Source organism: Stenella coeruleoalba (genome assembly GCF_951394435.1).
Source record: "Stenella coeruleoalba genome assembly, chromosome: 21".
Lineage (NCBI taxonomy): Eukaryota > Metazoa > Chordata > Mammalia > Artiodactyla > Delphinidae > Stenella > Stenella coeruleoalba.
The window spans coordinates 8,107,500-8,549,612 of NC_137167.1; the positions used below are offsets into that span (position 1 = coordinate 8,107,500).

Below are 442,113 nucleotides of genomic sequence, written 5' to 3' on the forward strand. Positions count from 1 at the left end.
TATATCCCCATAATTCTTCTTTATTATTTCAAGTTACATGAAATGTTTACTTGGAAACAGAGGACCCCCTCTGGCTAATGCTGAGTGATGTTGATGTTTTTATGAAAAAAGGAGATGATATTGTTAGATGGGGAGTAGACTGGGGAATTGGGATTTGAGGATCCTCGATAGTGCTAAATATTTTTAATGCATTTAAACCTGATCCAAAGTCCCTTGTGGCCAATTGTATTATTTGTTCGTAAGTATTTGTTCATTCCTTAGGCTTGCTTTCTCTTGATTGGAATACCCTTCTGTGTGGCCTTTTCTAACACTAAATATGTCATTTTAAGTCTCCAATTCTTCAACACTGAGTGGGTGTCCAACAATTCAGTTCTGACACTGATTACCCATAGTTAGTGCAGACCCCATGGGCTAAGGGCTCTGTCCCACAAGACTGCCCCACTTCAGATGTCAGCTGCAAATGGCAGCCCCCGGTGACCCACAAGTCTGCCTGCTGACTACCAGTTCAGGGGTTCCAACAGCCTCCTCGCTCAGGTTCCATAATTTGCTAGAATGATTCACAGAACTCAGGAAAGCACTTCACTTAAGCAACCGGTTTATTATAAAGGATACAATTCAAGAACAGCCAAATGGAAGAGATGGGTAGGGCAAGGTGGGAGGGCGGAGGTGCAGAACTTCCGTGCCCTCTCCAGGCACACCACCATCCCAGCATGTCAATGGTTCCACCAACCAGGAAGCTCCTTGAACCCACCAAGGCATTCTTATGGTGCTTTCGTCACATGGGCACACTTGATTAAATCCTTAGACATCTGTGATTGAACTCAACGGCCATCCCCTTGTCCCTCCCTGGAGGGGGGTCGGGCTGAAAGTTCTCATTCTGAATTCACATGGCTGATTTTTCTGGTAACCAGTCCCCATCCTAAAGCTACCTAGGACCTCCTTTCCTGTGATTCATTTCATTAGCATACAAAACCCCCAGTAAAATCCAAGAGTTTGGGGAGCTCTGTGCCAACAACCAGGGACAAGGACAAAATATCAAGATGTATATATATATATATATACATTTACTGTACCACACCTTCCAGGCTCCATTGACTCTAGGCTTGGTTATCTGACTTGCGTGGAACAATGAAATGTGGGCAGCTTGGCAGCTCCAGGTGAAGGATTTAAGAGGAATTCCATGTCTTTTGTTCATCCTCTTGAACTTCTGCACTCTATCGCCAGGACAGCACACTCCAAATAGTGGCTGCGCCTTGAGCCTGCTTCCCAGAATAAGGACTAACAGAGCAGACCTGAACCCAAACGTGGCACCGAGCGCACCCAAGCCCTGTTGGACGCAGCAGAGCTATACCCAACCCACAGACCCACGAGTAAGAAGGACAGGTTTGTGTTATAAACTGCTGAGATCTTGAGTTTGCTTGCTGCCACAGCAAACACTGACAAATGTATACATCAACATGCATTACTTCATGTTTATCCTTTGCTTACTGCTGGATTTTAATCACAATTGTACATGTTCGAAATAAATCATATTTCACTAAATTCAGAATTGCCATGCATTGAATATTTATTTATTTTTAACATCTTTATTGGAGTAAAATTGCTTTACATTGTTGTGTTAGTTGCTGCTGTATAAAAAAGTTAATCAGCTATACTTATACATTTACCCCCGTATCCCCTCCCTCTTGCGTCCCCTCCCACCCACCCTATCCCACCCTTCTAGGTGGTCACAAAGCACCGAGCTGATATCACTGTGCTGTGTGGGTGCTTCCCGCTAGCTATCTATTTTACATTTGGTAGTGTATGTATGTCCATGCCACTCTCTCACTTCATTCCAGCTTTCCCTTCCCCATCCCCGTGTCCTCAAATCCATTCTCTACATCTGTGTCTTTATTCCTGTCCTGCGCCTAGGTTCTACAGAACCATTTTTTCTTTTTAGATTCCATATATATGTTAGCATATGGTATTTTTGTTTTTCTCTTTCTGAGTTATTTCACTTGGTATGACAGACTCAAAGTCCATCCACCTCACTACACATAACTCAATTTCATTTCCTTTTATGGCTCAGTAATATTCCATTGTATATATGTGCCACATCTTCTTTATCCAGTCATCTGTTGATGGACACTTAGGTTGCTTCCATGTCCTGGCTTTATTGTAAATAGTGCTGCAATGAACATTGTGGTACATGACTCTTTTTTTTTTTTTTTTTTGCAGTACGCGGGCCTCTAACTGTTGTGGCCTCTCCCATTGCGGAGCACAGGCTCCGGACGCGCAGGCTCAGCGGCCATGGCTCATGGGCCCAGCCGCTCCGTGGCATGTGGGATCTTCCCGGACCGGGGCACGAACCCGTGTCCCTTGCATCGGCAAGCGGACTCTCAACCACTGCGCCACCAGGGAAGCCCGGCTCTTTTTGATTTATGGTTTTCTCAGGGTATATGCCAAGTAGTGGGATTGCTGGGTCATATGGTAGTTCTATTTGTAGTTTTTTAAGGAACCTCCATACTGTTCTCCATAGTGGCTGTATCAATTTACGTTCCCAACAACAGTGCAAGAGGGTTCCTTTTCTCCACACCCTCCCCAGCATTTATTGTTTGTAGATTGTTTGATGATGGCCATTCTGACCAGTGTGAGGTGATACCGCATTGTAGTTTTGATTTACATTTCTCTAATGATTAATGATGTTGAGCATTCTTTCATGTGTTTGTTGGCAATCTGTATATCTTCTTTGGAGAAATGTCTGTTTAGGTCTTCTGCCCATTTTTGGATTGGGGTGTTTGTTTTTTAATATCGAGCTGTATGAGCTGCTTGTATATTTTGGAGATCAATCCTTTGTTGGTTGCTTTGTTTGCAAATATTTTTTCCCATTCTGAGGTCTGTCTTTTCGTCTTGTTTACGGTTTCCTTTGCTGTGCAAAAGCTTTTAAGTTTCATTCGATCCCATTTGTTTATTTTTGTTTTTATTTCCATTTCCCTAGGAGGTGGGTCAAAAAGGATTTTGCTGTGATTAACGTCTTAGAGTGTTCTGCCTATGTTTTCCTCTAAGAGTTTGATGGTATCTGTCCTTACATTTAGGTCATTAATCCATTTCAAGTTTATTTTTGTGTATGGTGTTAGGGAGTGTTCTAATTTCATTCTTTTACATGTAGCTGTCCAGTTTTCCCAGCACCACTTATTGAAGAGACTGTCTTTTCTCCATTGTATATTCTTGCCTCCGTTATCAAAAAGTTTTGACCATATGTGCATGGGTTTATCTCTGGGCTTTCTATCCTGTTCCACTGATCTATATTTCTGTTTTTGTGCCAGTACCATACTGTCTTGATTACTGTAGCTTTGTAGTATAGTCTGAAGTCAGGAAGCCTGATTCCTACAGCTCCATTTTTCTTTCTCAAGATTGCTTTGGCTATTCGGGATCTTTTGTGTTTCCATACAAATTGTGAAATTTTTTGTTCTAGTTCTGTGAAAAATGCCATTGGTAGCTTGATAGGGATTGCATTGAATCTGTAGATTGCTTTCGATAATATAGTCATTTTCACAATGTTGATTCTTCCAATCCAAGAACATGATCTATCTCTCCATCTGTTTGTATCATCTTTAATTTCTTTCATCAGTGTCTTAGAGTTTTCTGCATACAGGTCTTTTGTCTCCTTAGGTAGGTTCATTCCTATATATTTTATTCTTTTAGTTGCAATGGTGAATGGGAGTGTTTCCTTAATTTCTCTTTCAGATTTTTCATCATTAGTGTATAGGAATGCAAGAGATTTCTGTGCATTAATTTTATATCCCGGTAGTCTACTAAATTCATTGATTAGCTCTAGTAGTTTTCTGGTAGCATCTTTAGGATTCTCTATGTATAGTATCATGTCATCTGCAAACAGTGACAGTTTTACTTCTTTTCTGATTTGGATTCCTTTTATTTCTGTTTCTTCTCTAACTGCTGTGGCTAAACCTTCCAAAACTATGTTGAATAATAGTGGTGAGAGTGGGCAACCTTGTCTTGTTCCTGATCTTAGTGGAAATGGTTTCAGTTTTTCACCATTGAAAATGATGTTGGCTGTGGGTTTGTCATATATGGGCTTTATTATGTTGAGGTAAGTTCCCTCTATGCCTACTTTCTGGAGAGTTTTTATCATAAATGGGTGTTGAATTTTGCTAAAAGCTTTTTCTGCATCTATTGAGATGATCATATGTTTTTTATCCTTCAATTTGTTAATATGGTGTGTCACATTGATTGATTTTGCATATATTGAAGAATCCTTGCATTCCTGGGATAAACCCCACATGATCATGGTGTATGATCCTTTTAATGTGCTGTTGGATACCGTTTGCTGGTATTTTGCTGAGGATTTTTGCATTTATATTCATCAGTGATATTGGCCTGTAGTTTTCTTTTCTTGTGACATCTTTTGTCTGGTTTTGGTATCAGGGTGATGGTGGCCTCATAGAATGAGTTTGGGAGTGTTCCTCCCTCTGCTATATTTTGGAAGAGTTTGAGAAGGATAGGTATTAGCTCTTCCCTAAATGTTTGATAGAATTTGCCTGTGAAGCCATCTGGTCCTGGGATTTTGTTTGTTGGAAGATTTTTAATCACAGTTTCAATTTCAGTGCTTGTGGTTGGTGTGTTTATATTTTCTATTTCTTCCTGGTTCAGTCTCAGAAGGTTGTGCTTTTCTAAGAGTTTGTCTGTTTCTTCCAGGTTGTCCATTTTATTGGCATATAGTTCCTTGTAGTAATCTCTCATGATCCTCTGTATTTCTGCAGTGTCAGTTGTTACTTCTCCTCTTTCATTTCTAATTCTGTTGATTTGAGTGTTCTCCCTTTTTTTCTTGATGAGTCTGGCTAATGGCTTGTCAATTTTGTTTATCTTCTCAAAGAACCAGCTTTTAGGTTTATTGATCTTTGCTATCATTTCCTTCATTTCTTTTTCATTTATTTCTGATCTGATCTTTATGATTTCTTTCCTTCTGCTAACTTTGGGGTTTTGTTCTTCTTTTTCTAATTGGTTTAGGTGTAAGGTTAGGTTGTTTATTTGAGATATTTCTTGTTTCTTGAGGTAGGATTTTATTGATATAAAGTTCCCTCTTAGAACTGCTTTTGCTGCATCCCATAGGTTTTGGGTTGGCATGTTTTCATTGTCATTTTTTTCTAGGCATTTTTTGATTTCCTCTTTGATTTCTTCAGTGATTTCTTGGTTATTCAGTAGTGTATCTTTTAGCCTCCAAGTGTTTGTATTTTTTACAGTTTTTTTTTCCTGTAATTGATATCGAGTCTCATAGCATTGTGGTTGGAAAAGATACTTGATACGATTTCAATCTTCTTAAATTTACCAACTCTTGATTTGTGCCCCAAGATATGATCTATCCTGGAGAATGTTCCATGAGCCCTGGAGAAGAAAGTGTATTCTGTTGTTTTTGGATGGAATGTCCTATAAATATCAATTAAGTGCATCTTGTTTAATGTATCATTTAAAGCTTGTTTTTTCTTATTTGTTTTCATTTTAGTTGATCTGTCCATTGGTGAAAGTAGGGTGTTAAAGTCCCCTGCTATTATTGTTTTACTGTCGATTTCCCCTTTTATGGATGTTAGCATTTGCCTTATGTATTGAGGTGCTCCTATGTTGGGTGCATAAATATTTACAATTGTTATATCTTCTTCTTGGATTGGTACCTTGATCATTTTGTAGTGTCCTTCTTTGTCTCTTGCAGTAGTCTTTATTTTAAAGTCTATTTTGTCTGATATGAGAATTGCTACTCCAGCTTTCTTTTGATTTCCATTTGCAAGGAATATCTTGTTCCATCCCCTCACTTTCAGTCTGCATGTGTCCCTAGGTCTGAAGTGGGTCTCTTATAGACAGCATATATATGGGTCTTGTTTCTGTATCCATTCAGCAAGCCTGTATCTTTTGGTTGGAGCATTTAATCCATTTACATTTAAGGTAATTATCAATATGTATGTTCCTATTACCATTTTCTTAATTGTTTTGGGTTTGTTATTGTAGGTCTTTTCCTTTCTTTTGTTTCCTGCCTAGAGAATTTCCTTTAGCATTTGTTGTAAAGCTGGTTTGGTGGTGCTGAATTCTCTTTGCTTTTGCTTGTCTGTAAAGGTTTTAATTTCTCCGTTGAATCTGAATGAGATCCTTGCTGGGTACAGTAATCTTGGTTGTAGGTTTTTATGTTTCATCACTTAAATATATCCTGCCACTCCCTTCTGCAGAATTGCCATCATTTAGATTTTTCTTTGCATCTTGGGTTTTAAGCTGAACTTTAAAAGGCTTCATTGTCACTTGCTCCTATGGTTTCAGGCCCTCTTGTATCCACAAAGGCCTGGAAATTAAAGGAAAAAATAAGTAGGTTACCTGTGAGGCGAAATCCAATGCAGACTTTGCAAAATCCATTATGTCTGAAAAATATGTTTCTTGAGCCTCTCAGTCCAAATGCCACTGGCTTCCTCCATCCCCGCTTGATAGTACATTATGTTCAGGACTTATCAAAAATGCAGCCAGCCCGCAATTCAGACCAGCTTGCATGGAGGCGAGGTTCCCAGTGGGAGATGCCTCACAGAACTTTGTTATCTCTTGACTAAGAATGGCTAGTTAGGAATGACAGCTCTAAGAAGGAAAATGCATGCTGAAGAAATATAGATGAGAAAGGGGCAAGAAGAAAAAGGGGGAAAAAAAGAAAAAATCTCCTGAAAAAAAAAAACAACTGAAGTTTGCCCTGTAGAAATTCAACTGTGTGTGTGTGTGTGCGTGCGTGTGTGTGTGCGCGTGTGTGTGTGTGCGCGTGCAGTAGGACACTCCAAAGCCCAGAAAATCAAAGCAGAGAAGGTGTTAGCCTACAGTGAGAGATGAGCACCCAGCTCCACTGCCTTGGTGCTGGGCAGGTGCTGGCTTGGACTAAAGAAGGGGTGAGAATTAACTAGAGCTGCTTCTGAACGCCTTCCTTGGAATCGCCTGTTTGTGCTTTTGTGGTTTTGTTATCCCTTCATTCTCGGTGCTCTTCCAGCTAGCAGGCTCCTGCAAACTCAGGTCTTGAAAGCAAACCTGACTCCGTAAGTCTGCAGGAAAATAAGCACAGCAGTGTTTGTTCCTTTGATTCGTGCTCTTTTCCCATGGATCTATATTTTTCCCACAACCCAAAGACTCATAACAGTTAATGAACAGCCCATAGTATAGAGAACATAAACTAGATTTCCCTCCTGAATCATCCTTGATTACGGTTTCTACAAACTCATGTGCGGATTACTGGGTCCAGACCTTCCATTTGTGGGAGGGGCTGCTTATTTTCAAAGGCAAGTGCGAAGCTATTGATAAACTCAGAAGACTTCAGTTGATAAACAGCCCAATTTCAATATACTCAGCCTGAGAGTCTTCTCTTTGAAACTCATTATGTCCTTTAATATAATGCAACATTTAACCTGTCTTATATTTAGTTGTCTCTGTGAGTATTTGGCAAATTTAAATTTTCAACCAGTTTCAGCCTGAGCCATCAACATTACATTTTTTTTTTCCAATTTTGGTTGGGTCACTGAAATAATTGCTGGAGCTTAGCAGATTAAGTTGGATTGATTTCCATGATCTATTACATATCTACTACAATATCCAAGGTTGTGATTGGGGTGGAGAGACATCCTCTTTTACTGTCATTTGTTTTTCTGAGCAAGTTTAAAAAAAAATGCTTGAGGAAAGCCAAGAGTACTTATGAAAGGCACTGCATCTATGCATTAGAGAAACATCTTTAATTATTGGTGATGAATTAAGGAAGTTTCCTTCTTAAAGGTGGAGATGCTCTGTGTAGACAGTTCATCACTGTAACACTGGGATCCTGCTTGTCCTTTAGTTTCAAGTTCTTTTCTTTAGAAACGGGATTCAGTGGAAGCAAAGTCCAGGAGAGTGTGGGTCCTGTTGAAAATACTCTCCTCTTAAAACATTCCGTGTCCGTGGACAACCTAGGAGAACCTGCATCCTGTAAAAGAAACCCTTCATTTACAGGCATACTCTTCTTAGAGGTTAATTCCCCTGACCTTCCTAAATCAAACTCATGCATAGGAGTAAACAGTGGTTAAGTGCTGGCCTGTCTACAGAGGAGCAGAATATGTAACAGACTTTCATACCATCTGACATTTTTCAAACTTGGGAGAAGGATGATGGTGGAAAAGCCTCACTTGTGATGCTACCATGAAGCCAAGAGAAGAGAAATGAAAAGAAACTGAAAGCTGTCCCTGCACCGCCAGCCTCAGATTCCAGCTTCTTCTTCCCATGGCAAGCACACATCATTAACACTGGTAATGTCTTCACTGAATCTGCTTGGATGAAGTGACAAGTCTAATTTGTTACCGACAGACCGACGGCTGGGAGTACGTTTAAGATGCATTGCTCTTGCTCCTGGACCCTCTGAGTTGCTGTGCGGAGTCTGCCAGGTAGGCTTGGCATTTGGTTAAAGACTATCTGTGATTTCATCCATCTCCCCAAAGGCCTCCCCGGGGAAGCACCTGCTGCTTCTGCTCCCTCCTTCTTTCTTCATTTCCAGGAATAGCCTCTGCCAGCAAACCTGGAGGTGCTGTGATTTAAAATCCAGAACCTGGGGAGGGACTCCTTATGCAAGCAATTACCATTAATAATCAATAGCGCTCAGCCTGACAAACAATTGCAACAGATCTGGATCAGTGGAAACGTATTCTTTGAATCCTATGGATGTGGCAATGATACTGCTTTTCATGAACTAGGAAACATATTTGGGGTCCCATTTTAATAAGCTTTAGAGTGATTTTAAGTTAAGCTACATAGAATTTAAAAACATGATGCAAATGGGGTCTCTGAGGAATGGAGATGAGAGAGCCTCATGAAGGAAAAGCTTAAATCATTACCTGTGACCTAATATTACAATAAAGTGAATTTTATGTGGAAGATGATAGTCTGATCCCAATGCCAACTAAATCCAGAGCAATGATTACGGATTTTAAATATGATATGAAATATTTAGACTCTGCATTGAGCAGGCTTCCTCTATAAGGCAGATATTTAGCTTACGTAAGAAGCTATAGCGGAAAACGGATCAAGAGTAAACCAGCTATCTACCCACACACTACGTGCCTCACTTCTAGTTAAAATTAATGGTGCTGAGTCTTTGAAAGGCATTCATGGAATGTGAGAACTGGAAGTGAGTTCCCCAAAATGTCAAAGAAACAAATATTTGCTGTGATAGATATGGGTCACAATTTAAAGCAAAATTCATGCTCTTCTTTGACTTTACACGTATTGTCCTTCTAGTTTAATGTCATTGGTTTCCTGATTTAGTTTTAGAAGTTCAGTCTTTTAAAAGCACGTGCACCACGGGAATGGAATATAAACCAATAATAATCTAGCCCTTGCTAATATACCAGGCACTTTGCTAAGTATTATACATACGTGATCTCATTTAATCCTCTGAACCTATGATATATTTACATCTTTATTTCAATTTTAGATAAGGAAACTGAAGTTCTAAAGATTTGGAATTTCAAGAATATGCCAATAAAACAAGTGTAAGATAGCGTAGGGAGATTATAGCCACGTAAAAGCAAAGTCCAGTGAAAGACTGAGACAGCCCTGATTTGGAGATAGATACAGGGTACTCTTTATTCATTCTAAATATCAAGGACACAAAGAAAACTAAGAAATGGTCCCCATCACTGAGACCTGAGTATAATGAAACAGCTTGGGGAGGGCATCGGGTTAGTGCTCTCTCTGCTCACAAGACATTGTCCCGCAGAACTCAAGATGCAGATGCGACCATACGTTGTAGTCCTAATCTCCAATTTCCATATAAATAGCACAATTCGATGGATCACACTGTTTCAGAGTATAGCTAGCTTCTGCCACTGCAAGTTCTAGAAAAGAGGCGAAATGATCCTCACCTCTTAGTAATATTGCAGGGAAGACTTCTGTGATGGGATAGATGGCCTCTCAGATCATTCCAGACCCAGAAATTCTGCCCCTGCCTTATGACTGTTAACAGATGAGTGGCCTGTTACCATTGATTGAAGGCCTGCGAGTATGTGAAGCTGGGTGCAAACAGCTCTTGGAGCAGATGGAAAGAACAGGTTTCTTAATGGTAATTGGTCCCTTGGATATCACTGCTCACTTTCTACCTCATTTTTTGGAGGTCAGTGTGTCAGTATAAAAAAAAAAAGACTTTTCAGGTGTGAATTACTTTGTAGCCTCATGTATTGAATTTCAGGTGAATATCTTCATCTCCTACCTTGTCTCCAAACACCAAACATGTAAAGGCAGAGGCTTCTGGACTCCAGATACGGCCCTGGATTTGCCATTCACTAATGGTGCGATCCTAAGTCAGTTACACTGCTTTTCTGGATCTCAAATTGCACATCTGTAAAATAAAAATAATTGAGGAAAATGCCCCAAGTTTCCTGTTCCTATTTCCGACCACATTGAGAGGATCGGCACCAACCCCCTCCCCACTTGTCACCCGAGGCCACTCATAAATCCTCCTTCTTCCTCCTCGCCCGCTAGGAAAGCTAGCATGCTGGTGCTCTGACCATTTAACCCGTTTCCCAGCAAGTGACATATCCAGCAGCAAAAAGGAAGTTCTACCTTAAAAAGTTCTTTCAATTGTTCTTGCTTTGCTCTGATGTAAAACGAAAACTAAAAATCAGTCATAGACCTCTGGAGGTTTTAGTAGAGACTCATTTAAATCATTTGCTCCTACAGTTGTTATACGTCAGTGTTCACACATTGCAAGCTTTTCTCACAGCAAGATGCGCCCCATCCAGTGGACTTTACTGCAGAGGACTCTCATCACTCGTGTTGCTACATACGCGTCATTTTCAGCACATTTTGCATGCTCAGTATTCTGCTACCGATTGTACACATCACTCCGGCTGTGTCAGTTGACGCTTATTTTAGAGAATAAGTATAAATGTAGGTACACTATGTGGAGAGTGTATTTATATTCATGGGACACATTTCTGTCACTGTGCATATTAATTACAACATTATTCAAGTGGTTCTTGTAGAGACGGGAATATACACTGTATACAAGTCATTTAAAGTTCATCTGGGTGGAAAATATTTAGATAAACTAAAAGCAGAATCCTAGTAAATGCAACATTGACTCTTAAATTATTCTAGTATTTACTTTACTTTCTGATCTTTGTATTGTTCAACACAAAAATAGTATTATAAATTGCTATGCAAGGGAAGTTAAACCAAAGTCACCTTCAGTTTGCATGGACAAGAATCGGCATTAGACTTTCAACCTTGTGCTTTTGTAAGTGATGTAATAAGGGCAAGAGTGGGGCAGAAGGTGGCAAGCAGGCGCCAGTACTAGCTTCCTCTTCTCCGCAGGGAAGCCTGGAGTCTGTATTGGATTCTGAGGGCATTATGCTCCAACATCCAGACGAGATGCTCTGACTCTTCCTTCTAATTTTTGCTTTGAATAATCACTGGGTGTCTAAATCCCATTAGAAATGTTCTACTTTAATTGGGTGTCAAATTATTTGTGGAAAACAGGAAGCACACTACCTATAGGGTATAGGGGTCTGTTTGGGAGAAAAAGTAGGGCTGAGATTAGAACAATATATGCCAAATCAGAAGGTTTCGCTGCAAGATGTGGGATTTGGGGCAAATCACTGAGCTTTAATTTCCTCACTAGTAGAACTAGTAGAAGATGCTTAGAAAAAACGGAGCTAATATATGCTGTAAGTCCTCCCAAGTGTTGTATTTAAATTGAATGAGCTTCTGTTGGTGAAGAGACACTGTAATTCAAGAGTTGAAAGCAAGTTTTTTTTAGTAAGAGTGGGAGAAAGGCTACAATCCCAGAGGGTCTGGGAAGCTGAAAGTTTACCAGTACTGGAACTCAGTTACTGAACCTTGAGACCAAGAAGGGCAAAGAGGCTAATTTGATGGTTCCTTTACTCTAAGCCTAGAGTTCTTTAAATTCTCCCTGATGGGAGGAGGATATGTCCTAGTGTCTACACGGAGCCGAAGCCTCCAGATGGGGTCAGGCCGAGGACTGAGCTGTTACTCTATAGCTTTCATCCTTGGGGAAGCATCCTAAGAATTTACTTTGGATTGTTTCCCATGAACTAAATGCCTCAAGACATCAATAGGTATGAATTTAAGGGAGTTTGAAAAAATATTTGTACAATTCACAATGAAATAAAAATGCTACAGTGACTATAGTCACTATGGTCTGGTGACTGCAGTCACCAGAAACAGTGCCTATTCTGAATCATTCCTTTTATCAATGACTCAAACTCAATGCCTCTGAAAACTAACTCCAGTCAAGAGCACTTAAAACACTTTGTATTCAAGCTCCTTAAAATGAAGAATTAATCATTTCTGCCTGCACTTTAAATAGAAAACAAGCTGGGCTAAGACAATTAGAAAGAATGGCACTGAGCAGCTTGTGTTGCACCCATTCTTCCCAGATATGTAATTAAAAATTACAAAATAATAATACCAAGATGTAAAATAAAAGTAAGAAAGTCCAATAAAGATCTAATTTCCCCCCAAAGGTTTCTCATTTTATGTTTTTCTTAGGAAATATCATTATTAAACCTAAGACTCTTTCAAACATCATTTTGGTGCCCATAAGCATATGTTTTCTCTGCCTGTTGGGAAACTCAGAACTGAATGAACACAGCAGGATATGTCCCAAGAGTAGTAGCATCTCTCTTGTACTCTCGACTGGGAGATAAAATGAAGGCTCAGATTCAACAAACACTTGGGGCAAGAGAATGGAGGTGGACACTGAAAGAGGAAGCGGTTAATCAGGGACTGAATGTTGGTCTCCCCATTCCTCTGAGTAAGAAAAGCAAGGAGAGCTTTTCCGGAGTTCTGCAGCTACACAATCACTGAGCAGTACTTCATGAGGGAAGATCATAGCATTTCCTTCTGCAAAGACAGTGGCAATGAAAGAGCAGATGTATTTCTGCTCAGTTATTCAGTGTGAAGAGTCAGCAGCAAGTCTGAAGTGAACAAAATTGATAATATCCTTCTAGTCCTTCATGGAAACAAACACAAAGATAAAATCCGGCAGCCTGGCCTTTTGCCTCCCTTTTCATTCTTGGCTGTGGCAGTAGGCTGGCTGGAAAAGACCTCCCAGCGTCTGGTTCAGGGTGGACTAGGCATACATCACTTTCATGTCTTACCTTCTAAGTCCTTTCTTTAGTCTCAAAACCAAAAGTTACAAAGGTGTGTTATTGCTGGGATTCTAGGCAGTGAGTGGCCTTGGAGATGAATGGGAATAGGATTGTCCATGAGGCATGAAAAGGGGATAGGTCTAAAGAATAGAGACCAGAGTAAAAATAAAAATTATAAAAAATAAAATAGGAAAGCACAGAAAAATAGTAGCTGAATAACCAAAGGGAAAGAAAAAGGAGGGAACCGCTTATAGGCTGAATTGTTTTCCCCCAAATTTATATGTTGAATCTCAATCCCTAGTACCTTAGAATGTCACTGTATTTGGAGAAAGGGTACTTAAAGTGATGATTAAGGTAAAATGAGGCCATGTGGATGGGCCCTAATCCAATATAGCTGGTATCCTTAGAAGAATAAAAGATTAAGACACAGACTCACAAAATGGGAAGACCTTCTGAAGATACAGAGAGAAGGCGCCCATCTACAGCCAAGTGAAGAAGCCTCAGAAGAAACCAACCCTGTTGACACCTTGGTCTTGAATTTCTAGCCTCCAGGATTGAGAGGAAAGAAGTTTCTGTTGTTCAAGCCACCCAGACTGTCAGAACCAGAAAATAAAAAATAAAATCCTCCAAGAATAAATAGAAAGAATAGAGGAAAGTTGCAGATAGCTAGAAATCCGTAAGAAAATAAGATGGAAATAAATGAATATTAGGATGCAAGTAACAAAGGAGGGAGGAAAATGTGGGGGAGGAATCAAAGGACATGGTGGCATTTCTTGCTGAATTTCTGGGGAAAAGAGGAAATGAGACCTGGAAGACTAATAGGCATAGAATAAACAAATACAACAAGAGAAAGCACACATCAGGTTTTATGTGTGCATGACTGAGATAAAATTTGAATGTTTAGTTGAACTCCCTCACTTTTTGAAACACCAACCACAGGGAAAGCCTGCAGTTCTTTCCAGAAACTTAGGTTATTTGGGGAAATAAATAGATGCATGGATAATCTTGATTATATATAAGAAGAATTTCAAATAAGGAATAACAGTGGGGGAAATGCCATAAGATTCTTATTTCTAAAAGAACAGATTGATCCATAGGTTGAGCAGGTAATTAAAAATTCCGTTAACGATGTCATTAATCAGATTCATTTTCTGGTCCTATTGGAGCCCTACAGAAGTGTTTCTGGTGGTTTGCTCAACAATATGTCACAGAAACTGTGCAAGAACGCCTGCTATGGAGAGGCTCAGAAGTCAAGTGCTGAGAAGTGGAAAAAATGTGCTACAGATTTTTGGCAGATGTTCTCAGATCAAATTGTAGTGTTGAAAAATTGTATAGTATGTTCAGTAGAGCATCTGAGATGAAAAGACAGTTCAGTGGCTTTGTAATCTAGATAAAAAAAGAATCGTGGAGCCGTGCTTATGTAGGGTGTAATTCACAAGTTCAGAAGTGTCAATGTTGGAGGTGATGGCAAGGAAGCACGACTTTTTGAATAACTTTCACATAAATTTACATATAAAAACCTGGGTAATATCAATAGATCTGCCTGATTCCTTATTTTCTGTATCTATTGAGTAAGCGCTTAGGTTTTGTATTTTGTCTATCTATTTATCAACCAGTACATGTTCTATACACAGGAAATGCTAAAAAAAATAGAGTAGATGGAAGAAAATATCCTAAGAATCATAGAATTTCAGAGTGTGGAACAAAATTAGGCATCATTTAGCTTATGTCCTTTAATTTACATTCCCATAAAACTGAGGTTCTGAGATCTAAGTGATTTTTTTAATGTATTTATTCACATGTAATATCGTGTATGAATGGCAGCCTCTAGCCTAGATTTTACTTTCTTGAGCAGCTGACATCTAGGTGATTTGAACAAAGTCAGCTGGAGACAATGGTGGATCAAGAGTGGGACACAAATTGTGCAACTCCCAGGTTTCTGGACTTTTGAGATCTTTGAAAAAAGATGCTAAATGTTCCAATGAACATATTTGTTATTGTTTTGAAAAGAAAATAATCCCTTCATAGACTATCCCTGATAAGAAGATATATTTAGATATAAATCTGGGACATTACAGGATATACCAAAAATGTTGCAAGCCTTTATTTGGGGGGATATCATTCCCTCACTTGTTCAATAAATCCTTACTGAGCACCTACTATGGGCCAGGCACTGTGCTAGGAACATGGCAGTGAGCAAAACAGTCAAAACTCTCTGCCCTTATGGAATTCGTATATTCATGTGGGGAGCACTAAAAACAAGAAAAATGTATGGAACATCAGATGTAATAGCGCTGTTGAGAAGAATGAATTGGGAAGAGATAGAAAGGGTAGGTTAAAATGATCTGATCAGATCAAGCCTCACAGAGAAAGTGATGTTTATGCAAAGGTTTGAAAGAGAAAAGTGAGTGTGAGCATTGCAGCTAAAACGAGCAGTTCTGTGGAGCTGCGGAGGTATTAGGGTTAGGGTTAGGGTTAGGATTAGGGTTTTATCATTTCGGAGGCTAAACAGTCAAGATCAGTGGCCAATATTTATTACATTAAGGAGGTAATAGGGGTAAATGCCACTTGACTTTTCACTGTGTAAGGTGAAAATATTCTCAGGGGCCAAATGACCTTTCAGACTATCCTGACATATACAATCTGGCCCGGCAAAGTGGGTACATTTCATGAGCTGGTTGGTTGAAGATGGTGAAAGGAAACCTTTGATGAATTCAGTCAATACTGGTTTTCTTTCATGTCAGTTTTTATCTGTGGACACAGTATGACTGCTTGCGTTAAGAAATCTAAATTGGGATACTACTTTCTGACAGATGTATGATGGATTTATTCACTGTGTCACAGCCAGAAGCATAACCCTTCTGCGGAAATGAACAATTTAGCATTTCCAGGTCACAGAAGACCGTGAAGATGATACGTCAGGCCATGTTTAGTATAAATGCAAATCTCACTGAAGAGTGACATGTCAGCAGGGCTTGAAACGACTCTTTTCCTTAAAAAGCAAACCTAAGAAATGGTCTTTCCCAAACATTAAATTTTTCTGCTATGGCAACATTTACAACAACTTGATATGTGAAAAAAATTGAGAACCCAGTGCAGATACATATGAAAAGAAAACAAGAGTCTCGTCTTTATATATATACACTTACTTCTTGGTTCCTGTACTTTAAAATGCATTAAAGTATGATTCATCTTACACATGTAAAATTATGTATCACTTACTAAATACGCAACTGTTGAAAATACTGAAGCTATCTTCACTATTGAGATGGTCCACACAAACCTAGTAGAGGGGCTTCTCTGGCGGTGCAGTGGCTGGGACTCCGCACTTCCACTGCAGGGGGCGTGGGTTCGATCCCTGGTCAGCTGGCTGGTCAGGGAACTAGGATCCTGCAAGCCACGTGGCACGGCCAAAAACAAACAAACAAACAAAAAAACCTATTAGAGTTTTCTGGCACCCTTCACAGGCTACATACGGAAAGGGAACAGGTTAGACATAAATACTGAAGTCAAAATAGGGGGCAAAGCAGGAGATGCGCAGCCGTAACAGATGGAAATGTTTTTGAGCACCTGAGGCATGAGAGCAGTGATTTGACAAAATACTCTACTTTTGGATACACCTGAAAGTTAGATCCACAATAAGACTGACACCAAGAGGTGGTTTTCTTTCAAATAACAATGAAGTAACCTAGCTTTGTAAGCATTTTCCCTACTTGCTTAAGAAAGAACTTCCGTTTAAAACCCAGAGCTGTCTTGTGTAAAGCTCTAACATTAGACACAAATCTTAACTCTCATATTTACATCTGTGACTTTGACCTCTCTGTCCATTTGTCCTCCTGTTTCCCTTTAGGATTGTTGTAAATTTAAATGACATAACACACAAAAGTGCTCTGAACAGTGTTTAGTACAGTGGAAAGACTCATGTATATTAGGTATCATTATTATGTTCCAGTGGTTCCTGGAATAGAAAAGTGGAAATTGGAAATATAGGACCAGACTCTAATTTGTTGCTTGATTCATCCTGGTGTGATGTAAATCACAGGCTTTACAGTTAGACCTGGCTTCTAACCCCAGCTCCACCTCTTAGTAGACGGTGTGACACAGTAAATTCTTTATTTGCTTTCAGCTTCAGTTTCCTCATCTGTGAAGTCAACACACCGCTGCAGTCCTTACAGGGCTGTGAAAAAGTGACAAGGGTTAAATGTCAATGCCCAGTAAGGAATGGCATTACTCATATTTACCTTATGGATGTTTAATGTCATATCAGATTTTTATTGTATATAGTTAGGATATCAAGAATCAAATCATATCCTGTTTCATATTAAGATCTGTAAAATATTTTTAAAGCATAGAAAAAAAAAACATGGGATTTCTCTTAGCAGCAAAGACCCTGGGAATAATCTAGTTCAATCTTTTTATTTTACAAGCAAATGAACTAAGACTAAGAATAGGCACGTGTGTTGTTTCTGAAGTCACATTAACCATGTGACTAAGAGATCTAAGAGCACATGCCTGTGAGTAGCAGACCAGAGCTGTTACAGGTTTCTCCCATTGGTACATTCCTAACAAGGCTTCTAACACAGCGAAGCTTTATTGCAATTGCTTATCATTTAATCTAAATAGTGAAGATCTTTGTACTTTCAAATGCAAATATTTTCACACTTTGTTTCTTCACCTCCTGTGGCTGTAGATTTAAGAATATTAGATTTGCTTTAGGACAAATATTTTGGTTTTCAGGCAAATACTTGTATCACCTGCTAGGTCAGGGTAAGGATGTAGTAAGGGAGATACGAGAAAGGGTGTGATAGATTGTGAGCAGTGTCCATTTTCCCTTTGACAGGAGAATTGAGGATCAGTGTCTCATTTATTATACGGCAAATACCATGAGATTTTAAAAATATCTTGGAGTTAAGTACAATATAATCATCACTCTATTTCTGGAGCCAAGATGAGAGAATGGATTATAAATTGCAGCCGGAGGTATTTGCATTGAATACATGGATTTTGGCACGGAAACAGTCATGAGATGCAATAATATATTCAGTTCATCAACTGGCTATACAGTTTCTATAGCATCTCCTTGTTTATTTAAATAATAAGTCTGTGTCTGAGACCAATAACTTCTCAGTTCAATCAACTCAGTGAAAGAGAAAAAAAAAAGAGACTAGTTTGCTTGATAATTCCCACCACCTCTCCTCACCCCGTAGACATTGGTATATTTCAGTCAAAATGAATGAGAATCAAAACTCCTGGTGTGGAGTGAACTAGAGGCGGAGCCGGGGGTGGGGGCTGCTCTCTAGCTCCCCCTGGCTCTCCACCCACCTGCTCAAGGGGGAGGAGTTACCTCCGCTCTTCGGTCTCAGAACTTACCATGATGGCTGTGACCTAAAATCCTCAGGAAGCCCTGGGGTCACGGCCCGGAAGCACCCCGGAGAAGGAGGGTTGTGTGGAGCCCACCACAGTGGGGGTGCCTCCCTCAGGACTTTAGGACCCTCTGTGGACCCTGAAATACTTGCATTCTCAGGACTCAGGGACTCGGCTGGGCCTGCTCACAATGGTACCCGCTGCCTCACAGCGCACTCTAGTCCTAAGTACACACAGCGCCCAAATCCAGCCCACTGGTCAGATCCAAGCCACGGCCCTCCAAGGGGTCCACTCCATCCCTAGGGATGGAGAGGACCCTGCTCAGAGTGAGGCATCTTCAGAAGAGTCAAGAGTGGGCCAGGAACTCTCAAGAGAGAATGAGGCTGGGTACCAGGAGGATGGGAACCCTTCTTTTCTTTCCATTCCATCTGCTTGTAACTTCCAGGGAATCCCTCTGAGGGAGGAGACAGCTCTTCTAGCAACTTTTGCCACCATTATACCTCTCCAGCTTTGGGGGAAGATGAAGAGTTGCAAGAGGAATGTGATGAGGAGGAACCTCTTAAGTTTCCCAGTGGTTTTTCATGTGTGCCCAGTGGAAGGAAACCTGCGCTCCGGAGACAACGGCACCGCGTTCCAGCCAGGGAGGGTACTTGGGAGGGTGGACGCAGAGATCCCAGATCCCCTGGTCGACATCGGCTGGGCCGGAACCGGAGTCAGGCAGATAAGCGCAGAGGACTGGGAGTGTGGGTGCATCAGCTTGGACAGGCAGGCTTCTGGTGGCTGATCGAACTGCTGGTATTAGTGGGGAGTACGTGGAAACTTGTGGCCGTCTCATCTATGCACGCAGGCAGCTGAAAGGCAGTGATCTGGACCTTTTTTGGGTCTGGGTGGGAGTCTGGGCAGGGCGGCTGGGGGTCGGGGCCCAGGTGATGTCCCAATTTCCGAGCCAAGGGTTTTGCTATGGGGCAGCGCTGTTCACCCGTTTTCTTAGGCTACTGGGTGCTTTGCTGCTCCCGGCTCTGGCCCTTTTTTGGGGCTGTCTACAGTTGGGCTGGCGGTTTCTGGTGGGACTGAATGATCGGTTAGGCCTGACAGGTAAAGCCACCTGGCTCTTCTCTTGGCTGGCTTCTCCCACCTGGCAGCGGTGCCTGATTCTGCTGAGAGACAGCAGGCCGTGGCAGCAGCTGGTAAGAATAGTTCAGTGGGGTTGGCTGGAGTTGCCTTGGGTCAAGCAGAGGACCAACAGGCAGGGGAATGCGCCTGTAGCTAGTGGTCGCTACTGCCAGCCTGAAGAGGAAGTGGCTCGACTGTGGACCATGGCTGGGCTTCCTGAGGATGAGCTAAAGCCTTTCCATGTGCTGGGGGTTGAAGCCACAGCCTCGGATGTTGAACTGAAGAAGGCCTATAGGCAGCCGGCAGTGATGGTTCATCCTGACAAAGATAATCATCCCCGGGCTGAGGAGGCCCTCAAGGTTCTGCGGGCAGCCTGGGACATTGTCAGCGACCCTGAAAGGCGGAAGGAACATGAGATGAAGCGAATGGCAGAGAATGAGCTGAGCCGGTCAGTGAATGAGTTTCTGTCCAAGCTGCAGGATGACCTCAAAGAAGCAATGAATACTGTGGTGTGCAGCCGATGCCAGGGAAAGCACAGGAGGTTTGCAACGGACCAGGAACCTGAGAGTTCCAGGTACTGCGCTGAGTGTAACGGGCTGCATCCTGCTGAGGAAGGAGACTTTGGGGCAGAGTCGAGCATGATGGGCCTCAAGATCACCTACTTTGCGCTGATGGATAGAAAGGTGTATGACATCACAGAGTGGGCTGGATGCCAGCATGTGGGAATCTCCCCAGATACCCACTGGGTCCCCATCACATCTCATTTGGTTCACGGATGCCAGGCACCAGTGGGTGGCAGAGAGCTACCCCAGGTGCCCCTCCTGCTGACCTTCAGGATTTCTTGAGCCAGATCTTTCAAGTACCCCCAGGCCAGATGTCCAAAGGGAACTTCTTTGCAGCTCCTCAGCTGGGCCCTGGGACCACTGCAGCCTCCAAGCCCAACAGCACAGTACCCAAGGGAGAAGCCAAACCGAAGCGGCAGAAGAAAGTGAGGACGCCCTTCCAGCGTTGACACCTCCTCTCTTTCCTCAAATCAATGTCAGGGAGTCAAAAGGGCTGTGTACAGCACAGGATGGAGTTTGATTTATTTTTAAATATTTAAAAAAGGGAAAATTTTAAGCTCAAATTGTTCACTCAGTACTTATAGGAAGCCCTGGAACCACTGTCCCTCCTCCACCAGCACCCAGGAACTGAGTCTTGTCTTCTGACAATACCAAAGAAATAGGGGGTGAATAGAACGAAGGACCTAAGGGCCTGGACCTGGGCTGGACCATATCTCCCATAGTACTGTGGGAACTGGGTACTTCCCTGGCGTCTGTATGCCTTTGTCTTGTCTTTTGCTTCTACAGCAGATGACACTTTCCCCCCACTTTGTAAACGTGTCTGTATTATTTCTTGACCCATTTCAGGAGGGAGCCCCCTCCTTTGCCCCAATATACTAGTAAAAATACAGAACAAGAAAGCATGTAACCCTAATTATAGGAGATACATAGAGTTCAGAGAGTGGGAACTCTCACCTTGTGGGTAATCACCCAGCTTCGTGCTTGTTGCTGCAGGGATGGCCAAAACTGATAATTTTTAAAAAACAGATTCACGCCCTCTGCCCTTGGGTGAGGGGGAAGGATAGAGGGGCTCCCGGCAGCCCCTTTATGATCCAAGGGTTTGTATTTTTTAAGTTTGTTCACATTAGTATGTACATATCTACTTAAAGCCAGGGGATTATCTTTCTATAAATACATAAATGGCAAAAAAAAAATTCCTGGTTTGAGTGTTAGTTAACTTACACTCTATGTCTTGGGAATCTATATATCTTAGAGGTTCACTAAAGAACTGTGTATTTGAACCAGTGGATTTTATAAAGCACGGTGAATACTCAAAGTACTAGTATATTTCCCTCATATTCTCAGTCTAACAATACAAAGATAAGTCAAACATACCTCAATCATATGTTATTGAAGAAACTGTCTTATATATCCACTTAACAAAAAGTTATTGAATGCGGATCATGTGTCAAATACTGTGTAATGTACTGTATTAAGTGACAGGTATATTACAAATGTACTTTTATCAAAAGAGGGAGAAAAGAAAGAGCATGGAAGCATTATTCAGCTATTCAATTATTATAAAATATGTAAACAAATATTTGTCATGAATTGGTTTTCCTCTGTCCTGCTTCAAGATAGGAAAAGAAATTGAGAGAAACTCTAAAAGAAGTTACTCCCAGGGTTCATGTTCTAGGTTCATAGGTAGGTTTACTTCACTCCTGATTATTAACTGGCATAAGGTGAATTAAGCTTCTCTTAGATACCAGGAATAAACTTCTCATCAGAAAAATTTATCAAGCCATAGAATCGTTGTTTGTGGAGAACATTCGAAGTCCCATTTCTGGAGTCCTTTAAAGAGAAAAATGAACAAGGTGCTGGTGCCTTATTGTAAATAACTAAGGCTCTGACTTTGTCCAGCTTTTTGTTCTGTAAAGAGCCTAGTGCATTTTGGGGGCTTAATAAATTTTGAATTATAAGTAACATTCTTACACAGCCTCTGGGGATGGACTCTTAGTCCTAATAAGATTTTCCAACTCTAATTTTCATGATTTGCTGCTGTGTAGGTAACAGTCATGAATTCAACAAGATCTATAAATGCAAAGTATTTTGTAGTCAAAGTATTTTGTAGTCTCCATATGTCAAGGAGAAGATTTCATTGAAAGTAGCATTAGAATGAACACTATTGAGTACCTCTAAAATGTGGAGCGAAGGACGACCTATAGAATTTCATATAAGGTGAGTATTGTGTGAAGTGCTAACCCAGGTTAATTTTAAGCTGAGATTGATTGGGAAATAAGATGAAATAGAAATGAGAAGAAAGATCATTATCCAAAATGAAAGGTGCTGGAGGCTTTATGGTGGCACAAAAGCAGAAAGGACCAGGACTAGTGAATTAGGTAAAAGTTCAGTATATATCAAACAGGCTGTTGTGGTACTAATACATTCCAGAAAATAACCCTGCTTTAGACAATATATGAAAGAGCATAATGTGTATATATGGTGGTGAGATGTGAGGTACGTGTGTGGGAGGGATGAGGGTTCAGAGAAATTGAAGCAGAGGTAAGGTTAATGCATCTTTTGGACTAATGCAGTCATAATGTAACTGATGCAAAGAGAGAGTAGGTCATATATTGCTTCAAGGGAATCAGAGGGCAATAGGGGTCCTGGAAAGCCTCTCTGAGTAATAGTTTCAGAGCATCTGCTGTACAATATGGTTAGAACCTTTTGAAGCCCCATGGCATAACTCACTTGTCACTTGGCTTGAGGAAGAGATGACGGATCTGCCAGGAATATTAAGGAAGACTTTTTTTTTTCCCAGGGAACACAGCAAGCCAGCTGTTCTTATTGTATCGATATTTTAGCAAATGCATTGATCTTAGCATTCTGAACATACCTGGGATTTTAATACTTCACATATAATATGCTGAGGGAATATACTGCCCTAGCACCTAGGAAGGTACTCTGGAGAGACAAGATGAAAGCTGGCAGATGGATTTGCTTAGCAAGAAATCATTTTAAAGATTAAGAAATACCTTGTTTTATTTCCTGTGATATGCTTCATTATGTTTTCTCTAAGTTGTCCTTCACCTCATGTAATTAATTCAGAAATCTGACCTTCTCAAACTGTGTGAAAGAGTAAGATTGCTAAGGCACCACTGGTAAGAAAATCCAGGGTTTGGAGAAGTAGAGGTTGTACCTCAGACACTCCCCTTCAACGTACCCACCTGCCACATACACAGCCACTTCCTCCCCTGCCACACACGGGGCCTTCATCTCTAAGAGTAAGCCATTTACATTTAAAGGTGCCCAAAGACCCCTGGAGCTGCCTTAGCCCTCATCTAAGCGCTGCTTCTTTTAGTATCTCTATTTTCCAATCCATTGGAGAGATTTTCTTAAAATTACACCTGATTATGTCACTGATTTCCTTAAAAAACACTTGGTGTCTACTCAGTGCTTTTAGTCACTTAATATGGGTGTAGAAGTTTTACTGGCCTTTCCTCCTCAGCACCCTGCACTACCCTCCACGAACTTCATGACTGGTTTCGTGAGTCTGCTTGCCATTCCTGAATATGCCAGGCTTTTCCTAACAATTCTTGCCCCAGGATTGCTGCTTTTTCTGCGCAGAATTTCCTAAAGTCCCCCTTCCTCTCTTCTCTGTCAGATTAAATCCTACTCATCTGTTCTTCGTGGCTTAATTCAATTGTCATCTCTTCTGGAAAGTCTCTCTGAAAAGTAGAGTTAGTGGTTCCTTTCTGTATGCAATTACAATATTTTCTTCACTCTTGCTTTTGTGCTTACCAGTTCAGTGCAGTGAGTCCTTATTGTTTTTTGTAGTGGTTTTTCTCTCAATGTTGTGAATTCATTAAATCAAGAAATACGGCTTACTCGTTTCTGAATCCTTATGGAAGATATGTGTTGAGTAGTTACTGATTGAGCACTGTTCCCCACCAAATGGGCTTATATTCGGGAGTCTCTGTTACTTTTCAGGTTTACCCTTTTTAACATGTATTCTCCCATATCGGTCCCAGACATCCAGTTTAAAAATCTAGCCTGATTTTGCATCTATGTGGTCAATTCCAGAACTCCTGAAATTATGCATAACTTGTCTTATATGGCTTACAGGACTCACACTCCAAATGATGTCAAATGATCCCTTTCATGCTGGAACCAAATTCCCCACTGTTGGCCTGTTGTTAGTTCCTTCTTTTCATACACCTCAAATGCTAACTATCTTGAGAACCTAATCTAAGACACCTTCCCCTTTATTCTCTGGAGGACGTTCATTTGTTCATTAATGGGGGATTCTTCACTAAATGCCAAGCACACTGCTAAATGCTAGGGATATAACAGGTTTCTGTCTTCTTTAAGCTTAGAGTCTAGGTGGGGGATAGAAAAGCTAAACAGACAATGGCAATACAATGGGATACACGCTCATATACAAAAAGGAAGGATGGCTATGGGAGAACATGGGCAGGAAATTCACCAAGCCTTGGGGAAATAGTAAATACTTCTTGCAGGAAGTAATGTGTACACTGAGATTTGAACACTAAGTCAGGGTTAGTTAAGTAAAGAACTGGAAGAAGACCATCACAGCTAAAGGCAAGAGCAACACATGGAAAGGCCATAGAACAGGAACATGTGTAATTCCCATTTTGACAGAATACCAAGAGATGAGCCTTTAAAGGTAAGCTGGAGTAATCTTATACACTGTCTTATACTTCATGTTAAAGAAGTTTGAGTAGGGGCTTCCCTGGTGGCACAGTTGTTGAGAGTCCGCCTGCCGATGCGGGGGACACGGGTTCGTGCCCTGGTCCGGGAGGATCCCACATGCCGCGGAGCGGCTGGGCCCGTGAGCCATGGCCACTGAGCCTGCGCGTCCGGAGCCTGTGCTCCGCAACAGGAGGGGCCACAACAGAGGCCCGAGTACCGCAAAAAAAAAAAAAAAAAAGTAAGACTAGGTTATAGGGAAGATGATAAAATAGACTTTGGACATTTTGAAACTGAGGTGCCTGTGCGCAGTACCAATGAAGATTTATGAGTCTACCACTCAGGGTGGGAAGAAACATGTATATGTACAGGTGATTCACTTTGTTATAAAGCAGAAATGAACACACCATTGTAAAGCAATTATACTCCAATAAAGATGTTAAAAAAAAAGTCATTAGCACTTGGATATAATTGAATCATAGGAGTGAATGAGTTTACTGAAGAAGACAGAACACTGAGACAAGCAAACCTAGAACAACACTGATGGGATGGAAGAAAAACAAGGAATCCTCAAGGGAGATGTGTGAGGAGCAGAACAACCAGAAGCATTTGAGACCCTGGAGTCTAATGGATCAACATGGATTCAAGAAGAAGGAGGTGGGATCAAATGCTGCTGAGATGTCGAGAGAGATGAGGACTGAAAAACGTTCACTTCATTTAATTACAAGGAGGGCTTTGGTTTTAGTGGAGTGATGAGGATGGAAGTAAGTAAGACTGGATTAAATTGTGAATGGGAGGGGAGGAAGTGAAGATAGTGAGAAACAAACAAAAACAATTTTTTGAGTGTTGTTGTGAAGAAAAAGACAGAAAGCAGTTGTTGGTTTTCACAAGTTTTCTGGTTCGGGACCCTTCCAAGTTATGACAACTTTAATTCTTCTCCCTGAACATTCTTCACATTTTTGTAGCTATTTAAATCATTGGTTTTCAAAAAAACCAGGAGTGCATCCAGTCTAGGGAGGGATTGGAGGTTTCCACGTAAAGCCCCAAAGGCACCATTTCAAATGTGTTCAAGTGTCTTTTTAGTAATACAACTGTTTTCTAAAAAATCTCATGAATAATTCTAACATATTAAAAATAGATGAACTCTAAGCTGCTCTGATTTAAGTGGGTATGGAGAGCCTGGAGCCCTATACTCAGTTCCCTTACCCGGTTTTCCAAGGTGGCCCCTTGCAGGCATTTCTAAAGAATCTTACCAATCCAGAGAACCAGGCCAGGGCAGGAAATGGGAGAATGATGAAGGTGAGGGAACGGCTGAGCCTTGTGTGGACGGCTTGGTACATTGCCTCCCAGCCTCTCCAACGATGCCAAAGCGTGTCAGCACATGAAATCTGAATGGTGTCCCTGTTTTAACAAAATATAAGCTATGTGAGGTCTTATCGGAATGACAGCAGCATAAATAATAGAAAGTAATAGATATCTGTGCAGCACAGAGTATATGAAAGAGCTTACCAAAGTGGACGGAGTATTCAGGACCTCTTTCTATTTCTAACTGCTGGCTGGCAGCAGAGAAAAATCAAACTCCTGGGTGAATGAATGCAGCCCTGAATACACAGAAAGGGACAAAAATCACCTTGTACTGGAATAATAGCATATATGATGTCCTTAAATAGCTTATACCCTTCCTGCCAAACACAGAAAAGCCCAGAAGGAAAAAGGAGGAAATAAATCACGTTACCCTTTAGCAACTCTTCAGTGTAGATACTGTTATCTTCATCTTACAGAGGGAAGAACTGAGGTTCAAAGAAATTGAATGGCACGCCCCAAGTCACAGAGCAGGTAAGGGGAGAAGCTAGGATTTTTCCCACATAATTTCCAAAATGTTCTCATTACAACAGTAGTTTTCAAAATCAACATCCTTCAAAAATGTGACCAAGTACTTATCATAAGGAGAGCTGCCTTTCCTTATGCTTACTCTTCCCAGTAAGCCATACAGCTAGTACTTTTCAGGGTCCCCTCGTATTTGTGGATGAAAACTTGGGTCAGCTTAAGATTGCCATTTTTTATCGTGGAATGTCTTCTAGTGAGCAGGAAGACCAGGGTGCTGGCCACAAGATAAAATGGGAGGAGCTAATCAGAAGAGCGCCTTCACCACATCCAACTCAAGGCCAGGAATTCCAGTCACTGCCTCTGTTTCTACCATTAGAACGTTTAAAAATTCTTGACTTTTCAGCTTTTGTCCCTTTTAGAAATGCAAAGGTCCCTCAGTGAATTCATCTTTTGTTTAGAAGTTAATTATCTGTACTCTTTTATTGAGAACTGTAGCAGAATTATCCAAACCAAGAACTATGCCTCCATTCCTGTAGTGATGGCAGATGGGAGGTTTGCAAGGGAGCTGCCCTGTTACTAATTTAAAACAAACAAACAAACAAACCTGAAATTCACACGTGAGCAATGCATGAAAACACCTGGCCCTGTTACCATGGCAAATTTCGGGTGGCCTCCCTACTTTTCCACGTATTTCCTCTCAAAGTGCTCCTTTATGGCTATTCGCCTGAAAAAGCCCTCCCAATGGCCATTTTAACTGGATTTTGTTAGGGTGAAAATCTTGGAAGTTGGCTTCACATGTACTAAATGTCCTAGGAATGCTTCTGGTCCTCAGTTATCTCTTTTTTTTTTTTTTTAACATCTTTATTGCAGTACAATTGCTTTACAATGGTGTGTTAGCTTTCTGCTTTATAACAAAGTGATTCAGCTATACATATACATACATCCCCATATCTCCTCCCTCTTGCATCTCTCTCCCACCCTCCCTATCCCACCCCTCTCGGTGGTCACCTCAGTTACCTCTGATTTTTTAAATTTTATTTGTTAATTTATTTTTAACATCTTTATTGGAGTATAATTGCTTTACAATGGTGTGTTAGTTTCTGCTTTATAACAAAGTGAAGCACTTATACATACACATATGTCCTCATATCTCTTCCCTCTTCCATCTCCCTCTCTCCCACCCTCCCTATCCCACCCCTCTAGGTGGTCACAAAGCACCGAGCTGATCTCCCTGTGCTATGCGGCTGCTTCCCACTAGCTATCTATTTTACATTTGGTAGTGTATATATGTCCATGCCACTCTCTCACTTTGTCCCAGCTTCCCCTTCCCCTCCCCATATCCTCAAGTCCATTCTCTGGTAGGTCTGCATCTTTATTTCCGTCTTGCCCCTAGGTTCTTCTGACCAGTTGTTTTTTCGTCTTTTGGGGTTTTTTTTAGATTCCATATATGTGTTAGCATACGGTATTTGTTTTTCTCTTTCTGACTTACTTCACTCTGTATGACAGTCTCTAGGTCCATCCACCTTACTACAAATAACTCAGTTTTGTTCCTTTTTATGGCTGAGTAATATTCCATTGTATATATGTGCCACATCTTCTTTATCCATTCATCTGTTGGTGGACACTTAGGTTGCTTCCATGTCCTGGCTATTGTAAATAGAGCTGCAATTAATATTTTGGTACATGACTCTTTTTGAATTATGGTTTTCTCAGGGTATATGCCCAGTAGTGGGATTGCTGGGTCGTAAGGTAGTTCTATTTTTGGTTTCTTAAGGAACCTCCATACTGTTCTCCATAGTGGCTGTATCAATTTACATTCCCACCAACAGTGCAAGAGGGTTCCCTTTTCTCTACACCCTCTCCAGCATTTATTGTTTGTAGATTTTTTGATGATGGCCATTCTGACTGGTGTGAGATGATATCTCATTGTAGTTTTGATTTGCATTTCTCTAATGATTAATGATGTTGAGCATTCTTTCATGTATCTGTTGGCAATCTGTATATCTTTTTTGGAGACATGTCTATTTAGGTCTTCTGCCCCTTTTTGGATTGGGTTGTTTTTTCAATATTGAGCTGCATGAGTTGCTTGTATGTTTTGGAGATTAATCCTTTGTCAGTTGCTTCATTTGCAAATATTTTCTCCCATTCTGAGCGTTGTCTTTTCATCTAGTTTATGGTTTCATTTGCTGTGCAAAAGCTTTTCAGTTTCATTAGGTCCCACTTGTTTACTTTTGTTTTTATTTCCATTTCTCTAGGAGGTGGGTCAAAAAGGATCTTGCTGTGATGTATGTCATAGAGTATTCTGCCTATGTTTTCCTCTAAGAGTTTTATGGTGTCCGGCCTTACATTTAGGTCTTTAATCCATTTTGAGTTTATTTTTGTGAATGGCGTTAGGGAGTGTTCTAATTTCATTCTTTTACATGTAGCTGTCCAGTTTTCCCAGCAACACTTATTGAAGAGGCTGTCTTTTCTCCACTGTATATTCTTTCCTCCTTTATCAAAGATAGGTGACCATATGTGCGTGGGTTTATCTCTGGGCTTTCTATCCTGTTCCATTGATCTATATTTCTGTTTTTGTGCCAGTACCATACTGTCTTGATTACTGTAGCTTTGTAGTATAGTCTGAAGTCAGGGAGCCTGATTCCTCCAGATCCGTTTTTCTTTCTCAAGATTGCTTTGGCTATTCGGGATCTTTTGTGTTTCCATACAAATTGTGAAAATTTTTGTTCTAGTTCTGTGAAAAATGCCATTGGTAGTTTGATAGGGATTGCATTGAATCTGTAGATTGCTTTGGGTAATATAGTCATTTTCACAATGTTGATTCTTCCAATCCAAGAACATGATCTATCTCTCCATCTGTTTGTATCATCTTTAATTTCTTTTATCAGTGTCTTATAATTTTCTGCATACAGGTCTTTTGTCTCCTTAGGTAGGTTTATTCCTAGATATTTTATTCTTTTTGTTGCAATGGTAAATGGGAGTGTTTTCTTAATTTCCCTTTCAGATTTTTCATCATTAGTGTATAGGAATGCAAGAGATTTCTGTGCATTAATTTTGTATCCTGTTACTTTACAAAATTCATTAATTAGCTCTAGTAGTTTTCTGGTAGCATCTTTAGGATTCTCTATGTATAGTATCATGTCACCTACAAACAGTGACAACTTTACTTATTCTTTTCCAATTTGGATTCCTTTTATTACTTTTTCTTCTCTGACTTCTGTGGCTAAAACTTCCAAACTTATGTTGAATAATAGTCATGAGAGTGGGCAACCTTGTCTTGTTCCTGATCTTAGTGGAAATGGTTTCAGTTTTTCACCACTGAGGATGATTTTGGCTGTGGCTTTGTCATATATGGGCTTTATTATGTTGAGGTAAGTTCCCTCTATGCCTACTTTCTGGAGGGTTTTTATCATAAATGGGTATTGAATTTTGTCAAAAGCTTTCTCTGCATCTATTGAGATGATCATGTGGTTTTTCTCTTTCAATTTGTTAATATGGTGTATCACGTTGGTTGATTTGTGTATATTCAAGAATCCTTGCATTTCTGGGATAAACCCCACTTTATCATAGTGTATGATCCTTTTAATGTGTTGTTAGATTCTGTTTGCTAGTATTTTGTTGAGGATTTTTGCATCTATGTTCATCAGTGATATTGGTCTGTAGTTTTTCTTTGTGACATCTTTGTCTGGTTTTGGTATCAGAGTGATAGTGGCCTCGGCGAATTAGTTTGGGAGTGTTCCTCCCTCTGCTATATTTTGGAAGAGTTTGAGAAGGATAGGTGTTAGCTCTTCTCTAAATGTTTGATAGAATTCGCCTGTGAAGCCATCTGGTCCTGGGCTTTTGTTTGTTGGAAGATTTTTAATCACAGTTTCAATTTCAGTGCTTGTGACTGGTCTGTTCATATTTTCTATTTCTTCCTGGTTCAGGCTCGGAAGGTTGTGCATTTCTAAGAATTTGTCCATTTCTTCCAAGTTGTCCATTTTATTGGCATATTGTTGCTTGTAGTAATCTCTCATGGTCCTTTGTATTTCTGCAGTGTCAGTTGTTACTTCTCCTTTTTCATTTCTAATTCTATTGATTTTAGTCTTCTCCCATTTTTTCTTGATGAGTCTGGCAAATGGTTTATCAATTTTGTTTATCTTCTCAAAGAACCAGCTTTTAGTTTTATTGATCTTTGCTATCGTTTCCTTCATTTCTTTATATTTCTGATGTGATCTTTATGATTTCTTTCCTTCTGCTAACTTTGGGGTTTTTTGGTTCTTTTTTCTCTAATTGCTTTAGGTGTAAGGTTAGGTTGTTTATTTGAGATGTTTCTTGTTTCTTAAGATAGGATTGTATTGCTATAAACTTCCCTCTTAGAACGCTTTTGCTGCATCCCATAGGTTTTGGGTAATTGTGTTTTCATTGTCATTTGTTACTAGGTATTTTTTGATTTCCTCTTTGATTTCTTCAGTGATATCTTGGTTATTAAGTAGTGTGTTGTTTAGTCTCCATGTGTTTGTATTTCTTACAGATTTTTTTTCTGTAATTGATATCTAGTCTCATAGCGTTGTGGTCGGAAAAGCTACTTGATACAATTTCAATTTTCTTAAATTTACGAAGGTTTGGTTTGTGACACAAGATATGATCTATCCTGGAGAATGTTCCATGAGCACTTGTGAAGAATGTGTATTCTGTTGTTTTTGGATGGAATGTCCTATAAATATCAATTAAGTCCATCTAGTTTAACGTATCATTTAAAGCTTGTGTTTCCTTATTTATTTTCATTTTGGATGATCTGTCCATTGGTGAAAGTGGGGTGTCAAAGTCCCATACTATGATTGTGTTACTGTCGATTTCCTCTTTTATAGCTGTTAGTATTTGCCTTATGTATTGAGGTGGTCCTATGTTGGATGACTAAATATTTACAATTGTTATATCTTCGTCTTGGATTGATCCCTTGATCATTATGTAGTGTCCTTCTTTGTCTCTTGTAAAAGTCTTTGTTTTAAAGTCTATTTTGTCTGATATGAGAATTGTTACTCCAGCTCTCTTCTGATTTCCATTTGCATGGAATATCTTTTTCCATCCCCTCACTTTCAGTCTGTATGTGTCCCTAGGTCTGAAGTGGGTCTCTTGTAGACAGCATATATACGGATCTTGTTTTTGTATCCATTCATCCAGTCTATGTCTTTTGGTTGGAGCATTTAATCCATTTACATTTAAGGTAATTATTGATATGTACGTCCCTATTACCATTTTCTTAATTGTTTTGGGATTATTATTGTAGGTCTTTTCCTTCTCTTGTGTTTCCTGCCTAGAGAATTTCCTTTAGCATTTGTTGTAAAGCTGGTTTGGTGGCGCTGAATTCTCTTAGCTTTTGCTTGTCTGTAAAGCTTTTAATTTCTCCATCAAATCTGAATGAGATCGTTGCTGGGTAGGGTAATCTCGGTTGTAGGTTTTTGTCCTTCATCACTTTAAATATGTCCTGCCAGTCCCTTCTGGCTTGCAGAGTTTCTGCTGAAAGATCAGCTGTTAACCTTATGGGGATTCCCTTATGTGTTATTTGTTTTTTTTTCCCTTGCTGCTTTTAATATTTGTTCTTTGTATTTAATTTTTGATAGTTTGATTAATATGTGTCTTGGCATGTTTCTCCTTGGATTTATCCTGTAAGGGACTCTCTGTGCTTCCTGGACTTGATTAACTATTTCCTTTCCCATATTAGGGAAGTTTTCAACTATAATCTCTTCAAATATTTTCTCAGTCCCTTTCTTTTTCTCTTCTTCTTCTGGGACCCCTATAATTCGAATGTTGGTGTGTTTAATGTTGTCCCGGAGGTCTCTGAGACTGTCCTCAATTCTTTTCATTCTTTTTTCTTTATTCTGCTCTTCAGTAGTTATTTCCAGTATTTTATCTTCCAGGTCACTTATCCGTTCTTCTGCCTCAGTTATTCTGCTATCGACCCATTCTAGAGAATTTTTAATTTCATTTATTGTGTTGTTCATCACTGTTTTGTTTGCTTTTTAGTTCTTCTAGGTCCTTGTTAAATGTTTCTTGTATTTTCTCCATTCTATTTCCATGATTTTGGATCATCTTTACTATCATTACTCTGAATTCTTTTTCAGGTAGACTGCTTATTTCCTCTTCATTTTAGGTCTGGTGGGTTTTTGCCTTGCTCCTTCATCTGCTGTGTGTTTCTCTGTCTTCTCATTTTGCTTAACTTACTGTGTTTGGGGTTTCCTTTTCACAGGCTGCAGGTTCATAGTTTCTTCTGTTTTTGGTGTCTGTCCCCAGTGGCTAAGGTTGGTTCAGTGGGTTGTGTAGGCTTCCTGGTGGAGGGGACTAGTGCCTGTGTTCTGGTGGATGAGGCTGGATCTTGTCTTTCTGGTGGGTAGGTCCATATCTGGTGATGTGTTTTGGGGTGCCTGTGGCCTTATTGTGATTTTAGGCAGCCTCTGTGCTAATGGATGGGGTTGTGTTCCTGTCTTGCTAGTTGCTTGGCGTAGGGTGTCCTGCACTTTAGCTTGGTGGTCATTGAGTGGAGCTGGGTCTTGGTGTTGAAATGGAGACCTCTGGGAGATTTTCGCCATTTGATATTACGTGGAGCTGGGAGGTCTCTTGTGGACCAGTATCCTGAACTTGGCTCTCCCACCTCAGTGGCATAGCCCTGACGCCTGGCCGGAGCACCAAGAGCCTGTCCATCACACGGCTCAGAATAAAAGGGAGAAAAAAAAGAAAGAAAGAAGATAAAATAAAAGTAAAATAACAAAAAATAAAGTTATTAAAATAAAAAATAATTAAGAAAAAAAGTTTTTTAAAGTAATTATTAAAAAAAAGACAGACAGAACCCTAGGACAAATGGTAAAAGCAAAGCTATACAGACAAAATCACACACAGAAGCATACACACTCACAAAAAGAGAAAAAGGGGAAAGTATATATATATCGTCTCTCCCAAAGTCCACCTCCTCAATTTGGGAGGATTCGTTGTCTCTTCAGGTATTCCACAGACGCAGGTACATCAAGTTGATTGTGGAGATTTAATCTGCTGCTCCAGAGGCTGCTGGGAGAGATTACCCTTTCTCTTCTTTGTTCTCACAGCTCCCAGGGGCTCAGCTTTGGATTTGTACTCGCCTCTGCGTGTAGGTCACCTGAGGGAATCTGTTCTTCGCTCAGACAGGACGGGGTTAAAGGAGCAGCTGATTCGGGGGCTCTGGCTCACTCAGACTCGGGGGAGGGAGGGATACGGAGTGCGGGGTGAGCCTAAGGCGGCAGAGGCCGGCGTGACGTTGCACCAGCCTGAGGCGCGCCGTGCCTTTTCCGGGGGAAGTTGTCCCTGGATCCCAGGACCCTGGCAGTGGCGGGCTACACAGGCTCCCCGGAAGCGGGGTGTGGATAGTGACCTGTGCTCGCACACAGGCTTCTTGGTGGCGGCAGCAGCGGCCTTAGCGTCTCATGCCCGTCTCTGGGGTCCGTGCTGATAGCCGTGGCTCGCGCCCGTCTCTGGAGCTCCTTTAAGCAGCGCTCTTAACCCCCTCTCCTCGTGCACCAGGAAACAAAGAGGGAAGAAAAAGTTTCTTGCCTCTTCGGCAGGTCCAGAGTTTTCCCGGACTCCCTCCCGGCTAGCCGTGGTGCACTAACCCCTTCAGGCTGTGTTCACGCCGCCAACACCAGTCCTCTCCCTGTGATCCGACCGAAGCCTGAGCCTCAGCTCCCAGCCCCGCCCACCCCGGCGGGTGAGCAGACAAGCCTCTCGGGCTGGTGAGTGCCGGTCGACACGGATCCTCTGTGCGGGAATCTCTCCGCTTTGCCCTCCGCACCCCTGTGGCTGCACTCTCCTCCGTGGCTCCAAAGCTTCCCCCCCTCCGCCACCCGCAGTCTCCGCCCGCGAACGGGCTTCTAGTGTGTGGAAACCTTTCCTCCTTCACAGCTCCCTCCCACTGGTGCAGGTCCCGTCCCTATCCTTTTGTCTCTGTTTTTTCTTTTTTCTTTTGCCCTACCCAGGTACGTGGGGAGTTTCTTGCCTTTTGGGAGGTCTGAGGTCTTCTGCCAGCGTTCAGTAGGTGTTCTGTAGGAGCTGTTCCACGTGTAGATGTATTTCTGATGTATCTGTGGGGAGGAAGGTGATCTTCGTGTCTTTTCCACCATCTTGAAGCTCCTCTTCCAGTTATCTCTTAAGGGAAGATTTATGTTAGTGCCTCAGCGGCCCTAACCGCTGCCCAAGGTTCTGATACACATTTCTTAGAAAGCCATGAATGTTAAAGAAAACACCTCAGGAAATTGTGCCCTAATGGCCGCTCAGCTGAGATTAAATGTTTTCATCTAAGTTCCTTCTCTTGCAGTATCTATTTAGTATTTTACTTGAGTTGTTATTGAGACATGCTATCCTAACGAGGAGGATTTCTTTTACTTTGAATCAAGTGATTCTCAGCAGGGGTGATTTGGCAACGTCTGGAAACATTTTTGGTCGTCAAAAATGGAGGTGGGAGGGACCTGCAGGAGTACTACTGGTGTTCTAGTAGATGAGGGTAGAAAACTGCAAAATGTTCTGAAATGCACAAGGCAGACCCCAGAACAAAGCATCATGCAGCCCAAAATGCTAATTTTGCTAAGGTTGAGAAACTTTGCTTTAAATGAATCTTCAGAGACTGGGACATTACTGCTCTTCTTCTACCATGGTAAGGAGGGCTGGGTTCTGATGTCAGACAAAAAAGCTTCTAAAGAAAGGAGAATTGTGGTTAAAAGTTGAAGCTTTGAGCCAGACAGACATGGATTTTACTCCTAGATGTGCTACTTAGCTGTGTGATCTTAAATAAGTTATGTAACCTCTCTACAATGCAGCCTTCTCAGGTGTAAAATTAGCAGTGGATTTTATTGGATTACTACGAAGAATCGGTAAATGCATACAAAATGCTTGGCACAGATGCTACTAAACACAAGCATGTGTTGCCAATGATGATTGTTTTTCTCCAGTGAGGGTTGTATCAACTCTCAGTTCAATACACTCAGACCAGACAGAACTAAATCTTGATATAAATCAGACCCAGAAGCATAAACCAAAGGACACCCTTCAGTCCATTTTCTAGTATTAACTATTTCTTAGCCCACTATGGCTGCCATAAGCCCTTTCTTTTGTAAAAGGAGAATATGAGGATGAGAGTAGGATGACCAGCACAACTAGCTGCTAACATTTATTCATTCATTCGTCACGTCTGCCTGGGCTTGTGGTAGGAGGAAAGTCTGGATGAGCAGATTGGAGATGAAGGTGAAACAAAGATGACCAAGACTTGATTTCTAATAAAAGACTGAAGGGACTGATTTAGAATGGAAGAGCTAAGGCACGGACACAGAGGAGCTTGACACAAAGTAGAAAACTGATAGAGCGCCAGGGAGACGAAGCCAAACTGATTTATGGCAGTTCTGAGGAGAAGAGACCACTTCTGTGTGGAGAAAATTTTGCTTGTCAATTTCCTGAACAGCAAACACCCTTTATTCTCCATCAATCCTTTCTTACCAAGCTTAAGGGAATTTAAAAAATTCTAAACCGAGTGATTAATTAAACTGATTCCTGGAGCCCTCCCCTCTTCCCTCCAGCTTTGGTGGTAATTAATCATGGCCACTCCTGGCTTTTCATAGCATTACATTTGTGCTTTACTATATTATTTTGGTTGTCTCTTAGAAACTCAATTGTGTCAGCATACAACAACGCAGACAATAGGTTGAGAAATGTAAATTAACCTTGATTCACTCCACCTCTGAATGGGAGCTCCTGAGTCTTTCAGGAGAATGCTTCCCATCACTGAATGTGACGTTATCCATTTCCTAGTGGTGTCTGTCTGGAGATTTTCACAGTGTTTTCAATAGGAGGCCAGATTATTTGGGCCAAGAGAAACATGTACTTGAGTAATAGTGGACCATTTCCCTATTTAAATAGGCTTTAAGAGCTTCAGGCCAAAGGACAAAAACATCAAACAGAGAATATCACAAGAGTCTTGAATTCACTAATATAATTTATGTTGAGAAATAGCTCACATTTTAAGCCCTCTTTCAAAATGAAGTGTTAAGTTTCTTGTTTAACATGGTGATCTTGCCATTCTCAATTCCCTTGAAATTCTTATGAAAATTTGGAGCGAGAAAAAAACACACAAACACAGGTGCAGGCACATACACCAAATCAACTACTGTAACGGTATGCAATTTCCCAACACTGGGAAGGTCTATGCTGACAAAGAGAGACTTACGGTTGGTGACAGGGGCTGATACACACATGAGGTAGAGCAAACGTTCTTTCCGAAGAACTTTAAGGCAGCATCTTGTTCCTCCTCCGCTTTTTGAATAAGAGACTCAAGGTCTGCAACAACAGAAAACTTTCAGGCTACCCCCTGTAGTATATTTATTACAAGATAGAAAGACAGGAAGTAGAAGGGGCTTGTAGAGCACAGAGTTTGAGGAGTTATAATTCCAACAAGTAAACCGCGGGGTGGGGTGGAGACAGGAGGAGCCCTGGTGCAGGCTGGGGACTATACCTACTCGTGTATTTCATCTCTTCCACACATTAAAGAAGCGTGAAGCTGGGTGATGGCGGCTCAAATCAACCCTGTTGTGCCCGTGGAGAGAATATCTTGGAGTCATAAGATATGAACTAGTAGCCGGGCATTGTAATTTGTCCTCCAGCTGTGTACCTGAAAAGGGAATTCCACTCAAGTCCAAGGGTACACATGCCATCTGTTCTGTTTAGTATGTCCATCCATTATCCGCATGGCATAAAATGAATTGTAGGTTTTTGGATCGGTTGAGAAAAGCTGACTTTTCCCCTCGGTAAACAAAAGAAGGGCCTTTCTCCCCATGCATAAGTGGACTCCCCATAACTAGGGAAATGGGCCAGCAAACCACATTAAAGATTAAAAATCAATAACAGTGACAATATAAAGCAACCTTTCTTTTGATAGAAGGCAAGTCTCCTTCGTCAATGCTATAACTCCCCTCCCCTTCTGTATCTCCCTGTCTCTTGTTCACTGGGATATTTTCCAGCCCGACCGAGAGAATACTAGCTTTTCTTTCTTTCTTTCCTTCCCTAATTATGTTATTTTTCTCCCTAGTTGAGAAGCTGGCCACCAGTAATGAGCTTAATATACCCTCCATTGTAAGATAGGTACAGTAGTAGGATTGTGTTTACAATAATAGGACCGGTTACAGGATAGTTTCGAGTATTGAAAGTGATGAGGCAGGCAAAGCACTTACTGCAGTGCCCCACTGCAGTAAGTAATTTTAGAAACACCCCATAACAGAAAAACCTAGAAAATTCTATGACCCAAACATTCTAATTTGGGACCAGTCACACACGTGGCCCTGCCAAAAGACTCCTGGCCTGCGTTCAGTGAGAAACAGAAAAATCCAGGCCCAAAGGCAACTCCACAGCGGGGGCAAAAGATGCATCCAACAGGCGGGGCGTCACCTCGACCACCGCTTACAGGTGTTACGTTCCACTTGACTGTGCCCTTTTTGTTCAGCTGTCAACCATCCTGTTCCCTCATTACAGGAAACTGGGCTTGCTGCTTTCCTTCAGAAACCGCAGTAGAAACTAGCCTACATGGTCCACAAGAACGTTAGTCACCTGATCACTGGGAGCTAGGAAGTGATTCTCTAGCCATCTGTGCTGGCGAACAAGCTGAACAGGCTCTTCCTTGACCCTTAAATGACCATCTAATTGGGAGAATTTCTCTATCTGCTACTGTGGCAGATTGCTGCTTTGATACGTGAATGTATAGTCTCTTATCTTCTACTACAGAGCTGTATCAGGGCAGTGCTACCTGCTCTAAACCTTAGTGGTTTAACACATAGAAGGTCATTTCTCACTTGCTTCAGGTCCAAAGCATGTGTTCCCAATCAGTGGGCAACTCTCTTCATAGCAGCTGTTTAGAAACCCAGCTTCCTTCCATCTTCAGCAAGTGGCTTCCATGCATGTGTACATCAATCCAGAGGAGCAGGACAGAGCAGGGAGTCTTTGATGGACCAGGCGTCTGATAGCAGACATTACTTCCGTTCACATTTCCCTTGCTAGAACTTGGCCACGTGACCGCACCCAACAGGGTAGTCTGGGGAATGTAATCTAGTTGTGTGACCATAAGTGAGGGGATGATCAGTCTTCAGGGCCGGGTCGAGCCGCTCCACGAGGCCTGCTGACAAACACAGTCTAGAGAGAGCTCTCCTCAATCCTGAATAAGCATCTTGGACACACACTTTTGCAATAAAGCTTATGGGAAAATACTTTGAATCCAGAAGATTTACAACCATTCTTAAGACTCTGTGGGGCATCCCACCTATGAAAATTATTTAATCCAGGAGATAGAAAAATATGATTCATAAGACCATCCTCCAGGAGCTGGAAGGTATGATCTCTTTGGAGCAGCTGTGGAAGCCATGGACAGGAGGCTGAGAATGAGGCAGTGCTGTAAACAGACAGTCCTGTAAGAAATGATGCCTCATAGAAAACACTGCATCTTGATATTTCACATGAATATGTATGATAAATATTTTCCTAAGGTTTTCAATACATTTTCACAGCTTTTGATGGCTTATATTATACATCAAAATATTCAAGACTGAGACTTGTATCATTTTTACCCTCTGTCAACTTTTAGAGTTAGACTTTCCTATTTATTCTTTGTAATAAACTTCAGAATTTAACATATACATGTATATTGGGGAAACCGGTATCTTATGATATTGAATCTTCCCATCCAGAGGTGTATTACTCAATTTACTCAGACTTTATTTTAGGCTACTCAGTGAAGTTTTATTTTTATATTTCTGCACATTACTTACTAGTAAGGTAAACTTAAGCACATCACCTAACCTTCTAAAGTGTAAGTTTTCTTTTTTTTTAAATTTTATTGAAGTACAGTTGATTTACAATGTTGTGATTAATTTCTGCCGTACAGCAAAATGATTCAGTTATATATATATACATTCTTTTTCATATTGTTTTCTATTATGGTTTATCAGAGGATATTGAATATCGTTTCCTGTGCTATACAGTAGGACCTTGTTATTTATCCATCCTATATATAATAGTTTGCGTCTGGTAAAGTATAAGTTTTCTTAACGGGATTACTAATAGTAGCTATTTTACAGTGGAGTATTGAGTATTAAATGAGGTAATATATGTAAAAGCACTTAACATGGTGCCTGACATAGGAATAACTTCAATAAATGAGAGCAATTATTATAATATTGCTAGATTTATTAAATATTTACTTGCTCATTTATGTAAGTTGTATGAATAGGGTCAATTTTCCATACTTTCTAATTGGCTTTGTAGATAGCTAAGGAAGACTTTTTTTCATGTATTTCTTAGATTTTAATTTACTAAATACTGATTCTAATAGCTTTTCAGTTGATTATCTTAGTTTTTCATTTAGGCATTAGAAAATATTACAGTAATGAAAATTTTGAATCATCCAGTTTCTCACCGTCTTCCTTGTGAGACCTTCCTAGTTGATTTTCTTTTATTCAGTATCACCTCCTCAAATCTATGGTTAGTATCAAGGCCAGATTTAGCTTCCTAAAGCAAGTTTGCATACAATTCCTATTAGAATTCAGCCCATTTCCACTTGTCAACACCTCTTTTCATTCTATTCTTCAAGTCCCAAGATTCACCACCGCGATTAAGTCTTCTGTGTGTGCGCCAGTGAGCCTTTATGTTCTATATCACACTTATTGTCTGTTTCATTACATTTCACATGGCCTGTGCTACTTTATATGGTTATCTTTCTATATGTGTGTCATATTCACCTGGATTGATGAAGTTGATAGTGGTGGTGGTCAGGTTTATACCTGAGAGTCATCATGCAGATCTGGCTGATTGCAGACTTTACCAAAGGCCATTGGAATGAGGGATGTGGTGACCTCAGAGACCAGAGACACTGTCTCTAATACGACAGTTCCCTCAGCTTCCTCTTCTCTTCACCAACCAACTACCTCCACGTGGCAATCAGTTCTAAGTGAACTGAAAGGGAAAATATTTTACTCAGGAGAAATTAATATAATATAGTATAACATAACACACATAACATAAAACATAACAACATAAAACATAACATAACATAACGCAACATAACATAATGCAGGAAAAATGCCCTTAAGCAGAGAGATGATTCAATAGCCCATGCGGGGATCTGAAGAGCATTCGGTCACTGCTTTGTACGGTGCTGGCATTGGGCAGAGCAATGAATGGCTAAACTAGCTGTGACTTTTCTGCTGCTGGATTACTTATATATTCCGATTATTGGCTTTCCTCAGTAGGAAATCTGAGGCTTCCTGCATAAACTCAGACCATGACTTTTCACGGCTGGCAGTGGAGAAAGGATTTTTACATGGTGGACACCCTGAACCTCAAAAGATTTGACTTGTTTCCTTCTATTAACCTTATTCCTTCTTGGTTTCTTACAAACAAGAACTGATACCATAGTGAGCTCAAACAAGTTCAGAATTCTTCCTTGATTTCTTCAAAGAGCAGCAAAAGACACGTTGTAACAATAAAAACAAGTTTATCCAAACACAGATAACAAAATGGAAACGAATGCCCCAAATAACACCAATTAAACTTGCTTAACATCATAAGCCTCGTGGAACGCCTCATGGGATGCCTGAGGTCCCTTTTCTCTAGCATGAAGGAGTGAGGGGGGAGTTTTAGGGGGAGGGTGGTTACAGTATCCTGAGTGCCAACTAGAAAGTGACTCGGCATGCCTGGTTGCTCAGAATATGTTTAAAATAATTTTTTTCCCATGCCCATTTCCTTTTTTTCTCCACCAATTCTGATTCAGTAGAGCAGGCATGGGACCTGAGAATCTTTACTTTTTAAAGTGTTCTGGGTGATTCTGTTGTAACTGGAATTCGGGAACCATTGAACTAGACTCTTTGAAATCCAGACCCAAGGTAGCAGTCCAGAGAAATACAGACACTTCCTCACCTGCCACAAGCCAGCCTCCAAGGTTCACTTCATATCCAAGGACATCTCTCTTCCTTAGATGACTGACAACGTAAATGTTAACTCCCATTGGGGATAACACCACCTATGCATGATGGGTGGCGTCTCACTTCAGAGCATCAATGGGCTAAATAAACAAGTAAAAGAACACTAGAAAAAGTCCAAATTATTCACTGGAGAGTAAAACATGGAATGCCAGAGACAGCTGTGCTAATGTCTACCTTGCTCTCATTGGCTCAGAAAGTGAGAGAGAAAACAATAAAATCAAAGAATTCTAAAGTGTGGGAGAAATCCAAACACCCTCATTGATTTTTCAGGCTAAAAATTTCAGAAAGCCTCACAGGACTTGAACTTCTGTTTCCTCTCACACTTCATCGCCTACTTCTTCCTGTGCCACTCACTCCATTCTGGCCACTCTGGCTGTCTTGCTCTTTTTCCAACAATGTAAAATTTTTTTCTGCCTGAAAGACTGACTTTCACTTTATTTTAGTCTTCGTTTAAAATCCACCTCCTCACAGCATTTGTCCCTAGTCATCATTATATATTATGTCAACCTTCATCACATTCCATTCTCTAACCTGCTTTATTTATCATGACCTGACAGTATAATTATTAATTTGTTTATTTAAATTTTATCTATCTCCTCCACCAAAATGTCAGCTCCGTGAGGGCAGGCACTTTGCCTGTTGTCTTCAGGAAATTAGTATAATCATATTCCCAGCAGCATCCTTATTACTACTACCGGTTTATTCTTTCCAATTCATATGTGCATACACCATGGTTAAATTAATATTCTTAAAGGCAAGTTGCAATCACATGACTACTTTGCTCAAAACACTAAGCTGTGGTTTACTGCATACAGAATGGAGTCAAAATTCCCCACAACGGCAATTTGATGCAATCCTACTCTTGCTTTTTTTTTTTTTTTTTTTTTTGGTGGTACGTGGGCCTCTCACTGTTGTGGCCTCTTCCGTTGCGGAGCACAGGCTCCGGACGCTCAGGCTCAGTGGCCATGGCTCACGGGCCTAGCCGCTCTGCGGCATGTGGGATCTTTCCAGACCGGGGCATGAACCCATGTCCCCTGCATCGGCAGGCGGACTCTCAAACACTGCGCCACCAGGGAAGCCCCCTAGTCTTGCTTTTATATCATGATCTCTCATCATTCCTCTACTATTTATTTCAACCAAATTGGATTTTGCAATGTGCTCAAAAAATTTGCTATGTCCCCATTTCCATATTTTCAAAATTTTGTCCATCTTATAAGTTTTATCTGAAATCATTCTTTCTTCATGAAGAAATGTCCAATTCTCTTTGATTGAATATGACTTTACTCCACTCTGAATGCTTGAAGAACTTACCCTGTGACTCTTTTATTGTACTTACCTTGTCTTTTTTCTCCTCCATTCCATGGCAAGACCAAGACCATTTTTGACTCATCTCCATGTGGCCCCAAGCAGAGCAGAGTGCCCGATGTCTGGCTGATTCATTTATTGAGCACCTGTTGATTACAGACAGACTAGGTGAGTGCTGGATCACAAATAAACTAACTGCCTAGAGTAGAAATTCTTATTAACTCTACTCTGCCGGAGAGGCTAGGTAACACGTCCAAGGTCATAGCGATGGAGCTAGAATTCAAACCCATGCTATCTCCAGGCTATCTGTATGGCAGTGGCGTACACAGGCACATGATTTGGAAAATTGCAGGGAACTTCACTCGTAATGAAGCCACAGAATCTGGAGGATACAACATCTGGTTATTTTGGCTGTGAATTTTTGGATTTCTGTTATTCTCTTCTCATGGCTGGTTGCAAGGGTTTATTTCTGAGTCTGACACATCTCTGGGCTGTTTTATCTTTCTGATGGAAATGAGGTACTACCCAGATTTCCAAGACTCTTCTGAAAAATATGCATTCTATATTGCTGTTCAATTGCATCACCTGGTATTTTAAGCCAGTCAACACTGTGTATTCGAGACAATCAAGGGACTGGGGGACAATTAGTTAGGAGGCCTTGACAGCCAGAGAGTAAATTACATTTACGAGCGTACGCTGGAGCCATCACAAAAGGCTCCTTAATGAGAACACGGGCTATTTGTTCTCGTCCATTAAACAATGTCTGTATGGATGTTGGTTGTTGGTTTGTACAACCCCCAGCTTTTGTTTTTACAGGTCAGAGTGGAGATTTTGCACATACATTGCTGTCTGGACCACTTGCAAAAGTGATTGAAATGTATCAACATTTCATGGACTTGGAATCCACATTTATCTTTTGAAAGCACGTTAGCACCTTTTTATTAGATATTTGGCCACATGGTATAATGGAAAGTATATTAAACTTGAATTTAGGAGTCTAGAGCTTCCTCTCTCTAGTTTATTATCTGGGTAAGTCATTTTACCTCCCTAGTGTAAAAAACAGGGGATGGTACATTAGGTAAAGTTTCTTCCCACTTAAGAATTCTAATTGTATGCTGGCCACACATTGATGTAAAGATGCAAAACTTTATGGTTTATAAAAAATACAGTATAATTTAGAGATAGCCCTTTTATATAGCTTCCCGAGTTTCAAGAAGAGATGCTAAATTAAAATATGTGAAACAAACTCTTGGTCTTATATTTAGGAGAGGAAGTGGATTTGATGTTATTGGTTAAAACCTAGCTCCAGAGTCCATTTAATGGGGTGAATTAAGGTTAATCCATGTGCTTCTGTTCCTTAGATTAAGCTGTTATACTAGGAACCAGTATGTATGGTACCTCTAGGTATGGAGACATAGAAAGTAATGTGGTCCCTCCATTATTCTAAAGTATTTAGTATACAGAGTATATCGTTAGAATACGTTCAATGAGAAATAAAAGAAAATCCAACTTAAACTATTGTAAAAATAGAAGAATTCATTTAAAATGTTGTGTACCTTCTTCCTGAACTATTTTTAAAAACTATGTACTGATACATACATAGATACATGCATGTATATGTACGTATACTTATATCTGTGTAATATACATACTAATACATGATTTATATATGTTGTATGAATTAACATGTATGTAGTATAATATATAAATGGATTTTAACCTTCTTATCACTTAAAATATGTTGGAGTAGAACTTATTAGGATATATGAAACCATCTCAATCATTTCAACCATTATACAGTAGTCCATTTTTAACAGGAACCTATACATATAAGCATTTAAATTCTTTCCAGGAATTTGCTTAAAGACAAGCTGTCCAGTAAATTATTTGCCCACCAGGCACAGAGGCTTCCCAGTCCAGGCCACTCGTTGGGCAGGATCCCTCTTATTGGTTCCACCTGGCCAGGTTTTTGTGTGAACATGTCTTCATTTCTCTGCAGGAAATACCCAGAAGTGCAATTGCTGGGTCTTAGGATAGTTGCATGTTTAGTACTTTAAGATACTGCTAAACTGTTTTCCAAAGTGACTATAGTATTTTACACTTCCATTAGCAATGTGCGAGTGATTCAGTTTCTATGCATTCTTACCGGCATTTGGTATTATCAGTTTTTTTAAAAAATTTTAGCTATCTTTTAAGTGTGTAGGGATATCTTGTGGTTTTCATTTTTATTAATTTGCATTTACATTTAATATTATTTTAATTTACATTTATTTACATGGATAATGGTGTTGAACATCTTTTCATGTGCTTATTTGTCATCTGTATATCCTTTTAGGTGAAATGTCTCTTTGTATCTTTTGTCCATTTTCTGATTGGATAGGTTGTTTTAGATACTTGTTCTTTGTCAGCTATGTGGTTTGCAAATATTTTCTCCTAGTCTATATTTTTTTTCTATAGAAATTTTAGAATAAGCTTGTCAATGTCTACAAAAAAGCATTACTGGGATTTTGATAGGAATCATATTAAACCTGTAGATCGATTTGGGTGAATTTCCTTTATTGAATCTTCCAAACCATGAAAATGATATGTCTCTTTACATTTAAAAAATCCTTCTTTGATTTCATTCATCAGAATTTTATAACTTCCAGTATACAGATCCTGTACCTGTTTTGCTCAGTATATACCTAAGTGATTTGACTTTCTTTGGCATGATTATAAATGGTGTTATGATTTTAACTTTGGTTTCCACATGTAAATTGTCAGTACATAGATATGATTATTGTATGTTGATATTGTATGCTGTGACATGGCTGACTCTATTATTTCTAGGAGTTTTGGGTTTTCTACATAGACGATAATGTCATCTGGCAATAGGGACAGTTTTCTCTCTCTCTTTCCAATCTGCATGCCTTTTATTTATTTTTCTTGCCTTATAGTAGCAAGTAAAACTTCTAGTACTATGTTGAATAATAGTGGTAAGGGCAGACATCTTGCCTTGTTCCTGACCTCAGGGAGAAAGTCTTCAGGGTTTCCCATTTAGTATAACACTAGCTGTAGGGTTTTTATAGATGCTCTTTATCAATTTGAGGTAGTTCTCCTCTTCCTGACTTGCTGACTGAGATTTTCTCATGACTGAGTTTTTTTTTTTCAAATGCTTTTACTATGTCAATTGATATGATCATACGATTTTTCTTCTTTAGTGGATTTCTTTAGATGAAATCAATCTTTACATTGATTGATTTTCTAATGTTGAACCAGCCTTGCATATCTGGAATAAATCCCACTTAGTCACAATGTTTAGTTGTTTTTGACATTGTTGAATTAGGCTTGCTAATAGTTTGTTGAATATTTGTGTGTTACGTTCAGGAGAAATCTTTTCTGTGATTTTCTTTTAGTGTCTTGTGTTTGATTTTTGATATCATGGTAATACTGGACTCATAAAATTGAGTTGGGAAGAGTTCCTTCCTCTTCTACTTTTCTTCTAATCCTTTTTTTTCTTTCTCTTCTGATCTTCCCCTGGAAGACTGTATAATGTAAAGGATGTTCTGCTATACAGCATTTTCATCATCATTATTTTTAGGTATTCTGAAATTTCACTTGTGATCGCCAATTTGACTCAAACGTTACTTCAGAGGAATTATTACAACTTCTAGTTGGAAGGTTCTTTTATGTTCACATTTACTATTAATGTTTAGTTTTATAATATTCTTATCAAAGAATATTGCCTTTAGTTTTTCTAATTGGGAGAAATTATTGTGGTTTTCTTTGAGGTTTCATATGTAACCATATTATGCAATTAGAGAGAAGGTCCATCTCTGTTACCAAATTATAAAGTTTGATAAATTTCAATTCGATACCTTGTTGTGTCATTTTTTTTCTCTAATCCTGTTCAGTTCTTCTCATTTCCATTTGCTCATATTGCTCAATTCTGTCCACCACTAGTTTGTTGCATTTTAGTTAAGCGTCTCTTCTCCAGCTTCCAAAGAGAACTTCATCTCCATCACAGTTTTTTCTTTCCCACTTCTTTCCTTAGTTCCACCAGCTCACTTTTCTTCTCCCGATGTTCTTTGCCTAATATATCCTAAACACTGACATTTCTGCTTTCAGCAGGTCTTTGTTTTTAAAAGGTGATTGTTTCATCACTTTTTTGGGTTAATTATTAATCATTTAATGGTTATTAGTTTTAATGGTTTTAATCTACTCTGTGGAAACTCTTTTAAGAGAATGCTGACACTTATCTTTTTCTTACTTTTGACACCTTTACAAACTTTTCAGTTTCTACTTTGTCATATTTTATTTTATAATTTTTTAATTTCTTTTTTGTTTTTAAACTTCACTATATAGTATAGGTTTGCCTTGATTAATTGTGTATTGGAATCATTTTCTTAATTATTTTATGTTTGAAGGAGGTGCGTTTTCTTCCCAGCTTAACTATGTCAGGCGTGGAGGAGTTTGGTCCCTATTCTGGGACAGCAGCGATTTTCCTTGATTTCAAGAGAAGTCCTTAGTGACAGGGTTTTATCTGTGAAATGTTTACCTTTCTTCTCCCACCCAACAGAGATCAGCAGCTGCAGTATTGCTCCAAATTCATATTTTATCGTCCCTACTCCGGCTTACCTGCAAACAGTCTGCTGTAAACCTGGCTTGTTTGTGTAGTCCACCTTCCTGACTTTCCCCAGTGGGGAAATGAAATAAAAATGAAAGACGGAAGCTTCTCCTTTTAAGCCTATTTTTTACCACAGTGGGATTGCTGAGTTTGCTCAACCTCCCTACTTCGGGCGCCTGCTTTAACATACGGCATGTGGCACCTGCTTCGGAAAACTGAGCTCCGCAGCCACCAGTGTCGAAACATCTTCCCACGTGTCCATGGGATACTTCCTGCCCTTCTTAATATACAGAAATCAACTAATTTATAGCAAGTATTGAATTTCTGTTCTTACGCTTTCGGCTTGGGGACTAGTTCTGAGAAGAGAGGGCAAAAATACACTGTTCTGTCATCTTTGTACCAGAAATCCATGGTAACTATCACACCTTAAGAATAATGTTTGGCACTGAAGAGTTTTACTGGGCAAAGACCCTGGGGCCAGGGAGATTTGATACTCTATCTTGAGTATCTGATGAAGAAATTAACATCAAAACTCTGCTGGGATTCAGGTATGTGATAACGGGAAGCATGGCTGTATGCTGGTTTTCCTAAGGAGACCAGTCAGTGTCCACACGAGCCAAACAAAATCTTCTCAGTTGGGATTTTGGTGTTCCAGGTTGGGAGGAGCTGCCCATCAGCTCTGCGTGATCAATCCTACAGAAAATTACTAACTTATGCCGAACTTTGTGTATTAGTTTCCTGAGGCTGCTGTAACAAATCATCACAAACTTGGTGGTTTACAACAACAGACGTTTACTGTCTCACAGTTCTGGAGGCCAGAAGTCTGAAATCAGCATCACTGGACCAGAATCGGGATGTTGGCAGGGCTCTGCTCCCCACAGCCTCTAGAGGAGAACCTATTCTATACTTCCTCCCATTTCTGGTGGCTGCCAGCACTTCTTGGTTGTGGCTGCATCACTCCAATCTCTGTTTCCATCTTCACAGCGTCTTCTCTTCTGTGTGTCTAGTTTTCCTCTGCCTCTCTCTTATAAGGACACTTGTGATTGCATTTAGGGTCCACACAGTTAAGCCAAGGTGATCTCCCACTTTCGAGATCCTTAACTTCACTGCAGCTGCAAAGACTCTTCTCTCCAATAAGGTAACATTTACAGGTTCCAAGGATGAGGACCCGATATCCTTGGGGGCCATTTTCAGCCAACCACACTATGAAAAACCCATTTACAAAACCGCAGCAGTTGACACATCAACCAAATCATTCCACACACTCTTCAGACTGGCACTCATCTGTCTATATCTATAAATGGATCCCACAAAGATTTTCAACTAAAAGCACTACTGGTTTTAATAGAGATGTTACGGGAGCTAAAATGGAAAAAGAAACTTTAGAAACAATCTTTCTCCTGTGACCTTTATCCATTAAGATGTAGCTCTTATCGGAGCTGGTCTATAGGACAGTAGAAACAAACACCAATGAGCTGATCCATTAAGAAGCATATGTGTGGGATACTTGTTGAGAACCATTTAGAGTCAATGCCCTGAGTCTAGGAGACAAACCGCTATAACCAGCAAGAGCAAGTAGGTAGTTAAAGGATTATTACTTATAATAAGACACTTCCTTCCATCTTCTAAATGTTATCAAAGTTGAAATTAAGAACAGCAGAAAGTATAGAAAAAATGCAGCTGGTCCAATGACTCAAATGAATGAGACTTGAAAATATTCTATATTGAAAATTATCATCAAATCCAAAAAATTACCTCATTGAACATGAGCAAAATGTAACTGAAAGGATGCTTTCCTCCTCCAAGGAGCCAAGCAGGAGCATAGAGCGAGGGAAGGAGGGCTGGAAAGAGAGGTCATGGACATGAATTCCCATTCACTAAATGGGTGTGTGACTTCATGTCTTTGAGAAGTCCTTTCCTTATGTAATGTGGCATGGATTTGGGGGAGATAGAGCTACGATGAGGCACTTGAAAACACAATCTCTTGCAACCCTTAAAGCTGTAATAGTGATGGTGCTCTTATATTATGTCTTCAATGTTGCTTGCTGAAGAATGTGAACATTTGGGTTTCAGAAGGTCAATAAGAACAGAATATTGCAATTGGGAATAACTCGAGAGAGGACAATTGGATTAATTACAGCTTTTATTTCTGCAGTTGGTTAAAGTCTGGTGCTAATTGAGGTCAACGATGTGGGTTCAATTCCTCTAAGGGCCAGATGGCTTTGCTTAGTTTTGGGGCAAGAGGCTGCTACACAGGGCTCCCACCAGCCACCTCACTAATGTGTATCATTGGTCCCAGAAGAGAAGAAAATAAAATCAGAGTCCACGCCATATGTGAACAAACAGGTCAACATCATTATAGAGTTCAGCATTTACAGAATCTCAGGGTTGAATGGAATTGTGTGACCTTCACAAAGTAGAAATGAGTATCACTATTATTATGATATTTAAAAACATAGTACGTTCCATTATCAACCCTTGGGTTTCCTTTCTCTGAATGGGAAATTTCTTAGGTTGGAATGACACATCAATTAGGAATTGATGAGAAAAACAGAATCACTGGGACTGATCTGAAGTAGGCAGTTGATTCTAAGAGTTTGCCCTGATGCAGCTGAGGGAGCTGGTTAAAGAGTCCATGTAAGGCAGTATTTCTACATTTGCAGCTGGGCCTGAAGTTAGCAGGGCTGACAGCTGGGAAGGAGAGATAATGCAAAGTGGGGAGAGCGGGATGAACAGGACCTACTCACAAGGCAAGCTGCATCCTCTGAGGACAAAGTGGAACCTGCATCGGCCTCTCACCACCTCCGGGTCACTGATGCAAGTGAACTTCTGCAGAAGGAGCTGATGTCCTTCTCCACAGAGCTGCACAGAAACCTGGCCAGGATTCGGAACAACTGAAGCCGAGGAGGTCTGGCAGGTGCTAGAGAAGCTGGGGGCTCAGCCACCATCACAAACCAACAAGGTGAGCCAGCAGATCAGCAGCCACATACATGGACCGCACCCTGCACCTGGCGCCCCGCACCAACCTTGAGAGTGTAAAGAAGTAGTTGTTTCTCCAAGCCTGCCTTCTTCTAAATCTTGTGCAAAGTGTCACTTGAGACAAACAGTCTCTTGCTTCAAAAAGAATAATTTTGTTATTTTCTCCCAAGCATCTGGATGTTGAATCTGGGGCAGATGGGTAACTGGTGTCTACCTTTGATTAGTATAAAACAGAGATCAGCAGACTGTAGACTGTGGGGTCAATATGGACCACTGCTTATTTTTGTAAAAGATATTTTCTTGGAATACAGCCACTTCCACGTATTATGTATTGCTGATAGCGCCTCCCACTACAATGGCAGAGTTGAGTACTTACAACAGAGACGATGCAGCCTGCAAAGCCTAAAATATTTACTATCCCTTTGTTTACAGCCAGAGTTTGCTGCCCCCTGGTATAAAGCTACCTTAGACTGTCCTCTTGACTGATACAGTTCGAGACCATCTTCAGACAGCTCCCAACACCCCAATCTGGTGGTCAAAGATGGGCAACAAAACAACACTCCTTTACTCCAAATATTTCCCACATCAAACTGATCGTTTTGCCGCAATTCTGAAAATCCCATGTGGAGATTAAGGAAAGCCTCCAGAAAGCATGTAATAGAAGTGCCAATATACCACCAGGGTTTACACATTCACATTAAAAGAAATTAATGTGATTCCATTAAACCAATTCATTAAGTTCACTTAGTGAACACAGGCTTGGAGAAACAATGCAGAAGAGGAAGTTGGTGTTGGATGTTCAGGACGTGAACCAGTCAGTTCAAATCTTATCAGTTCAGTCTGTGTTGGACACACTTCCCTGGGCCCTTAAAAAAAGATCAATGGATGCCTGAGCCTGGTGGCCAACTTATGAGAGAAGTGGATAGGAATACAATCTCAACTTCCCCATGTCATCATTTTGCTAAGGACCAACCTTGTTAAGAAGACAGATTGCTTTCTCTCCCAGGGCATGCCAGCTACAACAATCAGTCCCAGAAGACTCAGAATTTTAACAGAACACTTCCAGCTTAAATCAGAGCAGTTAAGTCAGGATGTCTGCACCCAGTTGATAGCTGTATGCCCATGTATTTGACAGGTGACTCTTGACTCCATCAAGTTTGTGTTGTAATTGAGGCTCCAACTCTCCGGGGGATCTGGCTAGTTCAGCCAGGAAGTCAACGGCCACTCATTTTTTGCTTTTCTAATAAATCTCTGCCACCAGCATCGTCCTGGCTTTCTTCTTTTTTATCTTTTATTACGGATGCAGTGTGGTTCCTTATTTAGATGCTTGATTTTATTTCTGTAAATGGAAAACTTTATTTATAAGACACAGGTGAAATCTCGGGAGTGTTTCCTCTCGGGAGGTGACTTTCAACTCAGTATGAAGCTAAAAACATGGTAAATAAAGGTTATTTCCCAAGGTCTCATGGGCTGGAAAGTGGGCAAAAATGAGAGCTAAGGAAAAGGTCTTGAGTTAACTATTGCAGAGGCTGTTTAGTGTGGTTGTACAGCTTATTAAGTACTCAAAGTCACTTTACAAGCAAGAATGAGTGTTCACGCAAGAGGGAGGAGATATGGGGATATATGTATATGTGTAGCTGATTCACTTTGTTATACAGCAGAAACTAACACACCATTGTATACTCCAATAAAGACATTAAAAAAAAAAAAAGAATGAGTGTTCATGCTCTTTGCTCTGTGAGGCTCTCTGTATTTTGAGGTTGCAATAATGATGCTACTTGCCCAAGTTTTCCCAATCAGCCAGAACTCTCTGACCTTAATCCTTGCTCTTTATTCTTGTCGATGTCCTTTTTCAAGTGCTGTGATTCTGTCTTAGAAACACAGTCGAAAAATGTGCAAAGCATATGAGAGGATCTGCATAGCTTGTAACAGTGGAAGCTCACGGTTTCCAAGGGAATGAAATGCCAGAAAGTCACTCAGCTTTCGAGAATGCAACACTTAATCCAAGTAATCCAAAAGCAGTCTACCTGGCCGTCTAGTTATATTTCCTTAGGAGAAAACTGCAATAGCGTTTGTTTGCATTTAATTGCCTGCCCTTAATATGTTTGTGTTGTACTCATTTCTGACTCTGTTTGCAGTCTAAAGGTCCCTTGTAATATCTGACTTAGCTTTCCACACAAAACCAGAGGATTACAGTTGGATTCACACATAACAGGACAAGCAAGCTCTTATTCTGTGTATGTCAGAGCTGATGTCAGTTTCTAGAAACAATCACTTTTCTTAGACAGGTAGAGAGGAAAACTACATATTTAAATTGACTCTGTTTTGTTCTACTTATGTATTGAAGCATGGATAACACAGAGAAAATTCTATGCCCTGCTCTCTCTCTCATTATGTGCATTTTAATGGTGAGGATGGAGAATCCCAAGAAAATGACTCATCTTTAGCCATATGCAACAGAGCAATACCTGTTCAATGGTTACATTCTGATGGGAGTCCCATTCCTTGAGAACCATGACAGTTCTCTTTATACTTAATTGGAAATGCCACATTTGCATATCGTTCCTGAGTGTTTTCAGAGATCTCAGAGGAGCTGGGTGAAGGTTGAGGCCAAGAGTTACTTCTGACTCTCAGGAAAATCATGCCACACTCTTGAATTCAAATTATCTTGCTGGTTTGTAGAAATATAGACACTGCTCTCAATCCCAGCAATTGTTTCTCTTCTGTCTTGTGCTCTAGCATCGCAATGGCATTTCAGTCCTCACTGCAACTATTTCATCTCTTCACCTGCTCTTCTTTAGCTTGGAATGTCCCCCAGGACTGCCCTCTTTCTCTCCTCTCCTCCAGCACAGAGATGCTGCTACCCCCAGAAAGACAGAGGCAAACCTCCCTCATTGATAAAATCCTACTTGATAAAATCTTGCTCAAATATCGCCCCCCCTGGGAATTTGATCCCAATATCACTCCTGACCCTGGAACCATGACATTTTTGACATCAACTCGTTTTGATATGTATGAATGCTGCAGTCCGGTAGCCCTCGTTACACTATGAGACCTTCCTGAGCAGGATCATATTCCTCCTTGGATCTCCAGCTTCTAAGCACAAAGCAGAGCACATTGCAAACGCTCCATAATATTTGTTGAATGAATGAATGGCTGTCAATATTCTGCTGTGCAGTGAAGAACTGGATTCTGCCACATTCAGAAAGGAGAACATTGCTCAAAGTTGGTTCATCTCCTTTTTAGATTCCACGGCTCTGGAAAGTAAAAAAGATACATAGCACAAGAGTTTCCTTAGCATTGCTGTCTCTCTGCTTGCATTGCTCACCTGTTCTTCTATGCCGGCTACTTTGTCCATTAGAGCCCTCAGCATAGTAATCATAGTTGTTTTAAATTCCTGGCCTGATGATTCCAGCGTCTCTTCCGTGTCTGGCTCTAACGTTTGTTCTGTCTCTTCAAGTTGTGGTTTTTGCCTTTTGGGATGCCTTGTAATTTTCTTTTTGAGTGCTGGATATGATGTGCCAGGTAAATGAACTGCTGTAAATAGTGTGGTAGTGAGGTACGGGGAGAGGGAGCATTCTGTAATCCTGTGATTAGGTCTCAGTCTTTAAGTGACTGTGAACTTCACAAGTGTTGCTCAGGTTTTTGTTCTCCCCCCTTGTGTGGGACAGGTTGCTTAGAGTGAGCTGGAGTTGGGTATTTCCTTTCTCCCGTGTGGGAGGCTAGAACAGGGTGGCACTGGTGGAACGTGCAACCACTCAGCAGGGAGGTCGTAGGTGTCTGAAGCCTAGAACAAGTAGGTCGATGCTACAGGTCACTTGCTCCCATGACTGAGATTCTGTGCTGCTGGGACCCCTGGAAGGCTGGCAGCCTTCACTCCTATGGTGCTGCTCAGAGGTTCAACAGGAATTCATAAGAAAGGCGTTGGGAACACAGAGGGGCTTCTGATTTTTCCACCCTGACTGCTGGATTTGCCAACTTAGAGCCTTCTCTTTGAAGGTTGCACAATAAATTCCAGATGACTGTTTTCTGTGTTAAAGATCAGTCTGTTTGTGATGGAAATCTACCTCATTTGCCGGGGTCTCTTTTGTCTATTATAGTCTTAGGAGATCTTGAACACAAGCTATCAGAGTCCTGGGAAGCTCTAGAGAGCTTGTCTGGAGTTGCTGGATAGAGGTAGTGTTAAGAGAAGTACACGAAGCCAGTAGAACTGGGAAAATGTTCAACCCTCTGGCATTATCTTCATGCCTTTTCAAAGAGCTGGTGAACTCTCCTAGCATTTGTTCAGTCAATCTGTGTTGTCCAAAAATCACCATCTTCTCCACTTAGAGACAAAAGGCGTCTCCCTTTATAGCTTCCTCTGACAATTTTCTGTCAGACATTTGCAAAGCTAGTCAGACACGCAGACAGGAGCCTTTGATAGAACAAGGGTGACATTTCAAAGAAAGAAGGATGATAGGATGCCTAACAGCACACTCCAGAAATAAGCACCTTTGAAAAGGTGCGGTGGAAATTTCTGAGCACCAGCCTGGTACTTTACCATGTAGTGCTATCTGCTGAGCCCTTTCATGGAGCTCAGCATGAGTTAAATTATGTAGAAGTTGCAAATGCCAAGTCGCAGAAAGGGGAATTTCAAATTCTTATTTTACAGCTCCAAATTAGTGTGGACACTTCCCATCAAGGAGGACATTTGTTTCACTTGAGTTCTTGGCACAAATATTGCTCTTCTATGAACAAACTGCAGTTGGAAAAATGATGCTTCCCACAGGCAGAAGGAAGGGATGGCTTTTACCTTCTCAATAACTAAATAAATATGTATTTTTGATGGCCGCTTTAGAAATGTCTTGCTTACAGGGTGTTAGGAACTATAGTTACCACTATTTGAAACTAGGCTTTAAGTACCCAGAAATAGCTGGCCGTTTCCATAATACAGAATTGCGTAGGAGAGTAAGATGCTGTTAGTGGCTAGATTGCCAGTTTGAGAGGTACGCAGTGGTGTGATTGAACTAGATGAGGGCAGAGCCAACCCTTTGGCTGTTTTCTTCTCACTGGAGTGTCATTCTCATAGATGGGCTCCCACACGGAGTCGGCATATGTGTTCTGAAGGGTCTTGGTTGCCAAAGCAGTGTTATACCTACTTCCTGCCTGACTTGAATTCACGCACACAGTGAGCAGATCTTACTTTGTTCATCTCTTCTCAATGAGAGGCTGGAAGTTTTTTGATTTCCGTCCTGGGTTGAATCAAACACATAATCTTTGGAAATTTCTCAACTTCCCCAAGATTCAGTTCTTTGACCAGCAAAATGGGGGAAAGTGAATTAATCCACATGTCCCACCACGTAACTCCTCTGCTCCCATATCTGCCCCTTTCAGAGTTAAAGCTGTAGGTCTGATAACTGTCCAAAAGGCCTTGCAGGCTTAAATTGCCCAATTTAAAACTGTGATGAATTGGGAGATTGGGATTGACATATATATATTAATATGTATAAAATGGATAACTAATAAGAACCAGCTCTATAAAAAAATAAATAAAATAAAATTCAAAAACAAAAATACTGCAGCTCCTCTTCCTTCCATGCTCTTTCTCTCCACATTCCTTGAATTATTTTTCTCCATACTTACACATTTGACATACTATGTACTGTACATCTTGCTTATTTACCTACATACACACCTACATACAGATATGAAACAAAAACAAGAGCACAAGGATTCTGACTTTATCGTTAACTGTTGTATCTCTGGGCTGAGAATAGTGCTTGGCACACAGCAGATGCTCCACAAATATTTTTGAATGAACATACAGTCAACATTTTTAGGGGGTTTAGAGGTTTCTTATTTAATTCTTACTCTACAAGGGAAAGATCCTTTTAATCCCTATTTTACAGATGATAAAAAATTGAATCCCTGTTTTATAGATGAAGAAAATGAGATGTAAAAGCATTTATACGTGTAGGGCTTAAGGCCCCACACCTGATATGCAGTCAGCTAGGATATACCCTTGATCTCTTTTGAATCCAGTTCCATTTTCTTTCTGTTACACTATTCTGCATCTTTCTACCTCAAAAGACTGCTGTGAGAATTTAATTTAAAATTATCTGAAGTCTTTAAAAACTGCAATGTCCCATTTTAGTGAAAGGCATACTAAGCATGATTTTTGTATCTTTGTTCTTTGATGAGAACACAAGCCAGGGCTGCTCATTAGAACCCATTTATTTTTCCTCCACACAGATTTTTGACAAGCATTGGCTCAAATATACCCTACATGTCCACTGACTCATTGGGAGGAGCAAACCCAAGATGCTATGGAATGAGAGAACGGAGAAGATTCTGGTGGATGGGAAGAGAAGATGAGGAGCCATATGACAATGAAGGTGGTATCTTCCTTTTTTTGTTTCTTCAAGCAGTACCAATTGTTATCTTCAATGGCGTCCATCATCTTAGTTGCATCGGCCCCTGGGTTCATTATGTATCACTCCCCGAGTATCAGTGAGAGCAAGGACGCACCATGGTACCCAAAAATGCCTATGGAGGGAACCAGAGCTACCTAGTGACCGCCTAGCAACCACCATTCTACTTCCTTTCTTTCTTTTAAAATATCCCCTTTTCTTCTATACCCTAGCCACTGATAACCACCATTCTACTCTCTATTACTATGAATTTGGCTTTTTAAAATTTGACATATAAGTGAAATCATACAATATTTGTGTTTCTGTGTCTGGCTTATTTCACTCAGCATAATGTCCTCCAGGTTCATCCATGTTGTCACAAATGGAAGGATTTTCTTCGTTTTTTGAAAGCGGAATAATATCCCATTGCATATATATACATGCATATATATATACATATATATGCACATATATATGTATGTATATATATATATGTATGGAGTTGGACAAAAAGTTCGTTTGTGTTTTTCCGTAAATATATATATATATATATATATATATATATATATATATATATACACACACACACACACATATACACACACACACACACACACACTCACTAATCTACCAATGGATACTTAGATTGTTTCCATATATTGGCTACTGTGAATAATGTTGAAGAGAACATGGGGGTGCAAATATCTCTTCAAGATAGTGATTTTATTTTCTTTGGATACATACCTAGAAGCAGGATTGCCAAATCATAGGGTAGTTCTATATTTAATTTTTTGAGAAACTACATACTCTTTTCCACAGTGGTTGCACCAATTTACAGATAAATGATTGAATGAGTAAATAAATGAATGAATAAGTGATTAAAATATGAAAGTCATGTTTTAAGCAAATAGTTTTCTAAATTCCTTAAACTTTATGACTCATTGGAAAGACTTCTCTATGTAAAATCTGAGTCCCTGCAAACCTGTAAGTAAAGCATTTTCAAATGACTGAAGGGATTCTATATTCAATTATTGAAAATTGGAAAACTAAGAATACTTTTGTAAAAAAAAAATCAATAAATAATTAACAGAGTTGGGGCACCTTAATCAGCTTTTATATATTTGGATTTTCATGTTTACTCAAAGTTAAATTAATACGCATGTGATTCAAGATCCCATATCTTTTTTTTGTTAGTTTGGAAGTTCAGGTTTACAAAGAAGGACCATATTTCTCTGTAAACATCCAGGAAGTGAAAGCTGCCAATCTAACTAAAATATTCAGGGAGGAAAACAGCCAAAATGTCACATGGGTGAGGAATAACTTTCAATGTCCTATCAAAGGACGTCTTCAAGTTATGTATTGGTCCCAACACAAGGAAAATATGCCTAGAAACTTAATTTGACATTTACAATCAATAGCACTCAGATGTCACCTGAGCAGAGGGTGGGAAAGAAGATGACTTTAAAATTGCAGTCATGAATTTACAATTACAATAATGAATAGAAGTAATTTATTGAATTAATGTTTCCAGAGCCTAAAGAAAAACAGCCTACTGTGGCACATTGCTGAAGGAACGGGGAGACGGGGTCTTGGTTTTTCTAGACTAGTCTTCATTAACTCATCTATGCCTTCCCCCTTATCCCATTATTTGGGCTTTGTGCTTCCCTTTCTGAAGTGCGGTCATTTTTTTCCCCAACAAACTAACTACTGCACACTAAGCTAGTACGAAGATTGAGCCATTAAAAGACTCAACTGTGATAAGAGTGAACCTTTGCCTATGCTCATTAGCCCATCTTTGTCCAACAGTCTGAAAGGATATGCACATTCTGTGTTGGTGGAGGAACGCTTTGGTGGAGGAATAAAACGCATTGTACACAGTAGGTGCGTAAGAATCTGCACTGAGTGAATGAATCATCCAGGAGTAACTGGCATCAGAAGCGTCTACGGGGAATGACAAATATATTCTAAAAACAGAAGGACTCTGCACAGGTTCTACTGTGATCATAAGTACTCTGGGAGTTTCTTAACTTGATGAGTTCTTCCTTTTCTCCTGGACACACTTCCCTTTTTTTTCCTACACCATTCCTTTGACGACTTATCTGGTCTCAGAGCTTTAAATGCCATCCTCTTGCTGATGTGCAAAGTTACATCTCTGACCATGAACTCTACTTCCAATTTTTTTTTTTTTTTTTTTTTTTTTGCGGTACGCGGGCCTCTCGCTGCCGCGGCCTCTCCCGTTGCGGAGCACAGGCTCCGGACGCGCAGGCTCAGCGGCCATGGCTCACGGGCCCAGCCGCTCCGCGGCATGTGGGATCTTCCCAGACCGGGGCACGAACACGTGTCCCCTGCATTGGCAGGCGGACTCTCAACCACTGAGCCACCAGGGAAGCCCTCTACTTCCAATTTTTAATGCTTCTTTCCTCTTGGCTACCTATAACACATATAGTTTGATGCTGCGTAAGCACCTCACACTTGACATGCCTCCAGTCAAAGTCTGTGATTTCCCTTTCTCCAAAGATGCTCCTCTCCCAGTCTTCTTTATCTCAGCTGGTGGCAACTTCATCCTTAAGGCAGAATCTTCCTTGACTCCTCTTTTATCATAACTTACATGCAATACAGAGCAAATCCTTGCCATCAAATATCTACAGAATCTGGCTAACGCTCACCATTTCCTCTTTGTTCTCTACCTGAAACCATCATCTTCCACTGCGTTACTGCAATGGCTTCCTTATGAGTCCCCCTGCTTCTGCCCCTCCCAATACCCAACTCTCACCCGCACTCTATTCTCAATGCAACAGGCACAGTTGTCTTTTCAGAACCCAGGCGGGACCATGTCCTTTCCTCACTCTAAACTCTGTGATGTACCCCCATCTCACTCAGCATAAAAGCCAAACTTGACAATGGCTGTAGGGGCCCAGGTGAGCTGGCTCGCCTGCAACCTTACTCATCTCACCACCTTCACCTGTCCTCCCTGGTCATTCTGTTCTGGCCACACTAGTCTCCCTGATGCTTCTTGAACACACCAAACACATTCTCCCCTTGAGATGTTTGACAGTGCTGTGTCCTCCGCCAGGCATTCTCTCCTTACAGATAACAGGACTGGCCTTTGAACAACATGGGTCTGAATTGCACAGGTGCACTTACGCGGAACCGTGGATATGGAGGGCCAACTGCAACGTTATATGAGGATTTTTGACTGCACGGGCATTGGCACCCCTGTGTTCAAGGATCAACTGTAATTTGGCTTCATTGCTTGGCTTTCAGCTCATGTGCCATTAAATCAGTAATGCCTGGACTGACAACCTGACATGAAATGACAGTTCCCACTCCCCCTGCCGCCTCGGTATCCTTATCCTTACTCTTGGCTTTCTGTTTCTCCACAGCTTTGATCACCATCTGACTTATTCTTTTTTTTTTGGCGCCGCCTCGCGGTGTGAGGGATTTTTGTTCCTAACCAAGGATTGAACCCACACCTTCGGCAGTGCAAGTGTGGAGTCCTAACCACTGGACTGCCAGGGAATTCCCCTGACCTACTCTTTAGTGGCCTGTTTTATTTACTGCCAACATCTTTGCATTGGAATGTAAGTCGCATGCGGGCAGAGACATTTCTGTTGTGTTTTTTGTTTTTGTTGTTTTGCAGCCATATTCTCAGTGTGTAAGACAATGCTTCAATAAATATTGGGTGCAAGCTGAATGAATTACATTTATCATCCATTCCAAAGCATTAAAAAGCAAGACTGCATCTTTCATTTGGAGGAGTCCAAATCTCCGGATTACTCAGCTCTCTCTGCTCATCATTTCAGTACCGCAGGGCAGTTATGCTCTGGGTTCCACCTTTGGGTTTTCATCAACTAATATATTATCAGCGAATTCAACTTATTTTTGTAGCTGTTTTAAGACATGCTATTGAAAGATTATTGTATGAGATACCATGTGTTTGTACATGGATAATTTTACTCTTTAAATTCTCAGAGGTCTCTTTTAGCCATATTGGCTTCAGTTTGGTAAAACAACACTGCAGATCTTAGATATTCTAGAAAATATATCCCCATTTAAAAAAATGTTTGTCAGGCAGGGCTTCTGACATTGCCGGTAAAGTACAAGTAATAACTGGTAGCTATAGTTGGTATGTGCTTCCAGGAAAGCAATAAGAGTAGAAATCTGTGATGTCCTCTTAAGCTGAGCTGTATCCAGAATCATGCCAACAATTTTACTGACAGGTAGGTTCAGATGAGAGGATATCTGTCCCTTCTGGTCAAAAGCCACTTTGATTCTGCTCCATCCAGGATGCTAAAGGGACTGTGGACAGTATCGTACATCAGGTCTTCTCTAATGATGAATGAAAACACATGAAGACATACATATGAGGGAGACACCTACTCACGTGTTTGAAATTGATTTCAGGGAAGATTTCAAGTCCTCAATCCCACTAAGAAGTCATTTCAACGTAGAAATAGTTTCAGTTCCAAAATAAATATTTGTTAGTTCCAGACCAAAGAAATATCCTCTGGGAAGAATGAGGATAGAATGTGAGTCAGATTCTCTTGAAGGGACAAGTCACAATCTGAGAGTCTTGCCCCTTACTTGGGTGCCTTTACAATTGGATTTTTCTTTCTATGCTTATCTGTCAAAAAACCCGCAATAGTCTCTGCTCGAGCTAGAATGGCTCAGGAAGATCTAAACATGTTCTGTATCTTCCTTTCTGACATCACTGAAATTTTTTCATAACTTTTCATACAGGTCAAATACTGCCTTGTCCATAAAGCTTTCTCTATTACCTTTAAGTGAAAATCTTTTGTTCCTTTGGATTCCCATAACACACATTATATAAATGCATATATATATATATAATATTTAATGTGTTAAATATTTAATATATATAAATTTATATCCGAATTTGCAAGACTGTGGTCATTAGGGACTGATCATCCTTTCAACTTCCGGCTCTGTGGATAAGTCCATTCCCTCGCGTCCCTGAACAATGACTATCGGTTTCTGCTTTAATTGCGTCCATCACGGTGGTGTTGCTACCTCCCAAGACAGGCTGCTTTTTTAGTGTGGATTTTGCTCTCTGCTGACAACACCTTGGACCAGGCAGAATCTACCTTCTCCAGTACCTAAGCTGCAGCAGGCCTTTTGTTTTGGCTGATTTGTTTGAAAAAAAAGTCCTGGTCTAACAATAGGGCAGTGATGACCTACAACAGGATTTTTTTCACTGACAACTGAGGGAGAAAATGTGCTATAATTACCAGGAGCTCCAGGGAGAATTAGATGGTTGAGATGATGTTTTAAGTGACTAAGGGATTTTTTAAAAATCATCTTTCCTTTTTCAGGATTTGGAACTGCTAAACTGCAATAAACAGGTTTTCTGGAAGAGTTTCTTGGGAAATAGCTACTGGGGCTTGAATCCCAAATGCTGTTTTCAGGTGGATGCCTCTGCTCTCTGTTCCCACTGACCTGGGACACACTTTCTCCCAACATTTACCATACTTTGTTGTAATTAGTTGTTCAACGTGTACCTTCAATGCCAGACTGTGAACCAAAAGAGGTCTAGTAACCAAGATTTTCTTGTCAGTCAATCATTCCCAGGGCCAGCAATTACTGCAGAATGGATAGATGGCTGTACGTGGTAACAGTATGAAGTGGGTTAGCTGCTCAACAAGACGCACAGTCCCAGAGTAAAATTTTATCAAAATTTGTTTCCCTTCTTCTCTACAAGATGAACATTTAAAATGGTACAATTTAAAACCTTGTTTTATGACTTCCATGGATGTATTTAGTGGACAAAATAGTTTATCTGAAATGATGTCCAGAACTAAAATCATAGAGCGTGGAGGCTGGGAAATAGGATGCAGTGAGCAGTGCAGATATGGATAATTATAGAGACACTTAGATATTAATCACCTACATTTTATTAACACTCTCCTAAAAATTATGAAGGGATAAAATATATATATATGTATATATATAATGCTGATGTTAAGTCGTGTGCTTGGAAAGCTCAATAATGCAACATGATAATATAGTAAATTACTGATCGATAGATTGTATTGCTGGGAATAAGAGCGAACAGGTAGATGTTGATGAAGTAAATACCTGGAATTATTGCTTGCTATGGTGTGAATTGATTAAACAAATATTGATTGAGTACTTATTAGGGTAATCATAATAATAAATGATTTATGTCTATTAATTGATTTGATCTTCTCAGACATCCAATTAAGTATTTTATTTTCATTTTATAGATGAAATTAAAGGTCAATTACGCTGAGTAATTTGCGAGCAATTATATAACTTGTAATTGGCAGAGCTGGGATTTGAATTCTGTCATGATTTATCCAACATCTATGTATTTTTTTATTGTGTCACATGGGTAGGGAAGAGAGAAGAGCCAGAGCATGTATAAAGACCAAGAGGTAGGGCACATTTGAGGAACAGAAAGGTATTTGGTGCAGTGACGGGAGAGGGCAGTAATAGTTACTGAGGTAGGCATAAGTAGTTTGGGGCCATGTCTGAAAGTACCTATAGGAGATGCACTGGTTTATAAGTAAGGAGGGGATGTTCTTTGACTTGCTCTGTAGACAGGTGATTTTGCCTGCAGTGTGCATACCAGGAGACTGGTGAAGAAATAAGAGATACTGAAAGCTTGGGCAGGGCTGGATAAGCCCATTGAAATCACCTTATCCAGATGACAAGAGACAGGCTACACTACCAACGTTAAGAGCTCCTCTGGGGAATTCCCTGGCGGTCCAGTGGTTAAGACTCTGAGCTTCCAATGCAGGGGGCATGGGTCAGGGGGCACAGGTTCTGTCCCTGGTTGGGGAACTAAGATCCTGCATGCCACGTGGCACGGCCAAAAGTAAATAAAAAGTTTTAAAAAAAGAATTCCTCTGAAAGAATCATGGGTTTGGATAAACTATGAGCAATTTAATTTCCCTCAGTTTGAAGACTGTGACTTTGAGGAAGAGAGTAGAATAAGGGGAACTGAATAACTTTGGATATAAATCAGTTTGAAATATAGATAATTGTTTTTCAAACCATAATCGATATGTTAATGGTTATGTTCTTAGCAAGGAAAAGAATATTTTAAAAATCACCTAATTAATATAAGGACACAGTTTTTGTTGTACAAAGTACACAGGGCAAATGAAAAAATCTCCATTCTAGGATCGCAGTGTGGCTGCAGTCTGCAGTCCTTCTTAACGGCCCCTCCTAATTATCTGCTGATCAAGATGGTTCCTGCTCAATTGTTCATCCCACTCCCCCATGCCTGGTTCTTTGTAGGCTTGTTTACTGTTCCCTATAAGAGAAAATCCCTTCCTGCCTAACCCTTAAGATGCTAGCAGACCTCATGATCTGAGAATTCTCTCTATTGCAATTGTCGTTCTCCCCTTATTGTAATAGTCTTTTCAAGTAAAGACTCTTCTGACTTTAGCCTGGATTCATTTTTTCACTTGACCCAGGAGAAAATAATGAAAAAAAAAGGAGTTAATGGAAAATAGGAAATTATATGATGGAACAAAATTCTAGTATAAAAATAATTAGAATAATTATAAATGGACTAGACATATCAATTAAAAAGCTAAGATTTAATTAAAAACAAAGCAAAAACAGTGCTAACAGGAGACATGCTTAAAATAAGAGGAAAATGGTTAAAAACAAAGGGATATAAAGTGATATCTCAAACAAAAATGAACCAAAGAAAATCGAGGGTTGTTTTCACAGGATCTGATTAAATAGTCTTTAAGACAAAAGTAATATAATGTTAAAAGAAGGACACTACATTCTTATACAAGGTATCATACAACAGCTATATATATAATATATACCCAACAATATAGCCTTCACATATATCAAGCATCAACTGGATGGAATGTTAAGAGAAAGAGATAAGTTACTAAGAATTTCTACACCTCATTTCGAAATTAGGAGATTAAACAGGAAGGAAAAGCAGAGATTTTGAAGACTAAAAGAATATTAATAAATATAGTCCACACTCAATGAAGAGAGATAATATTTTTTAAGCACACACAAACATTGACCACCCCCCCCAAAAAAATGGTCCCATATTGACACAGAGGAAGTCTCAATAAATTTCAAAGAATGACTATAACACAAAAAGTATTATTTTTGCAAAATCCAATATGTTTGGAAACTAAATAATTACTGAGTTATCGCTCAGGTTATAAAAGGAAATATAGGAAGTATTCAGAATAAATGATAATTAATGGGTTAAAAGACAAATTTGTGCAACAGAGCTAAAGCAGTCCTTAATGGGAAATGTAGAGTTTTACACCCATTTATCAAGAAAGAAGAAAGGTGGAAGGTGGCAGTCAATTCAGGAAGTTAGGGAGAAAAAAAATCAAACCCAAAGGGACAAGAAGTAAGAAGCAAGAAAATAATAAAAGTAAGAGAAGACTCGATGAAATTTAGACAATATATGAACACTAAAGAAGATTAACAAATGGAAAGCTGATTCTTCCAAAAGATGGTTAAAACAAACTTCTGCCAGGGCTAACCAAAATAAACAAGTAAACAAACAAACAAAACCACAGAAAGAAAGAGAATATGCAAATAAACAAAATGGAGAATGAAAAGGTGGAAGCAGATACAGAATAGAAATTTAAAAAGAGGACATAAATATACAGATTTTTTAAATATATTATGAATATTCATAAGTAATGAATTTGAAATCCAGATGCAATTGATAGATTCTTTAAAAATTACATAAAATTAAAAAGAAAATTAGGAACAGAAAAATTAGGTGGGGTCCATCCCTAGGACAGTGTGAGAGAATGAATGAACCTTTGTATTTTCCTAGCATCTGGGTTTCAACAGATTCTAATTAGTTTGTTGAATAAGATAATAAATGAATGGGTGAATAAATGACACTCAGATGCCTCCTGTGATACTGAGGGAGAGCACAGTGGCCATTGAAGAGTTCTGTTTTGACACTGAAAATGTGCAGGATGGGAGCTGAGATGGCTGAGTTTGGGACGGGCAAGAAAAAGGGATTGGGGCCTTTTACTCAGGAGGAGGAATGATACAGGGAGCCAGGAAAACAAACAGCTCGAAAATTTAAGATCTTTTTAAAAAAAGACCTTGAGAACAGGAAATTGTTCACAGAAATCAAAAAATTTAAAAAAATTCCTTTTTATGAACTGCTTTAATTTGGGGATAACCAAAGTAAGCTTTTCCTTTTTGCATTTTCATGCATTGCATCCTAAAGCCAATTTCCATGATATTTGAAGAACTGAATTACTAAGAGCAAGGCAGCTTCTTCTGGGTAACATTGAAAAGCCTGAGGGAACTCTAAATAAATAAGAAATGAGAGATAAGAAAGGCTATTTTTTCCCTCCCATTGCTGAATGACAATTGACTCTGTATGTGCAAGTGAAAAAGAAAGACACTGTTGTGGCAGTATATCTCAGGAAATTGTTTAATAGGTTTAATATAATAAATTTCATTTCAAATTAAGGGAAAACAGTTTAGTAGCACGGTCACGGTGTTAATAAGGACATTCTCAGCCGGTGCCATTTCAAGGCACTCAAGTTGAGAAACGTGGCACACCCATTAGGCACAAGTCCCTGCGCCTGTGCCAGTGCCCGGTGTGCACAGCTGGCTAAGGTCACTGAGAAGCTGCCTAAGTGAGAAAAAGCATGATTTCATAAGAAAAATATAGATTCTTCTCATCCCAGGTATTTGGGTTTTGAAGACTTTCCTTTGGCTGTTAACATTTTATTCAACCCACCAGGGAAGGCGCGTTCTACGCTGGTCTGTGGTTGGGTCGGCTCCTTGTACCTGCTGCCTCATTGCTATTTTTGTCTCTTGAGCTGTCTCCCTTTTCTCTCCCACAACCAAAATGCTCTTTGGGCATATTTTCTTACTTCCCCAGCTTCAATTCTGGGGAATTGGAATTCAATTCTGTTTTCTTTAGCATCTGCCCTCCCCCCACCCCCCGACTGCTCTCTGGGTATTAGATAAAAAACTTTTTAAATTTCCTTAATATTATGGCCTCAGAGGAGAGATGTGTGAGGTCAAAGGCTATAGGTTGGAAAAGAAAGTGTCTAAGATATCAAAGATGCTCTAATCCTTAACTTAGAAAAGACAAATTACTACTGCTTTACTCTCTGTGCCTGGTTTCTCAGCCATGACAGACCTTGTTTTTGTAGGAAAATTAGTACTCAGTCTGGGAAGTTTGCTTTACTGAAGGTTACTTTCTCTTGATCCTGTAAAATCCTAAATCCTTTATGTCCTACCTGAACTCTATTCAGGCAAATCCTTAGTTATCCTGCCTGGACCAATTTCTAGCACATTCTACCCTCCAGAGGAAGACACTTTTCTACTGTACCTTAGATTTACCTTTGCCCTCAGAGCCTCTAATATTGCTGATATTAGGTCAAGCATTCTTCTAAAATATGTAGATATGATAAATATTTGAAGCAAATATAGTAGATAAATGATTATACACTTAATACAGAAAGACTTCACAAAAATTGAGACTATCACTCAGAAAAAGAAGAGAAAATATAACATACAAATGTACAAAATACAAGAGATAATGGAAATATCTGAAATATTTATGACTCTCTAGTAATCACAGAAATGCAAATAAAAATATTGAGATTAACCTTTTTTTGCCTGTAAGTGAGCAAACAGTAAAATAAATGTTATTAATGTCAGAGGGTGCTATGAAATGGTTACTTTTATAGACTATGTGAATATAAATTACCCAAATATCTTAGGAAGTTATTTAGTAATATGTCTTGGTAACATTTAATATATTTATCTTTTTAAGTACTTTTTCCCCTTCTAGGAGTTCTTACTAAGGAAAGAATCAGAAATGTTGAAAAAGACTGATGCATAAGCATGTTTATTTATAAAAGAAAAAAATTAAAGTAAATGTCAATGAACAATAGAATAGTTAAATTAATTATGGTCCTTCTATAGAAAATTGAATATTATTCAACAGTTGAATATTATGTTTACAAAGAATTTTAATGATACTTATGACATTAAGTGAAAAAGCAGGATAGGATAGAATGATATATAGAATAAAATCTCAAATATACTGTTCTGTGTCTGTGTAGCTTCCATTTACCTTGTGTTTCCTCTGTGGAACTTGTTTATTCTATCTGCTTAAATACAGAGAGTTGATTTGTTCCTCTACCAAAGGAACACATTTAGTTTTATCCCTCTTCCTAATTTCTCAAGTATGGGCACAATGTCTCAGTAGTATAGGTTTTTAATAGTAAGGCTTCAATATCAATCAGTCATCATTCAGTCAATCAACAAACATCTGTTGATCACAAGTGATAAGTGTCAAATATTCATTAGTTGCTAGCAATGCAGCAGGGAGGGAGATACAGGGACAGAGAGGGCGAGGGAGAGAGATCCTGCTTTAAGGAACTTAGGCAGGCATCTGCACTATGTCTGTGATGGGGGTGGAGGGAGATAATATAAATAAGAGGATGTTGAGAATCAAGAAGTTATATGCAGAAGACAGAATGCAAGAACAATAATGAGGTAGAGAATGGGAGTGGGTGAGTGGTTTTTAGCTAGGTTTGCTAGGAGAGGCCTCTTTGAGCAGGTGATATTAGATTTGAGACCGGAATAATGAGCAAAGGAAAGAACAAATGCAAAGTCCTTGGAATGCCATATGAGCGAAACAGAAAGAAGGTTAGTGCAGCTGATGAGTTAAAGGAGTAGTGGAGACAGACAGGACTGGAGAACTGAACAAGAATAAGTTCATGGACCATAATGCAAAGGTTTTTCTCTCATTGTTGTGTTTGTATAAGTGGAAGCTATTCAAGGGTTAGTAGCACTGGAGAGATACGATCTGAGTTATTCTTAAGATGAACCTGAGGATGTCATAGCAAACAGACTGCAGGAGGCAGGGACAAAGGCAGGAGGACCTGAAAGGGGACTGTGGCAGTCGTTCATGCCAGAGATAACAGGCATGAATTAGGACCATGACATTGGAGGTGGGGAAATGAAGTCAGATTCAGAACGTATTTTGAAGTTCACCTTAGGGCACGCGGGACTCACTGATGAATTACATGTTGCAGATGATGAAAAGAAAGGAATCCAGACTTCCGGACTGAGCAACTAGGTTGCTAATGCACGGTGGAGAAATGCAGTCAGGGTAGGTTTGGGACTTTGTTAGAATCCAATAAAGGGGGAGAAATTGATGCAGAAGAGAAGAGGGTGATTTTAGGAATGAAGCCCTTGATAAGACATCCTGGGGATAAAAACCAGAGCTTAGGTGAAATCAATTGTCTAAAATATTAGTAAGTGCACTCTTTTCATTGAAAGCACCTCCAGTGGAAATGGTGAAAAGGTGCGATAACTCTCATCTACTTTGATATAATTTCCCTATCAAGTCCATGGTGAGATTATCAGTTGAGAGTATGAGGTATGTGGAGAGGGAGAGGGAGACTTGGGGAGAAGAATGCACAAAATAATTATCTGAGAGTGTGGAGAATGAATTTAATCAGGAAAGTGAGGCAACGTTATTGATGGTGAGTCCCTGTTTCAGAACTGTGGTCAGAAATTTGAAGTAAGTCCAGCCACCGTGGTTCTGTCATTTTTTTTCCCCCTTCGGCAAAATTCAGTGGACCACGTGCAAGTATGGAATAGGGACATGCTTGGATATAAATGCGGATGGAGTTTTGCAGGGCAAGTATAATTGAGAGAAATATGCAGGGTGCAGGGGAGGATTAGAGAGTTAAGGTGTTTACTATAAATTCTAGACTGGGTATGGAAGGAAGGGAAGAAGATAAAGAGTGATGGAGAGTAAAATCATGATCCTCTCAGCGAGGATTAGAAGACCTCGTTGAGAGCATAAAATCACTGGGTGGGAGGACCTGAGTGAATGTGCTGGGAGGATGGGACATGATTGACTTTTAAATCAAGATTTTAGTGGAATGTAGCCATTAACTATTGCTCAAGGAGTGGGTATCTTAGATGAGGGTCGGATAAAATTTAACACAGTACAGAGAAGAATGAGGATGCATAAATGTGGAATCTTAGGATGCGGTCTGGAATTCCGCCATTGCCTAAGGAATGGGAGGTTGATGTCATCGGTCCTAGATGCCAGAGTGTTCAGCCATTGGATCCGCCTGTTCCATCTGAGGACACAGTACTTTCGATACATACAACTTTAAATAGCTTTCATCAAGAGGTTGTTTTCCTTTAATACTATTCGCTCCTCCACTGTTATGTGTGAGAGAACGAATGGGGCCTGGCCAGGGCATCAGAAATGCCAAAGCGAGTCATGGAGGAAGAAGCAAGTGACAGTCAGAGCAGATTATTGCACTGGGAATGAAGCACCAGAACTGACAAGGTCGAAAAAGCAAACAAGAAGCGGGAATGGGAAAAACAGAGTGAGGTCCCTAATAATAGTGAGAGCTTGTATTTATTGAGAAGTTACTATGACAAGCATTTCACCTGTATTAATTCATTTACTCTTCATACAAGCTTCTGAGGTAGATACTTAACCACAGTTTACAGATATGAAAACAAGTACAGAATGGTGAAAATTGGTACAAGGCACCCAGCTAGGAAGTACCAAAGTCAGGAAGGAAGCACAGAGCCTGGATCCAGAGCCCAGTGCCTATACCACACCTCTGGGCTACAACTCCAGGTATGCCCAAGGATTTGCTGCCCAAGCCAGGACATGGGGAATCATCCCCAGTTTCAAGTTATTTCCTCATTGAATTGGTGCAATTAGTTCTGACCTCTAAATATCTCTCATTCTGTTCACTGTTTTCCATCCCACTGCTACTACTCTGCTACAAGCCCCCTTTCATCAGGATTAAAGCAATTACTTCCCAAAACATCTCCCTGTATCTTGCCTTGGCCTCTCCAAGCTAAGCTCCTTAGCGGAGCTGGAGAGATCTTTCAAAAGCACAACCTTACTATATCACTTTCCTACTGAAAACCTTACGATCGCTTTCTCTTGCCCTTGGGATAAAATCAACTGCATAAGGAAGTTTGAGAGGCTCTCCATGGTTTCACCCCTGCTTACTTCTAGAACTTTCTTTCTTCTCTATCCTGTACAATGTATACTTCACCTGTACTAGACTTGTTTCAGTTATTCAAAAGATACTTGTTCTCTGGCATCTGGGCTGTTTCATGAGACATTTCCTCTACCTGTAACGCACAGCCCACCCTTCTCTCCCTCCCCTGTTTTCAGTTTTCAGCAACTGAAAATCCGGCTAACAATGGTTACAACAATGAGATATGTATAATATCCTAGCAAGAGTTCCTAATCTAGATATTTCCAGGGTTCAAAGAATCAGCCTCTTTCTAACTTTCCATTCTGCCATTTTGGAGTGTTGCCTGTTACCTTTAAGCTTATCATCTAAGGGTCCAAGATGGTGGTTGTAGATTGTGATAATTACTCTGAAAAACCACCCAAATCCCCTTCAATGAAAGCACCTGCTGACCCAGGTTTGAGAGAGCTGTTAGCAGACAGCCTTTAGCTGTCAGCTTCTTTAGGGATTGGCTCAGTGCAGAGAACCAAATTGCACAAGTTAAAGATCTTCTCTGGGTAGGTGTATTGTGTTTACTATATAAAGGCCAGGCCATCTTGTCCCAGTGGGGAATGATACTGAAGAGCTTTTTTCCCAGAGTTCTCGGTTGGCTCCAGGCATTATATTTCAACTTCTTACTCTATCCAATCTGGCTTCTGCTCCCTTTCTTTTACAGGTATGATCCCAAGCACATTCCCAAACATCCTGCATGCTAAACTCTATCTGAGAATATACTTCTTAATGGCAATAGTTGGTATCCTGGTGATCAGGAGCAGCAACCAATAAGATGGCATTTTTGAGCTGGGTCACTTGCTGCCAGGGTAGCAAGGAAGATCCCGTTAACAATGGTCAGTGGATCCCTAATAGTCCCTACAAAAACTAGGGATGCAAATGCTTGGCCTTTCACCAGTGGTGAATTGGGTTGATATATCAATGGAAAAGAAGGCAGTAGCTGGTGTAATTTATCAGGGCTTTGAGAAATATGAAATAGTAACTATAAGAACAATAGAACTAGGTGGTTAAATTGAGCTCAGGAAAAAGGTAATAAAAATCTGAGGGCAATTAATAGCCAATTAAAAAACTAGGACTGAAAATCAGAGGGCCTTGTTGGAAACATAAAAGAATATCTCCTCTCCTCCAAAGGCAGGACAGAGAAAGCTGTGACCAGCCCTAGACTTCATCTTCAGAGTAACGGCTCCAAAAAGCTTTAAACTTCCACCTAAAGCAGGTCTCTCTGAGACTCCTCAAAGCGACAGGACGCAAACTCTAAACACTGTATCTCCTGCATTAGGGGCAGCTTAAATCTCTTACTTAGTTTTGCAGCTGAAAATCTTTTGCTTTCTTCTGGACGTCTGTCATCTTCCCAGGACACATGCAGCTCGGGGGCCCCCGAGTTTTTCAGGTAATATTACAAGCAGAATCGGAGCAGCCTCTCTGTAGCTCACAGGATTACATGAGGGACTTCCCCTCTCTGATTTCCAGCCACCTCTGAGACTGAGGGTTTCTGCTTGATTTCTAACTGCCCAGCACTATGTGCTCTCAGGGGACAATCTGAAAAATCATGGACCTTGCCCACTGAGATTTCCTTCTTTGAAGAGTGAATCTTCTCAAGTTTCTTCCTACTTTTGGTTTCTCTTCAGTGACTTTACATAGCTGTTTTATATATATTTGTCCAGAGCTTGCAACTGCTTTCTGTGGGAGGGTTTGTTTCATACAAGCTACTTCCGAATTACTAAAATGAGAACTCTCAATATTAGCTTTCTTGAGTAAGGAAGAAGTAGAAGATGACTGCCACGCCGTCCACCCACAATCAAATAATACAACGTCGCCTTGCTAACTCCTTCTAAATGTTTGGATTCTAGCTTAAACATCTCCAGATGATCTGTCTTCCTTAACCTGCTGGAGCAGATTACCCCTCCACATCTCTGATACATGTTTCTGCTGTGCCCTGTACTTTCAGCTATCCCAACACCCATCACAGTTTATGGAACTGACATGTTTAGTGTCTTTTTCTCTAAATAGGCTATACATTCTCTGAGGATGGCAAACATGTGTGTCATGTTAATTGCTTGCTGTATTCCAGGTTCTATCACGTGGTAGACAAATGAGAAAGATAAATGAATAAAGAGTGAATACATTCAGATAGATAGGAAAAGTCGTATAGTTTAGGATTACAACATAGAACAGAAAAAGAGAAAAGGTTCTGAAAGTCTTGAACTCTGATTGATGTGGCCTCCACCAGCTGAATACAACTCATTGGCCAATACTTGAATGCCTGTCTCATCTTCTTACCCATGAGTTCCTCACAGGATCCCATGACAAAGCCCATCTCGGTTGAGACCACGGTTAAGAGAGCACAGAGGCAGATGCCACTGAGAATGGTTCCTGTATTTTCTCTGAGCAATTTGGACCTTCTGTTTTGCAACGGAGAAGCCAGACATCACTTAGGAAGAGAGAGTACAAACGCCTTAAATGCCAGGTTGCATTATCTGATCAATTATCCTCCTGTCCTGGCTGACAAGTCAACCCAATCAGCCTGCCATAACCTAAAGATTCTAAACAGGTATTAGGCTTTTCATGCTTTGACTACTTCTGACACATGCATTTTGTGCCTCAGTTTTTGTTCATAGAGTTGGGGGTTGGTAAGTATATATTTTTTGCATTACATGTTGAAACACTGAAAGATGAATATTGAGAAATAAAAAACACTTCAGTCAGCACCTATCACCTACTAAAGCAATTAATCAAACACATACTTTGTCAACTTTCTCTTGTTCTGTTATGTTTTATGACTCTATTATTATTTCAACACAATAAAAGGAATTAATCTTCATTGCATGGAAAATGTTTGGGAGGCAGAGAAAAGGGACTTAGCTGTCAGTCTCAATCTCGTGTTTCAAATCAATCATCAGGACAGACTGAATTATTTTTAACTGTGATGCATACATTAAGCCTTATTGGAAACACTTTTATGCATTATAGGATTTCCTACACTATCAGAATACAAATCGTCCCTTGGCATGAACTTGTTCTACAACTCAGTTGCCCTTGTATTATCTGCCTTCTCTAATAGGATATGAAAAATTTCAGAAATTGATGATAGAATAGCAGGTACAGTTTAACCCACAAGCTTGTAAGTGCCTGGAGATGGAAAGGCACAAATGGAAACGCAGAAGAATTTTTTAAATCTAGAAGTAATTAATTAATACTAGAGGGGATGCAAGGCTTCTCAGCAGGATCCTTATAAATACATGATGGAGTTCACTGGTTTCTAGAACTGAAGGTTCCGTGGACAAGGGGGTTGTTTTTCTACATCCAGTGTAATTCAGGATGAGAGGCAGAGTAGCCATAAACATTCATGCAAATAAGCAGTCATCAATGGATTAACTTATCGAGCGTCCATTATGGCATGAACAATAAAACAGGAACTGTTTTATTAAAACATGTAGTCCCTATTGGCAAGGCACTTTAATCTAGTTGGTGAGTTTCATAGGGGAATAAACTATAAATTGTTTAAATCAGTATAAGAAAAAGTCCAGCAGAGTGGTATGGACATATGTGTCATTAATCAAGTGCAGGAGAGGACAAAGTGGGATACAGTGTGGGCTTGGGGGGTCCTGTAGATCCAGGAGGCAGGTTAATTGTGTCACACATGCCTAGGAGTAAAGAGGAAAACCACTGCAGTCTTAAGGAGAATCCTGCAGAAATGTGTGTAAGTGGCTTCACACATTTTCTTCTCTCTGGTATGAGTTAAGTGTCAAACTTGAAAACTCTACCAAGATAAATCTACATGAAAAATCTTAGTTGCAAAAACATGATACTTCCTTTAAATTGCCTCTCCAAAATGACTCTATTTTGTCCTGCAAAAAAGCCTGGAACCATCCATCGGGTCCCTGTGTGACCTTGGACCAATTATTTTACCTCTTTGAGCCTCAGTTTTCTCATCTGAATAAGAAAGCACAGAACTAGATCATCTTTATGATCCCTTGTTATTCATGTGCGGTGTAAAGAACAGTTCTTTCATTTTCTTTGGGTGGAAAACGGGGATCAGAAAACCCAGCTGACTTCCTTGCTCTGAGTTGTTGATCCGTCTCTGCCTTTCCAGTCGGTGCCCTTTTGCCCCATTTTGCTTGGCTCAGGCGATTCCCCCTTGCTGCCGAGAGAGTGAAAAGGTGAAGGGAAGTGGCTTGTTCTGTTCTGGTTAGTTATTCAATTCTAAATAATTAATATCATTCCTGTGCTCCATCACCTTGAAGTTATTGGATGCCAGGGAGTATTAATAAAGGATAAGTTTCATGAGGTCAAAAGAAAAGACTCCAAAACATTTCTTATGGTCAGCCAAGCAGAAGGCTGGGGGAAACAGGGTTAGGAGAAATGAAGGAGGGACAGGAAATACATGTGTCATCTAATCTCGAAATTCTCCAGTACGTAAAGAAGAAGAAATATTATAATTGAGAACTCTCCACACAGAATTAAGCCAGTGATAAATTAATATCTTTGAGGAAAAATCAGTAACAACCAGGTTTGCATTGAGCTGAAAAGTCTCATTAGAAAATAGAAACATTTGAGTTGCGTTTGTTTTATTTCCCTTAAAATTAACCCTCTGCAGAAAAAAGCCATTTGAAAGTGGCAAAAAGCACAAATCATCTCCCATAAAGAGCTTCTTCTATAAATTACCTCCAGAAAGACCAGGGCCTGGCTCTGTGATCCAAAATATGAAAATGCACTGATGACCCAATGAAGAGAGATTTTTTTTTTTTTCTTTTTTGCGGCACTTGGGCCTCTCACTGTTGCGGCCTCTCCAGTTGCGGAGCACAGGCTCAGCGGCCATGGCTCACGGGCCCAGCCGCTCCGCGGCATGTGGGATCTTCCCGGACCGGGGCACGAACCCGTGTCCTCTGCATCGGCAGGCGGACTCTCAACCACTGCGCCACCAGGGAAGCCCAAGAGAGATTTTTTAAATTAAAGGCATGCTGTGTCTCCCCCAAGGATGCAGTCTGTAAAGGGCTGGCTACCACAATTGTGTTTAGCTATTTGATAGGTGTTCTAGACCAGGAGAGAATGTCATAAAACACATGTGGTCTGGGCAACACTGGGTCTATAAGATGCCAAACAAACACATTTTTTAAAAAATATTTATTTATTTATTTGGCTGCACAGGGTTTTAGCTGCGGCACACAGGACTTTTGTTGCCATGTGATCTTCACTGCGGCATGCGGGATCTAGTTCCCTGACCAGGGATCAAACCCGGGCCCTCTGCATTGGGAGCGTGGAGCCCCAGGAGAGTCCCAGCAAACACATTTTTAAAAGTCATCTTTAGAAAGCATATTATTTATTTATATATTTAAAATGAAACATTACCAGCTAAGCTGAACTTCACCAAAGCGTATGCTTCTTTGAGCGAGATGTGTACACAGAACAGCCTCAGCACACATTTTTAAAACTCTGGAAACGGAATACTACCTCCCTCCAAAAGCTGTCATTGATATCTGTAGGTCAATAAAGGTAAAAATCTAATATTCATCAAACACTAATCACATATCAGACATTGTGTTATGTGCTTTACACACATTATTATAATAAATCCTTACAATCCAATGATATAGCTACAATTATTACCTCCATTTCAGAATGAGGGACCTACGACTCAGAAAGTTTGCTACCTTTCTCAAGGTCACATACTCAATAAGAGTGGAAGCCATCTCTGCCTAGCTAAGGACCTGGCCTCTTAAACACCATCATACACTGATACGCTGTGAATATGAATAACCATCATAGTTAACAGTGAAGTTTAACATGTACTATTCAGTTAATCCTCACAACATCCTTCAGTATGTTGTTATCCTCTCTAACTCACAAATGTTAGGGCTGAGCTTTTGAACATTGAGGAGACAAAGTCACATGCCAGTGGAAGTGAGGCAGGACAGGCCCACAGACTCACGTCCTTCCCAGCAAGCCGCCATATATCATGGCAGCAAGCAAGGAAGTGAGACACAGAGTGTTGGCAAATGGATATTTGACAGTGTGCAGGGATGAGCAGACAAACAGACCAGTGGAGTAGACTTTCCAAAAACAGACCTTAGTCCATGTGGAAATCTGACATGCGTGACAAATGTAGACGCTCCAATCACTGGGGGAAACAATAGACTTTTTAATAAATAGTGCTGGGACTACTGGGTAGCTATCTGGAAAAAAGGTAGAAACTAGATCCATTCCTCATACCATACATGAGAATAAACTTTAAATGGGTCAGAGATCTAAATGTAAAAACTAAGACCAGTAAGTACTAACAGAAAACATAAATAACTTCTCCTTTAACCTCAATGTAGGGAAAGGCTTTCTTTTTTAAGCCATTTATATGGCTTAAAATTCAATATTAATAAAAGAAAATAGAGACTTCCCTGGTGGTGCAGTGGTTAAGGATCTGCCTGCCAATGCAGGGGACACGGGTTTAATCCCTGGTCCGGGAAGATCCCACATGCCGCAGAGAAACTAAGCCTGTGTGCCACAACTACTGAGCCTGCGCTCTAGAGCCTGCGAGCCACAACTACTGAAGCCTGCACGCCTACAGGCTGTGCTCCACAACAAGAGAAGCCACCGCAATGAGAAGCCCGCGCACCGCAACAAAGAGTAGCCCCCGCTCGCTGCAACTAGAGGAAGCCTGCGCACAGCAACAAAGACCCAGTGCAGCCAAAAATTTTTGTAAAAATTAAAAATTTCAAAAAATGAAAGGAAAAAAATATTACAAATTTGATGACATAATAATTAAAAAGCATGGTTTAAAAAAACACCATAAATAAAGTGAAAAGACTGCTGGGAAACTGGGAAGTATTTTATACATCACAGTTAAGGTGCAGTGATACACTAATAATATATAAAATCCAATCAGAGTTTATTTAAGAGATGCAAGGCCGGTTCAATATTTGAAAATCAATCAATGTAATGTACCATATTAATAGGTTAAAAAAGAAAAATCACATGATCATGTAGATCAATGCAGCAAAATTATTTAACAAAATCTAACACCTTTTCATAATTAAAAACCTCTCAGAAAATAAGAATAGAAGGTAATTTCTTGAACTTGATAAACAATATTTTCAAAGAAACTACTACTAACATTATAGCTAGTGAAAGTCTGAATGCTTTCCCCCTAAGATTAGCAACAAGGCAAGGATTTACACTGTTACTCAACATACTGCTGGAAGTTCTGGCCAGTGCAACAAGGTAAGAAGAGGTAATAAAATGTATATGGATAGGAAAAGAAGAAATAAAACTGTCCCTATTTGCAAGTGACATAATTGTGTACATATAAGTCCCAAAGAATCTACAAAACAAACAAACAAACCTCCTAGAATTAATAAATGAGTCTCGCAAGGTCACAGGGTAAACAATAAACATACAAAAGTCAAATCAATTGTGTGTCCATATGCTAGTAATGGAAGTGTGAGCACCAAAATTAAAAACACAGTAGTACCGTCTGAAAGCTCAAAAAGCAAAGAAAATAGATATGAACTTCACAAAATAAGCACAGAACTTGTGTGCTGAAAACTAGGAAAGGCTGTTGAAAGAAATAAAAGATGTAGATATGTAGAGACCTCCTGTGTTCATGGATGGGCAGACCTAACATAGCAAAGGTGTCAGTTCTCCCCAGATTAACATACAAGTTTACCATAACTCCTACCAAAGTGGCAGCAAGAGGTTCAGTAGACATAAACAAGATTATTCTAGGATTCACACGGATAGTCAAAGGAACTAGAATAGATAAAAGTATCTGAAAAAGAATAAAGAGGGAAGATTCAGTCTGAATCTTACTGAATAATTACCCACTGTATTCAGTAAATACAGTAATTAGGACTACGGATTTCGGTGAAGGGGGGAGACACACAGCATAATGGAATGAAAGGCAGCACTCAGAAATAGCCCTAGCCAAAGACGCCTAGCTCAGTTTTGACAAAGGTGCAAAAGTAATTCCATGGAGGAAATACAGCCTTTTCAACAAACGGTGCCGGAGAAAGTGGGCATTCCCGGACAAAAAACAACAGAAAAGAAATTTCATCTAAGTCTCACACTGTAGACAAAGATGAACGCAGAATAGATTATGGACTTGAATGAAAAACATAAAATGCTAAAATCTGGGGAAAAAATATGATAGAATCTTCAGGATCTAAGGCTAAGCAAAGAATTCTTAGATTTGACCTGAAAAGCATAATCCGAAAAATGAAAAATTGGTAATTGGGCTTCATCAAAATTTAAAACTTTTTTTCTCTGTAAATAGCCTTAAGAGGATGAAAATACAAGCTACAGTCTGGGATAACACATTTGCACACCACATATCCAGCAATGGGCTGGTATCTAGAATATGTAAAGAACTCCCAAAACACAACAGAAGAACAAGCAAACAATCTTATTACAACATGGGCAAAACACATGAGCAGACATTTCACCAAAGAGGATATATTCATGGCAAACAAGCATAAGAAAAGACACTAAACATTATTAGCCATGAGCCAAATCCACCTTAAAACCACATAAGATGTCACTACATACTTATTAGAATGGCTAAAAGAAAAATAGTGACAACACTAAATGCTGTTGAGTATGAAAGAAAGCTGGACCACTCATACTTTGCAGGTCAGAATGTAGATGGTGCAGTCGCTTTAGGAAACAGTTGGGCAATTTCTTAAAAACCTAAACATGCAACTGTAATAATGACCCAGCAGTTGCACTACTGAGCATTCATCCCAGAGAAATGAAAACTTCTGTTCCCGTGAAAAGCTGTACAGAAATGTTTACGACAGCTTTATTTTTAATATCCCCCATATGAAGTAACCCAACTGTCCTTCAACAAGTGAACAGTAAAACTGTGATACATCCATACTAAGAAATTCTACTCAGCAATGAAATGGGATGAACTATTAACATACACAGCTACCTGGATGAACCTCCAGAGAATTACGCTGAATGGAAAGAAGCCAGTCCCAAAAGTTTACATTCCACTTATAAAACGTTCTTGAAATGACAAAGTTATGAAAATGGAGAACGTGATAGTGGCTGCCGAGGGTTAAGAAGAAGGTGAGGGAGGAGGGAAGGGTGTGCGGCTCCAAAAGGGCACCATGAAGGACCCCTGTGCTGATGGAAATGTTCTGTATCTTGAGTGTGTGAGTGTCAATACCCTGGTGGTGATACTGCACTATGATTTTGGAAGCTGTTCACATTGGAAGAAACTAGGCAAAGGGTCTATAGAGATTATTGGTATTATTTTTTCAATTGCATGTGAATCTACAGTTATCTCAAAATAAAAAGTTTAGTTAAAAAAGGAAAGACTTCCCCAGTAATATCACGTGCACTAAGAAGGCCACAACTTCATTTCTGTGATATTTCTGCCCCCCAAATGCATAACCTGAGCTTAATCCTGAGGAAATCTCAGGAAAACCAAATTGGGAGACATTTCACAAATAATCAGATTCTACTTTTCAAAAACCTCAGAGAATTAAAGGTAAAAAACCAAAACAAAACTGAGGATTCTTTCAGATTAAGGTAGACTAAGGACAACTGCATACAATGTGGGATTCTGGATTAGATCCTGGACTGGAAACCAAGGACATTAATGAAAAATTGGTCAAATTTGCAGGTTTGTTGGTTAGATCATACTATTGTTTCACTGTTAATTTCCTGATTTGGGTAATTGCACTGTGATTTGGAGGAATCTGAGTGAAGGTGATACAGATATTTTTATGCAATTTCTTCAAAATTTTTGTAAGTCTGAAGTTATTAAAAAAAATAAAAGCATAAAGAATGTTCAAATCATAAATTAATGTTGGGTAAATAGATGAGAAAAATAAAGACTGGTCCTTTTTATATTGCTTAGTGAAATCGAATGCCTAAAATCTGAAATATTCTGCTCCAATATGGTGGCCAAATATCTCTCACCAGCCCAGACAAGGAGTCACCCTGGAGAGTCCAACTGCTGTGTTGCACAATAGGGAGTGGCAGGCTGTTTTTGTGCATGACAAAGAATCATATTCTTCAGGACAAGATAGATTTTTAAGGCTGAGAATAATTCTAATTTGTATCCTCTCAAACCCATTTGGGTTCTTTTCTTTCAAAGGAAAACTTCCAGCTCTGAGTGGGTCGCTGTTGTGACGTGAGCAGGCAGTGGCTGTTTAATACGTCTTGGCCTGACAGTAGGAGAATCGGATCCCCTCAACCTGTCATCTCCATCCTCTGGTTTCATTAATTTTTCCACCCTGCCTCTCTGTTCTGGGGTAACAGCAGCTAAGGCAATGCAGTCTCTAACAGCAGTCAAAGTGGCATAAATATTAGTGATGATTGTACAGTACAGTAATTGCAAATAGCGGTGATTAATTCTGACAATAATTGTCCTAAGAACAATTGATTTCCTTTCCAGTCATGCCCAAGTTTCCCATGAGAACGCTTTCAAATGGTTATTATTATTAGTGTAAGCTTTGGGGAGAGAAGGGAAGTTGGAAAGAATGGTGATTACTTTGGATTTGTCGGCATGGATTCTTTGTTAGTTTGCAGAAGAAGGGCGTCCATGGTACTGCAGGAAGCACTGTCCTACCTTACAAGAAAATCACCCTGACTCTGAAAGTGGGGATGGGGGCAACGCAACTCACTGAATGTGGATCACACAGTCACAGCCAAGAATTTCCTTAAAACCATGATGACACAGCACAGGAAATGCAAAGACAAATTCTTACTTGGGTAATAACTCTCTCTTGTGTAAGTCTTATCCAACCTGTGTGATTTATTTTTGAAATCTTCCTGATGTAGCTCTCTAAGCATTATCATCTCCATTTAATGTACACTAATAGATAGAAATATGAGGCAGTAAACTGCTTCTTTCAGACCACTTAAGAAGTCAGTGATGGACTTAGAATTTAAGATGAAATAGCCACGGCTCCCATTTTTATTACCAAATTAAGAAGCTATACCAAAATCTCAGGGCTAGTTTCCTTCAGAGAACACCCCCCCACCCTCTTACTATGGGTTAAGCCCACATGTAAATGGACACCAGACAAAATTTATCACCATGTGTTTACTGCTCAACTAAAACCTATCATTCTGTAGTATATTAATATTCAAGTTTCTCTTAGTGATTAACATCAGTTTTATTTCAGTTGCTCTCCAAACTGGGGGAATACTATTTCTAAATTTACTAACTAGGGTCTGACTTTCCTGCTGTGCCAGTAAGTTATCTGATTTTAGGGAGGGTGGTGTGTACTTGTATGCATAAACTAAGTGGTAGCAACCAAGCTTTGAATGCTCACCTTACACTTGACTTTATGCCCTTACATCCACTTTCACATACTTGTCCTTCAAAATAGGCATGGACTCAGAAACTGATTAGTAATTTTCCTAACTGTCTTTCCCAGATTCTACTGGACTCTATAAACTTCATGAAAGCAAGGGCTTATCTCTATATCCTCAGCTCATTCTGATGTCCTGGGCATGTCCTCAGTCCTAGTACTGATGTCCTAGTACAGAGTCTAATATAATACCGATTATAGGAGCTCAATAAATGTTTGTTGAATGAATAAATAGATGCATTACACTCATTATCTCCATTTATGTCATAGCTCCTGGTACTGACTTCTTTGACTGCTGTATTAATCTTATCTGACTACATTCCCCCAGCAGGCAGGAATTTTAAATGTGTCGGTTAGGTACTGCTGCATAAAAAAAATTACCCCAAAATCTTACACATTAAAACAACAGATATTTGTTACCTCACACAATTCCTGAGGGTTAGGAATCTGGGTTGTCAAGGCTCAGGGTTTCTCACTGAATTCTAGTTAAGCTGTTGGCCGAGACTATAGGCTCAGCTGTAGCTGGATAATCCACTTCCAAGCTCACTCACCTGCTTGTGGTTGACCAGAGACTTTGGCTCCTCGCCAGGTGAGCCTCTTCCTAGGGTTGTTTACAACTTGTCTTCCCCCAGAGTAAGCAATCTGAAAAGAGAGGGAGAGCAGGTATGCAACAGGACACACAAAACGGAAACCACAATCATTTAGTACCTAATCTTAGAATGGCAACCATAATTTACTGGTGGCAAGACCCAATCCTGGTACATTAAGGGTGTAGATATCAGGAAGCAGGGATGGCGAGAGCCAGCTTGGAGTTTGGCTAGCAGAATGGCTTTACAAGGTGTTATATGTAGCCTTCTCTATCAAGCATATGTAATATGTGGCAAAAATAAATCAGTTTAGATGAGGAGGATAATCCTTTAAATGAAAAAGGACAGAACCATTTTGGACTTGAGAACCTCTGTAGTGGGAATTATGTTAAGTTTATCTCACAAGATTCTGATGCTCATCCTTAACTGTAAAAGCATTGGAGGTAAAGTCAGAGGTGGGAGTCCAGGGAAGAAAAAGAAAACGACCAAATGAAGGAGGGGACGAATGTCTATTTGCCTGCTTCTTGCACAGGCAATAATGGGTGCTCTTCAATTTCCCAAATTTTAACCTCTTATGAGCAGGGAAATCCTGTATTTCTACCAAAAGTTTAAAAAGGCTAGCTTAATAGTATGAAACAGGGTGAGGGAATGGTTGATAAATTAGTAGGATAACTGTATAATTTGTTGTCTGACGAAGACACTATTTAGAGCAAAAAGAAGGGTGATTAATAATGATGCCACAGCAATAGACATAAATTGAGACACTCCAGGATAATCTTGGACACATGTTCACCCTGTAAATTAGAGCCATTTATTTTGGGCCACTTTTACTGTGAGGAGCCTGGAAGAGTGAGTTTTGTGCACAGTTCCTTGAAACGTAGCTTTCATGCTTTCCATGAGAATATCTAACCCAGAAAAAAGGAATCAAGAAGGAAGCAGGCAGCACAGTGTACTATTTCTTGACAAAGGACAGCGTCTTGGAGAAGGATTGATTTGTAAGTATGTTGTCTAAGAATTCATGTCCCTCTCTAGGAAATTACCAGTCATGAGGGATTTGAACAAATATTTTACTGCAGTTTTCCTCATATCAGTTGCAAAGAGAGATTGTGTTTAATTTTGCAAAATTTCTTTTCATATGCATCTAATTAAAGTATCTGTGGAGTCCATCATGCTGTATTCAAGTTAATTGAATAGAAACAAAATTTAATGGTTCCCTATTAGGTTTTCCTGGTTAATGTCACAGACATCTATTGATTTTTTTAATTAGAGATTTTTGTTAATGGATTTGAACAAATTAAAATCTGTCTAATAACCAGTGTTCCTCTGGCAGTCTCAGGACACTTGCCGGGATTTAGGGGAGTCTGCGTTTTCAATGACAGATTCTATAGAATTCTAAAATGAGGTTAGAATTCCTGCTGATAAACTTCATTATGCCATGGATTTTTTCCCTCCTCTTAAAAATAAAATTTTGAGAGGGGATTTTTAGGGATACAAGTGTATAAATAGTAATACTAATTTGCACCCAAACACAGATTATCATGCCTAATGCTCTACACAGCCCAGTGCAATTGTTGGAATTCTAGGTAGAGGGTGGTGCCCTTGAGTTTTAGGTTCTGCTGTACTGGTAAGAGAATCACTCAAGGTCTTGCACAAATTTTTAGCATGGCTATAAATAGAAGAAACAGTTGTATCCAAGGTGATCATATTATAATCCACTCCCCATTGCCTCTGTTTTTCTTTCTTTTTTTTTTTGCATCTCCAAAACACCAATATAGGAAGCCACAACAGTTGTCCAGGGGCCTTGGATTAATCTTACAAAGGATATTTACTCATTTTTTTTTTTATTTTCAAGAAGTAACATTTAGTCCTAGTCTTGATGCAACAAGGACCCGTTCCTGATGGTTTGAGAGGGTTTAAGGTCAAAAAGAGGTTACACAGTATTCTTACTGTAACTTGTTTCTTCCTAGAAAATCACTTAAAATCCATTCTGGACTTGAGTCTGCTGTAGGACAAAGAGAAGACTGAGGGAAGCTTAAGGGCAAAATAGAAAGTCTTCGGGGTCAGCATCTGGTCCTGGAGAAAGGTAAAGATGAGGCAACAAAGCAAGGGAAAAAGAAAATTCACCTTCACAGACGGGTGGACTCTGGAGCTGTTCAGAGCACACCAGACCCCTCCTACTATTCCTTTCAAAAATGGAAGAAAAGTCCTGTAAAAACCCTCAACTTCACAGAAGCAGATTTACAGGAGAACGATCACAGGTAACCCTCAACGCTCCACCCAGGTAGCCTCTCAGCTGTCACATACGCAAGTCTTTAGGGACTCGACTCAGTCTCCCTGCCATGCAAGGAGAAGCGGTTAATCCAGTCCCTTTTATCCCTTTGAATCATTTCTAAGGACTAAAATCAGGAATTCACCAAAGACAATAACAAAGCCCACTTGGTTTCACATGTTGCCTATAAAGATAAAAATCCTTGCATTTATATCTTTAAGGCTCTGCACGCCCTATCTATTCACCCAAACCCCATCCCTCCTTTCATTCCCCAGAGCTCCATAAAAACTCCGCTGAAGACTGCCACTAAAATCCATCTCATCTCTCCTTTATCTGAATACTGGCAGTGCATGCAATATGCAAAACAAAATTTAGTGCTTAATTATACATTGCCTTGTATTATCCTTTAACTGTTTCATGCAAGTATAAGGGAGGTAATATTTTAAAAATATATTTTTGCAATTATCTCCCACATTTAATAATATTAACCATCCCACCAATTTCCTGTCCTCCCAACACACTCATTGTCTTTCTCTCTTTCCAGAAAAATATCCATTAGAATTGTTCCAAGAGAAATTCACATGATAGTCAACATTTTTATATGGATTACTATGTGCCAGTCACTTTTCCAAGCACTTAACATATGCAAACTCATATAATCTGCACAACAACCCTGTGATATAGGTAGTATTGTTCTATTTTGTTTTACTGATGAAGAAACTGAGGCACAGAGACATTACGTAACTTACCCAAGGGCACAAGTCTAGTAAGTGACAGAGTGAAGATCCAAATTCAGGGGTGTTGCTTCAGACCGTGTGCTCTTAACCTCTTCACCATACAGACAGAAAGATTTTATATTCAACTTCTGATATCTAGATTGGGTTTTGCAGCAAGCTGAAGGTCTGATGTTCAGTTTATGTGACTAGATGACCTCCCATTGAATAAACCATGAACCAAACCTAAAGGATCCAACCGCAGGGTGCTTTTCACCGTACAGAGGGGACAAGCCCTTTGGCCATCAATGGTATGGGTGTGAGGCTTATTTCCCTAAGTAGAAGAAGGATCTGACTTAAAGAAAGTTGGAATTCTGAGTCTTTCCCTTTCAACCAGAGGAGTGATGGGGAGAAACAAAAGGAGGACAACAATGACCTTGTTCTTGTCTAAACTCAACCAGTAGCAAGAGAAACTTTAGCAACATCTATAAAATATAGGGAAAACAAGAGTGACTCATCCTTGCCTGTATCTTGGGATTTTCCATAGCCATAGGAAAATAAAAGCCTTTAGCTCAGAGCCATGACCTATATAATGCAGGGACAGTGGTATGGGGGATAGCAGACATTTGAGTACTAGCTGGTTGTGCAACCAGGTTCGGGGCTCCCTATGGACTCGGCATGGCAAACAAGCCATGTAGAAAGCCCTGTGTCTTCTGACAGGGGTTGCAGAGAGGTTGAGAGTGATGGTGGATTGATAAAGACTTGGTTCAGGAAAAGGGACAGTGCTGGGCTAAGATGTTAAGACAGAGGCCAGTGGTGAAGTCTCCAGCTCACTCTGAAGGCCTGATGAAACCACTTAGCCTTCTTTGGGACTAGCCAGAGGCAGAACCGCCTGGCCACACCTCCTGTGGATCAGGGTTGACCTAGAGGAAGCCAAGTAGATCTGAGGACTCCTCTTCTTACCCAAAGTTCCATACAGATGCACTAAGCCCCTCTCTTATATCTGAATACCATTTGGCAGTAGTGGAGGGGGAGTGAAATATAAAAGCAATTGCCCGAAGAGACTGAGTTATCCACACCACTATTACTTAACACCAGCAACACTGAAGAGGGGAACTTTGTAGAGAACAAAAGTGTAAGCTGGAGGGGGACTCTTTAGATCAGAATAGCTTGCAGTATTATTATCCGGTAATACTGGATAATATTGTCTCCACTACCCATTGGGGTTTGTCACAAAACTCAGAAGAATTAGAGAAATATTAGAGAAAATATCAAGATCATTTTCTTTGTACATCCAAGGTGTTCTCTGAGCAGATCTGAAACCTCACCATATGGTTACATGATTTGATATTTTCTCCTCTCCAAGCTAAGCCTCTTCAGATTAGGGAGCAGCGTATCCTTCTTTTATATTTCCTGCTGGCTCAGCTCACCAGGGGGCACAGCAAGTGCCCAGAAATATTTGTTGACACACTGCCCCAGTGTAAAAGGAATGAATCTCTCTTGTACCTTTTCCCAGCCAATTAAAAGAAAGAAAATAATACACGTATGTGATTCTTTTTGGAACAATTTTCTTTCCTCACATCTAAATGTCTTCTTGGTTAAGTGTTGGTTTGGGAATCTAATCTGGCTTCCTCTGCCTCTGTAATAACCCAGGGAACAGCTCCAAAAACCAGACAAGCCAATTAGTAGTGCATCTAATTTTTGTAATTTCCAAAACCCTCCATCACAATGAGGCTATTACAGGAAAATTAACCTCTAGCAGTTGAAATTACTCAGTGTGGAGTTTAGCCAGGGGCAGGAAACAAAGCTGACTTTCATAGAAAGAAATCACCGGGCTTTTCCTCTCAAATGACTTATCTGAAAAGTCAGCCAAAATGTGGAAACCTTGTTATTCCACTGACTTTTACATTCCTTTGGCAACCAGACAGTTGAGGGCAGGCTTAAGTGAGGGAGGCAACAGAGTAGAATCAGTTTGGAAGGACTGATTTCCACCCAATGGCCTTGGGTGAATGAGCACGGAGGGCAGAAAATAGAATAGAATCCAAGAAAGGAAGCAAACAGACAGCTTCTAAAACAATGTCTGACACAGAGGGCATAATGACTGAAGGCTTTAATAAGTGAATGAAGATTTGAAGTAGGTATGTGTCAGGAAACATAATAGGTATATTCGTAAGAGTTGAGGTTAAATAGATTTTTTAAATATAAATCAAACCTTGTGTTCACTGCTGTGAGTGAAATACACCAGGTGTTGTTATTGTTACGTTTTAATAAGAAAAAAATAGCTTTTGATAAATCTGTTTTGCAAATCTGTGACTTCTTCTCTTTATTTATTTTTTTAACACAGCTCATGAAGTGACCTGATTTTTTCTCAGGAAGTAGAACCCAAGGAGAAGCTAGGCCAATTCAGTAAAACCCCGCCGCCAACTTCTCCCTTGAGACAGGTATCCAGGGAGCATCCACTTCCCTTGCTAATAGCCTGCGACATCTGGGTTAGAGTTGGGGAAGCTGCCTTATCTAAGTACATAATCTGAAGGTCTGGGTTGTATTCTGTCAATGAAAAAATGCCACCGGCCATATCAGTAAGCAAAAGATGTTGTAGCCATTAAGCCACCACATCACAGCCTCCCGGGTTACAGCAAACCCTGAGGGAGCTCAGGATGGAAACAGGATGCCAGACATCAAGCCATCAGCCACCCCCAACGATGCACCCTGAGGAGACTCAGGATGAGAAAGCACAGGATATGGCCCCAGAGAGCTGAGGTGCACATCAAAGGAATGGTTTCAATCTTCCCACACATAGAAAAGCACTAAATTCACTAACTTGAGATGTCTGGTTTTCTTTAATTAACAGTAATCTTTTGGATTCCAAATATACACTACGAAATGTAAAACCGATACCTAGTGGGAAGCAGCCGCATAGCAAAGGGAGATCAGCTCGGTGCTTTGTGACCACCTAGAGGGGTGGGATAGGGAGGGTGGGAGGGAGGGAGACGCAAGAGGGGGGAGATGTGGAGATATATGTATAAGTATAGCTGATTCACTTTGTTATAAAGCAGAAACTAACACACAACTGTAAAGCAATTATACTCCAATAAAGATGTTAAAAAAAACACAACACAACAGTAATCTTTTGAAGATCTGACCACCTGCTCTTCGTTGCAAAAACTCCCATATATCCTGGCTCCTCCCTTTCTTCTTTAGAGCAGTCCCTTAGAACTATCTGAGAGGCTGCATCCCGGGCTTAAGTCCTCAGTTTTGTCTGCCAAATAAAACTTAATTCTCAACTTTTAGGTTGTGCTTTTTTTTTTTTTAGTCAACAATTCCTTCAGCAAGTAAACCTGGTTAGAGTAAGAGAATTTAGCAGGACCCCCCATTTATTCACTGAGTTGATGAAACAAAACTTCCATTTACTTGGTATTAAGGCCCTGATGGGATGTTAATGCTCTTATCGGTTCTGTCGGATCCTTTCTCTAGAATGTAAACTTATTACCACTTATGCAAGTCTGGTCATTGAGACCTGGGAGCTAATCACTGTTTCTCTAGCAATAACCATAATGATTAAGTAGAATCCTTATAAAAGCAAGAATGGAAAGACGTCTGGGAGGATGAACACCTACCTACCCAGCCCACAGTCATGTGTGGACAGAGCAGCTGGGCAAACTCAAAGAATTCAGAGCTTTTCTCTGGAACTGGTCAGGCAGAACATTAAACAGCGCTTCTCACACTTCAACGTGAACCACCTGAGGATCGTATTAAAAATGCAGATTCTGCTTCAGGATGACTGGGGTAGGGGCCAGGATTTTGCATTTCTAACAAGCTTTAAGGTAATCCTGGTGCTGCCGGCCCAAGGTCCACAGCCTGAAAAGCGTGGCACTAGATAACATGACACTTGTTTGGAATCCAAGCTGAAACTTGTAGAGGTCACACTCTGCTTTCCTCCCTTCTCTTTCCTATTGCTCTCTGTGCAAGCAGCAGACATGTCAGCGGAAGAGCAGTCAAGCGGCAAACAGCTGTGCTTCCGGGGGGACTACGGGAGTAAAAAGGGAATTTTCTTTGGCATCAAGTAAACATTACCCTTTACATGGGACCAAATGATGAAGAATTCTGTGCTTCTACTTTCGCGCTGCATTGACTGAAGGTTTTGATGTTCAGGGAAGTAACTTAACATTTGCAAGCCCAGTGGGAAAATGCCGCTGAGATGGGCATTCATCAGAAGGCTGCGGGAGGATAACCCTACATGACTTTCCTTAAAAAACAGTAACAAATAACCGGCAATTTTCCTTTCGCCTCTATGTAAAGGCTCCCAGACCACTTTGCCTATTTTATGCCATGAACTCTTACATGACTAAATAATAATGACAAAACTTATCAAGCTGTAGGCGTAGCCTACATCTATGTTGTGAAATGTGAAGATAAATGTGCAAAATGACCAGCTCACCTGGTAAGGTCAAGAGCCAAGCTATGAATGAACAACAGAGGTCTGCATCTCACAGGGTTGGGCTTAGAAAGCCTTTTCTGAAGCCAATACAATATAAAAATTCTCATGAGAACAGCAGTCCTTGGTGATGGGTAAATTGGGGAGTAGATTCAGATCGGTCTTGGACTTACTGAATTGTCCTTTTCACACAAAATACAGAACTAGGAAAAGCCCCAGAAGGGTATACGCTGTGAGTTGTAGTTTGTTATTTGCTCTTTCTGCCAATTAAAATAAAAGGCAAAACAATCTGAAGTAAAAGCAGATTGAACTCAGAATTATCCAGAAATAAACTCCACTCCATGTGGTACAATATTATGTACTGAGATTAGACGATCCTGCCTTATGCCTGCAGACTTACCTTAAATAAGAGACAACAGAACACCAGAAGCATGGTTAAGAATGCATGTGTCTTTGAAATCTACAGTTCTAGATTTGAGAAGAGAATTCTAACAGCAAACAGAGATACAATGAGTAAACCACTCCAGGGCTAGACATATGTTTTCTCGCTCCATGATTTGGAAATTGAGGGGAAAAAATCAAAATGAAATCAGTAAAAAAATCTACAGCACACAAAAATGGAAAACAAAGCACTCAAAGTATATCACATATCAAAGTATAGATAAAGAATATGTATATATACATATATACTTTAAGACAGTACAGAAGACAAATTTTAAAGTATATCCCTTTGTACTCTTAAAAATTTCAAAGAAATTAGGGTTTATATAATACAAGATTAGAGATAAAATAGTAAAACAGATTAATGTTTGATATGAAAAGGACGCTTGGTGATAAGCACATGATTTTTAACAAGTAAAATAAAAAGAATTTTTTAAAATCTAAAACTATAATCACAGATTTAATGTCAGAATTAAAGAGCATATTTGAATCTAACAGAAATTAAATTAGTGTTATGGAGAGCAAACTTGAAAATATTTCAGAATTTATTGGAAAAGAAAAGATAAAAATGAAATCCTGATGACATACATGGAAGAGAAAGAATTATGATCTAACGTAGAGATAATTGATGTTTCCAAGAAAGAGGACAAGTCAAACAGAAGAAATAATTTAAAATATGATAGACAAAATCTTTCCTAGAATGAATAAAGTCATAATCCTGCAGATTAAAAACATCCCTAAGTGCATGTGGTAACGTAAGTAGAAGACTAGATTCCATTTTTAACTTGGTAATATTTTTACCTTTGAAGCAAACAGATAGATGGCTACAAGCTCTCTTTGGGTCATTTTTGCTGGAGAAAAAAAACCACTTCAAAACTTAAAACAATAACTATTTTGTATGATCTCAGATTCTGGGGGTCAAGCATTTGGAAGGGGCTTAGTGCAGATGGCGTGACAGTCAAAATGCACCTGACAATTAAAGATATGATTTTATTCTGGCTTTTGCAACAGAGAGAATGTTCATTAATGAGAAGAATCACAGAGAAAGGAATGGGGGATCTGGGGCTTTACAGAGGCAGGTAAACAGGGGAGTCATTCATGAATCATATGGGAGTCATGAGGAAGGATGGAGAGGGTCTTATCTTGGAAAATGTGAGGGCTGGGTGGTCCTTTCCAGTTAGTTGTTTCCCAGCATAACAAGGGTGGGAGCATTTCTCAACCATCACTGCTTTCTGGGAACTCAGGGCTCAGTAAAGTTCAACATTGTCAATGACTTATCTCTGCCCCACGGCATCTGGGAATTTAGCAGGGAATAGCTGATGGCTGGAGATGACTCTGTGGCTGGAATCACCTGAAGGCTTCTTTATTCACACATGTGGTGCCTTGTCCGGGATATCCTAAGGGCTAGGATGACAAATTGAAGTCTGTCCTATCAACAGAACTTGGCTTCCCCTCAGCATGGTGACCTCAGGATGGTTGGACTTGTTTCCTTGCAGCTCAGGGTTCCAACTGTGCATTTTCTAAGCAAACTAGACAGAAACTGCATTTCCTTTTGTGGCCCAGTCTTGGCAGTCAGATTGCATCACTCCTGCAATATTCTAGTGGTCCAAGCAGTCACAGCCTGACAAGACTCCCGGTGAGAAGAAAGAGATGCTCAATTCTCAAGTGAAAGAGTGTCAAAGTATTTGCGGCCTTCTAAAAAAATAGCCAAAACCAATACTTTGACTATAAGTTATTTATATTCTGCCACATAAAAAATATACTCATTCCCTCTCCCAAGATTCCCAGAGTCTCATCCAACTGCAGCAGCAGCTCAAAGTCTAGGATCTGACCATCCAAACTGGGTCCAGGTGCAGATGAATGTCCTCAGGTGTGGGTCTTCAAATATGGTTTGTCTCCTTCTGGAGATTGGTGAGCACAAGAGACGAGTTACCTTTGACATGCCCAACAAACGAACCATAGTGGGACAGGCATAAGATAATAGACATAATCGATAGTCCTGTTCAAAAACAGATAAATGGAAGGCACACAGAAGTCACTGTTCCATAGCAAATCTGAAATTGAGCTGTGTATGTGCTGCTGGTTCCCTGATTAGGGCTCTGTCCTATTTTTGGGAGTTATCTTAGGGTTCTTCAGAGAAACAGAACCAAAAGCATGGGGATAGATAGATAGATGATAGATAGATAGATAGATAGATAGATAGATGATAGATGGTGTGTGTGTGTATATGCATCTATCTATCTATCTATCTATAGAGAAAGATTTAAGGAATTGATTCACGCAACTGTAGGAGCTATGAAATCTGCAACCTGAAGGACAGGTCAGCACGCTGGAGGCCCAGGGAAGAGTTGATATTGCAGCTCAAGCCCAAAGGGAGTGTGCAGGTAGATTCCACCTTTTTTTTCCTTTTTTTGGAAGAACTCGCTCTTTTCTCCTAAGATCGTCAACTGATTGGATGAGACCCAACCACATTATGGAGGGTAATATACATCACTCAGTCGACTGACTTGCATGTTACTCACATCTAGAAAAATACGTCCACAACAACATCTAGACTGGTGGTGTTTGACCCTAAGTTAGACACCATGGCCCAGTAAAACTGACACATAAAATTATCACATTGCTCTTCCTGGCTCTTGGCTTCACCCTCTGAGTCATTCTTCCTTTTCCAGGAAAAACTGAGTTTGCAAATGAATAGTGTCCTCAGGCTGGGAGTCTAACGGTCTCTGTATGCTTTATGTTTTATACTGTTTGTACTGTCTCTGTCTTTTTTGGGTAAAGTTTTGCTTCCACTTCCACCTCCTCCTCATTATACAAAAGCTAAGTCTTAAAGATGTGTTCTGTGCAATTCTAGATATGCTACATGAATGAACTCATTTAATCTTCACAACAGTCCTGTGAGATAGGTATCATTTTTTTCTTCTATTCAGGGTAGAAAATAAAGTAAATGGATAGTAAACTTGCACGAAATCACACAGCCTTACTCACAGAGCTGGGATTCTAGCCAAGTACTCTATCCACACACTTGCAGCTACTACACAGCACTTGTCACATGTAAGTAGATGCTTCCTGGACTTCCTGGACTAGACCAACTCACCCTCCCTCAATCAACACTGACAGTGCACTAATATTTTGAACTTACTAAAATTAATGAACATGTCAGAGGCAATTGACTCGGTTATGGAAAACAGACAGCTGTCCACTTTAGTTCGATCTTTTGGAGAAGTCGGGAAACAGCAAGCCTCGTGAACTAATAGATTATGGTTATAGGGTGAAGCCAGGGGGAGGGATGGAGCAGGGAATTTGGCCCCAATAACCTAGTGACTGATTGTGTAGAGTCTGGTCAAGGAGCAAAGCAGGACCTTCCTATTTTACTATTTCTCTCTGTTCTTAGAAGAGGGAAGAAAAGATGTGTCAGCTGTAACAGCGATCATATGTTGTGTAATTACTGTGCTTCTCACATCCAAATAACTGGCCGTTCTCCTGAATTTTCCATAAGTGGCAAAATAAGTTATATTACAGAGCAGGAAGGAGAAAGTAGTGGGACACAGTTTAAACAGGGTTTCTATTTGGGGATCTTGTTTTTTTTTTTTTTCTCCCCCTGCTTCCTTTGATTCCTCTGCCATTTGTTTTTTCCTATTCTTTTTACTGCTCTTGAAAAGAAAAAAACTCTGTAAAAAGAAAAAATTATATATGTTTTCTTCCCTTTTTTTCCCCCCAAGAAGTCGACCCTTGTAAGTCAGTAAGTTAAGAAGGAGGAGAAAAGACATGCCTAAGAAGTTTGAGGGAGGTGACCACTCGACAGTGTAAAAGATTGAAGGGCTCCAAAAATAGTCCCAGATTCTAAAGGGCATTCTCTCCAGCCATCCCCTGCCCTGCCTGAAATCAGAGCAGATGCCTCTTCCGGCCAACCATCTGTCTGCACATGTGCAAGGGCATCCTATGGTTTTTGTGTGAGATCTAACTGCTTGCTTCAACAGTGTAGCAGGTTGGGTGCATGAAAATCTAGTGTTCAATAGGGATCTGCCATCACTCATTGCTCTCCTGCATCTTCCCTTTCCTTTTCCCAGAGTTTGTCTTTAAATAGAGTGTGCACAATGTATGTAATTGCCTCACAACTAAAATTCAGTCTCTGGAATTGGGGGCAGGAGAAGTCAAAGAAAAAGAAAGATACCTTAGATCAAAGATACAGGGAAAAGGGCGCAATATTTAACAAGGTGCAAGTCCAGACCAGGGACCAACAAAGTAATCATGCCTCTCAGGAGGTACCCTGGGAATATCCCTAAAATATTCCCTTTTCCTCAGAATTGCCCCCTTCTGCTCCCTTTACTTGAACTCAACATTGAGGCAGAACGTATCCGGTGATGTTCACTGTGGACCTCTTCTGAGGCCCCTCATTTCAAAACATTTGGAATGAGCTACCCAGGAACACTTGGTAAAGAGCAATTAAATGCCACCCTGCACGTTCATGCTTAATTATCTTGCTAGAGACACACTGTAGCTTACTGCATCTAAATGCAAATTTGTGTAGTTGAGATTTTTATTGGATTTGATAAGTCAAATGATTGCTACTTTACATGGAAAGGGGTTGGGGCTGATGAACTGTAGGAGCCCACGTGAGCAACGAGACAAAAACTTCCTTGATTCATTTAAAACAGACCTCCCTCCCCCTGTGGTGTCTCTTTTCCTGAAATTTGATTTCTGTTTTTGTGCTGCTGGGCTCATTTTGCTGATAAGGGAGACGAAGGTAAATAGCATTTTGAAGAGCAGACTTAAATAAGGCCAGAACACAGCTGGACAAGGCAACCTGCCCCAAGAGTTGGGTCTGTGTGCTGACCACTGTGTCAGTGATTTTCAAAGTCTGGACCATGTCTTACAGCATTACACACACACATGCACACTCACACACGCATGTATCATATACATAGATTTTTATGAACCTATACTTTGCCTTATTAGTGTACTTTATTTTCTGTTCTAGTCTACTCTATTCTATTCCATTAAAAAATGTTTAAATGCTGGTTACAATCCAGTTAAAAGATTTTACAACTCAGTAAGGAACCTTAGAAAATTGCATTAGATGTTTCTCTTGCTCACGGTGTTTCTAAGCTTTATTAAATCCCCAAAATGAATGATGGAAACAGTGTTCCTAAACAATACTGCCAGCCCCAAGTGCTAATTATAAAGGGTCAGCCTAAAATCAGATAAAGCAGTGGCGCTGAGAACGGGCAGCACATGCGTGCAGTGGAATTTGCTAATGATGGTGTGCTTGGCAATGGAAAGAATCCCCTGGCGGCTTGGCAGTACGTTTCACAAGATGCCAGCTTCCAAGGGCATTTTACATTCACAAATGTAAGGGTCAGCTGTGCTTGAATGGTTCTTGGGCACTACCCCCCTCTCCATCACCCCTGCTCAGGCTGTTAGACCACAGGGGTCTTGTGAGGGGAGATGACCCCACGTTCAAGGCCTGCCATGGCTATCATTTTCCTCACTGCCTTCCCAACTGAGTTTGGGGGCAGTTATCTTTCATGGCATCCTTTTATGGTAGACGGGTCTATTTTACAGATGCTGGCTTGCCAATCAATATGCATCCTCTGTCAACAGTTGCCTTCAGTTCATCTCGAGCCCCAAACATTAATGCCAAACATTCCATCTTAGCTAAAATAAAATACGGGGAAATTATAAACTTCCAGAGAGAAAGGAAGGGATGGGATATGGAGGAGGAAGGATGGAAAAACTACTGATTGAATGCCTTCTCTTTTAGACACAATATTAGACGTACTATTGTATTTAATACTAATAAGCCCTATTAAAAAGATGGTCATTGATCCTACTTATCTGAAAATGATCTTCAGGAAGGTTGAGCTGGAATTTCCAATGCCATGTAGCTGGTGGGTGGTATGGATTAAAATATAGGTTTGCCTATTATTCACAGTAGCTAAGGTATGGAAACAACCTAAGTGTCCATCAATGGATGAATGGATAAAGAAGATGTGAGATACAGAAATACAGAAATAGAAATATATACATAATTCTAATATTATTCAGCCATGAGAATGAAGGAAATCCAGCCATTTGCAACAACTTGGATGGACCTTGAGGGCATTATGCTTAGTGAAATAAGTCCAATGGAAAAAGACAAATACTGTATGGTATCAGTTATGCACGGAATCTAAAAAGAAGAAACTCAGAGAAACAGAGAGTAGAGTGGTGGTTACCAGGGGTTGGGGTGGGGAAAATGGGGACATACTGCCACAGGGTACAGATTCCCAATTTTAAGATTAACAAGTTTGGGGATCTAATGTACAGCATGGTGATTATAGCTAATAATACTGTATCATATACTTGACTGTTGCTAAGAGAGAAGATCATAAATGTTCTTACCACCAAAAAGAAATGGTAACTAGGATATGGGATGGAGGTGGTAGCCAGTACTAAGGGGTAATGATTTTGTAACTTATAACTGTATCAAAGTGACATGTTGTACACTTTAAAATTACACAAAATGTTATGTGTTGATTATACTCAATAAAGATGGGAAAAAATAAGAAAATAAAAATGTCTCCCCCACCCCCAAAAATACAATTCTGCCTGGGTCCCCAGAGCATGCTCTTCCTAATATGCACAAGGCCCTTATATTTTCACTTTGAACCACATGGAACATCAACTGGAACTTCAACAAGAAAACCCACTCAGTATGGTGCTTCCACACTCAACATCCAGGAACTCTAAGGAGACATGTGAGATGGAATGAAGCCTGAGCTGGAAATCATGAGACTGAGTTCCTGGATCACTCGGTGGACTGGGCAAGATATTTCCTTTGGAACTTGAGTGGAGAAAATAAAGAGAAGGGAAGGCAAGTAGGGGGCAGAGTTGAAAGAGAAATTTAATTAGATATTCTACTCCTATGTGAGACAGGTACTTTCAGACAATGGGAGTTATCATGGGAAAGGTTTGATTCAAAACCAACATAAGCAACTCCTTTGCCCCTTTTCTGTTTGTTCATCACTGCTTTCCTTAGACCCTACTCATAAAGATGAGATCATTAGGCAACATTTAACTTAGCTCCTGATTTTGGCTTTTCTAAATATACACCTTACCTAAACTGTTGATTCTTTTCCTGGATTAGAAGGAATAAGAATGAAGAATTAAGTAGTTAAGGACTGACTGACTCTCTACCCTCAGTTTCCCCTTAGTAAATCTGCAGGCGGACCTTGAGGATTCAGGCTGACCGTGCGGGCGAGACAGCATCCCAAGGAAGATCGGGAGAAGTCATCAGGCCTGCACGCAATGGAAAAATGATGAAGAATCTGACCTCTTGCCTTAATAATTAACTGAGATTGTTTCCCCTTTTTCCCTTTAAAAATCGTCATGGCTGAGCAGAATCTTCGGAGTTGGTCTCTGGACATAAGCCCACCTTTTCCCCAGACTGCCGGCTTTTCTGAAGAAAGCACCTTTCCTCTCCGCCGAAGCTTGTCCCTTGATTTACCGGCTGCTGAGAGCAAGCACCTGAACCTGCATTCGGTTACACCAACTGTTAGCTTCACTCTTCTTCTCTGTGATCACGATTCACTGTGCGCATCTGGACTTTGTTCCTGATGGCTTCAGACACGACTGCTTTGCAGAGGCCTAATCTTCCAAAGCTTTCCATCAAATCAAGTTGATGTTTTTATGACTGTGACAATGTTTTTGTGTAAGGAATTTACCTATTTATAATGGAAAACAAGGAGAAACAGTTTTACTGTGGTTGGGGAAATGCTCCCTAGAAGAGAGGCCCTCTGCCAGGTGCTAATTACATTCCTATTGTCTTCTGGCTTCACGCTTCCCACACCAGGGAGAGGAAGAGTTGGGAGGGGGCGAAGGAGGGAGCAGTGGAAGATAATTGAACAAGGTGAAAATGAATGCTCATTAAATTCCAGAATACAGGAGGCCTCATTTCATATGATAGGGCTGTAAATATGACTTTTAATGAAGTTATGACATGGTTGCCAATAAAAGTCATTTACTCTGCAGTATTACAGTTAATTATACACAGCTGGAGCCATTTATGGCCTGTCCCTTGTTAACTTTGCTTTCCCTGCATGTTAACCCTTTCAGCACAGTTGATCAACCAGGAACCAGGCGGTTTTAAACCTAAAGAAACCATGAAATGTTAATAAATGTCCCATATGACTCAGGATAATTCTCACTAGCTATAGGAGAACACTCATCTGCCCCTCCCCTCAGCATCCCCTCCCTTCCAGGAGCACATCGTAAGAGGAATGCAGATAGAAAAAGAAGAAGAAAAAGAGAATTATGGATGTAATTCTTTTTTCGTAATTCTTTTTTTTGAAAAAAAAATACACTATCTTTTTGGGGTTTTTTTTTTGCGGTACGCAGGCCTCTCACTGTTGTGGCCTCTCCCAATGTGGAGCACAGGCTCCGGACGCGCAGGCTCAGCGGCCATGGCTCACGGGCCCAGCCGCTCCGTGGCATGTGGGATCTTCCCGGACCGGGGCACGAACCCGTGTCCCCTGCATCGGCAGGCGGACTCTCAACCACTGCGCCACCAGGGAAGCCCAAAAAATACACTATCTTTGATTTGTGGGAAAATTTATAGACATAACAATTTTTTATTACCAATTTTAAGAGCATTTTAAGTGCATTTTACTGATAGCAGTGTAACAAAAATACTCGAATGAAACACTCATGAAATAAAGTGAAACTGACATATTGTCTTCAGCAGCCTAAGCCCTTTGACAAAGAGCCTGCCCCTTAGCATGGCTGGAAGAGATTTCCATTTCTGAAAATCCTACACTCTGGGATGGATTGACAGGGGAAGGAACCTGTAGCATAGTAACGGCAGTTACTAAGTTACAAAGCAGTTACTAAGGCCTCTCAGTTGGTTATATCGAAGCCAGAATAGCAGTGTATCTAAAAGGCCTGTTTTTTGGATATGCCATGTACAACAGGAAGACCCTAGTTTTTAATTTATTAAAAAGATTTCAACAATAGAAGTAGCTCTCTATCTTCATTCTGGGAGCCTAGATGTTCTGACAGCACAAGTACTGCCTTGTATTATTCTTTATTATGGGGTGGGAGTGGGGGACCTTACTCAGTAACCGAGATTGTCTTAGGGTTTTGGTTTTGACTGGTGTTAACAATTTTCTTTCCATGAGGATTCAGCTACTGGAGTCAGGAAAATGCGGTACTCAGTAAATGGACTTCACAAGCATCTTTGTCAGGGGCCCACATTTATTGGCTCTGAGGATGAGCTGCCATGTACAGTCATGGCAGAATCTTGCTGAGTCTGTTTCTGGATTATTTCTGGTTCACAAATGTGTGGCTGTCTGGTTTATTTCTGGTTCGTGACCGATCTAAATTATCTGTCGTGAATTAATGGCCATCTGGTCTCTTTCCACCCGTGTTAAGGGCTAAGAGATTGATTCTGGTTGTGTGTCTGCAGGATTTCATGAAATTTCCATTGACTCAAGGCTTCCTCTGTTTCTCACAACAGGGTCACGGGAGCAGCTCTTTTATGACACCACAGGCCAGTCCCAACCTGGTGGCTGAAAAAACTGCCCGGTGCCAAATGATGCCTTATTGATCTTTTTCTTGGGGAGCGGGGAGGGGGGGAGCATCATAGAAAGAGTCCTCAGTTTGCTTGTCTGTGTTTATTTTCCCTGAAGGGGCAGCTTGCATACAATCCCCATTAAATTGGCTTTTGCATAATGGCTGGATTTTATGATGCTGTCAGTTTTCTGTTTGTGTGTCTGTAAGTAAGAAAGCCTCCCGACAGAGGGAAGAAAATGACAATGAATGATCTGTTTATAATCACAGCCCCTTTCCACCTGCAGTCAGATGATTTTAGAGGGCATGCTTGGACCTTCCTCCATCATGGGAATCTGTCCAATTTCCACACTATGTGAATATCCAAGACAAACACACATAACTACCATTAAAAGGGAGAAAACATACGCAAATATTTAAAGAAACTGAAACAGTTTGGATACCTTGGAGAGCAGAGGGCTGGCATGGCTTTTATTTCAGTTGTGTAGATGTACCTGAAGAAGTGATGGGATGGGGACACAGATGGACTTGACACAGCCTATCTGGGGCCTACAGACCTCTTCCTGAGAAGTCGAAGGGCTTCCATAAAATCTGGCCTTTTCTTGCTTTTCCTTCCAAAAGTAACAGGAGTAATACCTTCCGAAGATAAACTCCAAAATCCCAACCTCAGTAACTGGGTTCCCAGACAAGCATCCCTACTGGGGCTCAAACCCGGGGAAAAGGGCTTGTTTCCTATAGAAAGGACACACCAAAATTTTCTCAACTTTTGTCTAAGATTCTTTGGATGTGTAATTTGAAATATCTTCTAAGCATAGCTCTGGTATTCCTTTGTCTAACTCTGGAGAAGATTAACCAAATAGAGTATCTTGAATTTCAAAGAGAGAAGGAAGAAATCAAACTTTTAACGCTTTAAATATGCTGGCTTTTTAAGAAAAACTTTTCTACCAGCTCAGGAAAAGTCAAGCTGTGCTGCCAATGGCAGACTGCTAGATAAGAAACACAGAAATGCAAATGACATTAGCTAGCAACAAAGAGTCATAAAAACGTGCTAATAGAAGATTCTGATACACACCTGATACACGGTAAATAAAAGCAGATTTATTATTAGTTTATGTAATGTGCATATTAATCAAGGTAAATCCCTTGATAAAAAAATGGGCTTGATGATTTGAGTTTAAGATTTAGCAACGCGTCTTCTCAGATTTTATCATGATGAGTATAAAATATAAATTTAATACTTGCATAAACTGGATTACAAATATTAAATTTACATGTATTTTGTGTAGCTTAAATTTCCAAGGGGGTTAGATAGAGTATCACTGTCTCCACACACTAGTTAAGGTTATGAGAATGTACTCATATATATTTAACTAAGTGAATTTATAATAATTAATGTCTTTTTAAAGATTGTTTTCTGTGAACTTTAGACAGTGCTGCAAATCATCTGGGATCGTTTCCTCTACTTGCATGGAGTAAAAATTTAAATGTCACCTCTCTGATGAAATATCCTATCTATATACAACAAATTTGACCTTTGTAAAGCTCCAATTAAGATGGTGAGTTCAACGTGGTAGAGCCATTCTCTGATGAGGTTAATACATATTGAAGCTAAAGTTAAAGGCTTTCAGTTTGTCACCTAAATATGTATTTGTGTAAAGGCCTATTGACGTTATTAAACAAAGAAAAGTTATACATGATAAACCAGCTGAAAATTAATCTTGGTGTCATCAGCCTGATATTAACACTAGGTAGTAAAATTTCTCATTTACATTTCGTGTGATCTGCTCAGAGGAACCACCTCCTAGCATATCCTATATTGTGCATGTATCTTTCTAATTTTTTTTATTTTAGTTTTTTAAAAAAAAATTTGGGTTTTGTTTATGCCTGTGTCCTTTTTTTTTCAATAGCTCTTTATTGGAGTATAATTATTTCACAATACTGTGTTAGTTTCTGTTGCACAACAAAGTGAATCAGCCATATGCATACACATGTCCCCACATCCCCTCCCTCTTGCGTCTCCCTCCCACCCTCCCTATCCCACCCCTCTAGGTCATCGCAAAGCACTGAGCTGATCTCCCTGTGCTATGCTGCTGCTTCCCACCAGCTAACTATTTTACATTCGGTAGTGTATATATGTCGATGCTACTCTCACTTCGCCCCAGCTTCACCATCCCACCCCATGTCCTCAAGTCCACTTTCCACGGTCTGTCTCTTTATTCCTGCCCTGCAACTAGGTTCATCAGTACCATGTTTTGTTTTGTTTTGTTTTTTAGATTCCATATATATGTGTTAGCATACGGTATTTGTTTTTCTCTTTCTGACTAACTTCACTCTGTATGACAGAGTCTAGGTCCATCCACCTCACTACAAATAACTCAATTTCATTTCTTTTTATGGCTGAGTAATATTCCACTGTATATATGTGCCACATCTTCTTTATCCATTCATCTGTTGATGGACACTTAGGTTCCTTAAAAAACTAAAAATAGAACTACCATACGACCCAGCAATCCCACTACTGGGCATATACCCTGAGAAAACCATAATTCAAAAAGAGTCATGTAGAAAAGTGTTCACTGCAGCTCTATTTACAATAGCCAGGACATGGAACCAACCTAAATGTGCATGTGTCTTTTTGATGAATTTTATTAGGCTCAGGATTTTATAAATCAGTTTTATTGAAGTATAATCGTATTTTAAAAACGGACCCATTTGAAGTGCATAGTTTGATGAGTTTTGATCAATGTATACACTCGTGAAATCACACCACAATCAAAAGTGGCATATTTTCATCTTCCCAAAAGGTTCCTCGTGCCCTTCGTGGTAATTCTTCCTACCATGTTGGTTCTTGGTAACTGCTAATTGGCTCTATATCTATAGGTTTGATGGGTCTTCTTTAGAAATTCACATCCTTGGATTTATATAATATATAGTCTTTTGTGTCTGGTTTCTGTTACACAGCAGCAGGGTTTCCAGATTCATTTACCTTCTGGAGTGTACCAGTGTATTTTATGTCACTGAGCAGTATTCCACTTAATGGAAACACAACGATGTATCCATTCACCTGCTGATGGGCACTTAGATTGTTTACATTGTGGGGCTATTTTAAATAAAGCTGCAAATCTTCTGGTGGACGTATATTCTTATTTCTCTAGGAATGGGATTCTGCATCTTAAGGTAATGGAATGTTTAAACTGATAAGAAACTGCTAAACTCAATACCAAAACGACTTGTGGATAATTTTTAAAATAAAATTTTCTCATTTCCAAAAAAGCTAAAGTTCCTTGTAATTGATAGGGTAATTTAGTCTAGATTTATAAAATATTATCTCATTAATAAATTAAACAACACAATGATCACTTCTTATCTTTAGATAAGAATTTCTTATCTGCAGGTATCTACAACATATGACCATTTCTGGAAGTAATAATGATTTTCTGACAACTCTTTTTTATATTGCTTTTCCCAAATTTAGGTCCAAAATGAATAACACCACCATTAAAGTACCTTTTGCATGTAAGCCGTCACTTCCTCAAAGAACTCTGGTTGCCCCCATGTTTTGCTCCCTCACCTCATCAGAGAATGGATGCTAGAAGTAATTAGGCTTGTTTGTAGTCACTATGCTTTTAATTAGTTCAACAGTGTGTTGAGAATTGCCCTATTTTCATCAAGATCAAAACAGGGGAAGAACTATTCAATCAAAAAGAGAAGCTAGGGCTTCCCTGGTGGCGCAGCGGTTGAGAGTCTGCCTGCCGATGCAGGGAACACGGGTTCGTGCCCCGGTCCGGGAAAATCCCACATGCAGCGGAGCGGCTGGGCCTGTGAGCCATGGCCGCTGAGCCTGCACGTCCAGAGCCTGTGTGCCGCAACGCGAGAGGCCACAACAGTGAGAGGCCGGTGTACCACAAAAAAAAAAAAAAAAAAAGAGAGAGAGCGAGAAGCTAGTGGGAAGCAGCTGCATCACACGGGGAGATCAGCTCGGTGCTCTGTGACCACCTAGAGGGGTGGGATAGGGAGAGTGGGAGGGAGACGCAAAAGGAAGGAGATATGGGGATATATGTATATGTATAGCTGATTCACTTTGTTATACAGCAGAAACTAACATGCCGTTGTAAAGCAATTATACTCCAATAAAGATGTTACCAAAAAAAGAGAAGCTCAATCTCACCTAGGTGAATTATATACAGGTAAAATGTTATTAATATAAATGTTTCTCAACCCCTGTTTACCTTACATAATGAAGGTTCATGTGCAAAGACGGGCACAAGAATTTTAATAAGTTTTATTTCTAAGTTCGAAAAGCCCTTATCATTGGTGACCATCAAGACAAACACTCTACTGATGAATCAGAAGGGCTAGAGCTCTGTCAACGCCGCTGCTACCTGTGCTCTGTTCTTCCCGTCAGGATAACCATTGTGTAAGGCATCATGAAACAGTCATGTGTTATCCTCCAACAGGGGATTCTACTCTCTCCCTCATTTTCATATTGTTGGTTATTGAAATAAATTAACCAAAACTGTTCAGTCTTAGTATCAATAGATGCTTCCTGGCTCTTCTGTCAGAGTTGCCTGAAGGGCTCTGCTACAAATTTCAGCTCAGAAATGGAATCCTATGGAAGAAATGAATCATAGCTGTTGCAAATCTGTATACTGTACTTGGTATTTTTGTTACTGACCCCAGAGTGTATGGGATGTGCCTGACGCTGCAGGACACAGATCCATTGGTACAGAATCCCAGGGTGGCGATGGTGACCACCATCTTCCCCTGTGTTCAGTGCCTGCTAAGGCACCCAGCTTTCAATTCTCAGGTGCAGGTGACAAAGGATGCGAGGCTGCTTTAAGGCATAAGAAAGACATTTCCTGAATCCTTCCAGCAAAGATTCCCTAGCTTAATTTTAGTATTCCTTTTATCTACTCTTGTATCCACCCTTCTAACCTGATTAGAGAAACTGCTTTGAGACAGCATCACCAGTCTTTGGTAAACAGAAGATCTGAGGCAGGAGCGGAACAGTGTGGAAGGAGAAAAAAAAAAAAAAAAAAAAAGACAAACCTACCGGGAATAAATGTAAACCTGGTCTCAGCAATGCATTTAATTACAACCAGATGTATCAACGTTTTTGTCCTGTTAGAGTCTGTCCCTTGCTAATGGACGGGGCGGCATGGAAATCAAGACATTTGGGCTTACAGACTTGGGTGCAGGAACTCCCTCTCAACAGCTGCCACTCTGTAGCTACAGAAAGCAGCGGTGACATATAGTAACCCACGGCCACTTTCCTGGGTGGAAGTCTTCAGGTCCTTCTATCATAAGGTCCTGGCCTCTTCCACCAAGATTTTCAGAAGAAATGAAAATGTACCTAATTCTTTAACTTAGGAGAGGGATCATCTTTCATAGAGCTACACTGTGTGGAAGGCACAGACCTTAATACTTTACTCAGTGAGCAAATGGGAAGGAAGCTTTACTGCCTCAGCCTTTGCCTTTTTTGTGCACACAGGTTCTCTGTGTGCTTTCACTCCCCAAAGATAATAGCATCTGCATCTTTTTTTTGACTGTCAAAATCCACTCGCACATCCAGGGAGGCAAAGTGCCTAAGAATGTGTGTTCCCCAGAGGGCAGCCTTTCATCAATAACCCTTCTGGGTTCCCCAGGGCCTGATCAGGACAATCTTGAGGTATGGCCTCCTCTGTCCCCAGTGTCCCTGCAGGCTTGAGCCGTGCTTCATGTGGGACTTTGGTTGGCATTTCTCCCTTGCGTTGCCTCCTTCTCTTCCTGGTCCCTTTCTCCATCCCCCCCACCCCCTATCCATTTTTCCTAGGAATACTTCTTAATAAGTCACTTTCATGATACCCATTGCTTCAGGTCTATTGGTGAATAAACCATCCTAAGACAACTTTGCTTTCCCCCAGTTTTACCTTGTCTCCTCGGTGTTCATAGCACCTCCTCTCAAAGCTTCATCTGCCAAGCTCTGCCATCCAGTGTCTGCTTCTCCCTACCCTGGAAAGACGTTCAGCTTCTCTGTCCTCTCCTGTAACTTCAAAGTCAGGCACCACTAGCTCCGGCTGGATGCTCCTGAAGGTCTCCTCTGCCCAGCTTTTACCAGTTTCAGATGATGAAGTTCAAAGTCAGGTACCACTGGTTCCAGCTGGATGCTCCTGGAAGGTCTCCTCTGCCCAGATTTTACTAGTTTCAGATGATGAAGAACGGGCTCTGGAACTCGCTGTGGGGAAGCAGGCTCTCCACCAGCTAGAGGTGTAGTAGGTACCCAAATCACCCCAGTGGGTCCTGAAAGGTAAGCACACGTCAGCAAAGTCTCCTTTACCTTCTTCTCCTCCTCCTCCTCTTTCTTCTTTTTTGTTTTGTTAACCAACAAAGCGCAGTCTAGTTTTATATGAGAAAAATATTCCTTTTTAAAACATATGTTTAATCTTGCTCCTGGGGAGAAAAAGCCAAAAACATGGCATTATAGACCTAAGAATCCCATGACGTTTACCAAAGGTTGGCTCAGATTACATGAATCACCACTTTTATTGTGAACAGCTCTATCTTACCAGTGGTCCCATTGCCTGTTACATTCTTTCTGATGCCCAGATTTTCCTCTAATAGGAGATCAGAGGAAGCATGGAATCGACTCCATGTACCCACTACACCCACAATTTTGGGGACGGGGCCATTCATGAGCCCGATTTTTTTAAAAATTAATTTCTCAGCCTCCATGGAAACTAGACATGGCCAAGGGACACAGTTCTGGCTCAAGGGATGTAAGCAGAAACACTGGATGTGACTTCCAAGAAAGCGTGAAGGGGCGGTCCCAGCTGAAAGTGTCCTCTCGATCCTCACCCTTCCTTTCTTCATCCCTGGAACCCGACACAAGTTTGGAGCAGACACTATGCAACCATAAAGTGACCGTGAGGAAAAGGTCAGTAGAATTTCAGGGGCCCCAGACCTAACTGCTATGATTTGTTGATCTGGTACTTGCTAGCAAACACCTACCTGACTTTTGTGGGAAAAATAAAACCCCTAGTTTGTTTAAGCTGCTTTTTGTTATTGTTCTGTGTTTGATTCTTGTTATTCACAATTGAACATATATCTCCTGTTGATAACAGCCACTAGATATTTGTCCAAGCTTGGAGCTGGGGACCCAGAGTCTTAAAATTCTATAATCCTACTCTGTATCTGTCCAGTTTTTACATACACCATTCATTTCTCTGTGCCTTATTTTATCTTATAAAAGCGAGGACACTGACATCATCTCCGCTAAATTGAAAAAACAGGATGCTACCTATGCTGTAGAGTGACAACAGAGCCTTTAAATGCCTTTGACGACCACCTCTCCACACCCATCAGCAAACTGATTTCTGTTTTGTCAAATTCTTCTTTAACAATGGTATCGTGTAAGGAGGAAGTAATAGAATTTTATTTATTAACATGATTCCTTTGTGTAAAAAAAAATCACCTTTGTTTTAATCGGGCGATTATGGGAGGGAAAGAAATAGCATAATTAGGAACGTAAAGATGGAGCAGTAGAGAGACAAGAACGTGTTAAAATGAGTTTTATCCTACTACATATTGTCCTTCCGTCCAACATTTTCCTTTATTTCTAATTTTCCCCCAAATGCTGAGGCCAAGACATCCATTTATCAAGCCCGTCCACTTTACCTCTCCTGTCCATTTTTACACATATGTTTCTGGACTCTGCTTCTTACCATGATATCCCATGTCTGGCAGTTGGGTGATGTTTGCACCCTCAAGGATCAGACAAGGACATATCTTTCCAACAGTTGTTGATAATGAGGCCAGTGGAAAGGCTAATGGTTTAAAGCTGTTTGAGTGTTCTTTCCGAGGCAGAGATGGAGTAAATTATTCCATGGCTGCAGCTCTCCTCAATGTAGGGAGCTCGATACGCCGTCTGCTCTGAGGAGCCTGGATTAGTCCATCTGTTTCTGGTTTTCAGAAACCTAAGGTGAATAAAATAAATAACAGAAAAAACAAAAATGAAAAATGCCTCTTGTTCCTGAATCGCAGGAAGTCTGCCTATGCTCCTAACTCGGGCGTTCCCTCCAGATGCACCAAACCCCGCTGGATTTCTTGGGTGGAAAGAGAAAAGAAACATCCAGATTTTGCTTTTGAGGATTTTTCAACCTTTAGAAATACACCGATTATTACATAAAAAGTGACATTTCCCATTATTTTGGCAAAGAAATAAATGTAATGCTCAGTGTATGAGAGCATATTCTCCCCATCATTTGCTTTTTAAAAGCTATTCACAAGTTTTTGACTGAAGCCTATTTGAACCTCCACTTTCACAAGCAGGAAGATACAGCCAAGGAATCAGAGATGTTTGCCTAGAAAGGATATAATCACAGCCTCCAAGTGTTCAGAATTAACTATGGAAGCGGCCTTAGCTGGCCTTAGCTTAGTGGCCTTAGCTCCAGAAGGCAAAATTCAGACCAAGAGGAAGAAATTATAGAAAAGGACGATTTCAGAGCTTAGAGAACATTTGAATCAATGACCTGTTAAGCTTTAAGTGAATTACCTTGGATGACAGTAGAGATCCATACATGTTGGAGATCAAATCAGAAAGAGGACCACAGACAGGGGTTGCAGCATAGAGGATGCCTGAGAGTGAAGGCTACACTTGGTGGTTTCCACTTTGTCCACTCACTCTACAGCCCACTGCAACTTTAAAAAAAAATTTTATTGGAGTATAGTTGATTTACAATGTTGTGTTACTTTCTGCTGTACAGCAAAGTGAATCAGTTATACATATATCCACTCTTTTTTAGATTCTTTTCCCATACAGGTCATTACAGAGTATTGAGCAGAGTTCCCTGTGCTATAATAAGTTCCCTTATTAGTTATCTATTTTATACATAGTAGTGTGTATATGTCAATCCCAGTCTCCCAATTTATCCCTCACCCTCTTTTCCTCCTGGTAACCGTAATTTTGTTTTTTACATCTGTGACTATTTGTTTTGTATATAAGTTCATTTGTACCATTTTTTTAGATTCCACATATAAGCGATATCATACGGTATTTGTCTTTCTCTGTCTGACTTACTTCACTCAGTAGATAGTCTCTAGGACCATCCATGTTGCTGCAACTTTTTATTCTCATATTCCTCTGAAACTAATCTGGCTTATGGTTATGAATTATCAAGGGGATGCTACCTGTTTTTATAGTTATTTTCCACCAAGAGCCAAGGCTAAGGCAGATTTCTTTTTTCTTTTTTTGCTTCTCCCTTTACTGGTGGGAAGATTTTTTTCTACGCCCACCCTTTCACTAAAGTCCTTAACTTTAATCTCATCTGTAAAGTCCCTTTTTCCACATAAGGTAACATATTCACACATGCCTCAGATTAGGATGTAAACATTTGAGGAGTGGGTGGGACCAGTATTCTGCCAACCCCAGATTCCTGCTAATACTGCCCTGGTTGGATTTGTTCTTCTAGAAGGATATGGGGTTTCAATACGTTTTACAGCTCTATCAGCCACAAAATAGCTATAATTTTCAGAACATTATTACAGAAAGGGATTCTGGAATACAGTGAGTTAACTTGGACTGTCTAATTCTCAGATTTCTGTTTCTGGATCAATTTTCCCTTTGTTAAAGCTACTACCTGGGTCAGTCTAAGTCTCCATAATGAACAGCCTACTTAAAACTGCTGTGTGGCTGGACCACACCAACTCCGTTTTGCCAGTTCCATCGTAGCCATCCCCCCCCCCCCCCCCCCGCCCCGAGATGTCCTACCCGCTCTCCTCTCTGCACGACTGAGCTTTAGCCTACTCACAAGGAACGTGCCCAAGCTAGATGAGTTCCTGATCAACTTTTTTTTTTTTTTAAACATCTTTATTGGGGTATAATTGCTTTACAATGGTGTGTTAGTTTCTGCTTTATAACAAAGTGAATCAGTTATACATATACATATGTTCCCATATCTCTTCCCTCTTGCGTCTCCCTCCCTCCCACCCTCCCTATCCCACCCCTCCAGGCTGTCACAAAGCACCGAGCCAATATCCCTGCTGATCAACTTTTAAACTTGCCTTCATCTGATATGAAAACGGAAAGAATGCCTTTTGCTGACACATATGATTAACGGACCCCTAAGGGAAGAAAACTCTCTGTTTCCTTCAGTGCAGATATGCTTCTTACCTGGTAGTCAGATTCTGTTTTTAGCTTTGGCCCCTTTAAGTACCTCTGCACCCTTTTAGGCAGTGCAGAGCGCAGCTGCAAATGCCTGCGGATTGCCGTCCGCCCCATCCTGCCTGTATGTAAGTTCCCCGCAATAAACTTCATAATTGCACGTTATGGAGTTGCCTGCCTCCTTTTTCACTCTTAAAGTTCCTTCTCAGTTTGGAGGAGATTATTCAATATCTCCGCCATGCAACCATTGCCTTGTCTAGGCAAATTCATGTGTCTGAATTTATTTCCTTTCTTATTTGATTTACATGTCCTCTAGTTTTAACTTTAAATGAAACTCTTTATTTTTTACTGGTATATTAAAATTCTAACCTGCTCCAGGAGAAATGTTTGGGCCAAAATTTATCTTCTTGTGATTTCTAAACTTGAGAAGAAATATAATGTTGTGAAAAGGCCAACACCGGACTGGACATTAAAGAAACAAGGATTCGGTTTCTCTCCTGCCACTAACTAGACCTTGAATTGGCCACTTCATCTTATTGGATTTCAGTTTCCTGATGGGTTAAAGCACTGAACTAGATCACCTCCAAGGCACGTCTACTCTGGAAAGGAGGCTCAGAGAATTCCAGATTCAAACTTTTTGCTTTGGAAACAATCCTTTATTTTGGAGAACTTAAATATAAGGGCATCTATCCTCAGACAGGGCTGAAATCCTTTCTCTTTCTACTCCAGTACACATTTCTGTGTGGCCAATGTGCCATTTCCATCTTTTCAAGAGACAGTTGAAAAAATTTAACGTCTTAAGTCTTTTACGATTAACTTCTACTTGCTTCCCAAGTTCATCTCCCTGTTCTCTCCCAGACGTACCTATTTTCTAGCCTCACTGAATACTCAGAGGATTACAGGTGCAGGGGCTGTGGCATTCTGGAGGACCACGGCAATACCATCTGTGAGAAGCCAAACTCAGATGGCTTCCTGAGCAACCAAAGTCAACCAGGAAGGGCAGAGCCCAAAAATGGGGTTCTCAGAAATTCTAGATGAGGGATTTTTGTAGGAATTTTGATATTATATGGGTGGTGAGAACTAGATCAATTGAAATTTGAGTTTTTATCATAATAGTATTCCTTAGAAATCCTGGGGAGACCTCAGGTTACTTAATAATAGAACTGTCTATAAATCCAGGACATAGCTCATTAGACCTTAAGCTATCTTGAATTTGTCTTTGCCTGATTTCACCCCCAGCCCCTACCCCAGAATCCACCTCCGTAAACAGCTCCGATTCTTAGGCAGGACAAGTATTTAGAAACGCACATTGAGCAAACCTTACTCAGAGGATGAAATCACAAAGTAAGTTTAATTAGTCCTTCAATATCCATTTGAATTCCGCCAGGAGGGCAGCCTCCCACAAAAGACGTGTGTAATGCCATACATTTTTGGTGTTGCTCAGAAAATACAACGTCTGACATTCACATTGTCAAATTACAGGGTCACCCAGTGCAAAAGCTGATTTTGGTTGTTTTGGAAATTAGGCTTTTCATTCCCACGGAAAAATGACAATTCAACCCATCCAAAGATAGGACTTCTACCCTCCTCCCCCACCTAGGATCTCTTTCAGGCAGAAAGTCTGTAGCCAGGACAGGGAGGTAAGGGTAGAATCTTCTCTCTTTCTCACTCACCTCCTCTCACACTCACCAGTAGCTCTTTTCCACTAGAGCTGGAATGGAGGGTTGGGACAAGAGCCAGGACTAACCTTTTAGATCTTCCTGGCAGTAGCCAGGCTTCACTGACTGCGAAGACTCATACCAAGCTCTCTGAGAGGTTTGGGTCAAAGACCTTCTCCACTGATTGAAGTGTAGGGGAGGGACCTTCCTAGCCCTCGAGATGGAGGTTAAGTGGGTAACAATAAACCACCGTCTCCAAATACCCTACTCCCCAAGCCTCTCTTCTGCTGACCCTTGCTATACTTGCATGTTGGTAAAGAACTGCAATCATGGAGCTGTCCTCTGCCATCCACAATTTTCCAGTTCTACCGTGTGGCCTGTCTCACAATTCACTTTGATACCTGATATTTTCACCAAAGAATCTCAAATGAAACACCCATGCTAATAGCCTGTTGCACAAAATCAGAGAAAGTTTGTAGAGAAGGAAGCAATGGTACTTGTAGATTTCAGTCGCAGGAAACACCAGGTCACTCAAGTGTAGAAGTTTCTGAATCCTTTGAAGACTCTTTCTTGACCCAAAAGATTGTTTACCTTTGCGTTCTTCCATCCCTTCTCCCTTTGTTCACTGTTATCTGCTTGCTCATTTAAATTGAATTTTGTGTTTTTACTGCTCCAGCCAACTGTATCTATTTTATCCAAGCAAAAGTTTTCTTTGAGAGCAAATGGACAAAAGTCCCAAGGCACCTGATACTGGGAAGGGCAGAGGAGCCCTGAGTGCCAACAGAGCTTGCCTGTTCTAAGCAACCTCGAGAATTTGTTCTGTTTCCCCAGAGCTTGCTGACATGGAGACTTTTATAGTTGCAACAAAGAGTCTGAAAGTACCTCAAAGTCCCCAGGCACTTCTCCTAATTCACTTCTAACCTGCTGGCCATGGGGATTTTTTCCTCCTCTAATTGCTAATGAATTCTAGAATCTCAAAGTCTCATTTCTCTAGTCTAGAATCTCCAGTCTGCCGAATGACGAGAGCCTTGTTGTCATTATGTGCCCTGTGTTTCCTTCCTCGCTTGGATTTATAAGGTGCACCATAGGGGGAACTTACTATTTTTTCCTATTTAGAGTCAACTCAATTTCCTTCAGAGTTCTTCTTGTCTTTGCAGAATCACTAGGAATGTAGGATAAACAACAGAATGTGGAAATGGGTAAATAGACTTTGGAATGTAGGGCAACCTGAGGGATGAGTTTGAGGATATCATAATATCTCATTTCTCAGAAAATGCTAGCCTTTCTCTTCCTTACTGAGTGAAAAACATTTGGTCTGAGCCCAGAGACAAGAAAGTCTAATGAAGTGAAAGAATCAGAATAACAATGCATTCAAATTAAACAAATGCTGGAGAGGGTTTGGAGAAAAGGGAATCCTCCTACACTCTTGGTGGGAATGTAAATTGGTGCAGTCACTATGGAGAATAGTATGGAGGTTCCTTAAAAAATTAAAAATAGAATTACCATATGATCCTGCAATCCCACTCCTGGTCACATATCCAGAGAAAACCATAATTTGAAAAGATACATGCACCCCAATGTTCATAGGAGCACTATGTAGAATAGCCAAGACATGGAAGCAACTTAAATGTCCACTAACAGTTTAACGGATGAAGAAGATGTGGTACATATATACAATGGAATATTACTCAGCCATAAAAAAGAATGAAACAATGCCATTTGCAGCAACATAGATGGACCTAGAGATTATCATATTAAGTGAAATAAGTCTGAGAAAAACAAATACCGTATGATATCACTTATATATGGAATCTAAAAAAATGACACAAATGAACTTATATACAAACAGACCCACAGACATAGAAAACAAACTTATGGTTACCAAAGGGGAAGGGGGGGACGGGAGAGGGATAAATTAGGAGTTTGGGATTAACAGTTACAAACTACTGTATATAAAATAAATAAACAAGGACCTACTGTATGGTATATAGGACAAGGGACTATATTCAATACCTTGTAATAACCTATAATGGAAAAGAATGTGACAAATTAGCAGAGAATATATAGTAGTTCATTCAAATTCATCATTATTTATTCACTTGTTCATCTATTTGACCCGCATTAGTTAGCCACCTTTTAAATGCCAGGAACTTTTCTAGACACTAGGGATGAATGTGCAAGCTCTCCTGGAAGATATCATCTCAGTGAAAATCTCACACTGTCTTCCTGAATGATCACTCAGTGCTTCAGAGGTCACTTGCAGAGTGCCCAGTCCAGTTGCCCAGCCAGAAAACTCATTATTTTTGGAAAAGGTGAAGGAAAACCCCGCACCACTGTATGTGTCACAAAGGCATTTCTCTGGTTTAAAAACATGTTACTGCCATATTTCTCTGCTGAGGGAGAGGGTCCATGATAAGGGGCACATTGATAAACAATAGGATAAACTTATTTCCCAAGTTTACAAATTATATCTTAATTTAAAAAATAAACTAATTCAACAAATATAAATTCGAATGGCCATTTAATAGCTTAGCAGTTAATTCAGAGATTTTTAAATCCTAGTTGTGTGTAAGAATTGCCCAAGAAAGTTAAACAATAGAGAAGTTTAGGCAGTCCCTACCTGTGAAGAGTCTGTGAATAGTATGCAGTGAGGCTTAAGTAATGAGGGTTTTTATTTTTAAGTCCCGTAAATAATCCTAATGGGCCATCAGAGGCAAGAGCTACCAAAACAACTTCATTGATGACCCTCCAAAGTGTTCTTCTATGAGATAATGTCTCACTATCGTTAGGAACCAGGAAAATGGTTGTTTAGAGTTTTGGTCACAGCTGAAATGAGCTCCACACAGAAAAAAATATTCGTCAGTTAAAATGTTTAGTTTTCTTTTCTGTGTCGTTTTGTTGAAGAGGAAAGTGCTTTCTAACATTGCCAGATTTTGACAGCCAGAGAAGTCACATGCCAGCCATACTTAGGTATCCTTCCTCTCAAATGACTACTGCATTTACCTTAACATTCTGAGACATTCAAACAGAGTGGTCCTCAGACAAGTCTCTAAGAATAGCCTGTCATCTTCCTGCTCTCTTTGACATTTTTCTGATCAGCACATTCTACCTCTAATGTCCTTTAGGTATCCAGAAGAACACACACACACACACACACACACACACACACACACACACACACACACAAACCAGCCTTTCCAGTTAGAATGATGGACCAACTTACTTTTTTTTTCCAATTGACTTTTGATTGCTATGGCTATTTTATATTTTTAGAATTTGGTTTTGTTCTGGGATTCAGAGAATTTTATATTCACAGACTGCTTATCCCACCAAGATCAATTCCTCCATCTCTTCCTTTAATAAGCCCGGATGTTACTTCAGTTTTGTTGGTGTCTTTGGGTGAGAGAAGCAAGTGGGCCCAGGACGCGACATTTCTCCTTTTGAATGAGGCAGAAAAATGATTCATGAAAGTGTGCATTCTTTTTAAAGGGAGAAGAAAAGAGAAGTCTATCTAACAAGATCGTCACAGGTATTTTTAGAATTTACAGGTATTTGAATACTTGTAAATTCAGGAATTTACCTGGCTTGTCCTCACCTTCCTATGATTGGGATTCAGGACATCAGTGGCTTTTAAAATTCAAAGCATAATTTCCAAAACTTTAAAAGTATGACTCTAATATAAATATAATATAGACTGCTTCAAGGACTTTATTCAACTTATTCATTAACAAGGAAACTGGTAATGAGGTAAAGGCTGGTTCAAAGAGCATTTTGAGGATTTGGATTTTTACAGGCATTTTGAAGCAATGATAGAACAAGAATGATAAATTAAATGCAAACCTGACTGATGTCCCATACATAGGAGTTATCTTTTCTAACTGACAGAAATTATTTGCATTTCTACTGGACCAAAACCTGTAAGTTAGCATACATTTTATTAAAGTTTTATTCAATAATAAACAATGAGTCAAACCAAGTATATTCTAGAATGAGTGACCCTTGGGTGTGCCTTTTAAACAGTGCCTCCATGTAGCACTGAAAGAACATGCTGCATACCTGGATGTAAAGCATGGATCTCCATGCTTTACATCATTTTTCTTATTATAATTAAGTGGTAGTAACAATTTCAAAGCAGCAAAGCCCTGAGGTAGCTCTGAGGCCAACTTCCAGGTGACAATAATGAGTCCACGTTGCTTCCTCCCCAAGGTCATTGCTATGTACATGCACACAAGGTCATGGCTATGTACATGCCCACAAGGATACACGTGTATGCGTGACACATGGCAAGTCTGGCATTGCATATATAATGAAAAAACTTTTAAATCCCTTTTGAAAAGAATGAATTTGCTTCTCAGAAGGCTGAACTACCCTGATCCTTAGAACTAGCCTTATTAATTTTTCTTTTCTACTGTCCTCTTCAGCTCAGGCCTCTGTGTATATTTCTTGAAGAAGCAGCAACATTCTATCAGCTCAGAATTGCTCTTTGGAACCATCCATGGTTCCAAAGAGCATTCCACTGTCCTTCACAAGGGACTTCTACACAGGTGCTTAGAAATCTAGAAAATAAGGAATGGCCTTTCCCAGATGAATATCAAGGCTAGGGGCTTTCTTCAAGACCGTTGTTGGGTTTTTTTTAATATAAATTTAGATTTAAGTTCCTTTTATTGATGCCTGTTAAGTTCCTTGAGAGGGTTTCTGGAACATAAAAGAGTAAACCAGCTTTCATGTCCTCCATCATCTTGAGGAAGGAATATCACAATTACGTCTTCCATTCCCATTTTGTTTCCTTGCTTTCATCTTGAAAGCTTCCTGATCATCAGAGGGGTCCTTAAAGAGTCTCCTCTTATGCTGAGAGGATCACAATGATATCAGGATCACCTGGACTAAATGCACATGTTAATAAGCTTTGGAAACATTTTGAAGAGAGCTCACAGAATTAGAATCTATTTTCTACTACAGAATATTCAGAATGGAAAGCCAAACCTTTGGGAACTGGGTCAGACCTGATCCTTAGTACCGCCAGTCTGTGGGCACATTATAATATCTTATGGTGGCATTGTAATTTTCCCCAATTTGCTAACTAAGACTAATTATCCAAATAATTCAGCCTGACTCTGCTCCTGACCACTGCAAATCTCCCTGCTGTTCCTTAAAGCTCTGTTTGTTCCCCATTTCTCCTCTTGTTTTAAACCCCTCACTGTTCTGAGTGCCTTTTATTTAAAGAGAAATTGGATACCTACTGTGTAAATTTCTGCAGGGAGTCCTTTAATGTAGGCTGTAGCAATTTTCTCCAGGAATATGCTAATAATTAGAGCAGCTAGGGATTTGGACTTTGTTATCTGTGGAGGAGGAATTGTGTGAGAAAAGGAGAAAAAAAATCTCAACTCTCTACAGCCTGAAAAGAAAAGAAAAAAGAACAAAATAATAAAGGAGAAAGGAAAACAAAGTTATTTGTTCAAATGTGGGGTGGAAATAAACAGATGCTTAGAAGTAGCGACTGTGGCCACTGGTCTTTGTGCAGGCTGTTAGGAAAAGGCACACACAAGGGAGAATGGTGAACTTTGGTCCCTGGGGCAGTGGGCTGAGTTCTGGCCTCCGTAGTCATGGCAACAGAACACCCCCTGGTGCTCCCCGGTTGTCAGAATGGGACCTCCTGGAGTTCTCTCTGTCTCCTCTGCTGGAGGTTATGGGTGTCTGAACAGCAATTTCACAACCCTGAATTGCTGGTTAAGATTAGTTTAAGAGAGTTTGGGCTTTTTCTTTCTTGTTTTTGTTTAAAAGACAACTTTTTGAAATAAATTGCATAGTTGTGCTTCAGAGAAAAGTTTCTGGGAACTAAATATGGTGATCTTAGAAACCAATTTGCAGTGAGGTGATGGTGCATTCACACAGAGTTTGAGCAACAGCCCGGTCATATCCTAAGGTTATTCGTGAAGTGGATTATTTAAGGTGACCAAGGGTCTTCTACTTTTGTTACCAAGCAGCTTTTGGTGGTCACAGACTGACGCGGTCTGACCTTTTATCACAAAGTTCTGAACATGCAGTCACTCTGTAAGCTTGTTTCAACCAAGACAAAGGGAAAAAAGAGACTCCTTAGAATTCCTATAGGAGAAATGAGGCAAAAGAATTATTTCCACATACTGATGTGCAAATTAAAGCACTGGAAAGAAGGAATTTGCCCATGATGGAACCAAAATCAAGGCCCAGTAGGACCCAAGGTCCTTAAATTCTTTGCTTGTGTTTATAGGTCAAACTTCTGAAACTCTGGTTTTGGTGATTGCTTTAAGGGTTTCTTCTTGGACAAAGGTGTTAAGAAGGTGTGCAAACTAAAAAGGATCATGAATTCACTTCAATTAAAATAAAAATAAAGTCAATACCCAGCAGTACTTTTTGCAGTTTCACAGAAGGGGAATTTCCTAAAAGCAACCAAAAAATGTTAATAATGGCAATATTATTAATAATAATATAAGTAACATGTATTGAACGATGTATATAGGTGCTAAGCATTTCATATGAATTATCTCATTTATTTATTTCTACTTGATTGATGAAGAAACACAGAGAATTTAAGGATCTTCCCCAAAGTCACACAGCTAGTAACTGGTAGAGTCAAAATTTAAACTTGGGCCATCTGACACCAGTGTCCGTGCTTCTAATCACCCCACTACACTCTACTGTGCTTCTACACTATAATTTAAAACACATATACAAGATTTATACACTATAGGATAATGAAATGTTTACAAGTTATTTAAAAATCTACTAACTATATCACTGTATGGGGAGAAGAACCACTAACACCCACCCTTGCTGAGCTCCTGTGTGTCAAGTACACCACTGGTCACTGTGCATACATTGCCTCCACTTGTTACCACAAACCTGCAATGAAAGAAATATTATCCCCCTATTTTATATGAAGAAATGAAGCATGGAGCTATTTTAATCACTTGCCCAGGGTTATATTTAAGCAACAGGCTGAGCTGGGGGGTGAGCCCAAGTGTGGGTGATGGCAAAGCATCTGTTTCTTCCGTGTTGCCGTGATGGTTTTTTCCAAGGTGTATTTAGGTGTAGCTTTAGTTTTACCAAAAAGGACTAGGCACCAGATCTCTCTTCCTAATGCCTGACCCTACTTTCCTACTAAAGTTGTTAATGACATAGGAGTATTAGAAGTACTGTCTCCAGAACCTGAATAGACTACACTATTTACCTGAGGGGAAGACGGTGGTTTATCTTTCTAAATTAAGTGACCATCATTAGTTGATTAACTTGATTTTCATTCTTTAATACTTAAATGAATTAAAAATGGATGAATGAATGAATGAATGAATGGGTAAGCAAAGAAGACAACTGCCAAGTAAAAATTGTCACTCACCATCTGGTTCTACAAGAATGAAGTCACTGGCCACTGAAGTCGCTGACCTTCAACACACCCTGAAAGGAGTCCAGGGCGGCGATCAAGAATGAGGCACTCTGTGCTCTGGGAAAACCCAGCAGAACAGGACCTTCAGATAGATAGATACTTTCAGGAGAAGATTTTATGAGCCCAATTTCTTGCATCTTCTCATATCTAGAAAAGCACATTAATGGAATCATTAACAGAGACATCTGCTCCTTGTGACTAGCAGCAACCTTCTGCCAAAATGTGTGCTTGATTACATGGACCCCCTTCGCCTAAATCATGCATATACTGACCTCCCCCCGCCCACCTCTTGAGCAGTTCCTCAGAGCTATCTGATGGGCTGTCTCCCGGGCTATAGTCCTCATTTTGCCCCAAATAAAACTTAACTCACAACTCTCATGCTGTGCACTTGTTCTTTTCAGTTAACACAACCTACCATCTATTGAATGTCTAGTAGGCAGCAGGCACTATGCAAGGTGATTTCATATTCTGATTTTATGTCCTTTCCACAAAAGTTGTGCAGTAAAGTGATGATTTTTATTATTGCTATATTTAAGGATGAAGATACGAGGCTTAGATTGGTTAAGCGAACTGCTCAAGAGTTTCAGCTAGCGAATGAGACATTTGGAAATAGACCCCAAGGACCTATGGCTCTGAAGTTCGAGCCGTACCATCTATGTTTAAATTTCTTTAAAAAATTTGTAGACGTGTTTAAATACAAAGGAATATTTTAGATATATCTGTAAGAAATACAGAACAACCATGTAAGTTAGCACCCGAATATTCATGACCCAAATTTATAAATAATACATTACCTTAAACTTTAAACTTCCCTGAGTGCCATCTCATCCCATCCTTTCCTTTCTATCTCAGCGGGTTTTTTTATGGTTTCATATTTGTTAATAGTCATAATTCATTATTTATTTACACATTTTTGACCTTTAAGTCAATTCAATCAAACTGTACGTGTTTTTATCTTACCTGCTCTCTTTGCTTGACACTGTTCTGAGATTCATCTATAACACTGAATCAGTCTGTGTTTAATTTCTTTTCACTGTTGTATAAAATTCCATATTAAAACTCTGCCATGTTTTGTTTATCCATTCTACTTTTTAAAATTTAACTATAGTTGATAGTTAACTATAGTTAACGCCATTTTAAGCAACATGGATGGACCTAGAGATTATCATACTAAGTGAAGTCAGACAGAAAGACAAATATTATATGATATCACTTATGTGTGTTATCTTAAAAAATGATACAAATCAACTTATTTACAAAACAGAAACAGACTCACAGACATAGAAAACAAACTTATGGTTACCAAAGGGGAAAGGGGAAGGGGAGGGATAAATATCCTTTCTACTCTTAGTGAATATTTGCGTGTGTTTTCCCCTCCCTTCTTCCCTTCCTTCCTCCCTCCCTCCCTCCCTCCCTCCCTTCCTTCCTTCCTTTCTCTATTACAAAGAGTGCTGGCAAGAACATGTGATACACATCTCCCAGGGTATATCTGAGAGGGTCACAAAATCATAAGCTTTACACATTCTTGGTCGGTGAGATAATACCATATTGTTTTCCCGAAATGATGGAGCAGTTTCTATTACAACTTATTCTGAATAACACTGCAAAATTATTCCCCTTCCCCTACATCCTTACCAACATATGATATTGTTACACTTAGTTTTACTAATATGATTGGTTTGAAAGGGTACCTTATTGTGGTTTTCATTTGAATTTCTTTCATTATTGATAAGGTTGAGTATATTTTTATGTATTTTATGTGCTTTTTTTTCTGTGAAGTACCTATCCATTTTTTATTTTTGCCCTCTTTTTCTATTGGGTAATTTGCCTTTTTCTTATCAGTTTGTGGCTCTCTTTATACATTTTGGACATTAAATATTACAAATGTAATCTATTGCAAATAACTTCTTTCAGCTTATAAAGTGATCTCACTTATTTATGTGAATTTTTGATGAATGGAACTTCTTAATTTTAATATATTCATATTCATCAATCTTTCCTTTTATTCTTTGTACACAGAGGCAATCTTCCTTAATTCAAAGCAATGAAAAGATTTTGCTCAAAGTTTTATAGTTTTGTCAATATTGCCAATTGCACTTAATATTAACTTAAATAATATTTAATATTTAAGCACTGGTTAGGTATTTATCAGCTAGAGCTGCTATTTGCTTAAGGCATTATAAACCTAGTTTCCATACATGTGTGGATGTGTCTCTGGGTTCTCTCTTCTGCTTTTCCAATTTGTACATTTTTGTGACAGTACTATATTGCCTTAATTTTTTCAGTTTATGGTAATACTTGATATCAGGTAAGGGAAATCCAATCACTTTGCACTTTTCAAGCGATGTCTCACTATTCTTGTACCTTTGATCTTCCCATAAATTTTAAAGTAAGCTTGGTAAATTCCCCAAAGTCTGTTGGTATTTTGACTAGAGTTGAATCACATCACTAGAGCAATTTGGTGAGAATTTACATCCTTAGGATATTGTCTTTTCCTTATTAATTTTCAGACTGTGTCTGTGATGTATAGTTTCTATTTATTTAAGTCTTTGAAAACATTTTCTTCAATATAATTTTCTCCATACAAATTTTGTACATGTATTGCTTGATTAATTCCTTGGTACTTTACTTGCTTTTTATTTGAAGCCAATATGAAAGCTATCTTTTAATAATTACCTTTTATAAATGTTCTTGAGCATGTATCAAATTGCAACTGATTTTTTTAATCCTTTTTAAAATAAGCTTAATTTTTTAGAAGAGTTTTAGATTTACAGAAAAATTTGGAAGATAGTACAAAAAGTTCCCATAAATATTGCACCCAGTTTCCCCTATTATTAAATCCTTATATTAGTATAATGCATTTGTTGTATACATTGAACCTATATTGACACACTACTGTTAACTGAAGTACATGCTTTATTCAAATTTCTTTAGGTTTTTTTTTTTTTTTTTTTTTTTAACCTAATGTCCTTTGTTCCAGGAGCTCAACAGGACATCACATTACATTTAAGTATTACCTCTCCTTAGGCTCCAATTGGCTCTGAGAGTTTTTAAGAGTTTGCTTGATTTGATGACCTGGACAATTTTGAAGAGCACTGGTTAGGTATTTTGTAGAGCCCTTTACTGGGATTTGTGTTATTTTTCTCATGATTATGGGTCTTTGGGAGGAAGACCACAGAAGTGACATGTCATTTTTGTTCCATTTTATCAAGGGTCCATAGTGTGCATATGTAATCTATAAAAATATTGAATCACTATGCTATACACCTGAAACTAAAACTAATATAATACTGTAAGTTACCTGTATTTCAATTTAAGAATACATAGTACGGAAGCTGACCCTGGTGGCCTGACTGAGGTAGCACTTGTCAGATTTCACCACCGTGAAACTCTGTGTTAGAGTTTTTCTCTAGCACCCCCTTACCACAGTGTAACATTTATTACTCCCAGCAGCTGCCTAAGGAGTGGGGAGTGAGTCATGGTCCACCTTCGTGATGGCCAGATCTCTACGCAAATTAACTGGAATTCTTCTGCACATGAGACTGTCTCTTCTCCCACAGTTATTTATTCAAATCACTTATTTATCTCAGCATGGACTCATGAATATTTAATTTAAACTTTGTGCTATAATCTGGTACTACTTTATATTGTTGCTAAAATTGTTTCATCTTTGGCCATTGGGAGCTCTTTCAGTTGGCTCCTGTGTTCTTTTTTGGATACACTATCACTGTGGACTTTTTTTTTTCTGAGCACTGCCGTTACAATCGATTTTTTTATATACTGACCTTTCAACAATTCAAATAATTTCCTTTTTTCCACAACCATGTTATCTGCAAATAATGACAGGTTTTCTTCCTTTCAATTTATTACAATTCTTATACCTTTGACTTTCTTTTGCCTTGCTGCACTTAACTAGGACCTTTCATAAGATGCTGAGCTGAAGGTATAATACAAGGTTCCATTTAACTTCTTTGGATGGTACAGGGGATAAGTTCAACATTTCACCATTGAGTTGGATGTGTGCTTTGTTTTTTGTTTTCTTTTTCAGGGTGTTTTTTGTTCTTTTTTGTCTTGTTTTGTTTATCAAGTTAAAATATCCTTCCAGCTCTAGCCTGCTGTCTTAGTTTGTTTGCCCCAGAAAGAGACTCTGAAAAAAATGATTTAAATGCAATCATTTATTTGGGAGGTGATCTCAGGAAACACCATAAACAGAGTGCTTAATGAATTAAGGAAGAGAAGGAAACCAATAAAAGATGCTTTATAAAGCCAGTTACTTCTGGGAGTCAGAGTAAAGGACACTCCTTTGAGCTCTTCAAAGGGAGAGATGAGAGAGCTGGGAGCCCTTGGTTGATGGCTGCCGGGGAGGGAGTACGGGGCTGATTCTCTGGCACTTCTGGCCTGCCTTATGGGCTACAAGGCAAGAAAAAGCTCTTAGGCAGATGCTGGCAGGTGGAAGTCTGGCTGAGTATGCTGAAGGGAGTGCAAGGGAACATGGGCACCAACAGAATCTGCTACTCTGGCAAGGATGCTGTATTTCATTGTCTTGTTACTAACAGATGTTGGATTTATCCAATACATTGTACCTATTGAAGGTCATATGATTTTTCTGCTCTAACCTGATATTAGTAATAATAATATTTAATTATTATTTTATATCATATTATTATTAATTGTCTTTTGAATGGTAAATGACCTTGAATTCTTGGGATAAATATAACCTGCCAATGTTTTCCTTAGGATTTTTGCATCTCTGTTCATGGAATGAAATTGGCTTGTAAATTTCCTTTTGAATATTGCCTTTCTCAGATTTTTGGTTTCAAGACTATAGCAACTCTCATATTTTGAGGTTTGATTTATTCTAAGCTCATGCTCTTTCCTCCACATTGGTGTTTTTCTTATGCCCTGGAGACTGTGGTATATATAATTACAATGAGTTAGCATGGTGTGGGGATATTGGCGATGGGAAACTCTGGGTAGAATTGGGATCAACATAGGTGTGTCAGCCCAACAGCACTGATAATTAGGAATAAGAGAACAGATATAGGTGTTACAAATATTTTAGATACTAGCTTTATCTTCTTTAACAATTTGGTTTTGCTCTAGAGTCCCCTCCTTCCAAATAAATTATGTTAAACATCACCTTTCATATCTTTGGGAGAGAGCTTTATTTCATCCAATCTCAAACGAGTAACATCAGCCTCTCTAATTATTACAGTGTTTGTAAAGCTGTCCGGTGTAGGAAGAACTGTGGAAAAGCCACTTGGAGCTACACCAGAAAGTTTCAGAAGGCAGTATGTGTCATCCTGGGGTTTTGCATCACATCACCTGCTCAGTATCTCTACGTTCAGCAACGCCACTTAGAATGCTAAACATATATATATTCCCTCTCTATATATATTTCTCTCTATATATAGTCTATAAAAATCATTGACATTTTACAAGGACAGCACTGTAAGTCAGGATATCGGGCACACATATTCTGTTGTGCAACTTTGTAATTATAATTATTTTGCTCAATTTAATAGTTTTTAAATTAAAAACTCTGAATGGGCTTTGGTTTAGATCCCATGCTTACCTTAACCAAACTAAAATATGACCTTTACAAAAGTGAGTGCTTTTTTAAATCAAATGTAGAGCATTTTGGGTCACCTATTTCTCTCCTTAAGCATGTTGTGGACCTGAATCTCTAAGATAGATCCCCCAGCTCCTAACCTCACGTTGAGCTGAACTGTTGACCTTTCTCTCCTTATTGAGGAGTCCTGCAGGGCCGGGTGTCCGTGTGACTGTTGACTTACGTAGTCCTTCTCGTAACGTTCTCTCTTGGACCCTTTCTTCTCACCTAATTTTACCAAGTCATCTGGATCTATGCCCCGTATCCAGGCTAGCCCTGGACACATCTGTGAAAATACCAAAGCCAGAATTTACTCTCCTTTTCTTGTCCTATTCTTCCAGCCTCTTCTTATCTCTTCCCTTTCCTGATATTCTTTTCCAGTACCCCCCCACCCCCATCAAATGTTGCAGTTTTAAGACATTTTTCATAAATGACTAGTCACTTCATTTCCACACCACTCTTTCCCTGAATATGAAATTTCAAAAAATCAAAGCCTTAAACTGAAGCTATACAGATATGCATGTGTTCTGCCTTGTGACTTAAGGTTCTTTGAAGTACACATCTTATGGCTCTTTGAGGCTGCAGCTTAAATTGTTACCCATTTGGCTCCTCAGCCCAACCCTGTGTGTGCAAGGATACTTACAACCTAAAACACCCAAGACAGACTCAACCCAAAGCCCCAAACTTCACTAAACATAGGCTGCTGTTGAATAGAAAACTGTCCTATAGTCAGATAAATGTTTTGTTATTTTGGACAATTGAAAGTAAGTTTCTTTTGCTAATATTTCTAATTTAAAAACCAAGATCCAGACCAAAGACAGAGAGAAAAAAAGTATCACATGGTCCAAGGGCTCAGTATCCTAAGGAAGTAAGGGGACTATTTTTACCTGGCAGCCTTGTTGAGACTCTCAGATACACAGAGAAGTTTTTCAAATTTTAGGGCATATTAAGAATCAACTCAAAAGCTTGTTTAAAATGCTAATTTCTGCTCATTTCTCTGTGCCCTCAGTACTATTCAGCATTTCATATTTGGGTCTCCAGAATCTGTATTTACAACAAAATGAGCAGGAGGGAGGCTCGCCAAGAACTGTCTGATGATTTGTGGACAGTGTGATTTATAGCAAGCAGGACTTCATCCTGATTTCATTCAACTTCTAGCTATTCTGGGCTGTGCATCACTGAACGAATGGGCATGACCCCGGGCATCGTTCCTCTAAGAATGCTGTGGCAACAGCCCTGTCCTTGGCTGCAGAGATGAGAGGGGGCTTGAGGAAGAAGTTCGCCTGATCTATCTGTATCACTGTTCCCTTTCAACCCCAAGTGAAGTGTCACAGCCCACTTCTGACACCAATCACTTAAGAGATTGGTGACACTCAATCACCAGAGCTCAAGTTGAGAGCTCTGTCCTCCATAAGACTGTCCTCACTTCAGATGCTCACAACAAGTGGAGCTCCCAGGCCACTAGCACTTCTGATATAAACTCAAGGGTTCTTACAACCACCTCAGGTTTGATATTTTCCTAGAATGACTCCCAGCACTTATTAAAAGCACTATACTTACTATTACAATTTTATTATAAAGGATACACATAGGGTAAGGTCTGGGAGCATCCAGGACACAGACCTTTTGTGATGTTGTGATTTATAATGAGAAATATATATTTGGTCTTCATCCTGCTTCTGACACAGAGCACCTAAAACCATTGGAATTTCTGTGATGAGAGCAATAAAGGTGGCTTTTGTTATAATAATGAGGTGACTTTTGGAAAGGACCTAAGGATGGGGGCTGGTTGCCCAGAGACCCAGCCATGTGATAAGGTGGTAGGAACTTTCAGTCCCGGGCCAACCTCTGGGGAGGGGAGAGGGGCTGGAGGTTGAATCAATCACCAAAGGTCAATAATTTCATCAAGCTTGACAATGTAATGAAATCACCATAAAACAAAAAGGATAAGGTTTGGAGATCTTCTGGATTGGTGAACACGTGGAGATTTGGGGAGAGTGGTGTTCTTAGAGAGGGCATAGACGCTCTGTGTCCCTTCCCACATACGTTGCCCTATGTAACTCTTCCATCTGGCTGCTCCTAAGTTATATTATTTTTTAAGAAACTGGTGATCTAGTAAATTAAATGTTTTCCTGAGTTCTGTGAGCTGCTCTAGCAAATTAATCAAACTGGAGGAGGGAGTCATGGAATCCTGTGCTTTATAGTCAGTTGGTCAGAAGTACCTGTAACAATCTGGATTTGCTTTCAATTGGCATAAGTCTTGTGGGACTGAATGCTTAACCTGTGGAATCTGATGTTATCTTTGGATAGATGAGACAAAGCTGAGTTGAGCTGAAGGACACACAGCTGGGGTAGCAGAATTGCTTGGTGTGGAAAAAACCCCATACACTGGAATTGGAATCTGCATTGTTACTTTCTATGTCCTCTCCCCATGGAATCAGGGCATGTCACCCTCCCAACACATCAGAGTGTTCACCAATCAGGAAACTCCACTGAGATTCAGTGTCCAGAGATTCTACTGGGGTTTCATTATGTAGTCACAGTTAATTAAATCATTGACTTTGTGGTTGAACTCAATTTTTAGCTCTCCCTCCTCATGGAGGTAGGGTTGTCCCAGAGTTCCAGTCCTTTAATCAGGTGGTTGGTCTTTCTGATGACCAACTCCCATCCTGAAATCATCTAAAGGTCACCATGAGTCACCATGAGCATAAAGAAGATACTCCCATCATTCTGGAAATTCTAAGGGTTTTTGAAGCTCTGTTCTGGGAACTATGGACAGAGACCAGATATATTCTTTATTATTTCACAGTTGTGAAAGGCAACAATGTGTGCAGGAGGGTGTGCATCAGTGTGCACTACACATCCTGCTGGTGTCTGAAAACAGACAAACAAGACTGATGGGAAGAAAGATGGAGAGTCCTCCTGGGTACAGTGCACCTAAGGTGAAGGGTGTGAGCGCTCCCTGACAAGCATCCTAAGAAAGAGACCCTTTCACACTGAGAAAGGCTTGCAGAATTCCTGCAAGCATTCTCCTCCTGCTTCCCATTTTTCTCTTCTTTCCCTTTTTTTCTTTTTGGCTTTTTCTTCAGTACCATAATTGGTTGGAAGGGACTGAAAAACTGTATGAGGGGGACCTGCAAGATGGTGGAGAAGTAAGACCTTCCTCCCCACAAATACATTAAAAACACATCCACATGTGGAACAACTCCTACGAAATACCCACTGAAAGCCGGCAGAAGACCTCAGATTTCCCAAAAGGCAAGAAACTCCCTACATACCTGCATAAGGCAAAAGAAAAAACAGAGACAAAAGAATAGGGACAGGAGCTGTGAAGGAGGAAAAGTTTCCACACACTAGGAAGCCCTTCACTGGCGGAGATGGGGGGCGGGCAGGCGGGGGAAGCTTCGGAGCCACGGAGGAGAGCGCAACAACACAGGTGCAGAGGGCAAAGCGGAGAGATTCCCGCACAGAGGATCAGTGCCGACCAGCACTCACCAGCCCAAGAGGCTTGTCTGCTCACCCACTGTGGTGGGTGGGGCTGGGAGCTGAGGCTGGGGCTTCAGTGGATCCCAGGGAGAGGACGGGGGTTGGCTGCGTGAACACAGCCTGAAGGGGGCTAGTGCACAACAGCTAGCCGGGAGGGAGTCTGGGAAAAAGTCTGCCAAAGAGACTATTATTTCGGGACGCATGAGGAGAGGGGATTCCTTCCGCGTCTGCCCACAGAAGGCAGAGCACCGCCTAAACGAGCTCCAGAGACAGGCGCGAGCCACGGTTAGCAGCTCGGACCCCAGAGACGTGCATGGAATGCTAATGCTGCGGCTGCAGCCAGCAAGAATCACGTGTGCGAGCACAGATCGCTGTCCACACTATCCACACTCCCCCACGGGGCACTGTCAGGGTCCCACGATCCAGGGACAACTTCCCCGGGAGAACACACAGTGAGCCTCAGGCTGTTACAACGTCACGCCAGCCTTGGCCACCGCAGGCTCGCCCTGCGTTCCAGTTAACCACTGTACCCCTCCACCCTCCCAGCCTGAATAAGCAAGAGCCCCCTAATCAGCCACTGCTTTAACCCCATCCTGTCTGGGCAGGAACAGATGCCTGAGAGAGACCTACACACACAGGTGGGGTCAAAACCAAAGCTGAACCCCAGAAGCTGTGCGAAAAAGAAGAGAAAGGGAAATTTCTCCCAGCAGCCTCGGGAGCAGCGGATTAAATCCCCACGATCAACTTCATGTACCCTGCATCTGTGGAGAATACCTGAATAGACAACAGATCATCCCAAAATTGAGGCAGTGGAATTTGGGAGCAACTGTAGACTCGGGGTTTGCTGTCTGCAACTGATTTGTTCCTGATTTTTATGTTTATATGAGTTTAGTGCTTACAACTTGTTATCATTGGTGGATTTGTTTATTGGTTTGGTTGCTCTCTTCTTTTATTATTATTATTTTATTTATTTTAATAATTTTCTTTCTTTCTTTCTTTTTTTCTCCCTTTTCTTCTAAGCCATGTGGCTGACAGGGTCTTGCGCTCCGGTCTGGTGTCAGGCCTGAGCTGCTGAGATGGGAGAGCTGAGTTCAAGACACTGCACCACCAGAGACCTCCTGACCACACGAAATATAAATTGGCGAGAGCTCTCCCAGAGAACTCCATCTCAATGCTAAGACCCAGCTCCACCCAACGGCCAGCAAACTCCAGTGCTGTATGCCCCATGCCAAACAACTAGCAAGACAGGAACACAACCCCATCCATTAGCAGAGAGGCTGCCTAAAATCATACTAAGTTCACAGACACCCCAAAACACACCACCGGATGCAGCCCTGCCCACCAGAAAGACAAGATCCAGCCCCATTTACCAGAACATAGGCACCAGTCCTCTCCACCAAGAAGCAAACACAAACCACTGAACCAACCTCACCCACTGGGGGAAGACACCAAAAACAACAGACACTACGGACCTGGAGCCTGGGAAAGGAGACCCCAAACACAGTAAGTTAAACAAAACAAGAAGACAGAGAAATATGAAGCAGATGAAGGAGCAAGGTAAAAACCCACCAGACCAAACAAATGAAGAGGAAATAGGTAGTCTACCTGAAAAAAGAATTCAGAGTAAAGATAGTAAAGATGATCCAAAATCTTGGAAATATAACGGAGAATATACAAGAAACTTAACAAGGACCTAGAAGAACTAAAGAGCAAACAAACAATGATGAACAACACAATAAATGTAATTAAAAATTCTCTAGAAGGAATCAATAGCAGAACAACTGAGGCAGAAGAACAGATAAGTGACCTGGAAGATAAAATAGTGGAAATAACTACTGTAGACCAGAATAAAGAAAAAAGAATGAAAAGAATTGAGGACAGTCTCAGAGACCTCAAGGACAACACTAAATGCACCAACATTCGAATTATAGGGGTCCCAGAAGGAGAAGAGAAAAAGAAAGGGACTGAGAAAATATTTGAAGAGATTATAGTTGAAAACTTCCCTAACATGGGAAAGGAAATAGTCAATCAAGTCTGGGAAGCAGAGAGAGACCTATACAGGATAAATCCAAGGAGAAAGATACCAAGAAACATATTAATCAAACTATCAAAAACTAAATACAAAGAAAAAAGTTAAAAGAAGCAAGGGAAAAGAAACAAATAACATACAAGGGAATCCCCATAAGGTTAACAGCTGATCTGTCAGCAGAAACTCTGCAAGCCAGAAGGGGGTGGCAGGACATATTTAAAGTGATGAAAGGGAAAAACCTACAACCAAGATTACTCTACCCAGCAAGGATCCCATTCAGATTCAACAGAGAAATTAAAACTTATACAGACAAGCAAAAGAATTCAGCATCACCAAACCAGCTTTACAACAAATGCTAATGGAACTTCTCTAGGCAGAAAACACATGAGAAGGAAAAGACCTACAAAAACAAAACCAAAACAATTAAGAAAATGGTAATAGGAACATACATATCGATAATTACCTTAAATGTAAATGGATTAAATTCTCCAACCAAAAGACACAGACTGCCTGAATGGATGCAAAAGCAAGACGTGCATATATGCTGTCTATAAGAAACCCACATCAGACCTAGGGATGCATAAAGACTGAAAGTGAGGGGATGGAAAAAGACATTACATGCAAATGAAAATCAAAAGAAAGCTGGAGTAGCAATGCTCATATCAGACACAATAGACTTTAAAATAAAGACTATTACAAGAGACAATGGACGACACTATATAATGATCAAGGGATCAATCCAAGAAGAAGATATAACAATTGTAAATATGTATGCACCCAACATAGGAGCAGCTCAATACATAAGGCAAATGTTAACAGCCATAAAAGGAAAATCAACAGTAACACAATAATAGTAGGGGACTTTCACAATCCACTTTCATCAATGGACAGATCATCCAAAATGAAAATAAATAAGGAAACACAAGCTTTAAATGACACATTAAACAAGATGGAATTGATATTTATAAGACATTCCATCCAAAAACAACTGAATACACTTTCTTCTCAAGTGCTCATGGAACATTCTCCAGGATACATCATATCATGGGTCACAAATCAAGGCTTGGCAAATTTAAGAAAACTGAAATTATATCAAGTAACTTTTCCAACCAGAATGCTATGAGACTAGATATCAATTACAGGATGAAAAGTGTGAAAAATACAAACACATGGAGGCTAAACAATACAATACTAAATAACCAAGAGATCACTGAAGAAATCAGAGGAAATCAGAAAATACCTAGAAACAAAAGACAATGAAAACACGACAATCCAAAACCTATGGGATGCAGCTAAAGCAGTTCTAAGAAGGCAGTTTATAGCGATACAATCCTACCACAAGAAACCAGAAAAATCTCAAATAAAAAATCTAACCTTATATCTAAACCAATTAGAGAAAGAAGAACAAAAACCCCCAAAGTTAGAAGGAAAGAAATCATAAAGACAAGATCAGAAATAAATGAAAAAGAAATGAAGGAAACGATTGCAGAGATCAATAAAACTTAAAACTGCTTCTTTGAGGAGATAAACAAATTTGATAAACCATTACCCAGACTCATCAAGAAGAAAGGGAGAAGACTCAAATCAACAGAATTAGAAATGAAAAAGAAGTAACAACTGACACTGCAGAAATACAAAGGATCATGAGAGATTACTAAAAGCAACTACAGGCTAATGAAATGGACAACCTGGAAGAAATGGACATATTCTTCGAAAAGCACAACCTTCCAAGACCGAACCAGGAAGAAATAGAAAATATAAACAGACCAATCACAGCACTGAAATTGAAACTGTGCTTAAAAATCTTCCAACAAACAAAAGTCCAGGACCAGATGGCTTCACAGGCAAATTCTCTCAAACATTTAGGGAAGAGCTAACACCTACCCTTCTCAAACTCTTCCAAAATATAGCAGAGGGAGGAACTCTCCCAAACTCATTCTATGAGGCCACCATCACCCTGATAGCAAAACCAGAAAAAGATATCACAAAAAAAAGAAAACTACAGGACAATATCACTGATGAACATAAATGCAGAAATCCTCAACAAAATACTAGCAAACAGAATCCAACAGCACATTAAAAGGGTCATACAACATGATCATGTGAGGTTTATGCTAGGAAAGCAAGGATTCTTCAATATACGCAAATCAATGTGACACACCGTATTAACAAATCAAAGGATAAAAACCATATGATCATCTCAATAGATGCAGAAAAAGCTTTTGACAAAATTCAACACTGATTGATGATAAAAACTCTCCAGAAAGTAGGCATAGAGGGAACCTACCTCAACATAATAAAGGCCATATATGACAAATCCACAGCCAAGATCATTCTCAACAGTGAAAAACCAAAACCATTTCCTCTAAGATCAAGAACTAGACAAGGTTGCCCACTCTCACCACTATTACTTAACATAGTTTTGGAAGTTTTAGCCACAGCAATTAGAGAAGAAAAAGAAATAAAAGGAATCCAAATCAGAAAAGAAGTAAAATTGTCACTGTTTGCAGATGACATGATACTATACATAGAGAATCCTAAAGATGCCACCAGAAAACTACCAGAGCTAATCTATGAATTTGGTAGAGTTGCAGGATACAAAATTCATGCAGAGAAATCTCTTACATTCCTTTACACTAATTAAGGAAACACTCCCATTTACCACTGCAACAAAAAGAATAAAATACCTAGGAATAAACCTACCTAAGGAGACAAAAGACATGTATGCAGAAAATTATAAGACACTGATAAAAGAAATTAAAGATGATACAAACAGATGGAGAGATAGATCATGTTCTTGGATTGGAAGAATCAACATTGTGAAAATGACTATATTACCCAAAGCAATCTACAGACTCAACGCAATCCCTATCAAACTACCAATGGCATTTTTCACAGAACTAGAACAAAAATTTTCACAATTTGTATGGAAACACAAAAGACCATGAATAGCCAAAGCAATCTTGAGAAAGAAAAACGGATCTGGAGGAATCAGGCTCCCTGACTTCAGACTATACTGCAAAGCTACAGTAATCAAGACAGTATGGTACTGGCACAAAAACAGAAATATAGATCAATAGAACAGGATAGAAAGCCCAGATATAAATCCACGCACATATGGTCACTTTATCTTTGATAAAGGAGGCAAGAATGTACAATGGAGAAAAGACAGCCTCTTCAATAAGTGGTGCTGGCAAAACTGGACAGCTACATGTAAAAGAATGAAATTAGAACACTCCTTAACACCATACACAAAAATAAACTCAATATGGATTAAAGAGTTAAATGTAAGGCCAGACACTATAAAACTCTTAGAGGAAAACATAGGCAGAACACTCTATGACATATATCACAGCAAGATCCTTTTTGACCCACTTTCTAGAGAAATGAAAATAAAAACAAAAATAAATAAATGGGACCTAATGAAACTGAAAAGCTTTTGCACAGCAAAGGAAACCATAAATAAGACAAAAAGACAACCCTCAGAATGGGGGAAAATATTTGCAAACGAAGCAACTGACAAAGGATTAATATCCAAAATTTACAAGCATCCCATGCAGCTCAATACCAAAAAAGCAAACAACCCAATCCAAAAATGGGCAGAAGACCTAAACAGACATTTCTGCAAAGAAGATATACAGATTGCCAACAAACACATGAAAGGATGCTCAACATCACTAATCATTGGAGAAATGCAAATCAAAACTACAATGAGGTATCATCTCACACCGGTCAGAATGGCCATCATCAAAAAATCTTCAAACAATAAATGCTGGAGAGGGTGTGGAGAAAAGGGAACCCTCTTGTACTGTTGATGGGAATGTAAATTGATACAGCCACTATGGGAACAGTATGGAGGTTCCTTAAAAAACTAAAGATAGAACTACCATATGACCCAGCAATCCCATTACTGGGCCTATAACCTGAGAAAACCATAATTCAAAAAGAAGCATGTCCCACAATGTTCATTGCAGCACTATTTACAATAGCCAGGACATGGAAGCAACCTAAGTGTCCATCAACAGATGAATGGACAAAGAAGATGTGGCACATATATACAATGGAATATTACTCAGCTATAAAAAGAAACGAAATTGAGTTATTTGTAGTAAGGTGGATGGACCTAGAGTCTGTCATACTGAGTGAAATAAGTCAGAAAGAGAAAAACAAATACTGTATGCTAACATATATATATGGAATAAAAAAAAAAGTGGTTCTCAAGAACCTAGGGGCAGGACAGGAATAAAGACACAGATGTAGAGAATGGACATGAGAACACAGGGAGGGGGAAGGGTAAAAAGTGAGAGAGTGGCATAGACATATATACACTACCAAATGTAAAATAGATAGCTGGTGGGAAGCAGCTGCATCTCACGGGGAGATCAGTTCGGTGCTTTGTGACCATGTAGAGGGGTGGGATAGGGAGGGTTGGAGTGAGACACAAGAGGTAGGGGATATGGGGGTATATGTATACATATAGCTGATTCACTTTGTTTCACAGCAGAAACTAACACAACTCTGTAAAGCAATTATACTCCAATAAAGATGTTAAAAAAAAAACAAAAACAAAACTGTATGAGCCCATTATGATCTTAATCACCTGTTATAGATGAGGGCATCCAGTGAGGGACAACAACATTTAATCCTTTGTGGAGAACTAACTGAAATTTCTCTTTTGAATCCATGCCCAAGTAGTTTCCATGAGGCTGTCAAACAATGTTTGAACCTGGACTTAGACAGCAGCAGTGTTAATGGGCTTAGGGATATGGTAGGAGACAAAAAAGCTGCCCCGTGATGGAATGAGAAGTTCAAGTCCAGTTCAGTGCTTTTCTTTTTTCCTAAGCTGAGGTCTGTGTACTATGAATTTTTAGAACAAAACGAACTACATAAATGCAGAGAAACATTATCATAATTACTTTTGGCATAGAAATATTTTTAGCTAATGTTATTTTAATAAGAGCTGCTGTCAGGGGGGAAAAGGCAAATCATTTAAAGGAAACGTTTGTTCTGATGTTCTCTGACTTAATGTTCCCCGCCTATTCAGCTGGATATTTCAAAGTCTCTTAAGCAGCTTGTTAGGGGAGCAAGCCTATTATTCATTTCCAGGAATAATATTGAGTAACTCTCTCTCTCAGGCATTGTGCTTAACGGTGCAAGGAATGGGGGAAGATAGGACAGTTTCTGTCCTCAAGGAGCTTCCAGTTTAGGGTTTTGGAGATCCAGACATTTGGTCTAGGATCAAAAATATTTTGCTGAATGAGATTTGGATGCAAGTAAATTACATGATGTACTCATAAAAACAGAGCTTAGATGATTCCAAAGAGAGATGCAGAAACACTATTTCCTGGTAAGGTGAACTTGAGGAAGTCCTAAGAAAGATGCGTAAAATCATGATCGGGTTACATAAGAAAGGGCATTCCAGGCCAAGGAAAGAGCCTCAATAAAGGTAGGGAGTCCTTAAAATGCATAAAATAAAACATGTAAATATCACAAAGTTTTGCCCCATAAATTAATCTGCTAAAGTTAAATACTTACGAAGAACTCTGCAGAAAAATTTTCTGGGTTTAAATACTTTCTTTTCACACACCCCCCTTTTAAAAAATAACAGTGGCTCTCAAAATGTGGTCCCTAGAACATAAGCATCAGTATCAACTGGGAACATTTAGAAATTCTAGCACTAATATGCGAAAATCTCTGGGGGATGGATCCAGCAAACTGTTTCGAGATACTCTCTACATGATTCTCATGCTCACTAAAGTTTGAGAACCACAGGACAAAACTCAGTAACTGTTTTCCTTCTTCCTGATCAATTCCTCTTTCCCTGATTACATGACTATTAAAATTCTTTCTCCTCTTCTTAAGTTTCCTATCTATTTCCACCATTCTTTGTTTCAGCAGATAACTTACTGTGCAGGAGAGGCAAGGGTGGAAATGGTATCAGGAAGAACCCTTTCAGCTTTTCTCAAAATCCACAGTTAGATCATCTAGGGCCCTTTTCACATGTTTTCCCTTGTGTTTCACAGAAGGAGTGTTCCTGCTTCTCTACAAGTCTGATGGTTCCTTTCATTGTGTCTTGGAGTTCATTCCTTCCAAAAAACCTCCCAGACTTGGCTCTATCTGTTGTCCCCTCTCGCCTGAATGTTCCATCTCTCCTTCCTTACTGGCCCAATTCTCTATGCTTATGAACGTGGTCAATCTCCAGAGAAACAAGTAATACCAAAAAAAAAAAAAAAAATCAACAACTTCAATAATCTTCCCCTGGCTCTATTTCCTAAAACACTGTCACTCTCTCTCTCTCTCTCTCTCTCTCTCTCTCTCTCTCTCTTCAGCTAGTGATTATCAAAGTTCATGAACTCAGGAAAATAAGCTTAATGCCTAAATTCAATAATAAATATTTGGTTCTAATTCTACTTTAGATTTTTATAGTTTCTGATTGTTTTGAATGCTTCCTGCATTTAAATTTTATCCTCCATTGATTTTCTGGACTCTTACTCACTCATGAGCTCCAACACTTTGACTCTTTCTCTGTTTACTATCCTACTCCTCTAACTCCTCCTTCTCTGTCCTTTGATCTCTGTTTCACCTGTTTTAAATGGTCCCCTTGATGATACTGGTAACTTGGATGGGCTCAGCTTCTGACTATATCTTGTTTGCTATCAAATCTATGATTAAATTTCTAACCTCTATCCTGAAATGAAATCCTAATTACAGTTGTCAGTTGGACATTTGTTTATCAAAACTGGATTCTTTATTCCCCTAAACTCATTTTTAAAATCTTAATCCATGGCAACTAAATATATCAAACCAAAAACGTGGAAGTCTTTTCAATACTTTTATTTCTTCCAGACACCACCCCACATTAATTTTGTTCCCAAAGCCCATAATTCAACCTCATAAATGGTTATAGTTTGTGTCTTATTCAGTTGTATATCTGGTAGCGTGATACCATGTTGAACAACCTTCTTGCTATAAAATTCCTCCTGCTATAGAAAGACAAGAACATGTACACACACACACCCCAACACTCAGAGCACCATGATCAAATGTCAGAAAAAACCCAGGAACTTCATATATTGAATTTACTGAATACAGGATATAAAATAAGTATATTTAACATATTTAAAGAAATAAAAGTGTGGATCCAAAAATATGAATAAAAAGCAAAACACTGTAAAATTACCAAATGGATTTCAAAAAGAATCACATAAAACTTTTATAAATTAAATATATAATTGAAATTAAAACCTCAGTAGAAGAGTCAAACAGGAAATTAGGCACTGCTAAAGAGAGAATTAGAAAATTGGAAAATAGTTCTGAAGAAATTCTCGAGACTGAAACACAGAGAAAAAGAAATAAAAACATATAAAAATAGGGACTTCCTTGGCAGTCCAGTGGTTAAGACTCTGTGCTTCCACTGCAGGGGGGACGGGTTTGATCCCTGGCAGGGGAACTAACATCTCACATGCCTTGCAGTACAGCAAAAAAAAAAAAAATAAATTAAATAAATAAATAAATAAAATTAAAGATAGATAGATATAGATTAAGAGATATGAAAGATGTAGAGAGGTCTATTATGTGTCTAATTGAATTGCAGAAGGATAAGAGAGATATAATGGGGACTATACAGTATTCCAAGAGAGGGAAGGCTGGAATATTTAAAGTTGATTAAAACTAATTCTAATCCTTAGATTCAGAGAATTTAAAAATCATAAAAAGTAGAAGTAAGAAACTAAGGCATTCTAATCCTTAGATTCAGAGAATTTAAAAATCATAAGAAGTAGAAGTAAGAAAATATTTTGATACATTACAGAATAATCTTAAGAGAAGTCAGAAGGGAAAGATAAATTATCTCCAGAGGAAGAAGAGTGACATATGATTCTCAAGTTCAAGGTCTAGAATCAAGTGTAACTTTACCTCTCTTCCACTCCTCCAACTTCATTCCTTCCTTCATCATTTCTCACCTAATTTATTGTACATAACTCCAGCTTCTTATTCTCCCTTTCTATATTGAGTTTTACTTTGCTGCCCACAACATTGCTGTTGGTTCCCTACCACAAACATAATCAGTTGCAAATATCTTACTTTAGCATTCAAGGGGTTTTCCAAACTACTTCAGTAGCCTTTTCTCCTGTCACAGTTTTCTCCAGTTACCCTGGGCTCTCAGGAGCTTCACTGAACTTCTCATTAGACCTTGCATTTACAGGCTCTTTCATGCCTTTGAAAATGCTGCACTTACTCGGAAGTCTCTCCTCCACATCCTTTTTGGCTATTCTTTTTTCTTTGCCTATTAGCCTCTTTATTAGTTTGCTAAAGCTGTCATAAAAAAGAAAAAAAAGAAAGAAAAGAAAAAAACCCCACTGCCACAGACTAGGTGGCTTAAACAACAGAAATTTATTTTCTCTCATTCTGGAAGCTGGAAGTCCAACGTCAAGGTGCCAGAAGCACTGGTTTCTAAGGGGTATTTTCTTGGTTTGCAGATGGCTGCCTTCTTGCTGTACCTTTACACGTTTGGTGTTTTTTTTTTCTTCTGTGCATGTGCACTCATGGTGTCTCATCCTCTTCTTATAAGGATACCAGTCCTATTGGATTAGAGTCCCACTCTTATGACCTCATTTAATTACCTTCCTCAAGGCCCTATATGTCTGGGGCTCAGGGTGGAGGAACACAGTTTAGTCCCTAAAAGCCTCCCCTTACCTTTCAGGATCCAACTGCTCTGAAATAGTCCCTGAACCCTTTCCTGAAGCCCCTCAGCACTGTTCTCTCCTGCCTTGTGCACTCACAGAACATTTTCCATAACAGGGTGACTGCACCCATAACAGTGAGTGATAGTGTACATGTCAGGACCTCAGGAGCTGTGGTCTTTTGGAAACAGGGACCATATTTCCTTCCAATTTGAATCCACAGAATCTAGAATGCCTGTCATAAAATTACTCCGTAAAAGTGAAAGTAATAGATTTAAAAAATACATTCAAGATCCTAAAGTATTCACTTGATCTCTTGTGGGGTTGTTTATAGTTTAAAGTAGAATTTACCTTAAGGCAGGTCAACTCTATCAGTATATGCTACCTTCTGTGAAAGTGATTAAAACTTACTATTCATGTGTGCACACCTACCAAATCTCTGGTTCTCGTGGTAACTAGACAACCTTCACAATAGGTATGTAGACACTGTTCTAAAGGCAGTGTAGGGGAGTAGAAGTAACTCCTGTGGACAGCGTATTCTTTGATCCTCATGCATAATGCACGGAGATTATGAAGGATTTTCCCTCTTAGGATGAGGTAACTCTAGGTGCAGTTACAATGGTTGGCTTTTAGGATGTGTTTGACTCTAACAGATCTTAAGTAGCCTTCCAAAGTAGATTTTCTTCTTGCATATGTCCTTCCTCCATGCTGTGATCTTTTATTTTTTTCCTGTTGGTAGGATTGCAGATCAAGATAAAGGAAATTTGAGGGTCATTGTTAGTTTATTTCTTCAAGGAGATTTTACAAAGATGCAGTTTAGCTCTTGAAGTGGTCAGAGTTTGGGGAAATGAGTTCCATTAGAAGAGATTCTTTTATGTGTTGTGAGGTGGGGAAGGCTACCTGTAACTAACAAAGGTCCTTCTCATTGTCACTTAAGACAAATATGAAATTAAAGGAAACCCACAATCGTCTGTTTTAAAATACATGTTTTCACAATGTTCATTGCAGCTCTATTTACAACAGCCAGGACATGGAAGCAACCTAAGTGTCCAGTGACAGATGAATGGATAAAGAAGATGTGGCACATATATACAATGGAATATTACTCAGCCATAAAAGGAAACGAAATTGAGTTATTTGTAGTGAGGTAGATGGACCTAGAGACTGTCATACAGAGTGAAGTAAGTCAGAAAGAGGAAAGCAAATACCGTATGCGAACACATGTATATGGAATCTAAAAAAGAGAAAAAATGGTTCTGAAGAACCTAGGGGCAGGACAGGAATAAAGATGCAGACGTAGAGAATGGACTTGAGGACAGAGGGAGGGGGAAGGGTAAGCTGGGATGAAGTGAGAGTGGCACTGACATATATACACTACTGAATGTAAAATAGATAGCTAGTGGGAAGCAGCCGTGTAGCACACGGAGATCAGCTCGGTGCTTTATGACTACCTAGAGGGGTGGGATAGGGAGATTGGGAGGGAGACGCAAGAAGGAGGAGATATGGGGATATATGTATATGTATAGCTGATTCACTTTGTTATAAAGCAGAAACTAACACACCATTGTAAAGCAATTATACTCCAATAAAGATGTTTAAAAGAAATAAAAAATAAATAAAAACACTAAAAAAAATAAAATAAAATACAGGTTTTATTATTATTCAGGTATGGGAAGGCCAACTGATCAGCTGATGGTTGCCACTGAAAAGGTAACTTGTTATTCACAGTTCCCAAGAGGAGGGGGTATGCCATGCCAAAGAGAAGCCACCCACGGAAGAACCACGTTCCTTCAGGAGGCAGAGGGGCGAGGGGAAAATGTGGGCAAGAGCCTTCATTAGCATTTCTGTGGGAAGAAAGGGGAGTGGTGGGGTATCCAGGCTGAGGTCTGGCTGGTCTGAATACTTCTGGCAGGCTCTGGGGCATAGGGACCATCCCTGGTTGTCTGGTACCCGGCCCTTGAGTGATTAAGGCAGGTGGATGGTGGCCCTGAGTGTGACAGCCTGATAGAGAAGGTTGTTAGGGGTGTAGGCTCTGGGTTGGTTGGTTTGCATTTGAGAGTTGGGCTCACAGGCGAGCCATTTACTATCTCTAGGAACTGGCTAGCCCTGGGAGGCACAGTCCCTCCAGGGTCAGCAAGGCCCCAGATGTCAAGGCATCAGAATGAAAAGGCATGCTTAATACACAGCCTATGAAACTCAAACACAAATTCACTTAGGAAGTTTTCAATCTTTGTCAGAGAGAAAAGGAGAGACTAAGGAAACTGGCAGAATGAGGTAAAGTAGGGTAGACAATAAACTACACATCCCTTCTTAAAAAGTTCTGTTTCATCACAAAGGGTTAGTAAAACAGGTCTGGGGGGGGGCGGAAAACTCAGTGGATATATCTGTTATAGACAGCCACAGCACCCCTGCCCAGTAACCCGATGTTGTCAGATAAGGCATCATCTTCCACGAGGGACCTCCTTTTATTTTATTAAAAAAGCAGTTGCTATAATACCTTGCAGCTTTTGCTTTCTCTGATCATGAAGATTAGGAAAGCCCTGAATTATTTTTTTTTAAAGAATAAACTGAAACACCAAAGGTTAATGCCCTTTTGGGAGTTTAGTATACTAATGAATGAGTAGATAAGGCTCACTTTGAACCATCACTCGACTCAATGAGGATGATTTTTGTGTTTCCATGCCATGCAGTCTTTTCTGGGCTGGTGCATTTCTTCTGTGCTGTACGTCCCTTTGGCACCCTGTAAAGCAGCTGCTTATCTGATTATTTCTGCTGAGAAAATACATTGCACATCCTGCTTTGCATGTGCTGCCTTGAATTATATTTCTGTTTTACCACTTGCTGAAAAAAACTGCATCTCAGCAGTGCCCCAACTCCCCTGGGAAAGACATCCATCAACACGGACCTGTTTTTCCCCTTAGGTGCCTGTCCACTTTGGTGCCTCTTATTAAGCCTCATAGGTTCCGATTCATCAAAATCATGCCCAGCAAGCCTTGAATTCTTCCTGAGGTGCATATTCAGCAGAATGCCAAGGAAGAGCAGAGACACACAGAGAGAAAGCACTGAAAGAGTGTGCAAATTAGGCTACCTGTTTTTATTCAGAAGACCCAAAAATGTAAAGGCATGGATCAGAGTTTTAAATAAAACCCATTCCTGACTTATTAAAACTGCCTTGCCTACCCTCCTCTATTCATTAATTGTCCAAGGAAGCAGGGAAGTTAGTGACCAAGATATAAGATTAGGAATATCCTAAGGGTTGTGATTCAGCAAGGAAGGATGCATGGACTTTGGTTTACGTATCTACCTACCTCTCTCCAGAGAACTAACATATTTGAAATAAACGTGAATGGAAAAATGTCACCTGTCATATTAAAGAATGTTAGGGGAAAAGGACACTGAGATGGGAAACTTGACATAAATCCAACTTAGAAATCACTTTGAATTTGAGCATATGTCCAATGTAATAGATTACCTAGGAATTGAACTGTAATTAGGTTGAGGAGATGTTAATGATTATACTATTTTTAGAAGAAATAATTACATGGTGATGAGGACATGTAACTGCAACTCCCTTGTGGCTGCAGGGGTTGTGGTCATTGATGGGACACGATGCTTCTCATGAGGGGGAAAGTAATAAATATACTTGGCCTGTTAAAAAACAAGGGCACAGAAGCATGGAGTCACCTTCTAGGAGCTGTGGGTGTGCGTGTGTGTGCTTAATCTCTTTGCAGAATGTGCTGGTCCTGATCTGAAGGCTCAGTTGAGTAAAGGAAGCAGAGCTGTGTACCAGGACAGGTAAGCCTAGTTCAGATGGCTATCGTGTGCAACGTCGAAAAGTCACTGGGCTTGGTGGTTGGCATAGAGAATTGTGTGTGTGTGTGTGTGTGTGTGTAAAGTGGACGAGTGGTGCTAGACTCCAGGTCAGAAGGACTGTGGTTCTCCAAGTTACAAAGGAACCAAGAGAGGAAGAGAGTTCCAAGTGGAAAAAAAGGTGGGTATAATCTCGGCTCTCCCTTTGGGCAAAGGTTGAAGACGGCTTTCATACCTAATATCCTCTTTGTTCATAGAACGGCACACCTTGATAAATGAGGTGACAAGCGTTGGCAATGGTGCCTAGGCTTTCCTGTGAGTAACCAAATAAGAGAAGCCTGGAGAATGTACCTGGGGACCATGTTGCTGGTCCCTAGTTCTCCAGGGAGATCAGCTGGCACAAAAGACAAGCAAATCCATCAGATTTCGCCCCCACCCTTTTTCGCTATCTCAATGTAGCTAGTGTTCCTAGAATTTGTTTTCTGGCTGTGTGGTTTTGAGATGATACTCCCCTCATTATGTTCTCATAAATAGCATTGGGTACTGGCAGTGCATGAAGCTAGTTCCAGCCACAGGAGAATCATTGTAGGTGGCCTCTACCTGGACCCACCTGATTTTTCTCAGTTCAGTCATGGGCTATGCTCTCTGGAAATATGTATGATGTAATTATTGAGGTTACTCAGAAGTGAATACAGTATTTGCCAAGAAAGGGCTGTGAGATGAATTTGAGATTGTAAAATGGAGTCAAACCGGAAAGGACTGGAAGAGCTCGGTCGGCTGATCACATTCATGGGTTTAAAGGATGACTGTGGGAATGCGTATCTGTACCCTCCCTACCCAGAACATAGTCTGTGCTCCAACATTGTTCTGCTCAGTTGTGAAGGTATTTGTGGATTTAAACTTCCTAAACTTTCAGCATACTGCACTAGATAAGATGGGTGAGAAAAAAAGGAAAACCATTGACAGAAAGGCCTTGAAAGCCAGGAAAATGGTTTCTGGGAATAAATTTCCTTTCTGTTTCCTTCAGTCTATGCTAGTGGGCAGTTACCTAAGAAGAGCTGCACCCGAGGGAGGCTTGGGCTGGATGTGTGTCAGCAGATCTCCGATTCAATTCAGGTTATGCATTCAAATTTCCCCCTCACTGGTCTTCTCACTAGCATCACAGAATAGTCAACAAACATCTTGTAATTAGTACTTTTCAAATTAAGGCAAACATGGGCGTAAGCTTGGCTCTCTCTTTGGGCAGAGGTGGAAGATTACTTTTTTGTGTGTGACAGATGTTTATAGGGAATTAAAATTTAGGCATATACATGACACAAACATTATATATAGTACTTTCCATGATAGAAGCTACGATACTGCTCACAGAAAGGCCTCAATGCGAGTTGCACACTGCACACGCTAGAATGCGCACCTGGGGAGGAGAGGGGGGACTGATGGCCTTTTTGTTTTGGTTTAAATAACCTCTGGATGCATTCAAGTAATACTGATCATTTAATGTTCAAAAAACTTTTAATAAACAAATTCCGAGTAAAATTAATTGAAATATTATTACACATCATTTCCAACGTACAATCAAGTCAATGCACAACACTTAAAAGGAAGGGGGGAAAAGTCTAGTGCACCCACAAGGAAGAAGGCTTTTTATTCATTTCTGTGTTTACTAAAGTGTGTAATTGTTTAATATAAATACTGAATTGCAGATTATTTTTTATACCTAATCTCCTCTTTATTTATAAATGTTATCTCGACAAACAAGGCAGCATTCCTCTGTACTCCAGGTAAAAAACAAAGTTTGCTGTCTGAGAACTGGAGGTGTTTCTGCTTTCTGGCATTTACCCTATTCCCATCTGTATGGTCAAGCCATTCAAGATGGCTGTTCTCTTGCTCTCTGTATATCCCCTGCTCAACCAGTACTTGCTTCCTCTTAATTATAGGGCATAATTAGTAACTACCTACATGCTTTCTCCCTGCCCTAGCCGCTGGTTTCCCTGGTAACTGATGAGCCACCTTGACCTCAATCTCCCTATAAATGGTAGCCTCCTTCTCCCTCAACTAGTGGAGATTGCTGCCACGTCCTGTCTGCCATCTCCTGTACACAGCGGGGTCGCTCCAGGACCTTCTGCTTCAGCTATGCAAGATTCTCCTGTCTCTGTCACTGTTCCCCAGCTCTTTTTCCATCTCACAGCTGGGCAACTACAAAGCTTGCAGTTCTGAGGGATACAGCCCCACACCATCAGATGTTTCATTCTGAACATCTTGTTACATTATCAGCCACCTGAGTGGACCAGGAAGTCAGGAAGCCGTAACTAACCGGCAGCACGAACCTGCCTTCTCAGAGCTTCGGCTTTCTGATCTCTTCAACATGGAGGTTCATCCCTTACGTTCTGAATTATTCCAGAGCATCCTACCAGCTTGAAAATTATAATCCCATGTTTCCGTGAAATCCAACTGTAGAAGTTTTTCATGTCGGATGTTCTCTCAGAGAACAGAAATTAAAGTGCCAGAAATTAAAGAGGAATAATAGAACACTTACTTTATAGATGGAGTCATTTTCATAGAGGAGATTATAAGAGATTTTCCATTTCAGTCCACAGATTTTTCATAAGAGTAACTGAGCAAGGATTTCTTGCTCACAGTCTTTCCCACTATGTCTTTTTTAGAGGGAAATGAGGTCTTTTGCAAGAAAGTTGTTGTTCAAAGTATGTCCACAGAACCTGACTTTAAGACAACCCTTTTGAGACTATAAGTCACTGGAAGAAGATGTGAAGTTTTCTTATTCTATGTGGATCTGTTGTTCTGGTTAATGTGTGTGTATGTGTGTGTGTGTGTTTAATCCATTTGCAGATGGAGTCATTTAACACACTGCTGCCTATCTAAGTGATAACCTTTCTCTGGGGGATTTGCAAGGCTTGGAGACCAAGGAATGGCTTTTCAAATAAATATTTTATCAAAAGGTTGAAACAGGCACAGACACACAAAGGTCTGATGCAAACCCTGTCAGTTGCCTTTCAGTGTGCAGTCGTCCCGTGAACATTCACATGCCGACTCCAGAGGGAACCATGCTCCCAGAGGTTAGAATTAATTCTGAGAAGGCTGATTATTTAAAAATTAATTAATTAATTAATTTTAGTTTTGGCTGCGTTGGGTCTTTGTTGCTGCGCGTGGGCTTTCTCTGGTTGCGGCGAGAGGGGGCTACTCTTCTTCATTCCGGTGCACGGGCTTCTCATTGCGGTGGCTTCTCTTGTTGCGGAGCACGGGCTCTAGGCACGCGGGCTTCAGTAGTTGTGGCTGGCGGGCTTAGTTGCTCGAGAATGCTGATGTTTAATTTGTCACTCAGTATGCAGCCCAGCGATGGAGTGAATATCTATCTGGGCAAGAGGGACGCACCACCTTCCCAGCCCCTGCTGGTTGGCAACGCACCAGAAGCAATGAGAAAAAAGAATCCAAAAGAAAGAGAAGGAACAGTAGGGGTTCTGGATCTCCAAATATGATCAGTTTCCAAGATCCTGTGTTTTGATACAAAGCCTTGGGAGGCTAATAGATGCTGTATTTTCAGTCTGATTTGTGAGATTTTTCTGTTTGCTTGCTTCTGCTTTTTGTTTGTGTTTTGGTTTTTCATTGTAGACATTTTTTTTTGCTCTTCTCTGAAAAAACTAGGGCATAAAACTTCCAGAAACTTAATGCTGAGGCCTGAGATCAAGTGAAAGGGCAGAAATCAGCTGCTAACCCACAGATCTGAAAATGTGGTTTTAACTTAGAAAAAATACAAGGTAGGGAAACATTTTGAAAGAAAATACTCTGTTTTCTCCTGAACTACCTGACACCAACTTCCAAATTATACTCCTCTCATTTGAAAATGGATTTTTATTTAAATGGTGTTTATTTTATGTCAAATTATACATGCATGTACTTCAAGGATCCAAATCTGTTTTTTTCTACAAGGCTTGTTACAAAAAACAGCATTCTGACCTCCCCCTTTTTTTTCCCTCAAAAGCAACAACTTTCAACTCTTCAGCTGATGTTCTCTGAATTTACCTACATATCTCTAAAGAACATGCACATATTTCTGCTTGGTTTTTCAGTTATAGATGTTATCAATTAACTCACTGCTATGAAAGATTAGCTCTCTTTCACCACCTCCTCGCCCCAAGTACATACATACATAATAGCCTTCCTGTTCACACATTTTCCCAATACACTCGTATTATAATTCTGGTTACAGTATTCAGTGTTTGTATTATGACTGGTAAACACTCTCTAAAACTGAATCATGATTACTTTTATTTCCCTTCACACCATGTTTTCCTTCCCTGAAGTTAATAATTATCTTCCTTTTTTTCCCTTTCTACTTAGCTTCCTTTTTTTTTTAATTAAAAATGATCCTGAGCCTTTCATCCAGTGGTACACTATACAACGTGTTCAACACTTTAGGTGTTCTGTCAATTTCATATTTTTGAAGAAATCTCTCCTAGAGTTTTCTGATTTGCTCTTAGGTAATTGGTATACAGATGTCATCTTGACATTTCTCTTTATTATTTCTCTTTATTGTTATGCTGGTTATTTCCTCTGCTTCTTTTTGTATCACATTTCACATTTCCCTGGGTCCCTTGTGTTTTTCCTTTTTTGATTATTTGCTTCATTTGCTTAATGAAATATATTTTCCAGTGGCTTCTTAAGAAAGAGCACATTGGAGGTAAATTTTCAAGGCAATTTTTATGCATGCCTAAAAATGGCTTTACTCAACCTTCACATTTAGTTGCTAGCTTAGTTCAGTATACAATTTTAGATTGAGAATAATTTGATAGTGTGGGAATTCTTTTTTTTTAAAAAAGCAGAACAATACTTGGATGTAATAGTCAGCTTGTGCTAAGGTATTTTGCAGTAACGAACAATCCTTCTAAAATCTCGTTCATTTACAACAGTGATAGTTTATCTCTCACTTGGTTTTTATGCTGTCAGCTATGAGTCATCTTTAATGAGGCTCCATAGGCCTTCTCACTTCAAGATCTAGGAGGAGGTAGAAGTTCCAGCCTGAGCCATTCCTTTCCTGGCAAGGGAAAGAGTAAAAGAGTTGGTGGTATTATATGACTCTCAAAGCTTTTGCTCAAATGTCCCTGGCTGAAGAATGTCCATAGAGTGGGTGGGGAATTATATTTCTAATGCAGAGAGATATTAACGATACAAGTTATGTGACAATTGGAGGGGATCTATTATTCTGTTATACAAAGGGGAATAGACATTTAGAAAATATATTACAACCAAACAGATAATGTTAATGTTAGGGTAGCAACTATATTTGTCGTCACAGAGGACTTTTTATAGCCTGGCTTTTTTTTAGCTTTTTTAAAGAGTAATGACATGGGTGAGTAATACCTCCTATTCAGTATCTTCCATTTATTCACCTGTATTTCACTCTTTCACTGCTATGAGTGTGGTTAGAACCATGTTGATGTTTGCTCTCACTTGGTTCTAGAAATATATTTTCAAAGTTAAAATGGACTATAGAAGCCATTTGGTATAAACTATTGATTAGGTACAAATTTCTAGAGTGTAAACCTTGGCCCTCTCACTTAAAATTCCTAAATTACATGTTGGAGTTTAGATTACTCATATGTAAAACAGGGATACTGATAGTTGATTCACCAGGATGTTTTGAGAATTAAAGGCCATAATATATTCAAAAAAACATAGCCAAGTGTGTGACCTATATCAAGTACTCTCTTCATACTGGTTAAATGTGAATTTCTCCAGATTATGAATCAACAGAAGCTCGACATTGTAGACAGAGTAAGAACTAAGTATACATTAGCCCCCAAGCTCACTTATTAGAGACAGTATTTATTACCATTATCAGTAGGCTGAGATAATGCATTTTTACTTACAGTCAACATTTTCATTGTTAACCCACATAAACACAAGATTCCCAGAAAAGCTGAATAAAAAGGTTGACTTAAAAGAAAGCCAGCAACCTAAATGTCCATCAACAGATGAATGGATAAAGAAGATGTGGTATAGATACACAGTGGAATATTACTCAGCCATAAAACAGAATGAAATAATGCCATTTTCAGCAACATGGATGGACCTAGAGATGATCTTATTACCAAGTGAAGTAAGCCAGACAGAAAAAGACAAATATCATATGATATCACTTACATGTGGAATCTAAAAAAGTGATACAAATGAACTTATTTATAAATCAGAAATAGACTCACAGGTATAGAAAACAAACTTATGATTACCAAAGGGGAAAAGTAGGGAGGAATAAATTAAAAGTTCAGGATTAAAATATAAACACTACTATATATAAAATAGATAATCAACAAGGACCTACTGTATAGCACAGGAAACTCTCCTTAATATCTTATAATAACTTATAATGAAAGAGAATGTTAAAAAAAGATATATATTTATATATAACTTTTTTTTGCTGTACATCTGAAACTAATACAACATTGTAAATCAACTATATTTCAATGCAAATTAAAAACAAGAAAGCCAGGCTGTATTATTTTCAACCTGCTCCTGATTCTTTTTACAAACATGGCTTCACACTTATTGTTTATAGACAGGAGCCCATGCATATGTGTGTGGCTGTCTTATCATTGAGAATAGACTGTGCAAGTTCTCACCTTCACCTAACAGCTCATTCTAGCTTCCAGCGATTGAATGTTTGGTTCTATTGCGCAGGTTGAGGGAGCTTCCAGGGCAACGGAGGCAAAGTTTACTAAAATCAATCTGAGATGCAAGATTGTAATTTTCAAACTAGTCCCATCATGGAATGTAAAGTTTGATCTTATTCTTGAAATCTGTAGAATTTAGAGGAGCTTTACTTCCTGAGTGGAACTTTTTCCTCCAACAACTTTGATGTTAGAAAACTCTGGTTTTGACCTCTGAACATACTTTGGGCTTACTGGAAAAGAAGCCCCTAGCCTAGTGCATATTGCCATCTTGGTAATAGCAAAGGTAAATCATAGCTGGTAGTACACTAATGGTTATTGCTGCCCCTCAGTACTTTCCCCAAGAGAACTGTATTTCTGGAGTGGGAATGATGAAGTTATCATTTACAGTTCATAATCTCCATAAGGCACCGACAACAGATCTAAACTCTATTCCTTGATACATGAGTACCATTTTCTTTCTCTCTCATTCTCTCTCTCTCGCTGTCAGTATTTTTCTTCTTAAGGAATTCATATGGGTCTCTATCTTCTCTTCTGACATTTGTCTCTGTGTTTGAAATGACAGTAAATAATACAGAACTTAACAGCTGCCTAAACACCATATTCAAGTCAGGATCAAAAATCCCTTACCCTCAACATTTTTCTCTCTAATAGAAACTTAGCCTTATAGTTCTCAGGGGAAAAATTATGTTGGTGAAACCTAAAAATATCTTAGCTCTTGATAAATGACTCTCCAAAGTCCAGGATGTTATTATTACTTAATAATCTAGAACGCTGAAGATGAATATCTGTTCCTCAGGGTGTGAATGAAAGGGTATTAAATTGGCCCTTAAGGACCTTTTTAGTTTTTGTTTTAGTTTCCATGGCTGCCATCACAAATGACACAAACTGGGCAGCTTAAAACAAAAGAAATTTATTCTTTCACAGTTCTGGAGGCCAGAAGTCTGAAACCAAGGTGTTGACAGAGCTGTGCTCCCTCCAGACGCTTTAGGGAAGAATCCTTTCTTACCTCTTCCAGCTTCCGGTGGCTATTGGGGTTCCTTGGCTTGTGACCACAGCTCTTCATCTTTGCACTCCCTTCCCCTCTGTCTCCCTCAAAATCCCCTCTGCCTCTCTCTTATAAAGATATATGCTATTGCATTTGGGACCCAGCCAGATAATCCAGATAGCTCACCCTCTCCAGATCTGTAAATTAATCACATCATGTGCCCTGTGAGATACCATTACAGGTTCCTGGGATTTGAGGTGGATATCTTCTTAAAGGCCACTGTTCAACCCTCCACAGTTCTTCTTTTAACTGCCCATAGCTATAAAATCAAGTGATATTTTTTTCCTTTTTGAGACTGACGCTCCGGAGGACTTTTCCCAATGGGTTTATGACATCCTCTGTTAGGAGATTCCCTTCATCCAAGTTCAGTCTGAGATCATTGGTCTTCCCTCTCCCCCGGCCTCCCTGACTACTCTCACGTGTTTTCTAATGTGGACACGCATGGCTCTTCCTGATGCACTGTCTCCTTTTTCACATCCAATGGTACATCAAACGCACACAGAGAATTGGGGCCATCCCAGATTTCAGGTTGGAGCTAGCACACGATTTGACGTGTAACGGTGGGTTACAGTCCGTCCTGGGAGCTCCTGGTGGAGTCTTCCTTCTGTATGTGGTTGTTGAGGGCTTCACTGCCTTCCTTTGGGGCTTAGGGGCTTTTAAGCAAATGATCGTGGTTCTCAGGGAGCTCACTGGGATCTGATTCCAGTTTTTGCTGTCTGGTCTCCATTTTTCAGGGGTGAGCAAGGGGAATGCCCATTAGTAGGTAGGAGAGGAAATAGAGAAGAGAAGGGTAATACTCGTCCCTCTTTTCCATCACAACAGTTGGAACAAACTATGAGAACAATGGGGGGGGGTGTCCACACACCCTAATAATCTCTGTAACTACAGTAACTTCACCAAAAATCAGGACCAGAACTAGACCGAGTTTTCTGAGTACCTCCCTGCATGGAACTTGATTTGCAGCTGTCAGTTATTCTCCTGGAAATAACCACATCTGTAGTTTCCTCCTCAATTCATAACAGGTTCCCACTGATTTGTCCTCTGCTGCCTCTTGCCAGACTCAGTCTCTCCTCCAAAGCACTGAATGAACCATTTGTGCCCTGACGCACTGCTAGGAATAAGCCTGACAGGGATTTCACATGAAATGACTCAAACAAAGGTGTGACCTCTGGTCGATTCACTCTGAAATGTTTTTTGTTTGTTTTTTTGGCCGCCGTGTGGGGCATGCAGAATCTAGTTCCCCGACCAGGGATCAAACTATGCTACCTGCAGTGAAAGCGTGGAGTCTTAACCATTGGACCTCCAGGGAAGCCCCAGGTTCACTCTGAAATGGATCAGGGTGAAAAATAAAGCACTGAGCATAGTTCAATGCTCAGGAGGGTAGCCACACGTACCAACTTCTATGCTTACCTCCGGTTCCCTCTATTTTCCATGCCTTGGTCACAAGGGAACTTATAGAGTGCATATGGATGGATTATCATGTATCCTGGGAAAATGATTCAGATTTCATGCCCTATATGCAGCCGCTCATCAGCATCTTTTACGAGCATCTACATCAGCAGGCAAAGAAAACCTTGGGTGGCTCGCTGCTGATACAGTCAATGTCCACCTATAAAAGCCTAATGCTTTTATAAAATTTAAAGAAAAGTTAGAAGAAAGACAAAGGATCCCGAATGAGGTATCCTAGGGCTGTCATAATAAATTACCACAAACTGGGTGGCTTAAGACAACAGAAAGTTATTCTCACATTTCTGGAGGCTAAAAGTCTGAAAGCAAGATGTTGGCCTAGCTGTTCTCCCTCTGGATGTTCTAGCAGAGAATGCTTCCTTGCCTTTCCCAGCCTGTGGAGGCTGCTGGTGTTTCTTGGCTGTGGCCGCGTATTTCCAACCTGCGTTCATCTGCACTCACCTTTCTTCTTTGTGTTTTCTTTCCTTTTTTTTTCTCCTATGAGGTCACTGGATTTAGGACCTACTCTAACCCAAGATGACCTCATCTCCAGATTCTTAATTACTTAATTGCATCTGCAAAGATCCTTTTTCTAAGTAAGATCTCGTTCACAGGTTCCAGACAGACCTATCTTTTTTGAGCGGGGGCAAGGGGGTCACCAGTTAACCCACTACAACGAGTGCATGACTGGCTGCCTTCCCACGGGCCACACCTGTTTTTTTTTAGAAAAAGTCATCACCTAATAAGGAAGTGCATTTCTATCTCATGATGTGTGGTTGCAAGTTAGATACAAACACGGTAGATGACTATGAGAGACAATGTGAAGACAGATGGTAATATGAAAACTGGATTCCCTTTATTGCCTTTGGATTTTAATGCTGAAGTTTCAGCATTTTATATTTCTCTAGCCATAAAACCCATGCACATCTTAGGTGTATTTTCCTCTGACGTCAAAGAGAAGGATAATATTTCCTTGTTAAAGGTGATAGTTCTTCTGTGGACTTCTGTGATTTTGTTAATGTGAACATAGTTTGGTGAGAACAGTATTTCCACAAAGAACACATTACTAAACTTACAGGTGATGATGCTTCAACACACACCTTCTCATAACCTCCAAACTGTACAAAAATATTGTTTCAAGTACTACAAAAAAATCTTTTGGCTAGTTTCACGTTAGATAATATTTAAATTCCCTTAAGCACCTACTAGCCAACTCAATGACTGACCATAGTTTTACTTTGTTGAATCTGTTTATATATTTTGTGACTTTAAAAAAAAATCACACTTCGATATGATCTCTGCGAAAGAGTGTAGGTGTGGGATTTAAAATCTTCTTGGTTGTGTACATAAATTCCCCTTTGGAAACTGCCAGCTGCTCTTCTAAGAAGTGAATAACTTATTTGAGCATCAGCTTTGGGATTAATTAAAAAATATGCCAGTGTCTTATCCCAAAGACAAAATTATCATTCCTCTCTTAAACCTTGTCAGACCTAATGGATCCTTTCCCATGTTGCATTTCAGGAGTTCAGTCTGTCTTCACACAGGACATTTGGACAGTGCTTCTCAAATTTTAATGTGCATACAAATCAATGGGGGATCTTGTTAAAATGCAGATTCTGATTAAGTCAGCCTGACAGAAGGTCTGAGATTTTGCATTTCTAACAAACTCCCAGGTGATGCCCGTGCTGCTGGTCTATAGATGACACTTGGACGAGCATAATTTTAGGATGTGCCACATAGTAAAAGCAATAAAAAAGGTGGTATTTAGAAAAACTGGTGCTTGGTTTGGGAAATAACTGATTACATTCAGGTCTAGAATCTTGGAAGGTGAGCACAGAGTTTATGGTCTACTGGTAGAACCTGAACACTGTAATAGTGGAGATGACTTTTGCCATACAGTCTCTTGTTTTCGCCTACTCTGCATCCATATTTCCTTTAATGAACTTCTCCTGCTTCATTTCATGAATTCCTGGAAAAAATGACAATTATGGGGTTGACTTCCTACCAAAAATCACCATTACCAGTAGTAGTACACGCCCCAGAATGAATATACATGCCTTTTTGGATGAATATATAGATTTTCAAAAGGGAAATCCCTTTTCTGCTGAGAATATTAAGCTGGAGGGATGTGACTCTGGACTATTTGTAAAAAGGAAGCCAACAGATAAAAGCAAGCAGAACTAACAATATTTTCATACCTGGATTACACATGAGTGAAGCCTGCTCTTCTTATTGTGGAAGATTATAAATTTCCTAAGATATTTTCGGTAGTCATTTTTCCCACTTGTAACTGAAAGCATTTTGATTAATACATCTGCAGAGATTTAGATCAACTGGTCCACTGAATAACTGTGTCTTCACTTGGGTTCCCCAGAAAATAAGGCCTGAAGCAAAAGTTTTTGTGCTCCTTCTTTATTAGGAGACTCAGTCCAGGGAAGGAGGAGTGAGGACTTAGGACAATAAGGTAGGGAAGGAGAATAAAGTGAAGGTGTATGACTGAGCTGACCTCTGCTTGGTATCAGGATCATCTGATTATTGAATTCCAGTAGGATCTTTTGCTGAGAGGCTGTATGAACAGTGTCTCAGGAAAGTCTGCTTGGTGGGGAAAAAGGCAGAAGAATATATGTGCTCTTCTTTGTCTCTTCGAGTAGAAGTTGGCCCCTTGGTGTTTTAATTCACCTATACTTCCAGGTGGTGTATGGTGGACACTTAGTCCCTTGGCATTTGAAGCCTCAGCAACAACAGAGCCTCAGGGCAGGAAGTAAAGGATCTCAGGAGAGACCCTTTGGGATTGTCCTTACATGAAGCTGGCTGGTCACCACATGTCAACTGTCCTAGAACAACTGTCACAGTTCCTGGAGACAGGTGCGTATGGGAAGATCTGAGCTGGTACATTCTGTTGCTTCCTTCTAAATCTGTATGCTCTATTCTGCATCTTGGTGACTAAAAGCCGCCTGCCCAGCAAGCTCCCCTAGACGATATTTTATGCAGTGTAGTTTTCCTTTGAAGGCCTTCGTTTGAGGGTCCTCTGGTGATACCAGGTGTATTAGTTTCCTAGAGCTGCTGTAACAAAGTACCACAAACTAGGTGGCATCAAACAGTAGACATTTATTTTCATATTTCTGGAGGCTTGAAGTCTGAAATCAAGGTATCATCAGGGCTGAGCTCCTTCCAAAGGCTTTAGGGCAGAATCCTTCCTCACCTCTTCCAGCTTCTGGTGGTTCCCGACTTTCCTCAGCTTGCAGCAGCCAAGTTTCTGCCTCTATCTTCATGTGGCCTGCTATGTCTCTGTGTCCTCTCCTTTTCTTATAAGGACGCAAGTCATTGGATCTGGGATCCACTCTACGTCTACTATGATATCATCTTGAGATTCTTAACTAACTCTAACTGCAAAGACTCTATTTCCAGAGAAGGTCACATTCTGATTGCAGGTGGCTATGAATTTTGGAGAGACACTATTTAGCTCACTACACCATGCTAAAGTTGTAAGGATAGAGAGAAGCTTAGTTTATTGCATTGTATGTGATCTCATTGACCTCATGATGCATGGAAGCATGACAGATTTGTGCAATGTGGCTTTAGCTCAGAATAATACATTTTTGTGTATAGTTCGTCCTCAGGATTTTGCAGCTCAAGTTCCTCATCTCATTTCACTATAATTCTGATCTCTTCCAAGCTCCTTGTATAACTGCTAAAATAGCAACTCATATACCAGAATAAGCAGTGGGTGGCATTAATATAAAATGCAAATATATTTTAATGTGTCCTAAGGGTGCTCATTCAGTAATTTTATCTACTTTGGGGGCCCTTGTTCTGCTATGAGAAATAAAGTACCAACCAATGCTCAAGTTCAATGGGCATCTGAAAATCCCAGTTGGAATCATCAGGCCTCACTAGCCACAGAATCCAGGAGCTGGAAGTACCACTGAGGATCACACCTATTTTCACTAAAACCTGCATCCCCAGTTCCCTAAAAATAAGGTAAACATCACAATTACATTGATTATATAAAGCAAATATGGACAACATGAAAATCAGCTCTAATGATGTCCTGATTAAAAAAGGAACTGTCATGAAATATAAAAATACAAAAGTAAGAAAGGATAATTCTTGAGATACAAATCAAACTGATAAGACAAGGTTTGAGACATTCACTGTAGACCTTTTCCTGAGATCAGTATTGCAATAATATGATTTGCTCTATATTAGAGTCTAGGTATCATTTTTTAAATTCCTAATGAGTTAATGAATAAATGAACGTGTATCTTATTTAGGACGTTTTATTACATACTTCCACTCTGCTTAGTTATGTCTGAAATTCCCTAGACTGCAGTCTTAGCCATCCTTTCTTCATTTAGGGATCAGGCTGAAAATTCATGGGAAAGTTGCCCCAATAGCTTAAATTCACACACTAAGATGCAAATGACACATCAAAGCCTTTTCTGAAAGTATGTGTTAACTTCGGGGAGAAGTAGAAACTCATAAGGGATCTTGAGAGAGTACAGAAAGTAGAGGTTACCTTAAGCATACAAATTTACATGGTAGAATTTCCATCTAAGGCCCAGCTTCAAACACTCTCATCCTTCGAGAATGGAGCTGTAGCTTAACTCTCTACCACCATGTAACCTTATAATCTAACAGTCCTGGAGTAAGTGGAAGAAGTAGAATTCTTGGGACTAACTGTGAATCAAAGCTCAGTGATGGAATAAGAAAAAAATGTGAGATGATAGTGGTCATATATCTTTCAATCTCCACAACGTACAAATCACAATATTACATCAGAGTTTAAACTCTTTTTGAGTGAATTCTGTTGCTGCCACTGCCCCCATTCAATGTTGTCTTGATAGTTTCTCCTTAAGCAAAGGGACAGAAGGAGTCCGCACAGATGCAGAACTCAGGCCAGGATCATCAGATATAGTTTTGTTAGCTTCATGACTTTCATCCAAGAGCCTAAATATATTCAAATATTATTGGTCAGAAGAGGCATTTATTTTGTCAAGGTCACTGATGAAAGGGAGAGGCGGAACAACTAGGAAAATAAGAATCAGTGAAATCCCACTTATCTGGAAAGGCTTTGACCTTAAATCATCTTTAATTGGTATTATAATTGGCTATCATTTTTAGAGAATATAACCTCAATGTGAAATGAGTGCCACTAATTTATGTCTCCTAGAGAAGGTAATTTGAAGAGTTTTTCTCAAAATCGAAGATGCGGTACATATATACAATGGAATAGTACTCAGCCATAAAAAAGAATGAAATAATGCCATTTGCAGCTACATGGATGGACCTAGAGATGATCATACTGAGTGAAGTAAGTCAGACAGAGAAAGACAAATACCGTATGATATCACTTATATGTGGAATCTAAAATATGACACAAATGAACTTATCTATGAAACAGAAACAGACTCACAGACATAGAGAACAGACTTGTGGTTGCTGAGGAGGAGGCAGAATACGGGAGTGATGGATTGGGAGTTTGGGATTAGCAGATGCAAACCATTGATATTATATACAGAATGGATAAACAACAAGGTCCTACTGTATAGCACAGGGAACTATATTCAATATCCTGAGGTAAACCATAATAGAGAAGAATCTGAAAAAGAATATATATCTCTGAATCACTTTGTTGTACACCAGAAACTAACACAACGTGGTAAATCAACTATACTTCAATAAAATCGTTTTTTAAAAAGTTTTTCTTTAAATCAAATGTATCAATATGCCCCCCCACCTGTCTAATGGCAGAACCCAGCTCTTCCTCTCTTGCGGAAATCTCTGAAAGTTCCCCCAAAAGGAGTTGTTATTCCACTAATGCCTGTCCCACTCTGTATTGCCCTGGTCACCTCCACTGACCCACTCAACCTGACCTTCACTGACACCTGATACACCGGTTCTCCAAACTGCTGCTGCCTAGAGTACTCCAAGATTTCACCTGCATTCAAATCACCAGGGCTGGTCTTTTGGGTGGGATCTCCCTTTCTCTCTCTTTCTCTCTCTCTCTCTCTCTCTCTCTCCCTCTCTCTTTTTGGGAAAAAATAGAAATGTGTGATTATACATGTAAACTTTCAGAATTTTCATCTCAAACTTTGGTGTCTACGTTTATCACGAGAAGTTTGTTTTAAAGGTAGAATCCTTGCCCTGCCTTCAAACATTCCAATTCATTTGGTCCAGTGCCACAACTTTCAGAAATCATCCGGATATACAAACGTGCTGCTTTGTTCCATACTTTGAGGTATTAATTTGTTTTGTTTCTTCCTTGTTACCCCCTCCCCTTTTCTTCTCCATCTTCAGTCAATAGCCCCTCCTCTTCCCATCTCAAGGAGGAATGTGGCAGCGAAAGCAGAAAAAATATGTTTTCTCACTGATGTTGGTTTCCAAAAGTCTTATTTTCTAGACTAGAGGGATTTGAGATTATCATCCTCTTTTTGGTCACACTACTGCGTATCATGTGAGGCCCAAGGGAGAAATCACCACAGGAAGCATCCAGGTGGATGGACACATAGAAAGTTTTGCCAAGAATTCCCAAGTCTGTTGGTGTGGAGAGAAACCAATAGACTCACCAGAACTGGAGGGCCCAAGGGTGCTGAGGTGACAGATGTGTCCACACAACCTAGGTAGACCAGTTGCCCCTCTATTCCAGTGCCTGGGTGCTTCACAAGTCCCTAGTGTACTATGGTACCACCTGAGGGTCTTTCATTGTCTTCCCCAAAGAGAGCTAATAACTAAGAACAACATCACACTTTTATATTCCAGGCATGGTTCTCAATGTTTTAAATAAAGTAATTCATTTATTCCCTGCAACAACCCTATGAGGAATGTACTATGAGCTCCATTTTACAGCTGAGGGAACCAACTCACAGAGAAGTTAAGTAACTTGTCCGAAGTCACACAGCAAGCCACCAAGCTGAGATTCAAACACAGGAGCTATGGGACCTGTCTTAGTCTGCTCAGGCTGCTAAAACAAAATACCATACACTGAGTAGATGGATTAAACAACAGACATTTACTTCTCCCAGTTTTGCGGGCAGGGAAATCCAAGATCAAGGTGTGTGCTGATTCAGCTCCTGGTGAGAGCTCTTTTCCCAGAGTGATGGTGGTGTGATCATCTTGCTGTGTCCTCACATGGCAGAGCAAGCAAGCTCTGGCATCTCTGCTTCTTATCAGAACACCAATCCCATCATGGGGCTCCACCCTCATGACCTCATCTGAACCTCATTATCTCCTAAAGGCCCCGACTCCTAATACCATTACCTTGGGAGTTACGGTTTCAAAATACGAATTTTGCAGAGAAAGAGGGCACAAACTTTAAGTCCCAAAAGAACAGGAGCCCATGACCTGAGTCAAAAGACTGCCGTTGAAAACAAATCCATAGAATTCGGGGACACCTGAGCTTGTGAACTGAAACTCATACTACTCCCACTAGGAAGCACACACACAGACACGGCGCCATAGAGCAGCACCACACAATCTGCCAGGAATAAAGTGCATGCACTGTAGGGGCTGAGGAGCAACTGTTCCAGGGAAGTTTCTGTTAGAGAATTCTGGACCTGGACTCCCTCCATCCAGGCTAGTCCCAGGTTAATCACCACTGAGTAGAAAGCACAAGGCGTGACAGGTTGTCTACAAGCTACGTGCACTGTGTTAAGAAATCAGAGGGCGGGGGCTGGGGGCGGGGGCAAGGACTTGAGACGAAGCTGGAAAAGGAAGAGCAATGTGCCGGCGCCCCACAACTGTGAAGAGAGAGCCTGCGCGGGGGGAAGGCACACTGACACCGACTCATGCTCGGCAGCCAGGCAGTTTGAGGCCAAATAAAGCAAGATGCGCCTCTTTCATCTCAGGTGTTGCTCATTAAGAAACATTCTTCCTACCTTTGCATCGCAGCAAGGGCTTCTCCCCACATCTGTTCTCCCACCAGAGCCCAGAGCTTTCTGACCGGGGAAGCAGAGATCAAAGTGGGGCTCAGAGGACTGGAAATGAAGCCCTGGGGCAGGAAAGCATGCTGGGGACACGGAATCCACAGCGGGCTGCGTCCTGCAGACCCAGGGCCTGGAAGCTGCTTTGTGGCACTACGGGGGCCACAGTGGATTTAACTAACGCGGAGTAGCAAGCAATTCCTTGCTATTTATCAAGTGCTGCACTTTGCGAATTATTTACTCTAAACATATAAATGAATCGGAGTAGATTCAAGGTAACCCCCGTAATAAAGCATCTCTTACTTGTGTTCTTCCAAAACAGGGTCAAAAATAGTCATTTTTATTCAATGCCTCTCACCCTTATCCCCAACCTACACCTGAACCCCTTCCCTAGACCCTACCCCAACCCAAGAGAAGCCTCTTGTTGAGGGCTTGGCCTCCCCTTAGGCTCCATAAGGAGGATTCTTCCTTACTCCGTTGATTGTTTCTCTGCTTCAAAATGAAAGTAAAGTATAGTGCTTCCCTGGTGGCGCAGTGGTTGAGAGTCCGCCTGCCGATGCAGGAGACGCGGGTTCATGCCCCGGTCTGGGAAGATCCCACATGCCGCGGAGCGGCTGGGCCCGTGAGCCATGGCTACTGAGCCTGCGCGTCCGGAGCCTGTGCTCCGCAACAGGAGAGGCCACAACAGTGGAAAAAAAAAAAAAGAAAGTAAAGTATATAATTTGGAGAAAGCACGGTTAACAGAAAAGTGGAGTAGTTACTTGGATTTCATTTGGAAACGATAAAAAACTATAGCTTGGAAAAATTTTTGGTAGGTAAAGGAGAGGAAAGAGATGTGAATGGAGGAACGAAGAATTATAATAGGATCTGTTTGGTCTAGGATTTGGGGACAGATTTTAGTATTTCGGGAGTAAAGGAGATGTTTGCAGCTTAGGTGAGATACTAACATAAGCTGTGGCAAGTGGGGAATGAATATTTTAAGTATATGTGGCTTACGAATGAGACCCTCCTTCAGAGCTTTCAAAAAGATTTCATTATAGATTTAATTTGCTTTTCAATGAATTCTTTCAACTCCAAGCTGTCGGGATCCGACCCTGTGCAGAAGCTGCTTTAAAACAAGAGGGAGTGAGCCCAAGTTGATGTGGGTGACACCTGAATGAGAGAGAAAGGTGAAGTAAACCCTAGCGAGGCTCTGAAATTGTGCACAAGCTGTGAACGGTTTTATCCATGCCGCAGCCCAAGACAGAGCCAGTGCCCCCTTGCAGCAGCCCAGGACAGAGCCAGTGCCCCCTGGGCACGCATTATACCCACAAGCTTCTTCAGCTGGTGCGTGGTGGCCACTGGAAGGTCCAGAGCCTCTCTCCAAGGGCACCGAGGGGAGAGGGGTGCAGGGGAAATCCAGCTGCTCCTCATGGCCAGTTCTTCTCCCCATCGCTGCCTTGCTCCCATCTTTCCATGGATGTAGTAAGGCAGGGTCCCTCCAGTGGAGCCTGTACCCCCTCCACTCCTGAGAATTATGAAGCCACTTGGTGCTGGGGCTGTGCGCAGAGGCCTGTTGTTTGCGATAACATCCCGGAGAGCCTGGTTTTGTTTTAACGGCATCTTTTTCAGCCTCAGTCGAGAAGTCTGTCATAACAAGCTCCCATAAATTACTGACCGTGCTCCCATTTTACGACCTCCAGCCTTTCAGCTGTGAGTTAGGGCCCATCAATCTTGTCGTGACCGTCTCGCCACACTGGTGCTCGGCTGCCACCAGCCTCTTCTGGCTTGTGCATCATCTCCTCTGCTTCTTCTGACTCTGAGTGGCTCAGCCATAATGCAAGGGGGCTGCAGTGGGGTTTGATCAGATCCTGGGCGGGGGGGCTGAAGATGAATGGGATTTGAGACCGAGGGTCAAGGGAGGCCAGCAGCAATTAGGTCTCCGAGGAGCTAAATATTTCAGAATGTGGAACTGGCTAGAGAGAGTTGCAGGGATGTCTGAGAGAGAGAGAGAGAGAGAGAGAGAGAGAGAGAGAGAGAGAGAGTGTGTGTGTGTGTGTGTGTGTGTACTTCGTGCTGATACACAGACCTCAGCAGTTTCCAGTAACTCAAAGGATAAGACTTGGTCATTATTAATTTTCCTCCATGTTTGATTAGAACTAGAAATGGAGGAAGGCGGGAGAGAGGAACTCTAAGCCCTGGGCATACTTGGATGTTTGCAATAAATCAGGATCTTAATAGTTTTTTTAAAAGGAGGTTTATATCTAATGTGTTTCCTCCTATATCAACTCAGGGTTCATCCTTTATCTTTTTCTCACTACAAGAAATGAGTACCAGACCTGGGAAAACAGGAAATCCCACCCAATCCAAAATGCAATAAATAAATACATTAATAAGTAATCTATAACAAAAATAAATATAGCTGCTTTCGGTAGAGGACATTTATGGTTCAGAGAGCTCCTCTGATGTCCCTCTGGCCTGGCTGCTCTTCCCTGGGTCAGCTGAGCTCAAAGACCTGACACATTTCCTTCTACCTTGCCCTGGTTTTCCAGCCAAAACATGATCTTTCCTCCACCTTGACTTTGCAATAAAGAAAGCAGAGGGACAGAGTATAGGAAGCCATGAAATCAACTTCCCCTGAGCTGTGTGGGGCCTTTGCACGTTTAAACTGACCATCAGTCAAAGGTGACGTGGGATGAAAAGAGACAGGATAAATGAGGGAAGGTGGGGTTAGGAAAGTTTTGAAAATGTGTTCCTTTCCTCTGCCACACATCTTGTGTGACTGCTGTACACTCACTGCCTCGTCTCCCCGGACGTGGTTCGCTGCAGTTGAACCTCTCAGGCCCTCTTTCTAATCGAACTGAATCCTAAAACCTTCCCCAAACTGGAGGCTGTAGTCACTTCCCTCAAGCTCCTCGTTTCACCCCGTTTCACTCTTGTTTCCACTCCCCATCCTCTTACCATTCCTAATTTAATTCCCAGCCTCTTCATCCTCTTTTTATGAGCTCACTAGGTTTATACAAAAGCCCGGTCTGCAATGCCCTGTGACTTCCTTAATTCCCCTCTAAATTCTATATGCCTCACCTCAGAGCTTCCCCCCTCCTCTGTGAATCTATCATTGCAAACATTCAGATGACATAAACCTCGCTTTCTCTGCCCTATTAATCACCTTAGTTCTGGGGCTGCCTTTCTACTCTTCCCTGGGTATTGTCACTTAGATATCCTGTGGTGGAGAAAACACAGCACACGTCCGTTAACAACACGATGTTGTTTAGCTCAAAGTCTCAGATCTAACTCTGATTCTTCTTTCATTTATATCATTGCTCTCCCACCCCCCCGCCCCCCCCGCCCCGGGGCCCCCGGTCATCATGCTCTGTGAATGCTCTGCAGAAGGTCTATTACCCCTTCCTTCCTTTCCAGTCCCATTGCCATTGCCCTCAACACGCTTTTTATTTTTTTGGCTGCACCAGGCGGTTTGTGGGATCTTAGCTCCCCAACTAGGGATTGAACCTGCATCCTCAGCAGTGAAAGCCGAGGTCCAGTGGAGTCCTAACCACTGGACTGCCAGGGAATTCCCTGCCCTCGACACTCAACTCCTCTGCCTCTTGCTTGGAGATAAAGGCAGAGATACAGATAGAGATAGAGATAGAGGTATGGATATAATATAGATAGAGATAGAGGTAGAGGTATGGATATAATATAGATAGAGATAGAGATGTAGGTATAGATATAATGTAGTTATAGATATAGATAGTTATTTCCTGGCTGTTTATCTAAAGTCTGGTCCCTTCCTACTTCAGTCCACCTGATAAGATGTTATACACATTTGACTTTCCTTTGCTACCCTACCCCCACTCCCCAAATAAGAAAACCCTCTTGTTTATAGGAAATCCCAAAGTTATACTGTAATAGGGAAGAACAAATCTGATTCCATATTAGATCTGTTTCTTTAACATTTGTATTCTATTGCTTTTGCTTGAGTTAAGAATGTTGCCTACAGCCTGAAATATAAGGGATAGCCCATTCTCAAGGCTCTGACCTTTAAAGGTGTAACCCTCTCCCATTCACATAGAGATAAAAAGTTGCAGAACAGAGAATAACATTTGTCTTGTTGGAGGTTAACAGCAACATCGTGACCTTGACCTACATGGACAGCTGCAGAACAAAGGATTCCTACACCAAGAAGTCTGCAACAACCAACCACACTCCTCCTCCATCTTGCCTTTAAAAATACTTTGCTGAAACCTTTGGGGAGTTGAGGGTTTTCTGGGGCATGAGCCACCCATTCTCCTTGCATGGCCCTGCAATAAACCCTTCTCTGCTACAAACTCCAAAGTTTCACTAGAGTTGCTTAAAAAGCCAAGCATCTGTATCTCTTTTTGGCTCCTTAGAAGCTAGAGCATAGGCATGTGACCTGAGTCTGGCCAAACGTATGGCCCTCCCAAGGAATCTGATTCTTGAGGGAGCAGCAGAAAGGCCCAGGAGGAGCTAAAGGTAATTTGCAGCAGGAGAAGCAGAGTTCAGTTCAGCAGTGCGGCAAAAGTGATCAGTGGTGGCAGGGCCAGTGTGGAGTGAAGATGACCCTGGGGAGGGTCTAGCACTGCTTCCTGATCAGGATGACCTGGAATGAGACCTTGGCTATATTTTCAGTTGCTTAGCCTCTTTGGAATCCTGCCCATTTTCTGGTCTAACCTTACGTGCTTCCCATCAGTTCTATGTGATACCCAATATCCTTTCAGAAAGTTACTTTTTAAAGTTATCCAGATGTAATAACCATGTTTTCTAGTTTCTTTATTTGATGCTGGACACCTTGAGGCCTTGATGACCCCAGAGGGAGTGTGCTTCCCAGGACCAGCCAATTCCAAGAGGTAGTCAATGTGTCCGGATTGGCTGTGGAATGCAACGTTGCTGAACCTGCAGATGACAGGAATCAATGGCTCCAGCTCAGATGGGCTGGTGAAGGTAAAGTATTATATTATTTACTTACTTTCTACCATTCCACAGTATGAGCTTTCCAATGCACACAGACTAGTCTCCTTCTTATCAATATCAGCCAATATGTTCATTCCAACTTAAGAAACTATGCTTCTGCCAATGCACTCCCCTCTAATGCCCGCTCCTTCATTGTTACCATACAACAAAGCAAACACTGAGAGTCTACTGTGTACAGGCTATTATTCAAGGTGCTAGGGAGAACTGAAGCTGGAGGTATAAGGTAGGAGTTAAGAAATGTCCCAAAGTGACCACATTTTTCATAATATGGAGTCTTTCTAATGCAGATCACCCTTCTTGAAGGCTTTCAGAAATGCAAATTACCCACTAGTTATTTACATTATGGTTTTTCTTTTGTAAGAAAGTAATAGAAACCCAAATCAAACTAACTTAAGCAAAACAAAATAAAAGAAATATAAATATGAATGTTGATAATAAAAAAAAGAAAAGAAATGACTAATTCAACTGAATTTTCCATGGATAAAACTCAGAAATGAGCTGTTTACAGGCATGTTCTCAAGGGCTCAGTGGGTATTGTACTTTGTTCTCTTTCTTTCTCTCTTTCCCTCTCTGTCTCCAACTCTTGGCTCTACTTCTTTTTATGTCGACTTTCCTCTTCAGCGGGCTCCTCTTACCATGGCAAAGATGACTACAGACAGCTCCAAGCTTATATCTTACTGGCTTTGCAGTCCCCCTGGGAGGTTTCCCAGTAACCACAACAAAGTGCTCAGAACAACTTGCACTAGCCCAGTTAGGGTCATGTTCCCAACTCTGAATCAATTCCAAGAGAACTAATAGTTTTGTCCAGAAAGAAACTCTTCACGAAGGTCAGCAGAGCCTGCAACTTTGGTTTAGGGGATGGACGTTAGGCATCGGTGAGATCATCTCTTTGAAGGAGACAACAGGCATCTGATAGATTTGATTTATATTCTTACCAAGGGACTCAGAACTAGACACCAGAGATCATGACTTGAAGGGCTTTATGCATTCCCAAGACTCCATAATATCCCATATTCAATAATATGTTCCTCCATGGTACTCAGTGGCATTAAGGCCCTTAAAGCAAAATGAGCTGTGTTCTAGTCTTTTGAGGAAGCATGGAAGGAGGCTCAGGTGTGGGGCAGAGAGTAACAAGCAGCAACGTGGACACTTGGAGAGAGGATGTGAGTGCGGATAGGACAGAGTGGTCTTAATAATCATGGGGTCTTTGATCTCAAGTCATGTGGGTCCAACCATTAGCAGGAAATGCCACTGTAGGGTGACCCCACAGTGCTCATTACAAAGTGACAAGACAGCCTTGAGTGTCCATCAGAGGTGTCCATCCAGAGTTGTGCTCTCTGGGACTAAGTGAATAATTGGGCATTGGACGAAGGCCTTGTCTACCATACAACGTCATACCTTGGAGACTATCACTGTGTGGGTATCTGCACAACCCCTTGTATCATCTCTCCCCTTTCCACTGTCTATGCCATTGCTAATGTTATCATGCCACTTTATAGCAAACACCACCTGGAGCAAATGGGATGTATAGGGTCTTTGCTCTCTCAAGTATGAGCAGCCATGAAATAGTTGTAAACATAAATAGGGTCCTATCTGGGAAGCTGAGAGTGGGAGAAGTCAGGGACAATACACCAGAATTTAGGCTGAAAGTGAGCTGAGTGGGGAGCTAACATACGGCAAAGAGACAGACCTGCAGGGTTACAGACTTGACCTTCTCCCCAGTAGTCCCATTATCACATCTTCCGCACCAAGCAAAGGGAACTCTTTGCCTTCACATGCTAGACTGTTTCATCTTTGCTCTTGCTAATTCTTCCAACCATTCTGCCACTAGTTCACATATCTAAATCCTACCCATCTTTCAACAAATATCATATGATATCACTTACATGTGGAATCTAAACAAATGACACAAATGAACTTACTTACAAAATAGAAATAGACTCACAGACATAGAAAACAAATTTATGCTTACCACAGGGGAAAAAGGGGGAGTATGAATTAGGAGTATGGGATTAACAGATACATACTACTATATACAAAATAGGTAACCAACAAGGACCTACTGTATAGCACAGGGAACTCTATTCAATATTTTGTAATAACTGATAATGGAAAAGAATCTGAAAAAGAATAGATATATATTTTATATATATCTATATATAATATAGATATATAGATATGTATAACCAAATCACTCTGCTGTACACCAGAAACACTATAAATCAACTGTACTTCAATTTAAAAAATAGAATTACTGTACTAGTATTTCAGCAAGGAGGAACTTCTTGCCAAAATTGACGTTAGAAAGATCATGTTCTTATAAAAAAAAAAACAAGAGATTAATGAAAATAATAAAAACATAAGTCACATGTTAAAAAAAAAAATCCTACCCATCTCTCAGGTGGTGGAGAGATCCCTTCCAGGTTGTGGAAGTATAGCATTTGAATTGGGTCTTAAAGGCCTATAACATTTTACCTATACCGCTATTATGGAAACCCTACATGGATTGTTTAATTTGGTAGTTTTCTATGCTCAGGCATGATATCTTCCCACAGATTAACAGCTCCTGGAGGGAAAAAAAGCCATGGTTAATTCATGTTTCTTCCTTCTTAGAACACTCCCTTATTCAAACAGGGAAGATTCACCTGTTGAATCAACAAATAAATAAAAATTGATTTTACGTTCCTTCTGATCATTATTTTCTTCTCAGAAACTCCTTCACCAAATCCATAGTCCTATACCCTCATTCCTTTCCTGAGGTCACTGCCTTACATCCAGCCTCCTGCTCTGAGTCTTCTTGGCTCCATGTAACACACTTTGTTATTCTTCTTCTTCCAGATTTTCATCAAGAGGTCTAGCTCAGCACTAAGGCGTGCAGAGAGAGAGAGAGCAGCAACAATATGTTGGCCAAAGGGGGAGCATGCTGGTGGTGATACAGTCCTGTTTGTGAAGTTTGACAGGTGATCTGACTGTATGTGCTGGTCCTTCATGCCACACATCAAGGTACAGAATCTACAGACTGTTGCAAGCTTAGGTGAGGTTCAGCTTTCTGCCATCCAATCTTATAGATAAGACATGGAGTTGAAAGAGTTGAAACTGAGTTCTGCCCATTGGAAAAAGAGGAATAACCTCATAAATTACTCTGTGACTTGTAGTGGTGGTAGTGTGGAAGAAGGGGATGAATTCCTCAGTAGTGATTGTAGGACATGTCAATTAAAAATGCTCCTTATTCTTTAATTGCTTAACATAGGTGTGCCTTGCATCCAACACCAATTATAAAGTGTCAGAGGACAGACCCATGTGTTCAGACTCCCGTGCCCCTACACACAGCGCTGCCCTTTCCTAAACCCAGGGCACAGCACTGAACTAGGTATTGAGCAAGTGACTGAATGAATAATTGAAATGTCTTTCTCTGGTCAGATCCCCTTCAGGTATCCCGCACGGTGCTGGTAACAGACCCACCTGAGAGTATGTTCTGGTTCTATCTTCCTTCTAATTATGTGACCCTAAGCAAATTGCTTAATAATCAGTATTGCTGTTTTCTCACCTGTAAAAGGGGGATAATAAGTGCCATTTGAGGTTTTAGTGAGGATTAAATAATGAAATGATACAGGTCAGTTAGCACTAGCATGCACCATTCTTTAGCACAGTTCCTGGCTCAGAGAAAAGGTTCAGTAAATGGTTAGCCATTATGATTCAGTCTGCATTTTGACATTATCTGGAACTGTTAAACTTTGGTAATGATCAGTGCCTTTGCAATGTATGAGTTATGAATCAAAAGATGAATTTAGCATTGATGGCGCAAACAGTGGATCTATACTGATAAGAATGGAGATCCCTAAACACAGACTGTACTTGTATTTTACAGATTTCTAACTTTTGTAATTTAGACAGCTCTGGGAAACAGGGAGGCCGTTTCAACTGAGGTGTTTGCTCTTCCCTATCAAAAGTAATCCTGGAGTGTTCATCCTTTTTCTTCTTCTGTTTTGAGATGGGTGTGCTGTTTGCTACGTGCCTCTCTAAGAACTGTTTTCTCTCAGCTTCAAGTGGACTTACAGTTACTTCTTTTCTGATCAAATAACATGACTGGTGGGAGTAGCAAAGCCTTTTACTTGTGGGCCTTCATGAATATGTTCCCATCACACATGTTTCAAAGGCCATTTGCATCAATTAAGGCGCTACGAACGTAAAGAGAGTGTACGGCTTACAGTCCTCACCACCCTGTATGGTGCTGCACGTCGATTTGTATGAAGCCCTCCTCGCTCTTCCCGCCTGTGACGTCACCCTAGCACAACTATCCATCTGAAATATTGCTCTTTATTGAGCTATTCATAGTCTATTCAGTATGCACAGTATTATGAATCAAGGTTATTTCTCACAGACTTTTGCTTTTTAGTGGTAGTCACAGCTACCACTGCGACTTAAAAAATACGGCTGATTTATTCTTAGTTTTTGTTCTACGTTTCCTTTGGAGTAAATTCAATAAGAAAGGGGTTGGTGGGGGGAGTGCAGAATCCACAAATCCCTGCACGGTGAAATTCATCAGAGCATGAGTCTGTTTCTAGGGAGCATCAATTTCTCTAAAGGGAAAGTTCTGCCTGATGTCATGTATCCCCCAACTGGGCAGGCTGTAGACTCAAGCACCAACCAGGCAGCACCCATCTGATGGGCTTAGTATGACTGGAGCTTAGAGACCTCAAAGAATGAAACACGTCCCAACTTGGCCAAACATTCCAAGTCTGGACCATTTCTTTCTGTTAAAGCATTTGAATGCTTCTGCGGAAATATAGAAAGTCACTGTCACATCAAACCTCCTACTCCAGGAAGGCTTCCCTAACTCTCCCCAGAATCATTAGTTGTGCTTCTCGTGTGCCCTCATTACTCTTATAAGTACACATGCTTTCCCCTAGAAGAACACGATTACTGCACTCTAGAGTCACTGGTCCCCTTTCGAGAGCAACTTTTGATTGTTAGATAATTTTATTAATCTTTTTCCACAGGTCTAGCACTTAGCAGTTACCCCAGAAAAGTTGAATTACCAGATGTCCAGGTAACATTTTCTTGAATATATAAATTGAAACAACTCACAGACTCCGTTTACTAGCCATTTCCTATGACCTTCCGTTCCAGATAGTACTAAGAAAATTAAGGATTATTTTAAAAGCTTCTTGGTGGCTTACCTGCTGCTTTCCCAAGAGAATTCCACATGAAAAAGCAGCCAATAACACCTTAGTCTGAATCAGTTTCCTGTTATGGTGGTTCATTGATAGGTATCCCATTCCTTTGAAACCAATGGTGCACAATATACTCGATGGACTTGTAACATTTCCGCCAGCAATGGCTCATGGTGTGGTGATTCTTGGGAGGTGTAGAGGCAGGAGGAGGGAGACATAATGTCTGGAGGTCCCATCAGAGTCTCCAGAAGTGTGTATATTTTGAAATACCCTCCTTGGTGATTCTGATATGGCTTCATTCTACTTCGGTTTATGTATCTGAGAATCCAACCACAGCCCTCCTTCCTCTATCTCCCAGCTTTTGGATGCATCCAGTACATAACAGACGTGCCATACGTTAGTTAACTAGTTACACTGTCACTAGCAAAGACCAGAAGGGAAGTGGCCAAGAAAAGCATAGGGATGTATTTGTTGAAGAGAGAAAAGACAACTAAAGGAGATGTGTTTAACACAGGATGCATCCCAGCAAAGGGAGAGGTGACTCAGGGTTTTAGCAGGAGGGAACCTGGGGCCTGAGAAGACTCACTGAAAGCAGGAGTGTCTGAGTAGAATACAGAACACTGAAGACTACGCTTCCCTATCTGGCATTTGCTCAGTTCCAAGGATGTGTGTGTTTCTGCTTTTTTTCCCCCTTTCCCCAAGACCCATCAGGTGCTTGGACCTGGTGCTTCTTCCCAAGATAACCCACACATGACTTAGAACAGTGCTCATGCTGCTGTTCCACTTAAAGGCACAGTACACGTAGGAACAGCATTGGGAATGTCTCTCTACTTCCTCAGCTATACTTATAAAACATGTTCAGTGTTCTTGCACATCAGCAATCTTCCTTCCTCATGCCTGTTTCCTTCTCACTACAATTCTATTTACACCTCACATGTTCCCAGCTGAAGTCCATGAAAGAATGATCTGAACTTACTGTATTTACCAACTTATTATTGTCTCAGTCCATTACAATCCGGATTCTGCCACCACTGGGAAATGAACAGTGGTTTGCTGATGTGGTGTGCTGACGATCTCAAGTGGAACATTTAGTCTAGTGAGAGCTTTCCGATCTCTTCCTGCTCGCTGGGAATACAACTTCTCCTTAGACTTATTCCTGCCTCTCTAGGCACTTTGCTCAGTCTCATTCGGTGATCTTCTTATTCTCCCTGAGCGTTAAATATCGATCTTGTCTACAAGTCTATCCTTGAAACTCTGTCTTCCCAATACAGATTCTACCTGGGTGATTTTGCCAAACCTCCAACTTCAGTGATTCCCAAAAGTGCACTCTATTCCTAACTCCACTCCAGACCCCAATGTAACCCTACTCTTTTACTTTATGGCATCAGGATGGCATACAGGGATAATCTGTTACCAAAGGATTCTCTCCTCCTCACAACTGATCACAAAAATTCTGAGAGTCAAAAGAAAGGTACCAAAGCGTTCTGTTTTCTTCCATTGATTAGCAGGTATTTGGTCCTGTCTAAAACGTCCATAAGACATTGGGTCCACGCCAAAAGTTCCTTGAAATCTGGTCCTATTCAAAATTTCCACGAGCATTTTGGTCCATGCCAGATGGTTTTGCACAGGACTAAATGTCAAGGATTTTTCTCTTGGACCAAATGTCTTCATGGATGTTTTGGACAGGACAAAAACATGACCAAATAGCCTCCCTGCTTTTCTTTATTTTCTCTCTCTTTGCCCTCTCCAAGCTCCCAGGTCTATTCAGCCAGCACCCTTTGTAAACAGCCAGGGAGAGCGTTAATGGTTCCATTCTGGAAGCAGAGAGCAGATCCTAATTCTTCAGAATGGAGCATCAACAGATAAATATACTTTGCATTGGATAATGATAATGTTTATCACTTTTCACAGTATGATTTCAATGCATTTATATGTTAAAACATCCCTTGTCCAACATGGGGAGGGTTTAAAAAAATGAAATAATGTACAGTTCTTGGCACTGTAATGTATAATTTCTAGCATAGTTCCTGATGCAGAGAAAATGTTAAAAAATGATTCACTATTTTAATTAACTCTGCATTTTGACATTTTGGGAGCTATTTAAGTTTGGCAGTGATCAGTGTCTTTTCATTGTATGAGGTCTGGATTTGAAAGACCAATTCAGCATTTATTGGGAAAAGGAGAGGACACCAAACCCTATCATACACAGTTCCAGTGACTAATAGAAGTTCTTACACCCGGATGTACTGCAAAATCTCCATCTTAGCACATGCAACACACAATGATTTTACTCCTTCCCAAACCTGGTCCTCCTCGCCTGAATTGGCCACTGTCATTACCCAAAGTAGAAGTCATCTTAACCCACACCCAGTCTCCATCATTCACAAATCTAGTCAGCCACCAGCTCCTTCCTATGTCCAAAAGACAGTTCAAACCTTATCTCTGCCACGATCATTGCCTTAATTCTGCCCTCTAAAAGTAGCTGATACTGATTGCTCAGCACAGATGCAACAGTCCACAAATGCTGGTTTGGTGCTAAGTGTTCCATGTTCACGATTTAATCTTCACATACAAGCTATGAAGTGTGCATCATCACCCCATTTTACAAATGAGTAGACTGAGGCTAAGGGAGCTAGTGAGGCCCGGGATCACCCAGTTAGGAGGTGGCAAACCACAGCTTACGCCTAGACCTGCCCTGCCAGGTTTCCTTGCTTGCCTTCTTCATGTCTACATTCCGCATCCTCTACTGCATTGTGCCTCCTGTTTTTCTCTCTCTCTTCCCACCTCATTCTCCTGATGAATGTCTATGTGTTCTTTTTTTACATTTAAATTTTTTTTTAAGTTTTAAAAAATTTTTATACAATTTTTAAAGGTTACTTTCCACGTACAGTTATTATAAAATACTAGCTATACTCCCCGTATTGTTCCAGACATCCTTGAACCTGACACCCAGTAGTTTGTGCCTCCCACCCCCCAACCCCTATATTGCCCCTCCCCCCTTCCCTCTCCCGACTGGTAACCACTGGTTTGTTCTCTATATCTGTGGGTCTGCTTTTTTGTTATATTCACTAGTTTCTTGTATTTTTGAGATGCCACATATAAGTGATGTCATACAGTATTTGTCTTTCTCTGTCTGATTTATTTCACTTAGCATAATGCTTATGTGTCCTTTAAGCGTGAAATAAAATAGTCACTACAAATGAGACTCTTTCCTTGCCATCTTCTTTTGCCCCCTGCCATGGGAGCTTTCTCTGTTTTCTCTCAGAACCTCCTACCTACATATGGTAAAATACTTATTATACATTATTCTAATGTTGGTTGGATGATATTTCAGAATACTATCCACGTTGCTTTTATCCTTTTCCATATGTTTCTTGTTCTTTCTACTTTCAGTCAGCGAGGGCAGCCTTCATTTAGTGTCTTGGGGATGGGATGACAAACAGAACACATAGAAAGAAAGGAATCAATGTCTGGCTTTTGATTTTCAGAAACTCATCCCTCTAGAGGAAAAGGCAGAGGACTTGGAAAAGAGAGTTGGGAAACCATTCGAGGAGCAATAGCTGAGTTCTCCTTCCCTCAACTAGGTAAACACTCTCTGGATAGAGGTAAGAAAGGACTTTGGAGAGGATGATAGATTGACTCATGAATTCTGGATGAGAGAGGACAGAGGCAGCTCTCTTCCCCACACCGGGTAGACCCCTGAGAGTGGACTGTATAATCCCCGCTATGTTTAGGAACTCAGAGAGCGAGTGAACTTTATTCAGCCTATTCCATCTATCGAGTGCCTATCTTGTGCCAGGCACTATTCTAGGTACTGTGTATATGGCAATAACAAAGGAGGAAAAACTCTGCTCTTAGTTTAAGGAGCCTTAAAAACTTCACTGGGTGTTCCTGTGTTCTGGCTTTGTACAGGAACAGCAGAATGACCCTAGTGAGGGTCACAGAAGTAGCTGAAAACGCGCTGGACCTTAACAAACCTTGCACCTGGAACAGCAAGGAGCTCTACAGACAAACAGTTGAGGACCAGACCAAGAAAGGACATCTCAGGAGATGGCAGGTGCCTAGAAAAAGACCCTCAGAGGGGATGGACAACGCAGCACAGCACAGCCTACATGAACCACTCCATCCCCGTTTTCTGCTCCCTCACCCCAAACAACCAGGATTGTGAGAAACCCTAGGTCAACGGAAATCAAGCTTCTCCTATGTTGGTGGAATGGGAGCCCGAATGAGTTTAACTGAGTCATAGAAAAGTGAAGAAAAATTGTGTTTCCTGACCTCCTGAACTAGCAGCCTGAGATTTTTAACTGCTGAACATGTTTTTCTTTTTTCTTTACCACAAGACTGTGGGGTCTCTGAGAGCACTTGATTAACTGATCAGGGGAAGCTATGATTAGTAGATGTTTGAATGACTGTACACACATTCATTCATTCACATTTATTGAGTCTAATTTTTGAGCCCTGGGACAGGAGCTGGGTATACAGCAGAGAAAGACAAGATTCTACCACTCAAGGAAACAACACCTCAGCCATGGGCTATGATTTTTTTCCCCGTTGAATCTTTTTTTTCTTAAATTATAGTTGATTTACAATGTTGTGATAGTTGATAGTTTCCAGGTATACATCAAAGTGATTCAGTTATATATATATATACTTTTTCAGATTCTTTTCCATAATAGATTATTATAAGATATTAAATACAGTTCCCTGTGCTATAAGTAGGACTTTGTTATTTAATCTATTGATATTTTATATACAGCAGTTTGTATTTACTAATCCCAAACTCCTAATTTATCCCTCCCACCCTTTCCCCTTTGGTAACCATAAGCTTGTTTTCTATGTCTGTGAGTCTGTTTCTGTTTTGTAAATAAGTTCATTTGTATCATTTTTTTAGATTCCACATATAAGTAATATCATATGATATTTGTCTTCCTGTTTTACTTCACTTTGTGTGATCATCTCTAGGTCCATCCATTTTGCTGCAAATGGCACTATTTCATTCTTTTTTATGGCTGAGTAATATTTCATTGTATATATATACCACACCTTCTTTACCCATTCATCTGTCAATGGACATTTAGGTTGCTTCAATGTCCTGGCTATTGTAAATAGTGCTGCTATGAACATGGGGGTGCAGGTATCTTTTCAAATTAGAGTTTTCTCCAGATATATGCCCAGTATCAAGATTGCTGGATCATACGGTAGCTCTATTTTTAGTTTTTTAAGGAACCTCCATACTGTTCTCCGTAGTGGCTGCACCACTATACATTCTCACCAATAGTGTAGGCTATGTTTTACACAGGAAGCCTTGTCAGGCAGGATGCACAGAAGAAGGAAGATGATTGTCACCCTCCCTTTTTCAAAGGGTAATCATTTTCTTGATTGATTTTTGGTTTCTGTGTTTGTTCATATATTTCTAAGCTACAAAATCTCTGAAAGCTCTAAAATTTTCTATCGACACTTTCTACCTACTCTTCACCCCCACACCACCACACCTTCTCCTAGGTGTCACATTTTCTGGGCTTTATTGTTTTTTTTTTTAAAGTAATGCTGGTGTATTTATGCCAACAGGTCCTCAATTAGAAAGTCTTAAACCGCAAAGACTTGAAAAAGAGGCGAGTCCTTAGCAGCTGCACCTAGACATTAAGTGGGTATAAATAACTTAAAGAACACCCCACTGCTTCTAAAAGGCTGCTAATCTTTAAAGTTGATTGTGAAAGAGAAACATTGCTGTCCTAGGAATCAGGTCCTATCAGCTCAGACATGCAGCTGTTTCTTAAAAAGGCACTTCATAATACATTGTCAAAATTTAAAAAAAATTAAAAATATATTTTTAAGAATCAAAATACTTGTTTTAAAGAGTTTGATTTTTTTTTTTTTTTTTTTTGCGGTACGGGGGCCTCTCACTGTTTTGGCCTCTCCCGTTGCGGAGCACAGGCTCCGGACGCGCAGGCTCAGTGGCCATGGCTCACGGGCCCAGCTGCTCCACGGCATGTGGGATCTTCCCGGACCGGGGCACGAACCCGTGTTCCCTGCATCGGCAGGCGGACTCTCAACCACTGCGCCACCAGGGAAGCCCCAAAGAGTTTGATTTTTAATATTGCTTTCTCTGTGAGGAGCTCAAGGGAAAGTAAACATGAGCACACAGAGCCAACTAGTGAGGAAGACAGATCCTTAAGAGTATTTAATGAAAGCAAACCATAAAAAAACCATCCCCTAAGACCTTTCCTTCTCACTCCTGCCATGCTAGGGAAGATACTTGTCACCTCGCACCAGATGCTGGAACACCTCAAATGCTTTAGGTGTCTTTAATCCAAGACCCCTTCGAATCTGCTTTATCCTTTCCATGTTCCCAGACGGATCTTCCTAAATTACTTGGTAAATGTTACATCTCTGCTTTCCTTCTGCTGCTGCCCTTTGGAAACATCATTGGTGTTCTCTCACTGGCAGTGCCTGTCTTTATAGGTCCATCTGTCTCAAGCAGGGTGACCATACAAATTGGTTGGCCCTGCACTGTTCTGGTTTATGCCTGTTTTCCTCGTTTCCTCTCCAAGCTGTCTTAGTGCGGAGAATAACCGCTACTCCACTGATTACTCCTCCATATTCCAGTGTGGCCCGTGCCGTCGAGATCTCACCCATGCCAGCCCTTCTCTCATTCTTCCCTTCCCCTATGTTGCTCCGGTTGTGTCCTTTTTATGGAAAGAGCATCCTTGTTCCTTTAGCCATTCTTCAAGGTTCAGCTCGCATTTCTCCTCCTCCAAAAGGACTTCATCAGCACTTGGGGCCACACTGTGCCCTTCTGTCTATGAATCCTTATCACCTCTCAGTACCATTCATTTGGACACTTCATCATTTACTACTTTACATTCTTAATTAGCAGGAGTGAAGAAGGAAGAAAATTTTTCATGGTATACGTTTTCTAGGATAATTCAAATATTATTTTCTTCCAACATTTTATTTTGAAAAATTTCATGCCCCAATGAAAAGTTCAATGAACTGTATAATAAAAATATGTATATGCTTCACCTGGAATCGCTGATTGTTAGTATTTTGCCACATTTTCTTTCTTTCTCTCTCATTCTCTCACTGTCTCTATCGCTATCTCTGTGTGCGTCTGTGTGTATTTTTTTGGCAGACCCACTTTAAGAAAGGCTGCAAACCTCATGATCCTTTACACTTAAGGTCTCCAGCATGTACATCCCAGAATAAAGCCATTTTCCAACATAACCACAATACTAACACAGCTAATGAAATTAACAATCATTCCATAATACCAAGCAAATGTAGACATTCAGTTTTACCCAATTGTGCCTAGAATGACCTATATAGGGATATTTGTTTCCTGTTACTTCTGTAACAAATGACCACAAGCTTAAGTGTCCTAAAAACACAAGTTCATTGTCCTATTGTCTGGAGGTCAGAAATCCAAAACGATCTCACTCTGTTAAAATCAAGATGTCAGCATTGTGCTCCCTTCTGGAGACTCCAGGGGAGCCTCCACTTTCTAAACCTTTTTCAGCTTCTAGAGGTGCCCACATTCCTCGGTCTTCGAAGAAAGCAACGGCCTTTCTTACATCACATCACTTGGACCCTAACTCCTCTGCTTTTTTCTTCACATTTAAAGGACCTAGGGATGAGGCAGACACCTTAATTCCCGCTTCCTTGTAGTATAACATATTCACAGGTTCTGGGGATTAGGGCATGGACATCTTTGAGGGCTCCTTATTCTAGCCAGCACAATGAATTTCATCCCCCCATCTGATTTCCAATAAAGTTTTACATATTAACTTGATTAATTTGATTTGACTAATTTTACTTTTTAAAAATCTAGAACAGTCCCTCACCACCCCCCCACCTTCAACAAACACACTTCTTAGACGGTGAGTTTTATGAAGAGACCAGACCAGCTGTCTTGTAAGGTATCTCGTTATTCTGCCCATGTGTGATCGTTTTTTAATCATTAGATTCAGGTTAAAATTTTTTGATAAGAAAACATCATCTGTTATGGTTTGTACGCTTTATTTCATCACATCGCCACTATTAGTAATGCTAAGCTTGATTACTTGGTTCCAGTGGACGGCCATCACTCTACCATGAAGGTATGGTTTTCCTTGAATTAGTAAATGATTTGGAGAGTGACACCTTGAGATTGTATAAATATGTGTTTTCTCCACAGTACTGGGCATAATGGTTATAACTTCTATTAATGATTCTTCCGTGAATGAATTTATTGTGCTGGGAGTTTAAAAATGGTGGTTTCCTAATTCTATCAATCCTTCTGCCACGATTATGTGGCATTCTTCTACAAAGGAGAACATGTGCTTGTCTTTTTTCTTTTCAAATTATTATGTTCTTAAGTATTTGATGATGATGATGATGATGATGATGATGAATGTGTTATAATCCATTACTGGTAGTGTGGGTTTTTTTAATCTCAAGTTATTCCCTATATAATCAGTGTGAGCCGCTTCAGGCTAGCTCCTGTGTTCCCTTGACACAATTCAACATGCTCTGGATACCTCCTTGCTTTCCCGAACAACAGAAAGATATCCAGAGCTTCTCTTGAAATTTTGCGTGGAATCAGTTATTTCTCCAAGAAGTCCTGGACTGTTTTAGTTGAAATGGGCATTTGGAAACTGAGAGCTGATCACCAGAGATACTCATTGCTGCTCTGCCCTGGCAGTCACTCAGATACTCTTAATTCTCCTGCTGCTGCTGCTCAGTTCTAGTCTGGAGCCTAACGATGAATGAATGAATGAACAGCTGACACTAAGCTAGGGCACAGCAACGTGCTTTGAAGATGTCAACTACTGTTCAAACAGTAGGTGTTTTCACAAAGATTTTAAAATTTAAGGTCTTGTGCACAAATTTAATGAAGTGAGGGAGAGGAAGAAGAAAGAAAAAAACCAGTCAAAATTATTGAAGGGAGAGAGAAGAGGAGAGCGCAAATATTTTGATAGCTTTATAAGGCCAGAGATATTGTTTTGGCTACGGATTCCAAGTCTGGCTGTGAAAGAATTGGAATTATTCCTGTAGATGCATTCTGCCTTAACTTTTTCACAAAACACCTGAGCCCTTTGCCAGTTGAACTGTCTGAGAGGGTGATGATAAGGAAAGACAGAGGGAAGCAGTACAGCATCCTGATACTGTGATGGGGTGAGCCCTCAGGCTTAGGCAATAAGGCCACCAGAAAGAGCCTGACGGAACACGCACATTAGAGATCTACATCGTTGTGATGTTTTCCTCCATTTCACATTTTGAGCTGATATTTTCTATCTTGCCCATTTCCAAGCAATTACTCCTTGGTAGCAATGCCACCCTGAAACAAAGTGAGACATGTTAAACTTCCCATGAAAATCACTACTGCTTTGTTTCTTAATACATGAAGGTGCTACTTACTGGAAACTATTGTCATTAGGGGAAGTTCCAAGCTGAGAGTCAATTTATAGAAAATGGAAGAAAGTGTCCAGTGAACTGAGATTTATTAGGTGTACTGCCCTGTACTACAGACCATCAGTTTTCTCTCTTTTCTTAAATGTAATTGCAAGGGAGTGTTTTTATAATTTATTTTTAAAGAGAACTTGTTCCTACCAATGTTGACAAAAATGAAATAGAGCTACCAAACCAAAACCCAAAGCATTTAGATGGTTCTGGTTTAAATAAATGGATTTACGCTCATTATAGCACCCTAAACACCAGAAGGAGCATTTCAATTAAGTAAAATTAAACTTTATAAAAGAAATTTGGACTGCAGCTGAGGCAAAATAGAGAATATATTGGTATAACATATTTATCAGAAAAACATCAAGTTTGGGGAAAGAGCACCACAGAAGGTCCACTTAACACCCTGCTGACTTTCCAGAGCCAGGGGAATTCATAGATCTGTTAAGTAAAGAGCTTTCAAATGACAGGACCTATGTTTTATTTATATTTGTATTTCATTTTCCTTCACAAGGGTTGGTACCCAGAAGACACTCAGTATTTTTGAATGAATAAATGAATGAATAAATGTATTAAAATAAGTTATTGATAATATAAAAATAATGTTCCAAATTCAGCTAATTACGTTAGAATCCATATTGCATATTAGCTATAATAGAAAACCATTTTTAATTGTTCAGGCTTTTATCTTCCTTTTAAAGCAGAACAAAGCATGTCTTCATTTCAATAATTAATTTCACGAACATAATAACTCAGCTGCTTCAGTGAGTCTGATGACACAGGAACAACCCAGCTTTGACTTTGTGGAGTGGAAAAGTACACAACTGTTCGCTGAAAAGAAACTTCAAATACATTGACTGTGGCCCTGAGAGGAAAGGAAACCTTTCTAATAGAAAATGCAGAAAACACTGTGTTTAAATATTGAATAACTGGGTACTTTGTTTTGATGGTTAAATCTATACCTGAGCTGTGTGAACATATGGCAGCCTCTTAACTCAAAGTTCCTCAGGACAGCTAAACAAATAGGATGAACCTGAATTAAACAGCGGTCTCTAGAAACTAAGCCTTAATTAATGAAAGGATTCGGTAAGCGAAGCATTTCACGGATGCTTCAGTGCCATCTTCAGGTGCTATCTCCACGTACATAGGAACCTGAGGCATGGGTGGTCATCTTCAATTAAGAACAACCTCTTATTCTGAGGCTGAACTTACCTGTTGCAGAAACAGCTATCGGGTGCAATGAACTTGAGCTCTGAACAGGTCAGTCGGGGCCACACCTGGTACAACAAGGACCTGGGCACATGTTACACGTGTACATTATTAATGACTGGGTTCTGCTTAGTCTGAAAGGTCAGAGTTAGCTGGAGCTGCCTCATATGTGTGCATGTGTGCCTGTGTGTGGCTATGAATAAGAGGAATTAAGTACACAGAGCGAGAGGCATTGAGAAAATGACAGGAGGATTTGGCTCCTCCAACCTGGCAGGGAGATGTCGGTGATTATAGAGAGCTGTGGATGAGGTTTTCCCTTCTTCCCTCCAAAAGGTAGAGCGTGTTGTTGATTGGCTGCAACGCCAAAGGTTTTCACATTCTATTGGTCATTGTATTTGCATTGTACAGTTAATCACACACGATTTATTCATCAAGATAATGAGCACTCCTATCTAGGGGCAAAGCAAGCTATACTCAACTGATCGGTACCAGTCCTTCAGATCTGTCACGAGAGCTGGGTTCAGAACATCTTCTAAATAAAAAACCTGAAGATGGCAACCTGGGCCACATTAGTCTTTCTAAACATGACCGGCCTTTTCAATTTCCATTTCTTACAAATGGCAAAGAATATGCCAAAGACAAGCTGACTGGTGTGTCTCCGAGCGCTCCAGATACTGTTTGCTTCTTTTGAGAGAGCAGTCGGCATATCTGGCAAGCACGGGTGTCAGGTTTCACTCAACGAAGGGAGAGTGTTTTTGTTTATTAGGAGGCCTGAAGCAGAGCCAGCAAGAGTTGTGATTAAATTTAAAACATTTTTAAGCAAAAAGAAGCAGCATGTCTTGTGGAGGAATGCATTATCGATTCATCCCTGACTGGGACGCAGAGGGCATGTAGGGAATCATAAACTTTAATCTGTTCATATCTTCATTTCTAAACATGTTAGAATCATGACAAGGCTTTGCAATTCTGTTCTCTGGATTTTTCCCTCTGTGAGGGAACCCCACCTGGGATGTTAGAGATACAAAGACAATTACAAAAATCTGGGAAATCTCCAGTCCAACTGCCTCGTACTTGTGGCTCAATTGGTTTCAAAAGCTCACTCTTCCTTTCTGGCCTTGTGCCCTAGGTGGATTCAGCCGGGCTGGATAGCCGGATGCCTTCACATATGCTGGAATGTACCCAGGATCCATATTCACTCCATCTTTAGAAGAACCATGCCTACGCTCCTAATTCCATGTTGATTTCACATGGTTCTCCTGAACGTAATGTCACGTACATACAAAGGTGGGGGTCTGGTTATTCATGTGGTATGAATCTCAGCCTTCAGGTCTCAGCTTAAGTCATCCCTGCCTCTTCTGTAGCCATTTATTGCAGTTTATTTGTTTACTGTTCTGTGGTCTATATCCACAACTATAAGGTCAGTGCCATAAGGTGAAGTGGTGAGAAGCCCACAGGACGGCTCTCAATAACCCCTGCCTCCTGGTATTCACAGGAATACCTGTGTAGCTCCTTCCACATGGCACCAGGGCTGGTCTCTGAGGCCAACAGAACAAAGAAGTGATGGCATGCCATGTCACTTCTAATACTAGGTCATGAAAGACTGGCTTCTGACTTGGCCTTACCCTCCTCTTCCCCCTAACCCCTCTCCCTCTCCTTTTCTCACCACCTGCACTTGGGAAGCCAGCTGCCCTGTACTGGGCAGCCCGATTGAGAGGTCCCCGTGGCAAAGAACTGAAGCCATCCTGCCACCGGCCACGTGAGTGAGCTGGAGGCCGATTCTTCAGTCCCTCCAGGTGACTGCAACCCCGGCCAACAGCTTGACTGTAGCCTCACGAGGGGCCCTGAATCAAAATGACTCAGATAAGCTGCTCCTGGGTTTCTTACTCTTAGAATTGTATGAGATAATAAATATTTGTTTTATGCTAAGTGTTGGAGTAATATGATCCACAATAGACAATTAATACAGGTAAGATCAGTGTTTCCTGCCTGCTCCAGCTCCTAGCACAGCGTGGCACATATATCTCAATTAATTGCCTTCAAATAGCTGTTAAATAAACAGATGGAGCCAGAGAGCTCTCAACTTTGTCCAGGCATGTTTTAGAAGAAGGCTTTGCTCACGTATAAACAGCAACCTCCTGAATGAAGTTTTTGGTAGGGAAATCTACTTCTAAATAAACTGGAAAGAGCCCTTTACTTCAAGACCTTAGAAGTAATATGAAGTTCAGTTAATAAAGCCAGAGGCCGTACTACAGTACGAAGGTCATGCGCTGTATTAAGCAGTTGACATAGACACAGACTTTCTAAAATGAAGGATAAAAAGTGATACGGTCTGATTTTGTGTTGCCTTCCAGTTTCTTCTCCTGAGGGTGTGGCGGGGAGGTGGGGGGCTGCTAGTTGGCAGGTATGATGAAGAGAAGGGTCTTTCCTGACTTGGTTGGTCTTAGAGGTTTGGAGTCTCTGGGGTGGCTTCTCTTCTCCCTCTCTGCCTCCCCCGTCTCTCTCTCCCTTCTACTCTAACTTGGCCTGTGCTCCTCTAGAGTGGTGGGAGTCCTTTGGTGACCCTTGCCTTTTGCCAGCACGGCAGTTAACATCCAGCCTGGGTAAAATCTAGAAATTTTCCTTGGTGTCAGAAAACGTGTTTACCGATTATGTACTTATATCAGATCCACTGTATAAAGCCAGTGAATGTAGAACTTTTGTGTGAAGATTTTGCAACAGCTCCTACTTCACACTGCAGTTAAAGTGGCCCTAAGAAGGGAAGGTGGACAGATTCATGTACTCAAATTAACAAAGATGACCCAGTCTTTCAGTCCATCATAAAGTAAAGAAGACGAAGGCAAAGAAGTTGAGTGATAGCTAAGGAAGAAACCAGTGAAACTGCAAATATGGCACTAGTTCACAGTCTTTCAATTTTTTAGTTTGTTAAACACTGGACATTTCTCTGTTTCTTGTACAGCACTGGAATTTTTAATATTCCTGTACTCGGATTAAAAATCACCATGGTCATATCTAGCTTTGATTATCTAACCATATTTCTAACCATGCTCTTAAATATCTTATACTTGAAGTAATTCTCCTTCTGTCTTAACACCCAATGAAGTATTTTGTACTTAGGTACTTAGTAAATATTTTAAAACTTTAGTGGTACCCAGCTGTGGCTATTCAGTTTATAAGTATTTTCCTCCCTGGACCCTACTCCTACCACTACAGGCATGTAAACCATACTTATTTTGACCAAGTTACTATTTCCTCAACCAATGAATGTTCCCAGCATCTACAGTCAACCTAGCGCTTCATTGGAAATGCACTTGAAGACTTTACTAAACTTTCATTAACTGCAATGATTGTCTCCCCCAGTGTTTATTGTTTGTAAGAACACTCAACTATACCTGTTCACACCAGCCCTTCATTATTTGGTTCCTAAGTACAGGTTTTCTCTCTGCATCTAATTTGTAAGTTTCTTTTGAGAAGCCATCATACTTTGTGCCTCTTCGACGTTCCTTATAGCATCTGACCCAGTGCAAGGCACAGCATTCCAATGTACACCATCATCAATCAATTATACTTAATCTAATCTTCAACCAGGAAAAGGGAGCCAGAGAAAAGGAGAATTCCCATTTTCACAGAAACCATAAACAGAGGCAGCTGTACTATGTGTGGCTAACATGGGTAGGGAAGCAATCAGGGTTTATTGCCTCTTAATCACCAAATGTCATGCCTCAACTTCTCAGACTTGGCTTCCCATATTTTTCATGAGATATGGGGACTGATTTGTCTTCTCTTCTTTTAAAAAGGAGCCCTGCCTGAAAAGACAGTCTCTTCAGGAAATGGTGTTGGGAAAACTGGACAGCCACATGCAAAAGAATAAAACTGGACTTTCTCACACCATATACAAAAATAAACTCAAAATGGTTACAGATTTAAATGTAAAACCTGAAACCTTAAACCTCCTAGAAGAAAACACAGGCAGTAAGCTCTCTGACAGTGGTCTTAGCAATATTTTTTTGGATAGGTCTCTTCAGGCAAGGGAAACAAAAGCAAAAATAAACAAATGGGACTACTCAAATTAAAAAGCTTTTGCACAGTGAAGGAGACTATCAACAAAATGAAAGCCCACCTACTGAGTGGGAGAAAATATTTGCAAGCAATACATCACATAGGGGGCTAATATCAAAAATGTACAAAGAACTCACACAATTTAACATTAAAAACCAAACAACCCAACTGAAAATGGGCAGAAGATCTGAAAAGACTTTTTTTTTTTAAGAAGACATATGGATGGGCGACAGGCACATGAAAAGATGCTCGACATCACTAATCATCAGGGAACCGCAAATCAAGACCAGAATGAGAAATCATCTCACATCTGTCAGATGGTTATTATCAAAAAGAGAGCAAATGACAAGTGTTGGTGAGGGTGTGGAGAAAAGGGAATGCTCATACACTGCTGGTGGGAATGTAAACTGATTCAACCACTGTGGACAACGGTATGGAGGTTCCTCAAAAAATTTAAAATAGTAGCACCATCCCATCTAGCACTTCCATTTATCCAAAGAAAAAGATTTATTTATATTTATCCAAAGAAAAATAAGACACTAATTTGAAAAGATATATGCACCCCTATGTTCATAGCAGCATTATTTACAATAGCCAAGATATGGAAGCAACCTAAGTGTCCATCAATAGATGAATGGTTAAAGAAGATACGGGGTATATATATACATATATACACAATGGAACATTACTCAGCCATAAAAATAACAAAATCTTGCTATTTGCTACAACATGGATCGGCACAGAAGATATTATGCTGAGTGAAACAAGTCAGACAAAGACAAATACTATATGATTTCACTTATATATGGAATATAAAAAGCAAAACAAACAAACAAAAAATAGATACACAGAACAAACAAGTGGTTGCCAGAGGGGAGAGTTGTGTGCAGAGGGGGAGAGAAATGGATAAGGGAGATTAAGGGGTACAAACTTTCAGTTACAAAATAAACGAGTCATGTGTATGAAATGTACAGTGTGGGGAATTTAGTCAATAACTGTCTTTGTATGGTGACAGACAGTAACTAGATTTATCTTGGTGATCATTTTGAAATGTATACAAATATTGAATCCCTATGTTGTGTACCAGGAACTAACAAAGTGTTGTAGGTCAATTATGTTTCAAAAACAAACAAACTCTTAGAAAAAGAAATGAGATTTGTGGTTACCAGAGGTGAGGGGTGAGGGAGGGGGAACTGGATGAAAGCAATCAAAAGATTACAAACTTCCAATTACAGGATAAATAAGTACTAGGGATGTCCTATGCAGCATGATGGCTACAGTTAGCCCTGCTCTGTGTTATGTATCACGTTGATATGAGAGTGAATCCTAAGAGTTCTCATCACCGGGAAAAATTTTGTCTCTTTCTATGTCTTTAATTTTGTATCAAAGGAAATGATGGATGTTAACTTGAGGTAATCAGAAAACAAAAAAGAAACAAACAAAAAACAAAACGAAAAAGAAGCCCTGCCTACCTGTTTCTCCAGATTCCTCCCCTAACAGCTAACTTTGAGAAAAGTTTCTTCTTTGCTGTCTCCTTAAAATACACACATGGACCTTTTTTACTGAACATTTTATCTCTGATCTTTCAGCCTAAATGGAGGAAAGAAGACAGTAACAAACAAACTGTCTATCCCTAGGACCTGAGATGTGTTTTATCTCACAAACGGCAGGAGTCGTTGGTTCATAATCTACTGTTTCTGATTTTCCAGCTTACATTCATCTGGAAGCCAGGTGAATTTCTGTACTTCTAGGGCCAGGAGCTCATGAAATCTTTCCCTCCCTAGCCTCTGTCTCACACATATTCAGAAGCCTTTAGTCCTCTAGGTTTTCAAACAGCTTCCTACACAAAGACCCCTTTTTCTAGTGGATAAAAGTGTAAATATTGCGTCCTTTCAAAATTCTGCTCGTCTGCAGTAGGTTGTTAGTGCGTTTGAGAATGTCCTGGCTTCAGTTAAGGTCCTCGCCTATAGAGAAATGATTGCGTTGTTGTGCACGGCTCCTATGTACACGTAACCCTCAGCCCTTGACCTACACCTCCCAACCAAGGATTCATTTCCTCTCTGGATCGTGTGGTACATTACTTTAATCACACTTTTTTGTCTGCATGATCAAATTCATGTTTTTGTACACTTTTATTGCATTTGCCCTGCCAACCCTGCTTTTGTACCAACCTATCCATCTACTTTCTCAGCTCCTACATATATGAGCGATGATATAGGAAGAAAGAAATAACACCATTGCACAGACTACAGTCCCTATATTTTATGGTGTAACCTTCTGGCTCCACCCTCAGCGAGGCTCTCAGTCATATGTGAAAACCCTATTATGTATCCTTGAAGAGACCTCTCTCCCATTTCCTACAGTGGTTACTCAAAACCTTTTTTAAATTTCACTTAGTTTATCTCCTTTCCCTTCAATCCTACCTTTCTTACAGTTTCAATGTTCTTGTAAGGAATCAAGAAATTGTATATAAAGAGCTTAGCATGGTCCCTAACATAGAACAAAATTTTAATAAAGGTTAACTATTGCTATTATTAAATAATTAGAACACGCAGCAAGCAGGAAATAAAATTACACAAAAGCCTACCATGTACAGATATTTACTATTCAGCAGTTTTTATTTTAACAGACAATACTTTAGATTAATGTTATTTCCTCAAAAACATAAATATTAATTTATCAATTATTTATCTAAAGTTAAACAGAGGGGGCACTTCAAGATGGCAGAGGAGTAAGATATGGAGATCACCTTCCTTCCCACAAATACATCAAAAATACATGTACGTGTGGAACAACTCCTACAGAACACCTACTGAACGCTAGCAGAAGACCTCAGACTTCCCAAAAGGCAAGAAACTCCCCACGTACCTGGGTAGGGCAAAAGAAAAAAGGAAAAACAGAGACAAAAGAATAGGGACAGAACCTGCACCTCTGGGAGGGAGCTGTGAAGGAGGAAAAGTTTCCACACACTGGGAAGCCTCTTCACTGGTGGGGATAGGGGGTGGCAGTGGGGAAGTTTTGGAGCCATGGAGGAGAGCACAGCAACAGGGGTGTGGAGGGCAAAGAGGAGAGATTCCCACACAGAGGATCGGTGCCGACCAGCACTCACCAGCCCAAGAGGCTTGTCTGTTCACCGGCCGGGGCGGGTGGGGGCTGGGAGCTGAGGCTCGGGCTTCTGAGGTCAGATCCCAGGGAGAGGACTGGGGTTGGCGGCGTGAACACAGCCTGAAGGGAGCTAGTGCACCGCAGCTAGCCGGGAGGGAGTCCGGGAAAAAGTCTGGACCTACCTAAGAGGCAAGAGACCATTGTTTCAGGGTGCATGAGGAGAGGGGATTCAGAGCACCACCTAAACTAGCTCCAGAGACGGGCACAAGCCACGGCTATCAGCTCGGACACCAGAGACGGGCATGAGATGCTAAGGCTGTTGCTGCCGCCACCAAGAAGCCTGTGTGCGAGCACAGGTCACTATCCACACCTCCCCTCCTGGGAGACTGTGCAGCCCGCCACTGCCAGGGTCCCATGATCCAGGGACAACTTCCCCGGGAGAACACATGGCACACCTCAGGGTGTTGCAATGTCTGCTGGCCTCTGCGCCACAGACTTGCCCCGCATCCCGTGCCCCTCCCTCCCTCTGGTTTGAGTGAGCCAGAGTCCCCAGATCAGCTGCTACTTTAACCCCGTCCTGACTGACAGAAGAACAGACGGCCTCAGGTGACCTACACGCAGGGGCGGGTCCAAATCCAAAGCTGAAACCCAGGAGCTGTGCAAACAAAGAAGGGAACGGGAAACCTCTCCCAGCAGCCTCAGGAGCAGCGGATTAAAGCTCCACAGTCAACCTGATGTACCTGCATCTCTGGAATACCTGAACAGACAATGAATCGTCCCAAAATTGAGGCAGTGGACTTTGGGAGCAACTGTAGACTTGGGGTTTGCTTTCTGTCTCTAATTTGTTTCTAGTTTTGTATTTAACTTAGTTTAGTATTTAGAGCTTATTATCATTGGTAGATTTGTTTATTGATTTGGTTGGTCTCTTCCTTTTTTCATATATATATATATATTTTTTTTTTTTTTTCCTTTTTCTCTGTTTCTGAGTGTGTATGTGTATGCTTCTTTGTGTGATTTTGTCTGTATAGCTTTGCTTTTACCATTTGTCCTAGGGTGCTGTCTGTCCGGATTTTTTTTGTTTTTTTGGTTTTTTTTAAGTATAGTTTTTATTTTTTTATTTTTATTTATTTTATTTTTTTATTTTTGGCTGTATTGGGTCTTCATTTCTGTGCAAGGGCTTTCTCTAGTTGTGGCGAGCAGGGGCCACTCTTCATCATGGTGCGTGGGCCGCTCACTATCGTGGCCTCTCTTGTTGCAGAGCACAGGCTTCAGACACGCAGGCTCAATAGTTCTGGCTCATGGACCCAGTTGCTCCGTGGCATGTGGGATCCTCCCAGACCAGGGCTTGAACCCGTGTCTCTTGCCTTGGCAGGCAGACTCCCAACCACCACGCCATGAGGGAAGCCCCTAAGTATAGTTTCTAGCGCTTGTGGATTGGTGGATTTGTTTTTTGGTTTGGTTGCTCTCTTCTTTCTTTCTTTTTTTAAATTACTTTTTATTTTTAATAATATTTTTAATTTTTTTATTTTAATAACTTATTTTTCTTAATTAATTTATTTTTCTTTCTTTCTTTCTTTTTCTCCCTTTTCTTCTGAGCCTTGTGGCAGACAGGGTCTTGGGGCTCCGGCTGGGTGTCAGGCCTGAGGCTATGATGTGGGAGAGCTGAGTTCAGGACATTGGTCCACCAGAGACCTCCTGACTCAAGGTAATATCAAAGAGTGAAAGCTCTCCCAGAGATCTCCATCTCAATGCTAAGACCCAGCTCCACTCAACGACCAGCAAGCTATAGCACTGGACACCCTATGCCAAACAACTAGTAAGACAGGAACACAACCCCACACATTAGAAGAGAGGCTGCCTAAAATCATAATAAGGTCACAGACATCCCAAAACACACTACCAGATGTGGTCCTGCCCACCAGAAAGACAAGATCCAGCCTCACCCACCAGAACACAGGCACCAGTCCCCTCCACCAGGAAGCCTACACAACTCACTGTACCAACCTTACCCACTGGGGCAGACACGAAAAAAACAGGAGCTACAAACCTGCAGCCTGAGAAAAGGAGACCACAAACACAGTAAGTTAAGCAAAATGAGAAGACTAAACAAATGAAGAGGAAATAGGCAGTCTACTTGAAAAAGAATTCAGAGAAATGATAGTAAAGATGATCCAAAATCTTGGAAATAGAATGAAGAAAATACAAGAAACATTTAACAACGACCTAGAAAAACTAAAAAGCAAACAATGATGAATACCAAAATAAATTAATTTAAAAATTCTCTAGAAGGAATCAATAGCAGAATAACTAAGGCAGAAGAACGGATAAGTAACCTGGAAGAAAAAATAGTGGAAGTAACTACTGCAGAGCAGAATAAAGAAAAAAGAAAGAAAAGAATTGAGGACAGTCTCTGAGATCTTGGAGAAAACATTAAACACACCAACATCTAATTATGGGGGTCCCAGAAGAAGAAGAGAAAGAAAAAGGGACTGAGAAAACACTTGAAAAGATTATAGTTGAAAAATTCTCTAATATGGGAAAGGAAATAGTCAATCAACTCCAGGAAATGCAGAGTCCCATACAGAATAAAACCAAGGAGAAACACGCCGAGACACATATTAATCAATCTATCAAAAACTAAATACAAAGAAAAAATATTAAAAGCAACAAGGGAAAAGCAACAAAAAACATACAAGGGAATCCCCATAAAGTTAACAGCTGATCTTTCAGCAGAAACTCTACAAGCCAGAAGGCTGTGGCAGGACATACTTAAAGTGAGGAAAGGGAAAAACCTACAACCAAGATTACTCTACCTAGCAAGGATCTCATTCAGATTCAACAGAGAAATTAAAACTTTTACAGACAAGCAAAAGCTAAGAAAATTCAGCACCACCAAACCAGCTTTACAACAAATACTAATGGAACTTCTCTAGGCAGGAAACACAGAGAAGGAAAAGACCTACAATAACAAACTCAAAACAGTTAAGAAAATGGTAATAAGAACATACATATCGATAACTACCTTAAATGTAAATGGATTAAATGCTCCAACCAAAAGACACAGACGGGCTGAATGGATGCAAAAACAAGACCTGTATATATGCTGTCTACAAGAGACCCACTTTTGACCTAGGGACAAATAAAGACTGAAAGTGAGGGGATAGAAAAAGATATTTCATGCAAATGGAAATCAAAAGAAAGCTAGAGTAGTAATTCTCATATCAGACAAAACAGACTTTAAAATAAAGACTATTACAAGAGACAAATGACACTACATAATGATCAAGGGATCATTCCAAGAAGAAGATATAACAATTGTAAATATTTATGCACCCAACATAGGACCACCTCAATACATAAGGCAAATGCTAACAGCCATAAAAGGGGAAATCGACAGTAACACAATAAGAGTAGGGGACTTTAACACCCCACTTTCACCAACGGACAGATCACCCAAAATGAAAATAAATAAGGAAACACAAGCTTTAAATGATACATTAAACAAGATGGACTTAATTGATATTTATAGGACATTCCATCCAAAAGCAACAGAATACACTTCCTTCTCAAGTGTTCATGGAACATTCTCTGGATAGATCATACTGTGGGTCACAAATCAAGCCTTGGTAAATGTAAAAAAACTGAAATCATATCAAATATCTTTTGTGATGACAATGCTATGAGACTAGATATCAATTACAGGAAAAAATCTGTAAAAAATACAAACACATGGAGGCGAAACAATACACTCCTGAATAACCAAGAGATCACTGAAGACATTAAAGAGGAAATGAAAAAATACCTAGAAACAAATTACAATGAAAAGACGACGACCCAAAACCTATGGGATGCCACAAAAGCAGTTCTAAGACGGAAGTTTATAGCAATACAATCCTATCTCAAGAAACATCTCAAATAAACAACCTAATCTTATACCTAAAGCAATTAGAGAAAGAAGAACAAAAACCCCCCAAGTTAGCAGAAGGAAGGAAACATAAACATCAGATCAGAAATAAATGAAAAAGAAATGAAGAAAACGATAGCAAATATCAATAAAACTAAAAGCTATTTTTTTAAGAAGATAAACAAAACTGATAAGCTATTAGCCAGACTCATCAAGAAAAAAAGGGAGAAGACTCAAATCAATAGAATTAGAAATGAAAAAGGAGAAGTAACAACTGACACTGCAGAAATACAAAGGATCATGAGAGACTACTACAAGCAACTATATGCCAGTAAAATGGACACCTGTAAGAAACGGGCAAATTCTTAGAAAAGCATAACCTTCTGAGACTGAACCAGTTAGAAATAGAAAATATAAACAGACCAATCACAAGCACTAAAATTCAAACTGTGATTAAAAGTCTTCCAACAAACAAAAGCCCAGGACCAGATGGCTTCACAGGCAAATTCTATCAAACATTTAGAGAATAGCTAACACCTATCCTTCTCAAACTCTTCCAAAATATAGCAGAGAGTGGAATACTCCCAAACTCATTCTATGAAGCCACCATCACCCTGATACCAAAACCAGACAAGGATGTCACAAAGAAAGAAAACTACAGGCCAATATCACTGATGAACATAGATGCAAAAATCCTCAACAAAATACTAGCAAACAGAATCCAATAGCACATGAAAAGGATCATACACCATGATCAAGGGGGGTTTATCCCAGGAATGCAACGATGCTTCAGTATACGCAAATCAATGTGCTAAACCGTATTAACAAATTTAAGGAGAAAACCATATGATCATCTCAATTGATGCAGAAAAAGCTTTTGACAAAATTCAACACCCATTTATGATAAAAACTCTCCACAGTGTGGGCATAGAGGGAACTTACCTCAACATAATAAAGGCCATATATGACAAACCCACAGCCAACATCATTCTCAACAGTGAAAAATTGAAACGATTTCTACTAGGATCAGGAACAAGACCAGGTTGCCCACTCTCACCACTACTAATCAACATAGTTTTGAAAGGTTTAGCCACAGCAATCAGAGAAAAAAAAGAAATAAAAGGAATCCAAATCAGAATAGAAGAAGTAAAACTGTCACTGTTTGCAAATGACATGATACTATACATAGAGAATCCTAAAGATGCTACCAGAAAACTACTAGAGCTAATCAATTAATTTGTAAAGTTTCAAGACAGAAAATTAATGCACAAAAATCTCTTGCATTCCTATACACTAACAACATAAGATCAGAAAGAGAAATGAAGGAAACACTCCCATTCACCACTGCCACAAAAAGAATAAAATACCTAGGAACAGACCTACCTAAAGAGACGACCTGTATGCGGAAAACTATAAGATACTGACGAAAGAAATTAAAGATGATAGAAACAGATGGAGAGTTATACCACGTTCTTGGAGTGGAAGAATCAACATTGTGAAAATGACTATACTACCCAATGCAATCTACAGATTCAATGCAATCCCTATCAAACTACCAATGGCATTTTTCACAGAACCAGCATAAAAAATTTCACAATTTGTATGGAAACAAAAAAGACCCTGAATAGCCAAAGTAATCCTTTTTTAAATTTAATTTTATTTATTTATTATTATATTTATTTGGCTGCATTGGGTCTTTGTTGTTCCGCATGGGCTTTCTCTAGTTGCAGTGAGCGGGGGCAACTCTTTGTTGCAGTGTGCAGGCTTCTCATTGTGGTGGCTTCTCTTGTTGCAGAGCACGGGCTCTAGGTGTGTGGGCTTCAGTAATTGTAGCACGTGGGCTCAGTAGTTGTGGCTCATGGGCTCTAGAGTGCAGGGTCAATAGTTGTGGCCCATGGGCTTGGCTGCTCCATGGCATGTGGGATCTTCCTGGACCAGGGCTCAAGCCCATGTCCCCTGCATTGGCAGGCGAATTCTTAACCAGTGCGCCACCAGAGAAGCCCCCAAAGCAATCTTGAGAAAGAAAAACAGAGCTGGAGGAATCAGGCTCCCAGTCTTCAGACTATACTACAAAGCTACAGTAATCAAGACAGTATGGTACAGGCACAAAAAGAGATATATAGATCAATGGAACAGGATAGAAAGCCCAGAGGTAAACCCATGCACATATGGTCACCTTATTTTTGATAAACGAGGCAAGAATATATGATGGGGAAAAGACAGCCTCTTCAATAAATGGTGCTGGGAAAACTGGACAGCTATATTTAAAAGAATGAAATTAGAACATTCCCTAACACCATACACAAAAATAAACTCAAAATGGATTAATGACCTAAATGTAAGGCCAGACACTATAAAACTCTTAGAGGAAAACATAGGCAGAACATTCTATGACATAAATCAAAGCAAGATCCTTTTTGACCCATCTCCTAGAGAAATGGAAATAGAAACAAAAATAAACAAATGGGACCTAATGAAACGTAAAAGCTTTTGCACAGCAAAGGAAACCATAAACAGGATGAAAAGACAACCCTCAGAATGGGAGAAAATATTTGCAAATGAAGCAACTGACAAAGGATTAATCTCCAAGATTTACAAGTAGCACATGCAGCTCAGTACCAAAAAAACAAACAACCCAATCCAAAAATGGGCAGAAGACCTAAACAGACATTTCTCCAAAGAAGATATACAGACTGCCAACAAACACATGAAAGGATGCTCAACATCACTAATCATTAGAGAAATGCAAATCAAAACTACAATGAGGTATCACCTCACACCAGTCAGAATGGCCATCATCAAAAAATCTACAAACAATAAATGCTGGAGAGGGTGTGCAGAAAAGGGAACCCTCTTGCACTGCTGGTGGGAATGTAAATTGGTATAGCCACTATGGAGAACAGTATGGAGGTTCCTTAAAAGTCTAAAAATAGAACTACCATATGAGCCAGCAATCTTGATACTGGGCATATATCCTGAGAAAACCATAATTCAACAACAGTCATGTACCACAATGTTCACTGTAGCTCTGTTTACAATAGCCAGGACATGGACGCAACCTAAGTGTCCATTGACAGATGAATGGATAAAGAAAATGTGGCACATATATACAATGGAATATTAGCCATAAAAAGAAACGAAATTGAGTTATCTGTAGTGAGGGGGATGGACCTAGAGACTGTCATACAGAGTAAAGTAAGTCAGAAAGAGAAAAATACCGCATGCTAACACATATATATGGAATCTAAAAAAAAAAAAAGGTTCTGAAGAACCTAGGGGCAGGGCAAGAAAGACGCAGACATAGAGAATGGACTTGAGGACACAGGGAGGGGGAAGGGTAAGCTGGGACGAAGTGAGAGAGTGGCATGGACATATATACACTACCAAATATAAAATAGATAGTGGGAAGCAGCCACACAGCACAGGGAGGTCAGCTCAGTGCTGTGTGTTCACCTAGAGGGGTGGGATAGAGAGGGTGGTAGGGAGACACAAGAGGGAAGGGATATGGGGATATATGTATACGTATAGCTGTTTCACTTTGTTATAAAGCAGAAACTAACACACCACTGTAAAGCAATTATACTCCAATTCAGATGTTAAAAAAAAATAACCTCAATTAAAAAAATAGTAATAAAATAAACAGAAAGTTTACCAGAAACATTAAGCAGCAGCATTTAGTGCATTTTAATTTCATATTTCTTAATGAGGTTAAGTTCTATATGTGTTGGTAAAACTGAAAAAAGCATCATAAAAATCAAAGCCTGAAAAAGATGCTATTTTTCCAATTTTTTTTATTATAAAAGAATGTAATCATGGACAAAAGTTGAAGGAATGGTCCTATAAACACACATATACCCACAACATAGATTCAACACATATTAATATTTTATCGTTGCTTAGTTCTCTCTTTGTGTTTGTGCATTTGCTGAAGGTTTGAAGTGATTTGCAGGTATGACACTTCTGAATATTTCAGCACGAAACTCCTAAAAATAAGTATATTTTCTCACATAATCATTATTTCATTATCACACCAAAGAAAACTAACAATTCCATGATGTCAACTAATATATAGTCCTTATTCAATTTTCCCCAAACGTGTCTTCTACAGCTGTTTCTGTTTCTTCGTTTGAACAAGATCCAGTCAAGGTCTCTGTATTGCATTTTGTTCCTGTAGCTCTTCAGTTGGTTTTATTCTATAATAGTCCTCCCCTTGTTTCCCCTCTCCTGACATTGACTTTTTGAAGAGAACAGGTCAGTTGACTTATAAACTACATCCCTTTCTTTTTGGGTTTGTTTACTTTTGATGGTACTTAACCTGTTTATCCAGCCCTTGAATCTATTATATGTTGAAAGTTAGATCTGAAAGCTTAGATTCAGGTCATTTTTTTTACTTTTTTTTTTGGCAAGAATCATTCACAGGTGATGCTGTGAACCTCATAAAGCGTTACATTAAAAGGCACACAGTACCATGTTGCCTCACTATTTATAATGCTCAGCTTTGGTGATCAAAGCCAGATCTCTTCATTGTGGGGTCAATTTTTATTCATTTTCGTTTAGGAAATAATCTGTGGGGTAATTGCATCCAGGGTGCTATCCAACAATCTTTGAATAAAAAGTTTTGGCATTCTTGCTTGAATCAATTATTTCAATGGAGGTTGCAAAATAGTGATCTTTTAAAAGATATTTAAATCCTTCTACATTTGTGGTCTAACCATCTTCTACAGAAAAGAGCTTGCCCCTATCAACTGGATATTTCCTAAATAGGCAGGCTAGATGCTTAATTCTTTTTCTTTTAGTCCTAAATTTAAAAGTAAGTTGACAATGTGATAATTATATCTGCTGGAAGCATATAAGTTTTATTTTTCTTCTCTCACTCTCCCTTCTAATTCATTTGTTTCTTTTATAATTATAAAATTATGATCATTAGTTTATTAGTTATAGACTTGTTAAAACTGTCCCAGAACTGGCCAATGGTAGTTTGTCCAAGCCAGATCCTATGTTTTTTGAACATGCTCCTCTTAGTCTTTGAGAACTTGCTTGCTTTCTTGGCCATAAGATGTTATTTGTAGTTTCTCTGCCCCAGACCTAAAATCAACCATCAGCTGATAAAATAGGAGAAAATATTTGAAAACTATATATCTGATAGTGGACTGGTATCCACAACATATATGAAGAACACTTAAAACTCAATAATAAAAGAAAAAAATCACTCATTTAAAACTTGAAAAAGGATTTAAATAGGTATATTTACAAAGAAGATATACCAATTGAGGGAAAACATGCAATCCTTAAATAAGAAGTTCATTGTGTTTTGTTTTTTGTTTTATGCTTTTCGTTTTTGTTTTTAGTATATGACCTTTATCAGTAGAGGAACTTCACTTCTACACTTATTTGGTTGAGTATTTTTTTCATGAATGAGTGGTAGATTTTTGTCAAGTGCTTTTTATATTTCTATTGAGTTGACTATGTGGTTTTTGTCCTTTATTTTATTAATTTGCTGTATTATCTTGTTTGATTTTCAGAACTTAAAACAAGCTCGTATTCCTGGGATAAATCCTATTTACTGTTGGTGAACCTTTTTCATGTGTTGCTAGGTTTGATTCGCCTTCTATAGCCAGTCTTAGCAGACCTCCATCGCATTGAAATCCACCAGTGTTTCAAGTTCATGGGTAGCCTTCTTTCCTAGTTTTCATAACTGATGCAGAAATTTGCCTATATTAGTCATTTCAATGAGAGATTTCAAGGGAAAGCCTTAGTACAATTTATTTGGAGGCCCAGCACATTTTTTTGTATAGGTCTCTCTCGTATAGAAAATATTAGTATTCTCTCCTGTATAGAAAATATTCTCTCCCATATAGAAAATATTCTCTCCTATATAGAAAATATTAATCCCTTGAGCAATGACACTATGCTATATTCACCTGTTTCCCATATTTTATAGTGTGAGTAGCTTGTACTAGATGCTAACAAAAAACAAACAAACAAACAAAAATAAAAAGAGCACAGAGTGAGAAGGAATAAAGGACAGAAAAAAAGAAGGAAGAAAAGAAGGAGTGAAAGAAGGAAAGATGGAAAGATATTTTAAAAGGGGAACTGAAGTTGTAGCTCTTAAATTGAGGTTACCTATATTAAAGAAATTGGGTTTGAAATGAAACTCAAAGTTTTGGCAACCTATACCTATATCTATACCTAGAATTAATTAGACAGGAGAAACTTCTAAGAAGTGGGAGGTAAAAGGGAAATATAGTATTACATACCACAGCTAAAAGAATGAAAAACAGCAGTACTTGAAGAAAGTTGGTAGTTTGTGGTTATTACATCATGCCTAAAGACAGGTCAAAGCCAGAGAATGAGTCAGAACTAGAAATATATGTTGAGGGTTTCAAATGGATGGTCTTAATTAGACTCCAAAGCAAAAATTTTGATTGTTCTTATACAGCTACACCATGTCTATTTCCAAGTAAATATTATTTCCTCACAGAAAAAAATCAACTCATAATCTGAGAGGAAAGAGAGGATTAAGTATCATAACCTGATGAAGTAAAATAGAATGGATACAGTTTAAAGGAAAAATATCATTGCTTTGCTGTGCACCTGAAACTATCACAACAATGTTAATCAGCTATACTCCAATATAAAATTCAAAGCTCAAAAAAAAGGAAAGAAAATATCCAGGGTGTGGCTTGAATTGTTTCCCTCTATCTAGTATAAGTTTTACACGCTTTGGGGGCATGTAATAGTTATAGAGCCAAATATAGGGGTTTCGTATTCTAGCACAAGCCACTTCCTTTTCTTCCCTTCCACTTCAGAAGGTTGAGTACCACAGTGAAATGCAGGGACATTGGAAAAAGAGTCATCAAAAAAGATCAAGAGTATGGCCAGAAGCCATCCTGCTGACCCTGTAGCTGTATCTGTCCAATATAGACAGCAAAACCAAAGTGGATTAAATACTATATTAACCCATGCCATGGGACAAAAGAAACACTTCAATAACTTTAATATGGGAGTTACAAATCTAAAATAGGCACAATCTAAAAAACAAATACCAGGTAGGGTATGGGCTATTCATTAAAGCTTGGCTTAGGTAAACTAATAATAAAGGCAAGGAGAAGCCATCCTTCTATATCCAATCAATGAGAGGAAAACAGCCTGGAGGGAGTGAGGAAAAAAACTAATCAAGTCCAGGAGAGCTGTGGTGTGATGCAATGGGTTGTTGGTATTGGTCCTAAAAAAATATGATATCATGACCTGCATCTGCAGACACTGCCCAGAGTCCAGGAAGTCAAATGTCTGCAAAAGAAGACTGAGTGTAGACTTCTTGTGAACTCTGTCTTTTATCAGCTGAGCAACTGTAAACAAATTACTCAACCTCTCTATGCTGTAGGGCTAATGAAAGAGCCTATTTCATGGAAGTGTTAAAAAGCTAAACTGAAATAATATATTCAGAGAATCTAGCACAATACTTAGCTTATTAAAAGTGTTTAATGTGTAAAAATATTAGCACTATTACTGTTACAGTATTAATATAGTGCTATGTTCAGATTATTCAACAAAAATGCTACTCTGTTATACTGTAGTAAATAAAACATACAAAAACATATGAACTTCCTGCCCTCAAGGGACTTACATTCTCGTGAGAGAAGGAAAAGAACAGTAAAGAATGAAAATAAGTGTTACTGAGGAAACAAGGGCTAGAAAGATGACAAGGAAGATCTAAGTGGGGTCAGTAAGTGGGGGGATCCCTTCTTTCCCATATTTTAGCATCAAGAGATGAGAGATGATGTCAAAAGGGATAAAGGACATAATGATAATCATCCTGATGGTCTCAAGATAAGCAGTGGCGGTGAGAGTCGGGGTATTGGGAGACCAGGGACTTGTTAGCAGTACCCAGGATGCAGGGGTTCCCTCTTCACTGTTGTCAGTGGTACTGTGGAGGGCCAGCGAGGCTCTTGTTACAAGCCTTGATGCTGTTCACTCTTCGAAGCATTTTTTGTTTTTGTCATTAATTTCTTTTCAGGCATTCATCCTGGCAAAATGGAGTATCAAATACAAGAAAGCAATTTTATTCCAGATCCAGGAAAAACATGGGGGTACAGATTACACTGAAAAAGTCTACCTGTTGTTTTCTACATAAAGCCATATAGGCCTATGAAAATTTATAATGTGTTTCTAATTGTGGCAAATTTGGGTCCATCAAGTAACTGATGCTGCTGAGGCCACAGAACTGTGACTGGGGAGACATCATCTTATCAGAAGCAAAGAGAAGGAAGGAAGAAGGTGGTGTCTCTGAGAACTAGTGCCGAAAGACCTGAAGTTCTGGGCTTAGCAGGGGCCTACACCACCACGTAGCCATCCCAACCCACATGCCCATGTCCTATTTTAGCTCTTTCAGAATGTCACTCAGACTTCTATCTGATGACTTATTTTCAGTGTCAACTTTCCACTGATATTCAATATAATCTTGATTTTCCTAGATACCAATATGGGCCACAAATCTGGTTTGGGTAAGAAATTTTTAAGGAGCTCCTCTCCTTATTGGAGTCTAGAGTCTCCTTAGATGGAAGACATGGTCTTAAGAAAAGTTAAGTCAGAGGTGAGTGGGAGAGATGAGGGTCTGACATTTGAATATGCTCACCGGTGTAGGGTAAGCATAAATGGATCAAGGTTTAACATACTGGGAGGAAACATGTGTAGACACACAACTGCTCTCTTCAGAAGATCTGGTGATAGTTATGAGGTTCAGACGCTGGGCAGATACTGGCAATCCAGCATATGAAGCTGTTCCTTAATCATGGAGGATCCCTTAAGAAGTCTTAGGCAGAGAATATGCAGGTTCACTGAAAGGATCACCCCCAGCAGGGATCGGGGCCAGTCATGGAATCAAGTGTGAGGTTGACTTTAGAATCGTGAAAACTGATTAAAGCAAGACTTTTTAAAGAGTCCTGGGTTTGTGGGACCTTGGTGACTGTGCCAAGTGTACTTCAAGACTGAGATCTGGTCCCAAGGCAGCGCGCCAGTTACAAAAAGGAGTGTACTACAGAAAAGTATTCCCAGACGGCAAGAGTTGGTGCTGATTCACTTGACTCACTAGTGTTCCCCGAAGTCCTGCTAACTGTGGGCATTCTGAGTCTGGGGTGGAGTCGAACCCAAATTTGGGGGTTGAGTCTAAGCAGAAGAGGGAGGGGATGCGTGGAACCAGAAAGGAAGCAAATTATTCACACGGGACTCACCAAGGCCTACCAACCATAACTAGTAGTCAAGAGTCTTTGTACTCCAGCATTATTCAAAATACCCAAGATATGGAAATAACCAAAGTATCTGTCTATGGATAAATGGATAAAGAAATTGCGGTGTATATGTATAATGGAATATCATTCGGCTTGGAAAAAAGAGATCCTGCCGCTTTCAACAACATGAATGAACCTGCAGGACATTATGCTATGTGAAATAAGTCCATTGTTTGTTTTTATAATTATTATTATTTTCCATTCTCCAACTTTATTCACAAACATGGTGTCTGTGAGAAGCTGAGAGATAGGCCTAAGGGTCATCATGTCACCAAGATGCATCAGCCCCCGGGGAATCTCACTTTCCCCACAAAACTACAGAAATAAAACTGTATGATCTCACTTATGTATGTAATCTAAAAATATCAAATATGTAGAAACAGAGAGTAGACCACTAGTTACCAGGGGTGGGGAGATGGAGGACATTGGAAGGTGTTGGTCAAAGGGTACAAAATGTCAGTCATGTAAGGTGAATAAGTTCTAGAGATCTAATGTACAGCACGGTGAGTGTACTTAACAACATTGTACTGTACACTGAAAATTTGCTAAAAGAGTAGATCTCAGGTGCTCTCACCACAAAGATAAAGTGGTAACTGCGTGAGAAGATGGATATGGTAATTAGCTTGACTGTAGTAATCATTTCACTATGTATATTTGTATTAAAACACAATGTTGTACATCTTAAATATATGCACTTTTTATTTTTATTAAGTCCTAAAAGAGTCTTTGTATTCCAAAATAAAAGGGCTCAGTGTCATTACAATAACAATAACAGTAATAGTAATAATATGGGTAACAAAAACAACAGCTATAATACATGATGTTCTCACCATGTGCCAACCTCATTTAACACTTGGTAATGTTACTCTCTTATTCTTTTTTTTTTTTTTTTTGCTGTACGCGGGCCTCTCACTGTTGTGGCCTCTCCCGCTGCGGAGCACAGGCTCCAGACGTGCAGGCTCAGCGGCCATGGCTCACGGGCCCAGCCGCTCCGCGGCATGTGGGATCTTCCCGGACTGGGGCACGAACCCGCGTCCCCTGCATTGGCAGGAGGACTCTCAACCACTGCGCCACCAGGGAAGCCCTACTCTCTTATTCTTGATGAGGAACCTCAATACCAAAGAAATTTTTTAACTTACCCAATGTCTCTGAGCTACTAAGAACCATATCAAGATGATAGCTTCAAATCCACTTCAACTTCATTCTAAACTCTGTTTTCTTTCCATAAAATCTCAGCGATCCATACATGTGTATGTTTGCCCTATTTACCATCTCTTAGGTGTGTGGTCATCATATTTGCAGGAGTTCAAAGCCTCTGACTTGCACAGAGTACATCTCAATAAAATCTGTATCATTGAATCTGCATATCTGAGCATGAAGAAGATTGATGCAAAGATTACAAGGCTTTGGCTAACTTATTGGCAATGTTGCTAATTCAGAATGTGTCCTTGGACAAGTCATTTTTACATTCTGCACCTCTGTTTCACTTCTTATTAGATGAATAATGACTATTCTTATCTCCCTGGAATACTATAAGAGTAGACGAAGTGCTGTGGCTTTGGAACGGCCACTGGCATCTGTGGCCAGAGACTATGGGGAAAATGCCAATTTAAATCATTTTATTTTTCCTTTTTCTCCATAGGGAGGTGTTGTGTGGATAAGTGTGTGGGCTTATATTTTAAGCATATTTAAAAATGACTACAGTAACATAAGTAAAGCAACTTAAGCATCTGGAAAGAAAAGTGCTATATCCACCTGGGGGTGATAATGATGCTGGTAGTGATGAGGAAGAATTTTAATAACAGTAAATCTCAGTGAATCTCACTAACTCGCTCATGGAAAATAGCAGCTCAAGGACGTAAAGTTCTCCCAAAGGTTAGTTTCAGTACCTACTTTTGCAAGTAGATTGTTCATGGCTTTCTTGATCCTGTATTCTAGACAAAACATAGATGTACCAATACCGTGTCTTGCTTCCTGACCCGGAAAAATATTCATGCCAATTGTGAAGATTAGGATGACTTTAACTAGTTCTCATGAAACATGTTCAGTTTCAGAAGAACCCTATCTTCCCATGCATATATGTGCACTTTCTTTTTCTGAGAAGAATGTAAATAGTGTAGCTTGAATACATAAAAAGAAAGTCACACAGTGTTGTTGTTTTTTTATAGTCATGCTTGATGGCATTCTACCTAAGTAAGTGCAATCCAGGCAGATGCTATAAAACTGAAATCCTGCAGTGTAGTAGATTTTTATTCATGAACATACAAGTAGCTGTCAGAACTAGTCTTTTCAGTATTTCGTAATAAGAGACATGTAGCAAAACTAAGGATGGTCCAGAGCAGGGTTATGGAAGCCTGACATACGGAAACCTCAGGAAACGGCAATCAGTGCACTGACCCAAAGCTGTGGGCAGCAGAACAAAAAGAATGTGGCCTCACCTTCTGTAGTCTTGTCTTGGAGAATCAGAGGAATTATTTGCTAATGAGACTTATCTGCTGATACGAAGTTTGCTAGCCTTTCCAAGGGTGCTGGCCCTGCTCAATGTCTATTAGTAGAAATCCACATCAACGCAAAGTTAACCACGAGTTGTGGAATGCACAGTGCACCAAAAAGCAAAGCGACCTCCTTCTTGAGAAGGAGTTTCCTTATCTCTGAAGGAAGGAAGCCTTGAGTGGCATTCTCTCTCCTTGAATGGAGATTTGGTCTGATCTACTAATGAGGGGGTGTGACACACGTGGAGTTTTCTGCTTGTTTTTTGCTGGGGCTAGGGTGGGAATGTGATGGAGGTAACGGATGTGAAAACATTTTTAGACCTTACCTAGGATATTTGTAATCCTAGGTATGTTTGTAATATAGCCCTTATTGACCCAGATGAAATGTGCTAATATTTGAAAAATTCAGATGCTCAAGTATGATCCCAAAACAACTCTGGGAAGAGCTTCACCTCTCCCTGAGCTCTTTTCTCCTCTTGCTTATCCAAATATGCATGGCCCACAGCACATGGCGCCAGTCTGTGTGCATGCGGAAGCCATGTGGTTTGCCCCAGTGATGACCAGCAAGGCCTTTCCTTGGCTCAAAACACAATGTTTTTCTTCCTCTGGTCAGAGGGAAGCAAAAATCTCACCAGTGGTCTCTACACTGTTTTGATGATGTGCTCTACCAATAAACGTTTGAACATATAGCTCTAACAGTTGTATGATTTTTGTATGATGTATATTATATACATGTACTACTATACTATTATGATGCACACTGTAAAATCTACTGAAAATAAAACATTTAAAAGGATAAAGTAAAATGAAATTAAAAAATTTTAAAATTTGTCTAATAATTAATAGGACAAAATCCATAGTGTTCTCATGAATATATTATTGATGACTTTTTAAACTAGCAAAAATCTGATTGAATGTGGCAGACATGATTAAATCATTTTTGTCTTTAATTTTTAATATGGATGATAAAAAGCTCATTCTAAGTTTAAAAGTGCTAAATCCTCTATTTTCTTGACATTTTTTTGTGTTGCATCTTTGTTTCATATTTTCTCCTTGTACAATTTGCAGAAATTTTACTAAACCACCTGTGATGACTGGCTTAGTTAAATCTGGGTAAAGTAATCAATAAATTAAGGTATCCACACATATATACACTGTGATAACACAACAACTAAAAACAAATGCACTAGAAAGATCGCCACTTTCAATCGCACCACATTTCTCTCACTTGTCCCTCCAGACATCCGGTCTCCCTATTGGAAACATGATGGGGGGCACAGATATCAACTCATAAATTAAACAGACTGAAGATTAACTCTGTTCTTATATTTAGGTGAAAATAAATATGTTTTCATATTTTATTTCAGCATCCCAAATGATCATCTTATGCACCTAGTTTTCCCATTCCCAACTTTGGAGATCTGTATACAGACTTATGTAAAAGAGGACATCAGGTCAATCTGATTTCTCAATTTTTTGACTCTGCTGATAAACACAGGTAAGATCGGGCTTCCCTGGTGGCACAGTGGTTGAGAGTCCGCCTGTCGATGCAGGGGACGCGGGGTCGTGCCCGGTCTGGGAAGATCCCACATGCCGTGGAGTGGCTGGGCCCGTGAGCCATGGCCGCTGAGCCTGCGCGTCTGGAGCCTGTGCTCCGCAACAGGAGAGGCCGCAGCAGTGAGAGGCCCACGTACCGCAAAAAAAAAAAAACAAAAAAAACAAAAAAAAACAGGTAAGATCAAGGAGTTTGGGTGAGAGAGGCTGAGGCAAAGTGAAGAAAACGAGGAAGCCTCAGCAACCTCCTAGGGGGCTAACAGACAGGGTACCATCTTGTGACCACCCTTGGCATAGTGACCTCTTCCCTCTCAGCCCCTGTGCTTAAAAGGAAACAACTAAGCCATTTAATGTCTTTTATGTTTCCTCCTTTAAAAAAAAAAAAAAAGAAACAAACTTTGAATGACCCAGTCAGTAAAGACAGGTCAAGTAAAATGGTTATGGTACATTTTGCTCTGGGGAGTCTTTTTTTCCCCTCCACACTGAGCAGGATAAAGGACCCAGTTGAGACTGCCACACAGTGGTTTCTTAATTGAGTCTTCCATCTTCACAGAACCAGATGAGAGACTCACTTAAAAGAGAATAAATTCAAAACCATGTGCAGTTTCAGAACAAATTGTCCAAGCCACCTGAAAGCGAAGTTCTTTGAAATCCTGCTGCTGCTTCTGCCACACCAGGTCCTTTCTAATTCTAGCCAAAGAACTGTGTTTAAAGTGGAGATCCTGTAATGAAGTGACATTTGACTGTTCACAGTGAATTACAGAGCCTGTCACACGAGAGTAGTATTCGCAACTGCATTTTCTCCACACTGTTCAAGTGAGAAAATACCACATGAAGGGTCAGGAAGCCTTACTTCTATTTCTGGGAGTCACACAGTGAGACACAGCGGAGGCCGGTCCATTATAGGAGGTCAGTGGAGGCCTGATCATGGAGGACAATTAGGGGCAAAGGTTAAAGTCGTGCCAGGTAACAAAGGAAGTGTGTTGAGGATTAGACCTGTTGTTAAGTTGGAAGGTGAATGAACAAGGGGCTTTACTGAGATAACCAAAGATCAGGGAGGCCTGGAGTTGCCAAGGTACCCACAGTAAAGAGAGATGGTAATGCAATATTTGTGGAGAGGAGCTGAAAATTCAGAATAGAATGACCTACTACACTGTAAGGCTCTTTCTTTTAAAATAAAGTCGTATTAAACTTATACCTGAAAACAGAACACAATCAAGCTGAGGAACAATGAAACCTAAACACAATAACTTTACTAAGTTCTTCGTGTAACATACTCTAAGTGGTTATCATGTGATTCAAATAACCACAGCAGAAACTTAACCTAAGTAGTGAAATGGAAAGTTAAGATCTATATAGCCAATTACCATGTGAGGCAGAATGACTATTTGACAAGCATAAAAGATCACAGATACAGCAGTTATAAAACTTGGACTTCTGGCTTTATCTGGAAATAACTGAGTAACCCCAGGCGAGTTTGGCCCTTGATTTACTCATCAGTAAAATGAGAGCATCTGTAAAGTTGATCTTTCTTTACTATTATAAAAGTAATACAGAAGTATGGAAAAATAAGCAAACAGTATAGAAAGATTTTAAAAGGCATTCCTACTCTTACTTTCCTCTGTCACCATGAACCCTCAGTCCAATTTCTCAGAGAAACTGCTATTAACACTTTCTTTGAAGTCTTACACATTTATGCAAATACATATATGCAAATACTTTAAAAGCAAGTGAAATCTTATTACTTGTAATAAATGACTTATTACATATACTATTCATACCTTGCTTTATTTTCTTTATGATATACGGGATGGGCTGAATTGCGTTTGCGCAAAATTCGTATGATGGAGTCCTAACCCCCAGTACCTCAGAATGTGACTAGATCTGGAGATGGATCTTTAAAGAGGTAATTAAGGTAAAAAGGGGCCATATTGATGGGAGGCCGTGGAATAGGATAGACATCTACAAGCCAAGGAGAAAAGCCCTCAGAAGAAACCAATATTACTGATACTTTGATCTTGAATTTATAGCCTCCAGAATGTGAGAAAATAAATTTTTGTAGTTTAAGCCACCCAGTCTGTGGTTCTTTGTTATGGCAGCCCTAACAAACTAATACATTACAGATATCTTTACATATCAGCACATACAGATCTATATTTTATTATAAAAGTTCTATACTATTCTATTTTATACATATGATACAATTGATTTTGTGATAAGTGAAAATATAGTTTATAATTTGCCTCTACTTTAGTGACTGAGACATCAAGTAAATCCTCTCTACAGGAAGAAAACACCACAGAGCCTCAATTTTCTTAAGCACAATAACCAGTACTGAATAAAATGTTAGCAGGCATGGCAGGAGAGAGGACCAAATGCATGAAAACCAAGATGAAAAAATGTAGACAAAAGATTTCTATTTCTGCTCATGAAGGGGTAACTGCTATAGCACAGTTCTTCCTGTCTTAAACCACTTGAAAACTGGAGAAAAATGAGAAACAACTTTTCAGACACTGAATAACAGCAGCAAAGGCCTATGATTTGAAAAATAATGGAAACAAATGAAACATGCCTTACAATTGCCCTGTCTTTTTTCCTGAAATCAGTCTTTGGTCTGTGATGAATGGAGGGGAACTCAGAGTTCAGAGATGTCACTGAATAGAAGAGATAGATAATGAATTCAGGGAGGCTGAAGAAGCTAGAATTTGCTGTTGGGAGTTTCACAGAGGAGGGAGCTAAGCGGAGAAAGAGCTCCAGAAGTCTATAAAGAGACACCTGGAGTGTTTTGTCGAATGCAATCTCTATTTTTCTAGGGGAAAACTCCATGAATCCAGGCAAACAACAACATTAGGGAAAGCAAATTACTTGGAACTATAAGCCAAACAATTTCCAGTGTCTACCGAGACCTGAGAATCTTCTGAGTTACCACCAGCCAGAGTGGAGAACCCCCTTTGGGAACATGAGACTTTCAGTAAAGACTTCAAAAAAGTAAAACATAGCTAACAGTACTAAAGTAACTCTCAAGGAAACATTACTCTAAAAGGTCTCTTTTAGAAAAAAATAAAATTAAAAATATGCTGGTAAGTCAGAAAGAGAAAGACAAATACCTATGCTAACACATATATATGGAATCTAAGAGAAAACAAATGTCATGAAGAACCTAGGGGCAGGACAGGAATAAAGACACAGACCTACTAGAGCATGGACTTGAGGATATGGGGAGGGGGAAGGGTAAGCTGGGATGAAGTGAGAGTGGCATGGACATACATACACTACCAAACGTAAAACAGACAGCAAGTGGGAAGCAGCCGCATAGCACAGGGAGATCAGCTCGGTGCTTTGTGACCACCTAGAGGGGTGGGATAGGGAGGGTGGGAGGGAGGGAGATGCAAGAGGGAAGAGATATGGAAACATATGTATATGTATAACTGATTCACTTTGTTATAAAGCAGAAACTAACACACCATTGTAAAGCAATTATACTCCAATAAAGATGTAAAAAAAAATGCCGGATTCTTTCACATAAAACTAAAATTATCTATCAATCTATCTATCTATCTATATGATTGAAATAAACTTTACGACTTAGATAAATGGAGGGGCACACCATGATCATGGATAAGATCTGAACTCTTTCCATTTTGACCTAAAGATTCAGTATGATTGCATCAACATCCTAATGTGGTTTTTAGTAAAAATTAACAAGCTAATTCTAAAATGTATATGAAAAAACAAAGGTCCAAAAATATCCAAGACAATTTTAAAGAAGACAGAAAGTTTGAAGACTTTCTTAATCTGATAAAAATATAAATTAAAAATTTATTTAATTATGAAATATTGAAACCTTTCTTTAGAGGTTAGGAATGAAACAAGAAGTCTCACCATCACCATTTCTCTTCAATATTATACTGGAATTCCTAGCCACAGCAATAAAACAAGAAAATCATAATGTGGTGTTGCTACAATTCTAATCAAACAAACTAAGGGAACAGAGTGAAAGCCTAGAACAGACCTGCATATACATTGTCACTTAATTTGTGACAATGTGACATGGCAGTGTGATGAACAAAGAATAAACTTACCAATAAGAGAGATCAACTGGATAATCTAATGTAAAAGGTAAAATGATAAAGATTCTACAAAATAATAAAGAATGTTACCCTCATAGCCTTAGAGTAGGCAAAAGCTTTTGAGAAGGATATAAAAGAACTGGATATAAAGCACAAATTTGAGAATTTAACTTGTTAAAATTAGGAACTCTTGTACATAAAAAAAAAAAAACGACCACAAAGAAAGTAAAAAGACAAGCCTTACATTATGGGATTATAACACACACACACACACACACACACACACACACACACACACACACACACCAGAAATTTTATGCAATTAAGAAGACCTTACTCCCTTGAACATCATCAAACACATGACCTATGTTTATGGAACTATCTTTTGTATAAAGAAGGAATTACATATGTAGCTTTATTTTCCCTTATAACTAAATTCTTGTTCCAACACTATTTTTTCAACAATCTCATCTTTTTTTCTTTTTTTTTTACTATTTTGAAATATCATTGTTATCATATACTCTCTACCCATATGTATTAGAAGGCCTTTGTGGACTTAAAAAAAAATAATTACATGTCTTTTTATTTACTACTCCATACCTTTATAAACCCAAGTGATACTGAAGTAATCCAGTTACATTTCAGGACTTATTTTTACATTCTAAAGTAGGATATGCCTCTATATTTGCTTTTAAGTAGATTCTGTGATTCATGTAGAAAAACTTTTATAAGTAAGAAAATATTTAGGGGTTTTGTTCAAAACTTAGCTACCCTAAAAATGATGTTTAAAACTTTTCCAAACATATACCCTAATCTCTCCATTAATAATCTGATTTCAAGTACCCCTGGAAAGGTCATTTTTAGTTAGGTACATATATATAGATTGTAAATAACGTTTTAGTCATAAAAATATGCAGCATCCATTCAATAAAAGCTTAGCTCTTAACAGTGGAAATGAAAAGTGAGGTCGGGAGTACAGGATGCTTTTCATTGCACTCAGTAGAAAAATACATAACAAAATATTTCAGTAAAGCTCACCTGAACTTCCTATTGAATCACAGAATGAACAAACATAAATCAAGGCTGACAAGGTTGAGTATCTCTCCTCAGAGCTTTGAAAATAATAATATATCATTCCATAACAATATAACAACCATCCTCCCCCACAGTTTCTCATTTTGTTGGCAAAAAGTCTCTCTCTTCAAAAACAAACCTTCATTATACCAGATGAATGTAAGTTTTATGCCAGAAAAAGAGTATCAGATTCCTATTAAAGGGAAGATTGTTTTATACAAGGACTTGCCAGAAAAAGAGTTAGAGATGAATTATGTTGAAGCTCCCTGTGCTCCTTTAATAAAAATTCTAGTATGTAGGCAGATGTTTTATTGGGGAAGGGAATCAAGAGAAACATAGATTGTCCTGCCACTCAACTGAATGCTGAAGCTGAAATTAGAATGATTCACAAATGCACATAATTGCCTGGAATATTTATCTTTTTCCAAAAAAAAGAAAAAAAAGAGACATTTTCCTCCTCTCTCTGTAAAATAAAAATCAGACCTGTGTTGTGAGAATTTAGGAGATCTTGTCCCTGTGGCAGCAGCAACTAATGCTACTAGTTCTCCCAATATAGATTCTCCTCCTTTTCCTTGCTAACAGAATTTTAATCTTATTTAGGATGGCAACGTGGCAGCTTAAAGGCAAAGAGCTAGTCTCCCTTAAAACAGGAAATGCTCATGTGACACAACCATGGTTCATGAAGTGTAGGTACAAGTCACTGGGAGGTACTTTTAGAAAAGCTCTTTACGGGGACAAACAGATGGCATGAACCTCTTCCTTCCTTCCTCCCTGCCCCTCTCTCTCCCTCCTCCCTCTGTCATCCCTCTCTTCTTTTCTACCTATCTACCTATCTATCTATCTACCTACCTACCTATCTATCTATCTATATCTCCTTCTACTTTCTTTCTTCTTCCCAGGAAGAGTGGACATGACATGATGCTGGAAGTATCTGTGATTCTACTCTCCTGATTTTTAGGCATCTTTCTTGAAAGTGAGTTATCCTGATAAGAGTCCTGGGAAATCCTTCTCTATTTCTGGCATGAACTTCTATTGCGTTTGTATTCTTTAGGCTGTTTTGACAAGTGGTTGTTCTCAGAGAAGGCTGACATACACTGAGTCTCCTGCTGCTATCAAAGTGATAAGTTTGTTCTGAAGCTTCTGATTTCTAGGGTTTGCAGATTATGAAGCTCCTAGTTTGAGCATGTGACAAGTGGAAAGGGAGGCATTCATATGAAAGCATCTCTAAATATATTCAAGTTGCTGCAATTTCTATAGTTCAGAATTGTACATGAAAAGTCTACAAGGAAAGGGTAATGGGTATGGTGGCCATGCTCTTTTAACTTGCTATTTGGAGGTGGACAAGCCACTCAGCCTCCATTTCTCCTTCTGTCAAATGGAAACCTGTAGTAGCGGGTACACCTCATCATTTTCCAAGTAGTGGAAGTATATACTAGACAAAACTTAGCTACATGATGAGCACTGTGAGATATATAATGACTCTCTGGGCTGTGTTTACTTCTAGCCTAGCCCTTGGGCTTTCGAAAGTTCCACCAATGTAAATTCTTCCAAGAAGAGTTTACATGAATCATTCAAAACTCATCACTGACATTTGTGTTCTCTTTCCTTTCCTGAAGTAAGCATGGGATAAATTATATTCATTTGAAATGTTTATAATGCTTTTAGTCATGGATAATATCCTAAACGTAAGTTTCAGAATGGGAACAACGATATCTATGCCACTATACTCAGTTCCCTCTGTCTCCAGCTGTGTCTTGCACATGTCTCCCTGGTAGACTAAATTAGCCAAATGTGAAGAAGATGCTGGAGGTTTAGACATGCATATATGCAATGCATGTTGCTCATACATGCACACACGCACACACATACACACACACACTTGCCCTTTTTTATCAAGTAGTATTAAAGTAATCAAACTATCCGTAGATGCTCCTTTGAGAATGCCACACGTGGTTGGGTAGAGTTACTGATCCGACACCATGTATCAGGTTATCACTCTAAGCTCTGGAGACACAGTAGTAACCAAATCATAGTCCCTGCTGTTATACAGCTTACGTTCTAGGTGATAGAGATAGACGATAAGTAAATAAATCCTAATGTAAGGCGGTGATAACATCCATAAAGACACTAAAACAGAGTAAGAAGGTCAAGAATGAGATGCTATTTTAGGTAGCATGGTCATGGAAACCTTTCCCATGAAGTGACATTTGAGCAGAGAGCTCAGTGAAGTAAGGAAGTGAGTCATGTGAATTTGGATAGCTAAGGACACAATGTCCCAGGAAAAGGAGACAGAAAGTGAAAAAGCAGGCATATTCAAAGATTTATAATAAGGCTTACAGGACCGGATCAGAGTGAATGATGAAGAGTGGCAGGAAACAAAGTCAAAGAATAACAAGAGGCATATCTTAGAGGGCCATGTTGACCACGGTAGAAGCTTCATATGCTATGCTGAGTGAAATTGGAGCCATCAGAGAACATAAGACATCCACTTCTGTGCAATAAAATAATAGATATTCTGAATTAGAAGTAAACAACATGTATTATATTCAATCATTTTTCTGGTATTTAATCTATAGCACCTCTGCTAAGAGTCATAAAATGTCAAGGAAATCACCCTCTCCAAGGTATTCCATTCAATTCTTGTACGTTATTTTTTGTCAAAATACTATTTCTTATTTGTAAACAAAATCTGTTTCCCTGAACTCTTCACCATTATGTTTTCATTGTATTCACAGCACAAGTTTTTTTTCCCCCTAATAAAAACCATTCATGTATTTTCCCCCTGGTAAATCTCGAAAATATCCACCAGGTCTTGACCTGACATAGGACTGAATCTTCTGATTATTCTCCTCAGGTCCATTTTTATCCGTGTATAAGTTTGGTGACCAGAACTAAATGCAATATTCATTTCCATCCACCTTAATTTATTGCTATTATTCACATTAGTTCAACGCAGTTTATTTTCCAACTTCTGAAATAAAGTCATGCTTTCTCCTTGAGTAAACCTATTTTCCTTATGTCAACTGGCTTCAACTTGATGGCTCAGGAGAAGCTTGGCATGTTAGCATTTGGTTCCTCTGCTCCAAGTCAGCAGCGTGCAACCTTTGAGCTGGAGTCAAACAGCACCTGCAGCAATTTGAGAGAAGGTCCTACTATTTTCCAACATATGACACTCTTTATCATTTTTCCTTTCTCCCTCATTGTTTTCCTTTTCTTTTCTTCTTATTATATCCTTCACTTTCATTTTATTCCTCTCTTTACTTTCTTCCATTTTCTTCTTATATTAGAACTCTGAGTAATACTCAATAACACCCACAAATATTTCTTGGCCTTATTATAGACAAGAACTACATTCCAAGTATGCAGAAAAGATGACAGTCAATTGGATTACACACTTGCCATGGTTCTAAGAAGGAATCTTAATATGTGAAATTCCATTTGTAGAGATTCTTTCTTTGGTTTAAATATCCATGATAACACAACTGTCACATTGTTGAACTGAAAAGAATCAGAGGTCTTACCTAGTATCAAACTTTACTAATAATTCCAAGGATATATATAATCAAGGGATACAGCTAAAGCAAAGATAGGTCTGTGATCCCCAACACAGTTCCCCAGTCCTTCCACATGTGGACACACCCAATTTTTGTCAAGATCTAAGAGGTCTCTGGCCCAAATATAACTCCTAAGGTCTTTAAGAAATGTGTGTGTGTGTGTGTGTGTGTGTGTGTGTGTGTGTGTGTGTGTGGTTCATCATTACAGAAAGGTAGCTGTTTAACATGCAACCTTTCCATTTTTGTCTCATGTAACTGCAAAGTTGATAATGTTTTCCAGAGGGCATGCCTCCAAAATCCATAGATTTTTTAAATCATATTTTTGTTGTTTTTTTCCCACATTTATTTAGAAATAATTGACAATTCTTTTTTACTCATCTGATTGTTGGGTTTGGAAAAAGAAAATATACAAACCTGCACATTTAATTTTATGAGAAAATGGAAGTACCACACATAGCGTAAAATAAACTTTTAAAAAGTTAATTTAAAACAAAAGAACCCTGTCTATTGATTTAATGGTGTGTTTTTCATCAATTTGGATCACAGCAATAGCAAATTCAAGTTACTGCTTAATGCATTTTTTTAACATCTTTATTGGAGTATAATTGCTTTACAATGGTGTATTAGTTTCTGCTTTATAACAAAGTGAATCAGTTATACATATACATATGTTTCCATATCTCTTCCCTCTTGCGTCTCCCTCCCTCCCACCCTCCCTATCCCACCCCTCTAGGTGGTCACAAAGCACCGAGCTGATCTCCCTGTGCTATGCCACTGCTTCCCACTAGCTATTTTACTGCTCAATGCATTTGTTAAGAAAGACTTTTTTTATTGAAGTTTCATTGACCTACAACACTATGTTAGTTACAGGTACACAACATAGTTATCTGATATTCCTATACAGAGCAAAATGATCACATCAATAAGTCTAGTTACAATCTGTCAACATACAAAATTATTACATTATTGTTGACTATATTCCCCGTGCTATACATTTCATCCCTTTGACTCATTTATTTTGTAACTTGAAGTTAATTCCCCTCACCTATTTCACTCACCACCACCCCCCAACCTACCCATCTTCCCCTCTGGCAATCACCTGTTTGTTCTCTGTATCTATGACTCTATTTCTGTTCTTATGTTTGTACATTTGTTTTGTTTTTTAGATTCTATTATACATATAAGTGAAATCATACAGTATTTGTCTCTGTCTGATTTATTTCACTTAGCATAATACCCTCTAGGTCTATCCATGTTGTCACAAATGGCGAGATTTCATTAATTTTATGACTGAGTAATATCCCATTGTATATTTATAACACATCTTCTTTATCCTTTCATTTACTGATGGGCACTTAGGTTGCTTCTGTATCTTGGCTACTGTAAATATGCTGTTACAAACATAGGAGTGCATGTATCTTTTCAAATTAGTGTTTTTGTTTTCTTCTGAAAAATACCCAGAAGTGGAATTGCTAGATCATATGGTGTTCCTATTTTTAATTGTTTGAGGAACCTTCATAGTGACTGCACCAATTTACAGTCCCAACTCCAGTGCATGAAGGTTCCCTCTTCTGTACATCCTCACCAACACTTGTTCTTTGTTGTCTTTTTGATAATAGCCATTCTGAAAAGTGTGAGGTGACATCTCATTGTGGTTTTGATTTGCATTTCCCTGATGATTAGTGATGTTGAGCATCTTTTCACGTGTCTGTTGGCCATCTGTATGTTTTCCTTGGGAAAATGTCTATTCAGGTTCTCTGCCCATTTTTTAACTGGGTTGTTTATTAATGTTGAGTTGTTTGAATTATTCGGATATTTTGGATATTAACCCTATATCACATATAGCATTTGCAAATATCTGCTTCCATTCAGTAGGCAACGTTTTTATTTTTTTTTTGTACTTTTCTTCACTGTGCAAAAGCTTTTTAGTTTGACACAGTCCCACTTGTTTATATTTGCTTTTGTTTCCCTTGCCTGAGGAGACACACCCAAAACAATATTGCTAAGACCTACATCAAAGACTGTACTGCCTATATTTTCTTCTTGAAGTTTTAAGGTTTCAGGTCCTACATTTAAGTTTTTAATCCATTTTGAGTTTATTTTTGTATCTGGTATGAGAAAGTAGTCCAGTTTGATTCTTTTGCATGTAGCTGTCCAGTTTTCCCAACACCATTTACTGAAAAGGCCATCTTTCCACCATTGTATATTCTTGCCTCCTTTGCCATAGATTAATTGACCATAAAGGCATGGGTTTATTTCTGGGCCCTCTATTCTGTTCCATTGAGCTATGTGTCTGTTTTTGTGCCAGTACCATACTGTTTTGATTACTGCAGCTTTGTAGTATAGTTTGAAATGAGGGAGCATGATACCTCCAGCTTTGTTCTTCTTTCTCAAGAACGTTTTGGCTATTCAGGGTCTATTGTGTTTTTATACCTATTTTAGAATTATTTGTTCTAGTTCTGTGAAAAACGTCATTGATACTTGAATAGGGATTGCATTGAATCTGTGGATTGCCTTGGGTAGTATGGTCATTTTAATATTAATTCTTCCAATTCATGATCATGGTATAACTTTCCATTTTTTATGTCATCTTCAATTTCTTTCATCAATGTCTTATAGTATTCTCAATACAAATATTTTACCTCCTTAGTTAGGTTTATTCCTAGATATCTTATTCTTATTGATGTGGTTATAAATGGGTTTGTTTTCTTAATTTCTCTTTCTGCTACTTTATTATTAATGTACAGAGATGTGGCAGATTTCTATATATTAATTTTATATCCTACAACTTTACTGAATTCATTTATTAATTCTAATGTTTTTTCATGACATCTTTAGGATGTTCTATAAATAGCATCATGCCATCTGCAGTGACAATCTTACTTCTTCCTTTCTAATTTGGATGTCTTTTATTTCTTTTTTTGTATCTAAATTCTCTTGTTAAAACAGCGAATACTATGTTGAATAAAAGTGGAAGAAGTGGGCAACCTTGTCTTTTTCCTGAACTTAGAGGAAATGCTTTCAGCTTTTCACCATTGAGAATAATGTTAGTTGTAGGTTTGTCTTATATGTCCTTTATTATTTTGCAGTATGTTCCCTCTAAACCCACTTTACTGAGAGTTTTTATCATACATGAATGTTGAATTTTGCCAAAAGCTTTTTCTGCATCTATTGAGATGTTCCTCTGATTTTTATTCTACAATTTGTTAATGTAGTGTATCACATTGATTGATTTGCAGATATTGAACCATCCTTGCATCCCTAGGATAAATCCCACTTGATCATGGTTATGATCCTTTTAATGTATTGTTGAATTAAGTCTGCTAATATGTTGATTTTTGCATCTGTGCTCCTCAGGGATACTGGCCTGTAATTTTCTCTTTTGGTGTCCTTTTCTATTTTTGGTATTTGGGTGATGCTGGCCTCATAGAATGCATTTGGAAGCGTTTGTTCCTCTTCAGGTTTTTGGAATAGTTTGAGAAGGACAGCTGTTAACTCTTCTTTAAATTTTTGGTAGAATTCACCTGTGAAACCATCTGGCCCAGGACTTTTGTTCATTGGAAGTTTTTGATTACCAATTCCATTTCATTACTAGTAATTGATCTGTTCATATTTCCTATATCTTCCTGACTCAGTCATGGGACATTGTATATTTCTAGGAATTTACCCATTACCCCTAGGTTGCCCATTTTACTGACGTATAACTGTCTGTAGTAAACTCTTATGATCTATTATTTCTTCAAATAAGTTCTCTGCTCCTTTCTCTCTCTCTCTCTTTCTCTCTCTCTCTCTCTCTCTCTCTCTCTCTCTCTCTCTCTCTCTCTTTCTCCTTCTAGGACCCTATCATGTGAATGTTAGTATGCTTGACATTGTCCTAGAGGTCTCTTAAAGTGTCCTCATTTTTCTAAATTCTTTATTTTTCTCTTTTCTGTTCAGTTTGAGTGATTTTCACTAGTCTGTCTTTCAGTTTGCTGACTCACTCTTCTTACCATCTAATGCATTATTGATCCCTTCTAGTGTACTTTTTATTTGTTGTTGTATTCTTCAATACAATTGTATTTTCTAACACTTTGTTAAACTTCTCGCTGTGTTCATCCATTCTTCTCCCAAGTTCATGAGCTTCTTTAGGATCATTACTTTGAAATGTTTATCAGGTAGATTGCTTACTTGATAAACATGATTGCTTAATTGTGTCTCTTCATTTGGAACATTTTCTTTTGTCACCTCATTTTGCCTAAATTTCTGTTTTTATTTCTACGTATTAGGCAGGTTGTTTACATTTCACAGTCTTGGAGAAGTGACCTCATATAGGAGTTTTCCTATGGGGCCCAGCAGCACATTCCCCTCTGTTCACCAGAGCTATATGCTCTAGGGCTTCCCTCATGTGGGCTGCATGGATCTGTCTGTTGTGGCAGCACTGACTACTATGGGCACACTGGTATGTGGCGCTGGTCCTCAGCCTGGTTGGCTGCCAGGCCCTGCCTTGTGCAGAAGCTGCTTGCCACTGGTGAGTGGGGCTGGGTCCTGGCATAGTTGACTCTTTGGCCTGGGAAATCCCAGGACTGGTACTTTCCATGGGTGGGCTAGGTGGTATTGGGGTGGCTGGCAGCAGGGCTTATGGTATCCCAGGGTTGGTGCCAGTCCATTAGTGGGCAGAGCCTGGTTCTGGCATCACAGGTTGCATAGCCTGGGGTGTCCCAGGGCAGCTGGCTTTGGGGTCCAGGGGGTCCTGCAGCTGGTGTAGGCCCAGTTGTGGGCAGGGCCTAGTCCTAGGTCAGCTGGTTACAGGGACCAGAGGGTCTTGTAACCCAGGGGTGTTGGCCTTCTGGTGAGCAGAGCCAGGTCCTGGGCCCAATGGGAAGCAGTGCTGGGTCCCAGTGAAGCTGGCTGACAGGTTTAGGAGAGGCTGCAGCTAAAGCTAGCCCACTGGTGGGCATGGCTGGATCCCCATGTGGCTGGATGCTTGGCCTGTGGGTTCCCAGGACTGGTGTCCATTGACTAGATGATGAGTAAGCCCCCAGCACTAACAGGCTAGAGGGAGGACTCCACAATGATGCTTCTCAGCCATCATGCTGTGGTCCAATCAGCTCCCAACATCTCAATTCAAACACCATCAGTATTAGCAAAACAACATAAAAGGTATCATTTTATTGAAAAAGAGACATAACCTCCATTTCAAAGATGACTGCCACATAGGAAACCTTCCAGTTCTTAGAGAAATGAACTGTACACTCACTCTGCAATTAATACCTCTAGCTTTCTATCACTCTCATCTGTTTCATTCAGTGTAAACTGACTTTATCATTTCTCTGCTCCAAACAGATTTATCAGATTTAAGTTCTCAGAATTTGGTAATTTCTCAGCCAAGTGTCTTTATACATATTTCTCATGTAAAGTGTAGCTAATTTTGTTAGGTGTAAATTGGAATTTATTGCTTCAAGTAATATTTGGGAAAAACATTGAATCCTTCAGTCTACTGGAAGCGTCCTCTTCCACTTCCTCTTCCTTCTGGATTGACTTTAGTTGAAACAGTATTAGTGGGGTTATAATTGCAAAACACTTGACTTTGAATAAAGACAGTAATAAACAATGGTCACAAGGTGAAAAAAACTGACTTCAGAAAGAATTTGCGTACATAAGGTAAGGTGATAAACATATGTTGTTCTGTCACCTCAGTCTTTTCCATGAAACATGTTTTCTATTTTCTAAGATCTACTGACTAACTAACTGGGACAAATGAACTAGAAGCCAAATCCTAAGCAGCAAATATGGATTGACTATTCCACAGCATGGATACTATTTGATAGAGATATCGCGAGCACAGTAATCCCAGATGGTGCGAGACCTTTAATACTAGTTAATTTTATTCAACTGCATAGCTTGTCAGACACTTGGAAGTTATTTTGTAATCATTTTACTTTCAATCTTTTGAAGTTTTGGAAACCTTGATTTAGAGGGTTTTTCCCTCCCCAGTGGCAGCTACTGCGTCCTCTTCCTCCTCAACACTCATAAGGACAGAATGTAGAGTCATTCAAATATCTGACTTTCAAAGAGTCTATAATTCAGAATCGTGGGTTTAAAATTTTTCTTGAAAGTAGGACCAATTAAGAGGATGCCAATAATGTTTTTTCATAAACAATTGTTTTCAGCAAATGGCTAAGAACTGTAAACTAAAATCTCACAGTACTTAATTACCTGTGAATATAAAATTGGGTAGAAAAACGTTATCCAAATTGGTGTGTGTAGTGTGTCTTCTAGGAAAAAAAAGTGGGGAACAAAAGAGCTGTATTTTTTAAGAATATAACTTGCCACAAAAGGAATATTAGTAATGTAACTGGGAAAAGCTCGAAGTTCATATTCTGCCCAACACCATTCGATCTAAATAAGTCAATGTGTACAGTGTGGCAAATTAAGCAAATGGCGAAGAGTAATTTTCTCTGCAAAAGGGGACTATTAACAAACAGAATATGCCGTCAGCATTAAGGTTCCAGAAACACTACTGAAAGTAATTTACAAGTTGGCCAATGATTACATTTTTCATCCTCATTTGTACTCAAGAGAATTATTTTTAATTAAAATAATTCACAGAGCCCAATGCAGTTTGACATATAGTGGATGAAAATAAAAGTTGGCTAGGTTGTTTATATTTGTTTAGCTTGTTTGGGTTGTTTGCCCCTTCTTTCTCACTTTTTTATGAAATCTCAGCTACAGAAGATTTATTGCGTTAACAGTGTGAAGTGTAAAGGAGAAAAATGGAAAGGTGTTGTTTCTGTTTACCTGGGTTTTCATACCTCTGAGGAATTTTATTATATTCACATAAATTGACATAAGAGTTCCAGACCTACTGCCTGTTCCTAACACCAGCTTGGCTATTTTATTTTTCTGGAAAACAAAGCCAAATGCTCCCTAGTCTCACATTCTGTGAAGTTCTGTTCCTATAAGATGGTGTTTTACTCATCAAATGTTGAATCCTGCCAAATATCAGCCAATCTTCTAGGCATTGGGATAAATTAATGGAAAAATAGACAAAGATACCTGCTCTTGTGTAGCTTATTTTCCAGTTGGGGAAAATAAACAATAAACAAATTGAATTAGTGAAACTGTACATGTTAGAAAGTGGTGAGCGTGTGGAAAAAACTAAAAAGGAAGGGAAAAAAGAACTAAAATGCAATTTTACATAACAGGTTAATAGTAGGTTGATAACTTCTCAGAAGATAAAATCACATCTTCTGGCTCCTCTTGTTGCTGTTTAAAAGGTTCTTTCAGTCTAACTGTTGTCATAATTGATCCAAATTTGTCTACAGCTGCTGTAGACGTTATGAGTTATACTCCACAACAACATGCAGGGCTGTTAAAAGCTACAATAATTTTCCAAAACAAAATTTCCACATGGCCAGGAATTTACTATTCAGTTTCTGTGGTTGGGATTTTCTTGACTCCCAAGGACTGTACACAAATTCATAATCTTATTTTGGGTTCCCCTGGCCTCTTTTTCTCATTGGTCACCACAAATACACTCAATCTCTAACCCAAATGTTGCTTGAAGATGTTCAGCATAAGCACTATTGTCAGCTCTTACCCCTACACCATCTATACAGCATTTCACTCTGAAGGGCTTTTTAGTGCTATGAAGATGAGCAGTACCAATCTTTTTATTCTTTGGACCTGGCTCAAACCCTGTCCATTTCCCCATGGACAGCTTTTCTTAGCCTCTAGTTTTCTGCCACTTCTCCAAAATCCCTCACTTCTCAGTGATTCCTACCCAACATACACTCATGGAAGCCCAAGACTGCCTCTTACGTCCTAGAAGAAATGGCATGGAAGGAGTCGTTGACACCAGCCAGCTATATTCCTTCTCCCATCCCCCAGCTTTCTCTTTTACACTTTTATGTAAAAGGGCATGGGTGTTTCCTGTTGAATTAGCCCTGTGTGGATTAACTCAAATTAAGAATGCTAGATAGCCCTGGGGTGGGGCAATGTGATTATCATATGCCTCTTCTGATTATCACAGAAACTGAGAGATGGACTGGACAGGGAAGTATCAGCTCATGTTATGGATGTGGAAATGAGGCAGGTAGACAGAGGGTAAAGTGAGAGATGGAGCCAGGACGGAAAACCAGATCTTCTAGATCCGCAGTCTAAGCTGTTAATCACTGCAGAAAGACATAAGGAAATACTTGACCATGCAAAACAGGTTCATCAGTCTGAATTTCTTTGACAATTCTTTTCTTCATTTGCATGTTTGCCTTTCTTCCCCTCTGGACTTACGCTATTTCTTAACTTTTCAATGTGATCCCCTAGGTCCTCATAGCAGCACCTATAAACAGCTCTACATTTTTAGACAGTACACCACAGTTCTGCCTTGCTCCACAGAACTTCTGCACATACCTTAGCACCTCTTCTCCCATGACCTTTATTTTCCCACACGATATGCCCCTTCATGTGAAGAAACTATATATTGTTTCCTCAGAGAAGAGACGGATTAATGATTGTATTCCCTTTCACCAGTATTTCCCAAACTATGTTCTATGGATACCAGTGCTCTTCAGCAAAAAAATAGGTTCTTTGATAAAATGTGGTTGAAAATATTTGTTTAAACAAATTTCATCGGGATAGGATCCTCAGAATGTTCCTGGTGTTAACATGCCTAAGTCTCTCCAAGAGGGGGAAAAATGCATAAAGAATGTCCCCAATGTTTTGTCAATACAACACTTTTTCTGGCAGAATACCCATCAGCGTTGTCTAAGACACTAGAGTTCAAAGAATACAGTTTGGGAGGTGCCCTCCTGAACCTCTCTTTCCCTGTTGCCTACCCAAGGATGCTTGTCATGGCTTAATGCTGGGCAGCCACCTTTTATACACATCATGTAATTCGGTCCTTTAAGGACCAAATGAGGAAACTTAAGTTTAGAGATATTAAATTGGGCTTCTGAATCTAGCAGTATGACTGATTAGGTATTCCAAAGAAACCGTCTACTTAAAATAGCTAAGCTTATGGATAAATAAAGTTTAAAAAATATTAGAGTTGGCACAAAATAAGAAATCCACAGAACCCTGGGAGGTAAGCCAATGTCAACACGGGTTTTGATATGAATGTTTCTAGCTACACTCTAGAGACCTTAAAGCTTCTTTTGATGGCTTCATTCGTTTCAATGAAGGTAGGAAATTCAATAGAAAATTCATGAATAAAGCTGGGAAAGCAAAGAGCTCTTTGCTCAACTTAAGCATAAAAAATAAATAAACCCTTCATGCAGAAACAGACAGAAAAGTAAGTTGCCTATTTGGACTCTCTGGTGCTGGAGAGAGAGATTAAAAATCTGCCCTGAGAAGTCATATTTATATGCTAGGCCTCACGCAGGACTGCAGTCTGAATTTATGGTTACCATTATAGTTTGAAAAACTTCAACTACAAAAGTTAGGTTAAAGTGGCCTCAGGTTGGTAGTCATCATAGATATTTGGCAGAAACAAATGCAAATTCTCTTTGGAGGAACTCAAAGTTAATTCAGGCTTCAAAGAATTCCACAGATAGAGTTCCAAGTAAAAGGACATTTTACAGTCAAAAATAATAAAATAGGTCAGGATAAAAGACATTATGAATAGAATCCAGCAGAAATAAAGTGCAGTATGTACAGAACGACAAATGCTTCAGATGGTAGATCTGGACACAAAATTCAAAATCACTGTATTTAATATCTTTAAACATAATAAAGGAGGATGAAATTATGATTAGAGAACAAGGATGCATGAAATAATAGAACTGCTGTAATGAAAAATATAACTGAATTTTAAACCTTAGTGTATAGTTTAAACAGCAGAGTTCATGTAACTGAAGACAAATGTCCTGGAAAAGAGATCTGAAGAAATCCAGAGCACAGCCAATAGACTGAAAATATAAAGGGAGGGTAAGAGACAAGAAGAAAAGCAACGAAGATCTGAACTACTTTTAATCATAGTTTACAGGAAGATAAAATGGAGAAGGAATATCTAAAGATAAAATGGCTGAAATTTTCCAGACTGTTTGAAAAACACCAGAATTCAGATCTAAATGCTGTTGTCTTTTAAAAAGTCTGGCATATTCCAAGCCAGATGAATAAAAAGAAATTTAAACTTGACACATTAAAGTGAAACTGAAAAGTACCAAAGAAAACCAGAACATCCCAAAAAACTTCTTAAAAAACAAAAGACCAATTATCTAACACCTTGAAGATATGCTTCAACTGTCTTCCAGCTTCATTTTAGCTTTCAGACAATTTGAAAGAAAGTCAATCTATAATCTTATACCAAGTAAAACATCTTTCAAGGGGAAATATGAAATAACAATTAGGAAAAAAAATACCAAAGAAAAGCTAAAGGATGTGCTTTAAAAAGATGAACCCAAATGGCAGGTCTGTATTTTGTAAATAAATGGTGAGCAAAGGTAATGATAAATATTTAGATACAAATATGAACTGTACCATAATAATAATGCCTACTTTGTGTGTAGGGAGGAAGAGGCTCTAAACAAAAGACCGTAAAATAATGTCTTATATATTAAATATGAACATTAAAATTGGGTAAACACTAAAGAATTGACATAGAGTGCCTAAAAGTAGAGGAAAATTGAATGAGATGAAGAAAAGAAATCCAAAAGGTAAGAAAAAAGGGAAATAAACATTAAAAAAACAAATAGAAACTGCTTTTAATAAGATCAATAGAAAGAAATCCAAATATGTCAGTGGATTGTAGTGTTGATGCCCATCTGTTAAAGACCATCAGAGATATACCTATAGTCAGAGATGGTTGGGTTTATTGCCTCATTGTCACAAGGAAGAGAGCCTACCATGGGGGACCACAGGACATCTCAAGAGGTTTTAGAAAGAATTTATAATAAGATTTGGTCACGTTGAGTGATTGGGAGGAGGATTTAAGGATTTGATTTGTTCAGGACTGAATATTGTCAGGAAGCAGGAAAAAGTCTATGACTAGGTATCTCAATGAATTTTATCTAAGAGGTAGGAGAAATGAAGAGGGGCTAAATAGGTAATTAGTACAGAAGCAGCAGTTACTAGTGTTAATCAGACAAGGGAATTATTTGGTTATTTTTTTGGTTTGGATAATGCTTTTGTTTGTGCTGCAACATGATTAATGGAGAGTTCTTGTTTGTGCCTTTCTCTATCACGGTCACAGTGAGACCTTATCTGATGTTCATGTTCTCTGGAATTGTTTGTGTTTCACAGGAGAACACCATAACTTGGCCGTGAGTGCCAGCCCAGCTCCTAGAAACACCAAGACCTAACTCTTATCTCCAGTTCTGCTTGTGGATATAAGGGAATGTTCTTCTCTACTTTTCAACAATAACTGTAAATTGACTAAATTTACCAGAGAAAAGACAAAGATTATTAAACTCACCTCAAATTTCATGTTGTTTATAGGAGAACTAAAGCATATGAACACAGATAATTAAAAGTCAAATGATGGAAAATAAATACCAAGTAAATACTAGCCAGAAAGAAAAAATGTGAAATTATATTAATATTTGACAAAATAGACTTCAAGTCCAAAACCATTATTAGAGAAAAGCAATTCATAATATAATAATAAAAAGTTCAATTTATCATAAGGGCATCACAGTTCTAAATATTTATTTATTTAATTCCATAGCATCAAATATGTAAAACAAAAATTGACAGATAAAGGAAAAAATATAAAAATCCACAATCATGGTGGGAAATTTTTAAATAGTACTGTTGGAAATGTTCAAATATTTACCAAACTGAACGGAATAGTATTATAAACTACTATGTGCCCATCAGCCAGCTTTCTGTTGAAGTATACTGCCTATTTGTATCTCTTTTGGGGGAATTGTCTGTTTATATGCTTTGTAAATTATCCAATGTGTTTTTATGGTCTCCATTAATACTCATTTCACTCTTCACACACTGCATAACAATAAAGCAGTTTAGATAGAATAAACTGTCCAAGGGGATTGGCAGAAGCCAGTTAAAGCAATTCCATCCCTCTTGTGACAATAATTGATTCAGGTGACACAGATTTAAACCAATCAGTACTTGGCAGTCTCCTGTGCAGAGCTGATTGAGTCATAGATATTTTAGTCAGTACAAAGCTCAGGACTTTTGTGTAATGACAGGTGAGTAAGGAGTCAGGTAGCCCCAGATACTCCTGGCAATCATTTGAACCCATGAGGAAAGCCAACCCAAGGGTTGGGATCATGAAAAATCAGAAGGAAAGTAGCCAGAGCCTAGTAAAATTGTATTAGAGGAGAATTTATGTTGAACTTCTCATTGTTTAAGCCAGTTTGGGTCAGTTCTTTTGCTTGCAATGTCAAAAATGATAAAAGAGTTATTGTTTTTCTTCCTGTTATGAATTTTTTTTTTTTTTTTTTTTTTGCAGTATGCGGGCCTCTCACCGCTGTGGCCTCTCCCGTTGCGGAGCACAGGCTCCGGACGCGCAGGCTCAGCAGCCATGGCCCACGGGCCCAGCCGCTCCGTGGCATGTGGGATCCTCCCGGACCGGGGCACGAAGCCATGTCCCCTGCATCGGCAGGCAGACTCTCAACCACTGCACCACCAGGGAAGCCCTGAAAATTTTTTTTTAATTTGTTTTGTCTTTGTAAATTAGTCTGGATACCTTGATGCTAATCCTGTTATATATGTGATAATGTGTTTTTAAAGTTTGTCATTTATCTTTTAACTTAGTTTATGGAATTTTTCTTTTCACACATGAGAGTTAGATCCAGGATTTTGGGGGCAAAAAGTTATACAATTTCCCAAGTCCTCATTAAAAAGAAGTACAATTATAAAAACAATTTAAATTACGAAAGTAAATATTTTAGATGAGAAAAAAATTACAACAAACTACAAATATAAAAGAGATGGTAAATACTATAAGTATCACAAACTTTTGATGATTTCTTCATGTATCAAAGATTGTATAACATTTCTATAGAGAGGATAAAAGTTAATTTAGTTTTTTCTACAGTTTGATTAACATTTATGTTTTATTATTAAAATTGAGACACATAAAACCTGAGACTTTACCCACAAATATACTCAACTATTTGGAGTACTGTTAAAACTTTGGGCTCTACAAGCACAGGAATTCTGATAACTTTTACTTCACTGAATTCCCAAGGGAAAATTGTTTTAAATGTGTGTTGTATTTATAATTGTAATGCTGCATTAATCAGTACATTCCCCACAGGAAAGAACTTCCATTTTTTACTAATCATTGGAAAAGAGTAAATCCTCTGTAAATTTTATGTATCTTCTATGTGGAAGAACTTTCCACAGGCCAGCTGCTTACTCCTTAATTTCAATCATGTTTTGTTTCCATGCACAAAAGTTATTGTAAATAACCTAAATATATGCAACTAAATCTAAATTGGATATATTCCTCACTCAACACTTCTTCCAAAAAATATCCCTGGACAATCCACTGCCTCCTGACATGGAAGCAAATGTAACAGAGGGAAAGTTTGAGCAGAGGGAGATGGTGATATAAATGAAGGTTAGCAAACTTTTTCTGTAAAGGGTCAGATAGTAAATGTTTTAGGGTTTGAGGACCATAAGGTCTCTGTCACAGCTATTCAACTCTGTCACTGTAGCACCCAAACATCCATAAATAATAGGAAAAGGAATAAATACGGTGGTTTTCTATTAAACTTTATTTATAAAGACAGATGGTGGGCTGGCTTTGCCCACCTCTGATCTAAACCCGTTGAAGTGAAAATATCATTCCAGTGTACATTTCACATAAATATATGACCATTTGAGCATATTTAAGACCCCCTGTGACCCTTGAAGGAGTGCAAGTCAGCATAGTATTAAAGTTTAATAATCATTAGTGTCAAAAGAAATCTGCCTCTAATGACAAATATTCACATTTCATATCCTAAGTAATTTTTGCTTCCTATGACTTGTTTTAGGCATTCCCTATACAGAGGCATAAAGATAGTTTTCTATCTTCCAAAACTTTAGAATTGTTTCCTTTTTGTGTTTATGTCCTTAATCTCTATGAAATTTACTGTTTTGAATGGTGTAATTTAGGGATCTATTTTTTATAACACTTTAAATTTTCCCAGGAACATTTATTGAAAAATTTATCTCCCCACTTATCTGAAGTGTCATTTCTATCATAATACTGAACATTGAACTATGATTCTTTTTCTTCTTTTTATTAAGATCTCTTAATTCCTTCAGTAAATTTAATATTTTCTCCATAAGGAATAAAGACATAATACATTTCTGTTAAGTTAATTTCAACACTCTGTGCCATTTTTGTAGCTTCAGTGAGTATAATTTTTTTTCTTGCTACAGTTTTTTTTTTTTTTTTTTTTTTTTTTGCAGTACGCAGGCCTCTCACTGCTGTGGCCTCTCTCGTTGCGGAGCACAGGCTCCGGACGTGCAGGCTCAGCGGCCATGGCTCACGGGCCCAGACGCTCCGTGGCATGTGGGATCTTCCCAGACCGGGGCACAAACCCGCGTCCCCTGCATCGGCAGGTGGACTCTCAACCACTGCGCCACCAGGGAAGCCCCTTGCTACAGTTTTGAATGAGTTTTTGCAGGGATATACAAAGCTATTGGCTTTTGTGTGTTCATTATGTATCAGGCCACTTCTTATCTAACATTTGTCAGTTCTTTTGAAGTTTCAAGGTAGATGATTATGTTGTCTGTAATAAAATTTAACCCACTGTGGCCTACGTTTTAATTTTCTTTTTTTTGTTTTAGTATCAGAGTTATGCTAGCTTATAAAATGAGTTGGGTAGTAATCCATCGTTTTGTATTTTCTGGAACAATTGTAAAACTTGGAATTATCTGTTCCTGTGTTCTTTGAAGTTATTATAGAGAATTCGTCTGTAAATTATGAATGTTTGGTGCCTTTTGAAGGGTAGGTCGTTCATTACCACTTAAATTTATTTTCAAGACATGATCCAAGAAGAATAAAAAGATTATACCAATTAGTAATAATAGTCTCATATTCTTATGTATTTGCCACCTCTGCATGTGGCTGTGTTTCTATTCTTGCTGTTGTTTTCTTTTGTTCTTCTTTTTGTTTTTCTTGTGAATACTTGTCCAGAATTTATTATCTCTTTTTAAAAAATAGCTGTTTCACTGATATACTCTCATCTCTATTTGCTTAACATTTGCTTTTACACTTACAATTTTCTCCTTTCTTTGAGTTTATTTCAGTATGCTTTTTCAAACTAAAGGTTATTACATATTTATTCTCCCCTTTCATTAAAAAATTATTTACTGGTATGCATTTTCTTTAGAGCACTGCTTGCTTATTCTACAATTTTATATTCCTTGTCCATTTCAAAGTGCTTATTAATTTCCATTTTCTATTCACTGTTCAACACTTGAATTATGCAAAATAGGGTTTTAAATATTTTAAATAATGAAATTTTGAAGATATCTTTTGTGGGTGATTTTTAATCGTAATTCATTAGACATCTCTGATGTGTGGTCTATGTGATATCAATATTTTCAAATTTGTTGAGACTCTCTTTCTACCTAATATGAGCGCAAGCTTTTCAGGTATTCCATATGTGTTTGAAAATATGTGTTCTGCACTTGTTGAGTCTGGCAGACAACATATCAGTATTGGTACTATACCCACCAACATTTCTAAGTCTCCAGTCCTCCTCAGGAAATAAAACCTGCTCCTCAGGCAGCGTTTATTTCCCTGCCCCCTTAGACTCAGCTATGGCCATGTTACTTGTTTGAGAGAATAATATGAGTAGAAGTGACATGTGTTACTCTTTTTTTTTTTTTTTCTTTTTTTTGCGGTACGTGGGCCTCCCACTGCCGCGGCCTCCCCCGCTGCGGACCACAGGCCCCGGACGCGCAGGCCCAGCAGACATGGCCCACGGGCCCAGCCGCTCCGCGGCATGCGGGATCCTCCCGGACCGGGGCACGAACCCCCGTCCCCCGCATCGGCAGGCGGACTCTCCACCACTGCGCCACCAGGGAAGCCCCAACATGTGTTACTCTTAATGGAAGCAAGAAAGAACTAGTGGCACAACCTCCTGTGCAATCCTCCCTTGTCGTTACAATTTCTGGAGCTTCATTTTGAGATGGTAGCATGAAAAGATGGTGGAGCCTCTCCCAGCCTGATCCCTGAATATTGACTCTGTAGAACAGGGCTCCCCTGCTGAGTCACTAGTGCATGTAGCATGAGCGAAAAATAGCCTTTCTTCTTTAAGCCCTGAGATTTGAGGATTATTTGTTAGTATAATGTTCCATCAGTCAACTTAAGCCAATTTATGCTGTCGAAACAACCCCAGAACTGTGATGGCTTACAGCAACAATGACTTTTTGCTCATGTGATATATAGCCCAAGGGGGGGGCTCTGGATTTTGCTCTAGGACCTTGGATGAAGGAGCAGTGCCTCTCACATACTCTTGATGCTATGGCAGGGGAACAACAGAGATGGTGGTACACATGATGCCTCTTAAAGCCTGTGCCTAGAAGTGGATCATGTCACTTGCACTCACATTGCTCTAGCCAAAGGTGCATCGTATAGACAAGCTTGGTATCAATGGTGTAGAAAGAATTATGCTTTCATTAAGGTGGTCCTAATAGGGAAGAGCTAGAAGGGAAGGCAGTGCATATCTTGACAATAATAAACTCTAACATATAAAGCATAACCTAGTCCAATATACATCACTTTCTGTTTCTGTTTGATATGTCCGTTTTTGAGAGAAGTGTATTAAAGTCTTTCAGTTTTATTGTGGGACTATATCTTATTGTCACTGCATTAGTTTCCCTTTGTACGTTTCAAAGAAATGCTGCAAAATGCATACTGTTTCATAACCATTACATCCTCTTGGTGAGTTATTATGTTATAATTGGGAAATTCTTAATTTATCCTTTTTTTAAGGTTTTCACCTTAAATTTGTTTTCTCTGATAACATTACCGCACATGATTAATTTTTATTATTTTCACCAGTAAAGAAATTGTAAAGAAATTGAAGGCAAGATTCTGAAGCCAGAATTTGTCTTTGTCTTGGTTCAAAACCTGGCTCTGCTACTTACTACCTATGTGAGCTTGAATAAGGTGACTAACTGAAACTGAGCAAGACCCTAGTCTTTGCCCCCCCATGTCCTCAGCCTGCCTTTTGTCTGTAGAAAAACTTTAGCCAAAGAATAAGTTTAATCAGCGAAGTGAGAAAATGAAGAAGCAAAGAAAAGCAGTCAAACAGGACAAAATAATAATAGTTTATACAGTAAGCAAAGTCAAGGATCTTCAGTTCCTTCTCAAGGGCTACAGATAATATTCTGAACCATATTCTGTGAGCTGTCTTACAGATATTGAAACCCCACCAGGTGGAAGAAGTTAACTACATGATGACCAGACTGTAGCCATGACATAAGCTGCCACAATTCTGAGAATTGGCCTCAAAGAAATGGGGACAAACTGACCCTGGAACTGAAGACTAACTGTACTTAAAACAATCAAGATGACACTGATCATACCACCAAGGACCAATTTCAAGATGACTATCAGAGCTGACTGTGCTGTTTCTACATGGCCCCTCCCTCCGGCTATAAGAGCTCTTGCCCACTGGTTGTCAGTTGGTGGGGGGAGTCGGCCTTTGGACCACCCCGCCATTGCCAGCATCCAAAATAAAGTAAACTTTCCTTTCCACCAACCTTGCCTCTCTATTGGCTTTTGAGTGGCAAGCAGCCGGACCCCACTTTCAGTTACATAACCTCTCTGTGCCTGAATTTCCTTGTCTGTAAAATAAAACTGATAATAGGTCTACCTCCTAGCATTGTTGTGAGGATTGGAATTATGTCTGGCATGAGTCTAAATGAGTATTTACATGTTTTTAAAAAATTATTTATTGGGCTTCCCTGGTGGCACAGTGGTTGAGGGTCCGCCTGCCGATGCAGGGGACACAGGTTTGTGTCCCGGTCCGGGAAGATCCCACATGCCGCGGAGCGGCTGGGCCCGTGAGCCATGGCCGCTGAGCCTGCGCGTCCGGAGCCTGTGCTCCGCAACGGGAGGGGCCACAACAGTGAGAGGCCCACGTACCACAAAAAAAAAAAAAAAAAAAATTATTTATCTAGTGTCTTTCGTAAAGTAAATAATGGCAGGATTTGGATTGCTTCGTTTTTATTACATACTGAGAACTTTAGTAGATTAGCTTAAACTAGTCACAGTTATTGTGATTACTAATATTTTTGGACTAATTATTTTTTCTTTTCTTAAGACTTTACTTATCATGCTTTCTCTTTTTTTTTCCTCTTCTGTCTTTTGTTGGGTATGTTAGATTTCTTTTATTCCATTATTTTTCTAAACTGGTTTAAAACTTATTTTATTTCTATTCTTCTAAAAATTTTTAATATAGCACAACTACTTACATTGACAGTTTCCTAGTAAAATGTGTTTTAATTAGTCTTTATACTTCCATCTCTAGTCTCTACCTCACTTCCAGTGTTGATCTAGTTTATAATCTTTGCCCTAGATTGTAAAAGTAATCATTTCTTTAAACAAGGAATACAATTAAGACTGTAAAGTTTATGTATCTATTTTCTTGCCATCACTTTTGCATGCCATCCTATTCACTTGGATTTATTTTTCTTGTTATTAGAGCATACTACTCTCAACTTTATGAATGAAACTCTCCTAAAGACACCCCCGTGCTGCAGAGGGATAAACTGGAAGGTTGGGATTGACGTACACACACTACTATATATAAAATAGGTAACTAATAAGGACCTACTGTATAGCACAGGGAACTCTATTCAATTCTTTGTAATGGCCCATATGGGAAAGAATCTAAAAAAGAGTGGATATATGTATATGTATAACTGATTCACTTTGTTGTACACCTGAAACTAACACAGCATTGTAAACCAACTATACTCCAATAAAATTTTTTTTAAAAAGACACCCCCATGCTTATAAGCTGCCAGTGCTTCAATCCAATTCTATCTCTACTCAATCTCAGGGCTTCCTCACAATTTCTTTTGCTCTGAAATTTCCCCTTCTATTTCTGACCGTGAATATGTATTCACTTAAAACTTTTTACCATCATTTTAAGAGTCTGATAAGAGGAGAAAACTCCCTTGTGTTTTCCCAGCTCCATTTTGAAATCACAATTATATCGAAGACTATTTTAAGAATATATGGTGACAGATGATGGATGGATTTAAAGGCTACTGATCACTGACTGAGAAACCTTAATTATAAATATATTTACTTTAATTCATGAGCTACCAAATCTATTTCAAAATCTTCACAATTGTGCTTTCTGAATGTTAATAGTACTATCAGATTAGGTCCATGAAACACATAGATTTTATGAATCTTTACCAATTAACCAGTCATAGAAATGTCCACAGTTAAGTTTAATTTCTTCTTAACAAATACCTTAATATTCATTTATTTTCCTTATCACAAGCAATCTTAGAAGATGTGGAGCCATTCAGAAACAAAAGAAACATTAGCTATGATAAATTCAAGTGCCAGTGGAATGGTATATGAACAAAACACTTCTCATCTAATTTCCTTGTCTTTTCCTAATCTAAAAGAAATTTACCCTGGCCAGAATCATCTTTCTCAGGTGCAGATCCTGTTGCATTCTGAAGTTACATCACATGACCTACCACAAAAATCTATATAATGGTCCCAACTTATCTTTACAGTTGATGTTCAAACAAATTAGTATGTACACTCCCCTGACTTGGTCCACACATCCCTGTGTTCACATCTTAGCTAATGCTATTAAGAATTCCAGGTATGGGATCTTCTAACATTTCTGATAGCTTAAATCCTACAAATTGTTTAAAACCCCATTACTATCCAAAGGAAGCCATTTGGATTTCCTCAACAGTTTATACATTCTCTGTTTTTTCAATTCCAACAGGACCTTGTTTCTTTGATTATCTTTGTTCATCTTCATTTAATGATATAATTTTGTGCGATTATATTTTCTATGCTTTACACACACACATACCACCTGCACATATGTACACTTCTGCGGAGCCTAAAGAATGTTTAACTCAACTTCATTAGCCCCTGTAGGGGTTAGTACAGCATCTTGCTTTTTTTTTAATAAAACTCTCAGTACATTTACAAACAGAATTGAATTGGATCCCATTTCTTACTGGTACACCATTGAATAAGTGTACAGATTTGACTACTGAATCCGACATGACTGGCAGGCCGTTGTTTCTTTTGATTTTAAATGAAAAACTGGATTTTATCAGTTTTAGCCTGTGCTAGTCTACCATTAGCCCAATTTCCTACAGATGTTTCTGCTGTGATTGGAGTCACCGTCTTATAAATAACGACCTCAACATCAACCTCCTGAAACCAACATCAACCTCCTGAAACCTCAACATCAACCTCCTGAAAATTAAATTAATTAATTTATCATACATAACAAAGTATAATAAATGTAAAGCATCAGAGGAGTCTCATATCAAGAATTTATCTTTGGCAAAAGGAAAAAAGATGCCAGGAGGAAGGTCCCACAGAAATGTTTTAATTTGTTGATGAGTGCTACTTACAGTTTGCAATCTCTGAACATTTGGTAAAATCCATTTATTTTGCTGATCAGCCATTCCAATGAGTGTTTAGGGAAAAGAAAGTCTCTGATCAATTCTAAAGTGCTATTCAAATACAAGCTTGATTTGTCAAGATGACCCTAAGCTGAACTGTCAAGTCTTGGTCTCTTCCTGTTTATGATGTCTTAGTCCCCCTGGGAGTGGCCCCAGTGAGAGGATAACTCATTTATACCTGGGCAGAACTGCATAGATAAAGAATGTTATATCCAGAAGAAATTTAGAGACAGACAAATCCAATCCTCTGAGCTTTGTTTTTGTCATTTCTAAAATGGGGAATTTAATCATGAAAAGCATGTATTAAGAAACTTCTAAAGTCAAAGCAAAATTTCCAAATGACCTATCTTACATTTGGTTAATTGCAAAACAAGTAAATCACCAAAAAAACTGTACAACCTGGATTTCCCTAGGTCTTACAAGACAAGCCACATGTTTCAATGGCTGTAGCTTCCGCTTGCCAATGCAGGACATCCAGCTCTCTTCTAATTTCATTCAGTTATTTCTGGAAGGCCTCCAGAATATGCCACAGGAGTTCTTAAACTGTCCTTCCTGTAGTGCTGCTCCTGCCCTGCCCTGGGATCCCTTGTTGATGTCTCGTCCGTTGAACTTCTTAAGGGCATCTCACACTCCCACTGCACGCATTGTCCACCAGAACTGAGCTACATCGGCCCTAAGTGTGCTGCCTCCCAAGATCATAAATCCAAAAACTTTCTAAGTGTCACCTGGAATCCTCAAAGCACTGCAGTGACACTCTATTCCAAAAGAAGTATGAAGCATCCCTCTTCTCTACTCTCTGTCAACACGTTTCATTAAGAACAAGGCAGTACTGTTTATCAGCTGAAATAGCAGAATAATCAAAAAATAATAAATTGATAAATTCCTTAGGGAAGTCTTGCTCATTCCATCTTATAGCTCTTCTTCAGTCAGTAGGCAGTGTCTCCTGCCTACTGGTCACAACATGGCTGCAGGAGGACCAAGCTTCACACTATCACATGATGTCAATCAGGAATAATCATGCATAACTCTAAAGTAAGCGAAAAGAGTACTGCATGCCCTGCCTGGTGCACCCATCTTAATTATACCTTAATGTATCTCAAGAAGAAAGAAAGGCATACAGGGCTAGTCATTCCTCAGATACACTTCTCTTTTTATAAAAGAAATTTTGGCTAGAATTGGCTCAAAGTGCTATCCCTAACTTTAAGAGTGCAAACGTATCTGGCATCTTTAAGTTCTATATTAGGAAGCTAGTAAGAAGGACGGCAGATGAGCATGGCTTGCGCTTGCCCAGCACACTGAGGTCTTTAGGAGACTCCTTGAACTTCTGCCTGGGACCCTTCTTTCCAGAAGTAGCAGACAATATCTTTGGAGCCCAGTGCTGAACGGAAAATGTCTTAGACAGAACTTGCTCTATTCTCTAAAAACTGTTCCCTCTTAGATATGTGTGTATTCCCCACTCTTGTTCCTGAATCCACCCCCCCTGTAAACAAACTCCTGGTAAGTTGGCCACCTTAGTTTACCATAAGTGTCTGATCTCGCCTGAGAAGCGGTAATGAATACAGCTTGAGCTCAAGGCTGGGGTCCTGATACCCCAGTAAGAAGGAGAGCAACGTCTACCTAGAGGCAGCTCAATCAGGTGCCAAGAACAGTAGCTAAGAGGAAGTGAATAACTTGGAATTTGCTCCCAACCCTAATACTGTAGATTAGCAAGGACCAGCATGAAAAGAAAAATCCTGGAAAATGATTGAAAACATCTGGCTTCTAGTGCCAAATTTGCCCAACTAGAATTTAGCCTTTGAGTCTCATTTTCCTCATCTGAAAAATAAGTGTCAAGTTACATAAAAATTGTGACATTACAGTTCAACATGGCATGATTCTATAAAACTTAATTCATCCCTGGACCATACATCCTTCAAATGAGTGGAAATAAGTCGACCGTTAAGCCAAACAAGAAGTGTAGAGAAACTGCCAAATGTAAGGCTGTTATATTTTTCTTGGCAAATGTTCCACAATCTGCCCAAACTAAAACTGCGATACATCAAGGCATAATACAGAGAATACTGGGCAAGGCCTTTGCCAATAACTAGCTGTATGACTTGACATCAGTAAGTTACTTACTTTGTCTGAGCCTCAAGTCCAGAGAGGTTAGACTTAATGCCTAAGTTCTCTTCTGGCTCTAAAATATTATGATATAGGAGGTAGTTCTTTATTACTCTCATGTCTCCACTCAACTCTCAACAAGGACTTAATGCTAAAAATAACTCTTCTCTCCACTGTAATTTAAAGAGGTAAACAGAGTTTGTGACAATAAAACCAAAGTAAAGAAGACCAAAAACCACAAAGTTCAGTGTATTACATTTGCCTTTATCGGGCAAGGGCATCTTTGAAGAGCTAGATAATTGATCACTGATCTCTAAATTAACAGCTCACTGTTTCTTATGGATCAGCTCAAGCAATTCCAAAATTATTTTTTAAAAAATAAATGAGTTTAAAACAATAATATTGGAACTAAAGTATGTATAATATCTTTATACACAAAAAATACATACAGAAGAAAGCAATGGGCATCTTGTAACTATAATGCTGATGGAATAAAGCCAGACTCCAAAGAAGACACATGTATGATTTCATTTATATAATGTCCCAAAACAAACAAAAGTAATTTCTGCTATTAGAAGTCAGAATAGTGGGAGAGGGTAGTGACTGGAGGAGGATAGGAGCTGAGGTATCTGTACGCTGGGGGTCTTCTGCTTCTTGATCAGGATATACGATTACGCACATTTCACGGAAATACATAAAGCTGTACACCTATGATTAGTGCTCTTTTCTGGGTGTTTATTATACTTCAATAAAAATATTTTATATGGGTAAGACTTATACTGATCTCTTTAAGATGCATAGAATGAACTAGTGTTCATTTTTATCATTTTAATCATCATTTAATCATAAATGAATTAATCATAAATGATGTTATCATCATTTATCATTAATCCAGAGGGCATAGATAATTAATATTTCCCAATAATTTTTTATCTTAAAAAATACTGGGGTTTATTACATAAAAGTTTTTAAATTGGTTGTATGAGTGATGGGATTATGTATAGTGTTCCTTTTCTTGTTTATAATTTCCAAAATTTTCTAACTCAAATACGTATTAATTCTATATTCATAAAAAATAATTTTATGCAAAAGAAAATAAGTTAAAGAATAATTGTGAGAGGAGAGATTTTCTTTTATTAGAAAGTCTCCACATATGGTAGACAGATGGTAGGGAGCTATTGAGACCAATTTATTTTTCAAGGTGAAAATTACATATTGTTGACACCATTTTTTCTTTTTGTAGCTATAAAATATTAACAAAAACTGTGAAGATGTAAGTAAGACCATGGCATTTTTCGATACTCACTATTTTTGTCCAACCTCAGAGGATCACACGAGGAACTTTTGCAGATTCATGGCAACTAATTACCACTCTGATGCACTGGTGAGGAATTCACACTCTTGGTCTAGTTGGTACAACTCATTCACTGTGATGGCACCTAATATGTGCAGCACTCCTTAACAGAGAAGTAGTGATAGCTTATTCTCCTATCAGTTTAGAGGAGTACAAGATGTTAACAACACTCAAAATTACATTGGGCCACCCATGGTTGATGCTAAACATTTTACAACGCGACTATTCAGACATCTAAATGTAGATGGAGAAGGTAAGTTATTTCTGAAAAACTCCTAGGAATTATCAGTATTAGCCTTTTGGTATTCCTTCTCACTTCCCTCCAACTTTTCTCCTCTTTCTTCTATTCTTCTTCCTTTCCTTCCTCCATCCCTCCTTTCCTCCTTCCCTCTTCCTTTCTTTTTTTCTTTCCTTCGAGCTCTCCATGTAGCTTGTAGATCACAAGTCTGTGATAAATCACCCCTTGGTCAAGATGAACAAAAGTCAAGGGTAGTAACTAATGTTATCCCATGGAAAGTTTGCGATAGAAACAAATCACAAATAAAAGTACTAATTAGAATAATTATGGCCATTATGATTATTATGACACAGCACGGTCTTGCATTGTGCTAAGTATCCAGAACTGTCACATTTGCAAACAGCATAACTGCACATATTAATATTTAGAATTCTTTTACTCACTACGGAAAATAGGCCATTTCTTCACATTATGCAAATAAGCACATCCATACATATCCAGAATATTATGGTGTCTAAGAAGCCTAATACACAAAGTGAAAGAATGTGGGCAAGGAAAGAGAGTGAAATTTTTTTTATTTTTTAAAATGTTTTAATTGAGATACAATTGACATATAACACTATGTTAGTTACAGGTGTGCAACATAATGATTCAATATTTGTATATAGTGTAAAAAGCCACAGGTCTTTGCTAGAGTGGACTCCCAATAGATTTTAGCATCTCCTTGAAACTCTTTGGGCAATCCTACTCGTATTACAAAGTGTGTCTGAGATTTTAGAGTGAGGCAGAGGTGAAGTCCAGGTTCAAAGTCAAGTCAGAAGACAGGTGAAGGGGAGAGAGTGATCCATTTCTATATACTGAAAATTACAAAGGGAACAAGGCACCAGGTGGTGCTGATGAAGTTTGTATTTTGTTGGAATGTGTGTGTGTGCGTGTGTGTGTGTGTATGCAGGTATTTCAGAGCTTTCTAGAAACCATACTATACGTTAATCTATGTGAGGTGTGCAACCCTAAATTCTGTCTTGATAGCAGCTTTAATTCTCTGGCCTTTTGACTTCCTCTGTATAATCATATCAAATAGAAACCAAACAATTATACAGATGTGTTACACCTGGAAGCTGATAATTCTGATTCGACATTTAGAGGATCTTCTCATAAAAACTTAGACACTAAACTTATGACTGTGGCAGGAGAGATGGATGGATTTAGGAAAAGGAGCTCTTCCTCTTAGAAGAGTTTCTGACACACAGAGTATATTCAATTAATGCCTGCTGATGTTATCGTAACACTGCCCCCTCACACATCTTCCCTTAATCCTGACCCTGCGGGTGCACATTGAATTCTGCCTGAACTTTGAGAAACTGCATTTTTAATGACATTAATGGCCATTTATTGGTCTTAGAGAATCCCTAACTACTGGTTTGAATCCTGACTGTCGGGAGTGTTGTCAGCTCTGAGCGGGGACGCAAACAGGACCTTGGAGGCTGGACCCTGACTTCAGCTACTCAGTGAGTCTTCAGTGAGTGTGTAACAACTGCTCCCTCTTGCCTCAAATTCTCATTAAAGTGGATGCATCAGAATACTAGTGGAAAGTGTAGCTGAATCCCCCTGTCTAATTGGCTTGGGTGATCTGTGACTCGATAATACCACTGCATTCAAGAAAAGTAAGGAAGCTTCAGTAGTCCCTTTTGTGGAGAAATAGTACCTTGTTCAGGAAAAGTACCCAGTGTGAAATTCATTAGTGAGCATGTGTGTCTGGGGAGCAGAATGAGGAAATGTGTTCAGGAGGAAGGGCTCACTAGTTCCCATGGAAACAAACAGAACAACCTGCCCAGCTTATTTGGTTCTATAATTTTAAGGAATTTCTTTCTTAACTGGGCTCCACAATTTCCTGGGAGGGAGGTCTAGAGCGGATTTATGTACGTTTTGGGCTTTTCTATTTCTCTAAAGAACAAAGCTAGCTGAGCAGAGCGGAAGTGAAGATTAAGTGGTTGGTGAAGCATTGTGGGTAAAGTATAAATCTATTATTCCATTGGGAGCAATAATTTCTTAGGCTCAAGAGGGAGGGGATATGCATGCATAGGCTGATTCATTTTGTTGTACAACAGAAACTAACACAGTATTGTGAAGCAATTATACTCCAATAAACATCTATTAAAAAAAGAAGCCAGAGTGAAGAGTGGAATGAGATACTGAACTTTAAAAATCCTATATCTGCCTACTTCTTCACTTGCCCTCTGGTCACCCTCACTCCACTTCCCTTCCAATCTTACAGAGTTAACTAGCATCATAGCCCTTGATAGCTGAAAACTGACACTGGTCATTCTCCCATCATTTTCCTCCAATTGAGAAAATCTTTTGCCATTCTTCTTCTACTATTTCAAAATTTTACCTTATTATCATCATATTTTTAATACATGAACCTTGTAAAAATATCCAAATACCACAGAAGTATAATAAGTATATGTATCAATTCCCCCTATTTTTCTCAGAATCCCTCTCCTTAGAGCTGGCATTTGCAGCAGCGTACTGGGTATCCTTCCAACACCTTTTACCTATTTAACCACATGCACATATGCATACAGACATTTACACGTGTGTGCTCACGCACACACACTCGCACACACATATGTACACTGGCAGACTTTTAAAAACACAATTGGGACCCTCCGCAGTTTACTTCTTTCAGTCAACAATGAATTGGGAATATATTCCCAGGCCCACACACACAGATCTACCGCATTCTTTTCCAGTATTGGCAGCATCCCACATTGTACTTTAAATTTAGTTTTCTTTTAAATTTTACAAAGATTGCATGCACACTGTAAAATAACTGAAAAAAGTTATTAAAGGCATAAAATGAAAAGTAAATGTATCCATTCATACCTCCTACACTTAATTCCAATTCCACTCTCCAAAAGTTACTAACATTAATCATTATATATTAGAAATACACACTATATACATATACATACTATATATACACTCTCTCTATATATATACACTATATGTATGTGTTTATAGTGTATAATATATAGAGTACACTCTCTCTATACACTATATATACTATAGTGTATATATATAGTGTGTACACTATATATTCACTGTATGTATGTATACTATACATACTCTTGCTATCTGCTCTACCAATTTCTGCTAGTTTTATGGTTTGTTCATTTTTAAGTTTTTTAAAATTTACAATCTGTTTTGTGAGTATAATTACAAGTATAAAATATATACCATTAACCAGGTAGTGTGACTGGACTAACAGAAAATTATGGGTAATTTTTGGTCATTAAACTTTACCATTCAAAAATAACCTTTCAGATGTTGAAGACCAAATGGATCCTCTTTAAATTTCACCTGAAGTCCATTCATTTACACTGGAAGAGGCAGGACAGAAGAGTGGTTAAGAGAATAGCTCTGGAACTGGACAGCCCCTGGCTCTGGCACTTACCAGCTCAGAGAACTTGATGGAGTTTCTTAAGCTCTCTGGGCCTTAAATGGCAATAATATCAGTGCCTATCTTGTTGATTTACTTTGAGATTAAATAAATTTATATATTCAAAGCACTGAGCATCTATCGGGGTTTGCTATCATGACTAATCACTGCTTCTGTATTACAGTTACTTGCCACTACTTCCTATAGCGTACGTTATATTCTTTTCTGAATTCCTTGGACTTTAGTTTGTTTTGAATATTTTTGCTGTTACATATAAAGCATTTTTGAGAAGGTTTTGGGAACAAACAATTCTGCTTTCAGAGTAGATTAATATTTTGGCTGAGTAGAAAATTCTAGAATCAAATATTTTTTCCTAAAAACTTTAAGCGTTAATTCCATTTTTTTCTGATACTAGGTGCTTTGACGAAAAGTGTAATGCAGTCTAATTCTCTTTCCTTTATAAGTGATTTCTTTTTAAATAAATGTTTCCCCTGGAGAATCAATATTTTCAAATAGTTTTAATTCAGATGTTTATGTTTTTAATCAGTTTTGTGATGTAAATTCGCAAGTAAATCAGGGGAGTCTTTCTTTTCCATTTTGGAAAATTTTATATTGGATGGTGAAAATTGAGAGAATATTTTATATGAGTTCAATATTCAGAAAATTTCATAGTTTTGCATTAATAAAACGGTTATAATTTTTCTGAAACAATTTCATGATTATAGAAATTGTCACAAATATAGTATTATAAAAATGCTTCCCTTTAAGTTTCTTAATCAATTTCATTTATTCCTATATAATTCATTGCTGTTTGACCAGATCTTAGATCAAGGTTCTCCTTCTGTGAAGTCATCTGCTTCATAAAACCCTGGAATCCCAGCTCAGTTTCCTGGTACAGTCTGAGAAGTGTTTGCTCATAGTGATGACACCAGTTTATACTGGGGAGCCTGAACCCATAAGTCTTTTTCATGCAATGTCATTGGTCAGAAGAACCTGGTACAGACCATGGCAGAAACTAAGATTCTTCTGATGTTGCTTCCAAGATTCCATTTCTAACCTGTAGCTTGTAGCATGGGGCTATGGGTAAGTGTGAGAGAAAAAAAAAAAACTTATCATCTGCTGATGATAAAGTTGAACAACTCTGGTTAATTTACTACAGCAAGCAGCAATATGGAAATGAAAGAGAATGGAATCCCCTCCTGGAGTGTGACATAATTATTTCAAGATTATTTACTATGATGCTGAACCTGATAGTAACAACATATCATGGACAATAATGGGACGGATGCATCTTCAGGTCCCTCTAATCAACCCTGATGTCTCATCATACTACAGACAGAATTCCTATAAAGACATTCTCCCACATAACCACAATTCAACCATCGCAACTATGAAAGTAACATTAAGTCATTACTACCATCTAAACCTCGGAATACATTCAAGTTTATCGATAAAAGGAAAAAGTTCAAAATCATATATTTGTCCTTCTACTGACAAGGTTAAGTTTGATTATTTGATAAAGCTATTTTCTGCCAGAATTCTCTACCATGTTTTGCAAATACTAAATCTTTTGGGGGGTAGGTACTTTGAGAACACCTAAATAATATATAAATATTCTGCTCTTTATAAAACTTCCAATTTTTTCCTTTTAAAAAAATTATGAATTCATTGTTTTCTATTTTAATCAGTGTGTTACCCTATGACAATCATCATTTATTTTGGTGCTTAAACTGTCCTCATTTGACCACTGAGAGCCTCTTCAGGCTGATTCCTATGTCCTATTGACATGCCCCAATTATTTTTTGAGTACTGCTGTACTTTCTGGCACAAGAGGGTGTTCCAAGCTCATTTTGCACATCGCCTGTTCAAGTCCTGGAATCAGCCAACTATCCAAGGAGCAGTAATTCTATTTTTATTGGAAGAATGCTATTTAAATAATACCAAATTTAGGTGCTAGGTGTGTTCATTGCTATGTACAGATGTACGCATGTGCATATATATACACGTGCATGTATTTTCTATATACACACATTTTCATCAATATATATTTCTACACCTGTATATGCACTGAATACCACAATTTCATACCAATACCACTAATTCCTACCTAATATCATAGGTCCTTTCTAACTTTCTTCCTTTCTAGATTTGTAACTCCCTTCTTCCAATCTAAGAAAATTAGCTCTCACTATCCTTAACACATTTGATATACCTCCCTATATGGAAACAATTTCCAGGGACTACAGCAACCTTCCCTACCTCCCAATACACCCTATTCACATCTTCTGAGCTCTGACACTTCCTTCAGGGCCACTGTCATGGCCCCCTCATCCATGGATCCTTCTCATCCTGTTTGAGCTCCGACACCCTCCTAGTTTGGTACCTCCCTCTCCCCGTGTGAACTTCCCCCTCCTTCTCTCAGGCTGATATGCTGCCCCTCCAGGTCACCCCCACCCAATTCCCCTTCACTCCATTCAGGCTGCCGTCCCTCTTGCTGGCCCACCTTCCCCCTTGGCAGTCACCCTCCTCACCTCTTCATGATTCTTGGGCTCCAGACATCCCATACTCTGCCCTTTCCGTGGCAGTATTCTTACCCTGCTCAGGTTCCTACACCTTGTGCTGGGCTATCTTTTAAAACAGATGCTCTCCTCACCCCATGCAGGCTCTGATACCCCCTGTGGTCCATCATGGCTGCCCTCATGGTGATAACCTCCCTGACTGAGAGTAAATGGCTTTGACACTGAATTGTTCCCTTCATGGTAGGAGGAATAATGGCCCCACAAAGATATCCACATCCTAATCCCGAAATCTGTGAGCATATTTCCATATAAGGCAAAAGAGACTTTGCAGATGTGATTAAGATTACAGATCTTGATGTGGGGAGAGTAGCCTGGATAATTCTGTGGGTCCAACCTAATCATATGAGTCCTCAAAAGCAGAAAACCTTTCTCAGCTGAGATCAGAGCCAGCAGGAGATGTAACTACAGAATGGGCAGAGAGATGGAACATTCCTAGTTTAGAAGACAGAGGAAGAGATCGCAAGCCAAGGAATGTGGGTGGCCTCTAGGAGCTGGAAAAGGTAAGGAAAGGGATTCTTTAGAGCCTTCAGAAAGGAAGGGTGACAAGACTTTGGTTTTAGCCCTGTGACACCCATGTTGGTACAATTCATGGCATTAAGTATATTCACACTGTTGTGCAACCATCACTACCCTCCATCTCCAGAATTTTCTCATCATCCCAAGCTGAAACTCTGTACCCATTAAACAACAACTCCTATTCTCCCCACTTTGAGATGAAGTTTCAGCATTATCTTACCATCTCTGTCAGTTACCACTTCTCTCTGCTTCTAATACTTTGGCCTCTTCTCCCTGTGTTTTTAACTCTTTACTATCATTTTAGAGGGATTTAAGAAGAAAGTGGAAATAAGAACAAACCTTCAATTAACCACTTTTAACTTGAAGACAGAAACCACAGTACCTTGAAATTTTATTCGACTATCCATCTTACGGTTATAACATTTCACCTATATGTGTCTACTCATAAGTTTCATTACACTTTGGGGGAGGTGGCCAGGAAGGGACTTTTAATCTGAATTTCTTTCCTTTCTTCAGTTTAAGAGGAAAGTTCTTGCGTTTTCATAATTTTTTGTCCTTTCCGTTATGTCTATCATCTCCTGTAGCTCGCCTTAGATGAATGTTTAACATCTTGGTTATATTTTGCATATCTGTTTACATTTCTGTCATATTTTCTGTCTTTTCCCCTCAACATTGAAAGATTTCTTCAAATTTATCTTTCATATCAATAATTATGATTGATTCATCTTTAATTATGTCCATTTTATAATGGGTAGATATTTGTACTTCCCATTAAACTTTGGACTTATTAAATTTTCTGATAATAAAAAAATATATTCTCATTGTGAAGAAACTGGAGAACATACTAAAAAGACTAAACAAAATGTGATCTTTAACTCACATTTTAGAGTTAACTTTTCGATAAGAATTTTTATTAATGTAAGCACTCATGCATTTTATTGATTTTATTTATTTTTTTACAAAATAGAGTTCTGCAAGCTAGTTTTTTTAACCTTATTTTTCACTTAGCTATGTAACATTGTCATTCTTTTTCATAAATAAATTGTTATTTACATTGTAATATTTAATAGCTACATACCAAATTTTTGCTTAGATGCGATAACTTTTTATTTCCTATTAACCGACATTGTTTTCATTTTTCCTTATCATACACACATGATGATTAATTTACTCATAAACAATTTTTCAGGGCTTATTAAATGTTCTCCTTAAAATATTTTGATATATATTTCCAGATAGCCTTCCAGAAAGGTTAGACCAATCTACATTCTTATCTGCTGTGTCTTTTTTTCCATGCCCCTTTTTGATTTCTCCAATCAGCTGGGGGTGAGGGGATGCAATTCATTCTTATTTCAATGTGAATTTTTACAACTATGAGGATTAACATTCTTTTCCAATATTCATGTCATCTACATTGCTTCTACTGTGAATTACTCCTTCAAGTTACTTGCTCATTTTTCAAATTGTTGTCTTCATTAAATCCTTTAATTACTAAACCTAGGCATTTTCTTTGCAACTAGTGAAACAATGTATATGCAAATATATATAAATTATGAAATTTTTTCTTTCTCCTCTCATCTACACTCTTCTCTCCCAACCCAGGGTGTTAATGATGGGACATGTGCCCTTCCACAGCCTCCTATGCACTACACACACATAAGGTTTGTGTAAAGGACGTTTATTCACCAACATGGGCTTCTGTTATACATGTGGCTCTTCAACTTGTTTCACTTTTAATTAGGAAGCTTTCAAGCACAGAGAGCAATATGAATTAGTAAAATAAATACTATCTAAACACTTCCTCCCATAATTTAAAAATATTAACTTTTGGCAGATTTATTTTCATGTTTCAAATAAACCATATGAAAGATATAGTTGGTATCTGAGCTAGTCCTATTAGACACATGTACTATGAACTTCTTTAAATGCTTCAACATTTAACAAATACTCTACTTGCTTTACTATTTTTTTTAAAAAAAAGTCCGATTCTCAAAGGCATAAAAATACTTTGCACAGTTTTTATTAATACTGTGCCATGCTTTGTGCCTTAGAGATTGTTAGTCCATTTAGTTACCCATGTAAAATTGATTTATGATGATGTAGTGAAAACAATGCTGATGCCAAAGATGATAGTATATTTTCGACCATTTTACCAGTGCTGAGTTATAACAGATATTTACTGAACGCTGCAACATACTACGTATACCTAGACATTGACCAATTAAAACTTGCTAAGGTGAGACATGGGAGAAACCTACAAATTTCCCGATGGGAGGCAAAAAAGGTCATGTGGTATAATTTTCAGGAAACCGAAAAGGCATAAGATCCTAAAAATGAGGTCTTAGAAGATTTACCAAGTTTAGCCCTCAGAAATATCATCCAAAATATAGATTTGCAAATGAAGAAAGAATTGGGTGTTTATCATACTGACTTCCAAGGAATCTATCTTATGGTACTAACACCATCTTTTCTATAAGGATGATCACCTACCAGAGTTTGTCTGGAAGACTGCAAATGTTTTACATTAAAAGCATTAAACCTTTGGCGGTGCTGAGTGTTAGGAGACAGACATGGTTTCTGATGGCAAAGCCGTCTTACAGGTAGGAAGAGTAGAAGTCTGTGAGAGGGATGAGTTTTAACACCATGAGCTTACTCAGTGCCTAAAATTCCCACCCCTGACGTTGTCCACTTGGGGTTACATTAAGCCTTAGCAGATAAATAATGTCTCTTATTAAAATACAAATGTGTGATTTTGGAATTTCAACACATAGACATTTTAAGCCCCCAAAGAAGAATGGAACCCACAGCAGAAAACACTCTGATGGGAGCAGGGAAGAGGGAAAATCAAGAGGCTAAAGAACCAGCAGGAAAGGTTGGACCAAGACAGTACTTTGACGTTCACGTCTCCAGAAACAAATGGACATCGTGAAGGTGCTTAGTGATTCAACACCCCATGTGGAACGTGGGCATCGGAGAGCAAAGGTGAACAGTGCTCAATATCGTTTAGACATGAGGGCTATAGATCTTAGAAGCAGTTAGTGTGGGCTTCCAACCTACCTATTTTACCTACCCAATTAATTATACCTCCATAAGCCTCAATACTTTGATCCTAACATGAGTGTATTTTCCTCAAGATATTTGTAAAACTTAAGTAAGATAATATACAAAATGCATCTCACAGTGTCATATTGCAAGCACGTACTATGCCATAATGAATAATTGACAGTTTTGTCTGAGAATGGTCCTCATCTACCCCTCCATGAACTTCCACTGGTTTTTGCTGCCAATGGTAATGGCTTTTTCACCCACAGAGGCAGACTCACCTCCATGTTCTAGGTTTCAGGTGAGCTCTCCAGGCTGGGCTGGAAGAAGGAAATATGTCATATGTAAGTGATATAATGTCTGTCTGGACAGACCTGGGGATTAGGAATGGAAAATTGCAAAAGACAACTTAAACATGAATTTCTTTCATCATAGAGGGAGTGGGGAAGACAAGGAGATTACTTTTACGACATCTCACTACGGGTTCGGCATTACAGTAAGCACTTTACAGATATGACTTCATTTGCTATGCATCACTACCTTGTAACATAGGTTCTGTCACCTTGATCTTACAGGTCAGAAATTAAGGTTCAGAAGTTATAAATTTTATAAGTGGAGGTTCCTGAAAAACAACTACAAAACTGTACACCAATGAAACAAATGTAGATATAAAGCCGAGTTTTTAAAATAAAGCATTCAGAGATGTCCAGCAAATGTTCCTGAGACTTTCTTAGTATAAGCAATTCTTAGTCCTTCGGGGTTTTCAGAAGTAACATGGGGTTGTTGTCAGATTCCAGGGTTGCTAGAGCTTGAACATGGCAAGGTGATAAGTTCTCTACTGGAATAAATGGAGATCTGCGCTTGCCCAGAAAATTGCAAATGTCACCCTTCCCCCTGGTGATTCTGATATGAGCAACTTCTTGAGGGGCGTGCTTACCATGGATACCCTACTGAGCATCAGGGCTGGAGCTAGCAACTGCCAAGGACAACAGCAAGTTATACTTCTCATGACAGATAGGGGGAAAAACGCTGAGCATCCGTAACCTAGGAGTAGGATAAATTACCCTGGGGTAACAGCCTTGTCCTGGGTCAAAGACAAGAGACAACATCAGGAAGGAACTCATTCTATATATTGAGGGTTGTTCCTTTAATCCTATCTCCAGAGTTATTGATTAAATTTCCCGAGAAAACTACACAGCACTCAAAGGTCTTATGAGCTCTGCTGTGAAAAAAAGTCCTGTGGAGATGACATGGAGAGAATAAAACTGAACTTCCCAGCTGCTGAGGGGCCTGAGGATTTTGTCCTAGATTTAAGGAGGCTGATACCTGAAAAATGAGGTGACCCAAGAGAACAGCCTATTGGAGCTCGGCAATGTTGGATGTCATGGCTTTGGGGAGAACTGTCACTACTGCTGACAGGAAAGGCTGATGCTTCTGCTGCCACTGGGATTTCTGTCCATCAGAAAACTCTCTGAGCAACCCACTCAAGAACACATGAAACATAATTCAAATTCATTTATTTATTCAATTAAAATGCACCCAACATTTGTTACATCACAGGCACTGTGCTACCTAAGAGCTGAAACTACCATGAAGAGAAGAGTGATATTGCTCCTAACCTTCAAAGAACTTATAGTTAAAAGAAGGTGAGATGACAAAGGTAAACTGTTATAAATCTTATAATAAGGTAAGCAGGTGCTAGGAGAATAAATAGTAACAGATTGTTAAGACACATTTTTTTAATACTTGGAAATAAAACAAAAAGGTGAGTGGCACATCTTTTCAATGTCGCACTGGGATGTTGTTTAACAAGGATTATATGATTAGCTCAGGGAATGTACCTAGGTTTGACTTTGCTATTTACTACTGAGGGCTCAGACTTCATGAAGTTACATGTTAACTTGTAGATTTCTGTCTGGAAGAGATGTTATCCATCAGATTTTATTGTTCCACAGGACTTTAACCCATCTGCCTTAACCAATTTTATCTCTAGCTCACCAAATTTATTTAAAAATGCCTTACCTAGTAGACTACAAGTACCCTGTTTCTCAAAATGTTCTTTGAACTAGCTTTACCAGCTTATCACTTTCTTCATTAATAAAGGAATTGGATAAAATCTTTGATGCATGTTCAGCCTACACTGGTATAAGAATTATGTTTCTAACTTTTTGAAAACTAATTATCTGACAACAATGGGAACCATTTCTGGGAGAAGGGGTGTATTACTCAGCTTCAGCTACTTTAAGAAAATACCACAGACTGGGGCATAAACAACAGACATTGGTTTATCACAGTTCCTGGAGGCTAGGAAGTCCAAGATCAAGGTGCTGGCATATTTGGTCCCTAGTGACAGCTCTCTCCCCGGCTTGCAAATCACCATCTTCTCACTGTATCCTTATGTGGTGAGAGAGTGAGAGCTCTGATCTCTCTTCCTCTTCTTATAAGGACACTAATCCCATCACAGGGGCCCCACCTTTATGACCTCAAGAAAACTTAACTACCTCCCAAAAGCTGTACCTCCAAATATCATCACATTCAGGGTTGGGGCTTCAACATATGAATTTGGGGGTCCATAACATTCAGTCCCTAACAGTGGAGTTTAGGATTCATCAGACAAGGTTTGCAGGATACACCTGTGGAGGATGCAGCAGCTGATGGAAAATGACCTGGTACGGAGATGGAGTAATGCAGTTGAAAGAGTTTTGGAGTCAGGCAGATTTAAATTCAAATCCTGCATTCAGGATTTACTAGCTGTTAATAGAACTGCTCAGACCCTCAATTTCCACATCAGTTAAAGGGAGTTGATATAGTGACAATATCAGCGGGATGGTGTGATGATTACAACACCTAACACAGTACATGGTACACAATGCTTAATGTGTAGTTGCCTTCCTAGCTTTCTAGTGCCGTTACTTTGGGAATTTCCAAAGAAATCAAACTGGAAGCTTGGTTCCACACTCTCAGATTCTGGCTCTCTCATTGTTGGCCTTCTAGATGGTAAAAATTAATAATCTCTTCCATAAAAATTATATAAAATTTTCTACCAAAACATGTAGATATGGCAGCCCAGAAACTTGAAGCTTAAGGCAGCTATAGAGACCCTGAATTTCATCTCAGGTTTCAAATGTTCAGGACATGGTAGAAGCTAAGAAAAAGGACAAATAGATTTCATCCCATTAACTCAAGCTTGATTCAGTATTTGTGACAGTTCTGCTAAAGATCAGCATTGCGTTTGCCTTTGCTCAGCAACACCTACTTCAAAGATTAACAATGTAGTGGAAATCTGGGGCAGGATTTTTAATATGCTTAAGAAATTAAACACTATTTATGCACCTACCTTGACTGCAGTTAAAACATACGCCAAATTATGTTAAAAATAAAATGTTCTTATCTAGTTGTTAAAGCTGGTCCCCAAGGGCTATTTACTAAGCTATACTTGATCACTTTCAAATATGTGAAGTCAGTTAAATAAACTTAATGTAAATGAATGTTGCTAAAAGTAGTCTATAGTTTAGATTTTTTGCTTATTTAAATCAACCCCCCCATTAGTCTAAATTGGCTTTCAGAGTAAACAGTTTTATGTCACCTTACAACGCACAGAAACACCCACTCCATGGCACATTACGACGATAAATAAGTAATGACATTTTAAGACTCTTTAAAGGAATGTGATTGGGATGCAAGATTATCACAGGTGGTTTTTTAAAAATTTGCTTTTAGGGCTTCCCTGGTGGCGCAGTGGTTGAGAGTCCGCCTGTCGATGCAGGGGACACGGGTTCGTGCCCCGGTCCGGGAGGATCCCACATGCCGCGGAGCGGCTGGGCCCGTGAGCCATGGCCGCTGAGCCTGTGCGTCCGGAGCCTGTGCTCCGCAACGGGAGAGGCCACAACAGTGAGAGGCCCGCTTACCACAAAAAAAAAAAAAAAAAAAAAAAATTTGCTTTTAAAAATTTGGATCTCTTATGTTCCTTTTACTGTCTCTCTCCTCTTCACACGTTTATATCTCCTTATTGTCACCCTTATTGCCTAGCCTTATTCCCTCCTAAAATATGCTTCTAGATGCCAACGTTTGTGTTTCTGGGTAGAAGGAAAAAATGTCTTCTTCCTAGCTTTGGGCATAACTAATAGAAATAACTAAGATTGGGCTTCCCTGGTGGCGCAGTGGTTAAGAATCTGCCTACCAATGCAAAGGACACACGTTTGAGCCCTGGTCCGGGAAGATCCCACATGCCGCAGAGCAACTAAGCCCGTGCACAACTACTGAGCCCACACACCACAAGTACTGAAGCCCACGTGCCTAGAGCCCGTGCTCTGCAACAAGAGAAGCCACTGCAATGAGAAGCCCATGCACCACAACGAAGAGTAGCCCCCTCTCACCGCAACTAGAGAAAGCCCACGCACAGCAATGAAGACCCAACACAGCCAAAAATAAATAAATAAAATAAATAAATTTATAAAAGAAAGAACTAAGATTTGTCAAGCATTTAGAACGTGGCAGGCACTATTTCAAGACTTTGATAAAAATTAAACTAATTTAATTCATACAACCCCATGAAGCCATCCTTATTATTATATCAGCTTCACAGATAAAGCAACAGAGCATTTAGATAAGTCATTCAAGGTCACACGGATAGTAAAGATGGAGCCAGGCTTTAACCCAGGAAGTCTAGCTTAAGAATCTGCACAGTTACCTACTACCTTCACTTTTCTTCCACACATTAAACATCTGTGCTACCCAAGCTATGACACTTTTCTTTATAAAAAGGACTGTAATGGTTAATTTTATGTGTCAACTTGACTGACCATGAGATACCCAGATATTTGGTTAAACATTATTCTGGGTGTGTCTGTGAGGGTGATTCTGGATGAGATTGAAAATTGGATCAATAAGCTGAGTAAAGCAGATTGTCTTCCGCAGTGTGGGTGGGCCTCATCCTATCCACTGAAGGCCTGAATAGTACAAAAGGCTGAGCAAGAGAGAATTTGCTCTATTCGCCTGATAGTCTTTGAACTGGGACATCAGTGTTTCTCTGCCTTCAGACTCAAACGTGAACTTACACCTTAGCTCTACTGATTCTCAAGCATTTGAACTGTGGATATTGGGACAGTTCAGTCTCTGTAATCACAGGAGCCAGCTCCTTATCTATCTATCTATCTATCTATCTATCTATCATCTATCTCCTACCTTTATGTCTATACCTTTACATATCTATACAGATCCTATGGGTTCTGCTTCTTGGAGAACCCTGTGCAATATAGGGACACAGGACACATGAGATTGCCCCTAATCAGTTTTACATTTCCCCCAATATTCTGTATTAAGATATGGAGTATCTTACCAAGATATTAGGCGTATTCATACATATAAACAACTTGTGAGTTACACTTATTCATTTTCAAATAAATGAATACGGGATATGGTAAATCTCTTTATATAAGTGTCTATATACTGTACCAATTTTATACATTTAATCATTTTATTAAAGATATATTAGCAAAGAGAAAAAAACTGAGATTTCAGGAGAAACTTGTTTCTGTGAGAGACCTATCAGCTAGGAAAACAGACCAACTTAGTTCGGGTATATAAATACAGAATAAATATCCAGTACTTGTGACCCTACTACTAATGGCCACATTTCAGTTCCCCCAACTGCTGTGAGATAATTCTTCAAGTTTTGATATAAATTTATATTTATATAAAATCAACTTTTATATTTTGGTCTCCTGTCCCCAACTTCATGCATGCATATACATGTATGTATATCAATGTATGAGTGTATTGAATGTTTCTTATTCAATGCTTAATATCTTTTAAAAATATTTTTAGGCTTCATAATGTATTGTTATGTACTGTATATCATCAAGATGAATAATAAATAATATAGTAAAGTAGAAAAAACATAAACATTAGAGCCAGCCAGACATGGATTTGAATCTCAGCTCTGCTACTTGTCAGCTAAAGGATCTTAGGATGGCTACTTAAACTTTGTTAGTAATCAGATAAATAAAAAATAAAATGTCACAACAAAAAATTTTTTTATATACAAGACTGACAAGAATTTTTAAATTTGACAACATCAATTCTTGGCAAAGTTGTAAAACAATAAAAAATAAAAACTCTTGTACAGTGTTTGTAGGAAAACAATGTGAATACGCACATATTCCATGAGCCAAAAATTTAACTGCTAGCTGTACATCTGGGATAATATCTTGCAATTGTGCACCAGAAAACAGAGGCAAAAAGGTAGAAATAAACCAGATGTCCAAAAACAAGAAGATGAACAAATAAATTGTTAAATATCCACATAATAAGATATTATTTAGCACACACATAGGAGACAGACACACACATAAGCATGTATGAATCTCAACAGTTACATCCTAAGAATATAAAGATGAATGAAAAAAGCAAGTCCCAGAAGAATACATGCATTAAATATTATTTATATAAAGTTTTAAAACTTGCAAAACTTTTATATTAACCATAATATAACTATTATATAAACTATATTATTTAAGGATGTGTTCATATACAGCTTATATATTTATATATGTGATATAGTTGATATATTTCTATATATTTATGGTAATTGTATATATTTTATGTATAATATCTATTTTCTTTATATAAATATATATGATATATGATAAAAAAAATTTAGGATAGTAGCTACAGAGTGGGAAGTGAAGGTCTTCAATGTTGTTGGCAAGTTTCATTTTTTATCTGGGTGTTAGATATGTTATATTATTCATTTCTTTTTTTATATTGAAGTACAGTTGCTATACAATATTATACAAGTCACCAGTGTACAATATAGTGATTCACAATTTTTAAAGATCATCCTCCATTTATAGTTATTATAAAATATTTGCTATATTCCCTGTGTTATACAATAGATGCTTGTAGCTTATTTTATACGTAATAGTTTGTACCTCTTACTCCACTCCCTCATTATTCATTTCTTAAGACGTTTAAGTTATTTTATGTACATGACAATTGTTATTTTTAGGGAAAAAAAAGGGGGGGATTAACAAAATACAAATTCTACTTTTAAGTCAATCAATTTATTTTTATAAGGTAGATATATCAGAGAATTCCATGAGCTCATGTTACAGAAAAAATCCTGGATCAAAGAAGTCAAGAGTTGAGTTCAGGCTCCAACAATGGTGCTAACTAGTACTGTGATATTTGACAAACGAAATCCTGGTCTCTCTGGATGTAATCTCAAACATAAGATTGGAGGAGGCCTGCGCCTCATTGAAGGGCGCTGCAGACTAGATGAGCTTTAAACTTACTTCCACCTCTAGGACCGCACAGTGCCATGAATTCAGTCTTGAAGACCTTTTGGAGAATCTCCCACTTTGTTCTCAGTTCTCCACAATATACTTTTTGGTGAAAGAGTTTCAAATGTTCCAGTAGTTTATGAAAACAAATATCATCCAATACAGTAGGACATACCAGCAACAAATGTCGTTTCTTTCTGTTCTGTAATCTATGAAACGATAGGCTCAGTGATGATGAAAGATATTTTCTTAGCAAGGATATAATTCTAGATGAATTCTCGTACATCACAGAGGTAGGAAACTATTTTATGTAGGGTCACTGACAAAAAATAGAAAGCAGTATGAGCTAACCACTGAATTCCTACCATTTTAATTGACATACATATTATGATATACTAGCAGATGTTTTAAAAATGGCAAAGTAGGGGCTTCCCTGGTGGCACAGTGGTTGAGAGTCCACCTGCCGATGCAGGGGACACGGGTTCGTGCCCCGGTCCGGGAAGATCCCACATGCCGCGGAGCGGCTGGGCCCGTGAGCCATGGCCGCTGAGCCTGCGCGTCCGGAGCCTGTGCTCCGCAACGCGAGAGGCCACAACAGTGAGAGGCCCACATACCGCAAAAAAAAAAAAAGGCAAAGTAAAGGTTTATTAAATAATTCTTTAAAACATTCTATTCTATACTGTGGCTGGTAACGTATAAGAGACAAAAACAGAAAAAGAAAGGGTAATTGGGAGAACCTGAATTGAGGAAAAGAAGCAAACAGTTTGCACAGGAAGATGTTAAATGTCAAAATAGTGTGGAAATGCTGGAGAGGGTGTGGAGAAAAGGGAACACTCTTGCACTGCTGGTGGGAATGTGAATTGGTACAGCCACTATGGAGAACAGTATGGAGGTTCCTTAAAAAACTACAAATAGAACTACCATATGACCCAGCAATCCCACTACTGGGCATATACCCTGAGAAAACCATAATTCAAAAAGTCATATACCAAAATGTTCATTGCAGCTCTATTTACAATAGCCAGGAGATGGAAACAACCTAAGTGTCCATCATCGGATGAATGGATAAAGAAGATGTGGCACATATATACAATGGAATATTACTCAGCCATAAAAAGAAACGAAATTGAGCTATTTGTAATGAGGTGGATGGACCTAGAGTCTGTCATACAGAGTGAAGTAAGTCAGAAGGAGAAAAACAAATACCATATGCTAACACATATATATGGAATCTAAGAAAAAAAAAATGTCATGAAGAACCTAGGGGTAAGACAGGAATAAAAACACAGACCTACTAGAGAATGGACTTGAGGATTTGGGGAGGGGGAAGGGTAAGCTGTGACAAAGCGAGAGAGTGGCACGGACATATATACACTACCAAACGTAAAATAGATAGTGGGAAGCAGCCGCATAGCACAGGGAGATCAGCTTGGTGTTTTGTGACCGCCTGGAGGGGTGGGATAGGGAGGGTGGGAGGGAGGGAGACGCAAGAGGGAGGAGATATGGGAACATATGTATATGTATAACTGATTCACTTTGTTATAAAGCAGAAACTAACACACCATTGTAAAGCAATTATACTCCAATAAAGATATAAAAAAATAAAATAAAAAAAGAATGTCAAATATCTTGACAATTTCTTATACTGATCACATGCTGAAATGAACATATTTGGGATATATTGGGTTAAACAAGATCTATTAATTTCACCTATTTCTTTTAATGTTTTATAATGTGGCTACTAGAAAATTTTAAATTAAATGCACATCCTACACATCACATTATATTTCTACTGTGGTATATTATAGAACTACTTCAGGCTCATAAAATAATAATAAGAAATTTTGACTCTATAACATTAAAAAAAATAGTGTGGAAAAGACAAAGGGAAGAGAGGGGATGTGTATGTAGGACACATTCACAAACAAACAAATTTAAATATGTAATCACAAAATAACTTATCTGTCTCTTGGCTGTTAAGGTCTTTTTTGAACATTCTGAAAACTTGTTAGAGTGCAACCTACAAAATGACTTGAAAATATCAAATCCATCCCAGCCAGCTCTTCTGGTCCTTTCACTCCCACCACAGTTTTGCGACTGACCTTCATTTTTTTTCTAAGCTTCAAGTCTGCTTATTCCCTTCTTTTGGTTCCCTTCAAAGATGATAGAAATAAACTTGGTTCACGTTCTTAAGCATATTTACTCACGCCTGTGGAATGCTAGTAAAAGTCTGTCTTTTTTCCCCGACATTAATAAATAAAAAGATTTTTCTCCCACTCCCACTCATGATCTGTAGGGTTTCATGGATAATAATCTAAGATAGGGATTTGTTGTTGTATTAAGCCTTTTATAGGCTTGTATAAAGAAAGAAAAATATAATTAATCTCTTTGTCAATCTCAAAATTTGCAATTAAGCAAGTAAAGTTTCTCTTTAAGGAGACAGCAAACTGGAAGAAAGCTTGGGATAGAGACTGGCTTCTGCTCTTCAGAACACTTAGCGGGTGACAAATATGATAATTGTCTTTGAGCTCATCTGGAAATGGATCTGCAAATGAGTAAAATTGCAAAAATCATAAAGATAGTCTATTTTTCAATAGAATCTGCAGCAGGTTAGTTAACAGTGTCAGACTCTCATTATTCCAGAGGCAGGGGAGAATGAGAGATTCCAGTGCACGGCTGTAGAGTACTATCAGGATATTCTCATCAAGCCCAGCATGAGGCGTACCGTTTGGAGAAAGCACAGTGCTACACCATGCAACCTAATAAACCCGAGGGTCCAATTCAATGACTTTTATTCCCAGTGGCTCTTTGTTTAGCATAAAAACTCAGTCACTAGAATTTGGTTTTGCAGTTTGAGACTTTCTGGGCCTTTAAATTAAACACATTTTGAAAACTACACATATGTAGTGAAGAATGTACGTACAGACCGTCCACTCCTCTCACCAGAAGGGAGCAGCAGTGGGTCTGGCGAGGTGGAGTGATAGTTCCTGGCTGCATTTATGGCAGAGCTGAAAGCAGACCCAGGTCAACTGGTTCAAAGGTCCACCCCAGCCCCACTGATCCCCATATAATATGATACTATTGGCGGTCAGGGTGGGCGGCCCGAAATATGCCACAATGACATATTGGTTATTTTGAATTAAAGTTATTTAAGAAACGGGCAACACAAGAAGGATACTCTGGCCCTCCCTCTGTCTCCCTGAAGACAGGAAAGATATCTCTCATGCACTCTGTATCTAGAGCTAGAAGGACACTCTGATCACCAAAGATATGGAATTCAGGCTAAGAAGCCTGTTTAGATAAAGCTTGTTAGTTCTTTAATTTACTACCCCAAGCCCAAACTCTGTTTAGATTTTTCACTAACTGAGCACCCAGAACCTAAATTTCTTTGTCCTGTCAATTCCTCTCAAATGTATTGGGGGTCTTTTTGTGTACTTTTGGTTTGTTTTGGTCTAAAAAGTATATATAAAAGCTGCCTGCTTTGGCTACTTCTTAGGTCTTACTTCTATGAGACCACCATGTGAAAAAATTAAAATTTGGGCGTTGTTTTTCCTCCTGTTAATCTGTTCTGTGTCAGTTTTATTATTAATCTAGCCAAAAGAATTCAAGAGGAGTCAAGGGGAAAATCCCCCCCTCCCTGACAATACCTTGGGAAATATTTCCTCCTGTTTGGTCTGTAAAGTGCCCTTCCCTCAAATTCAATAGCAGAAAAAGGCACAATGGATTCAAACTGTGGCTGAGAGGGGAAAGCAGGGAATTTGTGGTTTCAGCTCCATTAGAATAGATTCTGGACAGTGTCTCCAGCCTTCTCTAAAGGCAGAGACATTCAGCTGGAGCCCAGGGGCGCATCTTTACTAATTAGCATGCTGCTTCCCAAAGTAAATGTTAAACGGTTGAACTTCATATATCACTTCTAAGCCAAACTCCATTATACTGCTCTTCAGGGAAAGGTGAGGTACACCCTCTGATTCAATAGGTGGAAAGTAAACAAACCATTTGACATTCAAAAATAAGTTAACAAGAAAACAATGTAAGGGGCCTTTCAGGGGGACAGTCACCAGAATTTGGGACCTGTTGAACTGAATTTTACCCACACAGATAAACATGTATTGAGCACATGTCCTATTCCAGGTCCTGTGCTACCTACTGCGGACACAAAGGGAAAAAAAAAAGATATTACCTCTGCTTTGAAGGGACTTATAGCCTAATGGGAATAAAAATTGCATCACTATAGAATAAGCAAGTAAAATAACAGAGATGTGAAGAGTGTGTACAAGAGACGCACTTCGTGGCTTAGGATTTAGGAAAGTCCTCCTGAAGGAGATATTGTCAGGCGAGTCTTGAAAGACTGTTGGGAGGTATCCAGGTAAAGAAAGGCAGGAAGGACAGTTTATAAAGAAGGGAGAGCATAAGCAAAGGCAGGGGGAGTGAAATGATGGAGGGCAAGAATTTTGAGGAATTATGCAACTAAAAATTGCCGCAGGCCAACTAAAAATTGTTGCTTGCCATCTGGTTCTACAAGAATGAAGTCACTGGCCACTGAAGTTGTTGACCTTCAACACACCCTGAAAGCAGTTCAGGGCGGAGATCAGGAATGAGGCACTCTGTGCTCTGGGAAAAACCGGCAGAACAGACCTTTAGATAGTTAGATATTTTCAGGAGAAGATTTTATGAGCCTGATTTCTTGCATCTCCTCATATCTAGAAAAGCACTAAAATCATGAATGGAGACATCTGCTCCTTGTGACTAGCAGCAACCTTCTGCCAAAATGTGGGCTGGACTGCATGGACACCCTTCACCTAAATCACGTATATACTGACCTCCCCCGCCCCGACCTCTTGAGCAGTTCCTCAGAGCTATCTGATGGGCTGTCTCCTGGGCACTCTGTCTCATTTTGCCTCAGATAAAACTTAACTCACAGCTCTCATGGTGTACATCTTTTTTTCAGTTGACACACATGTCGAGTGTGAAGCCTGAGGTCATTAAAATGAGGCTGAGAAATCTCCCTGGGACCATCTACTAATTGAAGGTCTTGCAGGCCAAGCAACAGGTCTAGATTTTATTTTGAAGGATACAGGACGGCATCACTGGGGGTCTAAATAGAAAAAGGACCAGCTTTATTTACAGTGCATGTAGATTATTCTGCAACCTAGTACAGAGATCTTATAAAAGAAAGGACAAAAATGTCGGGAGGAGCATTTGAAGACGATTGCAATAGGCCATATCACAGCTGGTGCACACCTGAGTGTGTAGTGGTCCAGATGGGGAAGAGAGGAGAGGGCACAAAAAGGGCGATTTGGGGCTGAGTTGGAACCGAGGGGTAAAAGATTAAGTGGAAATTAAGATGGTTTTAATTAGTTCAGAGACAGAATTTCTGTTTCTTATTTTTTGGGAAGAAGGTGAACAATTCCTCATTTTACAAAGAGTAGCTGCACCCCATTAGGCAAAAACAAAAACACACGATAGCTAGTGTATGGAAGCTCATGCCCTCACATCTCCAGGATAAACCTCCCAGCTTCTTCCTTCTGTTTTGTAATTAGACATGGTTTAAAATTCCTGTCTTAGGCCTTCCCTGGTGGTCTAGTGGCTAAGGCTCCACACTCCCAATGTAGGGGGCCTGGGTTCAATCCCTGGTCAGGGAACTAGATCCTACATGCCCCAGCCAAGAGTTCGCATGCTGCAATTAAAGACCCTGCATGCCACAACGAAGATCTCATGTGCTGCAACTAAGACCTGGTGCAGCCAAATAAATAAATAATTTTAAAAATAAAAAATAACTAAAATTCCCATCTTAGTCTCCAGATGACAGCCAAAGGGAGGAGCTCCGACGTACTGTTTGTCAGTCTTTTTCTTACAAGGCTCTCTTTGCTATCAGTGCTGTGAGCATAGGAGTGGTCAGTAAAATCTTGCAAATAGTGCTGCTTGCAAGTGCCGTTCTGCTCCCCTAGAGAGAAAAGGGGGACAGTGCTAAGGGAGAAAGAAGGAGCCCCTTGGATAGTTCACTTTCTTAGTGAACAGTCTCATTAAGAATGTCTATGTCTATCAATTCATGGTTTACCTATTTTAAGAAATATTATCTTTTGAGAGGCAGTGTTAGTAGTGGCTACAGGTAGACTCTGGAGCCAGATTGCTTAAGTTCAAATTCCAGTTCTGCTCCTGACTTGGCTTTGCCATAAGTCAGCATCTACATGTGGGAGAAGGAACCCTAATAGTATCACTTTTGTACAGTTACTCTGAAGATGAAACGTAATTTCCATGTAAATTCCTATGTAAAGATATAGAAGTGCTGCACCTCTATCTTAACAAACTGTCAGAAAGGCAGAATAGTAGTTACTCCATAAGTGTGTTCTATTTTTATTCCTACTTACTGGAGGAATTTTATACTTTATCTATGTCCATGTTCTATGTTGTTCTGAGAATCTTGATAGACTCTCAGATTCATTTTCTAAATTTAAGAATAAAAAATGTTTCTTTCTTCCTGGGCTGGTTTTCCCCTTTCCTTCTCAATAAAGTCCTACTAATACTTTAAGACTCAACTTAAGCATCACATATTTCTTGTTGAATGTCTCCTCTACTGACACAGTAAGCTCCCCAAGGGCAAGGACCCCATTCTAATCATTAGACTCTAAGTCTAATATAATATCTCACATTCTATAAGTTATTACTACATGTTTGTTGAATGATAATGAATTATTGACATGAAAGTAATAGTTGTTAGCAAAATAGTTATTTTATATCTCCCCTGTCTTTGCTTTTTCAAGGACAAGACTTTATTTTTTTGAACCTGTATATTTAATGTCAGACAGGTTAACTCTTTTTTCAAATTAACTCACATTTTTTTCCTGTCATTTACTATGTACAAGACTCTGTCCTGAGTATTTTACCCATATTATTTCATTTAATATTCACAAACATGCCATAAAGGAGATATCATTAGCCTCATTGACAAAGGATGAAACTAAGGCTTTGGAAAATTTCAGTAACTTCTCTGAGTTTACATGACTCACATGTGGTGGACTGAGTACTCAAACTCAGTTCTTTAATCTCATATTTGTACTTTAAATCAGGATGCTATACAAGTGCTGTTTGAAATGTAATATGAATTAGACAAGTAACCTGGGGATTCTTCTTAAATGCAGGTTTTGATTCAGTGTTGCTGAGATGGGCTTGGAGATTCTGCACTTTGAACACGCTCTCAAGCAGCTCTGATGCTGTACAGAGACCATGTGTTGAGTAGCATTGTTCTGCTGCTCTACTTCTCAAGTTCTGCTTGGCTCAGTCAGTCTTTGGATTGACTTCTAGCTCAGCAGGAGGCACATGAGAGATTTCCTTTTCTAAGTAGTAGTTCTCTTAGTTACACTGTGTCACTCAATTCACATCTGATTCCTATCTTATCTCCTCCATCACCCTCTTTCTTTAATCTGCCTTATCTGTGTGATTCCTGACTCTTGACCCCACTGTCCAGTTTCTCACTCATCATCCTGACTTGACATCCAAGGCTTACCTTGCCTGTGATTCACAGCTTGCGTTTGAACATTAGCTGAGAGACCTTCTTTAGCTCTTGGCTTTTTGAATTTAGAGTTTCTAAGAAATATCCTCAGCAATTTGGAAGATTTAAACTAACATGGACCTCCCTTCTCGGTGCAAATGCATAGCTATCCTGGATTTTTTAAAAATCAGAAACATATATAGTCAGGTTTGAAAGATGATAAAATCACTTTCTCAGAAATAAAGAGAGAATTCATAACCAAGGCAGTTATTCTATAGGCTGACTCAGTGGCCGTCCAGAAGGTGATAGACCTAGATGTAGGCTTGAGCACTTTAGGGAGTTCTTATTTAACAACCATCAGGAACAGTAGCTCTTTCCTTGGATAGTGCATGAGACAGAAAGCCAGACCTAAGAACAATGCACCAAGGGAAGTCTCTTAAAGACTCATCTCCTCCAAGAAAAGGGGGTAGAGAAACTCCACTCACTGCCATGGACACAAGAAAACATATCATCTTCCAGCATCTCTCAGAAGGAAGAAAAATTTCTCATGAAAATCAAAACCCCAAGACTTCACCACAAACAGATGTGAAAACTTAATTAATACCACTCATGCCACAGGTATCCCAACATGACAGATTAAGATATAAACTGAATTCAGAATAGCAAATTGCTGCTCTGCAGTAGGAGCTCATGCCATAGCATTCCATTTGGAAATCTAAAAAGTTACAGTGCACATATCTCCCACAAAAAATCAACTCCCATTGAATATGAGCTCATAAAAAGACATTATAAATGGCCTACCTTGTGTGTGACTTGACCCACTAAAATCACAAGGTATACTAGAACAACCTAGAAGAGACTATAAGTTTATTTAAAAATATTACAAGAGCAAGGAGAAAAAATAAAAAATTATAATGAAAAAAAGGCACTATGAAAAATGTTAGGAAGACTTTCAAAAGAAGAAAATAAAACTAATAATGAAAAGTCAATCATTAAAAGTAATGACTCAAAAAAAAAAGTAATGACTCAATGGAAGGATTAAAAAGAAGATTTACCAGAGAATTAGTTAGCCAGAAGGAAAAAGAACTGAGGAAATTAGTGATAACTGAACCTAGAGGAAAAAATAAATTAAAAATATAAAGTCAGATTAAGAGACATAAAGATAGTATAAGGAGTTTAGCATATGCATCTTTAAGGTTTTAGAAATTTTAAAAAGAGAAAATATGAGGGAAATGCAATATGTAAAGAGATAAAAATTGAAAATATTCAAGAATGGAAGATACACATGGATTCGCAGATTGAAGAAACACACCAATTTCTGAGACAAAAATCCTGTAGAAGAGCAAAGAAAACAAAAAGGGCATAAAAGCAACCAAAAGGGAAAAGCTGCTCACCTACAAAAGAAAAACACATTTGACTGGCAGCAGATCTCTCTGCAGCATGGTAAAGATGAGAAGATAATGAAATGATATCCTCAATGTGTTAGAAGAAATAATAGTCTATGTAAAATTCTATATCCAGCTCAACTATCATTTAATAAAGGCAAATTTCAAACTGCTTTTTTTTTCAATAAAACAAAGAGTAAGAGAATTTTCCTCTATAGATTTTCACTGAATGATCTTCTAAAGAATGCACTTGGTAAGAAGAAAATTCAACCCAAAAGCTTAGCTAGAACCAATAATAAGCAAATAAGTTGGTAAAATTGGTAAATGTGATGATGTAGGTAAATAACTATTAATTGTAAAGAAGAAATAAAATAATACTGTAATGCTAAGAATAAATTGGGAGAATAGACACAGTGGATAATAGTAGCATGGAATTTGAAATGGCATGTTTGAAATTAAAGTGTTCTTCTTTCCCTTTATGATTCCAGTAGGAAATAGAGATGTTGGTTAAATTTATACACTGGTAGGTCAAATATGCATTTTAAAGGTAAGGGCTAAGTGAACAGAAGGAGGATAATTTCCAATCCAGAGAAAGGAAATATTACTTTTCTATGGATGCTGTAATAAATTACCACAAATTGGACAGCTTAAAACAATGGAAGTTTATTCTCTCACAGTCCTGGAGGGCAGATCTGAACATGTTTCCCTGGACTGAATCAGTTTCACAGGGCTGCACTTTCTCTGGAGGATCAGGGAAATCTGCTCCTTGCCTCTTCTAGTTCCCGGCATTCTGGGGCTTGGGGCCACATTACTCCAACTTCTGCCTCCATCTTCACATCACCATCTCCGATGTGCATATGTCTAATATCCCTCTGCTTCTCTTTTTTAAGGCTGCTTGTGATGGAACTTAGGGCCTATGCAGGTCTTCCAGGATGGTATTCCCATCTCAGTAGCCCAAACTTAATCACATCTGCAAAGGCCCTTTTTCCAAACAAGATAATTTGTATAGGTTCCACGGATTAGGAGGTGGACAGATCTTTGGGACTACTATTCATCCCACTACACAGGAATAATGAAAATGCAGTCTAGCAAAAAAACAAAACAAAACAAATAAACAGGAAAAGAAAGGTAATAAGAGCAATACAGACAATAATTATGTTGTGTCCACTTTGAATACTTATTGCTCATTTCATTTCCACAACTTAACCTTTTACTCTGAACATAGATTGGAGTAATGGAAAAGATTAGAAAAACAGTCAGTAAACAATGACCACTGGATCAAAGCCAGCCCCCTGTTTTTGCAAATAAAGTTTTATTAAAACAGTCACATCTATACATTACATATTTTCTATGGTTGCTTTTATGCTACAACAGCAGAGTTGAGTAGTTGCAACAGAGACCATATGGCCTGCAAAGCCAAAAACATTTACTCCGTAGTCCTTTCTGGAAAAGTTTGCCACGCCATGATTTAAATGATCTTTTTCAAGTGGAAATAGGAAAGAGGATTAATTGATTGAGTGCATGCGTGTGTGTGTGTGTGTGTGTGTGTGTGTGTGTGTGTGTGTGTTATGCATATTCTGAATCGAGGTCATCATCAACAGTCTGATGCTGTCGATAGAACCAAAGTTCTGTGAGAACTGACAAATGAAGGAAAAAAGTTTTGGTTCCTTGGATGTGGAAATTTGGATTCAGGATTGCCTTCAAACCTGCAGAATGTGCTTAGAAAAAAGATTCGCAATTAGATGCTGCACACATTGGACTGAAGGGATAAAGGGCAGTAAATAATGCCAACAATTTTATGAAAAGTGTATGCAACCTGTATTTTACTCTGAATGGGATACACAGTTGGCCTGATTTTATTTTTTACTTCTATTATAAGCTGCCTCAAATCATTCTGGTAGAAGTAGAGGTGGTATAGATAAACAACCATCCACGGACAGCACAAAAGAGAAAGAAAATGTGGAGCAGAAAAAATAAATCTCATAAGTAGCTGTATTTTAAGGGGAAGGTCAGGCTTTGCATTAGGTAGTATTTATAAGATATTTGTGGAGTGCCTTTAAATGCCACGGAAATGTCAGTGACGGTCACAGTGCTTGAAAACCGTACCGTCAGAATGAGCTAACTTAGTTATTTCAGTGCTTGGCTTTCACTTCTTTGTCAGAACAGGAATGCCTGTTCCTCAAGCCTGTCAGTCTCAGAGATCGCAGTGCTCCCTGGGCCCAGGGTAGCACTGACAGCTTCCACTGACATGCTAGCCCAACAGAAAGGATGCACTTGGGTTCTCGGAATTTACAATAAGTATGGCTAAATATTTAGGAATCTAATGTTTTGGGTTTCTTTTGCTTTTTCTGCCAATTATTGAAAACGGAAGATAGAAATTTCTATTTTATGTAAAGTCATCATATTATTTATTTATTATTTATTTATTTTAATAGATCTTTATTGGAGTATAATTGCTTCACGATACTGTGTTAGTTTCTGCTGTACACCAAAGTGAATCAGCCACATGCATACACATGTCCCCATATCCCCTCCCTCTTGAGCCTCCCTCCCACCCTCCCTATCCCACCCCTCTAGGTCATCGCAAAGCACCGAGCTCATCTCCCTGTGCTATGCTGCTGCTTCTCACTAGCTAGCTATTTTACATTCGGTAGTGTATATATGTCCATGTTACTCTCACTTCGCCCCAGCTTCCCCCTCGCACCCCATGTCCTCAAGTCCATCCTCTATGTCTACACCTTTATTCCTGCCCTGTACCATTTTTTCATCAGTACCATTTTTTTTTTTTAGATTCCATATATATGTGTTAGCATACGGTATTTGTTTTTCTCTTTCCGACTTACTTCACTCTGTGTTACAGACTCTAGATCCATCCACCTCACTACAAATAACTCAATTTCGTTTCTTTTTATGGCTGAGTAATATTCCATTGTATATCATGTGCCACATCTTCTTTATCCACTCATCTGTTGATGGACACTTAGGTTGCTTCCATGTCCTGGCTACTGTAAATAGTGCTGCAATGAACATTGTGGTACATGTCTCTCTTTGAATTACGGTTTTCTCAGGGTATATGTCCAGTAGTGGGATTGCTGGGTCATATGGTAGTTTTTTTTGTTTTGTTTTTTTGGCTGCATTGGGTCTTCGTTGCTGAGTGCGGGGTTTCTCTAGTTGCGGGGAGTGGGGGCTACTCTTCATTGAGGTGCACGGGCTTCTCATTGAGGTGGCTTCTTTTGTTGTGGAGCAGGGGCTCTAGGCATACGTGGGCTTCAGTAGCTGTGGCTTGCAGGCTCTAGAGTGAAGGCTCTGTAGTTGTGGCACATGGGCTTAGTTGCTCCGTGACATGTGTGCTCTTCCCGGACCAGGGATGGAACCTGTGTCCCCTGTATTGGCAGGTGGAGTCTTAACCACTTTGCCACCAGGGAAGTCCCTATTTTTAGTTTTTTAAGGAAACTCCATACTGTTTTCCATAGTGTTTGTATCAGTTTACATTCCCACCAACAGTGCAGGAGGGTTCCCTTTTCACCACACCCTTTCCAGCATTTATTGTTTCTAGATTTTTTGATAATGGCCATTCTGACCTGTGTGAGGTGATACCTCATTGTAGTTTTGATTTACATTTCTCTAATGATTAGTGATGTTGAGCATCTTTTCATGTGCCTCTTGGCCATCTGTATGTCTTCCTTGGTGAAATGTCTATTTAGGTCTGCCACCCACTTTTTAACTTGATTGTTTGTATTGTTGATATTGAGCTCCATAAGCTGTTTGTATATTTTGGAGATTAATCCTTTGCCTGTTGTTTCATTTGTAATTTTTTTCTCCCTGAGGGTTGTCGTTTTGTCTTGTTTATGGTTTCCTTTGCTGTGCAAAAGCTTTTAAGTTCCATTTGTTTATTTTTGTTTTTACTTCTGTGACTCTAGGAGGTGGGTCAAAAAAGATCTTGCTGTAGATTATGTCATAGAGTGTTTTTCCTATGTTTTCCTCTAAGAGTTTTATAGTGACTGGTCTTACATAGAAGTCTTTAATGCATTTGGAGTTTATTTTTGTGTATGGTGTTAGGCAGTGTTCTAATTTCATTCTTTTACATGTAGCTGTCCAGTTTTCCCAGCACCACTTATTGAAGAGGCTGTCTTTTCTTCATTGTATATTCTTGCCTCCTTTGTCATAAATTAGGTGGCCATATGTGCGTGGGTCTATCTCTGGGTATTCTATCCTGTACCATTGATCTATATTTCTGTTTTTGTATGACTACCATACTGTCTTCATTACTGTAGCTTTGGTATAGTTTGAAGTCAGGGAGCCTGATTCCTCCAACTCTGTTTTTCTTTCTCAAGATTGCTTTGGCTATTCGGGGTCTTCTGTGTTTCCATACGAATTGTAAAATTTTTTGTTCTAATTCTGCGAAGAATGCCATTGGTAGTTTGATAGGGATTGCATTGAATCTGTAGATTGCTTTGGGTAGTATAGTCATTTTCACAATATTGATTCCTCTAATCCAAGAACATGGTATATTTCTCCATCTGTTTATATCACCTTTGACTTCTTTCATCAGTGTTTTGTAGTTTTCTGAGTACCAGTTTTTCACCTTCTTAGGCAGGTTTATTCCTAGGTATTTTATTATTTTTGTTGCAATGGTAAATGGGAGTGTTTCCTTAATTTCTCTTTCTGATTTTTCGTTGTTAGTATATAGGAATGCCAGAGATTTCTGTGCGTTAATTTTGTATCCTGCAACCTTACCAAATTCACTGATTAGTTCTAGGAGTTTTCTGGTGGCATCTTTAGGATTTTGTAAGTATAGTATCATGTCATCTGCAAACAGTGACAGCTTTACTTCTTCTTTTCCCATTTGTATTCCTTTTATGTCTTTTTCTTCTCTGATTGCTGTGGCTAGGACTTCCAAAACTATGTTGAATAAGAGTGGTGAGAGTGGACATCCTTGTCTAGTTCCTGATCTTAGTGGAAATGGTTTCAGTTTTTCACTGTTGAGAATGATGTTGGCTGTGGGTTTGTCATATATGGCCTTTATTATGTTGACGTAGGTTCCCTCTATGCCCACATTCTGGGGAGTTATCATAAATGGGTGTTGAATTTTGTCAAAAGCTTTTTCTGCATCTATTGAGATGATCATATGGCTTTTATTCCTCAATTTGTTAATATGGTGTATCACATCGATTGATTTGTGTATATTGAAGAATCCTTGCATCCCTGGGATAAATCCCACTTGATCATGGTGTATGATCCTTTTAATGTGCTGTTGGATTCTGTTTGCTAGTATTTTCTTCAGGATTTTTGCATCTATTCATCAGTGATATTGACCTGTAGTTTCCTTTTTCTGTGATATCTTTTTCTGGTTTTGGTATCAGGGTGATGGTGGCTTCTTAGAATGTATTTGGGAGTGTTTCTCCCTCTGCAATTTTTTGGAAGAGTTTGAAAAGGATCAGTGTTAGCTCTTCTCTAAACATTTGATAGAATTTGCGTGTTAAGCCATCTGGTCCTGGACTTTTGTTTGTTGGAAGATTTTAAATTATGGTTTCAATTTAATTACTTGTGATAGGTCTGTTTATATTTTCTAATTCTTCCTGGTTCAGTCTTGGAAAATTGTACCTTTCTGAGAATTTGTCCATTTCTTCATGGTGGTCCATTTTATTGGCATATAGTTGTTTTTAGTAGTCTCTTATAATCCTTTGCATTTCTGCAGTGTCACTCCTTTTTCATTTCGAATTTTATTGATTTGCATCCTCTCCCTTTTTTTCTTGATGAGTCTGGCAAAGGGTTTATCAATTTTGTTTATCTTCTCAAAGAACCAGCTTTTAGTTTTATTTATCTTTGCTATTTTCTTCATTTCTATTTCATTTATTTTTGCTCTGATCTTTATGATTTCTTTCCTTCTACTGACTTTGGGTTTTCTTTGTTCTTCTTTCTCTAGTTGTTTTAAGTGTGGGTTAGATTGTTTATCTGAGATTTTTCTTGTTTCTTGAGGTGAGACTGAATTGCTATAAACTTCCCTCTCAGAACTGCTTTTGCTGCGTCCCATAGGTTTTGGGTCATCGTGTTTTCGTTGTCATTTGTTTCTATATATTTTTTTATTTCTTCTTTGATTTCTTCAGTGATCTCTTGGTTATTTAGTAGCACACTGTTTAGCCTCCATATATTTGTGTTTTTTACAGTTTTTTTCCTGTAATTGATTTCCGATCTCATAGCGTTGTGGTCAGAAAAGATGCTTGATACATTTTCAATATTCTTAAATTTTCTGAGGCTTGATTTGTGACCCTAGATGTGATCTATCCTGGAGAATGCTCCATGTGCACTTCAGAAGCAAGCGTATTCTGCCCTGTGTTTCCTTATTTATTTTTTGTTTGGATGATCTGTGCAATGGGGTAAGTGGAGTGTTAAAGCCCCCTACTATTATTGTGTTACTGTCGATTTCTCCTTTCATGGTTGTTAGCATTTGCCTTACGTACTGAGGTGCTCCTATGTTGGGTGCATAAACATTTATAATTGCTATATCTTCTTCTTGGATTGATCCTTTGATCATTATGTAGTGTCCCTCCTTATCTCTTGTAACAGTCTTTATTTTAAAGTCTATTTTATCTGATATGAGTATTGCTGCTCCAGCTTTCTTTTGATTTCCATTTGTGTGGAATATCTTTTTCCATACCTTCACTTTCAGTCTGTATGTGTCCCTAGGTCTGAAGTGGGTCTCTTGTAGACAGCATATATATGGGTCTTGTTTTTGTATCCATTCAGCCAGTCTGTGTCTTTTGGTTGGGGCATGTAATCCATTTACATTCAAGGTTGCTATTGATATGTGTGTTCCTATTACCATTTTCTTAATTGTTTTAGGTTTGTTTTTGTGGGTCTTTTTCTTCTCTTGTGTTTCCCACTTAGAGAAGTTTCTTTAGCGTTTGTTGTAAAGCTGGTTTGGTGGTGCTGAATTCTCCTAGCTTTTGCTTGTCTGAAAAGCTTTTTGATTTCTCTGTCAAATCTGAATGAGATCCTTGCTAGGTATTCGTCGTTGTAGGTTTTTCTCTTTCATCACTTTCAGTATATCCTGCCACTCCCTTCTGGCCTGCAGAGTTTCTGCTGAAAAATCAGCTGATAACCTTATGGGGATTCCTTTGTATGTTATTTTTGTTTTTCCTTTGCTGCTTTTAATATTTTTTCTTTGAGTTTAATTTTTGTTAGTTTGATTAATAGGTGCCTTGGTGTGTTTCTCCTAGGGTTTATCCCGTATGGGACTCTCTGTGCTTCCTGGACTTGGGTGACTCTTTCCTTTCCCATGTTAGGGAAGTTTTTGACTATAATCTCTTCGAATATTTTCTCAGACCCTTCTTTTTCTCTTCTTCTTCTGGAACCCCTGTAATTCGAATGTTGGTGTGTTTAGTGTTGCCCCAGAGGTCTCTGAGATTGTCTTCAATTCTTTTCATTCTTTTTTCTTTATTCTGCTCCTCAGCAGTTATTTTCACCATTTTGTCTTACAGCTCACTTATTCGTTCTTCTGCCCCCGTTATTCTGTTATTGATTCTTTCTAGTGTATTTTTCATTTCAGTTATTGTGTTGTCCATCTCTGTTTTTTGTTCTTTACTTCATCTAGATCTTTGTTAGACATGTCTTGTATTTTCTCAATCTGTGCCTCCATTCCATTTCCGAGATTCTGGATCATCTTTACTATCATTAGCCTGAATTCCTTTTCAGGTAGATTGCCTATTCCCTCTTCATTTATTTGGTGTTGTAGGTTTTCACCTCACTCCTTCATCTGTGACATAGTTTTTTGCTGCCTCATTTTTTTTTTTTTTCTTATGAGTGGGATTGTGTTCCTATCTTACTGGTTGTTTGGCCTGAGGCTTCCAACACTGGAGTTTGTAGGCTGCTGGGTAGAGCTGGGTCTTGGTGCTGAGATGAGAATCTCCGTGAGACCTCACTCCAATGAATATTCCCTGGGGTCTGTGGTTCTCTGTTGATCCAGTGGTTCAGACTCAGAGCTCCCACAGCAGGAGCTTTGGCCCAACCCCTGGCTCATGAACCAAGATCCCGCAAGCCATGTGGGGTGGCAAAAAAAAAACAAAAAAAACAATAACAAAGTAAAACAATAAAATTGGACTAGGAAACTAACAGATACGTTAGAAAGAATATAAAAATAAAAATATAGATGATTCAACGACCAGAAGGTACATCAGTACCACAACCGTAAAAAAGAGGAGGAGGGAAAGAGAAAAGGTCTTGGAGGGCAGGGCCAAAGCAAGAACGAGGTTTGGGTGGTGTGTGGGGCCTGTGCTCAGGACCCACAGGGCTAGAAAAGGCCCTGGGGGCTGTGGGGGTGGGGCTTAGGCTCAAGGAACAGAAGGGGCCTAAGAGGGCAGGGCCCCTTGGTCTCAGAGGGCGGGGGAACTCACCAGGGAGCCCAGCAGGCTTCCTGGGCTCAAGTGGCATCTCCTCATCTCCCCGGCCTGCCTCTCCTGATCTCCCCAGCCTCCCTCCTATGCCCCAAAGAACCCATGCGGCCTGCAGGGGGCTTTGGAGTGGGGGTACCAGCCTGGGAGCTCAGCAGGCTCCCCGGCCCAAGTAGGCCAGGCGATCACCCTCTGCTCCTCTCCCACTCTTCCTGGAGGGTCCCGCTTGCCTATCCTGATCTCCCTGGCCTCAGTGGCGCTGATCCTGTCTGGCCACCACTTCTCCTCTCCCCCTCAGCCCCCCTACAACCTACCAGTTCACTTGGGGGTCCCTCCCGTCTCCTTGGGCATCAGGGTCCTCTACCAGCAGCTGGAACACCCTAGTTGTGGGGAAACGCTAACTCGGCATCTTCCCACACCACCATCTTGACTCCTCCCTCTCCATATTATTTAAATGGATTACTTGTCTGAGCTGCCTTGCAAATAAATTGCAGGAATGATCACTCTCTCTACTTTGAGAGGGATTTCTTCATAAAGAGTGCTGACAAGAATAACAGGATCATGTCACCCCCAGTCCATCCTCAGTTCATTATACTTGGTCTTTTATCTCTTCTACCTGTCTTGGAGATTCTCAGCAGAGAAGTCTCCTAAGATGGTGTCAGTAAGCATCACATGGAGGAACAGGGGGTGAGTCAGCTCTGGACTCCCCAAAACACACCAAAAAATATACTGATGAAGCAAAACTTAGTTGATTTGACCCACTGCTGTAAGGGAGGATACAGCCTTGACAGCGCCTTAGCAGTGTCTTAGAAGAGGGAGTTCAGGGGAAGATATTTGAAGGGTGTTGTCATTTAAGGCAGATCTTTCAAGGCAAGGAGCTGACTGGATTCACGTAAGTGTTTTTTCGCTTTTTTTTTTTTCTTTACATGATGCTTCAAGATTGCTGAACAGACACCTTGAGGTGTTGGTCTTAAAGCCAATCTTGATAAGGAAATTCTTTGTTTGATAAGTGAGCTGTTTGCCCAAGATCCTGATAGAAGACCTATTTACCTAGATGAGCAAACTGTTTGCTCCCATAAATTTATTTGTGGAAATTCCCTGAAACAAACAGTGTAATTTTTTATTGCTTTATAGCCTAATCTTTCTGAGCAAGAGTTAAGTCAGGTTGACATAGGTGGCCTCCGTTTAGTTCTATAGTTATGTGGATTCAGGAGAATCTCCATTCTTAAAGGTTTTATCCTAAAACATGACACAGATTTGCAGGCTAAGGTCATTCCTGTTTCTCTACTCTTGGGAGTTCAAACTTATTCATTCCATCTCCAAATATCTTCTCCTGAATGACAGTGTCTAAAGCTTACCATTGTTTGGGGAACTTTCTTGGCCCCTGCTCTTGTCTGGTCACATTCAAGTATATGCCTAAGTTTGTTTTATTGTCTGTACTTGCCCAGCTTTCAATCGTATTGAAGGTCTCTTAAAGAATTGAAAATTGAAGGAAAAATATTTTGTCTCCTTGCAGTTGGAAATATGGACCCAGGATTTCTTTCAACTCTACATTCTGCTTTCCTAGATGAAAGGCTTTCAGTGAGATGCTAAACACAATTGATTAGAACAAGAAGGGGCAGTAAAAGTTGACAAAGACATGTCTACTGCACTGCATCCTTTACCTAATCCCTATACCAGGTGCCCAGTTTCAAGAAATCAGAGAACAAATCAGAAACTTGGATGTTTCTGTTTTTGGAACCTGATTCTGCTCATGGATACCTGATGATTTGTGTAGCTTTGTTTTGGCTCTCCCATAGGGGTTGGTCAGCTCTGTAATGCAATTTAAGTGTTGACCCTTGAATAGTATCAAATCCATCTAGAAACAAAACCCTTTACTAGACCAGTATTTTCATGCGACCACCGTGCAGAGTTTTCTGGTCTTAAGATTAGATTCCTTAATAAAAATAACAGTCAAAATTAGGCCTGAGTTTGCCATGAGGATTTGTTCTGTGATTAGAAATGATGGTGTCCTCTCCTACCTCACCTGTTCTCCTGGGGACCACTGACATCTTTTTTCTCTACATGTTGCTATGGGTTCTGAATTACTTTCCTTACTTTATCAGCCTACAATAAAGTCCTAACGTGGCTCCCGAGCCTGGGTCCATACTATCCTTTGGCAGCCAGGTCACTGGAAAGACTACCATGTTCTGTGTGTATATTCTACTGAGACTGTCTTAATGTTCAAGACCAAATCATACCATTTGAACTGGACACAAAGTCGATCAGGGAGCTGCCCTTCTGCTTCCCATTCCCCCAGTCTACTTTGAATATTATTTTCTATCTAATTAAGCTTCTTATCTTGACTCCATTTTTGCTGGGTCCATCTTGGTTTTTTCTTCTTTTTTCTTTTTAGCTTTTTGTTTTTTCCAATTTCAGAACGCCAAACCAGGTTCTGACCCAGCCCATATACAGAGGCCACTTGTAGCAGCTGTCATCAAGATCTGTGTCCTACAGTCATGCAGAGAAGACTGCCTGTCTCTACGCCATGGTGAAGTAACCAAGCCACCACCCTAAATGCTTAAAGCACCCAGCTTCTGCTTCTACATGGACAGAAATCAGATACCACCAAGGGTCTAGACCAAGTCAACGTGGGAGTTTTAAGGAAAGAAATTACAATCTGAATTTCTTTACTGGACTTTCCCCCTTTAATGGCATTTTGTTTATTTGTTTGTTTTGTTTTGTTGGTCACCAGCGCCTCCTAATGACTCCTGGAGTGTTAAATCTGGTGCTTGCCATCCCGCTATAGAAGTGAAGGTGGTTCTTCAAGATTTCTTGTCCAAATGCTCCCTCTCAAGGCTCCTTCACTCAAGATGTGGCTCATCAGACTCTCATTTGTGACTGATTTCCCAGGGGAAGGATGTAAGTCTCAGAGCTTATTCAAGCTACTGGGGAAATTATGCTCCTGCTAGTAGCACCACCTGAAGCCACCTTGTTCCTGTCTCTTTCAAGCTTGATTCTGGGGCCCCCTTTCAACCTCATGTACCCCGTCTGCCTTTCCTATGGATTCTCCTTCTTTAGAAAATTAGCTAGAGTCTCTTTCTCTCACCTGCAAGCAAATCACCTTCTCAACTTTTGTTGCTTTCAAGAGGCTGTGTATTACGGTTACATTTTGGTGCAATCCACTTGATCACAGCCAGGCTGGCCCATGCTCTGCACTGGTTAATTGCAACAGAACACACAGTCACAGTTTCCTACACAAAGCTCTATAGGAAGGAGCACACTTAAGGAAAAATATTTTCTCTTAAACTGTATACTATCTCTGGCTTCCTTCTGAGCACAGGGACAAATGACTTCCTCTACTCATATGATGAGCCAAGTTTGCAATGAGACCATTTCAAAAAGCAGTGACTCACTATCAATTTTGGCTTGAAGCTAGCTGTTCAGAGACCAGGTCCTTTTTGAAATTTATGTTCCTGACTCTGTGTGTGTGTGTTTGTGTGTGTGTGTGTGTGTGTGTGTGTGTGTGTGTGTGTGTGTGTGAGAGAGAGAGAGAGAGAGGGAGAGAGAGAGAGAGAGAGAGAGAGGGAGAGAGAGAGGACCCCGTCACATGGAAGCACAGACTACATCCTTCTCCCAAGGGAGTGCTGCTTTGTTGCACTTTCATTTACTTCCAAACTGGTTTTAGAATCTTCTGGCTTTCTTATCTAGTCATTCCTTTGCAGTAACAATGAAATGGCAATCTGAACAGTACTGAGGTGAAGGTTTCCCAAGAGTCTTGCATTTGAGATTCCCCATGTGAAGGGCAATGGCCTCTGTGACCAGGGCAAGTCTATTTGTGTCCCCCGGCTCCTATTTACCACTCCCTTTCCTCCTGGATGTTTTAATCAGGTGGTATCCTATTAATGTGAATAGCAGAGGCTGTTTTACAGAGAAAAAGAAATCATAAAAGCTTTGCAGTGGGAAGGGTTCCCATTTATTCTTTGTCACAATAATGGCAGTGATAAAGAATACATACGGACTGGTGATGAATCAATAATATACTTACACGAAGCATCACAATGTATGATCTATACACATACACACATATGTAAACTAAACATGCGGGTCTTACAACATCCTTATGAGATAATTATGCATGTTACTGATATTATTAACCCCAATTGAGAAATAAATAAACTTGATGTTCCCAGACGTAAGTCACTTCCCTCAGTCACAAGTTAGTAAATGATGGAGGGAGGTCTCTAGACCCTTGCTAACTAAAGGATGCCTGTGAACTGCAGACTCTTGGACCCCCACCCAAGAGGTGCTGAATCAGAGTCTGTATTTTTACAGGACCCCCAGGTGATTCTCTTGCACAACAAAGTGTAAGGAGCATTGCTTCAGATCAAGTCTCTGTTACATGTCATGGAAGGTTTAGTAATTTTTACCAGAAGTCACCTCCTTCTTTCTTAACGCTTTCAACAGGATCATTTTGTAAGAGGTTGGCCAACAGGGTGAAGAATCACAAAGTTTGGGGCCTCGGTTTATCCCCAGCTTTATCCTCAGCTTATTCTCCAGTCTGAGAGATCATTTCTTCCCTTTTCCATCATTATCACTACTGGGAAACAAAAGTAAGCATAGCTGCAAAGGGGCAGAAAACAGGAAAGGAAAAGAAAGGATGCTCAGTCAATTGTTTCCTGTTCCTTCTAATTTGAAGAGCTGCTCCAAAAGCACAAACCATTAGGACTGAATTTTGAGGAGACCCAGGAGAGCTACAGATGGAGTTATTTTGCTGTCTGTTGCTAATGTCATCTACCAGGTACACAGACATGATTTTCCTTCATGTGTCTCAGGGCCCTAGTACATTCTGTTGTCAAATTTTCACAACGAAAAATAACATGGTTTAAGAATACGAAACTTATATCTCTCCCTGGGAGATCCAGGCTAGCAGTACTATGTATTCATTCCAGGCCTCTACAAAGATATACTGGCCCAGGAACCCGGAAGCTGAATTATGTCCTGCCCAGTCCTTGCCCAGCCCACCTGCCTGCTCACGTTGAGCTTCAGGTTTATCTATCACCCCAAAACCAAAGGGAAGTAAACTGGGATGATGTGTCAGTTGCTCCTGTTCTGGTCACACTATGGCCTGCTTGAAATTAACCAATGTCTGACCATAATCTAACTGCTGAAGCTCAGCGTGCTGCAATGGTTTGAAAGTTTGGCGATCTACCCAAACCACACAATATCTACTCACTAAGTCTTCTGGCTTTCCCAAATTTTACCCTATTTCTAGATATTTCATTCTTCCAATGGATCTTCTTTGCCCAATACGTATTTTTCATTTTAAATCAAAATATTGTTGTTGTTGTTTTCTTTGTTTCTATTATATTCCAGGAAGTTAAAAGGCATAGTGCTCAAATTTTGTAGGATACAAAAGAGCTGAATGGCTGGAAATTGGGTCAAGGGCACATGTTCCTTTAGTATATATCTCAAAACCTTTTTCCCAAAAGGAAATAACATCTAGGTAACAAATACAGACATTTTCAAAATTCTTCCTGTAGCTTTTCCTATAAGCTCGTGTCACCTTACTGAACATATGAAAATCAATTTGGGAGGACACATACGATTCTGAGAATTATCTCCAGTGAAAATATGGATCTAACAGGCTACAGATCAGAAGAAAAAGACTTTATTGTGGATGGAAGAATCAAGTTAAACACTTTCAAATTGGAGGAAAGATCCTCTTTGCAGACTTGCACTTCTATTTATAGCGTGTCACACTGTTTACTATGGGGGACGCTTTCAGCCAACTGGTATATACAAAGCACCACTAATGAGCCAGAGACTCTGCTGGTCACTAGGAAAAGAGAAAGCAAGGTTCCTGCTCTCTTGGCTCTTACTTTCTAGTGGTCATTGGTTACTATGATGGCAGAGGAGGGGAGTGACCTGGGAGAAAAATAAGAATGATGTTTGCAAATGGAAAGGGATATGGGTGATACTAATTTTCGTAAATACATTCTTGGGAGCTTGTTGAGCAGCCAGTTTCCCTGTTCTCAAGATGCCAGCATGTACCATGATGTCAAAGAGCTTTAAGAGATGCTGCAAACCAGAATTCCATCTTCCCTTTCCCGCTAGTGATCACATGGACGTCACAACTACTGAAAGAGTGCCAGTCCCAGAAAACAATTTCATCTAATTACTAAAACCTAGGTTCTTCAAAGCAAAATATCAGGGAGCACTGAGCAAGCTTCTAGAGTTCATGTTTTGCCCACCAGATCCATTCTCCCCAGGTATCCTCTTTAGGTGGAATGGGTTCTCGCATTTATTCTGCCTTCCATGGAAGAAGCTGTACTAGCAGGCAACCACAATGGCCGTCATCTGTCAGCATTTATTACCCACCATTAAAGCTAAAGGGAATGTTAATGAAAAATATTACAGCATGCTTTGTAAAATTTACAAGCCGTTTTAATATCACTTCCTGCCAAGCTGAATATAGAGATTTGCCTAATCACAAAATGTTACGTCTCACATCTTCTCCCCTAGCCTCGTTTCCAGATACCCAGCATCCATCCAACTTGCAGTAAGAAAGCCTACGTTCAATTACTCAATGCAGAATTCAGTCACATTTTACCAGAGGTTATTCTGCAAGAGTCTTCTGTGTTTTGTCTTTCCATGTTCTAAAAAGAGCGTGGATTGAAGGTTGCAGATCATTTTCGAGTCGATTGCTTTATGTGGACTCAGAGCCTCACTGCCCTGTCTGACGTGGCTTTAGGGAAGCTGAGACAATGCTCTTCAATAAACAGGCTTTGTCTGCCCGCGCTGGCAGCAACTGCTTCACAAAGAGTACACAGGCAATATGTTACTGTGTATTACCCATGGGCACTTAACACTCCTGCACACAGCTTCCAAATCTGTCATCTTTCTAATCTGCTCTTGCCAAATTCCTATTCTCCTGGCCTGGGACATAGGACATAAGCTTCTTCTCCAGCCTCTGGGCTCCATGATCACTCGAGCCTTGTGAATGTTCACTTTCAAGAGGGAGAATGCTGGGCTCCCCTGGTGGCGCAGTGATTGAGAGTCCGCCTGCCGATGCAGGGGACACGGGTTCGTGCCCTGGTCCGGGAAGATCCCACATGCCGCGGAGCGGCTGGGCCCGTGAGCCATGGCTGCTGAGTCTGCGCGTCCGGAGCCTGTGCTCCACAACGGGAGAGGCCACAACGGTGAGAAGCCCGCGTGCCGCAAAAAAAAAAAGAAAAAAAAGAGGAAGAATGCTGTGAGACTAATTTCCCATGGTTTAAAAAGTGAATCACATCTCAGCGCCCACAAAGGCATGTAGTTCCAGGGCAAAAAAAAAAAAGTATCCTGGGTGAACTTATAATCAACAAACTGTAGATTCTGCAATCTTTCTGAGCTTTTGGTCATCTTAGTATCTCTCCACTGCGACTGTCTCTGGAATGATCTGAACCATCGTGATACTGAGGATAGAGACCCAATGAGGTTAGCTGGGTACACACAGCTAGTGTTCATGCTGGGGTCAGAGTGTGTGCTTCCTGCTTTCCACTGGACCAACTTGATCTGAGTTGTTAAGAAAAGATTTCAGAGAGAAGGAGACCTTTGAGCTAGGTCTCGAGGGTAAATATCTATGTATTATAACAAGGAAAATCTGAGGAAAGGTAAAACCACATACGTGAAGGCAGATGTGCTAAAAGGTGGCTTTCCAAGAACCTCAAGAAGCTCAGAAATGTAAAACATGGAGTGCATGAAAGAGGACGGCCATGAAAGGGACTGCAGAAGTCTTTGGGGTTAGAGATGGAAGGACAGCCAAGTGCCACTAAGGAGTTTCTATTTATTTCATGGGTTATAATCCAGTCCCTCAGCACTCTTAAAGTGAAAGGTATAAACATTTACCAAAAATAATGAGCAAATACAGTGACTGTTTCTCACTGTTTTTAATTTTATGCCTTTACCAGATACCATAATGACTTAACTCAATAATTTATTTGTGTCTTTGGAAGCTCCCTATATACACACAACATGGGGTGCGTGCATGCACAGATTCTAATGAAGAAAATTTTTATCTGGAAATATTTTATCAATGACATTTTTTCAGGATAGATTTCTGTCATATGCCTTGAGGCAACTAGTCAATAATTAAGAAGAAACTGAACATTTTAAACTCTACTCTTAAATATCACTCTGTTGCCAAGAGCAGCATTTCGGGTGAACTGAGAAGATCTGGGCTGGCTCGGACCAAGTTTTGCAAGAGGGTAGAGTTAATCCCAGATCCACCCCATTACCTGAGCATAGCTTCAATTGCCTTATGTAGTAAACACCTGCTGTCTCCTCACTGGGGGCAGTGGTAGGTGCCCAGGAATGTAGGCATGTCAGGAATGACGCTCCTTATAAAGACTTTCATCCTACCCCTTTTTCAGGAGACAGTGGGTAAGCTCCCTGGCTAGGCTGAGCAAGGCCTTATGACTTCCCTCAGATTGAGGGCTAAATGGGTGAGGCCAGTTCTTGAACTAGACCCTGGCACCCTACAAGGGGTAGAAACAGGTAAATGCCCCCAATAGGTGAGCCTGATTTGAAAAACATACATTTAAGTTAAGTTCAGACAGCCATTCCAAAGGAAGGAATGTCTTTCAGATAAATCCAGAGACTGGAGGAAAAACAGTCTAAGGGGCAGGTGATGCTTACAGATAGGATTACTGTCAGCAAAGTCTGTGAGTAGGCAGCAGGTACCAAGTCACTAGGCTGGGGTCTGGACTGGGCTCTAGTTGTACAGGGGTAACTGGGACGAAGATGGCAGGTCCTCAGTCTGAAGGCAACTGAGGCAAGAGGACAATCAGAAGTGTGTACCATGGACAGAAATCTCTGGCATTCCTATACACTAATGATGAAAAATCTGAAAGAGAAATTAAGGAAACACTCCCATTTACCACTGCAACAAAAAGAATAAAATACCTAGGAATAAACCTACCTAAGGAGACAAAAGACCTATATGCAGAAGACACTGATGAAAGAAATTAAAGATGATACAAACAGATGAAGAGATATACCATATTCTTGGACTGGAAGAATCAATATTGTGAAAATGACTACATACCCAAAGCAATCTACAGAGTCAATGCAATCCCTATCAAACTACCAATGGCATTTTCCACCGAACTAGAACAAAAAATTTCACAATTTGTATGGAAACACAAAAGACCTCGAATAGCCAAAGCAATCTTGAAAAAGAAAAATGGAGCTGGAGGAATCAGGCTCCCTGACTTCAGACTATACTACAAAGCTACAGTAATCAAGACAGTATGCTACTGACACAGAAAAAGAAATATAGATCAATGGAACAGGATAGAAAGCCCAGAGATAAACCCACACACATATGGTCACCTTATTTTTGATAAAGGAGGCAAGAATATACAATGGAGCAAAAAGACAGCGTCTTCAATAACTGGTGCTTGGAAAACTGGACAGCAACATGTAAAAGAATGAAATCAGACATTCCCTAACACAGAAATAAACTCAAAATGGATTTAAGACCTAAATGTAAGGCCGGACACTATAACACTCTTAGAGGAAAACATAGGCAGAACATTCTATGACATAAATCACAGCAAGATCCTTTTTGACCCACCTCCTAGAGAAATGGAAATAAAAACAAAAATAAACAAATGGGAGCTAATGAAACTTAAAAGCTTTTGCACAGCAAAGGAAACCATAAACAAGGTGAAAAGACAACACTCACAATGGGAGAAAATATTTGCAAATGAAGCAACTGACAAAGGATTAATCTCCAAAATTTACAAGCAGCTCACGCAGCTCAATACCAAAAAAACCCAAACAACCCAATCCAAAAATGGGCAGAAGACCTAAATAGATATTTCTCCAAAGAAGATATACAGATTGCCAACAGACACATGAAAGGGTGCTCAAAATCACTAATCATTAGAAAAATGCAAATCAAAACTACAATGAGGTATCATCTCACACCAGATCAGAATGGGCATCATCAAAAAATCTACAAACAATAAATGCTGGAAAGGGTGTGGAGAAAGGGAACCCTCCTGCACTGTTGGTCAGAAGTAAATTGATACAGCCACTATGGACAACAGTATAGAGGTTCCTTAAAAAAATGAAAATAGAGCTACCATACGACCCAACAATCCCACTGCTGGGCATATTACCCTGAGAAAACCATAATTCAAAAAGAGTCATGTACCCCAATGTTCTTTGCAGTTCTATTTATAATAGCCAGGACATGGAAGCAACCTAAGTGTCCATCAACAAATGAATGGATAAAGAAGATGTGGCACATATATACAATGGAATATTACTCAGCCATAACAAAAAAATGAAATTGAGTTATTTGTAGTGAGGTGGATGGACCTAGAGTCTGTCATACAGAGTGAAGTAAGTCAGAAAGAGAAAAACAAATACCGTATGCTAACACATATATATGGAATCTAAAAAAAAAAAAAAAGTTCCGAAGAACCTAGGGGCAGGACAGGAATAAAGACAGACATAGAGAATGGAGTTGAGGACACGGGCAGGGGGAAGGGTAAGCTGGGACGAAGTGAGGGAGTGGCACGGACATATATACACTACCAAATGTAAAACAGATAGCTAGTGGGAAGCAGCCACGTAGCACAGGGAGATCAGCTCGGTGCTTTGTGACCATGTAGAGGGGTGGGATAGGGAGGGTGGGAGGGAGACACAAGAGGGAGGAGATATGGGGATATATGTATAGTTGATTCACTTTGTTATACAGCAGAAACTAACACGCCACTGTAAAACAATTATATTCCAATAACAACGTTAAAAAATTAAAAAAAAAAAAGAAGCGTGTGCCATGGAGAAGAAATCTACTGTACGGAAGTGTCCAAAATGCTCCATACAATTAAAGCCAAATAAATCAGAAAAGATTTACTAAGCCTATAAAGAGAAATAGACAGACTGTGGGTGAAAGCAGGATCATATGGCGTCTTTTATCCCTTAGATGATATTAGCTGATTTGGAAAGGCAAGATATAAATAGCAGAAAAATTAAATAACAACATAAAAATCTCATTTTATTAAGGCAAAGTGCTTAAGATATGTTACAAGTTAGGACATGATTAAATGGTTTTGTTTTGAGTCAAAATGGAATTTTCAGATTGAACCAGTAATCCATTTGTTAAAAATATTGCTTATGTTAACTAGGAGAAATAATTGGATTCTGAAAGTGATTTTGGTTTATGTTGCTGGGTAACTTGCCATCTATTTTGTAACTTTTTTTTAAAACCAGATATTTTGGAATGCCTATAACAGCTCTTTCTAATTCCTCCTTCCCCTCACAATTACTTTTGTCCAAAGTTTTTCTGAAATAGGTCACAAGTGAGAACTTGTTACCTGTCTGACCATCCCCCAGGACTGACTGCAGACAGGTGGCACTTGGGATTTGGCAGCCTGGCTTAGTGAGGGCTGTTTCCCACCAGGCTGACCGCAAGGCTCACTTTGGTTGTGTACCCATGACAACACAACAGTCTGGGGGATGGTCCATTAATTATCCAGTTGCTATATTTCCATAGTGCCCAGTGAGTTATGTGAATGACACCCTGTCTTGTTTGATTACAATGACCTCTTCTAAGCTTAGATATCACCCTTCTTTCTGAGATAAATAGGTTTGTACCATATCATGCCAATGGACTAGTTTTGTTCACCAGTGAACTAGCTGTATTCGCCATGAACATACCACTTTCACGAGAATGAAACGGCTGCTGTTCTAGTGGACAGCTTAGCAAGTAGGAGTTTTCTTCTTTCTTACTTTTCATTCTTCCCTCCTTTTCTCAAGCCTCTAAAGAGAGATTGAGCTAATAGCCCTACTTGTTAATAGCCCTACTTGTAACTACTTGTTAATGTGTCAAGTTCTCAGTTACACAATTACACTGTAGTAAACACATGGGCAATGGATACGGAGGAAGCACCATTTTCCTTCCTATTTTCCTCTTCATATATAGTTATGATAAAATATCCTGTTTTGTGAATATTGCATTTTAATGAATTTTATTATGCAGAACCCCTTTTTGAGAGTTTTTTTTTAATCATTCTTTTAATTACAGAGATCAGCTTGAGGCAAAGGACTTGAAAAGCTTTGCCAAAGAGGAAAAAAAATAGTATGCTAGAAAAAGCCGAAGTAAAGTGTTTTAACTTTATTTTTCTTCCGTTAAACTCATGGCAGTATTATGCTAGCATTACTTGAAAGATGGTAATCTTTCAAGTCAAAATATGACTAAATATCAGCTAATCAACAGTATTGTGCAATTGACTAAGAAAGACTTAAAAGTCCCAAGTGAAGGGGAGAAAAAATTCAAGTGATTCTGATAAGCTCCCAAAGATCAGTCCTTATCTGCAAAGTGTGATGGAATCAGCACAGAATGAAATGTCATAATTAACCAGGGCCATTACTTCATCCAAACCATTTTTCCAGAACAGAACTTGTATAAAGCTAATTCAGTTCGGAGAGGTCACTTTCTGATCTCTCCATTAAGATATTTTACAGGTTTGCAGGGGACTATCTTTCCTAGAATAAAATTTAGGAGAGTTTGAACTCCCAAATACTAAATTCGGGGTCAGAAAACTTTTTTTTAGCAACATCTGTCATCTAGTTAAAATGGTCAGGCCATGGGGCTCTCACTTCATTGACATTCATTTCTTTATGTAAGAACATTACACTGGGACCCACTAACTCACCGGGAAGCTTTTGTCAACCACTCCTAATAGAGAACATTTCCCTGAAGATGTACTATTCACTTTGTCCTTGAAGCAAGAAAACAAATGAGAATCCAAAGATGCATAATTGATTGTTTTATTATTAAGTTTAAGGGAAAATACTTTGAGTCACATTCTCATAATGTTTATGTAATTTTCTGACTTTATGACAATTGCCCTGAAAGGCAAATGCTCAAGATAATAGATCATCAACCTCTCTTGTTTTGAATCATTGTGACTAATATCTACCCCTCTCCTGCATGGTGCCAAGTTGTGAATCTGCAAGTTATTTTGAGTATTGCTTGAATCAAAGTAATCAGTATGTGCTGGATTTTAAGTGATTACTGTAATTTAATAATTGTCCTTTTATTTTGTATGAACAATTAGCATTAAGAGACAGACTCTGCCACTTGCTAGTCATGTGACCTTACAAAATTACTTAATCTCCCTGGACTTCACCGTTCTCATTTATACAATCAGGTAGGTGACCATGATGATAATTTAAGATGTACGTGCCTCAAAGAAGTGACTGACTCCCCAAAAGATGATTTGGAACCACAAATGGTGGTACACTAGGGCAAAGCTGTGGGAAATTTGGGGATTAGGAGGAAAAAAATAAACACCTGAGTAAGTGAAAATTGAGATGCTTTTGGAATGGACTAAAGAGTGAAGACCTAACTGCCAATGCTTTTCTATGTGATTTCAAACCCTGTGTGTTCCAGGTAGGGAGCTCCATCCAAGTGCACAGCAGCTCCCTGAACAAAATCCTAAAGAAGCGATGAGGCAGGGTCCAAGCTGTTGTGAAAAGTCCAAGAAAAACCAGAGACTAAGAGGATTCAGGCAGCAAAGACTTAACTGCTTTTTTTTTTTCTTGCGGTACGAGGGCCTCCCACCGCTGCGGCCCCTCCCGCTGCGGAGCACAGGCCCTGGACGCGCAAGCTCAGCGGCCATGGCTCACGGGCCCAGCCGCTCCACGGCACGTGGGATCTTCCCGAACCGGGGCACGAACCCGCGTCCCCTGCATTGGCAGGCGGGCTCCCAACCACTGCGCCACCAGGGAAGCCCGAGACATTGCTATACTTTGATGTCCATCAAAAGACACTTGTTATATAACCGGAGAATTTTACCCCAAGAATTTACAATCTCAAAGTGTCTATTGGAGGCTATGTTTGGTTTAAAATATTAATATGCGGGCTTCCCTGGTGGCACAGTGGTTGAGAGTCCGCCTGCCGATGCAGGGGACACGAGTTCGTGCCCCGGTCTGGGAAGATCCCACACGCCGCAGAGCAGCTGGGCCCGTGAGCCATGGCCGCTGAGCCTGCGCGTCTGGAGCCTGTGCTCCGCAACGGGAGAGGCCACAACAGTGAGAGGCCCGCGTACCGCAAAAAAAAAATATATTAATATGCTACGGTGGTAACTAAAATCGTAGTCATAAGCTGCTTTATATTTAATTTTTATATCAGATAAATTTGATTTAACTCATTATTGCCTTTGTTCCTTAATCTATTTTTGGAATACAAATTACTTGATAATATGGCAAGTATTAGAAGCACAGCTTTATGAACTACAGTGCAAGCTTGCATCCAATTCCATTACGATGATGATTAAACTCCAACCATCATATAGCACTCATCATTTAGTTCTCTTGGTCACATATTTATCGAGCACCTGCTATGTGCTCAGCACTGGGCTGAATACTGTGAGAGTAACAGTGATAATAAGCTCTGGGCCTTGTCTTCCAGAAGTTTACAGAACAGATCTGACAGTCTTCCAGCAGCTTACAAATATGAAAAGAAATGAACAAGATTCTGGCTGAATAGAATAAAGACCATGACAGAGTTATAAGCAGTGCTCTTTGTGTACATGGAGAAAGGGGCGGTTAATTCTTTGAGAAGAAACTTGTACAGGCTTCCCAAGGCCATTAGAGAATAATTAGTAAGGAAGAAAGGACAGAGCAGTCCAAGGAACCAAATGAACAAAAGCTGTCCACTAGAAATCCTTACTTCCCATTGTTTTTGCCTATACTAATGACAGTAACAACCTATCAGAGCAATAAACTGTAAGTCCACACAATTTTATTTCACCTTAGAACTTACCCCATTGCTGAGATGGCACAGATCATGGCAGGAGAGTGAAACTGCACATAAAAATTTATAGCATCTCATCAGTTTTGAAGTTTCAACATGCCAAGGAAATTGTTTATGATGCTTCTGAATGGGAATTCTTGGAGCCATGAACTGTACTGCACCCCCGGCCACCACCCTGAAGTAGAGCTGATAAAAGTACCTTAACAGAGCTTAACACGGTACACAGCCTGCCCGTCTCAGCTATCCCACCTGCAGCCGCCTCCCCATACAAATGCTGCTGTCCAAATTCACAAGCCCCATGCTCTTCACCTTCCTGCTGTGGTTCCTCACGGCGCTGTCTCATCTGTGCTGGTTCTTCTTGTAAGGGATACACGCTGCTTTTCCTTCACCAGCCACATGACTAACTGCTCTTTGTCATTTCTCAAGAATCATCCCTTTAAGGAACTTTCAGTAACACCTTCTGGAATAACACTCTAAAAGCCATCTACCCAGATTATTAGGGCACTGGAGAGGAGAGCAGCTTTTCTAACACTTAGTTCATTGGTATTTATCTCCCACTAGGCTGTGTGATTCATGAAGATGAGACATATATGTTGTCTTTATTTGTGTATTGTTGCTTACCCAGAAATAGTAAGCACATGGCGTATTTGCCCCCATTCTCTCTTTCCTCACTCACAACAGACTGCAAAAATCCAACACAACATAATTTCTTATGAGCCCTTTCTCAAAATCATTCTCATCCCAATTCTTCAGTCAGATACTGTCAATCATTGAGTCGGCACACAAAGCCACGTGGCACTCTTGCCTTTAGTAGGCTCTAAATCCTCATATGAATAATTAACAAAGCAAATTGCCTCTTGTTTTCCTCATATCATGCCTGGTGCTGGCATAATAAGTGCCTATTCTGTTCACGCCATCTTGCTAGGTTATTTATATATATATTACCTGATGTAATTCTCACAAGAATATGTTCGTGCTATTAATTTCTTTATTTCCCATATATGAGAAAACAGACACAGAGGAGTTCAGACACTAGTCTAAGGCTGAGCTAGTAAGCCTAGATTATAAACCACAGCTACAAAGTTTCAATTATGCAAGGTGAACTAATCCTAGAGACTTACTATACAGCAAAGAGCCTACAGTTAATAGTACTATATTAAACACTTAAAGTTTGCTAAGAAGGTAGATCTTATACTGTGTTCTTATCACACATGCACAAATAAGAAGAAGAAATAAAGAGGGTGGGAAGATACTTTTGAAGGTGATAAATATGTTTATGGCATAGGCCGTAATCATGATTTCACTGAGGCATACTTATCTCCAAACTCAACAAGTTGTATACATCAAATACATACAGCTTTTTGTATGTCAAGTGTAACCCAAGAAAGTGATTAAAAAAAAATAAGCCACAGCTACTTGACTTCCAAGTCTAGGTTTTTTCCATTTCCTGCAAGAAACATAAACTTTTTTAAAAATTTATTTTTTGCTGTTTGCAGTAAAACCATAGCTTCCAGCCACTCATACTGGAAGAATTCCATGGCAGGCATCTGCTGTCATTACCTCCTCTCTCTTAGCTGGCTGATCCTCCGTCCCCACGCTATAGTAAAGAGTCAAGGAGATCTGCCCAGTGCCTAGGAGATGAGGAGGACAGCAGAGCTGGCCACAAAGAGCGAGCGGAAGCAAGTCAGCTGAAGACAAGTTCCAGGGTCTTCGTAATTCTAGGTGACATTGGCGTTTGCCTCACCTTTTTCCAATCATGTTTTCTGCACTGATCCTTATAACTGCCCCTAGGAAGTCTGAAATGGTAGCTCCTCTTCTCACCACATACACTGTCCTCTTCTGCCACACACAGAGACTGATTTGTTATTTCTGGGTTGTTCTTGAGTGCTGGACTGTTGTTGATCATTGATTTTTTTTTTTTTTTTTTCCTATCTTGGAAAAAGGAGTTGCAAGGCACTACTTTCAAAGAGACAAAAAAAAAAAGGAACTTGGGAGAGAGAAAAACCATGCACACCTGAAGGATTCCGTGGACTGTAAATAGATTGGTTTCCAAAAGTTTGTATTTTAATCCAATCAAAACATTTGAGCAGCCTGAATAGTGTCTCTGCCTTTAAAGGAATTTAGCTCAATTTTACAGCAAACACCATTCTGAAGCTTAACTTAATGTGGAAATGCCTTTAGATTTAGTCACTAGGAGTGGAAAAGAATCACGGAAAGTGGCAAAATGTGTCTCTTTCTAGTTGCTGTTTCCTCTTTCATTCTCAGTGCCTGAACTTCTCCACATGGCTTGGGCTTTGAACGGACTTCAAATATGAATAACCTTGGTCACTTCTTTCATCTTTTAAATCTCAGATTATATTAATATCCATGGCTCCCCCGGTTTAAATCTCTGCCACAAAATCTCTCTGGAGAATTAGCTGTGAAGTTAGGAACTGGAGTTCATAGCAGATATGTGAAACTCTGTTCCCTTCACCACTGTCCCCATTGGAATAGCTGATTATTATCTGGAAAAGTCCAACTTCCTTTTAAGCCAACCTTGATTAAACTGAGTCATTTAATGAACATATGCCTTGCTGCAGAAAATCTGTATTAATCCAGATGACTAAAAACCACTGACATCTCCTAACCTGCTTTCCTAAGAAGGATCTTTCATGCCTTGGAGTTGAAGCTGCCCAAATGTGAAAGTAACATATTATCTTATACCCTAAATAATGCTGAGTTCTATACTCTTTGCCCTCAGGAGTCAGTAAGTTTTGAATGAATTAATAACTCTGAACATGTACATGAATAACTATGAACAACATTCTGAACACGTATGGGAGTTTAATTCACTTTTAACTAGAGCTTAATGCTAAAAAGAGGAACATTCAACATCAGTCTTAGTTTCTTTCCATTTGTCTACACCTGGAACCCAAGCCAGCTGTCTTACCCATTACTGCTTTGGGCATAAAGGAGAAACAACAAGGCTGTGTGGGGTGGGCAGTGTAAGAACACTGTCACTCCAGGGAGAGATGGGTTCAAGAGGACCACTCTGATGGGTAGCATATCTCCTGCATCGTCTGAACATTTAGGAAGAAAGCATCAGCAACTTACAAGAGTTTTGTTTTTTCCAGTTATTCTTCTGGATACATCCAAGGTCACTGTAGAAACCTGCATCCTACATGTCTTCAGGAAGCACTCATTGGGAAGACATTCTATACAGAGCTCATGCTAGAGTAAGAGGATGGCATTGGAGGCTTGGCGGCAGGTGGACTTTAAAAGGATTTTATATTTTTGTTAAAGGGACAGAATAGAAGCACATGCAAAATAATTGTCCTTTACTTTGCATCATGCTTTACTGCTGAGTAAAAACTTATGCATACATGAATTATTATATTTATCCTCATAATTCTTGAGGTGAAGGGACAGACGTTGTTACTCTCCTTTAGAGATGAAGACAATATGGCTAGGAATTTAAGGGAACTGCATTCCTCACCCTTCCCTGTATCAGTCCCCTTTGCCACATGACTTTAAGTTCCTCTAACAAAAGGAGTGAAGATTATTTTCATCCCTTGAGTCTGACTTTGTCTTCATCACTTGTATTGGCCAACTGAACAAGAGTGAAGCAATGGTATGCCAATTCTAAGTCTCAGCCTCAAAAGGTCTTGACTCCAAAACTACTGATATTCCATTATGCCACATTGCCTAGTGCACATAGCATCTGAGGCTAGATAGCTTTTCAGTTATGAGGCTAAGAAACTTTCTTCTAGTAAACTGTACTTTACCGAGCTAGTCCAACTTATCTCCCGTTATTCCCTAACATATTCTCTGCTACAGACAGGCTGGAGTCCTTCCCACCCCCCATTCATACATATTATCTTTTGAGAAACATACCCTCAGTTCTAATGGCCACTTCTCCCTCTCTGCTCAACCAAATCTTCTACTTTATTTTATTTTATTGAAGAATAGTTGATTTACAGTGTGTTTATTTCTGCTATACAGCAAAGCAATTCAGTTATATATATATAATATATAATACGTATATATTATATATATACATATATATTTTATATATATATATTCTTTTCCATTATGGTTTGTCATAGGATATTGAGTATAGTTTCTTGTGCTATATAGTAGGAACTTGTTGTCAAATCTAATTATTTAACACCCCACTTCTACTCCATCCATTTATGAGTTCTCCTCTAGTCACCTATTCTCTGCTTACCTGACACTTAGCATTTATATGTGGTCTCAGTCCCATGCGACTACACTGCTCTCGATGACTATATGGCCTGCCGCCATAGCTCAGTATAAGAGCTTCCCACAGGGACCAAGACCTCTGCTTCCCTGATGCACCTATGAATAAGTAGATGAGTGAATAAATAATAATTAAACTCATAGCATCTAAGCTATACTATAAGGAGGTTAAATTAGCACAGCATCTTTTTTACTGCTTGTATAATTGCTTCACAACTCTAGACTGCTAAGAAGCAAATACAAAGATTCTGTGACAGGGCTTCCCTGGTGGCGCAGTGGTTGAGAGTCTGCCTGCCGATGCAGGGGACACGGGTTCGTGCCCCGGTCCGGGAGGATCCCACATGCCGCGGAGCGGCTGGGCCCGTGAGCCATGGCCGCTGAGCCTGTGCGTCCGGAGCCTGTGCTCTGCAACGGGAGAGGCCACAACAGGGAAAGGCCCATGTACCGCAAAAAAAATAAAAAAATAAAAAAATTAAAAAGATTCTGTGACATTACCTTGAGCTCTTATCATCTGAAATATTACTGGAAAAGAAATAAGTATAAGATGTGAGGGAAGAATGCTTCCCTTCTCCACCAGGTGTCTCCTCAGGTTCAGCCATTTTCAGCAGCATCCTTGTAAGACATGAGGATGTAGCTAAGGCTAAGTAGGTACAATGCAGAGGAAGCCCACCTACTGGAAAGGACTGCAGGGCTTGTACAGCAGAGACACAACTTCAAAAGCTTGCTTCCCTCTGTGTGTACAACATGGGCACAACTACTTCAAAGAACACACCTTTTGAAAACATAGCTCATGGATCATTACTCATAAAGGATTACCAGTTCTTTTAAAATGTAACTTCCACCTCAGGAAAAACTTAATTTCCATGCATATTACACTCATTACCTTTGGTACATAGGCGGCTTATTAGTACATATTTGGTATCCTTAAAGATTCCTCTAGAGGACCTTTGCATTTGAAAGAAAACCAAATCAGCAATAATAACAGCATTTGCTCCACTGTTCTTCCCACCTTCCTAATCACTGCACTCAGAGCTGTAGGCATTTATGAGCCTTGCCCCAAACTGTCAACCTGAAGAAGTACTATCATAACCATAAGTAATTACCTTGTGGGTCCAACAAACTGAAGGTTTTCCTAAGATGCTCCCTGGGCTATATCATTAGGGCTGGGTAGTCCGTGAAGGAGAAGGAGGTGAATCTACCAGCTTGTGTACAAAAAGACACAGGCTTTCAGCTATAAGCAGACCTTGGAGGTATCATGGGTTTTGTTCCAAGCCACTGCAATAAAGTGAGTATCTCAATAAATCAAGTCACACGAATGTTTTGGTTTCCCAGTGTATACAATAGTTATGTTTACACTGTACTGTAGTCTACTAAGTGTGCAATAACATTATATCTAAAAAACACTGTGCATACCTTAATTTTAAAATAATTTATTACTAAACTGTGCTAACCATCATTTGAGCCTTCAGGGAGTTGTCATAATAAATCAAAGATCACTGATCACAGGTCCCCATGACAAATATAATAAGAATGAAAAAGTCGGAAATATTGCGAGAATTACCAAAATGTCACACAAAGACACTAAATGAGCAAATGCTGTTAGAAAAATGGGGCCGATAGACTTGCTTGATGCAGGGTTCCCACAAACCTTGAATTTGTAAAAAAAAAAAAAAAAACCCAATATCTGTGAAGCGCAATAAGATGCAGTCTGCCTGTATACATAGAACTTGTATAATAACTAGGCTCTCCTGGCAAGGAATTTTGTCTTTTCATACAGTAGTCCTCACTTATCCATGATTTTCCCTTTCCACTGTTTTAGTTAACCCCATCAACTGTGATCCAAAGATATTAAATGGAGAGTTTCAGAAATAAAATATCCAGAAGCTTTAAATCACATGCCATTCTGAGTAGCGTAAGGAAATCTCATGCCATCTTGCTTTGTCCCACCCAGGACTTGACTCATCCCTTTGTCCAGCCCATTAGTCACTTAGTAGCCATCTTGGTTATCAGATTGACTGCCACAGTACCACAGTGCTGTATTCAACGAACACTTATCATACTTCATAATGGCCCCAAAATGCAAGAATAGTGATCTGGCTGGCAATTCAGATCTGCCAAAGAGAAGTCGTAAAGTTCCTGACCTGATAAGGAAAGAAAAAAATCATACGCCGAAGTCACCAAGCTCTAAGGTAAGAACAAATCGTCTATCCATGAAATTGTGAAGAGGGAAAAAGAAAGTCCTGCTAGTTTTGCTGTTGCATCTCAGACTGCGAAAGTTACGGCCACGGTGCTTGATAAGTGCTTACTTAAGATGGAAAATGCATTAAATTTGTACCATAAGGTATTTTGAGAGCGAGAGAGAGACCACGTTCACATAACTTTTATTATAGTATATTGTTATAACTGCTCTATGTTATTCTTAGTTATTGCTGTTAATCTCCTACTGTGCTTGATTTATAAATTAAACTTTATCACAGGTATGCATGTATAGGAGTAAACGTAGTAGATATAGTGTTTAGTACTGTCCACAGTTTCAGAAATCCACTAGGGGTCTTGGAACGTATCCCCTGTTGATAAGGGGGACTACTGTATAGTATGTGTGGCGTGTCACTGTTTCTTGCTATTTCTTTTTAGGGTTTGCCCTCGATATTTATTTTTACACAGATTCCTTAGATGTGTATGTGTGTGTGTGTGTGTGTGTGCGCGTGTGTGTGTTGGGAGTTGTACATGTCTATATGTACAAGCATGATCTCTGAATGAGATCAAGTACTGCACTGTCCTGGGCACCACATCTTCTAGGGATGGTCTAACCTGATGAGAGGGAAGGAGAAAGCATTGTTTACCCACCAATTAGCTAATCCCTGTTCCCCCAGAAACCCATGGGATCTAATGAGTTACATTAATATTCTGCCTATGACCTAACATCAGGTAGATTAGATCAGAGACTAAGTATGATGGATACCTGGTGTTATGAGTTGAATTTTGTTCCAACCAGTAAGATGTGTTTAAGTCCTAAGAATGCTGGATACATGGTGTTGAGTTGAATTTTGTTCCAACCACTAAGATGTGTTTAAGCCCTAAGCCCAGTATCTCAGAATGCAACCTTATTAAGAAATAGGGTTTTTACAGATATAATAAAGTTAAAATTAGGCCATTAGTGTGGTCCTAACCAATATGATTGGCACCCTTAATAAAAAGGATCAATGTGGACAACAGAGACAGACACAGGGAGAAGCCCATGTGAACATAAGGCAGAGGAGGTCAGGGTAACATCTGCAAGGTAAGGAACTCCTAAAATTGCCAGTAAACCACCAGAAGCTGCGAGGGAGGCATGGAACAGGTTCCCGTCACAGCCCTCCGAAGAAAACACCCCTACTGATAACTTGATTTCAGACTTCTGGAATAAATTTCTGTTGTTTAAGCACCCAGGTTGTGGCATTTTGTTACAACAACCCTAGAAAACTAAAACAGATGGGGGAGGAAACAGAGATTTGGTGTTTCTGAGCTGATTGATAAAAGTAGTTTGAACCCTGCTAAGAACTTTTATTTAACTTCTGGTGGAGCAGAATGGTAAAAAGAAGTGAGGTAGAAAAGGCATTCCTGGTTAAGAGCTGTACTGCCCTATTAATATGGATTAATTAATTAGGTATTCCGACTCCACCAAAATCAGGATAGCCCCCATCCTGCTGGAGTTTTCAGTAACGTACTAGTTAATGTGTTGAATCAGCTTGCTGTGAGACATATAGTTCTGAACATAAATGCTTGATATTTCCTAATTTTATAGGATAATATTTAATCCATCACGATCCTGGTGTATTCGTCACAAGCTGGTCTACCCATCCTCAATTAACCCCATCTAGTCATTAAATCCCAAGGAAATGCTTTGATTTAGAGTTATCATTGTTATGTTAAGCACAAAAAATTTCCCAAAAAATTGAAGGTAAAATAAAAACCTCTAGGGTTATTTTTTCCTGTCTTTTACTGCACAATGTTCAGAACTGAGGGCATTATTACGTAGCTGTGGAAAATTAGAGTCAAACAGCACCACTGCAAAGTCTATTTCACTCATCCCATTTCCCGCAGCTCTGAGGACAGCCTGGTGTGTGATCTTGGGTTATAAAGAGAGCCTGGACACCAGCATTCCTATCTTTTATTACCAATTTCTAGCTCTACTGCCAAGATCTATCTTGGACACATCCACATTCCGGTAAGACACAGAGTGAAATATTGGTATGAACATACAGTAATGATACTGGCCACTCATGGATCTGATATTACAACTATGTAATCTGGCTAAAGAGATTTAAGTGTTGAGTGTGAGTAAACAGCTCAATATGATCAATAACATCTAGAAGGAAATACTTAATTATCAAATAATTAATTATCAATTAATCAGCTCTACTTACTAGGTAGGAGCCCTTCACAGTGCACACAGCACCCCTCAGATGTTTAACTCAACATCTATTACATACCCACCATACACAGCATTAGGGTTTATACAATGTTTCTCATATTTTCTTTATTTTCTTTGCTTGCTTTCAAGAAAAAGAGTACTGCCAAATTGCCTTCCTGGTCAGATTTCTTTCTTGTTTAAAAAAAAAAAGGCTTTGAAAGTAATAGAGGAAACCCAATTTCCCTTGCATGAATGCATTGGTAAGCGTCTTTTTTCTGGGACCTAGTACCCAGGAATTTGGAGCTAGTAACCATGTTTAACATATGGGACTTTTAGGTTCCAGGGAGCTACACCAGGGCCAAGTGATAGATACCCTTAATTATGATACTCTCCAAAGAAGAGAGTTTTATATGACTACCCCAGAAGGCACACCGCTGCAAAGTGAGCTGTGATCAAAGTCGAGTGTGGACCCCTGAAGGAGACTCCCTGGGTGCAGGGAGAGCATCGTGGTCACCTTTAATTCCCAGCAACTGGCCCAAAATGAAACGTTATCAACATTTCCTGGATGAATAACAGTGGCAGTGCTCGTGACTGGACTTTTAAACATTGGGCTACACAGCCACATCTGGATACTGAGGTTCTCCATCTTCAGCATCTATTGTCTGTGTTGCGGTTTCTCACTCAGAGTGAAATTGTTACATCAACAAATCTCAAGTCCTGAGATGCCTAAGACTTGATTCTGTTGGGTTTGTTGTGTGCTGGGGTGGAGGAGCATGGGTGGTGGGATTACATTTGATAGTGCTACACTGTGGACAGGAGGAGCGCCTTTCTGAAAAAATCCAACAGAGACTGGCGGCTTCCAATCCTCCCCCCATCCCTGGCCCACACATCTCCCCTAGTGATGTGTGAAGTAAAAAGTTTCTCACACCACTGTAGTCCAGCCCAGGGCAGGATGGAATGGGGTGATGGATGGACCCAGCCCTGAGACAGATAGCACACTCTGGGAAGAAAGAAGTCATCCCCAGGACAACAGACTGTAAACAACTATCAGCATTGCCTGTCTGTGTAAAAGCCATTAGAAATAGCAGTAGCTGCAGATTCGGAAACAGTTGATGTCGTGTGAATTAGGAGTAACTGCAGAGAAAGAACTCCCTGAAAATGGTCCATAAGCCTCCATACAAGGAAACAATTACTTCAGGGCAGGCGAGTCTAGGGAACAGAGAAGAATCAGCAGAGAGGCCAAGAAGCTGAGAATGATTTAAAACAAACAGTTTTAATCGGGAACTATATTCAGTATCCTGAGATAAACCGTAATGGAGAAGAATATAAAAAAGAATGTATGTATGTATGTATAACTGAATCACGTTGCTGTACAGCAGAAATTAACACAACACTGTAAACCAACTATATTTCAATTTTTAAAAATTAGAAGAAAAAATTAAAGGAGGATCCAAATAGTCCCAGAGTATAAGTTCCATTTCTCTCTCTCAAAGTGAGGCAGGATTGGGTACTAACACTGAAAACGCAAGCATACCATCTGCAGCTGTAAATACGTATTTATGCTTCAGTTTACTTTATAGTTAACTTCATAGTTCACAGGATGGGCCTGGTCATTCTTAAGAAATCCTTGCGTGCCTATTATGATATCCCCAATAAAAGATCCTCCTTAATCAACAGAAAATGTTCTCTCTTCTTGGTGGCCTCCAATTGACAATGGCAGTCAGAACTCCAGTTTCTAGGTAAGCAAAACAAGTTAAAAAGCACCTCTTGGAGAAAGCTGGCTTACTAAAGGAGCGATTCTCACTATATTGCTTCACAAATTCTGAAGCTGGCTGGGTCTTAATTGCTGTTTGGATGGCCAGCAATACAAAATCCTGAGAAAAACAGCATCTGCTTATAAAAACAAACTCTGGTTTTGAAGCTCTAGGTAACAGAACTAGCGTAGTCAGTGGTGAAAGCTAGTTATTTTCTTTGAAGTTGTGACCAATACTAAATGTATACTTTTTAGCCACTTTTCCCTCAGGAAAATGACTGCCACAGGCTCCCTGCTGACAAAGCTTATCACTAATTCATTTTCCTCCTTTAACAGTAAAAACATATTTTCCATAGACAGAAGTGAATTTGTGACATTATAACTCAATCACCAACGAGGAGAACTTGCCTTCTGCATCAGCTGAAACACATTTAAAAGTTTCTCAGGGCTTCCCTGGTGGCGCAGTGGTTGAGAGTCTGCCTGCCAGTGTAGAGGACACGGGTTCGAGCCCTGATCTGGGAGGATCCCACATGCCGCGGAGCGACTGGGCCCGTGAGCCACAACTACTGAGCCTGCGCATCTGGAGCCTGTGCTCCGCAACGGGAGGGGCCGCGACAGCTGAGAGGCCCGCGCACCGCGATGAAGAGTGGCCATGCTTGCCGCAACTGGAGAAAGCCCTCGCACAGAAACAAGACCCAACACAGCCAAAAATAAATAAATAAATTAAAAAAAAAAAAGTTTCTCAGTTCTTTACAGTGTAAAGTCTGTGTGCTTTTATATTCCCATTTTTAACCCTGAAAATGTAGTCCTTTCATTCTTGAAGTCCAGTTTGTTCTAGATACTTCATTTAATCAAATAAATCTCCCCTTATCTTTATAAAGTTGGCATAGGTAACATGCAGCTGGAAAGGCACTAACTCTGAAGTTATTAAGTTTGTACAAGTGAATAAATCAGAGACACAACCGAGAACCAACTGGAAATCCAGCTAACACCCAGGCTTTCTTGAATTCTTCCTTTTATTTTCTTTCGCTTTTCTCATTTGTAAGGACTCACAACCTAGATTGGGTGCAGTTGGGCTTAGGATATATTAGAAAAGAATATCCTTTGTTGGTAAATAGCCAGGACACTAATGGGGCAACATTTAAAAAACGTGCTGCTTTCATAATGATCATTTAATTTTAAGGACAAAAATCAGTTGTTACGCAATTAAATATCAGTTGATTGTCAGAAGATTATTTTGCAGGTTGTGTGTAGCTACCTCTAGTTATCATGCTAGTTCTTTCAAATGACAAAAGTATCCAATGTATAATGAGGTTGGAAAGTTGTGGGTCTTCTTTGTGCTGCAGGGATATAAAATGGTGATATTGTGACTCTAGTAGCAAAGAAAGCCCCACACAAAAGAACGAAAACAAAACGCATCACATAGCAAAACATCTTGTGGTGCTCTAACAGGAGTAGCATCTACGCAGCACAATTTAACTCAAGTGTCATGAAGCATCTTAGGATGTCCAGGCTCAGCTCCACTGACATTCACATCCCAAAAATAACTGCACTAGGTTAGAACAGTAGTCGCCAAGCTTCCCTCTGCACTAGAATCACCTGAGCAGTCTTTAATGCTGACACCCAGTTCACACCCCACCTTAAATCAGAATGTCTAGTGGTAGGAGACAGACTTCAGTAGTTTTTAAAGATCTCCAGGTGATTCCAACGTGCACTAAAGTTTGCAAACCACCGAGTTATAGAAAATAAAGGTGAAAAGATCATCAAAATGTCACTAAACTTTAGTGCAGGCAAATAGCAGTCACATTTTCACAAGACAGACTTAAGTACAGCCTCTCAATTCCTGATCTGAAATCCTCAGGGATAAAAGTGTTTTACTATACAGAATTTTTCAGATTTCATAAGTTATATACAACAGTACATACAATATGGAACTCCCTGATCAGGGTATGGGGATAGAGCACCCTGTAACCACAAAACTAATATTTCTGCAGGAAAACACTCATATTAAGTAAGAAAATTGAAACTTGATAAAATCACATCTACTGAAGTCAAGTTTTGCCACCAAATGAATTTGCCCATATTTATAAAACCACTTTTGATTTTCAGAGCATTTGGGATTTCATAACCATTAATAATGGCATGTGAATCTATACCAAGTCAAACTTTCAGCAAACCAAATCAGGACCTAGAGCAACATAGTCCATTCATGGTCATCAATAGCAGTGGTCCCTGTGAGGCTGACAGTGATGGCACTGGTTAGACCACCCTCTCATCTCAGCTTAAATCTGGTTCCCTTTCCTCTGAGAGCAATATGCATACATGAGCTAGTAAGTTTTCCAAACTCTGAATTATTTATCGTATGTATTTATACACACATGCGTGTTTATGTGTGTGTCTGTGTGGGTGTATAATTAAAATGTCAAGCCATTGGGACCTATACTTTAAAGAATCAACCAGCCACATTCCATGAGTTACAAGTCATCATAGATTCCCTGGTGCGCACTTCTCAAGTCTGTCAAACACAAACTTTATAGTCATTGGTACTACCTTGCTGTTTGGGATCTGTAAACCCCAGCTGTGGTTCGACAGCTTATGGAGTCAAGCAGGCTATCTCATCACATCCGAAACAGATCGTGCTGAGTAAGTTATTAGAAATAGCCTACTGGCTTTGTGCCCTGGGGTAGAATTGCTCACTGTTGTAATATTAATCAGTTTAGGAGGAAACTCATGGATTTTTACTGGGGAAAGATGTGTGTGGTCAGTGAGAACAAGACCAACCTGAAGACTGAAGCTTTTAGTTTTGAGGCACCTAGAAAAAATATAGCTTCATAGAATGAGGTAGAAAGTCCAAGCTGGTTATATAGATTTGATGCTATTTACCCAATGGAGAACACCTCCTAATTAGGCTCTACAGAAATCTGGTAGGATAATTAGATGGGCTCTAAGAATTATGTAAAGCTGGAAGAACCATCATCATGGACTCAGTTCCCAAGACTTGCTTCAGGGATTCATTGAGAAATAATCACCCGATGCCCTGGGTAGCATTCCTCCCCCATCTCTGTAGAGGCAACAAACCCAAGAACCAGCAGGTAAAGCAGACCTGTCTTTCTAGCACTGTTCCAAACAGCCAGGTACAGGTTTTGATCATACTAAGAGAACGACCAAGGAAGAACTTCATCTGAACAACACGGTACAGTTTCAGAAATTCTCAAACGATCTTTTACTTGTTGCTAGTCACCTGCCCTAATTTACTATAACATTCAGTACAAGTATCATTATTCTTCTGAAGTCCTCAACACCATCTCTGCCTCACGAAATGAACCTAGTTGACCAAATAAAATGAATCTATGAATTTGAATTCCCTCAGTTTCCCCCCAACACCTACAAATGAATCTGTATCCACACCTACTTTACTGTTTCTTCTGTCAACTGAAAAAAAAATGTACAACCTAAAAGTTGAGAATTGTGTTTTATTCAGTGGGCTTGATGAGGACTTGAGCCCAGGAGGCTACCTCTCAGACAACTCCGAGGGACTGCTCTGAAGAAGTAAGGGAGGAATCAGGATATATAGGAGTTTTGCAACAAAAACCAGGTAGTCGGAACATCAAAAAATTACTGTTAATTGAAGAAAAACCAGACATGTCAAGTTAATGAATTTAGCACTTTTCTATATTTGGGAAGATGTAAGAGTCTGGGCTCATTGAAATCATTCCTTTGATATGCACCTTAACTATCTAGGGCCAGCATCCTTTTCTTCTCCCTCCTGAATCTTCCCAGGGTACAGAATAGAGGGCAGGTGGCTATAGTGACTGATGGCTAGATGGCCACAACATCCTTTGTTTACTGATATGACAGGCAACATTTTTCATCCACACTTCCGTTTCCGAGATTTTCTCACTTCTCTCGGAGTTCAGGCACTTTCCTCCTTCTATGTCCCCCCCTCCCACATACGTCTCTCCTTTATAAACATGCTCAAACCTCTTCTACCTGAAAAACACTGCAAAAAGGGGATATGACCTTAAGTTTGCTGTGGCTTCACTTTCCATGCTATTATAGCTCAGCTTCTGGAAAAGGGTGAATGGGAGGTGAGGAAATAACACTTAACGTGGCTTCCCCTCCGACTTGTACACTGAAACTGTTCTTTCCAACATCAATCATCCTAGCAGCTAAATTCAATGGACAACTTTTAGCCATCCCCTACCTCTCCTCTCTGCAAGGTGTTTTTTTATTCTTCCTGAACTGGACTTGGCCTTTGGGGACACCACTGTCTCTCTGTTTTTCTTAGGCCTCTAGATACGACCCTCATTCTCAGTTTTCTTAATGAGCTCTTCTTCTTCCACCTGCCAATGAAATGATTGTGCTTCCATGGTTCTGTCAATGATTTCAATTACATCCTTAATGTCACCCAAATCCATCCTCGTCTCTCCAGCCCAACTGACATGAACTTAGTTTAGAACCTCTTCATTTCCATTTTGGATTTCAGCAACAGACTCCTAACTGCTTCTCCCATTGTTCTCCTGGTCATGCTTCACTTGCCAGCTCTTTGATGGCAAATATAGGGCATATTATCTGCATTTCTCCACTACTGTGCCCTTGACAGCCACAGTCATTTTTAACAATGGAGAAAAATCTTATTTCTCTTGGAAGCTGAATCTTCCCTGACCTCTATTTCCATTAAATCCTCCATATACCTCATATTTCATAGATAGTGAATGGAGAAGTCAGATATATATTTTTGGAAGTGACACAGTGACAGGAGACATGTTTTTTGGAAGTTGTCCCTGGAATAACAGCCATACCTGGGTACATAATGATGGCCTTTTTCCACCTTAGCCTGAACGTAGCCTCAGAATCCTCCTCAGCACAGTGTCAATTAACAGCTAGTTGAAAGCTATTTGTCATTCTTGCTTTGAATATTCTCCACTATGCTACAGTATGGTCCTTCTAAAACAAACAAACAAACAAATGTAATGCTATCATCACCCTGTTGAAAAGCTTTAATTGTTCTCCTTTGCCTACAGGATACAGTCTATGCTTTTACTCTGACAGAAGTTCTCCCAGGGTCTGGTCTTGCCTATTTTATCAATTTTCCCTCTCACACTCAATCTTTCACAAACTACTTAACAATTGCCAAGAGCTCTGAGTGCTCCTTTGTTTCTGTAAGATGTTTAACAGTTGAATCTGATGACTATAGTTAACAATACTGTATTGTATACCTGGAAGATGCTACGAGATTAGGTCTTAAATGTTCTCACTACAAAAACAGCAACCAAAACATGGTAATTATGTGCACTGATAGATTTGTTAACTAACCTTCTTGTAATAATAATTTTACAACATATTCATGTATCAAATCAGCACATTATACACCTTAAACTTACACGTTATATGACAATTATATCTTAATAGAGCTGGGGGTAAAAAAAAGAGAGAGTTCACCTGTAAGGGTAGAAGAAGTCAACAAAGAAATGACCACTTAAAAGGGGACAAAAGGATTCAGGGGAAAAAAATCTAGCAGTAACCTATACTAAAAGGATTAAAGACAGGAGGAAGGTCAGAGAAAGAATGGGAAAGGAAAATAATTGTCAGAAAAACTAGTAAAGTGCCACAGAGATCAATGGGAGAGCAAAAGAAAATAAGTGTGTATTCGTCTTGTGTGTGTTTTTACTTAAAATGCTAGAAGAAGGGTGATGCGTCCAGGAGGAAGGAGATCTGAGGCCGGGAAGGTGATCAGTAATTTCAAATACCACAGATTAGAGGGAAGTCAATGAGAATCCACTAGAACCTACCCAATGTGGTGACTATATTGACATAACTGAAAATAGGTGTTTCAGCTAAAGAGTGGGGACAAAAATCAGATTGCAAAGGATTACAGACTGATAAAGTAGTGAGGAAGGAAAATAAAGTGAAGGAGATGAAGGAGAGATGGTCTCTTTCCCCGTTGGTCAATGAGTTTCTTGGAGGCGGAGACTCTCATCTAGTACAAGACTTGTGCATAGAGTTCTTGGATAAATATGATTTATAAAATATCCAGCTCTGTAAAGCCTGCAAGCCAACACTGATCACTGCTGTGAAGCTGAAAACACAAGTGCCTTTGATTGACCTTTTACAAAGCTTGCCCTGGGGACCAGGTGGACCTCTCTTGCTCCAGTGGATGGTCAGTTTTCATATTGAAGCAATCAGACTTCAGAGTCAATGGCCTTTCACTTGAAAGCAATTTAATACATTTGAATGATCTAAGAACAGACCTCTACTGGAAGATTATGTGAACGAGAGGGCATTTAAACTAATTTTCCTCGACATTTTTCTGTTTTTCCTCTGTGCCACTCTTGAAACAATATGAAGCTTGTCTCGTTTTTGAACCTCATCCTTCTGAAAGCTGGTCTATGCTGTCTTTACAATTTTAATTATACTCTGTCTTAATTTGTTCCTTTCTTTTTGTTTCTACTGTGCTATCGCATTCAGAGCCTCTTTACCTTTCACCTCAATTGATTTAATAGCCTTTATGAGACTAACAGAGTCGATTTTTTTAATCCCAATATACATTATTTTCTTGCTAAAAAGCAAATAAAACAAATAATTTCAAAAATTCTTTTAAATTGTTCTCTAGTACCATCTAAAGAACACTTAACCTGATTTTTAAGACTCATTAATCTAGTGCTCATTTTTTATTTTATCACCAATCACTTCTCTCTATACTGTTCCCCAACCAAACCAGTGGGTCCCATTTGTACCAGAGTCTTCTGCTCTCTGACTTATTCACATAGTTTTCTCTCCTTTTCCTTCCTTTTGGGTGTGCCTGAATTTTTTTTTCTTTACATTATGGACAAGGCAATCCATTCCATGGAGTCATTCTTGGTCAACTAGGATTTCCTGTTATCATATATGGATGTTCACGGTCCTCTACGCCTTTCTGGTGAGATGCCTCATATTCTGTCTGTGTTATAGTTGTTTGCATATGTCTCAATCTAGTGGGAACACTAGATCTTCACAAAATTCTTAACCTAGTGCCATCCACATTGCAATTACTCAGTAAGTAATGAATGAATGCATAGGTGAGTATAAAGACGCAAGAGTAAACTGGAATTAAAAACCAATCTTTGGAAATTTGTTAAGCAGTCAATTTCTTTCTTTTCTTTTTTCTTTGCCACACCACGTGGCTTGTGGGATTTGAGTTCCCCGACCAGGGATCAAACTCAAGGTCTCGGCAGTGAGAGCGTGAAGTCCTAACCACTGGATCTCCAGGGAATTCCCAATTTCTCTTTTCTCAAATTAAGGTATAGGTGATTTACAATATTATATAAGTTTCAAGAGTACAACATAGTGATTCTCAATTTTTAAAGGTTATACTCCATTTACAGTTATAAAATTTTGGCTATAGTCCCTCTGCTGTATAGTACATTCTTGCAGCTTATTTTATACATAGTATTTGTACCTCCCCTACCCCTATCTTGTCCCTCTCCTCTTCTTTCTCTCCACTGGTAATCACTAGCTTGTTCTTTAGATCTGTGAGTCTGTTTCTTTTTTTGTTATATTCACCAGTTTGTTTTATTTTTTAGATTCCACATGTAAGTGATATTATACAGTATTTGTCTTTGTCTGACTTTGTTTTTTTTTGCTAAGCAGTGAAATTCTTTAAAATGTATGGACTTCTAAAGTTGGTTAAACTAGGCAAACAAAATAACATAGCACATCTTAAATTTTGCATTTAGTATTAGATCCAGCTGGATAGCCAAAGTGCCCGCCTCATATATGATGGAATTGATACAGCAAGCAACTGTACCAACTAACAAGGATAAAGGGTTGGAAAGTCTGAGGTCAAGCTAATCTTTACCACACAGATTTACGTTTTAAATATTTGCTTCTATGTTCAGATTAAAAAATTAGCAACCTTAGGTTAGCAGTGTTTCAACAAGCATTCTTTCTTTTTTAACTTATTTATTTCATTTATTTATTTTTTGGCTCCATTGGGTCTTTGTTGTTGCACGCAGGCTTTCTCTAGTTGCGGCGAGCAGGAGCTACACTTCGTTGCGGTGCACGGGCTTCTCATTGCGGTGGCTTCTCTTGTAGTAGAGCACAGGCTCTAGGTGCACGGGCCTCAGTAGTTGTGGCACACGGGCTCAGGAGTTGTGGCTCATGGGCTTAGTTGCTCTGCAGTATGTGGGATCTTCCCGGACCAGGGCTCGAACCTGTGTTCCCTGCATTGGCAGGTGGATTCTTAGCCACTGCGCCACCAGGGAAGCCCTCAACAGGCATTCCTAAAGCACATTTTTATAAGTCCATAGAGGGAAGCAGCCGCATAGCACAGGGAGATCAGCTTGGTGCTTTGTGACCACCTAGAGGGGTGGGATAGGGAGGATGGGAGGGAGATGCAAGAGGGAGGATATATGGGGATATATGTATATGTAGAGCTGATTCACTTTGTTATAAAGCAGAAACTAACACACCATTGTAAAGCAAAAAAACCAGTTTCAACAAATACCTGCATTTCTTCTTAATATATTTTTCTCTGTAAAATACCTAAATATATTCACCCACTAAGCCCTTAAAAATGTTAGAAACGGGACTTGGAGTAGAATGCAGAATGGAGCCAGCCTGGATTAGGACCAGGTCAATCAATTAGTTGAAACATGATGTTAATGAGGTCAGAGTTATATATTCAATCCCCACATTGACCGGTTAGCTGGACTGCATTTAAGTTCCAAAGTCTAAACTTCAGTCCCCAATCAAAGGAGAGGAGGAAGCTGCATCAGCACAAATGTATCCTCATTCTTGGAAAATAAAGCAAAATACTTCTCTTATGTAAAGAGATTCAGAATAGCCATCCAGTTATAAAAACACAGTTCATTAAACTTGGAGCAGGTTTGAAGATGGAAGATTGGAGGAATCTTGGAGAAAAAAAAAAAAAGAATTTTCTACAGAGGAACAGTGAGCAAGATAGCTGTGTCCCAAAAGGAAGCTTGGAAGTTGACGAATTGGGTTGGGATGGCTCAAAGTAGTTTAAAAGAAATAGAAAAATATTTTAAGGGAGATGTAGTATGAAAAGCTAGAGGAGAATTTTGTAAATCTTGTTCTGACCCCTTTCTCAATTTAAGGTATCATTGCATGCTTGTCATAGTAACTTATTGCATTTTTTGAAGGGGTAATATGAATGGGAACTTTATCAAAGGGTTTACTCTCAAGATAGTTATGCTACTGAAAAACAATTGAGTGCAAAACACCATTACTTGCAGGATGCATTGAAGCACACACTTCATTTTTTTCCCCTTTTTTAATTTACCAAGCGTTTTCTCCCCAAGGCAGATGATGTGGGTTGCAGTTAAAAGTAAACAATTAGAGGTTGGGAGCTAGACAAGCAGTCAGAAAATGTTACTGGAATTTGAACTTTTCCCAAGCAAGTAACCACACCTGTCTATAAAACTGCTTTAAGTGAGGGGGAAAAAAAGGACATTGATTGAGGCAAAGAAATCCACTGTGAAATGTTCAAGTCTCCTTGGTGTGCAGCACCTTTCAAAGTAACTAATGCTTCCAAATAATTTTATCCTGGGTGTGTATCCACTTCCTGTCTCTCCCTGCACCATATACGTTTATAATGACATATTGATTTCTAGTCCAGCTTGAAATGGAATAGAAGGCACCCCTCCACTGAAGAGGGGGGACGTTTCTCCTGAGTCAGCTCACCCTGTGCACATTCTCAATGCACCACCTGTCCACTGGGTGATTGGTTCTTGGACCACATGGAGGAATGAGGTTGAGGAAGAGGGGCTGGGGGAGGGACCAGAAAGAAGTAGGACCTTTCTCATTTCAGAGGTGAATTGAGTTCCATGCCTGGGTCAGTAGTTGTCTATCAAATTCTGTCCAAATCCTTTCCAAAGTCACACTTTTTTTTTTTTTTTTTTTTTTGCGGTACGCGGGCCTCTCACTGTTGCGGCCTCTCCCGTTGCGGAGCACAGGCTCCGGACGCGCAGGCTCAGTGGCCATGGCTCACGGGTCTAGCCGCTCCACAGCATGTGGGATCTTCCCGGACCGGGGCACGAACCCGTGTCCCCTGCATCGGCAGGCGGACTCTCAACCACTGCGCCACCAGGGAAGCCCCAAAGTCACACACTTTAAATCTAACAGCTTTAACAACTCAGGATACACGTTTCAAACCACAGAGCTCTGCTCATCGGCCTGTCTCTGCATTGCCAGCCACTGCCAGAATGATTATCCTGTTGGTATTCAAGTAGTAGCTCAAGAATAAGATACTGCCCAAACAGAAGACCTCAGAGAGTTTCCATTCTAATTTCAGAAAACCTCCTCAATTCTGAAGAATTGGTGGTGAATAAATTACACAGTAAAATATGGTAGCAACAAATCACATAAAATTTCACAGAAAATATTAGGCATACAGAGGTCAAAATAAAATGCATACAAAAAGCCAAAATTATGGATGTTTTAAAAGCAAATACAGTTTTATTACTTTCAGCTGCATACAGTAACTTTGCTAGGAGAGTGTTTTCAATTAGAAGGATGACTGGTTCCCCTATAATAAACAGATGAGATTAATTTGTTCTAATAATCTTCAGTTTTCACAGAAATAAAATGACATGTCTTTAAAAATGCATTTTGATATGAAGTAAAGTAAAGAACTAAGATTCATGTAGTTATTACTAAATGTTGTGACCTGTATTTGACGTTTTACATATATTACCTCCTTTAGTTTAACTTAATTCCAAAGAGTATTTAATATCTCCTTTTTACAGATGAGAAAAATGAGATTTGGGAAGGGTAAATAAGATGTCCAAGTTTCTACAACTAGTAAGTGATAGAAATCAAATTTGAATTCAGTTTTGAGCTGCTAAGTCCCAAGGAGCAGATTAAGTGTGCCAAAGAATGTATTTGTTTGTTATTAAAATACATCAAAGAAGATGTGACCAAAAATAAAGACTGGCTTAGCAGATAAGTGAAATTATACAGTTCATTTTACATGTACAGATAATGTACATAAATGTTTTATAGAAGTAATTTGTAAAGTCTTAAACTTATTCCACTAATGCCACCAATCCTTAAAAATCTTAAAAATATACTTACAATTCCTCTCTGCAATTTCCTTTAGAGCCAGTATGAAATTAATATAGGACATATTTACTGAGCATCTTCTAAGTCTCAGTCACTAAGTTGGGGGGAAACAAAAATATATGAAAAATGCCATAATGCAATTCATGCTCCCTAGTAATTTCAAATCTAATTGGGTCAATGGAATATTTATCTGGTTTTATCTACTGCATCCTGGCTAAAACAATGGATCTTATTACCTCACAGTAAGCCCGGGCCAAAAGTGGATTGAACTCCTACCTTAGTTATCAAATTTAGATTTCATCCTTTGAGGATAACTTTATTTAGAAACGAGCAAAATCATTCAGAACTATCATACCTGAGAATTTTCAAAACACCTTGTCATAAGCTCTGCTGAAAATTTAAAAATAGGAGTCAGAAATATGTGGCTATCCAATAACATTTGAATAAATGACCAGAGTTCCTAGGTGACATCTGGGAAAGAGATGCAGGCCTTTGCCAGACCTCACAGGACATATAGCCCTTACTCTGAAATATAAAATCTTCCAATCACTGGAGGGTAAACTAGTGCGAGTTTATTGTTGATAGTTTATTAAGTAAAATTATTTTTCCTCAGGGCCGGCCTCACTTTTCTTATAAGCATAGGGAGAGAAAATTTCTTTAGTCCAGAGACCTTTCACATAGGCCTTTAGGCACTGTATTATCCAGGGCCTTTTAAGCAATTGTCTGCTAAATATTTCCTTTTGCTTTAGTTAATCCAATTCAGTGAATGCATGTATGCTTATGGGTAAAAAATAAAAAAAGGAACATTTAGTAATTATCTGGTTGCTTGTTGAGGCAGTAATCCATGGCGAATAATTCAATAATTCGGGCACAAGGGTAGAGTTTGGGGCCTGACTATTCAATTGGGCTATCAGAAGCTATGTATAAGCACAAGATTATCTCTTTGTTGAGTGCTGTAAATCAGTGGCAAAACGAAGAGTTCCTAGGTATAGTGTAGATGAAAAGAAGGACACAAAAAGCAATTCTGCTTCTGCGTTTTTCCTCTCAAGGCTTTAAAATTTCTGATTGTTAATCTGTTGTGGGACGTTTCTATCTGTGCTTCTTGCCAGTTACCTTGCGAGCAGGTATTTTGGGAGAATTGCTCTTTCTAAATCTAACCTTTCAGTAGATAAATAAATATTCTAGAGTCTGAGAAATCAACAAAAACAAAAAAACACTTTGTTTCCCACTAGTCACTAGAAAACAAATATCAATAGTGTATTATAGGATGGAAATGGTTCAGGCAGCCACTGTGTGACTTCCAACCACCCACAAACACTAAGTAAGCCCAGGGCAAGGAGAGAAAGTAACATTTTACTGCTGATTTCCGTGGTGCATTGCCGTAAAGATTTGCAGATAAGAGTTCAAAAGAGCCAAGCTCATTCCTGGGCCTAGAGTTCAAGGAAAAAAAGCCTGAGGTGGGGCAGGAAGAAGAGTTGGAAAAATAATGTAATAAATGCTTCTACCTCTCCGGCGATTAACTCAGACAAGAACTAAACCAAATATAAATGAAATCCTACTGGTGTCTTTCCTCATCTTCTATACCCACCCCTCCTTCATTATTAAGTTCTGAGCGGCATGCTCCCCCCGCTTCCTCCTTCTCTCCTTTACCCAAGTCCTTCACCCTCACAGCCTCCTTAGGGATTTCGAAGCCACAGGCGTGGGCACTAAACAGACTGCTTAAGGGCTCACCTTGGCTCTCTCTCGGCAGCCTGCTGGCAGAGAGAAGGGATGCTGTTCTCAGAGGCCTAACTGGTGAGGAGCAGGAGCACCCCCAGAGGGGAGGACAGGCAATGAGACATGTGATGTGCGCCTTCTGTGCTCCACATAAAGACACCTCCTTGTTTCTGTACAGCCATGGATTTGTAGTAATCTGACCATTTTTATAAGATCTCTATAGTAATTCTAATAATTTTTTTAAAAATTAATCATGATTCCAAACTGGTTAATTACCCCTGATGAGTTTAATTAATTCACACACACACACACACACGCCAGAATAAGGCATAGAATCTGTCTCTTCATGATTGTTAATGAATCTGAATATCGTTCAAGTAGCACCTGCTATTCAGGTGAATCAAAAATAGTAGGGAATTTTTTGAGGGTAAAGTCTTCTTGAAATTTTGAAATTTTTACTTGTTATATTGTGTGATGTTCACGTTATCTTCCAAAGTCACATAACCATCATCTGAACAACCATGCAGCCAATGCACTGATTTTCCTTTACAATCTTCCAGCTTCTGGTTGAAGTATCCAAAGGGATTGGAAACTTATTGCCTCCGATTGCATCTTGAGTGTCTCCAAACATCAGAATCTTCTTCCTTCTACTGACATGAAATCTCTCTCCTGTAAGTCCCATCCTTTGGTCCCATATTACCCTTTGTCATCACGTAGTTTAATTCCTCCACTGGGGAAAATTCTGGTAAATGTTACAAATTTTAAAAGGTTACCACTTATTTACATCATTCAGAAGGAGGCGATAGGAAAAAGCTGCCCACTTGCTGCTTGATGTGTACTTTTTGTGCTTTTATGTTCAGAGTGAGGCCACAGGCATGGATAGAGTGTAGGGTTTCCCCAGAAGGGAGTGCAAATTCAGACTGTCAACTTTCCTGAAATGAATCAGAGCCTGGAAAAAAAAGATTTATGACACAAAAGCTAGGGAGAAAACTATTTTCTCTGGCCTTTCCCCACTGAGACTAGTCTGCCAGAAATAGAGAAAAGCTTAAATATACTTCTGGGTAGTGAGGATCCCCATGCAAAAACAATCTTCAAGTTGGGCAAGGAGGTTGCTCTATGGCCATCTAGAGAGGATTGCTTTAGAGACCCAAAGGGGTGGCCTTCTGGGTCCTGAGAACAGACCCATCTAGTAGTCAGCTGAATTTTTTCTGCATTAGAAACTTCATTCTTCTTCAAATGTCCTTTACTGTCTTGGTAAGTATACAATCTAGGCTGAGAGCTGAATTCCCAAGGCCAGTGGATTAAAGGTAGAAACCTTTAAAGCTGAGGTTCTCAGACAAGGTAAGCCATTCTTGTCCCTCCAGGGGACATGTGGAAATGTGGGAAGACATTTTTATTGTCATAATTGGAGATGCTACTGGGATTTAGTGGGCAGAGGCCAGTGAGGACGGTAGACAATGCACAGGACAGCTCCCGTTCAAACAGAGAATTATCTGCCCCAAATGTCAACAGTGCTGAGACTAAAAAAGCCTCCTCTAAGGTTACGACTGCCACCTCAGACCTGCAGGCGGTGCAGACTGCGGCCATGGGTGAAGGCCAGACTGGCTACCTGGAGCCAAGTAAAGTGAGTGGCCAGAGATGGGGCTGGAGCCATAGCAGAAGCGCACGTGTAACCTTCCCTGTGGACACAGTGGAGTCTCCTGGAGTGGAGAGGAAAACTTGAAAGGGAGCTACAGGTCCTTTTATCACTCTTGTGACCCTGAGAGATATTAGGTTCCACCACTTAAGCCTCTCCAAGGACAAAAATCTATTCCCAGATCCCACTGAGTCCCACATTACTCCAAAGCAAGCAGCCTTGACTTGAACATCACTGCCTTAGGCCTTGGTCTGCTGCACCTTTTCTTTTTTTAATTTACTTATTTATTCTTCTTTTTTAAACTTCTTTATTGGAGTATAATTGCTTTACAATGGTGTGTTACATTCTGCTTTAAAACAAAGTGAATCAGCTATACATATACATATATCCCCATATCTCCTCCCTCTTGTGTCTCCCTTCCACCCTTCCCATCCCACCCCTCTAGGTGGTCGCAAAGCACAAAGCTGATCTCCCTGTGCTATGTGGCTGCTTCCCACTAGCTATCTATTTTACACTTGGTAGTGTATATATGTCCATGCCACTCTCTCACTTCGTCCCATCTTACCCTTCCCCCTCCCCGTGTCCTCAAGTCCATTCTCTACAGCTGCAACTTTATTCCTGTCCTGCCCCTAGGTTCTTCAAAACCATTTTTTTTTTTAAATTCCATATATATGTGTTAGCATATGGTATTTTTCTCTTCTGACTTACTTCACTCTGTATGACAGTCTCTAGGCCATCCACTTCACTACAAATAGCTCAATTTCGTTTCTTTTTATGGCTGAGTAATATTCCATTGTATATATGTGCCACATCTTCTTTATCCATTCATCTGTCGATGGACACTTAGGTTGCTTCCATGTCCTGGCTATTGTAAATAGAGCTGCAATGAACATTGTGGTACATGACTCTTCTTGAATTATGGTTTTCTCAGGGTATATGCCCAGTAGTGGGATTGCTGGGTCATATGGTAGTTCTATTTTTAGTTTTGTAAGGAACCTCCATACTGTTCTCCATAGTGGCTGTATCAATTTACATTCCCACCAACAGTGCAAGAGGATTCCCTTTTCTCCACACCCTCTCCAGCATTTCTTGTTTGTAGATATTTTGATCATGGCCATTCTGACTGGTGTGAGGTGATACCTCATTGTAGTTTTGATTTGCATTTCTCTAATGATTAGTGATGTTGAGCATCCTTTCATGTGTTTGTTGGCAATCTGTGTATCTTCTCTGGAGAAATATCTATTTAGATCTTCTGCCCATTTTTGGATTGGCTTTTTGGTTTTTTTGATATTGAGCTGCCTGTATATTTTGGAGATTAATCCTTTGTCAGTTGCTTCGTTTGCAAATATTTTCTCCCATTCTGAGGGTTGTCTTTTTGTCTTGTTTATGGTTTCCTTTGCTGTGCAAAAGCATTTAAGTTTCGTTAGGTCCCATTTGTTTATTTTTGCTTTTATTTCCATTTCTCTAGGAGGTGGGTCGAAAAGGATCTTACTTTGATGTATGTCACAGAGTGTTCTGCCTATGTTTTCCTCTAAGAGTTTTATAGTGTCTGGCCTTACATTCAGGTCTTTAATCCATTTTGAGTTTATTTTTGTGTATGGTGTTAGGGAATGTTCTAATTTCATTCTTTTACATGTAGCTGTCCAGTTTTCCCAGCTCCACTTATTGAAGAGGCTGTCTTTTCTCCAATGTATATTCTTGCCTCCTTTATCAAAGATAAGGTGACCATATATGTGTGGGTTTATCTCTGGGCTTTCTATCCAGTTCCATTGATCTACATTTCTGTTTTTGTGCCAGTACCATATTGCTTGATTACTGTAGCTTTGTAGTATAATCTGAAGTCAGGGAGCCTGATTCCTCCAGCTCCGTTTTTCTTTCTCAAGATCACTTTGGCTATTTGGGGTCTTTTGTGTTTCCATACAAATTGTGAAATTTTTTGTTCTAGTTCTGTGAAAAATGCCAGTGGTAGTTTGATAGGGCTTGCATGGAATCTGTAGATTGCTTTGGGTAGGATAGTCATTTTCACAATGTTGATCCTTCCAATCCAAGAACATGGTATATCTCTCCATCTGTTTGTATCAACTTTAATTTTTTTCGTCAGTGTCTTATAGTTTTCTGCATACATGTCTGTTGTCTCCTTAGGTAGGTTTATTCCTAGGTATTTTATTCTTTTAGTTGCAATGGTAAATGGGAGTGTTTTCTTAATTTCCCTTTCAGATTTTTCATCATTAGTGTATAGGAATGCAAGAGATTTCTGTGCATTAATTTTGTATCCTGCTACTTTACCAAATTCATTGACTACCTCTAGTGGTTTTCTGGTAGCATCTTTAGGATTCTCTATGTGTAGTATCATGTCATCTGCAAACAGTGACAGCTTTACTTCTTCTTTTCTGATTTGGATTCCTTTTATTTCTTTTTCTTCTCTGATTGCTGTGGCTAAAACTTCCAAAACTATGTTGAATAATAGTGGTGAGAGTGGGCAACCTTGTCTTGTTCCTGATCTTAGTGGAAATGCTTTCAGTTTTTCACCATTGAGAATGATGTTGGCTGTGGGTTTGTCATATATGGGCTTTATTATGTTGAGGTAACTTCCCTCTATGCCTACTTTCTGGAGAGTTTTTATCATAAATGGTGTTGAATTTTGTCAAAAGCTTTTTCTGCATCTATTGAGATGATCATATGGTTTTTATCCTTCAATTTGTTATTATGGTTTATCACATTGATTGATTTGCATATATTGAAGAATCCTTGCATTCCTGGGATAAACCCCACTTGATCATGGTGTGTGGTCCCTTTAAGGTGCTGTTGGATTCTGTTTGCTAGTATTTTGTTGAGGATTTTTGCATTTATATTCATCACTGATATTGGCCTGTAGTTTTCTTTCTTTGTGACATCCTTGTCTGGTTTTGGTATCAGGGTGATGGTGGCCTCGTAGAATGAGTTTGGGAGTATTCTTCCCTCAGCTATATTTTGGAAGAGTTTGAGAAGGATAGGTATTAGCTCTTCTCTAAATGTTTGATAGAATTCGCCTGTGAAGCCATCTGGTCCTGGGCTTTTGTTTGTTGGAAGACTTTTAATCACAGTTTCAATTTCAGTGCTTGTAATTGGTCTGTTTATATTTTCTATTTCTTCCTGGTTCAGTCTCAGAAGGTTATGCTTTTCTAAGAATTTGTCCATTTTCCAGGATGTCCATGTTATTGGCTTTTAGTTGCTTGTAGTAATCTCTCATGATCCTTTGTATTTCTGCAGTGTCAGTTGCTACGTCTCCTGTTTTCATTTCTAATTCTATTGATTTGAGTCTTCTCCCTTTTTTCTTGATGAGTCTGGCTAAAGGTTTATCAATTTTGCTTATCTTCTCAAAGAACCAGCTTTTAGTTTTATTGATCTTTGCTATCATTTCCTTCCATTTTTTTTTTCATTTATTTCTGATCTGATCTTTATGATTTCTTTCCTTCTGCTAACTTTGGGGGTTTTTTGTTCTTCTTTCTCTAATTGGTTTAGGTGTAAGGTTAGGTTGTTTATTTGAGATGTTTCTTGTTTCTTGACATAGGATTGTATTGCTATAAACTTCCCACTTAGAACTGCCTTTGCTGCATCCCACAGGTTTTGGGTCATCATGTTTTCATTGTCATTTGTTCCCAGGTACTTTTTGATTTCCTCTTTGATTTCTTCAGTGATCTCTTGGTTATTTAGTAGTGTACTGTTTAGCCTCCATGTGTTTGTATTTTTTACAGATTTTTTCCTGTAATTGATATCTAGTCTCATAGCATTGTGGTTGGAAAAGATACTTGATACAATTTCAAATTTCTTAAATTTACCAATTCTTGATTTGTGACCCAAGATATGATCCATCCTGGAGAATGTTCCATGAGCACTTGAGAAGAAAGTGTATTTTGTTGTTTTTGGATAGAATGTCCTATAAATATCAATTAAGTCCATCTTGTTTAATGTATCATTTAAAGCTTGTGTTTCCTTTTATATTCTCATTTTGGATGATCTGTCCATTGGTGAAAGTGGGATGTTAAAGTCCCCGACTATTATTGTGTTACTGTCGATTTCCCCTTTTATGGCTGTTAGCATTTGCCTTATATATTGAGGTGCTCCTATGTTGGGTGCATAAATATTTACAATTGTTATATCTTCTTCTTGGGTTGATCTCTTGATCATTATGTAGTGTCCTTCTTTATCTCTTGTAATAGGCTTTATTTTTTTTTAGTTTTTAATTTTTTTTACGGTACGCGGGCCTCTCACCATTGCGGCCTCTCCTGCTGCGGAGCACAGGCTCCGGACGCACAGGCCCAGAGGCCATGGCTCACGGGCCCAGCCACTCTGCGGCATGTGGGATCCTCCCGGACCGGGGCATGAACCCGTGTCCCCTGCATCAGCAGGCAGACTCTCAACCACTGTGCCACCAGGGAAGCCCATAGGCTTTATTTTAAAGTCTATTTTATCTGACATGAGAATTGCTACTCCAGCTTTCTTTTGATTTCCATTAGCATGGAATATCTTTTTCTATCCCCTCACTTTCAGTCTGTATGTGTCCCTAGGTCTGAAGTAGGTCTCTTGGAGACAGCATATATACAGCTCTTGTTTTTGTATCCATTCAGCCAGTGTATGTCTTTTGGTTGGAGCATTTAATCCATTTATATTTAAGGTAGTTATTGATATGTATGTTCCTAATACCATTTTCTTAATTGTTTTGGGTTTGTTATTATAGGTCTTTTTCTTCTCTTGTATTTCCTGCCTAGGGAAGTTCCATTAGCATTTGTTGTAAAGCTGGTTTGGTGGTGCTGAATTCTCTTAGCTTTTGCTTGTCTGTAAAGGTTTTAATTTCTCCATTGAATCTGAGTGAGATCCTTGCTGGGTACAGTAATCTTGGTTGTAGGTTTTTCCCTTTCATCACTTTAAATATGTCCTGCCACCCCCTTCTGGCTTGCAGAGTTTCTGCTGAAAGATCTGCTGTTAACCTTATGGGGATTCCCTTACATGTTATTTGCTACTCTTCCCTTACTGCTTTTAATATTTTTTCTTTGTATTTAATTTTTGATAGTTTGATTAATATGTGTCTTGGTGTGCTTCTCCTTGGATTTATTTTGGAGTCCCTGTATGGGAATCTCTGTGCTTCCTGGACTTGAATGACTATTTCCTTTCCTATGTTAGGGAAGTTTTCAACTCTAATCTCTTCAAATATTTTCTCAGTCCCTTTCTTTTTCTCTTCTCCTTCTGGGACCTCTATAATTTGAATGTTGGTGCATTTAATACTGTCCCAGAGGTCTCTGAGACTGTCCTCAATTCTTTTCATTCTTTTTTCTTTATTCTGCTCTGTGGTAGTTATTTCCAATATTTTATCTTCCAGGTCACTTATCCATTCTTCTGCCTCAGTTATTCTGCTATTGATTCCTTCTAGAGAATTTTTAATTTCATTTGTTGTGTTGTTCATCATTGTTTGTTTGCTCTTTAGTTCTTCTAGGTCCTTGTTAAAAGTTTCTTGTATTTTCTCCATTCTATTTCCAAGATTTTGGATCATCTTTACTATCATTACTTTGAATTCTTTTTCAGGTAGGCTGCGTATTTCTTCCTCATTTGTTTGGTCTGGTGGGTTTCTACCTTGCTCCTTCATCTGCTGTGTTTCTCTGTCTCCTCATTTTGCTTAACTTACTGTGTTTAGGGTCTCCTTTTTGCAGGCTACAAGTTCATAGTTCCCATTGTTTTTGTTGTCTGCCCCCAGTGGGTGAGGTTGTTTCAGTGGGTTGTGTAGGCTTCCCGGTGGAGGGGACTTGTGCCTGTGTTCTGGTGGATGAGGCTGGATCTTGTCTTTCTGGTGGGTAGGACCACTTCCAGTGGTGTGTTTTGGGTGTCTGTGAACTTTCAATGACTTTAAGCAGCCTCTCTGTTAATGGGTAGGGTTGTGTTCCTGTCTTTCTAGTTGTTTGGCATAGGGTGTCCAGCACTGTAGCTTGCTGGTCGTTGAGTGGAGCTGAGTCTTAGCACTGAGATGGAGATCTTTGGGAGAGCTTTCACCATTTGACATTATGTGGGGCCGGTAGGTCTCTGGTGTACCAATGTCCTGAACTCAGCTCTCCCACCTCAGAGGTTCAGGCCTGACACACCAAGACCCTTTCAGACACATGGCTCAGAAGAAAAGGGAGAAAAAAATAAATAAATAATAGAATAGAATAAAATGTTTTTAAAATAAAAAATTTTAGGGCTTCTCTGGTGGCGCAGTGGTTGAGAGTCCGCCTGCCGATGCAGGGGACACAGGTTCATGCCCCGGTCCGGGAGGATCCCACATGCTGCGGAGCAGCTAGGCCCATGAGCCATGGCCACTGAGTCTGCATGTCCGGAGCCTGTGCTCCACAACGGGAGAGGGCACAACAAGAGAGGCCCGCGTACCACAAAAAAAAAAAAAGAAAAATTATTAAAAATAAAAAAGTAATTTAAAAAAAGGAAGAAAGAAGAGAGCAACCAAACCAAAAAACAGAATGCTCTAATTTTTATGCATCCCTTGTACTCTTACACTCTTATTTTGCCTTCACTTTTGTGAAATATACGCAGATATATTAAGCCACACAAATCTCAATTGTGCCACACAATGAATTTTTACGTATACTATATATTTTGTCATAACTACCACCTAGATTAAAATTTAGAACACTTTTGATTCTTTTCTTTTTGGAAGGCCCTTGATTCCTGGTTGATTGTTTATTGGTATTTTCAAATTTTAGATAGAAGGCAATGCTGTCACTCTATGAAAAAACTATAGAGGAAGAACAAAATTGGCATTGCTACTTATAGTAACTGTTCAGGATGATCAATTTTGACTGTCAGCTTCATCATGAAGATAGCTAATTTAGGTAATATTTGTAAAGCAATCCCAGGGTGAAGCATGTCTTTTTAAGAGAGGTAAATATCAATATTCTGTCCTTGGGAAAGGTACTGGAATTTTACAATTATTTCACTGCAGGTAGAATATTATAATTCTCAGTGGAAGCCCTGAATCGGATGGGTGCCTAATAGTGAGTCTTCTCTGTGCTTTTGTGTAACAAAAAATACCTTTATGAACTGACCTTACAATGCACCTTAATCTATGGCAATAATCCATGATTATCCACTTGAAATAATAATGAATACTAATGAAATTGATAATTAGGAGCCATGCTCATTTTTAATTAGACATACAAGTATTCTAATTAACCACTTTTGGACTCTGTCTTGAAGTTGAAGGTCTTTTCTTCCTTGAGAGAGGATGAGGATGGCTCAGGAAAAGAATGGCATCCTCTCTGAATTAGACTCCAAATCTCATTGTCCTATTATTGTTTTCTGTCTGTGTGGTAGTTAGATAGAAAAGTCCCTCCCAAGAAAAATGGGACCCATTTTTGGAAAGAGGGATACAGGGCTCTAGGCTCATCCACACCGTTTCATTTGGCATCACTTCTCTTATCAGTTCCAACATTCCACCTTCAGACATTCTGCAGGAATTTTCTGCTACTAGATCTTACTGGAACTATTTCTTTCCTCAATCCCAAGCTCACAGTGGATGAGAGCTGGGTGTGTCCTAAGGTGTGAGGGAGTGAAGAAGTAGGACACGGGAAAGATAGATGAGGAATGAGTCATAAATGCCCTTAGCTTCAGGTTTTTCCCTTTCCTAATCCCCCCTGCATGTAAAGTGGTTTGAGATTCTCAGTCTTTTCTTCATCTTGCTCTATTAATGGGACATTGACAGTTTGTTTGCTGACATATTATTTCACTGAAGCAGCATTTTAAAAGACGTTTTCTAGAATCTACCCTACTAAAAGAAGAGTAACAAGAATTGCAAGCCCTTTTCAGTTTTAGAGGACAGTGTTTCTGGACCATCTGGCCTTTTGCCTTCCCCCAGATCACCTTGTGCGGGTAATCTTCCATTCTGTCTCCAGACAGCGCAGGCCTTGCTCTGGAGATTGGACTGTCTCAGAATCTGGATGGCAGGCAGATGACATTGAGGAGGGAGAGCTATCCTTGACAGCTTGTTTAACTGCTCTTATTCTGAAAACATCTTTGGACAACCTATCCTGCTCTCCTTAGTGGCTGCGGAAACTGAGGCATAGTATAGGCTAGTGTTTTGCCCTAGAATCTCAGCAGCTTTCTCTGAGTTCACTTCAACTCTGTCAGGGCCTGAACACTCCCTTGCTACTGGGATTCAAGCAGGCTGGTTTCCAGAGTGCGATCATTCCAGAATCTCTGCCTCATTGACTGGAAGATGATGGTCTCAGTATCCAGGTGCAAAGACAAAGTCTTCACTGACAAACATCCCAGACTCTAACCATCCCCATTGCAACAGTCAGTCTTCTGATGCGCATCATTAGAATGACACAGGTTTCTTTGTTTCATTTTCAAACAAAATTAAAGGTCAAGGCTTTCTGCCCAGTCCACTCATTTAAGGATCTAACAGATCTCTAAGCACCATCTTTGCAAGACAGGATTTCAAAGTGCCCTGGAGCTTCAGCACAGAAGGAAATTGCATAACTGTCTCTGGAAGCTTTTATTTATTTTTTCATGGAGTATTTATTTGGAATACTCTGGAATAAACATTTTAGTGGTGATAATTTTAGATTTATAGAAAAGCCACAAAGATAATACAGAGAGTCCCTGTATACCCTCACCCCAGTTCAGTGTCCTCTGATGTTCTCCTCTTACATCCCTGTGGTACGTTTGTCAAAACTGAGCACCAGGGGAGGGATGGATTTGGAGTTTAGGATTAGCAGATGCAAGCTATTACACATAGAATGGATAAACAACAAAGTCCTACTGCAGAACCCAGAGGACTATATTCAGTATCCTGTGATAAACTATAATGGAAAAGAATATGAAAAAGAGTGTGTGTGTGTGTGTGTGTGTGTGTGTGTATAACCGAATCACTTTGCTGTACAGCAGAAATTAACACAACATTGTAAATCAACTATACTTCAATAAAATAAATTTTTAAAAAACTGAGGACCTAACACTGATCCACTAACTAAACACCTGGTTTCATTTTAATTTCGCCAGTTTTTCCACTAATGTTATTTTTTTCTGTTCCAGGATCTAATTCTGAAAGCTTTTTAAATCAGTCCTCTTCCCAATTAATGTGAGGTCCGATCTAGAATTTATCTTCAGATATCAGTCATTCTTCTGGCGTGCCTTGGATCTTAATAGGAACAGTAATTACGCCTATGCTCCATGTTGCTTGTTGCTTTGTTCCTCTTAGCAGCTAACACACCTCCTAACACTTACTGTTCTGAATTAAACGAAAAGAGCACAGAAGGGTGATAGGGTTTTAAAACGTTCTTCGTTCAGTTTTACCAAGGACACAATGGACATTAAGCCACTGTTCTTGCCTTCTTTCTTCCTTTCTCTATTTCTTCTGAGTGAAACTATTTAGGTCAAATTTCTCCAAACTAAAAAGCAGCTGAATTTCCCCTAGAATCGATAGAATGTTTCTACAGTATCCACATTGAGACAGAAGAATACCCTTGATGATCAACGCCCTTGAAAAGCCAATGAGTCTCTCCTTTCTGTACCTGAAGGGTCACTCTTAGGCTTCAGACTTTAATAACAAAGTCCTTCAGACATCAAAGAATAACAGTCAGGGGCCTATGTCCTCGGTCTGGGAAGTTACAGTGCATCATAATAGATTCAGTTTGCAAAGCCATACTTGCTAAGACTAGCTCACCAAGTATGCAGTTCAGGTGATGTCTCCTTAAAACTTATATAAGCAGCGACATTTCATTGCTCTTTTTTTTTAAACCTCTGAAACTGAAGTTTTCCTCCCCTCTCACCCATGTCACTTAACAGAAGCTCGGTTTATTGGTGCATGTAAAAAGAAGGAAGGCAATTATTTCTGCGAGTAGCCAAACCTCTGTTCATGCGGCGGCGAGGAAATTGTGATGAGGATTTTTGTGTACTTAATTCACTTATTCATCGAGCAAAGGAAAGGGTGAGAGGCAAGAGGAAATTAAATTCCAGAGGTTTTTTTTTTTCCTTTTTTATGTCCACCACCTAGAGAATTATTACAGGTCTACACACAGTTACACGGACAAAACACCCAGTTGAAACTATCACTTAGAATTTGAACTGTTTTACTCTGGTTTGAGTTTGGGTTTTGTATGGCTTCCCAGGAAACCTTCATAATTTCAGATCCCACTAACAGGAATCTAAAATTTGAAGTATGATTTGGGTTGAAGCTTAATGGACAGTCCTGTGAAAGCATGCTTTTTCTAAGTAAATTAACACGGAACAAAGACTCACAGGCAAAGGTTTAACCCTGTGCGTAAGAACAGCTACTTTCAAACGGGAGGGGGGTTGAACTCATCATAAAGACATGAAAATGTGTTGTTTTTCCACTAACTGCTCCCTGTTCTGCTCTTCTTCATGAAAATAAAGTCTGATTTCATAATCTCCAATTATGTTTGGTTATAAAAACCGTAGTTCTCTTCATTTAAAAAAACATTATTGTCATAACTGATTCAAAAAAGTAGCCCTCCCCACCCCTGTAGCAGGAGGATGAACTCATGGGGCTAGTGACCCGCTGGAGGAGAGCTGTGCTCTCCTACACTCTCCCACCTGCGAGTGCCTGCCCCACACACACCCAGCAGAGCCCCCATGTCTCCCCAAGCCCCCCTCACCTCCTGGCTCTTCCTTCTCCGGTGAAGGAGAGTGCCAAGTTAGCCAGTGGATAAGCGGCTTCAAAGCGGAAACACAATGTCAGCCTCCCTTTTGGCAGAGCCTCAGGGTCTAAAGAGATTTCCCTGGGCATTCCTGCCTTTGGCTGCTCTCCATAAGAGGTATATTCATTTAAAAGTACTTATATGTATACTTAGCTTTCAATTCCTATGTTCCTTAGAACTTTGAAAACCGGCAAGCACTTCACAAATGCTTCAATAAAAAAAAAAAAAAAAGATCATATCATCAAGTTAAAAATTTCAGTTGTGTTATTTATTTGCCATATCTCCTTCATTTGTAAAATACATAGCTTTTGATAAGGAAAGTGGATATATATTTTTAAACTGTCCATGAAATAAACCTAAAGAGTCATTGTTAATATTCAAATGAGGCATTAGCCTAAAACCATTAGCTATTTTTTTCTTTATCTTATTAATTGTATCAATAGGAAGGTAGCACAATTGAAATGAATGCACTTAAATTCACATAAATATATGAATGTAAATAAATGATGATGATGATAAAGTTTTCTTTATCTTACATGATTGATTTAATCCTGCTCTCTCTTCCTACATCATCCACTGGGACTCTCTCAGGGACAATCTAGATGTTTCTATTCCCTTTATTCCAAAGGAATTTTGATCTCAAAGGGAAATCAGAGAACTCATCTGACCTCTTGCTGCTTGTGCTGTCTTTCCCCATTTCCCCCTCACCAAAAAGTTCTCTTTTCAGCTTCCTGTGCCCAGACCTCTAGTTCTGTCATATTTTCATTTTCCCTAATTGTAGCCCTTTAAAACTTACTGTTATTTATTTCTCTGGGACCACAGTTTTCATGATATAACTTTAATGGTGGAGAAATACAACAGAAGAAAGAAAAACATGAATTGCTAACCAATAAAATATTTCCAAAATATTATCCTCATTACAGGAATATTTGGGGATAAATTTATATTCATAGTGATGTTCCAGATTTAATTATTCTTTAATCCTGTGCTATTATCATCAGTGTCTGCAACAATGCTTTTACTAAGTTGGAGAAAGGCGCTGATGTTCATGGCCTATAAGCTCAATATTCATCCCAGTAATGGGTGTATTTTGCTGCTTTATATGGGAGCCACCCTGCTATGTAAATCAATGTTTTCTAAACTTTATTTCACTTAAAAGGTAATAAAGATGCCCATTCAGTAAGTACATAGGACCACAGGGTACACTCTCAGAATTACTATAAAACACTGTATTGCTAAACAGTTGGGAATGTAGTTGGTAGCCCGGGCATACACTTGCATGATGTTTGAGGAGAATTTACTTGGCAGTATTACAATAACCCCAAGCAATGCTGCCTGTGGGAAAGAAAAACAAAAGTGATAGGTAGTTTAAAGTATGCTGTTACAAAATTAGAGAGTGTATGTTTCTAATAGAATTATCTTCCATTGCTTCTCAAAGTTTATAAGTTTACCACATATAAACAAGAATTGAATATATTACTATAGATCTCAAAAGTTCTCAGCTGTAATTTGCTTCCTAAGAACTTCAATAAATGGCATTTTGCTGCTGATGGGCAGGCTTTAGAAGGGAATTGAAACTGCATTTACATTCCTAACTACATATAGTTCTCCTCCATAAAGAAAACACCATGATCTTTGATCAAGCTCTCTGCTATGGGAGGGCAACACATGGAGAATTAGTGGAAGAAGATAGAGGTTCTCTGGGTGATTTGAGCAAATACTACATCTGGGGACACAGCCATAATAGAATACTCTACCCCTGAATCCACAGAGTCTTTAGTTTTAAAACCCAGATTTTAATGATCAGTGCAGTCTAAATTAGAGCAGTTTGATGATATCCTTTAAAAATAGGTTTCTCTAAGGAACCAATATTTCTCATAACCTAATCTCAGAGATTCAAAGTTCATCTTTTTTTTCTTTTTTTTTTTTTTCTTTTTTTTTCTTTTTTTTTTTTGGCGGTATGCGGACCTCTCACTGTTGTGGCCTCTCCCGTTGTGGAGCACAGGCTCCGGACGCGCAGGCTCAGCGGCCATGGCTCACGGGCCCAGCCGCTCCGCGGCATGTGGGATCTTCCCAGACCGGGGCACAAACCCGTGTCCGCTGCATCGGCAGGCGGACTCTCAACCACTGCGCCACCAGGGAAGCCCTCAAAGTTCTTCTTTTTAAAGTGAGGTAAAGAGATACTTTCCTGACAACCGCAGAGATGACCTAAACTCTCTGGACCTCAGTCTCCTTAGAGTTAAAATGGTGCAAAGAGAGAAGTCTCAATCTTTAGCGTGTCTCATAAAGTAGCAGAGACGGATTTTGGTCTCCATATTTCCTGACCTCTTTCAACAGGCAAAGTGAGGATAGGGTTTAATTGAAAACAACAGTCTGATATGCTAATCTGATAAGATTAGTAATAGGCGTTCCAAAAGCATGTGCTTTGCTGATTTCTCTCTCATTTCTGCTACTCTCTTGAGGATGAAAGAGTTTTGGCAAAGGTTGGAGCAGCCCCAGGAACGCAGCTCCGTACAAATGCCCAGGGGCAGAAAGAACAGCATGACTGCGCATGTGTTCATTCCAGGTGGGAGATCAACTTAAATTTCAATGAATTTGAGTTTCCTTATATTAAACAACAGAACTTCTCACTCTATTAAAAGACTCCAGAGAAAGGGGAGGGACCTTCTAAACAGTGGCACCATGTGATTGGCCTGAATGGTAAGGAAGAACTTGGGGATGACCCCACAAACAGGGTTCCTGAGAAGCACCAACAGCACACGGGGTGTGTTTGGGGAAACCTGGGTTCAGACTGACCTGACTGCTGCCCGTAGGCTTGGAGAAATTTTTTTTTTTCTTTTTGAGCCTCACTTTTCTCATCAGTAAAATGAAGAGGCAGGTGACCACTAAGACCCACCTCTATTGTTACAAGCCCTTAGGGACTCATCATTAGAGACCCAATTGTTCCTTTAACCCTTTCTTTGAATAACGAAAACAATTCCATGGAAATCAAGGGAGCACATCACGCAGACTGGATTCTCAAGCAGGAAAAGGGATGAAAATTCCATCCATAAAGTCTCAGTTGAAGTAAAACTTTTTGGCTACTATCAGCCCAATCATTACAGCACAAAACTCTAGGAATTCAAACGGGGCAAAACATACCTGTGAGTCCAACACCCTAGACTTTAACATGCACACGTGCACGCGCACACACACACAACACACACAAAAGCAAGCAAATGCAAATACTCTGGGACAAGGTGAATTTGAAGCATTAAAAGGGCTGAATTTTAGGGTATTTTCAAATTGATACAATTTTATTATGCGTTAGAAAGTATAACAATTTGGATTAGAAGGGCAAAGTGAAAATCTTTGAGGTTTAAACAATTCACAGTAACAAGCCAAATTAAGATTAGTAATAGGAGTTTCAAAAGCATGTTATACTTCTTAACAAAAGTTTATTCTCTTAAACAGTTGGGAGCTTTTGATACCATTTAATAAAGATATATAGATTTTTTTAAGCAAATAAAAACATTGATAATATGAAGTAAACTGGAGCTAGGCTTATTCCATTTGTCAGCAATTCTGAGTCAGCATACTATGATTTAACAAATTTTCCAAAGAAAATTATTAACTCAAAACAAAACAAAAAAATTTGATTACAAGAGATCTCAGGAAGGAAAGAGTAATCAAATAATCAGGTATGTACCTTAAACATCCTTTTTATCTTTCCAACATAATATAGTATTGTTTTCAAAATCATTTGGGAAATGCTTCCTTTTATCCTACTTCTTTTACTGCTCTCATCTCTTAGTTAAATCAAGTGTCCTGCTTCACTGGGCATGATATTTCAATTTCTCTGACCGGTCTGCCAAATATGGCTGCTGCTCTGACATTTTGCCTTTTGCCAACCAGGTGGTGACAATTTCAATAATATCCTCACGTTTAAATATATAGTATCTCCCAAGGCCCCTGACGGTTCCTCACTTACTCATCCTTGTAACACTTCAGAGGAGAAGACGGACTTTGGCTAATCATGCCCTGGAGTAGACAGATTAGAGATCCATGTGGATAAAGATGGCAGGGAAAGACAGCACAATGGAACGCCACAAAGCAAAGCCACCATAAAGGTAAAAATGCTGAAATAGTTCCAAGGTCAAAACTGTACATCTAGGGAATTCCCTGGTGGACCAGTGGTTATGACTCAGCACTTTCACTGCCACGGCTGGGTTCGATCCCTAGTCTGGGAACTAAGATCCCACAAGCCATGTGGTGCAGCCAAAAAAAAAAAAAAAAAAAGAAGAAGAAGAAAAGAAAAGAAAAATGTGAAAAAAAAGTTATACTTCTAAACATACTGCCTCTACAATCCTCCTTCCATTCATAATCATTTAGGAATGGAAAGGGAGATTCACATTATATGGTTTGTAATTTGGTGGATGGGTTTGCTTGAAGGTATCTGAGAAACCCTATGCCCTTCTTGAATTCCCGCCTCTAAAGAAACAGGCTGACCCCTTTCTGCAACCACAGACCTAGCCTGGTTTAACTCTTGAAGTAACCCTGGCACCAGGACTTGCAAAAATTTACATCTTAACAAACTACTGTTTGCTGGGCTAAGCTACTCAAGTGCCAAATTATGGGCAATGACTATGAATGAATTCGCTTACTTTTGACACTGCAAATGAGTTACTGAAAGTATTAATAAGCAAGTACTGTCATGCAAAGATTTTAGTACACACATATGTGGGTTTATGCAATATCCATTCAAAAATTTTGCACTTTGATTTTTGGATTTATTAAGAATCAAAAGGCTGGACTTAAAAAAAGAAAAAAACAAGACTGGTTTTCATTCCTGAACCAGGATTTGTTTCTACTTATTTATCAGGGACGAGGTAGTCATGATCTTTTTTTCATGTAATCAGCATGTACTGAGAACTCTGTGTTGGGAGCTAGGAAGGCTGGTGTTGGTGGAAAGGGACACAAGGATGGCTCAGTATCCTCTATAATGAACTAGGCTGTAACAGGCAGATTTTCTAGTCCAAATTCACAAAAGGAATAATACTTCAACCCACAGGTATTAAAGTCATGGAACATAAAAAACTATTACATAGCATCTAATACAACTATGTTATTTTTTTCTATTTAAATAAGCGTTTTATTTTAGATAGAGTTACATTTACAGAAAAAATTAAATAATAGTATATGGAGTTCCCATATACCCCACATTTAACTTCCCCTATTGCTAACATCTTACTACAGTCCATTCTCACAAATAATGAACCAATACTCATACATCATTATTCACTAACTTTCATTTTTTATTTGAATTGCACTAGTGTTTCTCTAACCTCCTTTATCTGTTCCAAGATCCAATCTAATATATCACATTATATTTAGTTATGTTGCCTTATGCTCCTCTTGACTATGACAGTTTCTCAGACTTTCCTTGTTTTTTATGACCCTGACAGTTTTGAGGAATACTGGCTAAGGTATTTTGTAGTACGTCTCTCAATTTGGGTTTATCTGATGTTTTTCTCAACATCAAGCTGAGGTTGAGTTTTTGGAAGATGACAAGGTAAAGTGCTCTCTCATTGCATCATTTCAAGGGTACACGCTATCAACATGACTCATCAATGATGATCTTAACCTGGATCATAATTAGTAATGTCTGCCAGGTTTCTCCACTCTAAAGTTACTTTCATGTTCCACTTCCCATGCTATAATCTTCTTTGACATATCATATTTTCTTTTGAGCTCTTTCTGACTTTCCAGCACTATTCCCTGCCTCAGCCCTGATATCAGATGTTTAGTAAGATGCCCTGATTAACCTTTTACTGGAGATTGGTATTAGAAACCAAGATCTGAGCACTAGCAACCAATTCATTTTCTAGATTACACAACTGAAGCTACGAGAAATTAAGAGATTTTCTGAAGGTCCAAAGGTGACTAGTTGCAAAACTAACACTGGAACACCAGTATCTTGATGCCTGGGTCACTAATCTTGCCATTGACACAACTCTGCCTTTCCTCTCACATTCCAGGACATGCAGCCTTCATGGGGATATAAATGAAAAACTATGACCTTGCTTCCTGCAGTCTAGACTTTCCAAGTGTCCTGCAGTTACACGCATTTTTATTTATGTGGGCCTTTGAATCCTTCCATGAAAGAGAAAATGAAAGCAAGGGAAATAGTTACCTTAATAATGACAAAGGGAAAAATAAAGGGCCATTTCCCCAAGAAGAGTAAGGTTTAGGTTACACAAAGAATATCAGCTGTGTCTTTTATACTCAGAAAATCTGCGGTGTGATATATCTGTGTACATGGCTTATCACTTTCAAGACCTTCATCAGTTTGTCACACCCCTTTTGGAAACACGCCCTCGCCATGCAGACCCAGAGCATGTACACTTGCGCACACATCTATGAAAAAACAAAACGACTCCTTCAGCTGGAAGTTTGAAATCTTTATACAATTATAAACAGTAATGCATATTGTTCCTTTCGGGGGGGAGGCATGTAGCATATTTTCCTATGGTCTTTGAGATGAACAGGATTTAGTGATCAGTTAGTACATAAAACATTACCAAAAACTTTGACAATGTTCTTTGGTGCCAGAGGGCAAGCATAGTACACATCTCGTATCATCTTATTATATACATTATATAGCCCAGCTCTATATTTTAGAGGTCAGTAGATCATTTTAATATTAGTGCCTTAGGTTTATTTCTTTTTTATCCATAATGATGTGTTCCCAGTAGATTCCATGCATTTAATAAATAGTGAGTAATGCTGATGACTACTGCTAGTCATTTCTAAGACTGTTCCAGCCATTATGGGTGATGCAAAGATGAATAAGTCCCAGATCCTTTTGATAAAATAGTACCCTATCATATATTTTACTGCTGACCTCTAGAGCTCCCAGTACTATATAGCATACACCATATGCATTAAGCGAACAATCACTGTTTAGCAAATCAGCAGTCAATCCCGAAACTAGTGGGCTTTTGCAATTTTCACTGGTAATAATTTCAATTAAAGTGTTTACATTGAAATGGGTCAACAATGCAAATTCTGTGTTAGAAAAGCTTTTTAATAATTATTAGATATTTGTAATAAACCCTGTAAACTAACAACTCAGCCCATGACTCCATGAAGACTTCCTTTCTTATTTAGCTCATAAGTGAAGAAGTAGTGAGATAGCTCTGAGGTACCATCTTCTTGAATTTTACACTTGTCGATCCTCTTGATTGTTCCCAATAGTGACGAAGGCCTAAACCACTCGTTAATTCTTTTCCTAAAATGAAGACTATACTTTAAATACACAATTTTAGGGCTTCCCTGGTGGCACAGTGGTTAAGAATCCACCTGCCAATGCAGGAGACACGGGTTCAAGCCCTGGTCCAGGAAGGTCCCACATGCCGTGGAGCAACTAAGCCCGAGCGCCACAACTACCGAGCCTGCACTCTAGAGCCTGCAAGCCAAAACTACTGAGCCCACGTGCCACAAGTACTGAAGCCCACATACCTAGAGCCCATGCTCCACAACAAGAGAAGCCACCACAATGAGAAGCCCGCGCAACGCAATGAAGAGTAGCCCCCCATTCGCCACAACTAGAGAAAGCCCGCACGCAGCAACGAAGATCCAACGTAGCCAAAATTAAATAAATAAATAAGAGGAAAATTGTAAAAAATAAATAAAAAATAAATACACAATTTTAAAAGCAGTTTCTATTAATTATTCTAATTTATTACACGAAAGAAAGTATTTGATACACTTTTGAAATTCACATTCATTGTTCACATTCCAAAATGTCAGGGTTTTACACCTTTTTATTATTTTTAATATTATTATAAACTGATAGTTTTATATGTGATTGCAACTGATACAAATGTATGATGTTTATGTCAATTATCGGTCCTGTAGCAATCAACCAATTGCTTGTACCAAATGCTGAATGCCAGAAAAGCCTCTCCCTCAGCAGTAAAAATACACGTTTTTACTTATATCTATATTAACTCATCAATATCTATGTATGTAATTTATTGGAATACTATCTGAAAGAAAATAGAGGTAGAGCTAAGACTTTTTAATAATGAGTCATTTTATATAAGTTTGTACTAAATAAAGCTAATTGATATTAAAGGCAATATCTTCAAAGAGCCTATTAAGATATTTTTAGACTCCAAAATACACATATTTCTTCTTTTTTCCTGATTCATATAAATTGAATAAATGTATATCCTATCTAAAGCAATTTATCCCCAATTCCAAATGGACAAGGATTGTTGTTACTTTTATAACCCTGTTTAGTCTCTCCACAACCTTTATAATGAGTTTGGAAAGTAGCTGAGTTTGGGAAGTAGGAGATGTACATTATCATATGAAAAGAGCTCTTCCAGCTTGCATAAATCTTCAACCACATACCTGAAAAATCTGGTTGGAGTTGATGTACATACTGGCTGGTGTTCATGTAATGGACATTGCATCTTACCAAAAGTCTTTCAAGTTCCCTGCTTTCTGCCTTCAGAGGAAGAGAAAGTTTCTCAGAACTAATTTCCCACTGGGGAAAAAAAAAAAACCCACATACTAAAAGTGAACCATACTTAACTTTATTCTTTAATTTTAGCAAATTTTAACACTTTTCTTAATTCTTTCCCATACTTTTAAAAATTCATGTAAACATCTTTGGTTTTAGTTTCATTTCCTTATGAAAGTTCCAGTTGATCCTGTTTTCCTATTCTTTTTAGGAACTTCTTTGGTAGAACAAACACAGGAGAATAAGATCCCCTAAACTTATCAACTAGAAATGAACTTACGAGAAAAGGTAAAGGCATTTGTGAAACAGAACTCAAATTCAATCCCCCACATTTTAAATCCTGGTGAGGGCTCAACACACTGAAGCTAAGCTCTGGTCTTTGGTTCAACACATTACCATTCTCTGAACTGATGTTGGGAATAACATCACCGATCTGTAAAGATTTCATTTTCCTTTTTGAGCATTAGGTAAAGTTCTTCCCATCTAACAAAGGAGGATATTAACACAGCCCGCGACTGCTTCTTTTCCTTTTGGTAAATGATGAGATTTGAAAACAGTAGCAATCCATGGTTAATTCTGAGATTGCCATCACGTTCTTAATAACTGAACGCTCAGCTCTAGAGAATTCTGAACATCACCCAATTTTATCCCTTCAGGGCATATCAAAGAAAATTGGATAATCCTAAAGAAAGGTTGGTCTGCCTTGGAAGATATAAGCTTTAGGAAAGGGAGAAGGGCACCCCACTGCCTAGAGAACCATGCATTTTGGTATAGGACTCTTTCCTTTTCTTTCTCACTCTCCTCTCCCATCTCAAACCTCTACTCCATGACCTATTTATCCAGAGGCAAGCTTTTAGTGAAATGCCAATGAAAGCAGTAGTTGGCAAACTACGGCCCATGAGCCAAACCTGGCCCACATCCTGTTTTTGTAAATAAAGTTTTATTGGAACACAGCCATGCTCATTCATTTGCACATTGCCCGTGGCTGCTTTGGAGTTACAGGATGAGTTTAGGAGATACAACAGAGATCACGTGACACACAAAGCCTAAAACATTTCCCATCTGATGCTTCCCTGAAGAAGTTTGCTAACTCTGAACTGAAGGATCAACTGAAGACTTTGGATTTACAAACATTAAGGTATTTGCAGGCTCAAAAAGCCAGCAATGATCATATACATCCCATATTTCTTCATTGAGTAATACAGCAGTTCATTTTCACTCTGCAAAGAAAATTATATGCAGCATGTTAGGGAAGAAAATCAATAGCCCAGCAGGAAGGACCCTGAATACTTCATCTGACTCCATTACTTTTCTCCACTTCAGTGTCTTGAAAGCCCTGAGACTACCCTGGACAGCAGCATCCCAGGTTTCCTTACAGCTCATCATTATTGGTGTGGCAAGGAGGCACAGACTTCTCAAAACTTCACAGTAGGGTTGGGTTCTTTTGTATACACACACACACACACACACACACACACACACACACACACACACACACACACACACAGCTAGCCTGCAAGGACACCCAGCTCCCTCCCTCATTTATTTTATGGGTTTACCACACTTTTATTACCAGTAGTCAGTGAACAAAACTCTCACCCCCCTAGCTCTCCCCTTTGGTAACCATAGGTTTGTTTTCTGTGTCTGTGAATCTATTTCTGTTTTGTAAATAAGTTCATTTGTATCATTTTTTTAGATTCCACATATAAGTGATATCGTATGATATTTGTCATTTTCTGTCTGACTTACTTCACTTAGTATGAGAATCTCCAGGTCCATCCGTGTTGCTTTAAATGGCATTAGTTCACCCTTTTTATGGCTGAGTAGTAGTCCATCATATACATGTACCACAACTTCTTTATCCATTCCTCTGTCGATGGACACTTAGGTTGCTTCCCTGTCTTAGCTATTGTAAGTAGTGCTGCTATGAACATTGGGGTGCATGTATCTTTTCAAATTAGAGTTCTCTTCAGATATACACCCAGGAGTGGGATTGCAGGATCATAGGGTAACTTATTTTTGTTTTTTTAAGGAACCTCCATTCTGTTCTCCATAGTGGCTGCACCAATTTCCTTCCCTCATTTTTTACGTCCACTAAGGTGCTGACCACCAGCTGGCATAAATGACAGATGATGCTAACTTCCAACAGATGTCTTTCTGACCCCAAAGATAATGGAAATGACAAATAATAACTTTGTAATTACCTTAACTGCAACCAAAGCATAAGCTGAAAAATCACCAGATGAGAACCTACAAGGAACATGTGAGACCAACTTCCCCATTAAGCATGTTTAAGGGTCCCCCGTGCTGTGAAGCTCAGGAGCTGTGCCAAGACAGCGGGGAAGGCAGCCCAACAACAGGCACCCAACCATAAATCCTCTCGGCCCCATGATACACAAACACGATTTCAGCATCTGCATGCGCAGCGGACGGGAAACTGAGAAATGAAGATTAAATGGGAACTAGGGCACTGTCAGAGCTTGGAGTTTTACAGTGCTTTGGATCAGATAAAAGTCCTCTAATTAAAAACACATTTTAAGTGCTCCCATTCTCTTTTCTTTTCTGGCTGCTGGGTCTGGTCCTTGAGAAGAAACAATAGGAAAGACAAGAAAGGCAAAGAGAGTTTTGAACTGATGAGAGAAGGGTTTGCCTTTTGCTGATGCTCTTGCTTTGGGAAGTGGGTTAGACAATGACTGTGAAATGCAGTGAGCCACTGCTAACCTTGACCCATGGCATGGCTGTCTGGGCTTTGTGCTTTGAGGAGAACAGAGGGACTTGTGAGCATGGTGAAATTTTTCTTTATTTTCAAGAATCTGGAGCTTGTTTGAACTAAGTCTTTGATTAAACACCCAGAAGTGAACTTGTTTAGTTGGACTAAAAATCCTGACCATGTTGTTTGTTCCTAGATGGAGGTTAGTCAATCCCCAAGTAGAAACAATTTTCACTTATGATGATTAATTTTACATATCAACTTGACTGGGCCACAACGTGCCCAGTTATTTGGTCTACAACTATTCTGGGTATTTCTGTTACGTGTGCTGGATGGGACTAACATTTAAATAGGTAGACTGAGTAAAGTAGATGGCCCCTCCTATTATGGGTAGACTGCCTCCAATCAGTTGAAGTCCTGAATAGAACAAAAAGGCTGATCCTCCCCTAAGTAAGAGAAAATCCTTTCTGTCTGATGGCCTTCAGACTAGGACATCAGCATTTTTCCTGCCTTTGGACTTAAACTGAAAGATCAGCTCTTCCTGGGTTTTGAGCCTGCTGGCCTCCAGACTGGAGCTACGCTGTCAGTTCTTCTGGGTCTCCAGCGTGCTGACTCACCCTGAAGATCTGGGGATTTGCCAGCTCAGAATTGCATAAGCTATGTTTATAATAACAAATATCTTTTCATGTATGTATGTACACATGCACACACATATCCTATTTGTTCTGTTTCTCTGGACCCTACCTAATACATCACTGAATCTGAAGCTAAGTATCTAAGGACATGCATGAGATGGCAAAAATCTTATTATTGATTTTCTCCCTGTAACTCCCTCCCACTGAAACTATTTATCCCCCTTGGAGCTCTAACAGAATTAACTGTATGAAGACAGTTGTTATGATCACCTTCTCCAGGCTAACCATTTCCATTTGACATAACCATTCGTCATTAGACACCATTTGAGATTTTTCACCCTCACCGTCACTCTTCTCTAAATGCCCTACAGTCTGCCTATATCCCACATGAAGTGTGGGATAGTCTTCTTTAGGTCCAGAGTTATCACCCCCTGGATTCTAATTCATTATATCCATTCATGCAGCATATTTTGGCATTAGCTTTTTTGATGATTATATCTCTGATCTACATTGGCCTAAATTCTTCTGCTGAACTGTATCTTTTTCTTTATGCACTAACATTTTTTAAAGCATAGAAACTCATTAAGTGATAGCTTCAACTCTTACCTATAAGCTGCTTTCCCTTGGATCAACATTTCTAGACCAAATCTTTCATCTAAGCCCCAGCACCAATTCAACCACCTCCTGGGATGTTCACAGTTACCCTGTTTGATGTAAGCTCCACAAGGGCAGGAATTTATGTTTGTTTTATTCACTGCTGTATGCCCAGTGCCTAGAGTAGCCTCTGGCACCTAGGAGGTAGGCTGTCTGCAAACATTGTTAAACATATAAATAATTGAATCTTAAAGTGCACATGTTCAAATATAGTCTTACCCCCTTATCTCACTTCCTATAGAACCTCTCAGGAGAGTGGTACCACCATCCATACAGGTACCAAAGCCAAAAATCTGAGTCATCCTGTATCCATATTCTACCTCACTTCACATATCCAGTTAGATCTCAAGGAACACTGATTTCTCCCTGAGTGTCTTTCGAATTGATCTCTTTTCTCTTTCTCACCACCACTGACTTAGTGTAGGCCCTCATCTTCTCCTTATTTATGATTTTCAATAGTCCCCTAAATAAATGAATGACTCCATTCTTGCCCCCACTTTTTAAAATTCATCCATTCTTCATGCTTCCGTCAATGCGCTCTTTCAGAAACGCAAACCTGATTAAAGTATTAAACTACTTAAAGGCCTTTGTTAGCTCCCCACGATGGTCACAGTAAAATCCAAGTCCTTAGCAAGGCATTCATCCGTTCCAAGCTCCTTCTTGGTCTGAGCCTTATCTACCTTCCCAGCTTCACTTCTCTTCACTCTACCGCCAAGTGCCCTATTCTTCAGTCATAAGGAGCACGCCTCTGACCTGTGCACGCGTTTCTTGCTTTTGTTTCTTCTCTGTATCTACAGAGTTGACTACAACTCACTAAACGATTCAGGAGGTAGCTGCTGATCATCCCCAGACTGGGTAAGCTACCTCGTCTGCACTCACAGAACACCTGTGCCGACCTTGATTGTAGACAAACATAATAAAGTGTGATAAGGGCCCTCTCTCATGCTTGATTCTAAAATTGTGTGAATTTGTATCCTCGGTGCTCATCCTAGTGTTCAGGACATAATCAGTTCTCAGTTGAATGAATTTCACCCTACGAAGCAGGTGGCAAAAGGCGAGAAAGGAAAAGGACCAAGTGGGTGGGAGATATTCCAGAACAAGTGACCCACATGAACAAAGGCACAGGGCAAGAGAATAATGCTTGTGTCTAGGGTGCAGAGAGGCACACAGAGTTCAGGCAGGGAAGTGGGGAGCAGAGGGCTAGAAAAGAGAGCTGTTCTTTACAAAGAGAATTTCTCAGGTCAGTGAGTTGCCATCTGGCCATCCTGCAGACCCAGTGTTCCATTTCTAGTCTTCCAGCAATCAACAAATTATATGCATGATATAGACTTCCCTCTGAGGGTACCACATCTCACATTTTGCACTGTCTCCCCTTCATCAGCAATAACAGACAAACCTGCCGAGTTCAGCATATATTATCTTGTTAGCAAGGCTTTCCCTTCACTGCTGCCTCTTTGCAACTCAATCTCTCTAATGCTGACTGCTAAAATGACTTGAGGTCCAGGTGTAGATTCAACATCTGAGTCAGGAGCTCTAAAATCTGTGCCAGCAATGTGGAAATGTGTTGGGAGATGTGATAATGATTTATCTGTAACACATTTATTGGAACATGTCAAAGCCCCGAATAAAAATAACTCACATTTATAGAGTACTTTCCTTGTACCAGGTCTTGACCTAAATATTCTGCATGTATTAACTCTCAAAATTCCTATGAGATATACGCCCTTATTGTCCCATTTTACAGATGAAGTCATTGAGGCACAGAGAAGTTGAGAACACTCTACAGGGTCACACAGCAGACAAACGTTGGAGTTAGAATTTTTTAAATGAAACACCAAATTCTATGAACTTAATGATTATCCTATGGTGCCTCCTTAAAATAGGCAAGAAATGCAGGACCAAAAAAGAGAGTACAGCTTTTAATATTGACTTTGCTGTAAAGTATATGATTTTGGTTAAGTCAGGACTCCATGAAACTTATTTTCTGTACCATGACAGAATTTGTGTAGAAGAGCAGGCTTCAAACACTTTTACTTCCACAGCCCTAACATAATTTTTAAAAAATATATTGTGTCCCCTTGCACATTTTAAAAGGACATCTAGATTTTCAATAATATGTTTAAATGTTTGCAAAAATAAATACTTTCTAGCATTTTATAAATATAGATTTTAAAATAAAACGTTTCTATTATTCTTTAAATATAGGCACTTCAGCTCTCTTCTGGTTACTGTTTGCATGCTACATCTTTTTCCTTCCTTAAAAGTTCAACCTGTCTGTGTCTTTGAATCTAAACTATGTCTTTTGTACAGAGCATATCATTAAATCTTTTTTTATTGAAGTATAGTTGATTTATAATGTTGTCAGTTTCAGGTATACAGCAAATATCATTAAATCTTGCTTTTTTTTTAGCTAGACTGATCATTCGTATGTTTGATTGAAGTCTTTAGTGCATTCATACTTAATATAATTATTGATATTGTTGGATTTAGATCTGTCATTTTGCTATTTGTTTTCTGCTTGTCTCATGTATTTTTTCCTCCTTTACCGTTTCTTTTTGTGTTAAACCAATATTTTTTTAAGTAAACCATTTTAATTACTCTCTTGAGATTTTACTGATTTTTTAAATTTAGCTTTCAAAATGGCTTACACTAGACATTACAACATGCATCTTTAAAAATAAAAATTGTATATATTTAAGGTATATACTATGATGTTTTGCTATATATGTGTGTGTGTGTATATATATATATATATATATATTGCAATGATTACTGTAATCAAGCTAAGTAATATATCCACCTCCTTACACAGTTATCGTTTGTGTGTGTGTGGTGAGAGCACGTGAGATCTACTCACTTAGCAAATTTCCAGTATGCAATACAATATTATACTCTTTTGAACATTCCTGTATGTTAGATCTCTAGACTTATCCTACATAACTGCAAATTTGCATCCTTTGACCAACGTCTCTCCATTTTCCCCACCTCCTCATCTTCATTTATCACAATCCGTTTCAGATTTTAGTGACCTAATTCTAGTAAAATATACCTCCATCCCCTCTTTGTGATGTTAATGTCATTATGTATTGTATCTACATATGCTCTGAACACCATAATAGTGTTATAATCATTGCTTTAGACAAGCGCATGTGTATTTTTAAGAGATTAAGAGTAAACAAAAATACACAGTGAGAGTAATTTTTATTTACCCACATACTACATTTCCCTATTCTTCACTCCTCCTTGTGTATTTGAGTTCACATCTGGTGTCACTTCCTTTCAGCCTAAAGGACATTTTTATAGGAGAGATGTGCTAGCAAAGACTTCTCTTGGTTTTTGTTTATCTAGGAATGTCTTTATTGTTCATTCTTTTTATTTATTTATTTATTTATTTATTTTGTGGTACGCGGGCCTCTCACTGCTGTGGCCTCTCCCGTTGCGGAGCACAGGCTCCGGATGCGCAGGCTCAGCGGCCATGGCTCACGGGCCCAGCCGCTCCGCGGCATGAACCCGTGTCCCCTGCATTGGCAGGTGGACTCTCAACCACTGCGCCACCAGGGAAGCCCCCTTTCATTCATTTTTGAAGAATAGTTTTGGTAGATAAAGTATCGTTAACTGACAATTTATGAACTTACTACGACTAAGTGTGAGGCAATTATAACTTGGAGCAGCATTTCCCAAAGAAGTAGACCCTCTGGAAGTTCAGTTGCTATGAAATATCCATGGTCTATTACAGTTTCTTTAAAATAGGGATTCTCAGAGTTTTTCAAGCACTAATATGGGTCTTGACTCTTGATGAAGAAGAGAGCGCCTGAAATGCTTCCAGAAGTTTTTTTACTACAGGGGACTTTTTCTACTGAGCATCTCACTAGTGTTCTACAAACAATACATTGAAAAATGTAAACCCAGTTTGGATAAGTAAACTGAGGCACAGAAAGGGACTGAGTGTGGCCCAATGGATGAAGTAATGGCGCAGTAAAAACAACTGTAGGAAGATACATTTCCATCCTATGTACTCCCAGCAGCCTCACAAGGAGGATCATTTTACTGGAGAAGCAAGGGTTATGACATTTATTGGCAGTCAAGGAAATACACTGTGATTGGTTTATTATTGGAATTTTGTTGTTGTTGACTACTGCTCTATGTTTGACCACACAGCTTGAGAAGTGATCTGGAACTTAATTTGTTATCTTCACCTTAATGCAACTACATGCTTGACTGTTATAGTTCACATTGAATAGAAAAAAAATATTCTGCAGTTGAAACATCCCTATTTTATAATTACATTTTGGTTGCTGAGGCATTATCTGGGCATCCTGCAAAGCTCAACTAATGCAAACCTAATTCTCCTTTAATACCAATCCCAGGAGGAGTTTAACTTGAAAACAGTAAGATTTATTTTTGAGTCTGTAGATTGTTTTTAAATATTTAGTTGCTAAATTTTATGTACTGTATAAGGAAGAAAACAGATAATGAGAAAGTTCTGTTATTTCTTCTCTTCTGAAGGAGGCAGGAAAGGCACAAAGCTCACAGTAGTCAGCTATATAGTCTGGAAGATGATTACAGCACAAATAGGTGTACATTACACAATAATACAACTCCTCCTCAGGTAAAATATATGAGGATAGGACTATATCTCTTCTAGAATTATAACCGTTAACATGATTATGTTAATGATTGGCTAACATTTATTGAACTCTTGCTATGTATCATTTCAACCACACAACAATCCAATAAGTAGCTACTATTAATTATCTTCATTATAAAAATCAGGAAACCAAGCTAGAAAGATTAGGTAACATATTTATGATTCACCACTGTGTCCTGTCTATGACTCGACATCTATGCTTTTAACCTTCTATGTGTGGATAACCATACAGCAGTGATTCTCAAAGTGTGATCCACTTACAAGCACCATCAACATGACCTGGGAACTTGATCGAAAGACCTACTGAATCAGAAACTCTGGGGATGGGACCCAGCATTGGGTTTTTACCAGCCCTCCAGGTGATGCTGCGGTTCTCTAAAATTTGAGAACCACTGCCATGTAGCATGATACTTAGTCAATGTGTTTTTGGCTGAGAGACAATATAAAGGATTTTTTTTACTACACATTACAAACCCATCTCTCAAATATGCAAAGTCAATCTGCAGAGTACATTATAGCATGCATCTTAAATCTTATTTATAAAATCACAGTCCAGTATTTTGTTTGGCTCCTCTTTGGCTTCTTCCCTACCTCAGCAAGTGTTCCCAGGGCCACTGCATTGTACGAGCACCTGATTCTGCTGCTTTTGGAGAAGCCGATCCTACTTCCATTCAAGCCTTCTGAGCTTCAATGTCCTCACATGTCTACCCCACCTATCCAGAAGTCATCAGTATCTGGCACAGTCTCTGGCACATAGCAGATAGTTAATAATCATTAATAAATAATTTGTTTAACTGCTATAAGCAGTTTAACAAATGATGCAGATTTTCAATGATTATTCTAGGTACTCTTCTGAAAGTGGATTTATAATACTTGTTGACTGGTCTGATTACTTTGGGTATAACAAGAGTCTACCAAAGTCAGGCATCATCATATTTCAGTAAGGTATACATGACCAATGTGGTCATTTATCTTCAAAGACAGATTTCCCAGTGAACCACGCTTCCCAGTAATCATGTCCTGTGTATGGTGATTTTGTGTTAATTTTGAAACTAAGTCATTAAAAATGCAGTTTCCACCTTGGTCTCTTGAAATATGTGCTCAAAACCAGCCACGATGTAAGAAGTTTATACTGAGACCTCCATGCTATAAGGGAATCCAAAGTAGCTAGCCAAGTGGAGAGGCTCCATGGATAGAGAGACATACCCAGTCAACCCCCAACTGCACTGGGCTTCCCAGGTGAGGCATAAGATTTGTGAGTTAAAAGCTATCATGGACATCCAGCCCAATGGGCCTTCAGTTGGGTTCCATCTGCCATCGGACTACAGCTATATGAAAGACCTCAGGCAAGAATAGCCCACGTGAGCTCAGTCACTCACAAAACAGTAAGCAACAATAATACATTGTTATTTTAAGTCACTGTATTTTGGGGTAGTTTGTCATATAGCAATAGCTAACGATAGCAATAGGTCAGGGTTTAAAAGTATCGCATATGTTGAACATATATCATGGTGCCTAAATGTAACACAGTCAGCTAAGGGAGAAGGGTGAGGTCTACGTATAATTCATTTCCTTTTCCTAGCTTTAGTAACACGTTAGTGTTGCTTCAGTGTGGACTCTAAGCATTTTTATTGTGAGTATAAAAACTAAATTTGCATAGCAGGCAGTGTTGCATATTGCATAGTTCAGTGGAGTTAGAAATTTCATTAACAGCACAGGGAATATTTTTTATGAGTGTCCATGAAAGAAAAAAGGATAAAATTTGTATCCTGTTTAAAATGTTATAACTTGAGTTACACTGTACATTAAGTAGATCAGTTCCTACTACAACCTAAGAAAAGTGACTAAATGTTGACTGGTACTGCTTCCAGAAAGCTGTGAAGACTTGTATCATGTGAAGCAGCCTGTTCAAGGAGCCAGATACACACACATTACACTTTCCACACGGGGGCTTTCTCCATGGTACTTTGTAAGCCTATCTAGTTAGCATTATAAAGCTTAATATTTATCAAATTCCTGACCCTGAACAATTTTTATATTAAAATTATTTTTTTCTTCTCCACCTCCATCCAATATAGAGTGGACTAAATGCATATCTTTATATACCACTTACCATTTATCACATAGTATACGTACTAGCTTTATTCTATATACAAGTAAACCGTAATGTATTTATAGGCAAAGATCATCTCTTTTTTTAAAGCATTACAGAGATATCATTAACATGTAACATCGTGTAAGGTTAAGGCATACAATGTGTTGATATGATGCACTGATATATAGAAAAATGATTACCACCACAGTATTAGCTAACGCCTCTATCATGTCATATAATTACCATGTGTGTCTGTGTGTGTCTGTGTGTGTGTGTGTGTGTGGTGAGAGCATTAAGATCTACTCTCTTAGCAACTTTTAAGTATATAATAGAGTATTATAAAATATAATCATCATGCTGTACATTAGATTTCCAGAACTTACTCATTTTATAATTGGAACTTTGTACCCTTTGATTAACATCTTCCTATTTCCCCTGACACCCAGCCCTTGGTAATCACCACTCTACTCCCTGTTTCTATGACTTCAGCTGTTTCAGATTCCAATACAGCATAGATAATACAGCATACGTCTTCCTCTGTCTGACTTATTTCACTTAGCATAATGCTCTCGAGGTCCACTGGTGTTATTGTAAATGGCAGGATTTCCTTCTTTTCTCATGGATGAATAATATTCCATGAAAGATAGACAGACAGACAGAAAGACAGATAGGTTTATACATCTATAGCTATATCTCTGTACCTCTATCTCAATATAACATTTTCCTTATCCATTCATCAGTTGATAAGACACTTAGGGGGTTTTCCGATCTTGGCTATTGTGAATAATGCTTTAATGAACGTGGGGGTGCGGATATCTCATCAAGATCCTGATTTCAGTTGCTCTGAATATATACCTAGAAGTGGAATTGCTGGATCATATGGTGGATTTATTTTTTATTTATTTATTTATTTTTTGCGGTACGCGGGGCTCTCACTGTTGTGGCCTCTCCCGTTGCGGAGCACAGGCTCCGGACGCGCAGGCTCAGGGGCCATGGCTCACGGGCCCAGCCGCTCCGCGGCATGTGGGATCTTCCCGGACCGGGGCACGAACCCGTGTCCCCTGCATCGGCAGGTGGACTCTCAACCACTGCGCCACCAGGGAAGCCCTGGTGGATCTATTTTTAATACTTTGAGGAACCTCCACACTCTTTTCCATACTGGCTGCACCAATTTGCATTCCCACCAGCAGTGCACCGACTGCACAGGTTCCGACTGCACAGGCTCCCTTTTCTCCAGTTTTGCTAACATTTGGTATCTCTTGCCTTGTTGCTAATAGCCATTATTACAGATAGGAGGTGATATCTTGTGGTTTTGACTTGCACTTCCTGATGATTAGTGATTTCCAGCACTTTTTCGTGTACCTGTTGGCTATTTGTATATCTTCTTTAGACAAATGTCTATTCAGTGTCTCTGACCATTTTTCAGATTGTTTATTTTTTTCTGCTATTGAATTGTAGTAATTCTTTATATATTTTGAATATTAACCCCTTATCAGATAAACGATCTGAAAATATTTTCTCTCATTCCATAGGTTGCCTTTTTATTTTGTGGATTTTTCTTTTCCTGTGCAGAAGTGTTTTAGTTTGATATAGTCCCAGTTATTAATTTTTACTTTTGTTGCCTGTACTTTTGGTGTAGTATCAAAAAAAATTGTTGCCAAGACTAATATTAAGGAGATTTATCCCTATGTTTTCATCCTGAAATTTTACAGTTTCAGTTCTTATGTTTAAGTCTTTAACCCATTTTGAGTTAATTTTTGTGAGTGGTGAGACAGGGGTCAAATTTCATTGTTCTTTGAGTGCTTATTCAGTTTTCTCAACACTATTTATGGAAAGGACCATCCTTTCCTCACTGAGTATTCTAGGCTTCACTGTCAAATATTAGTTGACTGTATATGTTAGGGTTTATTTCTGAACTCTCAAGTGTTTTCCATTGGTCCATGTGTTTGTTTTTATGCCAGGACCATACTGTTTTGATTACTATAGCTTTTACTATTTTCCATTATGCTTTCATTCCATTTCTATATCATTTGTGAATCTGTTGTTAAGGTTTTTTGCTTTATGGTTACTGTGAGGCTTACATAAAACACTAAATATGGCACTCTATTTACACTGATAGCAATTTAACTTTGCACACAAAAAGTACCCTTTTACTCCTTTTGTTTTTGATGTCACAATTTACGTCTTTGTATACCGTGTATACATTAACAAATTATTGTAGTAGAGCTGTTTTTAATATTTTTGTCTTTAACCTATATACTAGAGTTAAGTAGTTAACACACCACCATATTTCAGTATTATGTATACAGAATACAGAGTATTCTGAATCTGACTATATGATTAACTTTACTACTGTGTTGTATATTTGCATATGTTTTCCTGTTACTAATTAGCACCCTTTTATTTCAGCTTAAAGAACTATTTTCAGCATTTCTTATAAGGCAGATTTAGTGGTGATGAATCCCTCAGCTTTCGTTTATTAGGAAAAGTCTTTATTTTACCTTTATTTCTGAAAGACAGGCTTGCTGGGTACAGTATTCTTAGTTGGCATTTTCTTCCTTTCAACACTTTGAACTTATCATCCCATTCTTTGCTGGTCTGCAAGGTCTCTGCTGAAAAATCCACTGATAGCCTTATGGGGGTTCCCTTGTACAAGAATTTTCTTTTGCTCTTGCTGCTTTTAAAATTCTCTCTGTCTTTGTTTTAGAAAGTTTCATTTAGTGAATCCTGGAGAAGTTAGTTTTGGATTGAAATTTTTTGGTACCTATTAATAGGGTTTTATGAACATGGATATTCAAATATATCCCAGGTTTGGGAAGTTCTCAGCCATTGTTTCTATAAATAAGCTTTCTATCTCCTTTTCCCTTTATACTCTTTCTGGGACTCCAGTGATGCACACATTGTTTCTCTTGATGTTGTCCCGTAAGTCCTGTGGGATTTCTTCATTCCTTTTCACTCTTTTTCCTCCTCTGATTAATTTTAATTGATCTGTCTTCTCACTTACTACTCTTCTCTTCTGTTTAGAGAAATCTGCTATTAAAACTCTCTATTGAATTTTTTAGTCCAGTTGCTGTATTCTTTGGCTCCAAAATTCATTTTGGTTCCTTTTTATGTTTTCTATATCTTTGTTGAACTTCTCATTTTGTCTTGTATGTTTTTCCTATTATTGTTTAAATGTTTATCTGTGTTCTCTTGTAGCTCTCTGAGCATCTTTAGAACAAATTTTTTGAATTCTCTGTCAAGAAATTCTTGGATCTCCATTTCCTTGGGGCCAGTTACTGGAGGTTAACTATATTCCTTTGATGGAGTCATGTTTCTCTGATTCTTCATGATTCCTTTAGCCTTGAATAGGTATTTGTGCATTTGAAGAAGCAGTCACCTCTTCCAGATTTTATGGATTAACTTCATTAAGGGAAGACTTTCACCCGAGCTTGGGGCACACTGGAGCTTACTGTGACCCTGAGTCTAGTGGTGTGGGCACTTAGTGTAGGGGCACGTAGTGGCTCTGGGCTGGGGCAGGGGGGCATGATATCTCTTCCGCTCAGCCTGTTGAGGTTCATAGCAGCAATAACTGTGTGGTCCTTGGTTAGTACTGAGAAGGGGAGGGAGGGTAGCAGTGGCCGCAAGAGCCGCTGGGATCCTCAGTGGCACCCTCAGGTCCAGCTGCTAGGGACCAGGGCAGGAAGCAGCGGTCGCTGGAGCCAATGCTGCAAGCACATTCAGCTGCAGTGGCCAGCTACAGGTGCCTATGTAGTGGCAGGGGCTGGCTGCAGACGTGTACACAGCGGCAAGGGCTGTAACCAACTATGGGCTCACTAGCAGCTTTGGGGGCCCTGCCTGTCAGCATGCTCTCCTGTAGCTTCGCCATCTCTCCTTTGGCATGCGCACTGCAGTGGGAGAGCTGGTGACAGGGGTCAGACTGGTGGCAGCACAAGTACAGCTGGAGAGGCTAGCTGCAGGTGAGCGTGGTGGTGCAGGCCAGTGACAGAAGACAGGGTCTGATCCAGGCTGCAAGTGGCTGCAGCGGCTCTGCCTGTGGGTTTGCTCTCCCATGGCTACATGGTCTCCCCCGGCATGTGCGCTGCAGTAGAGGCTGGTCCCATGCCTGTGCACAGTTAGAGGCCAGCCCCGAGCGTGTGTATGACAGTGGGGGCAGCTGTAGGGGTCTAGGCTAGTATCTCATATTCATGGAGCCATGGAAGCCTGAAATGGCTGTGGTTCCTGGGTTCTGGCAGGGGTGGGGAGCGATTGGGGAGAGGCTCAGGCAGCTGGCATTAGTGACCATGAATACTTGTGGCGTGAAAGCTGGTGAAATCTGCAGAAGTGGCTGTACCAGCCTTTTAGTTCCTTTGGTGGCAAAATCTGCTGGGTTTGTCTGCAGAACAGATCACTGTGGACACAATCACTCCCGCTGCATGGCTGCTATTGGTAGCCCAGGCTTTTTTCTTCCTTGTTGCTACATCTCTGTACATCTCAGCTCTGCCAGCCTGGTTGAGGTGAAACCAAAGCAGGACCTTAGCTTGGTGCCTCGAAAAGCTGGGAAAACTGGAAGCTTGTCTCAATTTTCCTTTCCTGGAAAGAGGAACTCTTTGTAGCTGAGAAGTTCGTCTTTGTGCTGAGCAATGCTGGCTTGGGGGATGGGATGAAGCAGGAGAAATGAAGCTGCCATCCTTCTCTCCTTGTATGGTTATTTTCAGGTTTTTATTACTCTGTGTTGGCAAAAATTCTTAGGTAGACTCCAGAGGGCTCCCAGAGCTGTTTTCGTTCATAGCCAGCTGTCTAATAGTTGATCTTTGCTGGAGGTGGGAGAAAGTTGGGATCTCCTATATTGCTATTTTGGTGACCTCCAGCAAAGGTTATTTCTTAATTTCCTTTTGTGTCCTCCATAGTGCCTGGCTATATATTAGAAATGATTTACTAAATATTTATCAAAATGAAGGAATGAGATGAATGCATGGCATACTTGAAAGATACAGTATTTTGTTTTCCAGAATGAGATACATAAAAGATTGTTGATACATTTTAATCATTTTATCCTCAATCTCTGATTTGTCTTCTGAGTCCCACACTCTATTTTCAAATTCTATTCAATCTATACAATGGGCTGACCTCTTTGCAGACAAGCTCTGATTTTAATCCCATGATAAAACTATGATCACCACCAGACTCACTACTCTCAGCTAACCTTTTGGCTTGACTTAAGTAACAAATACTCAACACCCCAGTGTTTTATCTGTGGTGAAGTCCTCCCTTAGAGGAAAATATTGGGGAAATAATTAACAAAGTCATATGCAAGTATCAAACCTTCATAAAATATTGAATCGGCATAATAGGTGACCAGTGAGTCAAGCAATTGACATTTATTTACATACTTTAAAAGAATCTTAGCATAATATTTAACCTTGAGCTAATGGGGAAGGTGTTTTGCAACATCTTCTCAATTATTCCCAGAACTTTGTTTCTCAGTTTATAACACCAGAATGTTTATCTGTCCATAATTTGGAGAGTTTGGTGCATATGGTGAGAGCAAGCCCATCAACTAAAAAGGATACAGCACATATTGGTGCTCTGCAACACCTCAGGCATCAGACACCCACACCCTGAGATTCACCACAACTAAATACTTTAACACAAAGCTGTGAAACAGGAAATCTCTCAGGAAGTCTCCAACTATTTGAGAAAGTTCTACTAGTAGAGCTCATATTGTATGTGAATAACACACAAAACACACACACACACACACACACACACACACACACACACACACACACACTGCTTTCCACAGTGTGCTGGAAGACACAGTGAAGAAGAGAGTCCAGCTGGCAGTGAAGCCTCCTTTCTCGCTCTCTTCAAATACTTTAAGCGTCTTCCACTCCCTTTTGCTTAAGCACCTCATTACTAATCCCTCTTTCCTCTCCTCTAGCCTTATTCTCACTAATATGCTCAAGAACTCAGAAAAAAAGAAATTAAGAACAAAAGCCCTCTTCATTATAAGGTAGGAGAGCCCCAATATATTGATAATTGTGGACCATTTTCCATTGAGCCTACAGATGGGAAAAGACAGGGAGATACCAGGGATGCAACGAAATGTAGCATATTTGAGGAGGAATTGAAGCTTCAGGGGTTGGTGGCTGCCTTAGTCTGCTTGAACTGCTATAGCAAAATACCATAGACTGAGTGGCTTAAACAAAGACATTTATTTCTCAGTCTTGGACACTGAGAAGTCCAAGAGCAAGGTGCCAGTAGATTTGGTGTAGGGTGAGAATCCTCTTCCTGATTTGCTGTTGTCCCCTTCTTACTGTATCCGCACATGATACAGAGATATCATCTCTCTCATGTCTCTTCCTATATGGGCACTAATCCCATTTATGAGGACTCCACCCTCATGACCCAACTACCTCTCAAAGACCCCACTTCCAAATACCTTCACACTGAAGCTTAGAGCTTCAATATATGAAAGGGGGTGGGGGACATAAACATTCAGTCCATAGCAGTGGCTTTAGAGGAGGTGGACACCAAGGAAATCTGTGAAATAGGTTAGCAGAGCAAGGGATGTATTTTGCTGTGAGAAATGGGATCCCAGTTAAAAAATCTTCAAAAACATGGAATTCTATATTCATTCTACTCAACTTATTTCCTCTCACCACTCCACCCTCCTCCCCAGAACGGATTTTTTAAGGTATATGTAGAAAATTCTTACAGTAAATATTGACAGCTCTGCCTAATACTATCAAAGTTATGTCATAATGGTAACAATGCTACTGAAAAAATTAAGTCAGCATTTTCTCATTTCCATATGAGTCCCAGGAAAGCAGCACATCTGTGCAGCAGCTTGAAATATCTTTTTATGTTTTTTCAAACCAGTAAGCCTTAATTCTTTCCCAGAAAATCAATAGTGAGGCTGTTGGAGATGTGAAATGGCAAAGAAATACTAACATTTAGCACCCTTGCATTTCAAATTTGTTAGCCCATGGATGTTACTTCCATTTGGTAAATGAACACGTGCAGCTCAGACATCCAGATACAAGAGGCACTTGATGAGGCAGCTAATACAGTGACCTGAGTCCTTCTCCACAGTTCAGTCACCCCTCTTGTTTCATCTCAGCCAGCCCAGGAGCCTACCTCTCCCATCTCAGGTGCCACTGATTTACGAATGTCTTTCTTCCTCTTCAAATCAGGTACGCTCTCTCCCTCCTACACTTCCATCACTCGTGGTATTTATTGCATCCCACCTTAGATTCTACTTATGAGTCTGCATCCTAGCTCTCTTTGGAAACACTCTATTCTCTGAGGGCAGGAATTACAGCTTGTTAATCTGTGTACAATCCTTAGATTTGAATATATAATGGGTTTTGTGATAGACACTGCATTATGCCCTTTAGTGCATTATCTTAGTCCTTCAGACACCACAATAGCGGTTGGTGCCCCATCCATGTGTCCTTGGGTCTAGAAACTGTAATGTTCCCGGGACTTCCAGCTGCCGGGGCCAACATCTCTTTGCCAAGAGTTTACTCTGGAATCCATTCCGCCCAAGGGCAACACAAGAGAAAGTGCTGGAGAATTATGGTTTATTTCCATCACCCTCTCCCCAGCAGCCCTTAATAATGACTGATGGGAGTTGGTGTATCAATATCCCAGCTACCTTCCATCCCCCCGTGGAATAACTCCAAGATAGGTGTTCTGCACATGCTCCCTAATTCATCAGTTTTCAAACTTGAGTGAGTAACAAAATTCCCTATTAGACCAGGTTGCTGGACCCTCATGCACAGTTTCTAATTCAGTAGGTCCGGAGTGGGACCTGAGAATTTGCATTTCTAACTAGTGTCCAAGTGATGCTGATGCTGGTCAACCCTGAACCATACTTTGAGACTCAGTCCTTGCTCCAGGTATCACAGTGATAACTTGTTTTATAGCCTATCCTTCATTGGTTGCCTTCTCTTTCTTCCCTCCCTTGTTCCCTTACCAGTGTTTCTGGGATCATTTTGCAAGTAAACTATTTGTTCTCAGTCCATATTTGGGGGCCTGCTTCCAGGGAAACACAAAACAAAACAAGCAATATCTAGATAGTTATTCTTGCCATGATACACATGAGAACCTCCTTACCTAGAGAAATTAGGCTACTTGTCCCAGGTTACACAAATGGAAAAGTCTAGCTGTTGACCACCACATGATACTGTCTCCTTGGCATAAGACTTTTCCCGTAACAAAGTGCTCTATAAATGTTACTAGAATTAAATTAAATTTTGTTGATCAACTATCTCACAAATACTAGAATCAGAACCCGCTTACTGTTTGGGAGTCTCAAAGGTATCACTACGAGTATTTCAAGTTTTATAGCAGAGCCATGCATCTGGAAAGCTGACCAGATTTGTTTAAGCAAGTCCCCCAGCATCTGAAGAGTTAGGACTGCCTCGGCTCTGCACTGACCCTGTCGTCTCTTGGTGCAACTGAGGTCTGCTGCTTTACTGTGAAAACTCAAACACCAGCCTGGAGAAGTTTACAGCTGCTGGACATCTGGAGTCTGAAAATCCTAATGCCCCCCTCTGGAGATAATTAGACACTATCTGCTGTCACTGCTGCACTTTGATTCTTCTTTTTATTTTAGCCAAGAGCCCAGATCTATCTGGGCTCTCCAATATGTATCATCTTTGGCTCGACTCACCGCTCTTAAAGAATTTGTTATATTTTTTCCCCTTCTTCTTTTTATGAATGATAGGAATTTTTTCCCCACACAGAACAAAGCGTATGTTGTAGTTTTTGAGTGGTCTTATAATTCAATCACATCTGTCTTTAAACAGCCTTGTCAAAAATTTAGAGGTGGTTGAATACTCAAAGCTCAAAATCAGACAGGACTCCGGCTTCATAGATTAGTCAATAACTGAGCATCGGGCACCCGAGAGACTTGGACATAACAGGAAAATAATATGTAATTGTGTGAACAATTCACTTTATTAGTTTCCCTGGGATGAAGCTTTTACCATCTATAGTAGCTCTGACAGCAAAACAAGAAAAAAAAAGGCAAAACGATGTGAAGTTTTCAGAACTTATTCTGTAACGGAATGGAATTTGAATTGAATTGTGTGATAAGCTAAAAAAGAAAAAAAGGAAATGCTTAAAGTGAATGTTCAAGTTGATTTATTTTTAATTAATTTCAGTGATGGTAAAACAAGCCAGATTTCCAGCTTTGGCATTCAGGCAATACCCTGAACAACAGAAAAAGTTTTTTTAAAAAAAGAAGGGAGTTGTGCATATTCCCTGTAAAATGTCAATACCACCTCTGCCATGAGAAGAAACACTTTAAGTCAATGGTTTGGAACCTTTATAGACAGCCCTTTGGAACAGCCTCATTGAATACAAGATGCCTCTGTATCAGGCCTGATTTCTTAAGTCCATGTGTACAAACTAAGAATAAGACAGGTATCTTGAAGCAACTGAGCACTTTGTCTACTAAATGTCTAATGTCCACAAAATAACTATCAGTAAAAACATAAGAGCAAACACTTATATAGTGTCCGTTTCCAGGGCCAGCTTCACAAGTATGTGATCAGCCCAGTCTCACAGGCTCTTACACGCAGAAGAGAGGCCCCCAAATGGGGTTTAATATTCTCCAGTCACCATCTTAAATTCCTCATAATCTCATCTTTGAATCTGTTTTTTATAAGTGAAGTCCAATGGGACAATGGAGCGTGTTCTGGAGGATTGGAGTCCCAGCCCATGTTTAATGTCCCCTCCCACTGCCCCCCTGTGTCTCCAGGATATTTACTCAGCCACCTGCTCTCCCACCTCCTGACTCTTGGTCACCCTGCTGGCCTCCCTCTCCTGCTCCTGCCCAGTGACCACTACTACCCTCTGCCCCCAGCAGGGGCCTAGGTTGTGGATGCAGGGAAGGTTGAGCCCTAATCCCTAAAACTATAAATATGGTGAGATACGGTGCCTGGGATTATATTACGCTATGTGACAAAAGGGATTTTGAGAGATAATCAAGGTTACTAATCAGTTCGCTTTGAATTAATCTGAAGAGGGCTCATTCAAGTGGGCCCATCTAATCACATGGGACTTGTAAAAGCAATGAGATTTCTCCAGCTGGGAGCAGAAGAAGTCAAAGACATTCAAAGCGTAAGAAGGACTTGGTGTATCATTTCTGCATTGAAGATAAAGGGTGTGTGTGTGTGTGTGCATGAATGAATGTGGGGGGCCTCTAGGAACAGAGACCAGCCCTCACCTAACAGCCAGGAAGGGAATTAGGAACCCAGACCTATAACCACAAGCAACTGGATTATGAAAACAACCTGGATGGTCTTAGAAAAGGATTCCTTCCCACAGTCTCCAAACAAGCTCAGGCTGACCTTGATTTTGACCTCCTGAGAGCCCAGCCAAGTCCTACCCTGACCTATTGAACTATGAGCTAATAAATGGATATTGTTTTAAAATGTTAACTTTGTGGTAATTTGTTATACAGCAATAGAAAACAAATACACCTCTATTCTTCCTAAGTGGTCCTTTGGCATTATTTTTTTAGAGGAAGCCAGCTATTACATGAAATTAATAGTCGGTTAAAGTAACCTCTTAAAAGACAGCTTTTCTGTATTTACATCCACCTAAAAACAGTATTGTTCTATGAAATAATTTATGACAAGGCTGAATAGCTTTATGAGTGATAACATTTATAGTCATGTTAAATACAGATAATCAAATATGCATTAAAAGATAAGAGCCCTGAAGTGTTCTAAAACAAATTCCTGACCTCATTCATGCCAAACCCATATTTTGTGTAAGATGTTATAAAACGTAAGAGGAATATTACAATTTTCTACCTCTCTGAGGGTCATACTTATTCAATAAAAGTGTCAGAGAAAGAAAGCAAAACTGGTGGAGAGGGTATATCATATTCCTTTGTCTCTGCTTCTTATCTTAATCTGTATATTTGACTTAATCGGTCCATTTTTTTTTTAAACTTTTTTTTTTTTTTTTTTTTGTGGTACGCGGGCCTCTCACTGTTGTGGCCTCTCCCGTTGCAGAGCGCAGGCTCAGCGGCCATGGCTCACAGGCCCAGCCGCTCCGCAGCATGTGGGATCCTCCCACACCGGGACACGAAACCATGTCCCCTGCATCGGCAGGCGGACTCTCAACCACTGCGCCACCAGGAAAGCCCTAATCTGTCTTTTTGATGAAAATTATTTTACTCTGAAGTCAAACGGGGGGTCCTTAACTATGAGATACACGTTGGTGAATAAATGGGACAGGGAAGAGGAAAGGGGAATTGTGCTGGACCCATCTGATGTGCAGCCAGGACTCAGACTGGGACCAATCAGAGTTAGCCCCAGTCACGAGCTCATCTTTATGCCCCTTATAACTCAGCTTCTCAGCCTTCTCTGTACATCAGCCATCCTTCCCCGGACCTCCTTAATGTGAGACCCTCCAAAGACTGACTTTTGAAATGTTCAAGGAAAACCTTTCAACTATTCCTCTGTACCCTCTCTTAGCCACTCACCATCCCAAGAGCAGATGTTCATCCCTGTGTGGTAGAGTATAACCATCACACCATTAGAATTAAACTTTCAGACTCCTCTCCTGAAGCATCTGAGTCACCCAGAAAGAATAATTACATCAACAATCCACTCTGAATAAATGAAATTTAAATCAAGACCCATATTATTATTATACAATCAATCCTCAATGGAGGAACATTGCTTTTACTTTTTTTTTTTTTTTTTTGGTGTCGCTCAGCCAGGAGACTCTTAAACACAGCTTGCTACCAACCATTATTTATGCTCCTCTTCTGAGCGGCACCTAATAACTGCTAATTAAGTCTTTTGTAGCCTGACTCTGAACTAATTAGGGTTAATTGAGCCTGCTTGTACATTAGCTATTCTAACTCTTTTCCTGATAATCAGGATTTTGGAGCACATTGAATATTTAGTTAATTTGTGAGCTTAGATTTCCTTCCACTGGACATTCTGCTGCAGGCCTTTGTCATCTCTTAATGGGCACAGTGAGTCACTCTTTGCTTGATTTGCACCTTGCTTTATGTCGTGTGTGTGTGTGTGTGTGTGTGTGTGTGTGTGTGTGTGTATGTGTGTGTGTGTATAAACAGCCAAGGGGTGTGATAGAGGAATGACGAGCAACGAGGTTGGTGTCATGTTATTTCAGCTTTGATTTTTAATCATTAAACAGAATCACTAAGGGATATATCTTCTCAGAGAAGAAGAATGGAGTTTTTGAGGTTCTGTGTTTGTGGTCCATAAATATGACTTTTTTTAGTTTTTCTTCCTAGTCCTACTCATTGGTTAGATGGCTATGTCTTTGAACTGATTCTGGAGTGTCATGTACCTGTCATTGAGGGACCAGGTTACATATTATTATTGTTATCATCACTATTATTACTTTAAGCATGAATATTTGATTTGTATTAATAGCCTCTATGAGAGTCATTTCACATTCTTTCAGACCATTGAAAATCCAATCTGTTTTTGAAACTTCAATAAAAGATTTGATCATTTAGCTTGGAATCCCATCCAATTGTTCAGCCATCTTTATCATAAAAACAATTCTACATAAAAACAAGTTTTAAAACATGTTTACTCTTTAGTTTTTCATAGCTGTTCTTCCAAGGAAATTAAGTTGAACAACGAGAACTGAAAGATAATTTTAACATCAATTAACAACCTGTCTAATATCACCAAGGTGACTGGTTATTCAACAATTTCTTTATATATGTTAGCTGATGAGCCGGAATTTAAAGCAAATAATCTGGTCACAACAAAGATTAAACTAGTATTTCTTTGATGAACCTCAGACGGGACGATAGAGAGAGGTCATTCTTGAAGCAAGGAACCCACCTTATGTGTCTTTCACATCTAATATATACTAAGAAGTGTCTGTTGAATAATGGGTAACTGAATGAATGAGTTAGGGAATGAATGTGTCTGAATAAGGCAGTACATGATACAGCTACCTTCTCTATTTATGTGCACAATCGAGATGTTTATGTTTTGCAATTCCTTAATTCCATACTTTTGTTAGGTTAGCAGTTGAAAAGACCTTAGCGATTATTCATTTTAACCTCTCCCTTTACAGATGATAAAGCTAAGGATGATAGAGGTCAAGTAATGGACCCAAGTTTGCTCACAATTAAATAATGGTAAAGCCGAAATCTGAACTCAGGGGCAAAGTCAGCCTCCTGCAGGTGGGTTTCATTGTGAACGGAAATTCTGAGAACTGATATTGTCTGTGTCTAGTCATCAGCTAGAAGCTCCTTTACCTTCAGAAATATGACCAAGCCAGTTACAAAGGCCTGAATTCCAACCTTCCATCTCTGCACTGAAGTCCACAGAGCATTATGTAGCAGCAGCCCATTTAACAGCAGGGCTGTTTTAATTTATGAAATTTGCATAAATGTAAATTTACATAAATTAAAATGTACACATTTACATAAATGTCCAAAGAAAAGTGTTTATTACAAACCTTTTAATTTACAATTGAAAGCTCCCCTTAAAAACATACCCAAATAAAATAACGAATTATCTATATATAGATGAGCCCATACATGTAAACGCTCAAAGAAGTCTTGTATATAAATGGGAATATATAACTCTACAAGCAAAGACTATGCACAGTTTTGGTTCCATTTTAATTGGATTCAAAATTAATCAATAAAAGTAATACTTAATATACATTTCCATTAAGCTCTCAAAAATCTTGTTTCAATAATTTCAAACCAATGATTATTTTACATGCATTAAAAAAGTACTGCCAACCATTGGCTGTGCATTGAAATAATATCTAATTACTGCAGTAGGTAGGGGAACTAACAGAATCTGTAATTGTGGCCTAAAAATCTGCAGTTTAAAGCATGCATGCTGCTGTTAAGATTTATTACCATACTAATCAAGTTTATTTCATAATGGGAATTTTATGATTCAGGAAAACAACTCTGATGGCTGAAAACAAGTTAAATGGATTGTCCAAAGTGTTGTTCCAGAGAACGATGGGATAGTGTATTGCAGTGTTTCCCAGGGACTTCCTCCATTTCTTTTCCTCATAGTTCCTTGTGTTCTAATGCTATTAATATTGCAGGCAATTCTTGAGTTTTCTGGTATGATTACTATAACAGGTAATTCTTAGAGGAAAGGGGAATGCAGAGTACTGATAATTAGAATTAATCAAACTATAAAAGGATTCACTACTTGTTTCATCTACATCGAACCATTGTCTCCATTGTGCCCAGAATTTAATTTACAGAGACTGACTTTAATTTCTAGAGGTGATGGCACAGAGAGGTCAAATGCCATTTAAAGAACCGTTATTACTCACAGTTCCCAAGAAACAGGGGCATGCCACACCATGCAGGTCTACATGGAGAAGCCCCCAGGTTGGTCAGGAGGCAGAAGGGATGAAGGACAAAGTGTGGCCAGAGCCTTACTGTGGTTTCCTTGGGAAGGAATGGACGAGGTTGGCAAATTTGAGCACGTTTAGGATTGAACAGTTTAAATAATTTCAGCAGGTTCTGGGCTACAGGGGTGGTCTCTAGTTATCCAGTACCCGATCCTGGGGTGATTTAGGGGAGGGGAAATATTGACTTGGTACATTAGAGTTAGATAAAGGAGGTGGTTCGGCTGCATGGGCTTTGGATCTGTTGGTTTGCATTTGAAAGCTGTGCTCACCGGAGAATCATTTTCTCTCTTGGAATTAGGTAACCCTGGGAGGGACAATCTCTCCCCAGCTAGCAAGGTACCAAGATGTCAAAGCATTATAAAATACATAAAACAAAAAACATGATTAAAACAACCATCTCTTAAGCTTTCTCTCTATTCTTCTTGGTCTATACAACTTCAAGAGGAAAGACTGGTCGAGGGAGGAACTTTTAAACTGAAATGAGGAAAAATTAGGGGTTTTATCGGGTGTCATACATAAAAAGATTATGTTCACATTTGACTATGTTGTGAATGTGTTTCCAACCATTTGCAAAAACATTAGGGAATTGGTGATACGTATAATGAACATCACGCAGATGTGTGTTACCATTTGCTAGTATTTAAAGCTGCTATGGGTTTATATGCAAACCACTACTTAATATATCTTCTGTACAACCTTCTTTCCCTTCAAAAACACAGTCTCACACAAACACACACGCACACACCCCAGAAGGAAGAATAATTTGGAAATCCTATATGTAAATAAGTCCTAGATTTAATAACTGGGAATAGGCATGAATTAACTCTAGATTATTTTGCTGAGTCCTTGGACTCTGCATTTGAGGGACTGAAATCATATCTTCACATTCCATGATCTAAATATCTAAATATCTATTTCCTTTTCCTTCTTCCTCTCTTCTTACCTACCTCTTCCCTCTGTCCTGTTTTGTTTTCTGTTATCTTCTTTTAACAAACCCAGTTACTGACTTCAAATTACAGTCAGCTAAGTGCTGGTGATACAAAGATGAAAAGACATGTCAGTATCCTCAAAGAACTCAAGTATCAGTAGAAAAACACTGCTGAAATAGGAATGTACACTGGACATTCTAGGAGCTATTTTAAGAAGAGTGTTTGAAAGAGAAAGCATGCAGCAGGGAGATCTACGTGTGTTGGGGACTCAGGGAGATACTCAGAGGAAGAAACTCAAGCTGAGAAGGAACTGTCAACTGAAAAAAAAAAAGCACAACCTAAAAGCTGAGAATTATGTTTTACTCAGTGGACATTCTGAGAACTTCAAACCCGGGAGACAGACTCTCAGCTCTGAGGGGCTGCTCCAAAGAGGTAAGAAAGGAACCAGGATATACAGGAGTTTTTGCAACAAACACCAGCTAGTCAGGACATCAAGAGATTACTGTTAATTAAAGAAAGCCAGACATCTCAAGCTAAGGAATTTAGTGCTTTTCTAAGTTCAGGAAGATGCAAGAGTCTGGGCTGGGCTCATTGAAATCATTCCTTTGATATGCACCTTAGCGATCCAGGGCCAGTATCCTGTGCTTTCTCATCCTGGGTCTCCTCGGGGTGCACCATCTGGGTGGCTGTAATGCGATGGCTTGATGGCTGCAACATCCTTTGTTTACTGATATGGCAGGCAACATTTTTCATTCACAGGACAAACGTCTGAAAGGTAGACAAAGGAAGCAGACATTCCAAGAACATCGAGAATATGTACTCAGTGGTGAAAGGAAATCTGGTTTCTTTAGGAAACTGGAAGTAGTTGAAACTGACTGAAGTTCAGGGATTATGGGAAGTGGAAAATACAGGTGAAAAATAAAGCAAAGGCCAGATCATGAAAGACCTTTTATGTCAAGCTATAGAGTTTAGATTTCATCCCCTTCCACTCACAAATATTGATTAAGAACCTATTCTCAGACACCATTTAAAATATTGGGAATATGGCAGTAAACAAGACATCCAAAGTCCTTACATTCCAGTGCAAACACACAAATGTATAAACTTGTGTCAGATGGTGATACCTGTAAGGGAAAGGATGGAGATGTGAGTGCCATTTTAATAGGGTGATCAAGAGAGCTCCCCAAAGCACAAATCTTTTAGCAAGGGTTTAATGAGCTCTGAGGAAGTGGCCTTTGAACAGACCTGAAGTGAGGGGAAAGCCATGAGAATGCTCTAGGCAAAGGCAGGGATAAGGCTGGGATACTTGGGACAACTAGGAAAGATCACAAGGCATGAGCTGTGTGAGGGAAGGGGTGGGTGGTAGGAGGAAAGGTTGGAGAAGTGGGCAGGGTCCCACCTATGTAATCACATAGTTGAGAGGTGAAATTCAATTTCATTCTGTGCTGGGAAGTTTTTGAGAGTTATGACAATAAGTAGCATAATAAGATTTATGTTTTAAAAAGATACGCTAGATGTTTTATATCTTGGATGGTGGTTTCACAAATACATATATTTATCAAAACAGATACAATATCTGTGTGTTTGATCGTATGTAAATTATATCTCAAAAATATTCTAAAAGATAACTTGTCCTGCTGCATGGAGACTCATGTAGAGCCAGGTAGTGGAGGCAGAAGCTGGACGGCCAGACTTTTTTCTTAGCATCAACTGAGAGTCATTGAAAACTGGCGAGAGGCAGCATCAGATTTATACTTTTGAAACATAACTTGGACACTTGTCTGCAGAATGGATTGGAGAACCTGAGAACAGGAAACGTGATTAGGAACACACTGATGCAGTAGTCCAGGTAGGACATGATGAGGGCCAGCGTTAGCACAGACAGCAAAAAGAGAAATCACTGCTTTCGCAAAAATGTTCCTATAAAAGGGTTTCATCTTCAAGGAATTCATGGAGAAGACTGACAAGTACAGGTTTCTGGTAACTGACTATACTGCTGAACTGAATGAATAAGCATTTTCAGAACCCTAATGGAAAACTGATGAATTCATAACAGTGCTAACAAAAGATCAAGATAAAAAAAATTAATTACATGGGACTGAGTGAACTGATGAGGATGATTATAATTTTTGTGACTTTCTGTTTGAATAAAAAAAAATCCCACAAGGACTCAGAGGCAAAAAATATACACATCAATTTTCACTGCAAAGTAAAGGAGCTGCTACAGTGGAGGATTACTGGACTGAATGTCAATATTATGACGTAGTATGAGTGTGTTTCGTGTTTGGTAATTGCAATCATTGTTGCTTCTGTTGTGGTCATCCACTTACAATGCTTGGTGTCAGTGTATTTATCTCTTGTGAATATAAAATACAGTGTGTGTGTGTGTGTGTGTGTGAGTTGTGAAAAAAAAAAAAGAAAACTACATAGTTAAGTTGCTCTGAAAATGCAGAAGCCCGTGGAATCCACCAGTAGACATGGTGGCGAGCAGGCGCTTTCCCATGGGCCAAGCACGTCAGAAGGAAGGAGGAACAGCAGAAGAAGCAGGTGAGAAAGAGGAAAGAAAGAAGGGGGCTTGTTTGTTTTTACTGAAGAGCTCAAAGTTTAGCTCAGGAATCCTCCATGGAGGCTGACGTGAGGTACAGTGAGGGAGAGAGTGGTGACATCCCAGCCGAAGTCACCCCTGACCCACTCGTATTTTCATACTCTTCCTCTTTCTCCACACTCCCCCAGAAGCTTTCTTTTATACAGCAAAGTAGCGGATGCATTTTAGGCATTCAATAAATATTTGTTTAATGTATTTTTTGACTAAGTCAAACCATTTTGGGGGAAGGAAAATTATCAACTGTAGGGTGATAAACGGGTGTTAAATTGGTGTCAATGTGTTATACAGCAGTAGAACATTAGTACAAGCTTATACGAAATAATTCTCCATGCTGAGGCTCAGAGAGTTGAAGCAACACACCCAGCCTCTCAATGCTGGTCAGTGGAGCAGCAAGGATTGCAACCCAAGTGTGCCTGACTCCACCCCCGCCCTTCCCGCAGTGCAGGCAGGGAAACACTGTGTCAGCAGTAAGTTAAGGTAAGGTGGTACCCGGGGCAGAGCTGAGGCTCAGCACCCTCATCATAAGCCTTTGTTTTCACCTGAGCTGTGCTACCTCTGCTCCAAGCTACAACACAGAGCCAGCATCCTCCTCAGCCTCCAGCTGATTCCAGGGAGGGGGTGAACACTCTTCTCTTGTACCAATTAATCTTTGACCACTAAGACTGCCTAACAAAGGTAGGAAGGGTGAAACTGACTCTTGATTTTTAGGAACTGAGCTGAGACCCCTGATTTATTTCTCCTTGTTTGTGAAACAGCAGCTAATGACTTTGGTTCACTACCCGCCTGGACTAGACTCAGGGGAAGTTGCGTGGGTGGAATCACAGGAGAACACAGTTAGGGCCTGAGCCAACACACTTTTCTGTCTTGGCTGTAATTCATCTTCCCTCAGGTTCAAAAGGCTTGGGAAGCCAGAGAAACATTTACTGTGGTCTTATTAAAAGGTGTCAATATCTTAATGACTGTGCATGAACAAGTATATATTTCAGTACTTCCTATTCTCCAGATATAACAATAAATATTCCCTTTGTGTCAACAACAATACAGTACTAAAAATCTCTGGTCCTTAGATTCCTTATCTTTAGAATGAATATAGAAACGGAAATATTGTAAAGATCAATGTGATAATGGACGTGAAAGTGCATTAAATACCAGGATGAGATTAGGCTCAAGGCAGTTGTCTATAAAAAGCAAGAAATTTTAAGTGTTTGAAACTTTAAGACGGTAGAAACTGCTAAAGATGAATGGTCAGAAGCTGATTCTATTTTCTATGTGTTAAGTCTCTTTATCTCTCTTTTTTCCGCTGAAATAGGATGTTCCATTTTAACATCTTAAATCCATTCTTACATCACCTTGAGAAACCCTAGCTTATGTGTTAAGTACTCTCAGTTACACCCAATCCCATGCTCCCAATCTCTTAGAGACAAAGGTGGTATTAATTACAGCTGAGTATACACCTTTCTTACTGTTGAATAGTCCTGCCTGGTATAAATGGGGTTGTACTGGTACCAGCTCTATCAGACCCATATACTAGGCTACAGAAAACTGCCAAATAAGATGCTGAAATCGGTAGGGAAAAGAAATGGAATTTTTCAGCTCCTGAAAGGGAATTACCCTCAATGGTTAGTGAGAAAGAAAGAAGAAAAATTACAGAGGGAGTGTTACAGAGTTACTTACAACACATTTTTATGCATTGGACAACAGCAAGAGATTTGTCAGTGCTGAGCAGCACTATGGTTTGCCAGAGCTATAAAAAGGTTATGCAAACAGTAACCCAAAAGGAATAGAAACATATTAGAATTTATAGGCCTAAATTGCTCACTATGTAAATGAAGCTTTCAAATATATATGGTTTATGGAAATTAATGTCTTATATTTATTACTCAGCTCCAATATTAAAATTGGAACCACACTGATTAGGTAACATTACACATCAATTCCCATAGAGAGAAATAATAATAATACATCAAAGTACAAATGCTCTGATTAAACAAGTTGATATATAAGCAGAAAAAAGATGTGTGTTTTTCTTGACTGCTGTTTCTGAATGCTAGTCAGTTTTCTCCTCATTCTTCCCGAAACAATGGACTGAAAGTAAACAGACAAGTTGGTTATGACGCTTCCTATTTCAGTAAACACACAGGGAGGAAAGGTGGAAGAGAAAGAGCTGGGCTCCTTTCCTGAAAGTTAAATATCAAATCATGTGCAGCTTGTATTGCTAAATATGGTGACCCTTCAAGCGCTACAATCAATGTAGCATTTAGCCAAAGACAAGACTGGAAAACAATATCACTGGAACATCCTTTAATTCAAGTCTCTCAGTTTCCTTTAGTTCTTCCAGACAGGGCAGGAGAGTTATAAAGCAGAAGGATAATATAAAAGGATTGACACATTCAATATTTAATTCAGCCAGATGTGCTAACGACCTATGAAAACTGTTAGAATCCTGGGTGTCCAAAAGCATTTGAACAGTTTATTCCTCTGTGGGGAGAAAAGATTTTTACTAAAAAATGATAGAATGAAAGTAAATTTAAATCTCAGTGCATTTCAATGTGCCATGGGAGGAAGGAGAAATTTCTAGAAATGTGTCTTCAAGGCTTTCCATAAGAGGAGCCTTGAGCATAAACAATGCTTGTAGAAATAAATACTATTTGCCTAAATGATTTGGGACTAGGTTTCCCTTTATGAATAGGTAAAGTGTCCCTGTTAGAGAAAGGACCAATAGATAAAACACATTTTAAAACAGACAAATATTTCAATTGACAAAAGTGATTTCCTTTATCATTTTCCTTCCAGAGCTACCCCAAGTATCTCATTTATAAAGCAAATCATAGTTGCTCACAGGCTAGCTGATGGGGAAGTTTTTTCCACTTCATTAAAGAAGGATGTGGAGACTTCACTAAAAGAGACTCAAAGTAGCTTCAGTATTTCATAGCAAAGTTACTTTTTTTTCATCATATTATTCTTTTACTGAGGTCAGTATAATGACCGTATTCATCCCTAGTGTTGGGATGACTTAGTTTTCATGGAGAAATCTGGTCTCGTGGCAATTACAACTGCAAACATTGGTTGATATGCCAAGGGTTGGACCCCTCAGATTTCACTTAAACATCTGCAGTGTTAAGGTACAGTCAGACCTGTAAAAAGAAATACTGGAAACTGCTGTCTAATTAGCATGTGCTGTATTGATAAATAAGGTCTGAGAGCTTCAGAACATCACCACTGCATCTAGAGATGGCCAAGTAAGGCAAGCATGTGCATGGCACCAGTCTCACCAGTCTTTGAATTTACTGTGGTGTCAATGTTTTAATGGCTCTGACATCATCCTGTATACCAGTGACTCGATGTCTCCATTTTTAGAATGGGTGGTCTGGGAATTACACGCAGGGTCTTGTGACAGATGCTTCAGAGGACACCAAGGTGAAGGAGATGTGAGGCCTGCCTTTGAGGAGGCATGTAGTGAAGACAGGACAGATAAATAATGACCTTGTTATATTCTCATTAATTTTAGTGTCATAAAAGAGATACAATGAGAGTTCAGATAAGTCACCAAGAGGCACTGCCACTAGGTTGAACAGCATAGCCTAAGGTTGGAGTTAGAAAGAGCCCTGATGTTAGCCAGCACCAGAGAATGGACTGTGCCTGGACCCACTGCTGAGTATCCCCACTCCAGGCCCAAAAGGCTCAGTCACCACTCAGTCTTGGGTAACCTCTCACTCAGGTCCCTGATATCTGTTATGGGAATATGACTTAACCTCACATGTTTGCCTTTATTCCCAGACGAACTTTCCATTCTGCTCTTTGGTACCAGCCATAAACTCATTTCACTTTTTGGTGTTATTATTCCTTTTCCCACAGCTAGTGTTTTCTGAGTAAGGGGAAGGCTTCAGGATGAAACCAGCATGGCATCTCACCCTTGAAGGACAGACAGATTTTGGTCATGTAGAAATCAGTATGAAGGGATGCACCACGATGTTCATAGCAGCACTATTCACAAGAGCCAAGACATGGAAGCAACCCAAGTGTCCATCAACAGATGAATGGATAAAGATGATGTGGTATATGTACACAACGAAATATTACTCAGCCATAAAAAAGAATAAAATATTGCCATTTGCAGCAGCATGGATGGACCTAGAGATTATCATACTAAAGTGAAGTAAATCAGAGAGAGAAAGACAAATATTATATCACTTATTTGTGAAATCTAAAAAATAACACAAATGAAATTACTTACGAAACAGAAACAGACTCATAGACATAGAAAATAAACTTATGGTTACCCAAGGGGAAAAGAGGGGGAGGGATAAATTAGGAGTATGGGATTAACAGATACGAACTATTATACATAACATAGGTAAGCAACAAGGATTTACTGTATAGCACAGGGAACTATATTCAGTAGCCTATAACAGAAAAGAATCTGAAATATATATATATATATATATATATATATATATATCTGAATCACTTTGCTATACAACTGAAACTAACACAATATTGTAAACCAACTATAGTTCAATTTTTTTAAATTAATTTTTAAAAAAAGGAAATCAGTATGAAGGGAAGAGGGCCTTTCTTACAGGAGGAACATCAAGAGCCAAGACAGCAAAGGGGAAGGCATATATGTTAAGTTGTTTTCCAGTTTGGCTGGAGCACAAGGGACATAAAGGAGACAGGTGGGAGGGAACGTTTTAATTTTAACTGTCATGTAAAGGTTAACATGGGAGATTTCAAACATCTGAGGTGTAAGGACTTAATTTTATTGTTAATGGGAAAACAGGAAAGATATCTGAACCAGAGATCACAAGACCAGACCTGCTCTTTGGGAAGAGTTATTTGGTAGCTATGTATGAAATGCCTTAAAGGACAAGGAGAGAGAGAAACAAACAGAACTGGATAGCAAGTGATTACAACAGTTCCTGAAATACTATGCTGATCTAAACCAAGACCACAGGTAGATGAAGAAGGGACTCATTATCATTGCTTCAAGGGAGGTGCAGCTGGGCCAGGTGGCAGAGGCAGCCTACATCTTGGCTTTTGTTTCCAATAGCCTAGCCCTATAGACTACCTGACAATTTGTAGGAAGTAAATGGGATGGGAAAGCAGGGTAAGAAGAAGCAAGAGGGAGAGAGATACTTCTCCAGTCTGTGAAAGGTGTTCCCCTGGAAGAGAGACAGAGGCCTGTGGTCACGGGGTTGTGGGACCAGAGCCCCAGAGAGGGCTGGCAGCAAAGTCCAAGATGAATGAGCATTCAGGTACTGGCGTCTCCAGCCTCATAAGACTCTTTCCTCCCATGCATGGTGGAAACGATCTAAAGGCACCATGCAAACAGGGAAGAGATATATTTCATCACCACAGATATCTAATAAGTGAAGGCTCCCTCCAGCATCCCTTCATCATGGATGCCTTGGAATTGCATATGGCATGACCATAGGAGCAGGATAGGGGGAAATCCCAGGCATACTAACCTGAATTTCTTGTCAACACATGAGGAACAGGACTCAAGACAGAAATTAAATGGATTCAAAGGAAATAAAAAGTGCTCTATTTCTTACCCACCTAGATTTGTATACTGAAATTCATATGCTCTAAACATCTATATACTGATATTTAGTATTCTGGGCATATAGCACAGCAGGCTATACTCAATAAACAGGGGTACATAAATGTAAGTGGATGAGATTTAAATCAAATTTACAAATATATTTGCCCTATAGTACATAATAACACAACTGTTTGTATGTATTTTTACTACTGATAATTGCCTACATTTTTCTCCAAATACTTGATTTCTTTGTCTTGAAAATCAAATTACCAGACCACATACAAATAAAATCCTGTTTGCTCATCTGAAAGTTCCTGAATTTCTTGTTTGTTTCTCTTTCCTTTTTTTAACTCAAGGTAAGCCTAATACTGTTTATAGATTTTAAATCCCAAGAGATAACAATTGGTTGTATTTACTTATGACATTAGCTGTGACAAAAATGGAATGACTCTGCAAAAATGAAATTTAATTATGGCTTTAACAACAACAAATATCTAGTTTTAAAAATCACGTAATCACTTGCTTTCCTTGCCATACTTTGCATTTTTTATTAGTGGTTTGCATCAGTTTACATCAGAATTGAGTACATCTGCTGGCAGAACCTGACCCCAGATTTGTGTGGGGTTTTTTTTTTTTGAATTTTACTGTATTTACTTTTTATACAGCAGGTTCTTATTAGTCATCCATTTTATACAAATTAGTGTATACATGTCAATCCCAATCTCCCAGTTCATCCCACCACCACCACACTGCTCCCCTGCCACTTTCCCCCCTTGGTGGCCATACGTTTGTTCTCTACATCTGTGTCTCTATTTCTGCCCTGCAAACCGGTTCATCTGTACCATTTTTCTAGGTTCCACAGATATGTGTTAATATACAGTATTTGTTTTTCTCTTTCTGACCTACTTCACTCTGTCTGACAGTCTCTAGATAGATCCACGTCTCAACAAATGACCCAATTTCATTCCTTTTTATGGCTGAGTAATACTCCATTCAGATTTGTGTTTATTTATTGACCCATCAACATCATACAAAACCAACCTATATATTAATTCCTATGCACTGGAAAGGTACGGTAACAACCCAAGTGTCTATTGATAAATGAATGTATAAGAAGATGTGAGATATGTATATAAGTAATATTATTCAGTCATGAGAAAGAAGGAAATGGTGCCATTTGTGACAACATAGATGAACCTGGAAGACATTATGCTAAGTGAAATAAGCCAGACAGAGAAAGACAAATACTGTATTATTATCTGACTTATATGTGGAATCTAACTGTATAATAATACTGGAAATATGCCAAGAGAGCAGATTTCAGCTATCCTAATCACCAAAATATGGTAATCATGTGAGGAGATGAAATATTAATTAACTTTACAATAATCACGTATATGTATGTCAATATTATCATGTGGTACACCTTAAATATATATATATATATATTTAAGAAACAGAATTACTCAAAAGTTTCCATTCCTGTACAACAATGGTAACAAGTGGGAGGGCGAGGGATGGAGGGAAAGAGGGGAAAGAAAGTTAAAAAAATTAAAATAATAATAATAAAGCAAACAGCCAGTTCACAAAAAAGGGACTTCTAAATGGTTCATAAAGACATGAAATGAGCTTTAGCATTGTCAGTAAGCAGGAGAATTAAAAATAAAACATCAACGAGATCAATAAGCAGGATAGTGTAATGCTACATGCAGAGATGTCAGAGTGGTTCTGCCTGAGTCTGAATCCCAGATTCATAGTTGATTAGCTACCAAATCCTGTGCAAATTACTTAGCCTCTCCTGGTCTATCTTCTTATTTGTATAATGGAGATGGTAACTACCTTAACAGGGTTGTCTCGACCATTAAATTAGTTAATATGTGTAAACTGCTTGAAACAGTAGTTAGTCAATAGTAAATGTTCTTAACATGTTTAGAAAGAAATAAAACTAGCGTTAGAAAAGGGATGGAGAAACTAGTCATCTGTTAGCTATTTTCTGAGCACCTCTTATCTGCCAGCCACTATTCTAGCTGCTGAGGATACAGGGCAGAATCCTTCTCTCAGGAAGTATGTCTTCTAATGAAGAAAAAGAGAGGGAAAAACTTATGCATAAAAATAGGCAACCTAATTAGATCATTTCAAGTATTAATATTGCTGTGGAGAAAGCAAGGCATGTTAAACTGAGGTAGCGCTGGTGAGGAGAGGTAGGAGTCAGGGATGCCCCTTATGGAGGTCACATTTTAGCTGAGATCCGCAGGTTAAGAAGGAAACAGTTTAACAACATATGGAGTGCCACAAGTGATGGTACAGCAAGTGCTCTCCAGATTCTTCTAAGAGTTTCTTTGGCAGCAGTACTGCTACAGCCTTTTAGGAAGACTATTTAGCAGTATCTGTCAAACTATTCATACCTTATGACCCAAAGTTTAATCTCCAGGTGTGTATCCTACTGAAACAGTGCACAAAAATACATGTATAAAGAGATTCATAATAGAACAAAATCAGAAACAACATATTATCAATGGAAAGACAAATAAGTTATGGTATGTCTAGAATATGCAATACTAATACAGCAGTAGAAAAAGTGCAAGAACACTAACTTAAGTTAGAAACCACTCAGCTGCGGAGAGAAAAAAGATTAGGAGAAGCTAATCCTGTAGGAAGCAGGCTGGCAGAATTCCAGGACTAGATGCCTGCAGTTTGGGCAACTGAAATGCTAGTCGTCGTATCATTTGAACAATCATGGCAGAGATTAAGAGAAAGCATACTGAACGAGCACTTAAGTGCCCAGAATCTATCACAATAACATGAACTCCAAATCTCACCTGTCCACATTAGTCACTTTCAACAAATTGCCACAGATAGCCCATTTGGGAGGTTAGTTCAGGGTCAGAGGTCAGTTTGGGGTTCCATGAGTAAAAGCTGGCATGAGATACTCATGAGAGATACCCGAGGCACCAAGGCTAGAAGAATAACCAAATCCCTTTCAATGGGAAAAGCCAAGATTCAAATACTAACAAGCCCAATTCAAATACCACAATGAGGGTAAGGCCAAAATTTTGGTAAGACTGATAAAGTCAGCGATTAGAGCTGCAATGACCAACTAGTGCATGAAGGTGGCCCAGGCCAGTTTAAAAGGCCATGAACTGAACAAATCCCACCAGACAGCAAACTTAAGCCTAATGAGGTTGCCTCAAAAACAATGGGGTGGTTGCCCCTACAGCTGAAGTTTCCCTTCATTAGGAGAGAAACCAAGGAAGGGCAGGCCTCCCAAGAAGGGTGGAATTCACTCCCCTTATTCTGTCTTCAGTCCAGCGTGTGACTATATTACTACAGCCCCTCCCAGGTGAACTCAAGGTCATGAGTAAAGCTTCCTCTTCCCTGCCAAAGCCCCTACTCCACCTTCCCCTGACAGCACGAAGCTCAAGCAGTGATCATATGGGGTGTCTTATAAGAGGTACCCTGGCTAGAACTCCAAGCACAGCTTTCTACTATAACCCAATCAAGAAGTCGTAGTCAGGGCCTGACTTGCCAAAAAGGAAGTCTTCAATGAGTATGGAAATGTGTCCAGGTCTCCCGTGGGTGAAGGTTAGGAGACAAGTGCTTCACCAACTTTATTAAGCAGGCACGTGCCAGCGACAGAGCTCTGGGAGGTGGAAGAGGGAAAAGTGCATGCATCAAGTCCTTGACAGAATGATGGAAAGAAGTCAAGGTCTCGTCAGCCAAATTGCACACTCACGTTGTTGGCCGAAGACCAACGTGGTTTTGGAAGCATCAGCTAAGAATGTCCCTTCAGGGCCTTTTATGAGGGGGATATGTGTGCTTTGTGCTGTGTGGAGAATCACGAGGGGGAAACTGTCTACCCCCTGCCAAAACTCGAGCAGAGCTTCCTGCTAGCCTCCTGTCACAAAGTTAAGTTGACTGACTACTGCAGTCTTTGTTTCCCGTGACTTATCTTGGGTAGGGTCTTAGAAGCCCACACTCTCCTCTCCCAATGGTGTGGATTTATAAGTCTTAAACCAGCTCTCGGAAACATCTTCCAGCCGATCAATATGCTGAGAGGCTCAGTAAAACAGGCAATCGCCATCACAGCATGTCCAATTTCTCTCTGTTTTCACTTGTACATCTGTTAAAGGTCAGAGACTATATTTATCGCAACCAAATATACTTGGATATTGAAAAGATATCTTCACCAGCATATTGTTTTGAAATGGGATGCGGTGTGGAAAGGCTTCCTTCTGGTTTCTGAAAAGTTCACATTAAATGAAAGCACATTACACTTTTATATGCTTCCTTCTGTCAAAAGATTCCAAAGTACTTAAACAGCTTTAATTAAGTTGCTCCAGCATCTCTCAGGAGCAAATCAATATTTTTCATACCCCTTGTTACAGGCTAGGGAAATACAACCCAGCACCACCATCACCCTCCTCAAGCCCAGATTTAACATTTTCCTTGAAATATGGAAAATTCCTCTTGAATATATTTAATTACAAGGGAGTAAAATTTTCCTCCTAATGTGCCTTACTGTGTTTCCTCTGTTGGGGATGAGAAGAAAATAAAAGCAAGCCCCAAATAAGAATCTGAGAATATACGATTTTTTTGGAGGCCTGGATATTAAAAGCAAAAACAAAATACATGTTTCATCTCTCAGGCAATATGGAAGGATATCTGATTTTTTTCAGCCTGTAAACAAAAGAAATACAGCCATATTTTCAGAGCCCTAAAAAGTAAAAATATTCTAGATTTGCAAAAGCAGCCAAACCAACTCTTCACCTCAGAAGTGTCGCCAGCATGAGTCATAAGTTGTTCTCTAAACAGACTTGTGGTTGCCAAGGGGAAGGGAGAGTGGGGGAGGGATGCATTGGGAGTTTGGGATTAGCAGATGCAAACTATTAAATATAGAATGGTTAAACAACAAGGTCCTACTGTACAGCACAGAGAGCTATATTCAATGTCCTGTGATAAACCATAATAGAAAAGAATTTGAAAAAGAACGTGTGTGTGTGTGTGTGTGTGTGTGTGTATATTTTTATATATATATATATTTTTATATATATAACTGAATCTGCTGTACAGCAGAAATTAACACAACATTGTAAATCAACTATACTTGAATAAAATAAATTTTTTCTTTTTTTTTTTTTTTTTTTTTCTGTATGCAGGCCTCTCACTGCTGTGGCCTCTCCCGTTGCGGAGCACAGGCTCCGGACGCACAGGATCAGCGGCCATGGCTCACGGGCGCAGCCGCTCCGCGGCATGTGGGATCTTCCTGGACCGGGGCACGAACCCGTGTCACCTGCATCGGCAGGCGGACTCTCAACCGCTGCGCCACCAGGGAAACCCTAAAATAAATTTTTTTAAAATTTGTTCTCTATAAACCTGTGGAAGAGTAGGGTGGGTGCTGACTTTTTCTTCTGTTCTCTTTGTAGGATAATTAGGTATCTCTGTGTCTTTTGATTAAAGATTGACATTCTCTGCTATCAAATTGTCTCACTGTCCATTGGGGAGAGACTGGGCTCTGCAGTAACCAATAGATGTTGGGCTGTACTCAGTATGACAGGACGACAGGAAAAGGCTGCTCTGCCCTTTCCCCAGGCAGCACCACGGGGACTCAGGAAAAAAATAATCTACGAGAAAAAAAGGCAAGTTAACCACTCACATTTCTCCACCTGGGGGCTGCTGTTTGTAGGGGACAAATTGCTATAATAATAGCTACACTTCTGCCACCTTCCTAGGTTCACCTTGGAGACAAATTTAAGCTCCTGAGATGGAGGCTTTTTGCTGTTAAAGTGAAAGCTTTGCGTGCCTGCAACTCTCTCCTAATGGCTTTTGGAAATAGAGGCCTTCTGCATTTCCTGCCTCGGGAAGTTCGCAATCGGAGAGCATCTCAGCTGAGCTGCATCTAGACTTGTATTTCCACATCAGCTTCACTGCCCAACGCAAGGAGCTCTAGTTCTCTATCCATAGCATAAAGCAAAGGGAAGTGGCAGCCACTAGGCATGATAAACTGGCATTTCAGGTTTATAGCCATTTGCTCCTTGGTAATCTGTTCTCAGACCCTTTATCCCAATATCCTCTAAAGTCGTTTTGGTGGGTCTTGGTGATCAAGAGAGTGTTGCCATTCTCCCTCTCCATTCACACATGCACTGCCAGGGAGAATAACCTTCCTGGAAAGAGGATAAGTTTTTGATCCAGGGTACACATATGTAAGAGAATAAGTTGATGGGAAAGGTGAACCAATGGCAGCATCTTCTTTCCTTATTGTCACCTCTAGGGAAAAGAAATCCATTGTGTTTCTAAAGACTCATTTAGGAAGGCCTCACATAGGACAATCATACACCCTGGTTTATGCCTCTTTTCCTGGTATACTTTTTATTAATGCTCCCTTTTACCCCAGAAGTGTCCTGATTTAGATGATATATGCTCACACTACCTGTCAAGAACTTCCCCAAAAGGAAGGAATAGAGAGAAATACTTGGAGAGTTTAAGATGGAACAGCTGGTCCTAGAGAAAGATGAGATTTATAAAGACTGGAAAGGAAACAGAGTTTGGGCCAATTCACTCACAGCACCCTGGACCTGCCTGGTGTGTCTTCTCAGGTTGGACACCAGGTGCTAAAGACCTAAACTACATCAAGACCCCTGCACCCAAGCTGGGGTCATAACAGGTCTGCATATGGTGCATGGATCATGTGGCCTTGAGACATGTACATATGAGAGCCGACCTCAGCAGACTGAAGGTAGCGAGCATTTCTTCAGTTTCCGAACACTCACATAAGCCACCTGTCTCCAAAACTATTACTGAGTTTGAATTTCTCCCAAGCATGACTAGTGTGGGCACAAACTCAGAACTAATTTGATTTAGAAAAATTAAACAATGTGGTATTTCTTACAGCCAGGTGCAGAGAGAGAAATTTAAGCGTACTATGCAAGCAGCAAAGAACTTCGGTTTACATTGCTAAAGTAACTGGTAGACAGGTGGCAGTTGAGTCTAGGACCAGGTGATTGAATCAGGAGGTTTTATCCCCTTCAGGAAGCACGTGAGGTCAGAGTTCTCAGTGGCCTGGGACTCTCTCAGGACCCAGGGTGCCAAATGGGAAGGAGTGGAGGGAATTGCTCACAGTGGCGCTGCTAGATCATTCAGTTATTCAATGGATTCCATGTGTATTTATTAAGCACCGTTGACTCCTCCATGGCTGTGATGTTATAATTCCTCCAGCCCATGAACTCCATAGGCTATGCCCAGGTCCGTTCTACAAGTACACATTGTCTCAGATTACAGAGTCACCTGTGGGAGAAATACTTAAGCAGGATAGGTTTTTCAGTTCAGGTAAAACCCAGGACATCACTACAGACATGGGTCCAGGGATTCATATCTGAGACAAAAAGGTTGAAACATAGGAACAACTGAAGTCATAACAATTAAAAGAAAACATGTATTCAGGATTAAAGGATTAAAAGAGAGCCATGATGGAAAAGCGTTCAGGAGATTACAGATTTAAATATTAAGCTAATTAGCTAATTAATTAATGTTCCACCTGTTTCTTAAAGAAACATAAGAATTCTAAGGTGTAAGCAGAGTAAAATAATTAAGGAGGCAGACTGAGAGAATGCATGCCCACCTCGTATATGGTGTTTCATACATACTAAGAGTAAGAATGCAGGTGGGGTGTGGTTGCTGTATATGATTTAGAGACTTGATATATTAAAAAGGGTCTCGGGGAAGGACTCCTTAGAGGAAACCACGGTGATTCAAGTTAGGGCACTGGAAGACTTATATTAAGCCAGGGTTCATGAGTCAGCGAACCTACGAAAGATTTTAATGTCCTAACTGCTATTTTCCACTTGAGCATCCAAAATGAGAGTGCATAGTAATGTGAAGTCGTGAATGGTAATGAGCCGTAAGATACCCACAGGCAGCAGAGACAACTGGAATTCATGGGGCATCATGGGCTGCTGGTCCTGAACAGCTTTGTGATGGGATGGGACCTGAGATGGACTTTTCAAGTGTGGTTAGGAGATGGGTGGATAGGAGTAATGAACTTCTTACTTGTTCCTGTGCTCACCTCCAGCCATCACGACCAACAGGAACTGAAGCTAACGTGCTTGTTTTCTCCAAATTGGTATTCTGCTGGTGCCTGAGTGAATACATAGTAATAATAATAACAATAATAATAGCCATCGGGATCAGCCATGGCCTAGACCTTGAAAGGACACAATGATAAGTGTCTAAGCCAGGACTGGTCCTCCCATTTGGAGTAAGAGCCTTCAGAATTAGTCCTGGATGGCCGCCCAGGAGGAAACTGGGTAAGTCCACTATCTCATTTACAGAGGCCACCAAGGAGCAGCCGTGACCAACTCTGACTAGACTCAAACCAATGACCTTGCAGTAGCAGGTACAGCTACAGACTATCTCCCCTCAGACAGGCACAGGGTGATTAAGCCCTGCAGCTGTTGCCTTAAAAAACTGTTAGTGCTGCCACTGAAATCCTCTTGCTGCCCCCTTCCCAAAATAACTATCAGTTACAGCACAGATATTAAAATGGCGCTTTAAAAAATTAAAATACAGTTCTAAAGAAAAGACCATACAAATGTAGAATTACTTGCTGTATATGCTTTGCATTACCGAGGGACTTTATTTTATTTCTGTCACAGCAGAAAGTGCTTCATCAGGAGGAATTCATGTGGAGAGCCAACGATGTCCTAGTTATTTTGTATTTAATGCTTGAGATGTTTAATTATTTTTGATTAATTCATTTATCATTAAACTGCCCGAAGACTTGGATGTGTTCTGCACTGAGGCTTGTCAGCGTGTGAGCTATACAGACCCAGCCCTTAAAGGAGTCAACGGCAAAGCCCAGCACTGGAGGTCAAAACAGATGCCGATTCAAATCCTGGCTCTTTTGAGTTGCCAGTTGTGTGAATTTTAGCAGCAAACATTCCTGAACTATGGTTTCGCCATTTGTAAAATGCATCTGACTTCACAGGGTATCATGAGAACCAAATAAGAAAATGAATGTAAAGCATTTTGGACTTACGACTAATTTGGTGTAAAAAAATTAATAAACAGAAACCTCAATTAAACCAAGTTGGAGGACCAGAAGGGGGAGCTAGCACGCCCTGCAATGTTAGCCTAGCCTGACAGGAAGACGAAAGACACCTCTTCTTTCCAAGCAAGGACTCAGCCACTGACAAGCCATGGACTCAGTGTTCACTGTAGCCTCCCCACCACAAATTCCTTTTCTGCTCTATTAAAACATTTTCCTTCCCTTGCTGTGCAGGGGTTTACATATGGCTCCCCATGCTTGCAGACATCGAACTGTAATTCTCTATTGATCCCAAATAAAACCATTTTTACAGGCAGTCTATTTATTTTAGGTCAACACTAGGCAAGCACTCAATAAATGGTCATTATTACCATCCTGTAGAAATGCTAACCATCTTCTATGCACAAAAGTTAAACACACATCACCATTGCTTGCTTTGCCCGACAGTGGTGGGCAGAATTCTGAGGGTGAGCCCCAGTCCCAACTCAGTCAGATAAATCTGAAAGAAACAAAGATGAGGAGAGGTTTCACCATCGCACCTCAGCCCGCATTTTGTCTTGTCTCTTCCTAGTACCCCAAAGAACACCCAATTTCAGTCAAACAGGTGTCCTTAGTATCCACTGAGCACTCCTGCATCCCACATGTTTCCCATGCAGTCTGAGAAGCCTCCTGGGACCGCTACTACCTTCACTGTAACTCCTTCTGACACTTATTGAGGGACCCCTAACAGAATCAGAGAATTTAAGAAGGTGGAGGAACTCACAGAATGTCAGAGAGAGAAGGGTGCTTGTGAATCGTGTAGCCCTCTTGTAAAAACAGGAAAACTGAGGCCTGAAAGATTAAATAACTTGCTTGAGCCCACACAATTACGTAGTGACAGAAGCAGAATCAAGACTCAAGACTCCCAACTCCCCTTTACTGTCCTTACCAGCCTTCCTCAGCTGCGTGACTGCTGATGTGTTTCAATTTGGCAACTTCTTAAACAAGAGGAACTACTTAAAATTCCTAGAAGGGAGGTCTTGGGGGGTAGCTTAAGCAGTAGAACAGGAATTAGAGGAAAAAGTCTTTGCCTCTGTCTCCGCTACCAGTGTATAAGTGTCCGTCTCCAGGAAGAAGAGAAAAGAGAGAACAGTTATTGAGTCCTTCTATGCAGCCAGCAACAGGCTGCCATGTCCTTCCACGGCCTCACATTCTCCAGGCTTCGCCAACCTAGATCTAAAAACTGGGGAAAATAAGTGCCCTTTTGCGCCATAATGGTAAACCCAGATGCCCTCAAAATCCCTCCCCCTAAATCAATTCTGGACACCCTGTGGGGATACCTCACTCTACTCTGAACATCTTCTCAGCTGCTGGGTGATGCCCACCATTTCCCTCTTCTCTTCCTCAGGCACTGAAAATGATCTCTTATGACACGAGCTCAGCTGATACGATGCAGACTGTGAAGCCAGCACAGTATGACATCTTTCTGGTGTTTCCATATAAGGATTGGTGTGCCTTACGAATCAAGTTACTATGTTTTTCGATATCACGTCATGTTCCAGTAGAAATCCCAAAGGAGGAAATACTGTTCATTGGCACAAGGACAACACTTAGTTACAACAAAGCAGGTCTTTTCCTCTCAGAATTTATCTACTGAAACTAGGCTTTTCTGTGTTCATTGCAGTCCATCTCCTAAGGCTCAGAAACAGGCCCACATGAGCTCTGATTGGCAACAGATGGTCCTGAAATCACATCTATACTCCAATACTTACATCATGTCCTTAAACAAAATTAGTCATCTAAGCATCTCCCTTGCCTTAGAATGTGTTATCATTCTTGCCCGTACCCCCCGCCCTGCCTCTGAGGTTCCACCTTCAACCAAAAAGTCCTGCAGCAGGACTGCCCCACCAGCCACATCTGAACACTAATCTGAATTTTTAGGCCTGTGTTTACACAAACTTTAACTCATGTGATTTTTTTTTAACCTGTACTTCTACCATTTCTCAAAATTGAAGTATAGTTGATTTACCATGTTGTGTTAGTTTCAGGTGTACAGCAAAGTGATTCAGTTATACATATACATATATATATTTTTTTTTCAGATTCTTTTCCCTTATTGGTTACTACAAAATATTGAGAATAGTTCCCTAATTCATTTGTTTTTTTTTACAAAACTGTTAAAAGTAGGAAGTATTGTTTCTCTGTGCCAGATGCCAGCCCAAGGTTGCAGAAGCAGTAAATCAGAAATTAGAGCCAGGGATTGACCCTCTGTCTGAGCTCATGCCCTTGGCACTGTGCCTCCCACAAGGCTTGGAAAAGATGCCATTTTCCACCTCCCAACCAGTCCTCTACTCTGTACCAGTCGGTTCTGCCCAGCCTACATTCCCAGCTTCCTTGTTCAAGAACTCCTTGTGATTTTTTCATGTTCCTTCTGTGAATGAACTCACTGCAGTGTTTTATCCTACCCCCACTACCTTTGTGACCTACTTGGGTCACTCTAGAATATCTAATGTGCTCTTACAATCCATTAACTGATGTCTAAGGCTGGCTTATTATATGTTAAAGATAAATAATTTTTCAAAGGAAAACATGAGCACACCAAATTTCTGATTAAAACTGATGGTGGACTAGGGACAAGCAAGCAAAGCTGTTAGATATCCTGACAGTGACTAATAGAAGTCTGTGTGTTCATGTATCTTTCAGTGAATTATATATGCTGCACTGTAGATACAGATGGCAAACAATGCAATCTATCTCCTGTTTTCTTTAATGGTCTGGCCCATAAAAATAGGTCAGTCATGAAAAGGCCTTCTTAGAATGATAACCTGGAAATAAAACTTCCACACAGACACTCGAATGTAATTCAGCATCCAAAGGGAAAAACAAATTCCTTGACTCTGATTTCACCTGAAGTTACTACAGACACATACATGGTGCTGGGGGGACCTCTGTACATTTTCCACACGCACAGGTCATCAGTTATCATGAGAACTGCACACAAGAAAAGGTCCCTGACATGCTGGTCTCTCAATACTTGGGCTTCAGGAATAGGGCTTCCAAGAATTGATGCTATTATGGATGGTCATCCTGGAAAACAGACACTCGAGGGAGGCAAGATCAATGGCAGCCGCCCCTTGTCTTCTATGCTCCATATTGGGAAAATGCCAGGTTTCTCAACAACCTGGCAGAGGTGCTAGCTTTGACCAATTTAACTATTGCCTCCTTATAAAACTTAGGACACAGTGCAAGCATTATAAACTGTCCTCTTGGGGATTAGAAAACCCTAGGAGTGCTAAATGGCAGGGAAAGCTGGAATTGAGAGAGATGTACGTACTCATGTGTGATACCTGTTATGCAATTGCTCACCTTGACCTCAGATCACTAGGGAAACAATATTAGCAGCAATGACTAGTGCGCGAGTCCAAAGCATTTTTTGAAACAGTTAATTTAACCCTCACTGTATTGTGTCATTACGTCTTCTCTGGTTTTCCTGTCTTCTTCAGCACAAGCCTTAAGCACACATTACCCAGCTCTGCTTCACCTAAAAAGATAAACATCCATCCCTTGTCCTCAGTCTAGCTTTGTTCTCCTTTACTGACATTCTTTCTGTTCCAGTCTTGCTAACATTTTTCTAAAGGTTCTAGATATGAGCTGTCCAATAAAGTAGCCACTAGCCACGTTACCATTACATTTTCTTTTTTTAAAAATTTATTTATTTAATTTATTTATTTTTGACTGCATTGGGTCTTCGTTGCTGTGCGTGGGCTTTCTCTAGTTGCGGCGAGCGGCGGCTACTCTTCGTTGCAGTGCGTGGCTTCTCATTGCAGTGGCTTCTCTTGTTGCAGAGCACGGACTGTAGGCACGTGGGCTTCAGTAGTTGTGGCAGGTGGGATCAGTAGTTGTGGCTCGCGGGCTCTAGAGCGCAGGCTCAGTAGTTGTGGCGCACGGGCTTAGATGCTCTGCAGCATGTGGAATCTTCCTGGACCAGGGCTCGAACCCATGTCCCCTGCATTGGCAAGCGGATTCTTAACCCCTGTGCCACCAGGGAAGTCCCACTATTACATTTTCTAAAATTAAGTATAATTAAAACTTCAGTTCCTCTGACACACTAGCCACATTCAAGTACTCAGTCTTGAAATAGCCACATGTCTACTGATGGCTATTGTAGAGAAAAGTGCAGACATAGAACACTTCCATCAACTCAGAAAGTTCTATTGAACAATGTTGCTCTATGGTGAAGGCCCAGTTTTTGTTGATGTGGTTGCTGTTTTATTCTTCCAATCTACCACAGATTCTTTTTGATTTATACTCTATTCAGAAATTTCTCTCCAGGCTACCATGGGGTGACAAGAAAGATATTTATTCTTTGGTCTTAAACAACTAGAAAACTGGAAAAACTACATGAATATATATTTTGAGTTTTTAGGCATTGGAAAAGAGACAGGACAGAGCTTGACCTCTGGAAAAAGTGAAACAAAGAGAAGTGAGTTCTGTGATTGACCCAACTTATGCCCAGTGACAGTTTCCAAGCCTACACTAAAAGAAATGATATAGAAATTTCTTCAGGTGAAAGGAAAATAATATCAGATATAAATTTGGATCTACTCAAAGAAATAGAGTTCCAGAAAAGTGGGTAAATATAAAAATAAAAGTCTCAAAAATTTAAATCTGTATGAAAGGTAACTGACAACTTAAATGAAAATAAGAATATATCATGAGATTTATACATACGTATATTAAAACATAGCGCATATGGAAGCTCACCATTTTAAGGTTTTTAATTATGCATGAAATGGCATAATTTTCCTTGAAAGTAGACTGTAATAAGTTCAAGATATATATTGTAAACACTAGAGCAACCACTAAAAAAAAAAAATAGAGGTATAGCAAGTAATACAGCAGAGAAATGAAATAATAAAGATAATAGCAGAAATCAGTGAAATAGGAAGCACAGAGACAATAATGAATATCAATTAAACCACATGTTGGTTTTTGAAAAAATTAGCAAAATTGAAAACACTAGCCTGACTAACCAAGAAAATAGGGCTAACGCAAATAATCAAAATCAAGTATGTAAGAGAGGCCATCATTACAGATCCTAAAAAGATTCACAGTATAATAAGGGACTCTTAAAATAACTTCATGACATCATTGGTGATGTGTAAAATTCTGTAAAAACACAAACTGCCAAAACTCAGTTTGAAGAGATAAATGAATACTCTCATATTTAGTTTTAAAAATTGAAATCATAGGCTGAAAAATTCCACAAAGAAAACTCCAGGCTCTGAATTTTATCTAACATTTAATGAAAAAAATAATACCAATTACACACAAGCTCTTCAAGAAAACAGAAGAAAGTAAACACTCCCCAGCTGATTTTATGAGGCTAGAATTACCCCGATTCCAAAACCAGGCAAAGATACTACAATAAGAGAAACTAGAAACCAATATCCCTCATGAACATAGATGCAAAACTCCCTGACATACTTTTAGAAAATCAAATCCAGCAATATACCACCATTCAGGTGATCATCATCACCATTCACGGCTCATCCCATAAATGCAAAGTTGTTTCAACATTTAAAAATAAGTTAGGCAGGGCTTCCCTGGTGGCGCAGTGGTTGAGAGTCCACCTGCCAATGCAGAGGACGCGGGTTCGTTCCCCAGTCCGGGAGGGTCCCACGTGCCGCGGAGTGGCTGGGCCCGTGAGCCATGGCCTCTGGGCCTGCGCGTCCAGAGCCTGTGCTCCGCAACGGGAGACGCCACAACAATGAGAGGCCCGCGTACCGCAAAAAAATTAAAAAAAAAATAAGTCAGGCAATTCACTATGTTGACAGAAAAGAACAACCATATGACTTCAAGGAAAAGTACTGGACAAAATTCAATACCCACTCACAATAATATTTCTCAGGAAACTTGGGGTGGAGGGAGATTTCCTCAATCTGATAAAGGACACGTATGGTAAAATCTACAGTTAACATCATAATTACTGGTAAAAGGTTGAATGCTTTCTCTCTAGATGGAGAATGAGGCAAGAATATCCCATCTTATCAGCTCTATTCAACATTATCCTGGAGGTCTTAATGAAAAGAGAAAGAAATACAAATAAAAGGCACACAGATTGGAAAGGAAGAAATAAAACTTTCTTTGCCAATGACGTGACTATGTTGAATCCCAATGAATCTACCAAAAAGAAACTGGAGAAGATAAGTGATTTTAGCAACTTTGTAGGATAAAAGCTCAATATACAAAATATATTATGTGCCCTATTCAGTGAAATAAGTGCATTGATCACATATTTTGATGGTGCAGCGATGTCAAATTGTTACGACAGGTTGTATCACTTATTCTCAATTTTTGTACTTCTCTCATCATAGACTGGTAACAAAAAGTTCATGGACTGGGATCACAGACCACTATCCACATGACACACAGACTTCTGTTAATTAAGGGAATCTTCCATGTATTCAGTAAGTAACTCATGTATGTTAGGCACTGTGCTGAACACAGGGTCCCCCAAAAAGAGCAAGGCTCAATTCCTAGGATAGGATCCCCAGTATAAGAAGGGGCATAAGACCAGTACACATATAATGAATATTTTCAAGAATATGTTTACAGCCGTAAGTGATGAGAAATGGTTTGCATCTGAAGAATGGGAGAAAGGAAATAGAAGAGTTGTCCTGATCACAAAAATCTTAATGGTTGAGGATGTATTTGAATTTGCCATAGAGAAGCAACAACAGAGCAACCCAAACCCACTCACATAACAATGAGCTTATGGTGAGAACTTGAGGTCTCCTATTGTTTGTTTGTTTGTTTGTTTCTGGGAAATGGACTTCTACAAAAGCTTCTGGGATTTGGAGGGGTAAAGAACAGTTGTTAAATCTCCCCCTTCTAACATCTTCCTAATACTCCAAATCCACTTCCGATTCCCAAATAAGTATGATATTCATGGCTGAAAGCCCAAGAATAACATTTCTGTACAGATTGTGACCTGTGTACCTAGAATCAGGGAAGGGAAGAAAGGGAAGATCCTCAGAAATAAGATGATACCAAAGTTTTGCAAATATGGCAATGAGAGATGGATATTTTTTTCCTAGGCCACGTGGATTTGCTGGAATTGGGAGACATCAGTTGCAGCTCTGACACTAAATCCAGTGCTCTTTGCCTTATGCCATCTTGCCTCCCCAGACACAAGAGGAATGAACATCAACTGCAGCTGCTGTAACTGCACGTAATCAACAAGCCCAAACGAGTGATCCGTGTAACAGAGTGCCAGCTTTAACCTAAACACAGAGGCATATCTGGACATGAATGAAGGACTGAGGACAAGTCCCCCAGGTGTCTATTTACAGGAACATAGAAGAAGACTTCTGGGGAAAAAAAAATGTGACCAAAAGGAAGAGAACAGTGGAGGTATAGGGCAATCAATTCATCATATTAAGCCATCACTGAAAGGAGTAAAATACTAGGTTATCACTAAGACAATCCAGTGCTTATCAACTAACCCTCACAGCCCCAGAAAAGTAGAAGCTACAAGATGAATGTCAACAAAATATCAGGGTGACACTGAGAGCAGTATTGGCCATGACCACGATATTAGCAAAACTAACAGAGATGCGACAACTTTTGCAGCTGATCCCGTGGTTCTGTCAACATCAGGGCTGCCTACAGTTTTAACATAAACACCATAAAGTAAGGATCTTATTCCCATCTCCAACCAGAAAATGAGTTCCAAAGCATATAAAATGAACTAAAAAATAATCCCAGAAACCTTCAATAAGACACACAGTACACGTCTTTGTTTTTAAAAAATTAAGTCTGAGGATAGGACAGATTTTTTTTTAATGGATTTCTGGAATTTCCATTATCTCCAAGCTCTTTTTCTGCATCTCCTCTCCCCTTTCTGCAGACCCAGAATACAACACAGCTTTATTTTCTGGTTCACAGAAACTAAACTTTTTTTAATTAAAGCTTTTTTTCTTGTTTAGAACAGTGGTTCTCACATGTTAGTGTGCACTGAAATCACCTGAAGGGCTGTTTAAACCAGGCTGCCGGGTTCAACCCCACAATTTCGGATTCAGGGCCTGAGTACTGGCATTTCTAACAAATTTCCGGGGGTAGCTGATGCTCCCTGGTCAGGATACCAGACTTGGAGGAGAACCACTCTTCAAAGCTACCTCCATCCTCCAATCTCTTGACACAGCTTTTCACATTATAAAACAGAATAACAAGAAGTACACAGCTGTTATGTCTGCCTCCTTCCCTGTAGTTTAGGCAGGGCATTGAGTACAGGGTTAATAAATATTTGTTGTAGAAGTAAATTAACAGACAAATGAATGATTGAGTTGCGAATGAAAATAAAACCATTTGTTTTGTTTGCTTCAAAACCGTTTAGAACAACCCTAAACACAACAAAATGAAACACTAGATGAACAAGAAACACAACCGAAATGATTCTATCCCAGAACAAAGAAAGAGACTATGTAAAGATAAATTTCCATTATGCCTTTCAAACCATAGAAAGTACAGCCCAGTACATTTCAGATGATCATATTTTCCCCGCCTACAGGCTTTAAAAGTTTAAACACTGAATGCCAGTTTCATAGTATCTTTCAAATAATCAACAAATTATTTTATGATTTTAAATCCAAGTATTTATACATCTTTAAGACAGTCACACCCTTCTGCTTTAGAAAGGTAAACTGCACAAGTGCATGTATGTCTTCTCCCTCCTGGAATCCACAAAGCCAGAAACCCACAAAGGGAAAATAGTGACTGAGGGGTACCTGCCTTCACACAGCAGGGAAAGCTGGACTCTGGGTTACTGTGGGAAATAAAGCAACGAAGAGCACGCACCCCGACCCAGGGAGCAGAGGGACGGCTCAGGAACTGGAAGACACTGCTGACGGCCATGGCGGGGAGTGAGGTTAAAACAGGAGGATTAATTGGAGGTTGAATAATGTGAAGTTTGACGAGCTGACATCCTTTCCGACACCCTGCTGTCAATTCATTTTTAAGATCTCACCATTATCACGAAAGATAGAGACCAAGTCAAACAGGAAAAGGAACCAAGTGGAAAGTAGGATCATTTTTTAAGGTATATAGGATCTTTAGAGAGATGACAGAAAATTTTGCATGAAACAAACCAGAAAAGTGTAATAATAATAGTTTAAAAGTTCTTTTAGAACTGACTTACTTTTGGATTAAATGACAAGGAAATCTGTTCCATTGCAGAGATGATGGTTTTGAAGAATCGAGTCAGGAGCAGCTGTTGCTCATCCCTCTGGGGCCTGAGTGCATGTCTGCTCCCAGGCAGAGGCCCTGTGGAAACATCCACACATTCAGTCATGGGATGTACCGGTGGCCCACCCATATTGATCTCCAGTGTGCAAGACTCCCAGACATGTCAAACCATGTGCTTGATTTTAAGAAGTATTGCCATCAAATCTATATCCAGGGCTAGGCAAGATGTCAAAAAGACATGCTCACTGTAACATATAAAAGCATCAAAGACCCTACAGGCAAATATGGACCATCTTTATATGATAATCATGAGCACATGGATCATCCCTATTGCCAAAAAGAAAAATAAAAGTACCTAAAGATAGAAGACCATGTGATTGTAAACAATTTAAAGAAGGTAATATACTGGGACTTATGCAAAACTACAATGAGATATCATCTCACACCGGTCAGAATGGCCATCAGCAAAAAATCTACAAACAATAGATTCTGGAGAGGGTGTGGAGAAAAGGGAACCCTCCTACACTGTTGGTGGGAATGTAAATTGATACAGCCACTATGGAGAACAGTATGGAGGTTCCTTAAAAAACTAAAAACAGAACTACCATATGACCCAGCATTCCCACTACTGGGCATATACCCTGAGAAAACCATAATTCAAAGAGTCATGTACCAATATGCCAGCCACACTCTTAGTTGCTCTAACCTTAAACCCCTTCTGGAATCATCAGTTAAAGCAATGGCTGCCTAAGATTGCTCCAAGAGAAAGCACCTGGCCGCTGATTGGGTCCTGTAAGTGTTGAGCTCACGTCTACCTCTGAGCTCTGTATTCCTGCTTCTCTCCTCCCTCTGTCCCCGGCCTTTGTCTCTACCAGGCTAAATCCTACCCATGAATCAATGTTTAGTTCAAGCACCTTTTCCTTCGAGAAATGTTCCTACAATTACTATCCAATGATTTCTCATTGTCTTCAGTATAAAAATCCATTCTTCTTACTAAGACATCCTAGGCCATCATGGTCAAGCCTCAACTTTCCTGTTCAACTTAATTCTTCACCACTAACTTTCCCCACCCCTGGCACTCTACCCTCCAGACCTAGGAAAACATCCTGCTTCCTCAGGCTTCTGTGCTTTTGCACACACTACTTCTCCTCTCCTTAATTCCTCTCCTCCTTCAAGTGCACCTCAGGTCATCTGTACCCCTCGTCTGACTTGACTGCCCCACCTACGTACTACCATCACTTGCCTTTAAAAAATCCCCAGTTATATCCATAAATAACCACTATTTACTGAGCATCTATCATATAGCAGACACTGTAATAGGTGTTGTATTTATATTCCTTCTGTTAATCACTAAAAAATTTATGTGGTACATACTATTATCCCTATTTTCCAGAAAATGAAAGCAAGGCTTAGAGGGGTTTAGAAACCCCTAGATTTATCGGTAGTACATTGAAAAACTAAGATTTGAACACAGTTGATTTTACTCCAAAGCCCACCTACAGTTTTGTACTTAGCACTGTGAACTGTTCTTATGGTTCATGTGCGTGATTACAAATTCCGTAAAGGCAAGATCCATGAGTGTCTTAGCCTTACATCTCCATCATATAGCATAGGGCCTTATAATAAGTACTCAGTAAATATCAGTATAAAGAAAATGAATGATCTGTTGGTTCAATGCTTTCTCCATTGTCTGTGTGCTCCTTGAGGACAGTATATTACTCATCATAACATCCTGAGGTTCCAGTATAGTGGGTTCTTTTGTTTGTTTGGGGTTTTTTTGTATTGAAATATAGTTGATTTACAATGTTGTGTTAGTTTCAGGTGTACAGCAAAGTGATTCAGTTATACCTACATATATATATCTCCATTCCTTTTCAGATTCTTTTCCCTTATAGGTTATTACAAAATATTGCATAGAGTTCCCTGTACTATACAGTAGATCCTTGTTGGTTATCTGTTTTATATATAGTAGTGTGTATAGGTGAGTCCCAAACTCCTAATTTATCCTTCTCCCCTTTTCCCTTTGATATCAGAATAGTGTCTGTTGAAAGAATAAATGAATACACTATATTCTCTCTCTCTCTCTATCTATATATATATATCTATATATCTCATACACACACACACTATTTTGATAGCTCATGTAGGACCTTGGAATCATACTCTGCTGGTTTCGAACATGTATTATTACCCAAACAGGTCTCAGACCTTTAAAAGTCAAGAGTTGTGTCTCCCACTTCAAGACCTTTGCTCACTGGTTAGCATAACACTTGGCGCAGACTTGATGCTTAAAAATACTGCTTTTGTTGCTCCTCAAGAAGAAAAAGACATGAATCTCTTCCATGAATTGTACAGAAAGATTAGGTATCATTTGCTTGAGTAACTCTGGTTTACCCCTTCCAGTGAAACACGAGTTTGGCTGTGGAAATTTGAAAGCCATCCGACATGGACTGGCCTAAGTGATACTGGCACCAAGAGAAATTCTGCCGGACTGTAAGCTTTGTGGTTTCCCGCGATGAGAGCGATCCAGAAAAAGCCATACCTCCTCCTCAAAGCCAGTGGGGACCAGGATATGGGTGAGCGAAGGGCATTAACATTTTAAGTATGGAAATTAGAGGTTCTGGCATCCCTGGGAAAAAAAAAAACGACATGGCCTTTTAGAGCCTGCAGGATCTGCTGCCAACGTCTTTCCCCTTGAGACAAAAACTATGTTCAACTCTCGATAATTACCCCTGAGCTGTGCCAACCCCAGAAATCCTTTCTAGCCAAGAAGCCCCGCAGGGAGTTGAAATTTACATTTATAATCATTTACCTTCCAAAAAACGATAGTTTTCAGGACCAAGCTTCACACAGATAATCTTGGGGTGAGATCTGCTTTAGACCTGAGTCTGGACCTACCCATGTCAACCAAGGAAACCCATGTAGAGAGAGAAAGACAGCTTTTTTTCCCCCCTTTTAAGAGGATATTCAAAGGGGAAATATTGAAAGAATTCAACACCTGAACTATCAGAAGCAAGACTGTCTCTATAGTGCCTTGTAATCTGTTTTTCTGGAGCTCTGCAATCCCAGAAACGAGCAGACTGGGTTTCATCTGCTCTCCAGAGGCCTCTCCAGACTCAAGAGAGACAGACACGTTCTCAAACCCATCTGATCCCCTTTGCTTATCTGAGCAGAATCAGAACGCACAGAGGCCCAAATATTTGGCCAAACAACAGAAGTAGCCAGGCAACAGATGCTTAAAAGAAAAAAGAAAAAAAACTTAAAAACACAGATTAAATCACATGCCTTTTCTTCTGATAAAGACACAGTCCTTACTGTCACTGAAAATATTCATCAATATTATTCATGTCTGATTAATTACGAATAAGTCCCAGTTTTCTGTTTTCGATCCCCTTGGTTTATGAATTCAGCATCATTAACAAATTGTACATCAGGGCCTTATGCTTTTACTTCCTTTTCTCCCTGGAAAAATTAATGTTAGTCCCTGTTGATTTCTCCATCTTTCCCCCAGAAAACATACCAAAAAAGCAATAAGATTCACAATGGAGATATGTGATTGCAGTGTGAACAGTGGCAGGGGCAGGCACTGGAAGGTGATGGGTTATTCAGCTCTCAGCACTGTCTTCCTATTGGGATTCACGACACTGGGAAAAGAATTTAATTGGCCCTCCCTCCTTCTTCAAGTGTGACAAGGGTAATATATTACTGCCAAACCTTGTGAGAACGTTAAGAAACATCATTCCAGCTGTTTGAGCCCATGAGAAAAGCCATGAGTCTTGTCAAGTCCTTTTGCTACCTCACAGCATAAAGCAGTCACTTCATTAATTAGATGAGCGTGTTGCCAGGCGACTCCAGTACGCTCTCTCTCCATCACTGATCTTTGTCAATTTGGGTAATAAAACAGCAATTGAATCATCCCCCCCTCACACATTAGTAACTGTTTTATGATGGAATTTTAGTTTCCTGCTGCACTTGATTAATCAGTCTGGGGAGGTCTTACACAGATATAGTATGAGTTTAATTAAAAGGCAGACTCAAAGAAACCAACAGAAAGGAAGGCACAGTTCAAAGAAAACAAGTTCCAGTGACTATGTGATAAAATTAAATATTCTAGGTAATCAGGTTCTTAGCTGAGTCTAGGGCTAAAGGTGGAGGAACAGACTCATGGTGGGGAGGTGGCGACACTAGAGGTGGAGGGGTGCTTGGGAGGAGGTAGCACCGTGTTAGTTAACAGCTGTGGATTCTTGGGGGGGTGGCTTCCTGACTGTGACCAGGAACCCACGGGGGGGTGAGAACAGGAACCTATACAGGGGTGTGACCAGGAACCCACAGCGGGGTGGAACAGGAACCCACAGGGGGTGAGAACAGGAACCCACGGAGGGGTGAGAACAGGAACCCACGGAGGGGTGAGAACAGGAACCCACGGGGGAGTGAGAACAGGAACCCACAGGGGGTGAGAACGGGAACCCACAGGGGGTAGAACAGGAACCCACGGGGGGGTGAGAACAGGAACCCACAGGGGAGTGAGAACAGGAACCTACAGGGGGGTAGAAGAGGAACCCACGGGGGGGTGAGAACAGGAACCCAGGGGGGGCTGAGAACAGGAACCCATGGGGGGTGAGAACAGGAACCCACAGGGAGGTAGAACAGGAACCCACAGGGCACGGGTGAAAACAGGAACCCACGGGGGCATGAGAACAGGAACCCATGGGGAGGTGAGAACAGGAACCCACGGGGGTGGGTGGGCAGCCTGGGAATAGGAAGAGCCATCACCATCAACTCATGGTGGGAGGGGAGGGGCCTCTTGAGCCCAGAGCCCTCTCCTTTGACCTGGTGCTGTTAGCAGAGGCTCTTTTCTGCTCAGCCTTTGGGCTCTTTAAGTCTTCTGGAAGTTTCTTAAAGCGTTGCATTTATTTTTCTGGCTACATTATATCTGATAAACTGTCTACACTTCAGAAAATATTGCTGGTGGCAGCAATTCTGGACTTTTCTCCTGGCATCCGTCCTAGAGAATGATTTTGTCACAAATGTGGGGCACTGGGGTTTGCTGTGGACAAAACTGCTTTTTGGGAAACGATAAAAAGGCTTGGGGAGGGGAAAAAGAAAACTGTGTTCTGTCTACACAATTCCACAACAGTTTGGTTCACTGTCTACCACTCCCACGTCCACGTCTCACCTGCACAGCCCCTCCTCCCTCCACGGGCAGTGATTCTGGTGGTTCCAAGAGCTGCCTTGGGACTCTGCGCGTGGCACCTGGTGATAATCCTTCCTGTGTCCGTTGGCAACAAGCAAGATTAACTCTTTCATACTTTGAAGAGACTGTGTTAATACAGGCCGGCGGGCGCATGAGCGTTAGGGCGCAGCCGTTAGGGCGGGGCTCTTAGGGCGCATGAGCGGCAGGGCGCAGCCGCTAGGTCGGGGCTTAGGGCGCGGCCGTTAGGGAGGGGCCGTTAGGGCGGGGCCATTAGCGGTCGTGCTCTGCCAACGTAGGCACCACGGTAGTTCCCCTCCTCGTCCCCTTCCTCTGTATAAAAGGAGCCTGAATTCCGACTGGAGCAAGGTGGCTCTTTGAGACACTAGTCTCTTATCTTCTCGGTCTGATGGCTTTCAGATTAAAGTCACTATGCCTCGTCCCAACAGCTTGTCTCCAGATGTATTGGCCTGTCACGAGGTGAGCTGTGGAGTGGAATCTCAGATATAGAGAAGGTATGTACGTTCGAAGCTTCTAGGTATAAATAAAACAGGAAGAAAATTGGCGCCCTCTCTGGGCACAAGTGGCTGGTGAAGAGCAGCAGGATGAAATAAGAAGCACGTTAGTCCAAAGCCAAGAGAAATGGGCTCGGGTTCTAGCTCTGCCACCAGCCACAACAAATATCCCTTTGAATTAATTAATCAACGGAGTGACTTTAGGCAACTGTTCTTCTCTCTGCTTCTCTCTTCTCATTTATATCCTTTCCACCTCAAACACCCCTTGATGCTTTATGTTATGCCTTATCCCCCTCCCCTGCCCCTCCCCTCATCCCTCCCGCCACAAATGTGTTTTTTTTTAAATATTGATTGGTTGATTGACTGATTGATTCGGCTGCGCTGGGTCTTAGTTGAAGCATGTGGGATCTAGTTCCCTAACCAGGGATCACACCCGGGTCCCCTGCATTGGGAGCGCGGAGTCTTAGCCACTGGACCCCCAGGGAAGTCCCACCAATGTGGTTTTGACAAGTGCTTTAGGGCCCTGACAAATGCTTCAGAGGAAAAGGGGACGGGGCTTATACTTTAACTAGGAAAATATACACAGTACAGCCTTACTAATAAAATTAATCAGGGAAGCCATAAGATAGTACCATCATATTCCTAAGTGGAAATATAAATTATATATCACCATAAGACCAAAGCTCTGAAAAAAAAAAAGAGAGAAAATGAGTCTAAGAAAAGAGTATTATAATAGGTAGGCTAAAAGAAAAGGTCACATAATTCAGGCAGCTATAAAAAAAAATCAGAGAATCTTTTTAATCATTGGAATAGGATGAAGTCTAGGGTCCATATTAATATCAAATTCTGTGAGCCCCTGAATAAGAAATAGATAAGTTTGGCTAATCTTAGCCTAACAATGACCAAGAAAGAAAGAACCCACAGCTTGCTTGGGAGGAAGTGTATTTATCCAGGCCTCAGTGCATTTCCATGGTACCTGTCACTAAAGTACTTGTCTTTTTGTCCTTAGAGTCTACTCCCTGAGAGGTTGTGCATAGTAATTAATTCCAGTTCATAAGTGTTCTTGTTACATATGATTTTAAAGAACCTCATGTGTACAGAATTGGGTTAATTATAATCCTCAGGTCATAATAATCTTCAGTGATCCACACATGACAATAATTATTTCATTTATGAATTTTAATAATAAAATCAACACTCAAGAATGCACCATGCAACCCAATAATTAAAACTCTGATAATAACTTTTATCTTTGAGTCTTGAAAAGAATATTATGCTGTTTATAATCTTCTGGGATTTGATTTTTTTCATTTCCATTAAATTAGCAAGATTCATTCATATCTTAGTGAATACATGGGGTTGATTTAGTCCACTGCTATGTAATTCATTGCTTGAATATGATATAATTTAATTACTATAGCTCTTAAGGCTGCTTTCAGATTTTTACTATTATGAACTGTGATGATGTGAAAGTTTTTGTTTATGTCTTCTGCTGATACTGTGCAACTATTTCTCTTGGGTATACAACAAAAAGTTAAACTTCTGGTTTGTAAGACATGTAACTGTTCAACTTTCCAAGATAATACCTTATTTTCCAAATATGTTATACCAATTTACACTCCTATCAGCAACTTTTAGGCAATCCTATTGATCTACATACTCTTTAATACTTGGTATCATTAGACATTTAAAATTTTAATTAATTAAATGAGTAAAAAGTGTTATTCATGGGTTTATTTTGCATTTCCCTCATCACTAATGAAGTTGATTATCTCTAAATATGGTTGTGGTCTTTTCTACTGTGAAATGATCGTTTTCCCATTTTAATATTGTACTGTAGAAGCTTTTTATCCACTAAGGAGATAGTGACTATCTTTTGTCAATTGTATGTGTGACACATATACTCTTTCCTATTTATAGCTTTTTTTTTCACTTTCATTAAGCTATCTTTTGATTAGCAGAGATTCTCATTTTAAAATACACAAATTTATCTGTCTTTTCCTTTATGGTTAATAGTTTTGATATCCTGTGGAATAAAATGTTTCCTACCCCTGTATCAACTCTATTATCTAAGAAAATTTTACACTTAATATTTGAGTCTTCAGTGCATCTGAAGTTGTTTGTTTTGTATGGTGAGAAATAGATATTCAATTTCCTAGCCAGTGGAATAAGATAAAAAAAGAAGTAAGGTATAAGACTTGGAAAGGAAGGAAAAAACTGTCCTTATTTGCAGATGATATGATTGTTCACATAGAAAACCCTGAGAATCAACAGAGGATTATTATAAAAATATATTATAAAGTATATAAAATAGAATTATTATAAATAGAGAATTGAACAGTTTTAAGAGGGCAAAATATAAAATTCTATTGTATTTCTATACATCAGTAGCAAATAATAAAATGTAAGTTTTTAAATAAAGATATTAGCATAGCAAGTAACACTGTAAAATATTTAGGAATAAATCTAACCAAAGATGTATAAGGCCTAAGAGCAAAAAAATCATAAAATTCCACTGAGAAACATTCAAGAAGACTTAAATAATTGGAGACAACATGTTTGTGATAGACACATATCATAGAGAGGTCAGTTCACCCCAAATTGCTTATAGACTCAATGTAACATCAATCAAAGATTTAACCAGACTTGGAATGAGGCTGATTCTTAAAATTGCTATGGAAGTATAAAAAGTCAACAATGATCAGGACATGTCTAAAGACAGCTAAGAGAGAAGATATCTCATCATATATCAGGATTTATGATGAAACTTCAGCAATTAAGACACATATATATTAATGCAAAAACAGACAAACTCACAAATGTTATAGAGTAGAATAGAAAACCCATAAAAAGGCCAACACACATATGGAGTTTTGAAATATAATACAAGTAGCATAGCAGACCACTGTGAAAAGGGGGCTGATTATAAAAATGGAACTGGAAAAAAAGGTTATAATGCCTGTAGGTAGAAAGTGGTTTAATTTACATAAACAACTGGTGTTTATTAAAGTGGTATTTCAAAGCTCTCAGGCTTGTCTTCATCAATAACAAACTCCTAGAAGTCTTTCTTTTTGAGAAGAGTCTGCATGTCATAAGGGGGCTGGATTAAGATCTCTAAGGGACACGCCCAGATAACAACAGAGAGTCCTTAATTCCCTTTCAAGAAGGATGGGGCTGGTTAACTGGAAGCGTTTGGATTGGTGAGTGGGAGATGCAATTTGAGACCAAAGTCGAACTTCATGAGGCAAAAAGAAGCTGAGTGCTAACTCCCGCCGTCATTGTTCTAGGCCCCTCCCCCTCATAGCATTCACCTTTTCTTCTTCTTCTTCAAAAAAGAAAAAGCCAAATAACTTTTAAAGGATTCAAAGCTATTAGCTTACTCAATTTATTCATATGTTTTGGTCTGCTTTTGCTTCACAGTGTTTAAATAAAGTCATGACTCATTTGCTTGGTTCCACATTTCAGTGCATTTCCCAAAACAACCCACTTACACTGACATATGTTCCCCTCTTTACTCCTGAGCCTTAATCCTCTTTAGTCTCAGTGTCTGGGAGCCTAAGCATATTAATTCATTTCAGCCCAAAAATGTTCTCTTGTAGAAATTTACGTGTTGTAAATTTCTATGGAAGCCTTCACTTAACCATTCCTTCACCTACTCCACTGATATTTATTAAAGGGTCACTTCAAGGCCTCCTGGACAGTACTCAGTAATAATAAGTACTCAAAAGCGTTTCTTTTCTCACAATATACTACCTTGATTGATGCCATCCTCTACTCTACTTCCCAATATATTACTGATCTCTGCTGTTGGCTAAATGCTGGGTCTCGTGTCTGTTGACTCAAATCCTCCTCTTAAATATAAGGCTGATATCACGGCTCAGCTACCTGACTCTGTATCAGATGTAATTGTAATTTCTCTTTGTACCCATCCAACTTTTCAGGATAATTTTGATCTCATTCCCTAGAAGTGGGGCCAAAACATCTTACCCTAGCACTAATTCAAGTGGCTGGCTTTCCCAATAGGCTTATTCATTATCTGATGGAAGAAATAAGTCACACAGTGCTATTATAAGTCTTTTCAGAAAATGTATAGGTGTGGAGAAACAAAGCATGTATATTAAATAATTAAAGAACAATCCTAGTTTAGCATATGACTTCATGCCACATCTCCGCCTATTCAAATACACTCTATGGTTCAACTGCCTGGCTGAATTCCACCTCTTATGGGAAATTTTATTTCTTAGTTCACATTTTGGATTAGAGCTTTGTTTGCTTAGGAAATATGGAAAAGTATTTCAAACTCAGACGGGGACTTAGAACGGATCTGTTATTTAAAATTCTTTTTCCCATGCTGGAATGCCTATAGCCGCTAATATCTGTTTCACTCCTTTGACACTTATGGATCCATTAAAGACAATTCACAATAGATTGTAAACTATATGGCTTTTTTCTCCTATTAGCTCCTTGAGAACAGCTCTTCTACCCTTGAAAATACCCTCCGTTATCAGTCCAGGTCCTGGAGGAAGCAGATGGCACATTCAAACTGGGATAATTTGAGTAAATTTAGTCAAGGGGCTATATACAACCCCTAAGGCAGTGGTCCCCAAAGTTTTGGCACCAGGGACTGGTTTCGTGTAAGATAATTCTTCCACGGACTGGGGTGGGAGGTGGGGGATGGTTCAAGGCAGTAACGTGAGCGACGGTTCAGGTGGTAATGTGACCGATGGGGAGCGGCAGATGAAGCTTTGCTCGGTCACCTGCCACTCACCACCTGCTGTATGGCCTGGTTCATAACAGGTTGTGGACCAGTACCGGTCCGTGGCCCAGGGGTTGGGGAACTGTGCCCTAAGGGACAGTGCAGTATTCAGAGACTAGTAACTGTAGGGTTTATTCTTTGACTAATCCTAAAAGGTAAGAATGGAGAGCAGTCACTATAAGTCAGAAGCAGAGAAGGCTTTGTGGTACGTTCTGGCTGATCTTTGTTTAAGGGGAGCATCGGAATCAGGGTCCCTGTAAGAGGAGCAGTGGGGGAGTCAGCACCCTGGCCACGTATGCCTCACCTCCTTCCCTCCGGATTCCTGACACAGCTTCCCATGGTAAAACCAAAAGTAAAGCCAAGTCAAAGGCAAAAGACAGCCCGTACAGATGGGGCTCCTAAGAAAAAAATCGAAGTGGTGAGCAGAGAACAGATCTGCAAGGACAAAAGGAAGACACAGAGCACATTCTCAGGGACTTGGGTTACACACAAAGTGGACCAAACTGAAATGGAATTAAATTAAAAATAAATAACAGAAATCTAAAATATCTGCAAATATCTGGAAAATGCATAGTCAAAGAAGGAATCAATAGGGAAATTAAAAGTCATCTCTCCCTGATTGAAAATGAAAGCGCAATGTACCAAAATCTGTGGGATGCATACAAAACAGTACTTATGGGGAAACTTATAGCTTTACAGCTATTTTAGAAAGGAAGAGAGGCTTCAACCTAAGGTCTCAGCTTCCACAATTAAAAAAAAAAAAAAAAAACTTTGAAAAAGAGCAACTTAAACCAAGAGGAAGCAGAAGAAAGGAAATAATAAAGGTCTGAGCAAAAACCAATGTAATAGAAAACAGCAAAACATTAGAGAAAAAGTATGAAACTAAAAGTTGGTTATTTGAGAAGATCAATAAAAATGATAAACCTCAAGCCAAACTGATCAGGAAAAAGAGAAAAGATACAAGGTAATATCGGTAATGAGAAAGGTGATATTACTACAGATTCTTCAGGTATTTAGAACAGCGGTCCCCAACCTTTTTGGCACCAGGGACCAGTTTCGTGGAAGACAATTTTTCCATGGACTGAGGGGGGGGATGGTTTCAGATGATTCAAGCACATTACATTTACTGTGCACTTTATTTCTATTATTATTACATTGTAATATATAATGAAATAATTATACAACTCACCATAATGCAGAATCAGTGGGAGCCCTGAGCTTGTTTTCCTGCAACTAGATGGTCCCATCTGGGGCTGATGGGAAACAGTGACACCCGAAGTGTGTTACTTATGTCCAGTCTACTCCGTAAGATGCAGCTTAATTGTCACTTGTCAGTCACTGATAGGGTTTTGATATGAGTCTGCAAGCAATTGATTTATCATGGTCTCTGTGCAGTCAAACCTCTCTGCTAGTGATAATCTGTATTTGCAGCCACTCCCCAGCACTAGCATCACCACCTCAGCTCCACCTCAGATCATCAGGCATCAGATTCTCATAAGGAGCACAACCTACATCCCTCGCATGCGCAGTTCACAGTAGGGTTCGTGCTCCTATGAGAATCTAATGCCGCCGCTGATCTGACAGGAGGCGGAGCTCAGGCAGTAACGCGAGGGATGGGGAGCAGCTGTGAATACAGATGGAGCTTCGCTGGCTCGCCTGCCACTCACCTCCTTCTGTGCAGCCCAGTTCCTAACAGGCCACAAACCAGTACTGGTCCATGGCCCAGGAGTTGGGGACCCCTGATTTAGAGGATACTAAGAGAATATGATGAAAAAACAATATGCCAATAAATTTGGCAATTTAGGTGAAATAGCAAATGCCTAGAAAGATACAAGCTAGAAAAGCTGGCCAAGAAGAAATGAGTAACTTGAATAGCTCTATAGCTGTCAAACGAATTTATAGTTAAAAATTTTCTCACAAAGAAAACTCCAGACACAGATAACTTCACTGGACAATTCTATCAAATATTTTAAGAATAAATAATACCAATCCTACATAACATTTTTGAGAACAAATTTGAAAGGAAAAATAATTTCTAATTTAATCTATGAAGCCATCCCCCTCAGTCAAAAGTATGACAAGGAAAAACAACACAAAACTGACTACCAATAACTTTTATAAATGTAAGTGAAAAAAAATACTTAACAACATTTAAGCAAATCAAATTCAACAAGACATAAAAACGATAACACATTATGTCCAAATGGGGTTTATCTCAGGAATACAAGGTTGCTTTAACAATTGAAAAATCAACCTATGTATTCACCATGTTAAAATTTAAAGAGTAGAATTAAGCAACATACAATTATCACAATAGGCAAATGAAAAGCATTTAACAAAATCCAACACATTTTCAAGATAAAAATCTACAAGCAAGCTAGTTATAGAACCTGAAAGAGGCCATCTACAAAAAGTCTACAGGTAACATCAAGTTTAGTGGTGAAGGGCTGGATCCTCTCCCTCTAAATTCAGCAACAAGGAAGGACTTAGAGAAACCTCAGATAACTGTGGTTCTCATGCAGACCCCTTGACCATGGAGGAAGCGCTCAAATGTTCCATTTGGGTTTAAAATAGGATAGATCAGCTTTGCTTGTAAACATAGATTCAAAGCCCTTTTAGTTTCGTGAAAATGTGACTCGCGCTCTGAAATTTCTGTCACAATTCTTGCTCATCAATTTCATCATATCCTTGATTTAGTCTCGTGTCTTAGCTCCCTTACTCATTCTCTGTATTCACATAAATAGAAACTAACCACAGACCCCACTTAACCTCTCGAGGACTGCCTATTTCTCTGCTTGTATTAAAAAAAAAAAAAAAAACTGCCGAAAAGAGTGTAGCGTCACCGTCACCACCTTTCCCCCACCTATTCTCTCTCTGTCCTACTCCAATCAGGACTTTGCCCAGCACTTAATGAAAACCCCCTTTGAAGGGCTCTAACCACCTCCACTTTGCCAAAGTAGTGTTAATTCTCTGGATTTATCTTACTTCACCTGTGAGAAGCATCAGATGCATTTGATTGCTCCTTACTTTTCTTTTTGCTTCTAAGGCAGCCTACTTTTTTAAAAAAGTTTCACCACCACCCGGCTGCTCCTCTCCTGTCTCCTTTACTGGGTGTGCTGCCTCTCCCTGACCACCTCATGTTGCAGTGCTCAAGGGTCTTTGTCTCTTTTCTCTACTCTGAGAACACTCCCTATATAATTTCTTCCAGTCCTGTCACTTTAAATGTCATCTACGTCACCAGCCCCAGCTTTACTCCTCAGCTCCAGATGCAAGCATCCAGCTTCCTACTTGATACTGCCCCACCTGGCTGATTCCTAGGAACCTCACATTTAATATGCCACATGTCTGAAACAGACCTTTGTATTTGACTCCCTCATCTCCATCCTATCTGCGTTTTCTCTAATCATTGCCGTCTCATTAAATGGCAATAATGAGTAAGTCAGGCCCAAATCTGGAAACCACCCAGGAAACTTCTCCTTTCCTCACACTCACACATAACCCACCAGCAAGCCCTCTCAGTCCCCTCTTCACTATATGCTCTGAATCTTACCACTTCACTCTGCCTCCACTGCTGTAGCTCTAGTTACAGCCAGCATCACATCCCTCCTAGACTACGTTCCCTTCTTCCACTCCTGTCCCCTTAAAATCAATTCTCCTTCACTTAGCAGCTAAAGTGATCTCACTCCAGTTCAAACCTAGTAACTGTTCAGAACAAAATCCACACGTGACCCTTATCCATACTGGGATCCACAGGGCTCTGCATGCTCCACCCTTCCCGACTCACACTTTATCTCCTACCTACCTCTCTTCACTCACTTTGTTCTAGTAACAGTGGTATTTCTTCTGTTCATTGACTATACCAAGGTTATTCCTGCCTTCAATGATTTGAATTTGTCACTTCCTCTGCCTGGAATACTTTTCCCCCTGACAACAACAGGGCTCATCCTTCAGTTCAGCCACATCTCTGTTCAATCATCACTTGCTCTGAGAGGCTTTCCCTGACCATGCTATTTAAAAGAACTCCTAGGGACTCCCCTGGGGGCACAGTGGTTAAGAATCTGCCTGCCAATGCAGGGGACATGGGTTCGAGCCCTGGTCCAGGAAGATCCCACATGCTGCGGAGCAACTAAGCCCATGTGCCACAACTACTGAGCCTGCGCTCTAGAGCCCGCGAGCCACAACTACTGAGCCCCGTGAACTACTAAGCCTGTGTGCAACAACAACTGAAGCCCGTGCGCCTAGAGCCCATGCTCCACAACAAGAGAAGCCACTGCATGAGAAGCCCGCGCACCGCAACGAAGAGTAGCCCCTCTCTCGCCACAACTAGAGAAAGTCCGTGTGCAGCAACAAAGACCCAATGCAGCCAAAAATAAATAAATTTTAAAAAAATAAAAGAACTCCTCTTTGTCCCATTGTCACTTTCTATTTCCATATCCTGCTTTATCTTACCGTAAAGCACTTAAACCACATTAAACTATGTATTTATTTACTTAAGTGCTCATAATCTGTCTCCCTAATTAGAAACTGAAGTTCCAAAGGGCAGGTCCTTTCTTGTATTGTTCATCCCTATACACCCAGTGCCTAGAACAATGTGTGGCCTATAGCAGGCACTCAACAAATAGCTGTTCTAAGAATGAAATATTGAGGACAGTATTGTATCAGATAAATATATTCCATTAAAACCGGACCCTGCTTTGAGATAAGTTATTCCCTTTTTGTAGAGCCTCTTGTTAATGCCATTCCATAAGACAAGAAAGAAAAGTAAGCAATTTCAATAAAACAAAAGATATCCAAGGCAAGTTTAGATTTAAATATTAAAAGCGTCAATCATAATAAGGCCCTATGTTTCAATAAACTTAATGGTTTTCTTGGTACTTTCTTATAAACTACCCTGCTTAATCCTTGTAACACTCCTTTATTAGTATCTCCATTTTGCATATGAGAAAATGAAAACTCAATAGAGCTGTGGGACTTGAGTAAGTTCACACTGCTAAGAAATGACAGAGACAGGATTAGAGCTATGTTTCTCAGACTGTTCGTCAGGATTCGCTCACTAAATCATGGAACTCCCAAAACTAACCTGAATCCTTCGTACTCTGATGGTGCCAGGTCCAACGTTAAAGGAACAAATCTGAAAATGACTTTCCATGGCTCACATTATGAAAACATATACTCTTTAAAAGTCAAACTTTAATTTGAAAAAAGACTCTTCCTTAAAAAAAAACAAAAAAACAAAAAACTCTGAGAATGAGCCAGAAAGGGAGCTTGGCTCTGAGAAGACAATTCATGGTATTGGGCAGGGGGGCGGGGCAAGCATTATAACATGGGTGCCAGACAGAGAAGACCTTCTGGGAAGGGGCATGCTTGGACCCCATCTGGTACAAAGAAGAGTGGGCGAGTCAACAGTCAAATGATTTAATCCAGAGGAACAGCTGTAAACGTGTAGCTTATAGGCCATATACAGTCTAAGTATTTTAGCTTGTGGCTTCATTTTATTTTGGTCTTGTTTTGTACTAGCATGGTGTAAATTGTTTTTTTATTTTAAATTAGTTCTAAATATCTCACATTCAAAAGATTTCACATAAACGTCTGAGTGTCTCTGCTTCCTTTTAAAAACTGCAAGATAGGAAGACAGCTAGTTTACCACGTAAAACCGTGACGAAGCCTAACGGGGGGCAGCGGCTGCATGCTTACACGGGGCTAGTACCTTCTGGCTGCCACACTACCCATTATTTTCTCATAAATTACACCTTTCTGCTCTGCTCATTGACACTGTTTACTTGGTCTCTGTAGATATCTGAGTGTGTGACCTGTGATTTAGGGATTTCGAGCTATATGAAGCAAGTATGAGGAACCAGGCAATCATCGATGAGATGAGGTTGTATGAATGGGCTGTAGGAACCCCAATTCCCAAACGAAATATGTTTTGTTTGGGGAGAAAAAAGCCTCTTTGAAAAGAAGTATGTTCATAATAAATGCATCGCAGCTAAGCTAGATCAGTGGCTAAAAGAGCAACTCACTTCGTAAGGTTGATTCCCCAGTGTACACATCATTGCCTTGATGTGTAAGCTGAGGGCACTTATTATGAATCGCTTCCCCCTAAGTGTCTCACCCAACAGTCTTCTGTAAAGTCTTGGAAGAAGATCTTCAGAGGTACAATATAATACCTTATTTAGGAAGGATGGAACACACTACCCAAAATACAGATCAACCATTTCTGTTGGCGGCACGTAGAGCAGAGCCATGAGGAAACGGGGAACAAGAGAGGGAAAAGGGAAAATCATCAGGAATTTTTAGCAAAGACGGTGATCTTGTGAACGCCCCTGTGTTACTTAGGACAATATTGGACATTGGGTGTTGTGAAGGGAGAGAATGGTACTTGCAGACGGAGGAGATTTCTACTCTATTCCCACAAGAGAAAATATGGCAAGAAGCTTTCCATGCCTCCTTCCCCAAAGAGGAAGAGTCACTTATGTAACAGGTGTATTTAGAAGAAGACCTAGGACATGCTCAGCTTCAGGCTTCCTGGAGAGAAATGCATCTTGGTGTACTCCCCACCATGGGTTGAGTTTACAAGTTCAGACTCTGCCTTCAACAGGCAAAGCCTGGAGGAAGAAGTTCAATTCAGGGGTGAGTAACAGGATGTCCATTATCACCACACATCTAAAACTGTTCTCCCCAGTGGGCAATATTACCAGTTTTATCTCCATTTGTTTATTGCTTATGTTTCAATGCCTTACAAACATAGGAGGGGATAAAAAGGGTTATTTGTGAGAACCATAGATAATACTGAAAAAGAAGTAAGAGAATTGAAAAGTCATTTTCTTTCTTTGTCTTGTGTCTACATTTTCTCTTGGGTAACCAGAAGGTTTTCAGACAGATGGGTTCTTGGATGAGTTGACATTTAATTTCCCTTTGAACCCTGAGGTTCTACAATTGTGTAATAAGATGTACTATTGGTAATTGATACGTTTTCCAGCTCTCTCATGTACAGTGAAAAGAGATGAGGATCCATGCCACATTAACACATGAAGAGAAACAAACGAGTTGTTACCGACTCAGAGAATCTGTAAGCTTGGAAGGAGCATATAGAACCATTTAATTCTCAACCTGTTGTCAGTGTGCCCTTTCCATCTCCAACTAATAAGCCCTCCACTTATGCTTAAAAATATTCCATGATTGGAAATGTAAGACGGTTCTTTTTGAATGGCTGACTCTCAGGTTGCCAGCTACAGGTATATAGATTTTTAGCAGTCAGGAAAAAAAAAACAACATTCATATAAGAGAATGCATTGAGCTACTATAATGTACCAAATACTGTGCAATATAAAAATGAAGTCTTTGAAGTCAAGGATTTCACAATCTGTTTAAGAGATAAATAACTATATTTCACTTATGATAAGTACAAAAATGCAGTTGCTAGGGAAGCATAGAAGTGAGTGACTAAGGCTGACTAAGGGTATAAATGAAATTTCTGAAGTGGAATTTCACATCTTCTTTGTTATGCACCTAGGGTTTTCTTTTAGAAACACTTTCTCAGTTTTATTTTTTAAAGACTTTTCATAATTGCAGGTTCTCTTTCCATTCCAATCAATAATTTAATTTGAAGAAATTAAATCAATTTAAATTTAATTTAAAGAATAAACGTACAATTTTTTTTTTTTACAATTACACCTTAAAGAAATGGTAAGCCTCATTGAAACATGATGACTAACTATTGAGTTAATGAACTTCACAGATCTCCACTGACCTGAACACAGCACTCCACTGCAGTAGCCCAGTCCAGGTCACAACTGCAAAGTGTAATCACCAGAACTTGTACACCTTTAAAATCTTACATTTGAATACCTACTCTTTTATCATGACAACCCTTTCAGCTCTTGCTTTCTTCACCCACATTATAGCTGATCTTGGCCTCAGGAGGGGCTAGAGTCCCGAAGAAGTCCATCAGTCTACCTGCTTCCCTTCCCTCTTTTCCTGATAAATCCCAAAGGTCCATCCTTTCAGTCACAACTTCCTCACCCCTCTCCCCTTCCACCACCCCCTTCCTGAAAAACCATGGGCCTCAGCATTCCAGCCTCTCGATTTCTCTGTTCCTACACCAGGGTTGCAGAATGATACTTGAGATAATGCTACCATATGTAGGTTGGTGGCAGTAAACATTCATGCCTCAATTGTCAGTCTCAGCCCCAGAAAATCTTTATTTTTTATTAGAAATCTTTATTATTTCTTTATTAGAAAATCTTTATTTTTGGTCTTTGTCAATGTTCTCTCTCCCAATGCCTTCAACAGCTATTCCATTTTAAATAAAAATAATTGTGTCAAATAAAGTCTGGTATAAAATACTACAAAGAAAATAAATACCATAAATAGTCCCTTTCTTCATAAACCACCATTTTTAATGGGTTGATGTATTCTTTTAGGTCTCCCTCCCACACACCAGTGAATAGGGTAATTTCATGTTGTTGTATTCATGTAGTATATGCCATTTTGTATCCTGCTTTTCCAAAAATGCTTTATCATAAGCAATTTTCCTTGTTATTTTACTACTTAAGCATGATTTTAAATGACTTCACAATGTAAAGAAGCCATACCATGGTTTTACCATCGAGTTTCTTGAAAGAGTAGATGTCACTTACTACATTACTTACGCATATACCACTCACTGCATAACACAGAGTGATAGGGCTAATGCCTGTTATTTCATGCAGTGTACTCCAACACAATCCACCAATGATCTCACATCAGTAAGGACTAGGTTCAACAAGTAGCATCAAAACATAAAATGAAAAGGCATAAATGATATAGAAATGTATTTCTTACTCAAGATATAATCTTAACATGGGGAGTCCAGGGACAGTATGGCAGCACTGCTCCATGAAGTCTTTGGGGACACAGGCTCCCTGGATCGAGGCTCTGCTAGCAGGGCCCCCATTCACAGGACCGACCTGTCGTTCAGGATGGCAGCTCCACCTCCCGTAATCAGGTATCCATTTCAAATATCTCAAACTTCCCAAGTCTATATCTAAGTTTATTTTTTTCCTACAAATCTGTTTCTCCTCAAGTAGCTTCTATCTTTGTTATTTCCACCATAATGCTAATGAAGTCTGAACAGAGGGCCAGTATCAACTGCTCACTTCCACACTATTCCTCAGCAAATCAGTGACCAAGTTTTACAAATTACGTCTTCACTATGTCTCTAAAAATCCATCACCTCCTCTACACACTCAGAATTGTGGTCTTGGAAAGTAATTGTGATTATTACTCTGATTTAAGGATCTCGCCTTCCTAAACCATATCAAACCATATCGCCCACAGCCCGAATGATCTGAAAACAGGGTTGTTCCTGCCACTTTTTTGTTTAAAATCTTTCAGTGACTGTAATTCATCCTCAGAATAAAGTCCAAAATTATTAGCCTTGTTTAAAATGTCACTTGAAGTCAAATATCTCTTGAACTCTCCAACCTCATTCTCCATCTGTACTTTAATACCCAATATGTCCAAGTGGCCATCAAGCTTCTTCAGAGCACATCCCATTGTTATACGGGACCATTTTCTACTCCATGTTTATCTCCTGTGCCAAAGCTCCTTAGGCACATTTACCCGCCTATGTTACTCATGCTTAACCTTGAAAATACGTTAAAGATCATCTTCCTGCTGGAGCTTCCTTGGCTCAACTTCCTCCAACCAACAAAATGGGGCACTCACTCTTCTGCACTCAGTATCCTAGGTATACGTTCACAGTCACACTTGTGACATTGTATCAAGTATACCTGCTGTCATCCTGAGCCCTTTGAATGAGTGACTGCATATCTGATGTGTGACCTAATGTATGGAACATACAGATAGGCTTCATTTAGAGAGCATTTGGTGAAGACTGCCTTGGCTTACTTCTTTTTCCATTTCTCAGTGCCAAATTCTTGATTTCAATAGGTAGGGTGCATCACCAAGTAAAAGTGTGCTTTTTATAATAAAACTTTTAAAAGATTTGCCACTATAAAGACAATACAATGATTTATTGAAAATAAACAAACCTATGAAGATCTCATACAAACAGATTTCTATTATATAATTACTTATAAAAAACAGTTAAGGTTTTAACATCAAATTCTAGTTCCTTTTCACTAAAATACTGGTTACAATCATATCCAATAGTGGGACTACAAGAGCAGTTTTGGTCCGGGGTGGGCACTTCTGTGTGATGTGCATTGTTCTTGTCTCACATAATCTGGTCTGCTCAGAAGTGTTTGCTTCTATTTCAGAATCCTTATTAAATAATCACCCAGAGTTCTTGGTCTTTTTAAAATAATCCTAGAAATAGCTTTTCAACCTCCAGGACAACTTACTGCAGCCTCAGGTGAGAGACACTGCTCTACCCACAGGATCAGAATTTTTAGTTTTGGCCTTTGCAGTCTTTCATCATCTGCTTTCTTTTATGTACTGTGATGTTGGGAAGTGGTTTTACTCTTCTTCTAGAGATCTATATTTCCTTACCTATTAGGAGTGGGAACTGAAAATTGATCTCCCCCCTATTTACAGTCCGTGAAATTTCCCACATTCCATCATAAAAATAGTGACTCAGAACATTATTTTTTAATCACTTCCTGCCCAGTCCAGAGATTTCCAAATGGCTTTGTGTGGATGAACTGCATCAGAATTGCCTGGGAAGTATATTAAAATAACAGATTCCTAGGCTCCGACCCAATCGTTCACGAGAATTTCCAGGGCTGAGGCCCTTTAATACGTGTTTTAAACAGGAACAAAGGCAATTCTTATTCCAGCCCAGTTTGGGAATTTGTAAGACCACAATTGACTATCATATACCTAAAGTCAGCAGGTACTATTTTCTGAATAAAAACAAACAGACAAACCATGAATGGGTGACATTCATAAACATTAAAAAGACATAACGCTTTGAGCTTTCCAGACAAGTGAAAAGCTACCATCTGTCTGAGAAAGTAAGGCAGCCTCCACTTCTGCATGCAGGTTGACAGCTGTCCATCCTGGCGGGCCAGCGCCTCTGCAGTGATAACCAGAAAAAGTCATACACATTCCCACACTTCACATTTTAAGGCATAAGAGAGCTATGAAAGCAGTGAGGATCTAAAACTCCAAGGGATGGACTATTTCCAAGGCGACCTGATCATCTCTCTTTATCTAGGAGCATTTGCCAGTTCTGGGCATGGGCTGGCAATAGCACTTGCTGAGACTCTCTTTTGGGGAATGAAAAATCAGTACAATTTTGGAGAGATTATGTGGTGGGCTAAATTTGGAAATTTGAAGGAACAAAAATGCCTGACCAGTTTTCCCTATGAGACGCTTGCTGAATCCTGGTGGTGTGAGGATGGCTTCCCTGGTGAATTCTTCTGAATATTTAAGGAATAAGTTATACCAATCTTGTACAAACTCTTCCAGAAAAATTTTAAAAAGAGTGAATACTCCGCCTCTATTTATAAGGCTAACATAATGTTGATTCTAAAATTTTTAAAAGAACATTACAAGAAAGGAAAATTACAAATCAGTATCTCACATAATTATGGATGCAAAAATCTTTAACAAATACTAGCAAATTAAACCCAATGATATATAAATATATTTTTAAAAGATAATACACCATTACCAACTTGTGTATTCTAAGAGTGCAAGGTTGTCTTAAAGTTCAAAAATTGATCCGTTTAATTTACTGCATTAACAGAACAAATGAGATAATCATAGGATCATCCAGATAAATGAAGGAAGAAAAACTAACAAAATTCAAAATCTACCATAATTTAAAAAAAAAAACTGAATACACATAATGTGGGCTTTTCTCTGCATGTATATTTCAATAAAAAGTTAAATAAATAAAACAATCTAAGGCAGCCTAAAAGACTCAAGAACTCTAAGCTAAAAGTCATGCCAAAGCTCCATGTATGAATATCTAGTGTTGGGAGTATTCGTAAATGTTTAAGTACCTATGAAATGAATGAACAATTTTGTAGTCAATTAGTCAAACAAAAATTTATGGAAAACATACTGTACAAATGCTATGATGGATGTCAAAATGAATTGACTAAAACCCCGTTACTCCAGTGGTTTGCAATATACAAGATAATAGAATTATTAAAAGGTCCAATATAATAAATGTCATACGATATATACAAATAAATTGCTAAAGAATAATATCCAGTTGACGGTGGGAAGAAAGAAAGCCCATAGGAGGATGGTATTGAAACAAACCCTGAAAGTTAAGTAAAATTTCATCTGCTGAAGATGAAGCCAAGGTAAAGTAGTATTCCAAGGCTATTTGTTTAAATTCTCATTTTCACTTTATATTCAAAGAGATGATAGTTCATAAAATAACACATTGTTTTTGCTTCAATTCCCTTCTAGGTTAGGTGAATGCAACTCCCCACCCCCATCACAATAACACACTTTTTTGCTGTTGTTAGAATGCTTCTCATTCTGGCCTCATATTTTTGTGCACATTTCAGCATTGTATTTTTTGCCATTGACCTCCATCCTAGTATTTTCAAGGTTATTTTGAATGTTTTTTCTTATCTTTCATATTGTTAGCACTAGTTGCAATTTATACCCAGGCAGTATGATTGTATAAACTGACTATACAAGATCAATTTCATTGTTTTAACCCTCTTAGTGATTGGCCATGTAGGAATTGACTGAGTTGAAAGTGTAAGGATTCAGTAATATTGATCACTGTAAGAGTCAAAATAGATCATATATAAAGGTTTATGTATTTTGATTATTTAGCTTTGGTGTTAAATGTAATCACAAACATACTTTGCTCTATTTGAGACAAAGTCCATTCTCTATGAACTTCCCACATGCTGGGATATTTCTTTATCAATAATGAATGAGAGATATTTATGCCTAATCCACAGCTATTTGCCCTCAAATCCATTGTTTGTGCCTCCTCTGCTTTACTCTGTATTGCAAAAAAAAAAAAAAAAAAAAATGCAGAAAGCCTATTCCAGCTGTTTTTAGTCAGTGGGATGCCCTGGTAAAAGACTGAAATGCGGTAAGTAGAGAATCCCAGGTGCATCCCCCCCACCCTGCAATGCTTTCTCCTTCAAGCAGCATCTTTAGAAGCAGCTGCAAGTGACATCAGCAAGATGACTGAATAAGACATCCTTCACTGTAGCCCCCTCTCAACAACAACTGTCCTCCATCCGTGGACAAAAGTGACTTTGTGGGAGCTGTGTGACCCAACACCTTATGCCAAGGGACCCAGGAGGAGTCTCACCCACTCATGGGTCAGGTAACAGGCATACAGACCTCAGTTCCAGCTGAGGACCCTGAAGTGGCCCATGAATTGGCTCTAGCCCCTCACAGCCACAGTGTGAGAGCCCCTCGAGAACACTGATTTAAATAGTCACCCATGGATAAGAACCTTAATGGAAGTCCAGGAGTCTAGGGGAAATGAGCAGCATGCCCTTGGAGCAAAAATAAAATCCAAACTTGGACTCAATGAAGAGGGTAGAAGGAACAGTTAACTGCATAACCCCTCCCGCAAGGTAGCACAGTTCAGTAGCAAGACAGCCCTTCTAGGACAGTGATTTCTCCTAGAAAAGTGAGAGCATATAGTGTCTAGCTTCCCCAGCTGTGTGTGGCTCTGCCAAAGAATCCCATTTATCTCTGACCCTATCCAGAGTCACTGAGTCAAAAGCTGCATAACTAGGGGGTGGTGATTCAGATGGGGGGACAGCAGCCAGGGCCCAGAACATATCAATGGGATGCAAACCCCACTAACGGCATGACAGACTCCATTGGGAAGCCTGCTCACAAGCTGCTGAGGTACCTCATGCTGGATCCCCTTAACTGGCTCACAGGCACCCCCAGCACTCTGTGAGCCTCAGCCACACACCCCTCTACCTCATGGCTGGCCCCCTGTGCATGCTCCCCATAATGGCAAAGGAAAGCTTTGGCAGAAGACTAGTAAGTGCATGTAGAAAGATGGCCCAAATCAGCATGACAGGGAGACATCTCAAATTTCAGTATTTAGCACCACTTTGGGGAAAGCATGAGAGAGGCTATCAGCACATGGCCTGATGCACTGCAGAGTCTAGAGAAAGCGTACAAGCTTAAGAAATCTTCCACAAAGGGAGCAAGAAGTGGGGAGCAGGCATAACCAAAGAAGGTCTGAGAAAGCCTAAGAATCCCCAGCAGGGCTGAAAGTATTCTCTCCCAAAATCATTCAGTAAAGACTGGAGGAGGTGACTGTTACTTCAAATGTGAAGACAGCAATGCAAGACTTTGAAAAAAATCAAGGAAAAAGGACACCACCAAAAGATCACAATAACGTTTCAGTAACCAATCTCAAAAACAGGGATATCTGATTTACCCAATGAAGAAATCAAAATAGCTATTTTTAAAAAAGCTGAATGACCTACAAAATAACACAAAAAGGCAATTCAATAAAATCAAGAAAACAATGCATAAACAAAATGAGAAATTTAACAAGGAGATCATAGTCATAAATAAGACCCAAACAAAAATTCTAGAGCTGAAGAATACAATGCATAAAATAAAAATGCAAAAAAGAGCATCAATAATAGAATAAATCAAGGAGAATAAAGAATCTATGAATTAGAAGACAGGATCTTTGAAATAACCCAGTCAGAGGAAAACAAAACAGGCAGACAAAAAAAAAAAAAAAAGAGTGAAGAAAGCCTACATGAACTGTGGGATAGTATCAAGAGAAGCAATCAGCAAATTACTGGAATCTCAGAAGGAGAGGAGAGAGAGAAAGGAGAAAAAAGTTTATTTGAAGAACTAATGGCTGAAAATTTCCCAAATGTGGGGAGATTAGGCCATCCACATTCCTGAAGCTTATAGGTTCTCCCCACTGAATTCAATTTAAAAAGATCTTCTCCAAAAACATTACAATGAAACTGCCAAAAATCAAAGGCAAAGAAAGAATATTAAAGGCAACAAGAGAAAAGAAGCTTATCACTTACAAGAAAGCCTCCAAAGGTTGTCAGCACATTTTCTCAGCAGAAAATTTACCAGCCAGAAGAGAGTAGGATGATATATTCAAAGCGCTGAAAGAAAAAAAAAACCTGCTGACCCAGAAAACTTTTTCAGGCAAAGTTCTCCTTCAGAAATTAAAGAGATATAAAGACATTCCCAGACAAACACAAGCTGAGGGAGTTCATCACAACTGTACCTACCTTACAAGAAATGCTGCAATTATCAATATAAAAATATATAAAAACATACAGTATACTGAAAGGTAAGTAGGTAGTCAAGTTCGGAATACTCTAATACTGTCATATGGTAGTGTGTTAACCACATAACTCTAGCAGAAAGATTAGAGGACCAAAATATTAAAAATAACTATAGCTACAGTAATTTGTTAATGGATACACAATATAAAAAGAAGTAAACTGTGATATTAAAAACATAAAAGGGTGGAGTAGAAGGGCAGAGATTTTGTATTTGACTGAAGTTAAGTTGTTGGCATAAAATAGACTCATATCTATAAAATGTTTTATGTAAGCCTCATGGTAACAACAAAGCAAGAAACTACAGTAGATACACAAAAGATAAAGAGAAGGGAATCAAAGCATGCCACTCTGGAAAATCATGAAGTCAGAAAGGAAGGCAGCAAGAGAGGAAAAATGAAGTGAGGGAACCACAAAACAGCCAGAAAATAATTAATAAGATGGCATTAGTAAGTCCTTACCTATCAATAATTACAGTAAATGTAAATAGATTAAATTCTCCAATCAAAAGGTATACTGTGGGCAAATGAATAAAAAGAACAAGACTCAACCATGTACTGCCTACAAGAGATTGATCTCAGGTTTAGGGACACACATAGGCTCAGAGTGAAGGGATGGAAAAGATATTCCATGCAAGTAGAAACCAAAGGAATTAGGGGTAACTATACTTATATCACACAAAATAGTCTTTAACTGAAAATCTGTAAAAGAGACAAAGAGGCTCATTATACAATAATAAAGGGGTCAATTCATCAAGGGGATAAAGTAGTCATAACTATGTTTGTACCCAACGTTGGACCATCTAAATATATCAAACAAATACTAACAGATATGAAGGAAGAAGCACACAAAAATATAATAAGGGAATTCAGTACCCCACTTTCAACAATGGATAGATCATCCAGATAGAAAGTCAATACTAAAACCTTGGACTTCAACTATACTTTAGATCAAATGGATCTAACAGACATATGTAGAACATTCCATCCAATAGCAGCAGAATACACATTCTTTTCAAGTGTACATGGAACATTCTCCCAGTTAAATCATATGTCAGGCAAGTCACAGCAAATTTTGGAAGACTGAAATCATACAAAGCATCTTTTCCAACCAAAATGGAGTGAACTAGTAATTGATAAAGGAGGAAAAGTGGATAATTCACAAATATGTAAAATTAAACAACACACTTTTGAACAACTAATGGGTCACAGAAGAAATCAAAAAGGAAATAAGAAAATATTCTGAAACAAATGAAAATGGAAACACAACATTCCAAATTTCTACAATGCAGCAAAATCAGTTCTAAGAAGGAAGTTCATAATAATAAACATCTTCATTAAGAAAAAAGAAAGATCTCAAGTAAACAACCTAACTTTATACCTCAAAGAACTAGAAAAAGAAGACAAACTAAGCCCAAAATTAGTAGAAGGAAGGGAACAACAAAGACATGAGTGGAAATAAACAAAATAGATGCTAGAAAGACAATAGAATCAATGAAACTAAATTATGTTTTTTGAAAACATAAACAAAATAGGCAAAACTTTTCCCAGACTTAACACAAGAAAAGAAAGAGAACTCAAATAAATAATAAAACTAGAAATGAAAGAGGAGACATTACAACCGATACCATATAAACACAAAGGTTCATAAGAGACTACTATGAACACTTATATGCCAACAAATCGTACAACTTACAAAAATTGGATAAATTTCTAAGACTGAATCATGAAGAATTAGAAATTCTGAACAGCCCAATTAGTAGGAAGAAGATTTAATCAGTAGTCAAAAATCTCCCAACAAATAAGTGTCCAGGACCAGATGGCCTTACTGCTAAATTCTACCAAACATTTACAAAATAATTAATGCCTATCCTTATCAAGCTCTTCCATAAAAGAGAAGATTAGGCAACACTCCCAAACTCACTTTACAAGGGCAGCATTACCGTGAAATGAAAATCAGACAAGGACACCACAAGAAAAGAAAATTACAGGCCAATATCCCTAAAGAATATAGGTGAAAAAACTCCTCAAGAAAAAAACTAACAAACAAACACAGCAATACCTTAAAAGGATCATATATCATGATTAAGAGGAATTTCTTCCAGGGATGAAATGGTTAAACATCCACAAATCAATTAATGTGATACACCATATTAACAAAATAAAGAATAAAAATCATAAGATAATCTCAATAGATGCAGAAAAAGCATTTGACAAAATTCAACATCCTTTCATGATAAAAACTCTCAACAAGCTGGTTATAGAGGATATGTATGTCAACATAATAAGGCCATATATAATGAGCCCAGAGATAACATCATACTCAACAGTGAAAAGCAGAAAGCTTCTTCTCTAAGATCAGGAGCAAGACAAGGATGCCCGCTCTTGCCACTTTTTTTTTTTTTTAACACAGTACTGGAATTCTTAGCTAATGAAATTAGGCAGGAAAAAGAAATAAAAGGCATCCAAATAGGAAATAAAGAATTAAAGCTCTCTTTATGTGCAGATGATATATATATATATATATATATATATATATATATATATATATATACCCCTAAAGACTCCTCCAAAAAACTATTTAATAACATTTTTCAGTAAATAAAAGAATTCAGTAAAGTTTCAGGATACAAAATCAATATACAAAACTCAGTTGCATTTCTATACACTAATAATAAGCTATCAGAAAGATAAATTAAGAAAACAGTATCAAAAAGAATAAAATACCTAAGAATAAATTGAACCAAGCAGGTGAAAAATCTGTACACTGAAAACTATAAGACTTGATAAAAGAAACTGAAGAAAACACAAATATATGGAAATATATTCTGTGATCATGGACTGGAAGAATTAAATTGTTAAAGTGCCCACACTAACAAAAGCCATATATAGATTCAACACAATCCTTACCAAAATTCCTATGTCATTTTTTACAGAAATAGAAAAAAATCCTTAAATTTGTATGGAACCACAGAAGACCCTGAATAGCCAAAACAATCCTGAGACAGAAGAACAAAGCTGTGGAACAAATCACACTTCCTGATTTCAAGCTATATTACAAAGCTACAGTAATCAAAACAGTATGGTACTGGCACAAAAACAGACGCATAGACCAATGGAACAGAATCCAGAGTCCAGAAATAAACCCTCACATATATGGTCATGTAATATATGACAAGGAAGCCAAGAATACCAAGTATGGAAAAGACAGTCTCTTTAATAAATGGTGTTAGGAAGATTGGATAATCATATGCAGAAGAATTAAATCAGATTCTTCTCTTATACCACTCACAAAAACTAACTAGAAATGGATTGAAAACTTAAACATAAGATCTGAAACCATAAAACTCCTAGAAGAAAACATAGAGAAAATCCTTTTCCTCACCAAAAAAAAAAGAGAGAGAGAGAGAGAGAGAGAAAGAGATAAGAAGTGTTGGTGAGGATGTGGAGAAAAGACAACCCTGTGCACTGTTGGTGGGAATGTAAACTGGTGCAGCCACTGTGGAAAAGAGTATGCAGGTTCCTCAAAAAATTAAAATAGAGCTACCACATGATCTAGCAATCCCACTTCTGGGTATTTATCCAAAGGAACTGAAATCAGAGTCTCAAAAAGATTTCTACACTCCCAGGTCCACTGCAGCATTATTCACTATAGCCAACACATGGAAATAACCTAAGTGTCCATCAACAGAAGAATGGATAAAGAAGATGTGATATATATCTATATCTTTATCTATATCTATATTTATATCAGTATATAGAGAGATACTATATACAATGGAATATTATTCAGCCATAAGAAATAAGGAAATTTTGCCATTTGTGAAAATATTGAGGGAATTTGAGGGCATTATACTAACTGAAAGAAGTCAGACACTGAAAAACAAATACCGTATAATCTCACTTATATGCGGAATCTATAAAAGCTGAACTCATAGAAACATATAGTAGAATGGTGGCTTCCAGGGGCTGGAGGTTGGGAGATATGAGGAGATATCTGTCAAACGGTACAAACTTCCAGTTCTAAGATGAATAAGTTTTACAGATCTAATGTACAGCATGGTGCCTATAGTTAACAACACTGTATTATACACTTGAAAGTTTCTAAGACAGTAGATCTTAAATGTTCTCACCATTTTAAAAAATGGTAATTATGTGAAGTGATGGAGGTGTTAACTAACCCTGTTGTGGTAATCATTTCACAATATGTAAGTGTATCAAATCGTCGCATTGTACGCCTATCCTTACACAATGTTATATGTAAATTACATCTCAGTAGAATTGGGAAAATAAAAGGAACTTCATCTCTTTCGTTGTTCTAACTCTACCTAACATAATCATCATGGTTGTGGCTTCTGCTGGGACCTCCTGATTCTTGGCTCCAATGATGATGCCTCCTACCTCTGTTCCCCTTGACTTCCTTCTGAGTGGCCTTCCTAACAGTTTCTGTCTTTTCAGTTCTTCTATCCTATCATCTACATAACCAATTCTCTGCATTTAAGTTTTTCTCTTCTAAATACTTGAACTACTGTTTGATAAATAGATCCTGACTAGTGTAACTCTCCATGTTTCAAATTACAAATTTACAAGCTTCTTTTACTCACACAAGCCTAAGTTGATTATTTCATTACTATCACAAGGAGTAGGAGGCCAATACTCTTATTTGACACAATCAACAGATAGTGACTCTGAAAATTACTCTGTTAGTTAAAGTAGCCAGAGAAGCACAAAATCGCTTAGCGTGCACTAGCGTGTCATCACAAACATCTACCAAACTCGAAACGAGATAGAGAAAAACATGTGGTATTACTTCCCTTTAATAGATACAAAAACTAAGTCACAACAAGGCATCATATTCATAGGCGCTTACGGTCTAGGGAAGCTCAAAGTGATCATCTTGACCAGGGTCCTCGACTCAGGGTAATGCATGGGTGCTGTTTTGGCACTTAATCTAAAACACGCTGAGAATTCTCATCCTCATATTCTATAAATGCATAAACTGAGACTCAAAAAGGTGAGAAGGCTCGTCTGTGGCCAAAGGGTTGGCTCAAAACACTTGTGACTCTTGCCTTCCAAAACCATACTCCCATCAAAGCAAGCCTTCAAAACTACTTTTTTACTTACCTCCAATATCCTTATTCTTATCCTAAAACCAAAGAGAATTAAGTTATTGTTGTGATCATTCACATTAGATTTTAATTTTATAATGGCAAGATCTGTGTTTTATATGATTCATAATCCTTGCAGGTCCCAGAACAAGGCTTTCAATTTCAGCCAATGCATAGTTATTAATTTTCTACTACATTCAAGACAACATTCTATGTACTTCTATAGCCAACCAAGATTTAAATCAGATTCCATACTATATACTGCATTCAGCTATATGAATAGACAAGTTGGGCTAACAGATTAAATAGATAAAAGCATTTATCATGTGTTCATTTAACAAATATATTTGGAGCACCAACAATAAAGCAGGCAGTGTTTTGTGTACTGATGATATAGCAGTGAGTAAGATAGGCATGGTCCCTGCCTTCCCAGAGCTTTTAAATTAGCGGAGGAATAAGACATAAATAAACAACAAATAATTTCAAGGTGAAATATATACTGTGAATTACACAAACGTAATTGATGTTGTTATAAAGGATAGAGGGTTGTGGGAATGTTGTGTACAGTTTTACACAACACAACCCTAGGAGGCACCATTCATGTCATGGCAGAGCAGATTTGTATATTTATTGCAAAAATGTTCCGGCAGAGAGCAGTAAAATGTCTTGTTCAAGTAAATTGGTATATTAAGATCATTTTCTCACAATGTAAGTAAAAAGTCTTAAGGAAGGACTGCTTTTTGCCAGTTTGCCCAAAGACACCATGTGGATGAGCGAAGGCCCTCGAAAGGGGAGGTGACTGTGAAAAGAAAGTCAGATAACACCACCTGATGAAGTGACATTTAAGTTGAGGATAAATAAGAGCCAGTCATTTGTAGAATAAGAACACTCCGGGAAGGAGGAAAAGCCTATGCTTGACATTATCCATTCTTATTTTTGGCTTGTTTGTTTTGACATTTCACGCTTGCAATTAAAACTCATGAAGCTATGCAGCTGGAAAAAAAACAACTCATGAAGCTCTTTGTAGGCGAACACCAGTTTCATCGGCAGGGTCTGTGTTTTGCATGGTTTGTTTTTCCACTGGTGATGGCCTTGCCTCCTTGCTTTCTCCTTTAAGCATGCTTTTCCAGAGCTTTTGGCTGAGGTTAGGAATGTAATCTTTGGTCACATAACTTCGCTGGCTGACCTCATATGAACCAAGGACATAGGAAAATAACAGTAGCCAAAAATTAAGTCATTTTCATGACAATTACTACCACTCGTTGAGCATTTACTAAAAACAAGGCAATATATTAAACTGAGCAATTAATCTGATGTAATCAGTCACCACCAAGGAAACTACCACTGCTATGTATTCATTCCTTCCATCCTCCTTCCTTCTATGTACAAGGTACTCTGCCTTGTAACTCTAAAAGAGTTAAAGTACCTATAACTTAACATTATGATAATAATAACTGCTAACCTTTGTAGAGTGTTTATTAAATGGCAAGTACTATGCTTAGAGCTTTACTAACTTTAGCTCACTTAAACCTCAAAACATAGACTAGACATTATTTTACCCAATTTACAGAGGAATCTGAGGCTTAGCCTGTCTCAGATCTGTTGAGTTGGAATTTTCCCCAAGTAGCCTGACTCCAGAATTCATGCTGTAAATTCTTAATATGGCGCATGGTTTATAGAAAGACTTTAATAAGGTTTGGTATGACTGGAGGCAGAAGAGCAAGTGTAAAGAGGACACACTCTGTAGGTGGAGGAGATTCCTACCTCCCATGCGGCTCTAATAAGTAACCCTGCCTGAGAGAAGCTATTCCAAATCAACAAGTTCTCCTTAGAGAAAAACGCCAGCCTACATCAGCCATCATGGGAATTTATTGGGCTGCATGCTTCATAGGTTTTCTGACCTCCATTCTTTCAAAAAGAAGTCATCACCTTCCTCAGTGTACTTCTCAGGCACAATTCATTCTCCCAAAAATATGTGATTTCAAGGAGAAGGAGTTACAGATCATGCCTAAAATTGTCTTCATTCATCCAGGTCCTCTCTCCCAAGAGGCTCCTACTGGCATCCCATAGCTTACGGAGCAAATGGCAAAGAACACCAACTAACGAGAAAATACTTTCTCCCCCTCTCTTGTATATTGCAAGAATGCTGTCAGAGTATTTGAAGCGTCATGTGGCACACTTTTGCAGAAGTGTGCAATTCTGAAGTCCAAAGAAAACCCACATCATGGTACTAATTTGATAAACAGACAATCAAAAGCAAAGAAACTATTTAGACTTGTCATCTTATTAAACATCAGAAACTCTGCTGTGTTATAGGCACAGTGGAACCAATAAACCATTAATACAGCATCATGCAAAAGCCAAGAGCAGGACAGGAACCACTTTGATCAAAAGCAGGTGTGAGCACAAAGCAGAAAGTAAATTGTCCAATCAATGAACGGGAACAGAGTTAAACAGTCTTGTCTGTCAGTAGGTTATAAATCATTGCACCCTAGTGGGAAAGGCTATAATAATTCCATAACAAAGCTCAGTGATTCTAAACACTCTGCAGTAAATCTTTTATCAGACTCAGCCTGGCATCTCTGTCCCAAGAGTCAATTTTGACTTTGTGTATTCAGCCCAAATCAGTGCCCAGAAAAGAAGATCTCAGTGAAAGGGACTTGTGAGCAAACCTCCACATGTTCACGTACCAGATCTGGATAAATACCCACAAGTTCAGTGGCTTACGTTAACTGCTGAAACATGAAAAGCCAAGCTGGAATATGGGAGACTAGGCATTGGGGTAGAACTAAGTAAGCACTTCAGAGAAGCCAGGGAAAATTAAGAGTCACTCAAGGAACTAGGCATCCAGGTGTTTTCTATTTTTAAAAGTAAAACTGAAAGATATTTTTCCTTTTTTTCCTAGACAAACGTGCCCTCCAGTCTTCGAAGATAGCTCCCTAAAGCTGAAAATTCCCTTCCTTCCCTGTAGCAGCTAAAATCCAAAACAAGTGCTCTGAAAAGGTAAAGCTCACACTTGGAAATTTAGAAATTAAAAAAATCACAAACCAAACCACAACCGACTTATATCACCTGAGAAGCGGCTCCTCTTCTTTCTCTGGACTTTGTGATTTCCATCCAGCCCTCCACTTCTACAATAATAACCTCAGTGTGCTACCTGAAATCCTGCCAAGACAGCCAGCTTCTACCCAGACTCTGGACTAATCTTCACCCCAAATGAAGAACATACATGAATTGCTTACTTGTGGCGGTCACTCACTAGCTCAACCTCAAGGTCAGTTTTACTAGAGTCTTTCTGACCTTGGTAATAAGGTTCCCAGTAACTGAATTCTTGCCATGTTCCTTAATGATTAAGTTGGTGCCTTGGACTCCTGAATACCAGTGACTGGATTTTGTCCCTGAACCTTAATTTCCCCAATCTTTGTTCTAAATCTCTACATATGCCACCAGCTTATTTCCTTAGATCTGTTTATTGATCTGCATTATCCTGACTTGCATAGATTTTCCTTTCTCACACTAACAAATCTCTCAGCTTTAGAGTTAAGTCCCTATTCCTTCTTTCCTTCCAAATATTAATTGAGGTCTGTTTGGGCTAAAAAGAGAAAATAACCAAGTCCCTGACCATAAGAGTAACTGTGGATACCCACATCAAAATTCTAAATTTGAATAAAGTCAAGAGGCAGTCCTCCCTAACCCTTGGATTTGCCTATCTCTGGGTCCTATTCCACCCCATAGAACCTAAGGAACTAAGGATAAGACCCTAAAAGAACACTAAATATATTACTTAAAGTTGGTATGCCTATAGGCTTAACTGAGAGCCTCTCCCAATGATGTCCATATTGCTAACTGACTGTCTTGTACTGGCTTCCTTTTTAGCCTACTTTGGCTAGTCAGGTTGGACAATACCAGAATTAGAGTTTATATACAAGTTAGAGTCTGCATTAAAGAAATGTACTTAGTAATCTTGAGAACAGATATATAAACCTGATTCCTAACAAGACAGTTCTTTATTTCAACTAGAATAGTTTGCCTTAGATTGTGTTGTGTTGTGTCCTTTGTTAAATGAGGTTTTCCACACAGGTATCTGAAAGGTGGAGACTCGCCCAATAACCCAACCAACACCTTCTAGCTCTGGTTTTGATTAACAACCCAAAATTTACATTTAAAATCAGAAATTATATTCCTTCATAATGGAAGGAATCTGGTTTGTTTCAGATTTTCTTTCTTGCTGTGAACTTGCTTGTCAGTGTTTCTCAAACTACATGCAATATAAAGCTTATGTTTTTATAAGGAAACTCTAAAATCAAAACTGATACAATTACTCACTCTTCCTCTTTTTTTCTTTCCTTCTCTCTCTCCATACCCACCCACCCATACCCACACACACACAAACATATGTATTTATCAAATCCCATCCACTGTTTTAAGCAGAAAATAATGTTGAAATGTAGCAAAAAACAACAAGAAATTCCTCTATGTTTCTATACTTTTGGCAGTGACGGATGAGACATCCAGAATTGCAGATCTCAACCCTGAGAACAAACGCTCTCAAGATCATACCAGAAAACTAACAACACAGTTTAATGAGAACCAAATACTATGCACCAGATCATTAATAGTTACCTTGGAGAATTATGGATTTTACCAGTTAGGAAGTTCTTGACAAACACATTATTTATTCATGGAAATGGATCTGATTTCCTTCACCAAACCATCAGTTGCCTTATTCAGTGACCTTAGAAATGATAAACCTGGGATTAGTCTGGGCCCTGAAGTGGGTTTGTAAAATGTTCTGTATTTCTAGAATAGAAACTAGATTTTTGACCATAAGACTTGGAGTTGAAGCTGAGTTCCTATATTCATTAATTGTATAAAATTGTCCAAGATATTTAACCTCTCTGTGTCTTGGCATTTCCATACATTTAGAAGTTATTAACAATATTAACTGCTCTATAAATTTGACTAGACTTGTGATTTTTTTAAAGTATATTGTACTGTAAAACATTACAAAATTTACCATTTTGCCTTTTTAAATTGTACAGCTCTGAGGCATTAAGGACATTCACATTGTAGTGAAACCATCAGCACCATCCGTCTCCAGAGATTTTTCACCGTCCCAAACTGAAACTCTGTCCCCGTTAAACAGTAACTCCCCATTGTCTCCCAGCCCAGCCCCTAGAAACCACCATTCTACTCTCTATTTCTATAAATTTGACTACTTTAGGGACCTCATATAAGAGGCACCATATAATATTTTTCTTTTGTGACTGGCTTGTTTCACTTAGCTAGTGTCTTCAAGGTTCAGCCATGCTGTAGCATGTGTCAAAATTTCCTTCCTTTTAAAAACTGAATAATATTCCATTGTATATTATATACTATGTTTTACTTATCCGTTCATCTGTTCATGAACACTTGGATTGATTACACCTTTTGGCTATTGTGAATTATGTTGCTGAGAACATGGGTGTACAAACATCTATTTGAGTCCCTGCTTTCACTTTGTGGATATATATCCAGAAGTGGAGTAGCTGGATTATGTGGTAATTCTATCCTTAACTTTTTGAGACATTACCATACCATTTTCTTTTTTGTGTGAGCTTTAAGTAGGATAATACTTGGAAAAGAGCTCTGAAACTTCTATTCTTTACAAACAAAATAAGTTAGGTAACAGCATAGACTGTATTTTTAGATAATGTTTGAGAATTTCTTCTTTGGAACTTTCCTCTTATCTCAAACTCAACTTCTCTGAGCCTCAGTTTTGTCATTATACCGTAAGGATCATAATACAGACTTTGAAAATTTGTTGTGAAGTTTAAAATAATAGTAGGTTGGACCATATAAATTGTTGTTATAAGTTAAACATGGTGAAATGTTGGAAATTTCGTATACTTCAACCTAATGTATTTGTTGATATTCATTTGCCCTTCCAGACCCACTCTACAAATTTTGACATAGACCCATTCTGTGTCCTAAAAGACAGAGCTACATGAACAGCTCTTTTGCTATCCAGCCTCCAATTAATTCAGATGGGACAGGCAGCAGGTCGCAGGGCAGGAGAAGGGCGTGGTCGGGATATTTATCCCCGAGCATCCTCACTGCCAGATGACAGTTCGGCCAGCACCTGCAACCCTACAATGAATTCCTTAGCTCTTCTCAAGTAGCCTTCTCCTACAGTAACAGCTATAGCTTCAGCTCCACCCACACTTTAAGCCCCTTCAAGTCTAGGTGTGCTAACAGCTCTCCAAAATTGAGAGTCCCAGGGTACTCCACCATTTTTCATTGGTTTCTCTTAAACATGTCCTCACCTAAATCATTCCTTTATTAAACGCTCCTGAGTTACGCTGTTTGAGTGGGCCGTGTCTTTCCTACAGGGACTTAAACTGATATAATACATAGCTTTGTTAATATATTGCCTTACTTTTAATAAATGCTCAACAAATGGTAGTAATTGTCATGAAAATCATTTCTATTTTTTTCTGCTCTGAATTTTCTCTGTCTTTGGTTAATCATACTTCTTATCTGAAGTCAAAATTGCTCATACGCTAGTGGCATGATCAGTGAATCATCTTTGTCAAGACCATATGTAAGGTAAGATCTTCCTTCAAGGATGCCTGTTGGGTTTTCCAAGTAACCACAAACTAGAAAACAAAAGAAAGGTAGCTTAATCTAGCTCTTTACATTCTTAATCCTATCTTTGTTCCAAGTTGAATATGTTGAAATAGCTTGAAAAGAATCGATTTGAGAAGCTAAACAGCCCAAAGGTTACTTTGGGTTTCTATTCAAGAAAAACATTTGACCTCTTGTTGAAGATGAACTGTCCCTTACCCAACAGGTGTCAAGATGTAGAGGACCCTTACCACAATGCTAGTTCAGACAGAAGAATGGTGGCAAAGATGGATTTACTATGAACTCATGAATCTCAAACTTCAGGGAACCTCACTTGTATAAGCTCGTTTCAAGGCCCTGGCAGGAACCCAAGAAATGTGTGCACAAGGTCATATGTGTTTGTAAATTTGCAAAAGTAAGACAAATGTCTCTTTCCACTGTGACTTCCCCTCTACCATATTTTCTCTTATGGTAGGTAGAAATGAAGTGACTGTGGGCATTTTGTGAGATATGACTAAGAATCAGTTGAATTGGGCCATCATTGGGTTTCGTGGGATTTATTTAGGCTGTTTATAAGTATTTCTCAGTAAAGTTAATTTACTGTTATTTATTCCATAAAACGTGGCTTTGGGGATTCTATTTCTGGCCAGTGTGCTGACTCAACCATCACTGTGGCATTAAGATGCAAAAATAGAGACTGTATCACAATATGAAAGTATCCTACAACACCTGGCACAGAAATCTGTGAGCAGTGAAGGAAAAACAAGATTTGCAAATACGTAGCTAGAAGCTTAGCTATATAAAAATTCTTTCAATCATCTGACATGCAAAATTACAAGCAGAGAATTTAGTTCCCATCAATTTCTAGTCAAAACAGGAATATAATCAATAATGCAACATATAAAAGTACAAAAGCTCCATACATTTTAAGTTTTGCATGGTAATCATGCGACATAAAATTTACCTGAATTCCTTTTACTGTAGAACACAAAACTATTTTATTTGGAATACCAAATAAAAATGAGTATGTCTCTAATAGCTCATAAATGAAAGAAATTTGATAGAGGTTTTTAAATTTTGGCTACACTACTAGAAATTTTATATGACGTTACTATAGTGAATTGTGAAGCAAAAAAAGAAATTTTCTAAACCCTTATTCACAGAAAACCGATACTGACCAATCATAGTAGATGAGAAACTGAATTATTGACAAAACCCAATAATTATTACTGTGATTAAATGTGTTGTGATATCTTTCCTAATTCTAAATAAATATTAATTCTCATACCTATTATTATATTTGTTTCCTGACAAAGGTTTCCTCAAATTGTATGGGCTTCAATTTCCTTAATAATAGAAAAGAAGTTACATAAAGTCTGTATGTCTAACTATCAGAGACCCTCAAGATAGTATCAGGCATTTGCTCACAAATTTGGAAGATTACATAGCTGTTTCTTCACCTTTGTCAAAGTAGAGTTTTAAATATTTGGAGAAAATGAGATATTTCTACTCAGAAGCACAGAGAATGCAAAAATTCAAAAAATAATTGAAAGTTCATATTCCTGGCTTAAAGACCTACGAGGGCCTCTACATTGGAGGTTCCAAACACAGGTTCTCTGGTCTACTGAACTGGAGAGAGAGACAAAGAGAGAGAGAGAGAGAGAGAGATTTTCAGGCATCCTCTGCAATTTTTTTCCCCAGTCAGAATTATTGTATCTCAGAAAACCATCTGGCATTCGTGAGAAACCCTGTGAAGGCACCAATATTTTCAACATTATCAAGGAAATGTGAAATGTTTGGGGGGAAAGAGAGAAGGGAGAGAGAGAAAAATAAGATGCTAGTGTGCTTTTAATAAACGCTCTACACATGGTAGTCCTTGTTTTCCAGCTTGTTGGCATATTTTCAGAAAAGTCTGTCACAATTCTATGTTCCTTCATTTTTTTTCCTTTCCCACTACCTTTTTGTAAAGTTTTTATTTTTTTATTGAAGTATAATTGATTTACAATGTTTCAGGTATACAGCAAAGTGATTCAGTTATATGTGCATATATAAATATCTATTGTTTTTCATACTCTTTTCCATTATAAGTTATTACAAGATATCGAATATAGTTCCCTGTGCTATACAGTAGGTCCTTGTTGTTTATCTATTTTATATATAGTAGTTTGTATCTGTTGATCCCAAATTCCGAATTTATTCCTCCCCCACCTTGCCTCGTTGGTAACCATGAGTTTGTTTTCTATGTCTGTGAGTCTATTTCTGCTTTTTAAGTAAGTTCATTTGTATCATTTTTTTAGATTCCACATATAAGTGATATCATGTGATATTTGTCTTTCTTTATCTGACTTACTTCACTTACTATGATAACCTCTAGGTCCATCCATGTTGCCACAAATGGCATATAGTCTTTATCAGTTTGAGAAAGTTCCCCTCTATTATTAATTTTCTGAGAGCTTTAATCATTAATAGGTGTTGGATTTTGTCAAATGCCTTTTCTGAATCTATTGATATGATCATGTAATTTTTCTTTTTTAGTCCGTTGATGTGATGGATAACATTATTTGATTTTTTTTATATATTTATTTTTGGCTGTGTTGGGTCTTCGTTTCTGTGCAAGGGTTTTCTTTAGTTGCGGCGAGCGGGGGCCACTCTTCATTGTGATGCGCGGGCCTCTCACTGTCACGGCCTCTCTTGTTGCGGAGCACAAGCTCCAGATGCGCAGGCTCAGTAGTTGTGGCTCACGGGCCTAGTTGCTCTGCAGCATGTGGGATCTTCCCAGAACAGGGCTCGAACCCGTGTCCCCTGCATTGGCAGGCAGATTCTCAACCACTGCGCCACCAGGGAAGCCCTTGATTTTTGAATGTTGAACCAGCCTTGCATACCAAGGAAAAGTCCCACTTCATCATGGCATATAACTCTTCTTATACCATTTTGGATTTGACTTACTAATACTTTATTGAGGATATCTGCACCTCTGTTCATGAGAGATATTGTTCTGCATCTTTCTTTTCTTGTAATGTCTTTGTCTGATTTTGGTATTAGGATAATGCTGACCTCATACAATGAGTTAGGAAGTATTCCCTCTGTTTCTGCCCTCTGAAAGAGACTGTAGAAAATTGGTATAATTTCTTCCTAAATGTTTGGTAGAATTTACCAGTGAACCCAGCATGGCCTGGTGCTCTCTGTTTTGGAAGATTATTGATTATTGATTAATTCCTTTAATATATATGGGCCATTCAGATGGTCTAGTTCTTGTGTGAGTGTTGGAAGACTGTGTCTTTCGAGAAATTAGTCCATTTTATCTAGATTGTCAGATTTGTGGGCATGGAGTAGGTCAAGCTGGCTTATAGTGTTGATCGTTGGTTCACTGAAGCTCTGCTTCTATTTTTTCAGCCTTTTTTCTTATCGATATTTCATTTTGGATCATTTACATTACTCTGCCTTCAAGGTCCCTAATTGTTTCTTCTGCAATGTCTAATCTGCTATTAACCTCATCTACTGTATTTAAATTTTTTTTTTTTTTTTTTTTTTTTTAGTTCTCAGAGTAGTGTTAGGTTCACAGCAAAATTGAGTAGAAAGTATAGAGGGTTCCTATATGCCCTCTCCCATCTCCACCATCACTCTAACCAGAGTGGTACACTGGTTACAATCAATGAACCAACACTGACACGTTATTACCACCCGAAGTCCATAGCTTATATTATGGTTCATTCTTTGCGTTGTACCTTCTGTGGTTTTTGGCAAATGTATAAAGACATGTATCCACCTTAGAGTATCATATATACTAGTTTCACTTCTCTAGAAATCCCCTATTCTTTCTATTTACTCCCCTCCTCAAGTCCTTGGCAACCAATGATCTTTTTTCTTTCTCCATAGTTTGTTTTTGTTTGTTGCCTTTTTTTTGCCTTTTCCACAATGTCATATAGTTGGAATCAAATAATATTTAGTCATTGCAGATTGGCTGATTTCCTCCATATCTTTCATGGCTTGATAAGTCATTTCTTTTTTTTTTTTTAATTGGGGTATAATTGCTTTACAATGTTGTGTTAGTTTCTGCTGTACAATGAAGTGAATCAGCTCTATGTATACATGTATCCCCTCCCTCTGGAACCTCCCTCCCCGCCATCTGCTGAATAATATTCCACTGTATGGATGCACCAGAATTTATCTACTCACCCACTGAAAGATATCTTCGTTGCTTTCAAGTTTGAGCTATTATGAAAAAGAGCTTCCATAAATATACACGTGCAGGTTTTTGTGTAAACGTAAGTTTTCAACTCCTTTGGGTAAATACCGAGGAGCATTACTGCTGGTAAGAGTATGTTGAGTTTTGTAACAAACTGTCAAAGTGTCTTCCAAAGTGGCTGTGCTATTTTGCATTCCCAGAAACACTGAATGAGAGTTTCTATTGTTCCACAACCTCACCAGCATATTGTGTTGTCAGTGTTTTGGATTTTGACTCTTCTAATAGGTGTGTAATATTATCTCATTGCTGTTTAAATTGGCAATTCACTAATGATGCATAATGTATATCTTCTTTGGTGAGGTATCTGCTAAGATCTTTGGTCCATTTTTTAATCAGGTTATTTGTTTTCTTAGTGTGGAGTTTTAAGAGGTTTTTGTACATTTTGGATAACAATCCTTTATCAGATATGTCTTTAGCAAACATTTTCTCCCAGTGTGTGGCTTGTCTTCTGATTCTCTTCACTGAGTATATTTTTAATCTCATATATTACCATTTTCACCTCTAGAAGTATGATTTGGTTTTTGTATTTTTTAAACATATTTCAAGCAGTGACTTGAAAGTAGAGCTTCTTAAACATACAGAAAATAATTACAATAATCGGTTTGATGTCCCCTTGTATTAATTCTATCATCAATGTGATTTCTGGATCTGTTTTGATGGAACAATTTTTACTCTAATTATGTGTCATATTTTTCTATTTGTTTTCACGCCCAGTAATTTCTTATTAAACACCAAACTTTACAAGTCTTGCCTTATTGAGCACTAGGTATATTTATATTCCTATAAATATTTTAAGCTTTATTTTGAGATGTATTTAAATTAAAACAGTTTGATTTGGGGCGTTCTAGAACTAACTTTGCACCACTGCTTAGGAAAGACCCTCTGAGTACTCTACCTATTACCCATGAATTATGAAGTTTTCCACGTTGGTGCAAATGAAACTATTCCTGACCCTGACTGAGTTGTGAGGAATGTTTCCTCTAAATTTGGGGGTATTTGTTTTGCTGGTCTTAAACAACTTCCTCACATGCATGAGTTGATCAGATCTCAGCTGAAGATTAGAAGGGTCTAGATCCTCTACAGATCTCCAAAGTCTGTTCTCTCTGATTCACCTCTTCTCTGGTCCTTTGCCCTGTGAACTCTGCCTCCTCGTGCTCTCTGGGGTTCCAGTTCTATCTCATTTAGTCGGAGAAACTGACAGCTTCCTTCTGGGCTTTCCCCACCTGCAGCATGGCCTGTAAGATCTCCAGGCAGTAAGCAGGGACAATTAAAAGGCTCACTTCATTTGTTTCCTCAACTCTCAGGGATCGTTGTCCTTTATTACATGATATTTCATGCTTTAAAAACTATTATTTTATTTATTTTGCCTGTTTTTTGTTGCTTCAGGGGAGAAGGTAAATCGAGGCACTGTACTTCATTTTGGCCAGGAACTGTTTGGGACCAGCAGCAAGTCATTAGACCTTCACTTAACTATGACAAGGTAAAAGAAAGGAGAAAATGTTGACTTGCAGAGTAAAAGTACAGATTCTTTCAATAGGTTCCCCAATTGGCTTACAGATACTACACACCCTTGCCCCCTGCTGTCAGTGAAAGTTCAGCTTACTTTCCTTGTAGCCTCTCTCTTCTCTCTGTGCAGTAAGTTTTTACCCTCCTGTTATTAATTTTTAAACTTTCATAGGTGTGAGCCATTATTCTTGAATCCCTCAAATTCCAGGGGACAGATTTCTCTGAGAGCTTTTCATGAGCTCCCCTCCCCCCACCTTAAGAACTCTGACAATTCTCTAAGGATATATTCTTTGCCTCTCTCCAATCTTCCAATGACTTAATAGCCTTATTTTATAAAAGCTGGAGATAATTAACAAGCTAGGATTCACAAAACAGTCTTCCAAACTTTCAGCATATCTTGCATAGGTTATCTGACAACTATAGTTCTCAGCTTTTTGAGGCCATACAACTAAAAAGCAGGAAAAGTCTCTCTGGCTAACCCGTTTTATATACAGTATTTTATGCATAAGGCATTTGTTAGTGTGTAACCAAAGTGCATAGAAATACTGCCTGGCAAGTAATGGGCTTTCAGTAAATATTTGTTGAACAAATAAATAAGCAATTGGAAGGTCACCCAGGTTTGCTAGCATATCATAAAATCTGCAGGGTTTACAGATGTTAGAACACTCATAGAAAGGAACAAGAAATTATCAAAGATAAAAAGAATTCTTAAAAGCAACCAAATGACATGATTTTTCTGCACAGCAGACTTCACATCAGCACTAATAGATTCTCAAAAACAACAGAACACTATCTCCAAGAAATATTTTTGCTGAGAAAATAAAGCTGCTTTCAACCTGAAATTCTATACCCAGCTAAGTTATCATACAAGAGTGGAGAGCAAAACAAAAGTATTTTCTGACAAACAAACCAAAAAAAAAAAAAAAACTGAGATAATCTATACATTACAAACTACAGTAAAAGAACTTCTTCAAAACCCTATTTCATTTAATAGGAAAGAAAATGGAATCAGAAGAAAGCAGAGGGATACAAAAAGTAAATGTGAGGGCTTCCCTGGTGGTGCAGTGGTTGAGAATCTGCCTGCCAATGCAGGGGACACGGGTTCGAGCCCTGGTCTGGGAAGATCCCACGTGCCGTGGAGCAACTGGGCCCGTGAGCCACAATTACTGAGCCTGCGCGTCTGGAGCCTGTGCTCCGCAACAAGCGAGGCCGTGACAGTGAGAGGCCCGCACACTGCGATGAAGAGTGGCCCCCGCTCACCACAACTAGAGAAAGCCCTCGCACAGAAACGAAGACCCAATACAGCCATAAATTAATTAATTTTTTTAAAAAAGTAGATGTGAAAAAGAATTTTTTAATACGTCAGTAGAATTTAAATGAGGATTACCTACTCACAATATTACTGACGATGCAATTTGTTGTGTTTTAAAATGAGATGAAACTAAAATGCAAGCAACAACATAGGAAACGAAAGTAAGTCCGAGTTAAAAAATTCCAAAGCTCATGTGCCATTCTACAAAAGGATAGAGATACTGGCTAACTAGATTTTTAGGGAAAAGATGTTTAAAATGTTAAGGGTAACCACTAAGAGTGGAAACAAGTTATATAACTTCAAATAGAAGTCCTAAAAAAGAGAAAAGAAAAACAAGAAATTCTTTAAAAATAGTATAAAAAATAGGAAAAATAAGATGTTTGACTTAAGTCCAAATAAGATAGTGAGAAAGGAAAAAAGCAGCCTCTGAGATCCAGGAACTGGCCTATTACAAGGAAACCTGAGAGTTATTAGAAATAGTCCAGTCACTCAAAGCTGGGCTGTGCTGTTCTCCTGCTGGACATAAATAATCTTACAGAACACCAACTTCAGATGAAGTCGCTGTGAGACCATGATAAAGTGAGACAAAACAAGACCACTTTATAATATGGTCTAAATAGAGTCACTGTCATTGTTCCACCCACAAAATACCAAGCATCCCCCTCTCCTGGATAATATGAGTGAATGTGCTTTTGTCTCTTAACAATCTCAGCTTTTGTGTCTTACTAGCCTGCCATACTTATACCTAAGATTTGTTAAGATACTCAATTAAAAAATTATCCCCATTTTCTGACAGCATTGAATCCACAATAAACCTCCTTTTTTCTTAGACCCTCCCACAAATCACCCAATCGAAGCCCCAATCTGATAACAGGTCCTTTATGACACCTTCTTTCTGAGCCCCTCCCCTGTCCCCCATGGTGTACAGTCTCCTCTGATTCGATGAATTCTGAACCCAATGTTGACTGATGTGTGCATTGCTGGGGTCTTTGGCTGGAGAACACTGACACCTACAACCACAGTAAAATTAAAGTAGTATTTTAGTTCACTCTTCTCACCAGTTTATTCCTAGATAAATTTTAAAATAACTGCCAAGAGTTCCTGAATACCCCCCACCACAGCCAAAAAACAAAATTCATGTTGGAACTTTTCATTTTCTTAAAAGTACAGAATAATGTGGTGAGAACTGATACATTTCCAGTATTGACTTTCCCTTTCAGAAACATGATATACTCTCCATTTATATACATCAGGGTTTATGGCTTCTTTGTAGTTTTATTCATATAGATATTGTATATGACTTGTCAAATTTATTTCTAAGTAATATATAAAAAGCTATTCCTTGACATTTGTGTAACAATATTTTACATAGATATTTATGTATATTTCTTTATATAGTTTTGGCATATACCTTAAGTTTATTCCTGTATGTTTATATATTTTGTGCTATTATATATCAGTATTATACTTTCTGTTTTCTAATCCACTAATATCTTTCGGAGGGGGCAGAGACAGCCTTTCCTGTATTTAATTTTTTTAATTTTTAAAAATTTTTACTGGAGTATAGTAGTTGACTTACAATGTTGTGTTAGTTTCAGGTGTACAGCAAAGTGAATCAGTTATATATACATATATATGTATATATATCCATTCTTTTTCAGATCTTTTTCCCATATAGGTTATTACAGAATACTGAGCAGAGCTCCCTGTACTATACAGTAGGTCCTTATTAGTTATCTATTTTATATATATTAGTATATATATGTTAATCCCAATTTCCTAATAATCACTTCACCCAATGTTTCCCCTTTGGTAACCATAAATTGGATTTCGAGATCTGTGAGTCGGTTTTTGTTTTGTAAATAAGTTCATTTGTATTTTTTTTTATTAGATTCCAAATAGAAGTGATACCATATGATACTTGTCTTTCTCTGTCTGACTTAGTATGATTATCTCTAGGTCCATCCCTGTTGTGGTAAATGGCATTATTTTGCTCTATTTTATAGCTGAGTCATACTCCATTGTATATATGTACCACATCTTCTCCCTAACACCATGTGCAAAAACAAACTCAAAATGCATTAAAGACCTAAATGTAAGACTGGATACTATAAAACTCTCGGAGGAAAACATAGAACACTATCTGACATAAATCGCAGCAATATTTTTTTGGATCTACCTCCTAGAGTAATAAAAATACAAACAAAAATAAACATATGGGACCCAGTTAAATTTAAAAGCTTTTGCACAGCAAAGGAAACCATAACAAAACAAAAAGACAGCCCACAGAATGGAAGAAAATATTTGCAAACAATGTGACCAATAAGGGATTAATCTCCAAAATATATAAACAGCTCATGCAGCTCAATATCAAAAAACAAACAACCCAATCAAAAAATGAGCAGAAGGGACCCTGGTGGTGCAGTGGTTAAGAACCCACCTGCCAATGCAGGGGACACGGGTTCAACCCCTGGTCCAGGAAGATCCTGGAGCAACTAAACAACATGCCATGGAGCAACTAAGCCCATGCACCACAACTACTGAGCCCACACTCTACAGCCCATGAGCCACAACTACTGAAGGCCGCGCACGCCTAGAGCATGAGCTCCGCAACAAGAGAAGCCACTGCAATGAGAAGCCTGCACACTGCAATGAAGAGTAGCGCCCACTCGCCGCAACTAGAGAAAGCCCCCATGCAGCAATGAAGACCCAACACAGCCAAAAATAAACAAATAAATAAATGTATGAAAAAAAATGGGCAGAAGATCTAAATAGACATTTCTCCAAAGAAGACATACAGATGGCCAAAAAGCACATGAAAAGATGCTCAACATTGCTAATTATCAGAGAAATGCAAATCAAAACTACAATGAGGTATCACCTCACACAGTCAGAATGGCCATCAAAAAATCTACAAACAATAAATGCTGGAGAGGGTGTGGAGAAAAGTGAACCCTCCTACACTGTTGGTGGGAATGTAAATTGGTACAACCATTATGGAGGACAGTATGGAGGTTCCTTAAAAAACTAAATAGGGAACTACCATATGATCCAGCAATCCCACTACTGGGCATATATCCGGAGAAAACCAAAATTGAAAAGATACACGCACCCCAATGTTCAATGCAGCACTAGTTACAATAGCCAAGACATGGAAGCAACCTAAATATCCATCAACAGATGAATGGATAAAGATGTGGTACACTAATATCTATTTTTAACTTTAAATTCTCCAGTATATTTTCTTGATCTCTTTCTATATTGAGAATACAATGACCAATTCATTTTTAATAAATGTTTCAGAATATGGATTTTTCTCGGAATGTAGATTTGACCATATACTCTACATGATCATACAAATACAGAGCTCTTCTTGACCTTAATTCCTAAATAATCTGAGGTTGCAACTAGCACATTTCAATTATTTAGGAGATTTGATTTTTTTCCAGTTAATAAAGCTTTGTCTCCTCAATTATTTGCAATCAATTTCTTCTTAGAATGTGATAGTGATAGAATGTTACTATATAATAAAGGAAAAGTTATTTTTCTCATTTATCTTCATTTTAAATAATTTTCCATGAATATTTATAAGGTAATATATTCTCCAGAGGATACGAATATATGCATGTATATTCTTAATACACATTCTCAATATATATGCATCTTTATGAGTAAGCTTTTCGGTATACACTAAGCTCCAAAGTACAAGGACTGTATTTGTCCTTTTCACTATTGCGTCATTAAAGCCTGGCACAATGCCAAGCATACTTAAGAAATATTTGTAATTCTATGAATTAATAATTATTCTCATTTACTCTTTTTCCCTAAATGATCTCTCAAAAACTAAAAGATGTGTTAAAAAGCCCACTCTACTATACTTATATCAACTGTTCCATGAATATTTAAAGGCATTCATTGGATATATTTACATTCTACATTATTTGCTGTATCAAGGCTCATAACTGTTATATCTTCATTGTGGAATTTTCCATCAAAATAAAATCCGCATCTTTGTCCACTTATTGCTTTTGGAATTGATTTCTTTCAGCAGCTTTGGTGTTCTTTTCCTTGGTATTGCCTGATATATCTTTGTCCCAATTTTTCACTGATTGCAATTCTCTTAGAGTTGTACTTGTAAAAACTATATAAACGCTGTGTTTTGGTTGTTTTAATTAATATGAGCCTTTGGCCTCTAAAAGGCGATGTGTCATAAATATTTCTTACGCTTTTAGTTTTTATGCTTCCTTTTGTTTACTATATTGTGTTTAATAAATACCTTTTGAACGAAACTAGGTCATTTGCAGAGACGTGGATGAACCTAAAGAGTGTCATACAGAGTGAAGTTAAGTCAGAAAAGTTAAGTCATACAGTGAAGTTAAGTCATACAGAGTGAAGTTAAGTCGTATATTAACGCATATATGTGGAACCTAGAAAAATGGTATAGATGACCTTATTTGCAAAGCAGAAATAGAGACACAGACATAGAGAACAGATGTATGGATATCAAGGGGGAAAGGGGTGGGATGGGAGGAACTGGGAGATTGGAACTGACACATATACACTATTAATCCTATGTATAAAATAGACAACTGATGGGAACATACTGTATAGCACGGAGAACTCTACTTAATGCACTGTGGTGTCCTAAATGAGAGGGAAATCCAAAAGGGAGGGGATATATGTATATGTATGGCTGATTCACTTTGCTGTGCAAAAGAAGCTAACAACATTGTAAAGCAACGACACTCTAATAAAAATTAATTTAAAAATAAAATAAAATAGAACATAAAAAAATATCTTTTATTTGCTTTTTCTATTTTCCTAATAAGTTAGAAAATGTATATAGTATTTTAATAGTATATACTCTCAAATAGCAAGAATCATATACTTTCAATTCATCAGTGTAACAAAGGACATAATTTACTGCTTCTTGTCTATAAATATTAGGAAAATAGCATGTTTTACTACTCCTCCTGCACCCTCTTCACCAATTCTCTGCCTCTCAATCAACATCTTTTAAATTTCAGTGTTCAGTTATTTTTTGTTAACTCTCTTCTCTTATTTTGCAATCCGTTTTTATGAATATCCTTGAGCATATAAACCACATACTTAATTAAATGTATTTCTATATCCAATTATGAATAATTTTTGGAAGTACTTTTTTCTTCTGCACCTTAAATTCTCATTTATATTGCAAATGTTTTCATGGACTTCATCCTGATTGCTTTTCCTTCTTTCATTTCTTCATTGCTTCCTTCCTTCTTGAGGAAAGGCAGATCTATTCATCTGAGCAAGGGGTACATTTTGGTTGGTTCTCATTATTGATGGCTTTCTGACTCGTCTCAAACCACAAGCAGGAAAGGTAAATAAGACCCAAATTCCAATGTGTTATTTCACCTCTTATTGAGAGTGGCTGGGCTGAATGGTCTTTTCTATTTGGCTTCGTTACCTTTCTACTAGAAACAGAGTTTAATCTGTATACTCTGAAGCGATCTGTGGTTCTTCACTTATCAAAAATGATAAGTGAAAAAACATAGCTCTCTAAATGTAATTCTGCAACTTTCAGTCTTAAAAACTTGAGATCTAACATATAAAGCATCATGCCCTTCCCATCACAGACATCAATTATGTCTCATTTTGGAAAGTGTTTGGTAGAATCATGCCAAAAGAGGGGGAGCAGCCCTGCTCTACAGAAGTCGGCTTTCTTCTCTCTGAAAATGAAACACCACTCCTTCCTGAAGATGTGATGGATTGAATTCTCTATCAACTTTTTTCCATGTGGTTTGTCATTCTGCCTTAGGACTTCATCTGAGCTATGGTACACAGAAATCCCCCATTAAATATGGCATATCCTACAGTCCAGGACCTAGACCTTGATTCCGTACTGTTGAAAATGTGCACTTTTTCTCAAAGATAAGATGAGAGACAAATACTTAACTTTGCCACACATGGTGGTCTAAGAGGCTTTGTCAAGGAAATGCATATATTTGTACAGATTATCTTCTCTTCTTCAAAGAGAAATGGGCCCGTGTCCACAATCATAAGTGATCACTGCCTCAGCAGAGGATATCTAAGAGAGGCTCACTACTCAACTAAAATTCTTCTTCGCAAGCTGATTCATGTCGTTTCATGTCCCTTTCACCTCCCTAGTGTTTCCCATGTCTGTTTGTAACAGCAATCCTTCATCCATTCATTTGTTCAACAAATGTTATTTCCCAGGCTCTGAGTTAAGCACTGGAGATATGGCGGTGAATAATACAAGCATAGTCCTTGCTCTCACAGAACGCATAGTCTAATGAGAAGAAAGCCAACACACAAGTAAATGAACAGATAAAGGAATATTTATTAAAAAGTTATGTTACTCACTACGAAGCGGGTAAAGTGAGCTGCGGCAGAGAACGCAGAAGGGAGTACTCTAAATAAGGTGGCTACACACTCCTTTTCTAAGTTGAGAACAGTGAGAAGAAGCCAGTTTTGTGAAGTGGCATGAGGATGACAATCTGTGCTCTGGGCAGAATTGCAAGTTCGAAGCAGAAATCAGGAGAGTGACTGGAGGATGATATGAATGGATTCATAACATGCGAGTTGGAGAGATTTTGGCATAAACCAAAACATACAGATTTTGAAGGTAAAGAATATAGGATAAATTCTAAATACCGTGGGAGCCATTGAAGGATTTTAAATAGAGAGTTACCTGACATGTTAAATGGGGAATAATGTGATACATTTTAAAAATGTGATTCTGGAATGCAGAAATGGAGAGGATGCAGAATAAGAGTAGAAGCAATAAGACCATTTACTTGATTACATCTCCACCCAGAAGGGGACACATCTGGAATATATTTCAGAGGTAGAATCAATAGGACTTGCCACTAGCTTGGATGGAGGATATAAAGTACGGACGCAATAAGGGATGTCTTTAAGGATCTTGCATGAGCAACGGAGCAGATGACAATTCCTTTTATTAATGTATGGACTGTTGAGAAAGGAACAAATTCAGAGGTGGAGGAGAAATCAGGAGTTCACATTTGGTTGTGATACTTGGGGGAAGTCTTGGAGTCATAAGCATATACACAGAATCCAAAGTCAAATGAATGAAACACATCACCCGAGAAGAGAGTGCAGATAAGTAAAGTCCTTGGCAACTCCAACATCTACATGTTGAATAGAAGAGGAGGAGTCAGCAAACAAACTAGTGTATTGTGGTTATATGAAAGCCAGCAGAAGACAGTTTTCAGGAAGTGGGGGCAGTCACTTGTGTTGGAGAGGCTGAGGAAGACGATGTGTCTCCAAATTCTGTAATCACGAAGGTCACTGGCCATCTTGACAAGCGCAGTTTCCTTTGAATGGTGGGATTTGGAGGAGGAGAAAAGGGAGTTGGAAAAAAGTGTGGAGTTTAAAAATAATTTAAAATGAAGGGGAATAAACAGTGAATTGCAATTGGGCAAGCAGGGATAGCAAGTGTAGATGGTTGTTCCAAGATCTCTGTCTCTGAAGGAGGCAGAGGAAGGGGACAAGATCTCAAGGAGGACAGGAGATCAAGGAAGAGTTTTAAAAGATGGGAGATTCTAAAGCATGTTTATCTACTGCTCATAATGGCCCAATAAAGGTGAAATTGACTAGTGATGCAGTCCAAAGCGAGACTGTCTGTAAGAGTAATCACCCTGGGAAGTTCGGAAGGAATGGGATCTAGAACACAGACAAGGGATCAGATTTTGATAACAGGAGGGAGCCTTTAGCTAGTTGTAGTAGGAAGACTGAGGAAGGAGAATGGGCGCAGGTAAGTTTCTAGTTTTATAAGACAATTCCAGACTTCACCTACCTCTCCTTGGTCAGAAGAGCAACCAAGTCCTAATTCTCCACTACAAAACTGATATAACAAAGTCAAAGACTAAACCTATCAGATTTTCTCCTTGCTACCTGATCGGCAGAGTCTGAGATTCTAACTTTTCCAGCCACTCTCTGGAGATCAGATATCCGTTTCAGGTAACGATGCAGCAGTGGTCGTAAAAGGTAAATTTTGCTCAGCGTCTGGAATAGCTTTGCCTGCATTTACTCACTTATTTTAGGTACCTGGTGCTATGAATCCTTTCTTATCAGTGTTATAAAAACACTGTTTTAGTGATCAGGATTTTTTTTTAATATTTATCTATCTTTTGGATGCGTCGGGTCTTAGTTGCGGTGCACGGGATCTTTTGGGCGCGCAGGCTTCTCTCTAGTTGTGGCCCACGGGCTCCGCAGCCCCCGGGCTCATTAGTTGCAGTGCGGGTTGCCCTGTGGCACGTGGGGATCTTAGTTCCCGGACCAGGGATCTAACCAGCATCCCCTGCATTGCAAGACGGATTCTCAACCACTGGACCACCAGGGAAGTCCCGGTGATAAGGATTTTAAGTTGTCACTTTTGCTTAAAAACTCTAAAAACCAGGAAGTACACACACAGACTGAGAGAGAAATGCATTGTATCTTGACTACTGAGTCCCTGAACCAAAATGCTGAGGAACAGGACAAGAGCATGGCTTGGAAGCCATTTTTGGTATGCTTTTTTAAAAAACATTGAAAAAAATTTTTTACATTATCATTAATGCAATGCCCTGGGACTCTGAGCCACCACTGGTCTAGCTAGCTGACACTGACATATCTTCTTATACATACACGTGACAACCCACAGCCCACGAGCCAGCCAGCTTGCAGTAATATTTACGGACACCTTTGAACTCAATCACACAGCAAGTAAGGCAGACAGAAGAAGGAAAAGCTACAGCACTTCTTAAATAACACTTACGTTTACATTTTCTTAGGCATGAAGTTAAGGGTTAAATGCACATTAAAAGGGAAAAAGTGTGTGCTATCAGGGAAGAGTGAACTGGGTAGTCTGGTTAAAGAAAAATCTCAAGAAACATCACACAGTAGAGAATTTTCTCTCCCCGGAATGAAGCATCATTTCAGGCTTCCACCTACATATGTCAATTTAATTGTAAAACAGATTTTATAAATAAGAAGCAATAATGGGGTGCTGGGTGAGTGGGTAGGTGTGTGTGTGCATGCGTGTGTAATTTTTAAATATTCAATGTGAAGATTTTGCACTCCAGAGAATTAATCAAACTGTCAGGCCCAAGACCAAAAACTGAAAAGCACACACAGTGGTATGCCATGGTAACTTAGCAACCAGAGCTGAAGAGGTTAAGACAGAAATTGCTGTCATTTTCTTATATTTAAGAATTTCTACCTGATGCTCTGCCTGCTCGCGCCCACCTCCCAAACACACATTCTGATTCCTCCAGGTGGTTGTTCACTGAATCAGATCTTTTATATATTTTAATGATCTGTGTTTGACAATTTCTATTTGTAGAGGAGATGAGGAATCACCTACCGAGTACAAAATTTCAGAGCACCTGTGGATACTTCAGTGATCATGTCTTTGTGCATAACACAGGTGTTACCAACCATCATTTCCCATGAGATCACGAAACACACATACATCATGGGCAATTCCTATATGGGCAATTCCTATATATAAGTAAAGCACTCGAGGGACATAGCCAGTTCCATGCCAGGTCTGTTCTGGTCCTAAATAGTAATTACCTCTCCCAGGATGACAGTTTTGTAGCAGCCCCTGAACGGACACCATTATAGAGTATTCATACAGTAGGACCTCGACATCAAGGAAATTCTGTCTTAAAATATGTAAAGGAGTTCTTTACCTTGAGGCTTGAGCAAAGAGCAAAAATGAAATATTTGTAAACAAAAGAGGGAAAAAAAAGCATTACTAGGGTACTTCAAATGCTGATCTATTTAAGTTTATGTAATGCCCCAGTGGCCTTGAATTAGTGAGAAGACAGAGGGAATGGCTTATTTCATCCCTCCAACCTCATCAACATTGGCCTGTCTACTGAGTAGATAGTTCTCACATGAAGGAAAGGGGGCTTATTTGAGGGTGGCGATGGCAAAGGTGAAGTACCACCAACTGCATGATTCTTCTTTTCTAGTACTGCCCTAGGACAAGCTGTTGATGAAATCATGTGGTTTTTTTTACGACAGATGTGGTGACAGTGAAGATTAGCGATCCCTCTTGACTGTAGCAAGGTTGTGCTGGATTTTTGGTGAGCCTTCTAAAAAAAAAGGTGAGAATCTCGAAGTACTGTGTAAATAAGAAGAATGCCAATAATAGCAGTTCCATTTTACAACCTGATAAATACTCAGTTCTCTTGGTTCTTCTGGCCCTGGCCCTGTCCACCCAAAGAAGTGTGCCTGCCGCACTGGCCCATCTTTCCCAAGAGCGTTAAACTCAGAAGCAGGATTTGAATGTTCATTGGTTTATTTACTCTTAAGATGAACAAGAACTTAATTATTGGTTACTGTTATATCTTAATTAAGAGGACATAGTTAAATCATTCTAGAAATAAAAATATTCTGGGGCCAGGATTTACTCGAAATAACAAGGTTATTTAACATATAATTTTTTGTTACTGCGTTATATCATAGTTCTCTCACTTCATAAAGTCATTAATAATATTGAGACTTTTTAGATTTTTTTCCCCATTTCCTATGTGAGGTGGTCTGTTAGATTTATGGAAGCCATATATATGGGCAGAGATAGGTAGTTGTAAATATAACAAAGCAAAAGAAAAGCTATGGGGCTTCTTCTTTGTCTCTTCCTATAGTGATTTGTACTTTTCTTTTTTTTGTGGGGGGGGAGTATGTACTTCCTGAGCCTCAAAACGCACTGGCTACAGGGCTTCCCTGCTGGTGCAGTAGTTGAGAGTCCGTCTGCCGATGCAGGGGACACAGGTTCGTGTTCCGGTCCGGGAAGATCCCACATGCCGTGGAGAGGCCACAACAGTGAGAGGCCCACGTACCGCAAAAAAAAAAAAAGTCACTGGCTACAGATACCTGTGCTTGTGTAGGACACCCAGTGATCATCATACTAGATTTTACTCCCCTCACGTGAGACAGTTTTCTTTTCCTCTCATTGGTGAGGCTATTTCACAACGCATTTTCTCTCTGTGTAGTCATTTATGTTTTCATTCATATAAGGAGTATTAATTGAGCTCCTTTGGGACCAGTTTCCAGTCTCAGAAAGAAACAGATCAGTTTCCTTACCCAGAGCTGAAAGTAGATGGGATAAGGCATTCCACATGAACCCAGGGCTGCGCTTTCTCTGGGGTCTGCTCCACACTTGGTCAAAGGACACAGTGGTCATCTTTCTTGTCCTCTTAAGTAAATGACACCCAAAGAGAGGCATGTACGCCTCGTTCATTGTGTAAGATGATTCCCTGGAATATGGGAAAAAACATTAGAACTTTCCTTAATATTTTTTATTCAGGGAAAGGAAAAAAATTATGTATAGAATCACATGAGCTCATTCTCACTTTTTTCCTGCTTTCATGGGCTCACATGGTGTACGAAGTGCCCAGAAGAAAGAGGAGCCTGCCACGCAGATGGTTCAACAGTGGCATCTCCTTTGTTTTTAGAGTGTCGCAATACTGTGCAGTTTACATTTGCCCACTTAATTTATGCATATGGATTTATGCAATGTATTGTGTAGTTTTAACTAAATTAATCCTTAAAAATATACAACTGGCTTAATATATTCCCGAATAAAAACACTGCTGACTAAAGACCATAATGCAAGTACAAGGGAAAAACAAAAATTGGTGGAGTTGACGATCTACCTTTCCTGCATATTTTCTTTGTAAATTTTACAAGGGGAAAAAAATGGCAATGTAATGAGGGCTCCCAAGAAGTTACCAGAGTTTTTAGAAATTACTAAGAAAAGCCTTTAAAATATGGATTTATATCCACTATCAATGGATGTCATTAGCTGTGCTTCCTAAGGAATTCTAGCCTAAGTGAATTAGGTTCCTTATGATGTACGCTAATGCCAATATTATATGCATATGCATATAATTTATGAATAAATATGTATACATTTACCAGGGTGCATATTCCCAAAAAAATGCTACAACTGCAAGCAATCACGCTGTAGTTCCTTTTTAGGCTTTAGTGATCACTCCAGGTACTTTGGCGCCAGGGGCTGAGCCACCTTGGCTAATCTATCCCTTGAACCAGTATTTTTTTTCACAGGTCTTCTCCTGACCCAGAACAGATTACGTATCAAATCCTGAAGAAACCTCTTGATTTTTTTTTTTTTTTTTTTTTTTGCGGTACGCAGGCGTCTCACTGCTGTGGCCTCTCTTGTTGCGGAGCACAGGCTCCGGACGCGCAGGCTCTGCGGCCATGGCTCACGGGCCCAGCCGCTGCGCGGCATGTGGGATCTTCCCTGACCGGGGCACGAACCCGTGTCCGCTGAATCGGCAGGCGGACTCTCAACCACTGCGCCACCAGGGAAGCCCGAAACCTCTTGATTTTACTGAGAAGAATCGTTTCACTAATGCCGCATACAATACTGTCTCCCGCTAAATTTACAATGTATCTTTTCTCTATGGCCTTTTCCCATTTTTGCCTAGAAAGGCTGTTAGCCATTGTACTTAAATGTGGCTGTGTTATATTTTCCTGCATCAAATACTTAACTACCTGCCATGTCCCCCTCTGTGTCACAGTGCACTACGCACCATTCCTCAACCAAGCGCATCCAAGCAGCTGACGTTCTCAGGGCGTCCGCAAAGTCACATGTTGGACCACAAACATCTCACAAACGGGCCACCCCTGCCCACACAGAGGTCATGGCCAACCCGGGATTTCCCGCCATGGATGCCTCTTTCCCAAAGCCCATTTCTTCGGTCTCCTGGCTGGCTCGCAAACTGTTGCTCCCCAACCTCCTAGGGTTTCCCCAGTGAAATCTGAAATTGGTCCCCGTAACCAGAGGGCAGGGAGAGACCGAAGAAAGAGGCAGCCACTCACACTGCTGGGCAGCAGGTTTAATAAGCAAGGGAACTTACGTACGAGGCTTGTCTTGGCACCGCCAGACAGCAGATCTCAGCACCCTCCGGCCAGAATCTTAAGTTTTTATAGAGGCTTTAACAGGGTTCAGTCATGTACACCATCCAGGTGGGCTCTCCAGCACGCTGCTCTCTCAAGGCTGCCTCCTTAAAAATGGCTCCCACTGTGGGAACGGTGGGCAGATGGTACATTTCCAGGATGGGGCGTGGCCGAGCAACCTCCGATTGCCCGGATCCAGCTCGCAGGTCAACCCGCGGTCACGTCCGGTCAACGACCTCCTCCACAGCCAGGGTTTCTCATCACTGGCGCTCCTGATACTGATGTTGATGCTTTGCTGTGGGGCTTTTCTGTGCATTGCAGGATGTTTAGCAGCATCCCTCGCCTCTCTGCACTAGATGCCGGTAGCCAGCCCTCCCCTCCCAACCAAAAATGTCTCCAGATATCGCCAAGTGTGTGCTGGAGGGCAAGATCACTCCCATTTGAGAACCCACTGTTTTAGGGCTAAACGGTAACATAACAGATTGCTATGGTAGAAATATTAGGCAGGGAAGATTTAGATTGGGCTGTCTGAGAAAGCCACTCTGAGGAGGAGATCTACAAGCCGACACCTGAAGAATGAGAAGAAGCCAGTCTCCTAACACAGGTGGGGAAGAGCTTTCTAGGTTGCAGGAATGGCAAGTGCAAAGGCCTTGAGTCTTGACCTTGCTGGACCCCAGAAACTGAAATAAGACCGGAGGTGCTGAGTTCCTGGCAAAGAGTAAGGTTGGAGATGCTGGCAAAGACAAGATCACACAGGATCTTGCAGACCGCTGGGAGGATCAGTTCTGGAAAAATCCTAAACAGCAGCCATTCTGTGCTCATTCTGTGGGCTTAGAAGAAAACGGTCATGCCTAGCTTCGTGTAGCTTTGAAGGAA

General features: G+C 39.5%; 1 protein-coding gene and 1 long non-coding RNA gene across 6 annotated transcripts; one reads left to right on the forward strand and one right to left on the reverse strand.

The window, feature by feature from the left end:
- Window positions 1-18,098: 18,098 nt before the first annotated feature.
- LOC307179813 (dnaJ homolog subfamily C member 14-like) lies at window positions 18,099-20,685 on the forward strand (the record flags this gene model as incomplete). The annotated part of the gene is given in 6 exon segments (XM_079909469.1): window positions 18,099-18,122; window positions 18,474-18,797; window positions 18,799-18,955; window positions 18,958-19,305; window positions 19,308-20,369; window positions 20,372-20,685. Coding segments are annotated over 6 exon segments (2,175 nt in total). The 3' UTR covers window positions 20,632-20,685.
- A 22,233-nt stretch (window positions 20,686-42,918) lies between these two features.
- Window positions 42,919-441,360, reverse strand: LOC307179679. 5 transcript variants are annotated; one of them, XR_013825507.1, is made up of 11 exons: window positions 441,198-441,360; window positions 439,399-439,571; window positions 383,789-383,913; window positions 119,520-119,714; window positions 118,953-119,026; window positions 115,371-115,584; window positions 108,882-109,027; window positions 108,052-108,303; window positions 106,261-106,630; window positions 82,909-82,999; window positions 42,919-43,163 (listed from the first exon to the last, which is right to left on the reverse strand). It is a non-coding gene; the product is annotated as an uncharacterized lncRNA (long non-coding RNA). The 5 variants fall into 5 exon arrangements; XR_013825508.1 differs by lacking the exon at window positions 115,371-115,584 and adding an exon at window positions 117,388-117,486; XR_013825506.1 differs by lacking the exon at window positions 118,953-119,026.
- Between the last annotated feature and the right edge of the window lie 753 nt (window positions 441,361-442,113).